Below are 465,726 nucleotides of genomic sequence, written 5' to 3'. Positions count from 1 at the left end.
ATTACTATATATATGTATATATGTATATGTGGTTTATTTTTACGATTTTTATTTTGTATGGAGAAAAGAAACAAGAGGAAGAAAAATAAAGAGAAAGATGCCCAGTAATAATTTTTAAGGGGTAGGTAGAGCAGAAAATGTAAAATAAATAGAAGTAAGTAAAGAAACGTGAGCGATTCGTTATATATATATATATATATCTTTTTCTTTCCTTGTTTTTCACCGTTTTTAATTAAATTTATTTGTCGTTTCACTTTCTATATTTTTGCTTTTTACTTTTTTTTTTATGTTAGGCGGGCACACCTTCGTATAGAGTTTGTTACTTTGATTTATTTGTTTTAGTTTTACCATACGTTCATTCATTCGTCCATCCACTTCTATTTATTGACATCTCATCCTTTATATATATATATATATATTTATTTATTTACGTACCAATTTACTTACTCTCCATTTTTCCTTCTCTATTTTTATTTATACATCTCTCTTTTGTTTCGTATTTTCATTTTAATATATTTTATCGATTTGTTTTATTCATCTGTGAAAACTTAAACATGTGTGCCCTTCTTTTTTATTTTTTTTCTGGGCTTTTTTATTGTGGTTCCAAGTATTATTGAAAAAATACAGAAAAAGGAAAAGAAATCGCGCAAGGAGGCGAATGAAACAAGGAAAGGATAAAGATTAATAAAATAAACAACAAAAAAAGAGAAAAAGGGAACGGATAAGAAATTGTGAATGTGGGCGACTTCTGTTTATATTCTTTGATTTTTTGTTTTTATTTATTCGATTTTTTTTGTTTGTTTCTTGTCTTCCTACATATTTTAGCTTCCTTCCCTTTGGTGGTTTTTTTGGTATGTTCCAAATATTCGTGTTACCGTTTCCGGTGGATGCAAACCTCTTCTTATATTCGTTACTGTCATCATAATCATTATCAACATAATCGAATTTCCCTCATCTCTTTCCCTCAATCGTTTTTATCCACACACACATATATATATATATATATGTGTGTGTAATTACACGTGTGCCGCAATTGCATGGCTTTTGGAAAGTACCTTGGCTAAAGGAACAATGCCACTCGACGTCCATGAAGCGTTTTCACGCAAAAACTTCTTTCTCACTGGAGGAACGGGGTTCATGGGGAAAGTACTCATTTACAAAATCATGAAAGAGTTTCCGGACGTTGGTTATATTTATGTTCTCGCACGAGGAAAGAATTCGAGAAGGTTGAAGCGATATCTCAACCCTCAGGAGCGAGTAAAGTTGGAGGTGCTCAGCTCACCGTGTTTTGACCCACTTCGGAAAAGTATGGGGGAGGCTGCCTTCAACGCATTGGGTTCGCGTGTAGTGGCCATTGAAGGAAACATTGTTGATAATCGTATTGGTCTCAGTGACAAGGATCGCCAGACGCTCATCAACCACACGCATTTTATTGTACACATGGCGGCAACCGTCAACTTTGATGAGAGACTTAATATAGCGGTGGAAACCAATACGCTGGGCTCTCTTCGTGTGCTCACCTTGGCTAAAGAGTGCAAAAATCTTGAGGCAATGGTTCATGTTTCGACGTGTTATGTTAATTATAGCGTACAAGGGAGACCCGTCGAGGAATGTCTCTACTCGCCTCCGTTCGACCCCCAGGGGATGTGCAAACACATTTTAGCGCTCAACGATAAGGAAATAGACACCGTGGGCCGTGATCTGCTCAAGAAGTATGGATTTCCCAACACATATACCTTCACTAAATTCATAGGAGAGCAGCTTTTGAATGAAAATAAGGGAAACTGTCCTTTGGTAATTGTGCGGCCATCCATTGTGGGATGTAGCCTTAAAGAACCATTTCCAGGATGGGTTGATGCCCTGACGGCCGCTGGTGGTCTCATTTTAACTTGTGGGTTGGGTTTGGTACGGGAGCTCGTTTGCCGCCAGGGGGCCATTGCAGATATTGTGCCAGTTGATTTTGTCGTTAACGTCATCTTAAAGGCCCTCTTCCAGGCAAAAACACACTTCAAGGGCAACACACCCAAAGTTGTGAATGTTGATGAGCACGCAAGGGAGAGATCCACTGCTGCAAGTACCGCCCAAGGCCTGCTTAACCCCTTGACAGCAGCGAAACAGTTAAATGGCACCGGCAAAGGTGCCCTTAAAGGAGTTTACGAAGGCAATCCGGCTTCCATTTTTCAGCAGCAACAACAACAACAAAATCATGCCAGTAACAACGGCGGTGGCCACATCAATAATGATAATGACCAAGGACAGCAACAACAGCAACAGCGTGACACCGGTGGTCCTGTCGTGGCCATGGCAGGTTCGGATGTGTATGGAACTAGTGTACCATTTATTTACCAGGCATCCACTTCGCATTCACACAACCATATTACATGGCGTAGGATGTCTGACGCATCGATAGAGTACTGGAGTGCGAAAAAGCGCCATCCCAAAGCCCTCGGACCCGTCAGTGTGCAATTTATGGAGTCCCGTCTTCTCTACGCCATGAAATTTTTTCTCTGCCGCGAGGTTCCTTCTCATGCCCTCGCATTCCTGGCCGACCTTCCGGAGCCAATCGGGTCCAAAAGCAAGCGGGAAAATGTGAAGAAACTGAAGCGAGCCCTTTTTCGTGCAAAGGACCTTAACCGGCAGTTTGTTGCCTTTACATGTACTGAATGGGTTTTTGCCGCGACGAATACCATGTCACTTGACGAGGGTCTTAGTGAGCGGTCCCGTTCTGCATTTTACTACGACCCGTACTTAATTAACTGGTGGTCATATTGCCACTGGTACTCGTACGGCCTGCTGAAACATATTGTGAGGGACACGGGAAGTTTCGAGGAGCCTGAACAGCCGGAAACTGCTGCGGAGCTGTTCAGGAGGGCCTCGTCCCTTTGATTTAGTTTATGTACGAAATCGGAATAAATAAAATAGATGGGTGAAGGTGGTACACATTTACAAATTTACATAAACATATATATATATATATACATATACATGCATACAGGTCTTTCATCTGGTTAGGTTTGTCGGGTCTAACATACGGACCCTACCGTATCCGTTTCTTCTTGTGTGTTCCACCCTCTATTTGTTTTTTGGTGTATTAGTTATAAAATTCCCGGTCTGATTTCTTTTTTTTTTATAAAAAATTCCCTGCCGCGTCTTATACCGCCTTCGTCATTTCGGTTTCGTGGATCAGGTTGACATCGTGCTCAATGTTTGTTTCCCCCTTCCCTCCCCAACGTTCTCTTTTTTTTTCCCCCTCTCTGGACCCTTCTCCCTTTCTTTTCTCCTCTTCAGGGCGAACGGTTTTATTTTATTTTAATTATTATGATCATTATTAAAAAAGGGGGGAGGGAATTTAAAAGAAGTAGCTTCTGCTCAAATCACTGATATGATGAAGGAATTCTTTCATCAAGCAGAAAAGAAAACAATAACAGCTAACTGTGTCAGGATGAAGAGATAATGACCAAAAGGTGATAGTTAAGATAAACGTAGATTTTTTCATGACGAAAAAAGAAAGAAAAGGAGAGGAGGAGAAGGGGAGAAGGGGGGAGAAGTGCAGGGGACGGGATGTTGATGAAAATGACAAAACTGAATATAAGGTAAAATAGGAAGAAGACACAACCACACACACAATTCGTACTTGTTGTTCTTCCGTATATATGTGGGAAGAATGAAAAGTGCATTAAGTTGTGTGTGTGGTTGTGTGTGTGTGTGTGTGTTTGGGTCGGAAGACTTTCACTGAACCATTAGTGGGAAGATGCATGTGTTTGTATTTGTGTGTTAAACTGGGTAGTCAATTTGATAGTTCTCCATAGCACCAAGTGGGGACCCGTGGTCCGATGTTTGAGGAATAAATGACGGTGCAGATGCAGTAATGCTTTCAGAAGTGCTCCCGCTGCACAGCGCAGAAGGGGACTGTGTTTTTTTTCTTTTTTCCTCTCCCTCTTTTCATTTAGTCTCTTTGTTGTTTTACTGCTGCATGAGGTCCTTCGGTTTGCTTCGAAGAAGCTTTGACTTACAGGCGGCTGACCGGGCGGCCGAGGGGGGGGGAGGGGCTGAAATAATTTTTTGGTGTGGCAGCACCCCACGTGGTTTGAGGTAATATCACCGTACCAAGGCATTCTTTCACAATATTTCCTCCTTGTTGTATATATATATATATACGTATTTAAAAACTTAGTTGGTGCTGTTGGTTGGGGTGACGTATTGAGGGGGGAAAAAGAGAGAGGAGGGGAAGGGGAGGGTCACGGAATAAACATAACAGATGCATATAGAAGTTATCGCGTCAAGCAAAAGCGTCTGACGTTGCCCATTCGTCCACCATCATCCGGCGCTTCTTTCATCTCCTCTGCTGATTTGGTTTGTGATTTAACTGCTTGTTTGTCATTATTTTTGTTATTACTGTTATGGTTTTTATTCTTATGATATATACTGTTGTTTACTTTGCACGATATTTTACCACATTTAATTTCCATCTCTCTTCTTCTTCCTCTTTTTTTTTTTCTCTATTTTGTCTCACACCCCTTCTAAATGTTCAAATCACCTTTATTATACATATCCTGAGAAACTGCTGGGGTTGATAAGAATGTCTCGGAATATTCACGTGAATTCAAATGGAGCTGGAGGTGCCTCCCCAAGACGGCTCTCCACAGTGGATATATTGTTGCAAATGAACCCATGCGAAGACGTATCCAATAGTAGGCACAATTGTGCACATGATATCAGCAGCAGCGGTAGTGGCCCGGCAACGGCAACGGCAACAGCGAAAGGAGCTGCCAACGCTTCCAGAAACAGTTCAACAAGTCACCGCCAACCCTTTTATGTTCTTTCCAGCTCAGATGGGACATGGTTTGCTCATCTCCCCGGAGCAACGGGCCCAAGTTGCAGCGGTATCACACGTAACCCTCAACACCTCCCTTGTGGCGCATCTTGGAGCTCATCTTCCCCACAATTCATGACACCGAAGGGAGTCTCTCAGTCGATATTTCGGGAGAATTGGGGATTTATGCAAGATGGAACACCGGCTGATGTGCCACGAACAACTGAAATACCAACGGCAACGACAACTGGAAAGTTACCGCTTCCAAACTTTTACGTGGGGGAACCCGCACGCCGTGGCTCCTGCAGCACATCACAAGAGTTTCATCAGCATGTAATGGAGGAACAGAGGAGACAAATGGGTCAACTGATTCATCAGCATACGCCTGGAAAGCATTTGTCATAAATAAATGTTCGGGGATGATATACATATATATATATATGTCTACGCATACACACAAAAAGGAGAAAAAAAGAAAGAAGCAGACTAAGGGGGGAAAAAAAATAAAAGAGTGAGAGAGTGAGAGAAAAGAAAGAAAGGAGAAACATTTACAAGTACTTTATTTTCCAATTTGTGGTAATCGTGAAACAGAAGGGAGATACGGTTCTAGGATATGGAGATTGAGTGAAAGGAAGAAAAAGAGAAGGGGAGAAAACAAAACAAAGCAAAACAAAAAGTAAAGTAAAAAAGAAAGAGAAAAGAAAAGAAAATGATGTTTGAAGTCCCGTATGATTTTTGGTGTGACTGCGGGGAGAATTATTGGATTAAAGGAAGAGAACCAATTCAATACGCATGCATGTATGTGTGTATATATGTGCATGTGTTCCCGATATTACAAAGTATTATTATGAAAATTAAAAAGAAAAAGAGTAAATTCTCAAGAACTTTCTAAACGGAAATTGTACCGTACGCTCCTTAGAATTACCGTGTCTCCGTTTATTTTATATTGTGGCCCCTTTTTTTTTTCCTCTTGGAACGCACGCGCCTTTCACTCTTTCGTATTCCTCCCGTTTTCCCCTCTTTCTTTTGGTTCAGGTTGCGTTTTTTTTTTTTTTTTGCCCCCCCCTTCATCTCCGGTTCTTTGTTTTGTTTTTGTCATTTTCCTATTATTTGGTGTCCCTCAAAGAAACTTTAACGTTAACTTCACCTAATCTGGTACTTTTCCGGAACCAAACGAGACTATGAAAAGACAAAACTAAACACAAATAGGTACAAATATATGGAAGTGTATGCGTAGTTGAGTTGCATTAGTTTCCTTTTTTTTTCTTCTGATTATGGTAGTTTAAAATGTAGTGATGAGTTTAGCGGCTCTCGGGAGGCTCAATTTTTTTTTTTTGATGCCGTTAAAAGAATGAAAGTGAAACGAGGATAAGCAAGTAACTAAATTTATAATAATAATAATAATATACATATATATAATTTAGAAGAACCGATGTATTTATATTTAAAATATTTTGATTAATGTTGAAGCGGAGAATATCATCGGAACGGGGAAATAAGGCACATACTTCAAAATAGATAAACGATTGCCTCTGCTACCCTTTTGTCTTTTTTTCTTTTCTTTTCTTTTCTTTTCTCACTTCCTTGTTCTTCCCCCCTCTTTTTTTGTATCATCATTAACATTCGCATTAATGTTACTGATCTTTTAAACCTTATTAACCTTACTTTTTTAATTTTAATTTTAATTTTTTTTACTTTCCTTACTGCTATTGTTATGATAGCTACAGTTGTTACTGTAGTTATTGTTGTTGTAACCAATCTGCTGCTGTTTTTTTTTTTTTGCTTTTTGTTTTCCTACTTTTAGGACGGTTATGGGGCAAGGGAGACACGTGTTAAAGAGAAACACCTCTTCGGCTCCGTCTGTGCATCTTCCTTTTCTTTTTTGCCTTTTTTGTTTTTTTCTTTTCTTTTCTTTTCTTTCCTTTTCTTTTTTGTTTTTTTTTAATTTTTGTTTCACTTACTTACTTATTTCCACTGCCTTCCCTTTTTCCCCCTCTTTGTTTTTCTTCGTGACTCTGCGGTACACCGTCACAACGAGCGCATCCCTCTTTGTGTTTTTTTTTCTTTTGTGATGTGACTAGTTGTTTCCTTTCTGAAGTACTTTAACTGAATTGGTGTAGCCTCAACATATATGTAATATATAAATAATATATATATATATATATATATATATATGTTTTTTTTGATTATAATGCCACCATCTGTCCTCTTTCAGTTTCTTTTCTTTTTTTTTTGGTCGTCCGTTTGAAATGGACAGAGGGAGAGTAAGTGCAGAGAGGTTTTTTATTTGAAGGAAGGGAATCATTAGTGTAATGTCACCGCCTAGCAGGCGCAGTGAAAGTTATTTAGCGGAGAAAAAGGGAAAGTTTTACATATTCCGTAGTTATTTTTCTTCCTTTACAGCCTCTAATAATTCCTTTCATATCTTTTTAACTCTTTTTGTTTTTTTTGTGCTTTCGCATGCAATTATGTACATATATATAAATGCACATAAACCGCGAGCACGGGTGCCCATCTTCCTCATTTTCCACTACTTACTGATGCAACCTCGTCGAATCTATTTTACAAGTGCTTTTAAGCATATCGCTTTCATTGTGCATCTGAATTCTCACTGTGTCTTACTTTTTCTGTTATTTTGCTTATTCCTCTAAATGCAACCAACATTGTCCCGCCAAATACATACATACACATACACACACATGCGCTACTTCCCCTATTCTAACATCTGTTCTTATTTTTGTCCCACAGGTTTCCTCGTACGACGAGAGCAATCGACGGGTGGAGGGAAATAATACCAACAGAAAAGGGAAATACGCCCACAAATATTAAAACGTATATATATATATATATATATATATTTTAAAATTTTTATTGACCCCGCGCACATACAAGCATAGGTGCAAAGAAAGATTGAGTGATGGCATTAGCACACGCCCCCATCACGGGGTTTCTGATAGGCATTTCCGTGTATTACTCAAGTGCTGCGATTCGTGGTCACGTGGTTTCGCAATCTTCTCGCACTGTACTGGGCTGGACAGCCACCATCAAGCGCTTCCCAATACTCACATTTCCACTGGGGACATTGGGGATCTCCATTTTTGATCTTGGTTGTGCGTTGTTCATAATTATACAGATGCGTAAACTGGAACGACGATGGGGATCAGCGTCTTTTCTCGCCTTCGTTGTGACAACTGCAATGATAAGTTCATTTATTATCAACGTCTGTGTTGTTAGGGGATCTTCCTTGTCGTTGCCATTCGAACAGCTTCAAGTCCTATCCGCAGCCGGGTCACTCATGCCGCTAGCCTCACTTGTGACGCGTTTCATCATGGAGGTGCCATCGCTCGACGCGTGGGAGTCTTTTTCGTTCCCTCTAGCAATAATTTCGAAGCCGCTGCTGACATTGTCGATGTTGAAACTAATTGTGTGCCCTGAAACGGAACTCCCGATGCGGACGTCACGCCTTCGCGGGAGCGTAATTCGTGCGGATGCGGGCCTCTACACTCGCCTGGTGCTTACCCTTCTGGGAGTTGTTTTCGGTCTCGCCTCGGGACGGCAGGGGCCATTGGCATGGTTCTTAGGTTTGTTCAGCCGGCGTGTGTGTCGTCCTGTCATGCGGTTACTGAAACCAATTCTCAACATAGTCGGTGGTCAGAGTCCCACAGTGGAATTAAAGCCACTCAAACGGGCGGGAAATGTAAGGGCGGCAACAGACGGCCGCTACACCGTGGATAATTTGGTTGAAGGAGGTTATATGAATGACGATGAAGCATTCGGGTTGTGGTCATCAGGGGGTGCTCGACACCGACGCAACGCGAGGCCCATGCCGCAGCGGGAGGGGCAAAATCCCACAGGTAATCAACAGACCACCCATCGGCCCGTCGGCGGTCGCGTTGGTGACGTTGAAGTGGATGAACGTGTCGCTCAGATAATGGAATTGGGAATGGGATTTAGTGCTGAAGACATTCGACATGCTTTGTCAGCGGCCGGTGGACAGGTAGATGTTGCTGTAAATGTGCTTGTTGGTGCCTAGAGGCAATTATCAGGATGTTGTGGGTGTAGATTTTAATGCGACGGCAGCACCTGACGTGGAAGCCGTTGATTTTGCTGTCGTGCGGCTTCCACTCTACCCTACTTCTGTGAAGGTAAAATACCGAAGTTGCCTTGGAATATCCTCAGTAATTTCTATCTAAGTGCATGTGTACATGTTTGTGCACTTTGGCATTCTTGCGATACTAAGTGGGGAGGAAGTGGTATTGTCAGCACTGCTTTTCCATCCTTTGTGCGTTTCTTTTTTTTTTTCTTCCCAACTTATCCCGTCATTCCATGTTCTGCTAGTCCAACGAGACGACCCTATCTGCCGAGTTATGCCTTGATACCTTAAGTTCCTTCTTTGGAGCTTTCAACTACGAGGAAATATAAGTGTAGTGCACTGCATTGTATTCATCCCTGTTGCCGCGACGTCATGGATTCACTGCAGTCGGCGGTGAAGAGCGTTTTGCTTTTTTCCCCTCGCACGGTAAAAAATTATGGTGATATTTCGGCTCCTCGTTCTAGTGGCCGCGAAGGCGAACTCGTATATATGGCGGAGGTGGCGGAACTGCTCATCACGGAGTTAATTAATGTACTTTCTCGTGGCCTATGCGAAGGAATTGATCTGTGGTCTGTTCTCGAGACTCTTAGGGTCGTGTGCGGCAAGATTGCGCGACACGAAAGTTCAAAAAGTCCACTGAGAAAGGCGATGTATCGTCTAAAGTTCTCTGGACAACTCGTGTATGTTGTGAAGTCTTCCTTCATGCAAAGCGCTGCAGATGTGCGTGTGCGAGCACTGCTGCGTTTAATGCTCAATCAGGGAGTGCTTTTGGCAGCGCTAGAACTCATTGGACGGTGGAATGCAGCGGAATTAACTGCATTCTATGCGGAGCGGGGTGCGAGTATTTTGTGTGATATGGAAGGGAAGTTGTGGGATGCGTTCCTCCGCATTTGTACTCCCATTGGTGGTGTGACCTTGACACAAATTGTAGCCGGAGTGTCAGGAACGGCTGCTACTGTGAAGTTTGACTTGATGTTAGTTCCCCCGTGCGCGGATAACACCCGCCGTAATGCAAATGGACCGATGCATGGGAACAGTGGCGAAGCAATTAAATGGTTAGACAACCGGCACGACACAACTACTGGCCATATCACTCCTTTATTTGGTGGTTGTAAGTCAACAGTGGGGACTGCGGAACGGAGAAGTGACTCACATGGCGTTTATGGGAGGGAAATGAGAGGGGGAAACAACAGCGGTGAGGCGGTTGATGTGGGCGATTATTGCAAAAGTGATGGGACCATCGCGGAAGTACGAACGAATGCCACAACTAATTTTACCGGTTCCAATTTAGAGCGCGCTAAAATGCTACTTGATGAGGCGGAGGTAATTCTCTTCAGGAAATGGCGCCAACTTGTGTCGGTCATGGCCGAACAGGAGGCGCTTCTCTTTGAGGCGGTCGACGGGGTGTAGCAAAGGTGTGTGTTTGTCTTGCTTCTAATATGATGAGACCCCGTGGGTATATATATATATATATATATATATATTTATTTATTTATTTATGTATTTCCCCCTCTCCTAATAACCCTGTTTTCTTTATTTTCTTCATTCTTGGTATATGTATATATTTTTTACATTTCAGGTTGCCTCATTATTGTTTGTGCCCCTGATGGTTGCGAGTCGTGATTTATTATGTTTTTTATTTGCGTTTCGTATTTTTAGATTTGCACCAGAGTAACTGCAAACCCTTCCAACGTGTATTAAGCAGGAACTTATCCAACCCTTACTGGTTCCAGTTAGGGATATTCATATATTTACGTGTGTATTTATTTACTCCCTTCTTCACGAGCTATTTTTCATTTTTTACGTCTCATTGTTTTTTTCTGTAACGTGTGAAGGGTGTCAGGTGGGCGATCGGAAGGTCAGAAGGAGATAAAAAGGAAGAAATAAAGAAAGATACATCGGCTGGATCTTTCTTTTGTTTTTCGTTGCTGTCGACCCCATACTTCACTAGTTTAGTCGTATTTCCGTTGCAGGTACATACAAGAGAGCGGGAGCAGCAGAAGAAAAAAGAGAGGAAGGAAAAAAAAAAAGAAGACAACAGGAAAAACAGTTAGAGTGTGTTCAAAATCCACGAATCTGTCAAACACACGTTTAACAACAACAAAAAAAAAAGATATGAATGAAGGTTCTAGCAGAGCGCTACAAGGCATGTATAGGGAGCACCCTTTGTGTTGTGCGGCATTTGCAGCTGCTGCGTGTGGTTATGCCATGTATCGTTGCACAAAACTCCTTCAGGCACTTAGGAAGCGTGTGATGACGCAAGTGATGCTTAATAGTCTTGAGCACGGCATTGTACATTTGTTCATTCATCCCCGCTGGCCACACGGCCCTAATTGTTTCTTGCATTGCTTTAAGGTGGAAACCTTTCTTCGACTGGCGAAGATTTCATACATTGTGCACTTCATCGACGACCCCACTGTATCTCCTAACGGGAAGTTGCCATTCATCTTGTACGATGGTGTAGCAGTGGGTGATAGTGAAGTTATCATTCATTACTTGATGAACGAGTTTGATGTAGATTTGGATAATCAACTATCCGCTGAATCCCATGCTGTTGGTCGCGTCGTTACAAGGATGGTTGAAACATCACTCAACTATGGTTTACAGCGAGTAGTGTTGATTGATCACCCCGAGTTATTGGAAGGTGTGTTAGAGGAGGAATTCACACGGGATGAGGAGTCCACCCACAAAAAAGTGGAAGGCATGCGGCGCACGCTTGTGGAGGTTCTTGAGACCACTGGAGATTACCGACTGCCGCCGCTGGAGTACACACGCCAATTTCTTCAAGAGGTGAAGTGTTTGGATGTGCTTCTGCAGAAGAGTGCGTTTTTACTTGGAGACACTCCTACAAGTTATGACGCTGTGGTGTATGCGTGGTTGCATGTGGCGAAGACATTAATGGAAGGACATGAGGAACTCATCCCGGCTTTAGCTGTAAGTGAACCGTTTGCCAGTTACGTAGCCCGCATGACGAGTGCAGCTTTTCCAGATATGAAGTCCATCAGCGGATGCAATCAATCGCATAGGTTTACCCCACACACGTGTAGACAAGGCTGTTCTTGAGGTTTTGACATTCATTTTGTGTGATTATGTGAGGGTGTGCACATGTACACGCAAACGTATAAATTATCATGGCATATGATATATATATATATATATATATATATATTTGTTTGGGATTCGAGTGTGGCAACTTTTGAAGGTTGGTTACACGGCGTTTGGATCTATCCTTGAACCGTATTTACATTTTCTGAACTCCTTTGACGATAGTTTATATTTGTGTTCGTTGTTTTTTTTTTCTTTTTTTTTGTGTATGTGTGTAATTTATATGGAAGGAAGAGAGAGGAATGTGGTATGGTGTGTGGTTTGCTTTCTGTCTCTACACGCAATGCTGAAGTCACTGTAGCAGTGATCGCTGATAGTGTAAGAGGATTTTTTTAAAAAAAAAGGAAAGGAAAACAACCGAGGAACTCTGTGCGCGTGGTGGAGCGTTACTTCTTTCTTTTTCTGTTTTTTTTTGTGTTCTGTTTCTTATTCTTATTCTTACCATATTTAACGGGGGTCGGTGAGTGATTGAAAAGGGTCATATATTTCGTTTATCGCGTTGTTGGGGATGGGAATTTGGGAGGATTTAAAATAAATAAAAAAAACACTCAAAAGGGGGAAATACAAAGAGAAAAAGACATGACACACACTTTCATTTATGATTATTGAGGTGCTGTTTTTTTTTTTAAATAAATCTCTCCCCTGCGGTTTTTGTGCTGTGACCCAACGTATCGGTCATATGCACCGTTTGCAACTACCAAAAAATAAAAATAAAAATAAAAAGGAGTATAAACACAAGAAGGGGGGAAAAAAGAAGAAAAATTGAGCGAGTGGTGAATGGTGCTCAGTTTGGCAAGTGCAGAGAGGGGAGGAAGGAGATGTATAACATTTCTTTTTTTTTTTTATTTGTTCATTTGCTTTTGCCTTTTTTTTTTTGCTGTTTCGTTACCTGCATGCTCTTAGTGATTCTACCGTCCTCTTATTTTTCTGCCTACGTCCACTCGTGTGTACCAGGAGGTATTTTCAAAGAAAGTTTCTTCTTGTTTATTTTTGAACGTTTCTGACGATTTGATTTCGTGCGGTGTCGTGCTATTTTTTTTTTTGTTTTCTCTTTTTTTTCTCTTCAACTTTGTTATTCTTTTCCCTTCGTGTGTTTTGTTCTCCTTTAGAGTTGTGTTTCCCCTTCAATATATATATATATATATATATACATTTGTTGAACTTACCAAACGTCGCGGTGCAGCAAATGAACTGACCGGCTCAAATGTTGGCAAAAGATGAATTGGGTTTGCATAAGGGGAAGGGAGGAGGGACGGTAAAACCAAAAGGAGTTTTGTCATCGTGAAAGCGTGAGAGAAAAGAGGAACAGAAAGAAAGGAAAAAAAAAAGAGTGAGGTGAAATGGCAATATAGTAAAATTAACAATGCACTGCATAAGTTACGTGTGCTCGCACGCGTGTTCATATATATATATATATATATTCCAGTTCCAGAATTTGACTTTCTTTTTTCTTTTTGACTTTCGTATTTTGGTTTTATTTTATTTCTTTTCATTTTCCTCCGTCTACCTCCTTTTCCCACACGTAGACACGCATACCGCTGTTTTGTTTTTGCGACGCATGGGCCGCACACGCTTTTCTGCCCACCTAACAGCGCATTAGTTTGAACTCCCCTTAACTGAGCTTCCCCATCATTCGAACACGATTAAATAAATGTAAAAAAAAATTATATATATATATATACATACATATATGTTCGTACATTCCGTTCCCCATTTACTTTCGTTTCATTTCAACAGTTTCTAGCGATTCGTTTGCGCGACGACGTTTTATCCCTCCCTTATATATAAATGTACATTTGTTTGTGTAATAGTTTGGTTGTTCTTTAGTTTACTGTTTGTTGATGCCATCCGAACTGTTAGTCATCTGCCTTTCTTTTTAAAAAAAAAAAATGTTTATTTATTTGCCATATTTAGTAGTAGTGGCCCGACTAAACGAGGGTGGGCAAATTTTCTATGGATGTTAGCGCTGGTGTTGATGTCACATGTGTTATTGCTGTGGGAGTGGCCGTAGTCGCTTCGGTTTATGTGTGTTTGATGCGACCCACTCACAAGCGCTGGAACCATACTGGGAATGTAAAGGAAGTGTTGCAGACGGGCGATAATATCATTCGTTTATTTATTTACCCTCGTTGGCACTTGGGCCCCAGTATTTCGTTGCCGTGCGTCGCTGTTGAGACATTTCTACGACTAGCGAATGTTCCCTACAAAGTTCAAGCCACGTATGATGTTTTTCCTTCACCCACACGCACTTTGCCATATATTATACACGAAGGCAAGTGCGTGGCGGGTTGTACTGTAATTATTCAATATCTTATGGACACTTTCAAGTTGAAAATGGATGATGGGCTTGAAAGTATGCAGCATGCTGTCGGGACGGCTCTTCGCAACATGTTGTTGTATGAGGCACGCTTCGCCCTGCATCATACGCTTGCGCATCAAGCTGTGCTTTACACAGCGCCGTGTGCTCTACGCTGCTGGAAGTTTTCCGCAGCGTCAATTGCCTGCTTTTTACTTTGGTTTAGAAGACATGTATTGGGCACTTCCAAGTTGGCGCAACTGAACGTCTTGCGTGAGCGATATGATTCCAGTTATTTGATGGACTTGGAAGCTGTGGAAACCCTTATCGGAGACAAACCATTTCTCTTTGGTGACCGTCCGACGTCGTATGATTGCGTGGTGTATGCGGCTTTGTTGCCTATTGTGAGAATGAAGGAAGCCAAATTTGTTAGTGAACCCTTCGCCTTTGCAGCTCGGAGTTTACTGCTGAGAGAATATGTGAACCGAATGACAAATGTGGCTTTTCGTGATTTGGAGCATTTGTGTTGTGGGGAGGAAAAACTATCAACCCGGGGCTCTTGTGTGTCATAAGTTTTGGAGAGGTGTACATGTTTGTGTGTTTGCATTGGGAGAGAGAGAGAATGTGTGGGGGATGGGAAGGGGAAAGCGATTTTTTGTGTAGGAGTGAGCTAAACATTTTGTAATAATCCAACTTGAGGCACCGGCGCAATGTATTGCGGGAGTGGGTGTAGTATTTGTAGTTTTTGCGTTATGGAGCTGCTATCGACACAATGGCTGTGTTTCCCTTTTCATCCCTCTTGTTTTTTTTTGCTTTTTCCGGCGTGAGGCGGAGTTACCACATGCATCTTAACGATGCAGCCGTGACTTTACGATTGCGTACAGGTACCTTCCCTCTTCCCCACTTTTCTCCCGCCTCTCCCTTCGCGCTGGTTGCGTTAAGTTTTATACATTTGTCTCCCTTAGCGGCACCTCAGTTGCTAAACCAATGGGTGCAAACATGTCCTTGACGGTACCCATGCGTAGGAGACAGATCCCCACCTTTAATATATATATATATATATATACAACTACTGACATTGTTGGGTGTTTTGAAAAATGATTACGTCACATTACTTTCGCTCATTCATATGACTTGTCTACTTGAGCTGAGCATCGTTGCGTGTGCGGAATGTATTTTATTTCCCAACTATTTCTTTAAGCACACACTTTATCCCTCCTTCTCCTTCCATCCCTCCGCCCCGCTTCGCCGCTCCCCTTTTAAGCCATCTGATAAACTCTGAGGTGACGGAAGAAAATCACGTCTTTGTCTATACGTGGATGCGTTTCCGCCGCATGTTTGAAGGTCGGCGCTTATACTTGCGATGGAGCTTCCGTTGTAGTAATTGTTTTGTATGTGCACGCGGAACATAATCTTTGACTGCTATTTGTTAATGTTTGACGTGCGGATTTTTTTTTTTTTGAGGCAATCTACGGGTTGTTTACTTGTGTTTGCCCTTTTTTTTTTTTGTGTGTGTGTGTTGTCAAACCCTTTTATGTCCCGCTCCACATCGTCCCACAGAGAAGAAAGGATGGCAGTATTTGCGCATTTTGTTTTTCTTTACAATTTCAGCTGTCGGAACCTTTCGTAAGTAAATAAATAAATAAATAAAAGACGTATTCTCTTCCTTTTCCCTTCCACTTTTTCATCAGTAGTGTTTACTGGTATAGGAGATCGCAATCAGGAAGCAATCGTTTCTTCTTTTCTTCGCTGCACAGGCTGCGGAAGAGATAGTTTAAAAAAAAAAACAGGTATGGGGAGCAAAAATACAAAGCGGTGAGGGAAGCGAGAAATATAAACGGACCATTTTAAGTCTCTTCACGCAGTTGAATGGATTTCGTTTCTCTTCCCGCCTTCCTGTATTGCTTTTGTTGTTGTTGTTGTTGTTTGTTGTTGGGTGACATCATATGTTCTGGCGCTCCTGAAGGCAAAACTTTTTCCGAGCCCCACTATTTGTTCCCCCCCCCTTTCCACCGCCTCTATCCGTGGCCTTCCTTCCCTAATTCTCTACCATTTCTTTCACGTTGTGTTCACACTGCCATGCCGTCTGCTTTTACTATCGCAGTGGTTTGTATCAGTTAAACTTTTTACTGTTCTCTAACAACTGCTGGGAAAGACTACGTATTTTGCTCAGTCACTCTCTCAACTGAATTTCAATTTAAATAATTAAATATACTTAGCGAAGGAAAGCAGACACATCAGAACACTTAGTGAGGAGCGGAAGTGGTAGTAAGATAAAGTCAGGGAGCATTCCAAGGGCCACATTTATCGTGTTTTGCCCGTTTTAAGGATAGGTGGGGAGGAGTGAAGTAATAAAAGGGATTACATACCACAGGAAAGAAAAGAAAAAGAAAGAGCATCACTTAGGATACGATGCTACGGCGTTCTTTTAACCGTCTCGCCTCACACCTCAGCAAGGCGTACCCCGTGATCGATCATACGTTTGACTGCGTGGTAGTCGGTGCAGGGGGCTCTGGGCTTCGTGCCGCAATGGGTGTTGCCGCCTCGGGTTATAATGTGGCATGCGTCTCCAAGTTATATCCCTCCCGTTCCCACACAATTGCGGCTCAGGGAGGTATCAACGCTGCTCTCGGAAATTGCGAGGAGGATGACTGGCGTTGGCATGTGTATGATACAGTGAAGGGAAGTGATTGGTTAGGTGACCAGGATGCAATTCAGTACATGTGTCAGGAAGCACCTTGCGTGGTGTCGGAATTGGAGAGCATGGGTCTTCCATTTCTCCGTACAAAGGATGGCTTCATCTACCAGCGAGCATTCGGTGGACAGTCTATTCACTATGGTGGGAAGCAGGCAAGGCGGACATGTGCGGCATCCGATCGCACGGGGCATGCGATGTTGCACACACTGTATGGCCAGTCCTTCCAGTACGGAGTGAATTTCTTTAACGAATATTATTGTCTGGACTTGATGGTGGAGGACGGCTGTTGTCGTGGCATTGTTGCGATGAGCATAGACGATGGTACTATCCACCGTTTCCGCTCAAAGTATACCATCCTTGCAACGGGTGGGTATGGTCGGTGCTGGTTCACAACCACCAGTGCTAAGTCATGCACGGGTGATGGAACAGCGATGGTGGCTCGTGCCGGTTTGGCCGCAGAGGATATGGAGTTTGTGCAGTTCCATCCGACGGGTATTTATGGACCAGGAGTTTTAATTACTGAGGGGTCACGAGGTGAGGGAGGTTACCTTATTAACAGCGAGGGGGAGCGTTTCATGGAGCGGTATGCTCCGAAAGCGAAGGATCTGGCATCTCGCGATGTGGTGTCGCGTGCCATCACTCTCGAACTGCTCGCCGGTCGTGGTTGTGGGCCAAAGAAGGATCATGTTCTTCTTCAGTTACATCACCTCCCACCAGAGCAGCTTCGCCAAAAGCTTCCGGGTATCTCTGAGAGCGCTCACATATTTGCTGGTGTGGATGTAACGAAAGAATCCATTCCCATTGTGCCCACCGTTCACTACTCCATGGGTGGCGTCCCCACGCTTTGGACGGGTGAGGTCGTAAACCCACGCAATGGTGATGACGATGCGATTGTACCGGGTCTCCTTGCGGCAGGGGAGTGCGCTTGCGCGAGCGTTCATGGCGCTAATCGGCTGGGCGCCAACTCGCTGCTGGACATTGTGGTGTTTGGTAAGTCGTGCGCCAACACCGTCATTTTTAACCTAACGAAAGAGGGACGGGCGCAACCCGAGTTGCGATCAGATGCAGGTGAGAGTTCCATTGCTGATCTTGACAAAATCCTTCATAATAAGGGTGATATCCCCGTTGCCCGCATTCGTGAGCGCATGAAGGAAACAATGGCTCTCTACGCTGCCGTGTTCCGGACGGAGGAGAGCATGCTTAAGGGCCAAGCAATCATCGAGGAATGCTACAGGGATTACTCACATGTTTTCGTCCACGACAAGTCTCCAGTATGGAACAGCAACCTCATTGAGGCACTTGAGTTACGGAATTTACTTTACAACGCACTCATGACAATCGCTAGTGCGGCAGCGCGGCGGGAGTCCCGTGGGGCCCATGCGCGTGACGACTACCCGGAGCGGGATGACCACAACTGGATGAAGCACACGCTTGCGTACATTAATGATAAGGAGGGTAAAGCGAAACTGGCTTACCGCCGTGTGCACAGTGAGATGTTGACAAGTGAATTAGATAGCATTCCGCCAGCGAAGCGCGTCTACTAGGAAAGTTATTTTTTATTTTTCTTTTTGTTGACGGCGGCATTTAGTGAGAGATGTGCGGATGTGCGTTAATAAGGAAGAAGCGTACGAATATTTCATAGTTACATTTCATGTCAGGGCAGACATACTGTGGCCGAGCCAATAAGGAGGATACAGATGAACCAGTAGAGAGTAGCGAATGTTAGAAGAATCTAGGCAAGGTATAAACGTATGATGGAGGAGGAAAGAAAGTTACGCACCAGTGGTATGACACGACGTGTTTTGTTTTGTTTTGTTTTGTTTCTCCTCCTTTCAAATTTGCGCCCCGTAGTTACATTGTGGTGGGCTGAAAGGACAACGACTGGTTCATGTTCGTGTGTGGGGGGTAACAATGCGGATGCCAACGGGGTGACTTCAAGTCAAGTGTGAGGGAAGCTCGTGAAGCATGTGTTGAAAATACCTCATGTTTCCACTAGTGAGGTTTGAAGCCAACCAAATTACAAACAAGCAACAAAAACGGTAGTAGGGAAAGGGAAAAGAGAAAAGAGAAAAGGGGATGTTTACTAATATTCAAGTGTAATGTTCCAAAAAGTAATGAAGTGACTGAAACAAGTTGATGTTGTTGTTGTTATTATTAAGGTGTGGAGGGCACACGAGTGGCAAGGGATGAAGTTATGCCACGGGACGGGTCCTACTCAATGGAATTCATGCATATCATTGGGGTCGAATGAAATACAATAATAAAGGATCCAGTGAGGGAGTAGAAAGAAGAAAAAGAAAAGGATTTAGGCGGGGCGAAAGCGAAATGGGAGGGGGGGGGAGGGGGAAGAGGAAGACGAAACGAAATAAAGAAGAAAACAGAATTATGTATTTTACCGATACTCCATTGGCTTTGCTTCGTGCTCCTCGAAACCTTTTTTTTCTTCTCTCTTCTCTTCTCTTCTTGTTTTTGTTTTTGTTTTTGTTTTTGTTTTAATATTTATTTCAGTGTCTATTTGATGTTCACAACATACATTCATACATATGTGTTTGTTTGTTTGGTAATATTCATTTCTCGTCCCTTAGGTCTCTATGTTCGAGGGTATTAACGGCAGTAGTGGCTTGGCGTATGATTGGCTGTGGGTGAAGAAAACTTAATTTAATTTAAATGAAGGGGAGTGAAAGAGAATAGCCCACCACCGGAGTTATTTCATGTGAAGGAAATAAGGAAGGAACAAAACATTTGAAATGGCAAACTTTAAAAAAAAAAATTTTTTGGACCAAGTCCACGAGAATTTGGGCTTTATTTAACTTTCTGATTCATGTTTTACGCACACCCGATCCATCGCCAGCACATGGTGCCCAACACCGATTTTTTTTTTTTTTTGAGGGGAGGAGGAAGAAAAAAAAAAAAAGGATCCGACAACCGAAATAAAATAACTAAATGTATAACATCAAGCAACCAAAAAAAAAAAAGAAAAATAAAAAGAAGAGAAGAGAGGTATGAAAAGGAGGAAAGGAAAAGCACCCCAAGAAACAAAGCGAAAAGAAAAGAAAAATAAAATAAAAAAAAAGAAATGAGAAAGTTCATGCAGGCGTTTAGTTTTCAGTGTTTCATTTATTTGTCCTCCCCCATTTACAAGTTTACTGTTTTACTTCTTCATTACCCTTTTTTTTTGTTTTTTTCTTTCATTTGGTGCTGCTCTATTATTTATTTATTTATTATTATTATTTTTTGTGTGTGTGTGTCCATATGCCCGTGTATCCGAGGGGGGGAAAAAAAAAGGGAGGATTACTTCAATGTTTTTTTTTCTTTCTGTATTTTTGTATTATTTTTTTTTTTTGGTCGTTGTTGTTCTTTTACGTTTTTTTTTCTTTTTTTTTCTTTGTTTAAAAAAGTAAATATAAATATGTTTATATTTATATTTAAACGGCTTGATACTTTTGGCACATGTGTGCATTTTAGATGCGCAAGACGGTTAACAAACGAAACGAAAAAAAAAGAAAAGAAAGAAAAACAGGGAGAAACAAAGACGGAAAAAAGACGAAAGTAAAAAAAATAAAATAAAAGACGGGGGTATGTGAAGTTTAAACCGATTTTATCACCTGCAAGTCACATTTTTAAAAATTTTTTTGTTCACACGGTTTTTATTATATATTAATGTTTATATTTGTGCATATTTGTTTCGTTTTTTTCCTTTAATTATTATTATTTTTTTAATTATTTTGCTTCGTTTTCTCTCTCTTTTTTTTTTCTTCTTTCCTGTTGTTGTTGTTACTGTTAGTTTTTTAACATTTAGCCACAAATTGAAGGAGGGGACGGGGGAAGTCCGCCACCTGCCGAAGGACAAAAGGGAAAGACAAAAAAAGAAAAAAGAAAAGAACAACAACAATTCTCATTTCACTCCAGCACAGTGGGTAAACGGGGAAGTGTAAATAAAATACATACGCGCATAAAAAAAAATATTTAGATATTAATATATTTCTATATATATATATATATATATATTAGTTTAATTTAATTTAATTTAATTTGAGTTCGTGACTTTATCTATTCGTTTCTTCACATATACAAAAATAGGAAAAAGCTGAGTGTGTGCGTGTGTGTACGAAGACTTTCGCCGAGTGAATAGAGACCTGCTGAACAACAGCAACAACAAAAGCATTATCATTGTTACTATTACTATTATTACTATATATATATATATATATATATATATATATATATATATTTAAAAAAAAAAATTATTGCTACCATTGGTGGTGACCAGAGCGGAAGTAGAGTGAAGGGCGGCCTCGCATTATTTAACAGTTTAGGAATGGGAAGTTTTGTGGTGCGTAAGTGTCGCCTTCTTGCTCTCATATTTTCCATCTTTTCCCTCGCCTTGACGGGGTTGACGTTTTTAACACCAATATTCGAAGCACAAGGCGAGAGGCCCGGCATCATTACATTATGGAAGTATGATATGGAAGATATAAGCGAAAGCGCTGATGGAGGTGAAGAGAAAAACATAAATATTAGTAACAGCATTAATAAAAACGGCACGAGTCGTGCCACTAAGGCTGATGATAGCGTTGGTAAAAGAAAGAAGGATCAGCCACATGAAAACGAAGCGGGCGATACGGATGACATCATTCTCTATGAGGATTACTTTACATGCAACTATGGCCGTTTCCACATTCAGGTAGTGGAGGGCCTGAGTATTGTGGCTGCTTCGCTTAACTTTATGAACTTTTTCATGTGTATTTTCTTCTTCGGTACGCATAGTTTCCTGAGGGTACCGCTCGTGACGTATTTTCTGTTGGCGGCGTGCTGCAGTGGTGTGGTGTTTGGTCTCCTTTTGGATTGGTACAAAAATGAATGGTGTGACTCACAACCGTGCCTCAGTTGCTTAGAAGAAGATGGTTGGCAATTGGGATATGGATGGATGTTTCTTGTGGCCTCATCCAGTTTCTCATTTGTAGGCGCCATTACTGCCATCATTTCCAGCTAAAATGTTCTGCATTTTGTATACGCACACGCACGTGTGCTTCCCTCCCCTTCTCTTCACTTTAGTTCATATATAATATGCGTTTATTATTATCATTATTATTATTATTATTCTAGTATGTTAGTGTATACGTTTGGGAGTTTCAAATTCTAGTTGTTATTTCGTCTATTTGTATTACTCTTACCGACCCTTTCCCTTTCCCTTTTTGTTTCTATTTTTTGATTTTCTAAATTTTTGCTCTTTTTTTTTTCTTTTCCTTCATTGATATATAAATATAAATATATTTATTGATTTGTATTTATTTATTTATTTCTCGTATTATTGGTTCTCCGCTTATGCTTCAGTATGGCGACTGTTGTGATGACATGCAGCTGTATATAAAAGCAACTGACTGATAGTTCCAAAGGCGGAAAGAAGGGTCGAAAGCAAAAGCACAAATTCCTTCATTGTTTTATTTAAACTCCCCTCTGCAATTTTTCTCGTTTTCTCTCATTTACATTCGGAAGCCACCGTGTGATGTGAGACCCCGTCCCTTAAAACGAAAGAAAAATTTAAAAAATGCACATGTGTGCGCGTGTCCATATGAGAGGGGAAAAAAGAAAAAGAAACGTATGATGGTGGTGCGGCTTCGTTGTATTCGCCGCTAAAAAAATTTTGTTTTTTTTTTTGTTACTGTTGCCGGAACCGTCATCCCACACACCAAAGTTGGTTCTGAAGAGGAAATGAAATGACCCGCCGGGCTGCCATTCGTACGGTGCGTTTAATTAAAAGAAGTCGAACAGATGAAGTGTGATTTTCTGAATTTCTATTAATAAATAATATATATTTATATATATATAACTTCTAATTTATTTGTTTATACGCTTTGAAGAAGAATACGTGAAAACGAAACGAGGGGTTGATGGAGTTTTCCCTTTCTTCCTTCCATTCTTTTTTCCCCCGTTGAGGTGCGTATGCCTTCTTCTTTTTATTATTTTTTGTACCGTTGTTATTTTTCTTGTTTTACTCTCACTGGGTACGCGTGAAAACCTTTCGCGGATCCATTTCCCTTCTCTTGCTTGCGCCCCCTTTATGGTGCTTCTTATTGTCATTTATTTATTTTTATTTTATTTTTTCACCCTTCTGTTTCACATGCTTATTTTTCTTACTTCCTCTTTCCCTCGTTTCTTTCTTTTCTTTTCTTTTAATTGTTTTCCCTCTTTATCCCTTTAACATTACCACATGTTGTCACGTATGTTTAGCTGCAATTAAAAATGCATTGGAAAAGTGAGAGGAAATGTGCATTAAATACTCACAGATATGCTAAAAAACATGACCATCAAATGACTACTGTTAAGGTTAAAGACACACGTGCTGTCTGAAATAAATGATGGCATAGTTTTGAATACATGGGAAGCATAGAAAATGGAGAATGCGGGACGGAAAGTACATTTGACTCATTGGAATAATGATGTGCGATCTGCAAAAAAAAAAAACAGATGCAGAAATTACCTCATCGGCTCCAGAAGGGGTGGGACAAATTAAATAAACAAATAAATAAACAACGACAAAAAACAAAAGCGGGAAGTTTTTAAGTGTAGAAAAAGAGAATCATTTCTTCAATTATGACACCTCGAGTGGTAAAGCAATTTTCCACAAAATTATTTCGGGCGTCGCAGCGACACACCTGCAACCCTAACATTCTCATTCTACACACGCCAAAATAAAATAAAATGAGCCACTACCACCAGCAAATAACAATCCTCGACAGCACAAAAAAATATTCAGCCCATTACAAAAAAGTTTAAATATAAAAAAAACAAAGCAAAATAACTATAAAACACATTCCCGTTCACAGTGTTCCAAAGAATCTGAATAATAGAAAGCAGACCCAAGATGTAAGCACAGGTTTTTAGTCCTTTTCCTTAGCCATGCCATTTTCCCTGTGGTCAAGCATAGTTGGCCCACGTACACCTACAAAAAGAAAAATAAAGAAATATAATACATTGATTCTCCAGTGGTGGAAAACCGGCCAGGAAGAATTAGTGAGGGTAGAAAACATTCCGAAAAAAAATTAAGCACAACGGATATGTTACCATAGAGTAATCACAATTTATCTCTCTAAAATTCCGATAACACCAAGATCGAGCAGTTTCTGCAAGGATTGACCTTGAGGATCTGTAGAAAAAGGGGAGTGCTTCCGTATGCTTAGGCCACCGCGTCAACACATCTCAATACGGTTCAGCGGTTTGGTGTCAACCAGTGGGCGATAGTGTATAATTATGTGAATTGCTTAGTGAGTGTATGGGGAATTAGTGTGATGGGTACTGTGAGTATGGGCCGCTCATTCAAACATTACATTAGCGTAGCATATAAAGAAATAGGAAGGGGGAAAATTCATTTCGTTCCACAGAAACTGTGAAGCGGATTGCTTGTGATTGCCGTTGCGTGAGTATTATTCTCATTTCGATAGGAAACAGATCACGAGAATTAGTTTCGCAGCCCGAACAGTATCCCACCAGTCCGAGATAATGCTACTTACGTGTCTTCGTGTTTGGGGATAATATAGCACGTTTGTCAATGTGGCATCGGATGCTTTCTGGAGGGGAACTACCGGCTGGGGGGAGAATCAATAAAAGGAAAAATACATTTTGGTACTGTGATGTACGCACGAAGCCATGCAGAAATACACATATGTTTTCATAACGTGTCTATTTTCATCTAAGGCTTAGAAGTTAAAAACTGCAGAGGCTTTCCTTAGTAACCACTCCGAATAATATATCCTTCCTGAATATAATGCCACCGTAGCTCACCAATGCGAGTGACTTCTTCAAGCAATCATGATGTCGCAGTAGATGTAAACAATAACAAAATGATAACAAGGATAACCTGCAGGGACCTCAATCGACTAATGAGAATAACGATGGATGAATGAAATAAACTTGTTTTCACATACGAAGAGAAGAACGATTTTACGCATAAAGAATCTGCAACGTCTCGTACAGGGAATAAAAGCGAAGGAGTCACTAGATTGTAAAAAAGGGGGGAGGAGCAATATATGTCCTTCCTGATGTGATCAAGTAAATGTAAGTTTGTTGTGTGTATCCGTTTGAAGGTGTAACTAGAAACAGGGGGAATGAACAAAAATCGTCAGGACAGGAAGTGATATTGGATTGGCGTGGTCGATGTTTAATTTGAAGCTCTCCTCAGGCGTTTGCAACGGTTTCCCCACAATGCCACAGCCATTATTGCCACCACCGCAAGCGCCTCGACTGTACTGTTACTGGTGGGTGTTTTGGATTTTCCTTTTTCAATCCATCCCTATCATCTATAATTTTTTGTCGTAGCTCCGCAGTTAAACGGAATACAGCAGATGGGACGAGAAGCCCCCACCCCAGACTCTCCAAAAGATGTCAATTAGCAATCCTTTTGTTTTGATTTTTGTTATTCGTTTATTATTCTCTCCCCCTCTTTCTGTTTATGTTGCTTGTTGACAGCATACCCCCTCTGTCTCTGAGGGTGTCTGGACTATTCCTGCGTCCTGTGCTTTTCCTGCTAGCTCCACACTCGGCAATAAGGAGGAAAGTTGCAGAAGGGAGAGTGGGTTGTATGACTGATACATTGGGGGAGGACTTCACCTGTGGCCGGCTCCGTCCAACCGCAATGAGAAATTGCGCCAGCCTTTTGGAGAAGCATATATCCTGCACACACACACCTTCTACCGCAAACCTGACACGTAACTCCTTCAAACCGGGACAGCTCATCAAGTGCAGCGACGTTTCTTCGCAGTCGCCGCGTTGGCTGGTAACAGCGCGCTCTACCTTCATACCGTGCATCTTCTTTTGATGTAGGGTGAGGCTGGTTTTGCTAGCACACTACCTTCCGCATGTCGGGCACACCAACATGGATGTGTTTGTATGCGGGGAATCAGTGGCACACAATTTTGTGCTTTTGCTGCATTTAAGCTCGACTCCCTCACCTTTGTGGAAAGCCTTACAGTGTCGGATGAGGGAGTCCCTGCAACTGAGCACTTTTTGGCACACACCACACTGCACCTCGCCTTTCCCCGGGACGTCAACGTTTCCCTCACGGGGACGCTTACGAGGGAATTGCACTACCATTACGGTACCGTCCTCCGTCACTATGCTCTTATGTTTGAATTTCTTGTGTAGTGACAGGGAAGAGCGTGTACCGAAGCTCGCCTCGCATAGGTCACATTGAAACGGCAGCTTCCGTGTTTCCTGAGGGGCTGGCGCTGCTGGGGCGCTACCATCTCCTTGCACTGAGTCCTCGTTCTCCCGCCCCCTTTTCACGCGGCAACTACTGCTGCCTATGCCATGTATTATTTGAAGGTGGTGTAATAGTCGGCCTGGCACTGCGAATTTGGAGGCACAGAGGGTACAATGAAGCACCTGCGGTCTCATCGGGACTCGTGTGCTCGATGGTAGAGGAACGATCGCCACCACTGGAGGGGGCTCCGGGGGGATGTCCACTGCAGGTGTTGCATCGCCGTACTTGATCCTCCGGAGGGCATCAGCTCGCACAAAGCCATGTTTGTTTACCATGTGCGTTGCAGCACTCGACCGGCACTAGCCATAGTCTCACAGAATCGCCGTTACTACTACTTTGCTGATGCTCTTCCCTACGAGTTGTGCAAACCTATTCCTCTCGTTAGGTGTCAGTAAGGCCAACGGCAACCTGCTTAACACACGTTTTTTTTAATCGCTTTTCCTCCTTGGTTGTGGTGAAGTTGGAGCTGAAAAGTCACTGACTTACCCCTTCCTTCCCCTTTCCGGATTTTTCATCATTCCATTTATCCTCTGTGGCATTCCACTGGAAGCGGCAGAAACGGTGAAGGAGCGTCCAGTGCTGTCGCGAGCCCTGTCTCACTGACATTTTCTACAGAGCGTTATGCCGTGGGGCAGGGGCACTACACATGCGATTCGGCCCGAACATCTCTATCACATCATTTGCGGTCCATGAAAGCCCCTCCTGAGGGTATGCTGCGTGTTAACTTGGTAGGCGGGCTTTCGGCACAATGCGGATCAAACCGCTGAGAGCAAGGCGGGCACCAAACGAGCTAATTCAATTACCGATGGAGAATGCGGCTCCATCCCGGGCAACGATCATGGTCTCGCCAAAAGCGGAGATCGGTTTGCAGTTTGACCACGGACTGGAAGAGAGTACAAAAGCGATCCCTGACGCAAAATACCGATTCTCACACTGATAGATGCCGAAATTTGCTTTAAGGCGTTGCGGTTTCGTGTGTGTCACGAATATGCTGTGAGGTTCTACCCCTTTTGCAGTGTGGTGGAATGCCAAACATGGAGTTCTATCACAAAAGGTGTGCACTCATGCTTATGGGTTTGTGTTAAATCCGCAACCCCACGTCCAACTGTGCCACCCGGTGCTAAAGAGCGTTCACAACCCTCACGGGTTGGGGAAGGAGTCAGCGTAAAAGCTCGTACATAGTAGAGTGTTGATTTCACCACTCTTTATACTCGGAAAACCCCTCTTCCGGACTGGTGTTTTCCACGGACGAAAAGATGCCGATATTGAAGCGATGGAGCCCTTAAACGTCAGCACGAGCGGGGCCGCAAGCGCCAGTGCGTCAGTGTTGTTAGAGCCCTGCAACTGCTCACGGGCCCAGGAGGATGGGTCTGGTGCTACATGCCGCTTTTCCGCTGCTCCCAGGAAAAATATTGGCAACGCACCCCCGCCATGCGATATATCTTCTCGTAAATAAATTAAACGGGTGCTCACTTTTGATTGGCAACTTAGGAGAAGCACCGTTTGCTAGAACCAAGAAAGAGCAGCATCCGAGGGAGTAGAAGGAGTGCTCGCATGTCTTTGGCGTCGGGTGTGCACTTAATAAAAGGCCCCTAGCGCGGTAAACAGCCGCCCTCCTTTAGATATTCGTTTTCTGGACGTTGCAGGAAACAGCTTCACTAAGTAAAATGTTTCAGCTTGCTTCTTTTATGAAACTATGAAAAATTGGTCGCAACGACGGGAATGCTGAGCCAGTCAGTTTCCTTCCAAGAACACGAGCCCAGCACGCGAACGTTCAGAGCTACACGTGAAAACAACGAACTGATAGGTAGAGAAAAAGTGCTCCCAACAGGGGTCGAACCTGTGACCTTGGGCTTATTAGACCCACGCTCTAACCGACTGAGCTATAGGAGCTGCGGGGTCTCTTGCAATACCCAATCACACAAACTAATTTCCAACAGATTTGAGCACTGTGGCGTTATGTGTCAAAAAGCACTCCCACCTGGACTCGAACCAGGGTTATCGGATTCAGAGTCCGAGGTGATAACCGCTACACTATGGGAGCGCGGGCGCAGCGAAAATGTACAAAATGTTCCTTTCTGTATATCTTTAATTCGGTTTTGATAGTTGCTTCAAGTAGTCGTTGGGACCGTCGCTCCCATAGTGTAGCGGTTATCACCTCGGACTCTGAATCCGATAACCCTGGTTCGAGTCCAGGTGGGAGTGCTTTTTGACACATAACGCCACAGTGCTCAAATCTGTTGGAAATTAGTTTGTGTGGAGAATGTTGGCCCTAGTTTGATTAGCCGGGCGAACGTGCCGCTGGGGTTCCCGAGTTGGTCAAAGGGGTGAGACTTAAGTTCTCATGCGGTTGCTTCGTGGGTTCGAACCCCACCCTCAGCAGTTTTTTGCCTTTAGCTTCAACAAGCACAGTCTCCCGCACTGAAAAACGTGCTCCCAACAGGGGTCGAACCTGTGACCTTGGGCTTATTAGACCCACGCTCTAACCGACTGAGCTATAGGAGCAACGGTGCGGCCCAGCCAAAGCAGCACCGTATATTACACAGTAAAGGGTCGTGACGACAGCCTCATCGCCACGACTCTTCATCGGCCTTCCATTTTGAAGGACAATCGGAGCAAAGTTAGCCAGGCCCCGTTGCCGACGGGCCGGTTGCACCGTCCGGGGTGGGTGGTGGTAGTTGGAAAATCGGGAAATATCACGGGGATGAAAGGGGACCTTTGGAATTGAAAATACCTTATTGCCGGAGAAGACCACTTTTTTTTTGTTTTCAGCGGTGGAGCGCCCAGGTGTTGAGGACATTCCCGTCGGGCGCCGACACCAAACCTTACCAGAGGGAAAAAAGGACGACGGTGGTGCAATTTCTGGACGCGCTCTTAGTCAAGCACTATGCCCAACGCGGCTGACATTACGTATGGGACTGTTCAGGATTTTCTCTTTTGAGGGGTCACGCACTCGCACAATGAGGCGGCCAGGTTCCATGAAGTGCTTCATCTTGAGGTGCGAGTTGAAAAGGGAGGTGACGAGAGGAGGCATCAGGTAAAAAAAGAAAAAAAGGCAGACCGGCAATCGCGAAGGGGCGAGCGGGGGACAAAACGTTTAGAAAATTTAATGTGGCGTGACGATTGGAAACTGCGGCCCCTAACCCTAACCCTAACCCACATCCGCAAAGCTTCGACGACAAGGCCACCCGTTGAAACATTTGAGAACTTTCCTTTCACACATTTATTTATCGCTTGGCACCGTGCGCAATTTAACAAATCGCGGCCCATCAACGCAAGAGGAGGGGCCCGTCTCCAAGTGTTCTTGGACGTGCCGACTCCTCCAATTCGACGAAGTGTTTTTCCGCAGCTGGTCGAAATGCGTGAATAAGAATAGAACCTGCAACACTCACGTTGAGAGATTCGACGGTAGAATTCGGCAGCGGAACCGAAACAAACTTGCGGGGCACCGACCACTCCCCTGCAAGGTCCCGCAGGCCTTTTGCCTCCGACCCCAGAATCAGCAGTGGCCCGATGTGGTTATGTGATGCTGCCGCGTCTCCCTCCGCTTCCTGCGAACGCCTCATGGCATTGATTTTGTGCAAGTTCTTCGCCACCTCGAACGCCGTCTCAGCCTTCTGGGAGGGGAGGGCCAACAAGGGCAGAAGGTTATGCTCCACGGCAATGCTGTTTAATGCGGAAACCGGATCGCTGCCCGGCTCAAAAATCTTAAACTGGGGGGAGAAAACAGTGCCCTCACTGGCGCGCAATGCTTTTTCACCAAAGGGATCCAAGCAATTGATCAGAAGCACGCTCTCAAAACCCATTTCAACTGCAGCCCGTATGAGTGTGCCAACGTTGCTGGGTATGCGGAGACCAACCAAGACCAGCATCGATGCGAGGCGAGAGGGCTTACCTTCCCCAAGAAACGTTTCAACCGAAGGGGATGCGGGAATCGGAAACTCAGCTGCGTGCCCATCAGCCAGTTCAGCACTAAGCAACCCGCGATTGATCTCAACAGGGGAGCAGCGAACTATGCAGGTGGGAAGTTCATCTTCCAGGCACCATGACGCAACTGTGGGCTCGGTATCGGGGACATAAACAACGTTGGGGCGAATCTTGTAATCTCTCCATACGCGTCTGATGGCAGAGGCACCGCCAACGACGCAGGCCCCGTGGGAACGACGGACATTCCCGTTTTCCCTAAGAAGTTTTGTTGAGTTCCATAGCTGGCGCCCGCTAAAAGATATTGTGGGTGTGACTTGCGCTACCTCATCCAAACTCTGCAGAACTATAGGCCGACCTCTGGCTTCTGCTCCAGCGCTGTGAGCGTTTGTGAGCGCGAGGGCCGTATCCTCAAATGCGCCCGCACGCACCACCCTTTTCCGTAACAGAACTTTCACTGTGTTCATGAGGTCTAACTAACTTCACCGTGCCTTGCCTTCACCCCTTTTCACCCCAGTGCTTAACAATGCGCGGGAACACAGGAAAAAGATGGTTAGAAGCACATGGGCGTTCGTGCATTCAACATCGAGGCAAACAGGTGCTGCGCCGGGCGGCATCGGAACAAGAAGCACGACAGAACCGGGGTCCGCAGCGGATCGCCGTTGGCAAACAATCTTCAAAACCACCGGTAGAAATGTTTTTATCGAGGCCTACTGCTCGTTGCTTACACTTACAAGGGCCCCACTATGATAGACACACTGAAAGTCACAACGCACAAAGATTAACTCCTGGTCCGTTCTAATTCACTCCCCGGTACGTCCTGTTAGCGGAAGTTGGGGTGGGTGCGGTAACCACGGTTCCAACCCCCTGTGGCAGTTCCTGCGCGGGAAATGCGTACATCCTCCATCCCATCACTCTCACGATCCAATGCTTCTCGAAGGTCCCGCGGCAGGACGTCATGAGTGAAGTTGTCCCATTCACTTTCCTTTCCTGCTGCGATGTTCACCTCGCGACTCTCATCACGCGAGCGCCGCCGTTGCATCCTTCTTTTCCGTTCTTGTCCCTCTTGAATGACCTGATGGAGTGTCAAATCTTGCCGGAATTCCCTTTTTTCGCGACTTTTTCGCGTTACCAAATAGTCCGCACGGTGGTGCCACTGGATGTACGTCTCCTGAAGGAATTTCTCCGTCTTCCGTTGGTCATCCGTAAGAAGCCAGCAAAAGTCCTCAGTCGCACGCTCTTCCACACGCTTGTTAAGCTCTTTGCTCCACAGAAGGCCTGAGGCACTCGTCCCACGCGACTGGTTCCGCAAGCCGCAGCGAAGGCGTTCTTGATCGTTCATGTAACATGCCAACCGCTCGGCAGCTGGGGTTGGAGGGAGGGTAAAGTACAGCTCCGCATAGAACCACTCGAGGCGGGGAACACATTGGATTTCTTCGGCAAGCGCCATAACTTTACCGAGAAACATGTATTGTGCGGCATGGTTGAGGAACAGAAAGAGTTTGGCCACGCAAAGCTCATCACCCTCAGTTGTGTTGGACTGTGGGACGAGAAACCACCCGGAAGGGGCGGACCGCCACGTCGAGGGCACGAGCGCCTGCGCCGCCGACAAACAGGAAGCGAGAGTTGGCGTCCGCCGCCACATGTTTGACCACTAGTTGTGGCGATATTTCACCATTTTAAGGAGGAGGCGTCGACCAAATCATTTGACCCATGTTGGAAGGCCCATGAGCGGCAGTGATGCGGAGAACAGAAAACGATAGAAGGGCAGATATGGAAACACCACACGGTTAGGCGGCGAGCGCACTCAACAGGATGGGGTAGGGGGAATACCACTGAATTATGCTGCGGGCATAGAAAACTGAACGTGATGAGACCAAAAACAGATGCACGTTCGTGTGTGCACTCGGACTGCTTTGGCGGTGCTGGAACGTCACGAGGTGGCAACGCAAGTCGGGCAGAGGCCTAAATTTTCCCGAATATAGGTTTCACATGCTTCACAACGTTCGCAAAGGCAACAACCACAGCACCAGTATCCTCCCCCATCCTCACCGGCCAGCTTTCGCTGACAGAGTGAACAGCGCGCGGTATCCGCTGCACCACCAGCGGCTGCCGTTGTTTTCTTTTTCGTAACGTGCTCGACTTTTTGCGAGGGCGCACACAGTTCATTCCGCGTGATGAAGGTGACGTGAATTAGTGGGACGCTAAAGAGTAGCAATTTGCAAAGGGAGCAGGTTGACGGAATGGATGTTTGGATGAGTCCGCATTGTGGGCAAGTCAGGTAGCGCTTCCCCTCGGCTTCATCCCCTACATACATGGGGAAGCCGATTTGGATCAAAGCTGGCTGCACATCGACATGCCGGGCGCTTCCTCCTTCGGGTGACGCCAAGTGCCGTAATATTTCCGTGAGATGCTCATAGTTCATGGGGGTATGTAGAGATCCGCCCGTGAGGACTGCAGCCTCCTGAAGAACGTGTACGGCTCCGCAGAACGAAATAACGTCGACACGCACTCTAAGTTGGGCTACGATTTTCTGCACAGCAAAAACGTCTAGTGGGTCCACAATGGTTACCGATGACGAGGCGAGAACTATACGAAGACGCGACGTGACATCCTCCTGCACGTCGCTGCCAGTGGAACCCGAGTTATTTTCTCGCAGTCGCTTTGCAATCCGCCTGAGGTCCACCAGCTCGGAAAGGGCCATGCGCAGTCCATTCTCCAACGACATTGCCCCTGAGCCACCAAATCGAAAATACTTCAGCTCCAGAGTTTGTACAATGTCTGTGGCATTCGTTGTGCAAGGGATAAGGCGTTGGGCCACACCGTCTCGCATCACAACGACACCGAGTGATGCTAAGGGATTGGCATCGAGGTAGGTGTGCACAAATTTGTTGAGCTGAGGGCGGAGAGCAATCAGCCGCGTGGGGAGGTAGTCCAAAGAGCAGTTCACCGCCTCACTTCCGTCAAGTAGTAGCACGGTTTTAAGCATCGTTATGAAGCCGGTTGTAATATAATAAAACCCTACACGCTTTTTCCTATGTGCTATTATGCTTCACTACAGCCATACACGCACTGGGAAAGAAATTGCAAAGTCATCCACAAAGAAAGGGGATAATAATAAAAAAAATAAACCTCGGGGAATCACACATTTAGGGGGCCCTCGCGCAAGGAAACTCAACTTTTTTTCGGATGCGCGAGCGCTTTGTGGGTTGCTCATTACACGGTTGCCGAAGGGTCACGAGATTCGGACATCGGAAACTTTTCCACCACTCACGCACCATAAACAGACAAGGATACCGCGCACCTTCTCAACCACACAGCCGGTGGTTTCACAACAAAGCCTGTGCGGTAAGGTTACCTCTCCCTCCTGCATCGGGAACAACAGCAAACGAAGCCACGCCGCTCGAGCTCTCTCGAGCGGCTTTTATAATTCAGTTCCTTCAGTTGTGGATAGTAATTAATGGTGAGTTCTGTACCCCGTGCGACATCCTGCGTCGTTCTCATCTCCCCCGTTTCAGCATCCTCCGCTACGTTTGCGTCACACGAATGGTTCAGGAGAGAGCGGGGAAGGCTCAGCTCTACACAATTCTCCCGGTGGAAACAGTTGGTTGTCACACGCGCCAAAACTCCAATCATTTCCTCGTAGGGAATGGAGGTGGAGGTGGAACATGCCCTGGTGAAACGTTCGTAGATTTCCAGAAACTTTCCTGCGAGGGCTGCTGGGGAGAAGAGCAACCTACCGCTTAGAATACGCACTTCACTCAGCGCTGAAGGAACAATTTGCTGCTGCAGCGATGCAGCTAAAACACGCAGCATCAGCAGTTGGGCGGCCGCTGAGTTTTTGTCTGTAGCTGCTTCAGATGATTTCATTTGTGAGAATAAGTCAAGTTCGATAGCTTGCAAACCCTCTATGCGACAAGTACGAGAGTGATAACGAGAAAGAGCTATTGTTCTACAATCGCGGCTGCAGTATTCCTCGTGGCAACGGGGGTTTGTGCATGTAAAGAACCTCTCTGGCAGAGGTTTGGTGCACAGTGCGCAGAGGCCGTCAGCAACCGGGTACCGCATCCAAGGTTCGGCCCGCTGGATTACAACTGTGCCCTTCTTGAGGTTTTCCCTCGCCACAATTCCACGACCGATCACGGCATCAATTTGTTTCACTTCGCATTCCTCGTTGAGGTATGGATGCACATGAATGTGTAGGTGTGAGTTGTCGGCCGGGTAGACACCTACTTGGTGCGGCGGGAAGCGCAGCAGTGCTTCCTGACAGCGCTGCTGATGCTGGCCCGATAGCTGCAACACTTGAGCCGCCGTGTTGTAGTCCGCTAAGGCAAAGTACGGCTGGCCCAAAGCCATGTAAGCATTCCCGCGGAAAAGAAACGCTTCTGGCGGAGTCCTGGCACCCAATGCGTCAATTACATGATGACATCGCCGTTTGAGAGCAATAGCGCCGGCCACCGACCCCCTGTTCATTCGCTACGCCTTTCCACCTTTTAATTTCTCCAGCCCCGCCTTTGCGCTATTCCCTTTTATTTGCTGCACTCCCCCCTGGAGGTGGTTACGAATACTTGTTAATGGGCATGTGTAAAAATTGAATATGATGATGTCGTCAGCAATGTGCGCCGCAGTTTTTTTTTTTAAAAGTCAGGCTAACTCAAGTTGGGTAAGGATCACGTGAGCAGTTGCGGTAGAATCTTTTCTCCATGAAGGAAATGAGCAGCACTTTCCCCTCAGTACGAGCGACCAGTCAGGTAAGCACAACTAATTAAAAACGATGTGTGTGTGTGTACACAACCTTACCACCACACAAGCCTCTGATTCGTTGCCTTTAACCGTTCTTCTTCCACCCAGCAACGCTGGCGACGCATGAGGGCCTCATAACGTCGAAGCTCTCGATTTGTTGCCTCCAGCCGTGTCGTATTGAGTATTACCAGACGGCGCATGACAGTTCCGACTGCAAGGCCGAGTATGCCACCCACGAAAGCACCGGAAACACTGAGCCGAAAGGCCAAGCTCATGTCACTTAGGATCCACCACGGTAAGATACCGACTGTGGAGCCAGACATGGCAAACCCGAGAGAGTAGTTGAGGATGCTACGCTGCCGTGCATCATGTGGAGGCAATAAAAAGTACTTCAAAGATGTTGCAAGACTATCCCCAAAGCAAAACGCCGTTGAGAAGAGAGCACAATTTCCACCCCACTTTACGACACTGGCAAACACTGACATGTTAAGAATGGAAAGGATCCCTACGCCGGATGCTTTAAGAAACTGCACGTCGACGTTCACCGCTTGGATAGCCTTGAGTGATCCCTGAATGATTCCCACGGCGATGCCGCATTTTGTGGTGAACCAGATAAGTGGGAGTCGTGCGTCGAAAAAATGATCAACACCGTAAAAGTCGACACACAGCCGACGCTCATTCGCCACTTTCGCAACGGGTCTTCCAGTCTCTACGGACTCAAGCAAAACCTTCCATGGTGTGGCTACCCCTATTTTCTGTCCCGTCGTCGCTTCATCCACAACCGAACCTGTGGTATCTTGGCCTCCGAGAAGTCGGTAACGCTCCTCCACCTTTTTACGAGCGTACTGTTCGTCCAGTGGCTCCGACCATCCCAGTTTGCGCCCAAGCCACGATATGGAGCCAACAATATCGTGTGTAGCCTCCGTCCGTCGGGTTCGCTTAACCTCCTGAATAGCTTCCCCAATGTCGAGCTCGCGTTTGTACTTTGTCTGCCAAAAGTTGGGTGCTCTGAGTTCTTCCTCCGTCAGCGGCGTACCATCAATGGAAACATTTTTGTCTTCCATCCACTGCGGAGGTCGCATGTGGAGGTCCGGTCCAGACACACCCATTCCACTGGAGTCTCCACGAGCACGTTCATCCTTAACATAGTTCCACACGTAGCCAAGAAGGTTGGAGGGATTGAAGTACACCTCGCCCCCACCCGCGCTTGTGTACGGCGTCCCCGTTTCCTTTGGTCTGTTGGCACCGAAGAGGGCTGACCCAATCACAGTGTCAATCTTCGTCATCTTTTCTTCCATCGTTGACAGACTGATGGTAGCAGTTTGTTTCTGTTCTTTCGTGTCATTCATTTGGTACATGTACGGACAGTGACACGTTTCATTTTGAATGTGCACGCACGAATGCACAAATGTGTGTTAACATATTTTGTGGGGAGAAGGACACACAATAGGAGGGGGGGGGAAGAAAGCGAGTGAAGGCAAGCACATAAACAAAGATCACCATCCGATATACACGGATGTATATACGTGGTTCGGAGTGCGAAATGCAACCCCGTGTGCCGTGTGCTATCGGAAAGGGGAGAGGGGAACGCGCCCTGAGATATCCAATAATTTTCAGTTATTTTACACGCAACACCGTTTCTGTGGAGCCACCTGATGCGCCACCAAACTCCTTTATTTGAGGAGAACACACTCGGTGGTCGCATTTTCAAGTAAGCAGCCCCAATCGGCGGCTACAACTCAGTCGATATAATGCCCACTCATCCAGTAACGAGCCTTCGTCCTAAACCTCACAGGGTCGTCTTTCATCATCTGTGCCGCCTGTTTTGACGTTCCGTGTAGCGGATCATCAGGGTTGGGATCTTGGAAGAGGAGTTCAATCATGATAATAACATCACGAAGACTGAAAGTTGGTTTCCAATCCGTCTGGAAACTTAGACAAACACTCCACTCCGTCTTTCGTGATGCCTTCTCCATACCTTCCTTTTCAGCAAATTCACTTCCCTCAATGTTCGGATGCCACACTCGGTTGGGCCCCACGTACCGCACTCTTGGGCCTTCGTACGGGTATTCCTCACGGAACTCTAGAAGGAAATCGAAGAATCCTCCATGCCAAATGGAAGGCCGGGATGGACGGACGGTGACCTTCATCCGCAGCATGTTATCTGGATCGGGAATCACAACCTTGCTGCAAATACCGTCTAAATTGTCTAAATCATTTTTGAGGCGTAAAACAGCCATGGATTCTTTCTGCCCCGGTTGATTTATTGCGCTTTCACCACCAGACCTGGTGGCCGCCTGCGCCTCCTCTTGCTGCCTCTTGATGCGTGAGAGCATTTGCTTCCCCCCTTTACCTTCGTCCCTTTTCTTTCCTCCCGTATGTATGCCCCTACACTCAACTTCCCTCTTCTCACCTTTCCCTCGTTGCCAACAACACGCCGCTTTGTGATGCAATGCGGCAAAGGGTTAATAAATGAACAAACAAGATAAAGGGGAGAGATCCCACCAGCGCGTGAAGTGAGTGTGTAATGATACGCCCATTTTTCATGGTGCCACTCTGATGGCTCTGAAGCATACCAACTTTTTTTTTTTAAAAAGTCAGAAGGGTGGGATGGAAATAGAAAGAGGGAACTACCACCCGCGGCCCCTCCTTCCTTTTCGCGTTCGAAAGGAATACGCGTTTTTGGAAGGAGGGGCGAATGAAGGTCCGAAATACTTTTTAACGTAGCAAAGAACGAGAACGAGGTATCCACAAAGAAATTAAACAAAAATAGAAGCACCTAAGACAATAACGACCACAAGGTGATGATACATCTCCATGTCTTAGTACCTGAAAAAAAAGAAAAAATTAGGTAGTTCCTCAAAAGTCCGCACGCGCAGAGTCACATACTATACTTCTTCACCCAACAACACTCGTAACGCATCGCGTTATCCACGATTATTTCACTCATTTGGAAAAATACATATACATATACAAACACACACCGACACACATATATATATGTGTGTGTGTGTGTATATGGTCGTTTCTCGTCTCTTCCCGCTTCTCTTCCACTCCTTCCTTTGCATCTCATCCGTCTGCTTCTTGTTTCATTGCTCTGCCTCCTTTCGAATTCCCTTCTCCATTTTCTTCAATACAATTTGAGCTGTAAGGTACCACATTTTTTTTATTTTAAAAAGAAACGTACAGGTACAAGTTCAACATGAGCAGAAAACATGATGAGAGAGAAAGCTAACGTTTGGGAGCGTGGTAAGAAAATGTGGAATGCATGGGATGAGTTAATGGGAGTTTTTAAAAACGGGCGACAATCATTGGCACATTGACCGCATTCCACACACTCAGCCACATACGCGCAAATGTCATAGACAATATAAATATAAATATATATATATATAGACATTGATCTTTACAATCACCTATACAGCCCATACAGTCATTTATATGTACATATATACAATTGTACGCTTTTGCATGCTCCCTTGCGAGTGGGAATTGGGGGATGCGGTTCAGGAAGGGAAGGGAAGGGTGGGGCACTGAAAGTTCAGATTCCGCTCCGTTCTCCTTCTCCTCGCCGTGCAATCATTCCTCTCAGCCCTTCCAATTTCCCACTCGCCATTCAACGATACAAACCCCCTCCTCTTCCTTCTTTCGTTGCTTTCACCACTTTTCCGCGCGCTCCCCTTCCAAGTGGCCTAACACTCCAACATTACTGTACAAAACTTTAAAGCAATTCACCTCCATTTCCTGATGTCACCGTTTCTCTTCCTTTTAATGAATATTTTACGCCCTGATATCCTTGTCATGTATTTAAAAACATATACGTATAGCGTCAGATGACGATCCAGAGCCGTGACGCGTTCGGGCTTCCTCAGCGCAAGGGGAGCTCATCACGCAGGCTTGTGTCCAACTGAAGCGCATTTACCCCCAGTCCGGGTGGTACGCAATTCGGGTCACGATGGCTCTCGTGTCGGGTTCGGCAGTAATTTGTTTGTTCGCATGGGGAGAAGCAACGCCAAAACCTAATTGTCTCATCAGCTGCTGCGGATACCACCACCTCCCCATCAGTTGACATGCACATGTGCAGAACACGTGACGTATGCCCTGCCAAGTCCGCAACGCGCCGCATCGTTGGGTACTTCCAAATTGTAAGGCGATTGTGGGAATAGCCATGGGAACTTACAAGTTCTGTACCGCCATGGTTCCACAGTACGCCACACACCTGGCTTTCTGCGTTAAAGTTGCTTATGCACTCACCGGTCGACGTGTTCCAGAAGCGCAACATCTTGTCATCAGAACCGCCGCCACTAACCAGAAGATTGTGTTGCACTGGATTCCACGCAATTGCTTTTACCGCTGCTGTGTGCTTATTGAGTAACATGGAGGGTGTTGAGTTCATGGATAAAGTGCGCATGTCCCAGAGCAGAAGTTGATTGTCGTTTCCACCACTTGCCAGGCGCAATCCATCAGGTGACCAGCGCAAACCACACACACTTTGCCGGTGAGCCTGCAGCGTCCATGTGCCTAGAGGGTCCCGTAGATCATTAATACGAATGGTTGTGTCCTTGCTGCCGCTTGAAAGGACGCTTCCATTCCATGAGAGAGCCCCCACACGATCCGTGTGGTGATGCAATCGGCGTGTAATGCGCTCCGCCTCTACATCCCAAATCTCCACTGAGCCGTCGTCAGCGCCCAGGGCCAAGTGATTTCCATCCTCACTCCAACTAACACCGCAAATGATCCCGTTGGCTGGTCGTTGGCACGGGAGCTGCGCAATGTTAGATGTTTTCTCATACCACAGGTAGACAGACCCTTGCAACCCCACAGCGAGGACGTCCTTTGCGGACCAATCCATGAGCTGAAGGTAAAAGTCGTCTATCATATCCACCGCGTCGAGAATACGCTCTGGAGCTCGCGATATAACCCGGAACGTTCTTGACATAAAATTCCTTGCCCGATTTTCCTCGAATACCACACCCAGCGAGTTGCTGTACCGCTCCTGCTCTGTTTCTGGTGCGGGCCGCGGTTGCACCTGACTGTTAATCCCCAAAACAGTAGACTGGGTGCCCGGGAAAAGTGTACGGGCAAGTTTATTTGTGTATGGTTCCGTACCGAGCTCTGGTGCACATGTGTAACTACATTGAGCGGCGCGTTTGGCAGATTTGCTGGGGCTTCCACCACCACTACTGCCGCCGCCACCACCAAAGACGGGTGGAGCAGAGGCCCCACCACCACCACCACCCGTCGTGCCACGATTTGGCGGCGTCACCATCACTGAGGAATGGGCCCTCTGACCTGACGCGGTACGCAGTGGCACAACATTCTCTTTTGTTGTGAGGAAGAAATGTGATATGGAATTATCCTGTGAATTCCGATCGGAAATGAAACGGTCCGGAGTCGAGAAGGAAATGTTCACCGGAGGTGATGGCGTTTCGTTGGAAACCCAACGCGTGGGACGCGTAGGGGTGTTGATGCTCAACTCGAAGTTCATCTACCCCTATCCGTTCCTTTATTTATTGATTTATTTTTTCGTTCACCCGCCAACAGTTTACAACGCACAAATGCACTCACACACAATAACAAGAAAACAGACAAACAAAAAAAACCACAAACAAGTCAACCACGACCCTCTGCTTCTACAAGTAACGGAGTGAATTAAAAAGATGTAAAACAACAGCAAATGGGCTTATCTGCTACCTGTCGATTCGGTTTCCCTTCTGAAATTAATTTCTTTCGCACTACGCGTCCAAGCACCTCAGGACAAAACAACGACAAAAGTGATATAAAGCAAACGAAAAAAAAAACTCGATAAAGTCTTTCTTCTTCTTCTCCTTTCCCTTTCGCTGTACCGCTTCGTGATATATATTTGAAAAAAAAAAATGAAACTACAGGGCTCTCTCACTTCACCAAAAACTAAGGGTATTTCCCTTTTTTTTGTTCTCCTGTTCTTTTTTTTTTTTTTGACCCTCCCTTTACCTATTTATTCCGATTTGGTATTTTCTTTTCAATTAGCCTCCTTGCCTTTTCTTCTGATTTGTTTTAAGAAAAAAACCAAAACCAAAAGGCAAAAAAAAAAACTTACAAAAAAACGGAGGGAATATATATGTGGTGTTTGCTTGAATTCACGTGTCGTCGTATGTTGATAACAAACGCCGGGGTTCCCTTCCTCCTTTTGTTTACTTTTAGTTGTTAAAATCCTTTATATAACAATATATACTCTTTTCTCTTCCTTCTTTTTTAATTTTTGATAGGGAAGAATATATATATATATATATATATCTCCCCAATCAATCAATGAGATCCGTGCGTCAACGGTTCGAAGTTACTAGCGTGAAGGCAAATAAGCCGCAACAATACAAACACTACTAGTAATAATGATAATAATAAACAGGTACAAGGGAGCAGGAACTATGAAACAGAAAGGTCAATTAATTACAAGTGGAAATCAAAGTGAAGAAGTTTACAAAAAGATAAAGTGACCCTTTTACTTTCTTTTTTTGCTTTTGTTTTTGTTTTTAATAATATATTTTTTTCTGTTCTGTTCTGTTCTTTTTTTTTTGTTTCTTGTTTGTCTCTTGGAGTAGCTGAAAAGCCAAGGAGAGACAATGAGGGGGAGCGAACTAATAAAACAAAATAAGAAGATGCCGCTCTGGCGAGGTGAGTGAAATACAAACTAAAACAATTGCGGGTACCTAACAGCAATAAGAACGAAAAAGAAATGTCAAACGACAAAAAAAAAAGAAAAGAAAGAAACAAAAATAGAATAGAAGAGAAGCGAATATGAATAAATTGAGCAGATAAAATGAATAAAAACCCCAAAACAGCAGCAGGTTATGAGCAAAACAAAAATAAAACGAAGAAGTGACATATTTAAGTGGAGGGTTGATGGCCCGAAGAAAAGTTGTGGGAGTTTGAATGAGAGGGATAGTGAAGGGATCAAACACATATAACGAAACGATGTAAGTATTGCAAAATAATAATAATAGAAAAAAAAAGAAACAAATAACTTTCATATCATATTATATATTTATTTATTGAAAGAAATCAGGCTTTTCACTCCCTCCCGTTCCCATACATACGCAATTGAGTTTATATAACAAAATGCACCTCATAGGATCAAATCAATGCATTCTCTCAGATACCTGTACACTTTTCTCTCTATTAATTTTTTAATTTTTCTCTCATTCCTCAACCACCACGCGGAGACCAAAAAGTAATGGATGACACATACACATACACATACACACGCATATATTTATTTATTTATTCATTCAAATATTTATATCTTTATTCATATTTCAACCATTTTCTTCTTTAAATTATACACACTTACATAAACAAATACAAAACACCAGTCTGGTTAATTCACCCATAAACTCAAGTGAGCACGAAACGAATACGTAAGAAGTAAACATAAACACATAAAAGAAATGTTGTTAACAGCAATGATGTTGATAATGAGATTGAATGAAAGGGAAAAGAGGAGATAATATATATAATAATAATAATAATTAAAAAGAAGGTAACAAAAAATAATCTGGAGGGAAGAACTTATATATAAATACTGCTTTATTATCTTTTTTTTTAAAAAAAAGAAAAGTAAAAAGATAAACATATACGACGATAAGATAGGATCCGGGGCTGCAGCAACAGTTAGCCCCGGCGTTAATAACAATAATGATAATAATATTTATTATTATCATTATATTAGTCGTGTTAAAGTGCTGCAATTTGGGTTGACACATGCGGGCTTGTTTCACTTCACTCCGTTATATGTTCGTCACACTCGTATAATAATAATAATTCAACGTACGCGCACATAAATATTCATATCAAGATATAACACATAATATATATATTATGCAAATAAGTCGTAGTGCACCGCGTCACGCATGCGTGACTTTAAAAAATTAAAGTAATCGAAGTAAATAAATATAATATTAATAAAAAAAATATGATAAAACACACGTGTATCAACACTGAGGAGGAAGGGATGAAGAGGGAAGGGAAATTATAATAAAGTAACGAGTCGTGTTTGTATTTTATTAACTCACACTTGGAAAAAAACAACAACAACAACCCTTTATCTCGATTCGTTCCTGTCGCGCTCTACTATTCTCTCTTTCATTCAAGCAAAAAAATAAAAAAAAAATTGTCTAGAATTCACACGAACACAGACGTGAGCAACAAATAAAAAATCCTTTCACTTTCTTTTAACATCGTCCGATCGAAACCAAGTGCGCGCCGACACGATTACTTACTTATTTTCTTTTGTTTTCGTAAACGCTCAAAGGGAAAAACAAATAAATAAAACTAACGAAAGAAAAAAACGGGGGACATACATATTACGCACACGCACACAGTAGCGCATACGAGCAAAGAAAAAGGAAAGCACTCGCCAATTGTAAACGTGAAGTGAAGAGCAGAGAGAAACACATCGTGGTTCAAGGGAAGATAAATTAAATTAAATTAAATACATAAAAGGACTTACATCATCTCACTAGACGTCATTACACAAATATGTCCTCTTCACACAATAATAACAATACCCCCCCCCCCACACACACACTAACACTTTAAACATTTATTCTCCGTGACGCTCAAGGCAAATAAACCAAACAAATAAATGGATGTGGTATTGTGCAATACATGCACTTATTCTTCCCCTCTTTTTCCTTTCATTTCAATTTCTTTCTGGAATACATGTGTAACATATAGTTGTATTTTTAATGACAATAATATATATAAATATATATATGTTACCCAGGCTCGTGGGACACATCACACCACACCGCACCGTGCCCTCCGCACTAAAATGATAAAATGCCAAAAAAAAATAATAAGTAAAATAAACACAAATACAACAGGTGTACATGCAGTATTTGTTCCTCGATACACTTTTCTTTACCTTTGCTCTTATTTTCCTTTTGATTCACTTCTCCATAGTAAATGCAAAAAAAAAACAAAACAAGAACCCCTCACGATAAAGGACAGCGTTTCGTCACAAATCACTCGATACAAACAAAAATAGGTAAATAAATAAAAGAGAGGCGTGCGACAGGTGGAGGTGGAAGGGAAAAGATACAAAACAAAAACAAAAACAAAACAAAAAACAACAGGCACATTACGCAAAAACAAACAAATAAAGGTGACCAACGGCAGTCACAAGAACCAAATGGCTCCCAACTTGCATATCAACTGCGACTACAGACATAAACGTACACATGAACACATAAATACACATTGAGAAATACACATACAAAGTGGGAATGCGGATGCGGAACCCTTCCACATCCACGGTAACTGAAAAGCAATACGACCGCAACCGTTTTGCAAACTGCACTTGAATAAACCGCGCATTTTTATTGTTATTATCATTATTATTTTTTCTCTTTGTTGCTTTTTTGTTTCCCCTCCTCTCTCTCTTTACATTACCCTCTTTGGCACCGCATATTATCGAAACGAATACGGACCATCACGCGTAGAGCCCCCGCGTCGCATCAACTACATCGCTGATGCAACCACTCAGTGTTCTCTTACCCCCTTTCGCAGCCATCAGTACTTCACACAAAACTGCAACAATTGTATCACGGGTATTTTGTGAATCCCTCCGCTCATCGAGAAATACAACAACACTTTCATTTCTACCGAGACATGTTGTGAGATAATTCTTGAGAGCTCCGTAGGCAGATACTGTATAGGAGGTTTTCTCTTCCAATATAAAGTAACTATGGAGGAACCGACAAACTGATTTAGAGAGAATATTCGGTATGGGAAGACAATCCCCGACATTCATTGCCGTCTTTCTAACGACTGGCGAGCGAATTTCACATTCGCTATCATTTCCATTAACCCTCACTGACTCCTTCTGCCGGCGTCGAACGTGCTCTTCCATTGCAGCAGAATTCACTTCACCTGTGGGGAGCCACGACTCGAATTGTGTCAACACAACATTACGCGTGCCGAGTGCCTCTAGTATAGTCAAGTTATATAGTTTAATGCTTTTAGAAGCAACGAAGAGTGGCACCTCGGGGTATACTCGACAAGGATAAATGTCGTTCCACGTAATACTCACACTTGTCGACTGATTAATTGATGCATACCACTCTTCCAACAGCGATGGGGCATCGTCTAAAATTAACTCCAACTTGGAACATGATGTGATCTCAGCTGGTAGATGGCGCAATGGGTTGGCAGTCAGCACCACCTTTTGCATAGATTCTCCTGAGAGGACGGATGCACCGCACTCGTTACAACCCACGTATGCCACTTGGTTGTGGTTCATGCACAATGTTTGAAGTTCCCGGGCGCAGGTGAGCGCGGGCGGTATGTCTTTGATATGATTGTGAGATAAATCCAGGAACTGTAACCTAGGGGCGTGGAGAACATCCAGTGGAAATTGCCTGAGCGAGTTTTCACAAATCTGCAGCACGCGAAGGTGTTGAAACTTCGAGAAATCAACTGTTCCCACACACGTGAGCTTGTTATTGCTGCAACACAGCTTCGAAACCAACGGTGCCGCCTCCGCTACGAAGGAATGAAGTGTAGTCATGAGGATTCCGTCAATTCGAAGCGCTCCTCTCACAGCATCCCCGACGAAACTACTGACTATCTTATGCACTTCGTGTATGTCAGCTTCGTTGGTCACTAAACGTTGGGTACTCTCCAATGAGGATGCCTCTGGGAGTTCAGGGAAAAAATCATCTTCATCGTCCACGTCGTGCGTGTTGATATGACGAACCATCATTCGGCGTATTCTGCGCACAAACTGCACGCCATGAAAGAAATCACCGACCCGTTTCCCTCGAAGCACTGCTTGCTGTGCACGGGCGTACAAGTCTTCCGTGATGCACCCCGCTGACTCATTGGAAGGCTCGACTGTTGTATAACTTTGCGTCACATATCCACTGAAGTACGAGTGCTTCATAGCATCGTGTAGCATCATTCGCTGCGACATATCCTTATTTAACATTCGGCGCAATAAGTCCTTCAACTCGGGCTCTACTCCTTCTTGAATGGGTAGCGGTGTTGGATCTAGCATACTGTCCCTCAAGCTGGAAATGGAGGTAGTGCTATACGCGAGGGTGCCATGTGACATTTGATATAACGTCATGGCAAAAGCCCAACTATCTGCAACATGGCCTCCAATATGCGTTCCAGCAAACTGTTCGGGGCAGCTGTATGCGGGAGTGCCGCCAACCTTGCAGGTTCGCGTCGAGCTACCGCAAGCACCAAAGTCAGCTATCTTCGCGACGTCATTGTCGTCAACAAGGCAATTGGCCGGTTTAATATCCCAGTGATAAAGATACTGTGCGTGGAGTTGCAACAGGCCGGATAGTATGTCACATCCGTATTTTCTCACCTTCTCTGGGGGTAGCGGCGGCTCACCGTGAACATGAACTGGTCCCTTGGCACAGTATTCCATGATTACGTACACCTTATGCGATTCAACGTCATCTATCACCTCTTTCAGTTTTATGAGATTGGGATGTGATACAAACTTCATAACCGCGATTTCGCGCAGAAGGTCATCATCACTGGCGGTGCTGGACTTCGAAACGATCCCATGATGTATTTTTTTGGTACGGTCACATCGCAATATTTTCACTGCATAAAACGTACGATCCTGGTGGTGCTGCACGAGATTAACTTTCGCGTGTGACCCCCTTCCAAGCACCTTTATCACCACATATTCATTGATTACTTTGTTCCCGTCCCTATTTCTCCCCTTGTTGATGAGGAATGAGTCAGTCACATTGCTATTTACGGCGCGCCTGAAGCTTGTTAGCTTGTGTCTGTGCAGTGCCGCCCCAATTTCCGCATGGCAGTCAGTGCAGAAGATCAGCATACATAAATCGCATCGGTACACCGCCTCCGTGTCGAGTATACAACGGCTGCACCTCTCACATGGGTCATAAAAGAGGCTGCTACACCCACAGTCCGTCCCTATGAAACTATAACGATGCCCCGCATAATTATTGGAGTGTTCTACGCTGCTGGCTGTAGTTGCTGTGTCTGCTATGGTGCCGTTAGTGCCGTCCATGCTGTTATTAATACTGAGTCGTCTCAGCGTTTCGTACTCCCCCCAACCACAGCGGCGTGAACATTCATGAGGACGAGCCGTTGGACTGTAAGAGTCACACCTATTTACTCCACATGGGCTTTGAAAACGTGAATCCCTGCTATTGCAGTGGGAAAATGTTGGAAGTATGGGTACGTTGCACACGCCAGTGCTCACCACAGAGCCGGAACGACATCTGCTTTCAAATGCGTTGCTGCTAAACCTCGCGTCCGAATCAACCTCACTGTTTAAATGCGGGATTCTAAGAAAACTGGTAGCCACATTGCTGTCGGTAAAATTCGACGCGAAGGGCGATCTCCCATTTCCCCTTGTGGAGTCAGCGGCGTCCGACGGAGCAAAGGAAGCTTCTGCGGTTTGGATGGGAGGTAAAGCCTCGTTGGTGTTTGGTTGATTGAGATACGATGCGCTTGTAGTCATGCTATCATTGGAGAACTTCGACATGACGAAGGTCCCCTGGTGTCCTTTCAGGCCTTCGATGACGCTTGTTGAAACAGACGGAACCTCCTTGAGTTTGGCGTTAGGGGAAACCTCAGCGGCGCCCAGCTTAGGCGAACATTCGGCTGCGGAATGTGGTGATTTATGCCGTTCCCTGTCATCGGATTCCACAACCCTGCTGGAGGCACCACAACCCATCACTTTTTTTAACCACACTGTCGTTTTACTCCCTTGGCTCCTTCACGGCGCTCTTAGATAAAGGAAAAGTAAGTAAGCCAAGTCCCTTCTGTTTTCTAGTAGAATGGCCTGGTAAGGGGGTGAAGGAGAATGCAGGTAGAGTGAGCGATACCAAGAGAACCAACCAGAACGATGGAAGGGAAGCGTGCCTCCGTCAGCCTCACTTTTCCCCCTTTTTGGCTAGCCCGTTATGTGTGGCGTCCTTGTTCAGCGAGGTGCGCGCGCCGGAGCGAAATCCTTAACTTCTGTGTGGCCACCCACCGTCACCTTTGCTTGGTTCTTCTTACCTTCGGTAAGCAAAATGCGTGTTTAAAATGCGTTTAACAAGTTAGCAAAACAGAAGGAAGAGAAAGAATAATGTGAGAGTAACACGGTACTTAGAGTATGGCTCTACCCATCACCTTCGCATTTACTCCCACTGAACTTCACGCTACAAACGTCAACACAAGCACCCACGTAAATATAGTTATAAAAAAGTATATATATATATGTATTTGCCTTAGGATGTGTATCCGCCACGTCGCTATTCTGGGGGTATTCTCCAATGCATACTCCCTCGCCCGTATTTGCATGGTGGTTGCAACAACACGACCACGCCAACAAAAAGAATACGGAATGTTTAAAAAAGAGTCGGCAGCAAGGACAATGTCAACTTTCTTCATCTCCATACACTTCATTCAATAATAACAACACTGAGAAAAAATACACTCTGACGATAGATTTAGTAAGAACAAACAAGGCAATGGGCGTGGTGGTGCTGGGGAAAAACACCACAGGACCAAATTTTCTCACGGCTACTCGGGCACGAAAGCGCCCGTTCTCCGCGCCATTTCAAATGTTCGTATATTTGTGTATAGGAGAGTAAAATTTGGTAGAACGGATCAAAAAACACCACCCATTCCTCCTCCAACCCCGTTCTGTCTTTCAGCTACCATCATGATTTGGTGAGGACTTTGCGTAGCTCCTTTTCGTCCCACCACTCAGGGATTCTCGCATCGACAGTTGTGCCATCGCTCAGTGACAACCCCGGAAAGCTTCGCGTCGTGATGTCCACGTGGTTCAAACGCAGTAACCCGAGCCCAACGTTACCACATGCAGTGAGAACCTCACCAACCTTCTGGTTGCCGATCACCAACGTCCCCTCAACATGCGGTGTTTTTTCGCCTCCCTTCCCGTCAAACAGCTCCCCCTGAAGGAACAGTGGTACTGTGCGCTTGCGTGTGACAAGCATTACATGAGTACGGTGAGTGAGCTCTTGTCCCATATAACAGCCTTTGTGAAAACTGACGCCTCGTAACAAGTCAGTGTTTGCTTCAAAGGGTAGTGTTTTCGAAGGCCTGAACACTTCGGGTCCTTCACCGACGCCGGCTGCGTACAGAAATTTCTTGTACAATTTCTCTGAGTCCAGAGTGGGTGGGGCACCTTTCCGAGGAACAATCATCTTCCGAAGAGTGGCTGGGAGAGCGAAGCTGCGTGGGTCAGTAAATGTCTCCGCCAAGGTATCGAATGAATCCACACCTTGTGGGCCACTAAGTTCCTGGTCCCCACCGTATGTTGCCGACGATGATGATGGGGAACTTCCAGCATTGTCTCCGCAGGACGAGATCGAATTTCCAATCGTTGCAGCAGCCACCACCACCAACTCTTCGGCTGCACTCCGTATTTCTAACTTCTTGCGCATCCGGTACTCTTTCAGGTGCTCCAACAGGGTGTCCGCAACGCCACAATGCACATCAATCATAATAGTTACCTGTCCTTCGGGCGTGCGAGTCGATTGGTAAAGATAGGCATCGCACATAACGCGACCCGTGTGGTGAAGAAAACATCCCCACAGGCTGCCACCGGGCTGGAGTTGCCGCAAGTCATTTGTGAAGAGGCCCTGCAGGAATTCATGAGCAACAGACCCGGTAACCTGAAGAAGGGCGCGTGATGAGAGGAGACACTTGAACCCCATACGCGGAACGCTCCGAATAGAAACTAACTTCACAACTTGCGTGACCTTTTTATGTTTCTTTGTTGCAGTTGCTCACACGATAGGATTGGACGCGCGCGCAGAGCTCCTCATACTACCAACAACGGTAAACGTAGTACATTTAAATGATAAGATATGTGTATGTATGCGTTTTTTTTTCCTTGGAAATTTGTAATGACGATCGAGAGCAGCGTTAGCACAAGCAGCACAACGAGCCCTACCCGACCATGCGTAACTATTACGGTTAATATCAAGTAAGTTAATGTAACTAATAACGCCTCTCGCCGCGCGATAAACCCACCACGTATGTCCGCGTGAGAACCGGAGAGCGAACAGGAAGCACGCCATCCAAACAACCAAAACGCACGTTTAATAAATAAACCTTATGTTGGTTCACATTCAGTTACGCATAGTGGGCAATCGCAGTTAAACCCGTAGCTGCTAAGCAGGAACTCCCTTCGTGCCTTGTTTGTGGGATACGCCCCAACTTCAATGTACGACGTTCTCACCTCCTCGCCGCTGGGAATATCTCGCAACGCCACAACGACGGCCTTGACCCCGCCATGGGTCGGCACAAATCGGACTGATGGTGCGCAACTATGGTTTATCTTCGCCGCCGCATCATAGAGAGCCACACCTCTGGAGTGAGCTCTGTTCGGGTCCACAGTTTGGAACAGAAATTGGAGTATTTTCATTTGACGGTTTAAACGATCCACCTCTCGCCCGCTACCAACGTTGGAATCTTCGTTCTCACAAACGTTTTCACCTCTGCCTTTGCCAAAATGTGTTTCGCTCTGGATACGGTATATGCCACTCAGTATTGGCAACCTCTCGGATAACAAGCTATAGAGCGGGGAAACTACAACGTACATGTGTGCATTAGCATCTGTTACCCAAAAGCAACGTAGGTAAAGTTGGAGGGGGAACCATTCAGCTGTGCTAGAGCACACTCTCTCTGCACTGCATAGTCCTTCACAAAATTTATCTTCGCTACCTGCAACTGCAGTGGCTACCTTTCCTTCATTCACGCAGCAAAGAGTTATCCAGCGGCAAACGCACTTCCACGAGAAGCGAAGAAACGAGCGCTGCTCGGGTGATAGGCCTCGCGACGCACCCTCGTCGTAATGCTGTACAAATTCTTGCACTCTTTCACCAAGACGCTCTTCAAACTGTTTGTTAGCTGCCACCGAGCCCGTGGAAAGAATGTCCGAGAGAAAGCGAGCAAGGATGAACAGAACAAGCCGCAATCGTGCATTATACTTCTCTGCAAGAAACTCCAACGTAGCGAGTGCATGGGCCTTGGTTGGCCACACTTCCACCGCGACTTCAGCCGTCAAGGTTGTTGACTGGTACATGATCGTATCAGCGGATGGTGTGCGTAGCTTGTCAACATCTTCAATGCCTTGTGCCTCCATTACGCCAGAGGTGAGCTGCAGTTCGTTGCATGGCGGTTCCCGCAACAGTGGAAGCACGAAACGCCCGCCCCGGCCCCCAAGGCAGTGCTCCTTGCATTCCATACTGCAAAACCGAACCTCCGCGCTATCGGCTCCGCCTTCTGGTATATCGTCACTGGCTTCAACCCCCTTCTGGAAGTGTTCCCACATTTCATGGTCCTTGAACGTGTCATATAACTTGTCAGGTGAGACTATAACAGCCAGCTCCGGCGCTTCGACAGCACATTCCGTGACGCCCGCTCGATTACCAACTGCTTCATGTTCATATTTTTGCTCTTCACATGCATTACTACTGCCGTGCACTCGCTCATCAAGTTGCGATGACCCTCCGGTGGTTGCCTCAAGTGCGAGCAGCGCTAAGCGCCGGCACTCCTCCTTTAGACTGGTGAGGATCATACCGCAACCGCCACAGATGCGATGAGGTTCCAGTGCGTCTTGTCTTTGGGCCTTGGCAAATGCGACGGGGTACTCCTGCAGAAGGACATCCCCCGCTTTGGCTGGTTTCAGTGTATAGGAACCCACGCCATGACTCTCACCAATGTAACGTACCTCAAGACACCCAGGCATTATCCGGTCATATATATATATATATATATGAGGGACGGGAGGGAAATCGCCACCCCACCTGCTAATGAAACGACTGCGCGCGGGGTTGAGTGAGGAAGAAAAAAAAAGGGGGAAATTTGTGCGTGTGGGAACCTATGAAGGGTTCAAGTTGCAAATAAATAAAAGAAAGGGGGGAAAATAAGGCAGTAAAAAACACAGGGGGTCGGAAACTTTTCCTCGATTCGTTTTCCGTTTGTCCTGACCCGGCAGCACAACACAACTCGACAACCGGCCTTGTAGTGACGAGAGGCATCAAAGTGACCATGGCAGTTGCAGTAGCCGTCGCAGGTGCCCACAATCATTTTTTTTTTGTATTCCTTCTTTTCTGCCGCCACGCAATGGAACCGTTTCTCGCCACAATTCGGTTTTAGACCCACTTTCCATTGCTTCGCCCTGCCACTCACTACCTTTTAGCACTTTTCAACAGAACCCAACAACTTCTCAAATACCGCTTGTGGCTAACCGATTCACGACGGCCGCCTCAAGCCCCGTCTCAGCTTCTCCGACGCCATAAAAGTCTCGGACGGCCGCTTCTTTACAGTAACGGTTGTTATCTGACAAGCGATGCGGTTCACCTTCAACAAATGCCGCAACGCCCTCCACATGTTGGGACGATGGCGCATGCAACACAATGACGACTGCAGTTGTGGTGCTTGCGCAAGTAAGGCGCTCCAGCACCCGGTCGAGGTTGCGAGTGTGCGACAGCGACGAAAAAACATCGCGAGCGGTAACCTTCCGCTCTGGTACGAGAGATGTGCCGCAAGCGGTTGATGAAGAAGCGACTGATTTGGCACCGCTTTCTGTGATAAGCGGCTCAGTTGATAAGCGATGCAGAGCCACGGAAAGGTGAAGGTGCGACACAATGTAAGCTGCATCTATAACCGCCGCGTCAATCTTTTTCTTCTTGAAGTGATCGTGGAGTGCAGCGGCATTGCGAACATTATGAAATGCCATGACGGTAAACTCACCAATTCGTTCCATTACGCGTCTCCCCAAGTTTCCAAACAAATTCACTTGCTTTTCCAACGTGACGCTTGTTCTACTTTTGTCTTTGCTATGGTTAGAGTTAAACGTAGGTATTTCTTCTATTGCTAGGGCGTTAAGACTTGTGTGCAACTGAATGACACTTCCAGTCACCCTTGCAACTGAAAGTTACGCCTGCTCAAATTCGAGAATAAAAGGCGGGATGGAGTAAACATAAGTTATTAAACTGAAGCAGTTTGAAAAAGAAGGGAAAACGGGCATCCCAAACGGCAGCACGGAAACAGCAAATAACAACAGAAGAAAGTAAAGCATATCACCCCCTTTCCCTACTCGTTTTGTTTTGAACACCTCTGGTTTCCACTATGTCATTGGTATAACTTTTTCCTAAGGCGAAGCAAGGGTATAGCAATAATAAAAATAATAATATGAAGCATCCACACAAGGGGTAAAAAAAAAAAAAGAAAAACGGAGAAACAGGGAAGAACACAAGGGGAAAAAGGACATCAAAGTAGCGTATTCAGTTTTCCACCTTCCCTTTCCCCTCCAGATGAAGTTAGATTTTCCTCATTTTTCCTTTTGACGGATATGCCCTTTCCTTCTTCATCGTACAAAAGTCAAAGGAAAAATGATAAAAAAGGAAAACCTCCTTTTCATGTTATTTCAGGAAGCAATCACGTAAACTGTTAATTTTTCACTTTCATTTCTTTGCTTCAATTTGTTCTGCTCTCGCTGATTAAAAGAAAACATAAAAGTGAAGGCAGGCAGGGAATTATTTTACCCTTCATATGTACTACTTCCTCTTCCCTCTTTCTTCTTCTCCTCCCCCCCCCGTACACTAAACGATTATACATCTGTACAAAAACAAACAAACAAACAAAAAAGCAGAATCCTATATAAATAAATAAATATATATATATTTATTTATTTCCTTCCTTCTCCACTTCCACATACCGCCTTATTTATGCGGTGGCCTCGACGTGAATGTTGTAACGTTTGGCTGCGGCATTGAATCCAACCCATGGGCGTCCGTAAGCGAGTGAAAGCGTGTGCTTCCCGGGTTTAAGGGCTTTCACTTCGAGTACCATCGTGCCACCCGCACCAACCAATAGGCGTCTGTGATTCTTGTGGTTATCATGAGGCGCACGGTTGTTAAATTTGCTTTGGATGGCGAAGGTGCAATCGCTGAGTTCGGTACCGGCGAGACCTGAACGAAGCCACGTGTAGCCGGTGGTTGGGTTGCTCTTAAGTTCAATCGTGAAGGTTTCACCAATGACCATACGGATGGTCTTGTTGTTGTCTTCCTCAGTAAATAGGTTGTGGGACATATTGTATTAGGTCACTTTCGCGGGGAGAAAAGAAAACAAAAAAGCTTTTCTAGTGGAGTGTGTGTGTGTGTGTGTGTGTCACGACAAAGGGGGAAAGTGAAATTGAAAGAGAGAGAGAGGGAAAAAGAAAAGAAAAAAAAGAAGAAAGAAAGAAGTCAAGCACGGTGTAGAAGCGGGAGGGGTTGAGGAATGGAAGAGCAACAAAAATCAATGACATGGAGAGTTATCACAAGCCACCGTGTTCCACCTGCACATTCGTGGCATTATCAACATAGCTGTTTTGTTTGATGGAGCGGTGCACGTACCAAATGCAGCAAGTGGAAGTGGGAGGAAATATTGCCGTCACATGCTTTTCGTTTCCTTTATTTCCCTTTTCCCTTTTCGTTATATTATTTTGTCACTTCTCGTTAAGGGATTGAACAACCTGGCACTCATGCAACTGCACGCGTGAGTTTGTTTCCCTGTATCGCTTATCTTCTCCATAGTTTTCGCTATCCCTTTTCCAATTCTTCCCCACTCCCCACACCTTTCTATCTTTTTTCTCTTTTTTCTTTTTTAAAAAAGGCAAAATAAGAGGCTTCGGGAATGTGAAGGAGATACCACGCTGAAAGAAACGGTTAGAAGGGCAGCGATGCCACGCAACCGGACGCCCAAGAGGGTTCTCCGTCACCACAGCATCATTGAAGCAATGGAAAGAGGGATAAGAGCGAATACAAAAACAAACAAACAAACAAAAGCGTGGAAGGAGAAGTGATGGTACACAAATGTGATGATGGCGCATCGGGACATTTCTCGCCACACCTTCATCACTTGTACCACACACTTTTCATCTTTTTTGTTTTGTCTTTCCATTCAACTTTTCCTATCCTCAGCACGCTTTCTCCTCTCGCGCCCACACCAGTTACCCCCTCTCTTTCTTTCTTTCTTTCTTCATTCTTCAACCCTCCTTCACTTTTTTCTTTTTTTAATCTCCACCTCCCTCCCCCATTGTTTCACCTTCATTTTATTTGTTAGTTTTGTATTATCCACACAACCATCCACACACCGTTGACTTTAGATCCGTATTTCTTTCGGTGTTGGACTTACGGCACCACCTTCGTCCTCCCAACGGCATCTGCAGCTGGAAAGAAAAGGAGAGAGGAAGAGGCAGAAGTTTTTTTTTTTTAATTTAAAAAAAAGAAAAGCAGGACAGCGAAAAGAAAGAAAGGGGTCGAGGATGAGAGGGCTATTGGAATTAAAACAATAACACGCCGCGAATGACAACAACAGTCAAAACAGCGCTTTTTTGTCATTGTCCCTCCATTCCATTCCATTCAACTACCCATCCACTTCCTTTTCTCCTTCTATTCCTCTTTTCCATTTTTTTTTTCCATTCCTCTTTTTTCTTCACATCATGCGATACCGAAGTATTGACAAGTAGGCCTGGTGGTTGTGGTTGTGGTTGTGATTGTGGTGGTGGTGGTGATGGGGAGAAATAAATTTATTGAAAGGGTTGAAATCCACCCATCACACGCTGCGAATTTCCACCCCGACTGCCACGACCACCGCCACGTCCACCACGTGCCATTACCCCGCCTGCCACCATTCCCATAAGTGCCATCATTGCTTGATAGGGATCAGGCATTTGAGCTCCCCGCCCGGTCCCTCCGCCGCCACGTCCACCACGCGCTCGTTCCGGTCGGAATGATGAGCGTTTTTTCGTCACCTTTTCAGCCATCGAAGTATTAAAGAAAAAAAAAGAATGGAGGAGTGGAAAGAAGAAGAAGTGATTTCACATTGATTCATGAGTATATATATATATATATTTAAAAAAAAATGAGAGAGGAGAATGAAGAGAGGAGGAGGGGAGCGGCTGAGGGATTGCAAGTAAGTGAATGAGGGCATTTACGCAATGTTTGTGTATGTTCTTTTTTTTTTTTTGCGCGTGCTACTTATATATATATATTTTTTGTTGGTGGATGATACTGTTGCACTATCATTGTTATATTTGTTAATTTTGGTGACAGTACCAATATTCTTTCTTTCTTTCTTTTATTTTTTTTTTTGTGAATCTAAGCCATCTATGGGGGGTGACGATAGAAGAGGTCTAAAGCCCCATATTCTTTTTTTATTTTTGGTTTTTAGTGCATTTCTTTGTTGCTATTGTTATTTTTGTTGTTGCTCAGTAATTTGATATATATATATATATATTATATAAAAGTTTTCTTTCCACCCCGTTTCCAATACTTCATTTAGTGGTGTATGTACTGTTAGCGCCATTATATTATTATTATTATTATTATTATTGTTTTTCTTCCATTGTTTAGTTTGTTTTTGTTGTGAAGCATTTTTCAATGGTTGTGTCATTATGCTGCTAACGTTTTTCACTCTCTTTATTATTTTGATTTTGATTTTCTTTTTTTTTTCAAAAACAAAAAAAAAAGAAAAGAAAAGAAAAGAAATTAAAATCACTACTAGTATTACCACTATTACTATTCACTATTATTTGTTTATTTATTTACTTAAATGTTGTTGTTGTTGTTATTGTTGTTGTTATTATTCACTCAATCACTTCCTCTCGCACCCTTCAGTTCGTTCCCCTGTTTGTAGAGGGGAGTGGGAAAAGTGGGGAGAAGTTGAAGGGAACGCACACAAAAAAATGCGCCCCATTATGTACAGGAACTCACGGTCAACATACAATTAAAGTACTACCCTTGAACATGGTGTTGTTTTTAGTATCAATAGCTTTACCCATTCCGGTGTAAGTGGAAAATTCAACATATGCCGTGCCCTTCAACTCACCAGTTGTGCGATCGCGCAGTAACGTACAGTTGAGGATGGGACCACAGTCGGCAAATAAATGCGCCAACTCCTCTGGCGTGGTTGTGGGTCCGCCATTATCACCTTTAGGAAGATTTCCAACAAAAATGGATCGCCCATCGCTATCCTTTGAGAAATGGTGAGGTTGACCAGGCGCATGTGATGTTGAACCACTGACTTGCCCATGCAATACACCCATTTGCTGTGGTGACTGTTGTTGTGACTGCTGATGTTGATGTTGATGTTGCATTGGTTGTGGAACTGCGGATACACCAAAGCTGGGCATCATGTTTTGCATGCTCATTTGATGCTGCTGCTGCTGCTGTTGTTGTTGTTGTTGCTGTTGTTGTTTTTCGCGCTGCTGTCGGTCCGCTTCCAACTCCGCCTCTATTCGCGCAATTTCTGCCGCAAGATTGTCTTCCATTGTTCAATCCTTCCTTCATCACACATACGTAAAAAAAAAAAAAGGAAATGCCCATAAAGATATATAAACAAGAGCCACGGGTCGCTAACAAATACAGTAGAAACCGCTATCATAAATAGAACGAAAAGTTCATCACACGATCGCGGAAACGCGGGTAAGGGATGATCCATAAGCAACGAAAAAAAAAAAACATATTTGATATAAGCTTTATTATATGCCTTTCAGACACACATACATGTACACACACACACACACATATATATATATATATATATACGAAAGAAGGTGGTATATATTGAAGGGTTCGTGGAAAAGGAAACAACAACAACAACAACAATACAAGGTCCACATTCAGGTACAGGCACGTATTCCTCTAGCCAACCTTCTCATTCCCTCTATTACTTTAGTGGAGCCCGCACCTCCACAGAAAATATCCATAAATAAAAATATATATATATATGTGCGTGTGTATGAATTCTTACTCCACCTAACTTTCCTTTATATACACACATCCATGCACGTACACGCATATGAGTTGGCTCACTTACATATGTATCATCAAGTGCCGTAGCAACTCCTCCATATATATATATATATATATATTCATCTCTTCACTTGTATGTGATTTTCCCATTAGTTCGCATACGGGTTCGCTTCATCCGCATTTCTTCCTGCAGCTCCTCTTGAGAAATCTTTCCTTTTTTCTTCTTTTTTTTTTTGCTTCCCGGCACCGGCACAACTGCACAACTTAGAAACCCTTTGCAGTTTTCAATTCCAATGCATCGACCTGCGGCGCCTTTTCCTCTTCAGGTGCTGGGGGGAAGTTGGCGACAATAAACTGCACGTACCGGTCGTCAGAAGTAACCAATGAAAAGAACGCGCTGCGGTCATATCCCTGCGCTGCCTTGGGGCCCTTCTTTGCCTGAAGTTCTTCCCATGAAATTCCCGGAATGGCACCACAAATAAGTTGGTCCATCATCTGCTCCGTCACCTTCGGTTGACCCTGTGAATAAGAGAGAAAAGCAGTTTTGATGCGCTGCGTATCTTCATGAGTCAACTTTACCATTGCTGTAGTTGGTATTACTTGTTATTTCTTTTAAATTGTTATTGTTATTTTGAAGTCTTCCTTCTTTTTTTTCTTCCACTTTGATGTGCTGTGTATGCGTTTAGGTTGTGCGAACTTTTGTGAGTTCCGCGCCGCTAAAAGCAATTCAAAAACAAAAACAAAAAAAGGGGGACTCTGCCGTTGATCTTTTCTTTAGCGTGCTAATACTTTACCCAAAGGAGGGAAAAGAAAACCGAACACGCAAGACAAAACCGAACGAAACCAAAAAAAAAAAGAAGAAACGAGTGGTGCGAAAAAGTGTTTGGTATACAATGTAGCTCCAGACTAAGCGACAACACTACGTGGCACTTTAGGTTCACAAGGCACTGTCCATTTTCATTCTTATTTCGTTCGCGGATTTTTAAAAAAAAAAGTAGTGACAACAACAACAACAACAATAATAATAATAATAATGAATCTGTAACAAATAACATGTGAAACAATCATACACACTGAACTTTACCTTCACCACCAAATTCATTTGTAAACCTACCGCTCAAGCACTTTATCTGTCCCATTGCATATATGGTTGCATTTTACGTCTCACCCACGTGAGAACATTCTTCCGCTCTTCTATGTTGCAGGCTGCGGCGGAAAGTCCACTGGGTGCGTAGCGACAGTTCTGATAGTACCCACCATTCACAATATCATCCCTTAGACAGCAATCCACTACTGTCTGACTCCCTTCACGGGCACTACGCATGAAGAGGAGGTATATCCAACGGAACCAACGAAATGTGGCAGCAAGAGGCACATAACGGTATATACCAGTCACTACACCACCTGGGACGGCCACACAGGTTGTGTAATTTGGCGCGCCAGCTTCATCATCACCTCCCCCGTCTCCGCTGTCGTTGTTATTACTCGCTCGGTTGCCGCTGTTATGTTTGTAATGATAAAGGTTTAAGTTACTACCTTTGTTGATGGCACTTGAGCCCAGTGAGGGGTGGGACGTATCGGTTGGACAAAATGATGCATTTCCTTTCGTTGTGGAGTGGTAGGAACGACTAGCGAGTTCTTGTGCGTGGTAAATGCAGCCAAGTTTTGTGAGCCCATACTGTTCAAGTCCATCGAACTTCCCACGCACTCGTGGAGACCACACCCCCCGACCCGAAAGGTACGTTTGCACAATATTTCCTCTCACTGCTACATGGGCAGAGCACGAAACGTTTACAATCCGGCCACCGCTCTCTGCGATAAGTGGAAGGAGTCCTTCTGTCAATAGGTACGGCCCAAGCAGGTTCACAGCCAGCTGTTCATCGTCACCGCAGCGTGACATCACTTGCCGTTGGTGCATAACCCCAGCGCAGTTGACCAAAATATCTAGTCGCGTGTTGGTATGACGAAGTCTCCTACAGTAGTCGCGCACTGCAAGAAAGTCTGAGAGGTCAAGTGGGGTAAATTGCACCACTTGTCCTTCACAATGAGCGGAACGCCTTATGTAGGTTATCGCTGCCTCAGCATGAGAGCTGCTACGGGCTAAAACAGTTACATCGGCGCCCGCTGCAGCAAGTCGGGCCGCCGTTTCCTTCCCAATGCCGCTGGTGCCGCCCGTAACAACCACATGGCGACCCGTAAGATCCTTTACGGTCCGACAACTGCGACCGCGGGCGTACAACCGTGAACCAATAAGAAGAAATACGAGATAAGCCCCTTGAAGTTCTAGTGGAACCGCCGCAAAGGGATCAAAGTAAGTGGCGGCATAAGCAGCTACGCAACCAAGTGGTATGATGGCAAATGTGAGGCTCTCCCGCATGATAGTGTAGGTGTGCCGGCCGTAATGGTATGTGTGCTCACCATCAAACAGTCTCACCGTGCGATACATGCCAGGGAACAACGGCTTCTGTTTTGCCTGGGAAATTTTACGTGGAGGAAAGAGAGACGGCGTCTGTCGGTAGCTCCGGCAGCTCTCGTACAAACAATAACATCGGCTGCACGGAATTCTGACGCGTATTTGTCGCACTGAAGCTACCACGAGACGACGGCTTAGCTGGAATGGCATTAGGTAATCGCCCTATTCCCGTCTGTCTTCGTGTCTATGTTGATACGTTATGGTAAGTGTTCCTTCCAACAATTTCCCCTCTACACCCTCGTCTCTCCACAATTCAATGGAGTTTTCGGTGTCGGTATATGTACACGGGAACGTCCTCTACTATAGCTGCGTACGCATCTTGCATTGTTGACAAGTCACGGAAAAAACAAACAAACAACACCAGCGAGTGGCACAAGATTTGAACGAGGAAGAAGAGATGCCACCAAACAAAACAGAACGCGCTGCTCGCGGCCTCGCATGCGTCTACAACGTGATGGTGTGCCAAGAAACGAATGACATGCAACTGCATAGCATTACTCCTCTGGCACGAACAGAATCCGATCGCTTATTGATCGGAACGGTGCACAGTTCTGTACATTAAACATGAAAATACAAAGTAAGAAAGTTATAGACAGTGACGATAAACTAAACGAATCGGTATGTATTCATTAAAAAAAAAAACAACAACCCTTTAAACCCACGAAAAAATGAGGTGTCATCTCCTGGCACGGCTTTCAGCGATTGCCTCAATGATCAGTTCGCACTGCTAACCTTACTAAGGTTATTACTAACACTGCTGCTGGTGTCCCCTTTGTTATCTGCTCGCGGCCTTACGGTGTAGTACCTCGCAATTGCTTTCGCCATTGCCCACTGCATCACCTCACGACAACTCTTGGAGTCGTGCGCCCGGCGACTGAGACCTGACGGCATGCACATGCATGCTGCGTAAAAACCGCCACTTTCCAGATCTTCCCGCACGCAACAATTCACTACTGTTTGGCTTCCCTCATAGCCGTCCTTCATCCATAATGAGCGAAGCGCACGGCCCAACAAACCCGTGCCAAGAAATGGTGGACTCTCTCGCCATGTGTGACCTGTCGCACAGAACCCTGGATCAACAGCACAAACATCCACTGGCCGCAGGTCAGCCGAAGGCGTGTTCAGTGGAATACCTTCGTAGCGCCTAGCGGCTAGGGACTGAACATGGTAAATATTACCCAGCTTTGATGCGCTGTAGCAGCGTGCCGTTAGCTGCTGTGTATCTTCTGATGGTTTCAGGGTCATTCGCTCGCGAACAACATCGGCACGACGAACGCCGTTATGCGATGCACATGTAACGTAAACAATGCGGCCGCCACGACGTGACCGACGCAGTGATGGCAGTAATGCCTCTGTTAGATGGAATGGGCCAAGGAAGTTGGTTGCAATATGCTCTTCGAGACCCTTTCGCGTTGCGTTCGGCACCTCGCGCCACACAGCGGCGGAATTCACCAACAAGTCTACGCGGTTATCGAACATTCCCTTAATGCGGGCGGCCGCTGCCATGACTTCCAATTGATCTGATAAATCAACCGACACAAAGGTCAAGCGTTCCAGTGGTGTGTCCTCCTCTGACTCCTTTGGGAGCCGACAGTTTTTCCGAATAAACTCTCTTGTCTCTGTTTCCTTTCCTGGACGGGAGGCGACCACTACGTGAGCTCCCATTTCCCACAGTTGCATGGCGGTGTAGAGCCCAATACCACTTGTTCCACCTGTAACAACGCAAACATGGTCAGTGAAGTCCTTTCGGAGGCGGTTCATTCGTCCCCGCACGCTGTAGCGCTGCAGTAAAATACATCCACTCCAATAAAGGGCATTAGTGATCCAGGTGGTGAGGTACAGCGGCGCAAGAACATTGTATATACCCAGCATGACCAACGGCAACCACATGCGCCGGCCGTGCAGTAACAAGTAGAAGTTGTGCCGTAAAGAAGAGTAGTTGGCAAGATCGTCACCAAATGCGTAGGCGGAGGCGTCCGCTTTATTTTCACTGAGTGTATGCATCTTTGGTTGCGTCGTCCTTGGACTAGGAGTTGTTGTGCTATGATGTCGAAAAATTGACACTTTGTCGGCCTGAAAGCGAAGCGTCCCGACGATACTGGCGCCTAAGGCGACTCTCCCCTTCCTCACAAGATGCATCACTTTGTCGTGTTGATTCGCCGTGGTTCTGTCGTCCCTTTTTTTTTGCTTTGTCTTACTTAGGGGACCTCTTAGTGCGCTCGTTCCTCTTTCTGCACTTCTCCACAGATGATGCGACAATAAATGGGAAATGAATGACGGTTTTGCACAGTGGTAAGATGGCAGATGAGATTGTTGAATTGCGTCACCCTTCTACTTCGGTCATAACCACGCGTTAATTCGATAGCTACAGTACAAGCAAAAGAGTCATTATACCCCCTTCGCTTTCCATAGAAGACAATGAACACGTCGTTATACCGCAACAGGTCACCACTCTTTCCTTTCCGATGCTTAGCAATGAAGTTTTCAATCACTCTTCTTCCCCTGTAGGGGAGCCAACTCCCACTCTGGCCGCCTTTGCACCGGTTTCACACTCTGGTGCTTCGCTGTACCGTTGTAGTCACCAATTTTCTTCGCCACATTTTCTTGTGTAACATCCGGCTTATCCAACCACTCGCGCAAGTAATCATCCCTTGACTTAGCCACAGAGTCACGCTGATCTTCGTAAGAGTATTGGGCCCAATATTTCCGTTGCCGGGGGTCGAACCATTGCGGTTTATCCTCCTGTAGGTTGTGGTAGGCGGCCTTCATACGGCGGTGGTACGGCATTTCCTGATGTCTCATCGAGTTTTTCTCTACCGGAACACCTAAACGGAAGTCATATTTTGCCTTTTCTTCATATGACATATATACGCGATTTTTCTTGTACCACTCGCTATGGCCCTCTTCACCGGGTTCCGGACCCCACTCCTCTGGCCAACCAAACTCTGGTGGAGGCGTTAAGCCATCTTGTTCTTTCTTCCAGTCGTGCAAATGGTGGAGCTTCTCCGACTCGCTAAGTTGACGCCGTGGCTCTAATGACTTAACAGTGGCGCCTCGCTGTTGTTCCTCGTAGGTGTTGTACCGAGGTGCCGGCTCGTGCTTGGGGAACATATCTTCGAAATATTTGTAGCCTGACCGTAGTGGACTCCGGGTGGTGAACATGATACCCGCTAAACACTTCACGGAGTGGCGCATGACCTATTGAAGTTCTGAGTAACGCAGGTGGAAGTGGCCGCGGCCACAAATTGCAAGACAGTCGGCGCAACGGCGCCTTATAATGCAAACGTGTTTTGGTGCTTGCTCCTACGGCGCCCGGTAAATACGCTCCTCGTTTTTTTTCTTCTTTTTTTTTTCAAAAAAATATTTTTACGATGTGTGTGCGCGTGTGAAATGAGAGCATCTGCAATAACAGCGTTGAGGACAAGGCAATCAGTCACCAGACGCCTTAAGATGTCCCGAGGGAAGGGGAAGAAAAACTCCAAAGTTAAACAAAGAAACGACTGTGATAATGAGCCACAGCAAACATTCTGGTTAAATAAAACTCATTTCATGCCTGCCAACGGGACTAGCAATACCTGTTGGCGATAGTTACGTTACCTTCTGGGAGTGACATTCGTGAACTCATCCTTATTTTTGTATTTTCCTGCATTTCTGACCTTTCTTTCTATCTTTTCTTTTTCCCCCTTTCCTCTCTCTCTCTCTCTCTCAGGTGACGCGCCATATTTACTTTCCTCAACATTGTGGCAGCCGCTTCCGGCATTCACCTCTCTTTCTTACAACTCCACAAAAATTACGATTTCGATGAAGGTCCGGGGAGGACTTGCTGCAAAAACTTCTCAAGGTCATTAATTTCTTTGGGATGAGAGGAGTGCTCCATTGGGTAGGAATAGAGCGTGACGGGGCCCACGCCAAGGCTCTCCAACGTTTCCTTAGTTTTCTCAGCCGCACTGAAAGGGATGATGTTGTCCATCGTGCCGTGGCAGAGGAGCACTGGTAGACTTTTGTTGCACAGCTGCGGCAATATTTTCTCCGCGGCAGCGAAATATCCCGACAAGGCAGCCACACCTGCTGGTGCAATGCGAGCGGTCAGGCCTGCGGCGAGTGAGATAACAGCACCTTGCGAGAATCCGGCATACACCACGCGACCAGCAGGTACTTGGTAGCGCCGTGACGCGGTGTATGCGAGACTTTTGAGGTAATTGGCTGACATTATGATGGCCTCAGCATCCTCCGTTACTCCATTCCCTGAACTCACATTTCTGATGTCATACCATGAATTCATAACTGCTCCTCCATTAATACCGACGGGCTGCATGGATGCTGTTGGGAGTAAAAACAAAAGATGTGGGAGGCGCCGTGAAAGCTCCACTGCAACACTCTCCCAACCATTGGCGGAGTCCCCCAAACCGTGTGTGAGGGTCACAATACCACTGGGGCTTTGTCTGTTGCCGATTTGCAGAAGCGGGCCATACTTCAGTCCGTGTGTGATGAGCTCCGTTTCACGTGTTTTTTCAAGTTTCTCTTGAAGATCCTTTTGCTCAATGCATCCCGAGAAGTCGCTGACACCGTATAGAGTTCGCAGTTCTTCCTTGATCTGATTTGCCGTCAGATTCTCAACCGGCGTGCCAAACATTATCGTCAACTTTCAGTGAGGTTTCGTAAATGACAAGTAAGTTCTCCTTTTTTTTTTTTGCCCTTCTGATTTATTTAACAACGGTGCACTAACAATAATGGGTCAAAAAAATAATAATAAGATTTCCTATAGCTTTGATAAAGTGTTAATTCTTTTTCTGTGGATGTCTTCACTTGCTCCCGAGCAACTTCGCAACGTTCCTCGCGCCGAAGCCAATAGGTCACCAAAAAATGTGAAAAACAACAGTTGCTTTTGTGTTTACAGGAAACGGTGAGATGTAATGTAAATTCGCCTCATAACCTTCTCACCCCTTATTTTTATACGTTTCTTCGATGCTGCGCAGCCCGACAGTAATTTCTGTCTCACATCTGCATAGTTGAGTTAATGGACACCACTCGCACAACTCCATACATCCCAACTCTGAACCATAATGTGATTGATTGTGAGGAACACTGCGGTAAGTAAATGCAACTGCGACTACTTCATCTTTTTCCTCTTCTCCGCCGCGGCCTGTTGGTGGCGTCTCGCAATTGCAGTCAAGGCATGCAACGCACCATACACCGCAGCCGCCAAAAGTAGCGGATAACCCCATCGTTCCACAACAGAAGTGGCAGCCCTTCGCCGCCAGGTGCGCATCTCCACTTCATCAGGTGATAGTCCCTCCACCTTCAACCAGGAGGGAATCCAATTCTTGCAGCCACCCGCTTTCACTGTTAAATTAAACTCCAAAATAAATGCAACACTGGGATCACGCTCATCATCACTACTGTTTTCCACACTGTACGTAACTGTGCCCACCTCTACGGCATCTTCATTGTCACCTTCTTCATATAGTTTACTAACGTGAGTCGCTGTGTCGCCTAGAGTTGTATCGTGTTCAATATGTTTAGTCACGCGGTAGTTGAAGAACACATCTGCCCGCTCTTCCGCTTCGCAGGCCGTCAACAAAAGTGTGCAGCGCCCCGAGCGGAATCCCGCGTTAAGCTTTCGGGACTCCTCGCACTGCAGTCCCGCGACATATTTCGTTAATTGTTGCGCTTCCGTATTGAGGGTTACAGCGAGTTCGCCAGCAGGCGCATTCACACTAGCCATTGAAGTGGTTTGTTCATCACTTGAGCGCCATGTGAGGAACCACAACAACTGTGGCTGCTTGAGTTTTTCTACTGGGCCAATTTCATGTGCGAATGTAATTGTGGTGGATTCATCAGTTACCTGCGCAGTGAGTTGCGTGGCAGTCAACAGTAGGAGGAAATATGAAAAGAAAAGCAACCGCACTATCATTTGTTCGGATGGCGGGGGGGGGGGGGGAACGCAGCCCTGCACTGATGTTTCTATATGCACCCCCCCTTTTTTTCCCCTTTAGTTGCCTTCGTTTTGTACTTTCTGAATATTTTACCTCGAACAGTCGTCTGTTACCTTTAAATGTAGGAAAGGGGGAGGAGGGAAAAAGAGAAAAAAGAAAAAAGAAACAACTAAGGGCGAAGAACCCTTTGTTCCTCCGCTCCTTTTTTCTTCTTTTTCTTTTTGAAGCACTAGAAACGAATAAGCTGCAAAAGCGCCGTCACGTACTGTAGGGGCGCACTCTCCCTTTCCTTTCCTTTCCTTTTCAACCACAACTAATATACGAATATATATATATATATATACAAATATGTGCGTGTCTATTCGTATATTTGGGTATATGTGTGTTCCCGTAAATTATGAGGTAATGTAACTAAAGGATGGGGAGCGACTGTACCCCTGTGGTTTTGGGATTTCCGTTGGGAAAAAGAAGGGAAAAGCAAAAAACAAAACAAAATTAAACAAAAAATAAAGTAAAGGGGAACAAAGAGGTGCAATTGAATGAGGTACGATATGACACTGAGGAGGGAATTAAAGGGAAAAAAAGAATAACAAAACAATCCACGTGCGCTGCTTTTTTTTTTCCATTTTCTTATTGGGTTATTATCACTTAGTGGGATTGAGGAGCTGGGGAAAGAGGCGAGGTAAATGTATTTTGAATTTAAAAAAACAACAACTAATAGTTATTGGTACGGTAAATACACACACACACACACACATTTGCGGAAAATCCCTCTTCGACAGAACAAAACATGCCGATACGACGACAAACAGAAAACCCACACAAACAAAATAAAAAAAAATTTCATCACTTGACTACTGGAACGTGTGATGATGAGGAGCTGAATTCTCTTTCCTGCCGCTGCTTTATTTTCACACCATCCCCCCTTTTGTCCTCTTCTTATTTTTATTTTCTCCTTTTATTAGTGAAACGTTTGCTGAACTGCGTCAATCACCACACAAATCGCAATTTGCGATGTTAGTAGTTTTCCTTCTATTAAAATATGAAAACTCGGAGGTTGGTGGGTGAAGGTCGTGGCGCTCGTGTTCAAGGAAGAGGATTTTTCTTTTTTTTTTTTAAAAAAGACCGAAATCAGAATCGAGGAAATACCAAAAAAAAAAAAAAAGGAACGAACAAGCAATGTAGAAAAAAAAAAAGACAAATGAAGTGGGGCGGAAAATTATCAAAAAAAAAAAAAGGAGGACCAACTCATCTACACAAAAAACAAGGGAATAATGAAACACAGGAGGGAACATAAAGAAATGGAATGTTCATACAAACCAGGCGCGCGGGATGAGACCACTGCACGGAAATTTCACGATACACTGCGATGATGTCGCATTTTCCCTTTTTCCTCCGTTACCCCCTCCCCTACTGCCATATTATAAATATTAAGTTAATAAATAAATAAATAAATTAACTCGCCAAATCACTTGAGCAATACACGCCGCAGCCCCAACACTCAAATCCATCACCATTCCCTCCTTATTTACACGACGACATCAAAAAAAAAACGAAACAAACAGAAAATCGTAACGGTAACAGTAACAGTGATACATATATATTAAACAAAATTGCAATTGGACAACAATAAAACAAGGGGAATTAAAACAACAACAATAAGCAAATACACTCGTAATTGTCTCACGTATGCGAAAGGACTTCTATATTGATTAAAGAAAACAATAAAACAAATCACCTTCCCTTTTTCTTTTCCTTGGTAGGCTTGCTTTTTAACAAAAATATAAGTTATCTTTTTCTTACGTTCTGCAAAACAGTATGAGGGATCTCAAGTAACAACAACAACAATAATAATAATACTGCTGCCACGTTATTATTATTACTATCATCATCATCACTGTTGTAAATAATAAGACAAAAGTATTCTTCATTTTCATGGATCCAGTAATTAAACTTTTGAACAAAAAAAACGCGTGGAGGGGCGAGAGTCGGGGCATTTTAATTTCTCTTTCCTTTCGTCCCTCCTTTTCCCCATCAGTGCTGCAATGGGGCTACCTCACATACTGGAAATCTAATAAATTCTAATGTCGCCACTGTTTTATATCCATGCTCGCATGTTTTCACTTGTTTTTTTTCCCCTCCCAAACACCGTTTGCTCCCCTGCGATCCATCTTTTCTAAACTTATATTTACACATACATATCTACTCTTCCTTTCTCCCTCCCTTTGCCATGTCAGTAAAACACACCTCCAACATCAGGCCATATAAAGTACCTCAAATCTTGCTGTTGGGCGTATTATTTTATGAGTAACTCATCGGGGACGGGCGAGGTGAGCACACGTCTTCGCTGCGGCTCCTTCGCCTGAAAGCAAAGCACGTCTCCAACATCAGGTTTATCCCATTCACCTCCTGACACATCACTGGGAAGGTAACGGAGGTATGGCGACAAACTGCCCTCTTCCCTCAATTCATTATAGAGACTTTTAGCCCAACCGGTTCCCCTCCCACGTGAAGGGCTGGAAATGGGTGTGCAGGCGGATATCATACCAGAGGGAGGTTGTGAATAAACGCCATCGCGAGGGTTCACACGATTCCGCGATGGTTGAGTCCTGCGGGGGGAACAACCATGACGGTAAGGCGAGGCGCTCGATGCTATTGGATTTGCTTCACTATTCACTCTAACAGTAGCACTCATGGCGCTGCGGCTATGAAGCTTTGGTGAAGTGTTAAGTATCGACGTGTCAGTCACCTCTTGTTTCAGTGGCGTGGGCCCTCGGTATGGTTGTGGAATATCATAACGTCGGGGAACCGGTGTGGCTCCTCCACTAGTACTGGTACTGAGACCCATTGCTACACCTCCTGCTGACTCCCCGAATGCAATGTTTAGAGCATCGCATAGCTCCTCTTCTCGACCCTTGTACTCCTTCATTAGATCTCGTACTTCATTTTGTGCATCTGTTGGTTGAGTTTGGAGGAAGCGCTCTAACGTCGCGCGACCCCGCTCTTTGGAGGTACGGTGAGTACCCTGAAGGTGTGGCATCCGCGGAAGTAGCTCCGTACCAGCAACCGTTGGTCTCGCAGCATGTCCCCCAAATGAACATTGCTGTGCTGTACTCACCCGAGTTCTATAGCTTGAAGGAGTTGACTCACACCGGTTGCTACTCTGCCGTACAAAAGGAACTCGCGGGTACGGCGCCATATGAAAACTCACAGGCTCCGCATCTCGCATAGACTCGCTACAGGAACGGCGATTCGTACCATTCATTGACCTACGCATTTTCTCTATTCGCTCATCCGCTACATAGGGCTGAACAGGCTTCTGCGCTGACGGTGTCTTCTCATCCACTATGGCCGTGCGTCGTGTCGCAAAGGCATTATCGTTTGATGCGTTCTTGCGTCGAAGAGGTACACAATGACAAGCTGAGCCGCTTTCCCGACTTCGCGGTGTTGTTGTTGCTGCTACTGCCGGGGGGCCGCGAAAGCGATCTTTGGGAACACGACAAATGCTCGAGCATCGCGTGGGTGTGCGACTAGGCGGTGGTGGCACCGGGCCACGTGATGTTGCCGTCAGCCGACCTCGTGGTGGCATCCATCCTTTACGGCTTGAATTCACCTCTTTTTTTTCTTTCATTACTGCTGTTATTCAACACAGTTGTCCTTCACTTCCTCTTTCTATATGTATGCACGTACACGCGCTTGTGTGTGTGTGTGTGGTTTGTGAATCTTATATATATATATATATATATATTTGTGCTTGTATGAAGTTGCGCCTTTCACCAACACTTGCGTGCCACTGCTTTCTTTTTCTCCCGTCAGTGCCCGTAGACAGAACAGGGGGGAAAAAAGAGCAAAGGCACGAGAGGGGAAGGAAAGTGTTCAAATACTAATATCTGCTGTCTTATAGATAACGTTCCGGTATACGTACCAGGTCCCTTTCCTTTTGAAATTCTAGTATCCCCCTCCTGTCTTTACTATCTTAAGATTTTTTTTTCTAAATTATTGAGCTGCGTCTTGGTGGAGAGTGGACGGATTAGTCTAACGATGATAAGAATGATAATGAAAGCAACAGGGTAACAATTTAGTGACAAAAAAAGAGAAAATCACATTTACAGGTACTAACGCATATTCAATGAATCCTTCAACCAGAGGGGACGTAGTTGAAATGAGGGACGCTGATGAGAGCGAAGAAACGGGGGAAGGGGAGGAGGAGACAATTTTTTTTTTTTTAAAAAAGAAGAAAAGAGGAAAAAAGCAAATGGGAAGGAAAGTAAAACATAAGGTTTCATTATGCCATTTCTCTACCTAAGCAACTCTGAACAACCGTTAATTTCATACACATTTGACCGTAAATGAGTGAAAGCAAAGAAACAACAACAAAGAATTACCACTTTGGTCTCCCCTTCCCACCGTTAGCATCACCACGACAATCCTCTCCCTACTGCCTTTGCACATACTCCTTCATATTTCAATGGCGAGCGCAGCGCAGCGCAAAAGAAAAGAAAAACAAAACAAAAAGGTCGCCACTTTTCATGAAGCGCGAACGTGAGAAAGTTCCCACACTTGACGTAACAGGGGAAAATGCTCACTAAGAGTTGAAAAGGGAGACAACCGAGTGAGTAAACACAAAAGTTTCACAATCACTACTCATTGTACACAGCGAAGTGAAAATGATAATAACAATAATGCACTAAAGTTTAACTAAACCAGAGCACCGGTAGCGGCCTCAGGGACTGGGGCGGTGTGAAACACGACGCCTCACCATTCAACGCACGCACAGAAACACGCCAATACTGGTGATCATGTGAATGGAGGGGGGAAAAATGAGAGAGAAATGATTGAGAAGCGTGATGAAACAGCGCATACGTAGCATCTGCCCCAAAACTACACTGTGCGCCTGCACACCACCGATAAATATACATATATGTATATACGTGCTTGTCTGCATATTCATATACTCACTGAGGCGTCGGACTTTAAAAAAAAAAACCGCCTAGGCAAAAACCGCCTAGGCAAAAACCGCCCTATAAACGCTCTTCATATACAGGAAACTCATACGTAAGTCATCCGTATAACATGCCATTCTCTTTTGGCATACGCTGTTGTTACTGACACATTCCCTCTCGCTTTCTACCGGTGCTGTGCGGGAACCCACGGATGGCTCACATGAGGAAGCACTACTTCCGTTGCTTTCAGCAACCTTCTTGTCTGCACCGCTTACGCTCAACTCGGGTGAGTGAAGAATGCCGCGCTTGGGGCCCTTGCAGAAAGTGGAAGGCGGTTCCTTCGTTGAAATGGACTCTGCCATCAGTCGCGCATTAACAACTACCCGATTAAGCTGATCACTAAAGGCTTTTGTTACAACCTGAAGAAGTGGTTCCAACGCAGCAGCTGCATGCACGTGCCGCCACGCCGAGCGCAGTGAAGGGAATAGAACTTCCCTAGTCTCCACCGCCGCGTTTTCTCCCTCCTTGCCACCACTTTTTGAAGGCACAACCGGGGCACCATGTTGCTCTAAGCTACCACCAAATGCCACCCCCCTCGTGCGTTGCTGTTGCCGCTGCGTCCACACCACCAGACGATGCTCTAACGCACCGTTGAAATCCTCAATCGCATGAAGGAGGAGTGATGTACAACGGGTGCGGCACTCCCGCCGAGTGTCCTCCACGAGAACCAGCCACTCCTCCGCCCACTTGTATGACATGCCCGGCTTGTGGTATCGCTCTGCCCGCGCGCAAACTGCACGTTGGTGGGAGATGAGCGTTGCAAGTGTCTGCACGATGCGCCGCTGCTGTTGGGATTTTGGAGCCGGTACGTTGGGTACACTGTGCCGCACCAGAAGTGTTGCAGGAGCCTCAGGTCCTGACCAAGAGCTGTCCCGGCCGCTCACGAATAGATGCGCTGCGAGCTCTTCGAACGAATCAGTACCCTCGTCGGCGCTGCTTTCAAAAGAACCGAAGGCAAGAACTTCACTGGTCCATGGTCCCTTTGTTGTGCTGTTGCGGTGCTGTCGAATAGTGGAAGCAACGCTTCTCATAGGCTCAAGAAGGAAGCGGTGTGCGAACTCCATTAGCTCAGCGGCGGTTGTGAATGGGCATGCGGTAGTAGTTTCTGCTTCATGGGCGTCCTCAGTTGCATTCCTACCGATGCTCCCTTCACCACTAACATTGCGGAGCAGAATTTCGAGTCTTCTTTGCATAGTGTCAAACGAAAGTTCCACCAAATGAGTAACACGAAGGAGAAAGAGGATATCACAGCGCTGGGCGAAAAAAAGAAGACCCCAGAAGTCAGGGAGAAGTGCGTCAACATTTTCAACGCAACTCCTCACCTTTTCGAGCACCCCCGGGGAAACAAGCCCAAAGCTAAGCGTGCGCTCCACAGCAGCGGACATTCTACCATTGCCCACATCTTCACGAAGTCGCCTGATGTGTGCACTGTAGGTGACGGTGCGTGATTCACTTTCTGTGCAAGTTCCGCTGGTTAAACTGTCCCCGTTACTGCGGTTGTAGGTTCCGGCCCCCAGCATTTCACTTGTCGGATCAACATGTTTTGGAATGGCCGCATCTGCTTTTTCAGGGGGTTCAGCTCCGCAGCCACATTTGGCACAGGTAAGTTCCTGTTGCTCCTTTTCGAAGGCAGAAAGGGCACTTGTCATGCCACGCGCTGCTAAATGCTTGCATATGGCCGCTACGATGCTCGTGTCACGACACGTGCATTCATTTTCTTTCAGCTCAACCACGGGCCCCTTCGCTTTCCCTAGGAGGTGCGCCAACACCAATTTCTTCGTAACGTCCTCACAGTACCCGTCGATGTCAAAATTAAAATAACCTCCGCGTGATGCAGCCTCATTAAGCACAGAACCCACCGCGGGCTCCGCCTTCCGCTGCTCATCATCCTCTCTCTTTTCAGCACCGGTTGCGGAAATTGGCTGAGGAATGGGCGTTTGCCGTGCTACCGACGGAAAAATAACTCGCACCGCAACGGGAGGAACGCGCCGAAAGACCCCGACTGCGGCGTAGTACCCATGTTTTGGTGTGCGACGGCTCAAAACAGCCGTAAAGTCAAGGATTTCCCCATTGAATGTGAAGCGCACTGTTCCATCCAACAAATTGACAATGCATCCCACCGTGTCGCCTACTCGAAGTCCCCTAAAACGCCGCCCTTCTTGTTCCTCACCTTCAGCAGTTCCATTTTCCCCACTTGCCGCGGCATCACCGTTGATACTGTCGACATTATTTCCTGCGATGCTTCGTGCGCGTGTACCTGTAGGGAACCGTACGACTTCTCCCTCCCGTTTCCCATTGGCATACACCATGCGCTGTGAAGTGAAGAGTCCGACACTATTGGCCTCTTCTCCCGGGAGCCCATTCGATGGGAGGGACCGGCGGCACACGCCGATTACCAACGCCGGTTCCGACGCCCCACCACCACCACCACCTCCTCCTCCTCCAGCGGCGCCGGAAAATTGGACCTCAACCTCGAAGTAAAACACGCCGCTGTTCGGGTGGATGGAGACGTCACTCTTGAGATGAATTCGGGAGCCGGTTTCACGCTGTCGGACCAACTGGCGTCTGTCGCCAGATGGGAGAAAATGCACGAAAGATATGCTTGAGTTTTGTGAGTTCTGCAGGAGATAGCCACTTTGCGCATCGCTACCACGACCTTCCAAACGCTGCGGTGTGGGAAACTGCCACCCTGAGTAAAACATATGCCAAAGCCGCTATTGCAGCACCGGTTTTTTTTTCCCCTTCCCTTTCCTTTTATATCCCTTTCTGCGTGTGCCTTTCCTGTGAATGTCCGCGCCTCGACGGGGGTTAATAATGTAGTATGAATTGGGCCTGTGGATCAAATTATGTGAAGGCTAAAGCACAAGAGAAGCTACTGACAGGATTAGAACAAGAGACCGTTCACTACTTCTGAAACGAGACACTGACGTGCACTCAGTCACACTCCACACGTATATATTTTAAATGAACAGTAACATATACACATATGTTTATTTCTTCCTTTGCGTACCGAAATCTCTAAGGCGCTGCTCCCGGAGGTAAAGCTGTGTATTGCATATATTGAAAAGGAGGGAATCCTGGGGGAAAACGAACAGTTGTGGCGATTTCGTGGCGATACACCCCAAATACTACAGAAACCCACTCAAGAACAAAAAAGTCAGAAAAATAAAAAGTAAAAAAATGAAAAAAAATTGAAATAAAACAAAGCATTTGCGCCCACGAACGTACGCGGATAACGGCTGGAAAAACTCGGCGGCTACCCTCGCGGCACCCGCTTCCCGGAACCCCCCCAAAAAAAAACAGAGACAACAATAACAACAAAAACGCATATATTTTGGATGACGTAATGAAGCTAACGGCCGTAACTCCTTTTCTACCCTTTCCCTCATTTTCTACAGTTTCAATGGCGTGGCTGAAACAAAACAAAAACCGAAAGGAAGCAAACAAACAGCGCGTGCGTGAAAAGCTAGTGAACGGACAAACTAAAATGTCTGTAAAAGGGTAACTCACAGAGGTTGACGAAGTGCCACATGGCAGTAGACTAAACAAGAACCCAAAGGGTCACACCAGAGGGGTGAACCAATAAAAGGGGGGAAAGAAAACAACAATTGTACACAAACTCATACGAGGAGAGGAGAAAACGAAAAGGTAACACACCCATATATACACACACACACACACAAAACAAAAAGAGATATGAGGGGTTCATTATTTTATGTGCCATTCCTCTCCTTCTCTTTGCCGTTCCCTCGCGCTTTATTCATCTTTCCATCAATATTTCCGTATTCACACTCACTTTCTTACTTTTATTTGCTTTAAAATTAGTTTCTGTTTACTGCCCATTCTCTTTCCCACATTTTCATCATCAACTCATTAAATTTCATTCTCTACGACCACTCATTTAGCATTAAATTTTTTTGAAATCCCTTTTAGTCTCTTCACTCACATACATAAAAAACAATATTATCACATAAGCAAACAGAATCGACCGTAAAAATATATAATGAAACAAAGTCTTTGTAGATTTGCACCTGAGACCGTGAAAATAATAACTGTTATAATTAATTAAGCGAAGGGGGGAAGTGCGGGAGAACGGGAGTAAAGAGCAGAGGGAACCTATGACATGGCTCTAAGTAGCACATACCAAGGAATGCACAATGCCGAAAACAACAACAACAACAGCAATAGTAATAATAATATCTATAAATAATAACAATAATAATAATAATGAGAGTATTTATAATACACACATATGTGAAAACAATGGTGAGAGGCGAAAAAAAACCAAATACAAGCCCGCAGTCGTGCGACATGAAAACTCTCACAAACACACAAATGTGCATATAAATACACTCAGTGGGCTTTCGGGGATTAACATCAAATTTGCAGACTTCCCACTTTTCCTATTTTTCTCTCTTCCTTTTTCTTCCGGACCAACAAATTAATTTAAATTTAAACTAAATTCGTTATTTAATGCCTAAGTTACACCTCTGAAGGAGGGGAATTAAAAGAATTCTCGATATAACCATTTGCATATCCCCTTTCCCTCTTTTCTTTTCTTTTCTTTTCACTTCCTCCACACTTCCCATTTTTTTTGTTCATCTTTCTTCTTTACACTTGAGGTTCTCAATCATTCAAACGCGCATATTTTTCCCATTCGCTTTGCTTTGCTATTATCAATTCATTTCGTTACACCGATAGTACGAGTTTCTCAAAAAAGAAAAACACGCAAAAGTTAAACAAGGAAAAAAAAAACAACGCAGCCATGCAGGCGCTGACATAACAACGACTGAAAGTTGTCTGTGCGCATATATATATATATATATATGTGTGTGTGTGTGTGTTGCATAGGAAGTGTTGAGAAGAAGGTGAATATTAAAACAAAAAACAAAAAAAGAAAGAAGGACAGAAACACTGGCAAATCCAAATTTAATAAAAAAGATATAATTATAAAAATATGTATAAAATGGCGATATATCGATACGATGTGTTGACAAGTATAAAACACTGATGGAAATGATAGTAGTCAAATAACAAACATGGAAAACTAGAGGAAAGCACACACACACATATATATATATATATATGGACGAGGAAAAGAAAGGTAAAAAAAGAACAAACACCACAAATATGAGCGTTTTTCTTTCTTCTTTCTTCTTTCTTCACTTTGCTCTGCTTTCCCCCCTTTATTTTACTCTGGAGAGGAAGGGGGTGGGTACCAAGTTCACACTTCACTTATTAGAGACACCATACCCCATAAGTATCGCAGCTCTGTCATTCTACAACATTTCCGTTTATTCATGCGAAGAGAAACGGAGGGAAGGGAAGGTAAGGAAATAAATTAAAAAAACAGTAACTCAAAAACGAAAATGTGAGGAAAGTTCTGGTGTGCATAATCTGCCATAGTTTCAACTCCCTCGCCTTGCCACGGTCAGACAGGGGCTCAAATTCCTTCCATTGCATATTTTTCGAGGCAAAATGGTCGGTTCTGTACCCCGTCGGATCCCCACGTCATTTACGTGTGATAAACAACCCATAGTTCCAGCTTCAAAAGTACTCAATGAGCCGCCCGAGCCTCCTGCTGCAGCTTTTATGTCCCGTGCAGCACTAGCGTTTCTTGCATCATCCTCACGCCCAATAACAACATTGCTGCCATCCAAACCAGTATCTGCGCCTTGCCTCGGGCCGTACCTTTTGTTGTAGGTGTACATGTTTGGTATTTCAACGGCTGTGGAGCGGAGGGACCTGCTCGACAGCGCTGTTGTTGCTTCACATTTCCGCGTTAGAGACCCCATCCGCGTGCACAAATTGTCGTTATGAATGCGGAATCTCGATATTGGAGAAGCCGCTACCCGCACTGGCGGGGCACCCGACGTAAAAAGTAAGTTTGTGTACTCCTTGAATTCCTGTGGCTTAATGCAGAGGTCAAACTTGAGCATCTTGATAAAGAATTCTTCCCACAGGTTAAGCGTCTTGGTATTCACCCCGAAGGCGTTGGCGAAGCAACGGTTGCTGACGCTCCGCAGCTCCAGAACCTTCGACACAACGCGCGCAGAGGTGAGGAAGAGACGTGGTGCATTCAACTCCGTGACAAGGATATCAGGCCGCCGCATACAGAGGCGGTCAAGGAGTATTGCCGCTCCAAGAAGTGTAGCGGGTGAAATAAACGTCAGATCCGCCAGTCGGTGCATGAAATCATGGAAGGGCCCCTGCGGGGACATTTGCCTCTCACAGAAGATATGTGTTACCGCGTTCGCCTTTTCTTGTTGTTCCAGTGGTAACTTCCCACTCTGCTCCACTACGGCGCGTAACGCAGCGGCAATAGGAGGCACAATCTGTACAAACTCCGGTGCATGCTTCGCGCGCAGTGCATCCACTTCACTCATCACGCCACCGTGCGGACTTCCCGCCGCAACCTTTGCAAGCGGCTGCTCGTACGGTGACGATGTGAAAGGGGCCCTTTTGGCCCGTGCGATGTGTGACACGTCAGTGTACTTACCCATAAACGGCCCCAGCGGAAGGCTCAGTGCTTCAAAGATAAATGTACGATACTCCCCTTCGTAACTTCGCGGTGGAAAGAGATACGCCGTTGGCAGCGGTTCGCACCCGAAACGGCGAGTGAGTGCAGCGAAAATGGTCCCCGGTTCGGAGAGAAGTGCTTCAGTAACACTGGAGTTGATAATGGGCCGCAAGCATGAAACAATACTCGTCTCACTGAGGGAATACTTTTTGCGGAACGCCCACAGACGGTAGCGTGGGGATGTTGCACTGCATTCAGGTCCGATCTCTACACACACACGTCGAATAAGTTCCTCCTCCCGCAGAATGTAATCAGTCTGAAGCAACGAGTCTCTCCACCAACTCGGGCGCCTATTGAGATCGTACATTGTGAATAGGGCTTCCAACCTCATCTTGTAGTGATTGGGTTCGACAAGCAAAAGCATGTGACGGTAAATCAGCTGCTCACTGTAGCCATCTCGCAGCATCGCCTCTACATTCGCCTTTTCCAGCACGGGCCTCTGGGAGACGTATGTGGAAGTAAACCGCTCCTTGTCGCGTAGGAGGCGCTGCACAATAACGTCGCGACCATCATACGGGTTGACCCCAAGAGAGCAAATCATGGCACCAACGCTGTGGCCCACAACACGTGTGACTAACTTCGTCCGATAAACCTCCTCCGTTGCAACTGAAAAGACGCCAATGCCATCCGATGTGGTACGTGGATTTGCGTTTTCAGTGATCCACCGCACTGCAGAGAAGCCTAACCGGCGCTGGCGGACTCCAATTGAGACCCGAACCACCGCCCTCAACCCAGTGGGACACGGGAACTGTAGCGTGGCGGAGTTTCCCTTTACAATAACGGGTTGCTCGCCACTGCTTCCCTCTGGGGCTTCCAATGATGGAGAACTGCTCAGTGAAGTGCTTGACTCACATGTGGCATCCTTCTTTATACCATCAAAGTCAATCAAATATGTGTCACCTCGCAACACCATGGCGGTAACAGAGACAGGAAAGACGTGCTCCGGTAATGGGAGATGCATGATTCGCCGCTCACGATATGTGTACTTCACAACCGGCCACATCACAATTTCTAATTGCTCATAGCGTGGGTCAAGTCGGCCCAGTTCCGGCGGGAGATTGTAAAGTGTATGGATAGAAAGTACCAACTGTACGAGGGGAAACGGTTCATCCACTGGTAGTTCCCACAACGACATATCAGCCGTCTGATGATCAGCGCAATGCGCCTTCCCTGAGGGGGTTTGAGCAGTCATGTGAGCGAAGCGTGGAGAGTCGACAAAAAAAAAAAAATAATGCTGTCGGTGAAGCAGTCAACAATAGCGGCGCAAGTCACCGGATTTAGAGAGATTAAATAATACTATCAATAACTTTGTACTTCTTTTTGTTTCCCTTCTGCAAAAAAGAAAAAAAAGGAAAGAAATTTCTTCCCTTTTGTATTACTTTTTTTTTTTTGCCTATCCTCTTATTTTCAGACACTTTTGCGTCTGCGTAACAAAAACCCAGGAAACAAGGGGATAAACGGAGTACTTTGTGCCCAACGGTGAAAGGAAAGAGAAAGAGAGAGAGAAAAGTGGGTATCGATCAATCAGTTGTAGTGAAAATGCCTTATTTTCACTGGAGAATTAAAAATCCCAAAGGAAATAATGAAACGCACACACACACACACAGAGATATATATATATATATAACCTCAAATGCTGTGATTGTCTAATTGTCGTATTTTCCTTCCCTATTTCTTCGTGCCGTTTGTCTCAGGTCGTTTATCAGCTTGATGCAACTTTTTATTCTATTTGATTCTCAACTTATACTTCCTAATGACAACAATTCCTTTTACTTTCACTAATAAATGATTATCAAAATAGTAAGATAGAAAAAAGAAATAAGGAAGAATAAATACTTGATTGATTAAATAAGAGATGATCACGCATTACCGATAGAAGTAAACAATATCAATAGCACGTAATGCAACAACAACAACAAAAAAAAAACAAAATACGAGCACTTGCGCATCCATTGCGAATTATGGAATGGAAAAGTAAGCGAAACAATAGCGAGGAAAAAAAAAAGAAGTGAATGGGAAATGTGTTGTGAAATGTAATTCTGACGTAAAATCGGCATCCAACTACTCATAAAGTCAAAACACAGACACACACATAAACATAAACATAAACATGAACATGAACACATGTAAGAGGCGACCACCAAAGTATTTTTGCCTCATTACCTTTAATTCGCAAACAAAAAAAGAATGAGGAAAAAAAAAGAAAAGAAAAGAACATATGCAAATACAAAAAAAGAAAGAAAAGTAAAAAAAAAAATGGTCGAAAATGATTTTCCGATGACGCTTCCGGTCAAACACTAACATCCAAGCATGGATATGAAACAGTGTTAACGACCCAAAGAAAAAAAAAACTGTAATGATAGTAATAATAACAAATTAGATTTAAAATGTTATGGAAGACCTGTATAAAAATTAACGAAAAGAAAAAGAAAATATAAATATAAACATATAAAAAAAACATAAAGCAGCGTCAAAAAGAAAAAGGGTAATAAAATGACATGGAACCTATATGACTTTCTTTTCATCATTATTCTTTTTTTGTTTTTTCCTTTCATACTTTATTTTTTTCTTTTTTCCTTTCACCTTATCGTTGCTGTTGTTTTTCCTTATAGTAATAATAAACGTTCACAAGTAGATATAAATAATAAATATATACAAAAAGGGACGGGTGTTTGTTTATGAACACGCCAAAAGGATCCATCAGTAATGATAACAACAATAATTATTATAACCATTGATATAATAACGATAATAATAATCATTAGTGTTAATATTACTGATAATAAGACGTGGATGTCTCTTTTTCTATTTTTATTTATTTATTATTATTATTATTTTTTTTACCACGCGTGCTTGCGCGTATTTGTCTGTTTGAATGTGTGAGGCGGGTGTGTGTGGGGTGTGAAGTTTGAAAAATAAAATTAAAAGGGGAAGTGATATATATATATATATATATATATATATATGTTAAAAAATTCGGTATAAAAATTTTATTCTCAAAAGATAAAAAGAAATGGGAAAATACACCCGCATGCCCACATGGCGAAAACAACAACAACAACAACAACGAGAAGAAGAAAAAAAAACGATGAATGGAACGAAAGATATAAACCGAAAGATGTTGACGTTTTCAATAAAAAAAATGAAATGAAATGAAAGATGTGAGGAGGTGTTGCTGTAGAGAAATAAATTTAAAATAATGAAATTAAAGGGGGAAGGGAGGAAAAAAAACACACGCAAACACACACGAAAGCAAAAGCGACTTTTGCAATTGGGGACAGAGTTGAAGGAATTCAATGGTGAAGGATGACAAGGACAGGAAGAACGGTGGTATGAAAAATTTTATTCTTATTTTTAATTTTTCTCTTCTTTCTTTCTTTCTTTTTTTAAAAAATAATAATATAAAACTATTATTATTATTCTTCTTCTCTTTTTTACCTCTACGCTTTGAACAACCGTATGAGCATACAACACAACGGTAATAATTATTTGCTTTTAGTTTGTTACTCGCATGAAAACCGTCAGTATTCTTTTTATTTTTATTTTTTTTTAAAAAAAGAGGGTAGAAATTCCGGTACATTTATGTTTAGAAGCGGAATATACCTCATGATGAAGTGAAGTGGGATAAATAACTATAAATATTTATTTGTAAATAAATGGATAAATATAAATATTAAAGATATGGTTTGTATGAAACGTGACGCACCATTATACAAAAAGTTTTTCGTTTATTATTATTATTTTTTTTCTCTTTTTTTTGTGAAAAGCAATACAAAACAAAATAAAACAAAAAGATAACAGGTGAAAGAAACCTGCAGCCCTGTGGAACAAATCCAGAGGTCGCAACAATAACTGCAGGGGTCGCGAAAGTAAATCACCAAAAAAAAACAAACCAAAAAAAAAACAAACCAAAAAAAAAACAAACTCTCTCTATTTCCATTTCTCACCGTTAGCCATCAAAACTCCCTCACCGTTATTATTTCAATTCCCAAACCTTCCAAATGCAAATTCACTCAATTCACTTAAATACACCCATTGACTCTTTAATAATTTCATCATTTTATCTCTGCTTCGCTATTTTCTTTGATATTTTCTTTGGTCTTTATTTTATTTTATTTTTTCCTTCTCCTGCTACTTTCAGCGCCTTACACACAAATATAAATAATAATAATAATAAATGATATTAATAGAAAATTATTATAATGATAAAAGAAGTAACAATGATAGTAATAATAATTATTGTTATAGTTATGACGATAATAAAGCAAAAAAGAAAAGGAATCGAAAGAGGGGGGAGGGGGAGGGGGAGGGGAAGGGAAAATTTAACATTGAACAAAATATTAAATTACCACTTCATTTAATATTATTTCGTCCTATTGCTTTCAAATATAAGTTGCTTTTATTGTAAGTTTCCCAGTGCAAGTCCATTTTTTTCCCTTCCTTTTTTTTTTTTCGAAAAATATATATAAAAAAAAAAGAGACAAACACAAGCATACATTTGAATACATTCTGTTTTCCTTCCCTTCAACCCTTTTCTTTTTCTTTAAATATGAGTGATTTCACCTACTCGCCTTCTCACTTTTATCGTCATACTTTCCGAATAATAATAGTAATAATAATAATAATGATAATGATAATAATACATAAAGGCGTAACAATGCGTAACAGGAGTGAATCCAAAAGAAAAAAATAAAATAAAAAGGGAAGAAAATCCTCTTTTCCTCTGCTTTTTTTTTTGGTTTGCCTCATTTGTACATAAATGTACATTTAAACAAGTATACATAAATAAACATAAATATATACTTATATACTTGTTTACTTCCCCTCTTTCATTTAGCTTCGCAGTGGCACAACAAAAGCAGAAGAAAAAACTTTCTTTCTCTTCATTTTCTTTTTGATTTCTACCCCACGCACTTTAACCTTTTTTTAAAAAAATTTCTCTTTGTTACTTATCACTTTCTTTTTAAAAAAAAAAAATTATCCCTTTTCATAAGCAAAAACAATAAAAAAAAGCATGGTGAAGCCGCCACGGCGTTTATTTTTCCCCAAAACAAACACACACACACAAAAAAAAAACAAAAACGCAAATCTTCACAGCCGATTGCAACACACAAACAACAAAAACAACAAAAACAAACAAACTAAAAACAACAAAATCAATCGATCAAAAAAAAAAAAAAGAACAAAACTTTCTTCAACAACAACAAAAAGAAAATGATAGTGGTGGGGAAGAGAAGTAAATAAGGCGTAACAAAAACAAAAAAAACTGAATGAATTAATGAAAAATAAGAAATAGAAGGAAGTAAATGATGGTAAAAACAAAAACAAAACAGTTGGAAACTTCCGCTCAACAACAAGAAGAAGCTCTCAGAAAATGAAAAACAAAGAGGAAATGGAAAGAAAAAATCACGGACAAATAAAAATAAAGCAAAAAAAAACAAAAGCACTCACACAAATATAAACATTTATATCCCGTGGTAATTGATTTATTTCTCCCTTAACCTAACTCGCACCCAAAGGAGAAAACAAATTGGTAAGTAATGAACTTAAAATAATCTCTCATTGTTTCACACATATATCTCACTTCTTTTCTTTTTTTAAAAACTTTCCCCCTCTCACTTTTGCCTAAGCATTTCGTTGCAGTCACTTGTCAACCAACCTCTCATAAGGAGACAAAAACTTGAAAAAAAAAGAGAATATGAAAAAAAGATGAAGAAGATAAGATAAGAAGGAGAACTACCAATAATATTATATTATGGTATGAAAAAGGAGAGATTTGCTCAAACTGCTGCGCCTTCCACTGCCTCTGCAGGTACCTCAATCATAATGTTTGACTTCGTGATTTTGCAAGTGCAACCGACCTGCTTAAAAGGTTTTGTGGAAGATTGAGACATGAGACCGGTGACGTACCGGTCAAACTCCGTTGAGCTGATGTACAAGTCAAATCGTAGACCCCATGTAAATATCTTTTCCATGGCATTGAGTTCCGGGTTACTCACCCCACCAACAGCGGCGAAGTCCTCATTATTTAGTACTCTAATGTCCAGAATTTTGTTGGCAACGCGCACAGCCGTAAGAAAGATCTTGAATACATTGTTCAATGTTAACCGCAAGTCGGACCACTGTTCAATAAATCGATCTGTATATAAACACGCTGCAACAAGGACGGATGGCGATACAAATGTATGGTTTGCCAGCATCTGCACGTAGTGGAGGAGCGTGAAGGGTGGAGGCACTGCTGATTCAAATACCTGCGGATAGTGATTCCTTTTCTTTTCTCTCACGGTGCCCTCAGAACCACATGCAGCAGCAACATCTGTAGCAGCATGTGCGGCACTACTGTTGGAAATGAGACTTTTCCGCACACGTATGCCACCAGCAGATGAAGACATCTCCAGCCGCCAGGTTTCATGAGCCTCCACCACATGTTGAAGCGCGCGGGCCACAGCAGGGACGATGATTTCATACTCCGCTGCATGTTTCAAGTGTAGGGAATCGGCTTCATTTAACTTTTCTCTTTTGTCGTAATGTTGGGGCGCGGCGACGGATGGAGTGAGGAGGAGGATTTCCCGCTCTGAGCGTTTCTCATGCAGTTCAGGGCACACCCACTCGCTCCCTGCGCTATCGCAACGACTGTGACAACAACCAACACTTCGGTTGTCCACATCATCTATGCTGGAATCACACCGAGAATGAAGTTGAGGCGCAGTAGCTCCATTGCATTCGCTTACACCCCGCGCAGCCACATTTACTCCCTCACGAAAGAAATCCGAGATCAAAGCCTTCTTCATATTGATATCACTGAAGTTAAAGTTACGATTCGAGTAATCCACTTCCTTTATATTTCTGTTTTCCGTTTGTCTATTAGTTTATTTGCTCCCTTCCAGATTATTGCCGTTTGAAAGGCTGATTGCTTGCTGTTATTTATTTTATATTGTTATTGGTGTTTTTTTTTTGTATATGGCTATTGTGGAGAAGCGAAATATAAAATACACCAAATAGAAAAATAATATATTTCTTTACTCCAGCCCACCACAACCTTGTTCGCTTGCCTGTTGTTTTCTTTTGTCCTTTCTCCCACACTGGATTTGGGCTCGTTACTTTTGTCCGCCAAAAAAAAAATGCGGGGAATTTATGTATGCACGTTTGTTCGCGAGATGTTAAAGGATGAAAATGAGAATGAAGAAGAAGAGGAGCGAAGTACACCCAATTCTGGCAAGACACAAATGCGAGTCGACGAAAAAAAAATCCTTAGAGTAGGTGAAACGACACACAAATTGTCATTAGGAAGAGGAGAAAACAAAGTCGCGCACTTTGACAGTATTCGCGGAAGTGCAACTTGTGTGCGGGAGTCACACGGTTCCTCGTACTTTCCTCACCTGTCAAATTCCTTCCCACTTCCCACTTCAGATTCTTTCCATTGCCTCTCTTCCCTCCCTCCCTCCCCATTTCATTATTTATTTGTTTATTCTTTTTCTTTTTTTTTGCCCACTCAATCACGGAGCCTCCTCGCACCTGACAAGGTAACCGTGTTATGCTACATTATCCTTCGGAAGGCGCGTGCTTGCATCAGTTCAACGGACTACTGTCTGAAGTTATGGGAGGAAGGCCAACCAATAATGGCAACGACAATGAAAATTAGGCACCTACGACGCATGAATACCGGAAAATGTACCATGAAGGACTTATAGGTACTTTGAAGGAGTGCCTTCAGTTCGTGTTGATGGACATACGGTCATCTTTGAATTTCGCGTTGCGAATTATCAAGACCCATCAGCCTCTAGCACACGGAGGATTATATCTGCTGCCCTTCTGCAGCGCTGCTCTGACCCAGATTTCAGGAGACGCATCGTGTGCAATAAAGTGCCCCGACCAACAGCGGCAGCTGCGTTAGCAGTGCTTTCTGCCTGCAGTAACGTTAAGACCGTGGCCACTACCTCCGCTATTACGGGGGATGACATGGGCTCCAGTAGCAGCATGTGGGATGCCATGCGCACACATTCCTGCGTGCAGTTCAGGCGACCCTCATCACCAAACATTGGGGCGCCATGCGCAAGAAGTAAGGAAACATTCTGAAGCAGGGCACTAACTGATTTCTTCATGTTGTTGTTCATATTCTTTTTGATGAAAGAACGCGGTGCTTGTGTAAAGGCCTGCAGCAGCACCGCAGCTTGTTCCGGTGTTATGGAGGTGCTAGCCGGCAAGGCGTCAAGTGCTGCAGCAGCATGGAGGAAAAGTCGTACAGTCACCAAACACTCAGCATCACTGGCGCGGTCGACACCCAACACGCATTCTTCCATAAACTTTAGCGGGGAGCAATACCACTCCCCGGGGCTGTCACCTAAAAGTAGCAGAAGCCACCGGTAGGGATGACGTCCCACCGCCAGTAGACGACTGAGCAAATCAAGCGCAGGGAAGCGCGAGGCCTCCGGTAACCGCTTGTGAAGCTCCATGATGTTAAGAAGTAAGCCTACACTCGGCGCCGCCCTCGCTCCCGCCTCAACTCGTTGCACGAGCTCTCCGAATTCCGTGCCTCCTGTTAGTTCGTTAATCTTCTTTTGCACACCCTCCAGGTTGATGGAGGTGAAGTATCGATGACTACTCCATGCAACGACATCGCTTCCCCCCGCAGTGGGCGCCTGTGGCAGCTGTTTCTCCTGCTGCCTTTGAAGTTCAATCTCCTCGCGGGCATAACCCGAGAAGGCAACATCATTTGCAGTTACGCCGGCATTCTCCATGTTTCGCAGCGCCTCACCCCAACTTGGTACGTGCGAGGCACCCGCTTGGCGCATCTCCATGGCTTCACGTGCGAACTGGGAGAAAACAGGTTCATGACTCCCACCACCAGACACCGTTCCTCCCCCTGCAGCTGATAGCCCTTGTTGCGAGCCGGTCAGCAGCAGCGCGTCCTGGGGGTCGATGTTATTCAGAATAAAGTTTTGTATCTCTTCCTTGTGAGTCTGGGAGACAACGGCGCTATTTTTATTGATGAAATCTTGCGCTGCGTCAAAGATATTCTGACCACGGTTGTACGGAAGTTTAAGCATTGTCCCATTCACATCAACATCGAAAACGTAATCGTAGGGAACCCCGTTGAAATACACCTTGGGCTTCTGCGCTGCGCTGCCCGATTGCGCACCTGTGTACGGTTGACCCTGAGTTCCCTCAGTGACGATGCCTATTTTCTCCCATCGGCCTTGGTCCCATGCATAAACTTCCACCGTTTCCCCCTTCGTGCGTACAAAGCAGCGTTCACCCTCTTGAACCCCCTTCTTTTGATGGAGTTGCTCTACAGGGGGGAGATCAGCAATATTAGTTCCGGCGATTGATGTAATCTTGATGTCGAGTTTCTGCGTGGCAACCGCCTCCGCAAGTGCTTCCAACTTTCCAACAGATGCCATTAACTCATCATTAAGTGTCCACACTCGCACGGCACCATCCGCGGCGCCCGTCACAATATCCCCAACCTCCGTTGTGCACACAGACCACACAACACATGGGTGGTTGATACTCTGAACTACGGCCACGTCACCAACATCCACCGAGGATCCTACAGTGGGGGCAGATACAGTGCTCGCGCCACTAATCACCTTCACAGTGCAGTCTTCCGAAGCAGAGAAGAGTAACTGACGGTCGTTGCAAAAACACAAGGAGTAGACCAAACTATGGTGCATGAGTAAGCTGCGTAGGGGGTGAGTTCCAACTGTTGTGTCCCAAATTATGATCGTCGTATCGTTGCTACCAGAGGCGAACCGAGTAGAGCTTATGGCACATACACATTGAACTACATCTGTATGACCAGTGTACACGGCAATTTCCTCACCCGTCGCCACGTTCCACTGATGAAGGGTTTTGTCCCCAGAGGCGCTCACAATGCTGCTGGTCCTTGGTAATTGCGTGATACTCCGAACGGCTGTTGAGTGTCCCCTGTAGCACTGCTTTACATCACCCGTTGTCGCATCAAAAACGAGACACATACCACCCCAATCACCTGTCACAATATCCCCAACACTACCGTCGTGCCCCGCACCTTCAGCAACGGTGGATGTAACCACAAGACCACAGCAAACACCGTGACTGTGACTGTCGAGAACTGCTTCCAGCGCAGCTGTTTGCGGGTTCCATAGTGCAACATGTTTGTCATTGCCGCCCGTGATAACGCATGGCTCACCACCCAAAAGCGGTATCCCGCTATGCATTATGGCGAAGTTGACAAAAGCAGTGTGACCGGTGAGTGTCAACCCCGTGGGAAAATCGTCACCTGAGGGCCACGGTGTAGTGCCTGGAGCATCAATGACAAAAGTAGTCTGGTCGCGCGAGGAGGTTAAGAGGAGACCCGACGAAGAGGAAACGTGACGAACATCGGCTGTATGAATGCGGCCCTCTGCGCGCAACAAATAACACAGCTCAGGGGCCTTCGACATAGTTGGTAACTTTTAGTGTGTTTAATGCGTTCCGTTCCACCTTCTTTTAGTTCACTTTGCCAGCTTTTTCTTTTCTTTTTTTTTTTCGCCACGTACCGTCCCTTTACCCTTGTTAACTTTCCTTTTCTGGGGAGTAAATTAGTCGTTTCTCCATTGCGAAGGAAAGAAATAGGTAATGAAAGTGTGATATATCAATCCGCAGCACGGGCTCAACTTGACAGCAACAGAGGTTACAATGACAGCAGGTCCATATCTCTTCTTTTGTGCAGCTCGCTACGAAGAATGTGGTGGCGAACGACCAAAGCAATGCGAGCGCATGCGCAAGAAACACTGAGCGGTTACACAAACCCGAGAGGTGACGACACTCCCGCGCTTTCATCACCGCTATTCTTATTTGTGGCCATCAGAGTCGATAACTTTTCTTCCCTTCCCACGGCACGCATTAGTAACTAATTTTAGCAACTGAACACCGTACCGTGCTGCATAAAACGAAGTCCATGAAGGACTCCCTGAGGCCGCCACCCACGTCACTTCGCTCAAACCAACCCATTCATCATGCAGCGTTGGCAATTCCATATAAACTGATATGAGATGCATTTCATCCTCGAGTGACCAACCGCACATGGGACGGATGCGAAGCGCCCAGTGAATGAGTGCCAAACGCAACACCCAGACGGCTTCGTGACCCTTGTCCCAGTGCCGACGCAACTCTTGTGTACTGGCTAACATAAGCCTTTTCCACACACTATGCACTAAGGAACCGGCACAAACACCACTATTCTGATTATACTTACCCTCTGCGCTGTCACTTCTGATGGTCTCCGCCTTGTGAAGAAGAAAAATAAGATACGACGCAGCAGACGTATCACCGTTGTGGGTTTCAAAAAAACGCAGCGCGATTTCAACCTCCTGCTGGAGTAATGAAGGTGTTGACGCGCATGACCTGCACCTACTTGCGTTTTGTGTGATGTTCAAAATATTTTCGAACACCTGACGGCGATAGTTCCAGGCGTTATAGTTCATGGGATGCTTGTCAGCGGCCTCCATCAGCACACCGCGGTCGTGGTCGTTGAAAACCTCCAAGTTTATACCAGGATGCGATAAGAGCCGTTCTACTACCCACCACCGATAAACCCAGACCTCCTGCACTTTATAATAAAAGTTTAGCAGTAAAGACGTTACGAGCACCTCCTGAAACAAGAAGGAGCGGGAATGATCTTCACCGTTTGCAGTGCATGTCTCTATCCAACGTCGTCTCGCACTCCACAGGCTGCTGTGAGCAGGCATGATGAGGAGCAACAGCACTACAGAGAAACGTGGCAGGTTATGCACAACGGGTGCTATGAGGGGCAGCGCCTCTTCTCTTCTATCGGAATTCTGTTGTTCACGTAAGAAATCTGCGAGGGCCTCCCTTAGCACATCTTTTCCCAAACCTACAGCCAACTCGTAGGTGCTGCCCTGTGAATGTTCGATAAGGTCAACGATCCCCCAACTGTGTGCCATCCCCTGCAGAGCGATGTCTGGTAATATTGCCAGCGAGCATTTTATGGAGCAACCGCATTCGAGGTGACGTGTTGCTTCTTCCAGTGCTACTTGTAGCCGTTCACCGATTGCCGCCGCCGTAAAAGCTGAGGATGACATCATTTAACACAACTGCCTCTTCCTTTCCCCTTTGTGCACTTTACCTTCTGCTCACCTTTCAAGTACCCAAAACACGCGACGCTAAGTTTGTTCGCTAGTTTTAACCCACTTGATTACCTCGCACACGCACAGCAGCGTCCGGCACCTATTCACCACAGCCGCGTGGGCCCTACAAAAACTTTGTTTCGTAGATACAAGTGATAGAAGGGGAAGTAACACACTTGAGGCCTAATGCACACAGAAGAATATATGTGCGTACTCGGATGCATTCAAACCTTCCACTCGCCAGGTACTGTACGATATTTGCAAGGGCACTATGTTGTCGAATGTTGTCGAACGGTTTTTTTTTGTTCAGCGTTCGAGAGGGGGACATTACTCAGTGATGAAAGCTGAGCTGACTTGTATATCACACTGAAGCACGGACTACACATATCAGATTGGAATTTGCTAAGCGATAGTTAAATGACATGTTACTTCTTCCCCAGTATGTCCCGTGCTTCATTCAACTTCGCTGCAATATACGGACTGCCATCCACGTCCGAGTGTAGTTGCTTCATTAAACCATAATACCGTGTTTTTATTTCCTCATCTGATGGAAGGGAAAGGAATCCACCGGAGGCAACATCTTCAGTAAAGCCAAGCAGCAGTAGTGCCTCACGTTTCGTCATGGATTTCTCGAAACCCCCCTCATATCGGCGGTACGGTCGCAGCTGCCGATTTGCCGCGCACGTTAGGCCTTGTGCCATTGAAACACGCTGCGTTATTCGCGGAGCCAACCTAAAAATGTAATACGCACCACCCAGTAGGACCAACGCTGCTAGTGGTGCCGCCATATCTTTATTTTAGAATTTACTTTGGTGCCAAACCCTCTTGCAACCAGTGGTAGCAGTGGTTGTGTTGGAGATCGTGCCAAACCAGCGACCACGACTTAAGAAAAAAAAACAATGAGTAAATAAGGGACAGGGGGCAGAAGTAAATAAGAGACAAATAAAAAGTAAAACGTCAAAAGTAACTGAGTATGTAAAGTGGTAATTACGGGACGAGATGAAAAGACCAACAATTGTAAGCCTGAAGAAGAGTTTCCATGGCCATGTGCACACCAGCCAAGTTGGGTACGAAAAAAAACAAAGAGATAGTTCCCCGTCAACTCAACCAATGTGCTCCTAAGAAACCCCTTCACGATTGGAATAAGTCTATGATTGAAAGTATACGGTAATGCAGCGGAGCCATACGAAAGTACGATAGTACATACCCACGTACAGGCAAAAAAAAAAAAAGAATGCATGCACAAGCGCACGGAGGAAAGAATACGAAATAAGCCAAGAATAACCCAGTAAAACTTAAACGTACACCAGACTGCAAGTTACACAACAAACCCATCACAGAGTATACAAACATACCCCTTGAAAAGCATTTAATTTCCTTTTCGACTCCTGTGTATTCATCCACCGAGTATCGGCGAACGAGCACTACGACTGCTGTTCGCGTCCCCATCTCCTTTACACGTCCCATTGCCACCAAACGCCTTGTGCCGTGACGCAAAAGGGGTGCTTCGCGCTGACGAATGCCCACTCCGTGACTGGAATGTACTTGACGAACGCCTGTGAATCAACCTCTCGTCCAACTGCTTCTGATATAAGCGGCCATCACGGAAGGCATTCCGCATCTTTTCCTCCACCTCTGCCACGAGGCTCTCCACCACCTGGCGGCGCTCATGGACCACCCTGTCGTGCACACACTGCAACTGCTTGCAGTGTTCCTGGGCCATTGCTTCTGTACGCCGCTGTTCCTCCAACAAGAGATCCTGTAACCGCTCTTGATTTCGTTCGGCAACACGGCAGCTCTCCCTTACTGCGTCCAACTGACGGCACAATTCCTGCTGTTGTTGCTGAAGTAGAGATATATCCACCTCACTTGCAACAACATGAGGGGGATTAGCGACGACATCTTGCGGTAGTGTCGCGTCGCTCGCATTACCAAGAGGGCTGTTTCCACCAACCGTCGTCGTCAGTTCTTCGCTGTCATGAGGTGCATTGCTGAGAGCCGCCCCACAAACTTGCCCACCAGCGCGATGGTGCTCCGTTTCTGTTATCCACACTACCCCGGCGTCAAATGCAATGTACATGGGATCCATCATCATGTCCAACAGCAGCGACAGCCGCTGTATGTTTTCCTGCAGTTGCAGTTCCTTTGCCGCTGTACTACAGACTGCGCGTGGTGGTGCTATGACAACATTAACACCGTCAAAGCGCCCTCCGTCACGCTGAAGCTGTTCAATTGCATGTAGTTTGTTTCCGAGGGCGGACTCCCCCACGCGCAGTACCTGTAATTCCTGCTGGGCCACTTCCAAAGCACTGCGAAGCTGCACGTTTTCCGTCTCTAGCGCCACTGAACGGGACTCCAAAGTGTCCACTCGTGCTACAAGCTGATTGCGCTCCTCGCGAAGTTGTTGTTGCTCTGCCTCTAAGGAGCCACTACGGGCACGTTCCATTTCGTGAAGGAGGCTCAGTTGCGCAAGTGCGCTGTCAAGACGTTCCACCTCAGCTTGCGCAATAAGGGGATCGAAACGTGCGATATCAGCGTCAGACACGACGCAGCTTGGCGTGTTGCGAAGCAGTAGCTGCGCCCGCTGCAGTTGACCACTCAACACCGTTATGTGTGACAGAAGTTGTCTACGGTCGCTGTAGTCAGCAGCAGTTATAAGCGGATGATGAATCTCAGCAGCCACATTGTTCACGTCGTGCACGAGTTGTGCGGCGCCGTGGTTGCTTGACTGCAGCCCCGCCGTGCTGACTTTGTTGGCAGGGTACCTTGGCGGTAGTACCTGTGGAAATGGACTACCTGAGGCCGCCTGTCGAGATATTTCATTCAAGCCTGGCACCTGAGTTGCAGCTATCATAAAGGTTCCCCTCCCTTTCTTTTTCTATGACTCCTTTCCACCCTATGCAAGATCGTTCCCAATATATAAATATACCTGTTGTTTTCCTCTGACCCGCTTTGATCTTTCCCCCTCCCACCTACCGACCTGTCCTTCTGCTTCGTACAGTATCTACTTACCGGGTTGTTGCTCTGTGCCTTCCACAAGACACCTGCGCTAAACTGCCCTTGCTTTCTGGAAAAAAAAAAATAGGAGTGTGTATCACACTCTATAACAGCCTGTAGGTTTTTGCAATGCTTAGTTGAGTTTTCCTCGCCTTGTTACCTCGTACCTTGCGCTATACCTATCAGTCAGCCTCTTATAAAGGAGTAAAAGTCGGAACAAAGTGAAAGTGATGCACCTGCAGAGCAAAGGGGAGTTGCCTTCGTTCGATAGTAAGGGATAAAAATTATTGCAACAATAATATAGATTGTCTCCGTTCAAAAAAAAAAATGCCGCAGTGGTATTGTTATGTCACACGGAAATAACTGTCGCACTGTTCACACACTCAAAGATCGTGATGTTGGGTGGTTATACAAGCAGTAAACCTGTCGCACGTGTATTACGGTCGTGCAACCATTGTATCAAATTTCAAGTGAGGAGGAAGCAACACGCACGCAAACACACTCCATCTTCCCCCAGTGTTTCTCCGTGCACGGACCTTTACCGCATCAAGTACAGTGACATAACAGTCCAAAGAACTGAGATGATTCTGCTACCACCCACACCGCCTTAGCAATCTTTTGAAACAACACTTGACTCGATCATTTCCGTTATACGGCGTTCCACTTCGGACATCCCAGCATAACCCGGGAAGTAATTAACATCTACAACCATCGGCACCGCAGTGCGTAGAAGAATTGTAGGGGAACCGACACCTTTTTCTTCAAACAGCAGCGCCCCCACTGCTTCCGCAGTTATGGGGCTCTCAAGTATAGGCTGATTACCGGAAGGTAAATCCTTAGGTAACAATAGTAAATCAAAACCGAAAAGCGACAGTTGCAACGTCTGCGACAGTTGAGCAGCAATCGCCTTGCACTGGGTGTGGGCTTCCCCGCCCTCAATAAGATAACGCTGCCAATGCTGCGCTAACTGTGGGTTTTGCTGATCCCACACATCCTTATTTGCAAATATCTTTTGGGAATCGATACAGACAGGTTGAAAACCTTCACTGTTGCTGTTTATGGAAGAATAGCCGTCCAGCAAAGCACGTAACAATGAAAAGGCTGAAACCGCTCGAATGGCCACGTATTCTCTCACACAGTACACCTTCAGAACAAAGGGAAGGGCACTCAAGAAAAACTTCTGGACAATGTACGTTTGCGACTCAGAGGGCAGGAGTTTCATCACTGCTTGGGGTATGCCATTTGTTGGAACTGGTCCCTGCCATACGACCATGCGATGAGTGTAGGATGGACCTGTGCTAAGATCTGTTTTGGTGATCCACCACTCACAGCTGCCCTCTGTGGTATCGGGGGTCACGGTGGAATCAGTGTCCCGCCACCCAAGTGGTTCCAGCGCTCCACCACCACAAGAACAAAACCACGAACGGGGTGTCAGGAAAAGTGATGGTACCGGTCGACCCTCAAGAGCTTTGGCCAATGTGGAACGCTTCATAACGACTCGCGCCGCGTTAGGAGGGTCGATTACAACAACGGGTGGTAACCGTTTCTGTCGTCGCTTTGCTGATGTTGCCTCACACCACTTCAAAAGCGCACCGAAGGCCTCTGGCGGCAGCGTACTCAACTTGTGAAGAACTACATCCACTTTCATATCATCATCGTCGGTGATCATCTCGCGGTTGTGGGCATCGTACTTCATATCAACAAAGACAAAGGTGCGTCCACCGCCAAAGGTAGGTGTACCATTCTTACCACTTTCGTTTCTTATGCCTTCAGCGTACCGTCGGATTTTTTCAAACGACTGTCGGTGTTTCTTTTCGGAACCGCAGAGGGCCACCACCAACCCAGTGCGGTGCGCCTCTACCGCGTCTTCCATGAATCCCGACAAATGGCACCTCTCCACCTAAGCTCGCCACCAGTGGAGTTGTCCTGGTCATCACGTACAGATAAGAGGGAGTGCCCCCACAAAAAAAATAATAATAATACAGAGAACAGTTGGGTGGACAGCGGAAGATACGGCGGAAGAAAAAGCAGCACAGAAAGGAACAGAAGCGAAAAATAAGAGAATCACAACAAATATGCACAAACTGTACACATGCACAAAGTGTAATGTGGCATGTCCATACGCAACCTCACATCTCTCCGCACAGAGTGATAACCGGGAAAAGTTGCGACTGCTCCTGCGGTGAGCCGACGCGCCGTGCATGATACACAGATCGAGCTAACTCGGCAAGCTGTCGCTCAGCCACTGCACGCTGCTCGGCATCGCGAGCGACCAGGCGGCCGATAAGAACACCATCATCCGACATTTTGGCCGCTGCACCACGCGCCACGGTATCAATACGAAAAGTAGACGCAACTTTCGCCGTACTGGGGGCTCCCCCTTCCGGCTGCTGCGTATGATTCCAATACTGCAAGTATATACCAAGCTGCTGCCGACAGCGTTCCGGAGCCATCTTGCTAAGGGACTCAAGTTCATTTTGAGGCACTTGCAGCGGGCCCTGCCGTTCTCCGAGTGCGGAAAAGAAACCACTTCCAGCCGCACCCATCACATCACCCCCAACAACATACTGACCAACGAAGGCATCGTGCAGCACGGTGTCCTTGTAACCCGCTGCTTGCACACGGTGATTTACTAACCGAGTGCAGCTCCCGATGCACAGTCCATACATGTTGGTTGCCAGTGTGGGCGCTAAGTCGAAGAAAAGCTCAAATAGTAAGCGGACGGGTTGCGATTGCTGCTGTACGCCGGCTACCGTAACCTTCTCACTTTTTGGAAACTGTATTTCTAGAAACACAACTGGATTCGAGTTGTGTGCCAGAGCAATTCCTCGATGCGGTGTGCCCAATGGCTCACGATGCAAAAGATGTTTTCCGCTCATATGCGTCTACGTCCACCATGGTTACCAAACCAACCAGTAAGAGATTAAAGTAAGAAAAAAAGTGATAGGAAGTAATAGTAATTACAATAAGAATGGGAGGGGGGGGTTAGACCCCGAAACAGAGACGAAACAGCATCGGGACATTGCGGTGTAGTGCTGTAGTAGTTTTTTAAAAGGCCAGTGCTCCCCTTTCTTGCCTTTTCCCGTCTCTTCCACCAGCAAGGGTGACTGCCTGCACGTGCTACGCCGATCTAACGGGAAATGGTATACATACGCGAGACAGAGTGTCACATTAAAAACTCAGGACAAAAGTGACGTAAGAGATTAAGCGACAACGGTGTGCAGGCAGACTACGCATCCGTCATGACGGCGAGCAATTCCTGGCGGCTGACATACGTGATGTCATATCGCTCCACTTGATGCAAGCGATACCACTCCTCAAAGGCACACAATACTTCAGAAAATTCTCTCCTTCCGAGTACCCGTTGGAATATGCCCACAATATCATAGGGATCATCGGATTCATTCCCCATGTTCCAGACACCCTGTACATGCCACGAAGATCGCCTGTCGTCCCCATCCAGCACAAATATCCGTGGGGTGTAGAGAAGAGCAGCTCTCCGAAGTACCAAATCACACAAAAAGAACTTAAACTCTGGCGGAAGTAGGTCGCTAAGAGCCTTTGTCACTGCATACCGCGCTTGTATGTACGGATCTGAAATCATTTCACGAAGTTCACGCAAGGCCTTCAGGCACAACCGAGTGTGCTTTGGAGACCCACTGCCTAGTCGTTTCACCACTTCATTGTCATACTGCTCCTCGTCCGACTCCACACCGGAGTCCTCCTTCCCCCGTTGTTCATTCTCGTCGTCATCGTCATCCACACGAATACGCAACTTTGGTTCTTTTTCCTTCTGCTTTTGGTGCATGTACGCCCGCGTGCCTTTGATGTAATCTACAGTCCACGCCTTAGTTTCCGTTGAGTGGTTATAAGCGAAGTAACGCAACTGCAAGAGCGGGACTTGAAGCGCTCGCTCCCGTCCCTCGAGAAGACTGTCTAAAACCAACTGACGGAGTTCTCGAAGTCGCTCCTCGATATGTTTCATTGACGGCAAATCCAACATGGAGCCTTGTGTGATACCAGCTACAATCCTGTTGTAAAGTGGTCGCATCTCTTTTTCCAACTTCCACTCCTTGTAGGAGGGAAATGGCCCCATTCGCTTCGCTACCAATGACTCGTACTCGCCACGCAGCTCTTGCAATTTGGTGATGTACATGCCAAGTATTGATCCGCGGGCCTCTTCTAGTTCCTGACGAAGGAATGGGTTGGCGCGCAATCCAGTAAAAAGGGCATCGATTGCCCGTAGTGACGATGCAACACCTACAGGGTACACAAGTCTGCTGGGTGCTGACAAGCACACCGGCGCTGCGGGAGCCGTTGCACGGATGCACGGTAGAATCGTTGGCCCGAGGTCAATCGCCAGTTGCGCGGCCGCCCGTCCAACATAGGCATACGCCTCCAAGTAGTCTTCCATATGCGTATTGAGGCCGTCGACAAGGTGTAAAATGTCACTTCCTTCGCTGTAAAGTTGGTTACCATCGCTATCTAGTGTAGGAATGTAAAGAAGATTGCGTATTCTTTCTTCTTCTCGGAGGGACTCATACGAGTTGGCTATACCCATTTGGACCGCCTTCTCATGTTCTTCTTCCTCTCTTTGCAGCTGGTCGTGACATTCATTGTATGCCCGAAGTCTATTAGCCATCGTTGGAGGAAAATCGTCATAGTTTACGAGCACCACAAGCCTTTTTAAGCGAGCCAGCAAGCGAAGTAGCAATCTTCCCGATACGGCAAACACTGTGCTGTTCTCACCCCGAAAGTCAACGCAGCGGAGGTTCGGATGGTCAGCTACAACTTCCACAAGCGCTCGTGTCGCTTTCTCACCAGCCCCACAACCCCGCATTTCCACGCGATGAACCCAGGCCATAACGGCTACCGTCCTAATGATTGCAGCACAACCCGCGTCACCTAAATAGTTCGAACAGAGGTCGATATTTTTTGGGCAATCATCAGAGGAATCGAGGTTTATGCAAAAATGAACGAAGAGTGAGTTGGCCAAACATCCTTCGCGTTCACAGGCCACGTAGTACAGAGCTGATATTCCCCGCATTCGACACTAAATCATGTAGAGAAGCAACCCAAATAATTGTATTATTTTCCCTCTTTTTTTTAAAAAAGGAAAGAGAAATGAAAATGAAGCGATACTATCGTGCAGAAAAGAAGGAAATAAGAACACCCTTACGCAATGAGGGTCGAACCGGCACACAGCATTGACATTAAAGGGCGTCGGCTAAAGAAAAAAATGGATTAGGGACTTTACACAGAAAGAATAGGAAGTAAAGTTATGAATTCAAAAAAGTCATTCCAACAAATGTGGATCACCGTAAGCCCGTAACGTACGTATCTGACAGCAGTTACAAAACGTCTGGGAGATCAAACGCGTCGGTTTTTGCTCCACTGGTTGATGATCAATTGGCAGTTCTCCCCCTTCCCCCCCGCACCACTCAGTCAGCGGTATGGCCGGCGCTCACCAATCTTTGATCGGCGTTCTAAAGCGCCCATCACCCGCTGATCGAGTGCCTGAATGACGTTCAGTATATGCGCAGCAAAACCCTCTCCTAATTGGTCCTCCCGTAACCCGTTGCATTCGTATACGTCCCGCATCAGCGACTGCCGTACGGCGTCCTCCAATGTTTCATCGTCATGTGTACACTCATCATTAATCTGTGGAACCGGATAAGCGCTAGGGCCGTTTCCACTGAGTGCTCCCCCTAAACCACCGTTCCCGAGAATGTACGAAGGAGAGAGGACAGGTACCGTTGCTATGTTCGCCTGTGCGTGCCCGTCACGGTTACCGCCGTATAGCCACTCCTCCGAAGAAAACGTCATTTGATTTGGTGTGACCGCATCATCGTTCAACCAACTGCAAGAATGTGGTGATTTATCATCACCTCTGCGAACGGAAAGTTGCGGCGTGTGAAAAAGCCGTCGCTGTTCCTCTTTCAACGGTGGACATTCACGTGGTGTCGCTCGCAGTGCGCTAAGTCCCCTTTCGAGGCCTTGCCACAAAAGAGGAATTGGATCCGGGACCAGCTGCGGTGCAGTGGGAACCGTTATAAACAACATTAGGGAGTCCACTAAACTCCGTAGTTTGTAACTCTGCAGAGCGACCTCACCTACAAGAGTGCGGGGTACATGAGGAGGGCGCATGACTTGCCACAACTCCTGTTCCGTCACAAATATGGCCTGACACTCGGATTCCAAGCGCTGTGTGACTTCCTCTTCGCTTGCAGTGTTGATCACATTTTGAAGAGGAATGTGCATTAGGCCACCATGCGCGATGCAGCGTGTCTCGCGGGGTAGTCGGATTCGCATGGGACGCTGTGGACCTGTTGACCTCACAGTGACGGGAACAATAGTGTCACCAAGGGGGATATTCAAACTGTTACCGCACGAATGTTGCCAACTCGTTCTGTAGGTTGCAGCCAGTCGGTTCACGGCTATCACTGCAACAACAGCCCTACGAAAGTAGCGAAGTGGACGCAGTCGAGTGGATTCAGTGATACTATTAAGCGTTCCAAATCTCCTCTCATATTCTGATATATACTGCAATAGAGCCTTGCGTTGCTGCATCATCTCTTGCTCGTCCTTTCGTGCACCCGAAAGCACACGGAGGGTCAGCACGAGGGCCTCAAATGTGGACATAACCTTTTCCTCGGCTTCACCGTCTGTATTACGACTGCACACCTTACACACACCCCGGAAAAGCTTCATTTCTAGTTTCATCTCCGCACTCAGGCGACAAAGTTCCTCCACACGTTGTTTTTCTCTTTGCATTGCTTTGTCTTGCTCTGCCATGAGTGGCTCTAACTCCGTCTCAACATAACGCTGAAGATCATCGTATTTTACCTTCAGAGCATCACGCTCACGCACCAGCTCCATCACGGTGGAATCATCACCTGTAGAACCCGTGGAGAGGGGAATTGGGGAGGGGACAAACATACTGGGGGTAGTGGATGCAGCTGCACGCTTATGTCGTTCGCATTCACGCCGGATTTGTTCAAGCTGTCCTCTTTGCTCGTCCATTTCCCGTTGGTGAGTTTCAATCAAGCAATCCATTTCCTCTTCTTTGCGCATCACGTACTGCTCGTGCAATCGCCTATTCTCCTCAACTGCCTGACGCAACTGTATCACTTCCTGTAAGCTGTCAGAGATACAATGTTCAATCATAAACCAATCATCCATGCATTTTAGAAGTTTAGCTAGACGTCGCCGCGTTTCTAAGGCCTGGGCGACCTCTTCGTCACGCGTCTGGCGCGAGTCTTGCAACAGTGCCTCCGCCCGAGCACGCTGCGCTTCACTTTTCATTAGCCGCTCCCTCACTCCGTCTCCATCCCTACTCACTTGATTAATTTCTTCCTTCAGCGAGGAAACGTGGGCCTCAAGCACGCGTTGCTCTTGTTGTGAGGCGAAGAATTCGTTTCTCTGTTCTTGTAACTTCTGATGCAGATAACGCAGCGCATAGTAAGCGGGGGCAAACAGGCGGCCATTCACCCTTTGGCTCGGCTCGTCCCCATGAGAAATGTTGAGCCCGTCCTGGTCACACACAATGTCCGCAGCAGCCATACTCTCCCCATTAGCCGGACGTGGTTGTAACTGCAGGAGCTCGCGACAACGATCCACGGAGGGACCGAAGCTACCTGAAAAAGTCAGACTGTCCGCCAACTCCTCAAGTATACTGGAGAAGCGAAAGACTTCCTCTTCGGTGGCACGCCACACTTCATCACTTGTTTGGCGCTGTTGTTCCTCTGCGCAGGCGCCTGTAATTACTTGCTGCTCCAAAGTTGACAATTGCGAAACCATCGCCTGCATCAGCACCTTTTGTGCGTCTTGTTCCCTTCTTTCGCGATGGATGGTGTCCTGCAACGATTTATTGATTGCCTCCTTTGCATTCGCTGATTCTTGAAGATTTGCTACGTTACTCCACGCCTCGCTTAACTTTTCCTCAAGTTCATCCCTCTCTGCTGTCATGGTGCACAACTTCAAGGAGAGCTCGCTCTTCTCCCGCTTGTGTTGGTCGAGTTGGTCCCTCGTGAGTCGCAGGCTTTTCTTAACGTCGTCAAGCTCAACATCCAACCCCTGACGCTCACTCCTCTCAGAAATTAGCTGTCGTTTTAAGTCCGCTAGTTGGTCCTGCAGTTGTGATTGCTTCGCCCGTAATCGCATGTTTTCCTCGAGTAGTTGAGAAACACGTTCTCTTTCTACCTCACTTGCACCATCTACTGACATCACTTCCTTTTGGTTATCTACGCTGCGATCGGCGTTTGTGGTTGATTTCACTACTTCTATCATGGTTGTCTTTTTTTTGCTTTTACTAATATATGTATATATGCTTGTGTGCGTCTATGTGCTTTTACAACTCAACACGGAAAAATTGGGCTGGCGCTTAGTCTCGCCACACCAACAGGAGAACTGAAGGCGAGACCTTTGATTAAAAGGAAAAGGACAAAAAACCAAAGGGAGCGGAACAGTTCAGGGGGAAAATATCGAAAAGCAGGAGGAATGGGGTAGTAACACAGTTAACATTTCTTCCATTTCCCTCACAGAAGGTCGAATACCCCAGAAAGAGGGGAGGGAGGGAAGGAAGAGAAATTGGAGCATCGACGACAAAATTCAACAACACTGCTTGGCACCTAAAGCACAACCAGCTACGCATGTTTTTTTTTTTAATAGCTCTTTTGTTTACGCACCTTCGACCCTTGTGCGAGCACTTATTGCGTATATATGTTTGTACATATTTTGCAACATCGCTGCCGGTCCACGGTACCTGTGCATATGCCTGCCACGTGGAAGACTGCCCATCTTACCTCAAAACCTTATTTCTTATTTTCCCCCGGTCTGACCAACCCCCTCTTAATGGTGTTCACTGGAGGGAAGCGTACCCCACTTAGTTTTGTAAAAACGGCATCGGGGACTTTTCGCCATTCTGCTCACACCTTACTCTTTTCCTTTCGCCGCCGCTCCACCTCCGAGTTGAGAGTACTCAATATTTCATGAATTTTCCCCATTCTCTTATTCGCAGCGTAGAGCTCACTTACCCCGCCGCGGTGAACTATGGCGTCGCAAAGCGTGTCAGTGGACTCCGCGACTGCATCGGCAACTTCGTCACGCTTCTGTTGGAGAGCCTCAACCCGCTTCCAAAGCCGCTGTTCCCGTTCCAGCTGTTTCGTTTGCCGCTCGCGGAACCTCATGTGCATGTTGTGAACCCCCTTCACCACCGCGGCGGTGCTGCTATCGACGACCTCACGGGGATATCCACACAGCCATTGTCGACATAAGGTAGGTATCAGCCCAAGTAGCTCCTCGAGGCTGGTCTGCACCACATTGCCGCCCTTACTTCTGCTCCCATCAACCTCGTTGTCGTTTCCCTCGTCAACAGCATCCTCAGTGGAGTCGGGTGCCAACACAAACTTCTCACTTCGTGCATATATCGCGATAAGAACAAGACTCAATATTTTAACAATCGTTACTTTTTTCTCAAAATCACACATGGCTGCCGTTTCTGTCATCTCAGGGAAGATGAGAATGTCGTTCACACCAACCGCAATATTCGCACCGTGGGTACTATAGGGCACGCGAAGGGCAACAGGCTCCGGCACTTTAGCATCACGGGCAATGGTCGGTAACCGTTGGAAACCTTCCGTGTTTTCAGTTCTATACACCCAACCCGCGGCAGCACGCGACCACACGGGCCACACACACAAGTACACCTCATCTCCGTACCTAATAAGGGTTGCATTACCGCAACTATGTATGCTAACGAGACGACACGCGTTAACATGGTCATGTAATAATCTGTGATCACAAGGGACTGCAGCTCCCAGGACGACCGACACGTCCGCCTGCTGCCGCATGGGATCACGACAGAGGACGTCGGGTTCGTCAAAGAGATAACCGCCTAACGTTCCGCTGCTGTACATGACATATATAATGCGTAGTCCAACGTCTTCGTCTAACAGAGAGGTGCCTACCGCCAGGGGGACTCCAGCGAGGCCACATGACGAAGAATCACGACGAACCAAATAGTGAACACACGGGCGTAAGACAGAATCCATCTGCATGTCCTGTGCCTCACCGAACGCAGCTCCCACACTACCGTCATATTCTTTTGACAGTGAAGCTGGCATCCCGTCTTTGTTGAGCTTCACGGAGAAGACATCACCGTTGCGACAGAGCAACACCAACATTACAGGGAGGCTGCGTGAAGGAGGAATGATACACATGCCGACTATGTCACTACAACCATCAACGCGCGGGGACTGTGTGGCATCAATCTGCGCTAACGCATATCTTTCGTTCGCACTTTCCCCTCTCTTTATTATTCCTTTTTTTCCCCTTCTGTTCTTTGTTACCACCTCCTGGACTTGCCCTCCTAAGCCAGACCTCATCCCCTCTATCGTTCCATGTAATTTCTTACTTACTGTTCCTTCACTTGTGGGATCGGGCGTTGACAAACCACATCTATTTAAGTTAAAAGGCGCCTTCACGAGTGTCCCCGCTTTTGCTGTTTCTTGGCTATCCCTCTTACCACTGCCTTGCCTGCAGGTCGCCACAAGAGAATGCAGACACACGCATTCGTCCCCTTGGAATCCCACACCGAGTGTCACCTTGTCCGTGTCTAATAAAAGAAGTTTGCCCCCGGAAAGCAACAGCAGTAGCAACGACTTGCTGACTGGATGCCAACCAACACTTACTACAGGATGTTGCACGGTGAACTCACAAACACGCCCATCCTCTACGCCAATACAATAGTGTTTTGAACCGTTCGCGCTAATAGACACGACGCGGCTTCCATCGGAGGAGGCATGGAAAGAATATTGACTGTCTTTTTGTTTTCCTTCTTCTCTGTCGCCGCAGTGGCCAAAGCAAACGTGCCGTTCCAGTGGCCTGTGACAAACACGTCCCTCAACTATTTTACTCGTCACAAGAAACACGCCATTGGTATGATCTCGTGTACTGGCCGCGAAGGTGTCATTAGAAATATGAACTGCGCCATTGGAGCGCATAGATGCTTCTTTTACTCTGGATGGTAATTTCTTCCTGCTGATTTTATATTCTCCAGCCTTGTGCTCAGTTCGCTACTTTTTTTTTCTTTTTCGAACGTGAAGGTCTCGTCGCCTCTTCAGCACCGACGAATAGGTACACAGCAGACGCTCGCGTGGGTTCACGACGAATTCAATCTGTGTTCTCAGCTAACCGTAAAAATTAAGTATAGCAACGAAAAAAAAAAGTGAATGATAATGTATGGCAATAGGAAAAACAGAACTAAGAGGGAGGAGATGCGTAGCAGTAACCCCATGAATGGGCAGCAACTACACAACTTAAACAAACGAGTGATCAAAAAGAGAAAAAAAGAGGGCATACAAGAAAAATAAAAAAAGAAGCATGACATAAACGTCTCACCTCTACTTTCTTGCAATAATACCTTCTATCACCTCACACTTTGACTTCCTCTGTCCTCTATTTTGCCTTTCCGTGATTGGTTTGGTCAATGGTCATTTATTTACAACCCTTTTTTCTTTTATGTAAACATACATCCTTCTCAGTATACATTTTTGATGATTTTCTACGCAATCCCCTCGCTAAAACATGCAGCATTCTTGAAAAGTATTTTTTGTTTTTCTCCTCTGTTGTGCGTTCTTACAACCCCCCTTTTTTTCTCTCTCTCTCTCTCTACCGCACACACACCTTTCTTTCCCTTTCTCTCTCTCTCTTCAACTCCACCTTGACATAGCAAATTGTTGACTGTAATCCCATTGAATATTTCTGCTGCTTTCTTTCCTCTTTATATGAGTGTTTAATATTTCTCTACTGCTTTACTCCACTCCCTTTTTTTTTAAATCTCCCACAAACCACAAACTTCCCCTTTCCACCACATTTCAGCATTCCCAGAAAACGAGGTTGGCGGGAAGTGCCCGAACACGAGATGATAAATATGTTTAATAAGGGACTGTGATGAGAATCATTTTCTTAAAAAGAAAAAAAAGAAAGGGTTCTCATGGGCGGGAAGGGGAAGCAATAGGGAGGAGATGGAATGCACCACGGAAGCTGAGGATGATAGCAACAATGTAAAAAAAATAATAATAATAAATTGGCCAACTTCCAAACATTAAACATTAAAGGGAAATCCGGGTCGAAATCAGAAAGAAAAGTACCCCGGGGGCCTGCAGTGAATGCTGCTCGTAAGAATGGAGTTGTTGGACAATAACCACAGGTACTATCTAAACTCAAGTGCGTGAAGGAGTGGCAACAGGTTACAGTAAACAACACGAAGGGAAAGGGAGAAGAAAGGGACGGGAACGCGTGAAGAAGGAAAAAAAAAACAATAAAAAAAACACGCACACAAGCACACACACACACACACACACATACAAGTGAATCTTTGTCGTTCAGTCGTCTCTGGACATACATGCAAAAACAGGATATTTTTCCTCACTTTCCCTTCGCTTATTTCCCCTTACACACGGACACTCTTCCACCTAGTCGCTCCTAAATCCAGTTTGAAAACGATGTTTATTTCCGCCGTCCCATTCCCGTTTTCGCCTCTTTTCTCTGTTTCTTCTTTCGGTGTAGTTACCATAATAAGTCGAATGCAGAAGGTGAGGCGGCTAGGACAGCCGCGTATACGTACATGCAGCGTTTTCACAGCACTGGAAAGAGACGAAAAAACAAAACAAAACAGAACGACAGAACGAGTGAACGGTGGAGAAAGATGAAATGGAAAGGATAGGAGAATATCCCCGAAACAACGTAGACAGTCGCAATCATAAACACTACGGACTCTAATCCGCAATTTCTCCTGAGGGGATAGCGTACACGGAGAGCTTGTAGTGCCCATCTACCGACGGCGGACGCGGTGCCAATTGCGACGCAGGACAAACGCGGCGTACGCGGTGAGGCGGCACCTTGTACGATTCAGAGTGTGTTGTACCAAAGTCACGAACGTCGGGCATCGATTCAAACGGTTGTTTCTGCGGCGGACGCGGCTGTTGCAGAGCCTCCTTTGGTGGGTAGTCAACAGTGTACGTTGCCATAGCGTCAAACGGCAGGGAGCGCAACAAAGTAGCATCGCCACGGAACGGTTGTGGTGGTTTCGGCATTTCTCCCGCCTCGAGGTGCTTGTTCAGGGGCTCCTGCATTGCCTGGTTGGTTGTCTCATAGGTCCCCTTCAGTTTAGGCAACGGTTCCTGCTTGTAGCGGGCTCGGTGGTGATCGGGGAGGTGCCCCGGAAAGTCATTGCGGTGTGTGGTGGTGGCATTAAAGGGAAGAGGCTCCCCAAGCACCGTGCGCGGTTTGAAGGATTCCGCGGGGCGCACTATTTTGCCCTCAAGTGGCTCCCACGCCTCCTGCTTGGTGGTTTTGAAGTGGCCCGGGTCCGCTTTCATGGGAAATACAGTGGAGGGCCTTGCGCGGCCAATATCACGCACGGTGCTCTTTGGGACGTACTCATCTCTGTAGGTGGTTTCCCCGAAGAAGGGCAACTTTGGGTCAGTACACCTGTGTTTGCCGCAGACACAGATACGGCAAACACATGTCCGCCCATCACCGTAGTCAAGGCTGGAAATAGTGTGCAATGTTGTCATTTTTTTGGTTTTGTAATTGTATGGGTGTTTGTCTCTTGTATCCTTCTAGCGAACTTTTTTTTTTACTTTTTTCAAGGATTACGCGTGTGCCGTATGTGACGTGTCGATGTCACTGATTGGCGCTATCTAGCTGCTTATCCTCTATCGTACAGAAGTGAAGCGTAGAGAAAGAGAACAAACGGGATGAACAAAGAGTGAACCACCACCAACAATAAAAAATATATATCCGAAACTCTTCTACCTAACTTCGGTATCGCTACCTTTTCTTCATGGATGATTCCAAAGGCACACCACATCCCCTACTTTGTCAGCGTAGGTGTCGAGAGAAACAGTTTTTCTTCTACCACTGTCGTTGAGTATAATACATGAAGAGGGGGTGAAAGGGTACAAATATCTCTACTACGGATGTCCACCGCACAAATTACACTTCTGCATTTTGATTAGGGAAGATGTGAGCTCCGTGAGATTCATGCCATTGAAATTAGGTGGAGCTGCCCTCCGGTCCCTGGGCGGCACCACACCTGTTGGGTACCGCCTTAGGAACTCTCGTACCTCCTCCTTCGTGGAAATATCCCCCATGTGCTGCGTACCTAACGCCCTAATGGGAGCATTGGAACTTCCGTGGGAGAAGATTGAAAGTGGGCGCTCTGATTCACTTTCCGATCCCATCTCATCATGCTGCCTCTCTGTCCCAAATGTGGGAATTTCACGTTGGTCATTTGCGGGACTTTCGTCTTGGTTCACTGGTGGCTTCTTTGCTGCACCTTCATTGGTGTGACACCGCTCCATCTTATCAATGCACGCCCTCCGCTCCCTCAGAGTTTCCGCGGGTCGCTTGGACTTGGTGAAGTAGTACTGTTTCTGCCAGTCATTGTTCTTATCCGTCATCCATGCCGTTCCACTGCCTTGCCATGGTTTATGGGCGCCAGGTTCCGGTGGGGGTGGCACAATACGGTGACGATCAACCCCTGGAGTGTAGGGAGCCCTGTCGCGACCCATAGGAAGAGGCACACCTTTCGGAGTTGGGTACATCACGCAACCGTGGCTTCCAGCGGAATGAGCAGAGCTCCCGCGAATGACAGGAACCGCCAATTCCTTCAGGCGTCGGAGTCGCCGTGCATGTGCAGTGTTTTGAGCTGCGGCTTCCGCAGCAGCGCGGCGGGCGGCCTCCTCCACCTCTGCAGACATTAGTCGCTGGGCCTCTTCCTGGAGTTGAGCCTTCTTCTGTTCAGCTTCAGCAAACCGAGCGTCCTCTTTTGCCCTTTCATGTTCCCGCTTACTATGGATGAATGCCGCGCGCTGCGCTTCCTCCTTTTTTATAAGGTACTCGTGGTTCAAGAAGTCGCGGGTGAAGTAGAACTCGAAGCGTGGACCACCCCAGCGGACCATGTGTGCCTTTGCTTAACTGCGACGACAAAAAGAAGGACCCTTTCAGCAGTGACTTTCACCAATTTCACTTCCTTTTGAGGCCCTAGGCGCAACGACTAGCAACGATTAAACACCTAAAAGAAAATAACGGAAAAAAAGTTGAAGGAGGAGGAAGGGAATGACCAAACGTTGTTCTCGTCATACCTCTCTCGTGGCTTATATACTGGAGGGGTTAACAAACAGAGAGAAAATCACACCACCATCAAATAGCCCTCCCCATGTATGTGCACACAACACCTACGTTCGGTGAGGTGACACGACCCCTCTCAGTCTTCGCTTTCACATTACTCACCGTCCGGCCGCCGTCACCTGCCGTCCGTAGAAGCTGTCAAGTGAGGTACGCAACGAAGGCAACGAGTTACCGCCACGAACACTCCGCGGTTGCTCCAACCCAATCACCTCCGTAGCCGTCACACCGGAGAGGCGCTTGTTTGTGATGGTGCAAAAGTACTCATAACTACCTCCCACGAAAACACCGTCAAAACACGGCCACTTCTCACCAGCCGCTGCCGCCAACTTCACCGGCCATTCATAAGGAAGCACATGACCCTCCTTCAACAACGCACTGCGTTCCCTAATAACTCTCTTAAGTACCTCTTCCTCATCTTCCTTACCCTCAATGTTACCGGTTGCCGAGGCCTCTTCCCCGCTACCATTTGGACACGAAAAGAGCCGCTTCTTGATCTCTAGTGGAACTTCCCACCAAAGAGGCAACACCAACACATAATCTGCAACAACCAAGTCGGTGTTAACACTTCCTTCCATCGTTGCCAATTCGGTCTCGACGCGCTTCATATCACTGACCAACTTTAGAAAGATTCTTTCACAGAGATCCTCGTCGTACGGAACATCAAGGGTAAGAAGGAGCGGACGTTTATCCGGGTTAATTTGGGGCGTATTATACGCCTGTACAACGTCAAATTTGAGCACACTCCCCAGACTTCCAAAGTAGCAGTCCGTATCGGGAAATGCACTACAGAAGTGATTTGGGGTGTTTTCACACCCAATAAAGGAGTCATTGACCTCACTGGATGATTTCTCTTCAGCGCGACTCTCGCCTACAAGATAGGAACCCTCCTTGGGTTCCCCCATATACGCGTTGATGGGCGAAGCACATAAATCTATGACTCGGTAACCGTTAGCGTGAAGGTGTTGTTTCAATCGCAGGTCTGCACACAGCTGCAGAGATCCCGTTGCCAAGCAACACTCATACCGAAGCGCCAATGTTGCTGCTCGCAAAGTAAAACACTTTTCATAACTGAGTCGTGGATACTTTTCCTCATCGCTCTTGCCACCGAATTGGCGATAACTCATGTCAAGCTTTTTGTACGCGGCAAGTGGGATAGAAACCTGGGGACAACCCGATCGAGCATCCCTTGGAATGTTCCTGGACCACACCACGTCAATAGTGGCAATCGCACCTTGTATACGCCTCTGCACAGCCGTGCGGTTCTTCTCATCGTTTGCTGCTATGGTGCGGATGACTGGAACGCAGACCGATGAAAGGGTTACATTCGCCATTTGTCTCTGGACCTCTGATGTGGCTCTCTTGCAACGCTCCGCAAGGTTGAACTCCTTCACTAGCTGTGTGATGCACTTAATGGTTTCTTGGTTGCTGGGGGTTGTACACTTCATCGAGAGGTCACGAATGAGTTGCTCATCATAAGTTCCACGTGATAACGCATCATCGGAAGGAAAGAAAGACGACATCGCACAACTGAGTGAGGGTGTGATGCAACTGCTTGAAGTGGATGCAATAATATCGTTTGATGTCATCCCATTGGATGTGTCCCGTGCCACCTGTGAGAGGATCCACTTTCCGAGCGCCTCATTACTGTGGCGCCACAGCTTATTTGGTTCAGCGAACCGAAGCAGTGGAGTAAATCGTAATTTCTCCAGAAAGTCACGGCGGATGACAGACCACTGTAGACAAGTCAGTACTTCGCGATGAAAACACAAACTGGGGTGGGAAGCATCCGGACCACATCCATCACTACCCCGTTTCATAAAGAATTGACAGAAACCTTTATCATTTACCCAAATATGGATGAGCAATCAACAACATGACGAAAGGAACATAGGCAGAGAGGTGACGCGAGCAAAGAGAGACACATTTGACAACACCTGCTGACTATGCAAAGCGATGTATGCCGGGTGAAGTAGCACTTAGGAAGACAAACGCACCCTTTTCCGTTTCCATGTTGACAACTCCGTAGGCATGAAAATGCGTACGTCGGATGTGGCAATGTTAGCAAAAGAGACAAGCGATTTCACACAAGTTTCTGAGCACAGGGTGGCACATTCGGTGCCAACACTCAGTCTTCCAGACACCATTCCCCGTAACAACACTCCTCAAAACTGCACTGAAAGAAATAACATATGTAGCGAGCCGCACACTTCCACGTGTGCACACGACCTGTTCAGCCTCATTCTTTTCTCAACCCGTCACCGGTTAAAGATCGTCCACCAAGTGTGAGCCTTTAGGCCCGCCGCGCCTGAGCGGCGGCATGTAAAACATCCCAGAGGTTAGTGAAAATAGACCCCACACTATCAGCTATGACATTTTGGATGTACTGCGATGCTTCTGCATTGGAGAGATCCAACCTTAGTTTCTCCTGCACCTTCAACAGGTTGACACGCGGATCCACCTTACCATCGCCTGATATATGCGGAATAGAGGCATCTACCATGAGCAAGAGCATGCTCAAAATAACCTGTGCATGCTCTCGAATTATGTTATACGAACTACAGCAGTACGACTTGAACTCCATATAGCCGGTACTCTGCGGGCCACCGAGTGCCTCCACCATTTCCTTATTGATTTTCATTGGAGGCGGGAACGGCTTGGGGTCGTTTCCAAGGATGTAGCCGAAGTCGATGTGCAGTAGGCGACCATCGTGTGTTAGCAGGATGTTCTCAAGGTGCCGATCGCCGATACCTAATATAAACGTTAGAACACAATAACCAGCGCAGCTTTTGGTGAAACGTGACATAGCCGCTGTGTATCCCTCCTGACTCTGATTGCGCGAACGAATGAACCCTGTGATATCACGCTGCACGCTTTGGAGAGTAACAACGTTAGGGATTAACTCTACCAAACCTTCTGTTGGGCCTGTGGCAATAACGCGGTACGGGCAAAGGCAGAGGTCAAGCCCATCCTGTCGCAGTATCATGTCAATGAGCTGCACGAGTTGAACGACGAGTTGATCCTGTCGCACATCATCACCCACTTTGAACAGCAACCCACCTTCGGGCCTAGAAACTGTTACTGGGACAGTGCTTGGTCCCGTGTTTGTTCCATCTTCCACTACTGGACTGCGGTGACAAGTGTTGCTGCCTAGGGGTTCTGGGTGGAGGACAAAAGGGACCTTGATGGGCATCATGGCGCTCTTGAACATATAAAACCCCTCTGAGATGATATCCTCCACTACTGCACTGGGGTGCGTTGGCAGGGTGACAATGCGTCCCTGCACTGCTGCCGTCTCTCTCGGGTCCTCGGAGAGGGAGGAGATGGGAGATGGGAAGAATAGCTCCCGAATACCGCATTCTTTGCTGTCAATGAGTGACGTGGCAAGTTCCATTCGTTTGACCCGGTCACTGGCCTTCAATAGTGACTTGTTTAACGTGCGCAGCGTACCCATAAGCTTCACCTGTTGATGAATCCGCTGAAGGAAGCACGGTTTTGTCCGCTGCAGCGTAGCCTTGATATTCTGAAGGAAGGTAGTGTACCGTTCCTCCTGCCCATCTCCATAGCGCTGCCCATCTCCTTGGGAGTTTCCGCTACCCAATGAGGCCTCTGTCAGCACATACCAGAATAGATTGGAGCAAATTTCCCAACAATTCGCGGCCCGCCGAAGCAAAAACGTTTCCAGTTCGCCATTAACATCGTACCTCACACCTTGCACAAGTTGGATCAAGAATCGAAACAGACGGTCATCCGAACTTTTGTCTAGCACATTAATTGCGTAAATACGGACGTCCACCACCTTGCGAAAGTAAAAGGACAAACAAATCAACGCCTGAGTGAAACCGATAGGTTTCCACTGCTGCATAACCTTCAAGGCCTCTCGCTTCTCAATTTTATCATCCCAATTCACCGACCGCATAAAAGGCACAAAATAAGCTGGATCTCGTGTGAGGAAATGTCGGAACCGACAAAGAAGAGTCCTTTCGCCTAACTTCAGTTCCTCAAGGTGAATCAGTGGTTTTTGAGCAATTTCTTTCAGTTGAGCCCGCTCAACAGGCCCAGGCTGTGTGTTCGCACTGGAAAGAAAAAGCCTCGGATTGGACAGAGCGGCCACCTTAGCCTCACAAAGATTCTCGTCGTCGACACACAAATCAACGTAAGGTTGTTTAGGTGTAGCTGCAAGTGCGGCGAACGGGGAAGTCCGACTTGTTACCACTCTATCCGGGGGAGGGATAAGTGAAACAATGCTAGCCGGAAGTTTATCCCGCGGTGCTGAGAGAAGAAACACCCGTTGATCACCATTTGTTGATGGAAACAACACTGAAAGCGCTATTGACTGTGACCCTGTGGTCTCGTCGTTTTTTGTCTGCAGCTCTCCCACCTGCCGCTTAATCATCTTGTCCATCCACGGTATTTGAGGGACGAGGCCGCGCCGAAGATCGCGTAGCATCAGCTCTTGTGGGTTCATCCCCATGCGACTTGGCGCGCGCTTATTACCATTGACACTATCGGAATCGTCGTGGTCAGCACGTTCGGTACCAGCAGCAGTACCCGCCTGAAGTTCGTAGCGCCGCCTACCTGTCTTTAACTCACCGCAAGCCGTGAATGGGTGAAAAGATGTGCGCCCTACCAGGCCGTGGGGTGCATACACATGACAGTGAACCAAAGCGTCAAGTGGGATATCTTGTATGGCTATGGGAAAGATAATCCACTCTTCCAACCTTTGGTGACAACCATATGTGTGGGACGACTGCAGGATCGGTGTGATGGGCATCCCCATGTGGAACATCTGGAGAGTGACACACAGTGTATCATCTTCACTGTAACTCGGATAGTGCGCCTCGCCACGCAGCGGCAAAGATGACATAGACCCAACAAGCTGCCCATAGGGGGTAAAAGCACTATTGAAAGAGGAATTATTCCTCCCCTCGCCCTCACCACCGTTACCGTTACACCGTCGTCTGGTCTCTTCATTTCTTCTGCGACACCATCTTGCGTACCCATCAACTGCGCAAAGGTGAACCATAAACGGTTCTTCCATGTCGTTCGCAAGCAAAAACTCATTGCTGGGTGGCGCCCCACGAAGCGTGCCGCAGTTTTCCTCTTTCAGTGTGTAAGCAACGGTGTCCTCGTTCGTGGCCATGTTAGCTGAGTCGCAAAGAGTTCCGTCCCTAACAAGGACAAATGCTACTAGAAAAAAAGGGGGAAACGCCGGCGGACCGCTAAGGGTTGTGTACAGTGTTGGCCCGGCAGTACGCTACCCCGCCAGACGTGCAAAAGCACTGGCATTTAGAAAGCAAAAAAAAAAAGGGAAGTATAAAACAGCAAAAAGGGAAACAAACGGAGCATGCGAAGGTGGTGTCAGTGCACTATATGCGCGAGGCACTCATAAGAAAAGAATTATGATTTATGAAACGCGTTTGGACAGTGTAATGCAAACCCACCTTTACACACAAGAGCTCACCTTTGCGATTGGCAACGTTACTCGTCGGAGCGGCGAAGTGTCTTTTCGACAGATGGGACTGTTCCACAGTTTCCTCTCTGTCTTTCATTGTTTATGATAGTTGCTTCGTTATTTTTGACCATGTCCCCTTTCGTCCATTACTTAAAGGCCCACCAACGTGAATCCAGCGCTGATAACAAGGAAAAGGGGGAATGAGCAACAACAAATTAAGAATTCGATAAGGAAACGACACCATATATATATATATATATATATATGGAAAGAAGAACAAATAGGCTTAACTGTTTTATTTACCTGTTTTATCTCTTTCCCCTTTAAAAAATATAGCTCCACTATAGGATGTGCATGGGATCCTCTCCCCTTCAGTACCCTGCCTCATGTACGAGATGAAGGTATGAACTGGCTACCATTCGAGCTGTTTTTTTCTTTTCATGTTCCACCGCATCGCCTGTCGCAGCATCTTTTGAGGGTTTTTCGATACCGAGTGCACCGTACAGTTCATCCCTTGCACTACGCACTTTGGTGGCATCGTTTCCATCCCACGGTGTCGCAGTGAGCTGCTGTATGGCCCTATCAAGATTGAGGGTCGTATCCGCTGCAGAAAGTACGAGGAGAGAAGTGTACATGTCAGTCCCCATACGAGCGCGGACCTTCGGGTAACGGCTAGCGAGCATCACAAGACTTAGCCCCCAGGCGGCGTGCCGCGCGGCAGTAACAGGACTACGACAGAGGTCCCCAAGCACACCAATAAGTGGGAGCAGTGCGTGGATGTTCGTGGCGAAAAACTTCAATTCACTCCTTAGTATCTCCACCACATCTATATGACGATCTTCATCGAAGACACATGCGTTGATGAGGCGGCTCACGGTAACGCAAAGCGGCACAACAACACGTTCGTTGTGCGCATGTTTTGCAGCAACCGTAATTAACACCCATGAAAGATAGACACTTTCCTCTGTCGATGCCCTGAAGGCATGCAGAAGTGCGTCAACAGCTGGTTGCATAATGTGCACAGAGAGGGATCCAGCGGAAACAACCAGACCCTCGACCACACATGATGCAAACAGTCGTGTAAGAAGTAACGGGCGTCCCACAGCCGTAAAAACGTTTTGTGGTGAGCACTTGTCTGCTGCGGGATCCATTGTTACCACTTTGGCCAATACGCTAGTGTCGTTAAGTAAATTTTCCCCCTCTTCAGCTAAAATCATTTCACTGTTCCTCATAGCGCTGTTCGCTTCTTCGCTAATAAATGTGCCCTGCTTGTCCATATGCGTAAGCCCCGTGTTGTTGCCGCCCTCGCTTGGTAGCGCACCTGGAAGAAATACAATTTGTTGTAATGCCTCAACAGCCCGCCCACGCAACCGATCCAACTTCTCCATAGCCTGCTTTAGCAGTGCCTGTATTACACGCACCACCAACGCACTGGAGCAACACTTCACTTTCAACCCATACTCCACAACAGCAGGAAGAGATCCAATAGCCTCCTGTCGCACAAACGACCCCACGTCACCACGCCGATCCGCCGCATAATCATCCAGTGTGGCAACGATATGCTGCACAACAGACTCGTAAAGACCTACGGTCATCTGAGGGGTTCCCTCAGGGATGCGCGTCAAAGTTGTGCGCAGGGAACGAACAGCATTCCTTCGGGATTCAGCATCTTGCATCTCCTTGCACTTTTCTAACTTGGTAGCACCCATAGCTGTTTTCAGTATCATCATAAAATAAGCCTTTTCACTTTCGTCTACGCCATCATCATCCCCCTTTGGTTGGTTCGAGTGTTTAGATATCACCGACCATGGCAATGCTCCGGTGGCAAGGATGTTACCACGGCGCTCCATCGGGTTGCGGCCTTCTTCACATCCGCTCAACATTTTGTGCAGTACCTGATGATGGAAAGGGTTGGCAAACACAGTGTAGTACGCTGCTGCAAACTCTTCATACGCATTCACGGCATCAAACTGTAGCCATTCTAGTATTTGTTTCCACGTGTCCTCAAAGAACTCTTGCATTTTTGCCAAAGTATTAGCACGTCCAACCATTCCACCCATCTTCTGCACCTCAACGGTTTCGGGCAGCGGCATATGTCGACGAGAAGCGGCCGCAAGCAGGTGACAGCACGCTTGTCGAACATATTCACCTCCACGAGAACGAAACAAACGCGCTGCATCCAGCCGCGGTATGATTCCCGCAATTTGACAAATAAGTTCCTTTGACCATGAATGCACATCCAAGTGGTTGACGAGTTCCGCTATGCCGAGGATAGCACCGTGCCGAATGGCCACCGTGTCGTTTGTAACCCGGCCCAGAAGTTGCAGCGTTACCTCGTCCAGAGTTGTTCGGCTCTCCAAGACGCCAATCTGGCCGAGTGCCTGTGAGGCAAAACACCGTACACGTCGGTCCCAGTGCAAAAGCTTAACGGCCACCAGCTCCTCGAGCATCCGGCCTCTATATGACGCGTTTTCCGCAACGATCGGTGCAACATGAAGGTAGGCATTCTGCAATGAGGCGAGGGAAAAGAAGTCCATTGTCGTGACCAGACGAATACCATCAGGGAAGTTACCTAACCTGCCAACAGATTCCTGAAAAGCCGCCGCCGCCGCACGCCGCACATGAACTTCCCTGTCAAAGAGGGAGGTGACAACAAGGCAGGTGCTCAGTTTGTGTACATGCTCCTCGATATCAACCGCATTGTACGCGCGGGCAATTGACCAGCAGACGTAGCACGCGGCATCCCGTACGTGTGACCCTACGCTATACGTCCCTTTGCTCAAGTCAAACGCTAATCCTCTCGTTGCAAACTGAACTACCATTGCGAGCCTCTGGACAGGAAGAAGGCTCCGGCGGCAGAGTTCCGCCAAAGCCAGCAGTCCTCCGTGCCAACCACTATCCGAATTTTCGTTGCTAAACACATCGAGGAGTGCGTCAACGACATCCCCCGCCATCGCACGAGGGAGCCGCCCACAAACACGCGCAATGCCCTTCGCAGCGCTCCAGCGCACCACCGTGTCCTTATGGCCCACTGCATCCAGCAGCAATCCTATTGCTTCCTCCAAACCACAATCCTCAGGCAAGTAATCGTCCTCTTCACATCCCTCCCCGCCTTCCTCCTCATTGCTATGAATCATATTATTATTATTCACCTCATCATTCTTGTTACCACCGGTCGCCTCATGGCCGTCTGAGCCGCTCAGGTTTTGATATAGGGAAGCCACATGCCTGTAATATTTCCACGGTGCAGATCGACTCCTAAGCAAGGAAAGCGCGAGCCTCTGCACAACCTTTACCGCCGCCTTGCACAGCAGTGTGTCACTCCCACTTCTAGAGAAAACAGCTGTCACGCTAGGAATAAGCTGTGGTGCATGTGGAGCCAACTCACCTCGCTGCCCAAGTTTCATGGTCTTCGCTAGTGCCAGTAAAACACCGTGTACGAGGAGGTTGGTACTAGCGGGATCCGCTACAACCTTTTGTGCGTAAGCAAAAAAATAAACACGGTGATCTTCACTATCCGGTCGGGTCAATAAACGCGCCACGAGAAGTGCAGCCCCCTCCCGACACTTCGATGTGTCCCTCAGGAACGCCACAGCAGTTTGCAGCACCGTATCGGAAAGGGAGCCACTGCCACTGGTGGAAGAGTCGATTATGGTAAGGGAAAAGGGCACAAGTACAAGGTTAGATAGCCAGAGAAGCAAACAGTAGCGTACCTCCCACTCCCGTTGTGCCTCACCGCTCTCTTGCCACCATCGCAGTGCGTAAAAGACATCTTCATACAATCTCACATCATTGGAAAAATAAGATGTGCAACACTTCTCCCCAGCCGTTTTAACCACTACGTAGATGGCACGACAAACATGATGTATGAAGCTCTTTGGTGCATCCGCGTCGTATTCATCATAGTTTCTACCCAAACCATGTGAAACCACTTCACCACCTACCGCCTGAGGACCAGTACAAACTTCCGTCCTCTGCTCTGCGCGCCAGATGGTTGCTGCCCCAGTAAGCAAATCTTGCAACAGTACCATAAGTGGCCCAAGAAGTTCCTCGAGGTAGCTGTGCAGCAAATGTGGGGATTCTTGATATACAGATATGATGCGTTCAAAACGTTCCAATGCAACTGCAACACCCTGCGGATCCTCAGCAGCGGTGGGAAGTGTTTTATTCCACGTCTTTCCCCCTTCATCCGCATGCGGTGGTGCCTCGAGTTTGGATTCATTCCTCCATGCTTCGTGTACGCGCGCGAGAAGCTGTGCACACTCTTCCTCTTCCTCAAAAAATGCCGGGCCGCAGTCGTTATCGCCCTCCTTGTCGGTTCCTTCCACCGGTATGTCCTCATCTTCATTCCTTCCACCCAATGGTGCCGTGAGGGGATCTGTTTCTAATTGTTCACCATCCATCGCTAAGTGGCGGGTAAAACCTATATATATATATATATTTATTTATTTATTTAATTCGTTACTTTCCCCACTTTTTTTTGTATGTGTGTATGTTTGGGGAACTAGGTGATGGGAAATACAACTTGAAACAGACGAAATAGGACTGCGGAACGCCGTAACAAAAGCGGACAGTAAACGCAAAAAAAAAAGGAAACGGTAGGTGTTCGACGTGAAGAAGGTCAGTTCATTTAACTTTGTTACTTCTTTTCTTTCGTCACTTTAATTCACCAATCTTCAGTGCTTGGCCGAGGTGTTGGTTACAACAGTGCCCTAATCGCACTTTTCACAAAGTACAGAATCTCTTTCCAAAGGAAAGGTTTTGCAGCCCGTCTCTTCATATCATCGAACGCTGCATTTTGTTGCCAATGTGTGTCACCCGACAGGTCGTGAATCAAAACAACAACGAAAACAAAAACAAGAACAAAAAACCAATTATACAACGATAGCAATAATGATGATAACAACGCTGATGGTTGATGATGTTAACGCCTGAAGGCCACCACTCATTCATCTTTCGTGCCGACAAACTCTCTCACAAACACGCACAAAAAAGTCAGCGAATGGCAGCACAAACAAGCGCAAATTCAGTCCATAACTCATGTAATGACGTGCCTATTCCTCTTCGATCCCACTGCTTTGTGGAACATATAAGCCATTGCGTACCGTTTAAAATGCATCAATAGATAACGATAAACAGTGATGATAATGATGATTAGAAGCGGCAGCATCCCAAAGGCAACTTCCGCACATGCCATTAACCGAAGGTAGAAAATGGCATTGTGAATTGAAGTCGAAGCACAGGTGAGAGGAAAAGGAGGGGCTGAATTCTCTCAACTACGGACAAAAATTTCCAAACACACAGCGATACGTGCACAAACAAGGCACTGCTCTGCTTTTCCATGTGTTCTTTCTCTATTTATTTTGCCATCCTCCGCCTCCATTCTCATTCCACCTTAGTCGTGAGTGAAAAACCATGAATCAGGGGAATTTCTCCCTTCAGCACTTCATTTACCAGACGATGTTGCTGCACCAACGACCGGTCACGGAATGCTGCAGATGTTACCGTGATGTTGAAGAAACTCCCGCAACCACCGCTCACGTCCACTACTTTTACGCCATGCACGGGTTTGAGTTTCTCGCTGTTTCTTAGTTTCGCCTCAATATCAGCTGCAGTAATGGCCATGCGCAGCCGAGTCATGCGAAACATTGCCGGAAGTGGTTGGGCCTATCCTTCTTCCTTTTGCTTCTCTGCCACGCACATGGACAAAATATACGCCATAGCGAAATGATTTATGTGTTGTAGCGTGAAGGCAGGTGGAAAAAAAAAAGAAAGAAGATTTCACAGTGATTGAGCAACAACTGCTGCGTGCCGTAAGAAATGGCGGTATCCCATAACATGCATTGGATATGAAGGAAACTCATTTCCCCCTTTCCCTTTATTTTTTGTTTAAAATAATTTGTCAGCTTTCATGAAAATGAAAAAACGACATTATTTAAGAAATAAAAACGAAAGAAAAAAAAAGCAAACGCAGCACACTACGCAACCAATCTTGGTTTACAGTCTTCCAAAGTTCGCCGCTTCCCCACCCTTCGGGTTATTGATTTCCAATTTGGCACTGCTGGTAGGGCCTCTGGTTTTCCTTTGATTCGCTTAGTCCATTTGCTGCATGGCCTTCTCAGCGGCGGTAACTTTACCCTTCGATTTGTCGGCCTTTGTGCTGCGGTCCTTGCGCTCGAGGATTGCCTTCCGCCTGGTGTTGAGCTTCAGTTTCGTGATCTCCACGTTGGAGGTGTGTACACCGACGGGAACAGTGGTGCCATTCGCCTTCTCGCAACTCACCTTGTCAATGTGAATAACCCACTTGAGGCGGTAGCATGCGGTGACTCTGCCCTCACGGCCCTTGAATTTCCCACGCTTAACACGCACCTCGTCGTCTTTACGCACAGGCATCGAGCGCACGTTGTACTTGGCGCGTAGCTCCTTAGAGAGTGGGGCACTCATGAGGATGCGGCGGACATGACTGGGCGCTTGGAAGTGTGCGCGACGGGCCTTTCGGCGGTTCCTACACTTAATGCCGACCATATATGGTTGATTGTGCGGCGCTAAAGGAAGATGATAATACCGATTGCCAGATGCATAAAGTTAAGAGGCGAAAGGGAAAGACAAAAAAGAAAAAAGAAAGAGGGAAGGGAGGAAGGGAGAAAATACGACAAGAGGTTGCAGCCAATTACAACATGCAAAGTTAACTACTGCGATGGCTGCAGCAGCATTCCGTGGTGGAACAGATTGATGTAAGAGGCAACCGCAAACCTGGACGTGCCTCCTTCTGGCTTACACAAACCTCATGTATTCATTTGAACACATGGAAGTCGGTTTCCTCCGTTTTCCTGGAGAATCAAAAAAGGAAAAAAAAAACGCATCGCTAATCCTTTCCGTCCCTACTGCTCCCCAAAGGAGTGTGTGCAGGGGCTGAAGGAAAGGAGAGTAGAAATGAAAAATATAATTAAACAGAAAAAATAGACAGTTTAATAGGCGCTAAACTCGTGACGCTCAGTTAACTCCTCAGCGCTAGCATAATAGTCAAAAGCGAAAGCAACAAAGGTGTACTTCGATAATAAATCAACAAAATCAAAAGAAGAAAAAAAATACATAAACTGAATCGTTTTGTGTGCCTAACGAACGAAATGTATTGCACACAACCTCGCTCCTCTCCCTTTCCCCGCCCATGTCTACATTGTTTACCCCTTTCTTAATTGAGTTCGTTCACTTCCTCAGTTTCTTCCAGTTACACCCTTTAATGATGCTTCCATCGTAATTATATTGGTTGTAACAGCAAGCACATGAATCATAATCTTTCCCCTTCTCCTGTTTTCTTGGTTTTGCGTCTTGCCGCCCATATTCCACAGATATGTTCCCTCCAATGGGTGGCAACCGGGTGCGCATACACAGAGCCTTCCAGCCCTGGAATGATGGTGGTGGTGAAGATAATTGTCGATAAAACATGGCAAAAGCAAACCATTAAGCAAGGAAAACGTGTAGACGTTAGGATTTTTAAAAAATAAATAAAACAACTTATACGTACGTATGACGACATAAAACAAGATTGAACTTCGATGGGCGTGCGTGCATGGCACGTTCACAAGGCAAACACTCCACCTCACAAATGGGACCGCTTCGCTGGCGCTGTACCCCCTACGTACTTCTTGGCGAGCTTTCGGCCAACCTCAACGGCATGATTAACGGTGATGTTGAAGTACTCGTACAGTTGATCGGCTGGCGCAGAGGCACCGAAGCCCTCCATACCAATGTGGTAGTGCGAATATCTTTCCCAACCCGTGCTAACAAACGGCTCAATGGAGATAACAGGCACGCCTTCAGGGAATACTTTTTGCTGATATCCAACTGGCTGCAGCTCAAATAACTCCTGGCAAGGCATCGACACAACGGTGGTGCGCACTTCCGAACTGAGGGCCTTCGCGGCATCAACTGCAATTGAAACCTCCGAACCGCTTGAAACAATGATGAGCTGCGGCTTCTCTGCCGGGATCAGGATGTAAGCTCCCTTCGCCACACCCTCCAGCTTAGAGGTCGGCTGCGGCACGGTATTTTGCCTGCTCAAGCAGAGAATGGACGGGCCCCTTGTGTTCTCCAGAGCCAGGGCCCACGCTGCACTTGTCTCCGTCTGGTCACTTGGGCGGAATACCAATAAGTTGGGTGTGGCACGCAACAGTGCCAACAGTTCCACCGGTTGATGAGTCGGGCCGTCCTCCCCGACACCAATACTATCATGAGTAGCCACGTACACAACATGATGGTGAGCCAGTGAGGCAAGGCGCACAGCACCCAGGGCATAGCCAATGAAATTCAGAAAGGTGCCGCCATATGGAACAAAGCCTCCGTGAGCGTGCATGCCGTTCATGACAGCGCACATCGCATGCTCACGTACACCGTACCGGATGTAGCGCCCATGCGGAGTGTCCTTTTGGAAGTCAACCATCTGGGCTGAACCCGGGCGTGTGAGGTTGCTGGGAGATAGGTCTGCGGAACCACCTACCAAAGCTGGGGTCAGAGTTAAAAGGGCTCCAAGGGCATTCTCACTAGCCTTCCGCGTGGCAATGGACTTGTCATTGAGTGGCAATTTCGACTTCCAGTCGGGGGGCAGTTTGAAATCAAGTTGGTTCTGCAGAGCATCCGCCTCCTGTGGAAATTCCTCGGTGTATTTCCTCATTCGCACACGCCACTCTTCATGACGGGAGGCACCCCTCTCAGCGTTCTTACCGAATATCCCGTAAACCTCCGGTTGCACATGGAATTTCTTGGTGGGATCAAGACCAAACTGTTCTTTCACACGTGCCACTTCGTCATCACCAAGAGGTGCACCATGTGCCTTCTCAGACCCCGCCAACCGGCAACCGTACCCGATGGTTGTGTTAACTATCACCAACTTAGGGCGTCCTTTGATTTGCTTGCATTCAGCAAATGCCGCGCGCAGTGCAGTGAAGTCTGAATCCCCATTACTCACCGGAATAACGTGGAAGCCGAGTGCCTCGTACTTTTTGGCTGCATCTTCGGTGAAGGCAATATCAGTGCTTCCATCGATGCTGATACGGTTCGAGTCATACACAACGACCAGTTTTTCAAGACCGAGGTGACCCGCAAGAGAAAGAGCCTCTTGCCCGATGCCCTCCATGAGGCAACCGTCACCACAGAACACATACGTCCAGTGATCTATGATGTTGTAGCCTGGACGGTTGTACGTTGCCGCCAGTTGGGCCTCTGCAATGGCAAGTCCAACGCCTTGAGCAATGCCCTGTCCAAGTGGACCGGTGGTAACCTCAACTCCAGGCGTCACACCGCGTTCGGGATGACCAGGCGTGCGAGAGTTCAACTGACGGAACTTTTTGAGATCATCCATGGAAAGATCATAACCGCTCAAGTGCAGCATGACATACTGAAGCATGGACGCATGCCCGTTAGAAAGGACAAAGCGGTCACGGTCGATCCACTCCGGGTCTTTGCTGTCAAACTTCATTACTTCAGACCACAGAACATATGCGATAGGTGCCATTCCCATAGGCGCACCCGGGTGCCCACTTTTTGCCTGCTGGACGCCGTCAGCGGCGAGACAGCGAATGCTGTTGGTGGCCAGGTTATCATTAAACGACATAAATAATCGTCTTTGGTCAATGCTCTGTGTTCAGTACGTGATATTCCTTTTAAGTACAAGGTTTTTTTTCCGGGTGTGTTGGTGTATATGCTCGTGTCTGTCCTTATTTTTGCAATTTTCACAACGCCACACACGCGTTCACGATCAACAGAATGAAAAAGGAAAAAGGGGGAAAACAGCCAGCTGATTTTTTTGCACTCCTTTCGTTCATAGATGCCCTCGGAACGTTGAAAAGACTTTGCTCCCCCTGTGGGAGGGCGAAGGAACGGTGAGGTCACAAAAGTTGTTTGAAAGTATGAGAGAAAAAGAAATGGCGCATCAGATTGTTTCAGTGGAGAGAAAAAAAAAGAACAACAAACAAAATGACTGCCCAAACAAGATACCATGGTTTCATAACGCCTCCTAACGCTTCTTCTTGTCGAGCTTCTTCAGGTAGAACTGCAACTCAGCGCCCTCCAGAAGCGCACCGTCCGCACGGCCAGTTTGACCTGGGCGGCTCGTGATGCGGGCGAGAAGACGACCCTCACGCAACTGATCAGCCAATGCCTTCTCAATCTTGTGGTGCTTCCTCCGGTATTCCCACTTGCGCTTCAGCTTGCTGGACGCCTTCTTCACGTCATACTTTTCAACAGCGGCGTGAGCACTCTTCTTGGACTTCTTTTCTGTCGATTTCTGCGTAGCTTTCTTCGACTTGGAAGCGCCAAGGTCGATACCGTAGTGTTTGGCATACCAAAGCCTGAAGGGCGCTGCATCCACAACCACAATGCAGTTCTTAACGAGCGTCTTCGTACGCACAAGCTCATTAGATGTAGCGTTGTATACAACGTCAAGAATACGAGCACGCTGGGCAGAAGCTTCAGTTCCCCACGCGAAGTTTCCGGTGTCGAGACGCAAGCCGCGAAGCTTAAAGTTACCACCGCGGGCACGCACGGGACTGACGCGGCGAGGACCGAGCTTCGTGTTAGCGGGAAGACGGCCAAGCTCAGCCTTCATGCGCTTCCGGTGGATCTTGGTCTTTCCACCGGTGATCTTCCGCTTGTGCAGACGGCTACGAACGATTCCCATGGTTTCTTTTGTCAATTATTTGTTTTAAAGGTTTTAATTACCAAGTAGTGGGTGCAGTGACGAAGGAAAAAAATGTAGAAAAGAAAGGGGACAATGCGTATGTAACCCGGCAAGAATGCCACTATAACATGTTAGTATCTTCCGATGATAAGCCGCCTTTAGAGGCCGGCCCATCCACACAAAGCACCGAAATTATCTTATCATATGTCTGTTACGTTTAAAACAGTCATTAGTGATAAAGATAAAAAGTACCGACGTAAATGATTTACGAAAAGAGAAAAAAACAAAAATACGAGCGGGTGAGCGCCCAAACAAGATACCATGGTTTCATAACGCCTCCTAACGCTTCTTCTTGTCGAGCTTCTTCAGGTAGAACTGCAACTCAGCGCCCTCCAGAAGCGCACCGTCCGCACGGCCAGTTTGACCTGGGCGGCTCGTGATGCGGGCGAGAAGACGACCCTCACGCAACTGATCAGCCAATGCCTTCTCAATCTTGTGGTGCTTCCTCCGGTATTCCCACTTGCGCTTCAGCTTGCTGGACGCCTTCTTCACGTCATACTTTTCAACAGCGGCGTGAGCACTCTTCTTGGACTTCTTTTCTGTCGATTTCTGCGTAGCTTTCTTCGACTTGGAAGCGCCAAGGTCGATACCGTAGTGTTTGGCATACCAAAGCCTGAAGGGCGCTGCATCCACAACCACAATGCAGTTCTTAACGAGCGTCTTCGTACGCACAAGCTCATTAGATGTAGCGTTGTATACAACGTCAAGAATACGAGCACGCTGGGCAGAAGCTTCAGTTCCCCACGCGAAGTTGCCGGTGTCGAGACGCAAGCCGCGGAGCTTAAAGTTACCACCGCGGGCACGCACGGGACTGACGCGGCGAGGACCGAGCTTCGTGTTAGCGGGAAGACGGCCAAGCTCAGCCTTCATGCGCTTCCGGTGGATCTTGGTCTTTCCACCGGTGATCTTCCGCTTGTGCAGACGGCTACGAACGATTCCCATGGTTTCGGTCTCTCCTACTCTTGTTGCAATTGTGTTAGTCACGAAAAAAAAAAGAATGGAGATTATTATAAATAAAGAAATCGAAACAAGTTATAAGTCAAGAAGAGCAGAGTTTGCATAAAGCAGTAACATATCAAGTATAGGAATAGCAGCCATCGCAACTATTAGCCGCCTTCAAGTAACACAACAACCTTGTCAATAATATTTGCTCTTAGATAAGGGGGGGAACACCATTTCCAAGTTAATTTTTTTTGCTAATTTGATGTTACGTGCTTCGAGCGTTCCATGGTGGTTGACAGATCAAGCTACACCTCGAGTAGCAATGGTGGTGGTGATAGTTGTTCCTGTTTAGACTTATGACAGTAGGGCAAAAAGGAAAGGGAGAAAAAGGGAAGTGGGCACCAAGTTAAAGCAGAAGAAGTGGAGGCGACAACAGCAACAACAACGTCGATAACAGCAGTAGTAGTAACGACAGAGGAAGAAACCGAAATAATCAGCAAACAGTCGCATAGCTTTCCACCTGAACACCACCCACTCGAAGACTAACACGTGTTTTCATCGCTTTAAAGTCATACTTTTATTTTAGCTTCCCCTTCTTTCCCTTCCGTCCGGCACATAACATCACCAATCGATCTTCCCCCAGTGGCGATGTGATGCGTGTACATGTGTGTGCGCTCTTTTTTTTTTCTTTTTTCTTTTTTGCGCCGACATGCCGTCAAGAATGTGACCACCTGAAAGCGAAAGGGATAGAAGTGAATCGGGCGAGTCACATCCCGTATTCCTTTCACCTACTCGATGACACGAAACCTCCCATATCATCCCCAAAACGCGCACAAGAGGGATTAGGGAAGTGCAGCGATGGGAACACAAAAAAGAGGCACACGTACAAAACAGAGTTAAAGCACATATATATATATATATATATGAGTAAAAGGGTAAGTCTTTGCGCCCACGTGTGACAATCCTCCCGGCTGCGCCCGAAGAGGAAAAGGAAAAAATTTAGGGATTTTTGCGCATAAAGAGAGGGGAAAGTAAACCGAACCAAAAGATGAGGGGGAGACGGGAGGGAGAGAAGCGCGCGGCAAACGCTCCAAAAAGAAGAAAGACGAAATTAAAAATAACCAAAGGGGCACAGAATAAAAGAAAAAAGAAAGAGAGAGAGAGAGCTCCGCATGCAGAACCGAAAGATGTGCAACACAACATTACATTACCAACGTATGTGTGTGGGGGCTTGTGGGGGTTTGCGGCGTTGCAAGTTTCAACGCGGACAAGATACGAACATGAAACAAAATGACGATGAGGAGAGATCAAAAAAAAACAAAAAAAAGAATGACAACACTAAGACCCCTGGATCAGGGTCCACTAATTCACTAGGATTTTCTCCTTTGTCATCTTACCACTATTTTCTCCTGCAGTTAATTCGTCACGTGCCTCACATGTACGAAACATTTTCACCCCGCTATTCCCCGCCCTCAGGAAAGAAAAAAAAATGAGAAGAATGCAACATAAGAGGATCGAACTGAAAACGTCAGACTCAAAGTCCGAAGGGAGGGGGAAGGCAAATCAGGTGGGCGAGTAGGTTAGGAAACAATGGGGAAGAGAGGGAGACGCAAAGAGTATGCCACATTCTTATATTGTTAATTCCCTTTTCTTTTTCTTCACCTTTTCAAGGTAAATGATACGGAAACAAAAAAGAAGTACAAGACTAGGGTATAATAACATGTGTATCTTCACATCACAACAGAAACGCAAAACGTGGGAGCCGTGTTTGGCTCTCCTTCTCCTCTTCTTTCAATGAATGGGAATCCACCACTTTCCCTTTTCCCTTTTTCCTCTTCCCGCGCCCACCAGCACCCGTACACCTTTTGGCGCACACATTAGAAACAAAACAAAAACAAAAACAAAAACTCCTTTCACCTGACTTGCCCTTCTTTCCATAAGAACAAACTCATGATAGTGGCTGTACCACCCCCCCTCCCATAAATAAATAAATAAATGTATATATATATATATATACATACGTATACACAAATTTCCCTCATTTCACATTCTACACAATTTTTCCTTTTTTTTCTTTTCGTTTTGCAGTTCCCTTCACCTCACCAACCATTCCTTTCTCCTGTTTGCTTGTTTATCCCTCTCTTTTCCCCCATAATTGCGTAAATTTACATTCCGCCTCCTTTTCTTTTCTTTTCTTTTCTTCTTCTCCCTCCCCCCTTTTTTTACAATTGAAAGAAAGAAAATGTATAAAGAGATAGATCTGGAATATGTAAGGAAATAAAATATGCGCAATCCAATAGTATATATACTTCGTCGACATTCTACCATGACATAAAAACGATTCCACCAACTCTGCTAATGCCGTCGGCATACGCACATCTACGCACAGTCGGACATGTGACTTATTAACGTGGGCCGAGCGCTGAAACAACATTGTGTGCGCCCTCCCTTCCTTTGCCTTTTTTGTTTTTCTCCCTCCTCCCCTTCTTCTTTTTTTTTTTTTTACAAAAAAACAAAACAAAAAACAAGAAAGGCGCAATCCAGCGATGTGGCTTCCGATCCTGCTCGCAGCATTTTCCCACTCCCCCTCCTCACCTTCCCATGCACCCATTCACTCTACTGCGCACACACAAAAAGCTAAAAGTAATGTGCACGGGGCATGTAACTGCTGTGAAGAAGGAATGGTTGAAGGGAGATGGTAATAACAAGGGAGGAAAAGAGGACCATGAAAGCAAACAGCCGTTATTTTCAAATGCTGGCGTACTCTCCCTCACGCTTTTCACCTCTCTCATATGCCATCCACACATACCTGTGCTTGGATCGTATGCGCCTGTGTATTACTTATACCTTTCATACAACTCATTCATGCTGAGAGTTGCTGTCAGATGAGAGTGCTTCAGTATGAAGGCCATACGTCGACTGCGGTTTCTTATAATTGGGATCTGTTTTCGTTGTCAGTTCCTTCCACCTTATAACGAACCGCCGAAGCCCTTGCGTCAAGGGTTTGAGGCCCGTGGAATCGTCATCATCGCACAGGGTGCCGTCGAGAATCCAATCTCTGCACATTTGTTTCAGTGACTTAGGCCCCAAATCAAGCTCTGCTGTGTCAGACATGAAGTCTCCACGGAACCGCCCACCGAACACTATCATCGTATTCTTGCAAACCACTGCCACGTGGCACTCCCGTCGTGAGGGGCAATTCTCCTCCATATCACGTGACAATTCCACCATGTTAGCGTCTACCAAATAAGTAAAGAGATCATTGAGCTTCTTGCGGCCATTCCACCCGCCGAAGACCACTACCCTGCCGTGATGCACTACAACGCTGTTACGTGCCCGCCCCAAAAATGCTCCACCGTTGGGCACTTCAATCTTTCGCCACATAAACGTGTCATAATTGTACGAGTACATATCCTCACAGCACTCGCCATCGGCATTACGACCACCAAATACAATCATATTCCGTCCACACGTAAAAGCAGCGTGGGCGGAGCGGGCAGTTGGTCTCGTGCCGAGCTGTGGGCACTCGAACCATTGCTCCGTGGAGAAATTGAAGCAAAAAAGGTCACTGAGGCGCCTGTTGCTATTTCTACCGCCGCACTTACCGGCAAATATATACATGCAGTTTTCAAATGACGCAGCACTATGGCAATACCGTGTAGCGGGAGCCGATTGAGAGCTTATCAGCTTGCAAACACCGTTTTCTGTTATGGAGAACAACTTATTGAACCGGCCCCTACCATTGCAGCCACCAAAGATGTAAATGGAGCCACCATAAAAAACAGCTGAGTGAAACGCTCTGGCACTTTGCGTGTCCCCACTCATTTCGATATGCGTCCACCGCTTCGTGGTTACGTCAAACGAATAATAGTCGTTGAGGTAATTGGAAGTGCTTTCAAATTTGTCATTAACGCCTCCATACAGGAAAACTTTTGTTTCTTCAGCATTCGCACAGAGTGTATGCCCTATGCGCCCCGGCGGTTTATCGCCAGTGCAATACACAGTACGCCATCGTGAAGGACTGTTACATAGAGCCATTTCCCCTTCTTTGCCTCGTCCCAGATGCCGTTTTTTTCTCAAGACCTACTACTTTTTTTTAGTTTTGCCCTTCTTTTCCACTCTTCCGCGCTCAATTGTCTCCTTTATCGTTGCTGCTGCTGCTGCTGGTATTACCGTTCTCCTAGAAAATATTTTCTCCCTCTTTTTCTACTCGGACCTCTCTCAGAGAGATTGGATGAAACCGTTCACTCGCTCTTTCTAACTCTTTCGTTCCTCTGTTGCCAACCTCTGTGTGTCCGTGTGTTTGTTTCTGTATATTTTCTTCCTTCTGATAATCCACTCCTCCTTCTTTCTCAATGGTGAGAAAGGGACCAAAGTCAAGGAAAAATATGCTAAAATATATAGATGTATATATAAAACAAAAGTGTTCGATCTTGTGGTGTGATGAGCAGAGTAGAAGCGTATTGACTAATACCTCTTCCTCTCCGCTATGGTTCGAGCTCTCCCACACAAAAAGGGAGACACCACAACCAAGTTCCAAACACCAGAGCAAACACCAGCGAACAAGGTGAATACCTCCGAGTGGCAAACTGAGTAACAAAGTATACCGCTGGTGGTGGGAAAAACCTCCAACGACAGCAAATGAGAAGCCGAACAACCGAACAGAAACAAATTTTCCCCCCCCCTTTCTGCTTCTCTATATGGCGTGCTTACTTCTTCCCTACTCCCTTTTCTTTCCCTCTCTTTTTTCTTTTTTTTTTTGTGTGCTTGATGTTCCTAAACAAAAAAAATTAAAAGTGCCCTCCCTTCTGTGATGGAGGTCAACCCCTACTTCAGTGGTTTTCTACCAGTTCAGTTATTGCTGCGCAGCAAAAAAAACGATGGGGAAAAGGCATGCATATATATATATGTGTGTGTGTGTATGAATAGGTAAGGGAACAATGAACTAATGAAACAACAGAGAGTGTATAATGCAAGTACCTCCATTAAGACCTAACACGGCCCACCGTCTGAAGAGCACACGTACACGCAACAAATATATATATATATATATATATAGGAAGAGAGTCGAGGGAGAAGGGAAAAATGGTAAAATGTCAAAACAAAAGAAGTGGAAGGGCAGATTCGTTGTAAACCACAGCATCACTACCTGTCCACCACCCGCAGTCGTCTAACAACACAATCACTCACCATCATCCCGTGGACGGCGCCTGGCGGCCCGGCGGGGGCGCGGTGCGGTCCCATTTTCGTTTGTGAGAGGCGGTAATTCGCGCCGTTGGGCCCCTCGAACAAAAACGGGGATGTACTCCACATCCGAATCGTCTTCGTCATCGGTATTCACTCCGGCATGTGCGCCGTACTCGGACTTCACAACACCAGCCGTTGTGAGACTCGGCTCCTGCTTCACACAAACTTCTGCAGTAGCAACTACCGCCGTTGTTGTTTGCTCCGTCTTAACGACATCTCCCGGTGTTGTTGGCGTGGCTCCTGCCCTATTCACGGCACCCTCCGCTGCAAAAGTGCGGAAAACGTCCCACGCCTCTTGCAGTTGCTGCATTTCCTCCCGCGTGGCTGGAAAGTCGATTGTCTGTATCTCTTCGTCTGCATCATTGGGATTCATCGCCTGTGAGAGCTCCTTCCCGCCGCGCAACTGCACAACAAAAGAGTTAACCGTGCGGAAAAGTAGGGGAGGCAGAAGCCCTTCCCACGTGCGTATCATTGAATCACACCACAGCGCCCCACTGCCATACGTTGAAACGACACCCGCGAGGTGCCACGGAAGCTGCTGCACGACGAAGTCAAATAACCGCGGCGCCACAAGGGGAATGAATACGTGCGGGGCGTGCTTCATGAGGGAGTCTAAAACATACCACAAAGCCTTGTTCTCGTCTGATTCCAGCTCTTGTTGACGCACGAAAGCCCTTCGTAACGCTGACCAGGTGGCCGTGGCACACGGTAAGTTGCGAAGAGCTATTTGTGTTAGTGTCTCAACACGAGAGCGGGACGGTGTACAGGATTCTAACAGTACGGAAAATAGTTCCTCCGTGAAGTCAGACGAGGTAGTTGTGTCCATGCCTACTTTAGCACGCCCCCCCCTCCTCACTTGTGTATACGCGCAAACACAAACAAGAATGCAGCTCGCCGCTACTCCCCTCGTCCCACTCGACCCCGTGCCGTCCTAACTCCCCCACCTTTCCCCTTCACTACCGCTTCTAAAGTGCCACTGGTGCAGGGAAGCGCATACACATAAAAAGGAGGCAAAGACGCGCGAGAGCATAATAACATGAAACGAATGCAGCAGTGAATGAAAATAAGTAAAACAACGGACTGGGCGCATGGTTGCTCACCAGCCCATGAAAGGCAGGCATAAACACCTCCACACAACAATATGGGTTCATTTCTCTTGGTATAAGGTGTACAGTACAAAAGTGTGAAAAAGGAGGACTGGAGCAAGGCCGAAATAACGGCATCGCAGCTTCCACTCGCAACCAACTCAACACACCCCAGCGAAAATGCACCAACGCGGCGCTCATTGTTCGATTCCTTGGCGAACTGTCAGCGGCTGCTGCTTTCTAACAGGATCGGCGGTCGCGTCCCCTGCGCAAGCGGTTTGTACGCTGGATGGTGGTAGTACACAAGCCACAACCAGCGCAGCGCTGCCTCAGAATGCTGCTGAAAACCAACGGACCGCTTGCCAACTTCCACGTCGGGCCCCACGTCAAGAACATCAACAGGCGGACGTGTGATGACGGCAACGGCCGTAAGAAAAACTCCGGTAAGAAAGGCCAAAGTTACTCGGGCATTCGTTGCCTGTAGCAGACGTCGGTGCTTCCGCGCAAGTTTTTCCTTCTCGATCTCGGGCATATTCCAACGCAGCAATGTCATAACTCGTGTGAAGAAGGCACTCCCCCGCGGTGATGCGTTAAAGTACAGGCGTGGAGCCTTCCACAACATTAAGTACAAGCCACACATGTGCAAGCATGGGTTAACCACCACCTCCAAACCACGTCGACCCCTATTGTGCACCTGTTGTGGGAGTTGCGTGTCCACTTCGTACCTTGCGCGCTGCTCGATGGAAGAAAGCCCAGCCACAAGCGATCGTAACTCTTGAGCGGTCAGCGTACGCGGCGGTTTTTCAATGTTATCCACAAGCCCATCTGAGCGAAGTTCGTAACCGGCTATCGGACATGGTGGTAGAAGGTCCAGCGGTACCGGTTTCTCCCCACCGGACATGCGGTCCTCTCGCATTGTTTCAACGGTGTGTTTGGTTTGAAAAGTCCCGCCTACGGCAGTGTAAGGTACCGGCTCCTCACCCTTCTTGAAGAGACGCACAGTTGATTCGCGGAGGATGGAGTCTTTGCTGTCGGGAGCGTCCCTCACCGTGGCGTGCGAAGGGGAAAATATAGCCGCTATAGTTTTCTCAGTCTCTTCTCGTTCTGCCTTTTCGTCCCCAGATTTTCGGTCCCAACCGAACCACGACATCTCAGCCACTGTTGTTCACCACTTCGGTCCGACTTTTCCACTATGTTTGGCTCGAAATGTGATACCGTCCTTCAGGAGATGCGACAACCCTAAGCACACACCGGGAACAATCCCCTTTCATACACAAATAAGAGGTTGCAAAAGCAAAATCCGTTGTACAACATGGGAGACGGGAGGGGAAGGGTAAAGATAAGAGTAAAGGTTTAAAACTTGCATATGTGGAATAACCCCGTAAAGCTCAAAAAAAGAAAAAAAAGAACAAAGGTGCATACATATAAAAAGAAAAATTACAAAACAGTGTGCACCGCATTAGCCGAGCCAACTCCAATTATGTGAGGTGGTAATGTTCCTACAAAAATTAAAATAAAACCTTCGGGAAAACAAAAACAACAACAACAGTAATAATAATAATAAATGGGAGTAGGTAAAAGGAGGAAAAACAAAACAACGGTGAATGTCGAAAAGGAGGAAGAGGAAGACGACGACTATAGACGATATGCACCTTTGTGTACTGAATGTGGTATACCCGTCATTTTTTCGCTTAGACCAAGTTTGAGTACCCCTCGTGGGTAAAAACGTGCTATAGCACATGGCACTCGTGGCCTTCATCAGTCCCTCTTTAATTACTCATTTGATGTACTTAAACTACCTTCCTACCCCTATTCTTCGTATTGTTATGAGCTCAATTAAACCACCCTTCAGTAGTTTACACGTATTCCTTTCCTCTTTTTTCATTTTTTAAAAAAATATGTATATCCGTTCCCCTCTCCCCCTTAGCAAGCCTTCACCGTAGGAAAGATTCACAACAAAAGGTTGATGATACTTCGACAGAAACGTGTCACTGTGTTCTTTCGGCCCATTCAAGTCTCTTACACTCAGAACTGAAGTTCCAAGTCTTCTTTTTTCCCCCTTTAACTCACCAAAATGCTTGATAAGTTTGGTTGTAGTCTCATTCACTGCTCGCTCATGGACGATTATCATTTAATGGGCCCTTTATTTACCCATCTCCATCCTATGTATAGGGGTAAAAAAAATAAAAACACCGAAGCAGCAAGCTTCGTAGTCTCTTTCCATTTAATATCCCTCCGTCAGCAAAACAGCGGACCCACACGCTCACGCGTACTAACAATTAAATAACTGTATGCCTATATATCGCAGGAAAAATAAGCAGAAAAAGAGAGAGAGAGCAGCAACCCTAATCCCGTGTTGGTAATTTCACCCCTCCCCCTTCCTCCCTCTTCTCACGCATGCACCACCAATGTATGGTGCCACTTGCATTTGATTTCGCAAAGTCGCTCCAACACACTACTTCACGAACCGGTAATATTCGATACCAATATCCTGAAACGCTGCCTCATTTCGAGTACCGATGCGGTCCACGACAAACTCCTTCTGACGTTTATCTGCGGCAAAATCATCCTTGAGGGACCCCGTGTGGAGGCCCTTATATTGTTCCTCCGTCAAGTTTATAGAGTTCCCCAAGGCCTCACTGAGGTTAATTTTCGCCGCGGCCTCCTCCCACCCCTTCACTGGGGTTATTGGAATGGCCTCGCTGGCGTCTCCGGAGCCGTAACCAATCATTACCATGGGTTTGCCGGTGATGTCGATCTTCCTACTGTATGCGTCCTCGCAACCAGCAGCCAACCAGCATGGGAGGGAAGCTGTGTAGAGGTTTCCAAAGTTTGCCATGGTGGTACTACCAAGGCTCATCTTGGAGCCGAGAAAGTCGGCAAACACCTTCTCTGAACGGAGGACCTTGGCAACTTTATTCGTCATTGTAAATGCATCCTTGGGTTCCTTCCCCTCATCAATTACTTCGAAATAGTTAGGCACCTTGTCAAGTTCCGCTCGCACAGCGCTGGAATCAACCTTCGCCTTACCACAGAGCTCTTCAAAGAATGTTTTGTGAGTTTCGGCTGTTGACCTTGCAAGACCACGTGTGTAGAGAAATGACATAGCCTGAACAGGCATCATGTGATACGGGCGATGGAAAAACAAAGCAGACACGGAGTCATAGTAGTCCGCCGGCTCCTGGTTTAGTCTTGACAACATATTTTCGACAGCCGCAGTCACCTCATCAAGGTAGACTAATGTGCTGTACGGACCAGAAAATACGGGGAAATCGGGGATCTTACCATTTTCTGCGGTGCTGCCATATTCCTTAATAAAATGTCGTCTGTACGGTTTGCGGAAGTCGGGTCCGCGGTAGTCCGACGCGGAACCAGCAGCCTTCGTGTTCAGTTCCAAGAGCCGTGGAGTTTTTTGTACAAGCATCGCAACGGAACCAGCGCCCTGTGTCTGTTCCCCCGTCGACCCCAGTGCGTACTCGGCAATATCTGATGCAACAACAATGGCCAATTTGTCATCTCCTCCATCCACCTCCGCATACCGTGCGGCACCCTTCAGTGCGTACACACCGCCAAGACACGCATGTTTAAACTCCGGCACTTCACAATGACGGGAGAGTGCGGGCATCCCAAGTTCTTTAAGCGCCTTATCGACCATCCCTCGCACAATAACTGCACCAGCGGAGTTGTCGGAGCTGCTTTCCGTTCCGAACCCAAGGAAACCAACGCGAGAGGGATCCACTTCGTAGTTCAGAATCAGCCGCAATACCGCTGACGCGGCCATCGTGTAAGCGTTTTCGTTATTGGAAGGAACGCGGAATGAATCACCAACAACATTGGATACCTTTTTCCAATCATTCCCGGTCCAGTTGCACCATTCCTTTAGGGCGACGCGGCACGGTGGGGTGTACACACTCATGCCACTGATACCAGCGAGGGAACGCACAGTTCGGCGCATTTTAATGGCGTTTTGCTTACTTGTATTTTTTTTCTTATGTATTCCTCTTTCATTGGGGGAGGACAGGAAAGAAAAAAGAAAAGACACATGCTTATAGGCACACACTTTTTTTTTTAATTGGCGGAAACGCGCGCAACAGCTATTTCCAAGCCAGCAGGCGATTCGCCACACTCGGTTTCCTTTCATCACTTGGGTTTCTCACACGAACACAAATCCAGTGCACGGGACAACGTACGAACCAGTGGAGGATGTAACAAGGAAAAAGAATTAGTCAAAAAATTAAAAAAAACGCTGTAGAAAATACGGCAGAGTGAATGACAAGGGGGGGGGGAATGGTGAAGGCGCAGGGTCAACACAGAGAGAATTTTTAAATTTTCTTAATTTTTTTTTTTGCTATTCAGTGACCCAGACACAAGTACGTATGTATATATAATATTTATACACACCATACGTCCTGCTATCCTGTCCTCCGTGCTCCCTACTTACCGACTTCCCCTTGCCTACCTTCACGCACAGGAGAAGAGCCGAACGAGAATGCAAACAAACGAAAAGATGACACAAAAAAGGAGCGAAAAAAAAAGAATAAAATAAAACAACTTATACAACAAACAACAAAGCAGAATAGCCGTTTAACTGACGCAGTAGTACAGCTTTCACCAGGAATAACCGACACTTGCTTTTGCGGCAAGGACAGTACAGGGGAGTTAACATTCTTACGTCCATACCCGTGTGTACATGCAATTGGAGGCGCCCGTACTTTTGCGCGGTAAAAGGGAGAACCCTTCTTGTGGTACGTCCGCAACCGCTTATTTCTACTTCCTTTCCTCAATTGACTGAAACAATCATTTTCCTCACGCTTAATTCCATGCTCACTCGAGTTTTTATCCTTCCCATACACACATACACACACGTTGACATCCAAACACCCCATCCGGCTTTTGCGAGCTTCGCCTTCAACCTAAAATGTCGGCGGCAGCGGCCCAACCACCTGATATGTTTTGCTTCCTCCTTTTTAACAATGCTTTCTCTTCCTTCCTTTTCTTTTTTTCTCGTCACTGCGAAGTATCCCAACGAAAGAAACCACCCAAGCCTGAAGCAGACTTCGCCACCTTATCCTTCCGGCGCCTTAACACCCGGCGCACCACATGTTTGCTCCAAGGCGTGGTATCGGAAGACGGTGGTAACTGAGCAAATGGAGGAGCTCCATCAGCCCCGTTAACAAGTGCAGTGGAAGAGTAGGGAAAGCAATGGAGAACAATTTGCTGAAGCCAACGCAGCAGCTCCACGGCCCTTTCGGTAACGCCTCTAGCTGGCTCACCACGTGGAGGGTACGGAAAAGATTCCTTCATGAACATGTCAACGATCCGGAGGTCCTGCAAAATGCATTTCCAGTCTTCTGGACAAAAGAACCGACAATCTGACTCTTCAAAATACACATAGTAGAGCGCAGAAACGAAGTGCAACATGGTCATCGACCACACCTCAGCATCCACAAAAGGGTCGTTAATAACAGCAGAAACAGAAACGATGACAGATTCCAATCGCTTAAGCACAGAAACCATCGTCACTTCGGGAAACTCAAGCTGAATGTGTCGCCGGTCCGGGACAGCCGCCTTATCGGACTTCAGAACTTTGTACAATCGCATGTCTGTCTTCATGAACTTGTCGAAGAGCAGCCCAGCAAGCTCAACACGAACGATAGTCGCTGCTACAACATCGCGAAACATGTTGATGCTTTCGCTCAGCGGGTTCGTAAGGGTGCCGAGCAGGTCTTCAAATCCGGCGGCCGGTGCACCAGTTACTTGGCGCACCAACTGGTAGTCTCTTTGGGATTGTATTGCAATTTTCCTTAGTCTCTCATCGATTACAGATAAGCATTTCAGTCGCGCTACAGCGTCCTCTGTTGATAGGGACAAAGAAAACACCTTTTCTTGAAGTTCCAATTGCGCCTTGTACTCCTCAAAGTAACCTCCAGCCTTCGTCGCTAGGGAACCGCTGCGCGAGCTAAGACGGGTGTAAGGGGCCTTCATATCAGCAAATATGTCACTAAGTGTGTCTACGACAAGCGACAACCGTTGACGCACCACATTAGCCGCCGCTGGAACAAGTGGAGGAGGGGATATGAACGACTCTAGTTCTTCCATAAGCTCCTCGATGCGGTTCAACATAAGTCTCTGCACTGGAACCCCGGCTTTTGCAACTGCCTTCGCAGCTTGGAGCCTCGCCAGAACTCTTCCCTTAGCAGCGCAGTTGTGCCTCTCCATGACGGGAACTACCCAGGAAAGGTTTCCCGCACAGGCAAGGATCGTGTGGCTCACGTCCTCGTCGTTCTCCATGCCAGGCGAAGAGTACGTAAGTAAAAGGGACAACATCGTGCGGAGTCCTTCCGAGAAGTCAGACGGCAATCGCTCGCAACTCAACGTATCAGCCCAATGCGTAGCTAAGAGATGAGAAGCCACAGTTGTCACACCAGGTAACATGAGGGCGGGCGCATGCTGAACACTGCGGGAAAGGAGGTCGCAATACTCACGTGTGCTCCTGCCCAGATGGCGAACACTCGCAAGGAGATCCCGTGGCGCATTACGAGGATTGATTTCAAGTTTTAAGTTGCAAAAGCTTCGTAGCACCCCGCACGTGATGAACACCAAAAGTAAGCTTAGAAGGAAGTCTTTTACGGGCCTCATCGGCGGCAATAAGTCACGTCCATTCACCTGAACGTACACTGAAAGGAATTCTGTCGGAAGTGACAAGCACGACTCCAGAAACAAATCGAACACGCAGAGGAAGGCATAATCAGAGCGTACGACTCCCAGCAGTGAAATGGGTGCAGTTGACATTTCAAACGTTTCCTGCAACAAGTACAACATATATTTTACCTCTGGTGTTAGTGGTTCTCTACTGAGAGAACCCGTGCTTTTCGACAATTCATGTAATGCGGATGCCACACCCATCAGGAAGGCAGTTCGCCTCTCGACGTCATCATCATCATCAATTGAAAGGAGCCGCGCATGGACGCGGCAGAAGGGCTCGATACTTTTCGGTATTTCCAATCTGTTTCGGACCGCGGTGATGACATCGCGGACCTCTTCTTCAAAAAGAACAGTATCCGCGCTGCTGTTACTTCCATACAGAGGCGAAAGTGCACCAGCATAGATAAATGCGCGAAGGCAAAGTGGATACCTTCGCTGCTGCGGGTCCTCCGGATACTGGGAACACATACACAGTATTTTATTCATTCGCTGGGTAAAGTCACCGTCAGAGCTAGTTTCCACAAGCCGCTCAATAGTTTGGAGGTTGATGGGCATATTCAATGTGTCTTGTCCCTCTTTTATTGCGGGGGAAATGTTACTGAGAACGCGCACATGTTGCTCGTTGCTGATACCCATGGCTTTCCGATACCTACTCCCAACCTTGCTGTCAAACCAGGCACCACGTGCAGGAAGCAAAATACTTGCCGCGAGCACCACGTGCTCGTAAAACAGCAACTGCCGCTCATCTTCATCAAACTCAGGAAGCATGGCACTATTCAGTACTGGACAAAGTTCAATCACTGGCAGAACGGGGCGTTCCAATGGATTTTGCACGGAAACTTGTGTTTGTGATAGAAATGGAGTCACATACTCCGCCAATGAATACCCTTGCTTGCCCTCAAGTGGTAACGGCTCACGGCGGGCGGAAGTGCACTTCGACAGTTGAATAACGTGACCACCCTCACTTTTGCTGGGCTCCGTCACATAGGCGTGTAGTGAGTGCTTCCTTTCAGGGTTGGACATCGCAGCATCCAACCGTGAGGGTGTGGCAGGTGGTGTTTTCTCTGGGCTACACATCGTTTGACTGTCGCCGCGAAGATGGCTCATGAAGTAGTTGGACAGATCTTTCCAGCGAAAACGGGGCCTTTTACCTTTGCTTGGGCTATTAATCCCTGACCCCGTCGTTCCTAATCCACATTTTTTCTTTTTCTTCTCTGCACTATCTCCCAACAACGTAGGCGGGGCGCTCACCCGTACTTCAATGGGGTTAGAAGCAGTGGCAGCGGCATACACAGCGAGTGGGGACTGGGTATGCGTGAGATCAAGTTCTGCTGCAGAGCGGACACCCTCAGGCAAAACAATTGTCACATACGGTGGTGGGTTCTGTAGGACGTATAAGAGAAGTTCATTTCGCTCCAGTTGGAGCTTTTCCATTTGAATGGAATGTATGCACCACAATCAAGTTTTCACCCTCTTTTCTTTTTTTTCCTTTTGCCGATTTTGTTTGCCACTTCTACGTTTCTTTTTCCCTCTTTTCCTCTGCTAAGGGAAGATATGTGCGGGGACACCGAGCTGACAATACTTGCCGTGGGAAAACAATAAAAAAATACCACGCACCACAAAAGGAAAACGGAACACACTAAAAAAATAAAAATAAACAAATGAGGCACTAAACAAAGCGAAATAAAAGGCAAAAGGGGGGAAGATGTAAGTGGGTTGATCTGATTAACCGTACCGAAACAAATAGCTAAGGAAATTGCTTCACTTGTTATAATATAAAGTGATAAAATAAAGAAGGGGAAAAGAGATTGAGGAAGTGATGACAGGCAGAAAAGAGTGAAAGTAAAGAAGTAAATAGAGTTAGGTAATGAACAAAAGGAAAATTAGAATAAAAAAAAATTGCGGCGTTGCGCAGACATAAGGGAGTACAGAGGCGAATCCACAAGAAAAGCGCAAAACCAAACAACAACACGAGAAAAAACAAAAGAAAACGCAAAGGGAAGGGACAGGTGAGGATTCAGCTAATCAAACACAACACATCTTCCCTTTCTCTAAAAACAGAGAAATATAGCTCGCGAACTCCTCGCCTTCTACACACTTGCATGAAAATACGTAAATATATATATATAACCATGTGCGCAGAGGAAAGAAAAAAAATTTCAAAAAAAACAGCAAACACCGACTAGAAGATGTGAACACTTAAAGGGGAACACATAGTGCCCTCCTCAAGCCTCGGCAACTTCCTTCCTTCCTTCCTTCCGCACAGACACACAAAGTGATGCGTATTGGCCAATACAATCAACAATCATACAAACAGAAGGGAGTGAGGAAGAAAAAAAAATACATAACAAAATGGCACGCGCCGAAGAAGAAGATGTAGGGTAAGACAAAGGCGGATGACGGACGGCAATCATCAATGGAGGAAAAAGAAAGCGTAGCGGAACAAAAGACAGTGAAGTAAAAAAGAAAAAAGAAAAAAGAAAACTGAAGTGACACTGGAAACCGCACATCACAGAAACCGAGAGGTAATAAAATGGCGGGTAACAACAGTGCATTTTCACCTACTCTTCTTCTTTTTTTTTTCTACCTTATTTCCTTAAGCACAAATTCATGGTTTCGTCTCTTGTTTTTTCTACAGTTTGTTCCCTTCCGTCCCGCCGAATTATTCATCACTGGGTTCCTTTTCCTCCTCTCCTCCCATCCAAACATCAATCAGCTTCGTTGTCTTTTTTCCCCATCTTTTTCTCCCTTTCTTTTCTTTCCATTGTTTTTTTTTTGTTCATTCCTCATCCCCTGCCTCCTCCTTCACGTTCACCTTTCCTTTGGATTTTTTTTTCTTTGCAGATCATCAATAAAATTGGCGATGAAGCTAAAACAAAGAACCAATTACACGGGTACAAAGAATAATTTTTTTATTTTTTTAAAAAAAACAATACAAACACAGACACACACACACAGACAGATAGACGCAGAGCTGTATAGAAGCATACAGATGCAAGCCCATACAAAGAAAACATATACGAATATATGATTGTGTAAACTTGCCTACCTGTGTGAATGCCCTTTTCTCCTTTCTTCCTACTTTTTTTTTTATTATTCTCTTTTGCATTCTTGTAAATACAAAATTTTGTCTCTTACTTTCCTCTTCGTTTACTCATTCTTTTTAGTCCAGCTCCATTTGTCTATTTTATCCAGCTGATGTTGTACATGCGGATGTTGTAACATCCAGTTGAGGAGAAAAGGAAAGTCCAATGCATTTACTCGCGAGCATAAGCAAGGCTAACTCATAAACTCCGAACGACAGTGGAAATTAATAATAATAATAACAATGGAAGGATGGAGAAAAAGAAGAAAAGAAGGAAGAAAAAACAAAAACAAAAACAAAAAAGTTAACTTTGAGGTACGGTCGAAAACCGCACATTTGAAGAAGTCAATGTGGAAGAGGTAGGGAAGGGGGCAAGCCGAATAGTCAAACAACCAAAATAAAAAGTAAAAATCAACCTCAAACAGTAAAAACAAACAAACCAACAAACACTGAAACGGTCAGAACACACGCACACACAAACATACGGAGAGGGAAACTTGCGCGGAAACCAAGTGGGTGAGTGAGAACAATAGAGTACACAATGAAAGATGACAAAACGAACACACAAACACATACGTACACACACACACACATATATATATATATATATATATGAATATTGTACATGCACATCATTAAAGCAGTAATTTTGTTTGCTCATCAACACGAGGCGTTTGCCTTCGCTTCCCTGTACGCAAGCACTTCTGCTCGGAAGGCCTGTTCATCACCCCAAAGTGTAGCGGCGCGGTGGTTCAGTGGTGATTGATTATTTGGGTTTCCGAGAAGGCTTTGAATGGAAAGGAGAATCTTTGAAAGACTGTAGACGGCGCTCCACTTCTCCTTGAGGATGTCGAGGCATATGGCACCATGAGAATCCACATTGGGGTGAAAACATGGTGTAATGAATCGCACATCCGGTGCAGAATAGGGGTACTCTTGAGGAAATTCAATAGAAAGTTTGTACTCGAGACCCTCGTAAAAAGTATTGGGTGCGCCCTGCAGCGTGGCAATCCAATGAAAAAGATTATCACTCACAGGGAAGGCGCTAATACCCTCCGCACCGCAGCTCACCAATTCCTTAAGCTCACTCATGAGTCGCGTTGTTACGGAATTACCGTTTGTAGACATTTAGTGCTCAAAAAAAGTAATAAGAATAACAACAGCAACCTCCAAATACCTTGCCCGTTCCCTTCGCTCTTTGGCCGTATATAAGCGAAGAAATATATAAACGGATGTGGCGCTTCCAAAATTTCCCTACCAGTGCAACTTTCCTAAACTTCGCAACGACACAACTCAAACAAACAAGCAAATAATATAAAGCCTGTTTCTTTTTCTCTATCTTTCTCTTCTCAATTCAACGGCAACAACAATAATAATAATAATAATATTCACTTCACCAAATGTCTATAACACCGAACCTGTGCACGCAAGATCTTGATTTGTATGAATATAAATATATACGTATACTAATTTTTTCTTTTGTTTTATGCACTTTTTTCTTTTTTTTTCGTGTAGTTTTATTTTATTTATCTATTTATTTATCCTCGGCTTCTTCCAAACGCTTCAGCTAAATTAGTTAATTATGTACAACGTCCTATTTTTTTTTCTTTCCGCTACTGTCTATGTGGAGTACGAATATACAAGAGTTTTCGTAAAAGGCAAAATACTTTTTCCTCTCTTTTTATATACAAAACAGACCGCAAAAAAAAAAAAAGAAAGAGTATGTGAAAGAACAACAAAAAGAGAATAGCAGACAAAAGTCCTACAAAACAAGACAAACCGAAAAAAAAAGGAAAGAAAGAAAAAAAACGGAAGAAAAGAAAAGAAATGAAGAACAGAGAAGCAAAACAGTAATAGCATGTAATTAAAGGGGGGGAAAAGAGAAAACGGCAGCACAACTTTTGAATGTTGTAGACATTTTTATTGCATTTTTTTTTATAATTTAAATAATGCAAAACAATATGGAAGAAAAACGAATAAGCAAGCAGTATCATATAATAATAACAAGGACATATAAACACATATTCACCTCCACATATGCGGGGCTCGGTTCATAGTGTGAAATTGATGTTCCCTCTCTCATTTTATCTCCTATTCTATTATTTTTTTATTCTTTAAAAAAAAAATCAATCCATTAATTATATTAAATACACCCAAGAATTATCCATGAGTTTACACACATACATACACAAATAGAATCCCTCTCTTTTTCCATCCGGGGATGTAACGGTCTTACATGTAAATGTTTCGACTGATGCTTCAGTTTCTTATTCAACACCTCTAAGGACTCGACATAACAAATCCAACTGAAGGAACAAACGTTTCTCATGTAAAAAAAGAAAGAAAGAAAGAAAGGAATGAACGCATGCGTGCATGAATTGTATTTACGCGCCACAATTAATGGTATTAAAATCTTCTTCACACATCCTTCATATGCCTTTACTGCTGTCGCTGCCAAAAGCATTGTGATATCCGTCTCTGCATATTTGATGTCACTTTCCCTATTTTTGTTTTTGTTTTTTTTGTCTTTGATTTTCTTTTTCTTTTTCTTTCTCTCTCTGTCTCTTCTCTCCTTCTTTTCTAAACCTCAACTAATGAAACTAAGTCATTCAAACAAGAACAGAAAAAAAAAAGAGAGGAAGAAAAAAAAAGGAGCAAATACACGCAAGTTTGTCCTTATCTTCCTCTCCTCACTCCAAATGTAAGAGAAAAAAGAAAAAGGAAAAAGAAAGAATAACAGATAAAGCATGACGCAAGTGTACACATGCATATAAATGCAGTAACAATTCCTAATGCAACAAAATGGTTTCCTCACAACTTCACTCATTTCCTCCTCTACACCACCACCACCACCACCACCACTTATGCTGCACTTCATATCGCCCACAGCAGCATCCAACAACAACAACAATAACAATAACAATAACAACTAAAAGTGAAACAAAGTAAAAGGAAAAAAGAAAAAGAAAAAGAAACGAAAAAAAAAAAGAGGGAAATGATGCCACTACCAACAGCACCACTCACACAGCACCACGTCATGTGAAATAAAGAACAGTACGCCGATCGCACCCACAAGGACGATTATATATATATATATATAGCAGACAAACAAAAAAGGAAGTAACAAAAAAAAAAGGACGCCCGAACTTTTTCTTTTTTTGCAGAAGTCAAAAAGGGAAAGCAGTGACTTCTTCCTTTTCACCTTTCCTCAAACTCCCTTCACACCTTTATTACAAGAATCATTTAACTTGTACAAAAAAACAAAGGGAACGAAGGAATGAGGGAATATGGACCCATACTTTTGAGAAAGAAAAACAAAGGGAACGAAGAAACAAAGAGACGGGAGGTGACCAAGAAAACTGAAGAAAAAAAAAATAATGACAATTATGATAATGACAAAACAAAACCAATCGGGGAACAAATCGAAACAAGAAAAAAAAAAAACACAAACACGCACGGCTCCCTACAAATGGCGTTACGGAGCGACAAAATTGTGCATTAAGTAAATGGGTACATACACACGGGAGAAAGGAAGCAGGGAATGGGGAATACAAAACAACAACAAAAGGAAGAAAATTAGGAACAAAGAAAGATGACAACACGGTTCAGACTCTATGATGAATAACCACAAATTTTCAGTGTTATGTTTTCGCGCCCTTTTCCCAAAACTTTCCTCAGGTCGAATAAACAAACACGCCTGCATGTGTCCCTTTTACACTTCCTTTTCCTCCAGTGACTCCTCTTCCATGCGTTTTCCTTCAAAAGGGAATATAATACGCACGTGCTCGCATTCTCTTCCAGCATACACTCCACGGACAAATACACACACACACACAAATATATATATATATGTGTACACAGCTGCACACAAACACAGACACACACACACCAAAAAAAAAAATACATTTGTATTCAAAACATACTGCATGCACATATACATTTCCTCATGATCTCTCACTTCTTTCTTTTCCTTCGTTCACACTAACCGCGTCCTGTCCCTTCCCTTTTCTCCCTTCTTTTTCAGTTTTCCTTTATTATTATTATTATTTTGGAGGGGTTTTCATTTGCTGGGAAGTTTTGCTGCTCTCCTCTGCTGTTCCTCCTCTCGCTCTCGAGCCCTATCACCAAATATGTCAAAATCTGGCGGCTGCTTCGGAGCTGCAAACTCTTCGTGATTGTCATCGCACTCAACAACAACTCCCGGCACCCGCATCTCCCAAGTGCATTCTGTTGGATTTGTAAAACCCCAAACTGCAATTCCAATCTTACGCGTATGCCAGCGGCGCTTGTATTTTTCCGAATAAAGTTTGTAATATGGGCATACCATTGAAACACCGGCCACCCACGGACTGATGCTTTGCTGCACCCAATGAAGTATTCTGTCTAGAATACCAGGGCAAACACGTACCGCCCATGATACGCTTTCACCACCGGTTTGAATCCACGTCCGTAAAACCTGACCCGAATGAATTTGTCCTACAGCGACGTTGCGGTCCCGCTGACGGACATAATACAGCACTCGTGGGTCAAATGAAATAACTGTCGTTTGCTCATACATGTAATCTGGGTACCGCTTGTAGAGGTCAAGTAACCTATCAACACATAACCGCGATCGATTTCTTTCCTTCACTTCAATAAGCATTTTAAGGTTGTTCTCACGACAGAACAGCACAGAATCTTCTAGTGTTGGGACGCGAATCTGCCCCGTGGGATCAGTGATAAAAGGAAGCTCCTTTAGTTGAAGGAGCGTGAGTTCATCAATCCGTTTCGTCGCCGGAACACCCTTCAACTGTCCATTAGCCACGGCATCATGGAACACAACAAGTTCGTTATCTTTCGTTAGTCGTACATCCACCTCGATACCAGCAGCACCTCGGGAAAGTGCATATTTAAAGGCGTCAAGAGTATTCTCAGGAACGCCAAGTACTCCTCTGCAGCCGCGGTGGCCAAACACTAAACTTCCCCAACTTAAACGTGTGGGACCTGCTGGAAGTTGCAGGTGACGTACGTAAGCCCAACCTGCAGCCACAGCCATACTAGATGCTACAAATACACTCTTCATTGCCTTCTCCCTTCCCCTCTCCTATTTGTGAAACAAAACAAGAAACACAAACACGTAACCACCTTCACCTATACGATCCTCGTCCTGTATTCTTCTTTATTCCCTGCCACGCACAGCAGCGGATTGCTTCAGATGTGAGGAGGAGTTCGAGAAAAGAAAATGGAGGAAAGAGAAATTCTACAACAACAACAACAAACAGCAACCAGTAGCTACCACTTACATGTTTCCCTGCAAACACGCATCACTGCGGATACACCCAACAATCCGTAACCAAAAAAAAATAATACGTAAATTCGAGGACACTTCGAAACATTGCATACTCAGCCATGACTCCTCACCTACAAACGATCAACTTATATGGACCTTCTCACCGGGCATATTAACAACACAATTTTAAATTAAAATTTAGAAGGGACGCAAAGAAACAGGGGGAGGGAGGGAAGGAGGTATAGAGGAAAAGAAAAAAAAAATTTGTCCGCCGGTGGCTGTTGATTTTTCCTTTTGGTGCTGTCAGGCATCACTGCACTCCCGCACGGACTCATGTTGCACTTCAGGCCACCATCCCGCAGATGTCAGTTGCATCAACTCTCAATTAAATATTCAAAGCCTATGAGACGCGTCATTTAAAACGGCATTACACATTTGTACTGCGAGCAGCGCCAACCGTCACGTTACCAACGTGGAGTTTTCCACCACACGCTTCGACCATCACTTTTTTTTTCTGCTTCGGTGCATTTCAATGCGCTCCTTAACAAACAAACAAACAAACTCATTCTCCTCTTTTTTAAAGAAAAATAAAATAAATAAATCACCCGCGACGCTTTGGGGTCACGCAATGCAGCAAGGCGGGTTACGAAGCTACATTTTTTTTTTAAAAAAGAGAGACAACCTAACAAGTAAACACTACAACTAATTAAATTGGAAAATTCATCCAAAAGGAAAGCATGGTCTACAATTTAGACGGTTAACTGGGGAAGAGAAACAAAAGGCAGCAGCAGCAATTAGTGATCTGACAAATAACAACGCTGTGGAGAAACCACCCCCTCTTCCGGTTGATTTTGCGGAAAGATTACAACCTCAAAAAAAAAAAATTGTATATATAGCCACGCTGCGTCCCGTATTATCTCATACGATGAAAAGAAGGAGTAAACAGTGTAAGGAACAAAATAATAATAATAATGATAATAATAATAATAATGGAAACAAAAGTAAAGAGAGAGTGCGCTAAGGTCCACTCCGCCCCATCCCTCAAAAGATGAAAAAATGCCGCAGAAAAGAGAAAGAAAGCACAACCGACTGGTTGCACACAAAAATTTATGCTGTGTATCTATGTTCATAGAAGGGGCGCAACAACAACAACAACAAAAACAAGGCAAACAACTAGAAGAAACTACCTGAACTACAAATTCATCCACTTCAATCGACACCTCCAAACATGAACTCGTTTGTACCTGTGTCTTCTTCGTGCATGCGTCGTCCTGCCTCCAGTTGTTCCTGCTGCTTGTCGAAACACAATTGCATCAGTTGTTGTGCGCTGCGCATTTCTTCTATTTTTTCAAAGAGATCTTTCTCCCGCATACGAGTCTCAGCAAGGGTAACGTCATTAATATTTTTGAGCGACTCCAAGTTTGCGCACCGCTCCCTCAGGGATGAATTTTCTAACCTTCGAGCCTGCAGTTGACAGGACATCTCCGCCTCCCGCTTGCGAGATTCCGCCAGTTCTCTCTCAAGAGCAATAAACTTCTTCTCATCACTGCGTATCTGACCGTCAAGGCGGCGATTCTCCATGTCGTGGGCGCTAACCGCCTTCGCAAGATCAGATATCCGCTCCTCCAATCTCTGCCTTTCTGCTGTAGCTGCTGCAGTTGCTTGTTGTGCCTCCTGCCGAGCAGACAGCAGCTGCTGCTTTATATTAAGCGCTTTCCTATTTGCATCATTTAATTGTGTGTACAGCATCTCCTTCGCAGTGTTAACGGCTTCCAGTTGGTAAACTGCCTGAGAATTCTTTTCACGCTCAACAAGCAAAGCTTTCTCTTTCTCGTGCAATGCCTGTTGTGCATTTGTCAGTTCGCTCCGGAGCTCACGCAGTTCTACCTCACTTTGGCTCTGTACCGTTGCGCACTCATCCAAGCGCCGACTAGCCCGATCGTACTGTTGTTGTATTACGCGTTTCTCCTGCTCAAGAGCAATACGTTCGGTATCCATACGCTGCTCAAGGGTCCGAAGCTGATCCTTGAGTGAAGAGATTTGACCCATTTGATGAGCCATCTCAACACGTGCGCACTCTAACTCCGTCTTCTCACGGTGGAATTGCTCCTCTTTGCGGCGGTAATCCTTCAGCTGGTTTTCTATCTCTTGGCCTGCACGTGCCGATGCATCGGATAATTCCTGACGTAGTTTTGCCAACTCTGCAGCGTGATGTTGCGCCTGTTTTGCCATTTCCTTACTATTCTCCTCCTCAAGTTTTCGAACACGCTCCGCGTGGGCGTATTTTAGATCATCAATCTCACGTTTAAGTCTCAGTTGCTGCTTCTCAGCCTCTTCAGTGTACTCTCTCATGCATAAAAGGGCGCTGTCACACCCCTTGTTGGCGATACTATTAACACCTCGTAAGAGGCGAGTGGCGATGCTAATGGCAAACTCACCAAACATCTCTTTGGTCATTAATGCGTCATCAGCATAGGTGATAAGTAGGCGGTTAGAGTTTACCGCCGTCCTACGTTGCACGTCACTCGCTTCACACACTGAATTGTTTTTCTCCTCCTCCACACTTTTGATTGTGGCGTGCGCACGCGCGAGTTCGCTGCTCATTGCATCCAACTTTTCCTGCATCTTCTGTTGCTCCTCGCTGTGCTTACCAACGTTAACTTGCTCTCTGTCGCGTATCACCGCCAACCGTTGCTGCAACGTCATCTGCTCATTTGCTGCTGCTTTGAGATCTCTCTCTTGAGCCACTAGTTGGCGCTCCATTTCCCGATGTTTCTCCAGGAGTACCCTCATTCGTTCATCCTGTTGGTGAATTTGTGCTTTGTAAATTCTAGATTCCTCTTCTCGCGACGCCTTTACCTTTTCCAGGTGGCGCTCCAGTTCTGACCGGAGCTTGTTCACCTCATCCACTTGCTGAAGCGCCTTACGAAGCGCCTCCTTTCGCATGGTGTGTTTCTTCTCCTTCGGCGCCATCGCCTCTTCCAATTCCACAGCGCGCTCCTGTAGGGTTTGTAAGCGATCCACCGTTTGCAACATCTCCTTGTGTTTCTGCTGGATTTTCTCCTCACGATCCTGGACCTCCCTCTCGAGAAACTCTACGCGAGCTTGCAAGTTGTCTGAGTCACGGCGGGCCATATCCACCTGGTGCTGCATCCGTTCTTCCAACAGTGCCACTTTGGTTCGCTCCTCGGAGAGCGCAGAAATTTCCTGTTGTAACGCCGCAATGGTAGTCTCACGTTGGGTTATTTCACGCTCCATATGCTCACAGCTCTGCTTCGCAGCATCTTCAGCTTCACGCGCATGCTGCGCTACCCGCGCACACTCCGTCTCCTTCGACAGAATTTCGCCTTTTAACCGACGAAGCTCCTCTTCAACCTCCCGCTGGGACCTCTCGGCCACTCGACATTTTTCTTCAAGCGCCTTATTGGTCGCTTGTAGCGTTTCCCCACAACGTTGCACATCAACCATCTCCCGCTGTGTCCGCTCAAGGGAGCGCTGGCTCTCGCGGAACCTTGCCTCGCATTCCATAAGTTCTTTCGCTAAAGTGTTGTTATTCTCCTTATCAATCCTTGTGCGCAGCTCCTGCACCTCATCCCGCCTGGCAACGACCTCTCTCTTAGTGTCTTCAAGGGTGCGTTCAAGGAGCTCACGTCGCTTGATCTCCATTTCTTTTTCTGCGTTGGCATGCTCTGCTGCTTTACAGAGGGTTTTCTCACACTCAGCGGCAGCCGCAAGGAGCTCCTGTTGCTTTGCTAAAGACGCGCGCAAGCTTGATGCCTCAGATGTCGCCGCTTCCTGTCGCCGTGCGCTTTCCTTGGCTTCCTTGGCCCACCTTTCGCATTCGTCACGCACATTGGCCAGTGCCTCACGGGCGGAGTTAAGTTCACATTGAAGCGCCTTGTTACCCGACATTTCTTCGGTCAAGCGAAGATTCGCGGCTTCAAGCTGCCTGCGCACATCATCAATAGCATTTTTCTTCTGGGACTTGCAGTCGCCCAACTTATTGTTATGCTCAAATGCGAGTTCCTGGATTTTTTTCTCATGCGCGGTTGACAACAGTTGCAGTTGATGCTCCTTGTCCTTCAGCTGATCCCGCATCCGCTCTATGGTGTGCGCAGCATCGTCAAGACGCCTTGATAACTCTCTTCTCGCATCGGAAGCACGATCTCTTTCCATGCTTAGCCGATGTTCAGCTTCCTTTAACTCAAAGGCCACCCGATCCCTGTCCTCCTTTAAGCGGTCCCGATCAGAGGCGATGAGTGCAATTGACTCTCGCGAATCCGCAGCTGCTCGGCTGCTCGCTTCTTTAGACGAAGCAAGAGCATCTTGGCATTCCTTCAGTTTGGTTGCGCCCTGCTCCAGTTGGACGCGCAGCCGACTCATCTCCGCCTTGATTTCCGTCACCTGAGCCTGAGACGCCTCCAGTTGGGAATTCATCTGCTCACGATCGCGTGTGTTGCGGCTGCGCTCCTGCTCAAGAGTCGCCGACACTTCCTTCCATCGCTGCTCCATAGTTTGCGCGTCAACTTCGCACTGCCGCAATTGGCCAGTCATGGCACACAGCTTCTCTGTCGATGACTTGGCCGCGTGAATAGCCTGCTCAATTTCTTCCTGCTGCCTGGATCGCACCTCGTTGTGAGTTTCTTGCTCCTTCTGACGAAGTTTGCGAACTTCTTCCAGCTCGCAAGTAGTTTCGTCCAGCTTGTCCTTCAACTGACCATATGATTCTTTCAGTTCTTTGAGTTTTTCTTTCATTTTGCGTCCCGATTTCTGAGCATCAGATAACTGCGCTGAAACTTCGTCAAACTCTTCGGCACAGGCTTTCCTTACTGTGCGCAACTCCTCTTCATGTTCACTTACGATTTGCTTAACGCGCTCCGCAGGAACCATCGACTGCATTTCCCTCCGTGCATCTTCCACTGACTGCGTTAACGCGGCAATCCTCACTTCCAGTTTTCGAATTTCTTCCTCCTTCAGCCTACATTCATCCACAGATTTCAGAGCTTCCTCAAGCTCTTTCTGAATTTCCGATTGATGGGCTTTCAACTCTTCCCGTTCCGTCGAAAATTTGGAGACCACACCGCTATAAGTCTGCTGGAGTTCCTCAAGCGCGGTCTCATGCGCTCTCTTATTTTCCTCTATGATCTTTTCGGCATCCATTAAACTATGTTGCACTTTTTGAAAGTCTATACTCAAAGCTTCATTCTCCTTTACAAGTTTATCTATCTGATCTTCGCATGTACGGTTCTTTTGTTCCAACTTCTTCGCCTTCCTCATAACTTTATCTAACTCGTTGCTAATCTTTTGGGCATGTGATTTGTGAGCCTCATCCTTCTTCTTCCCTTCACACCGTAGCTCCTCAAGCACGCGGATGAGTTCGTGGATTTCGCCATCCTTCGCGTTAATAACGCGAAGATACTCCTCAAGCAACTGGTCAAGTTGTGCCATACCGTTTACAAACGGAAGGGAAGAGGTTCACGCCAGTCCACGGAGAGGGAGCCCTTCACGGCGACGCGGCGGGCTCACAGTTAATAAACAAAACTACAGATCAGGGGGAAAAAATCAACAAATCAAAACCTACAGGTAACGACGCGGTGTGGTGTCCTTTTTTTTTTCCTTCTTTTGTGTGTGTGTGTGTGTGCCGCCTAGAGGAGGGCACGATCCTGAACGAACACATATCAACACATCAAAAGGGAGGGAAAAGAAAGAAGAAACACAACGTAACATAATGAAGAGACAAGTGGAAAGGAATATGCAAACGCCCGTAGGTTACACGCATGTGTGACAGGGACTGAAAGTCGGAAAAAATAAAATAAGATAGTGCAGGCACAGAAACTGAAACCTCAATTCTGCCGCTTATTCACTTCTCGCCGCCTTGGTGGTTTTGTTTCTCTCCTTATCATCATCTTCTTCGACACACAAGCACAAAGCTAATACACCCAACCGCTAACAAACCGTTTTGCAAAACACCTGAAAAGCAGACTCACCAAAAAGAAAAAAAAAAGAGACGAACTCCTCTCTTATTATTCGTGTCAACGTGAATTATCGCACCCTTTCCCACTTGGTATTTTACGAGATTTAATTTTTTTTTCTTTTTGCCACCTCCGGCTTTCTTTGGGCTCACTTCAGTCGCTAAATTCTTTCTTTTGCCGTAGTTAAAAAAAAAAAGAAATTGACAAGTTATCACACTCACACACATCCGACTATATTCTTTCTTTGCCGTGTTATATCGCACCCCCCCGGGGCAGAAAAGGGAGATAAAATATACCTTGTATGGTCATTTTTCTCTAAACACATTGTGCATTCGCAGAATGTCGACGGAACGTTGCAAGAATACAAACTAAATAAAAAACAAGAAAGGAAAGAGACACGCTCATGAAAAAAAAAAAGAGAAGTAGGGGTGGCACGCAATTATCCCTTTCTCAAATGCTTCTTTATAATAATTCGAATGACTATTCAAAGGGCATCTTGTGCCTTTGGTTCTGTTGAAAACTGATGCTAATGATGCCGAACACCGTTTTCTATTCCACGATTTACCATCACCGGACCCTATACGTTAAGTTCTTTCTTGATTTTTGTAAAAGCATCAACGGCAAGCTTCACGTCTTCTGTAGTGTGAGCAGCAGAGAGTTGCACTCGAATACGAGCCTGTCCCTTGGGCACTACAGGGTAGCTGAACGCTGTTACATAAATTCCTTCAGCCATCATCTTAGCAGCGAATTCAGCAGCAATACGTGCTTCGTATAGCATAACTGGAGCAATGGGACATTCCTCGTGCCCGCTGAGTGTGAAGCCGGCTTTCTTCATTTCAGTACGAAACAGATGTGTGTTATCTTGCAGCTGCTTCCGCGCACTCGAGGTGGTTTGCAACAGCTCCATCACCTTGAGCGTACCACCCACAGCTGCAGGAGCGATGGTGTTGGAGAAGAGATATGGCCGACCCTTTTGACGCTGAAGATCGACGATTTCTTTGCAACCTGATGAAAGACCACCACTGGCACCACCAAGGGCTTTGCCAAGTGTCGTGTTCAGGATGTCTACCTTGTCGATAACACCAAACAGGGCCGGGGTGCCGCGACCTCCCGGACCCATGAAGCCACTGGCATGAGAATCATCAACCATTACGTTTGCGTTGTATTTTTCGGCAAGCTGAACAATTTTGTCAAGCGGCGCAACGTCACCGTCCATCGAGAAGACACCATCTGTGACAATGAGGCGAATGCGATTATGCTGAGTCTTTTGTAGCGCAGTTTCAAGTTCCTTCATATCCAGGTGCGCATAGCGGTGGCGCTCCGCCTTGCAAAGTCGTACGCCGTCAATGATGCTCGCGTGGTTCAGTGCATCTGAGATGATCGCATCTTCTGAAGTAAGAAGTGCCTCAAACACACCGGCATTTGCATCGAAACAGCTTGGGTAAAGAATGGTGTCTTCCATCCCCAAAAACTCAGTCATCGTCTGCTCCAACTTTTTGTGGATATCTGTGGTACCGCAGATGAAGCGCACCGACGCCAAACCGTATCCGTGCGAATCCAACGCATCCTTCGCTGCCTGGATTACCTCCGGATGGTCCGCAAGGCCAAGATAATTATTCGCACAGAAGTTCAAAACCGGAGTAGCAGCGGTCGAGACATTGATGGTGGAGCTTTGCTTGGATGTAATAACTCGCTCCACCTTGTATGTACCAGCCTCCTTGATTGCTGCGAGTTGTGCAGCCGCCGCTTCCCGCAGCATTGAACTAACATAACGAGGAACAGTGCGGAACATATGTCACACAGAGAAAAATTAACTTGGCACAAGGAAAGTAGGTAGTACCAAAGCCAGCGACAACCTAACCCTTACGAAGACTCCCTATTCCGGAAAGCTTTGACGTCTGTATTTCTTACTGTCACCGATGTTCTGTTTAAAACCCCCTAAAGGAAAGTAAAGCTTTTGAGCACGTTTGTCAAAATCCCATCCTTGAATATAATGACAGTCATATCCAGAGTTTGGAGGGGGGTTTATGGTGTATGTGGTATAGACAAATGAACAGATGATTAGTAGTAGTGGTAGCAGCAGCCACAGCAGTTGCAGAGATAAATAAAAAACAATGGATGAGATTCATTCAGCACGAAATCTTGCGTGGCGGCAGAGCACAAGCGTGTGTTGAGCGAACAACCCGCAACGAAACGCGTCAAAACGTCCCCGGCCACACCGTAACCAAGTGGTCCAGCCAAGAAGGAAAAAGAATTGACGAGATCAAATAAAAGAAATAATGTCTCATTTCTTCGCCGGAAGGTTGATTGTGCGGAACTGGTGAACAACACGGTGAGGCAGCAACCCTTTTATTTCCTCTCGGCTCTGATTGGACAACACGATAAACAGGCCACGCGCCCCATCGGGGAGAATACGATTCCCGCGAAGTGTATTATCCTCTAGAAGCTCCTTCAACGCGTTGTCAACATGCTTTACAACTGAGAGATCCTTAACCAACCAAACAACACAACGCGTCCCTTTGGCATCATGCTGCAAACGTTGCATAAACGAACCAACGCCGTCAAACTGGTTTTCTAGTGTGTACAGCTTCCCGCACGATGATAGCCCCCTTAAACTCTCCTCTACGGCGGAGTGGCCGGCACCCCGAAGATGAATGCCAGTGACACCAAACATCCTGCTCGCAATGGCCTGTTGTACTTCACCTCCCGCTGGGAAACAGTGGCAAGGAGGAGCATCGGTCGCATCCCACGGGGGGAAAATGGACCAAACACACGTGAGTACAACAGCTAAAAGGACACCAATTACATGGCACGGTCCGAAGCCCGTTGGGCTCGGCGCTTTTTCACTCACTGCACGAACGGACGGACTGTTCAGTGGGCGCGCGACTCTAGCAACCGGTGTCTCATTTGTTCTTTTTACTTCATTACCACTACCACCCAACGCTTCGCCAGAAGATGACGACGTCAGTGGCTTTTCTTGGGGTGATATTACGGCCTTCGCACTCTCTTTTGTGCGACGCGCGCGGGGTGGTCTCTTAGGAGGCATATTATTGGGGGATGCCGCGTTCCTTCAGTCCCTCCACCCTATCTCTATTTCCTTTTGGCATATTCGTTTGCGTACAAAAACAAAAACAAAGGCAATTACATGAAGTAAAGTGAAGGGACATTTAAAAATATCATGGACGTAAACCTAGGACAATGCTCGCGCCAGTGAAGAGCAAACAAAAGGACCGCTGCCCCATGATGCTGACTAAATTTTTCCATTCGAACACGAACAACAGCGCTGAGAGCATATTTCGCTGCTGTTCCCCCCTCCTCCATCCCTCGCTGCCCATCGAAATGTCAACCACGAGGTAAAGTGGGGGGCAGCGATAACTTATGATCCTCAACTGCCACAAACTGTTTGTACTCCGCCACTTCCTCCCAATGGTGTCTGGTGCTCAATTTTTTGAGTGCCTCCCGTCCCCGATCGGACACCGGCCACTGCTCGCTGCTCATCCGCCTCGCCAATTCCAATGCCATCTCACCATCGTCAGCCACCTCCGCCGCTTCGAGTAAGTGCGTATACGTGTGTGGAAGAAAAGGCACCCCATCAGCGTCTTGTTCTCTTCCAACAGCCAGAGCCTCAGCGTACCCTCCACGGGACATCTTGGCTTTAATGAGCGCAAGGTAACAAATACTATCCAACTTTAGCTTGCCGCTAAAGCAACTAAACACTTTCTCCACTTCCTCACTGCGGTTGGCGTCAGCACAGGCTGCAAGAGCGCAACCGACACCAACGACATCTGGTCGGATGTTCTCCCGCCTCATTTGCTTCAATACCATCAATGAGGCCTCCCATGCAGTCGGAGGCACACACTGGCGAAGGATGTTTGTGTAGTGGGAGACATTCATTGCCACCCCTTCGTGTCGAGCGGTGTGCCACAACTCCATCGCACGGAACCAGTTGTTTGCTTCAGCGTTGAGCAGCTCCTGCTGAAGGGCGTACACGTGACCGAACTGATGCATCCACCCGCCACCATAGCGAGGAAACACGCCCTGCCCCGACAATCGCGGGTGCATTAGTTACGGCCTTTCAGAAGCGAGATCATTACAGGGGAAAGCAGAAGAAAGAGAAATGGTGGTGAAGGTGCACAGATGAGTTGTGTAGAAAAATAAGAAAGCACGCGGCCCTTACCGTCCACATTGTAGGCGAGGAATCGAAACAAAAAAAAAAGCAGACAGCCAGAGAGTGACGTTGGCGGGCACCCGAGAGGGGCCTCAACTCACCCAGACATTCCGTTATGTTTTTTTTGCTGCTGTCTTTTCCCCTGATTACTTTTAGACTTCTTCCCCCATCCTCTGGCAGTTGACCTTCTTCCAAAACCTCGTAGCCATTCCAATTGCAGGAGCCTGCAAAAAGGGAGGCAAAGAATGAGAGGGAAAAAACTGAAGGAGACAAAACATAGTAGTAGAGGAGAAGCAGCAGCCAAAAACACTGAAACGGTACAATCGGATGCCCTCCTAAGACGCCTTCCCAGAACAAAAGAAAAATATTAAGGCGCGAGATGGCTCAGTACGAACCAGGTATCGGACAAAACGGGGCGCCGAGGCGGCCGCCAGCGCGCTTTATTGCACCTCTTTTCGATGCATCAGGGCGCTTACTTGGAGCGCTGGCGCATGCGTCGTCGTCGGCGCTTTAAGCGCTTTATGCGCTTCTTGTGCCACTTGGGCCGCATCCCTCCAGGGCGGCTGATGGTCCCCATCCTTCACCTTCTGACTAGAGTAAATAAAGAAAGCAAGGAAGCAAAGAAAAAGCAATGGGGAGCCGTCCGTCGATAAGAAAGATGCAGAGAGTAAGAAAAACTGTCACGGGCTTCTGGTGAGGTGAGCCTTGGAAAAGGGAACCCCCCCCCCCGCCCCCGAGATGGTTTACTGCCGTACGGTGAACAGAACACCACGCAGTATTGAAGGAGAGCGCTAACAAAAGAACAAACCACACGGGAAAAAAGGGCCGCTCCTCGGCGTATCAAAAACAGAAGAAAAAAAAAAGGAACAAATCATAAGGGTGAATACACACTTGGGTTGTTCCCCTGCCACGAATCCATGCGCGACAAGACAAGTGAGCGACACTGATTCGCGCGACCGCGGGATCGTTCAGCGGTTCGACTGTCCACTTACTTGGAGCGCTGGCGCATGCGTCGTCGTCGTCGCTTTAAGCGCTTTATGCGCTTCTTGTGCCACTTGGGCCGCATCCCTCCAGGGCGGCTGATGGTCCCCATTGTGTGTTCTAATGTATTTGGTAGTTTTAGACGTTACAAACAAAGGCAGCGCAAAAGAAAAAAAAGAGAAAGCGTTAACAGGAGGTTGGTTGAAGTGAGCAGACGGCAGTCAAACACCGGGCGCGTATGACTGTCGCCCACAGCAGTTAGAAAGGAGTGAGGGCCAAGACAATAATATAAGAAAGGAACATTATAGCACAGGCATACCTCCAAAGGGGAAGAAAACATTGACACTTGTTTCCACTCTAGAAGTAGAAAAATGGAAAGGTAACTAGACGACGAAAAAAGGGGGGAAGACATCAAATGCTTTGTTTCCGTACCCATAAATAGGTTGCACGCACATGTGCATGCGTTTCGTTGATCGGGAGTTCGGCGTGCGAAACTCGCAAAAAAGGAGCACTGAACGGCACCACGAGGAATGTTCACCGATGCATCAGGGCGCTTACTTGGAGCGCTGGCGCATGCGTCGTCGTCGGCGCTTTAAGCGCTTTATGCGCTTCTTGTGCCACTTAGGCCGCATCCCTCCAGGGCGGCTGATGGTCCCCATTGTGTGTTCTAATGTATTTGGTAGTGTTGTTCAGCACGCGATTCAGCGATGTGAGGATAAAGAAAAGGTAAAAGAAAAAATGAGCAGGCGAACGGAGAGGGTTGCAAAAAGAGACGCATCAGTTATGCACTTGAGAAAGAGAGCTGATACCCGCATGGGTGGCTTGTGGGAGGGCCGGCCACCCCCCTTTCCTTTTAGATATTAACAATTGGATGGTTAAAAACAAAACTAAATAAATAACAAAAGGAAAAAAAAGGAACCCACCAAAGTTTAGTTGGGGACCTTCAGCTTACCTTCCTGAACCTTCTCCTGAATCGCGCGCGGGTGCTCACCGTCGATGGTACATCCGATGGAAACGGCAGTGCCAAGTACCTCCATCACCACAGATTTCATGCTGGCGCCCATAGAGTTCGGCGCGGACTCCTTCGCAATCTTCAGAATCTCAGAGAAGGCGATGTTACCGTCATGCTTAATGTTCTTCACCTTCTTGCGATCGCGCGGTGGCTCCTTCAGCGCACGGATCAGCCTTGAGGCGACAGATGGCGTGACGACGACGGTAGCCACACGGTTCTTTACGCGCAGCTGACACGTAACCTTGAGACCCTTCCAGTCCTTCGTGGATTTGGCGATGTCCTCACCGATCTTTTTCGCATTCAAACCGAGTGGACCAACCTTGGGGGCGAGTGACGCCGTTGCAGGCACCTCACCACCCACAGCACGGACGACGACTGTGATCTCCTGATTGGGGTCAAACTTTGGAGGCATGGTTCGCTGTGGCTCCTTTCTAAAACAACAATTCAAATAGAATAGAGTTGAGAACTGGATGCGCTGGTAGACCAAGAGAACACGAAAATGCAGCGAAAGATGAAACACTGGAAAGAAAACAAAAACGCTCCACAAGAATGGTAGGATAAGAACGGACGAATGTGCACACGTGTGTACGTTCTCTCCATGGAAGTGTGCATTTCCCCAGTCTGTGAAAAAACGGGCACACACTAAACGACTCAAGTATACTTGCGTGAGAGATGGCGAACGGGGACCAGGCCCCCAAATAGTGTGACCATTAGTTCTCGCGCACGGCAACTGAGCCGTCGCTATCAAGCACCACACGCAGCGAGGCAAGACTCGGTAACCTGCTGGAGAGATGTTGCAACACGGCGGGCCCAACGACTCCAACCACGGCTTTGGAAACACAACGTCCATTTTCCGCTGGTAAATCGTCCTTCACCAAATCAATAAACCACTCAACTACCTCATCATCAACATCCAGTTTGCCAATCCCGTGCCGACTATCACAGCGGTACCCATCGACGGTTGCTCGGACTATTTCCCTCGCAGTCGACAACGACGCTGGTAGGAAAGGATAGGTTTGTATCATAGACGAAGAAAGTTGCGAGTAGAGACTCTTAAAATCACTTTCTACGATACGTCGCATATCTGATAAGCTCTTCCCCCGTGTTCGCCCTTGGCGACCAAAGTCTGTTGTTATTATCACCGTCAAGTAGTTGAGTGGCGCGTCAGAGGCCTCGGGGAATGTCGTTGCCCTACCGAATAGCGGAAGGAGAACGCGCACCAGATCCGGATGCAAGCCATTCAAGTCGTTGACTATAACAACACCGTTTCGTGGATACCGCTTGGCGTGTTCCACAATTTTCTGCACCACATCGCTGCGGAAGTCTGTCACTGAGTAACCGTCGTAGCTTACTCCGGAAAGCACAAGGGAGGTATCACCCACCAGGCACGACATGTCACGGCAGCGAAAGGCGAGAGCAAGGGATATGAGTTGCGCAAGCGTCGTTTTCCCCACCCCATTGTCACCCGCGAAGTGTAACACTAAAGGCCTCCCCGGATTTGCTAGTTTGACCGCGATATCTCCCTTTACACCCTCAACCACATGCGGTTGTCCTTTAAGACCCTTTTGCAAGAGCCTTGCCAACCTCCCCATCACGTCACGCTTGTAGTCGTGTCTATCCACATCGACGGGGTAGGTGAAGAGCTGGCATTTAACTCTCCCCATAAAACTAACCTGGCCATCACAAAGCGGCTTTTCCAAACAGCCGCTGTTATGCGGGCTCTTACTCTCGAGACTAAAGTCGAAGTGTGCCCAGTTCACCGTGTAGGAGAAAACTGCAACCAATAGTGCGAGGCATATCCCGGTGAGACCCATACCCATGAAGCTCGTAGTAGCATACAATAGGGGTGACGGCAATGAGAACCCCCTCACGTTGTATTTCAACAAATTGTCGGAGAGTGAACAACAACAGTCCGGAACGAGGAAAATGCAAATGGAGGGAAATAAAACAAAAAAGAAAAAATCGAGGAGTGAAATGCAGTGGGCACTCTCACATATACAGAGATGGAGAAAAAAAACGACGACAGTGCCGGAGTTGGTTACAGGTGAAACAGAAGAGGAGACAATAAAATACCAAAGGAAATTACACCGTCGTCACCACTGGTGTTATCAGTTGAATGGAAAAAGGTTGAAGTGTCGCAAGGGGAAGAAGTAGACGGTGGAACCACCCCTCTTCTCCCCATCTTCCCTCGTTGATAGGTTGGAAAAAAATAAAGATGAGCCAAGTTGGAACAATAACAATAAAATACCTAAAATAAAACACACAAGAAAAAGAAGATCTTCTAATTTGTTTGATTGCTTATCCCCTAATACCTTCCCACGGAACTCGTGAGATGCCATTTTACAGTTAAGCCCCCCCATACTTCCTCGACAACACCTTACTTCACAATTAGTCATTCATTCAGTTATTAGTGAGTTCACCATGCTCCTTTTATTTGCACGCCTTTTACACGCAGAAACAGAATTCACGATCGTAAAATATATTAACGGACAAGTAAACACGACCGCAATCTATTGAGTCGTGTACACGTATACATATAGGTAAACTTGAACAAATTTAACGGAAGAAAACGATAAGAACAACGCACACACAAAAAAGATAACTGTACTCTGCCACTCTCCCCCCTTTGCCTCTCTCATGTCTTGCTTAAAACGTTAACACATTAATCCACACGTCTTCACTTTTTTAAAACACACACACACACTTTACTGCTGCCAGATTTAGTCTGTATCTTCACGCGAGTCTTTTCTTCATTCTCTCATAGAAGTGGGGAGTTTCATCACGGACAGGGTGCCGCTGTTGATGCGCTCCAGGTGTCCTACAACATGCTCGTCTGAGGGCCCTCCTTTCCGTTACCGTCTTCTTCCCCCTTACGTAAACTGTCGAATTCGGGTGGGTTAGATGGGGTGCCGGAGCGGTAAAGAAGGTATACACAAACAGAGCACCATTTCAACCCGCACACCATGGCGGTGCAGGAGCAGAAGTTGGATTCACCCGTCCACTTTTCGCGCCTCTTAATACCAACCACAAGCGTGTAGATTGACAAAGTCAGTAAGGCAACATCCGCTGCAACAAGAACGCCCATGATCACGACTCGCTTAAGACTCCTGGGTTGGATGCGGCTCTGAAGTCCCTCAGTTCCCATAACGTGCATGGCGATTGCCAGGCCGATGAAAATGGAGGCGGCTACAAACCCCGAGGCGGCCATAAAGTTTGAAAACTTTCGGACGAATACGGCGGCTCCCACAAGGTACGAAATGAGGAATATTGTGTACACCGTTACGCGGATTCGGAGACACGCTTTCTCTGAAAGAGCCATTTTCTCTTATTTATTCACTCTTGACTTATTGCCGTAGGAAAATTGTCTATCTCTGGCGCAATACATGAACAAGTTTAACGGTAGGAGAAAGAAACGGTAAGGGGAAGAAATAGGCATGCCACCAAAACAACGACACAAAAGCAGCCTTCATGTGCTGGGCACTACGGACACGTAGTAAAGCGAAAGTTAAAGGGTAAAAAGAAAAATAATGAAATCGTTCCCGCACCAGTAGTGCTGTCCGTGGCCAAAGCACGCGCATTCCCCTGAAGGCACTTGGGACGTACTAGAAAAGATGTACACGCCACAGCAAATCAGAGCGGGACAACCAGGGACCTCAGCGAGCACCGAAGATTCTGGACCCTCCTCTACGATCTGATGAGGGGAAAAAAGTGAGGGGACGTAAAGAAAGGAGGGAGGGAGAACCCCCAACAGCATGGTAGTCAACAGCTGAAGGAGATTCTAGTGTGCGCAGCAGTGGAAGAGAAGCCACAAACGCCTCTTTGCACACTGGGGGACATACAACACAGCATGAGCCACCCTCACAGAAGGAATTGTTGTAACATCTCCTCTCCCTTCTTACCAAACGTTCCCTCTCCCCACCCCAACACACAAATATGCACCCCCCAATCAACATTTAAGATTTTGTACGTTCCTATCATTTAAATCCTTATTCGTTCTGCGTGTTATTTTTCATTTCTTTTCCCCCTTTAACACTGTGAAGCACTCGTGGAACACCACAGTATCACACCTTTCAATCGTTTTCTTCCGTTTTTTTTTCGCTTCCCATCTTTCCTTTATGCGCCTCTTTCCGAAACAACTCAACACACCCTCTTCTCTCTGGGAAAGAGGCAGAGGTCCTGAAGGCGGAAAGACTTTGAAACATACATGAAAAAGATATTTTCCCCCGCAAGCATGTGATGTAAGATCAAAGTAAAAGAAAGAATGAAGGGGGTACACAGACATCCGTCTGCGTGTACGTATATTTATACGGCTCACGTGGGTTTCGCGCCCACGTGACATAGGGCAATGATTAAAAAGGCGAATAAAGCGCGTGGTAAATGCTAAACGAAAATAAAGGAGCCGATTACATCAGCACCGGTCGATACCGGCACTAGAGAGAGAGTGGCAAAGAATGAGGAGGACGATTGAACTAAATATATTAACCAAGTTGTAACACTGAAGATTTAAAAAATAAAATAAAATAAACCATCAGTACCCTCCCTCTCCTATTTTTTCAAACCTATTCCTACACCAGAATAGCACACAACTGCCACAACGTTGAGGACCTTATTCGCTTTTGATACGGAAATCTCCATTCTATCCCTCAGCCTTCAACCACACTCACATCTCCTCTTTCCGGCTTTCCCATACGTCGAAAATATAACGCACTTGCGGTCACTTGAATTGTTTCTCAACCCCCCCCTGTTTCCCGCGCATCAACGGTTTTCATCTTCTCTCGACCATCGCGAACGAACCGAATGTACCGCGCTCGCCACAAAGCCTTGAGGGAAAACATTTCACTCATTCAAGTAGCCCACTTGTAGGTGATGGAGAAGGCTCTCTGCACCTGCCGAGTGCTTATGCATTCCGCTACCAAACTCCTTCGTGGCGTCTTTACCAATATAGAGGTCAAGCACCTGCCTTCCACCAGGGTGAACCTCATACCATTGGAACGTTTCGTTGTCGTGAGTATAGCTTGTGCCAGTGTTGAGTGGTTTGTCGAGATCAATAACCCTGTTACTAACCACTATCAATTTCCTTCCCTTCTCTACCAAACTATGAATATCTTCCCATGTGTACATCTTCGTCTCAGCCGGTTCACACTCGTCCATTTCCCTCTCCAAGATGGCAGCCTGCTTCAGGAGTCGCTTGTACTTCAACTTGTTCACGTTCAGTTTAATTATATCGTTCGGAGTGCGCACAAGTCGACTCGCCAGGCCCACGAACTCACACAGTCGAATGACCCACTTTGTTGGATCGTAGTGATACCACTTAATACCGTTGCGGTAATCTTGGCTGAATTCGTGGTGAAAGTTGTGATACCCCTCGCCGAAGGTGAGGAGAGCGCAAACCACAGAGTCGTGCGGTGTGTGGCGGTCCGAATACGTTTGTACGGCACCAAAGAGGTCCGTGTGAGCGAGACTGTTGATGAAGAAGGTGCAGTGATGTACGAATACAATCTTCAGGATAGCTGCGTAGAAGTAACCGCCAAGCCAGTCACCCCACCCAAGGCCACAGACAAGCGTCGGGAGAATTATGCCAGACGCAATGGCCATCTTGAAGAAATGTCGGTGCTGAAACTGGATGATGTTGTTGTACTTGAAATCGCTAACGTCAACCCTGGCCGGTATTGCATAATTCTGCTTCATGATCATCCACCCAATGTGCGAGAAGAAGAAGCCACGAGTCGCATCATAGGGGTCCTTGAAAGTGTCAACATACCGGTGATGAATGCGGTGATTGCGGCACCACCACTTGGCTGAACCTTCGAAAGCGCCCGCACCGGCAAAAGCACAAATCCACTGGAGGATGGGATGCGCAGTAAAACTCCTGTGGGAAAAAAGGCGGTGGTACCCTACGGTAATACCGATCATACCATTAAATATGTAGAACAAAACACCCACAATAAGCGTGTTAGTCTGCAGCGGGACACCCGCCATCAAGGCCCCTATGCCCATAAGTGGCGGGAGGGCCAGCACAGCAACGGCAACCCAGTTAATTTCATAGTTTCCCTTTGACCACTGTGGAATGTCATATTCAGTTTTCTTCACGGCCGGCGCGTCACAGACCTTGCTTTCCATTGCTTCGCTCATCTTTATCCTTACTACTGTTAATTATGCGCCTTCACTTTGACAGTAAAAGTAAGTAAAACTCCCCTTCTCTACTTTTCGTATATTCCCCCACAGACTGACTGCGAGACCAACCCACACTTGCAGCGATGTAACTAATAATTTGAAATGGGGGAAAGTGGAGTTGCGTTCAAAGGTGGAAAAATGTGAAGCACATCGAGATACCAAGAGAGCAGCTGAAGTATATACTTAAACGCAGTCGTGCATCGCACACGGCAAGGAGAACACTGCCCTCCTATTTACCATTCACTTCTCTCCCCTCCACCTTATCGTGCTAACTATTATTTTACCGGCATTATTTTTTTTTAAAGGTTCGCAGCGGGAAATTAAACTTTTTAGTGGACCCAAATTAGAACTTTCTTGTCCTTGGAACCAGTGGCGACCCGCTGGCCGTCGGGACTCCAGTCAGTGGAAAAAATCTCATCGCTATGTCCCGAGAGATCTTCAACAAGCTCGCGTTTGGATACTGACCACAGTTTCAGCGTGGAGTCTCTACTCCCCGAGACTAGAAGCCTAGAATCCAGACTCCAGCTGACATGATACACAGCCGCCACGTGTCCCCTAAATGTCGTGATGAACTTCCCGTCTGAAGCGTTCCACAGTTTCACGCTCTTGTCGGCTGAACTAGATGCGATCATGGTACCATCGGGGCTGAACTGGATGTGGAAAATGGCACCCTGATGGCCGGTCATTCGCCCGAGTGGCGTAACCTGCCGCTGAGGAGACCACAGGAACATGGTATTGTCATCAGAACAACTAACAAGTCGCTCGCGGCCATCAAGTCGTGCCAACACGTCCTGGTAGCGCGCTGTTGCGTACTGCTGCATCTCCTCACGGGTATCGAACTTCCGGCACTCATGGTCGAAGGCACCAGTCCTAATGACGAGGTCTGTGCTTAATGCAATGAAGTTCACCCAGTGTGCGTGTCCACGAAGCACGCTGCGGGGGGCGCCGTTACTTGAGTCCCAAATAATTATGGTACGGTCTTGGGAAGATGAATAAATTCTTCCCTCCCCACCCCACTTCACACAAGTCACACCCGCCTGGTGCCCCGAAAGAGAAAACTGAAGACCAGTCACGGTATGCCAGACCTTAAGGGTCGTATCTTTGCTAGCGGACACAAACCGATTGCACGAGGAGTTCACATGCAGAGGCTCCCACGATACATGGGTCAGATAAGCTGAGTGCGCCTTGTGACGAGCTCCCTTGTATTTGCCACTTTCCCCATTACCTGACCAAACAATGAGAGAACCATCTTTACTCCCACTCGCGAGGTACTTCCCGTCTGGGGACCACGACAACACCTGAACCCAACTGGTATGTCCCTTGAGTTCCTCTGTTGGGGTCAGTGTATGCACATCCCAAAGCCGTATTTCTTTGTCACCACCACCCGTGGCGAGGAGCTCACCATCGGGCGAGAAGCTCACAATAAGCACAGCCTCACTGTGGCCGTCAAGTTTCCCCGAACAACGTGTCACAGGCCGCACCTTAAACTTCGCTTGCGGTTTAAACTGAATTTCAACAACAGCTTCTTCTGGCAACTCAAAAGTCAGTTTTTCCACGTCTTGTGGTCTCACGCGCCTTCCCTCCTTCAACATGGTATCAACATAATCATCCCGCTGCTTCTGGAAGAGCGTATCCCGGACACTATCGTTAACTTGCTCACCTCCTATAAAAAACGCATAGGGCGTTCCCTCTGCTTCTTTTCCTATCATGCTGTTGAGCAGGTCGTCCAGCTGCTTTGGTGTCGCGTTAACTGGCAAGAGGATTTGCGTTCCCACCGGTTCCCCAGTTTCACTAACAAGGCGCGTCATAACGACTGCATTCCTCTTTTGGTCCTCATCACCAGAGTCACCAGCATCGGCGTCTGCCACGACCACTTCGCGCCGTTGCTTCTTTCGGACTGGCATTGATACACTCCAGCGCGGTACACAGTCGGGGTTGGTGTACGATGCAAAAGTGTTTCTGCTAGGTAAAAGGAAAAACGAAGCAAGGAAATGCCGAAAAAAAAATGCACGTGTGTCTCCACATACACGCAAGTAGTAGGGAAAACGTTTACACTCCTGTTGTTTTGTGAAGGGAATAATAATAATAACAACAGCGAAAGGCGTAGAAGGCAAGCCACATACCTGCATGTATGCCAATGTATACTGCGTTGGGGGTGGGGAGTTGACAAAAACCCATCCAATATGGGCAAAAATCGGTTTTACTGCATCTCTATCACCCTCATGTAGTGAAAAAGAGGTACACATTCACCGGCCTCGAAAGTGGAATATATGTCGACACTCTACATTCCCTGAACCGATGCGCGAGAGCCCAATGTCGATGCACACATGAGGGTTACAGACACGTTCCTGCTTGCCCTCGTAACAGTTCCTGCCGCCAACACAAAAACTACCGGCTACAACTCCTTCACTCCCGCAACACAGACAGAAGACGATAGGAAGAAATAGATCAGATCACTCTCGGGACCGCTTTCTGTAGTCAGGCTCTCTCACCGGGCGAATGATCTCTTCTGCCGGAGGAGGCACTGTAGTGGTTGCTCGGCTCTCATCCACAGTCTTCCGACTCACCGAACTTTTTGACGGCTTAAGGAAGCCCTTACGAGCGAGGGTCTCTACAGAAAACAAGGTGGTGCCAAGGTCCCGTTTGTACTCCCAAGGTTGGGCCATTTCTTTGAAGAAACCCCTGGCAACTGCGACCGCCGCGTCGACACTAAGATTTGTGTTCTCCTTCAGACACTGTTGAATCCATATTGGCAATTTCTTGCGTTTGTCGTTCAAAGCAAATCGCCGGTCAACGAGTAACATCATACCGTAGTCTGTCTTATTACGCAGCACACGCCCAATGCATTGTGACGCCTGCCTCATGGCGTCGAAATTACGATACTCACTGCCAGGGATACCTAAGCAAATCTCCATCCAGTGTATCCGCTGTCGCAACGGCTCATCGATTGGGGGAAGAAAGGGAACACCAAACATCACGACCGCTCGCCCATAGTGACTGTCAAAGTCAATTCCCTCAGCAATCTTCCCTCGTGCAATAGACATAAAGATTGCCCCACGTCCGATATCACATGCCCGCCGATAGCTTTCCAGTGCTGTCGCCGTGTCGTCAACGGATTGCGTTTCAACAAATATGAGTTTGTGCCGCGAGAGTTCCTTCAAAAACCCGGATCGGTGCCACCCAAGAAGCACCTCGCTCATGTACTGATAACCAGTGAAGAAACAAACAATACCGTCTGGTACTGTTTTGGCCAGACCGCGTAAGAGGTCCTCGTAGGCAGCCGATACGGTTGCCTGAGCCTCCGGATTCTTACGAACGACGAAACTGCTTGTTACCTCTTCTGCGGTAATGTTAACACTCTCACTGCTCCTCGTCACCACCACAGGGGCAATGCACTTCCTACTCAAAGTCATCTGGAATGACTTTGCGATCACAGGTGAGAAACCAAGCATCTTCGGATAAATGTCCAGTGGAGAAAGAGTACCGGACGTTAGTATCACACTCCTGTATTTGGCGAATACTTCCCGCAACGCTAGAGAAGCATCCACACAAACTAAACGAATAACGGGGTCCGGGATGGTGGGCCTTGTTGGATCACTCGCCTCACATACAACAACAAACCCAGGTTTCTCGTACCGATCGTCGGTATAGTGGGTGGAAAGTGTCATGAACATCTGCGCAATTAACGAGACATTGTGAAAACTGTGAGCGCTCGTTATCTGGAGAGTATTCAGTAGCACCTTCAGACGCTCTGTTAGGTATCTCAGATGGCGAACATCTACAGAACACTCCTCCTTCACTTTTGTTAAAAAGGTAAGTGGATCGGCAACATATGTCCGGGATATCCGGCACACTACACGATGAGTGAAATCAACTAGTCGCTGCATAAACGCCAAGAAGTGATTTGCTTGGCGTAGACTCCCTGGAATCGCCTCCTCAGCAATATCTTGAGGTATGTTTAGGGCTTGGACAGACACGCCGGCGGTGGACTCTCCGGAGCGTGCTAGTTCGGCCATCGCCAGGCCATTCACAAGCCTGTCATACTCTTCCTGTAATTTTTGCCGATTTGTAGCCTTCATACGATCGACAGCCTCATTAAGCTTCTTCACATTATCTTTGGCCTGAAACGCATCATCTTTTGTGACAATAAGGGACATTGCCTCAATGCAAACATCATCCACGTTGTGCGCCTCGTCCATCACAACAATGGTATTCTCATCCATATACTCTTTCGTCACCTCGGCCACGATCGGGTCTACAATGTAGAGGAACGAGTGAATCACAATATCCGCAACCTTTAGCGCCTTCCTAGCCAAGTAATAAGGGCACACATGATTCTCTTCGCCCAGTCGCTTCAGGTCGCTCAGGGAATACGCCCCCGGGCGGAGATCAAAGCCTTGATTTTCAAGGGTGTCAAAGTACACACAACGCTGGTCAGTCTGCCACGGCGCAGTAAGGCTGCGGCACCCGGCATCCACATCATCTAAATGTCTCCTAGAAACAACACTAGGTTCGATGCAAAGGTTCTTCTTTGCGGTTAGGCAAACCCCGCGCAGTGGCCGGCTCCCTACTTCCTCAGTTTCCCATAAACCCAGAATTTTTCGAAGTTCGCTCGCAGTTTTGTCCACCTCTCCGACAGTTCGGGTGCAATAGACAACCTTTCGCTTCTCGTCCGCGTGGTGGTGCAGATAAGCTATCAGTAACGACAACAGTGTAGTCGTTTTACCAGTTCCTGAGGGCATCTCAAGAACCATATGCCCCCCCTGATCTAAACCTTTCTTGAGCTCCGTCATATATTCCAGTTGCTCAGGGTATATGTATTCGTAGGGGAACAACACCGGCACGTCTTCAATGAACAACTTCATTCCGGCTGGCGAAGTGCAGTGTTTAGTAACAGCAACGACAACGATCATTGTAGAAGAGGGGGGAAAAAGGAAGGGAAAGGAGATGTAAGCCGCCGAATGGTTGGGAGGGTGCACCAGTAGCGCAACGACAAATGAGTTAATCACACACACGGACAATTATGTATTTTGACTCTTCGCCCGTAAAACAAATGTGAGGTGTCCGTGTTTATGACCGTCCCCCTTCGTTCCACAACATCTCGCACCACACGTGAGCTCTTCCGCCTGTCATTTAAATATATGTCTCGAAGGAACTGTGCAATGACTCTGGCGTACATCAGGCGGCATACCTGTACAACCCGGGTGTGTTCGCATCACGTTCGATAAACTCCTTACGAATTAGTTCCTCTATTCGTTGCTTAACCAACTTAGGATCGGCGGAAAACGTTGGAAGCAGTCTTTCCTTACATTCCTCCACGAGCATCGAATGCTCAAGGACGCGACGGCTCTTCATAATGCGAACCAAGCAGGCGTCTATAGCGGGCTTCCTGTCCTCCTCGACCTCCCGTGCAACCTCTTCACTCTGGGCAGCAACAATATTTTGGTCCCTCCCCATTGCTATCTTCATCTTCTTTAGTTTACTAGTAAAATTATCGTTCACGATGAATATGTCATGCAAGGAAACAGTTGGAAAGTTCGACTCCCTAATCAGGATGGATGCCTTCACCAAGGAGAGTAGCACAGGCTTCGCATCGTCGAATGTCATTCCAAAGCGCCCTACCACATCGTCGACCGTTAGTTGGTTGGCGCCGTTAAATGCTAAAAGCACCCAACACTGCAAGCCGGGCATAACCAGCGTCTTTGGACCCTTCTTGAACGCAGCATGTACATCTCCACTGCTGTTAGAATAGGACCAGGTGAGCACACGCCCCCTAGTGCCTTGAAGGTAGGCCGCCTCGAAGGAATGTAAAGCCTCGGAAATGATAGGGGGAGGTGTGAAATTTTCACTGTGGATCCGTGGTGGCCAAATCCCTTTCTTGAGCACCAACGCATCGAAGGCGAAGGGAAGCTTCACGCCCATCGCCTCAAGCTTATCTGCAGCCCTAAATCCCTCAGCAACGTCCACGTCGTGAAGCATTCCCTCAAGATAGCACGTGCTAGACACACCACAGCAATGACTAATCCGATGCGCAAATGAGCGCTCAATATTGTCATCAAACTTCTTTTTCGGGGACAATATCCTCTGGGCGAGCAAATCACGTGAATGTGCAAGGAAAGTGTCACGGTCGGTCACATACGAAAGGGCAGCAATAACCCTATCCAACTCCTCCTCCTGTGAAGAGGAGCACCCGCTTCCTTGAATAATGGAGTCAGCATAGTGCGCCAGTAGCTCGCTCATAGGCACAAAACGCTTCACTGTCTCCGTTAGGCGAACACCATCAGCGTACACCCGCTCTATGCCCTCCTTCACAGCCTTTAGCATTGCTGTGTCACCGTCAAAACATTCTGATGACAACGTCAGGAACTCATCCTGAAGTTTCATTATGTCTACAACGCACGATTTGAAGTCGATATCTCTCTCCTTATTATCATATTGTCTAAGTTTCTCGCTGCCTTCGGCGGTTATCCCATCCCTCGTCAAGTCTGCTAGACACGCAAGTGCCTTTTGACGTCTAGACAACAAATTGTAGTAGAGTTTGAGAAGGTTCTTCTCACGGCTCTTTAGCTTGGCGATGAAACCGTCTTTTGACTTCAGTAATTTGTCCAGCACAACGCTAGAATCCAACAATACCTCCTCCACCTGAACCATAACGGCACGCTTATCCTCCGGGGGGAAATAATAGGAACATCTCACATCTTCGTCGTTGTATGCTCCTTCAATTTGCCGCAGGAGTTCCGTGTGGGAGCTTGATTCGCCCCACTCCGCCACTAGCGCAACATAGTAGTCCTTTGTCAGTTCTAGGTACTGCTTCAAAAACTGTTCATTGTATATTTCCTGGCGTTGCTCAACGGTTACTGAAGAAAGCAATTCTATAGCCTCACGAACGTCCTCACGGTTTACACCCTCGCCTTTTCGTTCAGCAGTAAGCAGTTCATGGGTCACCCGAACTACCGTTGGCACATACTTCTTCAATACTTGCTCATGAAATATCCTCAAAGCAACCTGCCGAAGGGGAGGCTTAGAGAAGTTGACGATATAAAACCTTGAGAGATACGCGAAAGCATTCACGTTCCACTTCATCATTACTTTGTAGCGCTCCCACACCTTTAGGATCCTGGCGAATAACTCCATTTCTGAGGGGGCGGATAAGTTGGAGTGTTTTAATAAGTAACGGGTAAGCATCTCCTGAAAGTCTACGTACAGGAGCTCCTCCGCACCTGAACCCATCGGGTCACGGGGGTCATCATAACCTGTAATCCTCGTGGCAGCATTGTATACAGTGCTGTAGTGATTCATACGCTTACTGATAGTTGTGTCGGACCTGAACTCGTTGTCGGTCAATTCGCCGATCGCCTCAAAATCGGCTTTCATACGCCGTATGGCCTCAAGGTCTTCCTCAAGCATAGCAGAAAGCCCTCCGTTTAAAAAAGCAAAGAAAAGCACTGATGCGTAGAAAAGAAGGTGATCCGGAGCAAGCAATAAGAGCAAATTCTGGGAGAAAATTAGTATTGAGAATGCATAAAACCCAGCAAGACGTTCGGCGACGACAAACCACCAAAATCTAACCAGCAACTAACTAGCATCGTCGTTGCACTGAATACAGAGTTACATCAATACCTAGTAAGCACCTCGAGTAAAATATCCGTTTTCTACGACTCACTAAACTGTTGCATGTTCAGCGCTCCTATTTTTTGTGCAACTTCAATCTCGAGTGTCACAGGCAACCTTCCTCCTTCAGCCCACTATACCATAGCCCCACAAAAAGGATCCGGGAAGTTATAGGACCAATCCAACAATACTAAATGAATAGCACACAAACCGTCAGAACCAGCACGCATCCGTACTGCTAACAAATTACCCCCATGTAAAACATACTGCCAGTAACCAGAGCCGCTACGGAAGTATAAGTTCATGCCACCAGTCCATCACCCAACGAGTGCCAGCTGCCATTTGGCCGTTCACCTGAAAATTGGATCACGGTGACTGGTCATTTCACTTAACACTCAGGCCTCATGCGGTACGTCTAAGGAGATCACTCACTTTCCCCCCCCCGGTCTTTCCACACACTTCTCCTTCCCACATTGCCAAGGCATCACCCCACCACAGCCACACGAAAACAAGTTGTGTCTTCCTCTTAAGCGTCTTATTTCACACCCAGTCTCTCAAATCATACATCCACAGATTTTAAAGTAGCACACTGAAGCGGACGAGCTACTTGTAACTACCTCGGTTTACGACTCCCCAAGCTATCCATTAACAGCAGTAACACTCCAGAAAGGAACTGGCATCCAGTGATGCCTCGAAGCTACCACAGCTGTTGTTTATGTTGTATATTCCGCGATGCGGCTGGGAATAGCGAACCGACGGAGTAAACGTCAGCAATATAGTCGTGAGTGTTTTACGTTAAAACGTGAATATGTCAACCGCGGGCAAAAGGATGAAGACCACTTCGCCAAAGAATTGACTTGACACAAGGGCGCTTGTCGTCAAATGTATTTCAAATAAACTACTGGGTCGAATCTCCAGATTTTGTTTCCATCATTATCGTATCGAACTCTCTCTCCATGTCAGCAATACGGGAGTAAAGGGTCTCGCACTCTGCCTTAACCTGAGCAATAGCCTCTTCAAACTCAGTCTTCGTCTTCTTTAGTTCTTCGACAAGTTTCAACTTCTCTTCTGCCAAGCGATTGAGTGTGGCATCCATCCTAGTAGCAATTTCAATCTTAAACTTTTCGTCGTTCTTGTACTGACGCGTAAAATCAGTCAAAATATCAAGTCTATCCTCAGTTGCTGCGTTTGCGTCACCCTCACACTTTTCAAAGGTAGACAAGAGATCATCGCGCGATCGCTTAAGCATCGCAATTTCCTCCAAACGATCCGCATGAACGGCCTCCAGTGCTGCCAACCGCAACTTGGCTCTCACAATTTCATCATTTATTTGCTGATCCTCCTCCGCAAAATCGTTTTCTGTCTTTGTAACTTTTCTGTTATCCTTTGGGGGCATGCCACTACATCGAAACAAAACACAATGCAGAGGAAGGTAAGTACAGACCGCTACATATAACAGTAATAAAATATTTAAGGAAAAAAGGTACAATACAAAAAAGATATTACGAGTAACTCTAGAATTATATATATATATATATATATATATATATATATATGCATATATATGGGGTAAGCACTTATAGCTACATAAATCTTGAACCGTGAGGGCAACAAGGCGGAAATTCAAAAGAAGTTGCAAAGAGCGAACACGGGGGAAATTGAGCTTTGCGATGGTACCTAACACTTTTTTTTACCACTAATGTTAAACCATCAGATATAAGATAGCATGAACCTCACATATCGTTACAGAATAGAAAATGAATCAGGATACTGTGGTGAACCATCTTCCTGCGTCAGAAGCGCTTACACCCTCCGCTACCTGAATCAACGGATGCTGTAGCAATTCCCTCGCTGACGGCCGAGAGGCGGCAGGGAGAAGACAGTGGTTTACAAAATCAATAAGCTGAGCACTATGTTCGCGACCGGTCGATTTCCAGTCAATTGACGCGGTTCGCGTAGCAATAGCCTGGAGTAGATCAAAAATATTGTTCTTCAGGGACGTAAAGGGGTATACCCCCAGTGCGCACTCCGCTATCGTCAGTCCTACACTCCATATGTCGCTGCTAAAGGAATATAATTCCCCATTAATCCTTTCAGGGCTCATATATATAACTGAACCTTGTGCAGACATCGTCCCCTCACCCCCATCGGAGAGCTTCTTTGCCACACCGAAATCTGCTATCTTAACTTCACCGTAGGAGTTCGCCAGAACATTCACAGGCTTGATGTCACGATGTATCATTTTCAGTGAATGAAGGTGCTCAACACCATAAAGCAGCTCTCTAGCGACGTAGGCTAACATTTCTTCCGTAAAATGATTGGACCGCCGTTTCAAGATGTCTGCCATGCTTCCAGCGTCCATGTATTCTAGCACAATGTAAAGCCTTCCTTCTCGAAAATACGCCTCATATGACGTAACAACATTCCTGTGTCTCACGGCCCTAACCTGTCTCAACTCGGATTCGAGGGCTTCACGCATATTATCAGTGTCACCATCGAGGTGGATATATTTCAGAGCATACGTTTTACCTGTCGGACGGTGGCGCACAAGTTTCACCTTACCCTGCGACCCCTTACCTAAAACATGACGCGTCTGAAGATCCTCAAATTTTATTTTGTCAACTTCAACACATGGATCAAGCTTGACATCGGCAGCTTCAGATGTGGCGGGTGAAGCTGACGCGATGCCGCTCGCCTTCACGCGCACTTCAGCCCCACCATCGCCTTTCACAACTAGTGTTAAAGTGTCCGTTATCGATACTGCCTTCTCAGAAGGTGTTAAGCAAAGACTCTCCAACTTGGGTCGTTTGGGTGGCATGTGTGGCCACAGATCTTTCTCTGAAAAGAACAATACTAAACCACCAGTTAAAGGTAAGTCCAAAGGAGAAGGGAATACAATACAAAAACGGCATTAATATGGGTATGATTTCACAAATAGGTGGGAATAAGCGACACATGTCGTTAGAACAAATGTGGAAACACCTAATTGCAGGAAGAAAAGCGCTGGTGAAAATCCGTCAAATACCAACAAGAGAAACGGCAACCCATGCTGCTTGTATCCGCTGCGAAGTGTGGTGACTCCAACTTCATGCCGAAACAACAAGTGAAAATATTTCAACGGTATATCTACAGACCAAATACACATATCGAAAAGGAACTTTGCAGAAAAATGAAAGGAAACAAAAAGGGTAAGGGGGTTCCCCCAACGTCCCATTCCATATTCGCAATACATACATCACCTACTTAGCCTAAACCTGCTCACCGCATTCAACAATGCCTTTAATGCCAACAAACGGTACTGTAAAACCGACGCATACACGAGCACGAGGAGAATGCACACTCTTCCCCGACGAAATCTACATATCTCAACCGAAAGTTCAAGCAAACACAAGGGGTGCACAAAACATCCTGTACCGGGGAAAATGTGGTACCCTGAAAACACAATATTGGACTCCCACCACACATTTTTCTTTTAAAAAAGTAATTGCTCCCCATGCACACATGCACCCCTCTGACATAAAAATAAAAAAAGTATCAGAGAATCCTCCCCAGTTTATTTCACCTTCATGAGTCATAAAACAGAGCCTAAGAATACACAACGACACTGTTCACATGCTTCCTTCAACCCCACATCGTGTCTTTGATCCCATAGCAGAGACTGAACAAAGAAAGCAATTGAACGTGTACTTTCGATGGTCCACTATGCATGAAAATATTCTGCATCCCGATGCTCTCCTCCGCCGTTATACTTCAGTTTCTGAGAAGCACTACGGACAAGAAAAACAGGTACAAATAAAAAAAAACGGTAAAGCAGAACCACCCTTTTCTTCCGCATCGTCACATTTTACGCATGGTCGCTATTCTCATTTTCCGGAACACAAGTGTAAAACGGAAGACAGTGGAACTCAAACAAATAAGACGCCCAAACGGAGCGGTCTTGTTCTCACTGTATTCCCGACCGAAGGACTCTAACAAAAACCACCAAAGAAAAGAGAAATAGGAAATGAAGCGCCGTCACAACTTAGCACACCCTTGCACGGTTATCAACGCTAGAACGTACAACAGTTTTGTTCTTTCCTTGTAAAGACGAAAGGTTCTAAGTTCTTGACGATCCAAATAACGACATCAAAAGCCACCACTTCCATATGTAAATAATTTTTTTTACAACTGGCACTCCACTACAGTAAAGGCGTAAGCTAACACATCACTAACGATGATAATACCAGTAGCAGGGGATGCACAGATGCATTGCTCCGAACCCTCACATGATCACAAGGAATCTTACCAATGAAGAAGCCCTCTTTTTTTTAAAAAAAGAAAATCGCTCAGATCACAATTGAAGCTTTCCAACGAACATTCTGTCAAACAATAGCAGTTACATATTAAAACAGCAAGTTCAAAGGATGCTTCACCACTGCATAGTAAAAAAAAGAGGAAAAGTCGCTCAGCTACCTCCGTGAGGGGAAGGGATCGCCTTACCGAGCTCCCAGACTATTTTGGCAGCTGTCTCTAGTTCTTTCCGATCGAACAAATCACCGCTTTGCCGGCAAATGACGAAAACATAGCGAGGCACCTCAGAGTCTGGGGTTTGGAGGGGAAGCATAATCAGCGATTCATTGAGTGATGAAGATGAATCAAGTGAGGTACAGAAATTTCCGAAATCACTGCCACGAAGTTCTTCCACACACAGAAGACAATAATCATCAAGGGAGTCGGGAAAGGGCCTGTAAAGTTTCTCAGACGCAAAAATCAACGACGTCTCATCACCAACTTCCCAGCCCAACATATTTGATACGCTACCCTCAAGAGCCGCTTCTCCCCAAATGCCATTCTGGCAAACACATGTTGACTTCATCAGCTCTTTGTCAACACTTAAAACACAGCAAACGTCACCAGCTGCTGTTAACATGGAACACCCACTGCTGATCATATCTGTTATGTTTTCTCCTTCGGGTATTCGAGAATCACTGCACTCTCCAACAGGCTTGACTTCGTCGATCAAAGAATTTTCAGCTAATCTCGGAGCATCGGTGATGGTCGCCGTCTGCTCTAGGGATACCTCCTGCGCCTGGTTCTCATGCGAAGCTCGTTGTTTTGACTTTTCCCTGGTTGCCCTTGCTCTTGCACGACGTTCCTCTTCGCGTCGTTTCCGCTCAATCAGTTTGGCTTGATCCATTGCCTCCTTTCTCAACCGCTCAGCCTCTTCAAGTTCCCTCTGGCGCATTTCTTCAAGTCTTTTCTGCTCTTCGATTGCGCGCAATCTCTCTTCCTCTAGTCTTCGACGCTCTTCTTCCTCCCGCCGTAGTCTATCGGCCAACCTCATAGAATGATATAGATTGTCATATTCTCCCATTATAAGCAACCCCTCAAACAAACCCTCTTCACCAATACAAGAAATAACTCTCAAAAAATTCTCCGCTGTAGAGACAACATTTCTCTCTAGATTGAACTTCAGTTGCTGAAAGTCGTCAAAGTCAACGAACAGGTTATGACGGCAAGGTATCCTACTGGAGTGCAGCCGCTCCTCATGCGCCATTAGATGTTCAACCATTTTATTTGACTGCTGCTTCCTTTGCCTCAATTTTTCCTCCCTTCTGGCAATTTCCTTCTCACCTTCGGCTTCTGCTCTATCAAGTACCTCGCGTTGTCGGACCCTAACTTCTTCTTCTTCTTCCCATGTTCGCGTGATCCACTTGACACGTTCTCTCTCTAGCTCATCAAGTCGGCCTTTCCGCGTGGCATAGGAACGCCAAGACTCATTCAGGAGCACCTGTCGATCATATACAGCTTCACCGTAACTCAACTCCTCTATCGTATTCGCAGTCAGCCTGTAAACATACTCAAACGGCCTTGCTTTGTCCATTTCTAAGTGCACTGGAAAACACAGTGAAGAGGCTAGGAAGAAATGGCAGGTACAACGTAAAAATTATCTTTTTTTTTTAAGCACGTCACCGGGTACCATCACATTTCGTTACCGGAGCCTGTTTTGCATGCAACAGCTCACTAAAAGATAAATGAACAAACAGTCGGAGTGTTATTTGCGTAGAAAATAAAACAAAAACTAGAAACGCACCCCGCAACGAGCTGCCTCTTTCACTTCATATTTCCCACCTTCCACCGCAGTTCTCGGTGACGAAAAAAAAATCAAAGTTATAGAAGTCAAAGAAAAAAAATCGATAGTAGAGAGGGACTCCATACGATATATTCTTTTTTACTGCTCTAACACTCCCATGTAAAACGAAGCCTCCCTGATTATGGGACTGCGGTTGTTACAGTACGCCGATTGCCCCGTAAAGAGAAATACCTTCTCTTCAGCACACCTTATTCATAGCTATGGAAAGGGAGGAACACCAAACAAAGAGTCAGGAAATATTCAAACGATGACAACATATGCGTAAAGACCGTTCGTCAACATCCACAGTCGTACCGTACAACGTCCCTTAGTACCCACACCTACACCACGCATTCCGAACAAAAAAAATAAAAGAAATACACACTTTTTTTTTCCTGATATTCCACATCGTGTATGCCGAAGAAAAAACAAAAAAATAAATTTAAGAAGATAACGGCAATGGCGTTTCAACTCGGCGGGAAGAGCTGCTGTGTGAAATGTCATTTTCTTTTCGTTCATACCTTAAAGAGTAGTAACGTTCCACCCTGGGATCACACCGTGTTTGGGGTTTAGCTCTTATGTCAGCTATTAAGATGTAACTACGCTGCTGCTCCGTAGCTTCCGTAGCATTTAAGTGGAAATACCGGGAGAAACCACAGATACAAACCCTACATTTTCATAAGACCGATAAGTTTTTAATGCACATCGGGGTTTTTTCCAGATTACTCAAGTAAATCCCTTCCGTGGATGCATTGCTTCCTCCTCATTGGTGATGCACCCGCGAGACCACCGCGGAGGCTCAAGACCAATTCTTTTCATTCGCTTTCTTGTGAGTTCGTCAGGTATGTGCATATCTCGTGTGGGATCCTTGCAGCTTCCGCATCACCAAGACCACCCACCAGATCACTGACATTAACCTCACGTACTCCCCTTCCCCCGATCTTCCCGACACACATCTACGTGCCTCCCAATGGAGAAAAAAGTTTAACACTTCTATCTCTAAAACTTCACCCATGACATTTCAAATCCAGTGGTAGCGATGCGGTTCGTCCCCTACAAATTTTGAATCAGAAACACGGCGCACTGAATTCACTATACACCAGTGCAAAAACTGTGCACGTCAGCGACATCGATCGCGAATATTCGCCTTTCCCCGCAACCGTGTGGCAGGCCGCGGAGGTAAGTTTTCATTTGTCCATACTGAAGAAACGCAGAGGCTAAGTACCAAATGCATACACACACCCAACACAATCGACGCATGTACTCACGTTTGTTTGAATCACCGGAGTTTCCAAAGCCAAGACACACAGCGGAATATTACGTAAATATATACTCGCTGGGTCAGCAACTTTTTCCAACGGCACGTAAAACATTGCATGTGCAAACCTTATCAAAAAAGAGCCTCACCGAGGCAAACGGCGGCCCTTGAACACATTCAGCTACAGCACGCGGGGATTTATTTGAAAAACAACGCCACTGCGTAGTCAGAAGACTCGTTGCGTTAACGGTTGAAAGTCATCACCAGTAAGTTTAACTTAATAAGTTCATTGAGGCCGCAGAGGCACGAAAGTCGAGAGCGTTGAATCACTAAATTTAGTGTGGCATCTGCTGGTGTCTGTCACGGGTTGAGAAAAATAACTGAAAGGTGTTGGGGGTTGCTATTTGAAATAGTACGGCACAGAACCCCTCCCCTTCTCTTCTCAACAACCGCAACCCCCATTTCATTGGTCCTCTTTTTCCCCTTAAAGAAAAAAAGAGAGCAAAAAGGATGGGGCGCGGCTGCAGGCTACCTACTTCACGACCACATTCCCGTCCGCACCTCCTCATATAAACCGGTCTCCCTCGGGTGCAGAAATGCACCCCGTATTACGGCTGCACCACGTCTACAAAGTGGAACGGGCTGACTCCGCCATGCGATCGCCGCCCCAATGCACCCTTCCAGGAGCAAAGAACGTAGTTCCAAGTACGATCCAACCGCCACAACAAAGCACATCACGGAGCGCGGGTGCCACGCGATGACTCTCCCCTCTTTTTTGATGGAAGCGACCTCAAGCCCCCTCCTCTTGCATTTCCGCCCCGGCCCGCCCTTCTGCCCCATATGGTCAGAGTCTCATTGGAGACGTGGGCTGGAACGGGGTCTTGGGAAGAAATGGAGAAGGATACATGTCACATCATCGAATTTCGATGGTTGGAGGGCTCGACGTGTTTGCGCGATTTTGCGCGCTTGGGAAGCGAGCGCGACACACGCCGGGCAGTCCGCAGCGTTGAAGGTGCTGTGGGGACCGAGCGCCTGAGCTCTGGCGGGTGAGCGGAGAGGTTCGCTTGGAAGGAGGTGCCGCACGGTGCCAATGCCGTGTTGTCCGCAAAGCGTCTTCCGAACGCCTCGCGACCCTTTTTCTTCCCTGCGGACTTTTTTGAAGCACCGGTGGCCCTCAAGAGGGCTGCAGCGCCCTGCCCCTCGCTGCGCGGCAACCTTCTACGAATCCACATGCGCGGGGAGGTCTGGGGAATTTTTTAAATGCCAATATGTTGTGTTTGTAGGGGGGAAATGTTTTGGTTTTGGGCCTCTGTGCCACATGCCTTTGAATGGCTTTGGGGAAGAAATATCCGACAACGGTGTTATGCCATCACCGTCGCTCGACTGAAACGAACCCCTCGGTGGCGGTTTCTTCCTGTGGTGCCGCCGACGGCGCGCTTCGACGGCGCGACGGTGATGGCGTAACGCCGTTGTCGGAACTTCCCCGGGTCGTCGATCGCTTGTGTTGGTGCTTTTGTATGAAATCAGCGGTTTCGTAAATATCGGCGAGGGAGGGGCTGGCTTGCCCCTGCGGACCGCGGTGCGGTGATGCGGAAGCCTTAAAGCATTGACCTTTCGCACAAAAAAGGAGCTCCGGGCGTTCGGTTCCCCATCCCGGGCGGTGCGTCGAAGCGAACAGCGTACGGGGGCGTGATCGAGAGAATGGTAAGACACAGGCTTGGTTTGGAACCACATGGCGGAGGCAGTACGTATGGGAATGGCGAAGGGGTGGAACGCGCCGCTACGAAAAAAAAAGTGCCCGAGCTGCCCAGAAAAATCTTCGGCGGTTGTATTTCGCGGGGTCTTTGCGGCCCTCGAGGAGCCTTAAGACCCTTCGAACCCGGAGAGGGGATGAAATCACTCGCCTACTACGAGGGAAGGCGTTACACTTTTCAAAAGAAATGCGATCGTTTCGGGACGACTTGTGTTTGGTCAGTGCGGTATGGAAAGGAATGAGGGACAAAATATCAGGCAAGGGAAACCTTTTCCCATAGCCGAAAGCGGCCTTCACCGTGGACGATTTTTCGGACGTCACGGGGCAGAAACGCCATGGGGAATACATCGGTTTCAATGTTGGATTGGAGTTCAACACGCAGAGAACCAATCCTCTCGGTGGCGTTCGGTCTGCGCCAAAGAGGACGCAGCGCGCTCGGTCGGAGGAAATTGCTCTTTTTCGACCCGCAGTGGCGCCGCCCAGGGACGCGGGTGATCCCGTAGAACAACCCTCCTCCCCCTCAGCCGCCGCTCTGTTGAATACACATTGTGCTGTTGCCATAACGAAGGGGCAGAAACAGGGAAGCAATATCAAGCAATGATTGGCCAACGGGTTGGCCGCCTCTGCCAATACCCGCGACCAGGGCAGAGAGGGTCCGCGATCCGGCGGTATGTCCCTAGTCTAACTTGACCTTCCCTCGGCAAAGGGCGACCATAAGTCAAATGACTCGGGCCCAGGAAGAGCTCTAAAAGAATGCTTTGAAGCCATTCACCCATACACCGCCCGATATCGACGTTACGCGAGCACGTCGGGCCGAAGAGATGTGTGGGGCGGGGCCGGATATAACGGGAAACGCGAAGGGGTGGGATGGGACGGAAAAGGAAGGGGGAACCGCGGGGACCTCACCGGTGGGTATTTGTTGGGGCGTCGGAAACCCTTGGGGAGACACCAAATGACAATGTGACCCAACCCCCGCGCGGTTTCTCGTTTTCGGCATGGAATGGAAGAGGCGGCAGGGGGAGAAAGCACCGAGACCGACAAGGCGAGCGGATCAAGGAAAACCAGCCTGCGGTGGAGGGGGTTGGGTGAACGCACGCGGATGTGTGCCCCGCTTTGCCCGCCCTCTCGGATGGGGCCGAAGGCAGCGTTGTGCAAGCTTCAAATTCGCTAGAACGCGCGAATAATGAAACGGGATCCAACCATAGTGATGCCATCGGAGAAGGAGCTCCCGAACCCAAACGGAAACGGGCGGCGCCTATCATTAGTGCTAGCGAGCAGTGGGAACTGTAGCGACGGTGGCGCGAACCAAGGCCCACGTCAGGACTCTGCCGAATCCATAATTTCTGTCTGTGTGTGTGCGTGTGTGTGGGGGGGGGGGGAGGGGGGCGGCGGGCGATGATATAAATGAAATGGTCGAAGGCGGTTTGCCGTGCGGCAGCCCCGGAGAACCGTCGGTGGGAGGCAGCAATGCTGATATGGAGAACGCAGGCGAACATGACCATAACTGCCCGGCCGGCGAGGCCAAATGCACCGCATACGGTAGGGGATAAAGTGCAAACGCTGATGCCCAAGGAATTATCACCAGCACAACCTTTCCGCAGCGATTGGCCATTTGATACCTCGGTGTGGAGATCCGTCTATGAATGCAGAAAAAGCAGGAGAAGAAACCGGAGAAGAAAGTTCAAGGAGAGGAAAGCCTGAAGCAAGAACGACTCATAAGAGACTCGTGTTTTTTTTTTAAAAAAGTGACTTATTTAGAGCACGCATCTGACGACGATAGCAGAACGAAACTGCTTCCACCTCCGTTGTTGTACCATTATCAAAATGCTATGCTCTCAGGAAAGGGAGCCAAGGGAGGAGAGAAAAAAAAAAACAAAATGCACCGATGACAAACATAACCAGCGGCAGCTATAACGATGATATGCGCAGTTCTCGCGCACATTGCCACTCTCCCGTGGATATTTCAGATCCTCTTTCAGATAAACTGAAAGCAGAAAGACGACCGAAAACAACAAGAAACGTATATATGAAGGGCCTTTTTTTTTCCCGCGACACACAATTGCGTTATGCGCCTCCTTCAGGCGGTTTCCTCTGACTCTAATCCCAGTGTTGTGAAACAAACCACCACAAACAACATAAACCCCAACCTCCAGACAAGGTTACATTGGTTCGATGATTTGTTTCCCCCCGCAGCCAGCACCTCTGCGTCCCGTGCTGCGTCCCGTACTTTCTTTGCCTTCACGCGAGCCTCATTTTCGGCTGCGTCAAGCCGTTCTTTCGCCTCAGTGGCATTATTCAGTAACCCATCAGTCTCCACGAAAGCATTTACTACTTCTGGGTAGCAATTTTTAAAAATTTTATCGGCTTCGAATTCAGATGCCGCAATTACCGTCGTTGTATTTTTGGAAAGAAGCAGATCGACTTCCTTCAAGCAATTATTCGCGAGCTGGCCCTCCTCTGGATCTGCTCCACCTGTGGTGGTTGCTTTTATATGTGACAAGGCAGTTGACAGTGAGGCATGAGCTCTTTCTTGTGTCACGTTTGCCCTTTGTTCCGCTGCTAAGGCATGCTTCACCGTTTTTTGTTTGAGCAGCCACACATTCTTCACGGCACCTCGAAGTTCCTCAAAAGCCGCATCCACACGAAGAAAAGCGGCATATGCGCGTTCTCCACCCCCTCGACCGCCGACGTTGTGGTGGGCTATGATTTGTGCGTTATCATTAGCATCCTGAAGGGTTTCCTCGCCACTTTGTTTTATGGCATCGGTTCTTGTCCACACCTCATTCGCAGCTGATGCAAGCGCTGAAGCTTTGCCGCTTAACGCAACCGCGCTTTTGCTGAGCTGAGCCAACTTTAGCGCTTTGGTGCAGTTGCTCTTAACAACTTCCCTCCGGTGCTGACCTCCAGTGAGTTGCGAGGTTGCGACCATCGCATCCAGCGCCGACACGTATGTGAACACGAAGGCAGTGAGCGCGCAGGACACGGGAAGCATATTGCCTTCTGCACTACAACCAGAAGGGCCTCTGTAATTTATAAAAGATGATATCAGGAGGAAGTGAATGAACGGGGAGGGATGAGGAACAAGTTGAGGGCGAAAAACAATGACAACAGTCGTTTCACATTTAGTGTAGAGCTATTCTCCAACGAAGTGGCGAGTCGTCAAACGACTTCAAGCAACTGGCGTTAACGCGCGGCGTGAGGTATCAGGATGAATAAAGGATTCTTTCTTAGAAAAAAAAAATCTCGCCAGTAACGAAAGCGATGTAACTGGGAACAGAGCTGATGTGAGGCGGAAGCTGCACCACCCCCAATGCCGAGGGAGTTTTTTTTTAAAGATTTTTTTTTTTCAGTACAGAGGTTGAAGTATAGAAACTTTCCACAGAGTCTCTGCTATTCGTGGCTGTACCAGTCGTTTCAACATAACTAGCACCTTTAGCTCGGCAATAAGTTCATGTGCACGCGGATGAAAGGCCTTCCCAAAATTCCTCCAGCACCCCTACGCCATTTTGTGCTCACATCGCTGAGCGTGGACTAACAGGGGGAGAAGCGTTGGTATAAACGTCTAAGGTTCTCCGCAAGAACTGCACGGACAGGTGTCTTGAGGGATGAAAAGGGATTCATCAGATATCGCACACACAATCCGTAGGCTTCGCTAAGGAATAGTCGTGTCTCCTTGTCGGACTCGTGTTCTTTCATGAGCAGCAGTTTAATCGGCGCAAAGCCAACATATGCGGAAACGGAGTACTTTCCATCCAGCGGTTTGTCGATGGAGGGAAGAAAAAAGTCGCCTGTTTTCCACAAGGCATCGTCGAGAAGGTCCATTGAGGCATAAAGAGTCAGTTGGTGTGACATATTCACGCTATCGTTATCACTAAATTTTTCGCACTCAAACAATGTGGAATCATCAGGTCCGACAACCATCAACATCGTCGAGGGCTCTCTTCGTCGAAAGAAACGTCGTTTCCACCGAACGTGTGCAGGGAGGGGGGGGGGTGGGGTTTAGTGATAAAAGGCGAAAGGAAAAGATGGAGGGGGAAAAAAAAAGAAAAACATCCAACATTAGCGGCGCTATCTACTTGAAACTCTCACGCCCAACCCCAGGAAAACAAATACTCAACGACCAGCACTCGGACAGAATTTTAAAAAAAAAAACAAAAGAAAAGAACCAGAACATTGCATTGTTTCAAAACAACGATTTAACGGTGGTGCTTTTCTTTCTCTCCTTCTTGTGACAGGCTCCCTTCACACCTAGCTTTTTTTTTCGTTGGGGAAACCCCTTCGGGTACCTTGGCTTCGTCATCATATGCCGCGTGGCCATTGTGATCTTTTTCCTTAACATCGCTAATATCATTATCTTTACCGTTAATAACTGTTTTCTCCTCCACATCTTCGTGGTCCTCATCCCACGCGATGGTGGTCTCCTTTTTGAAGCATTGCGTCAGCTGTCGGCTCAACATCGCCGCATCCTCAAACACATCAGGCATTTCTCCTTCACAAAGTACAACCGCGTTGTAACCAATGTGCAGGAATTGTTTTCCCCTATAGGTAAAAGCGATTGTGAGTGCCGTGGGCCCTGTGGGATCCGGTATTTTCGCAACATCCGGAGGATCACTGTGTAACACTAATTCGTGCTTTCCAACAGTGGCGAGTGGGCCAACCTCAAATTCATCAAGCACTTGATCCACTGGAAAGTCCCATATTGGCTTCCACGTGAATTTTACATCTATCGAGTGCTTTGGTGGGCAGCCAAATACCTCGAGCACGACCTTCACGGCGATTGGGTCACTAAATGGCGCAGGGCACTTACCGAGCGCGGTTACACTATGTAATGATACTCGTGTAAATGCATCAGACTGACCGGCTGTGGTCATCGCGTTAGCGAAACAGTACCGGTATTGTCTGTCACGTTATTATTATTATTTTTGATGCGTATTTGCATTGTCGTGAGAGCGCAACCAAAAAAAAAAAAAGGAGAGCGTGGATACTCAGGTATGTAGACGAAATATTACACCAAACAGTTTGACGGTACTCACCAATTCCACCCACGGCAGTTAGCTGCTCTTGGGTAGGATGGGGAGGGAAAGCATGTGGACGACAAGTAACTAGGGCTGAACAAATAATTAATATATATATATATATATATATATATATATATATGTTATGCGAGTGCACACGCTGGCTCAGTAGTGCGTGACAGGTTAATAATATTTCAAAAACAAGCCTTAACGCTCCCATAACCCTAACCCTTCAAGGCCCTCATTGAGTGGAATGTCCGACTCCTATCTCCATGGGAAATGAAGGCACGTGCTACACTCGTTCTTTTTGCGAAATATCATGTAGTTTCAATAGCGGTGACTAAAAACTCAAAGTGAGTGACTGTGGCGACTTAGCATTTCCACTGTCTGTAACATGGAATTGCCCAACAGAGCGTTGCGGTTCCCTGCGTGTTTGTGTACCAAAGACATTTGACATCATCATCATCGAAGACTTACGACCAACATAACAACGACATGAGAAGAACCAGCGTGGTTACATGAGGTAATACAGTCATGCGCAGGAGAAAAACAAAAAAAAAACAAAAACAAAAACAACGAAAGGTAATTAACAGGGGGAAGTTTGTGATAATGTACGTGAAAGGCAAATGCTACCATCGATAGATGAATGTCACATACCAGCGCATCTCGACTTCATACACTTCTAACATGTAAACACAGCGGAGCACACATTATTATTATTATTACTATTTTTATTTTGCAGTATTTGGGGATACTTGATTAGCTACTTTTAACTACTGTCGTTGCTTAGTTACGGTCCACTTACTCTTCAAGCGTCTGATATCCACATGTATCGAACTTCATCCCCTCTCCTCCATTCGCACTTGCATCTTTTATTCCACACCTTCCCTTGTTTAATCTATTTTACGGTTAACAAAAAAACCTATGCTGAAAACTACCCACATATTGGAGTGGCGCCGAATGGCGAGGTTTGAAAGAAATAAAAAAAAAGAGGGAGATGTGAGAAGCAGTTTGCTGAAGTGAAGTCGTATAGTGTGAGCAAGTAGTGAGAAGCTCAAAATATGCACTCTTGTATAGCGCGCCTAACTGATGGCACCGTCATCGCCCGAGAGAGAGGGAGGGAGCTCACAAATAGTCACATTTCTCTTTTCTTTTTTTTTTTTGTTGTTGTTGTTTTTATTACTTCTTTTTTTTCTTTTTCTTTTCTTCCCCTCCTTCCCCACGGTTGTCAGAGGTCGTCAAAGTTTGCCAGCGGGTCATCCAAGACGACCTTATGGCGGTCGATGACTTTGGCGTCGTCGTCGTCATCATCATCATCGTCGTCCTCGTCATTCTCAGCCACGAACACATAATCGGAGTGGGCGTTGTTGGCGTCGCGCTCGTCTGCTGAGCGGAAGTCACGAGGGATAATTTCCTTCTTAACAAGTTTTCGCACCTCCTGCGGCGTGTAACGGTGAATAACATCAACAACATCATTTTCGTTGAACTCCCGCTTCGAAACCAACACGACATCACCTTGACCAATCCAAACCTTGCGGACCATCGCCCCTCGAATGACACCAATAACTTTGCTACCGTCGGCTAACTGCAGCTCAAGTCGAAGATTACCGAGAGGTTTCTTCACCTGCGCATATTCCTCATTTTCGTCAGGGTTAGCCAAAACGATCTCACGCTTTTGGTTTTGCATGATTCCCTTCGCGTTACCGGCTTTAAAGGACTTGCCGCCCTTTCCCATATTCTTGGGCATCTTGGCGGGATTATTTAGTAGTTGTGGGGATTAAAAGTTAAGCGTAAAAAAAAAGTGAGTTGGAACTCTTCCTTCCTTCTCTTTTGTGAAACAATAAATGTGAGTGGGACGTAAAAGAAACAAACGGAAGAGAAATGAATGAAATTGAGGGAGGTAAAAATAAAAAGGGGAAGGGCAACGTGACTGCACGAGCAAAAGGGTTATTGAACTTACCTGCACCGAACAGTTTGTCCCTCATTTTTTTTTCCAAAAAAAGAGAAAAAGAAGAAAAAAAGAAAACCCAAACCGCATACAAACACATTTCTTTTGTTTCCGTGTTACAGATTTGGCGTAACAACTGGCGTCAAGTTAGGTATAAAAGAGATTAAAAAAAAAGAAAAAAAAAGACAACAGAAAAGCAAAATACATTTTATTCACGGTCCTTCCAACTGGCAACAATTGCGCCACGCGTGTGTTTATTATGCCAGTCATCCAAAATGTAAGAGAAAGATCCCCTCATGATACTTATTTATTTTGCACATAAACAGGGCCCTCCCCACACACACAAAAAAAAAACAAAAAAAAACTCATGCACGTTGAAAGCACGGGAAGTTGCTCACCAGCGAGAATAAGATGATTACAAACGAACAAAAACGAAATATCTGTGTAAAACGCCTCAAGGAGACAACACGAAAACTGTTAACTAAAGGAGCGTGCAGCCGCGTACAAGGGACGAAAAATTAAAAACAAAACGGAAGGCGAAGAGGAGAGGAGAGGAGCAAAAGAAAAAGAAAAAGAAAAAAAACATAACAACCAAAACAAAATCCAACAGCACATGGTCTAGCACCAAACCATCTTGAGGGCACATGCTGCTTCCATGGCATGTAATTACGCAGAGTATGTGTATGTTTGAACGCAGAAGAACGAACTCGAGGCTTTTAAGCATGCCACAGCACTCGTCTTCCCGTCGTTTATTCTAAGGTAGATGATTACGTAATTTCTTTAGGTGGTACACCCTGGCCACTCCATAAGCCCCACATACTCCACATTTAAAAAGATTGCCACGTGAACGGCAGCAAAAAAAGAAAAAAGAAGAAAAAGAAGAAAGAACAAAACACCGACAAAAAGAAACTTGAAACACACCGGCGGCACCACACTCGCTTGCCCCAGAGGTGTATAGAGGAGCCGCTCCGGTCTTCCAAAAATAGTCAAAGTTGTGTAATAGTACTTCTGAGCATGACAATTTTCAATACATTAACGTAGGGGATCATTGACCCCCTTCTTCACCTACTAATTTCCACTACACTACACTCCACGCAGGTACGAGTGCTGCGCTTCCATATTGTTTGCCATAATCATTTGGCGTAAACCCTCATGTGACCATGGAAGAATGTTGAGAGTGGGTTGTGATAACGGTTGCAGCGGCAGCGCTGGTGGTCTGGCGTCCCATACAGGGGGTGATGGATCAGCGCGTGGTGATTCCATCGGCGGAATCTTTCGGGCCTCGTATTTCTCAGTTCCTTGCAACCCGGGAAGAATACCGATGTGTCTTCGGCGCCTATTCTGAGCCTCAAATGTAAAGTGCGTATCTGGAAGTGACCGCCAATTGTATTCACAGGTTTGTAGATTATATTGTGTAGGTTTTCCGCACACTTCCTCCTCCTTTTTCCATGGTGACATCGTTTTTCTTTATTTTCTCTTCGCTTTTGCCTTTGTTTCCTTCTTCGTATCAATAACCGTTGGGTGCGTTTACCCAATCAAATGCAGGCCGTCGGAGTGGGAGGGACACTCACCAGTTGTAGAGGCGGTTACAAAAAAACAGGCAAACGTTGTCGCCTGTTCAACGGCAGTGGAGTTCTACCACTGTGAGCCTAATTTGCTTATATATATATATATATATATTCCGGCAAACCCTTTTCTCTAAATGACTACTACTCACCTGGTTCCACCGGCAACAAACTTAAACTCTCTCCTCCTTTCCCGCCTCTACACTAAAACAAAGAGAGCTAATGAAGTAAAGACAGGGCATTGTCCACACTTTCGCAAGTAGGGAAGTTGAAGACGATGTTACGAAGGCACGTTGCGTACGCGAACAAAAAAAGAAAATGTAGAGAACGATAGCAGAGAGACGTAAGAAATCGTCTACGACGCGCAGAAGATTCCACATAATCCCAATTCACTTCAGTTACCGATGCTCTTCATCGCGGCCAGGCTCAATCAGATGAAACGCTTTCCAAACAACTGCATTTTTCATCCGACTCGCTGTGGCTGCGGACCATCACCGGCGGGGGACGGCTCCCCACCCTCACCCGCCGCTGTGTAGCTTTCATCGTCAAGATCCAAGTCTTCATATTCCCCCGTGTTTGCAAGCATTTCGTTATGCCATTCCTCTTCCTCCTTCTCTGTCCATAGAGGATCAACATCGCTTGGATGCGGCACATTCCGCACACCCCAGTACCGCAGCTTCGCGTGGCGGAGACGCCACCAATGGTGAAACTCTTCTGTTTTGAATTTGCTTGCCCAACGATCAAATGCCATTTGCATGTGCGGTGGACGCTGAATGCCCTTTTCCGTTTCCACAATACGTGGTGGGAGGAAAAAACGCTCCGGTCCTGCGCTGTAGTCTTCGCCCTTGTGATTGTCACTCATATCCCGGTTCTTGTACTCGACGAAATACATGGCCACTGCGTCGGTACGGCGGCGACTCTTGAGGCGCGTCATCATGGCATATTTCGCGTTCATATCCTTGAACCGACGCGGGTATTCATCAAAGGCCTTATCCACCATCAGGGGGTCATGCAGAAAATATGCAAGCTGCTGCCGCGAGTCCGTGTCGCCCGCCTTCGCGAGTTCCACCACGTGGTCTGCTAAAATTCGCAGCGCTGGGGCACGTGCGCCTCCAACAATGCAGTAATCCTTTCGAATCATTTCTGTGACCATGCGACGGGCGATTTGTTGCCGGTGGAAAGGGCTGCGGGCGCGAAACTTTGGCAACTTCCCTCTTGTCCAGCCGTAATCCGCCATGAGGGGCTCCGTCGTGTCCCACGGCTTGTAGGTAATTGTGGGGTTGTCGTCAATACCAGCGTAACGGGCCTTGCGCGTGCATCCAATAACTGGTGGCGCCCTACCAACTACTAGGAGCGTAATCCTCAGCATTGTACTAAATGAAGGTGGAATAACAAAAGGAGACCATAGGATTGGGTGCAAACAGGACGAGCAACGGGCGTAAAATGGGAGTGAAAGGGCGAAATACTAAATAGGAGCACTACGATCAGCCCGACGCGGCGTCGTCTCTTCGAGAAGCGTCCACGTACATCGGCGAAACAAGTAACTGAACACCAACGATCAGATGCAAAATAAAAAATATGTTAATTCACACTTCACTCACCACTCAAGGTGGTTTCGCAGAGCAGGCAGGCAAAAACCCTGCGTGCGGGGGAGGTAGGGGAAGAAATACGATAAGAATATATATATATATATATAACAAATCGATCGGAAAAAAATAGATAAGTAGCGAAAACGAATAACGTTACAACATACAGCAACCGGAAACACTCTTTTTGAAGGCACGTGTTTACCGACCATGGAGGGAGATGGTGAATAAGTGAGTACCCTGCCAGTCAGCAATAACTAGGATTCTTTAATTTTTCTGGTGCGGCCCGCAGCAACTCCCTCAAGAAAGCAAAGAACGCCCTCCAATACATCACAAGCTTTGGTGTGGATTATATGAGGGAGCATATTCTTAGTTATACCAAACCAATTGAGGATTACATCAACGTTCACAGCAACTGCACCACCGAAGCGTAACTGAGGGGCAAACTGCACATTGCGCAGCGGTTTCATATAGCGCTTGTCCACAGCTTTCTTGCCTTTTCTTGAACTCATATCAGACAATGAAGTGGCTACAAGCCCAGTTACACTGGAACTAGAGATGGCGATATCCGCATCGACGCCTCCTCTCTCCCCTTCCTCCTCTACAACAGCTGTGCTGGTTGGGGCTCTGTTATCCGCCCCCGGTGGTGTCATCGGCATCGAGCCTTCAGGTGCGTTCCACATGTCATCAATCTCGCCGAAGCGCTGGAATGGTTTGGTCTTCTTCGTCGCCTTGAAGGATCGGACGAGTTGAATTAATTCCTGGAAATCCTGCAAACCAGGATTACCTGTCCACGGGTGCACTTGATGGAGGGTCATCACATAACCCACTTCACTGCTTCCAACTTTCTGACGAGTGTAGAATTCATACCTGTTGATGCCGTGGAAACCAAGAATAAGCACCTTCGTTGCTCCGGGTCGATAAAGCTCCATGTTGTTTGTATTAATTTCTAACACCCGCTTGACTACAGTGTCCTCTTCGCTTGGACACTCCGCAAACGACAAGGTTGCATGCGGGAATGTCGCTATGATGCAACCTGCCTTATCCACACCGCCCGAGGCGTTGCCAAGAAGGATGGAAGAGCGATCAAGCACAACCTCTATTGACCCGCAGGGAATACGAGTGAGTTTGTTGCCCATAAATGGAATATAGGAAGTGCTCTCTGCATCACTATTGCTACTGCTGCACGTCCCATCCTTGCTTTTAATGACCTTATCTTGACCCTGTTCTTCTTCTTCGGGTATCGCAACGAACGATGGCGTGATATTGAAATTGTCATGCAAGGGTGGTCGACCCTCTCGACTGCTTGACCCTCTACCGGCGCGAGTTCCAGAAGCATGGAATCCAACTTCCTGCTCAGCAAGGCGACCACTTTCTCCCTTATCCTCTTCTGGTGAGGTGTGGCCCGTCTCCATGCCCAATTTCGCCAACTTCATTTTCGCTGCCGCACTCTGCTCCGCGACAATATTACACCAATCGGTAAACGTACGCACGAAAGTGGGGGCCGTACTGGGCGTTATGACTACGTTACTGCGGCTCAAGGATACGTCCAGCCTCACGTTTGTCGCAACCCCTTCGCCCGTGCTGTCCATGAAGTTGAGGATAATTTCCCCAACCTGGCCCTCGAGTAAGTCCCTCAGTTGCCGTTCCTTGAACACAGCATGCAACTTCTGCGCACAAAGCAAGTATCGGAACGTCCGCCCTGCAGGGGACCGCACGACCTTGGTTGATCCACCACTATTAGATAGAGAGAATCCCTTTAAATATATTGTGTCAACCCTCGCCACGCCGGAAAGAACTCCCTCTGAGCGGAGCATGATGCTCCTCACCGAAGCGTCGATACATACCTTTTGCGCCTGATCAATGGACGACTGTGCTATCACCAGTGCGAGGCTCATGCTCCCCACAGACACCAAATGGGCGTTACCAGACCCCAAGTCGACCCGCACATTTCCGTGTGATCCCGTAACAGCAACAACTAACGACCTCTCCGCCTGCTTTGTAGCAACCCCGCGCCGCCGGATATACGGATTGGCCTTCATTTTTTCCCTGAAGATGGCAGCACCCCGATCAAAAATGCGGTTTATGCTGGCCAGTGACTCTAATAAACTACGCTGCCACAACGCCTGAAAAATGAACATCTGCGACACGTATGGAGCGCGCACCGTCAGCTCCATCTTTCCGCTACTTGATGCATCTCTTGGAAGGTGTACGTAGACGTTCGTGAGCACCAGAGCATTATCGTGCTGTTGTAGTGCTGCTTGCGCTTCCACTTCTTGCAGATACATTTCCACGGACTTCACCTCCATCTTGGCTTGACATTCCACACGCAGACGGCGGACACATAGTAGTAGTAGAACAACAGGAGGGCTGTACACTGGTACATCCTCAATCCACGTAGTAGATGGTGTCTGAATCCGCTTTATAAAGAAATCAACACTTCCCACTCGATCATCAAGGGAAAGGGTGAAGCTTATGTTTGACGCGGGCTCTGTGGTTAGCACAAGACGGAACTCTGTAACACGGATCTGCACACTAAGTAATTTCCGTTTCCCATCACTATGATTTGTTGGCGCATCCTCGTGCCCATGCTGAAGCCTTTTCTCTTGATCCTGTAGCGAAGGTGGTGATGTTGTCTTTGGTTGGTGAGAGTTCCCCAAGCGTCCCAAATTTTGGTGCGCTACTGCCTTCTTTGATTGTAATTCTGCATTTGATAGCACGGACAGGAACGCGCGGGGAAGCGGCAACGCCACATCTGCAACAGTGGAGTAGCGGGCGAGATGTTTTATTTCTTCATCCCTCTCCCACCCTTTGACAAGTTTCAGTGTATTGGCAACGTGCTCTGCACTATCGCGAGCCTGTATCACCTCCCATTCCTCAATCTCGTGGGCTAGTGAAATTATGGAGGGATCTATTTCGATTGTGTTTTCCCTTATCTCCACGCGGGCGATAAGTCGCTCTTCGTCTGCCATGCTCCCACCATAGCTTCCCATTACCATTGCTGTCACTTCGGGGAGAGGTATCTTAAGTAGAACAGACATCAGCTTTTTGGCTGCAAGTCCGCTCGGAACCCTTGGACTACCCGGAAACTCGGCTTCTCCGCCTGGTGCAATGGGTTTGAATTTCACCTGTCGTTTTGAGGTTCGGTTTACCTTGTTCACTGTGCTTCCCAGTTGCTGCGATGACGCATTAGTGTTGGTTGCGGTACCTCTTTGAATAGAGTAAACATACATTTCACCCGCTTCAAGACGTGCCGTCACGTCAAAGTTGTACAATATGGGCGTCAGTTCAGCCTGTTGCAGCACACTAGTTACTGGGCACTCTGGATCAGTATGATGTGTCCTCCTTCCTCTTTCCCGCCTATATCTCTCGGGACCACCAGATGCTGTATGTATACCAGACGGTTCTGCAATCACCTCTGCTGATTTTGTCTTCGCGTCCGCGCCGCCTTCGCGGTGCCGGAAGACGGAAGAAAGAGACTTGGTCGACATCTCATTCGTGAACTGGCTGAGGATGCTTGCAGTTTGTGTGGACACGGAGATCTGCGGGGCACTCATATCCATTACCGACCCAATGCTCACGCTCCTTCCACACCTGTTGATATGCAAAGGTATTTCAATAGAGTTGAACGATACCTTCGAAAGCGAATTACGGTACTCTCCCTTCCCGGGGCTCGTGAGGGTACCAATACCACCGAATACGTGCGTGCTGCTGAGCACACTTTTGGCTGATGTGCCTCGCTCAAGCGGTGAGCCGTCACTGCAGTAAAAGTGCGCATCACTAAGCATAAACTTCGACGTAAATATCTGCCTCGTCCCTGTGGAAGAATCAGTGGCACCCAAAAAAGCACCGATACCGTCGCTTCGCAGTGCCCCTACTGATTTGGTTGGCAACAGGGGCACTCGCTGCTGTGACATGAGGGCTCGGCACACAACAGTAGTGCCCTCCACCTTCACCTTCATCGCCATAGTCGGAACAAAGTCCTTGCGGTTTAATAAAACATCACTGGGGCATCCACGGTGGGAGGCGTCGGTGGTGCCCTCCAATATTGTACGATAAGGCGCGTCCCCAAACGGGACAACAGCAAGAAAATTAGTCATCGTCACGAAGAACTTATGGTCGGAGGTGGTTTGGAATATACTTCCCTCCACCACGTCCTCACAACTTGGTTCCACCGAAAGCGCAATTGAAGCGCGTCGCTGACTTGCCCCACTTTGCCCTGGTATTACATTGTTTGTTAACGCAATAAGGCGCTCTACCTGTTGACGTTGTGTGCTAAGCATTTGTTGGCTTTCCCGCCGCTCTAAGCGCGTTAAACGCTGATACACAGCGGATTTTGCGAGTTGACGGTGGTATTTCCGACTTTCGCGCCTTGCAGCTCGGTGCATTTTGTCCGCCAGTTCCTTCGCCTCATCAATTGATTGCTGCAACAGTTGAGCTAACCCAACGCGGGCGATAAGAAGCGGTGAAAATATGGCCACGTTCCAGCGTGTGGCGGTATTGCCCACGTTCCCCAAACTGCGAAGACTTACAGAGGTTCTCACAGGCGCAGTTGCAGCAATGCTTTTAAGTGCTGAGTGGAGTTCATTTGTATCACTCCGCCCAGTGGACAATGTGAGAGACGTTTCGAATAGACCCCATATAAACCCGTTGAGCGTGCTGATCGACCGCTTTCGTTCCTGATCCAGTGAATTTGGCAACGAAGACGACATCAGTTTTTCTTTCGAAGATCTCCCACTCGAGCTCTCCGCACGTTTCTGAAGGTACTCCGACTGGTGAAGGAAGGTTTGAAGTTGATCATAGTCATCACGGTCCACAAGGGCGACCTGCACATTCGCGACTTTCAGAGTCATATGGGACCTGCACAAGTCATCATCCTCGGTTGTGTACATCCTCCCCTTTAACCGCCAGGCGGAAAAGCGCATGTTAGTCATGGAGGTGAGATAAGATATGCGGAGTCCTTCGACCAGCAGTAAAAAGTTACTCTTTCTCCTCTGGTTGTCTTGAAGATTTAAATTTCCCACTTTTTGCTGTGGATCCACCTGTTCGGCTTCTCCTGGTTTGAAAATCTTTGTAAGGGTTGAGCGTACGGTCGACGCCCGGTTGAAAATAAAAAGCAAGTGACTAACGATGATGGGAGACACGGTCACTTCCACGGTTTCTGTCAGGCACATGCCCGAACGCCTTAGCCGATCACTGTTGTAGAAAACGAAAATATTTGGCAGACTCATTGTGTGTCTTCCAGACGTTGGGCTGGACGATGATAGTTTGGTGGGATGCAAATGCCCCTTTAGTGCCAATCGCCCCTCTGAGGAGGCATTCAAGAAAAGCGACGCAAGGGGAATCGTCAGGTTAGAAGTCATATTTTGTGGAAGGTCACTCTGCAGAAGCGCGTCACGAACTCGCAAAGAACAGCAGCATGCATATATCTTGCTCTGTGGTCTCACCCCGAGGTGATAGCCGCCGGCCAAAACCGTCTGCGAAGTGTACATTGTTTGTAGTACCGACGGGCCCAGCCATTCGTGAACCCACTGTTGAAGTTGCGGCTGCACAATTTCACTAGCCTTCGGTCGATATGGCAGTGATAGCACCGCACTTCCAATGTCCACTTGCACATTGACCTGTTCACCTTTTTCAGAGCTGTCAGCTACCCAACTGGTGTCTGGTGGGTCCGTTTTACACCCTTCGGCACTACCCCGAGGGCCTTCTTGTTCAGCATGGTGCATGTCAACCCGAAGCTGTTTAGTGCTCGCAACGAAGACGCGCGGATCCTGACGGTGAGTTTTCTCACTCACCTCCTCATAATCGATAACTTCAAACCCATCTGTACAAGGTGCTACCACGTCTGCAACGTATTGCAGCCTCATGGTCTCCGCTGCGAAGAACCCGCTATTTTTCATACGCAGCTGAGGTGTCACGGAAGGAGGAGTGGGATAGTGACCCTTGGGGGCGGCTGTGCGGGCTCTGTCCGCCCATGCACGTAATTGCCGTTTAATCCGCTCAGAGAATGCTTCTGTTAGAACATGCGTCTTCACGCACTCCCGCGAGTTGATAGCTTCTGCCCGCGCTTCCCCAAACCCCGCGAGCCCAGTACCCTTTATTTGGAGAAAGTTCATTTCGGACTGAATCATGCACACATCAATGTTACCGAGTGCAAAGCTCCCTCTAAATGTCACCTGGTTACAATCATTCGCCGCGTCTGCCCGAGGTTGACTAGAGAATCCACAATCCACTTCTGGTGAGCCTCCCTCATCATTCGGGGTTTTGGAACACTTAGATTCAGATATGATTTCTATTGGCGAATCCGCTACCCATTCGCTCCCCTTTACCGCTCCCATGATATGCAATAGTGAGGGAAAACACCTCGCCACGGCATGCTCCACTTCGCCAATAAATTGAATCTGCACCGTACTGAGTTGGGGTGGTCGACGCTTCCATTCCTGACTCGGCACAAACCCTGAACACACTTCACTGGAGCTCAATGTCACCGAAGAATTCTGCCTCACAAGGGGCCTCGATGGGACGGACAGGGGGTCGTGCGCGCGCTTCATTGGTACCCGCACGACAAACTTCGCTTGCAGTCGGCTTATTTCGACCACGTTGGGACAGCGCGTGTCCACGCGCAAGTAGTGACCGTCGCGGGACACGTCTAAGAGTTCCAAACGGACAACCCGTATGGACCCCACACCCTGAAAGACGCGACTGCCTTCAATGCCATAGTTCCGGGTCGTTGGTACAGCAGAATGTAAATGTTCAAAGTGCGCCACAGAGCTTCCCGGCGCACCGTGACTCCCCTCACGGGCCTCGTTGTCATCGTTGTGGCTGCTCCAGGTTTCTGGTGAAGGTCGCCCACGGTACCAGCGAGGATATTCTTGTGCACACCAAGCTCCATTAAGTCGTTCCCACAACGCCAGTGTAGAGTGCAAGTAGAAGAAGAAGTCGCGAGCGGCGTGAAGGGCGATAGTGTCTACGGATAAATGGTAGATACCGTTTTGTATACCCTGCGTGTTTTGATGGCGCATGCGGCCACGAATCGAAGTAAAGTATAAGACGGCGAGTGTGTCCTTTCTGTCATAATCAATCCCTGGGACCCTCACAAACGGGTTATCGCTCCGAAGGAGGGGTTCGTGCTCGATCTGGGTGATGACAGCGAGAGATGAACACGTGGTGGACAACGAAAACGTTTTCGTCTCATCCTGCCTTGTAGCACGTGGCGGTGGGTGTGTTTGTTGCATCACCACTTGTGCCGACCGCGCGCATAACTGCGTGCTGTAAACGCCACGTGCCCGGGCATCGTGCACCACATTATCTGAGGGCAGTGGAAAATCTGTCACAACACTTATTCGTGTGGATGGAATGCAGACGCTCCAGATATCCACTTCAGAATACCAGCGCTTCTGATGCGCGCGATTTCGGCTTGGCTGCTTGCGTGCAAACAGATTCTTCATCTCCTTCTCAGCGGGAGTCGATGAACTTTTAATCAAGTTCCGCATCCCCTTCAAACCACTTGTCTGCCTCATATGCCTCACCGGCAACATTGGGGCCGCTGCAGTGTCTGCTGTTTCTCCTCCATCCAGTGAAGAATAAAGGTTATGTGTGGCAAACACGGACTGAAGCCTTGTGTTCGCATCGAAGAGTAGCTTTTCCACAAAGTCTTGTGCCACAAGGCAGTTTAGTGGTGCCAAGAATTCAACATGCATCTGTTTGGACGTGGTGCCTTCCTGCGAGCGTTTGCGGTTATCGGCAGTCCGCTTCGCCCACATTCCCGCCCCCTCGGCACTCCAGAAGGCACTCTCACCTTCGCCACCAACATTGCCGTTACATGCATCAACTGTTCGCTGCAGCATACGAAGTGTCGGGGTTGTGGGTGGCCTTTTCGAGGGAACGAAACCCACTGTGGGCATCGGTGCCCGGAAGTGGGTTCGATCCCTCGCGATCACACGCTTGTTATGCGCCGTGTTGTCACACCCATCGGGCGTGTCTTTCTGGGAATCCGGACGGTCAAAGGAGAATCGGCGCAAGAAGTGTGTGGAAGTGATTAGCTTTCGACTCAACGTAGTATTACCCTCCGACGCTCTTGGCGATGCAGACACTGACGACACACAATCCAGTGAGTTGGTTATCAAGTCATTGCACTCATCCGGAAGGTGGTCCACCCGCCTACTGAACTCATCGTCAGGGGTGTGGCTGGTGCTACAGATGCCGCGCTCAAAGACATCATCGCTTTCACACAGCTCTTTCATCATATCATCCTCATCACTATAGGAGAGTAGCTCGTCTGTTTGTGACACACATGTAGCGAAGGCGTTCGTTTCGCTTTTATTGAAACTCGTTCCATCGCTCTCGTCACTTTCAACCAGCGAGCTTCCACCCGCAGGTATGCCCATTCTGGTGTTCGTTAGTGTGGATACATTTCCAGCTGATTGTTCCGCTTCTCTGCCTGAGCACTTAAGTTGTTGAGGAGGTGCTGCGGTGCCCTCGCATCCCTGGTGGTGCGTGGCCTCCGTGGGTCCGTCTTCATTCTTGCAGTCCTCCACTGAGTCTCCTCCGTTCTTTCCATCTTGATTATACACTGGTAATTTGTGAAGTACCCCTGCACTCCGCAGCTCCCTTTCGTCTCCTTCTTCCTCTTCCCCTTTCAGAAAGAAGGACAAGTGCGGGTCGTCAGCCCCCCCTTTTGAGTCCTGTAAACTTTCGTCCCGCATGCATGGCCTGCGCACGTGAGCAAGCGCTGACGTAAAGAACCTGTCTGTGTCGTGTTCAAACACGAAGTGGCGCTGCTTCTTCCTGTGTATTTCGAGCCCTTTGTCAAAAGGGTAGGCGACGCTGCGCTGTACATGAAGTGATGTTTCAAGACGAAACACCTCAGCAAAGGGGCTTGTCTCATCTTTGATGTTGTGGTTGCTACTCCGGCAATATCCACACAATTCAATACCACGGAGGGCGGCTGTTGTACGCACATTGGAGTTGAGATCATTCTTGGTGGTTGAAACCAGCTGGACGCCTGATGGAAACTTTACCTCAAAGTAATTGTCAGGACCCACAGCCACACAACCCTGTACAGAAGGTATTGATACGAGTATCGTATGAATTGCGTAGTCCTTTGCAGAGTCCTCTGCCTCGTCCAATTGCTCAAGAAACTCCTGAAATCCACTTGCCACAACTGCGGGAACTAGTTCGGAGAAGGGAATCTTCAGAAACGGCCCACCGTGGGTGAGAAATCGAATAAGCGTTAAGCGTGCGGCTTTACACCTTGCGTTTTCCTCTCCCCGCGGCCTGGGTAGTAGGGAGGAAGTTCGCACGCGTCTGAAGCATGCCGGCGGCCTCCCACTTGTGGGTACACGCCGCCTCCCTCCCTGTGCGGGCGTGGTCAGTACGCAGTTGTCCGCAGAATACGCTGCTACGGTTCGTGCCTTTTCAATTTCTGCAAGCAGGCCCTCATCGCTCTTAAAGAATTGTTTCCTGAGGGTCGTAAATAACTCTGTTAGCAATGCCACCTGCTCCACAGTCATATAGAAGGAGATGCCATCTACAACGCATTCGGACGCACTGTAAAATAAAGTTCGCAATGGCGGGAGCCCAAAGTGCCTTACAATACCCAATGAAACATCACCACAACACAGGAATGTAGAGTCTGCAAGGTCCCCCGTAAGAGGAGCAGGAAGACGACCGTATATTGGGGATATTGTAAGGCCTATGTCTGTCACACTAGCCTGTCTCATTACGGTAATATCTAGCGTGCTGAAGCGCAGGTTCACTTGGGGAGATTTAGCTTCTCCCGTCCGCAGCGTGACGTCAATGTCAGTGAATTTGACCGTTGTGTTGAAGTCCAAACTATTGGTAGGAGGTTGGTCCTTCTGAAGGTACGTGTGGAAGGCACTACGGACGTTTTTCGGCGTGTTAATTTTTGGGTGAATTTTGGACAGTGGCCAGAAAAGCTCGTCTGGTCGCACTACACATGAGGAACCTCCAAATAAGTTTTCAAACAACTCTGTGAAAGTGGCGATATGCGGCGCCATTAGATGACCGCGCACTCCCGTTATGTCAAATTCGTAGTCCAAATAGTTCCTCAACTTACTTTGCCCCGTCTCGGGATCTATCGGGTCCATGTCTTGTGGTACAGTTTGATTGGGTACGTTGACCGTGTGCATACCTTTCACAAATAGTTTGTCAACGCAGCCAAATGGACTGGAAATGTCGACAAGTTCGTGCAGCGGGTGACTGTGAGGCACCGACAGAAACAGCTCGATGCCTGACACTGATATCTCGAACGGCCGCCGCACTTCCGTGACGGAACTCAGAAGATACGAATCTGAAGGCACCGTCACAAACATGTAACCACCAGTTTTCGTGGACAGCGTTAAGAATACGTTCGCCGCTTTGTCATTGATGTTTTCGCTGTAAATGGCATTGTGCATGTTACCATTCAGGTGAATTTTGAAAGTTCCTGCAAAGATACACTCAAACCTCCTGACGGTTGGTATAAATTCCTCCACGAATAACTTATACGTGTTGTATTCTTCAGTTGTGAAGGGCTTTCCATGGTACATGTGCGGCACAAATAGCCAGTCAAGACAGAGGTCGCCGAAGAAGCTTATATAATCCATGTGCCACCACACCTCTGCATTTTCCATTACAGGGAGAATGTTCCACAATTTGCGCCCATTGTACGGTTTGTCACTAAGTTTGTCAACGAAAAGCTCAATTTTGTCCATGCTCATGCACACCGCGCTCTCCTCCTGTATCGCATTGGTCGCAACCAACACATCCAACCCCGTTAGTAAGCTCTCCATGCACTGTTTCTCTTCGTGGGGGAGGGGATTTTTCAGCTTTTGCACATACGATGAACCACGCCCAAGCGTTACAGCTACCATCCCCTTCCGACCCGAGTCGCACAACCCAAAAGGCGGAGTAGGTGCGATGGTCTTCCGCTTAAACGGTATGATGAGAGACGTCTCACGTAGGAGCTCGATGTAAATCTCAAAGCATCCGTGAGGTCGTTTCTTACCTAGTTCAAATTTGAGTGACTCAACCGACTGGTATGTATTGGGTACGAAATATTCTTTCAACTGCATTATAGAAAAATTGGACCACGGTCCATGGCACAAGTCTGGTGTATCAATAAGAAGTTCAATACCCGATTTTGGCAAATCAGACTGACAACTGACTTCTTCCCCAGCGTAAACGTTGGGGAAGTCGCGATAGTAAACGAGGTGGGCCGATGATTCCTCCTTGTCACCGATGATTGTCCCATAGTCCTTAATCAGGACGGCGGGCTCGTCGAGTAGGGGCTCTGGTTTTTGCTCTGGTGGCACACCTTCGCAGTATAGCAAGAAAGAATCCCGCCACTTGTCCCACACGCTTCTTGGCTCATGCTGCTCCTCAGTACTTTTCATGGGAAACCAGCGGACACACAACTCTTCTAGCGTTGCCTCCGTGACGAGACGGCATATGTCAACGCTCGGAACGCCTTCTTGAGCTAAATAGCTAAGACCATCAGCCCGCTTAAACCCAACACGGAGGAAATATGGGTGCTCGGCGGCAGCACCGCCAATGTTCACGTAGCTTGTGAAGAGTTCCACTTCCACCGCCCCAACGAAGTCATAAAAGCGTTGCATGATGCTCTTTGTGTTCTTCCGGCGGTGCTGCTCCACGGTTGCTCGCGTGCGCGCACCGTCAAAGACATCCTCGACACCGGTATCCTCTACCCTGCTCGACATTTCTTCCTCACTTTCCAGCCCTTCGTGCTGCCGCTGTTCTCTCCCTTCCATGGGGTCGCGTGGAGCGGTGGAATCATTCTCACTTTTGCAAAGGGGTCGGAAGATGCCCCACAAACTCTTGAAGACTGAATCGTTATGCCTCGGCTTCCTCTCCTGTTCGCTTCTTTCCACGGTCTCACTCTTTCGATAGTTTCCCGTGGCGTTGTAAAAGGTGAGTTCCATTCCGTTAAGATGAACACGAACCCTACCACATTTTTTTTGGATGCGTACCAAGCTCATGTCAAGGAGCTTTACAGACTCGGGTGGCTCACCGTTGATTCCCACTTCAGGTTCCACATGGACTGCGGTAACACTGCTGTAATTTCCGTCACCGCCACCCCCTTTCGAATTGGCATCACTGTTACGGCAATCTGGTGCGTAGAACATTCGGGCGCTAGTAGAGGGAATAGATGCACATGATACATTCACCTCCCGCTGCCTGGTGGGGACTGTTCTGTGACTTTCTCTACTATGCTCCAAGTTATAGCTGCTACGATGGCTGGTGTTTTCATCACCGTTGTGTCCCACCACAGAATTTGAGGCACCGTCCACATCAGCCATCTCATGTAGCTCCGAGCCCCAGTCCAAATTGTTGAACCTCTCATCGTCGACTAGAGGAGCGGGGTCTGATTCTCTATTAACCGGCTCCCCGCTTTCCAAACGCACGAGTAATTTTCGCTTGGACCGCTCAACGTCGACAATTACACCACGCACCCACTTCGTTTTCACCTTTGCCAAGCACTGTGTTCCCTTCAGATCATCCTTCATCATGAAATCCCGCACCTTTGCCCATGAGGGATCACCAAACCAAGAATCCCAAAAAACAAAAGAAATGTAACCGTCCGTGACACGTAGTGTCATGTTCTCGTCCTGATAAAAGAAATTCTGGAAGAATATCCGACATCCGGGAGGAGACAGAAGAAGACCGCCCAGGTGAACTCGTGAGGTTGATGGCAAGAAACAATAGCGCAGAACAGTCTGAACGGCGAAGCTGAGCAGCTTGTGTTGATACATGATGAGAACCATAACACACACGAAGAGAAAGAGTGTGGCGAAAAGAAACTGGAGAAATTTAGAAGTGTCGAAGCCTGTCGACTCCGGTCCCGGCTCCATTTTTTTTCCAGTTATTCTACCGACAACCCCTTTACGTCTTCCTTGTGCTGTGTGTCCCACTAATGCTCCTGAGGGCGCCGTGGCCTCTGACTCTGGGAACTCGTTCTCTAGAACTCAGCCCCCCTCGCCACGATGGCCCTCCAAAGCCCGTGGACAGTTGAATGGGAAGGGGTAGAACTAATCCTCTGTAGTCCCTCACTTCGTGGTGGCTTCGAACTCAAGAAAAAAAAAATGATATAAGAGAAGCACGTATGCTTCGTGACGGTACAAAACGGTACTGTAGAGAGTTATGAAGGCATTTACAATACGGACAAGCCAGAGATACATTGACTTCTTATTCTCTGATCCACCACTGCTCCAAAGGTACAATAACAACGCTGTTACCCCATCAATCTTGGAACCAGGTACAGGAAAGAACTTCCTTTTATGTATCCGCGCCGTCGCTGTCACAGTCCTCAAAGCGATTGATGCCGCTCCGCTTCACAAGTTTCTTCGCCTGGCGCAGCTCCACCTCCGTTTTCTCCGATTGCAAGTTGGAAAAACGTTCCTCAAGGGTTTCTGGTTTATCTCCGTTGCTTTCCATGGCGTGACGGGCCCGCTTGCGGAATGCGGTCGAATTAGGGAGAACGCCCGTGCGCGCAAGTTGTGCGGTGGTCTCGTGTGCCGTCTTGGTAAAGACACCCCCGCGCCGTTGGACGCTGGAATAAAAGAGTATTTGCTGCTGCGAGGGTCCTGAAACACTTGTGCGCACAACGGAGGCGGAATGCTGCCCGCTCTGCGGCCGCGACGCTTGGAAGGGGGAAATGTACGCAGCTGGAACCGTGCCGTCCGGCACTTGACCCCCACGTGACGAGAAAGTGCTGGAGCGCCCCCTATTTGCCTTGAAGCCTCCTCTGATTCTATTGTTAGTACTATTCTGTCCGAGAGGGGGCCCTCGGCGGCTGCTGTTATGTTGAAGGATGCCGCGACCCCTGGTATGAGAATGAGGTTTCTTGTTCAGCCCATCCTGTTCCCCCATTGGATCTGCTAATCAAGTATATGATGAGGCAATGAAACAGGTAAACGTGTGGAAGGGGGGGGAAGGGGAGGTAGAGCGAGGGTTGACGGGCCCACAAGCAAGTGAGCGGTGGGATAGAAGCGTTCCTCAGTAAAGGTGGATTGAGATTAAAAGAGGGCCAAGTTGCAGGAACGTCGAGCTGACACGTTCTAATGAAAACACCACTGCTGATATTAGTGCTCTCGTCTAGTTGGAGGTGCCCAAAACTCTGCATGGGGGATCCCTCAACTTTTGTTTTCTCTCTGTACATGCACAAAAATAATAAATAAATATGAGTGCCGAATGGGAATAAACATTCCATTTATTTGGTACATCACTCCGCTTGACCCCCACACTGCTGGTCGTCCAAAGGAAGAACCTGCAGTTTATACAACTTAGAACTACCGTTCGCCTCATCTCCTTCCATGACGTACAGCGTTTCACCACTCGCATCCAGTGCTATTGCAGTTATGCAGGGCCGCATTGTGCGCACAATTCCCCGCACATCCCCGTCCCTTCCAAGCACCGTGATGATTCCTCCTTCACCCGCACTTTCGAGCGCGCTCTGGTTCTGGACCTTGCCGTCGTCCCCACCTTCGCCTTCGCCAGCGTCCTCGTTCCCCTTTTCGCTTTCGCCTTCCTCAGTTGGCGCTTCTACGGCGCTGATGTCATATTGTGCGACAAACACGGAACCGTCTCGTGGACTTACTGCGATGGCCCTTGGTCCCATGCCGCCTTGCAACTGCGCAAACACATTGCCAACATAGAACGTACTTCGCTGCACGAAACGCAGGACACGATTTGTGCCCTGTTCGCACACGTACACGCTGTTGTCGGGTGCGACGGCGATTGCAGAAGGACGTATGAGACCGCGCGTGCAGATCGGTACGAGGTGTTCATGATTCATCGTCGTGCGATAAACAGCCCCCACGGGGTCGGAAAAGGAGGAGTCCCCTTCTGCTCCAGCATCAGTGAAGAATAGTTCCCCGCTAGGGCTGAAGGCAATGGCAGTGGGGCCAAGGAACGAACGACCCTCAAATGCGTTAAGATACTGCACTGTAGTATATGCAGCCTGAGATTCCTGGTCCTTTCCCTCTCTAAGTTCTTGCTCAGCCCTAACAGTAGCTGCGTCCTCCAGCTTAAGTATAGCGTTCTCGGAGCGATCGGTAATAAATACGCTACCGCTGTTGGGCTCGATAGCTATGTTATACGGTGATGCCTCTGTGGCCATAATGGAAACTAGCGTATTTTCTTCCTTGTTCAGCCGTAGCAGTTCACCACTGCATGAGCAAATAGCAAACAGATCGCCCTGAGAATCCAGCGCTAACCCCGTGATGAGGTAACCATGTGCCTCTGCAACGAACTCCATAGCTACCTTCTGGTTGTCAGTTAGTGTACTCTCCTCGCCGTGCCTTTTCTGTTTCCTCCCTCCTTTCCAAGATGTCTTTTTCTATTTTTAACCTGACCGGCCACTACGCGCGTGGCTTTGGGATTTATATGACGTCAACCTCTTCGATGCAGCCCGCACAGCTTTCTACCGTGTGTTGGACACCACTATGATATCTCCTAACGAGCAATGCTAAAATTAAAAGGGAATGGAATAGAAAAAAAAACAGTTGAGATGAGAAGCCGTGGTTGAACCTTGTGTAGCAAACAAACATTACCAGCCCAAATACTCTTAAATTCTTAAGATTATCGTTTTTTTTCCACCGTGTGTTCGGTGCTGCACAGTGAAGGAGCGCTTAAACGAAATATAAACCCCACACAGTGCGTCATGTCTCCGGTTAGATTCAACTATTCAACTAAGAGAGCGTCCAATCACCTACACGGATTGTATCAGCATCATGAAAACCGTCGTTAGTACATTCTTCACACGAATCTCCACCCGGAGTATCTTCGTCTTCCTCACAATCATCGCTAAGCGCATCAAGAAGCCAACGCATCTCCTCCACTGTTGCGTGGTTGGATACAACTTTATGTGCGTCCCTTGTATTTTTGTTCACTTTCTCCACCTCCACCTCTGCCTCCTTTTCCTCTTGTTCCATACAGTGCAAATGCCGTTCCTGTTCTAACCAGTAGTTATGAAACAGGAACTGCAACACCAATCCACAAACCCAGCGTAACTCCGTTAATAACGGTAAAGCGCCGTGTGACACACGTTGACGTACTTCCACTGCTTCTTCAGGGAAGCCAATCGCCTGAGCTCTCTTTCGATACGTGTCGTCTGCGCCTCGCGCGAATTCACCCGTCATTACGTGGACAGCTCGGGATATCACGGCACCGTAGAGTGCTGTAATTGCTATTGATGACATCTTGTTGCTCTCATCAAGCGAAACAGCTTCCAATAACATTGCTGTTGATTCCACATAGGAAGGAAGTGGTCGACCCTCACGGGCGCGAGCCTTCCACACAAGCTCAATGTGGTCGAGTGCCTTGCGCCGCGCCGCCGCCGAACCAGCCGTCTCCGTTGGGTTGAACAGGTGTTGTTTGACACTTTTCCACTCTTCCCAATTGTAGCCAAATACGGTGGGAGGTGAACTTCCACAGTACTCAGAAGTATCAGCCATTTTTATAATTGCAGTTGCCACAATGGGTCCGTCATCTTCCTTCCTCTGTGCCACCGATACAGCAGTCTTTTCACCATTAGTAGATATCCCTTGTACCGCACTTCGCATCAAAGGATTTTCGGCCGTAGAGGAGGCCTTGGAGCTTTTCCCCTTTCCCCTGTCGTTACATTTGCTTACTCGCCCAGGCGAAGGTTGACTTTCCTGTGATTGTTGCTGAGGCACCGCATCCAGATTGTACAATTCATCGAGACCTCTTTTGATGCGAGTGCCAGTTACACGCTTCTGACTACCTGGTATGGCATGTTGTTGGTGTTGACCTCGCTTCTTCTTCATCGGCGCCAAAGTGAGCCCACTCCCCCTCTCATGCTCCATACGGGTCGCAAGGGGAAAAAAAAAGAGTTTTAGTGCTCACCAGTTGTTAACGTGGCTGTTGCTTCAGTATTCATTTTGTGGGAATATAATGCGAGAACAAACAAGAGTGGGCATAGAAGTGTAATTTGACAGGGTACCACGAGTGCACGGATGAAGGAAAAAAAAAACGCAGCAATGATACTGCAGACCATAAAGTACGAGTAGGCGTCTCAACACTCCACGGACAAATCGAAAAGGGCCACAATATTCTGCCATTCGACGATTCACGGCCCCCGTTCGTGGTGTCGCAAGGGAATGGAAATGGAAAAAGAAAGGTGTGCCACCGAATGTGGGTCGCGACAAAGTTTACATGGGCCACATCGATTGGCGATGCAGAAAAGTTAACTCACGCATCTTCGCCTTTGCAGGAGCCAGCCCAGCAAGTGGCGCTGGTAATGTCTCCTTCCCCTTAGGCGCACTAATCCCTGGTGAGGGCGTACATGGTTAAATCAAACACCGCAAATATTAGCGCATTAGACGGAAATGCACGCACAGCTGTGCCCGTCCAGCCCCGGTAGAGCAGTCGCATGCCCCCTTCTATGTATATGCGGCGAAGGGCCTCCAAGAATCCCACTTTAGCGAAAGCGGGGTCCACTTGCATCCTCGTCTTGGCCACATCAGCAGGGAAAAATATGGTCCAAAAGGCAACACCACTACATCCACCGGCAAACATTAAACTCCAAATCGACAAATTTGCGGTTGAACCCCCTTCTGGTGTGAGAAACTCTTTCAGTTTATCATACGTGCCGCAATATGCTGCCGTTCCCGGGATTTCCCTTGCCAACATCGCAAGCCCACCTTTGTAAAGTGCCGTTAGCCCACCCTCACGCACAATACTTGCAGCACAGTCGGCGACGCTGCCGTTTCGCCACTTTGCACCGGGTTGCACGTTTGCCACCTGCATACGGCACTTGACCAGTTCTAGTGGTGTGAGCAAAACAGTAGACATGGCCCCACCACCAACTCCGCCAAGTGCGATCTGCCACACTCTTGGATGCTGTTCATCTGTCCCGACAGCTCTAAGCGTCCACTTATACGAGGAGAACACAACGGCGTGCTCGAAGGCAGAGCCCACAATGCGTGTGGAGACTCCACTGTACAAAGAAAGTGTACCCTCCTCTTGTATCATGCGCGATGCACAATTGAAGTACCCGGTGTAACGACCACCACCCATTTGCAGCCGAACCTTTATGGTGTCGAGTGGGTACTCTAGCAATACACCAGCCGCGCCAGATATTGTACCCGCTACAACCGTGTGGACATACTCCTCAGTCATCCAAGTGCAGGTGGAAACTAACCATCCTTCATTTCCAAAATGTACAAGGGCGTGCATAGAAAAAGAGGAGCTAAGTGACGCATCGGGTGGGCACACTGCGCAACATTCACAAACTAGCGGATGATATCAGAGGAACAAGGTGCCCACTACCGACGTTGCTGAGCAATCAGCAAGAGTACGGTCATCGCTGTAATAGTTTACAGACACGCATGAGCAAGAAAGAGAAGTTTCCACATGCACACATTTTCATTCCCCTTCACATGAACCTCAACTTGAGTGACCCTCCTCCGCATACCAAAAAGGAGAAGGCGATGATATTGTCCTCAGCGCATCTGCAGCGTACGTACCTCACAAAAAAAAATCTGCAGGTCACTCACCACTTACCTCAGAGGCTTCTGCAGACTCAATCACTTCTTCACTCTTTTTGGCGGCGGGCCGACTGCAAAGATGTTACAATCAACCCCAGTGCCGGCGTCACCGCTATTTGTGCTAAACTGGTCGCATTCGTCATTAACACCGTCATCCTCACCATCAACTTCCCACTCCGCCGAATTTATTACACTTGAATTTGTTGCCTCCTCGGGAATTATCGCCTCCATGAAGCGATCCCGCGGTTTAGCGGCGCCCGCCGAGGCGCTGGAGGTTGAATGGGACTCAGTCGGTTTTGCCACAATGCGACCGAACAAATCGTAGCTCCTCGTCTGAACCTCTGTTATGAAGATAAGGGCATCGTTGAAAAGACCACAGCACTCCTCTTCCACGGGGGGAGGAGACGCCGCGGTGGGTGGAAGCGGCCCCGCTACCTCCAACAACACTTCGCCTGTCTTGTTATTCGTTATGGCAAAGTACGGTGTCGAACCACCGCGAGCATCTTTGTGTTTCATTACTACACCGCAAAAACAAAAAAAAACAGCGACTGGTGGTTTAGGGGAGAAAAGTGACAAGTAACAATGGACAAGGTGGCAAGCGTGAGGACACAAATATAGTGATGATGCAGCTACAGACGCAAAGGAGGAGGGGAGAAAACGAAAAATGCCCTATATGGGTAGGCGAGGAAAGTCAGGGTGCGGGGAGTAGGACTGGGTAAATTATAGTAACGTTAGCCCAGGTTGCAGTAAAATTGAAAGAACAGACACAAAACGGACAACGGGAGGGAGGGAGGGAGTAGAAGGGGAAAGGAAGGAGGGTTCACGGTAATGGAAGCAATGTTGGCCGCAAATAAACACGATACACAAGGCCTCCACTGTTTGACTGTTTTATTAAATGAAAGCAAAAGGTGACTGGAGGAAACGGAGTGGTGTACCCCGAAAGAGACAGAAGTTGTAGCGGGACCCGCAGCCACAGCCACAACAGTTTCTGTTTCTGTTTCCGCCAATGCCCCTTGAGCCAACTGAAAACCAAAACTATCTTTTTCCTCTTCTCTGTCGTGTAATCTCAGTCCAATTTGAGATAATCTCGCACATTTCTGTTTGTTCCCCTGTCCTTTTCACTCTTCTCGCATTCAGTATCATCTGATTCTGTCGTTTCCTCTCCTTATCAGTTTTCTTTTCTCCACACAGTTTCGATGACTTCACAAGTATAGCCTCCACCATTCATCCCATTTGATATCCTTTGCGTTCTCTTGTTATTAATGTATCCTTCAACCCCATTCCCTCCCCCATTTTTCCCCCCAGTCAATCGCACTTTTAATCGCACACCGCTTTCCTAAATGGTTTGATTGAAAAATACTCTCGCTTTCACTCACCCCTACACTCTCGCCCTCTTCGACATAAGCCCATTCCGCTTCATATTCAGCGGAAGGTAGTGTTTGAGTACACACTTCCCTCTAGAACATTCTCTTCCATTATTCTACCGAAGAAATTCCCATCCAACCATTCATACGCAAGTTGGCACGCCACGTTCCGACACATGCGCTCACCGTCTCTGACGACGGGGAAAGGAATAAAGAAATGAGCAGACAAACGGTCCGCCCCACGTGCGAGGGGATTCGCACGGAACAAACGTAAGAAAAAAAAGGAGAAAGTGACACCGGAAGAGAGAGAAGGGAAGAAAAGCCCCCTTTCCCCACTCTTTAAAGGTGCCAGGTAGTGTAGATTGGAAAAAAAAAGAAAAGAAAGGTGATAACAAAAGGTTCGAGATGTTTGACTAAGGGGGGTGAATGTGGGGATGGGCAAATGAAAGCGTTTCGCAAGTGTCTGAACAACAGTACAGGGAGGAAAAAGTTGGGAGGGGGGCAACCAAATGAAAGTAACGTAGAGGTGCATATTGCTTTTAAAAAACACAATTCATACACACAGGCACATAGTGGAAAGAAACTTGTACCGAGCAGTACCGTATGCACTAAATCTTTACCACCTTCATATTGCAACCACCCTCATACAGGGGTGACGGCAACCCGACAAAAAAAAGCCGAACTAATTGACTCAAAGTGAAAACCGAAGTTCATAACTACTCCCTGCAAAGGTTCGCAACACCTTTTATAACGCGTTCCCTTTTCGATCGTCCTTGAGGTCGATCCTCTCCATTCATTTTCACCACTGTCGCGCATGTCCATGTTCCTCCGCCTCTTTTTTTGTTTTTTCCCTCTACATATGTGAGCGTGAGTATGCGTACCTACGCGTGCATTGGATGCAGTCCCCTACCCATCACTTGTAATAAATTACTTAACTTCCATTTTCCTATTCACCTTTATGTACACACCAACATATATATATATGTACGCGGATCGATTGATAATAAACAGATTAGAACACCATCACTTAGTCTCTCAGCAGAGGTTTACATGATGGCGCAACCTCCCCCATTACCACCACGTCTCTTGTACTTTACAAGCCAGTGCATCTGCGTTTGGTTGATCGCCCCACGCCTCCGCTCACGAATGAGCGTTATGGTGTCAAGTGGAGCTAAGCCGCCGTACTCCACAAGCGCCACAGCAACGAGGATCGGGGCCCGGCCGAGTCCAGCGACGCAATGGATTGCGATAGTGGCCGGCTGTTTGATGTCGCCAGAATCAAGATGGGCCTTTTCGGTGTCCAGCAAACGGAACCAGGATTCCAACACCCCACGCGGGGGCGGCGCACCGTCGTCGAAGGGCCAGCTGTGCACCTCAATGCCATTTTTCTCGACGAGGGTGGCGTCGTATGTCGGACCACACACACGTACAAGGTGACGCACCTGCCGCCGTTGCAGTGCTTTCAGATATGCTGGTAGGCTACTCGGTGATGGGGCGTCAAGAATGAGGAAGTTAAAAAGAACACGCTTGTTGTCCTTCGCGTCCAGGCACTCAATCAATGTACAGTTGACGTCCATGCTTCTGAGATGGGACACACTTCACCGGTATATATGTTTGTACGTTTGCGTTTCGCTGTATCGAAGCCTGGTCACGCCTTTTCCTTAGAGAAAAGATATGAGCACTTCCTCCTTCGTCCGCTATGGTCAGAAGTATATTACACAGAACAGGTTGGCCAAAGAATTAAATCCTATCCAGCTATGTGAGTCACCTCTACGTCAGCGGACCTACTACTTTGTTATTAACGCCAACGCACGGGGTCGCGCTAGACCTTATTGCTGCTCAGGCAGAGCACTGCCCACGCCGAGGAATTCCAGCTTGAACACCGTAACCGAATTGTGCACCTGGGTAACACTGCTGGAATATCTCTTGCTAATCCGGCGACAGCGTGCGGTGGTGACGTGTAGCAAGAACTGTTTTTGGTGTCCACCAATGGTTTCAGTTCAACAACAACAAGAGCTAAGATGGGAAGTTTGGAATTGGGGGGGGAGGGAAGGAGTGAAGATACCGAAATAAACGTGGCGCACATATAGAGATCGTGTGCCGCGGCAAAGCAGAAGGGTATTAGATAGAACACTGTCAATACTAATATTCATCAAACTAGTTAAAACCTTACTCGTACGTGAAAACACCACTCATTGTCTTACGGCAAAATCTGGGACTCCTTGAAGCAGAGAGGAGTTGAACTTTAGCTATTGTAGATACGCTTCCCCCCGCAGCTCCACCCTCCATATGATTGGTTGCGGATATTGCTGCATCCCCAATGAACATATAGGGGGGGGGGGGAGGAGTCACACATATCACTGGCCTCGGGGCCGCTTAAGCCCCTGCCAAAAGGAAGTTAAGCGGCTCCACAGGCTTGTAATAACGGAACCAGCTGCGTCCCCACCATCAGCAGCCTGTGTCGAGTCCCTCTGGTTCGCATCATTGCTACACTGTTGATGGTCATCCACCTTAGCTTTTTCACTTTCTTCGCCATCTTGCAACTCCTTTATGAGAAAATCTCCGGATTCGGGACCTGTAAAGAGAGCGTAACCTTTGCAACGATAATAATTGCGCACCCCTACACCGCTAATAACGGCGATGCGGTGGTATCCTTCTTTCCGAGCTATGCTTTCCGCCCGCTGTAACAGCTTTGTACCTACCCCGCGGTGTTGTGCTTTAGCGTTGTCTGCCTCTGTGTGCGCCGGGACAAGGCTGCCATACACATGCAATTCTCGAATTAACGCGCACGATTTAAGCTCCTCGAAAGGTGTTTCCCAGTTTTCTATATGAATTCGAATTCTCAGGAAACCAAAAAGTGTTAAACCATCAGCTGATTCACAGGAGACAAACACTTCTTCTCCTTCACTCGCCGAATAACGCCGCTCCACCAGCACAGCCTCTCGAAGCTTTGCAGCAGCTGCTGCATCACCCTTAACCTCACGGCAGCGGATGCACTGGCAGCGGGAACCCTCCTCAGCAAGGCGAACCGCAAGTAGCTGGCGGAGATTTGACACGTCCACTCCACCAAGTATGTAATCATGCGGAATGTCACGCACTACACGGTTGAGTCGCACCCATGGTTGAACGCGCCGTTTAGCAAAGAGAATGACGTCAATCAAATTGGTAAGACCATAGGGTTGATACTTTCCCTCCTTGTACCACTCTTCGATAACGCTGAAGGGCGTCGTTTGGCAGGGATAAATTTTCCACTGATCAGCCTGTAGCTCGGGTGAGTATAGAACGTCAGAAAACATTTTCTTGTCATTCTCTGGTGTAGACCCCGGAAGGTCTGGCATTAGGTGGATATCAACTTTAAAGCAGCTGTCCTTCAGCAACTTAATGGCGTGAACCGCCTCATCCCTCGTGGATTGCCGATTGACCGCAAGCAGGACTGCATCATCTGTGTGCTGCACACCAAGCTGTACGCGTGTGCAACCAAACCGACGCAGCTGCCGCAACATTTCCTCATTCACGGTATCGGGCCGCGTTTCAAGGGTTACCCCAATAATCTTACAAGCGGCTGTTTCATTCAGGAGTTGCTCCTGCAGTAAGTCCAGTGGAGGCCGTGGTCTTCCACTTTCCCCGGCGGTCGCACCCCTCTTCCTCTCTTCGGTAACGGTAGAGTCGCTGTTACTCGCATCATCATCATACAATGTGTTAGCGGCGTAAAAAAGATCCCTAATGAAAGTCTCACGGTAGGAGAGTGGGTAGCTTTCCCACGTACCTCCCAGTACCAAAAGCTCTACCTTGTCCGCTGGGTGACCAATAGCGACAAGCGACCTCACACGGTCCTGAAACTGGCGGTAGGGGTCGAATTCTAAGCGGTTTGCACGGCGCACACCAGGTTCGTTAAGGAGGTAACTACGCGGCTGCCCGGGCTCGTTGGGACAATAGTAGCAATTCCACTTGCAGCTAAACTTTTGCCCCTCCGGGTAGGCGGAGGTAAAGACAGTCACTACCAGCACCCCTGACTGACTGCGTGGGGCTTTCGAAATTAAGTAACGCTCCAACACGGCGTTGCCGGTCCGCCGTTGGTCCTCTGCTAACCACTTCCTGTATGCAGCGAGAAGCAGTGATTTCTTTATTACAACAGAATATTTTTTCATGAGCTGACGGAGCTGTTGCTCAATGGTTTGAGTCGTCGACACCTCAGTCCCCGCAATTGCCTCAACAAACTTCAGAGCGTTGCCCATTTCCTCATCTGTGAACTCATTGGGATCTTTTTCCTGCAGGAGTCGTTCCAGCGTAGGCAAGTTACGCAATTTTGCATTTACTTTTTGCATGTCAGGAATGAAGGAACCAGTAGACTCCTCTTCACCGTCACCTACCGCGCCATTACCACTAGCGTGTAGCATTCTAACCTCAGTCACCTGAACAACGCAAGTAAATATCCCCTATGGGATTCTAAGATTATGTTTGTACGTTGCAAACACGGAAAGAATAGAGGTTAACGTTTGCGTTGTTGCTTGTTGCGTTACAATCTAAACATCGAGCAAACTCAACACGGGAAAGCACACACAGAGAGAGAGAGAGAGGCGGGTAGAAAGGAGAGTTAGACAGGGAAAAAGACGTGTTTTAGCCATTACGGGCTCTAGAGTGTTCTAGACACAAATATACGGCGCACGAGGGGGCACAGCAAGAACGGTTGGGGTGAAGTTCACACGGCCCACTTTTCAACCACTAGTTCACTGCTTCGCTCCCCAACGCACACGCACACAATGTGTTTTTTTTTTTGGAAAAAAGAAAAGGTGGCAGAAACGGTACTCTTAACGACAAATTGAATAACACAACAACGAGCCCTCCCACATTGAGCACGCTACCGCTATAGCGCAAAAGATCCCACCAATTTCTTCATTCCTATTATTCACCTCCTATTTACAGAATTCTTCGCATATAATTCGCGACATTCATCATTCCCCATTAACCGCTCCTGGTGCAGCTTCACCCCAACTAGAGATCGAATAAATACATGTGTGCGCGAAAAGCAAAAACAAAGAAAACGGAAGTGCATAAAAGGAAAAAGGAAAATATGAGGTAAGATTAAAGGTAGGTAAAGCCTCCTTAGGACTGGCCTTTCTGTACTGGGATCAACACATGACCGCCCTGTGTCTGCGACCTCACTGTAACGCGACGCAAAGGTAACGAGGGTAAAAAAAATCAACCGCAGAAAAAACTTAAAAAGAAAGCGCTGGGGTTCATAATGCATATAAACTTCAGCAACGGTAGTCGTTGAAAGAAAGGGCGCCGAACGGCGGAGAAAAGAAATGGGCGTCTTTTATTGTTGTGGGAACACACCCCAAAATGGGCTAAATAAGAGTTGAATGCTTCTTAGAAAGGTGAGAGAAGGGAGAGGGGGAAAGGATGAGATCGCGAATACGTTCATTTACAACTGCAGTTGGGGGGGGGGCGGGAGCCACAGCTTCCTGCAAACAACACGGTGGTGAGGATAAAGGGAGTTGATAAAGGGAGTTCCAGAAAGGCGAAAGAGGATGAGAAGACGAAGGCTGAAGGGGTAATATGTGAGATTTCCAAGAAGCTTTCTCGCCCTCTGTACGCTCGAGTGATGGGGCGGCACTTGGGAGTGACGCACCACGGGGACACGTGTGCACTCAGGTCTTTACTCTTTGTCTGCAATCCTTTTCCATTCATTCTATTTATTCATTTCGGGTCTTTACCGTTCTTCCCGGCCCTTCCAAGCTTCACTTCCTGCACCCCTTCGTTTCCATCCCTGATCCTTCTGTTTTCTCGAATGGCCTTCACCCCCCACCGTACCGCTGGAGGAAGCCCAAAACCCTCGCCTCGTACTCCTCCTTATGTGTGTTGTGCAACCCGCAGTGGAACGCCCCCTCTGCGAGGTACAACTCCTTCGGCTCAGAGGCCTCTTCGAACAACTTCTGAGAGTGGCGGCACGGGACGAGCTCGTCGGCAGTACCATGCATAAGTAAGATGGGTCGTGGAGACACTTTTGCAATACAGTGCAGCGCTTGACAGTGCTTGCTGGGCTTGTTGCCTATACGGTAGTTGAGCCAGAACGACGCAGTTCTACGAAGGAGGTTAAAAAAGAAGGTACTGTACACTCGTCTGGCAAAGTAACCGCCGATAATGTTAACGATCTGCTGATCCTGCAGTGCTGCGCAGGTCAGAATCGCATTCTCCGCCACTATGATATCAATGGTTTTGTCAATTGCAGCAGCCATGATCGCTGACGACGCGCCCACGCTTGTCCCCATTGCACAGATACGGTTGTAACCACATTCGGAACGCATGAAGTGGCATGCTGCTACTACATCAAACCTCTCTTTCATGCCATATGTGAAACCGCGCATGTTACCGTCGCTCAGCCCATGCTCGCGGAAATCAAACAGTAAGCATCCGTATCCTGCATTGTGAAGGAAAGGAACATGACGGAGCCACGCCCGACGGTCCCTACCACCGCCGTGCACGAGGACGACACCCATTCCCCGCGGCTTATCACTCGGTGGTGGGACATGCCATCCACGAAGTACATATTGGTCTGTAGAAATGAAAGATACGTTATCGAACTGCAGCCCCAAGTCTTTGAACGGGTCGTTAACGCAACCGTTCCAATAGTCAGGGCAACCACGGGCCGTCAACTCATTACTCTTTGGATGGTGATGGTACCACGGCGGCTTGATCGTAAATTCCGATAGAAAATAGCCCACCACAACGAAGTAGAAGACGAATGTCAGGGCAGCGTACTGGAGGACGAAGATGGTCCCCATGTTTAACAGGGGGTAAACAAACGGCACCAAAAGGCAGATGACAATCTTACGAAGTACCTGCGGGTTCACCATATCAGAGCCTTCCACGTCATGGTCCTTGTACACATTTTCCTCCTCCTCCTTCTCCCTCTTAACGTTTAAATTGTCCTTAGCACGTGCAATTGTATTAGCTTCCTCCACTGACAGGAGGAGTGTTAACTGCTGTTGCTGTTCCACCGGCGCCCGCTGAACAGCCGTCTTGCTACTGTTGTCAAGAATCGTTGTGTCAACACCGTTGAATTTCCGGAACAACATCCGTACAAACTCCATATTTCCCTTCTCTGCGGCGATGTGCAAGGGCGTACGTCCCTCTTCATCCACGGCGTTAACATTAGTGCTGCTAACCCTGCTTATCCTCACAAGAGCCCTAATGTCGCCCACCGCTGCTGCGGCATGCAGTGGTGTGTTCATTTCTGTGGAGGAATAGATTTTGTTTGAGCGCTTTTCCACCTCGTTCGTTCCCCGCACCTTCTTTTAGAAGTTGTTTTCTGCTCAGTTACCTTTCTGACAGAAGGCAAACACACCACCCAATTTGCACGACTTCCGTTTTGTTCTTATATTTTATACCCCTTCTTAAACCTGCGGGGGTTATCGCTACAAAAAAAGACTACTGACCTTTTTCTGCTTATTTAATCCCTCCTCCAAAAAAATTATCTCCTACTTCCACTTCCCTTTGAGGATGAAGACACCTTTGTTTGCACTGTTTTATACTTTGAATTCCCTCTATTTGTGATTTTTTTTTTTTTGATTTAGTCCTGTGGTAGGTCTTCCCCCCCCCCCTCGCTGTCTACGAAAGTACGGTCGATTTGCTTTTTTCTTCCTATTTTCCCGTTGCTTCTTGACTTCGAATAGATACAGCCAACGGAGAAGGAAGGAAATAAAGGTAGTGCCAAATCGTGAGACTCCTATTCACGCACTAACAACGCTAAAAGAAACCCAGCAGGTTGCAATTCCAGAAAAGGATTGAAACGAAGTAGACGAAAACTAGTAACATACCGTTACCCCCCCCCCTCTCAAAAAAAAAAAAAGAATTCAACTATTGTTGGGAAGTCGGTTGTTACCCTCCGATACGTCGCGTGACAGTTCGATACACTATTTTCTGCACATACACACAGATATAGTCGGGTGCAAATATTCCTTAAAGATCAGTTCCTTAGAGCAGAGCCGCCTTCAGGTACACGGGTGCCACACCAATGGAAGACATGGCCTCAGCCACCGCCTGTTGGGCAGCGGCGCAGAAGAGACGCTCGTCATGGCGCGTCATGTGGCCTAACGTCGTTGCGAACCACTCGTGTTGATGCTGAATGTGCTGCGGCGGAAGGTACAGCTGCGGGCGAGGGGAGCGACTGCGAGTGTCCACTGAGAATTGCTCTGCTTTATCGCCGTCTTTATCGGCGCCAAGGAGATCAAACACGAGGCGGATAGGTGAATTGAGGTGCTCCATACCGAGAAGCGTTTGTAGCTGGGCCGCCCGTACCACAATCCCCCGAAGCACCTCCGATGATCCGGTGTCAGGAATTAGATTCCCGTCAGCTGAAACTGATGCGTTGGTACCGCGGGCGTTCCGTTGCCCGCAACAATTGTTCAAGAAAGTCGCTACTCTTTGAGACTCACCAATGTGGACGAGAGAAAGGAGCGTGGCAGCACGGGTGACCTCAGCCCCTTCAACTGTTAATCCCGCGCCACATTTTTTCCACACAGTGTTAGCAAAATGTATGACTTCCTCCCAATGATTGTTTTCCATCATGGCTATCACGGGAACTGCCACCGTCTTTTCATTGAGGGCGGGGCGTGGGAGGCCGATGCGGGGAACGTCTTTCAGTTGCATAAATAGTTTCACAGCGCTGTTCCACTTCCCCGCGCATCCGTAAGCCCGCAAACAGTATACATAGTTCATAAACCCTGCCTGCTGGTGACCCACATCTTTAATGCTCTGCATAACACGCAGAACCGTATCCCACGAACTGTGCTTCATTGCCACAACGTGTAAATCACGAAGAATAGTGGGTGACGGCTGGATGTGCTTCCGATCGTATAGGCGCAGCACCTCAAACACGCGTTGCCATGACGCCGCATGGAGGTTAAGCATTAATTTCTCCACAGACGCTTCATCTGGGAAAATGTGGTGACGGGTCATCAGGAACGATGCAGCGGAAAGAGCAGCGGGCCACGTCTGACGGATAGAAATACTCTGTAAGCCACCAAGAAGGCATCGCAGATGCGCAGATGTAACCAAAAAGTGGTGCTGCTCGCTACATGTTTGCAAAAGTCGCAAGGCAGGAAGCCAGCGCACAGCCCGTGGTTCGGTTACCAAGCTCATTATCAGTTCGCGTTCCCTTTTCAACGCCTTGGTTTGTGGAACCGGTACCGTTTCACTTAGCCGATGGCGTTGCATATTCCCCAAACAGAGGAGCATACACTGAACTAATGCATTGGTAACCGGTACGCCGCAGTCACACATCGCAAGTGCCAAATCCACGAAGAGAGGGAGGCCGATGAACCGCGCCTGCGCCTCGTTGTGATGTACTAACGGCACGCAAAGCCCCTCAACAGAAGACCGCATAGACCGATCACCGATATCATCAGGTAGTGATCGCATCATGCTTGTCGCGGCGGCGGAAACAACATTCGACCGTGAGTTAAAACCAGCATTCTCCCTCGTTACTGTCACCGTCTTGGCTTCCCTTCTCAAGGCACTCAACAATGCATGCAAAAGTTCAACCTTGAGAACCTTCTTTTGTTGCCCCACGTGCGAGCGGAGCGCAAAACACATCGATGCAATAGTGTCCCACGGAGTTGCTTGTTCTCTGAAGCCACAAGCCTGAGACGGTGAAGACAAGGTGGTGGTTGTGGCGTTGCTGTCCCTAAGAAGGGATAGAAGGAGTTGAGAAAAAAACCCAACATCTGTTTTTCGCAGCAGTTGCTGTGCTGCCATTGGGTCGCGGAGCATGTGAATAAAGAATGCTTGGTGGTGTTGCATTGCCTCCTCCCACTGTTTCCCGGAAGTGGAGTTGAAGATGAGTGACTGCAGCGCCTGTTCAGCGTTAAATACGATGTCCCTGTTAATACCAGTCTCCCTACTGCTGCCCGCCCCCATAGTAGATCCGTTTCCATCTCCACTAACCTTGTGATGCTCGTCAATGCTACCATCACTACTAGCACATCTGACATCTGCCACTGATTTGTGTTTGACGGGGATTAATCCCCTCGACTTCCAGTTTATTACACACTGAATCAGTTCTCTGTACCGGTGCCGCCTACTCAACTCCCTAAAAATCCGCTGCTGCGTATTCAGCATTTCGCCATCAACACCAACACTTCCCTCAGTTTCAACCCGGCCGCTGGTTAAGGCCGCTTTCTTTCCACTCCGCTGCAAAGCAAAGGCCATCCGGACTAGATCCTCATTTAGGGCCTTGTGAAGGTTACCGGGAGCTGATGTGTCGCAGTTCGAAGGCGCCGAAGTACCCAATGTGGTCTGCCCCTGTTCTACGGCGTTGCCCTCCTGCCTCCTTTCTGCCGCAGATACAATAGCTTGTCGCTCTGCTAGCGGAAGGTGTTGAGCCACGGCAAATGCACGCCGCCACTCGCCACTCTTCACAAGTAAATCACAAACGGTGGTGAGAAGTTGGCGTTGCTGATGTTGGTGCTGCTGCTGCGAGGTACCCGCGCATGTGGAATGCAGCATCCGCTCCACTTCTCGCTTGATGGTGCAGGTGGAAAGGACGGCGAAGCGCTCGTATACCGAAATAATACGGGTATAATGTCCCATGCCGAGCGCAGAGGACAGCATGCTTTCGCACTGTGCAACCTTCAAAGAAAGAGGGTCACGGAGTAGAAGTGGGGTTGTGCTACCGGGTGTTTTGGTCCAGGGACGAGGCGTTCATTTTAAGGGGAAAGACGCGAAACATACAGAAACTTGGTGCAAAATTAAACTTCCGAGGGGAAGGGAGAGAGTAGCGGCAACTCCAAAAACAGGGAGTCTGCGCAAAGTTCAACTGCATCTACATTAATAGTCCGCGTTTTTGACGCATCTGGTTGCGCCGCAGCCCCCCTTCCACGACCCCCGCAAAGCTAGCATGTGTGGAAGCAGCGACACCCCGCGATGAGAGCATACACCCCATCACTGCACACCCGAGACACGACGTCTTATCGCATGCAGACAAGCGCATCATCACTTGCGAAAACCGCCACGATCGCACACGGGTATGCGCTAATTCAATTTCATTGGCTCAAATGTGCATCCTAAAAGACCCTCACCTCTCCATCTCTGTGGAACGATAAAAAGCTCTCGTGCCCCACCACAGTCATCATCACTGGGAGAACGTACCCACACTCGCAACATCTGCCCCTCATAACTCGATGTAACTCGCGCCATTTCGCCGAAACCTCCTTCCAACACCTTTTCCGCATCTACGTCACCGTACTGGACTATGAGGTGACCACATATAAGGCCTCCTTCCTCAGCTGGGCTTCCAGTCGCGACGTCTACCACACGCACGAATGGTTCTTTGCTGGACATCACCTGCTTTTGTTCGTCCCGCCTTCGTTGATCGTCCTCCGATTTCTTCTTCATTTTGTCCCGCTGCATCTGCTCCTCCGCCTCCCCGCGGCATTCCTCATGCAGCTGCGAAAGCTTCTCGTGAATGGTAGCCTCGATAGACTTAAGATCATTGTGCCCGCAGTTTACAGTGTGCCGTGCACGACGTACGGCGTAGAGGTCGCAATCATCACGCGGGAACCCCTCGCTGTCCACAAGACTGCCGCGAAGCCCTACTGGTGTGGAGTTGAGGAATGTCATGGCTTCCTCGATATCCCTCATTATGGATCGCCGTTTGTTGTCCAACTGTAGCAGCTCTTCCTTGAGTAAAGTTCCAGACATTCTTCACAGAACCCAGGGGCTGCCTACTATCTCTCACAAGACTCCCAATTATAAAATGTTTGTCGGTGGGAAGAAGAAGAGGAACAGGCGAAGAAGGCCCTAGACTACCACCAAAAAGCGTCCCCGCTTTGCAACTCGGTCAGACGTGCGGAGACATCAAATAACACGTTGGTAGTTCACCGACAGAGGAGGGAAAGAAAACCAAGCCCGCGAGATATACTGTACGTGTAGCGAGCACAAAAGCAAAAACAAAGGGCAATAAAGGCCTGCAACAAAATGGGGATCTTCCTACACCATTCCCTTGCTTTCCCCTCTTCAGTCTTGGGTACCACACCACAGTCAGTTAGACAGACGAACCCACAACCCTTCACCTCTTCGTGACTCTCCCTCTACAGGCGGTAGACACTCTTCAACACAGACCCATACTTTAGCTGCATTTCCCTGGACTTCGCTGCCTCCGCGTCTGTGAGACCGCGACAGTAAGGAAGCTGCTTGTGGTAATACAGCATCTCCTTCAGCTTCGCCGTTACGTGCATGGTGTGCGCCAGCGCCTCGCCGCCGTGACAAGCCGTTGACTGCTGTTCAGGGGGAACCAACAACGACTCCACACTAGGCACTGGTAATGAAAATGGCCCATTGAGCTCCTCACCAACACAAAGTTCATCGAAACTTATGTCCTGTGTGTAGAGCATAGGCAGTGGTAGGAGTGTACCATCCTGGAAGAAGAGGTGAGTTCCGGCCCCGTCCAACGCCTCTATCGAATTCGCGGGAGCGTTGGTGAGGCCCTTTGCTGTTAAGTGCGGCTGAACCTCATCCCTGCTGTCCGTGCTGTGATCATCCCCACCTCCACCATCGGAAGACGTCCTTTCCACGAATGTTGCGCTCGAATCCGTGTAGTCGCGCATACGTTGCGGGTCTATTGAAGCTTTCTTAGCAAGCACCTCATCTATAACGGCTTTAAGCTGCTCCTGCGTACCAATATTCTCCGGTAGTACAAAGGGGTCGTTAAGCATTGTCGTGGCTGTCGGGCGAGCGTTGTGATCCTTTGTCAGTAACCTTTTGAGAAAAAGTGTCATTTGTGGCGACCACCGTTCCTTGTCCTGGAGCGAGGGTGGATCCATCTTCGGAATCATAAACAAGGCACGCGCTGGGTGAGTGTCAATATACGGTGGTGCGCCCTCCGCCATTTCAATCAATGTAATACCTAAACTCCACAGATCAGCTTTCTCGTCATAATCGAGCTCCAAAATGGCCTCCGGCGCCATCCACAATAACGTGCCCACAAATGTGTTACGACGCGAGAGGGAGTGGGACAACTCCGTGCTTACACCAAAATCAGCGAGTTTCACTCCACCATCACGCGTCAGCAAAATGTTACCACCCTTGATGTCTCGGTGTATCTTTCGATTTGCGTGGAGGTATTGCAGCCCAAGCAACACTTGACGGCAAACATAGGCAATCAGTGGCTCTGGCAAGGGGTGCCGCAACACCTTATAAACCATATCAATGGATCCACCTTCACAGTACTCCATTACAATCCATAACTTACTAAGAGACTTGTGAGCACCATAGTAGTGCACAATGTTCGGGTGCCTACAATGCTTTAATATGCTAATCTCCCGCTGCACGAAGTCCCGCTCATCTTTGTCAACCAACAACACGAGCTTGATGGCAGTGATTTCCTGCGTATGACGGTTCCGTGCCTTTATAACAGATCCATAGTTCCCTACACCAATGGGGCCCAACTCTTCGTACAACTCCTCCGGGTCGGTGTCCAATATAAAGAGATCTTCAAACCCCTCGTCGCTCATGCTTTCCACGAGCCTTCGTTGGGCACAGGTTTGATGTGTATTTACTTTCACCCCTGTCCCGATGTACAGTTGCGGGAAGAGGAGGAGAGGTACGTCGCTGGGGGCCGACTATTAGAGACTTATGCGGTCACCGGCGGCACAGAAGTGTTGGGAAGGGAAGAAGAAGGAACGTAGCAATATAAATCAAGATCAAAAACAGAGACACAAAGGTTCAACACAACATATCATTCTGTGCAACCGAATACGAATAGCAATCATTTCTCATGACGCCGCACGTAAAGAAGCACACACCCTTTCATTTGCTTACACAAAACGGGAAAACAATGTTGTTTATCGTTGACTACCCAATCAAAGGGGTTCTCCCGCTGCGGTTACAGCTACTCACAAAGGTAAATCAGCTCTTTACCTCCTGTGGTGCTAACATGCCGCCCACGACTACAAATCAGACACCTAACGCAACGAAGGCACCATCCCGGAATTACGTCCCGTTGATGGAGCTCAACTCAACTCAGCCCTCGCGCGCTCGCTTCAGAGTCTGCATCTGCTTTTCCGTCCCCATATTGTCATATCGACAGCGCCAGAAAGCATCAGGAAGAGTGAAGCTCACACACACCATGCGCTTCTTGGGTGCCACGTCCCGCACCACATGAACCAACTCCAGATTCTCTTTTCTCAGCTCGAAAGAAAGCCAACGTGTCACCTGTCTTACTGCGTCACCGGTGAAATCCTCCACATTCTTTGAGAAACAGTAAACATGAAAGAGCACCCGTTTGTCGGGGTTCTCCTTTGACTCCCGCACCTTCATTCCAGGTTCCGGAATCCATGGCCTCTTAGCGAAGACGTCAAGAAATTCCACAGCTATGGCGGGCAAATTCATTGTTACGTGCCGTCTGCCGCACCGAGAGCTGTTGGCTATGACATCGTTGTAAAGGATTGTGTTCATGAACTCACGCCCATCTATGTTGAAAATATGAAAGGAGTCCTTTCGTATGTGATTTATATCCGCGTTAATGCGCAGGTACTCGGCCGCTACAGGGTTGAGATCATTTGCGTAAACAGTGACGCCGGCGGATGCGGCAGGAACAGCAAAGGGACCAACACCCGCCATAACGTCATAGAGAACATCACCCCTTTGCATGAGTTCTACAATGCGTGTGTGCTCGTGGCTCAGACGTGAATTCCAGTACACGCGATCATATGGAACACGAAAGGTGCAGCCGTGTTGCCGGACAGTAGCTAGAAGCAGTTGTTGTTGTTGTTGTTGAGCTTCCTCTTCCTCAGCGTTAGTCCTTGGATTGTGGTCGCCGCTCCCTGCTACGCCGACGCTTCCCCCTCCGCCTCGGTGAGTGCTACTGTTACCTTTACTGTTCCCACCGCAGTGGCGATGGGCTACGATTTCCATCTTGAACTCGCGGAACACACTGGATATTGAGTTAACCTTATTCACGACAACACTTACCGTTGGATTGCAGCTGAGGATAACAGCACCAATTGCCATTTTGTACGGCAGATGCTCAGCCGATAGGTTCACATGGGCGATGTGCCCAATTTGTTCGAATCCACTTAATGCCGTAATGCCTGGAGGAAGCAGCATTTGCAACAATTCGGGCATGGTGAAGTTCTTAGAGGTCACATCCACGGTGTGTGTGGTAAGTGCAACTTGAAGAGGTTCGGCTCGGGACTCTGCACCCTGTGATACGAGCACTAACTTGTCACGCAGAACCGCGGGAAGCGACACATCATCTGCCCTCATCCATACAAGAGTGCACGATGATGAAAGCTGGGGGATACTGATGGGCGAAAGGAAAGTTGGGTCAAGAAGGAATTTTCTGCACGCCTGCGCATCACCAGCCGCCGTGTCTGCCGCAGCTCCATTCACTACATTTTTTACCCCGCGCATGCTAAACAAGCAGCCCCGTAGGACCTTCAACACATCACCCACTATATGAATTGGGCGCACCAGCAGTGACGCAACCTCAATGGACTGCAGCAACCGTGGACATTCCATTGGCTCACTGACAGTACTGTTCCCGGTATCTTGACCAATGGTTGCTGCCTCTTCCATGGCACAGCTTCAACAACGTACGAAATGCCCGTAGCTGGGCGTTGGGGACAAAACAACACCAAGGAAGGGGGAAACACGAAAGAAAAAAAGACGCAAGTGGAAGAAAGAATGGAAAAAGAGTAAATAAGCTTCGTTTGTTTCTAACAAGAGTAAACACTCCCTCAGTGATATTGCAGAAGTATAAGCTAGTTTTTACACTATCGCTTTCCAGGCACAGAAGGGTAAGGTGGAAGCAGCACCACCAGCAATAAGAAGAAGGATTAGGGGGAAGTCAAGGGGATCATCAATTTACCCCCTCTCTTCGTGAAAAAAGAATCTCCCTCGTTTCCTCCTTCCGCTTCCTGGTTTGCGGCTTTTCCAACCTTTTACTTCTTCACTCCCTCCACCTTAGATATGATCCACTGGTTGTTTTCATTTCTCACTTTTTCGCAGTTTATGGTGCCGAGTCCACACAACCCTCATATAAACCCCTATATTTTCTTTTCCATCCCTTTTTTTTCCCATTCTCTCCACTTCTCTTTTTGTCTCTACATATTCCTCTTCCTGTTCTTCCGCCTTTTGATCCATTGACCGAATCTCCTTTAACACAGACGGGGGTGCGTCCCTTATCACCTCGCTTTCGATGGGATTTCAGTAGTAAGAGGATGTGACAGCTACTTCCCGGTGTGCACAAGAGATATGCCCCCCCCCCTCCTTCTCTCCTTCATTCCCTCCTTTTGGAGTAACGCAACAACGACAACAGAATTCCACTCACGCAGCCCCCCCCCCCCAAAAAAAAAGAAAACATACACACGTAAGCACGTGGCCACACTCATACGCACTAGAAAAATATTATGTGCTAGATGCCGAACTGCGTGATGGGGAGGGTGGAACAAAGAATATATATATATATATTTCCGCTTTAAACGTGCATAAAGAGTGGAGGAGGGCACGCATGGCCGAGAGAAGAGAAGTAAAACACGAAGAACACTAACAACAAAATGACACCCTCGTGAGGTTTTTGCATGTCGTGTAATTTCCCCCACCTGTCCTCCGGGAGGTAGGAGAAACGCATATACGGGGTTTGCATTTAGGTGTCACGACACAAGTAAATAAACAAGCATACATATACATCCTTAAATAATAATAATAATATATATTTTTTAAATCGCAGAATGCTCTGCACCATCTCTCCCATTCCCCCCAGGTGGTAGTGAACAGTGAATGTATGTGGTGTAACACCCCGACAGGTAAAAAAAGCATCGACGAGGAAAGGAATGGGGCACAAAGCGATGTAATGAGAAAACATTTGAAAACACACCAGCTTTTGCTCTTCTCACCTAAAAAAAAAACAAAAAGAATCGATGTAATAGTGCTGGGCCTGAGGAATGCGGTTCCGCATAACATCCCGATCAGCAGAAAAGAAGGTGAGGGGGTTAAAGAGTATATGCATAAATGCAACAGACATACCCTGGAAAGAAAAAAACGCGGAGAACGGGGGGGGGAAGTTTTAACAAACAAAACGATGATAAATAATGCGAGCGAGAGCAATATAAATAGGATGGAGGAATGAAGTCACTGCTTGCATGCGTTACTGCACTCCACTCTCTTGCGCCCACGCTGCTCCCCCCCTGTTTTTTCTCCTCTTTCCCAACCCTGGACCCTAACGGTAAAGGCACAAACTCAACCTGTTAATTATGAAAATAAAATAAAAGAAAACAGCACCACAAAATCAGTATTTCATTGGCACATGTATGCACTAACAATGGTAAAACAACGCTGAGTAACCCAACACACACACACACACACAGTGCTCCCGAAAGTTTTTAAGGTTCCCTTCTTCACACTCTCTATTTTTCTCATCCGCATGCCGGTCGGCTTCTTCACGCCGTGCAAAGCCACACCTTTTCTCTTCCCCTCCCTCTAAATAAAGAACACTGCGACCGCACGTTCATGGACTGGCAGCGTTATTGAGGATCATAAGAACAATAGACAACAACAGAGCCGTTAAAACACCCACCCACACACACACAGAAACATGAGGGGCTCCAGCATGTTCACCCCCCTCCTCCCCTCGTGTAAGTCATTGCCACGCGTATATGAAAGGGAGGAATGCAAAAATAAAAAAACGCGGCACGAATGCATACTAAAACCTTCTTATAAATCCACGACGGGCGTATCGTGATTCGCCCACCGCCGCCACTTTCCTTTTGTTTCACACTTTGCTAGTGTATAACATCCGGTAGTTGGGTATTAGACGACCAATGGTCGGACACTAAGTACCTCACGTAGCTGGTTCATCCACGGGGGAATCTCTGCTTTCACAGATTCGTATGCTCCTTTAATTCGTCGACGAAGAAGGAGTGACTTCTGTCGCACTTGATTCGTAACAGTCCGCGTACTCTCTGTGCTTTGAGCCGGTGGTATGCTTGTTTCCACGCGCTGGATGTAAGTAAGAAACTTGATGAGTGACTCGGTGCCAATCTCCAACTTTTTCTTGCTCTCTGCGTCCAGGTATCCCTGTTTCATTATCAACTTGCAGATTGTATCCACCTCGGTATTTAAAGGCGTGAGGACCTTTCGCAAGAACTCCTCGCAACGTTTTCGGATGGTGACATCCTGCTGTTGAGCAAGGAGCGCAGCGCTTGCTCCATTACTTGACGATACACTAGACGAAAACAATCCTGCGTAGCGCTCTCCACGGCCACCGTCTGCCTTCTGAGCACTACTTCCCCTGCTTCCAGCACCACGCCTACTGCTTCCCGTACCGCTGTTGTACCGCTGGAATAGTGGGGAGAAGCTGCGGAGTGGGGAGGCTGGTAGGCGCGCGCTTTTCGTTTCCCGTACCTTGTCCTTTGCCACAGTTCTATGCCAGTGGGTAAGAAGTTGTCGCTTCGCATGTCTACCAGACGACTCACAGCGTGCTGTGTGACAGAAGGTGACATCAAAAATGCTCGTGCCCCCCAATGTGCTGTGACTCCCTAACTCGTCACATGGGAATAGTTTGGTTAAGGCTTGCCTTGGTGCCAACCTGCGTGAAGCTGACTGTCCAACTACAGATCGTTTTGTCAGTGGGCTCACACTTCTCATCGATCTCGAAGGCGTGGATCGGGGTTGCGATGGCTGTCCGTCCTCACTGCCATGCTTTTCGGTGGAGACATGCGGTTTGGCTCCCACAGAAGAAGGGGTAGCAGATGTAAGAAAAGAGGATTGTCTTGACATTTTGTACGCCGACATCCGCGCGCGCGAAGAGGAAATTCTACCCCCCTCAGTCTTCCAAAGTTGTTCCGCGGTATGAACAACAACGGCCCCTTGTTTTTCCCAAGATGGGCACAATCCCTCTGGAGATTTATCTCGGTATTGCCCTTGCGACCTCGCACTACTACTGTCAACACTGGCTGCTCTAACCTGCGACCCCTCCTCCGACGCGCGGCTCGCAGACGGTTTACGCTTGTGCTTTTTCCTTGATGTTGGGGTGACCTCTGAGGTACCACCACCACCACCACCGAAACTACTTGTACTTTTGGACAAACACGCATTTCCATCATTCTCCCCTTCTCCCCCGAGTCTATTAACGTCAACTACCCTGAGAATATTTCCCTCCAACTCCTGCAGCACCCGGACTCCGGTACTCTTAGCTGCCCCGTCACTCACTGATGAGGCCCTTCGAGGCGGAGGTGACACTGTAAAGCGTGGAGGCTTTTCATCTCCTTCCGCTGCCATTACCACCGGGTCGGCGGACGCTCCTCGACATGGAAGAGTTCCTACATGATTATTGCTCGTTCTGCCGTGAGATGGGGCGCGCACCATAGGTGAAGGGGAACGGAATGTGTCCCTTTCCGAACGCGCGAGGTAAGGTGCAGAGGGCCTACCGTTGATCTCCAGCGGATTTCCTGTGAAGGCCGCCCGCATGATGTTTTTTTCTGGTATAATAACGAATCCATTTTCATAAAGGGAAACATACACCGATGTTTTTGGGTCCTCGCCCAGTGCTGAGGCGCGGCGGTTTCCACCGTTAGTTTCCTCAGACTCGGGAGTTCCATTTCTTTCTGGTTTCGTTAGTGCCACCCGCTTTACCTTGAAAAACATATCATCACCAGCAACTATGACTGAAGTACTGTCTGGGTCAAGTGACTGCCACTCTGAAGGGCACTCCCCCGGTTGGTGCGCCACCACCGCGCCACAGTGTTTTAATAGCACCTCATATTTTTCCATGATTTCTACGTCCGGAAACACAAAGGTGTAACTTCGTAGTAGTTTATTGGGGAGTGGTTTCGAAAGGAGAAACTCGTGTATATCGTAGAATACCTTAGCAGGTCGCATATACTCCGTTACTTGAAAACTGGTGTCACCGGGTTGTGCAGCTGTGGGTTGCGGTAACTCCTCCATTCCCCTCGCACAGTCCTCCGACAACGCATTTTCCAAAGACTGAAGATATTTCACCGTCGTGATATGATACCCTCGTTGTTGTGCAAGAAGGGTTTCTGGAGTCACAGTGTAACCATTGTGTGTAATGTACAGGAACGCAGTACAGCAAAGGCGCATGTCGAAGAAATCAAGCAGCAGCGGAGCGGGTTCCTGCACAATTAGAGCTCCCAGGAGCAGGGCCACATTGCGCAGTGCCTTACGCTCATCATGAAGCAGTTGCGAAGATTCCACAAGCACAATCCTGACAGACACTACACGTGCAGTAACTTTTTTCCCAAACTTGATACTATCTTCGGTGTAAATATATCTACAGTTGCCGCGTCCGACGTGTTCATCGTTTACAAGGGTGCCATGCTTAGAATTGTCTTGCAAACTGACCTCTGCTGTGAGTACTGATGGATCAGTCAGTGCTCGAGATTGCATGACGCCTACTTGAATATTCGCGTGGTGTCGTGAAATTGATGGATCGCCTGTGGGTAACAAAATATGACATTCCTTCCTCCCCACAGTGTATGCGGCATCGGGAAGGAGAAGGTAACGATGCAACTCACCGGCCCCGTGGTTCACTTCAATAATGTGCATAACCCTCGTGGAGCTAACGAAGACCCCCCAAAAAAAAAAAAACAGAAAAAATGATGGAAAAAAAAACAATACAAAAAGAATTTTTTTTTCCCCCTCGTGAAGGAGAAACACACAGACACACACACACACACACACATACATAAAAGAAAAAAGGAACGCAAATAAACAAACTCCTACATCCAAAAATTTTTTTCTCCGACTGTGTTTTTTCTCTTGACTATTAAGTAAAGATGAAGGTGATAATGATCAGCGTGTGAAGTTTCCGATACTAATAAATCTTCGCATCGCTGATGTGGCACCTCTCCGCTTTATAAAAATAAGTAGATACGCGTGGAATCATTTCCTCGTCTTCATTTGCTGCTCAACGCCATCATCAACTGTAACTGAGGTTCCATAAAGTCCACCTTCTGCCTTCCCCCTTCGCTCCCCATTTCTTGAGATTAAAAAACAAAAATTATGATCACCCAAGTGACTTTTCCTGCTGTTTTTCTTTCCCACTTCTTGTGCAAGCACCGAAAGAAACTCCTTACCCCTTTGCACACCTCCAAAGCTTACCTCTTTTCACCATATTTGAAACCACGCCCTCAAAGCTTGTTGATGTATTCTCATGTACATTCCTACATCTCTTCTTCACTTTTTTTTTTTAGGTGACAACTGATGTTGTTACTGTGTCAAAGAAAAAAAAAGAAAAGAATGCAGAATGGGAGAAAAATAATGATAGTAATAACAGCAATGGTGGTAGCAAAAGGAAAAATAGCGGGAACGGAGTTGCGTTAATTTAGTCAGAGTCCAGACATGCGAATTCCCCAATGGACCGCTACTATGGGGGTGTGAAAGCAAAGGGTAGATATCAGAAGGAAAGTTTAGCAACCTACGTGAGAAACCACTTCACACCTCCCCTTTCCAATCATACGCACGACATCACCAACAACCCTCAATAAGAATTTCGCGTGGAGCAGGATCACGCTGCGCCTATTAATACCAAATCTTCCAAGGATGGGTAAGACATCTCCTGTAGAAGGGCATCCGCCAAATGCATGTACTTCAGTGATTGGAGATAAACCATCTCGAATGCAAGTCGCTTCCTCGTCAGCTCCAGAAGCAAGCGGTCCACTTTATTTAAAGACACGCCATCGTTGGTATCTCCACCTACATCTTCATTTCGTGTGGTTAGCTCCCACATCAGAAGTCGCATAAATGTTGCCTTCTCCGTTTTAGTTGTAAGTCCCTTCATCAAGGTGCTTTTCCACCCCGACCCCGACCCCCGCACCGCTGCCCTGTTGCACCGCTGATTTATTAGGGTTTGTAACTGAAGGGCATCAAAAACACTCTCCAGATTAGAGCGGCCCCAGCACTTGTGTGCTATCTGTGTGCCCACTCCTGCACTTAACGCGGGGAACCATTCCACAATGAGACGTGACACCTCCCCCTTGAAAAGTCGTTCACCGCTGTGCGCCAACTCAGGTAAAACATCACCATGAAATACTCCTAGTACCGCCGGTTCCCGTCGAGTGGCACCGTCCGAGGTGATCGACCCGCTACTGAGTAGAATAAGCATGGATTGCAGACTGGCGCGGCGTAGGGCCTCCTGTTCTGTATGTGCATAACCACCCTTCACGGCGGCCAAAAGACGAGGACAGAACCGGGCAGCGTCATCCATCACCTCATCCGGATGATACAGGATTGATTCCCCTGCCGTGTTGTCGCCTCTGCCAATCGCCCTCCAGGTGGTTTTTGCAAAAGTCGTTGATAGATCGGTTGCGTCACGAAGTGTACCGCGGGGGAATGCTGCGGATAGAAAGAGAAATAACTGGACATTGTGATGCTCCCGGTCAGAGAGATGTGTGAATGAAGAAACTCCGAGCGGCTCGCGGCACAAATGGCAATAGGAAGCATTAGTATCCAAGAAAATATGTTTGTTTGGACATTCAAATATACGATTTCCCACCAAACTCTGGTTGGAGTGAAGTGAAAAGGCGCTCCGGCACATCGTACTGCTTCCGCGCAACCCCAAACGCAAGTTACTCAGCGTCCCTCCCGGTTCCTGCCGAGAAGATGATGTAGCAGCAACACTGTCGACCCTTTGTGCCAGCGAAGAGAGAAATGTATCTCCCTTCACCTTTTTGGAGAGTGACGGGGGGCTCCACCGGTACATCATCGCATTTCGTTATCAATCTCACACGGACACGATCCAATGGCTGATAATAAAGGAGACTAAAATAAAAGGAAGGAAAGCTTACCCGTGGCACGCGTTGGCGTGAACGTTACTGTACACAGATATGAATAGTGAGACACGCAACCCCAGTGGAGAAGTTATGGGATGTTACACGTGTAAACTTACAAGCCCCGTGGTTCTGTTTCATCCGTTCACCACTGCCTGCCGCAGCGGCGTTTTGCCCCACATCCTACAGCAAATTCATTGCTGCAAGTTCATCCACAGTGGGTCTCCCCATCAAATCGTACACATATTGTACCTTATGCATGTATTCCATTGACTGCAAGAAGATCATCTCAAACGCCATACGCCGTAGCGCAAGATCCGCCATGTGTTTTGTTAATTCATCTACCTCGTCACGTACCTCCACGGAAAGCAGCTCCCACAGCAGTTGCCGCACGAAAAAGGCTTTCTTCTCCTTACTTTCGTACGGTTGCCAGCCATAGTAAGCCTTTATTCGTTGCAACCTTAAGGCATCATACATCCTTTCGCCGTTACTACGACCCCAGCACTTCTGTGTGAAGTTTGTCATCATCCCCGCAGAGATGGGGGGAAACACCTGCGTGACGAGGCGCGAGATACGCAACTTCCACATACGTTCTCCACTGTACCAAAATCCCAGTGGGCTGCGACCCTGAAGCACGTGCGACAGGGCCTGTTGTGGTGGGTGTGTCAGATGGAAAAGAAGCGCCTCCAACTCAGCGCGACGCAGCGCGTCGTCCATGACATGCAAGTGGTCCCACGTTGTGTGCCTTGTCGCGTAGTTGTGCACCGTCGGAGCGGTGGCGAGACAGGAACGAAGAACCTCCTCACTTGACCATCGACGCCCATGAGCTGCGTAGAGAAACAGAAAATACTGTAGATTAGTGTGATCACGGTCGCCAATATGGACACCCATTGTCGCACCTAGTGGTTCTTGGCAGAGATGGCACCAGCCAGTTTTGAGATCCAGCCATGCCTGCTTGTTGTTACCTTCAAAAACATCGAAAGAGCGTGACGTCATTGGCATGTAACTATCGGCTGAGGTTCCTCTTGAGAGGAGACGACAGTGAGCATCCAGTGACCCGACACGTTTCTTGCCGCTTGTTGAAGTGCTGGTTAGTGTAGAGGCGCTGACGAGCTGGCGCAGAGAGGCTATTCCCGCTGAAGAGGACAGTAAAGTGTTGGTAGGCTGGAGCGTGGAAGATGTCGACGGGAGAGGTGTTAATCTCCCTGGTAGTTTCGTACTCGCTGCGAATGATTTGCTCCGTGTCGCGACGCCTACAGTATGCAGAAGTGCCGGCGGTCCGCGGTGCATAAAACCTCTTCCTTCCCTTTTCCTGTACTACCTTTCTCCTTGGTGGAGGAACCACTTTCCAGTAAAGTACGTTACAGCGTGAGAAAATGAAAGAAGGGACAAAAAGATGAGAGGTTTCACGCATGAATTTCCACAAGTGGGGCACCGTGCCACGGGAAAACACACATTGGGCATAACCGCACGTCATCCCCCTCGAATTCTTTCCGTGCAAGGCGAACACGCGCACCACAAACGCATCTAGCGTTTTCACCATGAATCTGTGAGGGCCACCAAAAGTGACGGGATTTCCCAATACCATGCGTGACCATTATTACTGTGAAAAGAAAAAAAAGTCAAAAAGGAGTTGCGGCCACGTATGCGTATCTTCCGTAACGGCCAACCGTGCTGGGGAAGCTCCAATAATACACCTTTCCCCCAGTTTCACAACCGAATCAACTCAACTCAAAAGCAAAACAAGAAATGACGACCTTCACAATCGGCAACGAGTGACCCCACTGCTCGGAAATCACCTATTCACGCGTTCTCCCCAGCGGTACTAAACGACACGGCCCTTATTTCTCCCAAAGCTGGCCGCCTCCGTCAGCGAATCAACAAGCGTGTTCACGTCACGTTGACTCAGAGACGGTGCGCAACAGCTTTTACCCCCACCAACAGCACCCACAAAACCTACACAAATATGTAACCGGCGTTGTATTCGCACGAGCCCCAAAAATGGACGAATTCCCTCTCCAAAGTTGCTTGACACCCGCTGCGCTTTCAACAGTTCATCCCAGCGCCACATAAGCGCCTCTGTCTCCTCGTCTGCAAGCAAGAGCCAACGGAACAACACCATTCCAAAACACGAAGCATGAACGGAGCAGTCGAAGCGTCCATCAGCGCGTATCCGTTGCTGAAGGTGGTACATGGCAGCCTGGTGGTCTCTCACCCGCTTAGAAACGTAAGCGTCGTCCATTTGGTGGAGGATCAGCGACAGACGGATGATTTCATTGGCGTGCACGTGCTGTGGTTCCAGTCGCAACTGGAGCATCTGAGACATTTGCTGTGCGCGAGAGGAAGCACACCATGCATTTACGGATGATTCGGCTGATCTGTTCAAATGACGCAAGGCAGCATCGACCTTAGCCACATTTGAGACATAAAGAAGAGCGGTGGATGAGGCACTAGCTGCAGTCGGCAAAAATGACGAGGATACACCAAAGTGAACGGAGTCAGCGAGGGTGGCGGCTTGATTAAATGAATGCATGTATTCTTCCCACACGGTATCTTTTGTCATTACGACTTCGGCTTTCTTTTCCATGCTTGAGGCTACGGTTGTGTCTTGTGGCATGGTTACACTAGCGGCGCCTGCCGCAAGTGCGAGACCGGAGTGACTGGCGTCAATGTGAAACCACAACTTAAGCTTCTGACACAACTCAGCCATCTCTTGAAGTGGATCAACCGACGCAGCCACGTGCGAACCGAATACGCCACAGACCAGCAACGGGTAAAACCCATGAGAAACATCCTCCGCCAACGCCGCCTTCAGCATATCAACTTGCATCGGGTAGTTGTGCACTTTTGGTGAATAAACTGTTTGAAGTGTCCGCACGTGTTGGACGCCAGTGCACCGTGCGGCTTGAAGAAGCAGCTTGTCAGACTGGTCACTGCAGTACAGCACCAGTCGTTGCGACATACGACTCTCATCATCGGGACAGCTAAACCGTGAGCTCAAGTAACGTGCGCGGGCTTGGGCCTTGGCGGTTTTCATGAGCACAATGAGACTTTCAAGCGAACTGCTGTGCATAATGCCACCGCCACCTCCAGAATCCGCATCTCCCGACGAAACATGATGACGAACATTTGACAAATCGGAAGAACGTTTCGGCACAACTAGCACATTGCATTTGCACTGATTGCCTCTCCCGCCGTTGGGTACAGCTTGATGGCACGAACGCCACATAAACCGCGATGGAAGCAAAAACATCCTGGCAACACGGTCTGCAACGTCCCTCTCGAGCTCGTTTATTAACAGCATGTCAGTATCTTGTGAGATAGTACTGCCCCATCTTGTCCCTCGCATCAAGGCCGTAACAAGCGAGGCGTGCAACTCTGCAGTATCAGACTCGCTGTCAAGAAGGTAGTCCCTTGCGGCTGCATTCCGTATCACCTCGGCCGCATGCACGTATTGGGTTTGGTGCCAATTCTCTGCCGCACCTTGAGTTTGCACCGATGAACCCCTACTCGCAGTGTGTCGGTCGGTTGGTGTCGTTTCCGCTGAAGCATGGTCGCCAGCAAGAAATATTAGGTTGTTGATAAATCGTGTACTATGATCTAAAAGATGCTGCAATGCCCCGCACAATTTCACTGTATGCCGTAACATCCGATACCTAGCGCAACACACTCCTGCCCCCTTTTGAGTTATTAGTATCGCCGAATTGTCCCTTTACAGACTTCGCCGAGTGCTAGCGCCCACTGAGGACTCGCTCGTTGTCATTTTAAACGTGGAGATTACCAGATAGAGAGAGGAAAAATAAAGGCCGGAAAGTGTTTTGCCAACGGGTACGAGAGGAATTGAGTTGTAAATCGGGGAGCATTTGGGATCCATCCGTATTTTTCTCCAGTTTATTTTATTCTTTTCTTCAACGTGAAGTAGTGAAATGGGAGGTATCGCATACGTGCGTACTCAGCACAGTCACCAATGTCATCCCCCCCCCCACAAACATATACACCTCCGGTGCACCTTCAAAAAAAGTGGGAAAGATAAGAACATTGGTCATCACTGGAAAGACCACAGAAAATGAATATCTCCGAGCATGGCATGATGGTGTTACGCGCAACCCCCTTCAAAAACGTTAGGTCCTTTAATATTAACCGATTTGCAAAATGAGTAGTTCCCCTCTGAGAGGGGTATGGTGAGAAATGGAAACAAGTGAGCAAAATGATGCATATTTAGATCCCCTTCGGCCGCACGTGCGTTCTCTGCAGTGCCGCCGTTGATCATAGTCTCAACCCCACGATCTCATGATTCCACTGGTATAGTTTCTGCCACCAACATACTCACTTGTCACTGTCTGTGTCACTACCGCTACTGCTCTCCAATTTAACGAGCGTGTTTTTCCGTGGTTTCCCACGAGGGTGGTTCAGTTCACCCCGCACAATTTTTGTCCGCGCTTGCCGCGCCTGCTCGTCGTCCTCGCGGCGGTCGTATGGGTCAAAACCGTCACCCGACATTTCAACCCCAACGGACTTGTGTAAGTCCTCCAGGGAAGGGGGCGGCCAGTATTTGGACTTTTCGACAATAAAAAACATGGGATCGTTTGGAATGGGGTCAAACGCCGCACTACCCACCTGTCGGGTCCTCCCGTTGCCGCTACTTCGCCCCCTCGCCCCTTCTTCCCCATTTTCACGAGTGCTGTCACCACTTCTTTTATCTTCGTGGTCGCTGATGAGGCGGCTGATGTCTGTCTGTTGTTTTTGCACTTCACTCTTGGCAGGCATACGCACCGTTGAGAAGCGCAGCCCCTCGACCGCCTTGTTTGTCATGCGGATCCGCTGTTTCTTTGCTTGCTTCTTCTCTACCATCTTTGCAACACTGTCACTACAACTGCTTGTACAAGATCTCCTGTTTGCAAACGTACTCTACTCCTTCTGCCCCAATAATATACGGGGGAAAACTACAGTTGTCCTTACGCTGTGCCAATTTGCTCCACGCGGTGCCTCCGCGGGGTTCCCGTTTTTTTTTTTGGCTAACTAACAATTTCCAGTGGTTCCTGCTCCGGCGTGTCAGAGCAGTGATTCCAGTAACAATACAACAGCAAAAAGACAGAGGAAACAAAAATGACTCCACCAACTAACAAATACTGCTTTAGCGTCAAAAAAATTTTTTTAAAGTGCACAGAAGATGGACGCACGTTAGATTTGTCATGTTTGCCGTGCCGGTGCTTCCGCGTCGTTAAAAAAAAAACTTCCCTCACTACCTTCAGGAGTTCAAGTATAACACCAGCACCACAATAATCAAAGCAGCCACGTAGTCGGTGGAAATGTTCAACTGCATGCTGTGGTAGGTCGATGCGTCTCGGGCATCCTCCATGCATTTCTTCACGAAGGTTGGCGCTCCAGTAGAGATAGAAGCGTACTTCTGATATAAAATTTCGTTGGTTCGCTCCAATGTTGCGTGCACCAACTGTGGTGCAATCGCGGAGAGGATCAGAAACATTGGGAACAGAACGAGGTGGGAAAGCAGCATGGCCGCGCGCCACGCCACGGCGTCGGCAGGCGATTTAGCGGCCAGTGCCTCAAGCCACTCCTGCTCCATCTTAGATTTGTTGGTGAGTTCTGTCATGAGCACTGGGATCATATTTCGGCGGCTGGGAAACAGAAGAAACGTGGAAAAATAGTGAACCACCGTCAGCGTGAATAGTGGCACTATATTAAGTGACTCCAGTAGGGAGAAATGCCGTGCGTGACAAACATCATACTTACGTGGTTGGTCAGCTATAAAGACGTTGTGGCCGACGAGCAGGTTGCCTAAAAACTCGCCACCGTTTCGTGGATACTGCGAGAAGAGTCGCCTCAACGCTGCAAGGAAAGGCCCTCGCGAACTGGCTGACCTCAGCAATGTACTGGGCGATATCATGCCTATTTCTTCATAGTGGTACGTGTATGCGAGTATATGTGTGAAACCCAAGAGAAAAAATGAAATGAGATGAGAAATGCGGCCATGGTAGCCACCTCCTGGGAGTACGCGTACAATGCTTCACTACCTATTGTTTCGCTTGTGCGCCACTAACAGCGTCATGTGCCCCAAACGGAACCCACTTTGGCACGCCGCAACCAGCGTCCGTCAGGCGGAGACGTGCCGTTGCTTGCTCAACCTCAACTTCAACCTCAACCTCAAGCCACACCCGGCAGCTCAACCCTGTGCTAAAATCAGCGATTCTCTTCCCCTCAGCACACAACTCTGCATTATCACTCCGACGTTAGAGCTTGAGCGCGCTGCTGTAGCAATCTGCCAAGTCGCCCGTGCACCTGCCTCGCAGTTAAAATCGTTAAGACACTGAGGGGCATCCTAGTGATATTCCCCTCTCTTCCAAAGACACCACTCCTTTGGTCTTTCGGGTGATCATTAACACCAGCAGGCGCGTAACCGCACAGTAAGCTACGCGTCCGAATGACAAGACATTCCAGCAAAGACTCTTCCTTCCCAGGTGCCAACAACATGCGCGGAAAACTATAGTTTACCACCACACTAACCGGGCAGTGGCTCCTGCTTTCACCCTCACTGTGGTCGTGGGCAATGGTTACCATCCAGTCGTATGCTACAAGCAAATCAGCATTACCTTGCTGGAATTCCTCCCACTGACACGTACAACGAACCCGGTCGCTCTGTGATTGAAGTAGAGAAAACAAATGGGAAAACACCGCCTCCTGTTCCTTCCTCGAAGAGACCATGACAATTAGGCGTCCCACCACCGACGATGCATGGTGTGGAGATGAAGCGTCCGCTACATTGCCTGCTGCACCATCGGCAGCACCAGTGCCATGAGGCGGCGAAAAGTGGCGTGTGACGATGTCGGCAAGCCGATCAAGTTTGGCCCCTTCCACACCCTCATAAGACTGCCTCGATTGCCTGTAGTCGGTGGGTTCATCTACATGTACGACCTCTATTATGTGTTGAACGGCGAGCCACACGGTATCATCCCGCTGGCGGTAACGATTTATCACATTCGGCGTATCATTAAGAACTGTCTCCCGCAGCCATGTGTCTACTTCGTCAAGCATGCGAGAAGCCGAAACAATAAACTGACAATCTACGTCAACGGCGTTCGAGAAAGAAACCCACCACGAAGGGAGGAGGGAAGCCTGGGAGTTTGGTTGCGCCACGCGATCTGCATCACTGATACACACAACACGAATACACTCGAATGGCAGCATTTCAGCCTGCCCACGCACCTCCTGCAGCGCATCTGCAAAGGACTGGTGCGTTGCGAGGAGTATAGGCACGTGCTGCTGTAAGCAATGCGGGACTTCCTCCACGTCGTCAAGAACGGACTGGCGTACCGTCAGCTGTGCCGGCTCTGGTGGCGTTGAAGAAGGTAGTGGTGGTGCTGCCGAGTGAGGTGCATCATCTCCTTTTTGTTGGTCACTTGGTTTCCGGGTACCCTCAGCCACGTTTGAGTGAGACGAGTGGGGACGGGGTGGGTCCCGCTTATGTGTGCCACGACGACCTCCGTTACGCTCATGGCTGTCTGACCTTAGGCTTCTGCTGCGGTAGCGGCGGCGAGATCTCTCCCTTCTTCCCCTTCCGCTGTGGCTGCGTCTCCTCCGCTTCCGGTCCTCAGAACAATCACGATATCTCTGCTTTCGCCCCTCCACCTCGCGTCCCGTTACCGACCTGCTGCTTCCGCGGTGACGGTCCCGACGGTGGTGGTGGCGATGACGCTGCCTTAGACTTCGGCTACGGCTGCGGTAACGGTGTCCCCGACGGTGGTGACAATCGTCCGAGAGCTCACGCAGTCTCTTGTGCCCTCGGTGGTCAGATTCACGCAAACTCTCCTGTCTCTCCTGAGCCTCCTCTTCAAGTACCCGGGGCTCCTGACGGTCCTCTGGTTCCTGTGGTACGGGTTGTTGTTGTGGCAGTAAGTCCAATGGAGGCTGCACGGGATGATCGAGTAAGGCACGAACGGGCCTGCGGGGCGGAGGTGCGAACAGCACGGGCAGTTTCACCAGTTGGGCCGTGCCGCGGCGGAAGGTGAGAGGTACAAATGCCTCAGCAGTGAAAACATACTGAAGCCATCGGTTGCACCGTTGCAGCTCGCGGAAGCTGCTGAGAAGTACTATGGCCCGTGGGGCCAACGAGGGAAATGTTTGACTCTTTTCTGATTCCTCCTTAACCTCTTGCTGTTGTTCCTCCTTTTTCAAAGATTCCTTCAGTGTATCACATTCTCTTGCTAGTGTGAGGGCGGCCGTCGCTATGAGTCCCGCAGTTTTCTTCCCCGTTCCATGTGGTGCGACGCTTACCGTGTGGTGGCCAAGTAGCATCGATGTTAACGTCACCTGCTGCAATGCCGTCAGGACCAACCTATCCTCCCCCTCCCCATCATCGCCGCCTGCAGCCATGCATTCAACCCTTTCTTCTTCACTACACTGCTTTCCTTCTTGCTCCCCCGTAGCACCATTAAGCACGATTTCTCGCAGCTCTCGCAGGTCTGGTTCGTCCGTTTTTTGAGATGTGTGGAACGACTTAACAACACTCCCCGTACGAAACTTCTTGCGCAATGACTGCAACAACTGCTCGCGCAGACGTTTCAGAGCCACTGGCGGTAGTTGTAAGTCCTCCAAACGCAGGCACGGGGGCGGTGGCACTCTCGCCGAGCACTCGATAGCATTTAGCGTGCAAAACTGAGAAACGAACCCCGAGGAAAGAAGATTTTTCGTCATGTACGGTGTTGGGATCCACGAACTCCTGGAGGTGGGTGCGATGGCTGCGGAAGCCTCCTTCTCGTAATCGCTATCGTCGCCCTCGGGCTTACCGTAAGCATTCGCGCCTTCATCTGGGCGCGCGCAGTACACGGTATCGGCATCAGTTGTCCGGGAATACGTCCGGTTGGATGAAGCCTCAATGACAAGTTCCCAAAGTGACTTTTTCTCCGTAACAGTCTTTTCCACCACACAGTCGCTCGCTGGAACAAATACTGGGAAAACAAAATCCATGTACCGCGCGCTGGCAAGAGACACGGCTCGGTACAACACGCTAGCGCTGCGGTACAACTACAAGCAGAATTTCCCAACCGCAAAGCAGCAGAGAGCCTGCATATGCGCGAAAGTTGAAAGGGGAAGAAAAGGAGGAAAAGCGTATTTGTGCGGTTGGTGAAGTATTCCGCTAACATGGGGGGGGGGGAGCAACGCACTCAATCAACAGTAGCGGTAAAACGCTAGTAATCACCTTCGAAAAATCCTCCACGCCTTCGGTAAATGAGTTAAAGACGGAATGGTGTAAATAATGAAAAAAAGTCACAAAACGAATGATGATAACTCGTTAACCCCTTCTACTTCTTATATAACACAGGTTTCGGAATGAACATATTCCGATTCAGGGGAGAGGACACACGTCAGCTGCACGCTTCCCTTCGTTTTCCTTTTACTAATACAGGAATTCGTGCAAATGCCTGATCTCTTCCCGCGTGCCGGATTCCTCAGATTCTCCGTCACACCAACAACATACACCGTAAGTCCGCTACTGTGTGTACGATAAAATAACACGAACCAGGATTGTGGGTCCAGCCTAATGGGAAGCAAGACAAGAGAGTTAAATGAACACAAAAGGAAACCGGCAAAATGTCTCTCCTACCATACCCAACCGCTCCCTCCTCCCGACCCTCGGGAGATACTACTGCAGGTAGAGGAAAATGCTTTTGTGCCCTTTTGGGTGTCTGTGCGTTTTTTTTTCTGAGTAGGTGCAATGGACTATGGGGGGCATACTGTTCCCGAAGGCCGCTGACTCAGCGTGCATTCTGTCAATTGAAATGCTCGTTTTCTCTTCATCGTTTTTTTCTTCCTCCGTTATATATATATATTTTTTCATGTATTCGCCACGTATTCTCCCATTATAACGTCATGCGAAATACAATCGACCACCGCACTGTCAGAGCACTTTTCAACAGGTACATGTACGTGCGGAAGCGAACGGAACATTCACTTATTCAGGTGATCGTTGGAGGCATGGATGAGTGTCACTCTGCCGCAGTAACTTTCCATTATCCAGTGGCGTGCGGTGACGCCGACTGATAACTTCCAGCGTTTCGTCCGCAATCTTCTCGACGGGTTTAGTCGCAACGCTAACTTCTCCACGTTCAGGATACTCCAGTAAGGTAAAGAGAAGAGCTGAATCATCCAACGGCCCATCATTGAATACAGCAGCGTTGAGTATTTTGGTCGTAATGTCGTCAAAGGGCACACCCACAAGGCTCATATCCTCCAGAACCTGGAGAGACAGACGGAGGGCATAGGGGTTTCGTTCACCGCAAATGCGCAGGATGTTTGCTATGTCGTTAAAAATGTTCGTGTCAAAGGATGAGGCACCGATATCCCTAATGAACTTCTGGCACGCCTCCATTTGCTTCTGCACTTCTACCAGTTTCACTTTCTGATTGTCCAGATAGTCCTGCTTGAAAGCGGAAAGACCGCGTTTAAGGTCGTCTTTGATATGAAAGTTGTTCAACTCGTGAAACTTGAACTCCTCGTTCTTCACACGCACCGGGAGCATCACCTCTTCGTAGAACGTCACCAACTCACGAACACTCTTCCACACGTTTGTCTTAAACTTCTCCTTTGCCCCAGCAACAGGGGGTATCGTGCGGCTTGGAGGGGCCACGGCTGATGTAGAGACGCTTTTCCCCATTTTTGCAACCCTTACCTCAGCTGCGATCTTTGTCACATCCTCGGAGCCGATTGTAGCGATAAGAGGGGCAAAGCGGGAACGGGCGAGATCCATCTTTGCGAAGAGGCATTCCGCGGGTCTGCATGAGTTCTCGAGTAGTGCCGGTGGGACGTTGAATGCCCGTGCGACATCCTCGTTTGTTGCAGCTGCTCCGAAAGGTGCAAAAGACTTCACAGGGGGAACATTGCGGACAACAGCTGGTGAGGCCACCAGACGAAGCTGCCGGAGGCTAACGCCGACGGCGGGTGGGAAGCGACGCATATGCAATGATACGTAATAAGGAGGGCTGATGTTAAATAACTAAGATGATGTTGAATATCCTTTTTCCTTCAGTGTAAGGTAGTACAGTCAATGTCTACAGCACCTACACTCTCTGAAGGTTGTGTGCATATTGAATGGGGAGAAAATAAAAACTAGACGTTATGAATTTATTCGCCGGCAGCACATTGCCACAACATACAGAACCATCTCGCCAATATTAAACATATGTACGCGCGTCATCATGTGATTCAAAATGTCAGCTGTAAAAAAAAAACATTAAACATAATTGAAAAATAAAGCGTAGAGGGTGCCTAATACGCCTGCATGTGGTGAAGAATTCCCAACATTTCAGTCGTTGTTTCACGGGCAGTAATTCAGTTTGCTTCCCAAACTTGAAAAATAAAATGACACGTCTCCCTGTGTCTACCTTTTTCTCCCCCCATTTGAGTTATCCTTTCCGAGTCTCCACTGTTTAGTTGACAACCGGTGCAACGTTTCATTCACCGTTATTTCGCCGTGTTAACATGCGAATCAGTGCGGGCGCTGCAGGAAAAGCGCTCATTAAATGTTTCACCATCTGGTTGAATGTGGCTGTGTACCAAAACACAATACACAGTCATAACGAGTGACAGCAAACTCACAGCCATCTGCCTACCACCGCGCCCCTTATCGCACAAAATGTACTGAAGGAATAATGTTCACTAAGATGTTCACTGGCATCTACGGTACCGGGAAGTGTTCATTTTGCAACCCGGGCAAGAATACATTCAGTGGGACCTTGGTTGTATCCACATACACAGCTCGCACTAAGTCATTCCTGGTTTACCATTCCTTAAACGCCCATTTTTGTTGCGCTTCCCATGATGGTAGAAAGTTAAATAAATGACAAAAAAAAACTTAATCGATCGTCCTCCTCGCCGACCAAAAGCGATCTCAGCGCGAAGTGAGCACGTGCCTGCGCGCTTACGTCTGTCTGAAAAGGGGTTAATCCTTCGCAACGCTCAGCTTCTCCATTCAGATGCTAAAACAAAATGAAACATCGCCCTTGCCCTCTCCTTCAAAAACAAATGCACCTAACACAAATATGTTCCCTTCACCAACAACCTCCCTGCTCCTGCTGAACCGATCAGGCGCATTCACATTACTTTCCCCACAAGCTTCCAGTTTGCATACGGTGACCACTTGCACTTGGAATGTAGCTGTGATTCCTCTACAACCCATTCCACACTTGTGTCAAATGTCCGCTTCTTCTCTTCCGTCACATCCAAACCGAATATTCGATTTGGGTTTGTATGCATGAGCCGCACAATGTCATCCACCGTCAACTTACGCTCTTGCAAGGCCTTTGGCATGGATGTTGTTGGGTGCGGCCACCGTCCGGCGCACACTGTCAGCAGGAGTGGCACGACCAGCTCAATAGACGGCATTCCACTCGGCGGGTTCGACTCATCACTTTTGTCTTGCAGCGTGTGTGGCGCGTGATCGGTGGCGATACAATCTACCGTTCCGTCTAACACCGCCTCCCACAGCTGCTCCACGTCGCTCCACTGCCGCACAGGCGGATTCACCTTCACCCGGCTTCCACAACCGCAATAGTCACCCTCCGTTAGAAATAAGTGGTGCGGCGTCACCTCCGCTGTAATACGCGGAACACCTTTTTTGCCGGCAGCACTCGCAGCCCGCGCCCGCCGCAAGCACTCAACACCGCCGGCGGTCGACAAGTGTGCAATATGTAACTGTGTGGAATAGCGACCCGCAAGCTCAATTGCTTGGGATATTGATGCAACCTCCGACTCGGCGGGTCGCCGCCTGGAGTGGGAAGCCGGTCCCGTGTACGCATGGGCCGCGGAAGCCGCCTCATTGTGCTCGGCATGCTCACAGTGCGCTACAAGTGGAATTCCAAGTCTTCCGCACAGTGCAAACGCCGCCTCAACGACCTCTCCACTGCTCTTCATGTTACCAGTGGAATTGTCCAAGTACAATTTGAGGCCTGCGCAACGCCTCCGCAACTCAGCGTGTTGCGGTTGCGTCCACATCAACTCCAGTTGCTCTATATGTTCGTGTGCCGTAGCACCAAAGAAGAACCGCATGTCACATCGTGACTTCACTCTACTGGCGCGTAGCACCTTGTCCGCGAAAGCTTCAATTGTCTGCGTAGGCGGCTGGGTATTGGGCATATCACACACTACATTAATGCCACCAGCGTATGCGGCAGCGGCTTCGCTCTGCATATCGCCCTTGTATTCAAGACCAGGCTCGCGAAAGTGCACATGGCAGTCGATCAACGCGGGCAGTTCAACGCGCGCCATAATGTATAATGTGCTCTTAGATTCCCCACAGACTACTTTTATTATTACCGATATTGATACTGTACGCAGTAAAATGTATATAAATGATGCTTCTTTTTCTTTTTTTCCCCCTTGCCTCGCCTTCCCTTGTCAGATGCTACCGGAACTTTTTTGGACTAGAAACACCTAAGAAGAAGGTATAAGAAAAGGAGAAAATCATAGACAGGGATGCGCCGCATCATGAAAACTGTCAACTGTTAGGTCATCCGCGGCATGCCGCGGACCGAAGAGTCCGAAGTAAATTTCTTTTCTGATTCATATGGTTCCCGTTTTCGCAAATGCCCTCGATATGCTTCATGCAGCTCACAGGCCAAGCACAGGCTTGCAATCCCGTGAGCGTTCCAGAGAGGAACGAAGACGCACCAAGAGGCAGCGGAACACATTAAGCCAAAACTTTCATATTATTTCATCCTTCGCTGTTTACCCTGCTTACTCAAAGATTATTTAATTTGCGCCCCTTTTCTGCAATGCGACTGCATCCACAAAAGTTTATACGAAGAATACAGGCACATTCCGACGGCACTCGCCCAGAGACATCAACTCATTAATATAAATGTAGAACTTGTGAAGGAATGAAGGGGCGAAGAAGTAAGCCACCATGAAGGAATCAACGGAAGCAACATCATATTCTGCAACGCTTCTTCCATCCAGTAAATCAGTGGCCTTCCCGCGGCACATCCCAAAGCACCGCGATTGTAACAAACACGCAAATGTACCCCCCTTCTCTCTATGGAGAGGAAGCAATAACAGAAAAAACAAAAAGGAATAGGAGCTCCTCCCCTCAAATCATTAAAAAAAAAAATTAGCCCGCCTCCGCGCCGCCTAACTTACCTTCCTTTTTCACCACCATTAACTCTCACGTAGCATGGCAGCCCCACACTTCCCTTTTGCACGAGGTTATAAAAAAAAAAATATGTGTGTGTGTAGTGAGGCTGCCGATGGGTAATGATGGGAAATATTTTGACAAATAATGGATTGGGAAAGAGAAAAAATAAAGCACGAGCCGAAATAGCGAGGCATGAGGCCGATAAAGTAAAGTGAAGAACTGAGTAGCAACAAGGGAAGAGGCCGCACCTTCAGGAAATCCTCGTTCACAACGAACAACTCTCCCATACCTTTTCCCTTTGCCTCTCTATTTTCCCATGCTTCCACTCTATGTTCCCAATACCTTTAAAATTCAAAGTATTGGGTCTCCAAGTGAGAGAGGTTCTCTCCTCCTCCCTGAAAGGAAAAGATACAAAAGAAAAGCAATTCGAATGCAAAAACAAATCTGACGAAGGGAGCACAACAAGCAGAGAAGGTAAGTACAACAAACGTACAGATCGTTAACCAATCCCGATCATCAATCCCCTACACAGCATTATGATCGCTTCAAATGATATGCAACTGAAAACAATTTCTCCACCTCCCCCAAGCAAATGTATTACAGGTGCAACGGCTCGCTTTGAAGTACAGGGCTCGCATATCTCACAACCGCTCCCGGTAAGCACCACCGTCCCCAGCTGCTAATATGGGTAGGAAAACCACAAAACAGAAAAAGAGAAAACACAGGAGTCCTGCAATGCAGTGGTATGTGCGCAGAAAAACAAAACAACAAAGGTGAAAGGGGAAGAGAGGGGATTTCCAACGAAACGAAGACAACCCACCGGCTACCGGTGGCACGACGGGGAGTGTGGCACCGCCAGAATTAAGTAAGTGAAAACGGCGCATGCATTAAAATGAAGTTGTCATTCCGCATACACGCGGACACGAGGGAGGGAGAGGGAAAGCCCAACATTCGAATATAGGCCCCTCCTTAGCCACTAACACACGTCACGCTTCACAAACATATATACGTATATTTTGAACAAACTTCGCCTCCGGCAGGCACACCGGCTGCGGCTTCCAGCTCGGAACTCAAATCGGCCCTTCTTTCCTACAGTGCCGCTTCACACATTTCACAGCGCTCCGCTTCGCGAACGTTCAGGTAAGTGCAAACTGCACATGCCTTCTGCCCTGGAGCCTTCCTCTCGCGCCCGTTTTGTACGTTATCCAGCACTCCGTACAGTCGAGTCGCTCCGAATGCCGCAACGTCTTCTGCAGTTGGCGTTTCTGAGGAGGATGTTGGAGCCCCCGGCACTCGAATACAGAGGCTGTCATTTACTAGCACCTTTTCTAAAGGTGTGTTCGAGGCGTCAACTGTTACTTCATCGCCATCACGAAGGCCGCACTCAAACAACGTACATGTGTCCACATCAACCGTGGAGAGTGCTCCCGTTGTCGACTCCTCATTGCGATCGTCGGATGCTACAGAAGGGGAAGCTGCGCCATCAGGAGCATTTCCATCGCTGTTTGCACATGTGTTCTCCTTGCAGATCCTATTGGGTCCAAGCGGCTTTCGCCCGAGGAGCAATTTCATGTCATTCACAGGTAGGATGTAGCCGTGATATTCAAGCACTCGCTGAGAAATTTCAACCTTCAGTTTGCCCACAGTCATGTTGTAACTAACACCAGAGAGCACATCATTAGCATCGTAGTGTTGTCTCTTACTGCGGCGAAGGTGGAGACGCAACCGTAAACTGCCATCTATGAAGCCCCGAGACAACTCTGTAACCCCGTCAAGTACAGCAGTCGAGCAGATCTCACATGTCGGCGGGTCAAGCATGCGCTCCCCCCTTCGCTCCACAAACAACACAACTCTGCCATTGTTCAAGCGGGTGACAAGATCCTTTGAGTCAGTTACCTCCGGTAGTAGCTGTCCCTCGCCCCCATACCTTTCGAGCACGGCAATCATCTCCTTTAGCGGTACTAGCACGATTGGAGGGAAGTGGACCGACCCACTCTCTTCAACGACATCAAGCGCCGATGGATCCTTCAGCCAACTTTTCCATGCCCGTATAATAGGGCCAAGGGTAAATGTTTTGCTCCAATGGGCGTCTGTGGGGTTGAGTGAACTCGGTGGCAGCACCGTGCCTCCGTGTTGGCAAAAAAACGCAGAATAGTCGACACAAGGTGGTGGGCCAACACCCGTATCGGCATCATTTGTATACCATTTGTACCACCGCGCTACCCACCATGTTGGGATACAACCATACACAGCGGAAACATCTGGGGGTGTCGCTGCACGGAGTGCAGCGAGTTCGTCACAGGCCGATTGCAAAGGTGAGGGAACTTCCATAACATCAGGGATAGATTGGGAGTTTTCACAGGTCACTTCACAGACTTGTTGACTGTCCGACGGTTCTTGTGACTGCTTTCTGTCGCACCTTACAGGCGGCGTGGGGAGGGTCCTCTGTTTTTTCTCCCGTTGTCCCCCCACCTCCTTCAGACTCTTAATTCGAGCTTCAACTGCCGTGATCTTGTCCTCTTGCTCCCTTTCCCACGTGCGGTAACAGCGACGATACGAGCGCTTAATATCTCGTTTCCACACGAGCGTGTTGGGATGTCGAATACGAACCTCCACAGAAGGAAGTGCCATCACCCGACTAGCCTCTACAAGCGTAGAAAAACGCTTTCCTTCGTTTAACTTTTCCATCTTAGCACTGTGGCGCTCCATCATCATCCTCATTTTGTTTTGAATGCATTCCAGGCACTTGCCTGTGCGACTGACAGGGAGGTAGGGAAGTAACATTTCCATATGTGCCTTCACTGAAGGGGTGAGGGTATGCTTGACGCTGACACTGTCACCATAGAACAGTTGCAAGATACGCTTCTTGAGGAGATGCCAAACAGATGCTGGAACCTCGCGAACTGCCGCAACTGAGGAAAGAAGTTGGTGTTCACACAGAAGCTTCGACGGAGACGGCAGTGGTATCACTTCGGTGTCCACATCCTCGCTTCTTGCTTTCATCGCAACTACAAGACCCGTGAATCCCTGTTGCTTCACAATGTACCGATACTTTTCAGTCACCTTTAGCATCTGTTCCCAGTGTTCCACCGCTTCCACACTCACGTATACCAACTCGTCGGCGTCTTCACGTTCAGCAAACTTGGACGTAGGGGTGACAGCGGTCTGAATCTCCATGTCCTCATTCCATGACGTCTTTATCCGCTGGACCTCCTTCGACATGCGTTTGACGCATTCCTCGCAAATGTACTCACTAAGTTTCCACCCCTTGAAGGGAGTAAACTCACCAACAGTAGTTAGAGAAGTGAGCAACGAGGGTACGCTGTTGAGAAAACTATTCAATCTCCTGGCCGAAGCTCCTGACAGAAGTTTGTACTGACCCCATGGTGCTAATTTTCCGTGAGGGCAACGCACGTCCTCCAAGTAGTCTGTTAGTGTAGACTTATAAATGCTCTTGATCAGAACGCAGTCCCCTGGCATCGCTCCTTTTGTGGTGTCAAGAACCATCTCCGCGGCCACCAGTGGTGCATTGTCTTCAACTTCTTTGCTATCGCTACCAGCCGCCGGCAACTCATTACTTAATTCAACCGCCGATTTGCTCGAGTTCCGGCGATGGCGCTTCATTCCTCTCTCGAAACTACAATAACGATTTGTATCAATATAAGAGGGAATGAAACAGCGACCGAAGAGCTTCATCCATCGAGTGGGAAATGCTACGTACTGTGTAAGATCTTCACACTCCTCCATAACGGCTATTGGATGACCCTTACGTCGCGCGCTGCGGTAAAAGATATCATCGGCCACATCTTTCCACTGCTTCAGGAAATTCATCACAACCGACCGCTGCAACTGCCTAGCCTGTCGGACCTTCTCCACTTCGTGATTTAGGCGTTCGATATGATTTTGCAGATGAGGGGGCAAGATGATAGTTGTGTCCAGTGACCCCGCCCTCTCAACGTCTTCTTCAGCAGAAGTCAATGGGTTGTTTGTTGGATGCGCATGCCGTTCGTACACTAACATATAGGCCTCTTTGGACGAAGCCCGCGTCCCATGAAAGCGCTGTAGCCTCGTCACTACTGCATTATCAAATTGATACCATCCACCGTGGCCGTCCATTTTCCCGTGGTAGGTGTAGTGTCCACACACTGCAGCCTCACCGTGATGGTTGACAACGCCGACAAGCCTGTAAAGCTGTGCAGCGTTCGAACGGGCTTCTACTACAGAATCGGCGACACCACTATTATTACTCGCCGTTTGCTTTTGCACTTGCCTCCACCTATCTTTGTACGGTGTAAGATCCCACTCAATCGGAAAACTAACTGATCGTGTTATTTTTTCCCGCCTCTTCTCCTGCAGACTGAAACTAAACCGGTTAAAATGAACCACAAGAACGTCAGGTAACGTTCGAATATGCAGACGCGAAAATGCACTCGTTACAGCACCACATTCCTCGCATTTAAAACCTTGCACTTCATGGACGCGGAGTAACTCCTCCAGCGACTCCTCGATGCTCTGCCTCACCGGGAGCGAAAGGAAGGAGAAGGGCTCGGCTCGCTTACACGATCGACCACACTTGCTGCACTCTCGATCATGCAAAATGGTGCCCTCAAAGACGTGTCTTACAGCATCTCCTACCTCTCGCTGAAGCCAGTTAATTAGTAACACGAAGAACTCTTGGGCATCCTGCTGGATCCCCTTATCGATGGAAAGGAAAGTCGCAAAGCGTTCGGCATCCACACCTCTCTCATCGCGACTGTACGCCATCTCAGCGAACAACTCACCTAAGCCTGATGCCAGAAGGGGCGTAATCTTCTTTGCAGAGTTGTGGGCAGCGACAGGGAACGAAGCAGACGCCCGTAACACTTCATCCCGTACTGCAGGGATGTGGAAGAGCATCTGCAGCACAGCGTTCAAATAACAGGTGTTACCCAAGTCACGTATGCCTCTCCGAATAGGGTATTTGTAGACGTCTACTGAGGAGGTGTCTGCAGGAGAATCACCGTCATTTGGCCCATGTTCACCCCGTTGCAGCTGCGGTTGATGCGACGATGCAAGGGACGTATCATCACCCAAAAGGTCCGCTACAAAATCTTGTAGTGTAGTGTTATTTGTTGACAAGGTGCTGAGTCCAGCGAGACACCATGGTGACGCCACGCACCCCACCGGACAATCGGACGGTAAGGTGTGTCGGACACAGCAGGGTGTACGCAGACGATATGCCAACGTGATGACATCAACACTCAACGGAGAGGGTGAAGATCCCGCAGCGGCGTTACAGGTGTCTTGATTCACCGCTTTCTGTTCATTTCCGGCATGAAATTCATCCACCCAGCTATCTAGATCAAGCATACCTCGTGCGCAACAAAGAGGTGGACTCACCCTTCAAGTCGAACGGCGGGTAAAAGATAAAGAGAAAGGGGGGAGGGAAACCAATTAAAACAGGTAAAGAATCGTCGTTGTTCTTCTGGGGAACTTTGTCAAAGAAAGAGAAGACGCAACAGAGGTATCCCACCTTCACTTCACATGCTGCGACAGCGCTCAGCAACGGAAACTAGCCCTCCACATCGAACACAACAATAACAGGAAGAAATGTCCTCGCGTGTTCCACAAAAGCTCTCCCTTTTTCAGAAGAGGAAGAATTGGGCACCCCCGCACTGTCTCGTCCAAATCACCTAGCAAATGCAACTCCACAATCAAGAAAGGAGTACTAAGATAGGGTACGTATCGGATGCTGAGCAGCGCACCAACTTCTCAGGGTCACTACCCAGGCGCCGTGCTTCATTTTCCGTCAGACGCGCATCTGTGAAGGGCTTTAGAACAAGCAGCTGCCGCCTTCCATACCGTCGCACAAGCGGATGCTCCCGCTTATGGTGCTTCGATGGCAAAGAACGGAAGAAGCAGCGTTGAAACCTGCCTGCTATTTGCGGTGTCACGCAACCACTCGCTTCTCCAACTGTTTCTGTGTCCGGCCAACTCACCATGCTTTTGTGTTTACCGTCGATGCAGTCAGTATTTTCGATGCTTAAACGGCAGTCATTTGCTGGAGGTTCGATTCCCGTGTCAGCAGGGGTTCCAGCAATGGATGTTGGTGGTGGCAGCCTCGTGCTGGAAGATCCCTCAGGTACGGTCTTTAGTGCATCATCCGATACGAAGTAAAAGAAGTTTGTCTGAGCATCATGTTTGTGGTGAGCAAATGTATTTGCCGTACGTTCATGCCCCGCTGGGGCTCCCGCAAGCACCCATGCGTCTTCGTAACCGGGCATAGTCTCACTTTGGCCCATGAAGAAGTTCCCAAGTAGAATGTCGGGCTTTGCCACCTTGGAAATAAATTCAAGTGCTATTTCACGATGAGGATCAAGTCTCCCCCTGACCCTTTGCAGTTGCGGTTGCCGCCCAGGTGTTGCTTCATCTCTACCAACCTGCAGTGTAAATGGACTTCCGCCCGAACTCACCTCCAGTGGAGCAAGTGGCCTCCCCCCTAACCCCAGACTTTTTCCACGATAAGTAAGATCAACGTTGCTCAGTACAAAACGCAGGCCACCATCAGACCCCGACGCATTTGACACGAATTCAGCTGTAAGGCAAGGGCTAGTGGGAAGCAACCGTCCGTCCCACAAGGAGTCGATGCGTCTGAACAACTGGATGTGGCCACATCGCCCGTTGCGTGTGCTTCCTATACATTGGTACCTACACTCACCCCGCCCTTTGTTGAGTGGGAGTTGTTCGGTTTCAGTTCCCTCAAGAAGGGCGCTGCGGCCTGGTCCGATATGATCACCTTCTACGGTAGATGATGACTGTGGAGAGCAGAGGGCTTCCGCCACCTCCAGAGAGGAATCCTGCAAAGCAACGATGTCTGGAGCCGCCTCTGAAATGGTGCGCTGGAGGAGAGGGATCCTCTCAGCCAACGTCAGTCGGCGCTTGCAGCGGTGATGCGTTTGACCCGCTGCGTCCACGGACCATGAGAGAAGTGAGAGGGCCGGTGCCGTCGAAGCCATTCGGGCAGCTGTTGCCCGCGTCGCTGAAGGTCCCCAAACGGCCAGTGGCGTGTGAGGCCGCGCAACAGGGTGGCGGCGTATTTGTCGGTAGTGCTGGAAATGATACGCATGCATATCTATGTAAAATTTAAAAGAAACAAGAGAGAAAGTACGGGAGGTAATAAAACTCGGTGGTTTAAAAAGGGAGAAGGGCATTCAAGTTGGAAAGTACGATTCCATAAACTTAGTGCGCTTCCACATTTTTGTATTGATGAATGAAATTGTGAGCAAACGATGCTTTGCTACTCCCCTCCCATTATCTTTCATTCGTTCGCTCATTACTTGTATTCCCCTTTTCTGCCATCCTTATCCCTTTCGTGCGCGACTTAAAGTCACACAGGAAGAGGTGCGTGTGCGTGTGGGGGGGGGGAGGAAAGAATTACACTCGCTATTTCAGCAAAACAAAGACGAAAAAGATATGGAAAGACAGAGAAAGTACCGTTGACGAAAAATATAAAAATATGAAAACAAAAGGTAAAGGAAAAGGAGCGTTCAATAACACTCGACGTTCGACAAGTTTTAAAAGTTAAACTTGACGCGATAAGGGGCTATTAATCACCTGCTCTTGCTTTCCATCAAACGTTGAACAAACTCGGCTGGACCATCAGTGAGAACTGAAATACAGCGAAGATGATAACATAAACGTACATAAGGCAGTGGGAACAAGCCGAACAACCGAGGGAAATCGTTTCCGAGTTCAGCCGAACAACGACTAACAGTAATAGAAGCGTCGACGCCACAGTGACGGAAAGAGCATGCATATTATCACTTACCGTCGCACGCAAGTTTGTGTGGGCAAATTTTTGTCTCCCTACGGGGAACGGTACTGTCAAACATTAATGTTGCTTCTGTCATTACAAACCTTCCTTTTTTCTAGTTTCCCCTCTTCATTCCACTTAGCCACCTGCGCCACATCCGAAAAGCAACATAGTGTTTACCCGTGGAATGTCACCAATAGTGTATTTCCATTGAGGCTTCTTATTAATTCGATTCACTTAGCCTCGTCTCCGCTACAGCATTGTGTATGGATGGAGTGACCATTATAGTCTACTATAACAATCTCAGTCGCAACACAATACTCGCACTTCAACCAACAGCCGGGTACCAATCAAACCCGTAAAAACGTATCTACTTTACCATGTCGCCAAAGATGAATATATCTGAAAGTTACTTGATGGTGGGTACCCTCCCTTACAAAAGTGTAGCGATGAGTGCTTCCAACTTTTCTGTATCCTTTGCAAAGTTTCGGATACCTTCTTCCAACTTCTCAACTGCCATGTTGTTTGTCTCCCTCTCAAAGAGAGATTCCGGTCTTGTCAATTCAGAAAGCTTCGGTATGGATTGGGTGAGTCGTGCCGGGTCCAATTTCCGCACGACTTCACCAGGTGTGCTGGCGAGTTCTTGCAGTAGCTTAGGAGAAATGGTAAGTTTATCACAACCAGCCAACTCTAGTACTTCACCAGTGTTGCGGAACGATGCTCCCATCACAACGGTTTTGTAACCATGCCGCTTGTAGTAGTTGTAAATTTTCGTTACAGCAATGACGCCTGGATCTTGTGCTCCAATGAATGTGTCGGCCTGCTCCGGGTACTTTGCTTTATACCAATCCAATACTCGACCAACGAAGGGAGAGATGAGGGCAACGCCTGCTTGAGCACAGGCCACGGCCTGATCGAATGAGAATAGTAATGTGAGGTTGCAGTTGATGCCCTCACGTTCCAGGCGCTCCGCGGCGCGAATGCCCTCCCACGTGGAAGCCAGCTTTATATACAACCTTTCCTTTGGTACACCAGCCTCCGCATACAATTGTACGATATGTTGCGCCTTCTTGACCATCTTGTCAGCGTCGTAGGAGAGGCGAGCATCTACCTCTGAGCTCACCCGACCAGGAATGGCCTTTAGGATTTCCACACCGAAACTCACTGTTAGTTTGTCAACTGCGAGCTCCAGCAACTGGGCGCGCTCATCATCAGCGCTGGAGAGGAGGCCATCACGTAGCCGAGAGACATTAGAGCGTGCAAACTCTACGGCACTATTGACGAGGTGAGCGTGTTGCGGGACCTGACTGCCAGCTAGGACCAACGATGGGTTAGTTGTGGCATCTTCAGCAGAAAATTCTTTCAGAAGAGAGAAATCTGCTGTGTCGATTACAACACATGTGTGTTTCTTGAGGCTCTCCAGTTGATTCATGTCTTGTTGCCTTCCCCCTTCTAAGCCGGCGAACAATTCTTTATATTCCTTGGTAAAGTTATCTTCTTTGTCTCCTACAAATTTTCCCCGTCGTCTGCCCTCTTTTTGTTTGGATGTTGAGACTGTGATGTTCCACTCGTGAGGGAATGTATAAGTTTAAGATCGGGGGTGACAAAACAGAGATGCAGTATATTCGAAAAGCGACATTATGAAAATACAATGAGAGGGTACAGTGTTTTTTTTTGTTTTTTTTCAAATGCGCACACTAAAAAATAAAACAGCGCTAATGATCACAACAACACACGTGCACCGGCACAAAAGAAAACAGAGATACAAAATAGCAAATTGCGAAATAGATGTCTCACTTCTGCGCTCTCTCCATTCCGCAGTTCGGTAATACTTGACAGTAGGATACCACTGCGTTAATTAAAAAAAGAAAAGGGAACGGAAATAAAAACGCGAACGCAACCCGCATACCTGTAGTGGCTACGGGGGGAAGGGCATTGCAAATATGCAGTGCGGGAGGGGGGAAAACAGGTAAAAAAAAACGGACAGGTTTTTTTTTTAATATTGCGGTACAGACATACAGTACAAGAACAGACGGACTAAAAGAGAAAGATTAAAACGAAAGAGCAGAGGGGGGAAAGGGATCTGTGGGCGACAAATCGATAGGTGGTCGCTAGATAGAAGAAACTTAAAAGATATTCCTTCCATGGTATAACCACGATCCGGAAGCAAAGAGAGCATTACATATTACACAACTAGAAGGGGAAGCGTTGCAACGCTGAGGAAGATATAGGAAAGGGAAAGAAAACTCCCGGTCCTCTTCGGTCCTTTGCGCGATGGAAGAAGTCAATAGAGGTTTCAAAACGACAAAAAGTATGTTAGAAGTCTAAGTGTCTCCCTCTACCACTTACCACTAATACTGGTTGACTGTCCAACCTGACGCTATGGACGACACACACGCTCCTTTTCCTGCGCAGCTTCCCTCCCCTCACCTCGTAACCACACTTGATTGAATCTCGTGTTTGTAACCAAGGTGCTCGAGAGTGTCCATAAGGGTGCCATCATCTTCCATCTCTTGCATCTCCTCATAGTTTCCTACATAACTGGTGCCAACAAACAGTGCCGGTAGTGGTGGTGCACCCCTTTTCCCTGTGCATGCCGCGTACATCTCACGCAAATTTCGTTGCAGTGTTGGACTGTCCGCAACATTCACAGGTTCGTACGTGATACGCTTAAGGTACAACAGCGTCTCCGCCCGGCGACAGTGGTCACGAATGCGACGATCACCCGTCATACTTGTGAAGAATAGTTTCACCCCAACAAAGTTTGCACTATGTGAATTGGAATACGATAGCATGAATGGCTGCAGCTCTTCCACACCTCCTCGATTCCCTTCGGGTAAGTCACGCTGCTGTTTCATAGTTGTTTGATCCAGCCCCTCTTGTGGTTGTGAACTCTGCAAAGGTAAGCTGTGACCCGTTGAAGTGTCATCCGTTCCCTCTTGGAGAACTTGCACCTCCTGACCTTCACTTTCCCCGGAATTTACTAATCCCTTGTTGGCGGGGTTGTCGAGTTTCATACTCTCTTCAATGAGGCGGAGCATATATACAACCTTATCAATGGTGTACCGTTTCCTACCAACGAGGAAGGCCATTTCCTCAATAACGTCTGCATCTATGGATGGAAAGGCCAACGTTAACTGCTGTCGTGTCCGTTCCTCGTCCGGGTATTTGAGTGAAGTACCGCTTCGAAATTCCTCCTCAGGTGAGGGCGTGCACTCTGTAACTTTTCTCGTTTCCATAATCGTTAGGCAAATGTTGCCAGTGCTATCTCTCACCTCCAACCGATTTATGTGATACTTTTTATAGCTCTTCTATTACTATTTTTTTGAATATCCCTCCCGTATCTTTTAATCCTTACCCTTATTACTTCTCTTCGCGCTTTCTACCGGGCAACACTGCGTATTACCAGCCCCGGTTAAGTGACCGGCTACGTTACCACCCTCTTTTGTTTTTTTCTGTTTCTCAAACGTACTGCTAACCTTCCTAGTCGGGGGTTGTGTCAGGAATAAAACAAAATAAAAAGTGGGTACAAGTAACTTAGTGCACGGGTGGGAACGCAAGGTGCCAAACAGGTTAGCTATGTTTAACGGACAGGGAAAGAGCAAATTTCATATCAACATGTAGTTTATATGCGCGCCCACGTGGGATCCACGGCAACAAATCATGGGCACATCCACGCATTCAAAACGTAAAACTGTGAAAACTAATTGAACTAAAATGATGATGATGATGATGATGGGGAGGGAAAGAGAAAAAGTCGCGCTTGCCCGCCTCTCCCCACTTCCTCCTACTACCTCCCCATTTTACCGAAAGTTTTTGGCGTGCCAATATGTTTGTTTTCGTTTCAGCTGTGGCCACCGCTCAATACACTTGTGTTAAGTGTTCATTAGCTGTCTACAATGCGTATCACGAGTTTTCTTCCCCTTGCCCCTCAATAACTGCTCGTGAACGGAACAGCCCTTCACTGTTCCACGATGCATTCCTTTCAGCGCACAATGTATTTTCATACGTTATATAATGCAGTTTATCCCTGTTCGTTTTTACTAATACACTTGGTACAACGATGGTGAAAACCTAAACCAACCAACGCTCATACCACCACTACCTCATGGTGTTTAATTCGTCGGTTTGGATGAATTTCCTTGAAGCACTGGGAAGCCGGATGGGGCCTTGTGATCGTGGTCAGAGGAACCGGCGGGGCGGCGGGGCGGGGCCCTGTCACCCCGTGTTGGCTCTTGAGGCATTGTGCCACGTGTGGTACTACTTGGCATGAGTTGGCAGGCGAATGAGTTAACAGTTATATGTTCCTGGTCCCCCTTTTTCCCCTTCGGTTGCCGCTGTTTGACGAGAGATTCTCCGCCCAAACCCTTTACTCACTTCAAAAGAAAAAGAAAGGGATAGTAGTTACACCAGGTGTAGTGTTTTATTTGTTTCTTCAACTAGTCACCGTTCGGAAGTATTTCCCCCCCCCCTTACCGGAGCCGACGATGCTGCGCAATCGCGTTCCAACTTCTCCCGTACGCGGGAATATATCAATATATATATATATGTTGATAGATATGTATATATACGTGTAATTCTCTATTCTTTTCCCCACTTTACAAACCCTTATCTGGTGGTACCTACTTTGTGCTCTTCCGTTACTTTTCCTTTTACTTCTGTTTCCTTCCCCCCCCTCCTACAATGCTATAGTCAGAGGTTCGCGTTAATGAGATAAGCAAGGACCATTCCGAAAGAAAAATAGAAGAGTAATACCAAGCGAGTTGGTTAATGAAATTCATTGTGTTACCGCAACCACACCGTGGGGCGAAGCATAGCAGTGAAAATGGAAAACAAATTGTGAAAGCCTCCCAATCAACTTTAAAGCAACAACAACAACGATATCACACTAGTCTCAGGTTCTTCCCCCCTCAGATAGTCTTTCCCCACCCGCCTTCACTATTTTACTTTTACACCCACCCACTCCCCTTCGTTTTAAACATATCAGCGATTACTCCAAAATATTCGCGGAATCCGACCTCGCTGACAACCTTTCCCTTTTGGAGAAGTGTGGGAAGGCTACGGTTACCAAAAATGGTAGCACATGGAAAGGAAAGCGAAAGGTTTCTCCTCTCCCCTGTGTAAAGAGCAAAGCAACAGGGAGTGAAAGGAGGAGAAAGTGAAGGAACTATGTGAAGAATTCACTTAATTATAGACAGAAAAAGAAAAAGAACAAAAAGGATCCTGAACCCCCACGGTTATAGTTACAAGAGAACGACACGTGCCTAAATCACACTTGCAGGCAACGACTGAGTAAAACCCGTCAGAACGCCCCCACTTCACGGCACGCAAAAACAGGGTAAACAAGTGAAGGGCTGAGAAGGGGAAAGTGTTCATACTCAAAAGGGAAGTAAAACAGTAAAAGACGCTTTAACCATATAGCAAGCAAAAAAAAACGAGAGAGAAACGGGAAAAAGAAAACGTTAAATGCGGCCGCCCTAATTCACCCTCAACAACAGTTGGGGGTGTATAAATGCATATATACTACTTATATAAGCGCAGTTGCGACCAGCTAATCACGTCCTTCCGTGCTTCCATACAGTCTCTCTGGCTGTCCGCTACTTCACACGCTTTATTCCTCCACAGTCGCAATACTACGCATCAAAGCTTCACCTACTAACAATAATACCGATAACAAAAGAAGCGACGAAGGGTACGAGGGCTCTAGTTTTGCAGCGCCACTGTACCATTTCCCCCTCCACACACACACATACATACCCACATCATCCATCATTTTGTTATCTCAGATGTTCCTCCCCCTTTACCTGGTTTCCTATCTGCTTCCCGCCATTGCCATCATAGTGTACTCTGTTTCACATATAAATACCCGCCCCACTATACGTCCCCCCCCCTTCGTACACTGCTTCAGCATCCAATAGACCCTCACCCGCTTAAACCAAAGCAACCAAAAACCACTACAGCACCTTTCGGATTCTTCGCTTCCAGCAACGGCGCCTCAACTCGGTAGAGGTGTGACTCTCTTTTCCAACGTATTCCCATCCGTCAGGACCGGCGGCACCCCTGGAGAGGAACCAATCGGAATCCCACGACCAACCGTGTGGGGGGTTGTAGTCGGATCTGCGCTGCACACGGCAACCCTCAGAGTCCTCCCACGGGGAACGACCTTGCGGTAAAACCCTGCTTGACCAAACAAACACAACCTTTGCCTCGTATTCGTAGAGCACCACCGTACGAAAGGCCTCCTTGGGGCTCTCGGGTTTGAATTTTGTTCCGGGAAATGAATCGTCCGCGGGAGAACCACTCGAGCCCCTAAAAGAAGATGCTGTTGCCGACGACACGGATCCATGTTTGAGTTGTGCAGAGCAGAAAACGCCATCTGATACGGAATCGGAAGAGGAGGTGCACGTTGGGTTTTTAGTAGCAATGTGTACAAGTCGGAGTATGGCTGAGGTGGGCATTGGTCTGATTACCGACACCCAACGTCGACGTCGGACCTTCGACCTCGGGAGCTGTTCTCTGGTATATTTACCATGATAATTTTTGCTGTACTTCCACCCCTCAAAATTCGTGCCATAGCGTTGAACCTGCCACATATCTGGCCGCGGTCCCCCTCCCTGCTTTCGTTGCATCTGTTCCTTTGTACACGGCAACCACTGCGGTTTGTCATCAGACCACGAACTCTCAGACCCAACCGTCCACTTCGAACCGTCATGCTCCCCGCGCTCGTACTCAAAGACGGTGAGCAGCGAGTTGCGCTCGGCCACCGCTCCATTCGCATGAAATTCACGCAACCCCCTTCGACGCCTTACCTTGGGAAGGTGAGAGGAGTCGCATGCCCTTGCCGCTGTGCCTGTCAGTCGGGAAACATCTGCCAACAGACCCGCAACGGGTTTAGTCACGAGTCCAAGCGCTCCTTTACCCATCCCAAAAAGCAAACCGCGAGCACCACCCTGAGTGGCTCCCTCCACAGGCGCGTTCACAACACCTTTAACACCGCTGGCAAGGCCATGCAGTACACACGCTCCAGCTCCACCACTACGCGAGGAGGTACGAGAACCATCTCCAAAGACATCTATAATGCTAGCACCGGTTTTTGCGAGGTTTGATACGGCGCCGAGTCCTCCACCGGCAGTTTCCCTCAGCAAAGCGGCGGAGCCAGCTGCCAAGCCACGGGCAAACGCCTTTGGTGACTCCTGCAAACCGGCGACGGGCTCCTGGAAGAACTTGAGTGCACCGGCGCCAAAACCGGAGAACAGTTTGATAGGAGCTCCGATTAGCGGAAGAGAAGAAGCGTATTGGTAGAACAAGCCTGCCATAAGCGTATAGGACTTATCCCAGTATACTTTCAGAAGCCACTCCCAAAGTACACCTGCACTACCGGAGCGTCTCTCTATGTTGAGGCCAGGCAAATTGATATGCACATCTTCACATGACTGAATCATCATGGACAGCAATGCTGCGGTTCGAACACGCACATGCTCCCGAATGAAGTCATGCCCACCGGCCTCGCGTTCGAACCATACTCGCACTTCCAACGGGTTTACAACCATGCACCGAAGGATTACACGTGTGTTCATGGCACCCACGGTTACTGGGGCGTTATCAAAGAGCTCCTGTTCCGTCGGAGCTTGAGCGCGCATGGGTTGCTCTACAGTGAGCTGCGCCCCAAAGCTGGCAATTGCGACTAGCACGTTATCAGATAATCGAACAGCAATCGGAACAACGTTGAGACAAACTTGATTCACACAAAGCAGCGCCCGGGCGGGAACTATCTCACGTTCCACATAGGCAGAAATGCACTGCACATCGTTAGCGGCGCGGATAGCCACAAGGCAAACCTCATATACTGGTTTCTCCTCACATTGGTTGTCGATTTGAATATTCTTCACAGTGAAATTAACCGTTTCCTTAGTATCCTTTCTGGTAACGTGGCAACGAACATCTTCGATTGCAACAAGAAGAATTTCTTGGTCCATCGTCACAAGCGAACAGGTAACATAGGACAAGTTCATAACCACATCTAATGGAGTCGGGGGTGGTGGCTGATACACGCGGAGGGAGCGTTCGTTCAAAATACTGTCTGATTCCAGGGGGTTCAGCACGCCACCACCAGCAGCGCCTCTAGTTGTACACATACCGGCGCTGGTGGCGACTTTAAGTTCGACAATCTGCTGCCCGAATGGCCCAAAGCCAACAACATACTCAATATCTAGTTCATTGTACCTTTCTTCCTGTCTCATGGGTCTGTCGAAGTCGAACTCGACGAAGGGGGTCGGGTGCTCTCCTTCCCATTTGGGGGGTTCTTCACCAACATCCGCGGTAGCGGTTGTGTCCCAGGTTCCCGACTCGAGGGTGATGCGAGTGCGGGTTGGTTTATCACGCGGGTTCATTACGAACGGCGTTGAGCAACCGGGTCCGACGCGCGCCAGCCGATGGCCATGCGCGCCGTGCAACTCCAACGACAGCGGTGTTCGGTTAAGAAGGATATAGGGTGACACGGGAAGGTCTTGCACAGTGAAGAAGGTGTATGGTCCGTCAACTACCACAGATGTTTCTACAACCACACTGGCCCGCTTAGCTTCCCCACCCTCACATACCCCATGGGCCACCACTAACTCACTAGCGACCTCTTCCAGACTCACGGGATTACCATATACCCGGGCACCCTTATCCGCAAGCACGAAAACAGCGTAGCCCAGCTCCGAGCAGCACCTAGCCGTTACGAAGAGCGGTGTGGAGGAATTTGGAGGTATATGTTGAGCGATGTCATAACGGCAACGGAAACACCTTCCACTAACTTTATCTGGCACTCCACCGACAGTGCGAGTGTCCTTTCCACTAGAAGATGACCCAGGCGGGGCCGCATCCAACAAAGCCTGGGCAACGTATAGGTCCCGGGGTGTTCGGTTGACAATGGTCCACCGTGGCACGATGGTGACAAAGCGTGAGCCGTACATGTCCACTTGCATCGTGCACATTAGGTGAAAGAGTATAGGACCGCGATTGCTGGTGCCCCTCTCGGCCGATCCTTTATCCATCCTTTCCCCTAACACGATCGCACTACTGTCTTGCACGTGAAGGGGAATAGCACGCGCTTCGTAGTCCATGATGTGAACGTTCACAAAGAACTCTCGCGCATCGGCACTTTGGGGCGACGCCGGATACGCACTTTTCATTTGTTTTGGTAAAAAGCGAAAATTTGTCCCCGCGCATGGTATCTCGACGCCCGAAGAACTACACTCCCGTAGCTCTATCGGAAGCGGCGCAAAGTTAACGATAGAGTACGGCGTGCTAAGCACAATTTTATTGTCCTTACATCGCACGTTGATTCGAAGCTCGCGTGAATCGCCTAGTTGAGCCCTAAGAACAACATGTGTTGTGCGCGGCTTGAGTTTTACTGGTGTCGGTGTCGAGTATATCACACCATTGCTGTCTTTGTCTTCGTGATGCACCTCAAAGTGAAAACACGCCCTGTCCACACTTGTCTCACCCTGAATAACATCAGCACGCTCCGCTGCCTTCACTACAGAACTGAAAAGGTTCTGCTTTCCCGGTCCGTCCTTGTGGATCCTGAAGCGAACGCTGCATGGGAGGTTGTTCTCAATACAAATATGTGGTTCAATGGAAATGACAAACATGGGTGTACCGGCCCAGATGTCCTCCTGCCGTTCATGTATCGTAAAAACAAAGAGTTTCTCCCTCCGTTTCACGCCACGGGAGTGGAGCGTGGTGGAGGAGGCGCTCAATAGTGAACTCAAAGTTGGGGCTGCACCAGTACCTACAGCAAGAGCCTCGGTATACTCTTCATCAACGGTCTGAACAGGTCGCAACTGAAGTTTTCGGTCAAGCGAGAAGTCCGGGTGAAAGTAGAAACTCTCCTGCGGGCCTACAGCGGGCACGCCGCTTACGACCTCCACGTGGGTGCTGACGTTGTTCTTCAGACAAATAATCATGTCGGTGCGATGAACCGGGTAGCACCGAAGGGACACAACACGGAAGAGGCGTTTAGAGCCTTCTCTGTGCGAAAGCGTCGTTTGCACCCTCACCACCATATCGGGGTAGCGTACGTACAGAGGCGATCGGAACCAGTTGATAGTCACACCGACGGAACTGACGCTGTGTGTTCGACGCAAAGTACCATAATTTTTATTCACATTCGTTGCTACGGAGCGTCCGCGTGGCTCTATCGGTAGTCCATCAAACTCTAAAGATTCACTGAAATAGTTATGCACCTCCACATACGCCACATATTTATGTCCATCATCACAAACCCCCTCTGCTACTTCGGCACTAGTGCCTCGGCCACCAACCTCATCCAAGGTCTCATCATCTGTTTGAAGTAAACTGTGTCCGTTCCCGCGGAACTTCCTTCGAAGTTGTCTCTGCAGCTCTGATGTGGGGGAGAAGTCCTCTGAAAGCTTCCTTAGTAATTTCACGTTCATCGGAGACAACACATAGTCGAATTTCTCCACCTTAATCCAGTATGCTGACGTCCGCACATCGCCCCCAAACGTCATCGTAATATGCTCCACAAGCGGCTCCCACACAGCGGCGTTGTCATTGAGGTTGCGTACCTGAAGCTTCATGTGGGTATGAAGACCCTTATCCGCCGTATAGCATGTCTCAAAAGGGGCTACACAGCGTAACTGCAACATACCACCGCTATCGCTCAGCAATAAAATGTCAACGGGGTCGACGGCAAACCACACGTTCGTTTCTGGTAGGGCCATTTTCCCTGTGCAACAACGATAGCACAATACCCCAGGGCCCTCTTCACTTGTGGCAAGCTTGGCACACTGCATCTCGCATATACGACACTCCCCCAGTGCGGGTACATCGACAAGCGGTTTTAAGTTTTCGTCCTCGAGCACCACATTAACTGGGTACACTGGAACTTCCCCTTCATGAGTGAAAGCACTCATAGTGTCCTTAACCAACTCAACGAGAGAACGCACCAACGACACGCGTAGACACAATCCCTGAGATGCTAAAGATCCCGTGACAGACACCCTGTCGGTTCCGGCGACAGCCACAGTAAACGTAGAGGGTTGGAGCGCAACTTCATCCCTTGTGGATGTGCGAATGTCTCTCAACGTCACTTTGGCACAGTTTTGTTTCAGTACACCATCATCCAGCTGACGCGTTGTAGTGAAATCCAGAGCCATAAACATGCAAACACCTATGTCTTCTGCTTCCTCAGCCATGACGCGTAGCATAACATCCTTACACTCTACACTCACCGTTGACCTCACCTCTTCACCACTAGCCTGACGTGGTACGATGTTTGATTGACATTGAGGGATGACTGATGTGCTATTCAGTGATACGGCACCCACTTGTGGTTGTTGCTGCGGCGGCTGTATTGAAGTAACTGGTTGCTTCGCGGGATCCACAGATGGGGCCGCCATGTTTTTATGAGTAGGTGCAGCAGTTGACTCAACTCCGCCTCTGCTGCGACGCCTGACCGGGCGAAAGACCGCTGCGACAACCCGGTCGTGGTGTGCTATTTTTTCAATCACACACGATTTTGTTGTGAACACAGATGCGTTACCACCAAAGCTAACAAAGGAGCTGAGCGCGTACATGCCTGGAACCACTATGCAGCCATTAGTAATTGTAAGTTCGCAGTTGTCATCTAACACAATGTGCGGGGCTGGCGGACCCAAGATACACAACTTATATTGGTTGAGATCCAGAACATAAGAGCAACGTGACTTGTTGCCTGTTATGAGGATGTGGGTAGGGTCGAGTGACAAGTTGCTCTTTAGCACATAAACATCGTCAGTAAGACGACATATAGGAATGGGGCTAAGCGGGGTTCGAGCAACTTTCATGCAGAACGGGCCGTACAATATGTTCCTGGCATCGACCAAGATCTGTGGAGTGATCGTGGTATGCAGGCATCCCAAACGAACAGTGGTGCTCGAATCAGTTTCCCGGCTGTTTCCGTTGACACTCATGACGGTCACAGAAGCAACTTCAACATCCCTCGAAGCAAAGAGAGAAGCCCTCTCGTTATTGTCATCGAAACTACCCCAAGAGCAGTGCCGAATCACCAGACCTTCCAGGAATAATTTGCTGTTGCTATTGGTGAGTGGTGGGACGGGAACTGCGTTCGAATTATCGTTTCCGTTTGCAGTTCTACTCAGCCTTGACGTGGTAACCTGTTCCACGGTAAGATGGTCAACGGTGATTTCAAATTTGTCGTCGATGTTTGCGACGAGACGTTGCATTACAGCGCTTATCTTCATTGAGGTGCTAACTTCATTGGTGACAGACTCAGAGTTGGTTATGGTGCCATCAGCTGTTGCGGCAGTTACGTTCACATCGCCCGTGGGTAGTCCACAACCATGTGCAGCCCCCTGCACCTGCAGTCCTAGCAAGGGGTCCTTCGCCCGCCTCTTTCCAGCAGCCCCCCCTGAAGGCGAAACTACACTAGAGGTGTGGAAACTCGTGGCGCTCATGCTTCCGTCGTGATGACCGCTCGCCCCCTGTGAGTGAGAAGATGGAAATGCCCCACAACTATCTCCCCAAACAGGTGGGGAACAGCCAAAAGAGCTAAAGGCCCCCACTACGTCAAGTAAGGTATTCAACTGTGCCTCCGTTAACCTCGCAGACAGCATTGGTACGGAAACATTCAGGCTCATCATCTCATCATTTGGCACCCCAACAGATTCATCTGATGCCACAGTGGGGATGACATCATCAGTGATTAACCGAGAGAACTCCACCTCGATGCTGCTGCTATGGTTGAACGCAGACCCACCGAGAATGTTAAGAGATAGGCGGTTTATACTGAGCGAAAACACCTCAGCATGTGGGGCGCACATTGCTACGTTACTTCCCTGAGCAGCAGCACAGCGCAATTTGTTCCTTACAACAAAATCGCCCAGAAACACCTCAACCACATTTTGTGAATCAACAGCGTCGAGAAGCTTAATGCAGGGACGTCCGATGGCCACCTCCACTTCGGTTAGTTGCTGTCTCTCGCGTATCTGCTGGGCCGTTTTCTCCGCTACATAGTCGTACGCTTTCCCACGGTTTACATCTGATATGTTTCCCAATATATCTGCAGTTACCTGGACAGCTGCATATGTAACATCCGGCACCGAAACAATCAAGAAAGAGGAAATTCGGCATCGCAGCTGCTGTACATAACAGGGTGCAGCAGCACAATCACAATCCCTAGTGACGCTTCTGTTATTTGGGGGCGATGTAGTCAGCACAAAATCAATGACGGCAGGGGACCCATTCTCCTCCCCATCCATCGGTAGCATTAATTCAGATCCCTTCACTTTCTTAGAGTACAGGTTCTGGACGACGAGCCAGCCAATCGAAACGGTGAGTGTACTTGACGCGTCGGCAAACGAGCACAAATCAACATTCAAATCCTTGTACTCGGCAAGAAATACCTCTTGACCGTCATGAAGAGCTAGGGTTCGGCAGCAATTTAATCTAACAGAAAGTCGATGCTCCCAACCGGTTTCTGATGGCAAAACAGTCGTAGGGACCCCTGATACTGACGGCAAGGGAGGCGGAAGCTGTACAGACAATAACATGTTGAGAAGACTTCCTACCGCTTTCGGCACCACCCTAAAATTAACCTCGGCCATGCAGACAGAAGTTGTCTTCTCCGCACTCTTCACGTGCACCGTGAGAGCCCCTTCACCGCAGGCTTCCATGAGCCGCTGGTTGGTAAAGTGCTCCACTGTTGTCACAGACTTAACGGCAATATCCACATCCCCAGCAGCGTTGACGTGAATCTTGAGCCCACCGAGTGCGGTTGTGTGCACATGCAAACCCAAAACATCATGCATTGCAAGGACAATAGAGGAGGCTTCTACATGGATATTTTGGGTAATGGGTTCCTCCACTAGATCAGTTGAGCGCTCACCGACTACCTGCTCCTTTCGCTCGTTCAGAACATTTGGTTCTTTAATTCCTTCCTTTTCGCAAGCCCCCGCAACTGCACCGGAATGCGTGACATTATTAGCTACACTGTTGCCACTGTCATCGGGTGGCACCATGAGATTCCACTGAATAACCCAAAGGAGTTTCTCTACACCCACTGGATGAAGCAGCGCCGTTGCTTTGTCTACGACCACGGAGATGTCTGCGTTGCGTTCTTCAAGTTTGTATCTTAAGCGCACTGTTGTTTCCTCCAACATTTCCGGAATGGACACTCCAACCACTTTAGTTGAGACCGTGCAGCTTCCGCTCCGCTTGTCAAATAATATTTCCGATCCCATTAGACCCAGATGAGCCTCAATATTGCGCGATTTGTTCGCTAACTCTTGCGCGTTCCCCGCAAATATAATGCAGGGCTGCTGCCATAACACCTGAACATTTATGGCACCATTGTTGACCATCTGGTCAGCAGCGCGAGCTAGCCGCTCGCGTTGCTCCCGCATAACTCCCAAATTCGATATTTTGGCTATTGGCTGCTCTGGCTGCGCGCAATATTCCACAATCTGTGCAACAAGCGGTGCGGAAAAGAGAGTTGCCAATTCACCTACTGCAATTCTTACACGCTGTTGTGGGTTTTCAGGTGTTCCACCAATATGGCACCTCAGGTTTAAAATATCTGGAGTGGCTGTCCCTACGGGTTGATTAGGTGAAGCAGTTGTTGTTGTGGGATTGGTTAATGCAGCAGCTGGTGCTGTTGTCGTCCCCCCCGCAGGCGTACGCGGAGAGCGCGCTGAGTTTATGCCTGTCAGAAGAAGATTTTCCTGGGTGTTGTCAAACGAGGACAAATGCAAGTCGTCGGTGTCGTGCTTCTTAAACAGCACACGCTCACCTGAGGCAGAATGCCGTACCACCAAGTCATGCATTCTAACAGTTACCGTCGTGGTATTAAGATACGTTATGACGTCGGCGTGCAACGACGTGATATCCGCTTCAAGAAACTCCTCCCGCGAAATCGTTAGGAACGGCACGTTGACCGCACGCGTTGTCACAATACATCGAAATGGTTTGGCCCCTTCCATACCCTCAGAGGGTTCCTTGAACCCTTGGCACAGCCTCCGCGGAGGAACAGAATCATCCGTCGACGCTACGTGTTGCAGTGCCTCAACTACCGCCTGATTGCAAACAAAATCGTACACAGCAAGCCACTGGTCTGAAACAGCAAAGCGCTCCAACGTGAAGTCAACGACAAGTGTTTGAATATCGACAAAGTCTCTTGAAAGACCACCGGCGGATGCAGAATCTTGCGGCTGGTTCAGTTGTTCTTGCAATAATTGATGTAATTGCTCTGGTGTGAGATCTTCAAAGTCCACGGAACTAGTACCGTCCCCTGTCGTCGCGTTGATTTTGTCAACTTGGTCATTCATTCCTTCTTTGTTTGCTCCCTTGCACGGATCACACCATGGGGCCGGAAGGTTGCCCAGTTCGACGCGGCCACAACCACATAGTAACATCGTCGCCCGGCACGTTTCTTCATAAACATCGTGCAGTTCAAGCTTATCCCATCGCAAACTGAGTTCACCGCCAGGGGCCCTCTGATCAAAAGTGAAGCCGTTGCCCTCAAGACGAAAACGAGCGCCACTACTTGATGTGTCGAGCAGCGACAGTGTTAAGCGCCCGGCTCGCCACACTACATGAGCTCCACTCTGCGCCTCGGTTATCTCTTGCGGCGAGCAAGCGGCGACGGAAGGCAGTCGTGCCTCGCCTACCTCTGAGGATTCACGGCGACTTCCAGTAAGCGACTGCAAACGCGGGGGCGCTGGTGGTGGTGGGGGAGGCGCGCGCGTCAGGTTCCCACTAATAAGGCGGCACAGATCCACAATGTCTCCCTCTGTTAGGGCAAGCACCAGTTCATCTCCCCGCAATTCAACACGCAGCGGTTCATCAGACAACTGATCAAGTGGGCTTTTTAGGGAGACATCGAGCGATGTTGTCGGCATTAACACCTTCCCCTCCGCCGCTGATTGCATTCGCTCGGCGTCGACTCCGTGGGGAAACCCGTGCAGAAGGCGTATTTCGCGCAGGGAAATGTTCATAGATTGTTTTTCTTCAGCTGAAAGAAGGCTACTTTGCACCGCAACATGATCCACTGAAACACGAAACCGCTCGATGTCGTTCTCCACTCTCGCATCGACAGGGAGGTTGAATGTCAGGTCCTGTGCAAACACTCGCACGCTTGTCAGCAGCTGCGGTGGTTCAATTAGTGACGGCCCAGCGGGAACTCGACCGTCGTAGCGCGTCCTTAACGAAAGACCCGACAACTCCGCAAAGAGACCTGTACAAAAATATTGCGAAAGAACAATGACGCTGTGAATGTCTAAATGTATGTCGCTGGAGCTGAATTCTAACTCCGCAAAGCCGGAAAACCGCAGTTCTGAGACATTGGTTAATTTACGCTTCCCATCGGCACCAGTTTGAAATATGGGCATCACCGGGCGGCTGGTGCGATACGTGAACGTAAGATGTTGCCGTTGCTCACTCTCTGAAGATTGAAGTCTGGGTGGTAAGTTTTCCTGCGAAGAAGCCAACTGGCCGCTGCCAGACCCTGGTGACATTGCGGCTACTGCCACCGTTGCCCCAGTTTCCAACGGTTCTGTCACCTTGGACTTTATGGGCGAGGCATGAGGTGGTGCTACTCGACGTTGCAGCACAACGCGATTTGATGGGGAAACGTCGTGCACTTCGGAGAGTGACACCTCCACCTGCTGTACGCTACCGTTGACTTCCATCGTGACGGAGTTTTTCCTCAAGAATAAGTTCACCTCCTTGAAGGTTGCGTACGCTATGGGGTAATCCCTTGGTTGCCTCTCACCCTTTCCTGCCGATTGCTCTTGTGAAGGTTGCCTCTCCACACAACGTTCCATCAACTCCACTGTTGCGATGCCAGCAATGCGCAGTGACATCTGCACCACAGGTGTATCTGGCATTCCGAACATATGCTGCACTTGCTTAATTTGCAACTCCTGCATAACGTCAAGGGGAATCTTTGCGCCCCTTTCAAACTTTACGGTGTCTACACCACCTTCGTCGCTCCTCGTAAGTTGTGGAATGGCATCCGAAGTAGTGGCTATGAGGTTTGTGATGTCGACCACCGCCTCAAGGAGTTCCATGCACGACGTGTTAAGGCAAAATTTTAGTGGAGGTTGCATTACGATATCAACATGCATGGGCATGTCTGCTGCCATTTCTGCGTTACAGTGGATTGAAGGACCAGCAATTACAAGGTGATCCGGTTCCCTAGCATCAAGGCAATACGGATCGTTGAGTACCATCTCCAGAAGCTGCTTCTGTGTGCGCACATGTAGTGTCATAAGAGCTGTCCTGAAGGCCATGGTGAAGCGAGGCGCAACAAGGGGTTGTCGTGTTTCCAAGTCATCCTCAAAAATAGAAATACCAAGCTCCTCGATTGTGGCGTGTAACCGAACATACGGTAAGTCTGCTTGCGTCCGGAGGGCTACTACCGGTGTTGTGCTCGCGAGGGCGTCATCCGAATCCGATTCCGAGTTTTTCGCTTTCCGAGGCCGTGATGCATTCCCTGTACAGGAGTTGAAGTATGACCCCTCGGCGGAGGGTGCGCCCGCTGAAGTCGAACCTCCTACACCAACAGTTGGACCTATTCCTCCAGGGGAACCCGCCGCCGCCAAAAGTTTTTCAGCCCCGAGCACTGCAGTGTCTACCGACGGCATTGCGACCGGATCGTTGTCATCTTCTGTTCCAGCAGCGGCCAAGTACGCGACCCACTGTTCTACCATGTTCGACAGGACATGGGCCTGACCCACCGAACACGCCATGCACAACTTGGGAACTACCATCCGCACAATGAGCCACTCCCGGTTGTTAGCCATATCTCTGTCTATAAGCTGTAATACTGAAGCAGAGTACGCTATCTCCGGTACGAGCATGAAACCACTGCCTTGTCGCTCCAACACTGACCCCAGCGTCCCGAGTTCGATGAAGAATTTAGAGAAGTCAGCTGTGCTAGAATAATAATGCCACTCTTCATTTTGCCCACCAGCCTGCGCCGCTAATAGTCGTTGCTGTTTCTCAGTCTCTGTCAAGGGCTGCGTGTCAAACATGGCATGCCCTAATGACACAGCCAGCGCTGGCTCATCCAAAGCCCCTCTCAGAGTTTTGGGGAAAATTATGTGAGGTCCTGCAGCATCCAAAGAGATTTTGTAGCCCTTTGTGTTAGTCATAGCCTGACGCAACTCGGTGGAGGCAGCTTGACCGACCGTAAGCGCAAAGTCCTTTGTCCTACCCACAACATATCCAACGTCGAGCCCTTTGGGAACATGAAAAAAGCGCACAATAGCATCGATAGTTGGCGGATCAGCAACGACGCGCAACGGAAGTAGACGCATATTCATAGTAAAATCAAGGTGTGTGTCTTCAATGGGTTGCTCTACCGGGTTAAGCGCAGCACTACACTCCAGTAGTGGAACACTGTTCCACGAACGGGAACGTTCAGTAACCACGCCAAGATCCTCACTGCTTGGGCCACAACGGAAGGGCAAACCTTCAACAAGCGACGGCAACCGTTCTCGTAGCGTTTCATCCTCCACTGGGTTCGACAATGTGAGATTATCTGTGACTATTCGCACCTGCACGGAGTTTGGGGCATTAAAAGTTTTTACTAAGAGACCCACATCATGAAGTACCAAGTCAAGTTTCTGAGTCTTTGACAAATAGAGAGTGGTGTGGTGCATAGAGAGTTCGAACTGAGCATCAAACCAGCAGTACGATTCCGGTAGCTTCTCCTCCTCATTTTCTTCTCCTGTATCACTTCCATTTGCTTCACCAGGATCAAGACCATATTCCCGCTCAAGTTCCTCAAGCGCGCGGGCTTCCTCGTCCTCCTGAGGTTCCGGATCATTATGCTGACGACGAATCCAAGACAACCATCCCCCCTTTTTGGGTCCTTCCTCAGCAGGTTGCGCTTCGGCCTTCTTTGCTTCGGTGTCCTTGCGCTTGAGTTGAATGGCGTTGGCCAGTTGTGCATAAACATACTTTCGACCGGCAATCATGTCAGGTACTGTCATGAAACGGGTAATAAAGCGGTATGCTCGCTGCTTCTCCGGTGACATCTCAGTTTTCCTCACAACATCGCGGTAGAGGACGTGGTAGTCCACAATGCAGACTTCGGAGATGCGCTGCAACAATCTCTCACGTTTCGGGGCGGCCGTTACAGATCGTACTGCCTTAATTGCATAGCGCCACCATGCACAAGCATTTCCAGTAACTGGTACGTTTGGCCGCCGCGACAAAACCTCTGTTAGACTGGTCCAGTTGCTTAACAAAGAGATGGTGCGGATTAGTGTAAGGTATTGGGCACGATTAAACTTCGACTGGAAACTATCCAACCTCATCCGCACCTTTAAGTACGGTTCCCAAATGAGGTCCCTAATAAAGTTTTTTAAGATCAAATTCACATCCACATGACCCTTCACGGGTCCAACGATGGTTGAATGTTCAACATCACCTTCCTCGACACGTTCCCTCATCGCGATCACCCACTTTGACATATCGTTAACCCTCGATATGAAGAAACCATGGGGATTCAGTTCGTATCGCGCTGGGTCGTCGCAATAGCATTGCAAGCCGGCGAACTCCAACCTTTTTGTCATGCGCCGCATCCCTACAGGGTCGACAAATTTTTCATTTCCCGTGAAAAGATCGACCGTAAACAATCTGACATCACCGAGTATCACACCAGCCACAGTCTTAGTGGCCTCATCTTCGTAACGAACATGCACACTCTGAACTTTAATGACTATGTTATTTACTACAAGCTCCCCCAGACGAGAGAGATAACCGTCCTTTCCCTTCCCCTTCTCCGTAGCCGAAGAAGTCACCGAGGCCCCGGTGGTTGCTCCCGGTGCCTTCTCTGTAGTGTCCGCAGCAGCACCTGCACTGGTGGCAGCAGCTGCGCCAGCGCTATTGTTTGCGTTGTTCTCCCTCGTACGCCTTCGCTCTGCCTCAAATTGTTCCAGCTCACGTGACTTCCGTGCTGCTGCGGCGTCGAGCTTTGCCGCCTTACTCAGCACCACGTCACGGCATTCCGTATTACCCTTGACACATATAAGTAACTCACCTATTTCCATAACTACAGGCTTCGATCGCAATTGTGTGTACGGTACCACCAGGTTGACCCTCTTACAAATGCCACGTTGTACCGTTAACGGAAGGCGCGGAGCCGGGTTCACACCAGGTGTTGGTGCTGCTTTCGTTGCACCCTCAAAAGAGAAGTTATCACCGATGGGATCGCCCTGGATTAGTGCCTCAAGCACGCTCTTCTTCAGCATTAAATCCTTGAGCACAACATTGCCATTCCACAAGTCAACATTTAGTTGTTTCGAATCCAAGTTTTCCACAAACTGTGACAAGTAGGGCACAATAATGGAGCTGAGGTACTTTTCAAGCATTGCAAGGAATGTGGTGGATGCGCACGGTCCTAAAGGGTTACGGAAGCAGCGGGGGCAACGTCCACTTCCCCTCTACTCACCGCCTTTGTAGTTCCTTTTCCACCACCTAGGTGACTCAGCGGCGGCACAGATGTAATTGGAAGTGTGTATGGAAGTAAATGACCGCGTGCTTGCACTCTCTGTGTTGCCGAATCGTGGCTCTACACTAAACTGCAGCACCTGTAAGGGCCCTTTCCCCTTCGTTTTGCAACAAGCGCTAATGGTGCTTCCAGAGGATTGCACGAACCCTTTCCTTTTGCTCCCCTCGATCCCTTCTACGGACTCTTCAAAGATATATATATATATATATGCACTTCCCCCCTCCACTCGCCTCACACTACCTACTCACTAGACCAAAGCTCCGTCTCCTTCCCAACGCCCACTTCAACACTCTACGCCACCTCCCTGACGTAACACCCACCAGTGTACCTCCAGTGCTTCCCCTTCCTCTTCCCTTTATCTTTCTCTCCTTCCGTGATTATAGTAATTACAACGTGGCGAAAAGGCACTTATGTGAGGGTCGACCACACTAGTGGGAGAGATTGAGGGGGAAGTATCACACTGCACCGCGATACGTTGAACGGATCCTGGGAATTTACGCGTCTGGTCTTCACGTGAATATTCCCCTCCTCTCGCTTTTTATTTGTCTGTGTCCTTCACTCTGCTGTTTCGTCCTCTTCCCTCCTTCCTTACCTCCCCCACTTTATCCCTGCCTATTAGTCGATTTTTTTTTTTTGCTCACAACGTTTACTGGTTTTTTGACTAACCACTAATCCCTGACGTCGTACACACAACAACGAAAACGAACGTTATCGAAAGGTAAGAGAATTTGGGGGAAAAGCAACACTTGACCTTAACTGCAAAGTAAACGATGGGGAAACACCAGTCGCGACTCCCACTGCCGTCTCTGTCATTGACAGCGGGATAAGCGACATTAGCGGCAACCACTGCAACAAACAGCATGGTGTAGAAACGACTAAACAAATTGAAAGAAAACGAAACGATACGAAGCTCTTTTTCTTTACATATAGTTAGCACATAAGTATTCCTGTATATCTTAATTCGCAGGTAAGTCATCTAACTATATAAATTGACAACCCGTACCACCCCGTCAGCGTCACAATGCAGCACACGTACTGGAAGAAAAGCATCTTCGCCCAAACGTGCGGCATATATCGCTCCGCGACAAAAAGAATGTTGCAGTTTATCGCCGACGGAGAGGCAAGCTGCCCCAGTAAAACAAGGAGTAAGACGTTTTGTGAGCTGCCACCGCCGAGCATAGAGGGTGAAATGTACAATACTGCCAGCACAAGTCCGTACCCAACAGCAGGCATCACGATTAAACGAAGGACAATGACGCCGAACATAAAATTTTTGTTTATACCGTTCAATGAAAACATATCGTAAAGCGTGGTTAAAAAACCCTTTCGAGGATCAGTGGCTGGAGTAGAGGTGGCAAAAGGCGCAAAATCAGCCCTACCACCCGCAGCGGAACCGGTACCTGGTTGGGACAGATGGGCCGGTGTGAAGGAAGCGTGAATGTCAAACGTAATATCTTGGCGTTCCCTGTAGTAGGTCTCCGCAAAGGAACGGTTGACTGTAATGTCATCCAACGGAAAATCAGTGTTCTGCTCGGCGTCCCGCATCCGCACCGGCTTCGGGGCTGGCACCGTTGCTTTGGGGTTCATAAAATTTGCTGCCAATAAGAACAGGGAACACGGAATCGAACCCTTTGCCAGGGCGCTCAAAATATCCATAACTGGAGACAAATTTCCCCCAACAAACAAACCCTTTAACGGCGAAATAATGCCAACAAAAACGCCTAGAATTACGGAGGTAAAGGAAGGTGTTCTTAGCAGCTGAACAACCGTCCTTTTGAGCCATGCCATACTACTGCCAAGGCAACTGACACCAGCGTTTGCTTCTGCTTCCTCGCGAGCGAATTGACTGCGAGAAATGACACGTATTTGACCCGTTTCCACTAAGTCACACCCGAATATTTGGCAAGTGCTTGGTGTCGTGGTAAGAAGGACAATTGGGCACCTTGCAGCATCATGTGACTGGTTTACTTCACCTATTGAGTAACGCGCAGCACCACGATCACTAGTGGAGCTTTCTGGCGCCACGCCTGACCTGTGAACGGGTCCTCCCGCCCTAGCCTCCCCACTCGACCCGTCGACATTTGCTGGTGGGTCGCTGAGCATAGGAAACGTAGGTGAAGCTAAGCGGGAAGTAGTGCAGGACACTTCCGTCTGTGTGGTCGCCTCATGACAGTTCTGCAGTCTACGTTGTTGTTCCATAAGCTCACGAATTATGCGACGCTTGTCTGTCGTCTTCTTTGCTCTCCTGACAAGCACCGGCCCCACCCCCCATACGACACAAATGGTAACTATGCTGTACATGAATATATACGCCGTTCCAGCTTCCAAATCAATCCACGGTAGCGTCTCGGCGAGCGCCTGCAGAAGAGACAGTGGAATAGTCACGGCATTCTGCACACAAAGTGCTAGCGTCATAGCACAACAGTAAAATGGTTCATTTTCGTACTCTTCCTCCGGAGGCTCCAAGCGCTCAAGGACATCCCGCGGTTCAATAGGCAGCTCTTCCCTCTCTCCGTTGACAACAATATTGAGGATGTGCGTCGACTTCCCCGAAACCCCGTCATCGCTCTCTCGCCTTCCACGCCGACGCAAAAGTTTAAAATGTACCGAACGCTGTAAATCGCGTGGAATGCCGGTATTTTTCACCCTGAAGAGAAAGAACGAGGCAAGTTGCGCGATAAGCACGCCAAGAACCACGATAAGAGCGGCGAAAAGGATCAAAACGGAGCATTTCTTCAGAAGTTCGACACTAAGGGGGGTTGCGATGTTGTAAAAGGTGAGTGATGGGATCAGCAAATGGGATACAAAAACGCTCATATCCTTTGCAGTTTCGACTAAATTCGGAATAAACGTACTAACGCCGGTGCAGAAGCATATAGCGAAGACAACCTGAGTGACAGCAGGCACCGCGTCGGCGATCATCTTCGGTTGTCAGTGCCGCTCCTTGAGTCACCTACGTTAAAATATGTGCAGTGCTCCCTTCTGCTTGTATTAAGCGTATTTTTCAAATTCGTTCTCCGCTGTTTTGTTTTACCTTTGTTACTTATTCTTTTCCTTCTGCCTTTGTTTTTTTGTCTAAAATCCCCGTGTCCCCGTTGCTTTTCTCCACCGAGTGAGGAATAATTAGGGCACTCGTGCCCCTCAAACTTCTAGTCCCAGGTTTCGGGCTGCCGTTTTCGACACAACGTGGCCCTCAATGCAAAACTAGGTAACACCAACAAACATAGAATCCAAACACCGTAAATGTTAAGGTTGACGAAAAAGAAGTGATGACAGAGTGCCAAAGGGATCGATAAAGAACGTGCACAGGCAGGGTACAAAATCATTGCCCCATTTACTACGACCGTGACGACGGCGGCTCAGCGAGGCTCATCGATGTCGTCCACACTCGGCGCACATTCACCGTCACGGAAAAAAAAAAACGTGCGACGCTAAAGAGACCTTTTCTCCGTACAAAAACAAAACACCATTCCCCATGTGTTATCACTGTTTTTCCACGAGCGACAAAGCGATCCAAAATAAGCAATGAACACCTGATGGGTAACAACAAGCTGGTCACTTTTCCATCCACTTCAAATCAGTGCGCTGCGTCGGTGTCAGCCAGGAACCGCCCAACCGCCGAAGCCACTCAGTCCACGAACCTCCATTTGACGCTCCGCCAAAAACAAAATTACCTTCCGCGATACTTCGAAGTTGTGGGTGTCCACTAGGAAGATACGCATCCATCTGGTACGTCTTACCGGGGTGCAGCACACGGAAGTTATCGCGTGACACCTCCGCGGGGAGATCGAAAGGAATCCGCTTCACACCGTAATGCGATATCTTCGTGCGCAGGAGGTCTTTAAACTCATCAACGCCACCCACACTCCCAAAATTCGCTCGACCACGTTCCGCATCATCTTGAAATGTAATCAGCATTGTGTGCGGTGACGTCACGCAATGCACAAGGAGCACAGTGCGTCCGGCGAAAGCGAGACGCCAGTTTTGTACCATGTGATAAAGAAACGCCGCATCACGGTTTGGGAGGGCGGCGACAACGCACCCGGCAGGCGAGAGACTGTTACGCACGCTATTGATGAACTCGAGTCGTCCGTATTGCGTGCTTAGTCGCCCTGCGCCATCAAGGGTGTCAATCATAATGAGATCGTACCTCTTCCCAGAAGAGACATCTACGAGGGCATTGCGTCGAAGAAAGTCTACCGGATCCGCAATAAACAGGCGCAGATTACTCGACTCCTGTAGGCCCATGAAGCGGCGACAAACGCGTACGAGTGCGCCGTCGCGCTCCACCACGTCGATTTGAAAGTTGGGAAAGGCGTTGCTTAGCCACCGCGGTGCCTCCCCGCTGTGCAAACCGCACACCAATGTGGAGACCGGAGTCTCCTTTACTGTGGTGAACCGGATGGGAAACGATGTTCGTGCAATATCCCGCAAGATATGCACAGGTCCAAGTGCAAGCATCATCTTGCGAGCGTATTCACTCTCAAGGTGACCGGCGTAAGGCACACAGTTGTTTTGTGCAGTAACAAACTTGCATTTTACCATGCCATGTATAACGGACAAACCATGTCCGGGCATGCGAGACAAATAAGATGAGTCCTCCCCTTTTTCAACAACCTCCTCTGTCTTGTTGTCGACCTGAGAGGTACTTCCATCACGCTCGCTGTAAATGTAATGTACGCTTCGAAACACTACGTCATCTCCATACTGCGGATCGTATTCCTGCAGTTCCATGCAAGCTACATTGGCTTGCGTTCCGCCACTGCTCTCCGTCCTACTATCTTGTAATTCACTCGGTTCACTATGCAGAAGCCTGGGCCGCCTCAATGCCTCTTCCATATCCTCGGACATTGCCTCTCCAAGACTACGAGGGGAGGTGTTGTCGGTGCCACTGTTTGTTCTGAAACCCCAAAAAACATTATGTGCATCACTAAGCGGTACCCGCGACCGCGGCTGCCGTAAAACGGCATTTATCTGCCTCTCTGGTTCTACGCGGCGCTTGAAGAACTTCCATCCGGCGAGTGCGAGGACAGTTCCAGTGGAAAAAACAACGTAAGGTGAGGAAAAGCCCCTATCAACTTCACGAAAGAAGAAGGCAGTAAACTTGTTAATGTACTGTTTTTGAGGCCTCTGTCCTGGGGAGGTTGCAAAAGCCATGTAATGCCGAAAAGAAAAAATAATATATATAGGTATATAATTGTTTTTGATTCGACACTTTTCTGCGCGCTTCACCTCTACACGATGTTTATTCACCCCTTTCCACCGTACTTCTGATTCCTTTGGTAAGTGAGTGGCCACAACATTACAGTGATAAGCAAGGAGGGCAAACGCAGAAATTAAGTGGCGCATGCATCGCAGCGGGCAAGTAGGTCAAAATTGGAAATTTCGACGGAACTTCAAAACATAATGTGTGTATCGCACCGTACGCCTTCGTTTACGGGTGTGTGCACGGGGATATTGTACATGAACATTAAGCAAACATTTGAGCGGCAGTGTCAGTAAAGACACACACAGAAAGCACGACTACCCCCGCACAACAACAACAAAAAAAAAACTTGCGCGATGGCGATGGTTGCAGAGAAAACAATACTAATATACAAGGCGAAAACTCAGACGAAGGCAATGCCATTCAACAAAACGTGAGAATAACTGAGTCCCGGGGACCATCAAAAGCTACAAACACGCTGTGGGTTGCGAACACCGGTCCCACACAGGCACCGACGCACACACAAAAATAGGGAACTCCGTGTTAACTTGCCCAATAAGGGAAAAGAACTTCCTCTTGCTTTAGGCTAAGTAGTCCGGACCGTGAATTCTCTCTTTCGTGCATAACAAAAGTGTAGCCAGTAAAAAAAAAAATAGATATGTTTTTTTTCTTTAAAAAAAAAACTTCAAAAAGTAAATTGTACCAAAAGGACATCATGAATGTGTACCGCAGCTTTGGTAAAACACGCAGCCAATTAGTGGCTGAAGTTCTATCCTTCTCTGGAAATACACTTTCCATTCCAGAGGTAAGGGTAGTGTTAACGACAGAATATCACCAGTTCGTGGGCTAATTCATTTTTTTTCTCTCGCAACCTCCACCACCGAGCATTGGGCCAATTGCCGGCGGCCCATCTCACGCAAGTACAGTATGATCCTTCTTAATAACCGAAGGAGGCGCCAACAGCGTTTCACAGCCTTTACCACGTATTCAAAACGCGCGCACGCGCCCTCCCGTTTCCATCATTGATGTAGTTTATGTGCTTCCGGAAGCCGTCCATTAACACACCGTGAAGTTACAGTACGGAAGCCCTGACGATGCTACATTGCATTGTTGTAGTGAACAACACTCGTACTATTATGCAATCCCACATCTTGCGTGATGTTGGCAGAATTCCCCTGGGCAGCACTGGGTGCTGCATTAGACGGGGTAACAGTAGTTGCCGACGTCACTATTCCAGAGGTACTACTGCCGTACCTCGACATCACACCTTTCTTTCCACGCAGAGCCTTTACAGTCTGTTTGCTGAAGGCGTGTACCAGGCAGTCTGTGGTTAATTGACCACTGCTATATAACTCTACCCACCTTGATCTGTATTCATCAAGTAATAGTAACAACTCAAGCATGTAAGGGGTCTCTTGACTCGGTTCCTCTTTTTGTTCCTTCTCGGCAGCGGTCGTGAAGTAACGTTCAATAGCACACGTCAGGTCATATAACGTCGGCTTCGAGGGGAACAAAAGTCTAATATTTTGTGTATTCCCACTTAAATCCTTCCCTGTGACTCTCACAAAGAAGACCATTCACCAACAAACGTGGTGAACGGCCCCTCTCAACACTGCTAGTAGTACTATATTCTCAACAAAGAAGAAGGGTAAAGAATAAAAATGACTTAGGGAAATGAATAATTCCGCTCTTCTCTTCACGAGTATCAGCGAGGTCCATGGAGAGAAAAAGCGATAGGCAGTAATATGAAACGTACGTGTGGAGGCTTCTTTAAACACACTTGGACGTCAACTCTTCCACTTCATAGCCTCTTCTTTCCCTCACCTGTATCCGTCTACAGGTGCTGCAGTCCCGTCGCGTACACCCAAAGTGGGCGCAGGTGTAACACATTTACTTATTCACGACGCCACATTTGTACAACCAGAAGGTTGCATGACCGTGAATGAACAAAAAAGTATGCTGTTGACAATGACGCGTGAAGCGAAAAGTAAAGAATGACAAATAAATATATAAAACAAAAAAAATCGAGCATTGGGGGGAGCCACTGTGGCAATTGTACTTCAACTGGAGAGATGAGAAAATTGGTACAAAGACGCAAAAGAAAGACGATACACCAACCAGAGGAAAAGAAGAAACAATGCACATCATGGAAGAACCAGTCGGCAGCACACCGCGGGCCAACACGCAAAAACACGGTAACAAGGAGAGGGTGAGAAAAGTAACACGTAACACTGTGCTCAAAGCTGCTCGTCAGCGTCAAAGGGCATGAAACTTTCTTCACACCCGCATGAATATTTTTGGTTGGGGTTCCTAAATGTGAACTTCTCCTCCACGTTCCGCACAACATAGTCCATCTCGGTCCCGATAACATAGAAAAGCGCATTGCTATCCACAACAACCTTGATGCCATTTTGCACGACCACCACATCACCGCCTGGCGCCATACCGCCCACGGCACTCATAAAACTCACCTCGGAGGATCCCCCCTCGTCTTTATTTTTATTTTGGCTGTTACAATTCACGGGTGCGCCAGTTTCGTCACCTTTGCTTGGATAGTTATAGTTAACTGTATAACTGTAACCACTACAACCACGGCGACGAACGCTAACGCGAATACCATCCGGGATGGGTCCCTCCCCCTCGTTGTTTTGTTGATACTGCGACAGTAAATATCTGACGCGGCGAATCGCCTGTGGGGTAAGTGTGAAAGCGGCTTTGTGCCTCATCATGAGTTGCCGTCGCTGCAGGGGTGAGAGGGGCCTACTTGGAGCTGCTTTGCCATCTTCAGCACAGGATGAACGTGAGCCTGCGAGATTCTGCTGGCATTGATCGGTACCACCGCTTGGCGCACCAACAACCGATGAGCCTTTGCGGTTGGGATCACCAACACCTTTTCCTTTATGTGTAGACTTGTACGGCATCACGGGACTATTAGCGACCCCATTCGCTGTCATCTCTGCTATTGCCGATGTACTCGCGTGTGCGCAGCCGCTGCGGTAAATCGATTGCCTGGAGGGCAGCCCCAGGCATCTTATCCATACGAAGAAGCGCATCATTTATTCCTTAATATGCACGTCGACACCCCTCGAAGGATCGCTCTGCGCCCTCACTACCACCCTTTCTCGAATGGTGCGTACACGACACCCGACTTGCTCGGCAACCAAAACCAATCAATGCGGTCACTCCTTTTTTCTTGTTTAACCGCGCCGACACAAAGTTTCTTTGGTTTGACGTAGATGTTTGGGAGAAAGTAAATGAAAGATGCAAAGATAGAAACAGCGACAGCGACTATAATGTGGGTGGATCAAAAACCGAGATGGTAATGGGGAAGAAACTTTTTTTATCTTCGATACAGGAATCAAAACGTATCGTGATGCAAAATAATAACACCACAGCAGTAATAAAACGTAACTACTGGACTAAACCGCCTCATTGAGTTGCCTTCAAAGTGGATCGACACCGTATTGGGGCGCAAAAAGCGTCCTTTTCGTCCCTTGCACAACGGCCCCTAATTTTGCCTCCAATGCCAATGTTTCTGCCAGTCGACACAACTGCTCCACATCCGTAACTGAGGCATCAGTCACTGCAGTGGCACCACGGCGGCCACCTTCCCGGTTATTCTGCTGCCGATGCAACTCACGTGTCCTGCTTCCGCTGCCATCCTTCCCTTCATGACTCGGAGAAACGCCCTCCAGCAAGGCGGTTATTTGCTGAATTTGCTGAACTGCATCGTGTCGCTTTCCTAAGGAGGGACTTCCACGTAGGGGCGCTGCCCAGTCGCGCGACAACATATGCTCCAAAAGTTTTTCGTCGTTCGTGCTGCGCACAAGTGTGATGGGAAGTTCGTAATAACAGTGTCCATGTGCTCCATATTCCCTTACAAGCGGATCGTGGAATCCACATTGTCTGGGTGCGGCCCCAATGCCGGTTGAATCCGCTGAGGTTGACTCCGTGCCGTCCCCGACAGCTCCCTCCGGAAAAGTGCGGAATGCACGCATGTCCACCCTTCCTGTAGAAATCGTTCGCACGGGGTCAACAACAATGGCCAACCAGGGGTCCTGTGCTGCTTGCCCTACCCTCTGCGTCGCGACATCGGTGCCTGAAAGGAAGCACGTATAACCGGGGTGACTGTGGTACCACCCAACACAACACTCCGCTTCTTCAATTTCCTCGTCTACTTCCTTTTCCTCCTCCGCGTTCCACCCACACTTTACACCGAAACCCGTACGCTGGTGGTACTGAAGATATTCCAACATATACATCTGCGAGGCTTCGTTCATTGAGCACTCCACCTCTGACGCATCGACAGGAAGGGCGAAGGTGGAGGTCACGATTAACTCATTTTCCCGGAAATGGCCAAGGAGTAGTCCCATCACCTCAAACCAATTCTCACGCCGCTGGGTATCCGTCGTAGTTTGTGGTGACGAGAGAATTGCTTGGCCATCGGAGAGGACCACATTTGGCCTCCCTCGATCGGAGTGGCTCAGCATTTGCAACACGGCAAGCACTGACACTCGCACACTGCGGAAGTACCGCGGTGCCGACTTCCATGGTTGTGCCTTGTGCAAATTCTCCATTAGCACAGCATCAGGACGTAAGAAATCATCATCGGTTACCACATCATCTATCATCACACGGTCTCTATACGTAAAAGGACTCGCACTCCTAGTCGGTCTTTGCGATCCGGTATCGTTCGAATCAAGCGCACCAAATGTTTAACTTTCCGCTGGTATATGTGCACTTCCTTTTTTTACACGTCAAGGTGCTTGTACTTCTGATGCACGGCGGACAAGCGGGTGGGGCAGCCAAAAATACGAAGATGTTGATCAAATGAGGAAGAGCAAAGACCATAAATAAAGTCGATGACAATAACAATGCAAAAGTTCAACCTGAGGTTTATGTTCTTCTCGAGGTATGAGGCATTAGATGCTTTCACTGCTTCTCCCTTGCCAGCAATATGCGCAATAGATATTGCTAGTTACACGCAGTAGAAGTTTTTTTTCTTTAGTTCGTTGTCGTTCATCATTCGGTGGTAGACCGCAAAAGCGACACTTGTTGTTTTGATAGAATCGTCTGTTGTGTACCGCAGAGTGTCACGGCACAAATCCCACCATCATCCGCACCTTTACCAAACATGCTCTTCACCTCCAACTCGTTAACCAGGTCCCCAGACGTCAGCCAAACGGGTGAGCGCAGTCGGACGGAAAAAGTGTCAGTTGTGGAGACGGAGTGGGAGGCGGCACCTGCCCTCTCTCCCTTCGGTTCCTCTTCCCTCGGTCTCTTTTTCCCATTCCCAGAGTTTACGCCAATAACCACGTCGAAGGTGTGGCTGAAGATGGTAAAACTGGAGGAGTCGGAATGTCCTTCGCCTCCGTTGCTATGGGCAATGACCGATACAGTCGCAGTGGTTGGGGTTGCACCAACAGCAGTAGTCGCGTTGGAAGGCAACTGTCGCGTGAACACGAGCGTTTTCACAGCGGCGAGAAAACGTGGGAGCCGACCGTCATCTCCCGAGTTCAGTCGGAGGCGCTCACCACTGCGCAATGTCACGAAAAAGGGCGTAGTAATATGCGGCATGCCCCTCCCTTTTCACCACATATGTTTTGGTTTCGTTCACAACATCCGCCACAGCAAAAAGAAGAAAGAGAAGACGCTAGTTTCTATACAACCAAGAAAATGTATATGCAGGGCGCCACCAGAAAGAACCCCGAAACGGGTGGAAAAAGTGTGCCCCAAGTTCAAAAATTAATGAAAAAAAAACATTTTTAAAAAAATTGCACCGGACATGAATAGGAATGTCACTGTCTTCGTGAGGCATAATAATCGGCGGAAGATGAAGAGGCGCTGGTGTTAGCCGGCAGTAGCACAGGCCTAAAAAAAATAATAATGATAATAATAATAATGAGGAATCGAATTTGAAGAAAAAATGTTACTAGTCGTCACCAGAAACTACCACCCAAACAAACAAAAGAGGCTGCACAACGGATGCATACGCACGGCGCGTGGCAGCCTCAACCGCCATCTATCTCTTTCTCTTTGGAGCCTCTGCCACGTAATGTGTTCGCTCACACGCCTCAAAGCGTATGCAGCAACCGATATGTAGTCACTGCAGACCGCAACAACAAAGCGGAGTACAACCACGGTTATAAAATGAAATGTCGTGTAGTAACATAATCGCGCGCACCTTCCCCTAACAACATATCAGCACCACGAGCACATACCATCAACACAAACAGCATTTGACACTCCTTCGTTGACGAACATTTCCACGGTAATCGGCGCCGGAGGAACGAATGAGCCAGAGATATATGGGGACAATCGTTCCCACAACAATACGTAACCTGCCTTTCCTTAGACGACCTTATAACCGTCGATGTGGGGCTACAACAATAATGGTCTCCCTTGCAGGCCTTGGTTCAGACGTGGGCTCCACAATCACACTGTGAGATTGACCTGGAGATAAGTTCTCCCGGACATCATGCATGAATAGTGGATTATTCGCGGTGAATGTGTGTCTGTGCTTTTGTTTACGTTTGTATGTGAATGGAGGGAAACTGGTGAAAGACGCAAATGCTGACACTGGCACCCACCCAGGCGCGATCACATGTGAAACCACAACGACCTCTTTCCTCCTTTGTGGGTACAGCCGCCACGTAAACGTCTGCAAAAATGTATCGGAAAAACAACTAATAAAACAAACGAGATGCTCCACAAAGAATTTTGCCACAGCCGCTATAGCACCTTTCCCCTCGGCATCTTCCTCACGTAAGATCATTGTCACCCCATCACCTCACGCATGCGTAAGGAAAGTATCAATAAATTTATAACTCCTCTCACTTTCACGTTGTGCCACACCACAGCCGGGTGTGCACACCTTTCCTCAAAATTTTCACCTTGCTTAACCCGCAGCTGCGCCCATCGGCACTGCAATTACTTACGGAGCCACATCTGCACAGGGCAGTGATCACTGCCCATTATCATGGGCATAGTGAAACAATCCACAACACGGCCCGCAAGTGCAGCAGATACAACAAAATAGTCCAATCGCCAGCCCAGACCACGGGCCCGGCCGTTGATTCGCGCAGACCAGAAGGTGTAAACGGGTGCCGCACGCGGATACAACTCCCGGAATGTGTCCACCGCGTTGACGGCTCTTAACGTTTCACGGAACGAAGTGCGCTCTTCTGGAGTAAAACCACTGCACTTCTGCATGGCGGCGAAAGTTCCTGCGAAATATCGGTCATAATCGCGCTCCGCTACATTAAGGTCTCCAGCCCATATGACACCCGTAGGTGGCTGAGCATCCTTGACATTGTTGCAGGTGCCGTTAACTTTCATAGCGGCTGCGTCCAGTTTGCACAAATAGTTCCGCATCTTAACATCAAACGTCTTGTGACGGTACGGAAGGCGAGCGAGGTCCATACCACTATTGGGTACGTATGTGTTGACAAGGGCCAACCTAAAGGTGTTTTCGCACCCCTGATCGCCGCCAAAATATGTTGTGAGGACACGGCCCTCATCATCCCCATTCTCTTGTTTGTCATCGTCAACCCCATTGGGGCCACCAAACCCCTTAACAAATACCGCGTTCCACTTTTCCGCCACTTCCTTCTTAATGTAAGTACGTGTACCAGAGTATCCTTTCTTTGCATGACAAGGGTGGTCCACAAAGTCATACCCCTGCACCACGCCAAGAGCTTCATTACCCTTGTCCCCCACATTCAGTTTCGTTTCTTGCAAGCAGAGTGCATCTGGGTGTTCCTCCTCCAACAACTTCTTAATCGCCTCACTATCTTTCTTCAAGAGTCCACGCAATCCGGCAACATTCCAGGTGATAAACTTCAGCATCTCCCGAGGCTTAAAGTCCTTCGCCTCTGTCTTACGCTTAAAAGGTTCCACTTGACTCCAAATGCTCTTCTCTGTCTTTTTCAGATCGTCCCCCCGCACTGGCGAAGCCGAACCCGATCCAACTGGAAGTGACACGGAGCGGACAGGTGACTGGGCTTTGCTTCGGTCCGTCTCCTTCGTTTCCTTTGAAGGAAGTGTAGCAGATGGTGAACGACTGCGGGACCGCTTCATCCTCGTATTGAGTGGTAGCTTGGATAGTTTTTTCGGTGGCATCACTCTATGTTTGCACTGCTTTGGATTCTACAGAGGCAAGGAACATCGGAATGAAAGCGATATAGACAAACAGAGGCGAGTAAAAAAAAAAAAATATGGAAGCCTAACAAAAACACCGTCTTTAAGGAAGATTTTTAAAAGTTCCTGGGGAAAACGCACAAATAACTCCCCTCTCCTCCTGGTGCAAGCACAGTGGCCGCCAAGCATCAAAAGGTACCGCCGTTCCCCGTTAACCTGCATGGAAATGGTTAGACCTCGCCACCGGATGAAACAACGCTGGGATATCATACCTACTTTGTAACGCGGTACGATAAACTCAAAGAGAAACACTAAAACAAAAGAGCGGGATATATATCTTCAAACGCCCTATTCAACAACGTTCTTCCACACTCTATCCCTCTGCAATGGGAGAATAAAACATTTTTTTTTTTAGAACCGACTGTTCACTCCCTGTCCCATCATCTGAGCAGCAGGTGTGGTTCTTGCGGCAAAGCAAAGAGATCATGATTTTCATCACTTACTCAGGAACGTGTAACTGTAAATTATGTGAAACAACAATGGTGGTACATCTACGCAAAGAATGGAACAAATAATTTTTTTTTTGCCTCATAATGCAAACCTTGTTAACGCTAAAAAGGACACGAGGAAGAGAAAGAGAAAGGAGGAAAACAGCTGGTACGAGTGGAACCAACATTCGATCACGTCACACCTGCTCGCTCGCGACGAAATCACACACAAGGGAGTCCGCGTAATTATATATATGTATAAGTGCAGAAGGAGAGGAGGGGACACACGGGATCAACAACATTTAATCGCAAGACAACAAAACTATATGCAAAAATAAAGCACACTGAGTGACAACAAGACAACGGCGAGCGCTCCGTTACGCTAGAGTACTTTACATACATGGCAGTGAGAAACAGTTGCAGCACCTTTCACTGGAACCGCTACGCATCCACCACCTCGAGAAACTGATCTCTATGGGGATGTAGAGAAAAGACATACGTATTGTCCTCACTTTCCTAAAATAAAAATCAAAACCTCTCTCCACACAGACGCGCATGTCGCCCCAAACATCGTTTGCGGCTCCAGCAACTATAATTAGCAATCACCCCCTTCAATCCCTCATGCCGCTCTTTTTCGTTTTTTTCGTTTTTTTCGTTTTTTTCGTTTTTAACGGACATACGGTGCACCTATGTATGATGATTCTGGATGACTTTAGCCAGTTCTTCCACCGCCCCCCGTGCTCGAGGCCGCTTTCCTGGGTGATACGAAAGCAGACGAGTCGTAAGATCGACAAACGCATCAGAGTAGCCCCGCCTTCGAACATTCTTCCGAACGCATTCCGTTAGCGTCACATATCCAGTGGTCACTTTTTGGTTTATACGACTCTCGTGTATCGTAGAATTGTCCAAAATATCGAAAATTTCTGCTGTAGCATGACCATCAGTTGTACTTGCTTCATGCGAATCACTCCCAACATCATAAGCCCTCCACACCGTAGCATTCATCAACTCACTGACGCCCGTATTGGGATCGGTAATCATTGGATAGTCCGGTAGTACGGCAAGAACGTACATGAGAAGCCCCACACCCCAGAGGTCCGAGGCGGACATCAACTGCCGCTTGTGTCGAACCTCTGGGGCCATCCACGCGATGGTCCCCATTCCTGCACGGATAGACTTCTCGTACGCATTAAGTTCCCTGTAGCTGTCGAAGTCGGTTAACACAGCTTCTCTTCCTTCGTCGGATAGCAGGATGTTCTCCGCTTTCAGATCACCATGAACAACAGGAGGTTGGTGCTCGTGTAAAAAGACAAGGGCTTTCAATATCTGCAAAATAAGAGAGCAAATGTAGAGCTCTTCAAAGCGGTCCACATTCAACTCACGGATGGCTGTTGCCAGATCCCCTCCTGCATAGTACGGCATGACAATTTCTGCTGTTGTGCCACCAGGCAAAAGTCGCACAGCCAAGTATTCGACAAGGTGAGTGTCCAGCCGCTCGTGTTGGAGCAGCATGTAACGCACAGCACGATGGTACACACTTGTTGCAGCCTCCATTGAGCTAAATTGCATAACCTTTACAACATAACGTGCCTCCTCCTTGGAATCGCGCACTCTACAAAGGACCACATCCCCCTGTCCCCCACTGCCCACTACACCCATTCGTTGCAAATGCTGAAGTAGGTGAGTGTCACCACACGCTGTACCCCAGGTCTCATCGTCAACAAACGCTCCCGTTTCTTTTCCAAGCCCCAACTGATGAATACCAACATGCGGAATAACCTCTGTGCGAGGCACGACGTGCGCGCAGTGCCTACAACGCACAGCAGGTACGCACATAGCCACAGAAATAGCGGAAAGGGGAAGGCAGCTCGCAAATAAATCACCGCGCTTGTGCCAGATAAGTCCCGTGTCGTCATCAGTATACCCAAGCACCGTTCCATACACGCCCCATTCGCTGCACTCCGCAACGTCTCGTGGCTGATAGGGCACCTCGCCCTTGTTGAGATTCGACGGCCACAGCACAACACAGAGGTATCGGGACCGCTTCTCCGCCTTGACGGAAACTGGGTGCTCTTTCTCCTCAAAATGCACAAGCCGACGGCCAGTTGAAGCGTTCGGCGGCTCCGCAGCAGGAAGGGGGAGGCCTATGCACTTTGCCGAACAGCTGCTGGTCATACCAACCTTCCCAGCATTGTGTACGCGTCGGGTCTCCACATCGCCTTCCCTGGTGTGGGTTTCTCCGGCATTACAGTGGTCATTTCTACTTCGAACTGTATCCCCACTCAGTTTCGTCGACACCGCCGCACCATCAGTGTAAAACTGCTTCATCATCGCGTAGAGCTTCGAGACAAAATCCTTTGCACCATATTTCCGAGGAACCGCCGCCGTGCTGCACACGGACAGCGTCGGAGAAGCTCCATGAGCCATGATCTGCTTCCCTCAACCAACCAAAAATAGTCGAAAACTAAATAAAGAAGTATTCAGAACGTAGGTGTGTCGTCCCGCAGCTGCTTGCACTGCCAGAAGGGCAGGTAACAGAGTTGGCCTGCTCGTTTCAATCAGGATCACCTATTATGCGTCACAATATTGTCCACTACAGAAGCCCGGGGATTTGCAGCCGATCCAAACCACAAAGTGGGGGCGCAAACCAGCTTTATCACCTGTGGCTCCTAGAGCGAAGGCGCACGCTTTTTCGCCACTTTTGTACCCTGTGCTACGTCGATCCACCTACCCCCCCCCTTCTCCCCTCTTGGAGTGCCCAGCAGCCGCTGGAAATACGGCTAATATAACGGCGAACGGAGCACACGCTACCGCCCGTCGCTACGGAGTAGTAACAGTAATACAGACAATAAGAGTGATAAAACAAAGAGGATAGTTGCAGAAGGAAGCACATGCATGTATGTAAAGAGAATCCCCTTACTACGCCCACATGCGGTAAGGAGAGCAAAGGCAAAAGAGCAGACAATGGTTTAGCCTTAGGGGATACCATTACTTATAATCCCTTTCTTTTTTATAGCCTAGTACTTTTTTTAGAGCAGATTTGACGTTATCATTATTCTTTCACTAAGCTAAACATTGCACCTCATCGTTTAAAACGATAGTGCAAAGCGCCGGTGGCGTTAAACGAGTCGCGATCACAGCATAAATAACACCCTCACACACAGACAGCAGTGCGAACAATAGCCGACTTGGTGGAGGTCAGTGAACTGAGCCTGCCACCTCGGGAAAATGTGTCCCTCCCCCTCGGGCAAGTTATTGGCTATTCATCACCGTATAAATCCTCCACCGTCAGTTGATAATTCTTCTTTCTTTTTGTGTTGCGTGGCACCTCCTTCTTCTGTCTTTTCAACACCTCGTGCCCGCGATCCCTTTTTGACACCTTTTTGCTACCACCATCTATCATGTGAACCTTCCTTTTTGAGGTTGGAGGCTTGCGCCCCTCCCGTTGTTTCAGTAGACGTGCTTTTTTTCGCTGTCCCGCAAATGCTGCTCGTGTGGTGTCCACTTCCTCCACCTCCCTCTCCAGGCGACATCGCAATTCCTTTCCGGTCAACTCCACGAAATTGGATGCGTCGGCGGCTTGCCGGAGCGCCATCTCGCTTTCTGCGAACATTGGTCGTACGGAGTAGAACGTTCCCCGTGACACCGAGTAGCGCCGGCAGCAGTCAGCAAGCGCAGTGATTATAAGATGTGCCTCCCTTGCAGCTGCCACATCCGGCGCCAGTTGAGCTTTTCCATTCCCAGGGTTGGTGCTGTCGTCATCACGCGCCCTCTTCCGAGAGGTTGGTCGTGTCACCATTTGTGACCCACTACTCTTAGTGGTATCTTTACCGCCACTCCATTGTTGCTGCCGTCGTCCGTGTTGCTCACGCAAACGAGTCTCCAGCACACCACCAGCAATGGGGGCAATAAAATAGTCTAGCGCACGTTTCTCCACAAAGTCCCCCTTGCTCATTGCGTGCAGTGCAATGCGATCGCCAAGCGCAATAAAAAGTGTGGACGAGACTTCGGAACGGCACAACTCATCGAAGAATATGTCGCAAATATGCATAGTGAGACCGACAGCGGAGGGCTCCGGCACGACCTGTTGCTGGAAAATATAACACGCTTCCTCCAGGGCACGGCAGAGGGGTTGACACGAAGTGATATTATCCATTCGGTCGCTGCTCCCGCGTTCGCTACCGCGGTCACTATAACCATCATTGGTACCGGGCCGCTCCTGCGTATTCAGCTGAGATTTCTCTCCACCCTCGCTGGGTTTGACCCTTCGCTGTTCGAGTTGGCTCTCGTTTTCCCACTTCTTCATCAGCGTAAAGAGTTCGAACATCAACTTCCTCACGAAGGCAAGGTACTTGTCCGACCGGTAGCGATCCATTGTGCGCCACTCTTTTGCTAGCACGCGCATCATGCAACTAAACCACAATAGTTTGCCACTGTTTGTATGCGGGGAGTGGATAACGCGTGCTATGTTCTGGGCACACTCGAGCTGCACAAGCGGCTTGTCAGAATGCCACAAGCAAAAGAACAATCCGCGTGACAGCTTTAGTAACAGAATCTCTACCTCAGCCCATTGCGATATCCATTCTCGGTAGATCTGCCGCACGCTTTTGTGGTCGTCACTTCTTTTCCCTATCTCACTGTTCTTCGTTTGGGAACGCGTTTGTGAGGAATCGTCATTGGCTCCGTTTGCGCCGGCATCGTTCTCTTCTTCGCGCTGTTGCCGCTGCAAGCGCTGAATGGCCTCGTTACGCCGTTGCTCACGGCGCGCGTTTTCCTCACAGCTTCGAAATGCGTCGAGTTCCCGAAGTACATTAATTGATAACTCCTTACTTTTATGCCGGTGGTCCCCTCTGCGCTTCCTCTGCATATCGAAAAAGCAGCACAGAGCGCCTTTGTCCACATTTGCCTCTACAGTTAAAAGATGCGCTGTAGCACGCTGCACGTATGGTGGAACTTGCGCCAGTGCCTCATCACGTACCACCACCTCATTGTGCGCGAGACGCTTGCAGAGCTGTTCCACCTGAGCCTCACGCTCATCGAACGTCTCCTGTGGCTGCTCAACTATGGGGTCCGGGTAGTTGATGGGAAGCTGGGCTTCACCCTTGCGCAAGTCCTTCTTTTTGATTTTCATCCGAAAAAGGTGAGCCCCCGCTTACACTCGCGTCCGCGTCAACGCTTCCTTGCCTCGTGTTTCTTCACTATCCTTAAGAGCGTCCGCACAGTCGGCGATGGTGGTGGCACCCCCTTCTCACCGCTTAACTCACCGTCTCGGGTCGGGAACTTAACACTAATTATTCAAAAAAAAAAACAGCGAACGGTAAGAGAAAGAAAACATTTACTGCTACTTCAAATGCATGAGCATTTTAACATTCGGTATGTGCGGGTGGGCACGCCACGTCAACACCGTTCCAAAATCGTGCCCATGTGGTAGAAAGATTACAAAACATGGAAAGGTAAAGAAAGGCGATCGAAGGGTGGGGGAAATCACCGATAAAACACCATTAAAAAGGCGCAGGCGGTGAGAACAGGCGAGTAGTGCATAAAGAAAACAACGCACATGAGTCAATCACCGAACCACCCCTATAAGAACTAGGGAAATTGCACGCAAAAGAGCGAAGGCGGTGAGTATGGAAGGCGAATAAATACGCGGATAAAATGTTGGCGGCACACTCCCAAATACAGAAGTAAGAAAATTGTGAGTTTTGAATATACCGAAGCAAGGGGAGGAAAGTCTCACTAACGCATGAAGGAACAAAAGGGAAGAAATAATCTGAACAAAAAGGAGAGCACGTAACAAGATGCGAACCATAACGGTGTTACGTGGTCGTATGCCGGTAAACTTCACGCTAGACCAATTAGTATACGTGAAGTAAGCAACTCAGTGAGCCCAAACCGCGTGTACGTGCTATGAACTCACAATCACTTCCCCGTAAGACGCCGACACGCTCCCCACTTTCGCCACATCTTTGTGCATATATTCAGATATCATCATACAGTGCAACGATTTTAAAGAAAGAAGACCACACAAGAAGGTGTCCCGAGTTTACCACACCTTCGCGTAGCGACGCGACTAGCGCGCCGGTTTTAGAACCACACTCTCCGCACGCACAATATACATTACCCATATATCATCTCCACCTTCTTACAAAACATGTACATGAGGCCCAAGTGGTTTGTAGGTGGATGTTTCGGTGGTGCCTAACCCATCTCGTGCAGCGGACGTGGTGGTGCTGTCTCTTGGTTGAGAAAGATCCCCTCGGATGTCGTGCGCACCGCTCCCGCTACCGAGTTCCACCGCAGGGAGATTCGGTGGTGCGCAGTTGCTACTTCCGAACTGTACGCCCCTTTGGTGGCCCTGTAGATGTGCAATCCGTGTCTCTGCCTGCATCAGTGCGCGAAGGAGGTCACTGTCACGGGCTTGTATAATGGTGGGCTGTACAAGGGTGTCATGTTGCATCGAAGACGCACCCGTTATAACGTTGATGTCTCCAAACTTGCTCCTCCACGCGTCAAACTTCTTGAACACCCTGTCGTTATTTTTTTTTTCGAGCAACACGATGGACACCAACTCCTCCACCATCTCCGCCGTAATGGCGCTCCTTGCCGCCTCCTCCTGGGCTGTGCAGAGTTGCTGCTGTGCAGTAAACAACGACTGTGATGCAGTCGAAACCAATCCCTTCCTGTACCCAGGGCGTCGGCACCGGCGTTCCGGTTGCTCGTTCGATTTGGGCCCGTCATGATTGTGCTCGCGCCAACGGACGCCGCAGCTAGAGAGACGTGACGTCGATCGTTGCTCCCGTTTCTGCTGGGAAGGCGAATGGGGAAACCCCAGCGTGCTTACAGCGACGTCGTTTTTTTCCGCACTCTTGATCACCCCTCCTCTCTCCTGTATTTTTCCGCTTCCTTGAAGGACCCTTGTCGCACGTGGAACACGCAATGACCGCGCCTCTCCAAGAGAATGCCTATGGGCTAATCGACCGAAAGAGAGCAACGGTGCGCTCACATTATCTACTGCCTTCATCTCAGTTGCTGGGGCCAAGGATGGGGCGTCCAGCGAGGAGCAGCGCGACAACCCCTTAATCATCAGGGTGCAAGATAAGGTCGGTGCCGTGGAAACACGACCACAACAGGGCCGATCACCAAAACCAGGCGACACACCGTTGCGCATATCAAATGTGGGAACCAAAAGCGACGCACGTACGCGAGAGGCAGCCTAAGAAACAGGATGTCAGAGGGAAATCGAATGATGTGCAGCGGTGCACTAAATGCAGAATAAAAGGAAAAACACTTTCATGACCGCGTATAACAACCACAACTCAACCAATGACGATGAAGGCGCAATTTCTTTCCCAACAAACGGGAAGAAATGGGAGGCGGTAAAGTTCTCCATGCACTATTCTCCTCAATTTTCTTTCTTTTCAACTTGGCACTGAAAAGGCAGCGTACAACGAAGTAACGCACGCACTTACTGAAGATGATACACTATGGATTGCCACTTCCTGCAACTTAGTGCACCATGCCGCTGTTTGAACAGTCATACATGATCCAAAAATCTCCATGAAGTTGGACGAATTCGATGCAATAGAATTTATCCGAGGTGACGAAATTAGCAGGAGGGCACCGAAAGATGTGTAGGAAGCAGGGGGTGGGTAAATCCTCACCGCTACAAAAAAAACAAATTAAAATGAGTCGCACGGCAACATGCACAAAACTATAAGGCAGGCACATATACTTACAAATAAACCCACAAGAGAACTGGCAGATGACGGTACAAGAGAGAAAATAACCAAATACACGAATGATAGAAGCACCTCTCGACAAGCCACCACCAAACAGTGATCGCCATCAGCGATGCAGTGATCGCTCTTCGGAAATCACACCCAATCGCCACGGCGCCATCAGCTTCAGGGTTATAGGTACCCGTAACAGCAAGGGGAAAACGTGTAGCCGCATGGTGACGGCGCATAGAGATGTATCCCCGGCTACTGACTGCGGTAGCGGAAAAAATCTCAAGCAGCACATTACCGGTCGGAATATGCCACTATAACCCAACCTTATTCCTCATGCTGAAAGAGGCACAGTGAGAAAACTCATATAAAGTCACGACAATACTCACGCCTTCCGTTCCGAAAGGATGCAGCACCCAGCGACTCCCTTTGGAAACTGAACTTCCCCCTCCCCCCAAAGTGAATGGCAAAAACAAATCGAACGCTAAATTAAAGGGAAGCAAAGACAACAAGTCATACTCTCCACATCACACGATCCCTTCATCACATGCAGGTAACACCGTCAGATTCCTTCTATCATCAGCGAAAGGACTTTACAAAACCAGGCGCGGTGTCCAAAACGTAACACATTTCCAGGATCCCTGTACCCTGTTGTTTTATCCTTAGCACTGCTGCATCCCGCACAGGCGTATTTATGAATATCTATATGGACCATGGTCAGCACAATCCGCTAAGAGCAGCAACGCGGTCCTAAGATCCATTAGGAAACGGATGCAGCAATGATCGCGACCAACTCCGTGTCCATTGCTTCCTATTCACCACCACAGAAGCAACTTCGTAAACAAAAAAAGAAGGTAAAGAAGTATATGGCAGACGCGAAGCAAAATAATAACATTTCACGTTGTAACGCCACTCAATCACACGCAACAGCGCACTCCGCCTCTGCCATACAGAATTACCCTAACAGGCCCATAAGAGCATATATCTATTTACACAACCGGTGACATGAGAGATCACGTACAAAAATAAACTATTTTGCTAGAACGAAAAAGATTACAAACCACGAGTGTGTCGGTCACCAACCTGCTTTTCCTTTTCACTCCCACAAATTACCTACCTCTCTCTTCACCATGTACTTACATAACATTTCCCCACAAATTCTCCTTACATTCTTCATGGCGCACTCCGCGAAATGTGTGCTTATAAATATAAATATATATATATATATTGGCACATTATCATCGATGCAGCACTCTACTGGTCCCCAAAGATGTTCACCGGAGCGGACATATGGAAAAAAGTGAATATTCATAAATAAAACAACGAAATAATCAGGCTTCAGAACCAAAAGTAGACAAAAACAAGTGCTTAAGCAGTCGGCTATCAAGAAGGATGAAAATCAATATGAAATATTATAGCCAATAACCTGCAAAAAGAGACAAGTTAAAAATAAGGAAGAAGAAGACAAAAAACACCATTGAGTTTTAAAAAAACACTTGAAACAATAATATTAAATAATATGGACCGGGGGTGGTTAAAAAGAACATGAAAACACCTCCAAAAAAAGAAGCAAACACAGATCTCTACGGTAGAACCACAAATACTGACGTCCCTGCATAATCATAACATTCTCAACACTAGGCAGAACCCTCGGCCGCAGGAACTCCATCCCCTGCATTTGCCCCGTCACCTTCATTTGCTCCGTTCCCCTCACCATCAGGATCGCCACATACCTGCAACTTTTTAGTGACAGCCCAGCATGAGAATTCATCGAATGTCACAACACCAGATCCATTAGTGTCGATCTCATTAAACACAGTGGTAGCGTCAGTGATATCAACACCCCACTCCTTCAATTTCGGCAAGGCTTCCTTGAACTCCTGTAGCTCAATCAACAAACTTCCATCCTTATCCATGGTGTCGAACATTACAGTCAACTCAAAGATATCATAGATGTAGCAAAGCATCAGGCGGAATTCAAGGAACTCCACAAGATCCTCTTCACCCACACCCTTTACCTTGTTGCCGAGGTCCTTCGCTTTGTCAAACGCACGCTGGACAATGTCAGGAAGGTGAGTCGTGAACTCATCCAACTTGAGTACACTGTAGCAACCATCAAGCACCTCCCTGAAGCCGAGTTTTCCAGTCCCATTCGTGTCAAACCGCTTGAAGAGTTCAATGCGACGGCTTTTCGACTCAGCATCCTTGTCACGGGGAATCGCACACCGAATACGCTCCCACGCAACCTTCCGGTCCGCAGTAGTTTTCCCGTCCTTTCCACCCTTACTGGCGGCACCATCCTTGGGGTTAGATGCGTTCTTCGATCCTGAGCAACCCATCGTTGTTTATTTTACTTGGCTTTGCTTGATTAACTTCTACAAAAATGGAACAGCATGATCACAACGGCAGCAACAGAGATGCAGCGTGGCAGCGCAAGAAGCAGCCGGAAAATACAGACGCATATTCACATGTGTTCGCAGAGATAGATCTGTAGCGGACAGTGGCTAAGATAGTTATGCAAAACACAGGAAGACAAACATTAAAAGAAAAGGAAAACAAAGAGGTCAACAAGGACGAAAAAATTAAGGGAATATATGATCAGGATATATATGATCAAGGAAGCGAGGCTAAGGCATTGACCCCACACGCCCGCTTGGCATCGGTTTCTATTACATAAAGCAGAACCCATCAGTAATGCCTTCTGCTTTCAATTACCTTCATTTGCTCCGTTCTCCTCACCATCAGGATCGCCACATACCTGCAACTTTTTAGTGACAGCCCAGCATGAGAATTCATCGAATGTCACAACACCAGATCCATTAGTGTCGATCTCATTAAACACAGTGGTAGCGTCAGTGATATCAACACCCCACTCCTTCAATTTCGGCAAGGCTTCCTTGAACTCCTGTAGCTCAAGCAACAAACTTCCATCCTTATCCATGGTGTCGAACATTACAGTCAACTCAAAGATATCATAGATGTAGCAAAGCATCAGGCGGAATTCAAGGAACTCCACAAGATCCTCTTCACCCACACCCTTTACCTTGTTGCCGAGGTCCTTCGCTTTGTCAAACGCACGCTGGACAATGTCAGGAAGGTGAGTCGTGAACTCATCCAACTTGAGTACACTGTAGCAACCATCAAGCACCTCCCTGAAGCCGAGTTTTCCAGTCCCATTCGTGTCAAACCGCTTGAAGAGTTCAATGCGACGGCTTTTCGACTCAGCATCCTTGTCACGGGGAATCGCACACCGAATACGCTCCCACGCAACCTTCCGGTCCGCAGTAGTTTTCCCGTCCTTTCCACCCTTACTGGCGGCACCATCCTTGGGGTTAGATGCGTTCTTCGATCCTGAGCAACCCATCGTTGTTTATTTTACTTGGCTTTGCTTGATTAACTTCTACAAAAATGGAACAGCATGATCACAACGGCAGCAACAGAGATGCAGCGTGGCAGCGCAAGCAGCAGCTGGAAAATACAGACGCATATTCACATGTGTTCGCAGAGATAGATCTGTAGCGGACAGTGGCTAAGATAGTTATGCAAAACACAGGAAGACAAACATTAAAAGAAAAGGAAAACAAAGAGGTCAACAAGGACGAAAAAATTAAGGGAATATATGATCAGGATATATATGATCAAGGAAGCGAGGCTAAGGCATTGACCCCACACGCCCGCTTGGCATCGGTTTCTATTACATAAAGCAGAACCCATCAGTAATGCCTTCTGCTTTCAATTACCTTCATTTGCTCCGTTCTCCTCACCATCAGGATCGCCACATACCTGCAACTTTTTAGTGACAGCCCAGCATGAGAATTCATCGAATGTCACAACACCAGATCCATTAGTGTCGATCTCATTAAACACAGTGGTAGCGTCAGTGATATCAACACCCCACTCCTTCAATTTCGGCAAGGCTTCCTTGAACTCCTGTAGCTCAAGCAACAAACTTCCATCCTTATCCATGGTGTCGAACATTACAGTCAACTCAAAGATATCATAGATGTAGCAAAGCATCAGGCGGAATTCAAGGAACTCCACAAGATCCTCTTCACCCACACCCTTTACCCTGTTGCCGAGGTCCTTCGCTTTGTCAAACGCACGCTGGACAATGTCAGGAAGGTGAGTCGTGAACTCATCCAACTTGAGTACACTGTAGCAACCATCAAGCACCTCCCTGAAGCCGAGTTTTCCAGTCCCGTTCGTGTCAAACTGCTTGAAGAGTTCAATGCGACGGCTTTTCGACTCAGCATCCTTGTCACGGGGAATCGCACACCGAATACGCTCCCACGCAACCTTCCGGTCCGCAGTAGTTTTAGCAGCACCCTCACCATCGGGATCGCCACATACCTGCAACTTTTTAGTGACAGCCCAGCATGAGAATTCATCGAATGTCACAACACCAGATCCATTAGTGTCGATCTCATTAAACACAGTGGTAGCGTCAGTGATATCAACACCCCACTCCTTCAATTTCGGCAAGGCTTCCTTGAACTCCTGTAGCTCAATCAACAAACTTCCATCCTTATCCATGGTGTCGAACATTACAGTCAACTCAAAGATATCATAGATGTAGCAAAGCATCAGGCGGAATTCAAGGAACTCCACAAGATCCTCTTCACCCACACCCTTTACCTTGTTGCCGAGGTCCTTCGCTTTGTCAAACGCACGCTGGACAATGCCGGGAAGGTGAGTCGTGAACTCATCCAACTTGAGTATACTGTAGCAACCATCAAGCACCTCCCTGAATGAAAGTTTTCCAGTCCCATTCGTGTCAAACCGCTTGAAGAGTTCAATGCGACGGCTTTTCGACTCAGCATCCTTGTCACGGGGAATCGCACACCGAATACGCTCCCACGCAACCTTCCGGTCCGCAGTAGTTTTCCCGTCCTTTCCACCCTTACTGGCGGCACCATCCTTGGAGTTCGTTGTATCCTTCGATGCAGAGCAACCCATCTTTGTTTATTTTACTTGGCTTTGCTTGATTAACTTCTACAAAAATGGAACAGCGTGAACATAGCATAGGCAGTGAAGATGCTGCGTGGCAGCGCAAGCAGCAGCTGGAAAATACACACGGATTCTACATTGTGCTACAGTCTTTGCGAAATTCACTGATAATACAAAGATCGTTCATCGTAGTTGCATTTCCCAGTGGATCGATGAGACGGTGGCCAACACGGCTCTGCACAGCTTACAGCAACGAGCGGGTTCATATGCGATGGCAAGAAGTGTATCGAAAGCGCCTCCGCCCAACAACGTCACGGGCGAACCAAGCAACAACTTATCCGGTCAATGACAACCGATGGGAGGAAACAATATGAGTGACAGCGAAGGGAGTGTGATGGAGTTACAATCTTGACCCCGCTCCGGGAGTGAGGTGGAGTCTGATCAAAGATGACCACGAGCAGAGGGGAAACCGGTTGAGGTAAAGACACTCAGCCTATACTCAACACGGGCAGCCATTCTCCCACTGGCAGAGCTCAACACCTGCGACCCGGCGTGGATGCCGACCTATAATGACTCCAAAGACACAGTTTTGGGTTTTCTAAACACTGCAGACAGACCACCCCAGACAGGGAGACATGAACATACGACGCAACTAGGTGAGAGCTCTTGTGATTGAAAAGTGAAAAGAATTTTATAGTGGAATTGATGAAGTGTAATCTCAAGGGATCATCCTTGGACCTAGAGTGCCTGCCTCCATGCGAGAGGGTGAGCACATCTAATGATGGAAGATCAGCGGGGAGGGCGAACACATGATTTATTATGTTGTTCACGTAGAAAATTCGTTCCTAGTTAAATGATCATATGTTTGTGCTTACGAGAAAAATAAACGTTTTGGTGGTTATTAAAAAATCCCTGCGAACAAAGGGGGAAAAGATCGACCCAGCGGCGCCTCGCTGGATAGTACGTATTGGAATAAAAGTGCTCACAGCTAACGTACCGCATGCGGGGCCAACCCCAGCAACCGTAAGCTTGTGTGTTAAGGAATAATCGTTGTAATGTCTAAAAGCACAATAAAATAGAATACGAAGCGTACATGACGACGGTACCGTAAATTTTTAAAATCCAGTGATGGCGGCACACCACAGCTCGGAGGCACCACGCCTCAGAGTTCAGCAATGACGCTGTAGGTGCCCATTACCATGACAATTAAACCAAAGATAATGTAGAAGTAACAACGAATGCGTGTCCAAGAAAACACTGGTGCTGCCGTAAACATGCTTCCCCAGTACTTCAACGTCACACGATCCTCTTCGGGATTCATTACAGCATGGTCAACCTGCATAGTGAGCAACGCTGGTAGAATAAAAACCATGACAGCCGCCGGTAAAGCACCAATCAGGCTCACGACAGCGTGCACCGCTTTCGGGCCAACAGCGAGTTCAATACTAACAATAACCAGGTTAATAAACAACCGGAGAAGGATCCCCTTTACCGAAAAAGCACTGCACCCCACGACCTGGTCTACGGCCTGTATGGCCGATTGGAACTGCACGGGGTATGTGCACACCAAATTTATAACTAACATAGCACGCACAGCGGTTGACAATTGGCTCTCGGGAAGCCCGTCAATAATGCTCGTATTGATTGACGTTCCGTATGCAAGGTACCCTGTGATACCATAAAGCAAGTAAATCGAAACGGTTAGTGTGAGAACCAGCGACAATGTGAACTTAAACCTCGTCTTCTGATTGCATCCGGTGTGTGCAGGAAGGACGATCGCAATTCCCTCAAGTCCCATCAGGTTACTCGCCATATTGTTAAACCAGCCAATGGGGATATTATTGCCAAATGCGTTGACAGTTGGGTGCACCCTACCGTTCTTGTTTATCTCCATGCAGGTTCCCACGAAGGTTGCAACGAGAGTGAATGTCACCGCCACCGATGCCGATATGGAAATAATAGCCAAAGTTGAGAAGTTACTCGAAAAGCACGTGAAACCAAACTCAATGAAAAACATGACAAATGACCACACGTATGTGTCCCCCTTAAACTGCACCATTGTATTCATCGTATCGACCGTTAGTTGCATGTATAGTAAACAAAAACCAAACTGGCTGAGAAGTAGGCAAACAAAGAGAACCCACTGCAGTGGTGGCCCGAAAATAAATTTACATATCCTACCGTACGTGTCAACACGGGGTCGGTCAATGGTCAGCTTCGTTCCAAGCAGCAACTGGGAGGCGTCAATAACACAGACGCCAATGAGCACCGCAATGGTGGGTCCGAGTATGTACCCTGCATCTTGGTAGAAAACTGGAAGCAAAAACACCGCAGTGCCAACGTTCGCCTTGAATATATGGAAGGCGGTCTTGTAGATGTTGGTGTTTTCAGGAATTACTCCGGCCTCCTTCCGGGGGCTAGAACTTACAGTTATATCCTTCGTTCCACCGCTTTGCACCTCCACGTTCACATCGGTCACCGCTGTCGAGGCAGTGACAGCATCTGGTGCAACGTCATGCGCTACCACCGGTACAGAAAAGACAGACGGGTTGGCGTGTTCAGCAGCTACGACCGCTGGATCCGTTTCACCCGTAGACACCGGTGTTGAAGTTTGTATCGGCTCTCTCATCTTCCCACCGTCACCAGACGTATCAACACGCGATTGGGAGCAACAACCCGTTTAAGCAGACTGTGAACAACACCACTAGAGACGCCTTCAACGAGAGTGATTTCGATGTAACAATCAAATTAGTGTGGGCCGATACGCTAACCTCAGTTTGTGATTTTGCGCACACACCTGCAACGCGTACTGATTCTACGAAAGATTTCATAACCGAAAAAAAGGAATGAAACGGCACAACAAAATTAAAAAAACATAGAAAAATAAACAACTATCCGCCACCACAAAAACAAATACAAAAATATATTTTTTGAAAAATTAAAAAAATACACACTTGAAGACAAACGTTTTCAATAGTAGATATATAAAAAAAACGTATGACCTACAAAATAATATCGGAAAAAAGCAACAAGTACCCGTCTCACAACACAAAACACCTAACAAGCGAACAGCGGCATTCAAAACATTTGTGACATATGCGAGGATGAAATTAACCCCAACTGATACTCAAAAAAAAAAAAGAGAAGGAAGAAACAGGAACCCCCTCTATATCACCCGCTCATCACAAAAAAAATTCAACACACATAATAAACAAAAGACAAAAAGCATAACTCTTCACAACCACTATCTTTTTTCACAGCACCCACAAAAACGAAGCAGCATGATCACAACGGCAGCAACAGAGATGCAGCGTGGCAGCGCAAGAAGCAGCCGGAAAATACAGACGCATATTCACATGTGTTCGCAGAGATAGATCTGTAGCGGACAGTGGCTAAGATAGTTATGCAAAACACAGGAAGACAAACATTAAAAGAAAAGGAAAACAAAGAGGTCAACAAGGACGAAAAAATTAAGGGAATATATGATCAGGATATATATGATCAAGGAAGCGAGGCTAAGGCATTGACCCCACACGCCCGCTTGGCATCGGTTTCTATTACATAAAGCAGAACCCATCAGTAATGCCTTCTGCTTTCAATTACCTTCATTTGCTCCGTTCTCCTCACCATCAGGATCGCCACATACCTGCAACTTTTTAGTGACAGCCCAGCATGAGAATTCATCGAATGTCACAACACCAGATCCATTAGTGTCGATCTCATTAAACACAGTGGTAGCGTCAGTGATATCAACACCCCACTCCTTCAATTTCGGCAAGGCTTCCTTGAACTCCTGTAGCTCAAGCAACAAACTTCCATCCTTATCCATGGTGTCGAACATTACAGTCAACTCAAAGATATCATAGATGTAGCAAAGCATCAGGCGGAATTCAAGGAACTCCACAAGATCCTCTTCACCCACACCCTTTACCTTGTTGCCGAGGTCCTTCGCTTTGTCAAACGCACGCTGGACAATGTCAGGAAGGTGAGTCGTGAACTCATCCAACTTGAGTACACTGTAGCAACCATCAAGCACCTCCCTGAAGCCGAGTTTTCCAGTCCCGTTCGTGTCAAACTGCTTGAAGAGTTCAATGCGACGGCTTTTCGACTCAGCATCCTTGTCACGGGGAATCGCACACCGAATACGCTCCCACGCAACCTTCCGGTCCGCAGTAGTTTTCCCGTCCTTTCCACCCTTACTGGCGGCACCATCCTTGGAGTTCGTTGTATTCTTCGATCCTGAGCAACCCATCGTTGTTTATTTTACTTGGCTTTGCTTGATTAACTTCTACAAAAATGGAACAGCGTGAACATAGGAGAGGTAGCGAAGAGTAACGTTTTAACCCTTTGTCGTAGTAACTGTTGTATTTTGAATGTTTTATATAATTTTTTTAAATAATTGTTATAATAAATGTGTTTTCTTATATAATTTTTGTTGTTTTGTTGATATTTTCTCCCTGATATGCACATAAGATGGCAATGTCTTGTATATAAATTTGGTCGTCGGTGTGGAGGACGTCGGTTTTTTTTTTTTGATCCTCTTAGTGCTGGCGATATTTTCTTTGCTTTTTTTGCTTATTATCATTTTTTTCTGTTTTTAAGTACAGTCATTGTGTGGAGTGACTATACTATGATACTATTTCGTTGTTAACCAGTTGTTTTTTCCTTCGCCTTGCTTTTATTTGTATTTTTGAATTGCACAAATTTTTGATTGCTGAAATGTTGATGTTTTTTCACTTTCTGTGCGCGTCTATTTGTTTTTTGTACTATTTTTGATTTGTTGGTTTTTTTGAGTTTGTTGGTGTCATTGTTTATCGTTGTTTCACAAAGTGTGTGGCCCTTGAAACGCAAATTCTCAGGGTGGTGATGATGAAGGTCACGAGCCTTCTCTCTAGATGTGTCTCCAGCAGAAGCACTTTCTTATAATCATATTTAGTATAATGATTAATTATGATTTCACCTTCTTTTGTACTAATTTATACGGTATAATATAGCTATGTGTAATCGGCAGTATTGCCATTGGTATTGACTGGTACAGTTATTCAACAATCTCCTCCCTGGTTGTGCGGTAAGCGATTTCGTGATGCTCACTGAAGTGTCAGACACTTATCTGCTATAGCTATGCAAACGTTTGAATGAACAAGTCAATAAAGCTATTTCCGAAGGTTAGATCATGCAGGACCTCAAAGAGTAATCACTCGCAGTCCAACATCGCTGAGCGAGATGGTTTTAACTCAGTTGAGTAACTGCAGTAGCGGACGACCAGAAAATGTTGATGGCTGAAACCCAGTGGGAAGCAAAACGAGACAACTTCACAACCAACCGCGGCAGAGAAATAAAATTAAGACAAAACATACTGTTGATATCAAGAGAAACCGTCTTCATTCCCGATTCCCCCAGCAATGACGGTACAATCATTTGATGGGTAAAAGATGCCTGAACCAGGAGCGTACATGATCCTCGTCCACCAAAGCGGACAGCGTCATCAGAGTGTTGAAGGGCCCCACCACTGAAAGTATCGCAGGAAACAAATATACTCTAAACCCGCTCACTCCCTCATCCAACAAAATGAAAGACCGCTTACAATGACCCTATTTTCAAATACGTCACTGAGAGACTCAATACCTGTCGACTGAACCGAGAATACAACGCAGCACTGCATCAGGCAAACACATGACACATCGTCTAGTACTTCAAGAATACCAAATCCAACGCTTACGAAGCAATATCCCAATGTGGTGGCGCAACCCCATCGCACTATATCAAAAAATTAACCAGAGTAGATGCAAATTTTCCGAACAAAAGAAAATAGCAGCGTAGCGCATGCGGAAAGTGTCTGTAGCACAGAAGGACGGACAGAGGACAAACAGGAGTAACGTTAACCACATACGAAAAAGATTGAAAACACAACGCACCTACAAGAATCATAGAGATATAAGTATTGGGTAAAACAACACCAATGAGGGAACTGGGCCACCGGCGAACAGGGTAACAAATATGCTCAAAGTGCCATAACCAACAAACTACTCCGGTGAGTCTACAAGGCACTTAGAAGCATCAACGGTCGAGAAAGGCACGAGGCTGCCCATCCAGTAGTGGCAGATGGGGTCTTTAAAAAAAAAAATGAAGTGATAACATCCACACCCACCAACACCAGCCAGTACCGTGAGTCATCAAAAAAAAAAAAAACCGACACCTCCGTGTAAACAAGGCAGGACCAAATTACAAAATAGTTCGCGCTTGCACTCTTTCATGCCTTCACCTCCACTACGCTACCTAAAGACACTGAGTAACAAACTCGAGCGCCAAAATACGAGGCTAACAACGGAAAACGGCATGTTGACAATGAATTCGAGGCAAACTGGGTGTGATTTAGCAGTACGTAAAGCGTGAAGCCATGCGGCATTACTTTGAATGGGCCAACGCACCACAGCAAAAGACTGTCACCCGCTGTTCTGCGCACCACATACATTTACCGCAGACTCACAAAAGCGAGGGAAATACGTTGCGAGGCCTTCAAACTTTAACTCTGGCGTCAGCCACGAAGTAGTGTACAGTGGGGAAAAAAAGACAATTCCTCGTATATGCACGCAAGCGGTAAAAAAGGGGGGAGGCAAAAACGACATCACAGCCACTACTGTTTACACGACGCCGAACATCCTCGCAAGATTCCCCTCCTACGCTAAAGGATATAGATATGCAGCGTCCTTCCCGTTAGCTCAATAGGTGTTCTATAGTAAAAGTTAAATGTACTTACCTCTGTACAAATATTACGCGAAACAACCCAAGGGGAAAAGCCAAACCATCCAATCCATCATGCAATCCTAGTCACTTACGCCACCAACGATACAAAGCCGAAGACAGAGGCAACTTGGAACTTCAAAAGAGGAAAATGCGACGACTGAATGCCCGAACCACGAAGCACACTACGAAAACCCACCCATTCCCCCAAATACGGGGCAGCGGGGGGGCCCCCGGTCCCACCGACGCAATCTCAAGCAGGGACCGGGCGACACCCCACACCCTGCGAAAGAACGCGAGTAGGCAACCTTCGGGGAATGAAACGCAGTGCGGGCTGCGGCCGGAGGTCAAAGGACATTACCACACGCGGAAAAACCGTTGCAACCACCCGTATGTGCTTTTCTAATCCGTCGTGGCCATGTTCTTGTCATCTCAGCGTTCATTTTCTGCTTAAGCCAGTCATAGGGGGGGGGAGAGAGCCGCAACCCCTGCACCGCCTCGTGACAAATGCCAGTTGGGTCTGGTAGTAGGGGGGAGGGTGTGTTTTTCCAGTGGCATCGGTTGCGGACTTCGTGCCGCACGATGTATTCTGCAGCTCTGTAGTCACATCCGCAGGGGTTTGCCATCCGACCCCCCGCGGCTTCGTCACGTTCGCCACAGGAGTCACGGGATCTCACTTTTTTGGAGGGTAATAGCTCTCGAAACCTTCAGATGTCTGCTTCCGCGTCTAAGCACGCCATGTAGTGCCAGTGTAAGAGTTTCCCTGAAACATCTTCCCAACAATCCACGGCCCGTCGCCTCCGCGGACAGCACCTTGAAGTGTTCATTTCCTCCCCTCTTCCCTACGCCGCTGTCCCTCGATGCGGAGTCGTATGTGTCTCTGCCTGCTGCCGTTGGGTTGTCTGTAAAGAGGCTTCGTTAAGGGTTGTCCTTCGATGCATCAAGGAAGGAAGGATCAACGCAATAATTAAAGATGTAGCCGTTGGGTGTTTTGTCTGTTGACAGCATTTAATCGACGTGTTGATGCTAGGAAAGTGATTTGTTCAAGCGGGAGCCTTTTGGGCATTTTTCGGGTAAGGAGAGCGGCCCGTTGCTCGCGGGCGAGACTGGCCTTTAAGATAGAGAAATAGTGGGTGCTCAGCGTGTGCTGAACGGCGGGGAGGCATTCTGTATCATGTTGCGGGTTTCATTGTTTCTGTAACATTAGACGCATCCAGTTCAGTCAGCGTCCGCGTAGGACAGCATACACTTACACATGTATGTTCCTGTGAGTGACCCTTTTCTTTGTTTTCTTGTTTAACTGAGAAACGACAAGGGGCGTACGTACATTGTGCGCAAGCAATTCTATGTAACAAAGGGCGTGGGCCCATTTTCCACTACGAGTATTATGTTCTTTTTTTCTTTTTTGGAGGAAGTGGGTCGTCATCAGGATTATTTATTCACTTAGTTTAGCCGCATTTTAGCACTTAAAAGGCTGTTTATTTTATTTTTTCAATGATAAAAGGTGTCGACTAGAGGAAGATCGCAACGCCCTATATGGTAGTAAGCTAGCTTAATGAATTTGTGGTGTTGCAGATGTACTGTATTCTTCTCGTATTGATGAAAGTGGTGCAGCGCCTCCTCCCATTCCTTTTATCGTGTGTGGTCGTTAAATCCGTGCATAACCATCATATAGAATGTTTGAGTTATGTACAACGCGAGGTTTTATATGCACGGTGAAAGTGAAGTCTGTATCTTTGTTTTTTATGTTTTGTTCCCGCCCCCTGTACTTGATCTCTTGGAATCATTCGTAGAAGTTTGTTATTTAAGTGTCTCTTTTTGTACGGAGGTATATGCGTTCACCCCCCCCCCCCCGTGTTCCTCCCGACTCCTTCATCTCCGACTAATGATCTCTATGGAGGTAGTTCCTAGTTTGATGTTCTGTTGTGTTTTCATTGCCTGATAGGGAATATTGGTTTTGTTGCAAACATTTCAGTGACAATGAGGACATGCCTTGTATTCCGGTAGTTTTTCATTTTTTGCGTCTGCATTTTCGAGCGTTGAAAATGTTTTGTTCTTTACCTCTGCACATAATATGTCTATATTCTACACCGTGCCGCCGTAACATTACTTTTTCTGTTAAATAGGTTTTTGCTCTGGTGGTCAGTGGGCTTGTTTTTTTTTTTGTGTGTGTGCCCATACCGCGAGGACTTTAATGTTTGGTTCGTTCCATTTCCTGTGTGTCGTTCTTTTCGGCTACTGATGTCTCTCTGATCCAATCAATTTAAGTGCATGTGTATCCTTGTGTTTAATTTCTGGTGCTACTTGAGGGAGAAGTTTTCATGGGCAACAACGGAAGTAGCACGGTACGTCCACCGGCCTCACAAACCAAACGCCAAGGGGCTGTAATAACATCCCTTGATAGGGTGCAGTTGGAGCTGAAGTTGCAGCGTGATAAAATTATGGCCGCAATAAGGAAATATGAGCGAGCTGCGGAGGGCGAACATGTTAGAGCTGCTGAGTTGCTGAGAAATGGTAAACGGGAATTGGCTCTCTACTGTTTAAAAAGAAGAAAGGCCCAGATGTCACAAATAACATTAGTTACTTCAATGCTTGAGAACGTAGAAAGGTTGATATGCACAGTGGAGTTTGCTCAAATCGAAAGAGAAGTAGTGGAGGCCCTTAAATGTGGCAAGGATGAGCTGTCAAAACTTAACGCTATATTGAACATGGATGATGTTTTGGAGTTAATGGATAGTACAGCTGACGTGGTAGAAGAGTCAAAGCAAATCAACGAAATTCTAGCGCAGCAACTTGTTGTCTATGATGAAAGCGAACTTCTGAGCGAATTGTGCTCTGCCGAAGGTCAAGTCAGTGATCTAACTTCTTTGAAGAGCATGGTTGTCCCGGTATCACAACTACCGTCTGAGCAAAGGGTTCGTGAGCGTGCAACTCTCGAGGACGACGAGCGTGTTCGACTGGCGGCATAGTTGCCACAAGAGCTACTCCAGGAAATTTTGCATTATATATATTTTCGCTGCGTTGCTATTTTGCTTCAATTTTTGAGGAAAAATGTTTTTTCTTCAAAGCAAGTTTTACATTTCCTCCTCCGCCCCCCCCCACTCCTCTGGGTGTGTGGGCTTGTTTTCACCTTCCATCAATATATATCCAAATGAAGCCCATGTGGTCATTGACTTTTGTTTACAACTGCTTCGTATGCCAGCTACGTAGTCGTGCTTGCAGTCAAGGCTGTTGTGCTCTATTTGCCCCCATCTTCCGTTGGCTGTGCTTGCCATCCATTAGAGCTGGTCGATCGCATGGCAATACTTAGCCGTGTCATTGTTTTTACATCATGTGCAACGACCTTCGTTGGAACCGCGTATGTCGTTGGACTTGCTCTTAGTCCTCCGCCTTCTTACGCGGTGAGTGATAGGCAGCGTATCGAACGTTATAATGTTTTGTCAATTGAAAGCGCCTACGACAAAAAAACTCGGAGCCAAGAGTTTCTCCTCGGTATAAGCCGATTGCGCCGACGACTGTTGTGGGATGAAGGGCTGCTACGGGGGCGTGTGCTCGAAGTTGGTGCTGGGTGCGGTGGTGTTCTGTCTTATTACGACGCTGTAGTGAGTTCCGCAAGTGATCCGCCAACGGTGAACGGTAGTACCGAAGAAGATCATGCCGCAATAAAACAGAATACCGTAACTGAGGTAGTTTTATGCGATCGCTCCCCCGGGATGATCCAGTCGACAGCGGAGCAGGTTTATCGGCGTTATGGGTACCAACCGTATCGTTACCCAGACTACGATTTGGTTGAAATGCAGGTTGATACGCGAACATCTGTGGATGAATATAAGGAAAATACCGCTGCCAGTGAGATGCCTGGCAGGCGTAGTGTCATGGAAGGACCCCCTGTGGAAACCCAACAGTTGAGGGAGTGTGGCACTGGTGTTACCGAGACCACTCTCGCGAAAGGGTGTTTAACCGCGGAAGATGGAAATGGTGCCCAAGGCACCAAGGAATTGGTTCCTCCCATTCTTTCATCCGCTTTCTCCGGTACTACACTTCCCCTTCTAAGCGAAAGTGGCTTAACTGAGTTAAAAAAGCGCGAATCAGAGGGGGAAAAGAGGATTCTCCATGATGGAAGTGCCGCAAAGAATCAAACCTTCTCTGTGGCAAATTATGCTGCCGAGCAAATGCCCTTCTCGGACAATAGTTTTGACACTGTTGTTGATATGTTCGGGTTATGCAGTTATGATGACCCAGTGAGGGCACTCAGGGAGATGTCACGAGTGTGTAAACCCGACGGGCACTTACTTCTGCTTGAGCACGGCAAGGGACACTGGTCACGTGTTAACAACTACCTCGACAAGTGGGCACCACGGCATGCTAAGATGTGGGGATGTTGGTGGAACAGAGATATTCAGCGGTACCTTCGCCTAGCTGGAATTACCATAATTAAAAAGGACGAAAGACACTTTGGTACAACACATTACATTGTGGCGCGGCCTTTCAAAATGATGGATGAATTGGAAGACTATCGATCATCACTCTCGGAGTTGTAATCAGTTACGTGCGGTTTTAGTTGTGATTATTTACTCATTTACGACCTTAAACATGTCTGTTAAACCTGTAAAGGGGGACATCTGATATAACAACTCCTTCCTCCAATAGGGGCCCGTCAATAAGTTGTGTTAGGGTAATTGAGAGGTTGACACAAGGCTTTGGATCTTCACGTGCCACTGCAGGTATACAAATTTATCCCCTCGTGATTAAAAAAAAAAAGTTTCCTTGTATAATCACTTGCTTTTGTCTCAACACACGAAAAACACAAGCAAAACTGAAGGTCAGTACCGTGGATTTGTCTCCTCACAAATTAACGTTGGTCGGACGCTGTCCCATCGGTGTGTGCTTCGAAAATGGCTGCCATTTTCCCCAAAGAGTGGAACACAGAGGCTTTAGTTTGGTTTGCAACATATCACCTCGACTTCACCAAGAATGACATCGGTCTACTCAAGGAAACATGCGAAGCTCTCGTTGTAGATACAAATAGTGTGTGCAGTCTTGTGTGGGAGCGCCCTCTTACACCTTTCAGTAGCGCCGCGGGGCAGTCGGTAGCTTTGGGGGCAGCATCGTTTCCCATAGAGCACTTTCGCAGCTCGTTTTCCGCGGGTTCTAAGAAAATATTTACCGAAACTCCTGTCGTCATCGAACCATCTGGCTCGGGTCCTCCATCGAACTCACACAGAATGTATTTACTTTCTCTGCTTCGGCGACTCGAAAATGGAAGATCAGTACTAAGGTCCATAAACGAGAAGTATGGTTTTGCCTTCTCGGTGTCAACACTGGGTAGAAGGACTTTCGACGGAGTAGTAAGAGGTAAGGTTAGTGGCCATGGCGGGAGTCCATGTCCTCAACCAGGGTTGGGGGGCACGGAGGAAAGGCACACACTTGTGAGCAACGGCAGACAGAACTGTACCGTTAATCAGGATGAAAGAAGTACTTTCTATGTTAATATGTCATTTGCTATGTTCCTTCGGACGTTTGATGTCCTTATTTCCTGGGTGTCAAACGCCATTAGCGTAATTGACGGTGAGGGCACAGTTCCGTCTGCGGGTGGTTATGTCATTCACGAAGACGTACAATGTGGCACCGATGAAGGAGACAGCAATGGGAGTTGTGACCAATTGCAAGATGATTTCAAGTGGACAGCTGAGGCACATAGGTTGGAACCCGCTCAGCCATTGCTCGAGCGGCAAGAGCGTGTTTCACCCGAGCCGTTTTCTGCAACATATAACGAGCCGCGCCCCGCTATGAGACGCGCGCGGACAGTGCGAGTGACCGTGTACGAGATTCATGACGTCCGAAGTGTCTTTCTAAGACATCAGAGTCAGCTAAACCTATTCTACGACCATGAATACACATTCCATGACCAGAGACTTAATCGACGGCTTCTTCTTCCAGCGTACTATAAAGCACTCAGAGAGTTCATCGATGAACTGAATTCGGAGGTTGAACAACTGGAGCGCCTTGGAGTATCTTTAGCCTGTGGAAGGTCGGACCAAGTTACTATAGTCTTTCGACCATCAATATGTGAGTTTCGGTACATGAGGGACTCACTGATTCTTTATTGGTCCGAATGTGTCACAGAGGATGACATTACCGCATTTGCACGCTATAGTGCCGAGTACAACGAATGCGTGTCGGAAGCAGCGGCAGTGTTTGAAATGCTCAAGGAACTAAGGCGTCCCCAAACAGAAAATCTTGGCACCTCCGTAGGGCCTGTTTTTACATTAGAGGAACGGGGAGCACTGGGGGCAGGATTTGAGAGTTACTGGCGTTTAAGGGAGCGCGTTTTTCAGCTACGTAACTCGCTGAAAGATGATATTGAAAACAAGAACCGCACACATCGTTATTTTATCCCAGAACTGCTTTCCAAGCCAGCCAGCAGACAAGAAAGGGGAATTGGAAGTGCCAGTAGCATTGTTCAGCACGTCTGGTCGAAAGTTGTGTTTTGGTCCGGGTTACTTTCCTGCAGCGCAGAACTTCCGGGAAACTTCCCAACGAGCGGCGGTACCAGCGAGAAGTGCGTACTGTCAACCAAATCCCCTCAGTATGAGCCAAAGATGGAGTTGCTGCAACACACGCGGAGGATGGTTGAGGCGGTGGAGGCCCAAGGGGCAATACTTGAACGAGACTACCGTGGAGTTTTTTTTAGGGATACGGGGGCGTTGTGGAAGCAGCGCGCCACCGATTTAGTGCATCGTCTGGAGGGAGTGAGTACTGTTTTCAGCAAACCTAATTGATGTTCACCTCCATTTTAGTTGAAGTCAACAATGTCTTTTACTTCCAGAAATCGAACGTAATGAAGTTTTGTTCGTCGTTCGGTTAGTTCATCATATCTCCTCAGATATTGTTGGTTGTTTTATTTTGTGTTGCTGCTATTTCCCTAGTAATTTCTCACACACCATGTAATATCACCTGTCAGATATAACATAGTTTCGGCACTTTTCTCAGTTCGGTGTTCTACGATAAGCACTCATCACTTGCAGAGTGCAGTGCAATTTAGATTTTATGCAGTAGTATGGCGGTTCCGCTGGCAGCGTTTTGCAGATAAGGTGACTTGAAGGTTTGTTCTCAATGATCGAAGTATCACCAACCTACCACAAACGCCCGAAACACAGACCCAAACGCTATGGGTGCCCAAGCTGCGTCTCTGAAGGCAAGACAGTTTTTACCCTGTACTGCGTTACTTCCTCTTAGGAGGGGATAACGATATTTGTACTTTACCCTTTTGTTTGCAGTTTTTGTTGGATAATCATATACGCTCTATTTACGTGTGTGTTGGAGGATGGGTGACGGGTGCTCACTTTCCATACGTTCACTTTCGAACTTACAGGGGAGACCCTTGTCATTTAGGAAGTTAGTGACATGGAACCGCAAAGAGTTGTGTAACATTGATTCGGCTTTAACTAGGAAATAAACGACTGATTGGCAAACTCCTTTGGTTATGCCGGAGGCTTCCCCACCGCTACACAGGCATGGTTCACTGCACGGTGCCAACACCAATGGCTGAACGCCCCCGGTGGGTTGTTTACCCCCCCCCCTGCTTAGATACATCTTGCCCCGCAATTTGTACGTGGTGCTCTTTTGCCATTTTGCGGGCAAGACTCACGTGCTATCTCTTCCCCAAAAATTGTTGGGCACGATAGTGGAAAGACCACACACAATTGACATTTATGGCCGTACACGCTTTTGTTACAATGAGAGGGCCGGATCACTGACACAGTGTACTGTGTTTAGTGCTACTCCTTTCCCTTCAAAAACTGAGAAATGGACTGATTACACTTGCCTGGTAAAAAGAGGGTTGCACGCACAAGTTACTAAAGTGCCGTACGTGCGGTGAAATTTTCCGCCTCATGAAGAGCTGTGACTCTATTTTCTAACGACGAAATCTGACTACTGAGGAAATCAAACGAAGTCAGCAAGTACGGCAGCACCAACAACAGTATTGTCTGTATGCGCCTGGCGACTCGCAGTGTGTGTGAGGAGGGGTCTTTTCTATACTCGTTTTTTTTCTTCCTATCTTCGCTTGCGAGGCGTGGGAACATCGTGAGCAGGTGTGTAGAGTTTGTTTCCACCGCTACAAACGGCAACTATGACCTGGAAATGTGGGGAAATTCGTACGGTGCGTCGAACGGGAGTGTGGGCGAGCATTTCAAGTGATTGGTTGCTGCACTGCTCTACTGACCTGGGGAAACAAGGCGTTTGTTGCGGTGACTGTTTCCCGCCTTGTTTATTCCTCAGTGAGTCAGGAGAGCCTCCCACCCCAACAGTTTGGACAATGCAACTGTCCCATATTAACTCATGCCGGTATTTCCCCCTTTTTGTGATGAGATTCCTTCCATTTCTTAACGTTTGCTATTCTAACTGTCATTCTCAACTTTCTAACTTGCAGGCGTGGCTGTGACGTTCTGTTTGTTTTTTGCCATGCTTTTGTCGACCTCGCAGCTCCCGCACAAGGGCCACTCATCATAATCCCACGTTATGGAGCTGCGAACACCTGGGAATAAGAAGATTTGAAGTCCAAGCATCCTTTTAATTAGTTGCGGTGAATGTTAGAGTAAGTGTCTCTTGTTCCGACTGTCTACTTGTATTTCACTTTACTCCCGCATTTGTTTCTTTACACCCTTTCCACTCAGTAGTTTAATGTCTTTTCACACCGACGTGTTCTCTGGTTGTGGTTCTGGCTCACAAGGCAGCTCTACAAACGACAACCTCGCCCGAATTGCTGGCAGCGCGGACACAAAGCAGGGCCGGTTAACTGCCTACAGAGAACAGCAGCCACTAGCAACCAATGAAGCACGTGAGATGGGTGGGATGATCATGGTTACGCCTGCGAAAAGCGGAAAGATGACAGAGCTGGAGGTATCGCACGAAGAACCTGCGGATAGCGTTCTTACACCAACACCATCTCTAAGGGAAACAGAACATTTTGACGCCGAAAATCTACATTGCACGGTGTTATGTGATAGGCAACACGCAGCGGCTCACTTAAATTATAACGGCGGCGCGAAGGGCAGTTCAGTGCTACGAAACGTCGAGGTACGGGAGATGCTAGTGTATGTGGAGCGAGAATTGGCGGAGTCCCGTGAGGAGGCCGCGAGGCAGTCGGCGGAAATAGATAGCTTACGTGCGGCCCTCGCACAAGAGCAAGAGACGAATCGTCGTGCACGCAGTAATTTTGAAGAGGCAATGCAAGAGCTGCGCGAAGACAACGCTGAGCATATTCAGGGACTAATGGAGCAAATAGCAGTCCTCAAACGGTTGTCCGAGAGTGTTTTGGAGGAGAAAACGCGAATAACGGAGGAGGCAATTCAGCGCAAGCAGCAGCTCCTCGCCCTGTTGGAACGAGAACGGAAAGAAAAGAGTGAAATCATGGAAAACTACAGGCAGCAGACAGAATCCCTCATAGCAGAACAAGGGAGGGAGATAACCAGTCTGCGGGCCATGGTGCACTCCACTCGAGAAGATTATGAACAACAGCTTACGTGCCGACAAGAACTGGAAGATAAATTGCAGCAACAACAGGAACGACTCGCTGATGCTGAAGCTGTTCTGGAAAAGGAGCGGGCTGCGGCAAGTCAGCGGCAACAGGAATTCAAGCAGAGGTATTTGCGCCGTATTGAAGAGTTGACGTCACAGAATGAGGAACTCACGATTCGCATGGAGAAAGACGCTGCCAAACTGCAGGAGTGGAGACGGGAGGCACTTGATCACGAGCGTGGCCTTGCTGAGCGATTGCGTGAGCAGGAGGAGAGACATGCAAAGGAGCAAGAAACTATTAAAGAATCATATGTGCAAGAATTGACCAAGTTGCAGGAGGAAATTCAGGAGGCGCGAAAACAGCGTGACGAGGCGGAACAGCAGGTGAAGGAAGGTAGGCAGAGGACACTAAAAGGTGAGGAAAAAACGATACAGGCACTGAACCAGGCTGTGGAGCAGCTACGGCAGGAAAAAGAGGCAATGAGCGAAGAAACAGCGCGCCAGTGTGAGGAGCTGCGTGACCTACACAATGTTAAGGTCAGCCAATTACAGAGCGTAATCGATACCTTGCGTCGACAGCATGCTGATGAAAACACAGCGCGGGTTAATGCAGAAGCGGAACGGGACCTTGTCACGATACGTGCGGAGGGGTTGCAAACCACTGCCACTCGCTTGGCCACTGAAATGGAAGCATTTCGAACAGAATGTCGTGCTCGAGAACGGGCTGCGGCCCAAGAGCGTCAAAACAGCCAGGAGTTACTTCGAGCCCAGTTGCGTGAATGTACTGCTGAGGTCGAAGATTTAAAGCAGCGGTTGCTACAGCGAGATCTGGAGGAACAACGACTGCGGGACGAAATCGCACTAAAAGCACAAGCACTGCAAAATTTACGGACAGAGAACAAGCGACTTCTTGAAGAAGCCAAGCATGCGGATGACAAACGTGAACGAGAGGTTACTGAATGCCAAATTAGTTTAGAGAAAAATACAGCAGCCTTGTATTTGCAGAAGACCCAAGCAGAGGCAGAATGCCAACGTCTTCAGCACGCGTTGGAAGAAATAGAGGCAAGGTACAAGGCATGCGAGCGGCGTCTTGACGACGAGCGACAAGCACTGAAGGAAACGGCAGAAAAACTTCAGGAATCACGAGATGCTGCTGAAGAGTCCAAAGTGGCACATCGTCGTACACAGACGCGGCGACAGGAACTTGAAGAGGAGTTGCAGCGTAAGAACTCCGAACTCGCCGCGGTAGGTGAGCGAATCACTGAACTTGAGGAGGCTCTGGAAGCCTCCGAAGCCGACGCTCGACAACATGCAAAGGAAGCTGCAGAAATGGCCAAGGAACATGAGAGACAGCTACACACGCAGAAACAACAACATGAAGAAGAGGCCCTGGCACTTCGTCGTGAAGCAGAGAAACTACATAATGATGCAACAAAGGTGCACGAGGCAGCTGCTCTCAAGGACTCTGAACTGCATCGACTGCGTGAGGAAGTTAATCAGCTGCGTCGGGAAGCTGACACATCTATGGGTTCACTGCGAGATCAACTTGCAGAAGAGAAGTTGCTCCGCGAGGACGATTTACATCGACTTGACGACGTGCTAAACACACTCCGTGCAGATCTTAGCCGTGCGCAGAAGGCTAAAGCGCAATGTCTAAAGGATATGGCGCAAACTCAGCGGGACGCGGAACGGCAGCGTCTTCAGCTACAGGAAATGTTGGGCCAAACAGAAGCGGCGAAGGAGCGTTTGCAAGAAGAGGGTAGGCATCGCGAACAGTTGAATAGCGAATTGCAGGGTACAGTGAGGTTGCTTTCCTCGAGACTTGCAACATACGAGGACGACAATCGAAGGATGCAAGAAGAGTTGACAGATTTAAGTTCGAAGTTGCACGATACACACACACTTATTGGGAGGAAAGATGCAGCAATTGGACAACTAACCGCCCGGCTTCGTGCGTACGAAGCAAGATTAGGGGTATCAGCGACGTAACCACATTATCACAAACCCTGGCATTGGTGTTGCCACAACTATATAGAAAATTACTTTGACTCGGTATTTACTACACCATGGGGGAATGCTACATGGTGCTCATATTATGGTTGTACGCACAACCATTATGTTCGGTGCTTACATCCACACGGGGATTGCGAACGTAAAGAGTAATAGAATCGAACGGTTTCACGTTCATGCAGTGAAAATAGTGTTCACTTCGGTTTGATCGTTCCGAATTGAACGTGCATAGACGAAAACATAGAACGTTGGCGAAGTGAACTGGGTTAGTTGGCGGTTAAACAGGGGACGTGTCGAGATCTCACCGCCGTTTGGGGTCATTTGGGGGTAAGGAATCGACAGCCACGCTCGTGTTTATTGTGTTCTGAGGGACTCGTTGCTCATGCTTTTTTAATTACTCTTTTACTTAGTGTGATCTTGTACTTTTACGACTTTATCCAGTGGTAGTGTTCCTGCAAGGCATCATGTTCCCTCAATTCCGAGAACCGTCGCCAAAGACGACGAAGTTTCGGATTTCTTTGGAGAAAAGTGCCCGGAAGGAAGGTTGGAAAAGAGTTAGAGCAGTGAAGGAGAGGAATGAACCGAGGGTGTTGCATCCCCCTTACTGTTCTCATTGTTTTTGGACCAGGCGATATTCCCGTTGTTGCTGCAACATTCGGCAGAAACTACGTGTTCATACTGTAAGTCTTTTGCTGACAAACTTATTGAATCACCCGCCCTCCCTTTTTACACCCTCCTGACCCTCTTCGTATGTTACTCAACTACAGTTGTATCAATTGTGAACCAAAATACCAAGGACTTAAAGTGTAGAAAAACGATCAGAGAGTATAGAAACAAACACGTGCGTGTTCGTAGGGAAAGAAAACGTCTGTGTCGAACTTAGAGATCGAAGGGGATACGATAACCTGGACAAATACAACGAGTGGGGGATATAATCAAACCTCGTAAATGTCAACTGTCAACAGACTGCAATGCATTGGAAAGCTTGGCGAAGGAACCTATGGAGTGGTGTACAAGGCGAGGGAGTTGGCCACCGGTCAGATTGTTGCGTATAAACGCATTATCGTCGGCAGTGAGGATGATGGTGCACCATCGACCGCCATACGGGAGATTGCGCTTCTTAAGGTTCTAAGGCATAATAATATCGTGCGACTCTATGACGTGCTTTTCGAGCCGCCAAAACTTACTCTTATTTTTGAGTACTGCGAATATGATCTTAGGAGATTCATGCACAAACACGACTCCAGAGTGCGCACACAGGTTAAGGAAATTCTCAAACAAGTCCTCCTGGGCCTTCGGTACATGCATCAGCGGAGTGTCGTGCATCGAGATTTGAAACCAGACAACATTTTTGTTAGGGTTGACGGAATATCAGGGTCTGAGGGCAGTGAAATGTCAGTCTCTAGTAGGGAAACGGAAGTAGTTAATACGCGAGGGCACTGGGACGACATTGATGAGGCAGCCAACTGCCCCAAGAATGCGAACCCCACCGAAAACCCTAACGCCAGGATCGCTTCGGAGGACCATGGAGCCGATGGTACTGTCCCCTCTGGCTCAACCACTCCGACTTCACAGTTGGTAATTAAGTTGGGTGATTATGGGATGGCCCGTATAGAGAGTATCCCAGTAAAAAAGTACTCTCACGACGTGGCATCCCTCTGGTATCGTAGCCCTGATGCGCTGCTGGGATCTGCAATGTACGGTTTCGCCGTTGACCTGTGGTCGGTTGGCTGTATCTTCGCAGAAATGGTTACGGGCGCCCCATTAATACGCGGAAATACCGATGTGGATCAGTTGCTCAAGACGTTCAAGCTGCTTGGCACGCCCACACCTGAGACGTGGCCATCTATGAAAAATTGCCCCAAGGCCGTACAACTTCTCAAGGCTGCAGCCGAATTGGCCAGGGGGGAACCTGCAGAAAATGGAAAAAAAACAAAGAATTCACGGGGTGTCCATAAACAGCACGAGAGGAATCTCCCTAATGTGCAAAAAACTGCAACAGGCACCTCACACCTCTCCGCCGTAATGCGTGTAGGTATTGATGGAGAGAGTGGTTGTGTTGCGGACCCCAGGGACGAGCTGTATCATTTCCCGCCGGAGTTGTGTTTTCCATCCGCATTCGATGAGTATGTGAAAGCATCCGGCTTCCAGGGACGCGTGGGTGTTGAAGGTACTGATTTTCTACGGAGGCTGATCCGTTATGAGCCGTCACAGAGGATGTCGGTTCAGGAGGCGCTGTCCCATCCTTTTGTCAGTAACACAGTGGCACTAATGCAGCGGCCGCTTGATGTCATGGCTTCCATGTTACGCCAATCACTTCGAGAACACAGTGTATATCCGTAATATATATATATATATATATATATCTACGATTATTTGTTTTGGAAGTGCAGGGGTGTGGCTTCCTCATTATTGGAAAATAGGCAGTTCTTACAATGTAGTTGTTACACTTACAGGGATGTCTTCAACATAGTATAATTACGGATGATCCACAGCGGTGGTCCCGGCAGCATTCATCGCATTTAGCGTTCTCTATCTTGCTACTTTCCTTCTTTCAAGTGCATAAGCTTTCTTTACTCCCTTCTATATTTCCAAAGCAGACAGAACGTCACCAATCAAATATCGTAGTCCCCCCCTCTGTTGTTTTTGAATCTTCTCACTACTGTTTTTATTAGCGTTTTCCTCCATGACAGTTTCTTTCGCATCAATTGGAGTTACGTACCCCTGCCGTTGGATGTTGGTACCGTAATCTCCTTCATTAGTAGTGAACAACAACAAGGAGGAAGTAAAGCGCTGTGATAAGTCATTACAGCTAGTTCCGTTGCTTGAAGTTGGGAGCTTAGCGTATCATGTGTTTCTGTGTGTGCACAAACGAAGACACTATTACTTATTTTTTTTTATAAAAAAAAAATTAATCCCAACAACTTTCAGTATTCAGTTTATTTATTTTCTTCCTATCTTCGCTTGCGAGGCGTGGGAACATCGTGAGCAGGTGTGTAGAGTTTGTTTCCACCGCTACAAACGGCAACTATGACCTGGAAATGTGGGGAAATTCGTACGGTGCGTCGAACGGGAGTGTGGGCGAGCATTTCAAGTGATTGGTTGCTGCACTGCTCTACTGACCTGGGGAAACAAGGCGTTTGTTGCGGTGACTGTTTCCCGCCTTGTTTATTCCTCAGTGAGTCAGGAGAGCCTCCCACCCCAACAGTTTGGACAATGCAACTGTCCCATATTAACTCATGCCGGTATTTCCCCCTTTTTGTGATGGTTGCATATGCAGATTTTCGTGAAGTGCTTCCTTCGCCCCTCTACTCCTGTTTTGTTGGTCATAAGTTAGCTAGGCCTGTACACGAAAGCAGTAGTTTGGACAAAAGCGAGAAGGAAATCAGCAGCACGGCAAGCACACAAGGGAACAGAATAACTTCTGGAGGCGGGTGATTTAGTGAAGGGGAGGTTGTTAGCTAATAATGTCTCAAAATGAAGAAGCCCCTGCGCGCTCTGGCGGTAAAGTGACCTTCCGTATTATCCTCACTTCGGAGCGGAGCCAACCCTTCCGCGTCATAAGCATTGCGGAAGAGGCACCTCTGACAGCAGCACTACGGTTTGCTGCCGAGGAGTTCGGCATTGCGTCAGTGGATTCCATGGCAGCCACAACGAAGGACGGTACGGGCATCAACCCTGCACAGACAGCGGGAAATGTCTTCATGAAATATGGCCAGGAGATACGCCTAATTCCACGCGACCGTGTGGGCAGGGTTTAAGCCAATGCATAATCAAGATACAAAATAAATGCTATGAAGGAAAGGAGCCGGCCAAACAGGCACGTATGCTCCCGGTGCGTCCAGCGTATTTCCACTGCTTATCGTGGGGAGGGGGCAACCCCTTTGGCCTTTCGTGTTCGTGCGTGTGGGTGTACGCTTGTTCCTTTTGCTGCGTAAAGCAGTTGATGCGAGGTGGAAAAGCTTTTGTCCGTTTTTCTTATCTCGATCGAGCGGACCTCCCCCATTTGCATACTTCCCCCTTCGCTGCTGCCACTCATCTCTTCTCTGTTCTATCACCCCTTCCGATTTCTGCCGTGCCCTCTCCAAATATTCATCCTGGAAAGGAAGGTGGGGAAGGCAAAAATACTGATTGCTTCGTGCTACCCAAAGGATCCATAGTGACAAGCAAGGGTAGGAAAAAGTAGATCAACGGCTCTTGTGCTTCCTATAGCAGCAGCCGCACCTTCGGCAACTTAGTATTTCCCCCGTCTTCGCTGTTTGCTTACCGCAACGCTGACATGTCCCTCTCACCACAGTGGTCGCAACACTCCGTTGTGGTGCACTCAGAGGGGCAAGCAATTGTGCAACAGTCACAGCCGCACTCTTTCACGCCGTCTTCCATTGGACGCCCCATTATCGTCCGACAGAGGGATCCACGCGTTTTCACAGCAACCCCAACAGCATCGACGTCATCCATTGCGGCAGAGGGTGGGGGAAGCGTATTCGCGCTCACTTCGCTGGTCCGCCCACAAGACATTTCCGAGACGTTTTGGGTTCCTGACGCCACTCGGAATGAGGTTGGTCTTCTGGAAGCGATACAGAAACGAACCGCGGCCAACCGTACGTACGTTCTCGTGCACAGTCGGCCACTGGCCGAACTGCAGTGTAACTTTTCCACCTGCACGGGTGACAACATTGACATCTCGCATGATGTATTCAGACTTTCCAAAGCGTCGGCGGCGCTTTTGCAGATGGAACGCAACCTATTTGACGGCGGTAGTGCGTATTTGCACGGAGATGCTCCCAAGGCCGGAACCGGTGCGGATGCGGATAGCTTCAAAAGTAATGTTAGAATGCCACGGGGACCAACAGGGTTCAAGGGTAACGTACCCTCCAAAACTTTCAAGGAGCAGTTGCGTATGGGGTTATGCTCCATTAACGAGGAGGAGTATTATCTTGTGCGATACCGGGACTATAGCTTGTGGGCCGTTCAGCGGTACGCAGACATAGCGAAAAAGGATGGGTTCTGGGGGAAAAAATACGTGGAGCAGTGTTTTGCAGTCCACGTGGGAAAAGAACCTGGGGAGTTAATTCCCATCACGGAGGCACAATTTCTTTTTGGTGTGGAACTATTGCAGCGTCAAATTTTGGAGTACGTCGGTGTTTATGATAGTCTTGATATAAACTACTGTGCACTAAGTAGAGATCAATTTCGCTCGCTTGGAGTTATTCTTGGTGATGGAATGCGGGCAGTTGAGGTTGAGGGCGAGGAAATCCGCCGACGACGAGAGGAAGAGGAGGAGTCGAAAGATAGTCGAGCAAATGCACACTCTGACGCCTACGTTCCACCGAGCATATGGGACTGGAGACCAAGCGCTATAAAGAAGCGCATTAACCATCAACTGCAGTTGCAGTACCATGCAATTGGTCGGTTAGTTGTTCGTGTTGTTATGTTCGGAACCGCCACGTACATCGTGTGTTCCTATGCGCAGCGTTTCCTACCTCAAGCAGGTAGCGGTAACGGCGCCACATCACAGCGACGTGGCAAAGGATATCGCGGACAAGGTGGAAACTATGATAGGAATGACACCCCGTTTGTTTCACGTGGTTTCCTTCGTAGCGTCATGCTTGGACCAAAAGAGGTGTTCGATTACCTGTTGGCGCCGAGTGCCTGAGTTGTGGCGATTTTGTTTGTACGGTAGAGACTTCCGTTGTGTGAAAAGGTGGGGGGAGGGAGACACACAACAGAAGCCATTGTATGAATGTAAGTGTACTCGCGTAATCCGTTTTGTATTACAATATAAGGGTTTTATGTTCCGTATGGTCCAATCACACGACGGGAAGTGGCGCAACCACTTGTACCTCGGCTTTGGTTGCGACCACAACTAAGGACGGCAACTAATGGGAAATATTCGGTTATTCGCCTTTTCTTGAGCACTAGAGTGCCTGAAAGGGCAAAACTACTTTCGTGCTTGGTCGCTTTTGGATATACGCCAGATGGGATGTGGGAAATTTGTTTCCTCAACAAAATTTTGTGAGTCATGCCTCGGCACTTACTTGCGTTTACTTTTCTTCCTTTCCTTGCTCACGCAATGCCTCGCTCTGCACGCAGGATGGTTGTGGTCGTGGGCGTCACCACGTCACTGCCTTCAAGTACAATGCAAGACGACAAAGTTCTGGAGCACAGCCACATGACATCAGCGCAGGAGGCAGTGCCGAGCCCCTGTGCAGTTGCTCCCTCTCGCGTGATAAGGCGTCAGCCGCGTGTTGAAGCCGTTGACTTGGACATGCCTTCCGTGTGCTTACCGTCTTATACCCCAACGGAATTAACTCCACACACACCATTCAGCCCTGTCCCCGCGTGCGAAGAACTCATGGACGTTCCACCACCAAGGAGAGAAAGTTGCTCTCGTTTATTAGCCTCTAAGAAGACGGCCACATGGATGTCTCCCACAACAACAACTACAATTTCCCCCTCGCCGCCGCCAGGGGATCTCACACCTTCCCCAAGGCATGAGCAACCACAGTGAGAAGGGAGGGTCTCTCGCGTCCATATGAGTGCTCTGGCGGACTTTAACTGCGAGACATTGGAGAGTCCAATTGATTTTTTTGAGTTCAAATTTATGGTGAATGTCATTGCTCGTTCTCTGCAAGGGAGTTGGGATGCTGTCGTAGGGGCATCTCCGTGATATAGTTGTGGGCGTCGCACATTTTCAGTACCCAATGTACTGGACTCACGCGCGTTCGCGATCTTTTTGGGTGTGTTGCGTAAGTCATTTCATCGGCGCAAGGGACGTTTAGGTGCCTTTTGCGTTCTGTCGTGGGGATTTAATGCCCGTGATCCTCAACAGCTCTGATGTGCTGCCGCTTTACTTTCCGGCGGCAGCCACACATTCGGATAGATGAGAACCCAAAGAGAAGTAGAGGGCGCCGGCGTGCCGGTAGTGATGGAAAGGTTAAAAAAGTTCCAACCAACACAATGGCGATGACGGTAGAGGTGAAAGTTTAGTCATCAATTTGTTCCTAGTACCTTCCCTCTTGACCGCACACAGTGAAGAAGGGGGGTGCAATCGGCCAGCAGGCACCGATCATGACGCTATGCTGCCTGCAAGTGTGGTAAAGTCTAGAGAAGTAATTTGATAACGACACCGATTTGACACACACGTGTATAAACTCGGATACATAGTGCCATCTGCTGGTGTTAAGTCCTCTTGCCACTATAACCTCTGCTACTGACCAGAATTAGTTTCATATAGTGGTCAGTGCTGTAGGGGCCCTAGTGATGGACAAAAATTGTCCAATCTCGAAGCCCCTCACCTTCTGCTTCTTTATCCTTCCATCAACTCCGTTCCCTTTTGGTATTTTTGACGGTGTTGTTGTTGTTGCTGTCGTTTTGCTTCGCATTTGTGCGTTTCTTGTTTATGTCGCCATTTTTTTTTTTTACCCTCCGTGCCATTGATTTTACTCCAGGTGCGGCTGGATCGGGTAACCGCACGGTGGTATGCTTGTTTCTGTATGTGACCGAGCACAAGTGTGGGGTTTTGCTTAACCTTCAGTCACACGGTGACGATACATCCTAACGGCTTGAGGCCACTATATCTTTAGGCGACTATATCGTATTTTTCTTCTGGGGTATTCACTTCACCATTTTTTTTCCGGGCGTTCGTTAGTAAACAGTGCGTTTTTGTCCCTTTTTCACCGTCAAACGCTTTCCTTCCTGCAAATATATATTGCACCAGTGCCATGAAGCGCTCTCACCTCCTTTAAAGTGTGTGGAACTTTCGGAAATGTTATGTTAAAGCGATATCACTGTTATTATTGTCACTATCATTCTCCATCCCTTCAATTGTAAGTTGGGTACGTTCTTTGGGTAACAGGAGCGCATCAGGTAGGGATCAGCGTGGTTCCAAGTGGGGTATTGAAGCAACATATCGGGCGGGAAAAAAAAAATAGTGGTGGTAACACTGTTTCTAGGAAGGTGCCGAACGCATCACTTTCACAAAGCAAACAATTGGAAAGCACCTTAAGGTGAGGTTCGGTGGCTGAAGCTGAGGGGAAAGTGGCAGCGGGGACTTGAGAAAAAGCAAGGTGATAATGGAAAAGCCACTGGATAACGGTGGCATGGTGTGCCCGTCACTGCCATCGGCGCTTCCGTCTCACTGCCAAGATTCAGAGCAGCGGCGCCACAAACCTGGGGTTCCACATACCAACGCGGTCGATGTGGAAATACCTGAGTTCTTTGTTAACTTTCCGCACACATCTGAAGCGCGGGACCGCCGCGTGGGATGTAAATTAAGCTCCACTGAACTTAATAAGGCGTCTCGGGGGTCGCTCAATCAGTGCAGTATTTCCACTGCTTACCCTGAGAACGCACAGAAACCCCGTAGGAGAAAAAAATGCACCACCACTATTATTACAACGACAACGGTAACAGAAATTTTCTTCCCAAAGTTCCTGCACTCGTTACCCATAGCGGCCATTGACGAATCACGAAATGAGAGTGAGAGTTGTAAAACCGAAGAACCGTCACTGCCTCCGCTAAACTCCAAGAGTCACGTGACATCTATTTTATGTAAGCAACACCGCTGGTATGCGCACGGGGGCTGACATTAAGATGGAACCTCACCACTTGTACTGGACGCTGTCAGTTACCCAACGCGGCGGGAATTGCAATAACCGACTTTAAGCAGCCGCGGTTTACCCAACGGCGAGCCAGACGTGGCATACCGGCGATATTATTCCTCCTTCAATACAGCCGCTACGGGGAATTGAAAGCCGTCACTAAAAAGGATCATAGCCACATGCGCGCAGCAGTCCATGGCGATTTATATTACATCTACCGGTTGTGTTCCTTCAAGGGAATATTGCGAGAGCAGCAACCGCTTGGGGTGAGGCGTGTGAGACCTGATGGTGGTGACATCCGCTTCTTTTACATCAGAACCTCCGTTACCACATATCCTTCCCTCTTTTCCTTTTTTTTAAAAAGCATGCACTCCGCATGTGTTTATTCGCATCTACCTTTATTTATTGTATCGTTCTTTTTTTTTTCCTTCTTTCTACTATTAGCGTTGTGCTTCATCGTACTTAACAAAACAAATGATAATCTGGTGGTTGGATCAAACAAAGGGTGAAACAGGGAAATTGAAGAAATAAAAAAAACAAAAGTAATGGGAAATATCGAATTTGTAAAAGCCTGCACGGCACCGATGAGTTAGCAACAGTTAATTCTGGTACCATGTTGCAAATGAGCCCCGGCATTCGAATTTTTTTTTTTAATCGTTTAACCACTTCATAGTCCCCCCTTTTTTTAAGATTCATAGTCGAATACAAATTCCACACACACACCGTAACCTCCTGAGATTTGTGCCAATTATTCTCCTATGTTGTTTAAGCACACGTCCATAAATTTTTTTCATTGCATTCAAGCAAAAAAAAAACTTTCTTATCGCTGCTTGATGAAAAACTCGTTGCACCAATTCAACCCCTAAGCATCTTCAGGAATGTTCCCGCTGTTTATATTTGTTCGCCCGTATTGTACGCGCGAGGTGCGACTGTTTTACTGCGCTTCATTCCATGTTTTTATCCGTCTTTATTGTTATTATTGTGTGTGTGTGTGTGCGTGTGCGTGTGCGTGTGTGTTATGGCGGTCGGTGTAGCCGCCTTTATCGTCGTCTGTTGGGCATCATATATAATTAAAATATATGTAAATTTCTACACTTACGTGCTTACTTTATGTATATTTATGTATATGTATGTATGTGGTGTATATGTGCGTACGCATCCCTTTTTTATATTGACGGGCGGGCGCCAGGTTAGCCTCCGCCATGTATAAGGTGAAAGACTCAGATCGCCATTCACCCGTGGAGACTTTACTTAATTTTGTTGTTTTTGTTAAACCGCTGTGGTACCGGTACACATGACGGGAGGTGCAGACGCCTCCAATTAAGTTATTTGTTCCCTTGCCTTAGAAATTGAAGTAAAGATGAGGTCGACTTAACGAAGGAAAAAAATAGGGTGTGTGAAGAGAATGTGGTTGGATTAACTTATATCTTTCCCTTGCTCTCTTTTCCCTCCGCTCCTTCCTCACTTGTTTTTCTTATTATTATTTTTTTTTTGCGGAGGTACCACTTTGCATGTTTTTTTTTCCAAATACCACTGCTGCCGTGGTGTGTGTGTGTGTGTGTGTGGTGAGGATGGAATAGGGGAGTTGAACGTTCATCCAAGTGCAAACGCGATGGTCCTGTCGTAATTCCCTGTTACAAATGTGTCACATCGCTTGTTTTCGTACTGCTTGTAGGGAAGGTCATTAGCAACATTAGTCGAGCGTCAATGGAAGATAACTTATTTATTATTGAAAATGACAGCAATATTTCATCCCAATTGAAAGGTTGGGATTATGTGATGGGAATGTTAGTGATGGAAAAACCGCGGCTCCGGAACGACAGAAAGTGCGCCAGGTAAGAGTTGATGACGGGTTCCGCTGCATGCGTGTAAGTATATTTTTTTCTTCCGAATGGAATAGGAAACCGCACTGCATGTCTCGCTGAATTGAGTGTGCTCCAACCCGTTTGCACGTAACGCCTGTCTACCACCACGCCTTTATTGCTGTGGGCAGCTTCCAGTCCTGAGGGATAAATCCCAAACTTTCGGCGTTCAGCTGCTGATACTGAGACAAACCCAAGAGAGTCGGGGACACGGAAAAGTATCCGCGCCTCGGCCCGTTTCAAAGGCACAGCGTTGGTGACGCCTTTTCCTTTTTGGATATATTTCTCCAATCCCTCAAATATTTTTGTAAACGGCTCAGTGGCGGCATTGGGGACTCGTGCCTCTTCGAAACCACAATCCTAAAGGGCCGGCGAAACACAGTCAAGCAGCGTAAATCAAGCATCATATTTTAAAAAGGACGTTTGCCGCTCGCTACCAATAAAACTTTTAGGGTTATTTAGTTACAAAGAATAACAGTTCGCATCGTATGGTAAGAATGCAAACATTAACAGGGTTTGGGTAACCCTTTGCTCTTCCTCATCACTCTGAAGGCGCGCCCGGGAGCGCCTCCTTCCCTTTTTTGTACAGCTTTTTCATTGAATTTTGTGAAGGAACCTCTCCTGAGGGTCGACTCCCCGTAGAGTGTGGAGGATAATAAGCGCCATAATGATCTGGCTGCAACTCCGCTTCGCATCCTCGAAGCCGAGGGGCGTATGTGAGGATGCGAAACAGGGGTTAATAAACAGCCGATGCGGCAGTCACCATTTTCCAGAAGAAGGTTTAATTAGTCCCTTCTTCACTTCCCACCACGAGTCACCAGGCACCGGGGACACCGCTCCTTAATGGCGTCCGTCTCCCTCTTTTGCTCCTCCTTAAAGCATCGCGAAAATGATGAGGCTGAGGGAAAGGCATGACCCGCACGTCTTTTTGTACCAGAAGCTGTAAACACGTTTCATTAAAACCAAGGTTCAAATCAAAAGGGCACCGGTGTTTCCATTGGACCCAAGAGCTCGCAAAAGTTAAATTTACTGGAAAGTAGACGGAGGCTCGCGCGTGTTTGAGGTTGCGACGCCTGAAGAGGGAAAAGCATCCGTGACAGGATTCGAACCTGCAACCCTCTGATCCGTAGTCAGATGCTCTTCCATTGAGCCACACGGACGTGAGAGCCGCGTGCCGTTATATATTTCTAAATGAACTTTAGTAGCCGAAAAGCATGCGACCGCTCGTCCGCTTCGTTTGGCCAATCCTCCAACGAGCCGATTCTTTTCGGCGGCCCAGGGAAAGAGCAATGCGCTCAACATTTGATCTCGAGGGGTCAAAGTTACTGCGACCAGTGAGGGGCACGGCTACGGATGCGCCGTGGGCCCTGGGGGGAAAGTGTGACATCTTCACCTGTCGGCACAGTTGCCGCAAGTGGAGGGGCGGAAATTCAGGAGCCTTTTCCTCATTTTGGAAATAGCGCTGCGGGTTGCTGGCGACTAAAAAAAGCACGACCCCAGCGGAAAAGGTTCCGCGCGCTAGCACAAATGTCCTTTCGGAGCCAAAGTCGGTGACGGAGAGAGAGACTAACATGGGTAACAACAGAGTGAAATACCACACAAAATTGTGCACCGCGCCTGGAAACAACGGACACAACAGGAACATGTTTTTTGCTGATTTGGGCATGGGGAAATTTGCCCCGGCACGGGGCCCGCTTCGCGAACCTCGGTGTCGTGGAAAGGGCTGTTGCAACGGCAGCCCAACGGCAACAAACAGCAGTTTTGCGCCGGGTTTTGGTATCTGCATGGGAAAGGGAACGCTCAACTAGACAAAAACAATAACCCTCCACGTGCGATGCACCTTATCAGTGAAGGCGCCAATTGAAGGATGCCCGGGGACGAAACAAAAGAAATGAGTGTGTGGTTTGCGGGGCTGTAAGGCAACCGAAGTGCGGCTGGCAGACGCAGGACAAGCAGAAATAAGGAAGAGGAATCTTGCAGAGGACGGGGAGCGACGAAGGGTCGTCACACTTCAGGGACTTTGACAAAAAAAAATCGTTGAGGAAATGCATCACTACCCGAAACAACAACCAGTAACGATTCCTCCGCCGAGGAGGCCCGCACTTCGATCAAGTTAAGATAATTTAACAACATCAACTTCCCCTCCCCTGGACAAAGGACATTGAATCACTACCATATTCCCTCCCCTCCCTCTATTGCAATTCTTCTGATCCCCCATTCAGTCGCCCCACGTGACATTTAACACTTTTCCACATCCTAAACACGCTGACACCCTTAACAGCAAACAGGCATTATGGTTTGGAGTGGACTACTACTTAACGAGGCACCGGGTGGAGTCGCATTTATTTTGCGTGCGCGCAGCCGTTATGGAACTGCCGTCTGCCCGCTTGTTTTAGAGATGTATCCAGAAAAGGGAAATGGGCGAAGGAAACTAAAGGTGGCGATGCGCTTTTGCGTTTACGAGGGTACATGTGTGTGCGTTTGGTGGGGGGAAACTTTGAGAGCGACACACCAAAAATAGAGAAGAAGAGTTCCGAGAACGAAAGCATGACAGGAAATGACCCAAGAAAGGGAAATGAGCGAGGAACCCCACAGCAGTACCAGCGCGGCGCAGAAACCAAAGGGAGCGCCTACAAGCACTTATGTTGTTGTTGCTTTTTTTTTTTTAGGGAGGGGAAGATTCGGGCGACGTTGACTTGGCGATTGCACTTCCCTTGACTCCGGATCTCGAAACACATTGGCCACTTTTTAATACATATATATGCATATGTATATATATACACTTTTGCTTACATCCCTTGCGTGTTTGCCGCTTACTAACAGATATTTACCAGCTCCATAACCCCCTATCCATGAGGGTTAGCGGGCTTCCATCCGTCACAATGTCAGTGTGTTGAGCCCGCGGATTCATTCACGGAGCAGAAAACAAACGGCGTATGGCCATTGGAAACCCTTTAGGGCAGTCACCCTTCGTTCCCTTCTCTCCAAAAAGGATGGCACATACTGCGATCCCAATTGTGTCCAAACCGCTTTCACACGTATGATCGGTACCTCCCCTTTTTTCTTTTTGATGCGTCATGGCTTTTCCTTTTCTATCGGCAAATTTACCGAGATGAGACGAAAAGAAAAGAGTAGAATGCAAGAAGAGTACCAGAAACGCCGGTAACGTTGCGTCAGTGAGTGAGTGAGACCTAAAAGGGAATGACGGCGGCGTGGGCCACATTTGGTGGAATGTGCGCGATTGCGAATGGGGTGTGGCCGCTTTGCTTCCTTCTGCCCACAAACGGTTCCCACTGCCTGTGTATGCACGTACGGACAGTTGGGGCGTCCTCGCCATTCAAATTTACGTGGTTGAGCAGAAACTATTAGGTTTATCAAACAAATAGCGTGGAAGGAGTCCCTCCGTCACTTCACACATTTCTTACTTTCCTACCCTTCTAGTGCCTCCGCCCCATCAGATCGTCTTGCTTCATTGGCTGTTATTAATGACAATCACAGAGATAAGCCAAATACATGCCGAGTCTATGAAACGCTACCGTTGGGGATGCTTGCCGTGATGATCCCACAACTCGTCCGAAATGGCATGTCACGCCATACCACTTCACCCTTATCGTTTGTGCGCAGTTCTGCTGCCACCTCCTCGAAGTGTTTGGCGAGTTTCTTTTTCAGTACGGGCTCGTATGGCCCCTCATGACCTTCAAACAAAATGCGCTCACCAACCGGCGTCCCCTCAGGTACGTCCAGCAACACAACTGACCGCGAGCCCTCATCATTGCATGAGGCGCAGAGGACCATTCCCTCCGATGGTATACCACCAATCTTCCGTGGCTCAAGGTTGGCGATGACGAGCACAAGGCGGTTGAGAAAATCTTCTTGCTTGACGTATTCCTGCAAACCGCTGAGGATGGTGCGGCATTTTCCCCCCTCCTCTCCCAAGTCGATCTCCTCAATGTAAAGTTTTTGACTCTCGGGATGCGGGCGGACGCTATTCACCCTGCCGACAACAAAACGACACTTTGACATACTAGTGGCACCCGTTTCAGCAGCCGCAGTGGCAGTCGCCTTCCCTCGCTTTTGCGCCACGGCTTTCTCGCTGCTTCCTGTTGCCGCTGCTCGTGTGCCTTTGGTTGCCACAATCTCAGCGAGCCACCGCTCCACGTATTGAATGGAGCGGCTGAGGAAAGGACCTTCCATTCAGTTAATAATAACAAAAAAAACAATAAGACGACTACCGCCCCTACTTCAAAATTCTGCTGCAATAACTATCCCAGAGAGGCGCCGCGCGCGGTTGTTGGGGCGAAGCTCAAGCTGTCACACCAATTTTTCAAGAGAGGTGGCGTGCAGTGATGCCGGGAAAAGAGGGTGAAGGTGACAGAATAAAAAGAGAAGGAGGATTGCGAAGTTTGAGAAACGTGCATCAGTCATATGCCCTGTGATGCAGGCTGGAGCGGACGCTGGGGAAGCGGATAAAGAGCAAACTTTTTGGTAATATGAACCGCAATAAAAGGGAGAAAGGGTCCTCCTCAAGGTGGCGTCTTTTTTCTTTTCGTCCTATCCGTATGCTGGAAGGGAGGGCGCACATAAGCAGCGTCCTCACCCACTCAGTCAGTGGCCCGTTCAGGTTTCAGAGACTCTTGTTTCTCAATAAGTGCATCCACGTCTTTCAGGTGTATTTGCGCCGGAACGTACAACAGCGGCCAGCTCCGAAGATGTTTTGTGTCATAATATTTTTCCATTAACTGCAGTACAACTGCGGGCGTGATGGCGTCGCCCATCTCTGCTGCTCTTGCCGGTGCATGCGTTGGAAACCAATGCCTCACGCGCTCCGTAAAGGTGAGAGCGCTGTAGTGTTTGAAGGGTCCATGAGGTGGACATGCGGAAATGTGGCGGAAGAAAAGTGCCATCAACTCGCTATCGGACTCAATCAGCGCCACTGCGGAATCCACAGTTGATTTGCGTTGTTGTTGTTGCCGCTGAGGGGTGCCATCAGTGCCCAACGGCATCTTCTCAATTAAGAGGGAGAAAATTCAGAAATATATAAAAATAAAAAATGAAAATATATGATTAAAATAAAGATGGGGAGAAGAAGAAAATGGAGAGGAGGAAGGAAAAAATTTTTAGACAATAACGTAGTGATAAGGGTAAAAAATGGACAAGGTTTGCTCTAAAAGAGTCGGGAGCCCGCAAAAAAGGCGCACAAAAGAGTATGTCTGCGATCGGTTACTACTATCAATTATTACCTTAAGGAACAAACGTTGTCATCATCCCTCGACCCTACGGAAGGTCTGCACCCGCTTTTGGACATTTGACTACGCCAGAGCGACTGCGGTTCCAACGTTGGCCCAGTGTGAGGAGCGACTGAGGCACAAGCGACACATCGGATGGTGCACTCCCCTTTTTTTTCTTCTCTACTCTTTCTTTCTGACACAGCAGAGCAGTCCCGTCCATACACTGCAGAGAATAATCATGGGAATGAGAAAACCACAAGGGGTGCCTCTTCTTTCCGCAACCACGCGCAACGTTCGCTCGCTGAGCCACATGAACTGTTCCGAAAGCATGTTCACTGGTTCATTTATTGGCTCCACCTCGTCCCAATGACACCGCTGCTACATCTCTCTTTTAGTCGAACCTTGTAAATACACATACAAGGGCAGGGGAATATTCCAGTCGCACCGCTATATGTCTTACGTATGCATTTAATGTGTATGTCCCCTACAGGAAGATGCATTAGTTGTGCGGCAGATGCACTCGCACACAGCTGGGTGGTCCATACAACACTTCACAGTGTTTTTCGAAGCTCGTCGTCATAATGGACACCACATGTGACATAATAAGTTTGGAGTACATGGGGTTCTTGAAAGCGAAGCTCACGAGGAAGCGCACCTCCACTTTACGAGGGGAATCTGGAACCTCGTGAAACTCCCATACACATTTCAGATTCCTGAGGGCTGCGGGGCGCTTCTTGTGTTCATCCTCCGTGAGCATCGCCTCTACTCGCTTGTGCGGATCGAGCAGCACCCGCGAGGTGTATTTCTCCCTGAAAAAAGAAAACCCTACAGTTAACGTCGCCAACATTTCCAACGTAGCAGGTGCTACACCATTGCCATTGTCATTGCCACTGACATTAGCGTTGCCATTAGCCGTCTCAGACGCTGTTTCTGTAGTGCCCAGTGGGCCCACTTGATGCACGGTGGAATCTAAACACCACGGCAAGAAAACGCTATACTGCGACACATCAGCCACAACATTGTAAAGTTCACTGGGAGACCAGCCTAACATACAGTGCTCTACGTATTTCTGGAGACCACCTTCCTCATTTACTGCTGAAGAACCACCGCTCAACGCAGCCGGTGCGTTCAAGGTATCGGCGACAATAGAGGCGGCAAACAGTGCCGGTGTGGCTACACGCTTAATTATGTTGTCGGGTGAAAGGAACCTTGGCAAATGATGCACCTTCTCCGCAGCACAGTTGTCACCGCTTCTCCTCGTACCGTTTGTGCTACTGCCGTTAAATTTAGTGCATGGCTCTCCCGTGGCCTGGGCGCTACGTGTAGCCTTAGCTGTCGCTGACTCCAACGTAGCAGCACCGCTTGATGATGTCGCATTCTTCTTCACATATGTTTGATGTTTCGTGGAGGGTGACGCAAAAGCGGCGCTGCCCTTCTCATTGCTGGAGGGTGCAAAGAAAGGTTTCGCGTCCGCTGTCGGTGCAGGTTTAGGAAGCGGTATTATTGGAGGCGAAAGAAACGACAGTCGTCGAGAAACAAATCGCATAGCTCCACACCAGTGCAGATATATATATATATGTGTGTGTGTGTGCGCGCGCGTGTACGATTGTTATCTTGCGTGTATTCGCACGCGTATACCGCCTCCTCAACGCCCTCTTTTTCTTTTGTTTCTTCCAGTCCCTGGTGTCGGTGTTATACGATACTTTCTTACCTCCTTATCTTCTTTCCGCAACCTTTCCCCCGTCCTTCTACAAAGACAGATGCACCACGTTTCCGCAGGACCGAGCACTCTGTGTGTGCGTGTATGTGGCAAAAAGGGAAAAGAGGAAGTAATCTGACGCCTTCCTCCACTTCCCCTTCTGTCCAACGAGTGCCGGTATTGGTGCGCACCACTTTAAAATTACATGCATGCGTGTTTGTGAGCAGCGCAAACGAAAGGCGGAAGGGGAAAATAAAAACAAGAAGAAACAATAACTTCGTAGCCCAACGCAAAAACCAAAGGTGTGACCTGCAACAGGATAAGTGGGATTTCACATGGTATTACAATTATGTGTTCAGCATTGCAACACTGCTTTTGTATTGCAGAGCAGCAGCCGCTCCCCCGCTTCCACAACTCATGCACCTGGGTGACGAAAACAAAAAAAACACACCGGCACCGAAAGCCGTGGTAAGAGTAGCACCAAAAGGTCACATACAGTAAGGTAACGAAACAACAAGGCTAATCTCCCTCAGGAACAAAGATACAATTGCAAAACAAGAGAAACAACCAGAAGTGTTACGGCAAACTTTACATGGGATATTAAGAAAAAAACAAAAAAGGGAGAGAAACCCCGCGAAGTGACTGCGCCACAAGACGGAAACAGTGGTGGCTGTAGAGGAAGGGAGGGGGTGAAACAAGGGAAAATATTTCACTCTCATACGCACGTTTAAAGAAAAGGTGCGGAAAATGATAGAGGAAAAAAGATAACAAAAGATGGAGAAGCGAATGCCAAACAGTGAGTTAAAAGGGTCAAAATTTCCTTTGCCCATCACTTTTTTTTTCAAAAAAAAAAAGAAGAAAATTTATTCACCAACTTCTTTCATTCTTCGTCCACATTCATCAGGTGGGACAACACGTGTAAAAGTTAGGCAAATAGGAAATGTTTAGTAGGCACCTATATGCGCGTAAGGCAGGCAGGTGACAAGAACCAATCATTCACTAATATTGCTTTTCCTCTTCTTTTTTCTCTCACTCTTTTCCCACCTTCTCTTGACATATGCCCCCACGAGGAGGAATATTTGGTCCCAACACCCTTCGCCACATAATATTCCGCTCTCTTTTCCTTCGTTTCCCTTCCCTTCCCTCGCCCCTACCGTTCCATTCCATTTCCTGCTGCACTTGTGCCATTTAAATATACATTTCCCGATACAACCTAACAGTTCAAGAAGGAAGACAGGACGAAAAACTAAAAAAAAGACTACAAAAAGAAGAATAGGAGAGTTTTGAGGTCCACATCGCGAAGCATAATTATGTTCAACGACTGTTGGGGTACCAGCAGGTTCGCCCACAACATAAACTATCTTATTATGCTTTTTATCATATTTCCCTCCGTGATTATGACTGTGTGCCCTCACCCCTCAGCTTGTATATGTGATCAAGGATCAGCCGGCCAGCAGCATACGCAGGGGAGGGGGTTCCGAACGGCTCTGTTTAATCAAAAAGAAAAAGAGCTCATTACGTGACAAATCCGAGTTGAGGGGGCCAGAAGACACAATCACACGCACACAGACGGGGAAAAAAAAACAAGGATCATAAATAATAAATGATGACATTGGATGAAGTAAACCTTTTGATTGTTATCTACAGCGTGGTGTTTTAAGGGGTTACATATAAGATTGTGCTTGCATTTAACACCACAATCGCAAGATCTACTATGCCAATGCACACATGCACGCGACTGCCCTGTGCATCCACAAATGCGCTAATTGCACTGGAGGGCGACCCACTCAAAGCCCACTCCAACACCAACCCGCAGAAGTACAACACACGCGAGCCAATCACTCCCCTCTCCTGCTTCTGCACTACCCTCCCTAGTTGCTCCACGTATTGTTTCAAATGAAACACTACATCCCCCCCCCCCTACATTCTGATAGGGTTGCAAAAATGCGTTATATCATTCCTAAATATATAAATACATCATCAACACCCATACGCGCATGTGCAGAAGAAAAGGGGAAGCATGCCACGGAGGGATGAGCGAACATTCAGTTTTCCAACTGCACTCCCTATCATCTTTCACTAATAGGTGCACTTACCTTAGGACACTATTGCCGGCACCTGCCAATTATGTTGCTGAGTTCTCTTCACTGAAGACGGCGTCTGCCCGCGGGAGGAGCAACTTCGTGCATACGCGGCACGCTCCCTCAATTTCTGCCGCAATTCCTGCTCGTGTAATCGATGCTCTGCTTCCTTCCACTGACTGGCCATTCTAATAGCCGCGGCGCTTTCTCGCTTCTCGTCCAACATCCGCTGAACCGCCTCTTCCTTTTGCTTCTTCTCAAGTGCATGCTCCTCCCTCAACAAGGTATAGGCCTGCCACCTCTCTTTATCCAATTGCTGCTTCCGTTCCTGTAGCATACCCTTTTCCCCTCGAAGGTTCTCCGCACGGTCGCAATTGCCGCGAAGCGCCTCATCGCGTCTAGCTTTGCTGCGCTCACCGCGAACCACGTCCGCAGCTGCACGGGCTCCCTCAAGTCGTTGTTGCTGCAATTCCGCGAGAAACTGACGACGAAACACCCCGTCATTGGTACTCTGGCGTGCAGTTGCAATAGAGCGCTGGGTGCCGTCAAACTGCTGTTTGTCGCTGTCGCCTGTTGGGGCGCTAGGGGGTCTGATCATCGGTGTAAAGCCCCCATCGTTGTCACGGTAGTCGCTGGGGCTTTTCGTTAAGACACGGCAACGCAACTGGTCTAGGTACTGCCGTCTAATTTTATCTTCTTCATTCTTAAACTCTTGGATAAACTCACGCCACGTATCTCGGTCGTTGCGCGCAACCTTCGTTCGCTCCAAAATGCTAGAGAGGATCTCCTCCTTCCTGGCACCTTGAAGGTCACGCTCCTGGCGCGCGGCACTCCGCGCCGTTAGTTCTCGTCGTTGCTTCACCTGCTTAACCACCACCAGCTGCTTTGCAATATTCTCTCGGATTTCCGCGCCCTTCTTCATGTTGTTCAGCACTACTTCTTCACGACCCGCCTGCAACGCCTCACGCCGGGATTTGAGCCACTGCTGCCTTTCCGCATCGGCCGGTTGTGACATCTTGTTTAACCACTTTCCGCGCTGTCTTATGCGGCCAACCTCATCGGCGTACTCCTTTTCCTGCTGGCGGTGCCTTTCTTCAAACAGCCGCTGCTGCCGGCGGTGGGTACTAACACGCTCGAGAGGGTCCTGCGCGCGGAAGGCGGCAATAAAGTCCCGATGCCGGTCACGCCACATAGCGAGGTCCCGAAGCCGCCGGATACAACATGGCGGTGCCACAATCAACTGCCCGTTAATCATCGCACTCGCACCCTCTGGCACATCCGCTTCCTTCTTTTCGTTTTCAAAGAGCCCCGTTGTGCCCAAACCTACCACACGTGGTTGCGTTCCCAGTAGCCAGTTTCCACCTTTGACAGAAGCCGCTTGGCTTCCCGTCGTGGAGCGGGGTGACTTCGACGACTGGGACCTCCTGCCACGGCATGAAAGAGCCGAACCGCGGCGACCTCTCGATACGGGGGGACCTCCGGGTAGCGTCAAGGCCATTTTCATATTCCCCTTGAAACCAACACTTCCGTAAGCGGTGCTCGGTGCACTGTCTAAGGTCTCGGGTGTGAGATGTTTGCTTTCCGTCTCAGGTGTAGAGGTACATCTCGCTGCTGCGCTACAAGCAACCTCCGCCGCGGCATTTTCAGCATCAGCTGCGGGCTCAAGCCTCAGTACTTCGGCCTCGTGGCCCCCAACAGCGGTCATGAAGGTGTGAGATACTGAAGCGGATACTCAAAAAGAAAACGTTGTGAAACCTCACACACACAAATATATTCAGAGTTTTCAACCACCTTCTCTGTTTCAAGCTACACACTGCGCGTATATTCCCTCTGTTTTGTTGTTTTCTTTTTTTTTAAAAAAAAACCCTTTTTACCCTTTTGGTCGCCTCCTTTTCGTTGGTTTCCTGGCGTCCTTATTATCAACTTAACAAATTGTGTGCCTTTGCCTTTTCAAATTACAAGATGTTGTGCTGAAAATATAGAGCGAAAGAGGGCAGAGTGGAGAAAAAAAATTGCACTTACTGCGGTCGTGTTCATGAAACTGGAACAGTGACGCAACACTCAACCATTTCCCTCCGCATCATAGGAGGAGTGGTTACTATTACTCAATTCACCTGTCTTCAAACCGAACCAAAGCGCCGCCGACCACAACCTTTGGTGCCAAACCAAAACCCCAGCGGTAGCAACAAAGAGAAGGAGAGAAGCGTGAAGTAAAGGGAAGCCAGCAGATGAGTAACTGCTGAAAAGAAATTCTGTAGGGGCCGCAGGCCCACCTTTTTGCTCACATCGGCATATGCGGAAAAGAACGAACGCACGCGAGGTTTGAGAAAATCAGTTTTGACATACGACGAACTCTGCGCGTGGTGGCGCGCCACGCAGCCGCCACTCCTACGCATTTTGCTCTCACATCGTACAGGCATCTTTTACAGATATATGTCACTCTGTCGCGAATTCTTCAAGGACGTGTCCAAGTTGTCTCACGTGTTTGATGATTGACGTAAAACACACGCCCGCTCTTGGGATCCACATGTTCTTCCCAGAAGGGTGGTAGAGCCGATGTTGCAAGTGGAGGGGCAACTACTGGCACGTTAGTTTGACTAGCAGGTATCGGCTGACCCTGCTGAGGCAGACCCACCTGTGGACGCGACCAAGTTGTTTCGCGTGTTTGATGATTAACATAGAACACACGTCCGCTCTTCGTGTCAACACGCTCCTCCCAGAATGGCGGCAACGCTGCTGCTGCTGGCGCCTGTGGTTGAACAACCGGAGTCACAGTGACTGGAGAAGGTACCAGGGGTTGGTGCTGTTGGGACATGACGCATTGAGGGCGCACCCATGTTGTTTCGCGTGTTTGATGGTTGACGTAAAACACACGCCTGCTCTTGGGATCCACATGTTCTTCCCATGGTGGTGGCAGAACAGAAACTGCTGGCGGCGCCGGGGAAACGGGCATGGGCATACCCATATTACCGGTGGCAACAGCACTAATGCTGGAGGTGGGAACGTCCGTCACGGGCAGGGGGATATCTCTGCCCTGAAGCTTACGCAACTGCTGCTTCGCGTACCACTCATCCACCTGCCGTTCCAAGTCCATCTGCTCGGCGATACCTCCCGGGTGCGTCCACGTTGTCGTGACCTTACCATTACTCTGCGTTTGAACAAAATAATGCCGCCGGCGCTGCCGGTCATACATCAGTGCCCAACCGGCCGGAAGGCGTGTAGATACGGCAGGTTCAGGAAATTCGAGGGTATCCACCTCAGTTGGAGCAGCAGCTTGGGACGGCACCGCGGGCACCGAAGTTTCTCGTACGAGCGTAGAGGTGCTGGGTGAGTTTTCCACCTCGCTGGCAGGGAAAGATGCCTTCATTTCAGCGCGCTCCTTGGTTGCTACCTGACAAGAGGCTTCCACACGAGAAGTTTTTTCGCTTTCGCCACCACTCTCCCTTCTGCTTCCACCCTTTTCGGCCCCCACAAACGGGCTCTCAATACCCTCGATTGGAGGTGGCATTATATGAGCAGGGGTGCTACTGCTGTTTTCACGTGCTTCGGTGAAGCAGCTTTTCCCGCAGTGGGCGCTACCTTGCTCACCGATGTCGCCGTCATCCTCCCCCGCCATCTGCTTTTGCAGTTTGCGAAGTTGCAACTGCACTACAAGGGGAAGCTCCTTTGCCTCCTGTTCTAAGAGCGCCAGTGCAGCGCGTGCCGCTTCGGTGCTGGTGACAAAGTGAACACCATTTCCCTTTACAACCTTTCCTATGCCACCACTGTTACCGTGAATTGGGCCTGCATAGGCCATTAGTTCGTCAGCCACAGAGTCACCCTCATATACAATGAAGCAGACGCCACAACCTGCATTGTGAACCCACTCCAGCGCTGGTGCAATGTGCGCATTGGCTGTCATGTACACATATGTTGTATTTGCTGAGGATGCAGACAATGCGGAACCCAAACTAGTGGTTCCTGCAATATTCGAAAAAAATGCCATTGTTTTCGTGCACATCGCGGCGTCGACCGGTGAACCAGTACGACTGGCGATGCAATCCAGTACAAGTGTTTGAAAGCGGAGCCGACGAAGTGTACCTATGAGCAAGTCACGCTGCTGTCTCCGCTGCAGCACCTTCATGATGGTTGAAGAGAAGAAAATCACACGTTTTTCAGTTGACGACATCCCACAGGAATCGGCGTCGAGCAAAAAGCGAGTGCGGATGACATCGTTTATCTTTTCCACAACCTCGTACACGGCGGCCTCCGACGTGGGCTCCATTCCGGAGAGAAGGTAGTCTCCATCGATGATAAGATAAAGGAACATAATTTTTTCTTTTTGCCACTTCCAGTGGCAATACAGTCAAGCAAAACCGACCTGAACAAGTCGCACTATAACTAACCTAATTTAAGGAGGGAAGGGAGAAGGATAGCATAAAGGAATAACCAGCCAAATATATCGGACAGTTATGGACCAGAAAGATTTTGCCGTGCTTTCTGGAAAACGCTCTAATAGTGAAATATAGTGTCACGCCTACACAACAGAAATACAGGTAACGCAACAAAGATCAGTCAACAGAAAGCAAACAAAAGGACCTCATCGATCAAACGCCTGAAGCAAACGCCCACCCGACTTTGTTAACATTCCTTCACCGTTTACCCCAAAGCAAACTCTGCTTCCACGGTTAGACCCTCCGCCAACTTACCTCCCCGTCGACGGCGCCATCTTTTAAGGATTTCCTTCTCTCTTTTCCCCACGAGTTGCGTCTCCTGTTGGTTAACTTACAGTCAAGAAAACTCGTTAAGTAAACATGTTTCATCATATACCACAGTACACGACCGCTTCTGCCCCAGCACTCCGCTTCCTTTCGACTAAACGAAACGGTTGCCGCCCACACTATATTCTGCATGCAAACAAACAAAAGGAGGGTCCGCAGAAGACACAAAGCGGACACCGAGGATACCACTCGCAGCAGCGTACACTTCATAACCAGGAAAAAAAAAACATCGAGAGGTATCCACCATTACGTGAGTAAACCCATCCAATGAGTAAATGATGATAGCAGTGAAGTGTGAAAAGCCGATGAGGAAATGCTGGGAAGAAGGGGAGCACACTTAGATCCGAATAACTACTTTCCATCATAATGCACCGACCCATCGCTAGTGGTGGGATCTTTATCAACATCAGCCGTTTCAGTTGGGGTGTCGGGCAATACACCACGATCCTTCAGCAGTCGCTCCACGAATTCGGGCGGGTTCGGTGCGTCATAGTAAGGATACGCCTTGAGACGATAACTATGTGGATCAACGGGCACATCCGTTCCAATACTCGGTGGTGGCGGGACAATGCCAGTGAAGGGAACTGCCCGCTCTTCCACGAAATCCATGTACCACCCGGGTACATCCGCGAAATCAACTTGTACCGGTCGCGTTGTTGTTTCACCATGGAACGTTATGTAACCATATGCTGTCCCTTTATTCCCGTCACGGTCAAAGTCTATGGCTGAAAGAGTTACGTACTTGTCGTATGTGCCTTCCTGCCACTCCTTTCGATAAAACCGCTGGCCGCGCCCATTGTAAGTCGCCTGCGAAGCTAGTTGGAAAATATTCTTCCCCGTGGAGATGTTGTACTCACGTGTGGCTACGACGGCGCGAAGCACTTCCAGCGGATCTAATTGCGAGGCTCGGTCAATACTTTCAATATCAAGGAGTTGTACGCCATCAAGCACCATCTTATCCCGTGCATTGAGAACAACACCCGGTACGTATTCCTTCGCTGCAGTCCATGGCATACGTCTCCTATGGGGTTCAGGCGATAGTTTACTTCCTTTCGAGCCCAACGTCATGGAACTGCCGCCATTCAGTGGGTCAGCTCGCAGCGCCACGCGTGCGCACCGTAACATCTTTCCCACCGCAACTGAAGGCGTGGCAGTGAACACACTCCACTCAAATGCGTTGATACCAAAAATGTAAAGAAAAAAAGAAAAGAAACAAGAGAGGCAGAAGAAAAGATGAAGCAATTCGTTCACCGTAATCGCAACCGCTCACACCGCATGTCACATCCTCAACAACAGAAGGAAATACCGAAAAACAAAAACAAAGCGGATAATATATATATATATATATATATATTCAAGCCAATCAACAAAACAATTCGTTGAGATCTGTTAGTATTACTTGATGCGAGCGACCAGCAAGGAAGAAGGGGGGAAAAACACGGCATCGACGAGAAGTCCAGACGACTAACCGCCGAAAGATGAAAGAAAAAGCAATGGTATATTATAAGGTGTAATATATTAAACTAAACTTCTCTGGCAGACTCTGATTTTGACTAGCTACCCTCTCTCCTTTTTTCCTTCACAATGGAGACACGCATTCGACCGGTCACCAATAGGAGCAAAGAACTATTTGCTTGATCTGCAATCAACGAAACCACTGCAGCAATAAAAAAAAAATAGTGATGACTATCACATAAATAAGCATGCCAGTAAAAATAATAAAAAGGACATTTGTGTGTGGGTATGCAGAAGGGAGGAGGGATTTGCACGCGTTTAAGCACCGTTCATAAATCATGTGAAAAACTACAACAGCCGTCGCTGTGGTCGCTTCCGGTGTCACTCACGTTCAAGTGCTGCATCTTCTCATGTAGTGCGGTAACCCGTTGAGAAAGGCACAAAGCGGCACCAATGCCGCTCTGTTCACCGTGCCCAATATTTTTTTCCACAACCGCGGAGATGGAAACCTGCAGGCGGGATAAAAGTTCATTCCCCGCAAACACCTCGGGAAAGTGCTTTACGCCAAGCTCAATGAAACGGATCACGCGGCCCAGCGAAGCCCACCAATCCGGCGTCATTGCAGTCCCACTTGCGGTGGAGCTTTTCGGGGAAGTGGCGCTGGCGAAGGCGCCGACAAATTCCTCCAGCATAACGGTAAGATGAGGGAAAAGAAGATAAAAGGATGCTGCAGTGAGCGAATGGAACTGCGTGGCCGCGTCCGGCTCGGGGCAGGTCTCATCCAACACGCGCTTACGTACAAACGCAGCGTATACTTCTTTCGCCTCTTCAACCAGTGATTGGGTAGAGGATTCGCATGAGATGAAGCACATCGACCCATCGGCACTGCTTGCATCTGTGACTACTGCCTTTGTTTGTTGCTCTTCCGGTTCTATTTCAATATATGTCTCCACAAGCAATAAATCATGCAGCGAAAGATTCATGTGGGTGATCGCGCGCGTGGCATACTCACGCAACACGGTGAAACCGTACGTTATGCGCTGTATCAACTCACCCTGTCGTGCAATGCGCTCCTCTGTGGCGACCTGCTTCTGAAGCATCTGCTCAAGGCGGTGCTGCAGTCCGTGTGAAGGGGGGACTGGCGCCCTGCACGAATTGGTGGCGTCCATATTAATTTTCTGTAATCACTTATCTTGTCCTTTCCTTCCAGTGGGAAGGATGTCCAACATGAAAGAAAAATGTCATCGGCAACAGTGAGTAAACCTTCACGAGACCGCAAACAAGACAGAGAAAAGTAGAGAGGTTACGCGCTGCGGTCGGCGCCTCTCTCCACTGCATTTTTTTTATGGCTTATATATATATTTTTACTTTTTGTCAGATTAATTAATGATGGAGGCAACGGTCATACAATCGATCTTCTGACAATAAAAAATTAAATAATTAAAAAAGAGAAAAAACACATGAAGGGTAGTCCAACGCGTGCATGAGACTTTTCCATGTATATGAACGCACAAGTTCGTCGAGTACTTTCTTTTGGATCTTATCTGTTCCTCCGCACTCTGGAAACTTCGCGAATCGCACCTCATGGATTGGCCCACAGCTTAACATTACCCCAACTTAATAATGGAGCTTCGTGCGGCGCCAGTGGCGGCGCTTCTCATTCCACTTGATGCGGTTGCCGGTACGCAGACGGATCCAATACGGCACTGGCCTGTTCTGCTTCAGCTTCTTGGCGTACTTCTTCTTAATAGCGAGTGGCTTGAAACGTCCCATTTTGTTTGCTGTTGGTTGGTTCTTGTGTCTGTGTTTCGCGTAAGCTGTGCTTGATGGCTTTGAATACTGGCGTACAAACGTCAATATGTGGACCTGTAGTCGAGCACTTAACCCTTCTTTCCCACACAGTATGGACACGTGAACCAATAAGCGTCAACACATTGTTGCAAATGAAAAGGGTAGAGAAAAGAGACGAAAAAAAAAGATGAAGGGAATAGAAATAAAATATATAACACGAATATTTGGAATACCGGTAGTGTGGAAGTTGCATATTTAAACGCAGTTTCGTCAAGGGTGCACATAACTGGGACAGCACGGGAGAAGAGAAAGGTACCCCAAGGTATTCACTAGAGTGACAACAACGAAACAAAACCGCCGCTTACTTCAATAAAAATAGAGAGTACCTCTGCGTTGAAACCTTTCACCCATGCATAGGAATGATAGAGGTAGCAGGACACACACACACACACAAATAAGGGTTTTACTCCAGGTGGTGAAAGAAAGCAAGTATGGGGAAGAGTTGACAAAGCTGAAGAGCCCCCCCCCCGAGAAAAAAAAGAGGGAAAGTAAGGAGAGAAAAGTTGTCTCCTTCCCGCTTACAATATTCTAAAAACAACGCTTCCCGCAGGTCTCACTCACTCGAGACAGAACCTCAAACCCCTCGGGTTTCCTTACAAGTATATATATGTATATATTTTTCCTCTCTTTCCTATCTGCAAGGAAAGCATCAGCATTATACACTTCCATTCGCAGTGTCTCCCCTGTCGCTCCCACCATCCTTGCAGCCCATGACTCCTACTCTCTAAAATGCACAGCACAGGCGCATCCATAGTGACGTGCAATGCGTTACTGTACGTTGTATCCTTCCGCAGTGAGTTGCGTCTCTTGAGTGAATTTCACCGGTACTCCGTTCTCCGTCTGCACGACCTCCAGCACACGCACGTGTGCAGCGGTTGCTCGCGTTTTGAAGGTAACATCAACCGGAAAAAACACTTCGTCGGCGCCGGATGCAGCGCAATCGGGATCGGCGAGTACCACCTCACAGTTTCCGCTTGCATTCACATGGTTGCTCACTTGGGGGATCTGCCACACCACACAGTCCTCCTGAGTGCTACACGAACCAGTCGTCGACTCCACCGTAGCAGCGACCGCACCACGTAGAGGAAGCGTCACGCGCACGTCGCATAATCCCTGTTCAACCAAATCCGCATTGGATATTTCATACTCAACTGTAATGCTCCCAGCGTTGGGCCAGCAAGAAAACGTAAGAGGGGGCTGAACACCGGAAGAGTTGTTGAGTCGCCAGCGTAAGATTGTGACGGGCTGGTGGACAGGGAACGGTTTGTTTTCCCGCATCGCTAAGACACGGTCTTCTGCGAATATTTCCTTGTGCACCTTAGCGTGAGCACGGAATGAGAACTCGTCGCTTGTTGGAGAAAGCATCAACTTCACGTTTGCCAGGTGCGGGTCGTTGACAAGTACGGAAAGCTCGCCGCGCACATCGACGGGACCGCTTGCGCCATCACGATCGAGGGTAGCACTAATTTTCTCCTCCACGACAACGTGAATACCCTCGATTGGGCCATCAAACTCCGGTGCCTTTGCTGCAGCCCCTGCATCCCCTACCGGCAGCTTGGTTGCAACCGCACCCACCGGTAATCCGGCTTCTTGCAGCACACGTGAAGTGATATCGGCTTTTCTCGCAACTCCAAGCGCCAAACCACCGCCGCGGCCAACCTTTCGGCCGGACAAAGAGTCAGCACTTCCGCTCGCCATCCCAGCTATTCGAGTGGGACCCAATTCATCCATAGTATCTATCCGACTGCTTGCCTCAGCCGCGGGTCGGCTTACACTCACTGCTGCTCCCCCACTGCCATAACCTACGCTGTCTGAGCCGATACCGGTGTACGGGTTCAGTCCGCGTTGACGTTTGTCGCGTAGTTCGTGCGCTTTACGCGATGCGTCCTTCTTCGCACGTTCCATTTGCAACCGCTTCTCTTCTCGGACCATCATTTCTTCGTGTGACTGCATCTCCAGGTAGGTTTGTATCTGCTCCGTGGTTGTGTTTTCACGCCGGCCTCCAACGATCACTTCGTCCAAAGCAAAGAACACCTTGAAAGCCTTCTCCTGCAAAAACACCTCGCTCACTGTTCCGACGTGCTCCGTAATAAGGCGACCCATGAGATGCAGCGTGTCGAGGTCCTCCACAATGTTGCTGCTGCGCGTGGTTATAAGCACAAGAAATAAATCATCCAGTGGCTGGTAGACGTAACGGACTGCACCCGCGTCGACGTACGTCACTTGCTTGTTAGTCGATGCCTCCATCAACCGAGGGAAGGCGGAAAGAAGGCCCTCAACACGAACGCGAGTGATGTCGTTGAAGTGCCGCGAGAGGACAATGCCCCCCTGTTTGTTGACTATCCCAGCAACAATAACGGTCATTTTTCTTTTTCTTCTCTCGCCTTTCCTCCCTCTTCTTCCCCACTAAAGCTACGGTTAGTGCGTCAAATTTTCCCCTTTTCCGTATTTTTTTTGTATGGATACCCGTTCAATTCGAGTTTAAACCTTACCACTCCTTCCTTGTTTCCCTCGTTACGTGGACCTTATTCACCCTTGTCCCACTTATTTATTCCTTTGAGCTACCTGCCCAGTGGTTGCCTCCCCTAAGCTTAACTAAACCAAATGTTTGTACACCAAACATCAGTGATGGACAAAACAAGAAAGGAGCAAGCAGACAAACAAGTAACGCTTGAGCGAAGAGCTAATTGAGTTAACAGCAACATCAAAAAGCAACAATAGCGGCCTCTCTTATCCCCCTCCTTCATTACTGCAACGGATTACGAACCGGGGGCGGCGGCCGATGGTAATGCCTTTTTTCCCCTTTCGTTCCATTGGTTGGTGCAAATTCAACACCGGCCACATGACTGTACACAGCCAACCACTACACTCTTCACAAATGTGAAGGCAGAAAAGATTGCGTCTTTGGTTTAGTTCATTCATTCTATTTTTCTTCACTTTTCAGTCTTCCCATCAGCCGACAACACTCACATTAAACATCCACCCCTCACCTGCCCATCTCCCTTTATGCGAAACCTTTACCGCCACCCACAATAGTATTCAACGACATAAACACGCATACGGACGCATGTTTTTATTTATATGAACAAACGAACGTCACATATTCCCCCAGCCATTCTAACCCCTCGCCTCGAAGAGGTCGAAATGAAACATCAGTAAACACCGGTGAAGGCTGAAGTAAAGCATATAAACAGAGGAAACTAAACCAAAGAGAGAGAAACGGGAGGACGTGTGCGTGTCCAAGAAAAGAAAAAAAGTAAAAATCAAAAACGTAAAGGAACGAAAGCATTCCACTAGAAAAATGAAGAGAAGAGCAATGCGAACACATTCGTAGCAAAAGCAGGTAGCCGACTAATTCGCCGTCAATTTGGAACACATTACAGTTGGCAAACCAAACACACACCCAGATCTACACACATTACATTTAATCCGTAAACACCATCGTATCCGTACGTGCGCTACGGAGCACTTTTTACCCTTTAACTTCTTTTAAAGCACCAACAGCGACCTTTACTATCACCTTTGCAAGTGTCACACATGCGCAACACTACTTAGCTCCTGCTACCGCTGTTCTATGATGCCACATTCTTCCGGGTTGACTTCTGAGTACGGAGCGTCCCAGTAACGTTCCACATGGAATATGGTTTCCTCTAACCGCTCAATCTCACGTGTGATGTTTATGCGCTGAAGCTGCTGGTGTCTGGGATTGTAGCGGGAATCCACATTAGGATTGTGTGGCAATAGGGACATTCTGTGATAAAGCATATCGTCTTCCGCATCAGGTGCGGCATCCCACTCAACCACACCTTCCATTTCGGTACCGTCAGGGTCTTGGAGGTTACAAACTGAACCTACCGGGGAGCTTTGCATCCCTCGGCTTTGCCAGAGGAGTGACGTCGTTGGCGCGCAATGTGTCGGACCCGCGACGCCGTCGAAGCCCAAGTCCAACGTTTCCATGGAATACTGTTTTCTTGGCACAACAGGCAATGTTGCTCCCTGGAAAGTGACGGCGCTATCAGCCTCCCTGCGTTCTTCTTCTGCACGTGCTGGTGGTTTGGGGTTAGGTAACTTAGGGGCCACCACATTGTCGGCGCTGCGGGAGGTGCCATACTGCGTTTGGACTGAGCGAGGTACTCTGTTCCTGAGGAGTCTCCGTGCATTAGGTAAGGTAGCGATCCATCGACGAGTTGTGATGTGTGTGTAGGCCAACAGGATCACACTCAGGGTAAACGAAACAGAACAAATGAGTAGTCCACCCAAATGATCCAATTCGTTCATGAACAACACCCCGCCAACTGCGCCTAAGCAATACAACCAACAAGCTGCACGAATAACCATTCCTGCCGCACCGAATGGGGTACAGTCCTGACGCGGATGATTTTCAGGGCGGTAACGGTCGTACAGCATGCCACGCTGCGTAAAGTAGCGCACAACGAAGTAGATGCCAACAAAAAACGAAAGCAACGGAACAGTCATGTGGAAGAGAAGCCCCATGGCTAATAGGGAAAGATCGAAGCTGTACAGGTGCGGCCACTCGAACAGACAAGGACCAAAGAGTTCGTTGTACACACGCTGCACATTCGCCAGCTTGTGCTGCAGCACAACCAGAGTCAGCGTCCCAGGGTTGAGAAATGCAACCCATGTGGATACACACAAGCCCATAACAACCTTCGTGTACCAATAACCTCCCTCCGGAGTTACAAAAGTTACGAAAAGCTTTGCAATGCTATCGCGCGATATTTCTGTAATCAAGCGGTTCAACTCTTCCATGCCGTTTTGAAGCGGAGCCTGAAATATGACACCAGTAAGGACCATGAAAAGGTACTGTAGGTGTAATGCACACTCCTCACGCTCGTACATGTTTATTACCCCCATGGCAATGGCAAGAATGCGGACAATATAAGGGAGTGCTATGTTAAACAACGCGAGCACACCAACCGGTAGAAGAGCTGCGATAGCACTTCGGACATTTTCAGGCAACTTGGAAGAATCTCGAGAGAGCCATCCCATTCCGGGGATTTTGGAAATATTGTCAATGGAACTCAGAAAACCGACAGGGACAGACCAAAACAGCAACATTAAAATATATATCACAGCGACCACAATACGCCGCACCCAGCCCACTTGTCGGTTCGTTGTGATGTTCATTTCGATTATGCCATTAGAGGGGCCTGCAATGGCCGCCCATGTGCCTGAAGCTCCTCTGTGCTGGGCGTAAAAAAGGTTTACAAACTCGTAGGCTGCGAGTGAATTGTCAAACACAACATAAGCAATCCCCTTAGGTTTCCTAGCAGGTACCTCATCTACAAAACGATTCAGCTTTGTTGCCCGCTCAATGAAGGCCTTTTTCCAGTAGTCAACTTTGGATATCATGCTGAAACAGAACGGGAAAGAAGCACGCACGAGAAGCAGTTTTTTGTGCAACTCCTGCCGCTTCTTGTAACTCACGTGATTCGCTAACTTGTGAAAAACCTTGTAATCGGCGACGGCCTCCTGCAGGCCCTCCATCGCTTCCTCAGTTTTGTCCATATAGGTGTACATACCGGGTGGTGGGTCACGTGGGAATAGCATGCGCCGAACGCTCCCATCTTGCAGGAAAACGGCGTTTGACCGTGTTGTTTTGTACCGAGTGAAAAAACAAGACGAAAAGATACAACTCAATCCGCCACAATCATACTGATGATACGTATCACCGTCATCAACGCTCAGTGTTCCACCCATGAGCGCATTTGCGACAGCGACTGGATAGCGAAAGGTATTCACGCCACGCCTGTTTGGGCCAAAGTACGAGTCCTCCTGAAGATAACGTCGCCGAAACGCCGCCTCCGTTAATACCCTCCCTTTTAACCCGCCAACAATCGCTACTCGATGGCCAACTGCGCACTCCATCTGGTGTCGCATCACTGTTTCAACATATTTATCCACCTTCCGGAGGTAATAGACGATGGCCGCAATAAAAAACAAACAAAACGCCATATCAAGGAGAGCTACAAACCACAAACGCCAGCTGTTCGGTGTAATGTTCCTCACTGTCAGATCATAAATACCGTGAAGGGGCACAGGAACGCAGGTGTCTGCATCCGTGTAGTGGCAGTACGGCATGAGTTCCATGCACCCAGTTCTGTTACTCCCTTGCGCACCACAATGCTTCTCATCCATGCTTACCATACTCTTCTCCCGATAATCGTCTGTTCCCGCCAGGACACAGATCCACAAATTGATGCAAGAACCTAGGATAAACACGGTCGAGAACAACTTCAGGAAGTACAGGTAGACTGCAACATGCGGGTCCAATGGTGTTTTTGGTGCGCCATTCGTCCGGGACGGCACGTTGCCTACTGGACTTCCAGAGGAAACACCCTCTATGTCAACCTCAACTGTGGCCGGGTACTCACTGGAAATGTGGTCCCGAGTAAGTGGAGCCGTCTCATCATCATCACCCACTGCGCTTCCCCTGTCGTCTGCGTTGTCGCCGATACCCGCGGGGTTACCACTTTCTGAATCGACTAAAGGTTTAAAAACATTTTCCAGACCCTCCACCTCTTCCTCTACACTCAGCCAGCACTTCCAACTGGGTAAAACGAACAGTGAGCATGGATAAGGAAGAGCACATCCAACTCTCCGATATCGCGGTTCCTTGTCATCGGGAGCCTGGAGTGTCTCCACATCACCACCAAGGGGCTCTTCCTCAACAAGAACAACAGCAGTATGATTTAACCGAAAGACACGGCGCAACCACATCGATGGTGCATACACTGTGAAAGCACTAACGGCACCGAGTCCTATAAATGCAAAAGCACCCATCAGGAGCGTAAATAGTAAGCCATTGTCATCCCATGTGGCATCGGGATTCAGTGGCGTTGGGTGCGGATCCATGCCGAGACACCCTCACGGGTATTTTGAAATCTGGTAGGTGCCTGCGTTTCGCTTGACCGCACACCGCCTGGCTACGATCTGTCCTCCTACCGAGGCCCTACTTGTGCTGTACCAAAAAAAAAAAAGCGAAAAAGAGGAATGGAAGATGCACGTGGTCGTGAGAATAAAGGGGGTAAGAACGAAGGCGGGCTGCTACTCCTGATTAATATTATTTTTTTTTTTCAAGCTTTGCCTATAGTTAATTGCTTTTGCAACCCACCCACAGGGGCCTCTGTACATTAGAAATCAAGCCATGGTGGATAAACACCGACAGTACATACACAATGTTTCCGCTTGTTACATTCTATTTTCCCCGCACCCTGAGCGGTGAAGCCAACGCGCCACAGTGTCACAGTCAGGACGAAGGGAGACACGGAAGTGATATCCTGCAATTATGGAAAAATCAGAGCATCCCTTTCAACCGAACTACCCGCCGGAAGGGGACTTCACCGACACCCTCCCGCATTCCCGAGCTCCTTCTTCGCTAATATCAGCTGCAGGTGTTTTATCCGGCAATGTGGAGCCGAGCGTAGCTGGTAGTGGCCCTTCCCCGCAGTCCGTAACGACAATAAAACGTGATGGATAGCCAGCACTGTCGCCAAAGGGAGCAACCTCATGCATGAACTCCTTCAGGCCCTGCACCACTCGGCCAAAGCAAACGTGACGACCGTTGAGCGCCTTCTCATTTGAGTCAGACGTGGTTATGAAAAATTGCGAGCCGTTGCTGTTGGGTCCGTTGTTGGCCATCGCCAAGAGCCCGACTTCGTTCATCCGCCGTCGCTTATACTCATCCGCGAACCAACCGCGACCGAAGCTACTCAAATGATTCGCGCCATTGTCTACCCGCATGGTGAGGTCCCCGCCTTGAGCGCAGAATTGTGGAATAATCTTGTGAAAGTATGTCCCGCGGTAGGAAGGCACGACACCCTGGAACCAGTATGTCTCACCCTTCCGGCTGGTTGTGCGCCCTGCGCACAAATTCCTGAAGTTCGCACAAGTCTTGGGCGATTCATCATCAAAAAGTTCAAATTCCACGCGAAAGACAGGCCCCGGAGGCCCCGCGGATTTGACAGAGTCCAGCAAATTATGACGTTGCTGAACTAAAGACCCGGAGAGGGATGGGGTTTCTGGGAAACCGTTAAAACATGCGAGCTCCATCCAGCAGGAGGTCCGCTGCAGTCGGTGTCTGTGGCTAACATACTGCGTACCGGAGGCGGTTGAACCTTGTGTGGTTGTGCAACCAAGACAGTTGATTGTGGTGGATGACAAGGACATTATTGGTCACTGGGCGCTTTGGTGCTACTCGGCCCCCTCGCTGAGAACACTCAATACCTTTCTATTTGTTTCCCTCGTAGGAAATAAAGAGAAGGACGCACAGAAAATAAATAAATAAATAAATATATATATATATGTTCAATCACGAACTCACACCCAAACATGTATTGCAAAAAAACCGGGAAAGCAAAAACAGCCAGCGGCGAGACACCGTTAGTTGGAACGATGAGGACACATAGACGGTAGCCAATTTAAGTGGCTGGGGCATGCGCGCCAACAGCAAGAGCATTTTCAGACCTTAACTCCTGCACCACTTCTGTAACGGGTATCTTGGAGGAAACCAAAGAGGACATTCCTTCTCGCGTCCAATGGCTCCTCTCCTTCACCATTAGTCCCTTTTCATACATTTCGCCGTCACTATTCCCACGTCATAATTTTCTGTGAAAAAAAAAGTGCGTGTCTGTGAGTCGCTTTGATCCTCATTCATGATATATCATAATGTGATTGAAAAGAGGAGAAGATGCGCACGTCACCGTCAACAACAACTCGTTGGATTGTGGCGTCGATAATGTTCACCACTTCCTCCTGCCACAACTCATGTAAATACCAAAACCCTCCTCTCCCACTGAGTGAACACACCCCTCAAAAGGGTGAGTGAGGACTGGGAGATGATCGTCGCTTTGGTGGTGTATAATGCTTTCCGCTTTCCATGAAGTTTTTCATGAGTTTATGCATGTACGGCTTGGGAAGTGCTGGTGGCTGCCCCGACTCTCCGCCAGTTTGAGGCTTCTTACACTCTTCGTTGCACTTCACCATGGGCTTGGTTGAAGTCGCTACGTCTGCCACCGCACCACCACCACCGCCCCTCGTTTCCTCTCCCGCTGTTGAGGGAGATTGTGTTGGTGATTGCAATCCCTTGCGGCGTGGAAGCCCCGCACGGTAGGTTGAGAGCACATCCACACCATTCCTTCGGAGAATGTCAACAGCATGAAGATAACACACTCTCTCCGCGTCCTTCTTCTTAAGCGAAATTCCAATCGCCAGAAGACGCTCTGTTGGTTCCCCACGCTCTTTAGGGTTCTCCACCCCATCTTGCGTCCCCCCGCTGTGGACCTGAGACGACTCAACTTCTTCACTTCCTGTCTTGCCTGCCACACAAAGCGACGTTGTAGCGGCGCCTTCCGCACCCTTTGATTCATTTCTTTCTTTTAACTCACCATCCGCTGTTTTTGCTACTGATGGCGTGGAATTTTTGGTGCTTGTGTCCTCACCAACAACTTTGCCCCTTCCTACTGCACCTTCTCTCCGTCGCGGCAAAACAAGTGGAAGGTAGGCAATATTGTGAACGCTAACCTGCCTGCCATAGCCCGTTATGTAAACAGACGCATTCACATTGGCATTCTTTGGTAAATGCTGTCTCAGGTAATTCTGAACGCATACCTTCGCCTCATTGCCTACCTCTATAATGGACTCATCGGTAAGCCCTTCCCCATACACCGTGAAGTCTTCCGGGATGCGCAGCTGTAATATACGAAGCGTATCGCAGATGTGCGGCAGCGGTCGTGGCTGGTTGCCCTCAACCATGTAACCAGGCAAATAAGGGGGTCTCTCCTTCTTCACCCGATCGCTGCCACCCGCGCCGACAGCGCACCCCACCGAAGCGTTCGCTGATGCTGTATCACCCTCTGATCGTAGTGACGGGGCAATAATGGCGACCAGTCCGTTTTTTTTCTTCAAACCTCCCATGACGTCCGCGGTTACGAGCCCCCTTTTCCGTCTTGCTTCAACAAATGCCTCCTGTTTCTTGCGGTTTGTAAAGAGGGGAACACCAAGTGCGCAGAGTGTATCCACAGCATGTAGGGCGCATAAATCCATCGCTTGCTCCATCGTTTTTCCCACTCCATTTCCCCCACGAATGCCAAATTCCTTGGGGACAGGAAGTAGAGTACTCGCACGGAATTGATCACCCATACGGGTGATTACAAACAAATCGGGATGCGGATTGCGGGCAACATCACGTTGCCACACTTCCAGCGCCCGCCGTGCCTCCTCTAACAGAGCGGGGTCGGGGTTTGCCTCAATGTAATCCCCACAGTAGTTATTGATTTCAATGTGTGAAGATATCATTCGCTCACTCATGCTGCGTTGGTAACCGCAGCGCCGCAAGACCATTGGGTCCATCCACACATCATCACCACCCACTTGTTGCTTCAGGGGTAAGGGCAATACGTCGTGCAGACGCGGGTGTTGCAAGTCACCCGTCTTGGGGTTTGGGGCCCAACGACCAAACCGTGCGACGGCTTCAGCGTGCCGCGCTTGACGCTCAGGGTCCTGAGGGAAAAGAGGTCGAGCGAGAGCATCCAGAAGCAATTCCCCATGCATAGCCGCAAGATGCTCCGCACACTCCTTTGTCTGTGCCTTGCCACGCGCCACTACAGTGTCATGGAGGAAGAGTTCCGCTACGTACATCCGTGTCGAGTGATTGGCGACGGCCACATGGGTGAAAGTTACGCGATCCTTGAGGGACATTCCTTGTTGAAGAAAGTGATCCTTCATTCGCCCGTGTGCTGCCGCCTCGTATACACACGGCAACAACAGCGCATCTGGGGAAGGGGAGCACCGAGTAGAAGTTGTGTTAACCATCTGCCACAGCCCACCCTCTGTCGGGTCAAAGGCGGCAGATGCCGGGGGAATACTCATCGATCCCGCTACCGTCCCCGTTACTCCATCTCCAATACCCTCTCGTCCACTGGGGGTGAGCCATGGGTAGTGCACTGTCGTGTGGTATAAAGTTTCGCTGCTCCCTCCATCCATATCTTCCTCAATCTCCTCTTCTTTTTTCTTATTATCGGCAACAGCAGTTGGGAGAGTACTGCCAGATGCAGGTGCTGCTGTTCTTACAGACTCTAGTTTCCTTCCAGCTGCATAAGAAGAACGGACACCAGGTGGGCCGTCATCACTGATAATTTCCGCTTCGGCAATCGACGAAGAAAAGACCTGTTTTACTTCTGACTTCGCCTGACAGTTAGGGACCGAGACCATCCGCAGAGGTGGTGGTGTAATTGTATTCTCCGGTTTGATGGGATCCCCAGGTATGGGTGCATAACGCCCCTGCCGCCGTGCATTATCCGCATGCTTTTTCTGCATGAGTGGTAGACGGAAAAGCGGAACACCCAACGCATCACACACACGTTCCGCGTGCATTGCAGCAAGTAATACCGCATCTCGCTCATCCTCACCTACGCCTTCAGCTAGGTATAAATGATGCGGAGCAGGCAGCGGCAGTTTGCACCGCGCGCGGTAGACCGTTTTCCCAAACATCTGCTCCTCACTGATGTCAAAAACATTAGCGGATTGATTACCGGTCCGGCGGACGTAGTTTAGCACCCGGCTCTTAGAAAAGTGATCGATGCTCGTTACATCCCAATATTGCTGTTGCTGCATGCGTTTGGATGCAACGTCCACACCGCCAGTCATGCCATCGCTGCCGCGACTATTGTGCGAACTCCCACCGCTGCGGTCACAGTCTCCGTCAGTTTGGAGGGGATAATCCCCCTCCACTGGTAGAATTTCTATTGTCACCATCTCTGGTGCTATCTCCTCCATCGCCGCCGAACCTTTACTTGCATCGCTACCATTGCTATTGTGTCGCAACAATGACCAGTGGCATGTATTCGGCAGTGCACCGTTGCAAGTGGGCCTCCTCGCCTCGCTTCCCCGTGTGAAGCACCGGCGTAATGTGCTCTGTGGGAAACTGAATCTGACAAGTGACAAGCGAGTTCTGAGCATGGCTCCCTAAACGTGTCAACTAAACCCTGTCGCACCTCCCGTTGCCCGTTACCTTTCGATGGTTAGGTGCCGTCGTCCCCACAAACACCGCCGACAAGAGCAACTATACGCAAATAATAGTGTCGGTGGGGCGCAACCTTTTTCTTTAAAAATATGATATTTTTGCAATGTGAGAAAATCGTTTGGTGCAAAGTAAATTGAAACAAATGGGAAAGAAAGTAGTTTCCAAAAACTCCATGAGTGCTGCAACCGCAGGAAGTAAAAAATTAAAAATACAGGTGTGCACAATAATACTGCCGTGCCAGTACACATAACATACAAAGCAGTCGCCCATAGGAAGACGAAACGAAACAAAATACTCCGCCTCAACAAACCACGAATTTTGCTGCGCAGCCAGTGCCCTACAACCGAAACCACCATGTTGATGTTACGACCCTCACACAACGTACTCGAGTAATTGTGAATTTGCTTCGTTTCGCTTCAAAAACTCTCGTGCTATGAGACCTTCTACCTGCACCTTCACGAATTGGGTGCTGGGGACGAAGAACCGCGAGAGCTCCTGCACCGTCGTGCTCATCAATTCATGATAAGGGAGTGAACGGTGCCGTTTCATGGTCCGCACAATAGCAGCGTCAACCTGTAGGCGTCGCGTACTTTCAGTCACCAGAGCGAATGTCTGTGAAGCAGCCATGGCATCCGCACCAACCACACGATGGCCCCCAGATGCCTTCTGATTCCAGCGTGGATGAGGGACTGGAAGCCTAAAACTGTTTGAACTGTGCTTAAAATCCACGTTAATAGTGTAGCCATATTCTGGACGCACCGATGCCTCATTTGGATCAACAGCGGGATCAGGGTTAGGGGATGGCACCCGGGTAATTAGCTTGTAACTCGTATGGTGTACAAGCTGGTTAAGGTAGGCGTAAAGGTTCTCAAAACTCATCCCCATGGCAGAAGCAATTTCTTGCCCAGTTAAATAGCGTTTTGTCGACTTACCTTCACCCACTCCTCTCCGACTCTCACTGTCACGGTTGCGTCGCACGGTATTGTATGCATCACTCAACAGAATAAGGATATTCGACTGTATCGTATCTGCTACAATTTCCTTCGAACCATTTGGAAACAAGGCCTCAAGGTTAGCGGTGCCCTGCGAGTGTATCCAGGAGAGCGTTCGTAATGGATGTGCCGCAGCGTAGTATGTGCTGAATGTTGATATGGCTGCTGCGAGTGAAGTGCAAGGTAAGAGAGGCACGGTGCTGTATGTTGGCCACCGCGCACCGGTGATCACTTGAACATTTATCCCGGATTTCAGTTGCTGTGCAGAAGGGGTTTGACGAAATGCACTCCCCATGGCGCAGCTTAGGGTGTAGTCGTGCAACATCATCTTCAGGGTTAGGGTTGAAGTCCGCCCAAAGGTTCTTCGCAGTTCACGAATCATAGCGTGTTCGTACTCTGCATTAGGTTTCGTACACAGCTCTGTGGGAAGTGCTGAGGGAGAAAGTGACAATGAAGACGACAAGATTATCAAACGGCGCGCTAATAGTTGTTTGTATTCCTCAAGAAACACGTCTTTGTCATCAAGGAGTGCGGCAAGGGCTGTTACACTATCTATATCACTCGTACTATCACTCCCTTCCGGCAGCGACACGCATTTCCCCCCAATTTCAGTTTCTTTGTCCGCGGTAACAGCAACACCGCGGGTTCCGCTTTGTGAAACCAAAACGTCACAGTAAACCGCAACCAGCCGCGACATCGGTATCGAACGCCCATCCCGCATAGCGGCCAGTTTGCGGAGGGCTGCACGTGCACCCCTCGTGGGTTCGTAACCGTGGATCTGAGGAGGCTGTTGTCGCTCCGCGTCTAAGAGGAGCATGTCACTAAATTTACCACTGTTGACGTTTACCCCCGACCGTGTGTCGACGGTATGCCGCTCCCACCGATGTGGATTGAGGACTTCACGAAGTGCATCACGCACAGCGACGAGCATTGATGAAAGGGAATGGAACTGCACCTGTACAAGGCTACCGTACTGTGCCACCATGTCAACAAGGCCGCCCACGACTAGTTTCGCCATATCTCGCAAAAACGCGGGTTCCACGTCATTAGTTTGTCGCCCCTTTGGGTGGATGTGTCCTAAATGGTGTTTCTCCTCCATCACAAAGTATGTGGCCAAAAGGGGCACAGAATCCATCACCACCTTATTGGCGAGTTCATGGCGCAGCAGTGCAATGCATATTTCACTCTGTGTGTCGGCAAAGGTTGTGACAAGCAGTCCCAAAGCGGATGCAAGCCCTTCACGCATCGGTTGCATCGACCCAGCGGCCTTTCCAATGTGTTGCAATGAAGAAGCACAATCACACCTATCCATAATTTCGTGGACGGTCTCTTCGAGTGACGATGACGGGGACGATACTACCACCGGTTTCAGGAAGTCTTTTCGTAGAGCACCGAAATGCGGACTTGTTTGTGCGCTCCATGCATCCAACAGCGCCCGAAAACCAAACTCGTCGTCGAGGATAATTTCGCTGTGCACTTCCAGCAACAATACACGGTGTAGACGCGCACGTAGCAGGTCGTGAAAGAACGGTGCACGCATATCTTTCACTAATAACTGCTCCAATCTGTAGCAGGAGCGCACCCACGTCACATAACCACTTCTGCCCTCCCTGGTGGCGAGATGCACACTGCGCTCCTTCCGGTAGTACGCTTCGGCAGCACGCACATAGCGTGTGCCGAATTGATCGAGAAGAAGCGTATGTAGTGGTTGGACAAGACTTACTATAAAAGAACGTGCCGGATGCGCGCCTCCAAGTAGTGCTCCGCAAGCTGCACCTGATGGCCTCGCTGCAGACGGACCATCAACCTTCGCGCCGCCACACTGGTTACCCCCTGTTGACGACGACAAGCTCTTCAGGAATTCCATAAGGGAACCACTTTCAAGTTTCTCACGCAGCAACGGGATACGGTCCGGCACGAGTTCCCATGGCGATGTTCCCGTTTGGCAGGGTGCTGAAGTACCAGCTTCAACTTCAACGTCATCACTCCTTCCCCCATCAATACTGGGGTTTGAACCCTCCTTGCCAAGTGGTCCGCAGTGCACCACACCTGCCTCGGTGTTGGTAGAAGACGCCCTCACAGTCGATACGATCTCGGACACAACTGCAAGAGCTACTTGAACATCTAAACACGCGTTTGACGGGTCGTCATCGCTTGGCCCGTCGCTTAATCCCCTTGCTTGATTGGCTGAATGTACAATCTCACTCGCCAGCTCGTCTCTGACCCTTTCATAAACAACAACATAAAACATTTTCACGCAGAGATCAGAAACAGGATCGAGATGGAACTTCTCCGTGTACCACTGGTCAAGGTATCCGAAGCATGACAGGACGACACGACGGAATAACATAAACAACCTAAACTGATGAACAAACTCCTGCAACAAACTCCTATTCGGACGCAATGGGGGTTCAAAACCTTCCCTTCTCGCGACCACGTCAAATTCAGGATTAGTGTCCGCATATGTGGCAACCGCTGATAAAACGGGTGGGAGGGCATTCGTCTCCAAATCGTTGAGTAGAAACAAAGCCAAGTACTGATAGATTTCACAGAACCTCTGCGGATGACCAGCACAAGCGTAGTATATGACAGCATACCAGCTCATACGATGTCTGATACCTTTTAGTGGGTCCTTCGTGTAAGCACCACTATTCCGAATTTTCGCTGCCGACTGAGTGAGATATTCTTCGACCCGAGGCCACAAATCACCCAACTGCGGCATGTTCACCAGCCACGCGGAAACGTCCACTTCTATTCCCACATCTGATCCTCCGTCAATACCAACACCCTCACCACTAACACCATCACTACCATTATTTCTGTCAGTGTAGTTGCTGCATTGGTTGGAGCCCCCAGACAAGGGCATCAAGCACAGAAACCTTCAGGTTGTACGGAGGAGATCGGGCTTTCTTCAAAACAAAATAATAAATATCTGGCCAAAACTAACTTTCCATGGAGAAAATAAAGTAACAACGGCCTGCCGATAAAAAAGTGTAGAAATGAAAAAGAAAGTTTCGGAGTATGGACAGAACAGATGAAGTGTGTTCCATGAGTGGATGTACTTAATCTCATTTCCCAACAACTGAATGAAGGAAAAGGAAAAAAATGTGAGGGAAGGACTCACTAAGTGCGTCGTGGTTGCTGTAATTCCTCTAAGTCTCGGTAGTGCAAATCCAACAGAAAACAAAGAGGCGCATGCCACACCCCGGCAGCAGCAGGTCGGAACAGGGAGTTAAAACAACAAAGACGTGGATGCGCCATATCTTTCCGTATCGCCTGCCAACTCTTTGCCCTTCCACCTTCGGCACAGTAGGGGAAAATACCACGCCAACCCAAGATGAGTGCCGATCACTACGAGCAACCCGTCGATGCGAACTTTCCGTTTCCCCCTTTCCACGACCATTGCATCGCCACGTCAAAAACAACCTCGTTAACTCCACTCCCCGAAAACCTTTCCAGTCCCCACACACTCAAATTCCATTGGATCCTCACTCGCCTCAGGATTTTGGTCCACGTCTATTGTTACCGGTATTTTTTGCAGTGCTCCCCTTTACACCTGATCCCGTTTTGGGTGTATTCAGTCTGGACAGCAAATCCGCCATACCCCGGGACCCACCTTGTCGGGGAGAAGTATGAACGGCACTTCGCTCCCCCTCGCCACGGGAATGCTGCTGTTGTTGCGACAACGGTGGTTGCTGATGTTGTCTCTGCCCCTTCCTGCTTCCATCTGTCGCTTCGCCAGTAAAGTTCGTTCTTACGGCATCATGGTTGCCCTGCGGTTTCTGCAGTTGCTCACCGGCACCACCACCGACGGTCCGCCTATTTGACTCACCGTTTGCCAGCACGACCTGCTCCACACTACGACCCTCAATAATATTCCTCCAGTATCGCTCGCTGTTCCGACGAAACTCCTCCATTGCAGCGGACCGCTCACTTTCCAGTGCCCGCGCCAAACCGCGTGTACTGCTCTTCGCTGCCTGTCGGAGCGGTTGAATTGTTTCTGAGTAGTGTTTAAGCACGTTCTGGTAAAAGTTAAGCATAGGCATTGTCCGGTAGAAGAATCGGTTAAACGTCTCAACCAAGGCTGCTCCGCGCCGAGCTTTGAGCAAATACTGCAACGCGGGGTTGGCCGCTATCGTCTTGTGATACGCACTGTTTTCTAGCGACCGCCGCAATCCCTGATCGGAATCATTTGTGACGTATACCACCTCCTCCTGCCGCCGAGTAAAGTAGTTCAACGACTTGCAGTTGGCCGCAATAAATCCGGTTGCGGGTGCCATAACTGGGCCAGCCCGAATCCCATGGCGCCTAAATCGCTCCACAGTCTGGATATATTCCACCTTTACGTTGTCAAAAACGAATGGACCCTCCAACGGATCGAGTAGCTTCAGGGTGGTGTACTGTCCAGCAGAGGGTTGGTCACCGGTGCCGCTAGCAGTTGAACTCTTACCGTCATCAATGTCGAAGTAGTCTGAAGCTGAATACGTCTCCGGGTGCTGCGTAGCGTTGTGCAGAAAGGCAATGAAAGCTTCTACAGCTACCGTAATGTTGGGCACATACTTCCCGTCGCAGTAATCACTGTACAGCTGCTCCACTTTAGCTTCGTTACCACCAAAAACAGGAAGAAGTGTGGTAACGAACTCCCACCGTAGGCGACGATTTTTCTTGTTTTCACGAATTGCATATTGGATGTCCATCACTAGGCCATCATTTCGTAACGACAGTTCCTCCAGAACGTGAACAACCATTTTGTCCTCGTTTTGCCAGCCTCTGCCTGAAGCACTACCACGCTGCTTCTGATGTTGGCTGAGCTGCCGTATGGCACTAGAAAGAGCCGCAGAACCCTTACGTTGCTGTTCGTTGCGGACGGCGGTGGTGTTGAGACGGCGGTCACCACTGCCACTGCCACCGCTGCTCCCGGGACCGTCCCATGAAAGGATCAGCGATACGGGCACTGCGAAGTCATCGCCAACAGACTCTTGCTCCGGGCAATTGGCAAGCCCGCGCGTGATAACAGCAATGCTCTCCGATGTGAGCCCCATACGCTCCAGGAGTCTTGACAACTCCCGGCTTTTCACAAACGGGACTACATTTCCACCCACTCGCACCGAACCACGGTGTAACTGCCCAGTTTTCTGCGCAAGCAAGGTCGGGGATATGCCCTTCCCAACTAGCTTCGTCAGGGCCAAGTGGAATTCATTGATAACAGAACTTTCGAGGTGGGCGATGTACGCAGTATCTGTGAAGTTCGTGACGCATTCGCCCAACTTCGCACGCTTCACAAGGTGAAGGATAAAGGGTTCATCACATCTAGTGCTGCGGATGCTTTGACTGGCCTGATGCAAAGCAAAAGTTGTTGGATCAACATCCGCCCACATCGTTCCACTTCGCGACCCACCGCTTCCGCTGTGGGCTAACGTACCATCCGATGTCTCAAGTTGAAGCTTGGGTGCATTTTCAGGAATGCCCTTGTTAAACGCAGCAATCTCTTCCTCAAGATACTTTGACAGTACATTAGCCAGTAACAGCGACGGCGGCCTACCACGCTCGCGCCATTCGTGCAACGAGAGTAGGAGCTGCCTCACATCCGCTTCGCCATCGGCACATGATTCCACAGCCCACTGGTGCACGTCCCTGTCCCCAAGTTTCTCGCTGAAAAGACGTCCAAGTGCATCAGTGTAACCCAAATCACGCACACGCTCACCTTCAGCATTTAATGTGTTGTAATGTATTGTGTCGTGAGTCGGCGAGTGTCCGTGCGGCCCTAGTCCGAATCCCTTCGAGTAATCCTCAATGATTGCGCGCATACGTTCACCCATACCGTATGAAGTCCCAAACGGTGGCAATTTCCCCCCGAATGGTAGATTTGAACCGTCAATAAGCCGCTGCTCAGTTACATCGCACAACGCTTTCTGTTCCTCATTGTGTTGTTCCCAACCGTACCCAAGTGGTTCCCACCAACTTTCGCTCAACTGAAGTGATTTTGTTTTGCTAGGCGGTTTAACAAAGTTTCCAGGACGGGGACCACTGATGTCGCGTAGCGCTTGCTCAATCACTTTCATCTCGCCGTCGCTAATTGGTTCTACCTCGCTCCACCCGTTTTCCAGTTCGTTTCGATCGACAGTTGGAAGGCCATGCGTTCGTTGATATTCCCATTTACCACCAAACTGCACACTGCGCTCGTTCCGGTCAGGGACTACCTCAAAAGCCTGTGGGTTTTGGAAGAACTGCTTCGAGAGCAGTCGGTCTTTATACTCCTTCGTTTCGAAGTCATCCACAGTTGTGTGCTGAGTGTAGCCAAACTTCTTAACCTTCGGTGTGTACTTACCCTGAATTAGAGAGACATATTTTTCCCTCTTGAAGGGCGCCCGCTGCAACTCCTTAAGACGCTCTTCCGCAAAGTCATTCCGAAATGGTGTTCGCCACGAGGGTGGCGACTGCAACGGTTCAACACCAAGCACCTTTGTCTCAACAAACAGTTCACGCACTTGAGTTGAGTCCCCAATAGGTACCGCAACACTGCGATCAAGAACGCTCCCGCCACCTTTCAGAAGCCGCCACTGCACAAACAACACACCGTCGCGAATACCAACCACCTGTCCCATAAATTCTTCTCGCGCTGTTCGCTGCGATTCCAACAACGTCACACGCCCCTTCACATACGCAGATGCGGCATAGCGAACCGACTCCCATCGCTCGCGTATGTCAATGCAGTCGGTTCCAAGGAAAACAATCCCACGCTCCCGCTGCTTCCCAGTATCCACGTGCATGGCGCACAACATTCGTTCCGCATCGCTGCCTTCTGTGCTAACACCCATCACTATTACCTCCTCTTCCTCGTCGGTAAAGCTACCGGTATTCCTACAATTGCTATTGTTACCACCATCAACATCACCTCCACTACTCTTAGCACGTAGTAGTAATCGATCACCATGTTCAAAGCCGCCAAAAAGGTGGCATGTTTCATCTGTTGTGTCAATCAGAAACTGCTTTCCATGGACTGGATCGTCGTACGGCACCGCCGCGGGCGAGGGGTACACGCGGGCAACGGCTTTGAACAGTGTTCCGGAGGCCCCAATACCAAAAGGTCGAAGGGATGCCTCGTCTACGAAGAAAACCTGATAGCCATCTTTATCGGGGAATATAATGCCAATGCCATTGCTGGCACTGTTGCTGCTTTTCTCACCCTTCAATGAAGCTCTTTCTCGGGCTTTCAATTTCTCGCGGTCAAGCTTCTGCTGCTGCTCCAACACCGCCGCCTTGGCCTCTCGGTTAGCAATAACATCATGCAAGTACAACATCTCGCGCCACTCGTTGCCAGTATACGCCTCCTTCGGCAGCCCCACGGAGAGGAATGATTTTTCGATGCCCTCCTTTACCTCACGCCAGTTAACGATGCGTCTTGTCTTGGAATCAACCTTGTATGGTACAATTGCAGATGTATCCAGACGCCACAAGGCGGGTGGAACACGAACAACACCTTCTTCTTTTTGCTGTCTGCGGTACTTGTTCATTTCCATGTCGATACGAAATTGCAACGGAGAAAGCGGCGCCTTGTTCACTTCTCCAGTGTACTTCGCCGCATCACTCTCCAGTGTGAAGCCGTTTGTTAAAAGGTGTGGATGAGGTGTTGTGTCGAGCAGCGCGTCATAGGACTCTTGCATGACTGTTGTGATGGTTATGTCCCCTGTCAGGTACTCTACACTTCCCCGTAGCTTATTCATAAAATCAATTGCCTTTCCCCGTTGCTTCGCCTGTACATACACCTTCAGCAGTGCCTCCGCCTGTCGCTGGGTATGCTGCGGTGTCCCAAAGTATGGGTCCTCCGTTGCACGGTACCATAAGGCCTCTGCACGACGTGCCACAACGTCATACCACTCACGTCCCCATTTTTGATGAGGGGCCCATCGCCCACGGTGCTTTCTGAACGGCGTATCCACATCCCCTTCACCACAGTAACGGGTAGTGCTGTACGGTAGACTGCACCGGGGGCAATAGTCTTCATGAACGTAGTTGGCTTCCATCTCAAGGAAGATGCCAAATAGATCCGATAACTCCGGAGGGCGGACCGCCTTGAACTGGTCGAATAGGTACGTATCACGAAAGTCAAGGCTGCTCAGTGCATCGTGAAAGGCAACGAAGAACTCGTGCACGTGTCGGGTGTGACGAGACTTGAACTCTCCAATGTCACCTACCGCCTCATAGTGTAAGTTGATGAGGTACTGCAAACGATCAAACCAAGCTTTGCAATGCTCTACGCTCTTGATGTCGCGCACTTGCATCAATTCGTCACCAAGCACTTTGGCGGTGAAGGGACTACGTGGGTTGGAGAGCTGCGCTCCGTGCGCACCTGCTTGGTATAATGTATAGCGCCACGCGGGCTCATAGTGTAGATTCGTTATAGCAGGTCGCGGTATGCCCTTGTATAATTGGCTTGTGTTGGCCTCGTACGTGGACAAGTCGTTGCTGCCATCAGCGTTCGTTGCTTCGAGACTGTGGGGTCGCCCAAGTAACTGGTGCAGCTCCCGCTGGCCATAATAATAGCCTCTGAAGAAACGATTGTTGCTAGCGTCTGTGTCGGTATCCCAAAGATTCATATGCTTCGTGTAGAGGGGAGTGATGAAGGGAAGACCGCGCCTCGCTTTGGCTATGTTTCTTTCGTTACTAAAGATGCCGTAGCGTTTTTCATGGATGTAATACGGCTGCCGCATTTCGTCGTGCTGAAGCTTTGTTGCATACTTGAAGGAGAAACGCTTCTGTAAAGTTATGGAGGAAACCTCCATATACACACTGTCTGCCCACAAGGACGAACCAACGTAACAATGTCCCCCATTGCTTCCAGTCGAAGCCACTCGGCGCATCATTGCTCCCCTCGTTTGAGCCTTTTCCTTCAATTCGTCTCCCTTCCCTGTTTTTTTTTTTAATCTCTCTTTAATTGTATCCTCCTCTCCTCCTTTCACTCGCTACTGAGGTGAAAACCTTCCGGAAAGGCCGTTTCGTTTATTTACTTTTTTGTGACGAACGATAGCGAAAACAACGATAACTCTCGAGAGTTGTTTTTGATGCAGCTTTTCTTTTTTCCTTCCTTTTTTTTCTTTCGCCGGGAGGCACCCGCTGGGTGGAAACATGCGTGTGAAGATGTGTACGCGAAGTTTCAGTTGAAGAGGTGTAGAACAGATAAAAGAAAAAGAAAGAAAACAGAAGAAAACTGTAGAGTGTGTGGTGGGTAAACATGTGACAAAACACCTACGGGTAGCAAAAATAGTGATAGTTATGAGGGTTGTACTGAAATGAGGTTGCCGAAATTCAGCAGCACCAACAACAAATGCTCTTATCAGCAGCTGTACTCAATGTCCATTCACGAATCTACGACATCCCGCATATATTAAATACAAAATATATTTTTTTAAAAAAAAAAAAAAGTAAATAAAGAAGATAATAAAAAGGGGTAAAGTGATCCTGAGAGACCGCGGAGGAAGTAAAGTGATCTATTTTCTCTCCGGTATTAAAACAAAGTGAGGAAACAAGCCAAGTGAATAATAATAAACACACACACACACATCTAACACACGTTTAAAACAGCACAAAATAAAGTGTTGCTACGGTTGCATCGATGGTGGTGATTGAGGTCGATACGAATGAATATATTTTATTAAAAAAATTGCAGTTTTGGGTATGTGTTCACGCATCCCTGTTGTGCTAACAGCCGCGGCTGTAAAGGACAGACGGGTGATACGAACAAATTAATCAGCAAGGTGTTTCTAGAGCCTGTTTAAAATAAACAATAAACAAATACCCGAGAACAATAAAAACGCGTGTTAAATCAAACTAATTCTTTTGTTGTTGTTTTTTTTTAAATCAAACCCTTCTTTTTATTAAAGGCAAAAAGAAACAAAGCACTACCACCAGAAGGCTTGGTGCTCAATAAGTGATGTGATGATATAACAAGTGAAGAGGAGTAATTTCAAAAAAAAATATATATATATATACAAAAATTGTGGCACCCGTCAGCAACGGGCTGTAAAAAAGTAAATAAATGAAACACAGTAAGGCTCAGCCCCCGTGGGGGCGTGGGCAGAAGCAATGACAATATTAACTAAAAAAAAGAAGTTGGAAAGGGAATGAACTGCTTTAAAAAAGTAAACCAAGAGCAAGCGAGAAGTCGTTGCTGATATATGGGGGGGGGGGGGGGTGAAAGGCGGCATCATCAGTTTAAATATGCGTACCGATACATATTTATATGTAGAACATGCATGAATGGACGAGCTATGAACAGGCAATGAAAACAAGCCAAGCTCAAGGCACAAGCTCGAGTAGGAACTTAAGAACCACAATACCCCTTGCAACGATCTTCTACAAAACAGCAACGTCAAGTAAGGAAAAAAAATATCTTATGGTACCAACTCTAATGTCACATGGTAATCAGGACACTACGACCGCTACATTATTCCTCTTTTAATTATTATTATTATTAGCCATTAACCGCAATACGTTCCTCGTCCCACTTATTGAATGTAGCAGGAATAGCGCCCCACGTACAAAGGCATTGACTTACGTGTCGGCGGAGCTGCGAGCCGCTCACATGGCGTACGAGTTCGTACCTTGCGGAAAGAAGTTTCACCAACTCGTGTGCAGCACAGCGCCTCAGTCGCTCACTCCCCGGCCTCCGCCCCGGGAAGGGAGGTTCATTAATTTGTCGGAGGAGCTCCACGACGTGTGGTGCCTCTACTGCTTTGGACAACCAGCGGGGTCTTCCATTCAATTGGGAAGTGATGACAGCTTCCAGAGCCAGTTGCCAGCAGTTGTGGTTCAGAGTTGTGTGTTCGAGTACATCGGAAAGAAGTCGAGCACCCACTCCCTCATCTGAAAGCCTCACGAGGCTAAAGATGTCCTCCTGCAAACAGCAACGCAACTCAGATACGGCAATATGTGTCGCCAAATGAGCAGCCTCAGCGTAATCCGTTGTGCTATACAAAAAGCAACGTAGCCCTGCCACTCCCTCCACAAAATGGTGCCACTTCCCGGCCCATTGCCCACACATGATATGACGGTCGTAAGCCAGTGGGTAACGACGCCGCACCTCCTGCTGAAGCCTTGCGGAAGACACAGAACAACATGTTATACATCCCAGGCCAATCATACGCAATTCATTGAAGGCGACACGCACAGCGCTCCCAAGCATTTCCTCCGTGACGGCAGGAGTATCGGCCTGGTGGAGAGGCACTAGAACACAGACAGGCATTATAAATATCTATCAAAAGTATAAATAACTGTATGGTCTCTCTTGATGCGTTATATTCCTTTGGTTCTGAGACGAAGGCGGTACCAATAACTGATGTGTGATTTATTACTTGGGGGAGAGGGTAAGTAAAATCCAACAGTGTGGCTGAAAGGCTTTTTATTTGATGAGCAGGTGGCGTTGTTAGTCTTTAATAGACAAATACACAACTTTCCATGTGCAGGTCGAGAAAGAAGGAGGGAAGGGAGTGAACAAAAAAAAAAGTGCAGAACAGCCAGTGTCCTCACGATACAGCGACGGCGGCGACTCCCTGATCACACTGCCAAAACGTGAAGAGTTTTCGCCAGAAATCATGACAACACCGCGGGGCCATCCCCATGTTGCCCAAAGGCTACTCACGATGCGCAGAGATGAAGCATTTGAAAACGGCACTCACAAGTCAACACACCATCTCCCAATGCGTGGCAAAAAGTACGTCAAAACTAACAATATAAGGAGGGGAAAGTAGTCCGGGAAGAGACACAAGGCCCACGCCTGTAGCCACTTCAATCCTGAGGTACGGAAGGTTTTACAACACGAACTGCGGTAATTAATTCCTGCAATCCTCGCCCATTGTCCGACTCCTCATCAATAAAGTCCATGTAGCGCAGATGGCAACCACGCACAACAACGCTATTGCAGCACCGCAACGCAGCCGGGTTCGTTTCATATGCGGAGTCCCCACACCCCTCACCCGCAGCAGGATGTAAAACCGCCATGTCAGTAATGGCATCAAGTTTCATATTCATTGTTACAGCATCAAACTCAACAATGCGTCCCGTCAAAACCATGCCGTTTGTTAATCCCACGCGCACCATGGAATGCTGCAGGCAACCCGCCGCCGCCAACGCGGAAGGTATGGTGCTGGTCGTCAACGCATCCATCGGTTGGATCTGAGAAGGAAGGAAGAAAGAGATAAGAGGATGCCTTCAATGTTTCGAGTGGGAAACAAGGAATCTGCTCCCCACCGAACGAGCGGTATGAGTTTACCTTTCGTACGAAACCCAACTTATTCGCCCTTAAACTATATCTTCTTTTTCTTTTGCCTCGCTACCTCTACGTAACATTCAGAAAGTAGTCGAAAAATAAACAAAAGGTGGACAAACCGATATGACATGCAGAATCAGCACAATATAAGCATGACAGAAACTCTCTTACAACGGAATAATACTATGTCTTTCACAATCACAAAAGAACAATCACGTAACGACGCCCAATCAGACCTTTACTCCTCACATTCACAATGGCAGCTGTACATTTTCCAGGGCGTGGGGAGGGCAACAAAGGCAAAGAGAATATTCATCACTGATGAATAGGTGAAAGTCACGCAAAAGTCCTACAAACTCACCCCTGCCTCAGTGTGGTGGTCAAAGAACGGTGCTGTTTATACGTAAGTATACATAAATGGACAAATAAACATATGTTTATTTATCCACAAGAAGGGGGCCCCAGATGGTGCGTGCGCATTCTCCAAACCAGGAAAGCACGAGCCTGATAAGAGACAAAGGAATGTACAAATATAAGCACGCATGCGCAATCTAGAGCTGCGCTGATACATTCAAAGCACCAAACACCCATACGCACCAGAATGCGTCAAAGCGGTGTGCGTTAAAAGCGCACTTGCACTCCCCGCCCCGCCGTGGCGTACTTCCGACGCAACTAAGGAGGTAATTCTTCTTCATTCTGCTTATAATAGGGGCGTAAAGTACACTGAAAAGGTAACGGCATCCGCAAAGGGAAACACCTCCTACATATGGGAATAGCGGAACCCTCCCAGACACCGTGCCGTGTCACCAAACTTAATAGACATCTTTGTGATGTTTGATTACGTGAGTTCGGAGAAACTCGCCCATCTTCTCGTGTAACGGTTCGGTGGGGTTGGGTTTGAAGTAATACGCTAGTACACAAAGAAAGTCAAGCCATTCCGGATAAAACAGCACACCTGGCTCATTCTCAGGGTCTGCGACAACAGCGTGGAAGGAGCTCTCAATAATATCCGGCGTAACCCGACGGATACTGTACCAGCTGAAGCCTACTGTCATGGCCTGGAGACTTCCAAGAGTCATTACGCGCACAATACCCACCTCTCCCCGGTCCCTTGGGGTCCCTCCTACACCTCTCCATGCCTGAGAACCACCATCACGACTTGACGGTGCAACGTTTGATGAACTTTGGCCCCGTGACGAAGTCTCATTATCGGGGGGACGAATGCCGTAGCCTTCTCGTGGTTTCGCGTAGTGGCAAAATATAGCAAAGAGAACCTCTGCATGTTCAGCAAACTGCTGCCTCAAGAGTAAATGGCGTTTTGCGCGCTGGAAGGGGTCTAGTGTAGGACCACGAAACCCATGAACAATGATGTATTCGTTAAGAAACTGATGCACAGCTGCTGGACGCAGCAGCCATGACGGATCATGGGCAGGGTAACTCACCGCCCCCTGCAGGTTTGCATCTCTGCGGTTCATCCTGTCAGCGAGGCCAAGTTTCCTTGGTGGCGAGGGGTTTGGCGTAAGGCGTTCAGACACCAACGCGCTTTGGCTCAATGAACTCTCTGCTTCCTCCGATGATGTCCTGCTCGTCACCGTCATGTTCCTGGAGAGTTGCTGCTCCTCGCGATGTTGTACGCTCTGCATATAGTCCCACACTTGTGCACATCGGAGAAGTGCTTCTACAAACTCGGGGGGCGAGAGACGCAGCTTATAGTAGGAGTTTTTCAGGTCTATTTCCGCCAGCTCTTTACCCGACCGTGTTTTCCTCGTTCCAGGGATGTTTGAGCTCTTCTCACCTGCCCGACCGCTTTTCCTCTTGGAGGCTGAACCATGAGCAACCTTTTCAACAATTCTATGCACCACCGCGCGGTGAAGCTTTCCGCGACCGCCAACAACGCGGCAGTCGCGCAGGAGCCTCCAAAAGTCAAGTGATGAGACAAAGTATTGCCCGTCAGCACCATGTATGGAGGCTTGGGTGTTGCCAAAACTGGCCGTTAGATTAGCACCTGTACTCACATCGCTTTCGTCAGAAATCATCAGACTGTTCGTGCCCGGACGGTCGTAGTCTCGGTCACCTTCCAGCAAAGAGTACTGCATGAAAAGATCACGCAATTTAGGCAGTGCATTTTCCACACACCGCGCGAGACTGTAAAAAAATGAGTTATCCGCAGTCACTTCCGGTGAGAGAAGGTCCGATAACCGCCTTATTGTAACATTTTCCATGTATGCAGGTGTTTCCTCCTGCACCTGCATAGTACAGACGGGTCGCTGCTCCGTCGCAGTGTTCAGAGCGCTGTGTAGGGCATTGAACGATGCTGCAATCCACAGCTGCTGATTCTCCACGACTCGCATCCAGTTCAAATGGCTCGCTGGCGGGTGAAACCACTCCGGATACTCCCTGTGGCGCGTCCCTGCGTACTCATCGGCAACGATGGTGGAGTTACTTCCAATTGAGGACGTCACGGAGGCGGCGGCGGCAACTACCAAGGGTGCAATAACCTCTACAGGACTCGCGCGTTCCACTGAACCGCTGTTTTGAATAGAGTCACTGCGTTCCCGCCGCTCGTCATGCGACCGCCGTGGTTTCATCGTCCGGTCAACCCAGTTGGTGAAGTACCGCAGCAGACCAGCAAGAAACACAAGCTGAAAGCCGCGCTTCCGTGTCATCAACTGCTTAGCAGATATTAGACAAGGACCTCCGGTGAGGTTCGTGTACGCTTCCAAAATAATACGACCGACCTCGTCCTCAAGCTTGATCACGTTATCCCTCTTTTCATCCGCCGCTGCATCTTCCTCTACCCGGTCCTCCATTTCCATTCGGAATGGTCGCACTTGGGCATCCATTTTGCAGACAGCTGAGATTTCTTTCATAGTCGGTCCTGTGGCTGGATCCATGGCGCTGATGAGCGCTAGGAATCGGTGCATCGGTAAAAACACCAGTGTTGTTTCTCTCAACAGCGGTGTGAAGGGCAACTCTGCCGAGCTGATATCCGACAGACGCACCGATCTTGCCAAACCTGCACCGTAACTCTCAGCCTGCTCAACAAACTGGTCATCGGGTGTGTCTACAAACAAACTTCCCATCCATCCTTCAATGAGCGTCTGATTCGCCCACAGCACCAACACCTCTAGTGGCAACATCGCTTCGGTACCACCCGGAAAGGGCACCTTCTGTGCAAGCGAGCTCAGCAATTTGCTACCAACACGATCGATTTCACACACAAATTGTAGTTTCCTCTTGTATTCCCCCTCTATCTCCGCTATTTTTTTTTCCAGCTCACCATATTCCGTGTCCTTTTCCTCCAACCTCACACTAAGCTCAGCACTTTCTTGTGTCAGTGCCTCTATCTCAGCTCTGAGATTGCGCGTGCTAATTGACAATGTTTTAATTTGTACCATAATACTCTCCGCTGCAACGGCACTGTGAACCCGAACCTGTGCGTAGACACGCCACTGCCGTATAATGGAACGAATGCGCTCCGCCGCAAAACGCCGTGCCCACCGGGCCCGGTGCTTTTGCTCCTCCTGCCGTCTCCTCAAGCAAACACGTTGCCAGGCCTTCAGAGTAGTCCGCAGGAAGGACTTGATCCAGTTAGCGTTGAGTAAGTCGAAAATGCGGGGAAGACGACGGAAGCGTTCCTGCCGTGTTAGATTCATGTGCGCATACATGATAACGCGCTGTGTTAATTCGTGATGAGCAACAAAGTAAGGCTTGCGTGCGAAGCGAGACAGTTGCATACAATTGGGGGAGTCAACTTGATAGTCCGGTAGTTGTCGCAGGAGAAGGGGATACTGCACAGTACCACCGAGTGCTTCGCGCATTTCCTCGGTGTTAGGCACGTAAACAAGGCGTAGCAGCATACCTATGCAGCGCTCCAGGATTTCATGACGCGGTAGTGCTTTCACAGCTTCCTCTAACAAAAAACAACTGACGGCCGCCCGTGTAGCGAGTATACACAACTGATCATTTCCATTGCTCACCAGAGGCACGTGATTACGAACTACCACGTTATAAAACAGCTCCTTTGCGTAATCCACAAAGGCCAATGATTCCCCCCGCTCGCGTTGGTGAACTGCCACCCACTCGGCACACAGTCGCTTCGCCTCCAGCATCCGCTGGTGGCTCTCCGCGAATATTGGCTTGCCGAACATATGCAGTCGTTTCCTGTGCTGTATCATTACTCTCGTCTCCCGACGCTTCTGTTCGCTCGCTGTATAAGGGTTCTGGTTGCTCGCGACATCCCTTTGATTTCTCTGTTTTATGGCAGGAAGGCGGACGTTGCCGGATGAACTGACAGTACTGGTCCGATGAAGGCTTTCGATGGAAGACATCGTGGACCGGGCGTGCGATACAAATCCTGGAAGCGGCCCAGCAACTGGTGGTTGTTCGGCTTCCTTCATTTTCGGCTGAGTATCTAAGTTTTATTTATGTGTATACGTGTATATCTACCTGTGCGGGCCAGTTCAGCAACACAAGGTGTGCACCAGCACACGCCACGAATTGGCTCGTTTGCTCTCCTTTCTTTTACCTGCAACAATGCTCCTTTCAAGCTTTGAAAGGAACACTCCCTCAAACGGCAATGCGCTCAGGGAGAAGTAATCGGCTATGCAACGATGGTGTAGAGAGTAAATTATGAAGGAAAAAACAACGAAGGAATATGTGCGCCACGTTGCTGAAGAATGGAATGTCATGTGCAAGCAAGTAAGTAATGGGGAGGGGAGACGGGAGGATGGATGCCAGTAGTAACAATACTGCTGTACTGACCCGTGGAGCCACAGAATAATGGAATGAAACATTAAAAAAATAATAAACCACAAAGGCAACGAGCGTCTTCCTTCGTAAACTGCATCATTCGTTCTCACCCACAGCTTCAACTGCCTTCCTTTCACGCTTTTGATATGACGAAAAGGGGGGAAAGTAAAAACATGATTCTATGGTACATTGAAAACATGTTGAGGACACGAACTTTGTTCGCTGGCCCCAGCGCACACATACACATGCACAAACCCTGTCACAACCACAAGTGCGATCGCATATGCGTGGAATGTGTTTGTGTGTGTGTGTTTGGAAAGAGAGGGAGGAGCTACAGAAGCAATGAAAGAAGGAACCTGAGATGGGAATTATGCAGGGCTACAAACCTGCCGTAACGCCAAATTTCCCCCATAATTCCCCCTTCTTTTATTTCTCTGTTATTACCCTCTCTACCACTTCTTCTTTCCCGTCCACTCATACGCTCGTGTCCCGTTCTCTCCTCTCGACACCTTTTCCGCACCCAATGAGGAGAAACGGTGCCCACGGAATTGACTCGAGAGAGATTCGATAGTTAAAAGTAGAAAAAAAACTTAAGTACATTAAGCAGTCAAACGTGTGACAAGGGAACGCCTCCGCCAACGTCCGTGCACACGCTGCGAACTTGGCGTTGAATAATAGTAATAATATGAATTATCAAATAATAACCGAAAACAGAGTAGGAAAACTTTGAAAGGGGGAAGGAACAAATTAAAACTGTCCCAGTGGTGCAGTGCAAAAGAGTATGAACCGCACATTAGGGTCTGTATTATTGAAACAGTGGAAAAGTGTCGGGCTGTCAGTCGTTCTGAGCCTCGTCTTCTCTCACAGTGAAAAAAGAAAAAGGAAACGTGAAAGCACATGTTTTCGTCTGAGAAAGGAGAATTAGAAAAAACATTATTGAAGTGAAGAAAAGACATATATATATATATATATATATATATGAGAAAAAAAAAGCACCCTCCACTCCCTTTATTTCCCTTCCTTCGCTACGGTAACCGCTCAAGAAGGAGGCGCACGACAAGGGCCTTGGAGTAAGGGAACAAACATACGCAGGAGGGCCAAAAATACAACAAAAAATAAAGAGAAGAAAATAATGCAACCGGTGAAACGGTATCGGAAAGGTAGGTGATGAAACGAAACACTACCAAATAGTGCATATCGGTGCAAAACATAAAAAGTCATACACCTGAAACCTCCCCTACTCTCTGCGAACAAGCGCATCCACTTTAAGATTTTCTTTTCCCTTCTCACATCTGTTACGTATAAACAACACCGGAAGCACTCGTAACCCTTCGTGAAAGCCATCTTCCTCTGCGTAACGCCGTGCGCAACGGACAACATTACGGGTTTCTTGTATCGGTTAGCCTTACGCTAGGGCGCTCTCCCATCCCCGAATCAAAGTAAATACTTAACTTCCCTCATCACAGACAACCTCATCGCCTACACTCTTTAGAGTAGATCCCTTCAGATTTGCCTCGCGCGCCCAACAACAACGGAAAAAATGCCATCAGCAAGTGAGCGTAACTCCGCCCCAGTGCCTCGTAGCGGCGGTGCCTTCCAGTCGTTTGGAACCCCGTCGGTCACACGCCACTTTCAGTGTCTCGAACATTTGCGGTGCCCTATCAAGCAGAAGAAGGTTAACGCACTCCATGACTGCAGCTAAAAGCCTCTCGGAGTGTAGGCCATACACCCAACACGACTCGGTAGATGACAACTCCTCATCGCCTTCCCCTTCTTTCCCCCCTGACACGGGTGAGTAACCGGGTGTATCATTGGCTAACGATAGATGTTTCTCACGCCTGCGCAACAGCATGCAATGGGGTCTTCGTTCCGCATCACGCAAAGCGATGCATACGTCATCCTCAGCGCAACAAATAAACTCCATTTCGTCCATTCTTCCATTGATCGTCAAGGTTTCCTCAAACGCGGGCGACAAACTAGAAGCCCGAGGAGGTTTCTGCGTTGTCGCGCTCTCCCAACCACTTTTCACGTGAAAAAATCTGTGAATGAATCGACGTATCTTCGACTGGCCCGACTTCGTGCCACCCACAGGGAATCCCTTCAGCGACAGTACGAAATTTGGATGTCGAGTGTTGTTTGACACTGACGTCGTGAGGGCGAGAAACACATCCTTGACCTGCTTAGGTGTCAGAAAGAACTTGCAATTTCTAACACCATTTCTCAGTCGGCGGAAGCGCTGCGCGCTCGGACCGCAATTGGCTTTTCCACTACTTTCCCCTCGCAGTGTAGTTTTCGTTCGAAATCCGTGTCCTTTCCTTCCAGATGCGGGTGCATTCGCACGGGTCGAGAAGCCACAGAGTTGATCGCATGGGATGACAAGGCTCTGCAACTTCTTCATGGCGCTATCATGATAAAGTAAACCAGTAACCATTCCAAGTTGGGGAAGAGATGATATGATCATGGGCTGAACGATCTCAATACTGCAGAGCGCGTTTTTCGGGCTTGACAACAATGCGGCGAGACACGGAAACCAGTCACGACCACCCACGAAGGCACGCCGCCCCGGAAGTTCTGTCGGCTCCTCCAGAGCTGTAGTGAGGTACATGCACAGCGGATTCACCTCGCCCATACTCGAATGAGGTAAGAACAAGCGCTTCATGATTTGTAAGGTGGAGTTCAGTTGCGCAAGCTCCTTCTCTGTAGCATGTCGGGCGTCTATTAATTCCCTCAGTTCGGTGTTCACAGCCTTTACCTCAAGCATGGCGCGCTCCCATAATACCTGCTCCTCATCATAAGGAAGAGGCTGAAGTACTGAAGGCCAAGAGGAGGGGCTTTTAGCCGACCTGCCCTCCACACATGAACCGCCCCCGCCGGATAAAGGGTCATAATTGGTATGTGATGCAGTCGTGCATGACTTGCCACCCTCCTCCCTGCTGAGAGCTTCCTTCCCACGAACCATACTACAAAACAGCGTTTTCGATCTGAATCTTAATCCTCTACTCCCACCTTGACGCTTCACCGAGCGCAGATCCAAGGGAGGAATCTCAGCATCCACGTGTTGTGCCGGAGCGTTTTCTCCACGTGTCGGGGGCCCCTCCCCATCAACGGAGGAGCAAGCGGTAGTATCGCACACTCCTTCGGTACTAAGGTAGCTGTGGTTCACCCAAGATGAAGCAATGGCCTCGTTTTCCTTCACGTTTTCAGTGAATTTGCTGCCACTGCTGACATGCACGTAATCATGAAGGATATCCTCTGCAGGTGCGAGGCGCAGGAACGGCAATAGGCCCCGAAACCGCTGCACGTAAGCCGCAAGGGGCTTGGCATACTCCATGTGAGAAAGTAGATGCACAGCCCAGTTACGCACAATCAGCGCCACTGCGTCAACATCGATCCACGGCGTAATTGATGCAGCAGCATGGGGGCAGTCTGCTGAAATACTGTTAACGTCGCCTTTTCTCCACTTGCTGGTGTCCAACTCATCAAAGGGCCATTTTCCACCTACACACATTACAACACGATACGAATCATGTGGCAAAGAGTCGGAACCCGACGCCGCACTGCCGCTGTGCCCTTTACGCGCCGCTCTTTTGGCTGCTGCTTTAAGTGACTTGCTCGACACCGAGGTATCCCACTTGTTTACTCTCATGGAATCTTGTAATCGAGCAACGGCCGCCTCAGATGGGCACTCCACAACACACATTCCACCGTACATAACGCTCGTCACGACGCCCTCGCCAAAGTTACAACCGGATGACAATATGGCTTCATTAAGGCAATCAAGGGCTGTGCGTCGATATCCACACTCTTTCCACTTTGAAGGGTCAATCGAAACGTCAAAGCAGCTGACGATGATGCCAGCAGGTACCGGCTGCACTGCTGATCCACGCGATTTTGGCTCGTGCACATTGTTTGGCTTCGGATTTAAAGGTTCCTCTATCATAGCACAAGTTCCCCTTCGTTTCGGTAACAGTGAAGAGGCGAGAGGGTCATACGGGGAATCACAGGTGTCATACGACGCCATTTCCAAATTTGGGGCCCAACTGCCCTGGTCAACTAGCGGTGTTTGAGACTTCATGCAGTTGCATGAAACAGACTCGGTGAGATCATTAACGGTTGCAAAGTGGTGGCAGTGAAGACATTCCTTCGGAAACATAGGCGTACCCGATCCATTTGAGGTTTCTGACGATGGCAATAGACTCGAAGGATGCGCGCTCGACGAGTGTACGGAATTACGGTCAGCTGAGGAACGGCTTGATTCTTGTCCACTATCGGCAGTGGACGGGGCTCTTGCGTCATCTGTGCTTAACTGACCGAACGGAGTCACCGGACTGCCCTCCCTGAGGGAGGAGGGACACGAAGATGGCTTCATGGGAAATATGGTGAGCGCGTTTGACTGATTGCTCGCTGAAAAGCACTCCACTCGATCCCAGCGTCGCACGTAGGTGCCACGACAAGCGTGCAACCCGCGTTTACGTAGGAACGCTGCATCCTTTGCGGTGGACTCTTCACTGGATATACGAAATGCAAAGACACCTTTTGCTTCGAAGAAGCAGGCTAAGAGGGTAGAATTCTCTGATGAAATACCTGAACAGTTACTTCTGGCCGACAGATATCGGTTGCATTCACCATAACATCCTCCTCCACGACAACAACCCTCGTGTAATCCCGTACCAGAGCCTGAGAGCGAACTCGATGCCGGTATGGGGCAAACGAGCGATATCCAACGCGAGGGACGGAAACGCCCACTTTCTTGAGACAAACCGCTCTTAACGGCCTCTTCGGTGGTAGGCACCGACAGCGCAGTGTAGGGAGTTGACGACTCACTCGGAATTGACAGAGTGGTGCCAAATGAAAATTTATCTCCCGATGATACAACAGGAAGGTTCCACCAACGACCAAGCAGCGACTGGTGAGAAACATCAAAATCTGCATTCAGTAGAGTAGGACACGTTCTGATGCTGCATGTCTGGGTCCCAGCCGAACCACTTGACGGGAACCGTCGTGCAGACTTTTCGGCAAGTCGGGCGGTGAATTCATTTGCCGCTTCGGGACAGCTGGTTTTACCCTCCATGTTTAACTTGTTCGAGTCCAGTTGTAACCAGCGGCATTTGCAGTTTTCCCTTCCCCCATCTTTTACGGCTTCCGATGTAATAAGATTTGACTGGCACACACCCATTAGTTCCGATTTCAGCTTCAAGTTATATGGACGTAACGGCAGTTAACCTACCACAGGCTGGTCAGCAGGTTTGCGTTAAGAAGCAGTAGTCACAGACGTTTTATTGCTCAGTTAAGGTCCCCTTAAATCTGTTATTCCGCGTGGAATGGAACCAGGACCCCACCGGCTCAACGTCCGTATATAAACAGAATATGGTTTACTTGACCGGGGTACGATAAATTCCTTTTTTTTTCCTTCTCTCTCTCTCTTGACACACACACGTGTTTGTGTGTGTGTAGAATCTCGTGGGCAGTGGAAGGATGGAAGCCAAATGGAGATCTACGCGACGCGAGTGTATACGTAAAATCTCTGAAAGAAAAACAATGGCACACCAACGGCGCCGCCTTTTGCCCTGAACACACTCCAACCCGCTCCACAGGGCTCTTTCCTTTTCACTTTTTTCTTTCTGTTTCAAGCCCTTGGGGGAAGTAAAAACGTATTAGTGTGAGTGAAGTAAAGTGAAGTGAAGGTGAGAGGTGCTGATAAACAAACATAATCAATCTGTACATGGCATGGAAGTAAAACAACCTATCATGTATGAGCGCTGCTTTCGACACAGAGCAGCTGTAGTCAAGTTGAAACGTAACATATGATTGAACACACGTATCGCTTAAAAAAGAAAAAATGGAAGACTCACGGTGCAGTGCAGTTAATTGGAAGAACAAAAATATCAAAACAAAAACAACAAAGACTATTTTATTTTTATTTTTTTACAATTCCACACCACACAACACATGGATGAAACAGTGCCTATGCGCACGTTCACCGTCGTGTACCCAACAGCCTCAACAATTGCTTAGAGCGAGACCAAAAAAATTGCGAAACGGGAACAAACTCAATTAGCAGAAAATACGTCAAGATGTCAAAACTGATGACACAAATAAGAAATAAGATGAGCCCTCAAGTTTTTCTTTTTTCCCCACACACATACACACACATACGCTATAGAACCTACAGCTGGATGAAGTAGAAACCAAATAAAACCAAAGAGAAAGCGATAAGGCACGATATTGTTGCAGGGCCACCTGACACATAAACACAAATTACCACAGTTTCCAAATCGAGTGGTGAGTTTTTGTTACGCCATTGGTCTCCAACTCGCTGAACTCCTTTCCAACCATCGGATCATTCGTTTCTTTCAGTCCTTTCAGGACGATTTCACGGTGGCTCCGCACAAACTCATTTCCCTTTTCCCAAAACTCGGAACGATACTTCACCCGCATTTGTATTTCGTGTATTTCCTTCGCGTCCATGCGCCGCGCCTTCGTGTAGACCATAAAGAGTGGAACACCAATGACAGCGATAAAAATCCACGGTGTTTGAAACGCCATGGCGCGGCCACTAAACCTTTTATTTAATAATTTTGTTTATTTATTTATTTTTGGGAGGAAACGAATGGGCAGAGAAAGAAATAGAATCAAAAAAGGAGTATGTGACATACGTTTATATGGCACGACCGCTGGATGCCGCAGAAACGAATAGCGGAACCGAAAGCAAAAGGGATAAAGGAACGGTCAAGAATAAATCAGGCTAAACAGTATACATGTTTATATATATATATACTATATCAAGCGAAAATCACCAAAGAAAGTTATTATAAGGTGGCATCGTTCTTAGCATCAACGAAGTAAAGGGGAAAAGAAGAAAATGGAAATGTACGCACACCGAGCACGCAAGGCGCACAATTACGAAGGATTCACCATTGCATTGTTAGTATAACACAAAAGCGGTAACCCACCAACAAGCTCTATTGTGTACACTAAGGACTGTTGAGATGGGGGGATTTTTTTTTAAAAAAAGAAGGGAACCCAACCGTGCGACTTTTTATGCACTACGAGCACATACGTCTGTGTAAATGGGCATCCAACCCCCTTCTCCCCCCCCCGCAAAAAAAAAAAAGAGGGGGAGGGAGCCGCGGTAACCGAAATGCGGAAAGCTCTATACGTGCCTTCCAGAGCAACGAGATTTTGGAAAGGAAAGAAAAAGAAAGTTATTAGGCACGACATTTCCATGAGCGCTGCCCCGAATGAGCAGTGCCCCACAAAAAGGTAATACACAATTTTTTTTAAACTCAAAAAATGTAACAATCAACCAAGAAAACAAAGAAAAACAGTTACATACGTGCACATATATCCCGAGCACGCGCTCTACCGCTTATAAAGCCACAAAGGCACATGGAGGGTTGGGTTTGGGGAATCGGGATTCTCACATACATTCATGAACAACTGGATCTTATATGCTTCAACAGAAACCTCCCACCACAGCTCCCCCACCTTTTCAGCGGTTGTTCCACCTCTTCATCCTTGGGTAACAGCATCATCTAAACCCACAACTCATTTGTAGAACCTGCAAGCCATCATTAAAAAAAAACACAAGAAAACAAGAAAACAAGAAAACAAAATCACGCCCCTTCCCCTTCTGTTCCTTCTTCTGATGGTGACTCGAGAAGCACATCTTCATTCAGACAACGCACGTATACGCGGGGTGTGCGCAGTTCCCTGATCCGTACTATACTTGGGGTGGTAATAATCATTATAGGTTCCCCATCCAACTGTACGTAAAGAGACACTGACTCCTTGCTTTCTTTCTTCAAGTTGTTTGCTGCGCCCTCCAGGTTCATCTTCGACTGCTTTCCTTCCCCCTCACGCGCCGGTGGTTGTTGATGCTTACCCTTGTAGATGTCCTCTGGGCAGCACGAAACGAAGAAGATGACGTCGTTGGTTTGAGAAATTTTGTTTGCTCCTTTCCCCGCATTCATTTGCATCATTCCCATGTGGATAAGGCCGCTGTGAGTTTGCACCTCCAACTTTCGGTCATTCACACATACCGGTGTGATTGAAGCTGTGCTCTTACTTGATCCTTTGCGGTACAGTTTGCCGCTCCCCGCGTTCCATGGTTTTGTCCCCGCTGCGTATGAGGTGACGTTGGTAAGCATTAATGTTTTACTTCCACTGGGAAGTTGCACATTCGTCATGTGGGACCCACTCCCGGCAGGGGAAACGTATCCCCCTTCTCCACACGTCGATTCACTAACCCAAACACTCGGAACACACCCCTTCAGTGGGGAACAACTTACCGCCGCACGAAAACTAAAACAACAATATACGGCCTTATTTCTCCAACGTTTACTGCAGAATTTTGGGTTGTTTTTGCGAAATGTGCTGAACCTGTGTGTCACATATGCATCGAACCCGACACTAACATAGTTAATGAAGCGGTAAATCTTGCAATCAGGGTCATCAGTTAGTGCGTCCCAATCAATAAACAAATCATGAAGTCCACCTTGCGTCACACTGCTCTTTTGTCCGTCCGGCGACTGTGGCTCCTCCTCCTCCCCCCCATCCCCCTGCTGGGCTCGCTCATTTTGCCTGCATGCCACTGACATGGGCACTACTTGCATCACCCAGCGGTCAAACGGTGTACTGCGAGCGGTAAGGGCTTTTTGAACATAATGTTCAATCAAATCTTCTTTGCACAGCGGTCCACATTTGCCTCCACGACTGTAACCACGGCCGAACCCTACACAGTTTGAAAAGTCATTGCCTGTGCCAAACGCAAGAACCGCTAAAGCGGGAAAAATTGGTTTCCCCCGTGGGGTGGCTTCACCGCGCGCGTTATTGCCCACCTCCTTCTCTACGATCTCCCGCACCGCGTCCATCTGATCCATAATGTAAGAAACTGTTCCATCCCCACCAGAAACGAAGACGGTCCCACGATCATCCACAGCGTCTGTTGGCAACCGAACATCCACCTCCGTGCCTTTTGTTTCCTCTTCTTCTTCCTCTTCGTCCGACATGTATCGCACAGCATACTTGCGGATGGCCTCATGTAAAGGTGCGGGATCGGCGAAGAGGTCTTTATTAAGCAGAACCACGCGTTCCTCACCAAAAAACGACACTAGGTTCTCAGTAATGTATCCCGACGTACCGGTTTCACCAGCCAATGGATTGACAATGGCAAGAACGTATTGATAGTGAGTCTTCTGCTCCGTTGTTTCAGCGTTGTTATCGGTATCACCCCCTCCTTTTCCAGTATCATTATCTTGAGATTTATTCCCATTACCAATGCCAGAGTTGTTCTTATGAACTCCCATCATAGTGTTATTTGCAACAACGTTAGATAACGACATTTTCCTTACGCGTACAGCAGCCCAACAACTCCCCTATTGAAACTGCAGAGAACAGTAACAAACTGTCAAACGCAAGCGAACAACGATGTAGATGTTGTGCACCTGAAATCTGGTACACTACGGAGGTGCAGCAACACAGTACCAAGGAAGATATACAAATATTTTACCTTATTTTATTTCTTTCCCCCCCCCTCTTTTCCTTTTGAAACTCGACGTTATTTAGCACCAGGTCAAGTGACTTTCCTATGCTCCTCTTTCGCCTTCTATCTCTTATATTTCTCTTTCCCTTTTTGAAAAGAAAAAACCCTCCACTCCCCCTCGCTTGTTGAATTTTACGTCTATTTGGTGGTGTGGAAACAAAACTGCGACGGAGAAGCGCCCTTAAACAATCAAAAAGAAAGAAGGAGGAAATATATGTGAAATTGAGTTTACTGAACGGACGAAATCAGTGGAAGATGGATACGGACGGCAACGACGTCAGTAACCCAATCATAGTGAAGTTACATATATTTATTTTGATATAAATCCGAGAAACCCTTCCGATTCCGATGGCATAGGCTCCCAAGCCAAACACACACCTTCTGACGAGCAGCAGCAACATGGTTTCGACGTCGCTGTTGAGGCGATGTTGTCAGAAGCAAATATGCGACTATTCCACAGTGTGGCAGAGACACATCACCCGAATCCGCATGGTCACATACGCAGCGAGTTGCCTCATGTGGACATACAACAAAAAAGTGAAAAGAAGCTCCCGCCCCTCCCCCCCCCCTCAGTAGGCTGAAACAACAAAAAAGAACCTCAGAGGCCTCGATTGTCTCGGTTGCTGCGTCGCCACCCCCATCGTGAGGTCAAATTTCGCCTGTGTTACCGAAGCTTTACAGTAGCTGACACCAGCAAGAAATGCTCGAGAGAGACGATTCCACTGCCTGGGTTTATGCTCCGGAACCTCCACCTCCTCCCCCTCCTTTACAACCCGCCGCCCCGCTGCTGCGCTCCCAGTTAATGAAGGTAAAAGAGTACCAAGCACTAAATGAGCTGCACTCAGCCCCCAGTCCACGCTAGCGTCCCACAACTGTAACAAAGCTCCCCTTGACTCCACAGCAACGGGGACAGGGAGGGAAGATAGCGGTGGTGGTAGAACCGCTGTGGCCTGCACCGGAGTTTCAGTTCTGTGAGCCGCCAAACCCCAGTGAGTAGTAACATCACGGGCAGTAAAACCCATCGATGTGCGGCCCATCGAGTACGAGAGGCGGCACGTAAAGCCAGGTACGTGCCGTAGCGGCCGCCAACCAATTCCAGCATCCATCTCGGTGAAATGCGATGTGATGTGGTTGACACGCAGACGCGTGGCGAGGTCGAAGCGATCGGTGCTGCATGTGACGGAGTAGCAGCCGCGACGGAGAACATCCACATGCGAGGAGAAAGTTAGTGCTCGACCCAGGTGGAAGCTATAACCAAAGTAAGCGTTTGCTGCACTCACGATGTCATTTTTCAGAGCAACACCTACACCGCAGCGCAACTCTCGAATCCTCCACCACCGACCCACCTTCTGTGTTTCGGCGCATAACTCACTACTCGAGCCACTGACAGGCTCAGCAACTTCTTCCCTTTTCTTCATGCAAACCCCTGCCGTGCCGCTACCGCTATCGCCATTCATTGAAGTGGTATTGCCACTGGTATTACCAACCTTTACTTTTTTTCCAGTACTGATGGCACCTCCACGTCTTGTATCATCACCATTAGAGGTAATCGGAGGCGTAGTGGAAAGCCCGTCATGTTTTTTATCAACACCGGTAACACCACCCAACTTACTCTCGTCAGGTAGTTTCCCAGTGGGCGCAACAGGTACGTCAGCGACAAACCTTTCAGCGGGGGAATCCATCGATATGAGCGAATTTCGGCGACTGCCGTCACCCGAAACGAACACCCGCCAGAAACCGCTCCAGTTGAACATCAGTCGGTCGACCTGCAGCGACGAATCTGTCCGAGGTGACACCGTAATAAACTCAAATAGGGGAAGAGTGGTAGACATCCAAGAGAAACACACCAAGTTAAATATCCCCGCCCATTGCCTCTTGCCCCACGTCGCCTCCAATTGCAGCACATCATTGGCGTGGAAACCGGAAGGCCGCGAGCAGGCATCGTTCCACCCGCCGGTCAGACCGAGAGAAGCGAGCAGCCCCGCATTCACATTAAACGTACCCCGTGAAAAGATCGGCACCAACACGCACGAATTGGCAAGCAACTGCCGAGTGCACCGGTGCAGCACCCGCATGCCAGAGAGATTTTCAGCAGGTTTAAGTTTAGCCGCACCGCTTAATGACGTCGAATCCACCGCATGAGTGTGTGACCCGTTTACGCCTACAGTTGGAAGGGAACATGCGGGAGTGTGGGAATTCCCAACGGTACCGGTGCGGCCAGCTGGAGCCCAGTCGATAATAGAGGCTGCAACGGGAGACAACTGCATATCGAAACTGCGATTGAGGTGGAAGTGATGCTGCATTGCCAAAAGAATATCTACTGCCCCTCTCCTTCACCTGCTGCCTCACTCTCCCTTTTCTTCCACTTTCGGCACAAGCGGTGTTTGGTTACTGTTGTTGTTGTTGTGAGTGCCCGTTTAATTTATTATACTTTTGACAACTCCGCCTCTATTGGCAGGCCGTGACGCCTCGTCTAACGGACGCTCAACGGGGCAGATTTTGCACCACAACGCTATCCACCAACACTACCACTACAAAAGAGAGGTCACTTCCAGAAAGAAAAAAAAAAAGATAATCAATCAAATGGAAAATAAAAAAAAGCAGGAAAAAAAGGGCGAAAAAACTGAGGTCAGTGCGGAGGTTCACACTGTCTTACCGTTTCAGTCTCGTCCGCTTCCTCCACTACTCCGTTTTCAGGCCTTATCCCTGGTAAGTCACAAGACATAACTCAACATAATCACACATGTCACAAATATCCACACGGCTTATATTAAGCATGAACGGAAGGAACGACACGGCAAACCTGTTTCCTACATGTTTATATACCCAACTTCCCTAATAAATATGCAAGCCTACAAACATTTGTAACTTTATGAAAGGAAATTTATTTTTTACCGCTACCTCACCTCTTTTTCCCTCTGCTTCACACGCAAAAGGATGAGGAGGAGACCAGAGGGCGGAGGGGGGAAAGGGAAAAATAGAAATGAAGCAAAACGAAAGGTGACATGCGGAGGCAAAATACATGAAGAACCGAGTATATGCAACAATAAAGTTCATAACAATAAAAACAACAACAACAACAACAGTAATAATAATAAGACGAAATGGAGTAGAAATAGGAAGAAGAGTAATGCATGGAGCGGTCATTTGATGGGCTTAATTGTGATGGCTGTAAAGATGCGGCCGCTGGAAATGCCCACAACAAAGGGAACAAACAAAAACACAAGCACACGGGCACATAGACAAAAAAAACAAAACTATTGCGAGAAATTTTTTTTAGGCCGATAATAATAACAATAATATAGATATAGATGTATATCCTGTTGCGTTCTGTCTTGATTTTTTTTAATTATTATTATTATTATTTCAATTATCCCTTATAAATGTATTTACCCCATGTATATGGATTAAGAAAGTTCTTAGAACTCAGGGAGTTGCGGTCGCTTCCCTTTCCTCTTTTCTTTTTCTTTTTTGAATCCCTCCTTTTCCTTTTGTTTGTTTGCTCTTTTATTTGTTTGTTTTATTCTCCTTGTAATACTTGGCCTGCCACACAAACACTCCTCTTTTCAATAACAAAACACCTTACGTATCGTTAAAGTGCAAGAGGAGGATGGAGATTGGGGAGGGGAGGGAAAAATAAAAATAAAAATAAAAAAAGAAAAAGACAAAGACAAAAAATTGCACACCGCAATATTCCTCTGTTCCTCCTCCTCCTCCTCCTCCCCTCCCCAATCTCCATCCTTTTACATATTTTTGTTCCTGTTTATTCTTTTTATTCACCCTTTTCATGTTTGCATTCATAAATATAAAAAATATAAATGTGTATTGTTGCGGTTTAAAATTCCCTCCCCCCCCCTCCATCCCCATCATAACGTACATCCCTCTTTTGCTCTTTTCTTTTTTATTTTTATTTTTTTTCCTCCTTTTCATTTTGTTTTTTATTTTGCTCTTCTGACATGGCAAAAAGTCAGGAGGGGGGAAACAAAAGAGACAAAACACTAAATTAATGTGAAGTCGCACCGTAGTTTTCCGGCAAATGGAGCGGAAGGGAACGAAAAGGAAAAAAAAAAGAAGAATCTTGATAGGTTCAAAAAATAAAATAAACCTCTCATGGCATAGGAACATTTACGGTGACAACACCACACACATCTTTAAATTTAGTTTCACTTAATTCTACTTTGATTTGTGTTTCTTTTCATTTTCGTTTTGTAATTCATTTATGTTCTTCTTTTCTTTTCCTTCATGGCGTCTCTTCTTCTTTTTCCTCTTATCAAAAACAAAAAAAAATTAAAAAAACAATAACATTAACATTAACATTAACTATTGGTCATGTTTTCCTTCGTTTTCTTGCTCGTCTCATAGTCCCAAATAACAAATATAAATAATGATAATGATAATGATAATGATAATGATAACGATAGCCACAAAGTAAAATAATAATAATAATAATGGAATCCTTGCCATCATAACATAACCCCCCCCCTCCTTTCTTCCTTCCATCCTCTGCTTTAATAATACATGTATGATAACATAAATTTTCAATAATGTAGTTATATTATAAATATTATAAATTTTTCTATTATCTCATTTTAGTCCTTTAATGTCTCGAGGTATGCGATGAGGTCGGCGCGTTCCTGTGGTTTCTTTAAACCTGCAAAAGACATTTTAGTGCCGGGCATAAATTTCTTTGGATTCTCCAAATACACGTCAAGTACCTGCGGAGTCCACATAACACCGGAATCTTGATTGGCTTTGCTGTACGTAAAACCCTCAACAGTTCCGGATTTACGGCCAACAATTCCATATAAATTAGGCCCAACACCGTTGGAACCGCCTTTTGTACCCGTGTGGCACTGCGCCGCCCGGCCCTTAAAAAGTTTCTCCCCACGCACTGCGTCACCGGGTGGAAGTGCTGCACGCTCCTTTGGTGGCATTTACTTTTATTCTTTTATTTTTCTTTTTTTTTTTGAATTATTTCTTTTCTCTTCTTCTTTTTTTTTACTTTTTTGTTAATATATTGTTGTTATTATTATTATTGCTGATGCTGTTGTTGGTTTGTTTTTTCTTTTTAAAAAAAAACTCTTTAATGATACCCACATGTGTAAGTGCAGGAAACATTAAGATAAATATAGGGAGAATAAACAAGAAAAAAATGTGTAATAAATGCATAAAGCAGATATTTAACAAAAAAAAAAAAGAGAACAAAAGAATAAACGACAGTATTTATTATTAGTGGCGTCTCCTTGTGATAATGAATATTTGTATAAACTCATATATATTATGGGAGGGGGAGAGTCAATATGAAGAGGGAGTGAGAGATCAATAATATTGTTTTTCTTTTCTTTTTTTCTTCAAAAAAAAAAACTAGAAAGCAGTGTAAAAATAATTGTTTTTTTTTTTAATTTAAAAGAAAAAAAAGAAAGGGAAGGGGAAGGGAAGGGAAGGGAAAAAAAAAAGGAAAAGGGGAAAAAAAGATGGGGGGAAAAACAGCCACATACTCCAAAACAAAACAAAAAAACAAAAAAAAAAGACAAATACGGTTCTTCAGATATGTTCATTCGCGGGCTCAAATGGAGCGGATAAATAGCGGAACCAAACGACGCTAAAAATAAGACTTAAAAACAAAAAAGGAAAATAAAGGAAAACAAAACAAAAAGAGTGGATCAAGTAAAAGGTGAACACGAGAGTAAACACACACAAAAAAAAACTACAACACAATAAATAAATAAATAAACCGCTTTGAAACATTTTTTTTAAAAAAAGATTAAAGACGAAAGCAGAAGCGGGAAAATAAGAATCGGAAATCACACAGACACAAAACAGAACATCGACGCTGGTGCAGGCAAACACTGGGAGGCGAAAAAAAAAAAACATAAATAAATAAAAAAAATAAAAACAACTGTTAAAATAATCATAAGGCTAACACATTCTTGACTCCTTTTTTCCCCCTCCCCCTTTAATTTTGCATTTTCCCTCTTAATATGTGAAACCCTTCACAGTTTCTCTCCACTTCCCTCCCTCGGCTGAACGCTTTTTGTCCATTTTTTTTTAAATATAATCCTCTTCTTTTTTTTTCTTTTTGTGTGCATGCGAATGTGTTTGAATGGGTGAAATGTTTTCATTTTTGAAGAATGAAAACTTGCATTTGTATTTATAAATAAATAAATATATATATAAATACTTATATATATAATTATTTATGAGCTGACTTTTACAGACACGGACACACTCACATGCATACACATACACGCATAAGACAGATAAAACATCCGTCGCAGCTTGGCGAACGCTAAATTAAAACATAAAAGTATGGGTTTTTATTTTAAATTTTGTTTTGTTTTGTTCTGTCTTGTTTTATTTTATAAACATATATATTTATATTTTTATTTTCCCCCCCCCCTTTCCCTCTCACTTTTCGTTCTTAGCACTAAAGATCATCACAAAGCAGAGAAATTATTGCATAAAAGTAGAAATAAGAAAAATAATAAAACCGAAATGAATTAACTAAAAAAAAAAAAGTAAAATGAACAGGTGGACAGTTGAGTTCACTAATTCCAAGAACATAAATTAAAAAAAACAAAAGAAAAAGAAAAAACTTCCCCTCTCCTTCACTCACCTTCCCTCTTTTTTATTTTTTTTAAAAAAAAAAACTTTTATTTGTATCATTTTATCACTCCTGTTCTTTTTTCTTTTTTTTAATTTCCCCCGCATTCTCAAAAATGAGGCCTCTCACACGCCATTTCAAATAGTCAAATAATCACACACAACCAAATATATTTAAAAAAAAAAGAAAAAAGAGAAAAGAAAAAACAGAAGAAAAAAGAAAACAACAAACAAATGGGAACAAAATAGAGAAGCATGCACTTCATCACCTCCGTTATGTGTTTTAACACCACTATACATTTTTTATTTGGAAAAAAAAAATTGTTCATATTTAAACAAAGGTGGAAGAAAAAAAGAAAAAAAAATCAAACATACACACACATAAAAAAAAAATTAACCGATGAATCCATTCTACAAATTTTACACCGCTGACACTACTGAAAATCAGAGGGATGAGAAAATGAAGGAAAAAAAAAAGCACAAGCACAAGCACAAGCACAAACATTTAAAACAAAAAAAAAAGGAAAAAAGGGGGAAAAAGGAAATTTTGTAAAAAAAAAAAAAAGAGAAAAAGAAATGGATGTGGTGGTGTTGTTATTTTTTCTTTTTATTTTTTTCCTTCTTTCAACCCTGAGACATAAACCTACATTTTTTTTATCTTTCATCTCTATTCATACATATCCTTTTTCACTTGCATATATATTTATTTAAATTATATTTGATAAATATCTTGAAATGTTTAAACCCTTCATCCCTTCATTTCCACTTTTTTTCTTTTTTTGTCCGAGCACCCGTTAGGTTTTTTTTGTTTTCTTTTTAGTGGCCGCAATAACACATTAGCATAAATTTGTAAACATATAAGTGTAAGTGTTTTTCATGCATTTTTTTTTTCAAAAATATATGATCATGTATACAATTCTCATGTTTTCATGTGAAGCCATGTGTAAGTAATAATTTCTCTTCTTTTTTTTTCATTTCTTTTCTCCTTTTTGTATGTGTCCCCGGTTGTTTGTCTCCTTCCCTCTGTTATTTTTCCTTTTTTGTTTTTTTGTGCCTTCGCACCTGGTAGCTTACATTTGGTGTTTACTCCTGTTCTTTTTTTTTTTTTGTTTTGCCTTTTTTTCCACCAAATAATAATAACAATAATAATAGTCAGAGCCGCCTTATTTGTGAAAGCATAAAAATGGAAGGAAGTAATAGAGACCAGTGAGACAAACAAAAAAAATTATTATTTCCTTTTTTTTTAGAAAAATAAATGGAATATAACACAGAGAATACCAAACGGAAGCAACCTAAATGATAAGACAGAAAATAAAACAAAATCAAAGAGGAAAAGTTATATGAGTACATAAGTGTGCTTATTCATACAAAATTCATATGTGTATATGTTTTTGAATGAATGAATGAATGTGTGATGCGAATAAATGAACAATTCTGAATATAATTGTATATAATAATCACACGTATGTAAAGACCACATATTTATATGATCATAATAACCCCCTTTTGCTATCCATAAGGTGTACTCGTTGTTGTTGTTGTTGTTGTTTTTTTTGGTTTTTTGTTTTGTTTTGTTTCGTTTCGTTTTGATAACATGTCTCAGCGTATAAACATATATATATATATTTACATATATATATATATATATATATATATATATATACACACACATGCATATATTCATTTTCACTTTTTCCTTTCCTTTCCTTTTTCCTTTTTCCTTTTTTTTTTGCTTCATTATGTCTTTTGTGCTCTTTTTTTTTTTTAATTATTATTTTACCTCCTCTTCTTTTTCTTCTTCTTTCCTCCCCTTCATTCCTCATCCAATTTTCTTCTTTTTTTTTCCTTTTTTTTTCCTTTTTATTTTATTTTTTTGCTTCATGTGAAAATTGTTCCCATTTCCTTCACCCACGCATATATATATATATATATATATATATTTACACTGACACACACAAATACAAAAATAAGTAACAACAAAAGGAACATTTAAGAAAAAAAAGAAAAGAAAAGAAAAAGAAGGGACGAACGCCATTGTAACGAAACCACAAATGCAAAAAGGAAATGCCTTTTCTCCTCTTTCCTCTTTATTATTGTTTTTTTTTCTCCCCAAAAAAAAAAAACACCTCACGGCCGTCTCCCCTTCTTTTCGTTTTATTTTCTTTTTTCTTTTTTTTTTTCCTTCCTTCCTTCCCTCCTTCACCTCTTCATTTTATTCGTGGTGCAGAGTCACGGTTAAGCGTACCAAAAAAAAAAACAAAAAGTTCGTGGCAATATAAGTAAGTGGAAAAGTAAGTAGTGGTCATATTATTAATAATAGCATTGATAATGATAACAATAATAATTGTAACAACATTCATCCAGTTGCATATTCCGACAGGTAAAAATCACACGGTGAACACATGAAATATAAATATAAAAAAAGGTAAACGAATAAATATAGAAATAAAATTCACACACAAGCACGCAAATATATACATATATATATGTGCATAAATATATATAATGCGTTTGTGCATGCAATTTATTTGTGTTCGTAGGAATGCAAACAGATAAACATAAAACAAAGGACAGAAACAGAAACAAAGGCAAAAGCAAGAGCAAGGGCAAGATCAAAAAGAAAAAAAGAGAGAAAGAGAAACCCGACGGTCGAAGCCTTGGTAATAATGATAACGACAAGAATGGTAACTACAACGTTACAACGGCGGCTATTGGCTCCTTTTGCATGTGGAGCAGTGCATTTAACCACATGCATGGCCAAAATAAAAAAAAGGAGGAAAAGAAAAAAAAGAACAAAAGGGTAAGTTAGTTCCTTGGGAACTAGAAAAACAGACAGAAAGGTAGAAAGAGTGGGTGTGTGGGTTTAAGTGATGTAACACAAGTAAACAATCACGTACCCAATTGTCATTATGACACGTGAGACTCCCCACCAAATCCTCTCTTCCATTTTATTGTTGCAGTCGTTGTTGTTTGGCCACCATCGGACAGTCATTCATTGCCCTCCTTATGCCTCACTTTATACCTCTATTACTTTGCTGGTCACTGCATATCCTCACAACCGTATTATCAAACATATATATATATATATATATATATACACACACAAATTAACTATACTCGTCACTACGAAACCGCTACTACTAGAAATTTTTTCCTCTCTTCTACATCAACCCGTGTCATCTCCATTCCTCTTCATGATTCAATTTCACGCAGTGCAAATATTACACATGTCTTCACGGCGCGCAGTACCGCCCTCACCACTTCTCTCTTCTCCTGCTCATAATAATTAGCCGAGTTCACCTCACGCTCGTAGCCCCACGTTTCACATCGCCGCCCCATTAAAACATTGAAGCTTTTTTTAAAAAAATAAAAAGGAAGAAACACGAGCTTCGCAGATATAAGTGTAAAAGCACGCCGATCATGCGTCATGTGAACAAACGAAGCGCAAGGCATCTCTTCTCACTGTAGGGTTACTGTAGTATCACAACAGGACTTGTTCGGCACCGCCTGAATAATGAAGGAAAGTTTGTGCTGCACGCCTCACCGCCCTTAACCACAAGCACCGGGCCTCCCTCATTACTAATACCACTCAATTCGTCTGCTGCGGGAGTTCCCGTGACATCTAAAAGTTTCAGCGCCTTCATTTGCAATGCGCCGTGGAGTCCGACAGCCGTCACACCGGTTCCAACTAACCTTAACTCCTGCAAAGAAGACGATGATACAAGTGGCCGCACGTCACTGATGCGAGCACAAAAACTAAGGTCCAACGCCTCCAAAGTTGGGATCTGGGCGAGACCACCGATGCCGTTGTTCGAAAGATTACTGCTCCGCCCCAACACAATACGCCGAAGCGAACGTGAACGGGCGAGGAACGTGACGGATCGAAGGGTGGAGTTTGTGAAATCAATGCTTTCCAAATGGGGAAGCGCATCCATGCCATCTAGCAACGCAGGTCGCAACCAAGGAGTCAACGGCTCCGTTAGGCCATTTGCGACCCTCCGCTCCCCCCAACGGCAAACAAACCGTTGAAGTGTGCATGAAGAATGCAGGAGTGCCGAAATGTCCTCTACAACAGTGTCACTGACGTCGAGTTCCTTAAGCATGGGAAGGCGATATATTTTTCCGATACAAAAGCCGCTTGTATTACGGTTGGATTTGACAAATAACTGCTCCAGCGCCTTGCATCCCTCCGAGAGGAAATCCAACGAAAGTACACTTGTCTGGGAAATATCGAGCAGCCGAAGAGAAGGTAATTGTTCCACCCCACGGATTCCGTCGACGGTGATGAGGGTCTCCACAAGATATAGTTCCTTGAGACATTTTAAAGACGTTATCATACGAAGGTCATAGACGTCCGTAAAGGATAGGTCGAGGATAACCATGCCGAAAGCCAGTGTAATATCTTTGACAGAAACTAAAACGCCCTTCGTCTCAGATAAATTCTCGTCACCGCCTTCGGAGATGAGATCGCCCAAATTATTAATCACAAGCGTCTTCAGCGTTTGAAGCTGCCCAATATCTTTGATACCATTGTCGTCAATCGGGGTGCGGCGCAACACAATCGTCTCGATTGATTTGCTAGAAAACAACGAACGAACACTGCTAACCGAACTATACGATAAATCGACAAACTCTAGCGTGGGTATTTTGGCCAACCCACAAACACCGGCTTCGACGTCTTGGTCCTCTTTTCCAGGGTCTTCCCAGCACGGAAAGTTATTTCCCCTTATGTTTCCAATAAAGTCGAATAATTTTGTATCCCCACCAGAAATGTTACGCTTGCTGTACCGACCCTCAGTAATACCACCACAATTCCTCAAAGTAAGCCACTGTGCCCTCAACGTTTTCAGTGAAGGGCTTGAGGAAAGAAACGAAAGGTCGGACACTTTTGTGGTACTGAAGTCAAGGGACTTCAACCGAGGCATACACTCCACTCCCCGCACATCACTGGTATCAACCCTGCACGAGTACAGATTTAGATTTTCCAGCGTCTGCGATTCGGCAATCTTTTGGAGTGACTTTACTTTAGTGCGACTGAGATTGAGTGTGGTCAGTGAGGGAATCTTCTCCAACCCAAGTAGCCCATCGCTCGTCACAGCAGTGCCGGAAAGATTCAGCTCCATCAGGGAAGTTGATCCCCCGAGCAGACTCACACTCGTCACTGGTGTGAGGCTTAGGTTGAGTTTAGAGAGGCACGTCATCTTGTCTAACCCCGAAAGACCAGCACTGGTAACAGAACTGCACCGGGCGTCGATCTCTCGGATATTTGACGAGAGACCATCCTGACGCGTAGCCAGTACTGTCAGGGAGGTAAGGTTTCGCATATGTGAAACACACACAACCTCTAAACTTTCAACCTCTGACAGGCCACACAGTCCCTTCTCACTTGCCGTGCAGCCCTTCAGGTTCAGCACACGAAGTGCTTTTGAGACTCGGAGAGAGCATCCAATCTGCTTGAAGGTTGACATGGAGAGATCCAACTCGGACGCTGAAAGGTACCCCATGAGAACACGCTGCTCCTCTATGGCCAAATCTTTACTAGTCTTCTCACTCACTACCGCTTCTTGGTTCTTCCTACAGCCGGCGGAGCCACACGAAATGGGCTTGATGGAACTAACATTGGATGGATTCCTTGCAACGGACACACCAGGGGGGCTCCCCGTCGCGATGTTGGTAGGTGCTGGAGCCACTGTCAAACAACTATTTCGTACTTGGTCCAGCACCTCCATAGTTTTCTTGCTTATCTCCTCTACTTTGTGTGCGGCACTCTCGCAGGAATCACCGGCACCGCGCAGGCTTTCGCCGGTTGCAACCAACTTTCCTGGCGGCTTTGCTCCGGCGCTCTGGAGCCTGAAATCAGATGCCTTCTTCACTGACGAAAGACGCCTTTGCGCATCAAGGACTCCATTTTCACCAACCAGTAACTGCGATGATTCCTTCGATTTAACCTCGCCGCTTAGGTCTTCTCCCCTATGGGAGACACCTTGATCAGAACCATTTTCCTCCGTGAGGTTGGGAATAATGTCCATTTGACCCTTGACCAGAGACGCGGTGCCACTGCACAGTGAGCTCCCCACTGAGCTAACGCTATCGGCGATCTCCTCAGAATTGTCGGGTGTGGAACACATTACGTCAATGGAAATCGGCAAGGGTGTGTCACCATCGTCAACACTTTGGTGAACCTTTAACTTAGTGACGCTGAGTGGGTTTACAACCTGCCCCTTCCCCTCTTCCCACCACCCATCCCTTGAATCGGTCGTCTGAGAACTATCCTGGCTGTCACTGCCATTACTAGTTGTCATAACCATGTTGGGATGTGCGAGCAGCTGATCCTTGCGAGAAGTTGCTGGGGTCTTCTCATGTACACAAACACGCTTCCCCGCAATGGTCATCTCTGACGCTTGTCCCTCAAGACGCTTCCTTTGCCGGCCCACACTCCTTCCTCCCTTTGTCTTCGTTTTTGAAAAGAGGTACAAATCCGACGCAGTCCTCCCTATTAGAACCCTTTCGTCAGTTGTCAGTTTGGCACCATCAGTAGCAGAGCATCCGGTACCCACCGGGGGCACTTCTTCCGGCTTCTCTGAGCGAGTGGTGGCTTTCAGCCGTAGGGCACCGTCAGTCCCTCCATTGCTCGACCGAGCGTGACACCGGGGACCTTGCTTGTTTGGTGAACCGTGCTTCACCGGTGGCGTACGCACCTTTTTGGGGGTGGACGAGCGGTTAATGTGAGCGGACTCCACAAACGCCTTTGGCGAGGGCTGCAACAACGCTGTCGCCAGCATATCGATAGCCGTTTGTGGCTCAGCCTTTCCAGCGTTGGCGTCGCGCCGATCCCACGCAACCGTAGTGCGTGGGGAACCGGGGTGTGTCCTCTGCATGGAAGACACTACAGGTAAACCACTTTGCGCGCTCCCAGATACCGAAGCTGCGCGAGCACTATCCATAGTGAGCGGCCGCGTGTAGGAAGCATCGCTATCCGTTCGGGGGTACTCAGGATGTTTCATTGCCCCTATATTGTGAGACAGCAACCCCCTCATTGTTGCTATCTAGGCTTTATTTTATTTTTCACTTCTTCCTCCTTCCCTCTGAATCGCACTCAATTTGGCCTCACCTTCTGTACAACAAACCCTCCTTTACCTATATACTGTCAAGGTGGGTTGCCTTGGTTGTAAGGTCCCGAGTGATCCTCAGTGGTGTCTCCGCGTTAATTAGAGAGGTGCTCTTTTAAAAACAATGATACAAAATAGCAAAAAAAAGAAGCACAACAATACAAAAAGGAGATCTTTCTTCGAATCATGCAAACAGAGTATTCCCCTTCTCCAGCAACAGGCCACACTAAGATACATGGCGTTACCACGAATATGCTTGTGTGATCGTCTGTTTGTCTGTGTGTGTGTGTGTGTGTGTGAAGGGGGAGGTAAGTGTTTGTATGAATATCAAAGGTGTTATTATTATTTTTTTTTTGTGGTGATGATACAACGTTACTTATGTACGAACAATTTAATAGTCACTGTTGCATGTGTTGAAGGTGAAGATAATGTATATGTGATCAATTATAACGCTCGCGCCATCCCACAAGCATGCCTGCCACCACATTCAGTCGATCACTACCTCACAGGCGCCATGCACCCCGGGCGTTGTCTCCTCAAATCCCTACTTGCACCTCTGCTCACGCCCCTACTGGTGCATTTACTCTTTGCCACGTTGGGCCCAGCGCTCCCCCCGCGGTTGCCATTCTTGAGGTGCTGTACGAGGTACAATGCCCGTTCTGTCCTCTGTAACCCCGCAAGGCTCATTGCCACACCGCTGGCACCACCAGCCATCAAGTCATCCGCTCCTCCCACAGCATCTGCGCAGACAAGTGCGCGGGCCACAAGTACCCGTAGCGTGCCCACGAGCATACTATCCAGCTGCCTTCGATGTTCATCATTTGGACCATGGTGCCATTTAGGATCCACTTCCCGAAGCATCTCCACCATCATGCAAAGAGTTTTCGGTCCCTGTTGTGCGGCAAGTCGGCGCATGGAGACGTGGATGATTTTACGAAGTGCAAAGCTGATGTGGAGCATCGCAACGCCAAAGTTTGTTGGTTCGTCGATGTTCAACGCAGCATCAGGGTGACCCGCGATGGTAAGGGAATCGTCGCTGCTTTTAATGTTCCTTTCTTCACCACCGTCACCCTTGAGGACAGATGCACTGGAACTTTTCCCAGTTATCGACCCCGTTGTAGCGGGTGGGGTGGCGCTGCGGAAAGCAGCAACGCGTTCGTGTCTTGCGTCATCCGCTGATCGTATCATTGCCGTCGCCTTTTTATGTTCTTCCGATGTTAAGCGCCGCATCGTGGAAAAGTGCATTGCTGTTTCCATCACCTCGGCAAGCGTAAGGTTGAGTGACGCAAGGGCGCGTTTGTGCGTTCGTGTAATTTCCTGCTCAGCCTGATTAACTTTGAAGCGATTCAGCGCAGTCACTTCATCCCACTCCTCGTCATCGGTGCCTGGCGTGGGAAGATCGATCTCTGCGATGTCCTCTCCACATTCGGCTCTCGTTGGAGAAGTTCCTGCCCCAGCTGGCCTCTCCAACACAACGTCTGCCGTAGAAACTCCAAGACTCAGTCGATCCCTCGCCATCCCATCGGACCCAACTCCCGCTACCTTCGATGGGGTCGCAATCCCACTTCCTCGCCTGGCAATGGCGAGCCGTGAGAAGCGGTCCTCCGTGGGCGGCTGGCCAAAGACATCGGGGCGCAGGCTCATGGCTCGGTGGAGCACCAGCGCCAACGCATTTTTTGTCACACACGCATCCTCACGCGCTATGGCGGCAAGAAAGGGGATGAGCACCTCGTTTGGAACGGGCGCAACAACGCCCTGTTGTCCAGAAGCCACAGTCTGCGGAGCGAGTGCATCACGGAAATCGTCACGGTCGACGATCTGGCCACAAAGCTCTTCGCAGAAAAGACGCAATGCCGCGTTTCGCACGTAGGTACTCGCAAGTATGCTTGCAGTTGCCGACATCAACGGCCCGAGACGTGCATCAGGTCCGCGCAGGTAGAAGCGCAACGAAGCTACCACCTGCGTCACGGTGAGGCTGATAGCGTTGCGTACGTGTTGCGAGAGAACCTCATTGAAAAAAGAAGGCGACAATATACAAAGCAGCGTAGGCGACCGCAGCAGAAGCTCCGGTCGCTTCAGGCGCAGCTTCGTTAGTTCTGCCCTATCGATTTGGGGGAGTTCGGATAGCGCACCACCCACTTGTTTTTCATCCCCAATATGCCTTCCAAAACCACTATTGTTGTGGTCCTTTGAGGCTCCACCTGTAACGGCGGTGGAACCCTCGCCTGTTGTGTCACCATCAAGTGGAGTCAACGGAATCTCTTCACAGGAGAAGCTTGAAATGATACGGTGGGTAACACGCCGTGCGAGGGAAAAACTAACCGGGGCTTCCCGCAGCAACACACGAAGGGAGTCCTGCACGGCTACAGCAACCATCAACCGCAACTCATCTGCATAGAATAATGCGCGACGAGCGCGCTCCTCATCACAACCGGGGGCTACGGCGATACTCGCAGCTCGGTGGGTTACAGAGTCCGCATGACCTATGACAGCCAATGACACGTTCATAAAGTGCAGTAAAATGTTTTCAAGAAGATTTGCATTGACACCCTCAGGATCTGCCTGACGGGCATCAGCGTTTACTCGCCGCTCGGATAGGCGCACATTCGCGTCTTGCTGCTCATTTCCCGTACCCTTTCCACGGGTCGTACGCCAGCCCATACTGTCTTTGTTTTCTTCCTCGAAACCGTAGCGGTTGTGACTTCTTCCAACCACCACTCCGGAGTGGACATCGCTCATCTCACCGCTACTTCCCAGTATGCGGAAGTGGTGGCACACATTTGCTGTGAGGGCCAACAAATGTAAGTAAAGACATAAAGCGCGCAAGTATTCAAACATTCCATGCTCCGCTGAGCGGACAAGATTACCCACAGCGTCTTCACCCCCTGCACCCGTCTTGTCGGCCCTTGTGCAGCCGCCGGAAGCAGCAGCTTGCGCAAACAACCTTTTTATAGCCTCCCCTTCTGCCTCATCAAAGAACCAGCCAGTGACTGAAGGTGCGTGAGCGCACACAAGTGGTAGTCGCCTCCGCTGGTACACACGTGATGAAAATTGTTGCCCTTGAGGCATAAACTGCAGGACATTCACTGCGTGGCCATCACAGCGCTCCCTCAACAGAACGTGCTGACGTGCAACGTAAGTGATGACACCTTTCGCAAACTCTTCCAGCGGCGTTTCTCCACGGGGTGCACGGGAAAAGTCATGTAGAAGTGTGAGGAGTGCGTCTAGCGGGATGCGAAAGGGTAACCGATCCTTAAATTGCTGACTCGATCCAGACAGCGCCGTGAAGCCCCCGTCGAGGGCGCTAAATCCATCATGAGGCAACATTTCAACATCGTACGGAAGAGGCGGAACATTTTGCCGTGCGAGCCGCGCTATCACACTATCTCGCAAGAGAAGTCCCTCCTTCTCGTGGTCATTTGGGTGCGAGCCCGCGGTATCCTCCATCCCTCGTTCAGAAGGCTGAAACAAAGCGCGACGCTGTCGCACGAGCTGTAAAAACTCTTGCTGCTGCCTTTCAAATATCTTACAGTCAGGAATAATGAACTCCTCATTCCACCGTTCGCCAAGTTTCAACCACAGCATATGAAGTTTTTCCAGTGGTACAGGTGTTTGTGGGCGGTAAAAGAGATGAAGGCTACCAAAAACTAACTCTCCCCGCGGAAAGGACGCGATCTCCGCCAATGTGCAGCGCTCCACAATAGCCATCACGCAACCAAAGTGTATTAGGATGACTTTGTTCGTCTGTGGAATCGCAACGTTTGAATCATTTGATGCCACCACCGTCGATGAGAGATGCAAACGACTACACTGGCGTAAGAACGCCTCCAGTGCCTCTTCATTAGTTACGTTACCACCGTCCTCCAGTAAAAGGGCCGCGTCCATTTCCATGAACGCGGCCACAGCACCTGGGACGGCAGTGGTAGGTATGGTCGCACTCCAATCCGCTAGAGACTGCTCTTCTTCCTCCTTTTCACAACTGTCACTAAGAGAGGTTGGGTCACTGCTGTTGGTTTCCCTCTTCCGCCAACGGTCACCACGCAGTACACTGGGATCTTCCACCACACTATCGAGAACAGCCTGTGCATCAGGACACGCCCACTCCACCACGTATTCAGCGGCCCGCCCCTTCGATTGTCGCGATGCAACGCTCTCAGCAACTTCATTCTGAAGGTCGTTAAAGGAATCTAACAATAGTTTGAGTTCGTCCTTTGATGGAACCTTTACACCAGCCGAGGGTTCCTTAGTGGCCTTTGAGCCCCTTCCTTTCCGCTTAACTGGTTTCACAGTATTCACAAGCTCTTCACAAAGCGTCCGCCAGACAAACTGTACTATCCGTCCCGCCGGTTCATATCGTGCGGCTGCGGATGCAAGAGTCCTTAGTGCTGTGGCAAGTGCTGTAAAGTCGGATCGCTCACGCAACCCAAGCCCCAGCCGCAGGGCAAGTCGATGTGACATCAGTGCATCTGAAAAAAACAAGTTAAGACTTAACTCTATTGCCCCCATCAGAGGTGCCCCACCACTTCTTCTGTCCACATCAGCAGGTTCCTTCTTGTTTGCCTGTTTGTTCTTGTGCGCACCGGAAACAGTATGTTCCTTCACCAACCGCTCAACACCATCCAAAAGGGCTGCAACAGAGTGCATAACAGTCCCAGAAAAGCATATTCGTCCGTAATCTACTGACGCAACCTTGCCAATAGCGGAAGCAACACACAAGCTAACCCACAATAGTTGTGCAGACTCACCATGAAAGCGCCGCTTTTGCTCGGGAGAAAGAAGCAAAACAGTCCTTAAGCATCCCCGAAGGATGCGAATCAATGTTTGCAGCTCTAGAAGAAGCACGTCACGCAACTCGTCGTCGAGAACGTCTTGTTGCAAAGCACACCAACGTATGGCGTCGAGTACATCATCAAAGCACATAAGCAAGCATTCAAGAAAAAGACGAAGTTGCCTCTGGTCGTCGGGTGAACATTCACCAACGGGCATAGAAAAGTACGCCTTCACCTCCGCCCCACTACGGTCATCGCCTCCAACGCTTGCTTCATCGTTCTTCTCCCCTCCCGACGCATCGTTGGGTGAATGCGGTGCGGAGGTGCGGTATTTTGCCGAGGCCCGCTGGACCAATAACACAGCTTGCTTCATTGCAAACAGCATTGCACGGTAATCCCCACGAGATGTTTGTTTCAGAATTCCTTGCAGTGGCGACCCACGATCGAAACCTAGCAGTGTCACAGGTGACTCGGATATCATGTCGCACAGGCAAATCAAACTTTTCGGCATATTGCTAGGAATCTGTGGGGTCGCTGGCATAACAACAGCACGCAGTTGGGAGAGAATCGCCCCGACGGCCACGTCCACTACCGAGGTCGTCGTGGCTATTTGGTGTTTTCTTTGGATTTTTAGCGATGTCTCGGCGAGGTTGAAAGTCCAGTTGACCATGGCCCAACTACCCGCACAGCTGAGGTAACCCATGTAGTCCAGCAACACAAGCGGAGCTGCCTCCACACGTGCTAGTGTTACCATGGCACTTTCCCTCTGTTCCTTGCTTCTGTCAGCCGCAACATTCTCATCCCCGTGTAAAGAAGGTGAGTGGCAACCAGTGGTAGTAGTGGGCAGATCTTCCATTGTGCTACGAGAACAACGTTCTTGCTCGCGCAGGTAGTGCTCAACGAAGCGAACCAAATATCCAAGGACATGAGTGCTGATGGTGGTATTTGCCATAAAGTTAAGCCGCTTCAACGATTCCTCTAACAACTGCTTTTGGCTGGCAGCCCCACTCCCACTAATGTTAGCAGCCACTGTAGGCCCAGTAGGAGTTGATGATGATGGCATCGACAGCAACGCATGGTGCGAACCCCGCAGATAGTGTTGAAGTGCAGCAACGCAGCTGCTCTCTCGCCCACCGTATAGCGGTTGCACACGGGAAAAGGGTAGCAACCGGTTGCTCAAGTCAAGAACTTGAAGGTATGAGCAACGGTTACCTCGCGCTAGAAGAAAAGACAACGTTGGCCCACACGTTGAAAGCACCTTCTCAACCATTTCACCTGCTTCTGGAAGGTGTGGTGCAGGCAGCCCGTAACCGCTGGGTCGCTTGCCCCCAGCACGGCGCGCATGCCGCAGACAGTACACTGCGACGCGAATAAGCAGGCTGTTTCCGTCCGTTCGGAGCACCGATGAATTATCTAAGTTGGGCCACGAAGCAAAACGCGAAAACTCAGCAAGTACAAAAAGCGCAGATTCACAGGTGGCTGCGTGCGTTTCGGCATCAGAATCGGTGGCACTCTTCGACAGGCTCGCGAGGACAGCCGCAAGATTCACGTTCAGAAGCACATCATCTCCAAAACGCATCATCTCCTCCTGATTTGTGCCAATTCGCATATGCATCTCGAACAACGTGTCTATAAAGCCCGCATACCCGCACAACAGCACCAGCTCCACATCAGCTGTCAGTGTGGCAAGAAGAGTAGTGAATGTTTCGCGTGCCCATCCATCCAACGAGAGGCGCTCCGAACCATCAACGTCCGCGGCAGCGGCACTGTCAGTCAGCGTGCCCTTGGCAAGAGCAAATGCGGTGGATGATGAGATGCCAACGCGTTGGTTGCGTAATAAAAAGGTGACATCACGCAAGTTGCACACAACGAGAGAAGCGGCCCACTGCTTCGCCAGCGGAGAGAGTGGCATGGAAGAGAGACAATGCAGCGCAACCCTAGTGGACTCTTTTACCCACCCCAGCCGTCCACGGTAACGAGTGCGCTGTGCAACTAGAGCCATCATATGGTTTTCCAGTGAAGCAAATGATTTTTGTCCTTCCCCAAACGCAGATGACACCCCACTTCGAAGCCACCAATTACTTAGGAGCGCATCGGAATAAAAACGGCTCCTTAAAAGTAATTCTTGTGTCCCGGCTACGATAGCGATGCTAACTGCGCGTCGAATATTATCATCTCGAAGGAACGAGGGGTCGGATAAATCGTATAAATTCACGACAGCACATGCGAGGGTGGTTGCAAGATGCTGTATACTAGCCAACACAAAGGCTGGGACAGCAAGAGTCATGGGGGATTTCCCATTGGACGCATTCGCTTCCACAACAACTTCGTCACCAGAAAAGAAATTATTTGCCTCCTTCCCAAGTTCACCATCACCCTCGTGGGTACACACTGCTGAGGAAGTTCTGTAAGGTCGCAAGTGACGATGCGCAGCCAATAAAATCAACCACAGATTCTCCAGTGTACAACTGCGGCCCATTTTTTCGATAGCGAACAAAGAAGACAGCTCTGAAACAGCGTCGTCTGATGTGGCTAGCAGGTCAAACAAAGGACTGTTGACCCCCACATCCATCAACGCGGTGCCGGCATTTGTATTAGCGCCAACACCACCGCCACTGTCGCCTACGGTCCTTCTAGACAAAAATCGCGACGACTTCCGCAGTGCCTCACTAGAGCTTGGAAGCAAAACACCCCCCTCCTGGCCCTTCCTCAGCATAGAGCGGCCAGCACGCGGCCGCGTGAGGCCGTGGGCATCGTCAGCTTCGGTCTCCGAGGGAGTGGCGTTGGTGGGGTTGTCTCCGTCGCCGCCGTTACCAACTTGTCCTACCTTAGCTTCTTCTGCTGCCTGCCGTGCTGAGAGTATTGTCATCCGCTCATTGTATCTTTCTTCATCAAAGTAAAGCATCCCACACAACGTCGCCAACAACTCCGACTGCAACAACTTAACCTGGGATTCTCTACTGTCAGCGTCACCTTTGTGGCCTCTACTGTTACTCATCTTTTCAGTTGCGTCTAACAGCGCCTCGAGGATGAGCGGAACCAGTCTCAACCACCAGAACGCGGCAGCTGAACCGTGCACGTGGATTGTAGCCTTCCAGCGATCCCAACATTGGTGGAGCGCCCGAACAACAGAAATGGTCTCAGAGTTTGAAATACTGGTTGGTTCACTCCCCGTTCCTGAAGACTCCAGTTCAAATCCTACAGCACGGGCGGGAACAATCCTCAGATATGCTGAGCAGAGTAACAGCAGGGCTTCTGAGAACTCACCCTTATATGCGCGCCAGTGTACTTCACTACCAACACGACTACCTCCAGCACGAATACCACCACAGTTACGGCCGAATGCTGCGAGGACAAGCGCGGCCAATCCTTCCATCGCTTCCGAGGAGCCGTCCAAACCCACTACGATAAAACGACGGCTCTCTATTTCACTTAAAATACAGTGTACAACCTCCTTTAAGTGCTCGCAGTCCGCTACCGACCCCACCTGACCCTCACATCTCTCAAAAAGGCAGCTTAGCAAACGCAATAGCACTGCTAGTCGATATAACGTGTTCAGCATCGTGTCAGGAGTTAATCCATCTTCTGCTACATCGCCACCCTCCGACATCTTTGGACGCTTCGTTCGTTTCTGACGCCCTTTCGCCGCCATTTCCCTCGATGCACCCAACCTCAGCGAACAGAGCGACTCAACCTTGTCCACAAAGTTGCGTACCACAGTACGGAGCTGGAGATTAGAGTAACTACCCCTCCTGCGGGCATCTCTACTATCCTTGGTGTGTTTGATGCCCCATGATCCAAACACCTTTGCGGCACATGAAACAATGGCTTGCCACTCATGCTGCTCTTCCCATAACCTAGCTTGCCGACCAAAAGGAGCTACCACCGCCTCTGCAGCCCTCGCTGGTAACAAGACAGAGGCATCCGTGGGGAATGAGGCGAAGAAGCAGTCTTGTGCACCCCGACCACAGCGCTCCTTTACCGTAACAGCAAGCAGTTGACACAGAAGTGTCACTCTCTCCTCTTCCGTTGGGCGGGCTGCAGATGACGCCTTGTGCGGAAGTTGGTTGCGCCATTCGACATCAAAAGTACCATCTGCATGCACCTGAAGAATCTGAGGCTTCTTCTGACTTTCCTTTTTATCATACTCAGCGAGTAGCAACTCCTTAGCCCGCCACTTTAGCTGGAGAAGCAAGAGACCGCCGTCCCGCCGCGCAGTGGCGCCGTCACTATCGCTGTTAGAACCCCTCTTCCGGTTACTGGCAGCCGAGCTGAGTTTCCTAAGCCCAATTGCGGCTAAGGAGTTGCCTATTCCGTGGGTAATGGCAACGCTGCGCCTAGTGGGAAGTCGCAGGATTGGTGTCACCAACATAATAAACAAAACAAACACCTTTGCTTCGGTGCCTCCCTTACCCCTTTTCCCACCACCACCGCACGCTGTTGTCAGCTAGCGCCACAATCAACGAAGTTAATTGAGCGCACAAACCTGGGCTGTCACTCTAGAGAAAAAGAGGCGCCGCGCGTCTCAGCAAAGTTGTGATAAGAATAGGTAAGAAAATACATAAAAGAAAAAAACAAAGAGGAAACGAGCATAAGAAAACTGAGGAAACAAGGACAATTCAAAGAGAGAAAGACATGTCATCGGAGATGGGCGTTTACAAAAGTTACGCTGCCAAACGCACCCACCGAAATGAGGGTTCCGCGTGTACGAGAAGGTATATGGACCCCTACACGCACCATTACCATTAATTAAGTAGCACGTGGCAAAGATTCGCACCCTCACAAACACATGCGCACGTGCACCACCCACTGAAACGATGCATTGACACTCGTGTTATGCACCTCCTTTACCCGCATATCTTCTCTTCATTCAGCCCTCCCCCTTCCTTCTTTTTTTCATTTTCTTTTCTGAAACGGTCACATGGCACTGAGACTTTCCCTGTCGCTACTCTCGCTTCCTTTTGCCACTGACTTCCCACCACAAAGGGCAAAAAAGGAAAAGGTATGCCTTTGCGGTGGTTATTTTAACATTCGTTACTTTAGTGCTATTTATCCGATTAGATTTAAACCCGTCTGCCACCGAAGAAAAAATGAAGGACGAAATTGTTACACATTTATTCGTTCTTCAGTCCATCCACTCACTGATAATAATCACGCTTCCCCCACAGGTGAAAAACTGTTGATATCTTCATATATCGTATTTGTATCCCTCCAAATACGAACAAACACAAATATATATGTATGTATTTTTCACCCTCCCATATTTTCATTTGCTCTCTGCTTCCCTCCTCAGCCCTTTATGGTGTCCAATTTCACACAAGTGCCTCTCATAAAATTAAAAAAAGTTGAGACAAAAGAGGAGGTAAAAGCGCAAAGAAAAAACAAAAAAGGTAATATACATATATATATATACTTAAAATAGCGGTTCAGGCGATTATGCAAAGTTCCTCTCGAGCACATCCCGCAAAATCGCCGTATCAGTCGAGAGCCGCACGGACGCCGTTCCCACACGAGGGCGTTCCCCCACCATGATGGCAGAACTAAAGGACTCGAGGTCGTCACTCATTCCCCGACTCACCGCTCTGTGCAACCAGCGCTTCGACGAGGCAAATGTCATCTGAAACAGTGGGCTCGCGCTCGTTGATATGACACCAGTGAAATTGAAGTTCTCCCATCGCCCTCGGTGGGTAGACGTATCGGCGATGAGCGACAAGTGCCGCGGGTCGACATTGTAGCGGTTGAATAGTTTATTGAGCTCATCGTAAAGCGCAGCGTATCCAGACTCAATGCCGAAGTATGTTCCCATATCCCGAATATCAGTGGAGCAAGCTTGGTGAAGTTTTATCGATTTTATGCCAACGGTGAAAAGGGAAAGGAAAGACATCACATTCCGCATTGTCGAGCCAGGTCCTTGGAAAACAAGCTGGCCAGATCCTTTATCTTTCAGTCGAGTGAAAGTGAGGGACCCGAATTGAGGTAACCACGAGGGCATTCTCTGCGCCTCCAAAGCATTATCCACAACGTCCGGAATGACGGCAATGACGTCCGAGGGCGTGCGCAGCACAGCATTAACTATGAAAAAGTCTTCGTGTAGTTGCACAACCCCATCTCGGGCCGCTGCAGCAGTACTAAGGGGAGCAATAACAGCACCGAAATTTGACTTGGTGAAACTCATGTGAATCTCTGGGAAGTTGTCATATCCCACCACACCTTGCATCGACGTTCCTCCCCAATCCGTGCCGTCCCGATCCTGCATCTCATCTCCATCCTCCGCATCCCTCGCCGGAGAGCCACTTCGTCTGGCATATAAGTCGGGGTCAGCTGCCTCACTGTCAGAAGCATCGTCACCGCGGCCACTTTCAACAGAGCCCCTCCGTCGCTGCGGCCCGCCCGTATCGCTTCCTGCTATGCCCCTGGTATCGGTTCCATCCGAGTGTAGAGATGAGACCTCCGAGCCAGCCCGACCCCCACCTATACTGCTCCTCTCGCTCATGCCATCATCAGAATCGGTTCCCTCTTCAATGCGCATAATTTCGTCTCCGAAAGTACCCCCAAGAGGACCACCGCCATCGTCCGGGCCTGATCGCTTTCTCTTCCTGTCGGCGCGCCCACTTCCCCCTTTCATCCCTCCAGTGTTCCCTGAACCGTCACCGCTTTCCTTCTCGCGTGGAACGGCGCTCAGTGACCTCATGATGAGCCGCACAACATTCTTTAGTGCTTCAGTAAAAGATTGTCGATGTTCAGATGGTGACATACACATGCGCTTACGCAACTCCTCCAAACACGAGCGCGAAAACAGGAAAGACACCGTAATCACCATACCAGTGCGGCCTCGCGCAACGTGATAGTGGTAGCCCTTACCAAAGCCAGTGTTTAAGTTCCGCTGCATCGAGCTGGAAGCGCTTTGGCCACCAGCGCCATCTGTGACCTTCGCGAGACAGTCGGTCAGTTTTGCGGCGACACCTGCACGAAGCATTTTGGCGATTACTTTCTCGTCTTCCTCTGTAGCATTAGTAACGGGTACAACAACAGCCGCCTTATTAACGGAGGCGTAGATCAGTAACTCGCGGAGTCGAGGAATACCCTCCGTCACGTGGGAGACAGTTGAACCAGCAGTGTGGAATGTGTTGAGGGTCATCTGTGTTGACGGCTCACCAGCTGCTTGCGCTGCAAGGAGGCCAACGGGCTCACCGGGTTCGCACAATGCCCACAGACGCCTGCGGGCAGTAATGTCTGCAAGCGTTTTTTCGAAGGCACCAACCCACTTCTGGCGCCTTTGCTGTAACCTCTCTTTTAGCTGCTGTTTCGCATCCCAACGGGCTAGCGTCGACACCTTGCGGAAGAGCGGGAAATCTGCTTTTTTGCACAGATACTCAGACAAACTCTTGTCGAGTGAGGCCGGAAGAGGATACGTGGATAGTTGCTGCTCCATATGCGCATTTTGCACGGCCTCAGTCGTGGGCTTTCCATCTTCGTTTCGCATCTCCTCCAACCCTGCCGCCGCGCCATCCTCGGCACCGGCAACACTTTCTGAGGCATCTCCTCCGAATCGCTTGGAAACATCAACTACGTTATCCTTCATCATCTCCCACGCCGTAAGCGTAGAAGCCTTGCACGGGTCAAGTCCGTCACCCCCATACATAAATTGGATAACGCTGCCGTTGGAGTCACGCACCGTACGGTCCCAATGGACCACAAGGCTTTCGAGACCTTTGATGAGGCAGCGTTGCAAGTGACCAGAACGGGAGGTTTTCACAGCGGTATCAATAAGGCCGTCGCGACCAGCCATTGCATGAATGGTATACTCGGCTGGTCTGATCCCTGAGGCGAAGGAACCCATAGCAAACCCAAAGGACCGGGCACGCTTTTCATTAGTGAAGAAGGACGGAAGCGTCTTGGAAGAGTTCATACGCTTAACGCGCAGTCCATCGAACAGCTGCTGGCCCAACTGCAGTGACATTTGTGTGGCGTTCAGGTTGCTCCCTTTCGCACCTGAAATAGTCATCAGAAGAAGATGATTCTTTGGGAAGGGCACCAGCATGCGCTGCGGAACAAACTCCTGCTGAATCTTTGTTGCATAATCTGCAATCATCGGTGCAGCAGTGGCCTCTTCATCTGGAACATCCAACGCTATATCATCAAGCTTCCTAAGCAAGTCGCATCGGCGCTCTTCATCAACGAGGAACATATCGTCCATCGCAAGAGAAAGACCCTCCTTTCGTAGAGCCAGCAGGAGAACACGGCCAAAAGCAGCGAACAACTGTCCCGTCCTATGTGGCCCGTAAAGCTCATAGACATGGTGGGGGGCAGACATATTAGAGGCTCCAAGCTGCTTCTTACACATGAATCCGGTAATTAGCTCACTGTTCGCAAACATGACAGTAGAATCAACCACTGCCCCGGATTTCACACGCACTGCGTCGCAGCTACCCGCCGGTATTCTGTCAAATGCGCTGGGTTGGATTTGTGAAGTGCCTTTGAGTGTGATTCCGCCCTCTATCTCCCGTCCACAGTCGCTTGCGGCAGACAATCCACTAGAAAACCGAACCATCACAGATATCAGCTGTTTTCCAGTCCACATTGGCCGAGGCATGAGAATTGCTGGAATGGGAATAAGTTCAGCAAGAGTTATGCCAACGTTTTCCTGAATGTATGGACCGACGCCATTGTACACCAGTTGCACAAAGGTGGAGTGATCAAAGAACTTGTCGCGCAACGTTACCAAAACGCCTGCCGCCACATGATCCTGTATAAGACCACGGATCGGTCTGCCAGACGTCGGCACAAGGTAGTTGATGTTTGCGTCCATCAGCGTTTCAACCTCGGCCCGCGTCTCAATGCTTTGCGGAACGTGAACGTTCATTTCATCACCATCGAAGTCTGCGTTAAAGGAGTTACCATTCACGTAGTGAAAGCGAATAGTTTTGGACCCTGAAAGTACCTTCACGCGATACCCCATCATACTCGGTTTATGGAGTGTGGGTTGGCGATTGAATATAACGCGATCACCATTAAGAATGTGCCGATAAACGATTAACGTCACACCACTCTGGGCCATCGCAAAAAACCTTGCAGCATGCTGCCGCCGTGTCTGCTCGGGTACATTAAGGTCAACAGAACGGATCTCACCGTTGGCATGACGAAGCTCAATGTGTGTGGCGCCGGGGTATTTACGTGGCCCGTTCACAACGCAGTGTTTCAACAGATTCATGCGAGCTGGTGCGAAACAAGTAACTTGCTCAGGAAACGACAAAGCACGGGCTAGTGGTCTTGGTAAAAGCACTTCGTTCGGTTCAACGAATGGATCAGGCGAAATAACCGAACGGCAGGCCTGATTGACACGCTTTCCCATCATATTCATGCGGAAGAGACCCTCCTTCTTCGCAAAGCTATTTATGATTTCTGCATAAAACTCATCCACTTTTTGTTGAAGGTTGCGGAGGTTCGACTCATTCACAGCCCTCTGCGCATCGGTGATGAAACTACGCCCGTTTGTAGAATTAGCACTCAATGTGTGGAAGCACTCAATCTGCTCAACAAACCCCAATATATCGGAAAGAGCACGTGTTTGCTCGTCGGGTATTATCAAACCATTATCATTTACTCTCACGCCTGACGAAAGCCTCAGGGGTAATGGCGGTACGAGAATACGGTCCAAAAAGAACAGTTTGTACCTTTCACTCGCTGGGACAACCTTGTTGGTTTTGGTGAAAACCGACGGTTCACCAAGATTTGGGTACAGCAAACCAAGGATAGCTTGCTCTTTTGCGAATAGGTTTTTCATATGAAAAAGCATTTGACGACCATCAAAATATGTTCCAGTCCTCCCATGCAGCCGGTTGACAGCCTCCCACTCAGATACCTCTTGCTGGGTAAGGAATCCTTTGGCAATGTTTGTCACAAGATTCGATTTCCTGAATAAAAAGAAAATAATACCGCCGCGCTTCAAGAAGGTCGGAGAAATAGCAGTGCAGTGGCTACAAGGACCACTGAATGATCTTAGATGACTAATCGCCATGTTGCAAATGTCATTGCGAACGTCCACAGTTCCCTTCTGTGCCATAGTCACTCTTGCTTTCGCATCCTCCTCACTGCATCCACTAGCGCGCTGCCTTAAGATACGATCAACATACGACTGAAGGATGGATACATCGTTGACGATTTCCTCATTTGCCATGCGCCTGTGGTTCAGCATAGCATCGTGACCCTTCGCTGTTGGCACTGTGTCGAGAAGATGCAGCGCATCTCCTGGTAAACCATGGTCGGCCAGAACCAGTGCCTGGCGGAATCGTTCGACATCAAATGTTGGTGCTCGAAACTTGTGACAAAAGAAGCATTTCGCTCGGAACAAACGATCTGCATCCATCGCGAGGTGCGGATTCAAAACGACAAGGCGATCGGAGTCCGAATGCGCACTGCCTGGGCGGATACGCGGCATTCCAACAAATCCAAAGTGACCGTGACAACGTTCATTGCCGTACTTTCCTGTCAAGCTCGCTGCGCACGTTTGACATGTCTGTGGTGGAAACGGGTTAGCGTCGAAGTTACCCATTCGAGTGTCGTAGAATGTGGCGTGATTCTCACCATTTCTTACAACTGGACGCCAAGGTGCCGAACGATCCTCCTGGCCGGCACGCGTGCGAACCTCCACGAAAGCGATCCCCGACATATCCTCAGATGCAAGCAGAGACAGGGACACGGCGTCCTTGGCGCCCATCACACGGCGGGTCTTCAGGTCACCCAAGTAAGCATGGAATGGAAAGTCTGTAATGAGCGACATGGGAGTTGTGCGTGAAAGTGGGTTCCTAAGTAGAGGAGGATATGTACGTGAAATACGCCGCTACGGACGGAGTCGTGAAGAAAACAAAAAAAAACCGAAGAAAAATTAGTCACAGCCAATAGTTCTGTAACCGGTCTTCAGGGAGCACACTTCGTCAATTTCCAGTGCTTCAGCCTCCTCCCGGTGTCGTCAGCCTCGGCTCCACCACGCAGTGCCTTTCGGGACTATTCGCCTACCCGCTAATCGCAGTTAACGACTGCAACAGGTTCTAATCCTTCCTAAACACCGGCTACAAACGAGAATGAATAAATAAAGCGGATCGTTACTCTGGTACCTCTACAGTAGCAGCTCAAAAAAAAAATTTATATATATATACGAATGTCACCGCTATGGCTTCAAAGTACTCCCAAGTCGTAATCGCCACTCCTCTGTTATTCACCGGTCCCTTACTCAACGTTGTGTGTCCCACCCTCCCTCTTTCTTTCTTTTGCCCTTGTTGTTAAGGTTATTGATAAGTTACAATTTCTTCCCTCCGCTTTCTTCTTACAACACACAAAAATAGCTATGCAGGCTCAGCGTTGTCTCCCCACCCCCCCCCCCCGCCCTTCCTTACTCTTTCACTGAGTGGTCAGCACACCGCCTAATTTTTTTTTTTTACTGCTTCAGTCCAGCTCTAAACCAAATGCGGCCTCAATTATTGCCGTGACGGGAGGGGGGCGCCAACTCACAACACCTGTTGCCTTTTGCGAATATACGATTGCGCTTGCTTCAGCACTTGAAAGAAGAGAAAACAGCTAACACGCGAGGAAACGACAGAAATCAAACATTTTCCCCGAAGTAACCAACCAGTCAGTCGCTCAGTCAGTGCTGACGCGAGGTTGCGTCGTCAATGGTGTGTGGTTCAGACAGAGGCGGAAAAGGCCTTCACACGCAACAAAAAAAAACATAAAAAACGAAAAAGAAGAAAGAAAGGGCCGAACCTAACTAAACAACAAAAGCCGTCCGCCATTTGCGGGTATATGGGACAGTGTTTGGTGCAACAAAGTGAGAGAACGAAATTTTAAATGGAAATATGAAATGAACACAAAAGAAACAATGGAAAAAGTAAGCGACATCCGCAGTAACCATGGGATCCACCACAAAATACGCACATGCATCTTTTTCGCTTCTAATCCTTCCATTTCCTCTACTTCACCACCTTTTCTCCACATCTCTCCCGTTTCGCAGAAACACGTACAAAAACAATAGGATCAAGTACAACAACGTGCCACCATAACGCCCTGTAACCCGGTAACGACATTTTCAGCTGCAGCCGGCGGGGAGGTAGAAAAAAAAACAGATCCGCGCCTTCACCAGGATAACACACGGAAATATTGAATAAGATGAGATAAATGTAAAAAAAAAAAAAACGTCGTTCTTGTGCAAATAGAAAGCAAAAAAAGAAGCAATAGCACACCAAAGCAAAAAAACAAAACGATAACCGAGTACAAGAAAGTCGGAAAGGAAAGCGGAAAGCTGACACCGCCGAGTAAACGACGACCAGCACCCTCTACCAAAGTTTCTCCATACCGATGAGCACATATATGCGCGCACATGTTGCGTTTCACTGTGGCAGTCACCCTCTCCTTGACCGGGTTCCGTGCAGCCACAGCGAAGGGGGAAAAAAACATATAAAGCCTTTGAAAACAAAATAAGTTTATTCAGTTTTACACATGCACACCCCCTTCACCCGAAATGTCCCGCAGACCAGAACGCATCGTACGAAGTCGAAGTGATCCGACACGCAGTAAATTGTAGGAGTTCTTCCCTCCTGCCACGGAGGTGAGTCAGATACTGCTAATTGAACCTGCAATTATTAAACTACATGGTGTAGATACGTGAAAACACCTATTCAGTGGACATGAGTGGGATTATTCTGTGAGTCCCCAGCCCCAACCACTCGCGAACGTACGACTTATATATGTGTATATATAGTGTATATGTTGCATGCTTGGATACGTACTTGTTTGCTTATACCAGCACTCATTAGCTGATTGATTTATCCCCCCCCCCTTTATTTTCCAGAAACTGGTGTATTCATTCGATTTTCCTTCTACCAGCCCAATAGTGTACTTAGTTTATAGTTGCATGCCCCCCTTTTTTTACTTTCACTGTTTTCACGGACCGGAGGCTCCTATTGTGTCATGGTTACTCGAGAATAGCCCAGCCAGGGTACTTATAGCCGCCGAAAGCAGTCTCAAGTACCTGAGCCACAGCGAGGCTCAGTTCGTCATTGCCTTCCCGGGACGCGATTTGAACTCCCTTCGGCAGGTGGTAGTCCGCGGAAGCGGCAAGTTCTTTTGCCTCCTCTACTGTTGGAACCCTCATGTCACCACGAAGCTCCTTTTGCCAAATGGGAACACATGTCACCGGCATCCGAAGCACATTAAAGGCTGCGGTGTACTGAAAGTCGAAAGGTGAAAAGATGGGCCGGTGGTGACGCGGCGCGGCACGGGGAAACGTTGGGGAAATGATGACACCATCACCGTTCAGCAACTCCTCCAGAGACTTCTTGAATTCCCGCACGGTATCATTTGCCGTACCCATAGGCCCCCACTTTGGGAAATGTTGCAGAACTGCATCGACCACAGTGAGGCTCAAGGCTGGAAGTGTGTGCTGAGAACGTCCTATCACCCACAGAAATATTTCCTTCAATGGGCTGAAGCTGGTCATACCTTCTGCCATGAGATCTGTAAACACCACCTCTTCCTTGTCGTTACTCATAGCCCCCAACCACAAACGTAGACTCTTCGAAAATGGCCTAAACACTTTCAATATCTCCCCTCCGCCAGAACACTTCCATGTATGCAAGTTCACATATGTCACCAAGGCACCGAATTGCTCCTCCAAATACTGCCCCACTTCCCTCACAATCTCAAGTTGAGTCGTCGAAGTACGGGCCAAAACGGTGCCAAAGTCTTCCAGGATAAAGACCCGCAGTGACTTCCTCGCGTCAATGCAGGGGAGCCGCCGAAGTGGTGGGCGCGGTGGAAACTTCTTTTCATCCTCAAGAAACCCACCGCGGGCGGCCACCCGACAAAGCGGCTCAAGATCTTCGGCAAAGCGGCTAATGGGCCCTGTGGACATGTAGTGATTCGTAGACGCAACTGGAGCGGGATGTTGCCCCCGGTTAGATATGTAGTGTGGACTCGCCTTGTGGCCAAAGACACCATTGAAGAATGCTGGCATACGTATAGAGCCCCCGATATCACTTCCCAAACTGAAGGTTGAGAACACGGCACCGGCGGAGGCTCCCTCTCCGCCGCTGCTTCCACCCACAATGCACCTGGTGTCGTATGGATTGCATGATATACCATAGACGTAGTTAGAGCTCTCGTACCACATGCAGAGTTCACTCGTGTTTGTTACGCCAAGAATAACAGCGCCGGCGTCACGGAAGTTCTTCACTACTGGGCTATCCATGCGTGAGATGATGTGACGCCTCTGTGGCAGGCCGCTGGCGTTCGGACAACCGGTGACTGACATCGATTCTTTGATGGTACACGGGACTCCCAAAAGCCAACTTGGTTCCGCATTACCGCGGTTAGCACGCCATTTGGCCCAAACCTTGTCAGCTTGCACTGCGGCGGCAATGGCTTCGTCAAAACACTCAAAAACCATAGCGTTAATATAAGGGTTAACACGTTTAATATGCTCAATATATGTGCGCGTCACCTCTTCGCAACTCAACACACCCTCCCTGTAAGCCTTGCTGAGTTGCACAGCCGAGAGACGTTGGCAGGGCGCAATGGGCGTTGGTGGTACCTGGCGTGATGTCTTCGGGCCCGACATAAGACACGCCCTGAAGAGCTGGTTTGCCATGCAAGCATACAAAACGAGCAGTGCGGCAAGGGGAATTGTGCCAAGGAACCACCAAACTGCACAAGCAGCGGCAACTGCCGCGGAGCTGACACATATGATAGCCAGAGTAAGCATTTCCGCCACCCGTGTCACCGCAATTATCGCTACTGACGCTTCGTTTCTTGAACTTCCTTTTCGCCACGCGGAGAGAAATATAGTGGTAGTTGTGGTGCAGAATTTGTTTTCCCCCTTCACCCAACATTGTGCTGACACTCATACACATTACAAATCAAGGGGGCGAAAATGTTCACACTTCCTTCGCTCCTGTTGACGTCAGTCGCTGCAAACAGAAGCACACGGACACCGGGGCACTTCCTTCAGCGCATGAGCGGGTACGCAATAATGCTCCGGAAGAAAATGAGAATGAAGAGGGAAAAGCAGGGAGTGAAGGCTGTGGGACGCAGCTACATCGGAACAAACAGCATAAAGTCACCACCACCACCCTTTCCCTTCCCTTCTTTCACGGGTCACCCGCTTCCACATCGTTTTCGTTAAATTACTTCTTTTCAAAAACTGCAGCTACTCCATAACAGAGGCCTTGCGGTGGTGGAAGCCGAGTTGGACCGCAGGGGTACACAATTTTTCGCCCTTTCTTGACGATCCGCGCTTAATCAGCTGTACGGTTTGCCACCTGCCGCTCCACAAACGCACGAACACTCCCATCCACCCCAATCCCGTTCACAAAATGCCACCTGGCGTTAATGTCTTCTCACCCGCTCGCCATAACGAACGAAAAAAAAAAACGCACATACACGTACGGTCCATCCACACTTCAAATACCCGCCCATTTAGCTTGCTTTTTTTTCCGTTACTTTTTTTTTTTGCCTTTTGTGCCATCCGGTTCCCTTAGAGCACTGTTTTTCCTCTTCCTGCAACTTTTATGGACAACTGTTCCCATCCAATACCTCAAGCCCCGACCTGCGCGATGGGAGTATTTCCCGGGCGCCGCCGGTGCATCGCCGTCACGTGCTTGAAAGGTATTGCTATCAAACGAAGTTGCCGGTGGTTCAATTCCCCATCAGCGTAACGGCGCTCTTCCAAGGCGTCCTGCAAAAGCAAATCCCCGAGACCCAAGTAGGCAATGAGTGTTCCCACAATAACACGTTGATCTTCAAGCACGACACGAAGTTCCTGGCCAATAAACGGATGGGGCTTCTCCTCTGAAACTTTGGGGGCGGCCTCCTGAGCCTTCCTTTGAAGTCGGCCTCGCTGCTTCTGTCCTTGCTCCTGCGCCGGTGAACGATGCCTGTTGTTGCCGTTGGAGTTTTTGCTGCTCTTATCCATTTGCGCCTCCGTCATAACCCCCTTCTACTCTTGCGAGGTTTCGAGTCCTTTAGAGAGGTGATAATTTACATGCAGGCAAAAGGTCCATCTTAACAGCTGATGTGAGGCACAGAAGGGTGCGCCATGTTATCAAGAAGAGGGTCGTGACTCAAACAGTTGCGATAAAAAACGGGGGTCGCATTGAAGACAGATTGGAGAAGGGGGAGGAGGAACGAACATGAAATCACCAAGCCGTCACACTACAAAAGAAACAAGCGAGTGACAATGAGATTAAGGTCCCCAGCTTGTAAACCCTAACCAGAAATACGGGGATAGTCAACCTCAGTAGCCGCATCTGCTGCCGATATTACTCTTTACACTTCTGCCTTCCAAGCAGTCAAGGCTTAAAAAGGCACAAAGTGAAAGCGTTTGAAGGACCATCGCTACAACGTCATCAAATTGAAAAAGGAAAAAAAAAAAAGCAGAATCATGAGATCCGGTACGTGAAAGTGACCTATCCCCACGGCTGAAGGAGTGAAGGACAAATCAAAAAAGAGCCAAAGTAGTACAAACTTTTCTGTGATGCATATACTACACGTGCCCATGGGAACACATTTGGCATTCCTTCTACAGTTTGGATGACGGAGCCCTACACGAGGCGAGGTTGAAGAAGAGAGAACCCGTGCACAAATAAGCAGAAATGATGTTGTGTGAAAGGCGGGGCATGTGTCAAAGGACCTGCTCACAGCACGGACTACCGCAGCGAAGTTTAGGTACTTGAGTGAGTAAAATACTTTTCACCCCTAAAAAAAAAAACACCAACAAAGGTCCACTCCTTCCCCCCCCACGCCAAAAAATCACTAGTACCCTGATCCACATGCAGCTATTAAACCCACAGTTGCCGCTGAACTAATGGTCGTGTATACAGAATCTGCGGCAGCAGTGTTAACAACATCAACAAAAAAAAAGAGCAAAGGAAATGGTTACCAACGGTGGCTGTGCTTTCAGCCCCTCTTCGTCCCAGCTTTGCCACTCTGTCGCGACGCAGTCTCCTGAAGCCAACTGAAACCTTCGTGCACACCTGTTCCTTTCAGTGCATTCGAGGCAAATATAACAAACGGATGGTCCCCCATCAGAGTCGTAAGATCCAAAATTTCCACAAGTTCCGCGGCCGTTTTGGCACCGGCAGCATCCATTTTATTGGCAAAAAATAGAAACGGCACCCGACCGCCACCCGGTAGCTCACGTCTGATGTCCTCGTGCTTGAGCATGGCCTGAATCTCCGACTTCACTACGCAAAGCCGCAAGTGGTCGCTGCTATCTACAACAAATATGACCGCATCAATATTGTCGTAGTATGTCTCCCACAACCCGCGGAACTTCTTCGCACCACCCATGTCAAAGACGGTGAAGGCCACACGACCCTTTTCGAAAGTTTCAACATTGTATCCTACAGTGGCAGTGATATGCTTGCTAGATGACTGTGCTGGTTTCACTTGGTTAATAATTGTAGTTTTCCCACTGTTATCTAGCCCGCACATGACGACTTGCAGCTTCGTTTTGGATTGTCCCATCGCCGCGGTAGCTTCTTCTGCTTCCTCCTCTTTGATACTAATGATAATGATAATGATAATGATGTTGTTGTTGTTGTCGTTGTCTTTTTTTCCTCCTTCACCGGTGTGTGGTCGTACCTGTGCGGGCGCGCTTATTTAATTACGAAAAGGATTAAACATGGGAGTGAGGAAAGTAATTTTTCAGCAGATACGCTCATTTGCAGCTCTTTATGTCTACCCAACATTTTTGTATGTGTCAATACATACTCGAACCACTCCTGCATTACGAACGGCCGGAAACTCTCTTCCCCCTGCACCCAACCGGTACGCTCAGCCACAGTTTTAATAATTTTTAAACAGTTCTGGCAACACCAGCGCACGCAGCAACAGTAACCATGTCAATGGTGAAAGGAACCAAGTTAAGCAATACGTGTAACTCACACAAAAGTATCACATCGTTTTTTTTTTTAGTCCCTCATAAATGGGGGCAAAACAAAAAAGACAGAAAAGAAATGGAGATAAAAGAATGATGCAGGGGACGTACAAGAAAAACCGAAGTAACCAGAAGGGGTAATATGACTGTCGCCAGCTGCGAGGCCACACACTTCAACTGAGCAATGCTACTATTGAGCAGGAGTGTGAGAAAAGCAGCACAACGCGGAATCAGGAGAAAAAAGCTAAAAACGAAAGAAAACATAGGCATAACGCCGGGTAACATAATTAGTAAAAAACAAAAATCAAAAAAAGTGGAAAGGGGAAAAGGGGGAAAAAATGGTAATGAAAACAGAGCTTCGTGTTCACGTGTACGCAGCCGCACACATCAGAGAAAATACATTTGTTGCTTATATACGGTTAGCAGGGTACGTATGCACACCATTTTTCCTGGAAGCAGTTTCCAAAGGCAAAACGAGAGGAAGTAGCACACGCCACGGATGCGTCCATTAAAATACCTTAAAGCAGTAAATTCACATTCAACAGATTCGTCCTTCGTGTTGCTGTTAAACATGTTGTATATCGCCCCTCATACCGGCAACGTTACTTTCCTCATATTTTCCTCGCGGCGCAAAGCCACCGTCACACGCATCTGGCAGAAGTTATTCCAGTGATGGCACTGTGCCGTCGGCATGTTGACATATTTTTATTTACATTCAAGCAAAATACATGTGCGCTCATATATATATATATATGCAAAGAGCGAGTGGGAGAATAATAACAATAACAATAAGGCGGTCCATGCATCCCGTTCTCGCGACCAAACCAATACACATCCACACTTCGTTTCGAAAACAAAAAAAAAGAAAAGAAGAAACAAGGTTCAACTCAGCACATACCCCTTTTCCAACTGTACGGATAAGTACACGGATTTCTCTCCCCTTCTTTTCTTTTCCTCACCATCCAGTCCCATGAATTATATACACTTCCTTCCCCACCCCCGATCCCCGCTACCAATTACCGAGGAGGGGAGGAAACAAGACGAATCAATATGGCAGAAATAATAATGATAAGTAACAATAATAGTAAGAAACGGAAAAAGAAGATAAAAGGGGGAAGAATAAGGAGAGAAGGCAGCGAAAACTCACGGACCGAACAAACGAATGACGAATGAAAAGGATAGTGGTGAGGTCAAACCCAACAAATGTGTCACGGCCTGGACTTCCATATGGTACGGAACCAACGACCGGGGCACTCAATTCAGAAAAGGAAACGAAGGGGTAAAAACAGCAAGAAAAAAACAGGAATAGAATTTTAAAAACAAAAAAATTACGTGCACTGGAATGGGGGTACACGAGTACACACAAGAGCAACAATCGTAAGGGGAACATAGGCATATAAATGTGTGTGCACTCCTTTTCTCTTAGCTCACCGCTCTTCAGTGCCTTTATTCAACAGGTCTCGAGATTGTATCCACGCTCAGCGCGTTGTAATGAACAGGGGAGAGGTATGAAAGAAAAATATCAATGGGCGCATTGGGAGCCTCCGACAAAAAACACGACTCCAACTCCTCCTTCTCAGATGGACTAACACTTACCTTCGGTGAGGCACTTCCTTCACAAACGGCTGAACGCGGTGGCGGGCTGGAGTGCGGCACAGACGCGCTTCCCAGTGACAGACGCTTCACCATATCGCTATCAGATGACCGTGGAGAAACTAAAATAAAGCTTGCGGTACCTGGTAACTCGATGACGGGAGCGGGTTCAGGAGAAGAGAGACGGGGATTAACGGGACTCTCAGACGGAGAAGCGAAAGGAGGGAGCTGAAGAGACGCTGGCATCGCACTCGACTTGGAGCGCAACTTTTTGCTTCGCCTTGGCGAAAGATTTCGCACTAACGCCGACCTACACCTTGGCCTTCTCCGTGCCGTTATTGGTGACGAGGAAAAGGAAATTGGTCTCATTATTGGGTGCCTCTTTGGAAGACCAACTATTCTGCCGCCGCGAGTCTTCGACCTGCCTCGGCTCGTCCGTTTCCGTCGGGGCTTCTTCCTTGCACACACGAAGATCACGCTTGTATTTTTTGCATTAAAAGACACCTCGCGCGGCGACAATTCAATCCTGACAGTTTTCACAGGGCTCTTCGGCGCGTCAACAAAAGTTGGCTTCGGCTGCGGTGCCGCTGTTGGTGGAACCACTACATTCTGCTCAATAACAGCCTTGAAAGGTAACAGGGGTTCGGGTACCGGCAAAGTGGTATTCCGAATTGTACTTGCAGCCAGTTTGCGCTGTACCTCCCGCTGTAGCTCAACAACGTTAACCTCCTCGTGGATAGGTCGAAAGTTCCTATTTATCCCTGCCAAGCCAAGTTGATCCACAGGGCCCCGCGGTGTAGCCAGAGATTTTTTTCCACCGCCTCCATTCCAGCTACCACGTGCACTGAGAGAAGGTGAGACACAAACCGAAGCCACTGAAGTCGAGAAAGCCTCTTGTCGATCCTGCCGCATCGTTGCAACGTCAACTAAAAATGCCGGGGGAGTGGGTGCATCTGGGCTAGGGTTATAAGTAATATAATAGTTTTGCTCTTCCGACGAAAGGATGTGAATATTGATGAAAAGGCTATCACTTGCAGCGCGTAGTGTGAGCTCGTCACCCCATGTCCCATTCTTGAGCATATCGGCATAATAGTGATCGGCGTCCTCAGTAGTCCCGAGGAAGCAATCGAACGAATCCCGAACGCTCTTCATGTACGTCACCACGTGCACCCGAACAAGCTCATGGTACTCCTGAGAGCCAAATATTTGATGTGAGATTGCACGAAATTGGCAATTACCGTCATCCTTCATTTGGTGCTCAATCAGCCGCAGGTCTTCCACACGCTTTTTCAAGCGTTTTGAACCAAGAAGAATCAAGTCCTCGCGGCTCAATCGTGGTGTGGACTTCGGCTCTGTAGTTATCGCATTGACTGACCGGGCAGTTCCAGGAGTATTTAACTTATCAACAACATCTATTCCCTTCTTATGTGACTGTGGGCCGTCACCACCCACTCCACTGGGCAGGGAGCCTCTCCTGTTTGGTGTGCACTCATCAGCCGGCTCGTTCCTGCATCCCTTCTCTCCACCACACATTGCCAAAGACCGGTCGCGCGGTGAAGCACTTGTGTCGCAGCCAGACGAAAGCCCCTCTTCCGTATCAGTCGACGTATCCAGAGCGAATGAAAACTCCGGTTGATTGCATTTTTTGGTACCACTCGCACCCTCCTTTTCCTCATCGCCAAATGGGCAACTTGTCACCGCACACGCTTGCGGTGGCTCCTCATGGGCCTCTTCAGAGTAGTAACTGCCTCGAATTACCTTGACAGCTCGCTCCCGCAAGCGCCTAGCGGCGAAAGGTTTGAATGCTACTATGGGCGTCATTCGGTACTTGCCCTTCACAACACTGCAACCGCTACCAGGGACGAGGTCGATATTGTTGGCCTCAGAATCATCCACCTCCGTAAAAACCCTAATCCTCGGAAGAGTGGGTTCCTTCACCGTCGGTGCAGACTTTTTGTTCACCTGCGGCACTGTTGCAGGACCGTTGGTGTTCCCCACTATATGATCCGTCACTGGCGCAAAGGGACCACTCTGGCCACCTACATTTACGAAGTCGGGCTTCTGCTTGCTTCCATCTGAAACACAGGCACCCATGCGCTAAAAGTTTTAAAAAAACAAAACTTCCCTTTTTTACAATCCGTCTTAGCTCTCTATTAGTATCTTTCCCCAACCCTAAAATGATTTCTCACCACCTTTTTTCACCCTTGGATCACTTTCACTCACTCTCTATCCTCAGTTCTATACGTTGCTTTCGTTTTTCAGGAAGACTACTTCTCCTTCTCTTAACACCCAACTTACACCTCGCTGCCTCCACCACGCGCTTTATGATAATAGCGCCTCAGTGCTGCCCTGACGCAAGGAAGGTTGTTTGTTTGTTTCTTTGTTTGCTTTTGCTTTTCAAGTACCGATTGTGTTATTTACCACTGTTTTTAATACTTGTGGATGCAAATAGGTATGTTATCCCGCTGCTTTCCAAAAGTACTCTTCGCTTTTTCACCTTAGGTGCTCTTATGCGCACGTAATTCCCCTTTCTTCAATATTATTATCGGATATAGTCGTAATTATATTTAACCTCCGCTTTTGTTTTTCAACTCTTTGTACCTTCAGTACTGCTGAAATCTCCTTCTATCGTATTGTGTTGTACTGTGTATTAAACACAGCCCTTAAACTTCTGCCCTCACTCACTCCGACGAATGAGTTTGGTCGGGCCGGCTTTTCCTTAGCTTTCCTTCCCTCTCGCTTAATGGACGGGTTGTAGCAAGTAGCTTACGGACTTCAGTTCCTAGCAATGTTTCGTTTGTCGTTGATACAGGTAATTAAACTGACTCTTTATTTATATATTTATATATATATATATATAATGCTTTTTATTATCTCCTTTGCTGTTTGGCTGATAACCGGGAGCACGGTAATAGGCGCAGAACAAAAAAAAAAGATCAAAAAAATCTGTAGAGTTTTTGCTACAATTATCGAGAGAAAGGGGGAGAGTGAGAAAGATGCTTGTAAGCACGAGGAAGATAATTTTTTGTCGACACCAGTGATGAGAGGACAAGAGGGAAAAAAGTGGGTAATGTGCCGCGCTAGTGCAGAAGCAGACGGGACAAAAGGGACCCGCGGACTCCATAACTCCCACCACCCACCATTATTACTATTATTCGAAAGTAATATTACTTTTATTTGATACCACAAACCCCTCCACAGCGGCGGGCACCGGTGATAATTCAGACTCCGCGACCCTCACCGTTTCGCTTTGCATTGCACGCGTTCCTGTGTGTAAGTTTGACACTTTTGGTTACGACAAACGTTACCAGCACTCTTTTATTTACACGCTAAGCGCAATTTTGCTCCCTTCGCGCAAAATCACCGCTCGCTCCCACCCCATGAGGCAGTGGCTGCACAAAAGGGGGAGCAGTTAATCGATGGAAAACACAAGAAGGTAGAGGAAATACAAATACGCTAACACGCCTCGTTATCCTCGCGCAGCCACTCTTCCTCAAAACCATGTATGATGACACTGCAAGCGGCCGCAGCCGACATGCCTCGGTCGCCAAGACGTATACTCTTCACCTGGGCGCGCGGGGCGTACGGCGCGTCCACGTCACCTTTCGACATACCACCAATAATAAATGCAAATGGCCTGAACTGCTTTGCATCAGCCAGGTCACGGTGCTTCTGGGCAAAGTGCGGCTCCTTTGCATCGCTTCCTGCAGAGGAGGAGCACGCCGTCGCCGTCCCAACGTTTTCGCTTGTCGATCCATCAGCATGCCTATTAGTCCCACATGTTGCACAGTACGCAAAGATATCAGGCACGGCATCACCGTCCTTTTCAACACGTATGAGTGTGCAGTTCGCCGGAATGTGGTCCGTCACGGGGTTCTTCACCACGCGCAGAAGCGATACTGAGCCGTTCGCTGCACGAACTTTCATGCGGTACAGGCACGATACCATCATCTTCTCAAACAAACGCATGTGCCGTGGAACGCGAAGACGCGGGTCGACTGCTATGACAACACCCTTCTTCGTACGGAGGAACACCTGTAGCATGCCAGCTCGATTGAGTGGGGAATCCATCAAGTGAAGCAACGCTTGGTGTACAACGTCGGGCCGCCATTCCGCGGGATCCTGCTTGTAACGTGCGTGGTGGGCGCGGTGTCGCTCAGCCAACAGTTCGAAGCCGTACTTACCACGCACAACGGCAAGAGGACAGTGCTCAAGGATTATAATGACACGGCGCCACCGGCTTTTTTCCTCCGCCGAACGGGGAAGCCGGGCAGCTTTCTGTCGGTAATCCATTAACACACACACGCGAGCAGCAAAAGTGATAATAATGGACAGAGCGCGGCTGGCCCGACGTCACAGCTCAAGTGAGAATAGAGCCCACAAATCTGCTGCCGTAACAAAACCACAGGCGTTTCGCCAATTTTCACGCAGGAACGGATGTGTTTGGTCGTGCTCACTTCACGGATGTCAAAGGATCCACAACACTGCCGCCAACGCTATTCGACCCTCTTCCCCCTGCTCCTATTCGATAGAAGGTCAGTCAAGCTTGAGCTTCTTTCCTCCCCTATGATCACACCGGCGCGTGTGCGTCCTTTCCCAGCTCAGGTAAAGTTAGCGCCGGCAGTAACACGAAAGGCAACGAAAATTCAAGAAAAGAGAACACAATAATGGACGAGGAACCACAATATGTCACACATCAGCACACACAACAGAAAGCCAGCAAGAAAAAATATAAAAAAGGGGGAGGAAAGCAGACACAATATGGCCAAAGGTACTTCAGATGATAATGCAACCGCCCCAGCCCGCTATGAATTTAAAAATGCTCACTCGAGCACGACGCATAGATGAGTCGGTGAGTGAGTGCTCACCCGTGGTAATACGGCAAACGAGAAAACGGAACCAACGTCGACGTTGATCCAGATCGGTCAGATAGTGATGTCAAAAAAATCAACAGATATCAAAGGGAAGTAGTGACAAGAGGAAGTGCAACACAACCCAACAACTATTGTTCAACCTTAAAGGTTTCCTTCTCCCTCCCCTTGAAGGACAGTAGTATCTCATTCGTTGCATCACCGCGCAGGGTGTCCCTTACAAACGTCGCTTCTGCAATAAACCCTACCATAGAAAGCGCACCGACAATAACACCACAAATAACATTCGAATACCACAAGCGCTGACGCACAGGACCCTCAGGCAGTTCCACAAAGAGCGCAAGCGGGTTATCTGCAAAAGTTAACGTAAATGTGTCACCCCCACTTTCCTCCGCAGGTTGTACCGTTGCGTTAACATTAAGAAACATTTTTATTCCTACAATTGCAACAGCATCTGCCGCTTGCGCAAACGTGCGACAGGCGGGGGCGCCGCTCCGGGCGCTGTATTCTTCCACCAGTCGCGAGCCAATCCGCCGGCCCATCGTGTCCAGTTGCTGATTGACAACCTCTACATCATCGGCTTGGGGAAGGTCCGTAATCATCTGCTGGACAAGCGCGCCGTACGTAATGGCGAAAAATTCAGCGCTTGCCTTCTCGCCACTATCGAAGGCCACTTCACCCAATTTGGCAGCAACCTGCCGCTGTTGGGACATGAGGCACTACTACTCTCTCTCAGCGACGGCAAGCGCAAGAATAATTACCTGTAACCTTAGCTTCTTTAATTCCTACTTCGATTACTCCAAGAACCAAAAGAAGAAACGCACAATGATTGATGGAGCGCAGTCTACTCGTATGTGTTACTGATAAGTTTGGTTGTGAATCTCAAACATATCTGAATTATATTTATATACACACTATCAGGCGCTCTCCCCTCCCCCCTCTTCACCCCTGCTCCCCTCTCTATCCCCTTGTATGTCCCGTTGAAACACCCAGAATTCAACAAAAGAAAAGGAGAGGAATGCAGCTTCAAAATGCGGACAAGGGCATACCTCCGCCCGGACAGCAGAGGAATTCGCATCTTCCCCCCCCCCCCCCCTAACCCAGTTGCAGAGGAGTCAAAGCTTAGCTCCCAAACTGTACGCACTCACGCTAGCGTGCAGGGGGGAAAAAATAGAGAAGGGGTATACACAGAATGGTTGTACTATTCCAAGATGACGGGAATTTTGTCTGTAAGAGGCAACTTTCCCGTCACAGTGAAACACATGAATAGCGACATACATTTTTTTTTGTACTGAGAAAGGAAAAAGGTAAAAAGGCAAATGCAAAGACATGTGGGGTTGATCAGCTAGAATACATACCGCGTCCCCAACAATACTCTTACACAAATTTCTCTCTAAGGCAGCACACTGTTTTCACTTCATGAAATGTGACAGCCGACGGAATGTCAGGGGAAAGGGGTGGAGAGAAGGCAAATTCAAAAAAGAAGTACATGTATATTTATGCATAATCGCCTCCTTGTCAGCTTCCAACTGTACCACCCACTATTTGTTCTTCCGCTTCCTTTTTCGCTTAGAATTAGCCAGTCCCCTTTCGAAGTTCACCCGCGTGAGGTACGCGCGGAAGCAAGCCTGGATGGTGGAGGCATACCTCGTCGTCTGCTCGTGCATGCGCTCATAATGCTTCTCGCGCATCTCTTCAATATATTTCTCTAGTTCATATTCATTCCTTTCGGTACATAGTGCCCCCAACTCACCATCCAATGCAACTATGGCCTCAGTGTCTTCCTCCGTCTCCTTGTTGAGCGCCACAGATGCAGCATGCAAAGTGGCCATTTGAGTGTCGTACTCCGTTATTGCGGCGCTCACAGCCGCCTCCTTCTTTGCTCGCTGAGTGCGAAGCGTTGCGGCCTCCCCTTGATTCGCCGCAATAAGTCCATCGAGTTTCTGTTTTAAGTGCTCCGCTTCCTCCTTCAGTGCGTTGATACGCTCCTCCTCCTCCACTTGGCGTTCCTCTTCCAGTTTGGCATTTGCCTCGCCGAAAGCCGACAGCTCGAGTTCTAACACACTACGAGTGTACTCGATCTCATCCTCTAACTGGCGCACCTCCGCCTGCAATGCAGCCACTTCTGTGCGACGTGCCTCCCTTATCTCATGGTATTCACGTTTCAGAGCCTTCACATCGGCGGATGAACTCTTCTCTTTGTTAACCGCCTCATGCAATATCTTATAGTTGTGTATGTCCTCAGTTACAGTAGAGGTGTTGCGAACAACCAACAGCTCACATAGGCACTCGACGGTGCGCTGCAGCGACAACATTCCAGGATCGACTAAACGATTGAAAACGCTAGGCTCCATGGGATAAGCACCCGGTGGTTGTGCTACAGCTGAGTCGTCACCGCTTCCCCACTTCAGCGAGTGAGCAACAAGCTCTGTGTAGCCCTCTTGCTGCAGGGTGTCCAACACCGCACGAAAAAGTTTGTGGTGTCGGTTAATATCGTATTCATCCACTGCGCCCACCGACGTGGCGGTGTCTAGCATTTCCCTTTCTAATTCTGCGAACTCAGTCATTTGCAAAAGTAACTCATTATTATCAACGTCAGTTGCGTCACCATACCGCTCAGCAAGACCATATATAAGCTGAGCAACATATGTTGAGTTGTCATCCTCTCCGTAAATCTGCGCTGCCGCCCCATTCATACCCTGATTCATGCTTGCCTCCGCCAAAAGGTTCCGCGCCGCTTCAAGGCAGCTTCTACGCGTCCAGGGGTACAAGTCTACGGGAAGAAATGCTATGAGTTGCAAATCGCGTAAGAGATCCCGCATGACGTACTCAATCCGGTCCGCCTGCCGGCGTGTCAACCTATCCATTTCCATGGTCAACGGTTAGCTAATGCACTAATGATTATTTCAGCAGCGTTGGATATACCCACGGGCGTTAATAACAAGTGGTTAACGCAAAGCATACGTCCAACAAAACAGAAGAGCAGATACGGTTGAACACCAGTAATACAACTTAAAAGAAATGTACAACACACAATACCTCCATGAGGTAAAAACCAACCTCTAACGTTGCTCACGTTATACACCACTCCTCCACAAATGGGACATCGGCGGGCTCGGTTCAACTACAAGCCTTTAGCCCAGATCGTGGGCATATACTCATACACTACACTTAATTGTGCTTACAACAGCGGTAATGCCACTAACAAACTCAAAAGAAGTAACATTCACCACCACACGATAAAGCCCAAAAAAGGTACCACGTCGGCTCGACCATCCGGACATTACATGCAGCAGATCCCACACACACGATTATACCAAAACAAAAGAACTTTAACTCAAAAAGAAAAAGCCAACACGGATATATACGGAAGTCACGTGCAACAGTAACCTAACAACTCCAACAGAAATATTTGATCAGGCAATAACACATCCCTCCATACCTATAATCCTAAGCTAAAGTAAGACACTATTACAAAACACAGTGGAAAAAAGAAAGAAAGAAACCACTCACAGACAAGTAACAACAACAAAATACATGACAACAATATTAGCAGCAAAATTTTTCAACAACACCACCGCACAAAAGAAATATAGAGAGAGCAACAATCAGCATAACTCGGCGACATACAAGAGCAAGAAGCGTCAGCACGGCGCATCCTACAACAAATAGCAGCCAAATAAACCCCAGCCAAATAAAAATACACTAAAAATCGTCTAATCTAACCGCAAATAAGAAGATACACATACATATAAACATCAGTTTCTCAAAAAAAAAATTATACATAAAAACAAACATATCAAACTCATAAGTAAGTAGCAACTCTAAAATACTACTACCACTTTCAAAAAAAACCCAAAAAATACAATTACAGTACACAATCCTACTGAGTGATCTGCGGCATCGTGCGGCCGCGGTACTGCTGGCTCTGGAGCATCTTAGATCGTTTCAGCTCCTCGCGCTCCGCGGCAATCTTCACCTCCTCCTGCTTCGCCAGGTGTGCACGGTACTCCACCATCTTGCTGCGGCGATCCATGTTGCCGGACTCAACCTCCTCAGCAGGGTGAACAAAATCGATACCAGCCTGGTTCAGCGCATCCTCAGTAGGTCCAAACATCTCCAACGCCTGCGCCATCTTGTCCTTCAGCATCTCCAACTCTTCCTCCACCTGCGCACGAAGTTTGTATAGGTCTTTCTTCTTGTCGGAGTGTAGTTTCGCGTTGGGGTCAAAGGTCTCAATGGCAAACTCCAGTTGAATGTGTGTGGTGCGGATGTTGCGATCAATCTCCTCCAGGCGCTTTTCTTTCTTGTACACAAGCTGGCCAAGAGTTTTGTACAGGCGACGGAATGCCTCCAGGTACTCCTGGTGCACCTGCAGCCGAAGGTCAGACAACTCATCGTTCGTCTTGTCATGGCGTGACTTGACGGCACTGCAGCCCTCGGCTACGATCTCCTCCAGCATACCCATGCAGCGAAGCGCAAGGTCGCAGTTGTACACAGACAGTTCCAGCAGCTTTTTATGCTGGCCACATACATCGAGGAACTGTTGGTACTCCACCTTACGCTTCTCCTCGCGGTCGTTCTCCTCAATACGGCGCTTCACCTCTTCAAAACGCTCCGTCCCAAGGCGCTGCAACACGCGCTCCAGTTCCTGAATGCGACGCCATGCCTCGTCCTGTTTGTCGAGGTTCTCGTGGATGAACCGCTCCGACTTCTCCTTCTGCGTGGCGAACCGTTTCATGGCTTCGGCGTCCTCCAAGTCAGCTTTCTGGATGGCATCGTGAAGGTTACGTAGGTCGTCCTCGCAGTGTTGCTTAAGGCGGCGCTTCGCGTCCTTGATTGAGGCAGATTCCTGAAATGACTTCTTCTGTACCTCGTGGATCTTACTGAAGCTCTTATTCTCATCCTCAGTTTGCCCAATGATGCGAAACTTGTCGGCCACAAGCTCCACAAGGTGCTCCAACAGCTGCGCCTTAATGTAATACTGTTCCTCAGCAATCGCCATCTCACCATCGGCAATGGCAACATTACGGATTTCGTTCGCCTTCTCAACGGCTGCAAGTTGGGCTTTGATCTGCTCCTCGTTCCCAAGAAGAGCCGTCTGCACAACAGCCACGTTCATCGTGTCCTCAATATTCTTCAGTGCAGCCACAGGAACTTGCGCCATCTCAGAAGCGTCGAGCTGGGACCGGCGCAGTTCGTCTTCGATTTTCTCCAGTTTGGCGATGGCATTGTCGATCATGCCGGTGAAAGACACCGTGCGAGTCTTGTTGTGATGTTGCTTCAGTTCGTTCATTGTCTTCTTGAGTGCAACAATCTCCATGAACTGTGGCTTGTCCTCCGGCTTGTACAGTTCACGCACAGACATCTCAAGACCACAGACGCGCATCAGCTTCTTGATGTCATACGCCTCTGTCAGGCTCCACTTCGTCCCACCCTCCACTGAGGCAAGCAATTCATGCGCTTTCTCGTGTGCAGCCTGCAGCTTCTGCTTCTGCGTCTCACTCCACTCGGATACGTGCAGGTCCTGGACATATTCCTCATTCGAAAGGCAGGCGGTCTTCAACTTCAGGTTGTGAATTTTCTGCTTGCGGGCGGCCTCCAGCGTGATATCTGTTACCTCCGGGACGGCTGGCTGCTGCTGGTCCGCAGGACTCACAACACCTTCAACTTCCTTTCCGCTCATTGATGCTTTATTGCTTTCTCTTAAATTTGGGATAACCGTAGTTTATGCGGCAGTAGTTTGACACCTTTTCGAGGGGGAAAGAGACAAAAAAGGAGAAGACAAGGATTAAAGGGTGCACCCAAAGGAGGAAACACACGGTTGGTGTGCAGTGATGCATATCAAGTTGCACAACAGTGCAGACTCAAAACGGCACTAATGAACCAGATGTCAGACATGCAGCTACGATCTACACAAACAGTGACTCTCTAATGCCGAAGGATAGGCACCGCAGTGCACGTACACAGCGGCATAGATTGAAATACTACATAAAGGTTATACATTGATTATAATGAAAGACATTTAAGCGCAGCGCTACTGAGTGATCTGCGGCATCGTGCGGCCGCGGTACTGCTGGCTCTGGAGCATCTTAGATCGTTTCAGCTCCTCGCGCTCCGCGGCAATCTTCACCTCCTCCTGCTTCGCCAGGTGTGCACGGTACTCCACCATCTTGCTGCGGCGATCCATGTTGCCGGACTCAACCTCCTCAGCAGGGTGAACAAAATCGATACCAGCCTGGTTCAGCGCATCCTCAGTAGGTCCAAACATCTCCAACGCCTGCGCCATCTTGTCCTTCAGCATCTCCAACTCTTCCTCCACCTGCGCACGAAGTTTGTATAGGTCTTTCTTCTTGTCGGAGTGTAGTTTCGCGTTGGGGTCAAAGGTCTCAATGGCAAACTCCAGTTGAATGTGTGTGGTGCGGATGTTGCGATCAATCTCCTCCAGGCGCTTTTCTTTCTTGTACACAAGCTGGCCAAGAGTTTTGTACAGGCGACGGAATGCCTCCAGGTACTCCTGGTGCACCTGCAGCCGAAGGTCAGACAACTCATCGTTCGTCTTGTCATGGCGTGACTTGACGGCACTGCAGCCCTCGGCTACGATCTCCTCCAGCATACCCATGCAGCGAAGCGCAAGGTCGCAGTTGTACACAGACAGTTCCAGCAGCTTTTTATGCTGGCCACATACATCGAGGAACTGTTGGTACTCCACCTTACGCTTCTCCTCGCGGTCGTTCTCCTCAATACGGCGCTTCACCTCTTCAAAACGCTCCGTCCCAAGGCGCTGCAACACGCGCTCCAGTTCCTGAATGCGACGCCATGCCTCGTCCTGTTTGTCGAGGTTCTCGTGGATGAACCGCTCCGACTTCTCCTTCTGCGTGGCGAACCGTTTCATGGCTTCGGCGTCCTCCAAGTCAGCTTTCTGGATGGCATCGTGAAGGTTACGTAGGTCGTCCTCGCAGTGTTGCTTAAGGCGGCGCTTCGCGTCCTTGATTGAGGCAGATTCCTGAAATGACTTCTTCTGTACCTCGTGGATCTTACTGAAGCTCTTATTCTCATCCTCAGTTTGCCCAATGATGCGAAACTTGTCGGCCACAAGCTCCACAAGGTGCTCCAACAGCTGCGCCTTAATGTAATACTGTTCCTCAGCAATCGCCATCTCACCATCGGCAATGGCAACATTACGGATTTCGTTCGCCTTCTCAACGGCTGCAAGTTGGGCTTTGATCTGCTCCTCGTTCCCAAGAAGAGCCGTCTGCACAACAGCCACGTTCATCGTGTCCTCAATATTCTTCAGTGCAGCCACAGGAACTTGCGCCATCTCAGAAGCGTCGAGCTGGGACCGGCGCAGTTCGTCTTCGATTTTCTCCAGTTTGGCGATGGCATTGTCGATCATGCCGGTGAAAGACACCGTGCGAGTCTTGTTGTGATGTTGCTTCAGTTCGTTCATTGTCTTCTTGAGTGCAACAATCTCCATGAACTGTGGCTTGTCCTCCGGCTTGTACAGTTCACGCACAGACATCTCAAGACCACAGACGCGCATCAGCTTCTTGATGTCATACGCCTCTGTCAGGCTCCACTTCGTCCCACCCTCCACTGAGGCAAGCAATTCATGCGCTTTCTCGTGTGCAGCCTGCAGCTTCTGCTTCTGCGTCTCACTCCACTCGGATACGTGCAGGTCCTGGACATATTCCTCATTCGAAAGGCAGGCGGTCTTCAACTTCAGGTTGTGAATTTTCTGCTTGCGGGCGGCCTCCAGCGTGATATCTGTTACCTCCGGGACGGCTGGCTGCTGCTGGTCCGCAGGACTCACAACACCTTCAACTTCCTTTCCGCTCATTGATGCTTTATTGCTTTCTCTTAAATTTGGGATAACCGTAGTTTATGCGGCAGTAGTTTGACACCTTTTCGAGGGGGAAAGAGACAAAAAAGGAGAAGACAAGGATTAAAGGGTGCACCCAAAGGAGGAAACACACGGTTGGTGTGCAGTGATGCATATCAAGTTGCACAACAGTGCAGACTCAAAACGGCACTAATGAACCAGATGTCAGACATGCAGCTACGATCTACACAAACAGTGACTCTCTAATGCCGAAGGATAGGCACCGCAGTGCACGTACACAGCGGCATAGATTGAAATACTACATAAAGGTTATACATTGATTATAATGAAAGACACTTAAGCGCAGCGCTACTGAGTGATCTGCGGCATCGTGCGGCCGCGGTACTGCTGGCTCTGGAGCATCTTAGATCGTTTCAGCTCCTCGCGCTCCGCGGCAATCTTCACCTCCTCCTGCTTCGCCAGGTGTGCACGGTACTCCACCATCTTGCTGCGGCGATCCATGTTGCCGGACTCAACCTCCTCAGCAGGGTGAACAAAATCGATACCAGCCTGGTTCAGCGCATCCTCAGTAGGTCCAAACATCTCCAACGCCTGCGCCATCTTGTCCTTCAGCATCTCCAACTCTTCCTCCACCTGCGCACGAAGTTTGTATAGGTCTTTCTTCTTGTCGGAGTGTAGTTTCGCGTTGGGGTCAAAGGTCTCAATGGCAAACTCCAGTTGAATGTGTGTGGTGCGGATGTTGCGATCAATCTCCTCCAGGCGCTTTTCTTTCTTGTACACAAGCTGGCCAAGAGTTTTGTACAGGCGACGGAATGCCTCCAGGTACTCCTGGTGCACCTGCAGCCGAAGGTCAGACAACTCATCGTTCGTCTTGTCATGGCGTGACTTGACGGCACTGCAGCCCTCGGCTACGATCTCCTCCAGCATACCCATGCAGCGAAGCGCAAGGTCGCAGTTGTACACAGACAGTTCCAGCAGCTTTTTATGCTGGCCACATACATCGAGGAACTGTTGGTACTCCACCTTACGCTTCTCCTCGCGGTCGTTCTCCTCAATACGGCGCTTCACCTCTTCAAAACGCTCCGTCCCAAGGCGCTGCAACACGCGCTCCAGTTCCTGAATGCGACGCCATGCCTCGTCCTGTTTGTCGAGGTTCTCGTGGATGAACCGCTCCGACTTCTCCTTCTGCGTGGCGAACCGTTTCATGGCTTCGGCGTCCTCCAAGTCAGCTTTCTGGATGGCATCGTGAAGGTTACGTAGGTCGTCCTCGCAGTGTTGCTTAAGGCGGCGCTTCGCGTCCTTGATTGAGGCAGATTCCTGAAATGACTTCTTCTGTACCTCGTGGATCTTACTGAAGCTCTTATTCTCATCCTCAGTTTGCCCAATGATGCGAAACTTGTCGGCCACAAGCTCCACAAGGTGCTCCAACAGCTGCGCCTTAATGTAATACTGTTCCTCAGCAATCGCCATCTCACCATCGGCAATGGCAACATTACGGATTTCGTTCGCCTTCTCAACGGCTGCAAGTTGGGCTTTGATCTGCTCCTCGTTCCCAAGAAGAGCCGTCTGCACAACAGCCACGTTCATCGTGTCCTCAATATTCTTCAGTGCAGCCACAGGAACTTGCGCCATCTCAGAAGCGTCGAGCTGGGACCGGCGCAGTTCGTCTTCGATTTTCTCCAGTTTGGCGATGGCATTGTCGATCATGCCGGTGAAAGACACCGTGCGAGTCTTGTTGTGATGTTGCTTCAGTTCGTTCATTGTCTTCTTGAGTGCAACAATCTCCATGAACTGTGGCTTGTCCTCCGGCTTGTACAGTTCACGCACAGACATCTCAAGACCACAGACGCGCATCAGCTTCTTGATGTCATACGCCTCTGTCAGGCTCCACTTCGTCCCACCCTCCACTGAGGCAAGCAATTCATGCGCTTTCTCGTGTGCAGCCTGCAGCTTCTGCTTCTGCGTCTCACTCCACTCGGATACGTGCAGGTCCTGGACATATTCCTCATTCGAAAGGCAGGCGGTCTTCAACTTCAGGTTGTGAATTTTCTGCTTGCGGGCGGCCTCCAGCGTGATATCTGTTACCTCCGGGACGGCTGGCTGCTGCTGGTCCGCAGGACTCACAACACCTTCAACTTCCTTTCCGCTCATTGATGCTTTATTGCTTTCTCTTAAATTTGGGATAACCGTAGTTTATGCGGCAGTAGTTTGACACCTTTTCGAGGGGGAAAGAGACAAAAAAGGAGAAGACAAGGATTAAAGGGTGCACCCAAAGGAGGAAACACACGGTTGGTGTGCAGTGATGCATATCAAGTTGCACAACAGTGCAGACTCAAAACGGCACTAATGAACCAGATGTCAGACATGCAGCTACGATCTACACAAACAGTGACTCTCTAATGCCGAAGGATAGGCACCGCAGTGCACGTACACAGCGGCATAGATTGAAATACTACATAAAGGTTATACATTGATTATAATGAAAGACACTTAAGCGCAGCGCTACTGAGTGATCTGCGGCATCGTGCGGCCGCGGTACTGCTGGCTCTGGAGCATCTTAGATCGTTTCAGCTCCTCGCGCTCCGCGGCAATCTTCACCTCCTCCTGCTTCGCCAGGTGTGCACGGTACTCCACCATCTTGCTGCGGCGATCCATGTTGCCGGACTCAACCTCCTCAGCAGGGTGAACAAAATCGATACCAGCCTGGTTCAGCGCATCCTCAGTAGGTCCAAACATCTCCAACGCCTGCGCCATCTTGTCCTTCAGCATCTCCAACTCTTCCTCCACCTGCGCACGAAGTTTGTATAGGTCTTTCTTCTTGTCGGAGTGTAGTTTCGCGTTGGGGTCAAAGGTCTCAATGGCAAACTCCAGTTGAATGTGTGTGGTGCGGATGTTGCGATCAATCTCCTCCAGGCGCTTTTCTTTCTTGTACACAAGCTGGCCAAGAGTTTTGTACAGGCGACGGAATGCCTCCAGGTACTCCTGGTGCACCTGCAGCCGAAGGTCAGACAACTCATCGTTCGTCTTGTCATGGCGTGACTTGACGGCACTGCAGCCCTCGGCTACGATCTCCTCCAGCATACCCATGCAGCGAAGCGCAAGGTCGCAGTTGTACACAGACAGTTCCAGCAGCTTTTTATGCTGGCCACATACATCGAGGAACTGTTGGTACTCCACCTTACGCTTCTCCTCGCGGTCGTTCTCCTCAATACGGCGCTTCACCTCTTCAAAACGCTCCGTCCCAAGGCGCTGCAACACGCGCTCCAGTTCCTGAATGCGACGCCATGCCTCGTCCTGTTTGTCGAGGTTCTCGTGGATGAACCGCTCCGACTTCTCCTTCTGCGTGGCGAACCGTTTCATGGCTTCGGCGTCCTCCAAGTCAGCTTTCTGGATGGCATCGTGAAGGTTACGTAGGTCGTCCTCGCAGTGTTGCTTAAGGCGGCGCTTCGCGTCCTTGATTGAGGCAGATTCCTGAAATGACTTCTTCTGTACCTCGTGGATCTTACTGAAGCTCTTATTCTCATCCTCAGTTTGCCCAATGATGCGAAACTTGTCGGCCACAAGCTCCACAAGGTGCTCCAACAGCTGCGCCTTAATGTAATACTGTTCCTCAGCAATCGCCATCTCACCATCGGCAATGGCAACATTACGGATTTCGTTCGCCTTCTCAACGGCTGCAAGTTGGGCTTTGATCTGCTCCTCGTTCCCAAGAAGAGCCGTCTGCACAACAGCCACGTTCATCGTGTCCTCAATATTCTTCAGTGCAGCCACAGGAACTTGCGCCATCTCAGAAGCGTCGAGCTGGGACCGGCGCAGTTCGTCTTCGATTTTCTCCAGTTTGGCGATGGCATTGTCGATCATGCCGGTGAAAGACACCGTGCGAGTCTTGTTGTGATGTTGCTTCAGTTCGTTCATTGTCTTCTTGAGTGCAACAATCTCCATGAACTGTGGCTTGTCCTCCGGCTTGTACAGTTCACGCACAGACATCTCAAGACCACAGACGCGCATCAGCTTCTTGATGTCATACGCCTCTGTCAGGCTCCACTTCGTCCCACCCTCCACTGAGGCAAGCAATTCATGCGCTTTCTCGTGTGCAGCCTGCAGCTTCTGCTTCTGCGTCTCACTCCACTCGGATACGTGCAGGTCCTGGACATATTCCTCATTCGAAAGGCAGGCGGTCTTCAACTTCAGGTTGTGAATTTTCTGCTTGCGGGCGGCCTCCAGCGTGATATCTGTTACCTCCGGGACGGCTGGCTGCTGCTGGTCCGCAGGACTCACAACACCTTCAACTTCCTTTCCGCTCATTGATGCTTTATTGCTTTCTCTTAAATTTGGGATAACCGTAGTTTATGCGGCAGTAGTTTGACACCTTTTCGAGGGGGAAAGAGACAAAAAAGGAGAAGACAAGGATTAAAGGGTGCACCCAAAGGAGGAAACACACGGTTGGTGTGCAGTGATGCATATCAAGTTGCACAACAGTGCAGACTCAAAACGGCACTAATGAACCAGATGTCAGACATGCAGCTACGATCTACACAAACAGTGACTCTCTAATGCCGAAGGATAGGCACCGCAGTGCACGTACACAGCGGCATAGATTGAAATACTACATAAAGGTTATACATTGATTATAATGAAAGACATTTAAGCGCAGCGCTACTGAGTGATCTGCGGCATCGTGCGGCCGCGGTACTGCTGGCTCTGGAGCATCTTAGATCGTTTCAGCTCCTCGCGCTCCGCGGCAATCTTCACCTCCTCCTGCTTCGCCAGGTGTGCACGGTACTCCACCATCTTGCTGCGGCGATCCATGTTGCCGGACTCAACCTCCTCAGCAGGGTGAACAAAATCGATACCAGCCTGGTTCAGCGCATCCTCAGTAGGTCCAAACATCTCCAACGCCTGCGCCATCTTGTCCTTCAGCATCTCCAACTCTTCCTCCACCTGCGCACGAAGTTTGTATAGGTCTTTCTTCTTGTCGGAGTGTAGTTTCGCGTTGGGGTCAAAGGTCTCAATGGCAAACTCCAGTTGAATGTGTGTGGTGCGGATGTTGCGATCAATCTCCTCCAGGCGCTTTTCTTTCTTGTACACAAGCTGGCCAAGAGTTTTGTACAGGCGACGGAATGCCTCCAGGTACTCCTGGTGCACCTGCAGCCGAAGGTCAGACAACTCATCGTTCGTCTTGTCATGGCGTGACTTGACGGCACTGCAGCCCTCGGCTACGATCTCCTCCAGCATACCCATGCAGCGAAGCGCAAGGTCGCAGTTGTACACAGACAGTTCCAGCAGCTTTTTATGCTGGCCACATACATCGAGGAACTGTTGGTACTCCACCTTACGCTTCTCCTCGCGGTCGTTCTCCTCAATACGGCGCTTCACCTCTTCAAAACGCTCCGTCCCAAGGCGCTGCAACACGCGCTCCAGTTCCTGAATGCGACGCCATGCCTCGTCCTGTTTGTCGAGGTTCTCGTGGATGAACCGCTCCGACTTCTCCTTCTGCGTGGCGAACCGTTTCATGGCTTCGGCGTCCTCCAAGTCAGCTTTCTGGATGGCATCGTGAAGGTTACGTAGGTCGTCCTCGCAGTGTTGCTTAAGGCGGCGCTTCGCGTCCTTGATTGAGGCAGATTCCTGAAATGACTTCTTCTGTACCTCGTGGATCTTACTGAAGCTCTTATTCTCATCCTCAGTTTGCCCAATGATGCGAAACTTGTCGGCCACAAGCTCCACAAGGTGCTCCAACAGCTGCGCCTTAATGTAATACTGTTCCTCAGCAATCGCCATCTCACCATCGGCAATGGCAACATTACGGATTTCGTTCGCCTTCTCAACGGCTGCAAGTTGGGCTTTGATCTGCTCCTCGTTCCCAAGAAGAGCCGTCTGCACAACAGCCACGTTCATCGTGTCCTCAATATTCTTCAGTGCAGCCACAGGAACTTGCGCCATCTCAGAAGCGTCGAGCTGGGACCGGCGCAGTTCGTCTTCGATTTTCTCCAGTTTGGCGATGGCATTGTCGATCATGCCGGTGAAAGACACCGTGCGAGTCTTGTTGTGATGTTGCTTCAGTTCGTTCATTGTCTTCTTGAGTGCAACAATCTCCATGAACTGTGGCTTGTCCTCCGGCTTGTACAGTTCACGCACAGACATCTCAAGACCACAGACGCGCATCAGCTTCTTGATGTCATACGCCTCTGTCAGGCTCCACTTCGTCCCACCCTCCACTGAGGCAAGCAATTCATGCGCTTTCTCGTGTGCAGCCTGCAGCTTCTGCTTCTGCGTCTCACTCCACTCGGATACGTGCAGGTCCTGGACATATTCCTCATTCGAAAGGCAGGCGGTCTTCAACTTCAGGTTGTGAATTTTCTGCTTGCGGGCGGCCTCCAGCGTGATATCTGTTACCTCCGGGACGGCTGGCTGCTGCTGGTCCGCAGGACTCACAACACCTTCAACTTCCTTTCCGCTCATTGATGCTTTATTGCTTTCTTTATCTACAAAGTTAATTCTCTTATTATTTGATACTATATGTTGGTGAAAAAAAGTGATTGATTTATATGGTGGTATTCATGTTTTTTTTTATATTTTGGTTGTGGAAGTTATTTCTTTTTTTTAAAATTAATTTTTTTTATGCGTTTCGTTTTCCCTTGTAGATGCCCTATGCAAGTCCGCGCTTTCTTTGGATTTTAATTGCAGTGATCAAGCAACAGAAGTTGTTCCACTTGTTTTTTTGTGCATTTGGACCGTAGATGTTGTTGGACATGTTTATTGAATGTCCCACCTACCTTTTCAGTGCGGCATAAAAGTGTCACCCATGCGGCCATCACAAAAGCCGTTTGGTTGCAATTGTTGTTAGTGCAGGCGATGATCCATGCGAGCAGTCCTTGAGGAGTATGAAACAGTGATTCCTGCAGCCATGTTATCGCTAACTCGCTGTGTTCAGTTAATGGTTCAAGTAGACTCCAACACGCAGTCGCCTCAATGTGGTGGTCTTCAAGTTTTGTCGACAATTTTAGATGACCAAAAAGTTGCAGTTGTTTGTTAATACCACAATCATTCGTGATCACACTGTTGGGATACAGTTTGTGTAGCCGCTGTGCGAGGTGCACCTGGGCAGCTAAAAAGAGGTTGAGGTCGTGAACTACAGGGAGCTGCCACGGTAGGTGTTTCCTTCGACAACTAACATCGGTAGGGCTACGGGGTGTCGATGTCAATTCAAATATGCCGGAGAGAATAAATGCCCTTACCGTTGCCTGGCCGTAGCGGGCGCGATCCTGTGGTGCTGCGAACTGTTGGGCCACGTGGAAGGCGTTGCGCAGAAGCAACCGTGCCCATGGTCGTTGTTTGCCGGCCAGCGCGTCGTCGCTTGCACCAAGAATTGCTCCACACATCACAGCCCACCAAACTCCATGCATTGAGTTTGGGTCTTGCACGCGTACGGCAAACCCCCGTGACAAACTCCACGCTGCCTCGTTTTGTCGCCTGTCCTGAGCACAACCGACGGCATCAACCGTTTGCGTGAGCTGTCTTCTTAGCTCCTCTACGTTGCGAGGAAGCGGGGGCCTGTTCAACGACGCAGCAACACTATCAACCACAGGTAGTCGCTCAGCCTCCTTTCGGAGAAACGAAACACTAACCGCCCCTGAATCGACAGCAACTCCTGAGTTGAGGTAACTCAACCATGCCGCGGAAGCATCGTCATTTGCCCTAGCAAAACTTTCGCCTGCCGTGTGGCACTGCTTCGCCAGGAGTGTTCTTTCGCTTACTAGATGAGGGTCCATTGCGCATAAACGTGTGCACCGCTCGTGCACCCCGCGCCCCGCTTGAGGTGTAAGGGCCACAAGGAGCTCGACCAACAATGCTGTTGGAGGGACACGGTAACCCTCCACGGCGCGCTGCTGGGCTTCATCAGCCACGGACAAAAGCTGCGAATTACTGTTGGTACCCACTACAACGGACAAGATTCCCTGCAGCTCGCGTGCGCCTAAATCTCCTGCAATCGCCCCATCATCGTGCACATCCGAGCCTTTTACCGCAGGTAAACAGCGTGACTTCCCGTAATCCAGGAGTAAACCCCGTACGCAGTCGTCAACTACGCCGCTCAGTAGACGCTCTCCAGCGCCCCCCATGCGAAGTGCGAGGCGGACCATCTCTTCCACTGTTTGCTGGTTGAGCCGCAAATACAATGCAATGGGGTGCGCTCCTCCACTTTGTCCCTTTCGGTGCATTCGGCATTCCATGTCGGGATCAGTGCTACGAAGAACAGGGACACGGACACGAACAGTGTACTTGCGACCTGTTCTACTGTTTCGCATGTGTTTGTGCTTTACCTTTTCGCCTAGATGAACGTGTGGCATGGGCTGGCGCGCCGCAAACCTTAGCGCTCTTCCTACGTGAACCGCAGATGCGGCGAGGCGCAACGCCCCGTATGCAGACCCGCCCTCCAGTAGCACGCGAAGAAGCAATCCGACACCGTCACCACAAACGGAGATGGACCCGTGTGGAAGTAATTTCTCAAAAACATGAATCTTTTCGTCGTGGAATGATGGCAAGATAACGCCCCCGGAGCTTCTTCTTCGGTTTTGGGGGTTGTTGAGCTCGTTTGCTCCACAGTCATCGAAATCTTTCCGCCTGCACAAGAACTCTTCCATGAGCGCCTGCCGTCGAGCAAGCATTTGGGTACCTTCATCATGCAAAAGAGCTATTAATGACATGGCCTCTTGTGCATAGGGACGCATACTGCGCCGCACGCTGGGCCCACCGCGTAATTGCGACTCGCGCTGAACACACTCCATAGGTGAGTCTAATCCACCTTTTACTGCACAGCCCTTGTATTCCTCAGCCTTTTCCCCGCTGAAAATAACGGCAGCAACGGGACTGCGACACAAATTCACCTCGCGGTTCGCTGCTCTCAATGTGTTCAGTAATAGTATGTTGAGCATTGCTGCTGTGAATGCGCGAGCAACGACAGGCATGTGCGTCCGGGCGTAGTCGGACGCAGTGTAAATGGCCCGGTGCTGTTCACCGAACATCTGTGCATCAGTCCACGGAGCCCATCCGGATGCCCGCAGCAACTTCGCCTCGAACTGGACCTCAATATCCTTTGCCAAACGCCGCCCGACTTCCACAAGCACGGGGCGTGCAAACGAGAAGATTCGACTGCCCAACCGCAGTAGGCATACCGAAGCCACCGAGAGTAAAGATTGCATGAATAACCAACAACTAACGTACTGCTGCTGCGGAGAGTCACCAAGCCAACAGGACACCCCACCTGATTGAAGGCAAAGCAAGACACTATACAAAAGTGATTGTTGCCCCGGCTCGGTCAGCATCGCCTGATCTGCGTTCGCACCAAACGTTACAATATTCGACAATAAAGAGACATGTTGCAGCAACAATAACGGCGATGAACGGTCGGAAGGTGTGATGCTCGATTGCTTGCAACTCCTGCCGCATATGTCAATGCCACACCTATGAAGTCTATCCTTCAATAATACAACTGAAGCCTCCTCAAACAGCTTGATTGGGGTCAGTCCAGCCGAGTAACATTCTCCCTGACTGCAACAACTCGCAGCGTGCCTGAGCAGCCATTGAGTAAGAGAAGCGCTCACGATGACGCGGCCACTGTTTCCCCCACGTTCATCACACATCGTAAAGTACGCGCGAAATATAACAAGGAGGTTTCGCACTTCTTTGTCCGCATCGGCGTGCAGCTTATGGTAGTGTTCCATGTTGCGGAGCAAAGAAGTCGACTCGCCATCGAAATGAGGCCCCGATGTCTCGCCGTCAGCACTTTCCGTGCAGGTTACCCCCTCATCATCACCCATTAGTGCACTTACGCACAGTTCCCGCTCCACAGAGAGCAAACCATCCTTTAGGTTACAAATGCAGGCGGAGTTTCCACCCTTCCCTTTACCAGCACGAGATAGAAGGTCCTCAACGCGCCCAACCGTCACCACCTCCTCGTTATTTGTCGTCTCCATCCTCAATGCTTCGAATATCGTGGAAACGATAATGTCCAGAAACATCTGTAGGAGCCTCCCCACCGCAGCACAGCTTTCCCTCAAGGGTCGTAGCCCCCTCTCATCTCCTTCGGCAATGCCGAAGAAGTAACTGTGAAGAAACTCCGGTTTCAGTACCTCCATCTCCGCAGGGTGCCACCACGGGCAGCTACATAGACGCGCTTCCTCGCAACGGCCCAGCCGCAACCACTGAACGCAAGCGGTAGATGGATGTGTAACAAACGCGCAGTTCGAAGAGCCACCCTGTGAGCCGCATCCGCCCTGCAGGGAACATGGGTGTAACGATTCTCCGCCTCTCAACAACACGGCTGATCGCCGCCGTAAGCGCTTCTCGACACGCCGCCTCGCAGGACTCACTACTGATGCCGTTTGTGGGCGTGTAGAAGCCGTCGACGGTGCCACGTTCTTCCTAGGGTTCATCTCAGAGGTGGTTCCTTCAGCCGGTGCTTTCTCAGGGCCAGCAGCGGCAAGAACTCCAGCCAGTGACGAGGAAACCCCTTCTTTGCACCGCCTCAACACACGCCGCAGCATTGGATTAGTTCCCTCGCTAGCCACATCCATTGGTGCGCGGCCCAAATCATGGCTCGTTGGTTCAGCGCTCAACCGATGGCCATCGCCCCCGGATGCAGCACCGAACTCACCCCGCACGAATGTCACTCCCATTGGCCAATGTCCGGCGGCGCTTGACCTCGCCGCCTCCTCGGTGAATCGCCGGACGTCATCGGCCCGACCAACAAAACGCACATCCCTACGATCATACCGAGCACCGAAGCGGGTCTCGAGTCCAGGAGATTCTTTAGAGCCAAGGCCAATGATATTTCGAGCATTTTCCTCAATGCAACGGTCGAAGGAAGCTGCTGAAATACGGTCGCGACGCAGCCGCGCCTCGGGGATGGTCATGCCGATTATGTCACGAACATTGTCGCAAACGCCCTTCTTTTGTCTGTTGCCGGTCTTTCTCCTACTCGCTACCGGGTGGTTGTAAGTCCGGCAAACGACGGTTCGACACGTAGGGGCAAATATGGACGTCGTATGCCGCAGCATAACACGCCGCCTCAGATGCGCGGTGTGGAACTCGTAATGTACACATGTACATGTGCGTGAAAATTAACATCCAAAAACAAGGGGAAATAGTAGTCGCAGCAATCAGTAGACGTAATACAGCGATAGAACTAAATAAATATTGTGATCTCGACAGAAAAGAAAAAAAGAACTTCGATTAGTCCCACATGAAGTGACACCTGTGGGACAGTAGCTCTCGGTCTCCTCACCCCCTGCCAGGTACGTGTTGCATGATATTCACCTTTTCACAGTTAGTGATTAGACAAGGCATGGTGTTGTGACAGGGAGTAGTAGACCATTAACGGAGGTCACGGCGAAACAACTCACAATAGAATGGTCGAGGGGGGAAAACCTTCGTTAGCTACGCAGACAACTACCCTTCCGACACCCCAGAATCCCCTCTCTATCTCTCTCTGGCTCCCGCGGCGGTAACAACCGCATGGCACCCAGCACTTCCTCAACCATGGTGTTACCGATGAGGTCCCGTATCCCATCTTAGCGCCCGGGTCCCCACAAAATCGTATATGCTGCCTTAACAGCAAGCCTTATGTTCAACTACGATTCTAACGTGCGACTCATGAGCTTCAATGCTCTCGCAGCAGTGAAAGAAAAATCAAGGAAGAGAGATGCGGAGAAAATTAATAGAAGTGGAGAGAATTCAAACGTGGAAACATATATATACTTGGCGGAGTAAAGCAAACGTAAGACACGGACAACTACCCCATTTAACTACCATTAATGTAATCCGAGACCCCCGAGTGGGCCACCCCGAGAGACGAAATAAAAAGGACACAGCCCGGTAAACCGATGTACATGGAAGAGGGGGAATTATACGACCGAAAGAAAAATAAACAGATAAAATCAAAGAAAGAGAAATAGTACAGGACAGATATCCAAAGACCTTGTTGGATATACTCCGAAACCAGAAAACAACAGACCAACGCAGCGAATGCAAGACGCGTCAAGGGAAACGCTGTCATCCACACACTCACGCTGGTAACCCCTCCTGGGGTTAAATCTCTTATCACTACTGGCTTCACACACGCATGTGCAGCGCACCCAATGCCTTACGATACTTTCTCTTACACGCACTTAGTGCTCTTCCTCGCATATTAGGCTCTGGAAGGCAATACATATTCTTCCACTGTCAAGCCGTCTAGCAGTAAACGGTGCACGAAGGTGACAGTCTGAGGTGGCACATTGGGAAAGGAAGACGCAGCACTATCACTGCGTGCGCGTGAATTACAACAGTAATAAATATGTATACGACGATAATGACAGCATTAATGATACAAGAATACAAGGGAGGCGTACTTACGCTTAAGGATGTCTGCTGCACGCACTGCTAACCAGTTACAAATAAATACCGATAAAATAGTACCCTCTGTGAGAGCTAAGGTGATCTACAAAGGAAACAAGAATGAGACAAATAAAAAAAAAATAAATGTTAAATTCGAAGAACCCGGGTCGTGTCAGCCACTTTTCACTATCAATGGCTTTCACTTCATTGATTTGTGGTGCTTGTTTTTACCTCTTTGTTTTCCACCATCCTTCCCCTACATGCTACCGCACCGTTAACACTATCGTACGATCATCCATCTTCGTGGAGCTTACAAATAAACAAGAGTTACAAAAAAAAAAAAGAACACTCCCTCAACATGCACTTGCATTAAAATAAAGCTCAATGGGTACACCTGAAAATGGAAAATAGGGAGGGACGGAGCTGAGCCCCCAAAAAGCGTTCATCACAAGGACCTCCTCCGGAGCGCAGTAGTCGATACCACTGAGGCGGTAGAGTTTCCCCCACGATGCGTCTTCGGCAGAAAAAGTTACACAAAAAAGGTGGCGGGGTGGCCTAAGCGCTGGAGATGGTGAAAACAATCTCCCAAACGCCGCACCCCTTCCATTTTTTGAACCCTTTGCCTAACGCAGTTTGGCCTCACCATTGTAACCGCACCCACCACATGAAGGTACATACACTAAATAGTCGATTGGAGTTCGCACCGAGCACCATGCGGCGGGACAACTGACTCCCCTGCTTCATACTACCCCCAAAAAAAAATCCACTGCGTACTGCACCATACCGAAACCTCGTTAAAGCACGTAAAAAGTAAAAACGAAGGTAAGACAAAACGTGTGTAAATATTGCGGAGGTACAGTACAGAAACGAAGTAGCAAAGGATCCTCCTTGGGTATATTGCATATAAGGCTCATTCAGCGATCCAACGACAGCATTACTCCCTCCCAAGTAAGCAACTCACTCAGTGACCACCCTGACTTGAAGGCTGGTATGTTTCCCAACTAGCAGGTCAGAGACTCCTCAGTAAAGCGAGGAGATAAGTCCGCACCCCAGGATTCCTTTGGAGAATTTACAAATGAAGCCACCACAGCTGATCGATCGGAAAAATTATCGGCGTCCTCAACCTCGTCCGCGATTTTTGAGAGAATTTCCTGCGCAGACTGTACTAAAGACGAAACCGCAGACGCACGTCTTTGGGTTGCCGCCTTCCTTGCGACTGTGGACGACCGTAATTCAACCACCTCAGCCAAAAGCCTAAGTCGCTCAGTGGTACCTTTGGTAAGGTCCTCCGTGACACCTTTGGTAAAGGAAGCAAAAGCAGAAACAGTATCTTGGCATTTCACGCTAAAAGCCTCAAACATATATCCACACACATCAAAAACTCGCACTTCCATATTTTGAACTTGGTCAGACATTGCAGCAACCCGTTCATTGGCGCAATGCAACTCCGCTTGCATTTCATCAACCAGTGCACTATAATAAGCCCCCTTTTCTTCGCACCTTTTCAACTCAACCTCGAGAAAAGCGATTCTTTCTTTCAGGTCCGCTTGGTCAATAAACATTTCCTCCTCCAGTTGCTTCAAGTCAGCGGTCAAAACCACCACTGTTGTCTCAGATTCTTTCAACTGTTGGCGGAGGGTATCCAATGATGTCTCATGTTCCTTTAGACGATTGTCACGATCTTCAACGGATGCTTCAGATTCTTTCAACTGTTGGCGGAGGGTATTCAATGATTCCTCATGTTCCTTTAGACGATTGTCACGATCTTCAACGGATGCTTCAGATTCTTTCAACTGTTGGCGGAGGGTATCCAATGATGTCTCATGTTCCTTTAGACGATTGTCACGATCTTCAACGGATGCTTCAGATTCTTTCAACTGTTGGCGGAGGGTATCCAATGATTCCTCATGTTCCTTTAGACGATTGTCACGATCTTCAACGGATGCTTCAGATTCTTTCAACTGTTGGCGGAGGGTATTCAATGATTCCTCATGTTCCTTTAGACGATTGTCACGATCTTCAACGGATGCTTCAGATTCTTTCAACTGTTGGCGGAGGGTATCCAATGATTCCTCATGTTCCTTTAGACGATTGTCACGATCTTCAACGGATGCTTCAGATTCTTTCAACTGTTGGCGGAGGGTATCCAATGATGTCTCATGTTCCTTTAGACGATTGTCACGATCTTCAACGGATGCTTCAGATTCTTTCAACTGTTGGCGGAGGGTATTCAATGATGTCTCATGTTCCTTTAGACGATTGTCACGATCTTCAACGGATGCTTCAGATTCTTTCAACTGTTGGCGGAGGGTATTCAATGATTCCTCATGTTCCTTTAGACGATTGTCACGATCTTCAACGGATGCTTCAGATTCTTTCAACTGTTGGCGGAGGGTATTCAATGATTCCTCATGTTCCTTTAGACGATTGTCACGATCTTCAACGGATGCTTCAGATTCTTTCAACTGTTGGCGGAGGGTATTCAATGATTCCTCATGTTCCTTTAGACGATTGTCACGATCTTCAACGGATGCTTCAGATTCTTTCAACTGTTGGCGGAGGGTATTCAATGATTCCTCATGTTCCTTTAGACGATTGTCACGATTTTCAACGGATGCTTCAGATTCTTTCAACTGTTGGCGGAGGGTATTCAATGATTCCTCATGTTCCTTTAGACGATTGTCACGATCTTCAACGGATGCTTCAGATTCTTTCAACTGTTGGCGGAGGGTATTCAATGATGTCTCATGTTCCTTTAGACGATTGTCACGATCTTCAACGGATGCTTCAGATTCTTTCAACTGTTGGCGGAGGGTATCCAATGATGTCTCATGTTCCTTTAGACGATTGTCACGATCTTCAACGGATGCTTCAGATTCTTTCAACTGTTGGCGGAGGGTATTCAATGATTCCTCATGTTCCTTTAGACGATTGTCACGATCTTCAACGGATGCTTCAGATTCTTTCAACTGTTGGCGGAGGGTATCCAATGATGTCTCATGTTCCTTTAGACGATTGTCACGATCTTCAACGGATGCTTCAGATTCTTTCAACTGTTGGCGGAGGGTATTCAATGATTCCTCATGTTCCTTTAGACGATTGTCACGATCTTCAACGGATGCTTCAGATTCTTTCAACTGTTGGCGGAGGGTATCCAATGATTCCTCATGTTCCTTTAGACGATTGTCACGATCTTCAACGGATGCTTCAGATTCTTTCAACTGTTGGCGGAGAGTGTCTATTGCGGTGCTTAATCGACTGTTTTCACTGCGAAGCTGCTCGACATAGCCGTAAAGCTCAGTCTCGGTTGCCTTTGATGCGTCCCCAAGCTCTTCAAGTGCCATCTGCATTTCATCTACCAGACCGTCTGTTTTGCGAAGATCCTCTTTAGTTTTGAACAAGGTGGTCGTGAGTTCGGCACATTTCGTGTCAGAATCTTGAAGAAGCTGGTTGATTCTCTCCAATTCGAATTCGTGACTCTTTAAAAGGACATCCACCTCCTCTTCGTGCCGCTTTTGTTCTACCTCAAGCCGCTCCGTGTGTTTTTTTCGACATTCGGCCAAGAGGTTTTCTGTTGCCTCTTCGTTTTCCTCTATCATTTCTTGCATCCTCGTGTTCAGTTCCTTTAGTTGCTCCTCTAGCATCACCTCACTGTCATACAATACACGACGCTGCTGCTGCAGCTCTAAGTCAGCATCAGCAAGCGACTTCTGATAGGTAGATATTTCCTCCTGGAGTCGAGCGACAACTTCGTCATCCACAGAGTTCATTAGCTGACACTCCAAAATTGTGATCTTATTCTGCAGCTTCTGCAACTCGCTCTGCACCTGAAACTCGACCTGTAATGCCTCTTTCTTTTTGTTATAAGCCTCACGCACCTTGTCTTCGGAACCATCTGCATCATCAAGCTCGGTAATGGGTTTCACTGTGTTTATCTTAGCATGAGTCACGACCTTCATGGCACGGTCAGCGAATCGAAGCGATTGCACGCTGAGACGAGCATCGCGCACGCTGGGTCCAACGGTTACAACGATAGAAGACACGCTGTTTCCACCCAAGTATTCCTTCAACAACTTAGTGAGAGTACTATTACGGAACTCAGGAATGTTTTGACTTGATCCCTTACGCATGGTAACAGCCTCAATGCACGAACCCAATGAAAGTAGCGAAAGATTGATGTTCCGAGCCTCCTCAAAGGGAATGCCTGTCTCTGTTTGGGCAAGTTTAATACGCTCGCACCCAGCAAGGTCGGCCAGAAGAATCTTAGCCGTACGAGGCGCGATGTCTGTCGACTCGAAGGTAGTGTACAACTCTAGTTGAAACAGTGCGTGCGCACGAGAGGAGCGAGCGTGAATGGCGGTCGCAGCAAATGTTCGAAGTGCCTCCGCCCTTTGCAACAGTTCTTCAACATCCTTATACTGCCTCACAGGGATGGACTTAGCCCCAACAACATGAAAGGAATTGTCCAAATAGTCCTTCCGCACTGTCACTTGTTTGCGGTTGCTGAACAGATCAAACACGTCTTCCAGATACACTTCAAGCATAGACACGCACACACGGCATGTGATGCCCTTCTGCAAGCAAGCATCAGCCCGCTCAAAGATCATATTACACACTCGTGGCACAAGGCCCTGCTCCTCCGTCCCCAACGATTTTGGAGGGCCGAACATCGTGTACGTCTTGCCGCTTCCAGTTTGTCCGTAAACCATAATTGCGGCGTTGTAACCTGCTAGAGCGTTCTCAGCCAGTGGCCGGCCAATGGCATCGAAAACACTGCTCTGTGATGCGAAGCCCTCATCCGACGGGGAACCAGTGCTCGAAAAGCACCCGTCAAGCATGAAAGTGTAAACGCTCTTGGGGGACACAACAACCTCCACCTTGTTGTCACTCAGATGCACCGCCGAATGCTGATTATCCGCTGTTTCAGCTGGAGAGAAGGCACGCACTCGAGCATAGACGTTGACACGTCCGTTTCCGCCGGTTTTTGCCACTGCGGGCTTGTGCGCCCCGCGCTTTCCTTTGGGGCTGTCGCCGATTGCACTCCTGCTGCTAACCATGCTCATATCGTTGCCGCTGTCCACTTGACCGCCGCTGGTAGCTGTCCCGCTACGTTTATAGGCAATGGGTCGTGGTAAACCAGGTCCTTTCGCCCTCGGGGAGGCGCCATCCAAGCCTACGCTTCTCAATGCTCCGCTCCCTGTACCTGTACCCGTCAAGGTACGGCGCGCGCTCGAAGCACCACTCCGTGCCGATGTAGGGGTACGCATTGGTGTCGCGCTGCGCACTGGTGTTGACGTGGCAGATGTGCGTAGCTGAGGAGATCGACTGATGCTCGCCGTCGTGCGGCTTGAGTTGCATCGCTTGTACTCCATGATCCCTCAGAAAGCAAAAATTTATCGCTCTCTCCACTCACAGCGGCCAGATTTGGCAGGGAAACTTGTGGTCGGTAGGTAAAGACGGGGAAAACAGCACCCCGAAGTAAATTTCCAATGAGGTGTGTGAAGCCCTTTCTTTCGTGTTCTTCCGCTCCTTCTTCGCTACTCCACTCCCCTTGCCTTCGAACGATGTGGGGCGTGGACCTGCACAGCACGCCAACGAAGAATGGGCACTGCTCGGTAAATAAACTGCGCCACTTGACGGCTAGCTAAAAAAAAAAAAAAGACGTGCAAAAGGGGAATGAAAGGACACCTGAGAACGGACAGCAACTGTAGTCTCAGCAGACTGAGTCGGAGACCGGTACAAAAAGCAATCGCAGGGCTTTTGGGTGGTAGAAAGAGAGGGTCAAGACAAGTGACGACAGGGGGGGAGAGCGAAGAGCATCCCAAAGGGATATGAAGCACAAGCCGTCAGCCTGCTATTCTTTAATATATTTTGAAAGGCGAAACTATGAAACCACAAACAATGGATAAGTAATAGTGAGATAAACGGAAGGAAGGAAGGGGAAGGGTGTGAAGTTCTCCAAACACCACAAAGGGCACTCCTTCCACATCCACCACTTACCACCACGTAGTCGAGCGTGTGAGCATCATGAAATTAATTCTCCACCGACGGCCCCGATTCATGATAGCCGGTAGCATCCGAATAACTCTCGGCATTGTGCTCATTCACATCCCGTCGGCATGAACACGCAACGCGAGTACAAACTTCAAGCTTCTCCATTCTTTCTCCCCTAACCCCCTTCCTTACGGTCCTCATTCAGTATACTCGTTACATTCTCTGACTTCAGGTACTGCAAGGAGGAATGCATGCATACATACATGTACGTGTGTGTGTGTGTGTGTGTGTGTGTGTGTGTGTGTGTGTGTGCGTATACGTAGCGAAAGAACAATTGGATGTGTAAGAACGTGCACAACACATTCGGACCCATCAGCAACAAGACCGAAGCCACCCACGCATCCACAACAGCGCTAAAGAAAGACAACAATATTGACAACAAAAAATAAATATAACGAATTATCTGCCCCACTCCTATAACCTATAGCCCTCTACCTTTTCTTCGCTCGCTTGTTTTCTCATCGCTCCATTCCTCTGCTTACATGTAGCGGCACCACCACGGTGCACGCAAAGTATGTACCGCGAGCTACATCCATCAGCTGGTTGCATTGGCACAATATCAGACGTCTATGCACACACACAAAAAAAATTGGAGGGAATGAAGGGGGTACCAAAAAAAAAAAAAAATAATAATAATAATATAACAATCAAATTCCCCCCGTCCTGCCATCCCCGAAGCGATTAAAGAAGTAATTTCGTGTTTGCACAGCCGTTTTCACTGCATCCGAGGCGCCTTGGGAACCAAACGTCTGGAGAAGCTTCGAAGCGACACGAGGGAGAGACTTGTTTATAACAATGGTTTGGTTATTAACGAGCACGCCCTCATTCACAGGATAATACAGCAGAAAAGAACGAACCTTCACCGTGGAGTCGGATGACATTATGTTTTTTTTTGTTCGCTCCAGCATCAACGCTTTGGCGGGAACCATGCCATCAATCTCCTTGAGATTAAGGAGCACGTTGGAATCTGTTATTTCGCTTACCTTCATTTGAATGGTTATACTATATATAAACCTAATCAAGGTCTTGACCTGCCTAAAAGTGTGTGGGTCATCGCTCGGTTCAAACTTATTTTCACCAGGCTGACAGCTACGCTGATAGTCAAGGCTTGCAACAAGTTCGGGTGTTATGCTGGAAATAGACACACCTGGTAACAAATTCATCGTTTTCACCAAAATAGAGACGTATTTCCGTTGCTCTTCATTAGAATAGACATCTACTCTTGGCACGTTGTTCTCCCCCAACTCATCTCTGAAGCTGGACAGGTTTATCAAGGTGTCGATAATTTTGAGACTATCTTCACTTAAGTTCGTAATCGGACTACAGACGAACCTAAAAAACACATCGCCCTTGTTAAGAACCTCGGAGGCTTCGCATCTCGACAGGAAATCCCACGTATCCGATACGATGTGCGAACGAACCTTGTTCTTTACGTTGACGGCGCGTCCCGTCAACGCCAATATCTGGTAATGCTCCGTTACTTCGGGTGACGGTTCATCCACACCGGACTCATCAGGAGGCGAAAAGGAGCCAGTGTGGCCAAGAGCCTCAAATCGGGGCGAGTTCCAGTTTCTCTCTAGGCCTGGATCGTCGTTAGCACGCACGTTAATGTCTTTGGCGTGGATAACGATGACATCTCTATTCTTAGACGCCTTCTCATTCGCCGCTCGGCAACGCCGGATTGTTGGTATAACCCGTGCCGCCCCCATCTTCAGGAGGGTAGAATTCATCAACCACGCCGCAAAAATCTCTTGGCGCGACATTTCTTCAAGCTCTGCTAGACGAGCAAGTCGCTCTGAAGTGTCCGGAGCTCTCTCTAAGTACTGCAACTGCTCCTTCGAAAGCCACACAGGTCCTCCGAGTCCCCCAGAGGGAGATAGGCACCTGCTGCCAAGGCCGTAACCGTTGCCGACGCGCTCCTCAACCGTAACAAGTGAATCTAACAGACCTATATGAAGAACGTCATCTACGAAGCTGTCAACGTCTCGCTCACTAACCTCATCCAGACCGTTCGTCACCAGGCTTCGACCAACATCATCCCGGGGAGTTAGATTTAAACTGCGCACAGTGTCTGCTAAGGTGGCGTTGAACTCACTAACAGTGTACATGGTCTGATCCATTGGAAAAGTACTGCTTCTGCGGGTTAGACTGAGCATACTGTCCGCATCCCCCCCGGGTCGGTGAACTTCAATATCGAGGGCGGGAAACGTTGAAAACGTAACATTGCGCTTCCGTTGGGGTTTAGAGTTCTCACTATTATCCACCACTGGCATCGCGTTCGCTCCGCAGCAGGATCCCATCAACCGTTAAGAAAAGGGGCAAGCACGCGAGCGGAGCCCTCAAAGACGCGCCTTATGTACACGACGATGTGAAGGGTGGAATACAACCTTAGAAGGGGGAAAGGCTTGTTTTTCCGTCCAAAGTGCCTACGGGGACGAAGGAATGAACTGAATAACCCCAGAAGACGGGCAGAGTCACCAGATCCCGAAGTCCGTGTAGAGGGATGCGACTCTCCAAATAAGTATTCCCTTACAACCATATGAGCAAGCGAAGTATGCGACACGTGTTCACAGAGGACACGTAGACACACATATATAAAGAGGTAGAAAGGAGCATGGGGAAAGCAACAAGTGAAAAAAAAAGTAGATAAAACAGCAATGCCAAATAATGTCAGAACCAACAAAATGGTAGGCAACCGGCGGACCACCAGCCCGCCAAGTAGAAACTCCCCTTGGGAAAGGTAGATGGAAACTTGATCGCGTCACCCCACCTCATATGTGGAACGACAAATACGGCACTGTGCCCGTCTGCTATAATGCATCGTAGCCTGCGGCAACACGTTAATAAGGCTGAAAAACATGAACTTTTGAAACTTCAGAAAACGGGGTGCAAGAGAGTCGAAGGAACGCAGGGTTTAAAGAGATATTTCACTCACAAAACCAAAAGATCTCTGTGAATGCCAAACGGCACATGGCGAATATCGTTACCACTCTCAACGAATACAATTCCCTCGTCCTGCGCATTCAACGACAGCACGTTACGCTGTATGCCTTCAACATGGTATATTCCCCAGGGAAGAATTACCTCACCGGCCACGCCATGCTTCAACCAATCAACACAGGTTGCACGCGCTTTGCGCGCAACTTTCATCTCACGACTTCGGCGCACCGCGGGATGGGAACCGATGCTAGTGATTGGTACGACAGACCCGCTGCCGCAAGCGCCATAGCTTCCACTATGATCATTGTTATCCCCTTCCAACATCAGGGCTTCAACTTCCTCCATGTCGATGTCGGCTTCGTTGCAAAGATTCTTCCCCATAAGGGCAGCCATTTTCGGGCGGAGGTAGCATTCCTGCAGACGAACTGTTTCCAACTCTCTGCTCAGAACATCGTAGTTGACAGCCAGCTCATCACAAATTGTACGAATAGTTTCGTCATTGTACAGTGTGTTTTTCTCAGCCTTCTCAAGCATGGCGGCACGTAACTCCTCACTCCGTGAAATTTGCATGTATTCGTCCATCTGCTGTATTCTTCCCTCCTTGTTATCGCAGATACCTTCCAATAGGACGACGACATTACTGTTCTTTTCGACGGATTCCCTCATGTAATCAAGAACGGCGTCATAAAATTTCACCGATGCCACGTGAAGGGTGGGTATGAAGGTTATGTAAGGCGTTGGCGGTAGCGCTGAGGTGGTATTGGCTGTGACCGGCCCTGTACGGGAAGCCCGAGACGCACCGGAAGGGTGAGCATGCGACGTTGGCAGTGCTGTCACACGCGACCAACGACTACCGGCAGGCAAGACATCATCTATTGGTAAAAGGAGAAATCTAGCCCTCTGAAACATGCCCACGATATATTAACCTACGCGTAGGTGACAGCCCCTATCGGAGGTAAACAACGCGTGAACCAGTGGGGTTGCACCACTTCACCACGCAAAAAAAAAAAAAATCGCTTATGTATCGGCACGTAACGGCCTTCCCCTACAAGTATGTGGCATGACCGACAAATTGAGCCACCGCAACCCGCCGACAAGCGACCATACGCAAAACGATGAGCAAGATGGGGGAGAGAAGGACACTGTAATATTGGCACAGAGGCGGCAAAACGAGAGGGAGGTTCTCCTTGCACGCATGCACATGCATTGCCTAGCAAGTATGCAGCCATTAGACGTAAACGAGTGGTATGCGCCTGTCGAAGGGCACAACGACATGACGCACGAATTCCATTAAGTGTGCGAGCACCGGGCAAGCAACCTTGGCAGGAGGTCCCTTTCAATTCGGACACGATACTCGGCTCGCAACCCCGTGAGCTGCCGAAGAGTTGCGTAGATTGACATGGCTTCGCCCCCAGAAGCACCGACCTCCCGCCGGAGGAGTTCATGTACGACTGCTCCAACCGCGGCGTTTGTCAGCAGTCTGCCTAGTGGATTGCACATTTGCAGCAGCACAATCAGTTCAGAATATGTGTACTGCGTGAGGGATGCAATCAGTTTTGCGGAAAGCAGCTGCATGCAACGGTTCAGAGAAGGAAGAAAATTCAAAAGCTGCTCCACATCACCACAGAGATTTTCAACAGCACGGTGGAACACCGCCACGAACTGGAGCTGAGAAACTGGTGACACGTAGGCTGAAGCCGACTCGAGTAACGACAATGTCTGGTCCATCAACTCCCTAATCACATTGAGGAGGTCATTTCGACGCTGATGAGCAAAATGTCGCTCGCCAACACCGCGACCCGCGGTCCACTCCTCCTGCGGCATCTCACATGCACTGTCACCGATGGCGACTCCTCCACTAGACGCCGGGCAGAGTGAAACGATGTTGGTCAAGTACACTGCAAAAATGCTAAGCATTTCGCTTGGTGTGAAGTCTGTGGCTAGGTAAACGACTCTCTCCCCAACAGCTTGGCAGAAGATAAAATCGCTCCCAACAGCCGAGAACATCATAGCCATCGAACTCGCACATGTCTCATTCAAGCGAGACGTAAACAAACGAACTGCCTCCTTCTCTGTGATGGCATCCAAAATACCAAGGAGCCTCATTGAGGTGCAGGCAACAGCGATGTCCATCACGCCCAAAGTAGTCATCCCCAAAACCACAACTTCTTTTGTATCCTTAAAAAACAGATCAAACTCACGGTTCTCCCCCGGAAGGCAACAAGCGCCAAGTGTGTCCATTATCTCAACACACTGCGCTGCGCTAAGTGCACGGTTAGAAACCATCGGTCCAATCATTTGGACCAAGCCCCGCACAAGCTCGCGCGGCGTTGCCTGATCGCATGCCGCACAAACGTGGATACACTCATCTACTGTGAGATTCGATATTTCATCGACAAGACGGCGGGCCACGCAGAAATGCAACTCGCCCGTCTGCTTTCGCAGTGATGGAAGCGAAGTAAAGAGGTGAAAGAGTTCCGCAGCACCCAGCTCATCAAGCTTCAGCAACAGCTCTTGAAGGATGCGATTCATTTGAGCCGCGTCCCAAAAACCGAAGAAAGAGCCACATTCAACATAAGCAACCAGGTCTTCGGGTCGTGCATGCCGGATGTCACAAGATTTCCCGGAAAAGTACTTGTACTCGCCCCGCAGTAGGCTCTTCTCGTTGAAGTCTTTCGTGTCCAGATATCGTGACTTCACACGCACCATCCGACGCGCAACGTCAGCGATTGGAAGGGGCCGCTCTGACAACAGATAATTCCGCCTAGCATGTTCAAGTTCAACCAGAGTACTCTGCCGCCAAAACACATAACCGGGCGTGCGTTTGCTATGGTGGCGCAAGGTCAGTTGGAACATTGCTCAACCTTTGAGCACAGATTTTTCCACTTAATTTTTTCCATTCGTGCGAATGTTGGTGGCAAGGAAGGGAAACAGCACAACAAGAGTAAAGGTATAGTGAAGCCAATTAACATGACACTTACAAAAATCTTTCAACATCGCCCCAGAGTTTTTTTTGTTCTGCGGAAAAGCCTGATATTACCCGGTACATGCCCGAACAGAAGGTGCCCATCCTCTCCCGCCAAACGCCAGTCGAAGTCAGCAAGGTCGTAAGAAAGCAAAAAAGAAAAGAGCGCCCAACAAGGGAGTTTCGTGTATAACGCAAAAACTCAGGGTTTCAAAGGACGTTCGGCACCTTCCGTAGCATCTGCATATCAACCGATGTCAACCCTATTGCCAACTAACAGCCAACTCACACACTGTCCACATGACCGAGGGAAACATGGCAAAGGCACCAACTTTGCGGCTTGTATAAACTAACGCCCAACGTCCCCGGACGGACGCTGATGGGGAGCTAGGGAAGGAATGCCCCCCCCCATGTCCACTTACCAACAACTGATACCCAGAACGTCAAACCACTCGCAGCTCACGCTACGTGGTTGCATCTTCACATCTTACGCTTCGCAACGCCACATGCAGGCACACTCGCGCCTACAGGAAGTTCCGAACAACTTTCATAAAAACAATGTCGCACCACAAACGAAATGCATTCTCACCAACTCGTCCGCCACAACTGACCATCAGATCCATAAGGTGGCAATTTCCGTGGTATCCTCCGGCCTGAAGTCATTTTGAAGTTGTCCTTTGGGTCTATGAGCAGCAAGGCCACCACCAGGAACAAAAAGAGTAGAAGGGAATGTAACATTGACATGTCAAAGTTAAGTAGAGCAAAAGGGGGGAAGGTAGATACATAGACACGATACACGCCCGTGTAGAAGGGATCCAAGTCATCCCACAAGCAAATATTTGTACATACTATATATGCTGTTGGTTGAGCTACAAAAAAGGAAGAAACGCAAAAAGATTGGGTATCCCTTTCATCTCTAACGGAGGGTTAAACGAGCCGGCATTCCTCCACGTGTGGAAGCCAGAAGTTGTTGCTGAGATTGTGTGCTACCACTCGTACCGAAGAACTGCATGCAAAAGACGCACAACTCCTCTCTTTTGTACAACTGCGAGGGGGGAGGCATGCGGTCACCGCGCCTTACGTCTAACCCCCATTTTTTCCGAAGTTCCAGTATAGATTTGTGAGTGATAGCTCCAGGCAGTTCGTTGACATGAAACACATGCAGACAAAGAGCGCACTTCTTGCGCTTTTGGAGTCCTTGCTTCACGCGAAGCTGCAACATCTCCGGAGTATACTGTTCTTCATTGGGTCTGGCGGGCATTTTCAATACGAGCAATCGTGTTCACTTGGGGAGGAAAGTCGAAGAAACGCGTTGATTGAAGAACGTCAAAATTCCTACAACTACAAAGGGAAATAACAAAAGTAAAGAATAGAAGGTGTTAGAGGCACCATTTGGCAAAGGAAATGAGGAATCCTGCAACCTAACGACCAGCATTCACATCCGTACGTAACCCTAACACTACGTCATTTTTATTAGGTTTTATACCACTGGTTCATTGTAATTCTATTAAACTTCTAGACCGACAGCAATATCGGCCTGTTCATCTATGGAAACATCCACGTTTTCATCGTCGAATTTCCTTCGTTTTCCTCCCTTTTGTCTTGACAACGACTCTCGTTTGTCCCGAGGTTTCTTTGTGCTGAAAACACCGAGTTCGACACTTTCTTTCCCTGAGCCGTTGACCACTGTGCCCTCACTCGCTAAGGGAATAACAGTGGAATCTCTGAAGTCAGGAAACCCCTTTTCCTCTAAAATCATGTACTCTGTCGAACTAAAGCAGAATAATGATCGGGCACATCGCAACGACACTTCAAATCCCAGAAATGATTCAGATCCCTGTAAAATACCAGAAGAAGACGCGAACTCGATTTCCTTCCGTTCGTCAAAAAACTTGGCAGAAGGGGGATTAAAAAA

At 48.0% G+C, this 465,726-nt stretch overlaps 175 protein-coding genes and 6 non-coding genes across 181 annotated transcripts in view, besides 255 other annotated features; 19 read left to right on the top strand and 162 right to left on the bottom strand.

Annotated features, from left to right (window-relative positions):
* Positions 1-26: part of a microsatellite that runs on past the window's edge.
* Positions 1-49,567: part of a sequence feature (sequence corresponds to BAC RPCI93-30K1) that runs on past the window's edge.
* Positions 399-542: a microsatellite.
* Positions 1,072-2,886, top strand: Tb927.8.6640 (hypothetical protein, conserved; the record flags this gene model as incomplete). Its single annotated transcript, XM_842401.1, has 1 exon — positions 1,072-2,886. The coding sequence occupies one exon, from the start codon at positions 1,072-1,074 to the stop codon at positions 2,884-2,886; it is 1,815 nt and encodes a 604-aa protein (XP_847494.1).
* Positions 2,182-2,275: a microsatellite.
* Positions 2,953-2,987: a microsatellite.
* Positions 3,298-3,336: a sequence feature (AT_rich).
* Positions 3,503-3,562: a sequence feature (CT-rich).
* Positions 3,683-3,713: a microsatellite.
* On the top strand, positions 4,664-5,218 carry Tb927.8.6630 (hypothetical protein; the record flags this gene model as incomplete). The annotated part of the gene is made up of 1 exon (XM_842400.1): positions 4,664-5,218. One exon carries the CDS (start codon positions 4,664-4,666, stop codon positions 5,216-5,218), a length of 555 nt encoding a protein of 184 aa, XP_847493.1.
* Positions 5,273-5,358: a sequence feature (CT-rich).
* Positions 5,441-5,523: a sequence feature (T-rich).
* Positions 6,195-6,269: a sequence feature (AT_rich).
* Positions 6,354-6,390: a microsatellite.
* Positions 6,479-6,507: a sequence feature (AT_rich).
* Positions 6,683-6,754: a sequence feature (A-rich).
* Positions 6,941-6,988: a microsatellite.
* Positions 7,647-7,671: a microsatellite.
* Tb927.8.6620 (hypothetical protein, conserved) lies at positions 7,731-8,846 on the top strand (the record flags this gene model as incomplete). Its single annotated transcript, XM_842399.1, has 1 exon — positions 7,731-8,846. One exon carries the CDS (start codon positions 7,731-7,733, stop codon positions 8,844-8,846), a length of 1,116 nt encoding a protein of 371 aa, XP_847492.1.
* Tb927.8.6610 (hypothetical protein, conserved) lies at positions 9,279-10,316 on the top strand (the record flags this gene model as incomplete). The annotated part of the gene is made up of 1 exon (XM_842398.1): positions 9,279-10,316. One exon carries the CDS (start codon positions 9,279-9,281, stop codon positions 10,314-10,316), a length of 1,038 nt encoding a protein of 345 aa, XP_847491.1.
* Positions 10,364-10,410: a microsatellite.
* Positions 11,022-11,969, top strand: Tb927.8.6600 (hypothetical protein, conserved; the record flags this gene model as incomplete). Its single annotated transcript, XM_842397.1, has 1 exon — positions 11,022-11,969. One exon carries the CDS (start codon positions 11,022-11,024, stop codon positions 11,967-11,969), a length of 948 nt encoding a protein of 315 aa, XP_847490.1.
* Positions 12,048-12,075: a microsatellite.
* Positions 12,536-12,556: a sequence feature (AT_rich).
* Positions 12,712-12,734: a microsatellite.
* Positions 12,840-12,887: a sequence feature (A-rich).
* Positions 13,044-13,118: a sequence feature (A-rich).
* Positions 13,139-13,164: a microsatellite.
* Positions 13,295-13,341: a sequence feature (CT-rich).
* Positions 13,413-13,432: a microsatellite.
* Positions 13,677-13,703: a microsatellite.
* Positions 13,885-13,914: a sequence feature (AT_rich).
* On the top strand, positions 13,965-14,879 carry Tb927.8.6590 (hypothetical protein, conserved; the record flags this gene model as incomplete). The annotated part of the gene is made up of 1 exon (XM_842396.1): positions 13,965-14,879. One exon carries the CDS (start codon positions 13,965-13,967, stop codon positions 14,877-14,879), a length of 915 nt encoding a protein of 304 aa, XP_847489.1.
* Positions 15,353-15,373: a microsatellite.
* Positions 15,935-15,958: a microsatellite.
* Positions 16,215-16,242: a microsatellite.
* Tb927.8.6580 (succinate dehydrogenase flavoprotein, putative) lies at positions 16,720-18,549 on the top strand (the record flags this gene model as incomplete). Its single annotated transcript, XM_842395.1, has 1 exon — positions 16,720-18,549. The coding sequence occupies one exon, from the start codon at positions 16,720-16,722 to the stop codon at positions 18,547-18,549; it is 1,830 nt and encodes a 609-aa protein (XP_847488.1).
* Positions 18,804-18,828: a microsatellite.
* Positions 19,466-19,499: a microsatellite.
* Positions 19,969-20,082: a sequence feature (T-rich).
* Positions 20,210-20,241: a sequence feature (AT_rich).
* Positions 20,308-20,396: a sequence feature (A-rich).
* Positions 20,404-20,435: a sequence feature (AT_rich).
* Positions 20,489-20,576: a sequence feature (T-rich).
* Positions 20,649-20,795: a sequence feature (A-rich).
* Positions 20,982-21,013: a microsatellite.
* Positions 21,013-21,039: a microsatellite.
* Positions 21,198-21,236: a microsatellite.
* On the top strand, positions 21,324-21,998 carry Tb927.8.6570 (hypothetical protein, conserved; the record flags this gene model as incomplete). Its single annotated transcript, XM_842394.1, has 1 exon — positions 21,324-21,998. The coding sequence occupies one exon, from the start codon at positions 21,324-21,326 to the stop codon at positions 21,996-21,998; it is 675 nt and encodes a 224-aa protein (XP_847487.1).
* Positions 22,079-22,107: a microsatellite.
* Positions 22,186-22,254: a sequence feature (A-rich).
* Positions 22,206-22,307: a microsatellite.
* Positions 22,802-22,835: a sequence feature (AT_rich).
* Positions 23,075-23,205: a sequence feature (A-rich).
* Positions 25,163-25,411: a mobile genetic element.
* Positions 25,163-26,564: a mobile genetic element.
* Tb927.8.6572 lies at positions 28,084-28,157 on the bottom strand. The gene has a single exon. It is a non-coding gene; the product is annotated as a tRNA-Ile (tRNA).
* On the bottom strand, positions 28,237-28,308 carry Tb927.8.6568. Its single transcript has one exon. It is a non-coding gene; the product is annotated as a tRNA-Gln (tRNA).
* On the top strand, positions 28,398-28,469 carry Tb927.8.6566. The gene has a single exon. It is a non-coding gene; the product is annotated as a tRNA-Gln (tRNA).
* Tb927.8.6564 lies at positions 28,565-28,646 on the top strand. Its single transcript has one exon. It is a non-coding gene; the product is annotated as a tRNA-Leu (tRNA).
* Tb927.8.6562 lies at positions 28,696-28,769 on the bottom strand. The gene has a single exon. It is a non-coding gene; the product is annotated as a tRNA-Ile (tRNA).
* Positions 29,402-29,422: a microsatellite.
* On the bottom strand, positions 29,534-30,655 carry Tb927.8.6560 (hypothetical protein, conserved; the record flags this gene model as incomplete). Its single annotated transcript, XM_842393.1, has 1 exon — positions 29,534-30,655. One exon carries the CDS (start codon positions 30,653-30,655, stop codon positions 29,534-29,536), a length of 1,122 nt encoding a protein of 373 aa, XP_847486.1.
* On the bottom strand, positions 31,012-31,833 carry Tb927.8.6550 (hypothetical protein, conserved; the record flags this gene model as incomplete). Its single annotated transcript, XM_842392.1, has 1 exon — positions 31,012-31,833. One exon carries the CDS (start codon positions 31,831-31,833, stop codon positions 31,012-31,014), a length of 822 nt encoding a protein of 273 aa, XP_847485.1.
* Tb927.8.6540 (DNA repair and transcription factor protein, putative) lies at positions 32,122-33,177 on the bottom strand (the record flags this gene model as incomplete). The annotated part of the gene is made up of 1 exon (XM_842391.1): positions 32,122-33,177. One exon carries the CDS (start codon positions 33,175-33,177, stop codon positions 32,122-32,124), a length of 1,056 nt encoding a protein of 351 aa, XP_847484.1.
* Tb927.8.6530 (hypothetical protein, conserved) lies at positions 33,543-34,661 on the bottom strand (the record flags this gene model as incomplete). The annotated part of the gene is made up of 1 exon (XM_842390.1): positions 33,543-34,661. The coding sequence occupies one exon, from the start codon at positions 34,659-34,661 to the stop codon at positions 33,543-33,545; it is 1,119 nt and encodes a 372-aa protein (XP_847483.1).
* Tb927.8.6520 (hypothetical protein, conserved) lies at positions 34,985-36,289 on the bottom strand (the record flags this gene model as incomplete). The annotated part of the gene is made up of 1 exon (XM_842389.1): positions 34,985-36,289. The coding sequence occupies one exon, from the start codon at positions 36,287-36,289 to the stop codon at positions 34,985-34,987; it is 1,305 nt and encodes a 434-aa protein (XP_847482.1).
* On the bottom strand, positions 36,671-37,267 carry Tb927.8.6510 (ubiquitin-conjugating enzyme E2, putative; the record flags this gene model as incomplete). Its single annotated transcript, XM_842388.1, has 1 exon — positions 36,671-37,267. The coding sequence occupies one exon, from the start codon at positions 37,265-37,267 to the stop codon at positions 36,671-36,673; it is 597 nt and encodes a 198-aa protein (XP_847481.1).
* Positions 37,890-37,951: a microsatellite.
* Positions 38,292-38,387: a microsatellite.
* Tb927.8.6500 (cell division cycle protein, putative) lies at positions 38,800-40,419 on the bottom strand (the record flags this gene model as incomplete). The annotated part of the gene is made up of 1 exon (XM_842387.1): positions 38,800-40,419. One exon carries the CDS (start codon positions 40,417-40,419, stop codon positions 38,800-38,802), a length of 1,620 nt encoding a protein of 539 aa, XP_847480.1.
* Positions 40,851-40,969: a sequence feature (A-rich).
* Positions 41,186-41,207: a microsatellite.
* Positions 41,423-41,445: a microsatellite.
* Positions 41,453-41,490: a microsatellite.
* Positions 41,632-41,707: a sequence feature (T-rich).
* Positions 41,660-41,740: a microsatellite.
* Positions 41,899-41,964: a sequence feature (AT_rich).
* Positions 42,181-42,223: a microsatellite.
* Positions 42,415-42,446: a sequence feature (AT_rich).
* Positions 42,594-42,638: a sequence feature (AT_rich).
* Positions 42,854-42,884: a sequence feature (AT_rich).
* Positions 43,384-43,403: a microsatellite.
* Positions 43,663-43,686: a sequence feature (AT_rich).
* Positions 44,014-44,044: a microsatellite.
* Tb927.8.6490 (protein kinase, putative) lies at positions 44,404-47,643 on the bottom strand (the record flags this gene model as incomplete). The annotated part of the gene is made up of 1 exon (XM_842386.1): positions 44,404-47,643. The coding sequence occupies one exon, from the start codon at positions 47,641-47,643 to the stop codon at positions 44,404-44,406; it is 3,240 nt and encodes a 1,079-aa protein (XP_847479.1).
* Positions 48,617-49,636, bottom strand: Tb927.8.6480 (hypothetical protein, conserved; the record flags this gene model as incomplete). Its single annotated transcript, XM_842385.1, has 1 exon — positions 48,617-49,636. The coding sequence occupies one exon, from the start codon at positions 49,634-49,636 to the stop codon at positions 48,617-48,619; it is 1,020 nt and encodes a 339-aa protein (XP_847478.1).
* Positions 49,568-213,565: a sequence feature (sequence corresponds to BAC RPCI93-11J15).
* Tb927.8.6470 (hypothetical protein, conserved) lies at positions 50,038-51,675 on the bottom strand (the record flags this gene model as incomplete). The annotated part of the gene is made up of 1 exon (XM_842384.1): positions 50,038-51,675. The coding sequence occupies one exon, from the start codon at positions 51,673-51,675 to the stop codon at positions 50,038-50,040; it is 1,638 nt and encodes a 545-aa protein (XP_847477.1).
* Positions 51,685-51,704: a microsatellite.
* On the bottom strand, positions 52,156-52,695 carry Tb927.8.6460 (hypothetical protein, conserved; the record flags this gene model as incomplete). Its single annotated transcript, XM_842383.1, has 1 exon — positions 52,156-52,695. One exon carries the CDS (start codon positions 52,693-52,695, stop codon positions 52,156-52,158), a length of 540 nt encoding a protein of 179 aa, XP_847476.1.
* Positions 53,558-53,614: a microsatellite.
* Tb927.8.6450 (inhibitor of cysteine peptidase) lies at positions 53,658-54,023 on the bottom strand (the record flags this gene model as incomplete). The annotated part of the gene is made up of 1 exon (XM_842382.1): positions 53,658-54,023. One exon carries the CDS (start codon positions 54,021-54,023, stop codon positions 53,658-53,660), a length of 366 nt encoding a protein of 121 aa, XP_847475.1.
* Positions 54,081-54,102: a microsatellite.
* Positions 54,128-54,177: a sequence feature (CT-rich).
* Positions 54,932-54,954: a microsatellite.
* Positions 55,177-55,201: a sequence feature (AT_rich).
* Positions 55,322-55,399: a microsatellite.
* Positions 55,447-55,491: a microsatellite.
* Positions 55,812-55,840: a sequence feature (AT_rich).
* Positions 56,038-56,067: a microsatellite.
* Positions 56,196-56,222: a sequence feature (AT_rich).
* Positions 56,285-56,312: a microsatellite.
* Positions 56,437-56,464: a microsatellite.
* Positions 56,530-56,563: a microsatellite.
* On the bottom strand, positions 56,692-57,246 carry Tb927.8.6440 (RNA-binding protein, putative; the record flags this gene model as incomplete). The annotated part of the gene is made up of 1 exon (XM_842381.1): positions 56,692-57,246. The coding sequence occupies one exon, from the start codon at positions 57,244-57,246 to the stop codon at positions 56,692-56,694; it is 555 nt and encodes a 184-aa protein (XP_847474.1).
* Positions 57,127-57,173: a microsatellite.
* Positions 57,478-57,522: a microsatellite.
* Positions 57,564-57,583: a microsatellite.
* Positions 57,683-57,706: a sequence feature (AT_rich).
* Positions 57,828-57,849: a microsatellite.
* On the bottom strand, positions 57,995-58,312 carry Tb927.8.6430 (hypothetical protein, conserved; the record flags this gene model as incomplete). The annotated part of the gene is made up of 1 exon (XM_842380.1): positions 57,995-58,312. The coding sequence occupies one exon, from the start codon at positions 58,310-58,312 to the stop codon at positions 57,995-57,997; it is 318 nt and encodes a 105-aa protein (XP_847473.1).
* Positions 58,731-58,764: a microsatellite.
* Positions 58,857-60,353, bottom strand: Tb927.8.6420 (short-chain dehydrogenase, putative; the record flags this gene model as incomplete). Its single annotated transcript, XM_842379.1, has 1 exon — positions 58,857-60,353. One exon carries the CDS (start codon positions 60,351-60,353, stop codon positions 58,857-58,859), a length of 1,497 nt encoding a protein of 498 aa, XP_847472.1.
* On the bottom strand, positions 60,918-62,342 carry Tb927.8.6410 (short-chain dehydrogenase, putative; the record flags this gene model as incomplete). Its single annotated transcript, XM_842378.1, has 1 exon — positions 60,918-62,342. One exon carries the CDS (start codon positions 62,340-62,342, stop codon positions 60,918-60,920), a length of 1,425 nt encoding a protein of 474 aa, XP_847471.1.
* Tb927.8.6400 (hypothetical protein, conserved) lies at positions 62,688-63,398 on the bottom strand (the record flags this gene model as incomplete). The annotated part of the gene is made up of 1 exon (XM_842377.1): positions 62,688-63,398. One exon carries the CDS (start codon positions 63,396-63,398, stop codon positions 62,688-62,690), a length of 711 nt encoding a protein of 236 aa, XP_847470.1.
* Positions 63,860-63,910: a sequence feature (GA-rich).
* On the bottom strand, positions 63,994-64,836 carry Tb927.8.6390 (lysophospholipase, putative; the record flags this gene model as incomplete). Its single annotated transcript, XM_842376.1, has 1 exon — positions 63,994-64,836. The coding sequence occupies one exon, from the start codon at positions 64,834-64,836 to the stop codon at positions 63,994-63,996; it is 843 nt and encodes a 280-aa protein (XP_847469.1).
* On the bottom strand, positions 65,314-66,117 carry Tb927.8.6380 (hypothetical protein, conserved; the record flags this gene model as incomplete). The annotated part of the gene is made up of 1 exon (XM_842375.1): positions 65,314-66,117. One exon carries the CDS (start codon positions 66,115-66,117, stop codon positions 65,314-65,316), a length of 804 nt encoding a protein of 267 aa, XP_847468.1.
* Positions 66,423-66,442: a microsatellite.
* Positions 66,464-66,489: a microsatellite.
* Positions 67,290-67,376: a sequence feature (T-rich).
* Positions 67,558-67,598: a sequence feature (AT_rich).
* Positions 68,436-69,770, bottom strand: Tb927.8.6370 (hypothetical protein, conserved; the record flags this gene model as incomplete). Its single annotated transcript, XM_842374.1, has 1 exon — positions 68,436-69,770. The coding sequence occupies one exon, from the start codon at positions 69,768-69,770 to the stop codon at positions 68,436-68,438; it is 1,335 nt and encodes a 444-aa protein (XP_847467.1).
* Positions 69,865-69,887: a microsatellite.
* Positions 70,352-70,372: a sequence feature (AT_rich).
* On the bottom strand, positions 71,145-73,844 carry Tb927.8.6360 (hypothetical protein, conserved; the record flags this gene model as incomplete). Its single annotated transcript, XM_842373.1, has 1 exon — positions 71,145-73,844. One exon carries the CDS (start codon positions 73,842-73,844, stop codon positions 71,145-71,147), a length of 2,700 nt encoding a protein of 899 aa, XP_847466.1.
* Positions 74,287-74,348: a sequence feature (T-rich).
* Positions 74,794-74,824: a microsatellite.
* Positions 75,308-75,387: a microsatellite.
* Positions 75,690-75,711: a microsatellite.
* Positions 75,951-75,970: a microsatellite.
* Positions 76,068-76,110: a sequence feature (AT_rich).
* On the bottom strand, positions 76,551-78,914 carry Tb927.8.6350 (hypothetical protein, conserved; the record flags this gene model as incomplete). The annotated part of the gene is made up of 1 exon (XM_842372.1): positions 76,551-78,914. One exon carries the CDS (start codon positions 78,912-78,914, stop codon positions 76,551-76,553), a length of 2,364 nt encoding a protein of 787 aa, XP_847465.1.
* Positions 79,897-79,979: a sequence feature (T-rich).
* Positions 80,152-80,180: a sequence feature (AT_rich).
* Positions 80,236-80,303: a sequence feature (GA-rich).
* Positions 80,425-80,508: a microsatellite.
* Positions 80,525-80,564: a microsatellite.
* Positions 80,659-80,688: a microsatellite.
* Positions 80,770-80,790: a microsatellite.
* Positions 81,083-81,110: a microsatellite.
* Positions 81,111-81,143: a sequence feature (AT_rich).
* Positions 81,253-81,280: a sequence feature (AT_rich).
* Positions 81,347-81,400: a sequence feature (AT_rich).
* Positions 81,450-81,470: a sequence feature (AT_rich).
* Positions 81,486-81,514: a microsatellite.
* Positions 81,602-81,646: a sequence feature (T-rich).
* Positions 81,883-81,959: a microsatellite.
* Positions 82,013-82,039: a microsatellite.
* Positions 82,178-82,199: a sequence feature (AT_rich).
* Positions 82,322-82,364: a microsatellite.
* Positions 82,683-82,703: a sequence feature (AT_rich).
* Positions 82,770-82,937: a sequence feature (T-rich).
* Positions 82,972-83,052: a sequence feature (T-rich).
* Positions 83,092-83,165: a sequence feature (T-rich).
* Tb927.8.6340 (hypothetical protein, conserved) lies at positions 83,503-84,513 on the bottom strand (the record flags this gene model as incomplete). The annotated part of the gene is made up of 1 exon (XM_842371.1): positions 83,503-84,513. One exon carries the CDS (start codon positions 84,511-84,513, stop codon positions 83,503-83,505), a length of 1,011 nt encoding a protein of 336 aa, XP_847464.1.
* On the bottom strand, positions 85,486-88,146 carry Tb927.8.6330 (hypothetical protein, conserved; the record flags this gene model as incomplete). The annotated part of the gene is made up of 1 exon (XM_842370.1): positions 85,486-88,146. One exon carries the CDS (start codon positions 88,144-88,146, stop codon positions 85,486-85,488), a length of 2,661 nt encoding a protein of 886 aa, XP_847463.1.
* Positions 88,537-89,790, bottom strand: Tb927.8.6320 (hypothetical protein, conserved; the record flags this gene model as incomplete). Its single annotated transcript, XM_842369.1, has 1 exon — positions 88,537-89,790. One exon carries the CDS (start codon positions 89,788-89,790, stop codon positions 88,537-88,539), a length of 1,254 nt encoding a protein of 417 aa, XP_847462.1.
* On the bottom strand, positions 90,258-90,620 carry Tb927.8.6310 (hypothetical protein, conserved; the record flags this gene model as incomplete). Its single annotated transcript, XM_842368.1, has 1 exon — positions 90,258-90,620. One exon carries the CDS (start codon positions 90,618-90,620, stop codon positions 90,258-90,260), a length of 363 nt encoding a protein of 120 aa, XP_847461.1.
* On the bottom strand, positions 91,229-92,686 carry Tb927.8.6300 (hypothetical protein, conserved; the record flags this gene model as incomplete). The annotated part of the gene is made up of 1 exon (XM_842367.1): positions 91,229-92,686. One exon carries the CDS (start codon positions 92,684-92,686, stop codon positions 91,229-91,231), a length of 1,458 nt encoding a protein of 485 aa, XP_847460.1.
* Positions 93,437-94,702, bottom strand: Tb927.8.6290 (hypothetical protein, conserved; the record flags this gene model as incomplete). Its single annotated transcript, XM_842366.1, has 1 exon — positions 93,437-94,702. The coding sequence occupies one exon, from the start codon at positions 94,700-94,702 to the stop codon at positions 93,437-93,439; it is 1,266 nt and encodes a 421-aa protein (XP_847459.1).
* On the bottom strand, positions 94,959-95,708 carry Tb927.8.6280 (hypothetical protein, conserved; the record flags this gene model as incomplete). Its single annotated transcript, XM_842365.1, has 1 exon — positions 94,959-95,708. The coding sequence occupies one exon, from the start codon at positions 95,706-95,708 to the stop codon at positions 94,959-94,961; it is 750 nt and encodes a 249-aa protein (XP_847458.1).
* Positions 96,059-97,876, bottom strand: Tb927.8.6270 (hypothetical protein, conserved; the record flags this gene model as incomplete). Its single annotated transcript, XM_842364.1, has 1 exon — positions 96,059-97,876. The coding sequence occupies one exon, from the start codon at positions 97,874-97,876 to the stop codon at positions 96,059-96,061; it is 1,818 nt and encodes a 605-aa protein (XP_847457.1).
* Positions 98,275-101,118, bottom strand: Tb927.8.6260 (hypothetical protein, conserved; the record flags this gene model as incomplete). The annotated part of the gene is made up of 1 exon (XM_842363.1): positions 98,275-101,118. The coding sequence occupies one exon, from the start codon at positions 101,116-101,118 to the stop codon at positions 98,275-98,277; it is 2,844 nt and encodes a 947-aa protein (XP_847456.1).
* Tb927.8.6250 (hypothetical protein, conserved) lies at positions 101,757-103,832 on the bottom strand (the record flags this gene model as incomplete). The annotated part of the gene is made up of 1 exon (XM_842362.1): positions 101,757-103,832. One exon carries the CDS (start codon positions 103,830-103,832, stop codon positions 101,757-101,759), a length of 2,076 nt encoding a protein of 691 aa, XP_847455.1.
* Positions 104,474-104,540: a sequence feature (GA-rich).
* Positions 104,896-104,919: a sequence feature (AT_rich).
* Positions 105,161-105,199: a microsatellite.
* Tb927.8.6240 (hypothetical protein, conserved) lies at positions 105,609-106,409 on the bottom strand (the record flags this gene model as incomplete). The annotated part of the gene is made up of 1 exon (XM_842361.1): positions 105,609-106,409. The coding sequence occupies one exon, from the start codon at positions 106,407-106,409 to the stop codon at positions 105,609-105,611; it is 801 nt and encodes a 266-aa protein (XP_847454.1).
* Positions 106,809-107,798, bottom strand: Tb927.8.6230 (hypothetical protein, conserved; the record flags this gene model as incomplete). The annotated part of the gene is made up of 1 exon (XM_842360.1): positions 106,809-107,798. The coding sequence occupies one exon, from the start codon at positions 107,796-107,798 to the stop codon at positions 106,809-106,811; it is 990 nt and encodes a 329-aa protein (XP_847453.1).
* Positions 108,126-109,844, bottom strand: Tb927.8.6220 (hypothetical protein, conserved; the record flags this gene model as incomplete). Its single annotated transcript, XM_842359.1, has 1 exon — positions 108,126-109,844. One exon carries the CDS (start codon positions 109,842-109,844, stop codon positions 108,126-108,128), a length of 1,719 nt encoding a protein of 572 aa, XP_847452.1.
* Positions 110,318-113,167, bottom strand: Tb927.8.6210 (phosphatidylinositol 3-kinase, putative; the record flags this gene model as incomplete). Its single annotated transcript, XM_842358.1, has 1 exon — positions 110,318-113,167. One exon carries the CDS (start codon positions 113,165-113,167, stop codon positions 110,318-110,320), a length of 2,850 nt encoding a protein of 949 aa, XP_847451.1.
* Positions 113,722-113,745: a microsatellite.
* Positions 113,851-117,882, bottom strand: Tb927.8.6200 (tubulin folding cofactor D, putative; the record flags this gene model as incomplete). Its single annotated transcript, XM_842357.1, has 1 exon — positions 113,851-117,882. One exon carries the CDS (start codon positions 117,880-117,882, stop codon positions 113,851-113,853), a length of 4,032 nt encoding a protein of 1,343 aa, XP_847450.1.
* Positions 117,906-117,946: a microsatellite.
* Positions 118,315-118,348: a microsatellite.
* Positions 118,865-119,128, bottom strand: Tb927.8.6190 (hypothetical protein, conserved; the record flags this gene model as incomplete). The annotated part of the gene is made up of 1 exon (XM_842356.1): positions 118,865-119,128. One exon carries the CDS (start codon positions 119,126-119,128, stop codon positions 118,865-118,867), a length of 264 nt encoding a protein of 87 aa, XP_847449.1.
* Positions 119,573-120,004, bottom strand: Tb927.8.6180 (60S ribosomal protein L26, putative; the record flags this gene model as incomplete). Its single annotated transcript, XM_842355.1, has 1 exon — positions 119,573-120,004. One exon carries the CDS (start codon positions 120,002-120,004, stop codon positions 119,573-119,575), a length of 432 nt encoding a protein of 143 aa, XP_847448.1.
* Positions 120,080-120,137: a sequence feature (CT-rich).
* Positions 120,970-120,990: a sequence feature (AT_rich).
* Positions 121,080-123,089, bottom strand: Tb927.8.6170 (transketolase, putative; the record flags this gene model as incomplete). Its single annotated transcript, XM_842354.1, has 1 exon — positions 121,080-123,089. The coding sequence occupies one exon, from the start codon at positions 123,087-123,089 to the stop codon at positions 121,080-121,082; it is 2,010 nt and encodes a 669-aa protein (XP_847447.1).
* Tb927.8.6160 (40S ribosomal protein S8, putative) lies at positions 123,492-124,154 on the bottom strand (the record flags this gene model as incomplete). Its single annotated transcript, XM_842353.1, has 1 exon — positions 123,492-124,154. One exon carries the CDS (start codon positions 124,152-124,154, stop codon positions 123,492-123,494), a length of 663 nt encoding a protein of 220 aa, XP_847446.1.
* On the bottom strand, positions 124,494-125,156 carry Tb927.8.6150 (40S ribosomal protein S8, putative; the record flags this gene model as incomplete). The annotated part of the gene is made up of 1 exon (XM_842352.1): positions 124,494-125,156. The coding sequence occupies one exon, from the start codon at positions 125,154-125,156 to the stop codon at positions 124,494-124,496; it is 663 nt and encodes a 220-aa protein (XP_847445.1).
* Positions 126,062-126,081: a microsatellite.
* Positions 126,250-126,322: a sequence feature (CT-rich).
* Positions 127,042-127,064: a microsatellite.
* Positions 127,136-127,182: a microsatellite.
* Positions 127,336-127,358: a microsatellite.
* Positions 127,605-127,660: a sequence feature (GA-rich).
* Positions 128,016-129,194, bottom strand: Tb927.8.6140 (hypothetical protein, conserved; the record flags this gene model as incomplete). The annotated part of the gene is made up of 1 exon (XM_842351.1): positions 128,016-129,194. One exon carries the CDS (start codon positions 129,192-129,194, stop codon positions 128,016-128,018), a length of 1,179 nt encoding a protein of 392 aa, XP_847444.1.
* Positions 129,884-129,917: a sequence feature (A-rich).
* Positions 130,192-130,214: a microsatellite.
* On the bottom strand, positions 130,339-131,229 carry Tb927.8.6130 (hypothetical protein, conserved; the record flags this gene model as incomplete). Its single annotated transcript, XM_842350.1, has 1 exon — positions 130,339-131,229. One exon carries the CDS (start codon positions 131,227-131,229, stop codon positions 130,339-130,341), a length of 891 nt encoding a protein of 296 aa, XP_847443.1.
* Positions 130,361-130,389: a sequence feature (GC_rich).
* On the bottom strand, positions 131,712-132,638 carry Tb927.8.6120 (hypothetical protein, conserved; the record flags this gene model as incomplete). The annotated part of the gene is made up of 1 exon (XM_842349.1): positions 131,712-132,638. One exon carries the CDS (start codon positions 132,636-132,638, stop codon positions 131,712-131,714), a length of 927 nt encoding a protein of 308 aa, XP_847442.1.
* Positions 132,990-133,053: a sequence feature (T-rich).
* On the bottom strand, positions 133,944-135,443 carry Tb927.8.6110 (hypothetical protein, conserved; the record flags this gene model as incomplete). The annotated part of the gene is made up of 1 exon (XM_842348.1): positions 133,944-135,443. One exon carries the CDS (start codon positions 135,441-135,443, stop codon positions 133,944-133,946), a length of 1,500 nt encoding a protein of 499 aa, XP_847441.1.
* Positions 135,806-135,835: a sequence feature (AT_rich).
* On the bottom strand, positions 136,496-139,627 carry Tb927.8.6100 (hypothetical protein, conserved; the record flags this gene model as incomplete). The annotated part of the gene is made up of 1 exon (XM_842347.1): positions 136,496-139,627. The coding sequence occupies one exon, from the start codon at positions 139,625-139,627 to the stop codon at positions 136,496-136,498; it is 3,132 nt and encodes a 1,043-aa protein (XP_847440.1).
* Positions 140,433-140,453: a microsatellite.
* Positions 140,915-141,033: a sequence feature (A-rich).
* Positions 141,096-141,123: a sequence feature (AT_rich).
* Positions 141,558-141,580: a microsatellite.
* Positions 141,656-141,763: a microsatellite.
* Positions 141,839-141,871: a microsatellite.
* Positions 141,871-141,892: a microsatellite.
* Tb927.8.6090 (ubiquitin-conjugating enzyme E2, putative) lies at positions 141,939-142,406 on the bottom strand (the record flags this gene model as incomplete). The annotated part of the gene is made up of 1 exon (XM_842346.1): positions 141,939-142,406. One exon carries the CDS (start codon positions 142,404-142,406, stop codon positions 141,939-141,941), a length of 468 nt encoding a protein of 155 aa, XP_847439.1.
* Positions 142,641-142,665: a microsatellite.
* Positions 142,749-142,818: a sequence feature (A-rich).
* Positions 143,060-143,110: a sequence feature (T-rich).
* Positions 143,206-143,229: a sequence feature (AT_rich).
* Positions 143,376-143,428: a sequence feature (AT_rich).
* Positions 143,610-143,636: a microsatellite.
* Positions 143,783-143,830: a sequence feature (A-rich).
* Positions 144,117-144,140: a microsatellite.
* Positions 144,175-144,208: a microsatellite.
* Positions 144,226-144,266: a sequence feature (T-rich).
* Positions 145,080-145,167: a microsatellite.
* Positions 145,094-145,218: a microsatellite.
* Positions 145,339-146,340, bottom strand: Tb927.8.6080 (hypothetical protein, conserved; the record flags this gene model as incomplete). Its single annotated transcript, XM_842345.1, has 1 exon — positions 145,339-146,340. One exon carries the CDS (start codon positions 146,338-146,340, stop codon positions 145,339-145,341), a length of 1,002 nt encoding a protein of 333 aa, XP_847438.1.
* Positions 147,121-147,149: a sequence feature (AT_rich).
* Positions 147,506-147,538: a microsatellite.
* Positions 147,688-147,711: a microsatellite.
* Tb927.8.6070 (basal body component) lies at positions 147,757-151,995 on the bottom strand (the record flags this gene model as incomplete). Its single annotated transcript, XM_842344.1, has 1 exon — positions 147,757-151,995. One exon carries the CDS (start codon positions 151,993-151,995, stop codon positions 147,757-147,759), a length of 4,239 nt encoding a protein of 1,412 aa, XP_847437.1.
* On the bottom strand, positions 153,097-154,311 carry Tb927.8.6060 (2-amino-3-ketobutyrate coenzyme A ligase, putative; the record flags this gene model as incomplete). The annotated part of the gene is made up of 1 exon (XM_842343.1): positions 153,097-154,311. The coding sequence occupies one exon, from the start codon at positions 154,309-154,311 to the stop codon at positions 153,097-153,099; it is 1,215 nt and encodes a 404-aa protein (XP_847436.1).
* On the bottom strand, positions 154,804-155,565 carry Tb927.8.6050 (hypothetical protein, conserved; the record flags this gene model as incomplete). The annotated part of the gene is made up of 1 exon (XM_842342.1): positions 154,804-155,565. One exon carries the CDS (start codon positions 155,563-155,565, stop codon positions 154,804-154,806), a length of 762 nt encoding a protein of 253 aa, XP_847435.1.
* Tb927.8.6040 (hypothetical protein, conserved) lies at positions 155,862-156,581 on the bottom strand (the record flags this gene model as incomplete). The annotated part of the gene is made up of 1 exon (XM_842341.1): positions 155,862-156,581. One exon carries the CDS (start codon positions 156,579-156,581, stop codon positions 155,862-155,864), a length of 720 nt encoding a protein of 239 aa, XP_847434.1.
* Positions 158,598-159,092, bottom strand: Tb927.8.6030 (60S ribosomal protein L12, putative; the record flags this gene model as incomplete). The annotated part of the gene is made up of 1 exon (XM_842340.1): positions 158,598-159,092. The coding sequence occupies one exon, from the start codon at positions 159,090-159,092 to the stop codon at positions 158,598-158,600; it is 495 nt and encodes a 164-aa protein (XP_847433.1).
* On the bottom strand, positions 159,391-160,500 carry Tb927.8.6020 (hypothetical protein, conserved; the record flags this gene model as incomplete). Its single annotated transcript, XM_842339.1, has 1 exon — positions 159,391-160,500. The coding sequence occupies one exon, from the start codon at positions 160,498-160,500 to the stop codon at positions 159,391-159,393; it is 1,110 nt and encodes a 369-aa protein (XP_847432.1).
* Positions 161,499-161,999, bottom strand: Tb927.8.6010 (uncharacterized protein; the record flags this gene model as incomplete). Its single annotated transcript, XM_842338.1, has 1 exon — positions 161,499-161,999. One exon carries the CDS (start codon positions 161,997-161,999, stop codon positions 161,499-161,501), a length of 501 nt encoding a protein of 166 aa, XP_847431.1.
* Positions 163,182-163,205: a sequence feature (AT_rich).
* Positions 163,517-164,812, bottom strand: Tb927.8.6000 (fatty acid desaturase, putative; the record flags this gene model as incomplete). The annotated part of the gene is made up of 1 exon (XM_842337.1): positions 163,517-164,812. The coding sequence occupies one exon, from the start codon at positions 164,810-164,812 to the stop codon at positions 163,517-163,519; it is 1,296 nt and encodes a 431-aa protein (XP_847430.1).
* On the bottom strand, positions 165,184-167,100 carry Tb927.8.5990 (hypothetical protein, conserved; the record flags this gene model as incomplete). Its single annotated transcript, XM_842336.1, has 1 exon — positions 165,184-167,100. One exon carries the CDS (start codon positions 167,098-167,100, stop codon positions 165,184-165,186), a length of 1,917 nt encoding a protein of 638 aa, XP_847429.1.
* On the bottom strand, positions 167,308-169,767 carry Tb927.8.5980 (TFIIH basal transcription factor complex helicase subunit, putative; the record flags this gene model as incomplete). Its single annotated transcript, XM_842335.1, has 1 exon — positions 167,308-169,767. One exon carries the CDS (start codon positions 169,765-169,767, stop codon positions 167,308-167,310), a length of 2,460 nt encoding a protein of 819 aa, XP_847428.1.
* Tb927.8.5970 (cullin, putative) lies at positions 170,033-172,261 on the bottom strand (the record flags this gene model as incomplete). Its single annotated transcript, XM_842334.1, has 1 exon — positions 170,033-172,261. The coding sequence occupies one exon, from the start codon at positions 172,259-172,261 to the stop codon at positions 170,033-170,035; it is 2,229 nt and encodes a 742-aa protein (XP_847427.1).
* Positions 173,364-173,861, bottom strand: Tb927.8.5960 (hypothetical protein, conserved; the record flags this gene model as incomplete). Its single annotated transcript, XM_842333.1, has 1 exon — positions 173,364-173,861. One exon carries the CDS (start codon positions 173,859-173,861, stop codon positions 173,364-173,366), a length of 498 nt encoding a protein of 165 aa, XP_847426.1.
* Positions 173,987-174,031: a microsatellite.
* On the bottom strand, positions 174,228-175,283 carry Tb927.8.5950 (protein kinase, putative; the record flags this gene model as incomplete). Its single annotated transcript, XM_842332.1, has 1 exon — positions 174,228-175,283. One exon carries the CDS (start codon positions 175,281-175,283, stop codon positions 174,228-174,230), a length of 1,056 nt encoding a protein of 351 aa, XP_847425.1.
* On the bottom strand, positions 176,910-178,328 carry Tb927.8.5940 (hypothetical protein, conserved; the record flags this gene model as incomplete). The annotated part of the gene is made up of 1 exon (XM_842331.1): positions 176,910-178,328. The coding sequence occupies one exon, from the start codon at positions 178,326-178,328 to the stop codon at positions 176,910-176,912; it is 1,419 nt and encodes a 472-aa protein (XP_847424.1).
* On the bottom strand, positions 181,054-181,569 carry Tb927.8.5930 (hypothetical protein; the record flags this gene model as incomplete). The annotated part of the gene is made up of 1 exon (XM_842330.1): positions 181,054-181,569. One exon carries the CDS (start codon positions 181,567-181,569, stop codon positions 181,054-181,056), a length of 516 nt encoding a protein of 171 aa, XP_847423.1.
* Tb927.8.5920 (hypothetical protein) lies at positions 182,491-183,090 on the bottom strand (the record flags this gene model as incomplete). Its single annotated transcript, XM_842329.1, has 1 exon — positions 182,491-183,090. One exon carries the CDS (start codon positions 183,088-183,090, stop codon positions 182,491-182,493), a length of 600 nt encoding a protein of 199 aa, XP_847422.1.
* Positions 182,956-182,983: a sequence feature (GC_rich).
* Tb927.8.5910 (hypothetical protein) lies at positions 183,666-184,580 on the bottom strand (the record flags this gene model as incomplete). The annotated part of the gene is made up of 1 exon (XM_842328.1): positions 183,666-184,580. The coding sequence occupies one exon, from the start codon at positions 184,578-184,580 to the stop codon at positions 183,666-183,668; it is 915 nt and encodes a 304-aa protein (XP_847421.1).
* Positions 185,120-185,509, bottom strand: Tb927.8.5900 (hypothetical protein, conserved; the record flags this gene model as incomplete). Its single annotated transcript, XM_842327.1, has 1 exon — positions 185,120-185,509. The coding sequence occupies one exon, from the start codon at positions 185,507-185,509 to the stop codon at positions 185,120-185,122; it is 390 nt and encodes a 129-aa protein (XP_847420.1).
* Tb927.8.5890 (hypothetical protein, conserved) lies at positions 185,785-186,459 on the bottom strand (the record flags this gene model as incomplete). The annotated part of the gene is made up of 1 exon (XM_842326.1): positions 185,785-186,459. The coding sequence occupies one exon, from the start codon at positions 186,457-186,459 to the stop codon at positions 185,785-185,787; it is 675 nt and encodes a 224-aa protein (XP_847419.1).
* Positions 186,712-186,745: a microsatellite.
* Positions 187,149-187,179: a microsatellite.
* Positions 187,313-187,339: a microsatellite.
* Positions 187,744-187,811: a sequence feature (A-rich).
* Positions 187,832-188,350, bottom strand: Tb927.8.5880 (eukaryotic translation initiation factor 1A, putative; the record flags this gene model as incomplete). Its single annotated transcript, XM_842325.1, has 1 exon — positions 187,832-188,350. The coding sequence occupies one exon, from the start codon at positions 188,348-188,350 to the stop codon at positions 187,832-187,834; it is 519 nt and encodes a 172-aa protein (XP_847418.1).
* Positions 187,897-187,933: a microsatellite.
* Positions 188,707-188,752: a sequence feature (T-rich).
* Positions 189,065-189,153: a sequence feature (T-rich).
* Positions 189,407-189,460: a sequence feature (CT-rich).
* On the bottom strand, positions 189,635-190,009 carry Tb927.8.5870 (hypothetical protein, conserved; the record flags this gene model as incomplete). Its single annotated transcript, XM_842324.1, has 1 exon — positions 189,635-190,009. One exon carries the CDS (start codon positions 190,007-190,009, stop codon positions 189,635-189,637), a length of 375 nt encoding a protein of 124 aa, XP_847417.1.
* Positions 190,211-190,231: a microsatellite.
* Positions 190,580-191,485, bottom strand: Tb927.8.5860 (50S ribosomal protein L17, putative; the record flags this gene model as incomplete). The annotated part of the gene is made up of 1 exon (XM_842323.1): positions 190,580-191,485. One exon carries the CDS (start codon positions 191,483-191,485, stop codon positions 190,580-190,582), a length of 906 nt encoding a protein of 301 aa, XP_847416.1.
* Positions 191,793-191,813: a sequence feature (AT_rich).
* Tb927.8.5850 (hypothetical protein, conserved) lies at positions 191,960-204,574 on the bottom strand (the record flags this gene model as incomplete). The annotated part of the gene is made up of 1 exon (XM_842322.1): positions 191,960-204,574. The coding sequence occupies one exon, from the start codon at positions 204,572-204,574 to the stop codon at positions 191,960-191,962; it is 12,615 nt and encodes a 4,204-aa protein (XP_847415.1).
* On the bottom strand, positions 204,999-205,592 carry Tb927.8.5840 (hypothetical protein, conserved; the record flags this gene model as incomplete). The annotated part of the gene is made up of 1 exon (XM_842321.1): positions 204,999-205,592. One exon carries the CDS (start codon positions 205,590-205,592, stop codon positions 204,999-205,001), a length of 594 nt encoding a protein of 197 aa, XP_847414.1.
* On the bottom strand, positions 205,945-206,979 carry Tb927.8.5830 (hypothetical protein, conserved; the record flags this gene model as incomplete). The annotated part of the gene is made up of 1 exon (XM_842320.1): positions 205,945-206,979. One exon carries the CDS (start codon positions 206,977-206,979, stop codon positions 205,945-205,947), a length of 1,035 nt encoding a protein of 344 aa, XP_847413.1.
* Positions 207,413-208,549, bottom strand: Tb927.8.5820 (hypothetical protein, conserved; the record flags this gene model as incomplete). Its single annotated transcript, XM_842319.1, has 1 exon — positions 207,413-208,549. The coding sequence occupies one exon, from the start codon at positions 208,547-208,549 to the stop codon at positions 207,413-207,415; it is 1,137 nt and encodes a 378-aa protein (XP_847412.1).
* On the bottom strand, positions 209,007-209,921 carry Tb927.8.5810 (mitochondrial carrier protein, putative; the record flags this gene model as incomplete). The annotated part of the gene is made up of 1 exon (XM_842318.1): positions 209,007-209,921. The coding sequence occupies one exon, from the start codon at positions 209,919-209,921 to the stop codon at positions 209,007-209,009; it is 915 nt and encodes a 304-aa protein (XP_847411.1).
* Positions 210,272-210,748, bottom strand: Tb927.8.5800 (hypothetical protein, conserved; the record flags this gene model as incomplete). Its single annotated transcript, XM_842317.1, has 1 exon — positions 210,272-210,748. One exon carries the CDS (start codon positions 210,746-210,748, stop codon positions 210,272-210,274), a length of 477 nt encoding a protein of 158 aa, XP_847410.1.
* Positions 211,013-211,051: a repeat region.
* On the bottom strand, positions 211,655-212,128 carry Tb927.8.5790 (hypothetical protein; the record flags this gene model as incomplete). The annotated part of the gene is made up of 1 exon (XM_842316.1): positions 211,655-212,128. The coding sequence occupies one exon, from the start codon at positions 212,126-212,128 to the stop codon at positions 211,655-211,657; it is 474 nt and encodes a 157-aa protein (XP_847409.1).
* Tb927.8.5780 (protein tyrosine phosphatase, putative) lies at positions 212,643-213,173 on the bottom strand (the record flags this gene model as incomplete). Its single annotated transcript, XM_842315.1, has 1 exon — positions 212,643-213,173. One exon carries the CDS (start codon positions 213,171-213,173, stop codon positions 212,643-212,645), a length of 531 nt encoding a protein of 176 aa, XP_847408.1.
* Positions 213,566-302,022: a sequence feature (sequence corresponds to BAC RPCI93-26E13).
* On the bottom strand, positions 213,954-215,993 carry Tb927.8.5770 (histone acethyltransferase, putative; the record flags this gene model as incomplete). Its single annotated transcript, XM_842314.1, has 1 exon — positions 213,954-215,993. One exon carries the CDS (start codon positions 215,991-215,993, stop codon positions 213,954-213,956), a length of 2,040 nt encoding a protein of 679 aa, XP_847407.1.
* Positions 217,395-218,831, bottom strand: Tb927.8.5760 (hypothetical protein, conserved; the record flags this gene model as incomplete). The annotated part of the gene is made up of 1 exon (XM_842313.1): positions 217,395-218,831. One exon carries the CDS (start codon positions 218,829-218,831, stop codon positions 217,395-217,397), a length of 1,437 nt encoding a protein of 478 aa, XP_847406.1.
* Positions 219,574-222,210, bottom strand: Tb927.8.5750 (hypothetical protein, conserved; the record flags this gene model as incomplete). Its single annotated transcript, XM_842312.1, has 1 exon — positions 219,574-222,210. One exon carries the CDS (start codon positions 222,208-222,210, stop codon positions 219,574-219,576), a length of 2,637 nt encoding a protein of 878 aa, XP_847405.1.
* Positions 222,631-223,299, bottom strand: Tb927.8.5740 (proteasome 26S non-ATPase subunit 9, putative; the record flags this gene model as incomplete). The annotated part of the gene is made up of 1 exon (XM_842311.1): positions 222,631-223,299. The coding sequence occupies one exon, from the start codon at positions 223,297-223,299 to the stop codon at positions 222,631-222,633; it is 669 nt and encodes a 222-aa protein (XP_847404.1).
* Positions 223,689-225,110, bottom strand: Tb927.8.5730 (protein kinase, putative; the record flags this gene model as incomplete). The annotated part of the gene is made up of 1 exon (XM_842310.1): positions 223,689-225,110. The coding sequence occupies one exon, from the start codon at positions 225,108-225,110 to the stop codon at positions 223,689-223,691; it is 1,422 nt and encodes a 473-aa protein (XP_847403.1).
* Positions 225,619-227,175, bottom strand: Tb927.8.5720 (hypothetical protein, conserved; the record flags this gene model as incomplete). The annotated part of the gene is made up of 1 exon (XM_842309.1): positions 225,619-227,175. The coding sequence occupies one exon, from the start codon at positions 227,173-227,175 to the stop codon at positions 225,619-225,621; it is 1,557 nt and encodes a 518-aa protein (XP_847402.1).
* Positions 228,291-228,323: a sequence feature (AT_rich).
* Positions 229,408-232,164, bottom strand: Tb927.8.5710 (recombination initiation protein NBS1, putative; the record flags this gene model as incomplete). Its single annotated transcript, XM_842308.1, has 1 exon — positions 229,408-232,164. The coding sequence occupies one exon, from the start codon at positions 232,162-232,164 to the stop codon at positions 229,408-229,410; it is 2,757 nt and encodes a 918-aa protein (XP_847401.1).
* Positions 232,194-232,244: a sequence feature (T-rich).
* Positions 232,272-232,304: a microsatellite.
* Tb927.8.5700 (hypothetical protein, conserved) lies at positions 233,126-234,322 on the bottom strand (the record flags this gene model as incomplete). The annotated part of the gene is made up of 1 exon (XM_842307.1): positions 233,126-234,322. One exon carries the CDS (start codon positions 234,320-234,322, stop codon positions 233,126-233,128), a length of 1,197 nt encoding a protein of 398 aa, XP_847400.1.
* Positions 234,570-235,676, bottom strand: Tb927.8.5690 (hypothetical protein, conserved; the record flags this gene model as incomplete). The annotated part of the gene is made up of 1 exon (XM_842306.1): positions 234,570-235,676. One exon carries the CDS (start codon positions 235,674-235,676, stop codon positions 234,570-234,572), a length of 1,107 nt encoding a protein of 368 aa, XP_847399.1.
* Positions 236,212-238,035, bottom strand: Tb927.8.5680 (hypothetical protein, conserved; the record flags this gene model as incomplete). The annotated part of the gene is made up of 1 exon (XM_842305.1): positions 236,212-238,035. One exon carries the CDS (start codon positions 238,033-238,035, stop codon positions 236,212-236,214), a length of 1,824 nt encoding a protein of 607 aa, XP_847398.1.
* On the bottom strand, positions 238,713-239,237 carry Tb927.8.5670 (hypothetical protein, conserved; the record flags this gene model as incomplete). Its single annotated transcript, XM_842304.1, has 1 exon — positions 238,713-239,237. The coding sequence occupies one exon, from the start codon at positions 239,235-239,237 to the stop codon at positions 238,713-238,715; it is 525 nt and encodes a 174-aa protein (XP_847397.1).
* Positions 239,635-240,291, bottom strand: Tb927.8.5660 (hypothetical protein, conserved; the record flags this gene model as incomplete). Its single annotated transcript, XM_842303.1, has 1 exon — positions 239,635-240,291. One exon carries the CDS (start codon positions 240,289-240,291, stop codon positions 239,635-239,637), a length of 657 nt encoding a protein of 218 aa, XP_847396.1.
* Positions 240,624-243,368, bottom strand: Tb927.8.5650 (hypothetical protein, conserved; the record flags this gene model as incomplete). Its single annotated transcript, XM_842302.1, has 1 exon — positions 240,624-243,368. One exon carries the CDS (start codon positions 243,366-243,368, stop codon positions 240,624-240,626), a length of 2,745 nt encoding a protein of 914 aa, XP_847395.1.
* On the bottom strand, positions 244,354-245,355 carry Tb927.8.5640 (hypothetical protein, conserved; the record flags this gene model as incomplete). The annotated part of the gene is made up of 1 exon (XM_842301.1): positions 244,354-245,355. The coding sequence occupies one exon, from the start codon at positions 245,353-245,355 to the stop codon at positions 244,354-244,356; it is 1,002 nt and encodes a 333-aa protein (XP_847394.1).
* Positions 246,492-247,664, bottom strand: Tb927.8.5630 (dihydroorotase, putative; the record flags this gene model as incomplete). Its single annotated transcript, XM_842300.1, has 1 exon — positions 246,492-247,664. The coding sequence occupies one exon, from the start codon at positions 247,662-247,664 to the stop codon at positions 246,492-246,494; it is 1,173 nt and encodes a 390-aa protein (XP_847393.1).
* Tb927.8.5620 (ubiquitin carboxyl-terminal hydrolase, putative) lies at positions 249,619-253,878 on the bottom strand (the record flags this gene model as incomplete). Its single annotated transcript, XM_842299.1, has 1 exon — positions 249,619-253,878. The coding sequence occupies one exon, from the start codon at positions 253,876-253,878 to the stop codon at positions 249,619-249,621; it is 4,260 nt and encodes a 1,419-aa protein (XP_847392.1).
* Positions 254,223-255,719, bottom strand: Tb927.8.5610 (hypothetical protein, conserved; the record flags this gene model as incomplete). Its single annotated transcript, XM_842298.1, has 1 exon — positions 254,223-255,719. The coding sequence occupies one exon, from the start codon at positions 255,717-255,719 to the stop codon at positions 254,223-254,225; it is 1,497 nt and encodes a 498-aa protein (XP_847391.1).
* On the bottom strand, positions 256,755-257,753 carry Tb927.8.5600 (transaldolase, putative; the record flags this gene model as incomplete). The annotated part of the gene is made up of 1 exon (XM_842297.1): positions 256,755-257,753. The coding sequence occupies one exon, from the start codon at positions 257,751-257,753 to the stop codon at positions 256,755-256,757; it is 999 nt and encodes a 332-aa protein (XP_847390.1).
* Positions 258,748-259,560, bottom strand: Tb927.8.5590 (hypothetical protein, conserved; the record flags this gene model as incomplete). Its single annotated transcript, XM_842296.1, has 1 exon — positions 258,748-259,560. The coding sequence occupies one exon, from the start codon at positions 259,558-259,560 to the stop codon at positions 258,748-258,750; it is 813 nt and encodes a 270-aa protein (XP_847389.1).
* Positions 260,039-260,059: a microsatellite.
* Positions 260,513-260,537: a sequence feature (GC_rich).
* Positions 260,849-260,891: a microsatellite.
* Positions 262,276-276,708, bottom strand: Tb927.8.5580 (hypothetical protein, conserved; the record flags this gene model as incomplete). The annotated part of the gene is made up of 1 exon (XM_842295.1): positions 262,276-276,708. One exon carries the CDS (start codon positions 276,706-276,708, stop codon positions 262,276-262,278), a length of 14,433 nt encoding a protein of 4,810 aa, XP_847388.1.
* Tb927.8.5570 (hypothetical protein, conserved) lies at positions 277,821-279,770 on the bottom strand (the record flags this gene model as incomplete). Its single annotated transcript, XM_842294.1, has 1 exon — positions 277,821-279,770. The coding sequence occupies one exon, from the start codon at positions 279,768-279,770 to the stop codon at positions 277,821-277,823; it is 1,950 nt and encodes a 649-aa protein (XP_847387.1).
* On the bottom strand, positions 280,404-282,005 carry Tb927.8.5560 (hypothetical protein, conserved; the record flags this gene model as incomplete). Its single annotated transcript, XM_842293.1, has 1 exon — positions 280,404-282,005. One exon carries the CDS (start codon positions 282,003-282,005, stop codon positions 280,404-280,406), a length of 1,602 nt encoding a protein of 533 aa, XP_847386.1.
* Positions 282,696-282,737: a sequence feature (AT_rich).
* On the bottom strand, positions 283,152-283,631 carry Tb927.8.5550 (hypothetical protein, conserved; the record flags this gene model as incomplete). The annotated part of the gene is made up of 1 exon (XM_842292.1): positions 283,152-283,631. The coding sequence occupies one exon, from the start codon at positions 283,629-283,631 to the stop codon at positions 283,152-283,154; it is 480 nt and encodes a 159-aa protein (XP_847385.1).
* Tb927.8.5540 (hypothetical protein, conserved) lies at positions 284,292-285,110 on the bottom strand (the record flags this gene model as incomplete). The annotated part of the gene is made up of 1 exon (XM_842291.1): positions 284,292-285,110. The coding sequence occupies one exon, from the start codon at positions 285,108-285,110 to the stop codon at positions 284,292-284,294; it is 819 nt and encodes a 272-aa protein (XP_847384.1).
* On the bottom strand, positions 285,498-286,685 carry Tb927.8.5530 (Mov34/MPN/PAD-1 metallopeptidase, putative; the record flags this gene model as incomplete). The annotated part of the gene is made up of 1 exon (XM_842290.1): positions 285,498-286,685. One exon carries the CDS (start codon positions 286,683-286,685, stop codon positions 285,498-285,500), a length of 1,188 nt encoding a protein of 395 aa, XP_847383.1.
* On the bottom strand, positions 287,077-287,631 carry Tb927.8.5520 (hypothetical protein, conserved; the record flags this gene model as incomplete). The annotated part of the gene is made up of 1 exon (XM_842289.1): positions 287,077-287,631. One exon carries the CDS (start codon positions 287,629-287,631, stop codon positions 287,077-287,079), a length of 555 nt encoding a protein of 184 aa, XP_847382.1.
* Positions 287,795-287,830: a sequence feature (AT_rich).
* Positions 287,934-287,957: a microsatellite.
* On the bottom strand, positions 288,985-290,175 carry Tb927.8.5510 (apurinic/apyrimidinic endonuclease, putative; the record flags this gene model as incomplete). The annotated part of the gene is made up of 1 exon (XM_842288.1): positions 288,985-290,175. One exon carries the CDS (start codon positions 290,173-290,175, stop codon positions 288,985-288,987), a length of 1,191 nt encoding a protein of 396 aa, XP_847381.1.
* Tb927.8.5500 (protein kinase, putative) lies at positions 291,369-293,108 on the bottom strand (the record flags this gene model as incomplete). The annotated part of the gene is made up of 1 exon (XM_842287.1): positions 291,369-293,108. The coding sequence occupies one exon, from the start codon at positions 293,106-293,108 to the stop codon at positions 291,369-291,371; it is 1,740 nt and encodes a 579-aa protein (XP_847380.1).
* Tb927.8.5490 (hypothetical protein, conserved) lies at positions 293,941-295,812 on the bottom strand (the record flags this gene model as incomplete). The annotated part of the gene is made up of 1 exon (XM_842286.1): positions 293,941-295,812. One exon carries the CDS (start codon positions 295,810-295,812, stop codon positions 293,941-293,943), a length of 1,872 nt encoding a protein of 623 aa, XP_847379.1.
* Tb927.8.5480 (hypothetical protein, conserved) lies at positions 296,824-297,849 on the bottom strand (the record flags this gene model as incomplete). Its single annotated transcript, XM_842285.1, has 1 exon — positions 296,824-297,849. The coding sequence occupies one exon, from the start codon at positions 297,847-297,849 to the stop codon at positions 296,824-296,826; it is 1,026 nt and encodes a 341-aa protein (XP_847378.1).
* Positions 299,609-299,637: a sequence feature (AT_rich).
* On the bottom strand, positions 300,046-300,747 carry Tb927.8.5470 (flagellar calcium-binding protein; the record flags this gene model as incomplete). The annotated part of the gene is made up of 1 exon (XM_842284.1): positions 300,046-300,747. The coding sequence occupies one exon, from the start codon at positions 300,745-300,747 to the stop codon at positions 300,046-300,048; it is 702 nt and encodes a 233-aa protein (XP_847377.1).
* Positions 302,023-451,671: a sequence feature (sequence corresponds to BAC RPCI93-5H5).
* Tb927.8.5460 (flagellar calcium-binding protein TB-44A) lies at positions 302,141-303,364 on the bottom strand (the record flags this gene model as incomplete). Its single annotated transcript, XM_842283.1, has 1 exon — positions 302,141-303,364. One exon carries the CDS (start codon positions 303,362-303,364, stop codon positions 302,141-302,143), a length of 1,224 nt encoding a protein of 407 aa, XP_847376.1.
* Positions 304,518-305,984, bottom strand: Tb927.8.5450 (amino acid transporter, putative; the record flags this gene model as incomplete). The annotated part of the gene is made up of 1 exon (XM_842282.1): positions 304,518-305,984. The coding sequence occupies one exon, from the start codon at positions 305,982-305,984 to the stop codon at positions 304,518-304,520; it is 1,467 nt and encodes a 488-aa protein (XP_847375.1).
* Positions 306,273-306,304: a sequence feature (AT_rich).
* On the bottom strand, positions 306,951-307,607 carry Tb927.8.5440 (flagellar calcium-binding protein TB-24; the record flags this gene model as incomplete). Its single annotated transcript, XM_842281.1, has 1 exon — positions 306,951-307,607. One exon carries the CDS (start codon positions 307,605-307,607, stop codon positions 306,951-306,953), a length of 657 nt encoding a protein of 218 aa, XP_847374.1.
* Positions 307,732-307,768: a sequence feature (AT_rich).
* Tb927.8.5430 (hypothetical protein, conserved) lies at positions 312,418-313,065 on the top strand (the record flags this gene model as incomplete). The annotated part of the gene is made up of 1 exon (XM_842280.1): positions 312,418-313,065. One exon carries the CDS (start codon positions 312,418-312,420, stop codon positions 313,063-313,065), a length of 648 nt encoding a protein of 215 aa, XP_847373.1.
* On the top strand, positions 313,393-314,637 carry Tb927.8.5420 (hypothetical protein, conserved; the record flags this gene model as incomplete). The annotated part of the gene is made up of 1 exon (XM_842279.1): positions 313,393-314,637. One exon carries the CDS (start codon positions 313,393-313,395, stop codon positions 314,635-314,637), a length of 1,245 nt encoding a protein of 414 aa, XP_847372.1.
* Tb927.8.5410 (hypothetical protein, conserved) lies at positions 314,992-316,878 on the top strand (the record flags this gene model as incomplete). Its single annotated transcript, XM_842278.1, has 1 exon — positions 314,992-316,878. One exon carries the CDS (start codon positions 314,992-314,994, stop codon positions 316,876-316,878), a length of 1,887 nt encoding a protein of 628 aa, XP_847371.1.
* Positions 318,782-321,607, top strand: Tb927.8.5400 (hypothetical protein, conserved; the record flags this gene model as incomplete). The annotated part of the gene is made up of 1 exon (XM_842277.1): positions 318,782-321,607. One exon carries the CDS (start codon positions 318,782-318,784, stop codon positions 321,605-321,607), a length of 2,826 nt encoding a protein of 941 aa, XP_847370.1.
* Positions 322,577-323,971, top strand: Tb927.8.5390 (cell division control protein 2 homolog 4; the record flags this gene model as incomplete). Its single annotated transcript, XM_842276.1, has 1 exon — positions 322,577-323,971. The coding sequence occupies one exon, from the start codon at positions 322,577-322,579 to the stop codon at positions 323,969-323,971; it is 1,395 nt and encodes a 464-aa protein (XP_847369.1).
* Positions 323,971-323,994: a microsatellite.
* Positions 324,516-324,544: a sequence feature (AT_rich).
* On the top strand, positions 325,096-325,389 carry Tb927.8.5380 (hypothetical protein, conserved; the record flags this gene model as incomplete). Its single annotated transcript, XM_842275.1, has 1 exon — positions 325,096-325,389. One exon carries the CDS (start codon positions 325,096-325,098, stop codon positions 325,387-325,389), a length of 294 nt encoding a protein of 97 aa, XP_847368.1.
* Tb927.8.5370 (hypothetical protein, conserved) lies at positions 325,908-327,284 on the top strand (the record flags this gene model as incomplete). Its single annotated transcript, XM_842274.1, has 1 exon — positions 325,908-327,284. The coding sequence occupies one exon, from the start codon at positions 325,908-325,910 to the stop codon at positions 327,282-327,284; it is 1,377 nt and encodes a 458-aa protein (XP_847367.1).
* On the top strand, positions 327,651-328,139 carry Tb927.8.5360 (hypothetical protein, conserved; the record flags this gene model as incomplete). Its single annotated transcript, XM_842273.1, has 1 exon — positions 327,651-328,139. One exon carries the CDS (start codon positions 327,651-327,653, stop codon positions 328,137-328,139), a length of 489 nt encoding a protein of 162 aa, XP_847366.1.
* Tb927.8.5350 (hypothetical protein, conserved) lies at positions 329,704-330,216 on the top strand (the record flags this gene model as incomplete). The annotated part of the gene is made up of 1 exon (XM_842272.1): positions 329,704-330,216. One exon carries the CDS (start codon positions 329,704-329,706, stop codon positions 330,214-330,216), a length of 513 nt encoding a protein of 170 aa, XP_847365.1.
* Positions 331,212-331,248: a microsatellite.
* Positions 331,341-331,390: a microsatellite.
* Positions 331,776-331,796: a microsatellite.
* On the bottom strand, positions 333,182-333,253 carry Tb927.8.5345. Its single transcript has one exon. It is a non-coding gene; the product is annotated as a tRNA-Arg (tRNA).
* Tb927.8.5340 (hypothetical protein) lies at positions 333,292-333,879 on the bottom strand (the record flags this gene model as incomplete). Its single annotated transcript, XM_842271.1, has 1 exon — positions 333,292-333,879. One exon carries the CDS (start codon positions 333,877-333,879, stop codon positions 333,292-333,294), a length of 588 nt encoding a protein of 195 aa, XP_847364.1.
* On the bottom strand, positions 335,616-336,287 carry Tb927.8.5330 (tyrosyl/methionyl-tRNA synthetase, putative; the record flags this gene model as incomplete). Its single annotated transcript, XM_842270.1, has 1 exon — positions 335,616-336,287. One exon carries the CDS (start codon positions 336,285-336,287, stop codon positions 335,616-335,618), a length of 672 nt encoding a protein of 223 aa, XP_847363.1.
* Tb927.8.5320 (hypothetical protein, conserved) lies at positions 336,695-337,096 on the bottom strand (the record flags this gene model as incomplete). Its single annotated transcript, XM_842269.1, has 1 exon — positions 336,695-337,096. The coding sequence occupies one exon, from the start codon at positions 337,094-337,096 to the stop codon at positions 336,695-336,697; it is 402 nt and encodes a 133-aa protein (XP_847362.1).
* Positions 337,125-337,167: a sequence feature (AT_rich).
* Positions 337,821-338,867, bottom strand: Tb927.8.5310 (hypothetical protein, conserved; the record flags this gene model as incomplete). The annotated part of the gene is made up of 1 exon (XM_842268.1): positions 337,821-338,867. The coding sequence occupies one exon, from the start codon at positions 338,865-338,867 to the stop codon at positions 337,821-337,823; it is 1,047 nt and encodes a 348-aa protein (XP_847361.1).
* Positions 340,129-340,192: a sequence feature (GA-rich).
* Positions 341,118-342,806, bottom strand: Tb927.8.5300 (hypothetical protein, conserved; the record flags this gene model as incomplete). Its single annotated transcript, XM_842267.1, has 1 exon — positions 341,118-342,806. One exon carries the CDS (start codon positions 342,804-342,806, stop codon positions 341,118-341,120), a length of 1,689 nt encoding a protein of 562 aa, XP_847360.1.
* Tb927.8.5290 (hypothetical protein, conserved) lies at positions 343,557-345,410 on the bottom strand (the record flags this gene model as incomplete). The annotated part of the gene is made up of 1 exon (XM_842266.1): positions 343,557-345,410. One exon carries the CDS (start codon positions 345,408-345,410, stop codon positions 343,557-343,559), a length of 1,854 nt encoding a protein of 617 aa, XP_847359.1.
* On the bottom strand, positions 346,213-346,986 carry Tb927.8.5280 (hypothetical protein, conserved; the record flags this gene model as incomplete). Its single annotated transcript, XM_842265.1, has 1 exon — positions 346,213-346,986. The coding sequence occupies one exon, from the start codon at positions 346,984-346,986 to the stop codon at positions 346,213-346,215; it is 774 nt and encodes a 257-aa protein (XP_847358.1).
* Positions 347,192-347,215: a microsatellite.
* On the bottom strand, positions 347,646-348,485 carry Tb927.8.5270 (hypothetical protein, conserved; the record flags this gene model as incomplete). Its single annotated transcript, XM_842264.1, has 1 exon — positions 347,646-348,485. The coding sequence occupies one exon, from the start codon at positions 348,483-348,485 to the stop codon at positions 347,646-347,648; it is 840 nt and encodes a 279-aa protein (XP_847357.1).
* Positions 348,740-348,764: a sequence feature (AT_rich).
* Tb927.8.5260 (60S ribosomal protein L39, putative) lies at positions 348,934-349,089 on the bottom strand (the record flags this gene model as incomplete). Its single annotated transcript, XM_842263.1, has 1 exon — positions 348,934-349,089. The coding sequence occupies one exon, from the start codon at positions 349,087-349,089 to the stop codon at positions 348,934-348,936; it is 156 nt and encodes a 51-aa protein (XP_847356.1).
* Tb927.8.5250 (coatomer delta subunit, putative) lies at positions 349,936-351,531 on the bottom strand (the record flags this gene model as incomplete). The annotated part of the gene is made up of 1 exon (XM_842262.1): positions 349,936-351,531. The coding sequence occupies one exon, from the start codon at positions 351,529-351,531 to the stop codon at positions 349,936-349,938; it is 1,596 nt and encodes a 531-aa protein (XP_847355.1).
* Positions 352,729-356,043, bottom strand: Tb927.8.5240 (hypothetical protein, conserved; the record flags this gene model as incomplete). The annotated part of the gene is made up of 1 exon (XM_842261.1): positions 352,729-356,043. The coding sequence occupies one exon, from the start codon at positions 356,041-356,043 to the stop codon at positions 352,729-352,731; it is 3,315 nt and encodes a 1,104-aa protein (XP_847354.1).
* Positions 356,245-356,265: a sequence feature (AT_rich).
* Tb927.8.5230 (cyclophilin-type peptidyl-prolyl cis-trans isomerase, putative) lies at positions 356,509-357,240 on the bottom strand (the record flags this gene model as incomplete). Its single annotated transcript, XM_842260.1, has 1 exon — positions 356,509-357,240. The coding sequence occupies one exon, from the start codon at positions 357,238-357,240 to the stop codon at positions 356,509-356,511; it is 732 nt and encodes a 243-aa protein (XP_847353.1).
* Positions 357,462-357,490: a microsatellite.
* Positions 358,000-361,146, bottom strand: Tb927.8.5220 (hypothetical protein, conserved; the record flags this gene model as incomplete). The annotated part of the gene is made up of 1 exon (XM_842259.1): positions 358,000-361,146. The coding sequence occupies one exon, from the start codon at positions 361,144-361,146 to the stop codon at positions 358,000-358,002; it is 3,147 nt and encodes a 1,048-aa protein (XP_847352.1).
* On the bottom strand, positions 361,583-365,068 carry Tb927.8.5210 (cullin, putative; the record flags this gene model as incomplete). The annotated part of the gene is made up of 1 exon (XM_842258.1): positions 361,583-365,068. The coding sequence occupies one exon, from the start codon at positions 365,066-365,068 to the stop codon at positions 361,583-361,585; it is 3,486 nt and encodes a 1,161-aa protein (XP_847351.1).
* Tb927.8.5200 (hypothetical protein, conserved) lies at positions 365,700-371,066 on the bottom strand (the record flags this gene model as incomplete). Its single annotated transcript, XM_842257.1, has 1 exon — positions 365,700-371,066. One exon carries the CDS (start codon positions 371,064-371,066, stop codon positions 365,700-365,702), a length of 5,367 nt encoding a protein of 1,788 aa, XP_847350.1.
* Positions 371,583-371,633: a sequence feature (AT_rich).
* Positions 371,844-371,865: a sequence feature (AT_rich).
* Positions 372,169-372,199: a sequence feature (AT_rich).
* Positions 372,656-372,676: a sequence feature (AT_rich).
* On the bottom strand, positions 372,674-373,444 carry Tb927.8.5190 (hypothetical protein, conserved; the record flags this gene model as incomplete). The annotated part of the gene is made up of 1 exon (XM_842256.1): positions 372,674-373,444. The coding sequence occupies one exon, from the start codon at positions 373,442-373,444 to the stop codon at positions 372,674-372,676; it is 771 nt and encodes a 256-aa protein (XP_847349.1).
* On the bottom strand, positions 373,987-374,364 carry Tb927.8.5180 (hypothetical protein, conserved; the record flags this gene model as incomplete). Its single annotated transcript, XM_842255.1, has 1 exon — positions 373,987-374,364. The coding sequence occupies one exon, from the start codon at positions 374,362-374,364 to the stop codon at positions 373,987-373,989; it is 378 nt and encodes a 125-aa protein (XP_847348.1).
* On the bottom strand, positions 375,280-378,867 carry Tb927.8.5170 (hypothetical protein, conserved; the record flags this gene model as incomplete). Its single annotated transcript, XM_842254.1, has 1 exon — positions 375,280-378,867. The coding sequence occupies one exon, from the start codon at positions 378,865-378,867 to the stop codon at positions 375,280-375,282; it is 3,588 nt and encodes a 1,195-aa protein (XP_847347.1).
* Positions 380,174-380,199: a microsatellite.
* Positions 380,766-384,395, bottom strand: Tb927.8.5160 (hypothetical protein, conserved; the record flags this gene model as incomplete). The annotated part of the gene is made up of 1 exon (XM_842253.1): positions 380,766-384,395. The coding sequence occupies one exon, from the start codon at positions 384,393-384,395 to the stop codon at positions 380,766-380,768; it is 3,630 nt and encodes a 1,209-aa protein (XP_847346.1).
* Positions 385,127-385,147: a sequence feature (AT_rich).
* Positions 385,478-385,765, bottom strand: Tb927.8.5150 (hypothetical protein, conserved; the record flags this gene model as incomplete). The annotated part of the gene is made up of 1 exon (XM_842252.1): positions 385,478-385,765. The coding sequence occupies one exon, from the start codon at positions 385,763-385,765 to the stop codon at positions 385,478-385,480; it is 288 nt and encodes a 95-aa protein (XP_847345.1).
* Positions 385,783-385,817: a sequence feature (AT_rich).
* Positions 386,836-388,563, bottom strand: Tb927.8.5140 (hypothetical protein, conserved; the record flags this gene model as incomplete). The annotated part of the gene is made up of 1 exon (XM_842251.1): positions 386,836-388,563. The coding sequence occupies one exon, from the start codon at positions 388,561-388,563 to the stop codon at positions 386,836-386,838; it is 1,728 nt and encodes a 575-aa protein (XP_847344.1).
* Positions 389,333-391,066, bottom strand: Tb927.8.5130 (hypothetical protein, conserved; the record flags this gene model as incomplete). Its single annotated transcript, XM_842250.1, has 1 exon — positions 389,333-391,066. One exon carries the CDS (start codon positions 391,064-391,066, stop codon positions 389,333-389,335), a length of 1,734 nt encoding a protein of 577 aa, XP_847343.1.
* Positions 391,317-391,386: a sequence feature (T-rich).
* Positions 391,821-391,861: a microsatellite.
* Positions 392,102-392,130: a sequence feature (AT_rich).
* Positions 392,254-392,284: a microsatellite.
* Positions 392,396-392,440: a sequence feature (T-rich).
* Positions 392,466-392,491: a microsatellite.
* Positions 392,563-392,583: a sequence feature (AT_rich).
* Positions 392,646-392,708: a sequence feature (A-rich).
* Positions 393,144-393,213: a microsatellite.
* Positions 393,314-393,339: a sequence feature (AT_rich).
* On the bottom strand, positions 393,353-393,697 carry Tb927.8.5120 (cytochrome c; the record flags this gene model as incomplete). The annotated part of the gene is made up of 1 exon (XM_842249.1): positions 393,353-393,697. The coding sequence occupies one exon, from the start codon at positions 393,695-393,697 to the stop codon at positions 393,353-393,355; it is 345 nt and encodes a 114-aa protein (XP_847342.1).
* Positions 393,702-393,771: a sequence feature (A-rich).
* Positions 393,779-393,826: a microsatellite.
* Positions 394,141-394,172: a sequence feature (AT_rich).
* Positions 394,179-394,211: a microsatellite.
* Positions 394,624-394,680: a sequence feature (T-rich).
* Positions 394,907-394,964: a microsatellite.
* Positions 395,091-395,124: a microsatellite.
* Positions 395,131-395,153: a sequence feature (AT_rich).
* Positions 395,388-395,422: a sequence feature (AT_rich).
* Positions 395,543-395,590: a sequence feature (T-rich).
* Positions 395,822-395,943: a sequence feature (T-rich).
* Positions 396,062-396,095: a sequence feature (AT_rich).
* Positions 396,321-396,350: a microsatellite.
* Positions 396,759-396,795: a microsatellite.
* Positions 396,895-396,915: a microsatellite.
* Positions 396,926-396,955: a microsatellite.
* Positions 396,972-397,046: a microsatellite.
* Positions 397,050-397,170: a sequence feature (A-rich).
* Positions 397,194-397,241: a sequence feature (A-rich).
* Positions 397,281-397,306: a microsatellite.
* Positions 397,358-397,383: a microsatellite.
* Positions 397,525-397,567: a sequence feature (GA-rich).
* Positions 397,661-397,721: a microsatellite.
* Positions 397,772-397,817: a sequence feature (T-rich).
* Positions 397,837-397,871: a microsatellite.
* Positions 397,912-398,007: a sequence feature (T-rich).
* Positions 398,126-398,164: a sequence feature (T-rich).
* Positions 398,439-398,463: a microsatellite.
* Positions 398,837-402,403, bottom strand: Tb927.8.5110 (hypothetical protein, conserved; the record flags this gene model as incomplete). Its single annotated transcript, XM_842248.1, has 1 exon — positions 398,837-402,403. One exon carries the CDS (start codon positions 402,401-402,403, stop codon positions 398,837-398,839), a length of 3,567 nt encoding a protein of 1,188 aa, XP_847341.1.
* Positions 402,745-402,774: a microsatellite.
* On the bottom strand, positions 402,974-411,616 carry Tb927.8.5100 (hypothetical protein, conserved; the record flags this gene model as incomplete). Its single annotated transcript, XM_842247.1, has 1 exon — positions 402,974-411,616. One exon carries the CDS (start codon positions 411,614-411,616, stop codon positions 402,974-402,976), a length of 8,643 nt encoding a protein of 2,880 aa, XP_847340.1.
* Positions 412,679-418,024, bottom strand: Tb927.8.5090 (DNA-directed RNA polymerase I largest subunit; the record flags this gene model as incomplete). Its single annotated transcript, XM_842246.1, has 1 exon — positions 412,679-418,024. The coding sequence occupies one exon, from the start codon at positions 418,022-418,024 to the stop codon at positions 412,679-412,681; it is 5,346 nt and encodes a 1,781-aa protein (XP_847339.1).
* Positions 418,376-418,399: a sequence feature (AT_rich).
* On the bottom strand, positions 420,212-421,999 carry Tb927.8.5080 (hypothetical protein, conserved; the record flags this gene model as incomplete). The annotated part of the gene is made up of 1 exon (XM_842245.1): positions 420,212-421,999. The coding sequence occupies one exon, from the start codon at positions 421,997-421,999 to the stop codon at positions 420,212-420,214; it is 1,788 nt and encodes a 595-aa protein (XP_847338.1).
* Tb927.8.5070 (hypothetical protein, conserved) lies at positions 422,831-423,208 on the bottom strand (the record flags this gene model as incomplete). Its single annotated transcript, XM_842244.1, has 1 exon — positions 422,831-423,208. One exon carries the CDS (start codon positions 423,206-423,208, stop codon positions 422,831-422,833), a length of 378 nt encoding a protein of 125 aa, XP_847337.1.
* Positions 424,192-424,761, bottom strand: Tb927.8.5060 (ADP-ribosylation factor, putative; the record flags this gene model as incomplete). Its single annotated transcript, XM_842243.1, has 1 exon — positions 424,192-424,761. The coding sequence occupies one exon, from the start codon at positions 424,759-424,761 to the stop codon at positions 424,192-424,194; it is 570 nt and encodes a 189-aa protein (XP_847336.1).
* Positions 426,620-428,860, bottom strand: Tb927.8.5050 (hypothetical protein, conserved; the record flags this gene model as incomplete). Its single annotated transcript, XM_842242.1, has 1 exon — positions 426,620-428,860. The coding sequence occupies one exon, from the start codon at positions 428,858-428,860 to the stop codon at positions 426,620-426,622; it is 2,241 nt and encodes a 746-aa protein (XP_847335.1).
* Positions 429,131-429,156: a microsatellite.
* Positions 429,597-429,626: a microsatellite.
* Positions 430,223-431,059, bottom strand: Tb927.8.5040 (hypothetical protein, conserved; the record flags this gene model as incomplete). The annotated part of the gene is made up of 1 exon (XM_842241.1): positions 430,223-431,059. The coding sequence occupies one exon, from the start codon at positions 431,057-431,059 to the stop codon at positions 430,223-430,225; it is 837 nt and encodes a 278-aa protein (XP_847334.1).
* Positions 431,769-432,350, bottom strand: Tb927.8.5030 (trafficking protein particle complex subunit 3, putative; the record flags this gene model as incomplete). The annotated part of the gene is made up of 1 exon (XM_842240.1): positions 431,769-432,350. The coding sequence occupies one exon, from the start codon at positions 432,348-432,350 to the stop codon at positions 431,769-431,771; it is 582 nt and encodes a 193-aa protein (XP_847333.1).
* Positions 433,179-434,510, bottom strand: Tb927.8.5020 (hypothetical protein, conserved; the record flags this gene model as incomplete). The annotated part of the gene is made up of 1 exon (XM_842239.1): positions 433,179-434,510. One exon carries the CDS (start codon positions 434,508-434,510, stop codon positions 433,179-433,181), a length of 1,332 nt encoding a protein of 443 aa, XP_847332.1.
* Positions 435,521-437,323, bottom strand: Tb927.8.5010 (69 kDa paraflagellar rod protein; the record flags this gene model as incomplete). The annotated part of the gene is made up of 1 exon (XM_842238.1): positions 435,521-437,323. One exon carries the CDS (start codon positions 437,321-437,323, stop codon positions 435,521-435,523), a length of 1,803 nt encoding a protein of 600 aa, XP_847331.1.
* Positions 435,521-445,939: a sequence feature (Number of repeated genes in array uncertain. Overlapping BACs RPCI93-4A8 and RPCI93-5H5 contain different number of repeats, three and five, respectively.).
* Tb927.8.5000 (69 kDa paraflagellar rod protein) lies at positions 437,675-439,477 on the bottom strand (the record flags this gene model as incomplete). Its single annotated transcript, XM_842237.1, has 1 exon — positions 437,675-439,477. One exon carries the CDS (start codon positions 439,475-439,477, stop codon positions 437,675-437,677), a length of 1,803 nt encoding a protein of 600 aa, XP_847330.1.
* Tb927.8.4990 (69 kDa paraflagellar rod protein) lies at positions 439,829-441,631 on the bottom strand (the record flags this gene model as incomplete). The annotated part of the gene is made up of 1 exon (XM_842236.1): positions 439,829-441,631. One exon carries the CDS (start codon positions 441,629-441,631, stop codon positions 439,829-439,831), a length of 1,803 nt encoding a protein of 600 aa, XP_847329.1.
* Positions 441,983-443,785, bottom strand: Tb927.8.4980 (69 kDa paraflagellar rod protein; the record flags this gene model as incomplete). The annotated part of the gene is made up of 1 exon (XM_842235.1): positions 441,983-443,785. The coding sequence occupies one exon, from the start codon at positions 443,783-443,785 to the stop codon at positions 441,983-441,985; it is 1,803 nt and encodes a 600-aa protein (XP_847328.1).
* Positions 444,137-445,939, bottom strand: Tb927.8.4970 (69 kDa paraflagellar rod protein; the record flags this gene model as incomplete). The annotated part of the gene is made up of 1 exon (XM_842234.1): positions 444,137-445,939. One exon carries the CDS (start codon positions 445,937-445,939, stop codon positions 444,137-444,139), a length of 1,803 nt encoding a protein of 600 aa, XP_847327.1.
* Positions 446,075-446,100: a sequence feature (AT_rich).
* Tb927.8.4960 (hypothetical protein, conserved) lies at positions 446,155-450,534 on the bottom strand (the record flags this gene model as incomplete). Its single annotated transcript, XM_842233.1, has 1 exon — positions 446,155-450,534. The coding sequence occupies one exon, from the start codon at positions 450,532-450,534 to the stop codon at positions 446,155-446,157; it is 4,380 nt and encodes a 1,459-aa protein (XP_847326.1).
* Positions 451,672-465,726: part of a sequence feature (sequence corresponds to BAC RPCI93-4A8) that runs on past the window's edge.
* Tb927.8.4950 (kinesin, putative) lies at positions 452,854-457,224 on the bottom strand (the record flags this gene model as incomplete). The annotated part of the gene is made up of 1 exon (XM_842232.1): positions 452,854-457,224. The coding sequence occupies one exon, from the start codon at positions 457,222-457,224 to the stop codon at positions 452,854-452,856; it is 4,371 nt and encodes a 1,456-aa protein (XP_847325.1).
* Positions 458,111-458,161: a microsatellite.
* Positions 458,519-458,550: a sequence feature (AT_rich).
* Tb927.8.4940 (hypothetical protein, conserved) lies at positions 458,554-460,206 on the bottom strand (the record flags this gene model as incomplete). The annotated part of the gene is made up of 1 exon (XM_842231.1): positions 458,554-460,206. The coding sequence occupies one exon, from the start codon at positions 460,204-460,206 to the stop codon at positions 458,554-458,556; it is 1,653 nt and encodes a 550-aa protein (XP_847324.1).
* Positions 460,838-461,755, bottom strand: Tb927.8.4930 (hypothetical protein, conserved; the record flags this gene model as incomplete). The annotated part of the gene is made up of 1 exon (XM_842230.1): positions 460,838-461,755. One exon carries the CDS (start codon positions 461,753-461,755, stop codon positions 460,838-460,840), a length of 918 nt encoding a protein of 305 aa, XP_847323.1.
* Positions 462,137-463,702, bottom strand: Tb927.8.4920 (hypothetical protein, conserved; the record flags this gene model as incomplete). The annotated part of the gene is made up of 1 exon (XM_842229.1): positions 462,137-463,702. The coding sequence occupies one exon, from the start codon at positions 463,700-463,702 to the stop codon at positions 462,137-462,139; it is 1,566 nt and encodes a 521-aa protein (XP_847322.1).
* Positions 464,728-465,072, bottom strand: Tb927.8.4910 (hypothetical protein, conserved; the record flags this gene model as incomplete). Its single annotated transcript, XM_842228.1, has 1 exon — positions 464,728-465,072. The coding sequence occupies one exon, from the start codon at positions 465,070-465,072 to the stop codon at positions 464,728-464,730; it is 345 nt and encodes a 114-aa protein (XP_847321.1).
* Positions 465,319-465,726, bottom strand: part of Tb927.8.4900 (hypothetical protein, conserved) — a gene marked incomplete at both ends in the record, with an annotated part of 3,087 nt that continues 2,679 nt past the window's right edge. Inside the window, one exon of the mRNA XM_842227.1 lies at positions 465,319-465,726. This exon is cut by the window's right edge and continues 2,679 nt beyond it. Within this exon, the coding sequence (XP_847320.1) occupies positions 465,319-465,726 (408 nt within the window).

Source organism: Trypanosoma brucei, chromosome 8, assembly GCF_000002445.2.
Source record: "Trypanosoma brucei brucei TREU927 chromosome 8, complete sequence".
NCBI lineage: Eukaryota > Euglenozoa > Kinetoplastea > Trypanosomatida > Trypanosomatidae > Trypanosoma > Trypanosoma brucei.
This window is presented reverse-complemented; position numbering and strand designations above follow the sequence as displayed.